Genomic DNA, 514806 nt, shown 5'->3' with positions numbered 1-514806 from the left:
CTCACCAAACCTGAGCTCTGAGACTAGGGTTCAAAAACATTTTCAGTAAATAGAAGTAAGTAGGTATTTTAGGCTTTGTAGGCCATACTCTGTTGAAACTCCGCCACTGTGTATTACAGAGGCAGCCGTCAATGATACGTGAACCCATGGGCATGGCTGTGTTCCAGTAAAACCATGTGTGTGGACACAGAGTTTAATTTTATATCATTTTCATATGCCACACAATATTCTTTTCTGATTTTTTTTTAAAAATTTTAAATGTAAAATTTATTTTACACAGATTGTGCAAAACCATATCACAGGCCATGTGTGGCCCATAGACCAGTTCGCTGATGCCAGCAGTAGGGGTCATGGCTTAGATATGTGTGTCATACTTGTCCTAGTTGATTGATTCTGTACTGCTTGCATATTTTCTAATGTGCAGTAGCAATGAAGGTTAGTATTACAGACTTTCAGTAGTTTATTCCCCAGAGGATATGCTTAACCTGACCTCACAGCTGACTGACATCAGGGGTGTTACCCTTAGGTGGACTGAGATCTCACTGTTTACTACCCACTCCCTTCCCCCACCCCGTCAATCCCCATGCCCCTGTGTACCCAGGGTTGTTTATCTCATCACAACGCTCCTTTACCCTTGCCTTACTCAGGATTGGAATCAAGTTGTTCATTTCTTAACAGGTAGACCTCTGACCAAAACGTTTAGTTTAGAAAAGGCATCTTGGAAAATAATCGTGATTGACTACGGCCTACCTAACAAAGCCAGGCAGGTGGCAGGCGGGCCACCCTCGGAAGGAAACTAAGCAGCAATCCCAGATTCCCATGAAAAGTAGATTCGGCTGGAACATTTCACACATAATTCTAGAGGCTTGCAGACCCCCAATGCCTGGTTTTGGAGGTTCGTGATTGCCTCCCTCCCAATGCTGAGGATGCCTGCGGCCTGAAAGTGGAAGGTGATGGGCAGCAGGCAGAGAAGTAGCCACCGAAGACGGGCTTCTGTGAGTCGTCAGGAGCTGATGGCAACAGAAAACCAGAATGAAGGCGTCATCTCAGGCTGAAGTTAGAGGCCACATAGGATCACAATCTTCAGTCCTGTCAGGGTAAATAGCAGATTTTTGTAAAAATCATGCACTAAACATTTTGAGAATTGTGCACATTTATTTTTGTTGCTGCAGTATGCTATTTTACTTGAATTTTTAGTGATACGGGACAGGTAATGCAACTGGTCTCACCTCTGGGAAATAAGCAGAAAGTAAGGCTTTCAGGCACAAAGGAGGCATTCTCGATTAAAGGTTCCTCTTGTCACATTTGAACATCTCTACAGTTGGAATGCACCTTCAATTCGCAAGCCTCAGTGTTGTTTTCTTGGCAGTACTTAGAGTGGTGGTGTTTGTACACCTGCAGTTTGTATGCCTACAGTTCTTCAGTCAATGCAGTAGAGTATATCAGAGCAGTTGACACATGGTTATCTTCTCACAAAGTTTTTGGCACTTTTCAGGGAAGGGTGGCTATAATACTTCCCTTATGTGTACATTCTTTGCATTTATTAGTTGAAATACTTGAGTATTTCATCAAGTGGTAGAATTCATATAGGAAAGGTGGGATACATGCCTGAGTTTTTACCATAATCTGAGCTGGTTTTTTCAAGCCTGATTCATAACCCCAAAAGCCTAAATTAAAGAAAAAAAATAAAACTTCTGTCCACTAAAGCTCAGGACTTCTCACCATTGAAAGTCTTAGGGAAATGATTCACTATCCATTTTCCAAGACCAACCATCTGTGAAATTACCCTTTTGGAAATTTTAAAATATTCCATCTTTGGCTGGTGGAGACCACTTCAGGTTGGCTACTGATCCTTTTTGATATCTTTCTCCTTATCTGGCTTGACACAATTGCTCATTTCTTACCCCTGGACCTGCAATCAGATTCCTCTGAGACAACCTGGTTTCTTTTAGTGTAAAATGGTATTTCATAACCATTATTTGTGTGCTCGCAATTCTGTTGCTACTGGTTGGTCCTTGTTTTCCAGGCATATCAGAGATAAGGAAAAAAAACTTGATTTCAAGTTTGCAGGGGGTCTTTCCTGCCTTACATCGCAGTCATTTTCACTCAGAATCATGGCTTTCAAGGATACAAGAGGCATAGAATGGAATATGATACAGTTATTCATGTGCTTTATCCCAAATTGCATGCATAGAAACTCAGTACACCACCACCAATATAATTACTGTTAAAATTCTGTAATCATCCTAGATTCATGTGTGTACCCTTTACCCAGTTCCCCCCAGTGGTGTCATCTTGCAAATCTAGCAGGGTATCACCTCCAGGGTGTTTGATACAGTCAAGATACAGGATGTTTCCATCTCCCCACACCTTCCTGCTGCTGTGTTACACAGCCACACCTGCTGCCCAGCCCCCGCCCCTTTTACCTCTGGCAACCTCCAGTCAGTTTTCCATTGCTATAAGCTTGTCATCTGAAGAATGTTGTATAAATGGAATCACACAGGGTATAATCTTTTCAGTCCCGTTGCTCAGTTGTGTCCAACTCTTTGCGACCCCATGAATCGCAGCACGCCAGGCCTCCCTGTCCATCACCAACTCCCGGAGTCCACCCAAACCCATGTCCATTGAGTGGGTGATGCCATCCTACCATCTCATCCTCTGTCATCCCCTTCTCCTGCCCTTAATCTTTCCCAGCATCAGGGTCTTTTCAAATCAGTCAGCTCTTCACATCAGGTGGCCAAAGTATTGGAGTTTCAGCTTCAACATCAGTCCTTCCAATGAACACCCAGGACTGATCTCCTTTAGGATGGACCGGTTGGATCTCCTTGCAGTCCAGGGGACTCTCAAGAGTCTTCTCCAACACCACAGTTCAAAAGCATCAATTCTTCAGCACTCAGCTTTCCTTATAGTCCAACTCTCTCATCCATACGTGACCACTGGAAAAACCATAGCCTTGACTAGACGGACCTTTGTATAGTCGTTTAGGACTGGGCTTTTTTCACTTGGCATAATTCTCTGGAGATTGATCCAGGGAAAGGCTACGCATTCTAATATGCTGGCCTACAGAATTCCATGGACTGTATAGTCCATGGGGTTGCAAAGAGTCGGACACGACTGAGTGACTTTCACTTACTGTGTACTTATTCTGTACATTGTGTGTATCCCTTCCCCTATTACTGCTGAGTACCATTCAATGGAGTGGATATACTACCTTTTGCTTAATCATTCACTTACTGAAGGACATTTGGATAATTTCTAAATTTTTGGCTATTACGGATAGAGCTAGCTGCTATAAACATTTGTGTGTGTGAACATACACCTTTATTTGTCTGTGGGAAAGTGCCCAGATGTGCTGAGAGCAGTTTTAAAAACGTTTTATATGTGGTCTTTCTGTTCTCCTCTTTATCCCCACATGTAGGTTGTTTTGTTGTATCTGAAATGTCTAAGTAGTTCTCTCTCCCTCTAAACTCCTGTAGTCTTAGTTCTACAAATAATTGTATATTTAATGCTCACCCCAGTCCATATGTGGGCGTTTCCTAGTCATTTTGGTTGTCTAAAGCTCATTCCCTTGGTGTGGTTTGTGTGTGTTTTAATTAGTTTCTCTTGCTTGCCTCCTCTCCCCGCCCCCCCACAACCTTTCTTATTTTGGGCCACTTTGCTGGGTCAAGCAGTAAAGTGCTCTTCTGTTATTAATACTTTGAGAACTGAGTAAAGATTTTCCTAGGGAGAAATATATGTGAACTTCAAAGTATTTCAAAGGTTAAAGAATGCAGGCTGTCCTAGAAAAATGAGTTTTTCAACTTGTTTAAAAAAAAAAAAAATCCCATCTGGCCCAACTTTGAGAAAGAATGTTACATCCTGTTTGGAGCTCTAATGTTTTTGTAAAAGGCCAGACTTCTTCCAAAAGGAGAGATTCAGGAAGTGGAATTGACGGGACCTATTCTCTGCCTTTAAATGAGGGGTCAGAATGTGTGAGAAACTGATGCTTCTCTCCCAAGCTGTTCAGGAAATTTTCACTCAAGTTGAGATGGTGCCACCACCCCTAGACTCACATGACCTGGGGTGATTTGGGAGGGGAGAGGTTGGCGACAGTGGATAGAATGATTTGGTAGAATTCAGGATTTTCTGAGGTGGTACCTCATTTGCCTGTTTGCTCTGCAGACTCGCAGGAGTCAGGCATGACTGAGGTACTAATGCTTCCCCTTTCTGCAGAGGAGCTTGGAAGACCAGGGTCCTCAGAAACATCCCAGTTTCTAAGCCCTAAACATGGGGTTCGTTGTCCGAGCTGCCTTGATTGTCAGAGTTCACTTCAAATTCACATAAGCTCTGAAGGGCTGGGGTCACAGCAGGGTTCCCCCTTGCCCCCTGCCCTGCTCCCCACACACAGCTGTCCTGCAGGGCTCCACATCCCGGCCCCAGTGTGAGTTTCCACTCATCCTTTCCATTGCTTATACTCTGGGGACCCACTGTGTCTGGGAGTGGAAATGAAGGAGGCAGAACATTCATGGAGTTTCCTGGAACTGCTGCTTTAAAGGGAAAGGGGGTTTTCTCTTCCCTAAGCCCACAGGGACTTTCTCCATTAGCAGGGCATCCTGCCTTCTGGAGTCTGGGCCTTAGGTGGAATGGGCCTTCCTCCTCTGAGCTGAGGCAAGCCTTGGCTCACGGCCTCTCCCTGGAGGATTTGCTCTGTTCAGTCACCATTTTAGTTTCCCTGTCGCAGGGAATGACTGCCAGTGTTAACTGTCCTTGGAGCTCTGGTTTTGTGAGGGAGAAAATCTCTCAAGGTTTTAGCTTCCCACCAGGGCCTCCTTCTCAGAGACAGGTCCCAGGGCTGCAGCTAAAAAGGCCTTGGACAGTGTGCAGACGTCTCCCCGGCGTTTGCTGGTGTGCTGGCGGCCCCTTCCCGCTGCCATCTGTTCCACGTGTCTGTCACGTCTCTCCCCTGGGCTTTCCTGGGTGCCTGATCTGAGTTCTGCATCTGGCTCGCCCAGCCTTTGCTCTTCTGGGGCAAGAGTGTGGGCTCTGAGCCCAGGCTGGTTTCTGTTCAGCCAAGAGATGAATATTCCCTCGTCGCCTTGGCAGAGGCCTACTAAGTGCCAGCTCTAGTGGAGCTTACAATACTCTACTCCATGCCACTGCATACCAGGCTTCCTCAGAGTCTGGATCATCTCCTCTTTACAAGAGGGTTGAAGAAGTGAGATGATGAACACAGTGCTGCATAAATCAGTTCCTCTGCCCCCACTGCTAGAAGGAGGCTCTCTATTTTTTTTCCCAAAGATGATTTTATTAGAGTGCTTATCAATTCAATAACAAAAATTCCACATCCCAGTGGTATAAATGACAGACTCTGTCAGCTCATACAACTAAAACATCCCGGGGTAGAGCCAGCCCATGGGTTGCTTTGCTCTAGAAATTCTCCGTCTTCTCAGGACTGCAGATGATATCTCTGTGTCCTGTCAACCCCACCCTCCTCCCTGGGTCAGTTGTAGCCTCAGCCTGGCCTCCCTCCCTGGATGGTGGCTGCCAGCACCTCTGAGGCCGTGTCTTCGTTCCCAACTAGGAGGAGAGAGAGGGTTTCTCTCTCCCCAAACATTGAATGAAACCCTAGGTTTCACTCTGAATGGATTAATTTGGGTTTTGCACCATCCCTGAACCACACTGACTGCAAGAGATATCCCCTCAGGCAACCAGGGTGCCCTCCGAGTCTATCCAAACCACAGGCCTTTACAGTGAACACGAGTGGGGTTGGGCCCCCAGCAACCATTACAACAGAAGATTGAGAAAACCACATCAGTGAATAACAACCTCAAGGGAGTGGCTTGGGTGAGAAGAATAGAGGAAGTTGATGGAGATTATATGTAAGTATAGGAGTGCTAAAACTCCTGCTTTCTTCCTGATCTCCCAAATTTTGCACATCAACCTGAGAGTGCCAGCCTCCAAAGCAGGGTGTTGTTCAGTTGTTCAGTCATGCTGACTCTGCTACCCCATGGACTGCAGCACACCAGGCTTCCCTGTCCTTCACCATCTCCTGGAGCTTGCTCAAGCTCATGCCCATTGAGTTGGAGATGCCCTTCTTGTCCTGCCTTCAATCTTTCCCAGCATCAGCTCTTCTCATCAGGTGGTCAAAGTATTGGAGCTTCAATTTCAGCATCAGTCCTTCCAATGAATATTCAGGACTGATTTCTTTTAGGATTGACTGGTTTGATCTTGCAGTCCAAGTTACTCTTTAGAGTCTTCTCCAACAGCACAGTTCAAAAGCATCAATTCTTCGGTGCTCAGCTTCCTTCACAGTCCAACTCTCACATCCATAGATGACTACTGGGAACACCGTAGCTTTGACTAGGCCTTTGTTACAGAAAAGGGAAGCTTCTCTGAAAGTCATATTTTTTTTTTAAAAAAAAAAGGAGAAATGATGGTTCTAGAAGAAACTTTCTTTGATGAGGCCTGAAGCTCTCTGCATTTAAAACACATCTGCTAATGTGTTCAAGTTTGCCTCCTAACTGCACGGTGTCCATACCACCCCTGGGCTTGCCCTCCAAAGTGCTTGTTTGGGGCACACCTGGCTTCAGAGAACAGAGGCCGGTTAATGGATCAGAAGGGCCCCTAAAGGTCTAGTCTGGCTCGCTCCCATCCACAAGGCTCCCTTCTCCAGCAACCAGTTGGGGATTACTTCCCACATTGGTTCAGCTCAGCAGGGAAAGGAGCTGATGTTGGGATGCTGTGAGTTTATGAATTAACCAAATACTTGGCTAAAGAATTGGCTTCTTTTTTCTTTTCAAGTAAAGCCCTCCAAAAAGTGCTAATTATCTGTTTCTTTGGGGAGTGCTGGAGTGCCTGAGTTAGTGGTTGGAGCCTCACCTGGCCAAAAGACAATCCCTGTGGGTGCACATTGTCCCTGGGAGCCCCACCCCATGAGGGAGCTGCTCCCTCACCACTCAACACCATATTTCTTACAAAATCTCTTGTCATTGAACAGGAGGTAGATGTACCCAGAATATGCATGACTCAAAAGGCCAAGGGTGTCCCATGTGACAGGGCTGGGGTGCTGAGGCATTTGCTTGGGTGAGAGGTCTCGGCAGGAGAGGTGGCCATTGGTCTTTGGAAAAGAAGGGGAGGCAGAATGCTTGGCATTCCTCAGTGAGGAAGGGAAAGGATTTAGATTCCAAAGCAGAACATTATGCAAAGCTGAACCTGCCTGTGTGTTATCTTTCTGTGACACTTGGCATTTCTGTCATTTCTCTTATCACAACTGCCCCTCAGGGGAGCTGCCTGACTGTGGGAACATAACCACGTGGTTCCCCTTGTGTCTCAGATCTTTGGGGTGTGAGCTGGGAGCAGTGGAGGGCTCATCTTCTACCTCAAGTCTGTCCTCATAGCTAAGAGGAGAGTCGTATCTCTCCTGGCTGACACTGGTGGCTGCTTGCTGAGCTTTGACTCTGTGTATCAAGTGCTGCCCTCAGCTGTTCACCCCGTGAAGTAGACCCTTGCTACTGGGGTTTGTTTGGGCTGAGACCAGAGCTGTCCCCACAGGGAATGTAAGACAGTGAGCCCTGCCTGAGCTGGGAGCAGCAAGCCCACAGGGTCTCAGAGTGTCCTGAAGCTTTGACAAGGTCTGGCTGATGCCACTACCAACCCATCCTCCTGAATGGGGGGGACCATTCAGCCGTGTTACCTTCAGCTCTTATAAAGGGCGTCTGCCCAGATCTCACTGACATCCTGCCTGCGCTCTGTGGATGTGGGTGTGTGAACGTGACCATACTCCAGAGGAAAGGAAGAAGGTCTCTGCTGAGAAATGAGGAGCGCACAAGCTGGATCTAAATGTGCCAGGGTGGGAAGGAGAGGCTGGGACGAGTGGAGAGAGAGATATACATAGATAGCTAGAGGCAAGCTGCTGCAGAGCACAGGGAGCTCAGCCTGGTGCTCTGTGATGACCTAGAGGGGTGGGGTGGGGACTGGGGTGTGAGGCTCAAGAGGGTGGAGACATGCATACATCTGATTCGAGTTGTTGTACAGCAGAAATGAACACGACATTGTCAAGCAGTTATTGTGTTTGTGCGCACTCAGTCGTGTCCAGCTCTTTGTGACCTCGTGAACTGTAGCCTGCCAGGCTCCTCTGTCCATGGAATTTTCCAGGCAAGAATACTGGAGTGTGTTGCCATTTCCTCCTCTAGAGGTCTTCCCCAACACAGGGTTAGAACCCTCATCTGTGCGTCTCCTGCATCGTCAGGCAGATTCTTTACCACTGTGCCACCTGGGAATCTCAAAGCAATTATAGTCTCATTTTTAAAAATAAATTTAAAAAACTGCAGTAGAAGAAAGTCAGTAAACATTTACATTTTACTTCCAAATAATAAATAGATAAATGTGCCAGAACAACTGGTTGTGTAATAGGGGCGGGGCCGGCGTGCAGCTGTTTGCGAGAGACTCTAGCATGGGGTCAGAGGTCGCAGCCACCAACGGTCCGCGGGTCAGTTCACAATGGTCCTTCCGGGTGAGATGCGGGCACGGGTGGATGGCGGCCTTCTCACTCCGGGCCCTCCAGGTCCTCCCGGTTTCGACTGGCTGGTGAGCTGGGGGACCGGGGACAGGCTGAGGGCTTTGTCCCGCAGAGACCCAGACCCCTCGCCACGGCCGCCTACTTGCGGGGCGCAGGCCTCAAAGCAGCAGCGAGCCTCTCCCCATCCCCGCCTCCGAGCCCTAATGGCAGTGCCTGTAGTCTCCCTGGGTTGCTGTCCACGGAGGCCTCAGCAACGGGAGTATGTGGACGCTGGCATTAAGGTATGCTTCAACCAGCTTCCGTCTCGCCGTTCAAATTTCAAAACTGGCTCCAGCTTAGATCAGTTGTATACCCCTAAGAGGTGGCCAGAGGTCAGGGTTAAGTGGCAAGGACATGGCGTGTCATTACTTCAGGTTCCCCTGTGGTTGGGGCAGTGCTCTAGGAGGAGTGACTGTCATGAGCTGGGAATTCACCTGACTACTATTTGCTACAAGTATTCCTACTGATCCTATTCAAATGATTTTATTCTCTCCAGTTTAAATGAAAAGAACCTGAGAGCCTGCTGAGTCCTGGGCACCTTGCTCCCTCAGTGATGACAGCTAGGCAAGGTCTAGAGACAGGCTTGCGACGTGTGTACCCTGTAGCCAGGCATGTGATTAAAGGGGAGTGTGGCCTGTGAAATGGCCCTGCCTGGAGGGAGTTTATGCCCTCAGAGAACTGCCATTGGAAAGAACCAGATCAGAGCTTGGTCAGCTCCACCTTCATGCAAATATTCTCTCTGGGGATTCATTGCCCTTTCCAGCACTAGGTCTTGACCTCACCTTGACATCTCCAGGAACTTTACATTTCAGGAAAATGAGTTGGGTCTTTATTCCTTGGTTCCCTGAAATCTCCTGGAGTCCTAATGCAAATTTTATCATCCTCGACCCAACACATTTCAAGCCTGCATCAGTAATCTCTCTCACAAATACACAAATAATGAAGTTTCATCTTACCAGACACACTTCGCCCTGTTTTCCTGGGAACTGGTAGGTCAAAAGCTAAGAACATGTTTACAGACTTTTTTTTCATTTTCCTATTACCACTTTCCATACAATGCATCCACACAGTTACTAGCTGTAAACAAAAGTAACAGTCTGGCCACAAAACCAATTGCTTTTAATTTTAGTAATTATAGTATAGCATCTCAACCTTGCTTTGAGTTTCTTTGACTACCAGCTAAGGTAAACTTCCTCTCCTGAGCTTGACAGTTTCTTTCTCCTTTTGAATAAATTATCTATTCATACCTGGTTTACTGAGGCTTCTGAGTTAAAATCCACAAACACCAACTCTGGCTAAGTTAGCAGAAAAGGAACTTATTAAGCTCCCAGCATCTCCAGGAGGGCCAGGGCACAAGGTTCATGATTTTTATTACAGCAGGTGCATATAATTGGTAGACACAGGGTCCACGGCCCCTTGCCCTCTTTCACTGCAAGAGAAGCCAGGAAGAGGTATCCTAATTTTCTACAGGGGGCTTCTGCTTCAAGAGGGTGTGGATTCCAACAACATAGGAATGGAGTTTAAAGACTGGGTGGCTATATGAATTTCCTTTTGCTGCCTTAACAAGTTACCATAAACTTGAGACTGAAAACAGCACAGTCATTCTCTCAGAGTTCTGCAAGTCAGAAGTTCACACAAGCGTCAGTGGGCTGGGACTGCGGTGTCAGCAGGGCTGCCTTTCCAGAGGTAGGGAAGAATTCATTCCCTTGCCTTCTCCAGCTTCTAGAAACACCAGATTCCTTGGCTTGTGGCCCCTTCCTTCACCTTCAAAGCCAGCAATAGTGGATGCAAATCCTTTTCACAACACATCATTCTGAACATCTGAATCTCTTTTCCACTTTCAAGGATCCCTGTGGTTACATTGCATCCAGCTGCATAATACAGGATAATCTCCTTATTTTAAGATCAGTTGATTGGCAACCTTAATTCCTCTTTGCTGTGTAATGAATGTAACATATTCCTGGGTTCTGGAATTAGGATGTGCGTATCTTTCTAGGGGGGGCATTATTCTGTAGAACAGTCAAAAAGTGTGACTCCTAGGTCACATATATGGAACCTCACAAACTGAATAGTTTTTAATTTCATGTTTATAGTCAATACCATCTAACCCACGGGTGGCTTACAGTATGATGGAAATTTGAGGGTAGAATTTGGGCCTGCTGAATTATTTGCAGATTTCTCTTCATAAGCATATATTACACTCTGGTCCTGGGTATAAGTATGATAAATATAATTTTATAAAATAATTTAAAATATAATAAAATAGAAAATATAAACATAGAAAATAATAAGCATAATTTTACTTTTTTACTTTTTATATTTATCTTAGTTCACATTTTTATGAAAATGTTTAAATTTTGTATCCTTTTATAAAATTATATTTTATTTTCATTTAGATCATTACCATCAACATGAACATCTTGATTATAACATCAAAATTAGTAATTTTACTAAAACAGAAGTGAGGAAAATATATTTTATGGAACAAAAGTATACCTTATGAATTAAATGTATTTTCACTTTATTACTCATTTAAACATAGCCAGTCCATTAAAAAACTACCCAGATATACAGAATAATACTTAAATTTAGTCATCTGGGATGTTTTTACATGCTCTTAGTATTATTAAAATACCAAGGCTTTTGTGTATTTAAAAATTTTGTCCTTATGGAGGTATATTTATCAAGGTAGGAGGATAAAGCACATTTTATCTATCAATTTTCTAGACTGATTTATAACTTTAAAAAATCATTTTAATGACGTGTGGCTTCCATCTGTACTCATGCCCCAAGTCCTGCAGGTGTTAGTGGCAATACTAACCACTAACAGTCTGTCTATTGATATAATCATGTATTTTTTCTGCTTTGATTTGTTGGAAAATGCATTGTAACAGTGATAGTATTATTTAGCCCAGCTCACATTCCTAATATAAACTGGTCATGATGTGCTGTGCTGTGCTGTGCTTAGTCACTCAGTCATGTCCAAGTCTTTGTGACCCGTGGACTATAGCTCACCAGGCTCCTCTGTCCATGGGGATTCTCCAGGCAAGAATACTGGAGTGGGTTGCCATGCCCTCCTCCAGGGGATCTTCCCAACCCAGGGATGGAACCCAGGTCTCCCACATTGCAGGCAGATTCTTCACCATCTGAGCCACCAGTAAAGGCCAAGAACACTGGAGTGTGCAGCCTATCCCTTCTCTAGGGGACCTTCCCAACCCAGGAATTGAGCCGGGGTCCCCTGCATTACAGGCAGATTCTTTACCAGCTGAGTTATCAGGGAAGCCCCCACGATGTATTAGTTTGGTTTTTTATTTTTGCATAGCTCGATTTGATTACTACAGTTTTTTAGGACTTTTGCAGTCATGTTCATGAATGAGAGAAGGCATCATTTTCCATTCTTATACTGTCCTTTTATGTTTATGGTGTCAAGGTTATGAGAGCTTCCTGTACTGAGTTGGGGATTATTCTATCAATTTTGCTTTATGTTGCTTCAAGTTTTATTACTTAGTCTATACAAGTTTAGAATTTTTATTATTTTCCTGATAAATTGAAGTTTTACAAGTTTATGTAGTTACCATCTTTCTGTCTAGTAATGATTTTGCCTTAAACTTTATTTTGTCTGATATTATTTCATTTGATTAGTAAACAAATAACATTTGGCTAATGCATATTTTTCCATTTTTTTGTCCCCCCCTCCACCTAGTCTTTCTATTATATTGTTTTAGGTATATCTTCTGTAACTAACATTTATCTACTAACATTTACACTTTTATTCTTAAAAATTTAGCCTGGAAATCTATGTTTTATAATCCATGTTTATGTAACTACTCACATATTAGATTTATTTCTACCATATTATTGTGTGTCTTTAAAACAAAATTTCTGTATGCGGCTATATTAGTCTGCTCAAGCTGCTGTAAGATTTGTTGGAGTAAACAACAGAAATTATTTTCCTTGTAGTTTCAGAAGCTAGACATCAGAGCAACATGCTGGCAGATTCAGTTGGCCTGTGGGTGTCTGCATACTCAGTTACCCATTCATGTCCCACCGCTTGTGACCCTGTGGACTACAGCTCACCAGGCTCCTCTGTCCATGGGATTTTTCAGGCAAGAATACTGGAGTGGGTTTCAATTTTCTTTCTGCAGAGGATCTTCCCAACCCAGCAATCGAACCCACATCTCCCATGTCTCCTGCATTCCAGGTGGATTCTTTACCCACTAAGCCATCATGGAAGCCACTTCCTGGCTTATAGATAGCCACCAACTCACTGTGTGTTCACATGACCTCTCTGGGCACACAGAGAGAAGCAGCTGGAAGGTCTCTTCTTATAAAGACACTAATCCCATTGGATCAGGACCCCACCCTTAACTACTTACTTAAAGGCCTCATCTCCAAATATAGCCGCACTGGGGGCTAGGGCTGCAACATAGGAGTGGAGAGGGAGGGGCACAGCTTGAGGGGGAGCGTTCCATCCATAACAGTGGCATTCTGCATAATCGCTCTGTGTTCCAGCTTTCAGATTCTTTCTTCTGTTGTATACCCTGTCCTGAGAGATCTTACATTTTACTGGTGAGACACAGACAATTAACAATAAAATACATAATAATATTAGGTGCTAATAAGTGCTGAAGAGAGATTAAAGAGATGTATGTATTTGGCAGGAGTGGGTAGTGAGTTGCAGTTGAGGTAGGGTTGTGTCCAGCAATGGTCTCACCAAGAAGATGACATTTGGGAAAATATCAAAGAAGGTAAGAAATGAGTCATGCAGCTAAATGAGGGGAAATTGTTCCAGAAAGAGGGAACAGCCGGGGCAGAGGTCTTGAGGACAAAATATGCCCAAGATGTTAGGGCAACAGGACAAGCCTAGGGTGGCTGCAGAGAAGATAGCAAGGGAAGGGTAGGAGGAAGAATTTAGAGAGGTAGTGAGGGACTGGACCACAGGCAAGATATGGTGAGTCTAACCCTCTTATTTTGTAATCCAACCCATGCTTGTATTTCAGTAGGCCGTGGGAAGGACTTTGGCTTTTACTCTGAGAGCGATGGGCATTGTGGAGGGTTCCGAGCAGAGAAGAGGTGTGGTTTCGTTTCATAGCATAATTCTGGCTGCTGAGTGGAAAGTCAGTTTGGGAGGAGGTGAGACTGAGAAATGAGACACCAACATGGATCCTAGGGAGCGCTAGCATTTAGTGTGGAGGATGAGTCAGGCTTTTAGGTGTTCATCTTCGTCTGATGACCTTTCTGTCTGTTGAAGGCTGAGAAAGTCATCAGCAACAGTAGGCTGCTTAACTGCCTTGAGGCACAAATGGAAAGGGTGGACCTTGGAAGGTTGAGGACTCCAGTAAATTTTGCCTCTTCCCAGCCAGGTTCCAAGTCAACTGAGAAATAAGACAGGAAATATTCTTTGGAGAAAGGCCAAAATATCAACTTTACTACTGGGTCAAGGCTAGGTTAGAGGAAGTGGCTTTGTTAAGGCAAATGGACCTTGTAATGGAATCTGAGCATTAGATATACTTACCTGCCCAGACACAGAGGTGCTGGACCATCTCTCCCTCCATCAGTGAAGGCAGGACGTTTGTTGTTAAGCTACAGCTTAGTGGGGAGCAGGGTGACAGAGCTCCACGCAGGCAAGGTGGATTTCCAAGAGCAAAAACGAGAGGGGATGAGCTGAACTTATACTCAGACAGGGAGCAAAACAGCCATACTAATTTAGCTCCAAGAGGAGGTGGGTACATTTCCTCTTGGCATTACCCAGCTTTTCATTCTGTTGACTTTTCAGGTTTAATCACTGTTATATACTCTATAATTTACTTTAAATTCTTCAGCATAGGCACTGTGATGTAAATATGTACATTTGCTTTAATCTACACTCTATATTCAGTTTTCCTAATTCAGGAATATACACTGAAAAATGCTTCAGCTATCTTTATCTTGGACTAACAGTAGAGACTCTGTTAATTAGACAAATGGGTGATGCCAGTAAAATGAGAGGTATAGAAAGCGGGTGTTGGAAATTACAGACACTCTCACGCTTACCTAAATAGGATTTGAAATTTTAGTAATAATGGATAACCACCTATTGAATAACATCCTGTGAGTTCATGATGAAGTAAATAATATTCTTTCCTATAATAGGAATTCAACAATAAAAAAATTGAAATGACAGAATTAGAAACTCATCAATGCTGCCCAGAGTAGTAGATGGGCTGTGTGATGAGCCATACATTCGCATAGGCTCACAGGGTCTTCCTGGCGGTCGTTTAATTACCAAGCGGGAAGCCTCGGCTTCTTAGTGAGGAGTCTTGGAGGGTCCCATCTCAGCCAAGACGTCAGATTTAACATCACCCAATAATGGGGCAAGCCGTTACCATGTGCCTCCTGAAACGGTGCGCCGAGGACACAGCCTCACTTCTGCAGCATCCCTGCCAAAAATACAGAACCCTAACCTAATCATGAAACATCAGACAAAGCCAGAAGGAGGAACATTCTACAAATAAATTGGTCTTTATGCTTCAAAATGTCAAGGGCATGAAAGGCAAAAAATGACTGAGGAACTATTGCAGCTTAAAGGAGGCAACGTGTTGGTGACTGACTGCAGTGTGTGATCCTGGAATGGATCCCAGACCGAGGGGGGAAAAAGCTATAAAGGGCATTACTGAGACAATGACAAAATCTGAATATGGACTGAAGATTAGATAATAGGTTTATATCAAAGTTAAATCTCCTGATTTTAATATTGGTACAGTTCTTATGTAGGAAAATTCCCTTATTCTTAGGAAACAAAAAAACCAACACTGCAACATTTAGCGGGAGGATTCTTGTGCCCCAATCTATCTATATCCTGTCAACAGAATGTTGTCATATTTGCATCTAGTTAGCCTTAAACTCGGAGAAGGCAATGGCACCCTACTCTAGTACTCTTGCCTGGAAAATCCCATGGGCGGAGGAGCCTGGTAGGCTGCAGTCCATGGGGTCGCTAAGAGTCGGACACAACTGAGCAACTTCCCTTTCGCTTTTCACTTTCATGCATTGGAGACGGAAATGGCAACCCACTCCAGTGTTCTTGCCTGGAGAATCCCAGGGACTGGGGAGCCTGGTGGGCTGCCACCTATGGGGTCGCACAGAGTTGGACATGACTGAAGCAACTTAGCAGTAGCAGCAGCCTTAAACTAGAAGTTAAACTAGAAGTTTAACCTTCTAGTTAATCTCCCAGAACAGAACTGGGCCTTCACAGAGGTCCCAGAATAGGTCTCAGTACTGTTTGGCGTCTGCCTGCTCATCAGTATTTGCATGGGTAGCAGAATTCAATCTAAGAATTGCTTTCATTGTAGCTTGGTAAGGGAGTTACAATGGAGGCCATGGATATTCATCAGAGGAATCTGTTGTGAATAAACAAATCATTTGAAGTGAGTTTGCAACCCTTAAGCCTATGCTCAGCCAGGAGTATGGCTATCTTGGGAGCTACCAGTAACTCATCAGGAGGATCCTGCTCTTATCTTCATAGATTAGCCACTGTTTTAGGGGGTCCCCTCCACACCACTGGTGGGCAACAGAGATGGATTTATCACAAATTTGAGAATGCTCATGCTTCACAACCCTGCACATGCTCAGGCCCCTTCCAAGGTCCTAAAGCTAATTTTGTATTCATCAACTTACATTCTTTTATCCTTAAACTGCTCCCTTCCTACAAATTGTATAAGCTTCAGGCTCAAAAAAATCTGCTGGGCATTTTAAGTTTTGCTGCAGAAGGCTCTGAGATGGGTCAGAACCATACAGTGAGCTCACAAAACTGGACATTTCACTCCCTGTTCTGTTTGTGACCCCCATTTAAATCAGTCATATTGTCTATCATTAGAGGTTCTTTGATGAGAGCCTTAAATTATCACATTAAGATACTCCACAAATAAAGTCCCCAGTGTGAATATAAATCCCTCTTACATTACAAATTTCTCAGGGAGAAATGAAAGTTTAAAGATCAGACCTACTTGCACGTTAAAAATCCAAAGACAATGACATTTTGAAGGAATTAAATTTCAAAATCAAATTATCTTGCCCTTGTGAGCTGAAGTTCAAATAAATGGAAGTCTAAAATTGATAAAAATCCATCTCCCATTTCAAACCCAGTTGCTAACGACTCCATCTTGGCTAGAGGTGTCTCAAGGTCTGGGTGGCATTGAGACCCTTCTGGCAGCTCTAGCCAGGACCAGCTTTTCTGGGAAACAGGTTAAGACCCAGCCTTGGTTTCCACCAAATTAAGAAAATGAATGACTCGCCAGTCCTGGATCAATTTTCTCAGGAAAAAAGCCTATTTTTGGTGTGGCTAGAGATCACAGCAGAGACTCCAGAGTATCTGAGGAAAAGAGGATAGAATAAAAGTCCCTTGTCCCTCTGTTTCATACCCTGGGTCTGAAACAATGTTCTGAAGAAAGTCCTGTGGAGCCTCAGGAATGAGCAGAGACAGGTTGAAAATACAGTTTGATTTAAAACCTCGAATACCCAAAGCAATCTTGAGAAAGAAGAATGGAACTGGAGGAATCAACTTGCCTGACTTCAGGCTCTACTACAAAGCCACAGTCATCAAGACAGTATGGTACTGGCACAAAGACAGACATATAGATCAATGGAACAAAATAGAAAGCCCAGAGATAAATCCACACACATATGGACATATTATCTTTGACAAAGGAGGCAAGAATATACAATGGAGTAAAGACAATCTCTTTAACAAGTGGTGCTGGGAAAACTGGTCAACCACTTGTAAAAGAATGAAACTAGATCACTTTCTAACACCGCACACAAGAATAAACTCAAAATGGATTAAAGATCTAAATGTAAGATCAGAAACTATAAAACTCCTAGAGCAGAACATAGGCAAAACACTCTCAGACATAAATCACAGCAGGATCCTCTATGATCCACCTCCCAGAATTCTGGAAATAAAAGCAAAAATAAACAAATGGGATCTAATTAAAATTAAAAGCTTCTGCACAACAAAGGAAACTATAAGCAAGGTGAAAAGACAGGCTTCTGAGTGGGAGAAAATAATAGCAAATGAAGCAACTGACAAACAACTAATCTCAAAAATATACAAGCAACTTATGCAGCTCAATTCCAGAAAAATAAACGACCCAATCAAAAAATGGGCCAATGAACTAAATAGACATTTCTCCAAAGAAGACATACGGATGGCTAACAAACACATGAAAAGATGATCAACATCACTCATTATTAGAGAAATGCAAATCAAAACCACAATGAGGTACCACTTCACACCAGTCAGAATGGCTGCGATCCAAAAATCTGCAAGCAATAAATGCTGGAGAGGGTGTGGAGAAAAGGGAACCCTCCTACACTGTTGGTGGGAATGCAAACTAGTACAGCCACTATGGAGAACAGTGTGGAGATTCCTTAAAAAATTGCAAATAGAACTACCTTATGACCCAGCAATCCCACTGCTGGGCATACACACCGAGGAAACCAGAATTGAAAGAGACACATGTACCCCAATGTTCATCGCAGCACTGTTTATAATAGCCAGGACATGGAAACAACCTAGATGTCCATCAGCAGATGAATGGATAAGAAAGCTGTGGTACATATACACAATGGAGTATTACTCAGCCGTAAAAAAGAATTCATTTGAATCAGTTCTGATGAGATGGATGAAACTGGAGCCGATTATACAGAGTGAAGTAAGCCAGAAAGAAAAACACCAATACAGTATACTAACACATATATATGGAATTTAGGAAGATGGCAATGACGACCCTGTATGCAAGACAGGGAAAGAGACACAGATGTGTATAACGGACTTTTGGACTCAGAGGGAGAGGGAGAGGGTGGGATGATTTGGGAGAATGACATTCTAACATGTATACTATCATGTAAGAATTGAATCGCCAGTCTATGTCTGATGCAGGATGCAGCATGCTTGGGGCTGGTGCACGGGGATGACCCAGAGAGATGTTATGGGGAGGGAGGTGGGAGGGGGGTTCATGTTTGGGAACGCATGTAAAAATTAAAGATATTAAAATTAAAAAAAAAAAACAAAAAAACAAAAAACAAAAACTTCATTCAGTGATTGTGTATCCAATGGTGTCATGCACTGCGTCATACTCTGGGGGCAGTGGTGAGCAAGGCAAGTAAGGTGTTCAGTCGCTAAGTGGTTTCTAATTCCTGGCAACCCCATGGACTGCGGCATGCCAGACTCCTATGTCTTTCACTATGTCCCAGAGTTTGCTCAGATTCATGACTATTGAGTCAGTGATGCCATCCAACCACCTCATCCTCTGCCACCCCTTCTCCTCCTGCCTTCAATCTTTCCCAGCATCAGGGTCTTTTGCAATGGGTCGGCTCTTCACATCAGGTGGCCAAATATTGGAGCTTCAGCATCAGTCCTTCTAATAAGTATTCAGGATTGATTTCCTTTAGGAGTGACTGGTTTGATCTCCTTGCAGTCCAAGGGACTCTCAAGAGTCTTCCAACACCACAGGTGAAAAGCATCAATTCTTCAACGCTCAGCCTTCTTTATGGTCCAAATCTCACATTCATACATGATTACTGAAAAAAACCATAGGTTTGACTAGACAGACCTTTGTTGGCAAAGTGATGTCTCTGCTTTTGAATACACAGTTTAGGTTTGTCAGAACTTTCCTTCCAAGAAGCAAGAGTCTTACAAGGCCCTTCCCCAAAAGGATGAGGCCTGTGCACCCCCAAGTGCAGGAAGTCAGTTTGTCAAGAGCTTGGAGGAAGAACGGGTTTGCCAGCACAGGAGGTTACTTTGAACTCATTTCTCCCCAGGTAACTAGGAATGACAGTTCATCCTGATTTTATACCAGAGCGAGCCACAAAGAGAGCAGTCATCTAAGAGGAGGAGGGAGGGAGCCTCTGGGTCAGAACACATGAAAAGAAGAAAAACAGTTGAATGCTTGTTTCCTCTGACCTTTCCGGCACCAGGCTACATCAGCCTGAGGGGACTTCTCCTCCAGTGGTGCACCACTGTGCTTCCTGCTTCTGAGTTTCTGGGCAGGGGTCCCTGGGCATAGATCTTATCACAGAGATTGCCAGCTTTACTTTTACTTCCCGAATGTAAAAAAAAAAAAAAAAAATGACCTTTTTCTATCATCTTCCAGCTGCTTCTCAGGGCACAAGTAATTTCTCTTAGCTCTTTACTAACTGTATTACTTTGACATTTCTAGCATTTGGTTGACATTGCTCAGTGGAAAGTTTCCTACCGATACATGTGCACCCTTTGAACTTTCAAACTCTGCCAAATTGCTACTCCAGTTGGACTTTTTACTCACCTTTTTGACAGAAACAGGAATTTTAAGTAAATGTGGTGGCTCACATGTTAGGATCCTTTCTCTTGACCTTTCTCCAAAGGAGATTAGGTGACCCCTCAACCAGTCCTTTTACATTTGGAAGGTAGGAAGTTATAGCCATTGTCAGAAGGAAAATCTGGTTTTTAGATGTTACACAGAATGCAGAGGATGGATTATAACAGTCCCCCGCCCCCCGCCTCTTTTTTTTTAACCCTTAAGGTATCTATCAGTCCACATCAGGCCTTTCTCAACTTCCTCCTACCCTCCTAATTATCCTCTCATTGTTTTTGTCCCCTGCCCTCCTGCAGGTTTTCTTTGGGGTAGAATGCCCTGCTCCCATCTCTCTTCATCTTAGTCTTCTGGGACTTGGGCATGACGACTTCTCCCGGGAGAGGTAGCACTGTTGGCCATGTTGGCTCCTGGGATAAAACAAAAGGAGCCAGAGCCCACTTCCGTGTGTTTCTACAGGAGACTTGTGATGAAGAGGACAGAGAGGAACCTTGTTTCCTGGCTAAAATAAAGGCAATAATGAGTATCTCCATAGCAGCTTTAAGTGATAAACATCCATGAAGCCAATGCCTTTCTGATTCTTTTAGGACTCTATCTACACAAAGGTGGTATCAAACCTGTCTGTACAAAGGCAGATCCCATGTGGAATGGACTCTGACATCTGGGCGGATTGAACCCGCCACTGATTCAGTCATTCGCTGAGTTCTTCAGTTTCCTTTCTGTTTTAGAATTCTCACTTCTCCTCACCTGAGATTGTCAATACAGTGAGAATTAGCTGGGTGCCCTGCTCATATCTGAATCAAGAACTGCTATTGTACTTGTAAGTATCAGCATAAGCACACATTTCTAGTTTTACATGATTGCATGGTAACATCCCTAAAACATAGGCTATACCCTCAAAACAATGAAGTTAATAGAAAGGAACTATTCAAAGAAACCAGTTGATTGGCCCTCTTAAAACCACAATGACTTTTGTTTTCTCCATGAATTAACAGAGTTCCAGGCTCAGTTAAGAGTCAAAACAACTTGTATTTCCAGAAAACCTAAACTAGAAATCATTTCCCAGTGTGAGAATAGAGCCACCAAAAGGGCCAGATTTGAGGTAAATATACAATCAATTACATTCCTCTATGTAGGAAACAGGGAGAGGGAATGGCACCCCACTCCAGTGCTCTTGCTGGAAAGTCCCAGGGATGGGGGAGCCTGGTGCGCTGCCGTCTACGGGGTCGCACAGAGTCGGACATGACTGAAGCTATTTAGCAGCAGCAGCAGCATGTAGGGAATAAGAGACCCTATTCACAATAGAAATAAGACCCCATAAAGTACCAAGAAATACTTTTAATGTGAAATATATATGACCTATGAGAAGAAAGGGCTTCCCAGTTGGCACTAGTAGTAACGAACCCACCTGCCAATACAGGAGATGTAAGAGACCTGGGTTTGATCCCTGGGTTGGGAAGATCCCCTGGAGGAGGGAATGACTCCCAGTCCAGTATTCTTGCCTGGAAAATCCCATGGACAGAGAAGCCTGGTGAGATCCAGTCCATAGCGTCACAGAGTTGGACATGACTGAAGCAACTTAGCATGAAAAGAAAACCAACCAACTAAATGAATAAACAAGCAAAAATGATGGTGAGCTACAATAAGGCCTGATTGAATGGATCCAAGAACTGTGCTCCTTTTGGAGGCAAGAACATAATAAAGAAACAATTTCTACTTAAACTATAGATTTATCCAAATTTCCAGTGAAAACCATGGAACATTTTTGAAAGATAAAATCATTTACTTGGAATAGATTATAAATATCAAAGAAAATGACTGTGATCGTCCTATGGGTACCAAGGCTGCCATTTATGAAAAGATATTCTCAAACTATGTAAAGCATATAATACTGATACAAATCAATGCAACATAGTACCTAGTACAGAAATGGGAAACGGGCAATACTATGCATAAGAAACGAAAATATAAGGAAGGCCATGTGGTCAATGGGAAAAGGAAAGATTATCCAATAAACATGATTAAGGAATTTGGATTAAGGAATTTAAAATACCTATTCAATCCTCTTCTAACATTGCACAGAAATTAATTCTAAATAAATTAAAAAGTTCTAAAAAATCTAAATATATCAAATAGAAGAAAATAAAATGGAATCTTGATTAAACCTCTGATTGAAGGGATCCATGTCAAAGCACACAAGTTAGATATGAATTCATAAAAACTCAACATTCTAAAATGAAAAAAATAAAATGCAGATGGCAGAGGGAAAATAGTTCCAATGAAAAAGACAGACAAGACCTGACAATTGCTAATAACTAAAATACGCTTCAGTTCACTTCAGTCAGTTCAGTCGCTCAGGCGTATCCGACTCTTTGCGACCCCATGAACTGCAGCACACCAGGCCTCCCTGGCCATCACCAACTCCCAGAGTTCACTCAAACTCAACGTCCATCGAGTTGGTGATACCATCCAGCATCTCATCCTCTGTTGTCCCCTTCTCCTCCTGCCCCCAATCCCTCCCAGCATCAGAGTCTTTTCCAATGAGTCAACTTTTCACATGAGGGGGCCAAAGTACTGGAGTTTCAGCTTTAGCATCATTCATTCCAAAGAAATCCCAGGGCTGATCTCCTTCAGAATGGACTGGTTGGATCTCCTTGCAGTCCAAGGGACTCTCAAGAGTCTTCTCCAACACCACAGTTCAAAAGCATCAATTCTTCGGCTCTCAGCTTTCTTCACAGTCCAACTTTCACATCCATACATGACTACTGGAAAAACCATAGCCTTGACTAGATGGACCTTTGTTGGCAAAGTAATGTCTCTGCTTTTGAATATGCTATCTAGGTTGGTCATAACTTTCCTTCCAAGGAGTAAGTGTCTTAATTTCATGGCTTAAAGGACCCATAAACAAAGCAAAACCTCTGAGATCTCAGTATGGGCAAAGAACTTGGAAAAAAAGATTTTTAGGGGGGAATTAAATAGGTCAACACAAATTTAAAAGTGTTCATCTTCATTAGTTGCAAAAGAAATGTGAAAACAATTATAAAGAGATTGATTTGGCCTATTAGCAAAGACTTTAAAAATGTTAATCAATGCTAGTGATAATTGAATGAACCTGTTCAGTTCAGTTCAGTCGCTCAGTCATGTCCGACTCTTTGCAGCCCCATGGACTGCAGTACACCGGGCTTCCCTGTTGTCATATAAATTCTACTGAGTTCTCATAAATTTCTACTGACAACAATTTGTTTGGAAAAATTTTCAGGGTTCTGAGAATGTTTATACCCTTTGAAACATAATTTTACTGTTGAGGATTTATGCTATAGCTAGGAAAACTTTTTGTATAAACAGATTTATTGCATCATTATTTATGAAAGGATACAACAACAACCAAAAATCCAAGTGTTTAGCTGTAGGAAAATGTTTAAATAAACCTTGCTATATTAAGATAAGAGATACTAGACTGTATATATTTGAGATTACAAAGCTTATGCATAGAAAAATAATAATTGTGGTTGTATTGAATGATGGAACTATCAGTGGATTTTTTTCTTTATTCAATAGGTTTTAAATACTACTTTTTAAATTACATGATTTGTCTTTGTAGATAAAATAAATACAAATAAGCAAAAGAAAAAACATTATGACTTTCTATAGGCAATCAATTAACAGTAATTCCAGAGGCAATCACTGTTAATATTTTAGTTATCGTCTGCCCAAACTTCAATAACTTTTGAACAGATAGCACATTCTCACAGTTTAAAAACCAGGATGTATAAAAAGGTATATGTGAGAAGTCTCCTTCTAGTGTTGAATCCCCCCAGTGTCAGTTTCCTACTCAGATTTTTAGATATTTTACACCTACATGCGAATACAAATAATAGATTTCTCACCCTTTTTGTCCAAAGGGAAACACACCATGTACACTCTTCTGAAACTTGCCTGTTTTTCACTTAAAAATACATCTAGAAGTTCTTTCCATATTGGTATAAGCGAAGCTTGCTCGTCTTTCTATAGTTACATAGCGCTCCACTGTGTGGATGTACTGGAGTTTATTTACATAGTTCACTGTTAATAATGTACATGCTTTTTGTCTAAGCAAAATTTCTCTTTATAGGTTTCTATAGTTTCATGATTACGTTTAATAAATGTACATTTTAATGAAAAAGGAAACTATTTTTTAAACTATTGATTAGGCTATTAAAATTTCATTAGAATTTGCAGATATTAATTACAATTCAGAGATAATAACTTTCCAATTTCAAGGGTTCAACACAGAGTCGTAAATAGATAAAAAGATAGAACCAATCCCTCCAGAAATCTGCCACCACGAAGGCAGTTCAAGATTCAGTGACACAGTATTATGACAATATTCTGTGAAACAATCTGTCAGCGTTTTCAGAAATAAGCTGTGCAGTGCATGGAGGGCCAGCTAGCTTGGCTCCCTGGAAGAGCTGTCAGTGAGAACAGGGATGTCCTGGGTGACATGCTCTTAAATAGCTCAGAGGCCAAAGCACGCTGCAGGGTTTGAGGCATCCTTCTGATATTTCACTTGGTTATGAACTTAGAGTTGAATCTTTATCAAAATGAAATGTGTGTATGTGAATGCCTTCCTAAGAGAAAACCTAGGGTAAGCACTATGTGTAGTTAAGAAGATAACTTTCAGCACGTGTTTAGCTCTCTATTGCTGTGTTAACAAGGCATCCCAAAATGTAAACACTAAACAACAATTATTACTTCTTGCAGATCTGAGGGTTGACTCAGCTGCTTTGAAAGGAAGTGTTGCTCCATGTTGTGTGGCTGAGGACACTCACACTGCTGCTCTCTGTTGGCAGCCTGGTTGGGACTGGAACGTCCTAATGGCTCCCAGTGCCCCCCCACCCCACCGCTTGGTCTTTCACCCTTCAGGGACTAGCTCCAAGATGAAGCCTTCCAAGAGGACAAGCCCCTGTGTGCAAGTGCTCATTGAGCCTCTGTTAGCACCACATTTGCTAATGTTCCTTTGGCCAAAGCAAAAAACATGGTCAAGGCCAGAGTCAAGGACTTGAATACACAAAGGCATGAATACAACAGAGTGACTTTCACTGGAGACACCAGAGTAACATATTGCCACACCATGTTTCTCTCTGGTGTTTGGTTTGAAAGGATGGACTTACTTCCCTCTGGTAAGGTAGGAAGCAAGTAAAACACTGGACTAGGACCAGAGATCACCGAGATGAAGTTGCTCTGACTTTAAAAAACATCGCTCAGGACTTCCCTGGTGGCTCAATGGTAAAGAATCTGCCTGCCAACACAGGAGCCATGGGTTCAGTCCCCAATCCAGGAAGATCCCACATACTGAGAAGCAACTAAGCCCGCATGCACCGCAGCTACTGAGCCTGCGCTCTAGAGCCTGGCGGCGCCACTGCTGAGCCCACATTCTGCAGCTGCTGAAGCCCCTGTGCCCTGGAGCTCGTGCTCTGCAACAAGAGAAGCCACGGCAATGAGAAGCCTGAGCACTGCAGCTAGAGTGTAGCCCCACCGCTCCACAACCAGAGAAGAGCCTGCGCAGCTGGCACAGTCCAAAATAAATGAGTAACGTAAAAATCCCTCAAAAACTTAAGAGTTCAGCTGAGTCACATTGACTATCGAGGTAGAATGTGTAAAAGGCAGCAGAGTGTTGGAAAGCACCAAGCTGTACTATGCAGATGGGTCCTCTTGACTCTCTTTGCCCAGATTTTTTGGGAGATCTCTACGGCCTCATATTTCTCTGCCACGCCTGCCGTTAGAGTGAAGCGTGAGTGTGGATGGCCAGTCATCACTGCCACCAGAAGGCTTAAGCCTCACTGATGGTGACTAGACCAAAATGAGGAATGATTCCATTTGAAGTAAAGCGTTCAAATTCAACAGACGACCCTGTGTAGAGGATAAGTGATCAATTAGCTAAGGGATGCTAGCAAAAGAATTGGGGCTTTATACATAAATTGAATCTGCTTAAAAGAAGAATAAAACAGACCAACCAAATCAACAGACTGACTGAATCTGGATCAGCTGGGAGCAGGCATATTGGCTGTTAATATGAAAAATTATTTTGACAATTTTTAAAAAATCAGTGACAGAGAGTGAATGTTGAAAGAACTGCTTAAATCCTAATGTAATTAACAATATCAAGAAGGAAAGGCTAAAAGGTAGTAGTAAAATTAAACCAAACATCTCTGGCAAATATGAGTTGATTGGACTTTCTTGTTAAGGTTATATAATTTGGAAAATGGTGCTTATTTTTATTCTCTTTTTTCCTAATAATTGGAGTAAATGCTGAAATAGAAACATGGATTGGAGTATGTAGAAGTCTATTTAAAAGAAGAAATAATTGGTAGAGTTTGGCTTTCTGCATAAATTTTCTTTATGTAATTTCTAGTTAAAGCAAATATTATAAATATTTGAAATTACAAACAGACTAGAGTGATTCATCCATTCATCCAATTGCATTAAAATGAAAAACTGAACAACTTGACATTTTATGTCAAAGATATTAAAGTTATATTCTTTAGCACCTAATTTTCTCCTTGTCTGGGATTGGCCAATACCAAGACCCATGCTTCATCCTAAAATATGGTGAAAGAAAGACTTTGATGAGTCTTCCTAGAAAGCACAGACATGACGAGGATAGCAGTTTGGTGATGATTGCTAATTTATTGAATGTGCAGTGTGTGGCAGGCACTGTATTAAGTGCCTCACATGCTTACTCTCAGTAATCATCACCCCCACTTTACAGATGAGGAAACTGAGGCACAAAGATACATGTTTAAATCACTTGTTCAGAGTCACACGTTTAGTCAAAGGCAAAGATGGGATTTGAAGTAGGCAGTCTGTCGGCAGCTCCAACATCCCATTGGCTTCTGAGCTGTATCAAAAGGAGGGCTGGGATGAATAAACCTGGGAGTTGCCATAGCAACCAAAGAAAGGAAGCTAAAGAGTTGTTGACATAAGCTCAATAAATAACTGCTACTCCAGTCTTCTTTCTACTCACATCCCTTTATTTTTCTACTGCTACTTTTATAAAGCAAACAAGCTATCCAAACAGTCTACCCTTTAAACTGACAGGAGACTAGAAAAATCTAGTCCTGTAGATATCATTTATTTGCACTTTTTTTCCCCTTGTAGGTCAGTAAGGAAACAAATCCTGTATTTTCCATTTAATTCAAACAGCCCCAGTTGGTCTCTCCCGACACAAGAAAGCACTCTGCTTCAAAGACACAGTCCTATGTCGCCATCTAGAGGAAGAAATATAAAAATCTTCTTTGTCTTGGGCTGACCATTTTTAGCAGTTTCATGATTCAAAGAAGATTTATTATGTACAGAGATAAAAGCAGAATTTAAAAACAAAAATTTTACTGCATTTTGAGTGAAATATTTCAAGATTATCTACAAACCGGACTATAGTTTTAGAGAGAAAGCATATTATGGAAACTTGATTCTTGGATTTTTTTTAAGGAAAATTGGGGTTTTCATCAAGTTCTAATATATTGAACTATTTTTTTTCCGTAAAATATACCTGTGAGCATGGTCCTCTCTTTATAAAGGCTTAGATTCAAGATGAAGAATACAAACTGCATCTCTTTCTAAGGTACTTTTGGCATGGCACCAACACGAATTTAGAACATACCTGAGCTTTTTGCTGGCAGGTCCTGGTGGATCTCACTCACTCTCCCTCCCCTGCAACCAGAGAAGTTCCTGGCCCAATTGTAGGCAGTCGGTAAACACCTGCCAAGTGAATCTTTTCCTTCTTGTGTTCTATAGCTAATCAACTATTGCTGTATAACTGTACGGATAACCTAGAATAAACCAAAAATGCTGGTAAGGACCAAGCAGTGAGTGAAATGAGATTTCTTAAAGGCAAGTCAGCCTCCAGGCTGACTTTTTTTTCTTAAAAAAAGAAATACCCATTGTTTTCATAGAGCCTAAAACTCTGTTATGAACTTATCACCTTTTTGAGTGATACCTTTTAACAATAGGGCTTCTCAAGGTGGTACCGTGGTGAAGAATTCTCCTGCCAATCCAGGAAGCAAAGGAAACATGAGTTTGATCCCTGGGTTGGTAAGATCCCCTGGAGGAGGAAATGGAAACCTATTCCAATATTCTTGCCTGGAAAATTCCATGAACAGAGGAACCTGGTGGGCTGCAGTCCATGGGGTCGCAAAAAGAGTCGGACGCAGCCGAGCACATGCACACACACACCCCCAGACCTACAGAAAGAGAAACTCAGGGGCTTATCCTGTTGAAAGTTCACACTTCTTAGGCAAATGAACATCTTAAGTGCTATTAACTCTAAATTTGGCTAAGTCAAAGACAACCCTCTGTACAACAGAGATTGGTGAAAGGTGACTGGTTGAGATATAGGAAGAAAATATTAGAATTTCTATTGATGGCACCTTTAAAATGCCATCTTTCTTTGTTTTTCATGTTTTATAAGGTGCAGAATTTATAGTATATGTATATAAAAATTGGAATATTTATTCAAAATTTTTTCCTAGTAAAGTTGAAGACCACTGGCAAAAACATGACTTTGGAGTCCAGCCTGAGGAAGGAGTCCCACTCTGTCCATAACTGGCTGTGGGAAACTGGACAAATTTTTTAACCTCTTAAAGTCTTTATTTCCTTTTTCATAAAAGAGGATAAGTAATATTACTTTTGCAACATTGTGGTGGAAATTGAATGAGTTGTCTGTATAGTGTTCAGCCCTGGGCCCAAAAAATCTTAAGTTCAATAAATACAGTCAACTTCATGGGCATGTGACCTGTGCTGTCACCTGGGCCCCCCTCAGAAGGCGCCTGAGTTTGCTTTAATGCTCTGCTGTCTCTGTCTTAAGATCTTAACAATTTTTGGATAAGGACGTTGCATTTTTCATTTTGTCCTGGACCATGCAAATTAGCCAATCTTGGTAAAGGGTAATTCTTGCTGTCAGTCTAGCTAAATTTGCCATCCATGCTTTCTTAGTTCAGTTATAAAGTTTCCTGCTTCAGTCCAGATCACCATTTAAAACTTCTTTAGGTCATCACGGATACTCCCTGGGGGATGGGCAGTCTTTTTGCTTTTTGAGATATTTTTCTTAAGATATAAGACACAAACATAAAACTTGACATTTAAACAAATAATTGGTTGCACTGGGTGCTTGCTGCTGCGTGCAGACTCTAGCTGTGGCGAGCAGGACTGCTCTCTAGCTGTGGTGTGCGTGTTGCTCATCGTGGCGGCTTCTCTTGTTGCAGCGCACGGGCCCTAGGGTGCAGGCTCAGGAATCATGGAGCATGGGCTTAGTTGCCCCGCAGCATGTGGAGTCTTCCCGGACCAGGGATCGACCCCATGTTCCCTGCATTGGCAGGCAGATTCTTAACCACTGGACCACCAGGGAAGTCCAAAACTTAACATTTAAAAGTATGCAATTCTGTTGGTTTAGCCCCTTTTCCCTAGTTTCATTGGAATATAATTGACAACATTGTTTTAAGTCTATTCATGAGGTTAGCTTGGTCTCTTTAAAGAGCTCTAGATTGGGAGTGAATAGGACAGATTCTCTCGAGCTTTCCCCACTTGTGAAGTAGGATCTCAAGAGATGATGTGTAGTTGGACTGTACTACTTCCCTGAAATGTGTCTTACCAATAACAGACTAGTGCTTTTAATTAACCATAATGTCTTAGAGGTGGAAGAGGCCCTACAGATTGTTTAGTTGAACACCATCTTACAGCTGAGTACAGTGAGACGTGAAGAAACGGAGTGCCTGTTCAGGGCCTTACAGGAAGTGATTAGGGCTGGAACCCAGGTCTCGTTTGTAATCCATATGCCCCTGGCTTGGTAATTCTGTCCTCTATTCAGATTGCTCACCTTTCCTCCATGGAATCAGACCTTTGCTAATGTGGAAGATTAGGTATTGTGATATTAGAAACAAGGTTCATAAAAGTACATTTTTTTCATCTCCTTTCCATTAGTAAAATGTTTTCAGAAACTCAGAATTTCAGGGGTCAGAATATTTGTATTATAAATATTTCTCTAACCTTGCTCATTCTACTACTACTACTACTAAGTCGCTTCAGTAGTGTCCGACTCTGTGAGACCCCAGAGATGGCAGTCCACCAGGCTCCCCCGTCCCTGGGATTCTCCAGGCAAGAACACTGGAGTGGGTTGCCATTTCCTTCTCCAACGCATGAAAGTGAAAAGCGAAAGTGAAGTCGCTCAGTGTCCGACTCAGCGACCCCATGGACTGCAGCCTACCAGGCTCCTCCATCCACGGGGTTTTCCAGGCAAGAGTACTGGAGTGGGGGTGCCAGTGCCTTCTTCGGTTGCTCACTCTAGGGCACTACTAATTGATTCTTAGGGCTTTGTGTTACCATTCATCTGATGACATTACAGTGCCTTCTGTGTATGATTTTGAACTTACCATAGTCTATTATGGTCGTGATTTAATGAACTTGTGGCATATTGTTTAGCTCATTAAAAGTGTTGCATTTAAGCAATGTTGATGCTTTTAAGACTGTGGACAATTATTAGTTTGATGCAGCATCAGTTCCAATATTTTCTACATCTTTGTCAGAAAACTTTGGTTCAGAGAACAGACACCAATTTCATAGAGAGGCAGCATTTAAACACAGCAATAGTAATTCAGGCAATCACATAAGCACATGCATAATTAAGTCAAAATCTTATTTCAAATTCTTTGGGAGCCTTCCTTGGGAGGAATTTTAAATAGTGATGACATATTACATTATTAACAATAATAAATATTTTGAGTATTTACCATGTACTAGGCATATACTGGAGAAGGCAGTGGCACCCCACTCCAGTACTCTTGCCTGGAAAATCCCATGGACGGAGGAGCCTGGTGGGCTACAGTCCATGGGGTCGCTGAGTTGGACACGACTGAGCAACTTCACTTTCACTTTTCACTTTCATGCATTGGAGAAGGAAATGGCAACCCACTCCAGTGTTCTTGCCTGGAGAAGCCCTGGTGGGCTGCCGTCTATGGGGTCACACAGAGTCGGACATGACTGAAGCGACTTAGCAGCAGCAAGCAGCAGCAGGCATATACTAGGCATTCTAAAGGACTTCCTTGGTGGCTCAGATGGTAAAATGTCTGCCTACAATGCGGGAGACCCAGGTTTGATCCCTGGGTTGGAAAGATCCTCTGGAGAAGGAAATGGCACCCCACTCCAGTACTCTTGCCTGGAAAATCCCATGGACAGAGGAGCCTGGTGGGCTGCAGTCCATGGGGTCACGAAGAGTCGGACAAGTTGAGCGACTAACAGTAAACAATATCAAACTATACAAAAGTGGAGAGAATAGTATAGGGAACCTACCTGTAGCCATTATGCAGCTTTAGTAATTATCAGCTCGGAGCAAATCTAATTTTATCTCCCATCCTCTCCAAATCATTTTTAAGCAAATTCAGACCTCAAAACGTTTCATACATAAATATTTCAGCATATAATTCTAAAAGATAAGGATTCTTTTAAAAAAAGCTGAATCACAGGTCATTATAACACTTGAAAATTCTAACACCAAAATAATCAAATATTAAGTGAATATTCACATTTTCATGGTTATCTCAAAGTCGTTCTTTGTTTTTTGATGGTTTGTTCACGTCAGAATCCAAATAAACTCCATGAGATTGATATGTCTTTTAAGTATCTTCTAACATAGTTTCCCCCTCGATCTAACATTTTTATTTCTTGTAATTTATTTTATTAAAAAAAAAAACAAGTTTCCTTTGGAATGGCCCAAAATTTGGATTTTACTGATTGCATTTCTGTTGTATTATTTACTATGCTCCAATATGATTACTGAATATATTTTAATTGTTTTAACTTTGGAATCTATCTTCAGAGATGTAGCCATTTTATTTTATATATTGTCCTTAAGTACATTCTTGGGAATATACAGTTGATCTGTGTTTTAAAATCAGTGGAATTTTAATTTGCACTTTTCTTATTTTGTTCATTTCTTTTTTTTCCATATGATTAAGGACCATTTTTTTTTCTTCTTATGTAAACTGCCTGTTCTTATTTTTCCATAGAGTTAGGAGACATATTTTTTATCAAAAGAAACTCATGTATTAGGGATATTTGTCCCTTCTCTGTGAAATTAATTACACATTTCCCCCTAATTAATCATTTTTCTTTTCACTTTCTTATGCTATTCTCTGCCGTGCAAAAGATTCTGAATTTGGGAAGGTAATTGAATATATCAGTTTTTGACCTTGTTACTTTTGGATTTTGCAACATAGTTAGAAATACTTTTCCAGCTTGTAGGTGAATTAACTCATGCATTCTTTCAGGGCTTGATGATTTTATTTTTATATTTATAGATCCATGATTTTAATGTACTTTACGATTAGATTGAGTTTTTGTTGCTGTCTCCTTAGTTGTACTTGAAATAGCGTCGGACACGACTGAGCGACTTCACTTTCACTTTTCACCATGCGTTGGAGAAGGAAATGGCAACCCACTCCTGTGCTCTTGTCTGGAGAATCCTAGGGATGGGGGAGCCTGGTGGGCTGCCGTCTATGGGGTCGCACAGACTCGGACATGACTGAAGCGATTTAGCAGTAGCAGCAGCAGCTTGAAAGACAGGGGTTTGAACTGCCAGAGCCCACTTACGTGCAGACTTTTTTCAATGGTAAATATTAAGAACTACACAATTTCTGATTGCTTGACTCCAGGGGAACATTGAATACAGAGAAACTGCATATACGGAGGACCAACTATAAATTGTATGTGGGTTTCTTTTGACTCCTCAGAGATTTGTACACCTCTAACCCTTGTTGTTGTTCAGAGATCACCTGTATATTTCTGACCCACTTGAAGTTTATACATGTCAGGTGTAAGGAATGAATCAAATTTTGTCTTCAGAGCAGATTTTAAAATTCAGGTCCTTATAAAAATAACAAAGGGATGTGTTGAGAAGGCAGGCCCCACATTTTCTGGTGTAATCCAAGCGGAGAAGTCAAAGCCCACAGTGGGTTCCACTCTGCACCTCCAGCTCATTCTTTTTCTTCAATATAATTTTATTTCTTTTTGGCTGCTCTGGGTTTTCTCCATTTATGGTGACCAGGAGCTACTCCAGTTGCAGTGCACAGACTTCTCATGTTGCAGAGTACAGGCCCCAGGGTGCAAAGGCTTCAGTAGCTACGACTCCCAGGCTCCCGAGCACAGGCTCAGTAGTTGTGGTGCTTGGGCTTAGTCGCTCCATGGCACGTGGAATCTTCCCAAACCAGAGATGGAACTTGTGTCTCCTGCATTGGCAGGCGGATTCTTTACCACTGAGCCACCAGAGAAACCCCTCCAAGCTCATTCTTACTCTTGAAGAGCTGGTACTGACATCTAGGCCCTGAGTCTACTAGAACAATCCGTGCTCTGGTTCACTCATGGCTGGCTGCCTCTTCTTTCTGAACTCACTGGTCACCCTCTTGTCCTAAAGGGCACTTTACCCCACCACCCCATGTTGTGAGTGTGGCTTCTTTGTTGCAGAGTCGTTCCCAGGTAGTTCTTTTTCCTCATATTTACAAAAGCTGATGCTGAGTCCATGCTTAGTAGGGAATCTTTGTCAGTTGATCTTTGCAGAGGGCTTTGCCTCTTTCCTTGTCACTCTCACTAACCTGAAAAGTGGTTTGGCCTCTGCTTGGACCTCTAGAAATTTCTAACCTCAGGGCTTAACCCACCAGCGTTCTCTGGGCAGGCTGTGTTCTCTCTGGTCAGTGGAAGGAAGGAAAGCTTCCAGTTTGCTACCATTTGTGAGAAGAGTCTCTCCCTATAACAACAATGTAGGTCACTTCAGTCGTGTCTGACTCTTTTCGACCTGTGGACTGTAGCACGCCAGACTCCTCTGTCTGTGGGATTCTCCAGGCAAGAATACTAGAGCAGGTTGCCATTTCCTACTCAGGGAATCTTCCCAACCCAGAAATCGAACCCACATCTCTATGTCTCCTGTAGTAATAGGCAGATTCTTCACCACTAGTGCCATCTGGGAAGCCCAATAACAACAATAACACTGGTTAAACAGGGAGCTCAACCCAGTACTCTGTGACAACCTAGAGGGGTGGGATGGGGTGATGAGAGGGAGGTTCAAGAGTAGGGGATGTATGTATACTTACGGCTAATTCATGTTGTTGTATGGCAGAAACCAATATAACATTGTAAAGCAATTATCTTCCAATTAAAATTAAATTAAAAAAAGACTAACAATACTGGTTAAAATGTACGGAATGCTGACTGTGTACAAGGTACCAGGTGTACACCAACAGTTGTGGAGACAGTGAAAGAACACTCCAGGAGTTCATTCCTTATGTCTGTATGCTTGAAAGCTAGCAAGCTGTCTCTTACAGTGTCAAACGTGCCTTCATAACAACCTGGAAGGACAGAGTCAAGTGTAGAATTCTTAGAATTCCTTGAGCTTCATACCAGAATGCAGCAGTATGAGGACAAGGGGAATTATCTGTTTGAGAACTATACAAGCAGCCAATAAAATTGTTGTTACGGGCTTTCTTCATTCTTGGCCATGAGCTGGGCCTCCTCTAGTAGCAAACACTGTTAGCTTAAGTAATACTCTAGAAAGTGTACCTGAAGGTAACACAAAAACTGCTAATAAATAAGAAATAATAAGTATTAAATTATGATTATAGAAACCTACCTATCAGTGAGATAACCAAACATCTTTAAAGTTTTGGAACACAATCAACATTTTCTGTACGAAACTCTCATTGCTCTCACTAGGAAATACTGCAAAAATTTTAGAGAAAGCACATTAATTAGCCTAGAGGGTTCACATAGGAAGCATATGTAATGATTTCAATTTCAATGATCCAGATCTAACAACTGTTAATAGATGTTACTCCCAATCAACCCAAAACATTTAACATGTACTGAACATATATATATGTGTGTGTGCTAAGTTGTGTCTGACTCTTTGTGACCCCATGGACTATATATAGCCAGTTAAGCTCCTCTGTCCATGGAATTTTCCAGGCAAGAATCCTGAGGTGGTTTGCCATTTTCTACTCCGGGGGCTCTTCCCAACCCAGGGATTGAACCTGAGTCTCTGCATCTCCTGCCTTGGCAGGTGGATTCTTTAGCACTCTGCCACCTGGGAAGCCCAATATATAGCATATGTTATTAAGCTATATGAATAATTTCTCATATTCTCTCTTTGAGATTAGAAATCTCATGTAAGATTTTACATGTGAGATTTCCTACATGTAAACTCATGTAAGAGTTTCAGTAGTGGCTTTATTGGAGAGGAACACTATGACTAAATTATTATCAGCAGCAGAAAAAACTCATTCCAGGGCTAATGTTTGGATTAAGAAATATCAAATGATATGCTGAAGTTGTAGATATCTGTATATTGTAAGGTGGTCTTCAAGTAAACTAGACTTTGTTGCTACTGTTAAGTTGCTAAGTCATGTCTGACTCTTGTGACCCTGTGAGCTATAGCCCAACAGGCTCCTCTGTCCATGGGATTTCCCAGGCAAGAATACTGGAGTGGGTTGCTATATTCTTCTCCAGGAGATCTTGCCAACCCAAGGATCCAACTGTATCTCCTGTATTAGCAGGTAGATTTTTTTTTTTTTTTTCGTTTTACCACTGAGCCACCAGGGAAGGCTCAAACTAGACTTTACATAGAGTCATAGCTAGTTACCTTTGAAAGGCAGGCTTTCTGGATATTTAGGAACGCTTTTTAGAATGGGTCCTTTTCAAGCCTGGATTTAAAAGGCTTTTTCTTACTTGTCTGATCTGATTCTTTTATGTTATCTTTATTGAACAGGGAATATACAGGAATTTTATCTTCAAAAAAAAAATGGAAACTTTTCATTGACTGGATCTCCTCTTAGATTGTAGTGTCTACCTCTAGCTCAATAGACAGAGCTTCTTTTTCCTTTGTTAAAAATATTTGAAAAGAAATGGGGGGAAATACTTTGAAAGTTCTTTCTCTATAAAGTAGTGATAATTGCCCATTCCTTGCAACCCTAGCATTTACATCTTCTAATGTGATCTGTATAGTTTAACAAAGGATAAGTTCTGGATGATAGATTAGAGCTGTGAACTTTAATTTAAAAATCTTTTCCTCTATGAATAAGAAATAATTTCTGCTCTAAAAGTAACTGGTATTTAAGGAATCAAAGAGCAAGAAATTCTTAATATGTACAATATACAGGAAATCTACATCCAGCAACCAAGTAAAATACATCGAACTTTGTTTTTATTTTTCTTTTAATAGCTTTGATATATAAAGTATGTATTATAAATTTGGGCTTCCCTGGTAGCTCAGCTGGTAAAGAATCTGCCTGCAATGCAGGAGACCCTGGTTCAATTCCTGAGTTGGGAAGATCCCCTGGAGAAGGGATAGGCTATCCACTCTAGTATTCGTAGGCTTTCCTTGTGGCTTAGATGTTAAAGAATCCTCCTGCAGTGTGGGAGACCTGTGTTTGATTCCCCCGGTTGGGAAAATCCCCTGGAGAAGGGCATGGCAACCCACTCCAGTATTCTTGCCTGGAGAATTCCTATGGACAGAGGAGCCTGATGGGCTACAGTCCATGGTGTCACAAAGAGTTGGACATGACTAAGCAACTAAGCACAACATAGCACTATAAATTCATCAGTTTAAATTGTACAATTCAATGGTTTTCAGTATATTAAGAGTTGAGCAATCATCATCTCAATCTAATTTTAGAACTTTTTATCACCCTCCCCCTAAAATCCCATACTCATTAGTTGTTCAATCACTCAGTCGTGCCCGACTATTTGCAACCCCATGGACTTCATGCAGCACACTAGGCTTCCCTGCACTTCACTATCTCCTGAAGTTTCTTCAAACTCGTGTCCATTGAATCAGTGATGCCATCCAAACAACTCATCCTCGTAGTCATTCACATTTCCCCCACTTACCCATCTTCTCCTCTAGTGAACCACTAATCTACTTTATGTCTATATAGACTTGCCTCTTCTGAACATTCCATATGGAAACAGAATCACACAATGTATGGCTTTTGCAACTGGCATTTTCATCTAGAATAACATTTTTAAGATTTCATGTTATAGCTTGTATCAGTTCATTTCTTTTCATTGAGGAATAATATTCCATTATGTGAATGTAGATATTTTACTAATCCATTCACTGATTGATTGGTTCAGTTCAGTTCAGTCACTCAGTCGTTTCCGACTCTTTGCAGCCGCATGAATCGCAGCACGCCAGGCCTCCCTGTCCATCATCAACTCCCGGAGTTCACTCAGACTCATGTCCGTCGAGTCAGTGATTCCATCCAGCCATCTCATTCTTGGTCGTCCCCTTCTCCTCCTGCCCCCAATCCCTCCCAGCATCAGAGTCTTTTCCAATGAGTCAACTCTTCGCATGAGGGGGCCAAAGTACTGGAGCTTCAGCTTTAGCATCATTCCTTCCAAAGAAATCCCAGGGCTGATCTCCTTTAGAATGGACTGGTTGGATCTCCTTGCAGTCCAAGGGACTCTCAAGAGTCTTCTCCAACACCACAGTTCAAAAGCATCAATTCTTTGGTGCTCAGCCTTCTTCACAGTCCAACTCTCACATCCATACATGACCACAGGAAAAACCATAGCCTTGACAAGACGGACCTTAGTTGGCAAAGTAATGTCTCTGCTTTTGAATATGCTATCTAGGTTGGTCATAACTTTTCTTCCAAGGAGTAAGCGTCTTTTAATTTCATGGCTGCAGTCACCATCTGCAGTGATTTTGGAGCCCCCCAAAATAAAGTTTGACACTGTTTCCACTGTTTCCCCATCATTTCCCATGAAGTGATGGGACCAGATGCCATGATCTTTGTTTTCTGAATGTTGAGCTTTAAGCCAACTTTTTCACTCTCCACTTTCACTTTCATCAAGAGGCTTTTTAGTTCCTCTTCAATTTCTGGCCTAAGGGTGGTGTCATCTGCATATCTGAGGTGATTGATATTTCTCCCGGTAAGCTTGATTCCAGCTTGTGTTTCTTCCAGTCCAGCGTTTCTCATGATGTACTCTGCATAGAAGTTAAATAAGCAGGGTGACAATATACAGCCTTGACGCACTCCTTTTCCTATTTGGAACCAGTCTGTTCTTCCACGTCCAGTTCTAACTGTTGCTTCTTGACCTGCATACAGATTTCTCAAGAGGCAGGTCAGGTGGTCTGGTATTCCCATCTCTTTCAGAATTTTCCACAGTTGATTGTGATCCACACAGTCAAAGGCTTTGGCATAGTCAATAAAGCAGAAATAGATGTTTTTCTGGAACTCTCTTGCTTTTTCCATGATCCAGCAGATGTTGGCAATTTGATCTCTGGTTCCTCTGTCTTTTCTAAAACCAGCTTGAACATCAGGGAGTTCACGGTTCACGTATTGCTGAAGCCTGGCTTGGAGAATTTTGAGCATTACTTTACTAGCATGTGAGATGAGTGCAATTGTGCGGTACTTTGAGCATTCTTTGGCATTGCCTTTCTTTGGGATTGGAATGAAAACTGACCTTTTCCAGTCCTGTGGCCACTGCTGAGTTTTCCAAATTTGCTGGCATATTGAGTGCAGCACTTTCACAGCATCATCTTTCAGGATTTGAAACAGCTCAACTGGAATTCCATCACCTCCACTAGCTTTGTTTGTAGTGATGCTTTCTGAGGCCCACTGGACTTCACATTTCAGTATGTCTGGCTCTAGGTGAGTGATCACACCATTGTGATTATCTGGGTCATGAAGATCTTTTTTGTACAGTTCTTCTGTGTATTCTTGCCACCTCGTCTTAATATCTTATGCTTCTGTTAGGTCCATACCATTTCTGTCCTTTATTGAGCCCATCTTTGCATGAAATGTTCCCTTGGTATCTCTAATTTTCTTGAAGAGATCTCTAGTCTTTTCCATTCTGTTCTTTTCCTCTATTTCTTTGCACTGATCGCTGAGGAAGGCTTTCTTATCTCTTCTTGCTATTCTCTGGAACTCTGCATTCAGACGCTTATATCTTTCCTTTTCTCCTTTGCTTTTCACCTCCCTTCTTTTCACAGCTATTTGTAAGCCCTCCCCAGACAGCCCTTTTGCTTTTTTTGCATTTTCTATGGGGATGGTCTTGATCCCTGTCTCCTGTACAATGTCACGAACCTCATTTCATAGTTCATAAGGCACTCTATCTATCAGATCTAGGCCCTTAAATCTATTTCTCACTTCCACTGTATAATCATAAGGAATTTGATTTAGGTTAGATTAATTACATTTTTGGGTTATTATGGATAATGCTGCTATGAACTTTCATATAAAAGATTTTGTGTGGATGTATTGCTCTTGGTTATATACCTAGAAATGGAATTGCTGGCTCACATGGTGACTCTATGTTTAACTTTCGAAGGAACTGCCGGATTGTTTTTGAAAGCAGCTGCATCATTTTACATCCTCACCTAGCAATGTATAAAGTTTCCAGTTTCTCCACATTCTCTCTGATTCTTGTCTTTTTGTTACAGCAGGTGTGAAGCAGTATATCATTGCAGTTTTGATTTGCATTTTCATGGTGCTTAATGATGTAAAGAAGCTTTTCATGTACTATTAATATTTTAAAGTCTTTTACTTGGTTAAAAATGTGAACTCTAACCCCATTAGTTGATTTCTGGTGAAATATCATCATCAGTCTTTTGTAGTTCAGTGATATCTAAACTGCTAATGAGGTCAAGGCTACAAGGTCTAGTTCTAACTGGCTATCTTTTACAGAGAAAATTGTGGTTAAACAACTACACTCATGTGCCTTAGCTCTGTACAGTGATCTGACAGGTTCTTGATATTGCCAATTAACAGGGTCTGGAAAGATCAACCAAAAGGTCTGTCCTGATGATTACAAGTATCATTTTAATAAAAATAAAATCTATCAACAGCAGATATTTCTAACAGCATTGATTTATTTTTCTGAAAGTATAATGGACTTAAAATATTGGTTTCAGGTAGACAGCATAGTGATTCAATATTTTTATAGACTGTACTCCTTTAAAGTTATTACAAAATAATGGCTATACTTAATTATCCAGTATAATATATCCTTGTACTTATTTTATACACAGCAGTCTGTAACTCTTAATTTCATATCCCAATGTGCAATGTGGCCCCTCTCTCCTTCCCTCTCCTCACCAGTATCCTCTAGTTTGTTTTCTATATCAGTCTGTACATTTTTGTTTGTTTGTTACATACATTGCTTGTCTTATTTTTTTTTTAGGTTCCATATCTTAAAAAGTGATAACAGAGTATATAAGTGATATCACAGTATTTGTGTTTCTCTGTCTGACTTATTTCACTAAGCATAAAACTCTCTAGGTTCATCCATGTTGCTGCAAATGGTGTAATTTCATTCTTTTTTTATGGCTGAAAAATATTCCATTGTATGTATATGTGCTGCTGCTGCTGCTAAGTCGCTTCAGTCGTGTCCGACTCTGTGCAACCCCGTAGACGGCAGCCCACCAGGCTCCCCCGTCCCTGGGATTCTCCAGGCAAGAACACTGGAGTGGGCTGCCATTTCCTTCTCCAGTGCATGAAAGTGAAAAGTGAAAGTGAAGTTGCTCAGTTGTGTCTGACTCTTCGCGACCCCATGGACTGCAGCCTACCAGGCTCCTCCGCCCATGGGATTTTCCAGGCAAGAGTACTGGAGTGGGGTGCCATTGCCTTTTCCGGTATGTATATGTATGTGTGTATATATATCACATCTTCTTTATCCACTTATCTATTAATGAACACCTGACTTGATTTCATACTTGGCTATTGAAAATAATGCTGCTATTGAATACTGGGGTGCATGTATATTTCCAAAATAGTGGCTTTTTTCATATGTATACTCAAGAGTGGAATTGCTGGATCATATGGTAGCCATTATGGTGATCATATTTTTAGGTTTTTGAAGAACCTCTATATTATTTTCCATAGTGGAAAACATCAACAGTATACAGGGGTTTCCTTTTTTCCATATTCTCACCAGCATTTATCATTTGTAGACTTTTTAATGATACTCATTCTGACAGGTGGGGGGTGATATCTCATTGTAGCTTTCATTTGTATTTATCTAATAATTAGTGATATTGAGCATCTTTTCATGTCTGTCAGCCATCTGTATGTCTTCTTTGGAAAAATGTTTGTCTAGGTTTTCTGCTTGTTCTAAAATTGTGTTGTTATTTGATGGAGTTATATGAGCTGTTAATATATTTTGGCTATCAACTTCTTGTCAGTCATATAATTTGTAAATATTTTCTCCCATTCAGTAGGCTGTCTTTTCATTTTGTTGATGGTTTCCTTTGCTCTACAAAAGAATTTAAGTTTAACTAGATCCCATTTATTTATTTTTGTTTTTATTTCTTTTGCCTTTGGAGACAGATCCAAAGATGATTGCTATGATTCATGTCAAAGGATGTTCTGCCTATGTTCTCTTCTAGGAGTTTTATGGTTTGGGGTCTTATATTTAGGTCTTTAATTCACTTTGAGCTTATTTTTGTATATAGTGTGAGGAAATATACCAGTCTCAGTCTTTTATACATAGCTGTCCAATTTCCCGAGAACCCCTGATTAAAGAGATGTCTTTTCTCCATAGCATATTTTTGTCTCCTTTGTTGTAGATTAATTGACCATAGATGCACAGATAATGACATTGTTTTACTAAAAATGGTACCTGTTCATTTCAACTATTTTTGAATAGTTAAAAAGGTACAAGCCTCACTAAATTCTAAATCTCACTGCTCCAGAAATAACTAGGTTAGGTTTTGGTGAACTGTGTTACAGTATCTCTATACAGATATTTAGTTTGATGCATGGACAGATAGCCAAATGAATAGAAATAATTTCATGAGAATAGAATTATACCAGCTTATTTTTTTGATAGAGGGTTTCAACCAATTTTACTTGAGCTAATGCCAATCACAAAAGTGAAACTGAAGAATGAATGGGGAGAACTGTTTCCCTATTAAACTGATTTATTGTTCATCTCCCATCGTTTTACCATTCGTCACCATTTCTGATTCTTTTGTTCACTTCTGAGTGGCTGAATATCATTGTCAGGTAGTTTTTTTGTAAGTATGGAAGCAGATACTTCTGGTGAACACCAGCATTTCTTTTCTCTTTCTTTCTCAGTAAAATATTCTCACAATGTAGTTTATAATCCTCGCCTCCCTTGCAGCTAGATGCTCTCTAAATCTGGCCAATGGGATGTAAGCAGAAGTGTGTGAAATTTACAGAAAATATCCATAAAGGAAGGGGATCTTGTGTTCTCCTTCCTGCTAGCTGGAATGTTAATGCTGAAGTTTGCTCTGTCATCTTAAACCACAAGGTGGAAATCTGTACTAATGTATAACAACAAGATGGGAAAAAGATGGGAAGATTCTGGGTGTCTGACAATTTCCTTAATCTGCTATACTTCCAATTGTTTTTTATGTGATAGAGAAACTTCCACCTTTTTAAATGGCTTATGTGTGTTCTTTAGCCATTCATCGTTGAAGTTCATTGTAACTGTCACAAGGGCTAAAATCTGCCCTGAAGTTCTTTAAAGTCTGAGAATGTCTGCCTGTTTTTTCACACTTCATTTAGCTAGGTATAATTCTAATGTTGCACACTATCCTTCTCTATCAGAACTTATAAATACTGCTCCATTTTTTCCAGCAATGGAGATTACAGTACAGAATGAGAGGCCAGCCTGATCTCTACATCCTTCCTTCACTTTTGTTTCTGCCTAGATCCTTGAGAAACATTTTCCAGGTCTTTTATAATATAAAAATTTAATTTATAAATTATATTATAAAATAAAAATTTCAAACATACAGAAAAAGATACACAGATTGAGCAATTGCTAATATTTGCCATATTTACTTTATCTCTCCTGTGCATGCATATTTGTGTGTTTGTGTGTGCATAGAGAACATATTTCTGAATCACTTGAAGGTAAGTTGTAGATTTAATATTTTATTCCTAAATGCTTCAGGATGTGTATCCTTAGAACATGATTTTACAAAGAATATTCAGGTCTGATTTCCTTTAGGATGGACTGGTTGGATCTCCTTGCAGTCCAAGGGACTCTCAAGAGTCTTCTCCAACACCACAGTTTAAAAGCATCAATTCTTCGGCGCTCAGCTTTCTTTATAGTCCAGCTCTCACATCCGTACATGACTCGGAAAAACCATGACTTGACTAACTGGACCTTTGTTGGCAAAGTAATGTCTCTGCTTTTCAATATACTATCTAGGTTGGTCATAACTTTCCTTCCAAGGAGTAAGCGCCTTTTAATTTCATGGCTGCAATCACCATCTGCATTGATTTTTGGAGCCCAGAAAAATAAAGTCAGCCACTGTTTCCCCATCTATTTGCCATGAAGTGATGGGACCGGATGCCATGATCTTCGTTTTCTGAATGTTGAGCTTTAAGCCAACTTTTTCACTCTCCTCTTTCACTTTCATCAAGAGGCTTAGTTCTTCACTTTCTGCCATAAGGGTGGCGTCATCTGCATATCTGAGGTTATTGATATTTCTCCCGGTATAGAGATGGTTTGGTCTTTATTCCAACTTCACTGCTTTTCTTTTTAGATATACACGCACGCGGCCCAGTAGCTCAGTCACTAGGGAACTCAGGGCGCGACCCAGAGGTTGTGCTTGGTGTACCCGCCTCTGCTCTGCAGAATCGCAAGCACCTGGGACGTGGTTAGCGGCCTCTATGTGGCCCGCTCTGGGCGCATGGAATCCTGGAATTCGTGGTTTGGCACCGCGTGTTCCCTGCCTGAGGCCTCGTGGAGCAGACTACATTTCCCAGAATGCATCGGGAGGGGGGGAATGTGGGCGGTAGAGGGAGGGGGCGGACCCAGCGCTCCGGGGCGTCGCCGTTTCCAAGCGCCGAGATTTCGCCTAGTAACCCGCCAGCCTAGGTCCCCGAAAGCGGCGGTGTGGCCCCGCCCCCCGAGCCTAGAGTGGAGGAAGAACCTTTCTCCGGTGGCGTCCCAGTGACGAAGCCAGTCCTCGGTGCGGGAGGCGGGGAAAGGGGCGGGGGGCGGGCAAGCAGAGGATTTCGCTTGCTCTGTGAGATCCAGGACGTGCTGGCGGCGCCGTTTCAGAGCAGAGGTTAGAGGCGGGAGAGCTGGGATGCTCCGCAGGCGAGCCTGGATCGGGTGTGGGAGGAGTGCAGGACGCATACGCCGCGGCTCTGTGCGCAGGCCGGGGTGTCCCCGGGGGCTGGCATCCCTCGGGTGGGCATCGACCAATGCCTGGGACGTGTGTGCGCGGTGTGTGTGGGGGCTCGCTGTCCCCAGTGGTTCCGCGGGCGCTCCTCCCCACGCCGGGCTTAGAGACGAGACCCTTGAGCCCACAGGACCCCATAGGTATCGCAAACGTTTCCGGGGAGAGGTACACGATTTTGGCCACTTGTTAATTATTTAATTTCTTCTGGACTGAGAGCGTTTGTAGGTTGTGTTTTCCTGCCTGCAGCTACAGTGTCTCAGTTTCTCCGATTCAGAAAAAAATCTTTATGAAGCTTGCCATTGGAGTTCCTGATTAGTGAGAGCTGCTAAGTTCGTTCTGGTTTTCTCGGCCAAGAGAGGGTTCATGGAAGATATAAATTCTGAATATATACACAACTAACTGGAGCGTCTAAAAGATGACCATTGCATGTTTTCCCTGGCTTAATGGGGAAACTGCAAATTTTCTTTCAAATCGTATCAGTAACCACCACCCGGCAGCATTTAGGGCATATTTCGTATCATTAAAAGGATGGATCTTTCGGGGGGGGAGGCGGAAGAGATGGATCTGGAGAGAGAAAAGAGGAATAGTTGACAATTTGCAAAAAACTTGGTTTAGTTTGGGGATCATTTGCTTGGACTGGGTGACTTATGCAAAATATCTGTTTCTTTCTTCCTGGCTATCGCCTCCTGGATGTAGACTGTCAGTTTCGGATCCGAGGATGGCGATGGCAAAGCTTACCGGAGTTCCTTGTCAAATTAAAGCTGTCACAGACTAAATCCCGCTGCCTGCTGGGAGGCCCCCGCCCCGCGCACTGCAAACTTCAGTGAGCGAACTGGGTAATCAGTGTTTGGATATGCAGATCCTTGATTTAAAAGGCGGGGTGACCCTCCCAAGAACCTCTCCCGGGGGCCGAAGCCCGCAGGTGCAGTGAGGCGCGCGGGCGCGCGCGCGCGGGTGAAGACGCCTAGCCCGGGGGAGAGGAAGCCGGGGCGCCCGGCGGGGTCTGGCGGCCGTGCACCGGCGGCTCGTCTCCGGCGGCGGCGGTGGATGATGGTGGCGGCCGGCGTGCTGGTCTGTGTGAGTGCGTCGCCGCGGAAATCAGCGCCCGGAGCTGCACGCTGAGCCCTTTGCAGGTCCTCCGCAGCCCGAGACTTGGCGAGGACAGACCCGGCGCGCAGGGGCCGCGGACCGGTGCGCGGGGGGCCCGGGGGGCTAGTGGGGTCGGCTTATCATGGCGGATCGGACAGCTCCCAGCTGCCAGCTCCGGCTGGAGTGGGTGTACGGGTACCGGGGTCACCAGTGCCGCAACAACCTGTACTACACCGCCGGCAAGGAGGTGGTCTACTTTGTGGCTGGGGTCGGGGTGGTTTACAACACCCGCGAGCACAGCCAAAAATTCTTCCTGGGACACAACGACGACATTATCAGGTAAGGAGGTGGCCTGGGGCGGTGTGGAGGGGTTGGGTGTGGAGGTTGGAAGGGTGAGAAGAAGGATGACTAACTGGGATTTCGTGGAGTCAGATCTGGGCGCCCCTTGGAATAAGGAGTCTCTCTGGTACCTCGGAATTACAGAAGGGCTGCTGATTCTAAGGCTAGGGCAGAAGCAGGGTAAGGGTGCAGGTGGGGAGGGAGAAATCTCTTTTCTCTGTTGCTCAGCAAGGCTTTTTAAATCACTAAGGAGTTAAGTGTCCTGGTGCTTTTTTAGGTGTTCATTCCTGCTACAAGTGGAAGGATCCTAGGGAGCTATTAAACACTTCTTTTTCCCTCCCTTACTAGGAAAATTTAGGACCAATAACCTGAATTGTGGGTATCATCTTTGGGAGGCTCTTTAGAAGGTTGCTCAGCAAGTAAGAGGATTGAAAAAAAAATAATAAAAAAAAAAAAACCGAAAGGAAATTTTGCTAAAGGTAATTTGGGATCTTCTTTCCAGATGCTTGGAAACTAGGAAATTTCTGCAGTGGGTGGGGAGTTTGTCCTCTAACATTTCACTTGGTAGTGACTTAGTGCCGAGAATCGTATTTATACACTAAATGGATGCTTCCACACCATCACTGAGGGTATAAAAGACTGGCAGTTTCTGTACAACAAAACCCTACCCTCCAGCCCACAGAATGACCAACATCTAGTAGTGAATGGCTTGGACTGGTGAAGACAAAACTGGATGAATAGCCATTTTAGAAGGTCCTCCTTATTAAATTGTAAAGGGATATATTTTGATTTTTGGCCCTGTCCTCTCATCTTTGGACTAGATGCATCTTTCTCCAGCCCTTGTCAGCGTCTCCTGTGACCATACAAGGTGTGGTCCAGCCGCTGTTCACAGGGAATTCCTTTTCAGCCCTTGGCAGTTGGGGAAGGTTTCCACAATAGGGGAGCCTCAGCCCACAGGGAAAATGACTTGCTGAGGATGGACTACAGCTGACAGAGACCGTATTTATACCTTCCAGACTTGTGTGTTCACTGATGTAGAACAACCTCCATCACATTTCAGAATACTGCCACTTGTACTCTATGTCTCATTTCATAATGAAATAAATGGTTCGGTGGCATAATGTTAGTGGTCTTAATTACTCCACGGGAAGGATGCTTTAGAAGACTCGCTTCCCCTCGCCCCGCTTTGTACTGTTGTGATTTTTCTGGAGCCGTTTTCCTCCTTAAGCCCTAAAGTTGAAAGAAAATGTTACAGAAAGTAAAAAACTATATTACTATATTAAAAGATAGTGGAAAATATATGTATTAAAAATGTTGACTTTTAAAAGATGAAGATTTTAAGTACTAGGAGCTCTGCTGTTCTTGAGATTTGGTGGAACTGACTTTTAAAACTTTCTTCATGTCACATTTGATAGAAGAGCTTTCTTCTCTGCCTGCTGTGATAATGGTTGTGATTGGGGCGTTCTTACCTAGTTCTGTCCTGGAGATTTTGCTGCTGTAATTCCAAGCTGATTATTAAAGTCACAGGTGCAAATGATTAACAGTGACTCATGAAAAGGTTAGATGTTTAAAAATTAAAACCCATTATGTTTTTGCCCTTTCTTAACACAGTACTTTCCATTATACCATCAAAATAAGATGTAGTCCTTTGGGGAAGGGAGAAAGTGGCAATTAAACAGGAAATTCCCTGTGGTTAAATAATAGTAATGTGACAGTTCACTGAACTACTTTGAGGATTTGAACTCTTAATTTTTTTCCTCTAACAGGAAAAAAAAATAGATGTTGTGAAACTGAAGGTGGGAAAAGGGTGGAGTTGCAGTAAACCACCGTTATGACAGACTGTTGGACTAGTGGGGTTGTTGTGATATCTGACTTAGTTGAAGAAACACTCAGATTTGAAGAAAAGGTGAATGAATTTATTCATCTAACTGGATCTGCAGGGAGCTTCAATTGTTGAAAACAAAAAAACCTGATGATTTGGTTTCTGTTTATTAAGGCAGTTATATCTGTATGCTGAATAGTGACATAGTAGCAAGGCTGCCTGCGGAGAAAGGACTAAATTTTCCATGTTATTTGGTTGGGTCTGAATATGTGTAGGAGAGCAGAGTTCTTTAATATCCATCTATGTGTTTGCACATAGGAATAAAATTAAGCCAAATAGATTAAAAAACACAAATCACAGATCATTACATAATCGGGAGCTGTAAAATTAGAGAATACAAAATATTTGTGTTGTTATTTTGCTTTATCTTATATATGTAAATATCTTTATCTGGTGAAGGTAGTATATAAACCATATTTGTTTTCATCCTTAGTATATGGAACTCTTAAGTACCATTTCCTTCATAATTTTATTCCCAGGAACATATTAGATGTTTGAAATTAATACTGTAAAATGTTAGGAATATTAATGTATTAACTATACATATGGAGAAGAAATTGTATTCTTTTATCTTTATGAATTTCAACTCATTTCCGCAGAGCTAGTTATACTACTGATTTTCTATTTAAAATATTAATGTTTGTCATTGAATGAGGAGGACTAAAGCTAAGATTTTAGTGCAAAAATATTTGGGGTGTTTTGGAATCATGACATGAATATTAAAACTTCTAACCCTTGATTCCACCAAACAAGATAAGTAATCATCCACATAGATTTTGCATTTGTTTGAATGATATATTCATAATGCATACATTTTCTACAGCGTTATTTATTGTGCTGCTTTCCCTAGAATCCTAACTAGAAAGCAGCCAAACAAATATTGATACCATGCTCCATTTTAGAAAACTGTATCATCTCTGAGATCACAATGAACTTCAATAATAATGTAGGATTTGGCAGAGCTCATTAGAGCTCAGCATATGTGTCCTCCTGATTTGAAAGACTATGTGTTTAAGTCAGATTTTAAAAAATGTTGATATGTGAAGCATAATGTGATTTATTGGATGTGGAGGCTTAGTTTTATTCTCTTGAATGATTACCCTTCAATACAGATAACAGATTAGCGGATGATGCCATATTTTAGCTCTGATAGCATTGTGATGGGAAGATGCTTAAAGCAACAGAAGCACTCAAATTGGGGCTGGAAGGCAAGGACAGTAATTGAGGCAGGAATAATTACTAACTTGGTTTCTGCTGCAGGTAGCAGACCATGACACAGAACTGGAGCAAATGAAAGAAAAGGTCATGCACAGATTTACTGTCTGTCTCCTCCCGATCATTTTCATGGTGACTCCAGTGGAGACATTTCTCCCTTATTCTGGGACCCTATTTTGTGTCTGACTAGTCCCCTGTCTCCATTTTCATTTCTCTTCTTTCCTGGCTCTCTGTTGCAAGGGAGGTTTTTCTGCAGCACCACATTAGGGGAAAGGACACTGACTTTGATTTCACACCCACTTGGGTTTGAATCCACTCTCCTGTTTACTAGAGGCATCTAGGTGAGTGACTTGACCTCTCAGGGCCTCATTTGTTTGTAAGAAAGGAATTACCAACAACTAAATTGCAGGATTTCAATTTCAAATAGGTAACTATTTGAAATAATACATGCAAATAGTTTAGTGTGGGGCCTTGCCCTTAGCTGGTGCTCAGTAAATGCTCTTAATAACAATAGCAGTGGAGAAGGCAATGGCAACCTACTCCAGTACTCTTGCCTGGAAAATCCCATGGATGGAGGAGCCTGGTGGGCTGCAGTCCATGGGGTCGCTAAGAGTCGGACACGACTGAGCGACTTCACTTTCACGCCTTGGAGAAGGAAATGGCAACCCACTCCAGTGTTCTTGCCTGGAGAATTCCAGGGACTGGGGAGCCTGGTGGGCTGCCGTCTATGGGGTCACACAGAGTCGGACACGACTGAAATGACTTAGCAGCAACGATAGCAGTAGTACAGTATTTAATTAAAAACACACACATACACCAGAAACAAAACAGTGATTCTTCATTGTCCACAGTCTGAAGTCCAAACTCCTGAGTTTTCCTTTCTCTTTGGTGTTAACCTACCTTTATACCTTTATTTTCCGTGACTCTGTGCTTTCCTGCCTCATGCTGGAATGGTTTCTCACCCCCTTCGTCTATCTCTTCCCAATCCCTTTCCCCAGTGGCATAGTGGTTGGGGACATGTGCTTTGGTCAAACAAATTTGATTTGAACCTAGATCTGCCACCAGCTGGGTGACGGGAAAATTTCTAAATCTCTGTGAGTCTCAACTGTCATCAATAAAATAGCTTGTCATCAGTGCAGTGGAGATTTAAAGTTATCTAACTTGTAGCTAATGGAGATAACATACAAGGGTCCCCACAGTGTTTGGCAAATAGGAAGTGGTCGCCACAGGGAGCCTGTTTGTATCTCTGTCTTAAGTGCCCCATCCATTTCAATCTCACTTCTCCCATGAGCCCTTTTACCACCCTTGGATGAAGAAGTGCCGTGCACTCCTAAAGTTTTGCATCTTTTGTGACCAATGCTGCTCACTTGATATGTATCATTTAGTGCCATTCCTTCACTCGGAATATTTTCATTTGTAAATGTATATAAGATTCTTGAGGCTAAGAATGAATTTGATAAGCAGAACCAACATTTCCTGAGTGCAGACTCAGTGCTATAATGTTGGTACTGTGGTTAGCCTCAGTTTATTGATGAGAAAACCAAGGCACAGAGAGGTTAAAGATGTTGCCCATGGTCAATATTTAGCAGATTGTAGAATGGGATTTGGAACCCAAGTCAGTCTGATTCCAAAGCCCAGAGCTATCACGTCACTGCTTTACACACTCTTCAATTTTTCTTAGTCACTATGGTCTCTACTATTGTGCCTTGTTTCTAACCAGAACTCGGTCAGTTCATGACTCCTTGTAACTCTTGTTTTCCAGTTTTGTGCTTTACATAAGGCTGTTTGAAGTAGATCACTACAACTCTGTCTAGAAATGGAACCATGTTCAGGTTCATCTTAGAACATCACAACATTTGAAGCAATGACCTGAAACAGTGAACTACTGGAGATGTTAAAAAAAATTTTTTTTAAATCTGAATTGTGACATGGCTAAAATTATCTGGTACTGCAAGTACGCACAATTGCACTTGTTGAATTTGAAGAGAGAGGTGTAACAGCCATGGTTGGGCTTGGGGTGTTGGGCAAACAGATTCACATGAAGGCCTGGAGATCTGATTTCATATTGTTCAGTCCTTTGACTAGTTTGAATAAGGGAAACTTAGGGGTAACTATAAAGAATCAAACCTGTATTGAGTTGAGTGCCTGCTCTGTACCAGACACTGCATACACGCACACACACACACACACACACACACACACACACACAGAGGAATCCCTTCACCCACAACTCTGAGAGCCTTAATTTTACAGGCACAACTCAGAGAGGGAGAGAGATTTAAGCAGTTGCTTATCCTCTGTTCATCGGATCTCACTTGCTTGTTCACTGGCATGATCATGTAATGAAAGGGCTCAGTTGGTAAAGAATCTGCCTGCAGTGCAGGAGACCAGGCTTGATTCCTGGGTTGGGAAGATCCCCTGGAGAAGGAAATGGCAACCCACTCCAGTATACTTGCCTGGAGAATCCCATGGATAGAGGAGCCTGGCGGGCTGCAGTCCATGGAGTCGCAAGAGTTGGACACAACTTAGCGACTGAAGCACCTATGGTCTGTTCATAAATGATTTTACTGTTATTCTTGTTAATAAGCTATCAGTCTGGTGATTTTTATTAAGATTTATTTATTCTCTAAACTGGGTAAATTTTACTTTTTCATTTACTTTTTAATCAAAAACTAGTATCTGGAATATACCAGGTGCAGCATTGAGCATGACCAAGTTCTTGCCCCCATTCTGATGGAGGAGGCCAACAATGGATGAACAAGACAGCAAGGTGAGTACAGATTGTGCTAAGTACTAAGGAGGGAATGACCACAGAGGGGAACTAGGTCACGAAGGGTGTGGGAGCTACTTTAGGTAAGGTGTCCAGAGCAGCGCTCTAAGGAGATGGTGTTTAGGCTGAAGTCTGAAGGATGAGAAGGGGCAGGTAAGTGAAGATGTGATGGAGAGGAGAGGTTACGTGCAAAGGTACCAGGATGGGAAAGAACCTGGTATGGCCGGGATTCTGGTCTAGATATCCAGAGAAAGACCAAGGTCATAGTAATTCTCATCCAGGTCATTAATGCCTCATGGGTTTTGCCACCATATGTCCTAGATTTCCCAGGACACTCACAAATATTCCATTCAGTTATTGTTATGAGTATACTTGCTCATATCATATCATAGATCCCTTTTAATTCAGAATATATGACCATGGTTTTGTTTTTAAAATATGGCTACTATATAATGGGTCCCAGCTTGAAAAACATGACCCTGGAGTATGCTCTCTTATAAAGAATTATATAGGCCCTACCACCAGTGGTCCACAAGAATGTAGATTATACTGTGGTAAGTGAGACCTATTCCATGGCAGCATCTTTGGGCAGGGCTGTCCTAGAGGCTCTCCTACCTGCAAGGAGGTGGTTCTGGACACGTTTGTGATGTAGGTGATGTATTTGCCACCAAACAAGAAAAAGGAAGCTGCTGGGAGGGTTTACTTTGCTGGCTTTGCTTCTGGGACTGACTCCTTCCCCAGGAGGCAGAGCCATATGGGAAGCCATCCTTTAGCCAGCAGACTACACATCTTCAGCCATCAGCCTCCTCTTGTAGGTTTAACTTGATTTGTCATATGTGAATTGGTCTTAAATGTAATTAAAGTCCTTGACAGCAAACAGTTCTTTGCAAATATCATTGTGCCTAGGAGTTACCCAGGCACATGTAGCTGAGTAAGCCTGGTGTGAGGCCTGACATCCTGCATTTCTAACCAGCTCCCATCAGTTGATGTTGATGCTGCTAGTCTACTGTGCAGCAAGATGTTCGGGACCTCATTCACATGTTTCAGAGCTCAACAGATCAGTGGTTTGTTTTTTTCAACCTAGAAGATATTGCTAGCTTGTGAAATAGATTTTTAAATATGTATTTATATGACTCATTTATTAAATTCTTAAATTAACAGAACCAATTTTTTCATTAAGTTGTCACCTAGTCTAGTGTTCTTTCTTCTCGGAAAAAAACAAGCAAGAATTGGTTGGAAGAAGTTAAGGAGATGGCTAGTGTGTCCCTGTGGGCAGTGGAAGAGTGTGTCCACAGCCTTTGTGTAGACATGTTTTCGTCTCTTGAGTATATTTCACCTAGGAGTGGAGTTGCTATATCATATGGTAACTCTAAGTTTAACTTCCTGAAGTACTGCCAAATTGTTTTCCAGACAATCCCAGCAGCAGCATATGAGATTCTCAGTGACACCATATCCTTGCCAGCACTTGTTACCGTCTTTTTGATTATAGCCACCCTGTGTGTGAGAAGTGGTATCTTGTTGTGCTTTTAATTTGCATTCCCTAAGAACTGATTATACTGATTACTTTTTCATAAATTTTTGACCATTTGTCTACCTTCTTTGCAGGAAATGTCTACTCAAATCCTTTGCCCATTTTAATTGCCTTGTTTGTTTTTTATTGTTGTAAGAGTTCTTTATATATTCTGAATGTAAGCCTCTCATCTAATATATTATTTTCAAGTATTTTCTCCCATTCAGTAAGCTGTCTCTTCACTTTTTTGATGATGTCCTTTGAAACACAAAAGTTTAAGATTCTGATGATGTCCAGTTCGTCTTTGATGATGTCTGCTTTATCCAGCTTCTTTTTCTCTTGTCACTTACACTTTCAGTGTTATATCTAAGAAACCATCACCTAATCCAAGGTCATGAAGATTTATTCCTGTTTTCTTCTTAAGAGTTTTGTAGTTATAGCTTTGCCATTTAGACAGATAATCCATTTTGATTTAAATTTTATACATGGTGTGAGATGGAGGGTCCAACTTCCTTTTTTTTTTGCATGCGGATATCCTGTGGTCTCAACGCCATTTGTTGAGAAGACTTTTCTGTTTCCACTGAATTGTGTTGGATGCCTATAGCCTTTGACCTTCCATACCAGGCAGCCCATTCCTCTCCTACGGAAGATACTGAACATTTGGGGACCCAGAAACAGGCAATCATTAAAAAGATTAACCTAGAAATGACAGAAATTTGAGGCTTTGGTTACCATTCTGCATTTGTAGAGATGCTGTTATATCCTATGAAAGATATGTAGCTTTTTATATATTTAAACAGTATAACTGTTTATACATTGAGGAGTCGGTGCAGTTTTTAGCAACTGCTGGTTTAAGGACCAGCAGCAATCTATATGTTGACTTTGTTTACTTCCAGAGATCCTGAGTTTTGAAAATGAAGTTATAGTCTTCAGTCTTGCTGTTGGAGACAGACTTACTGAGACCTACCTACTGAGGCAGCTGAGTAGGTAGAGTTTGTCTGGAAAACAAAGGGAGTGGTCAGACCTCTTGACCTTGACCTCTTTACCAGTTTACCCCTTTCTTCTTTCAATGGGAGGCAGACACCTGGATGGCCTCAGCCTAGGAGTTGAAGGATTCTAGGATTGCCCACTAATTCTCTGCCGTTCCCCTTCCGATCAGCGTGAAGGAGGGGAGTGGCAGGCCAGCTCTGCCTCTGAGAGGAAAGATGCTTTCTTTGGACTGGTAGTACATATATAGGCTGGTCAGAGAATTGTTCTGAGGTTATTGAGAATTCTTGTTTAGTTTACATATTGTTTAATAATGTCACTAAAACATTTTTCTGTGTTCATTATGAATTGATTTTATGGGTAAGAGTAAAATAAGATCCACCAGTGATGAGATGCCTTCTAAATAAGAGATCATCAGTTGCAAGAGACTGAAATTTTCTCAAAAGAAGAGTTAAGGAGGGGAACACAAGGTGAGAAGAGAATCTTTTGATACTCAGTTATAGAGTATATTGCTGGCCTCTCATACACTGCACAGTTATCAGGCGGCTAGTCTTTTCCTGTTTCTTTCTCTTGCAAGCATGTATCACAGGAAATCACATCTCTGCTTCTCTCTGGATAAAATGTGCTTTGATTTTCTCTGACTGCAGACTGGCTCCTTAACTGAGTGATCCATTTTACACGTCGCCATCCCCCCAAAAAGCCATCTTAACCTCCTCACTGTACTAGATTATGCAGCTTGGTCCTACAAAACCAATTGATTAGGTCTTGTGAGCCTGAATTCCAGAGTTCCAGGAAAGAGAATCTGATTGGCCACACCAGGTTGGCAGGGTCAGGATATCTACCAATTCAATCAGCTGTAGCCTGGAAGGTGGGCCTAGGTTTCAAAGGGCTCTCCTTTTAAGGAAGATTGTCTAATAAGAGAGGTATAGACTGAGGAAGAATGAATGGCAACTCCACTGTAGGAGGTGGATTAGAAGAGGAGGTAGCAAATGGGTTTTTGGAGCAGAACAATGATGAAAAGTACTGAGCTGAGTCAAGAAGAAGTCAGGAAAATGATACTAAGTTTTAAAAACAAAATTCTGGTGACTGAATACATCATGGAATTTTTAGTTCTTATAACAGGCCATGGAGGATGTCCCTGGGAAATACTGGCCATTGGCTGATGACCAGTCTTGGGGGGCTAGGTGTACATCAAGCATCTGTCTACTGGGGTGCCAGTGCTCCTGCTAAGAGTGCTCACTCTCCTGCTGGGGTCTGGTGGTAGGGCTGGAGGAAGAGGGGAGCATGTAGGAATAAGGGCTGATGCTAGCAGGTACCAGAAAGATGGCCTGACGGCACACACAGGAGGCTTCCTGGAGCTAGTTCAGACACTTCAGCTGAGGCAGGTGAGGCTTGGGGCAGCAGCTGTTTACCTGCTGGTGAAGATCTATTTCCATGCTTTACCTGGCCCAGATACTGGTGCATCCCTGCTGATCACCAGCCTTGGTGATGAGTGAACCCTGAATGATTTGCTGAGCTTGGCCATCTAACAGACATTGAAAAAGAATCTTCCTCAAGCCAGACTTAAAATCTACCTAAGGTTTCCCCATTACCAGCAGGATAAGTATCAAGCTTACCCATGCTCGTTCAGAGTAGTCTCCTAGGACGATTATGATCGGTTCCTCGCTCTTCCTCCAGCTTGATGTCTCTCCCTCTCCTAACATCCTCAGGCCACATCAAACTCCTTGCAGTTACCTGGACCCAGTACCTTATTTTGTGTATCCTCAAACTAGCACACACCACTGACTGCCTGAAATGACCCGTCCCTTGTCCACACACGCACTGTTTTTCTTCTTTCAGTCTCAGTGCAGTATCATCGCCCCCTGAAGCTGTACCTTGACAGCCGGACTCTTTAGGCCATTCTTTCTCTGTGCATCCAGGCCACCATGCAAGGACCTCCCCGCTAGACTCACTGCACTCATGGTTTTGCATTTGTTGACCTGCCCCTCTCCCCACCTGATACAAGTTCCATGTGTCCCCTGCCTAGCACCTGTTGTGGACATAAAGAGTGCTTCATGTATTGTTAGTTGTTAGTTGTTGTTAGTTCTTCATATCTCAAATTATTTAGAAGGAGAAAGGTATGACAAGGGGGATGGGATTTCTATAGATCTCGTTCTGTACATACTTTCTAAAAATACTAATATATTCTCATTTGGCACTTAGAAGCAGGATTCAGAATCTTCATGACCTCAAGCTAATCATGAATAAACGTGAATATGAATTGAAGGACAGTCTACATTACAACTGGCCTGTACTTTGCAAAAAAAACACACCCAAAACTTATTCTCATAAAAGACACAAGGAAGTAAGGGACTGTTCCAGTTTAAAGGAGACTAAAAGGATAGAAGTAAATGTAATATGTGATCCTAGATTGGGGTGGTTAGTTGTTCAGTTGCTAAGTCGTGTCTGACTCTTTGCAACCCATGGACTGCAGGACGCCAGTCTTCCCTGTCCTTCACCCCCTCCCTGAGTTTTCTCAAACCCATGTCCATCTAGTCACTGGTGCATCCAACCATCTCATCCTCTGCGTCCCCTTCTCCTCCTGCCCTCAATCTTTCCCAGCATCAGGGTCTTTTCCAATGAGTCAGCTCTTCACATCAGGTGGCCAAAGTACTGGAGCTTCAATTTCAGCGTCGGTCCTTCCAATGAATATTCAGGGTTGGTTGAGGTGGTTAGGGATTGCTATAAGTGACACTATTGGGACAATGGGTGAAATTTGAACATGGAAGTATATGTTAGGAAACAGCACTGTGTTTACATTAAAATTCTGAATTTGATTGTAGCAGTGCAGTTACGTAAGGGAAGGTTCTTGTCTTAGGAGAAATGTGCTAGGATATTTAGGAGTGAAGTGTTATGGAGCTGCAGACAACAGTAATGAGGTGTCTGTGTGTGTGCGTGTGTTTGTGTTTCTCATGGCATCTTTTCTCTCCTCTTAACCACTGCTTCCTTCCTGCTTCCATCCTTGCCTCTCCCATTTTATTCTCAACACAGAAGCCAGTTGATCTCACTGCAACATAAGTCAAGTCATGTTAATTCTTGCTCAGAACTCTGAGAGCAAGTGTAGAAGTCCTTATAATGGCCTCTAAGCCAGAAATGGTATGGACCTAACAGAAGCAGAAGATATTAAGTAGAGGTGGCAAGAATACACAGAACTGTACAAAAAAGATCTTAACGACCCAGATAATCATGATGGTGTGATCACTCACCTAGAGCCAGACATCCTGGAATGTGAAGTCAAGTGGGCCTCAGAAAGCATCAGTATGAACAAAGCTATTGGAGGTGATGGAATTCCAGTGGAGCTATTTCAAACCCTGGAAGATGATGCTGTGAAAGTGCTGCACTCAATATGCCAGCAAATTTGGAAAACTCAGCAATGGCCACAGGACTGGAAAAGGTCAGTTTTCACTCCAATCCCTAGGAAAGGCAATGCCAAAGAATGCTCAAACTACAGCACAATTGCACTCATCTCACATGCTAGTAAAGTAATGGTCAAAATTCTCCAAGCCAGGCTTCAGCAATATGTGAACCGTGAACTTCCTGATGTTCAAGCTGGATTTAGAAAAGGCAAAGGAACCAGAGATCAAATTGCCAACATCCGCTGGATCATCAAAAAAGCAAGAGAGTTCTAGAAAAACATCTATTTCTGCTTTATTGACTATGCCAAAGCCTTTGACTGTGTGGATCACAATAAATTGTGGAAAATTCTGAAAGAGGTAGGAATACCAGACCACCTGACCTGCCTCTTGAGACACCTGTATGCAGGTCAGGAAGCAACAGTTAGAACTGGACATGGAACAACAGACTGGTTCCAAATAGGAAAAGGAGTACATCAAGGCTGTATATTATCACCCTGCTTATTTAACTTATATGCAGAGTACATCATGAGAAAAGCTGGGCTGGAAGAAGCACAAGCTGGAATCAAGATTGCCAGGAGAAATATCAGTCACCTCAGATATGCAGATGACACCACCCTTATGGCAGAAAGTGAAGAGAAACTAAAGACCCTCTTGATGAAAGTGAAAGAGGAGAGTGAAAAAGTTGGCTTAAAGTTCAACATTCAGAAAAAGAAGATCATGGCATCTGGTCCCATCACTTCATGGCAAATAGATGGGAAAACAGTGGAAATATTGTCAGACTGTTTTTTGGAGGCTCCAAAATCACTGCAGATGGTGATTTCAGCCATGAAATTAAAAGACGCTTACTTCTTGGAAGGAAAGTTATGACCAACCTAGATAGTATATTGAAAAGCAGAGACATTACTTTGCTAACAAAGATCCATCTAGTCAAGGCTATGGTTTTTCCTGTGGTCATGTATGGATGTGAGAGTTGGACTGTGAAGAAAGCTGAGCGCCGAAGAATTGATGCTTTTGAACTGTGGTGTTGGAGAAGACTCTTGCGAGTCCCTTGGACTGCAAGGAGATCCAACCAGTCCATTCTAAAGGAGATCAGTCCTGGGTGTTCTTTGGAAGGAATGATGCTAAAGCTGAAACTCCAGTACTTTGGCCACCTCATGTGAAGAGTTGACTCATTGGAAAAGACTCTGATGCTGGGAGGGATTGGGGGCAAGAGGAGAAGGGGACAGAAGAAGGGGGCAGAAGATGAGATGGCTGGATGGCATCACCGACTTGATGAACATGGGTTTGAGTGAACTCCGGGAGTTGGTGATGGATAGGGAAGCCTGGCGTGCTGCATTCGTGGGGTCTCAACGAGTTGGACACGACTGAGTGACTGAACTGAACTGAAGCCTCTTTGGGGATTTGACCTTCTGTTACCTCCATGATCTAATCTATTTCCTCCCCATCCCTTGCTCCACTTCAGCCACACTGGCCTCCCAGTTCGAATGCCCATGTACCCTACTGCCCTGAGGCCTTTGCACTTTCCGCTCTGTCTAGCTTTTCCTTCTTTTAGACATTACATGACTTCACTCAGCTCCATTGGGCCCCTGCTCAAGGTCATTTTCTCAGTGAGGCCTTCTTGGCTACACTATTTAAAATGTAGACTCCTCCCCAACACAGTCCTTATTACTCATCCCTGTTTCATGTTTCCCCTTAGTTCTTTTTTGTTTTGAACCTTGTTGACTCTCTTCACTAGAATATGAGCTCTATGTGGGCAGAGTTTTTTGTTTGCTGCCCTGCCTACAGTGCCCCAAATGATGCCTGGTATGTAGAAGACACTTAAGTATTTATTGAATGAATAAATGAATGACTAGTATATGTTCGCTTTTGTTTGTTTTGAGATCACCTCCTTGGAATTTCTGCTTAGAACAGGATTTTTTGAAGGGGTTGCCTTTGACAGACTGTGAAGCTTATGGATCCTATCTCTGAATAGTAGGTTTCTTTGTTCTGGTTTGTCCTTTTACCAAAGTATAATCTAGATACAGAAAAGTGTACATATCATAGTGTATAGCTGGATCAATTCTCACAACCCCAATGCACCAGTAACCCTCACTTACATCAAGAAATAGAACCTTACCAGCACCACGGAGACCCCTGAGCACCTCCTTTCCGTCAGAGTCCCCCTCTGTAAAGGTAACCTCTATGCTGACTTTTAACAGTGTAGATTAGTGTTGCCTGGTGTTGCACCTTTAAAAGGAATGGTACAGTGTGCATTTTTGTGTGTGTCTGGCTACTTTCAATCAACATTATAAGATTTGTCTCTGCTTCTACATGTTTATCCTCAGTTTCACATTTTCCATTGTGTAGAAATATAGTTTATCCATTCTACTGTAGGTGGGCATTTGGGTGACTTCTGGTTTCTTTTGACTACTATTAACATTCTAGTACAAGTGAATGTATTTCCGGGGTATTTCTGGGGCATGGGGGTACACACATGATCAGTTTTTTCTGGGCGCTGCCAGACCCTTTTCCAAAGTGGATAAATCAATTTAGACTCCCACTATCATGGAACTTCCTAATGCATAAAATAAAGTACATAAATTCATAAAATAAAATACATAAATAGGATTGGAAAGAAAGTTATTTATTTTGAAATACAGTTGGAAAAATATTGTAATATGTCATGATATATGTGCTTCTTTATTAACTTTATTAACTCATGCAATTGAAAGTTCTAGCAGTTTTAATAATTATTGTAAATTCAGAGTAGTAATGGGTATACATGATGTTTGAAAAATCTGTAACAACTGTAATATTATATGAAAAATCTGTGATTTTATTGATCGCAAGGTCACATGTACTACTATAGTTTGTTGCCTACATTTTGAATGATAGGAAATACTAAAGCCTGTTACAAGTTAGTGAAAAATAAAGACTATTAGTAACTTTTAGTCCATCTAAACACATAAACCCTTCTGAATTCTATTAAGGAGTTCATGGGCTGTAAGTTAAGAACCTCTTGATTAGAGGGAAAAAAATGATTTACAACAAATATTTCTTACGTGTCTACTGTGTGTCATGTGGGCTTCCCTGGTGCTCAGTTGTAAAGACTCCGCCTGCCAAGGTAGGAGACAGAAATGGCAAAAAGGAAGAAGTGGCAACCCACTCCAGTATTCGTGCCTGGGAAGTTCCATGGACAGAGGAGCCTGATGGGCTACAGTCCACGGGTTGCAATAGAGTTGGACACGACTTAGCGACTAAACAACAACAGCAAATTTCTCATGTACTGTGCCAGACACTGGGGACCCAACAGTGAGTAATATGCATCTCTTCTCAAGGAACTTATAATCATGAAGGCAATATTCATAAATAAGTTAGCAGCTGGGTCTATGTGTTCAGGTCTGTGATAGTTAGCCCACGGCATATACCTAACCCATATGTGGGAGTGGATGGTGGTCAGAGAAGGTTTTCTGGAGAAAGGAGCATCATTAGATTTAGGCTCTGTTTTGATTTACTCTGCCTACGGTGTGAATGATGAATTGTTGGAGAGAAAGTCTGGAGGCACTTAAAGTAATCCATATATGAGGTCGTTATGATAGTATGCAAAGAAAGCAATGAGTGTGTTCTGGAGACTCTGAATTCCTGCTGACTGATTGTATATAGGTGATAGAGGAGAAGGAAGGTGTAAGGTTAACAATCAACTGGCTGGATGGCAGTTATCATTCACTGAAGCAGAATGAGGAGCAGGTTCAGGACCAGGGAATGATGAATTCAGCCTTGAACACATATGGATTGAAGTGTTTGTGGAACATCCAAGAGGTGATTTTATGTTTATGTGAGTCTCTCGCTCAGGACAAGGAGCCTGGCAGGCTACAGTCCATGGGATTGCAAGGAGTCAGACACGACTGAAAGAGTGACACTTTCACTTTCCTGCTCAGGAGAGAGCCTCATGAGCTTTAGGAGCATGTGGGAGTGAATATGATAACCCAGAGAGCACATAGAGGAAGAAGAGGCCAGGCTTAGGATTTTGGGGAAGATCAGCTTTCAGGTGATCAGTAAATAAAGATGCATGTGAATGATGTGAATAGTCACAGCGATAGGAGGAGAGCAGAGTGCCTGGAGGCCGAGAGCAGAGGCAGTGTCAAGGAGACCCTCAATAGTATCACTGGAGCACAGCGCAATAAGTCTAGAAAAGGGCTCTGTGGATTCAGCAATGAGAAGATAGTTGATGAGTTACTTTTACTACAGAAACACTGGGAATGGTTGTTTTCCTCTGGGTTTTAGTTTCATCTGGGTTTTAAGCATTCTGTTATAGCAGTTAGAATTCCAAGGGCCATTTCCTTTTAGCTTTACTTTTCTTCTTGCCTCTCTTTTATACATTTCACTCACGCTCCAGTAACTTTTATGCTGCACCGGTAGTAAGCAGTCATTTCGGCTTAATGACTTATCTCTAACAAACTCTAGCTCTTTAAAAAAAAAATAATACGAGAGAGATCATTATAGACATTGCTTCTTGATAGAAAGCCTTTCCAGGTCTACTATTTTGCATAAGTAGATATGAGTGCACTCACTTTGGCCAGGCCGTGTTTATCTATGTGGGAACCTCGCCTGCTGACAATGAATTCATGTCATCCTTCTTGCCTTGGATAATACTCAAGTTTTAGTCCATATGATAAAATATGATGGAAGAGATATAAATTCTATAATGTTTCATAATTATTTTCTTCCCAGAATGTCACTTGGATTTTTATATAAATTATAGGAGATGAGTGGGAAGGTGTCAATGAAATAAGCCTGTGTTCAGCACTGTCTGTGTAAATGGCAGCGTTAACAGGTCACAGCAATAATAGTTCTCCCGGCAGGAAGCCTCGAGTGCCTGTCACTCCCTCCTCTTTCATCTCATTATCCGTCAGCCCCAAGTCCAGTTGATCACATCGTCTCTGTCTTGCTGCTTCCGCCCTAGGTCACACCCCTGCTACTTCACACCTGGTCCAACCTATGTCAGGACACTTTTGGTAGCTTCTTAACTAGTGCCTTTACCACCGCTCCTCTAGTCAATCCTCTGTTTGAAAATCTGCCTAAACTTAAAAATAATGCAGATTTATGAGCCTGTTCCTTAAGATTCTGCTTCGGTAGGCCCAGCTATGAGTACCCAAAGTCTATATTTTAAAGAAAATTTTCACTGAAATACAGATATGTGTATGTGTGTATATATATATAATGCACCCACACACTCACTTTCCTTGCTCTGCCCATTGAGAGGACTGAATAACAGTGACTAGCAGGTGCACACCTAGCTCTCAGAACTTGCTTCTAAATACCATTTGCCACAGCAAAGAATTAGAGCTCCTTATAAAAAGAGCTGATTCTAGGCCTGGGGCAGGGACAATGCAAGATGCGTCTGGAACGGAAAGTATAGCAGTGCTCAGAAAACAAGGGAAGTTGTTAAAATGACATAAGAGCCAGCTTGAAGGGACCACCACAGGTCACACCTGGGATAATTTGAGCATTAATTATAATCCATTGAATAAAATTAAAAACCCATGTATCTATAGTGATATAAAAAAGTAATGGGAAGAAGAGAAGGCTCTCCATTGAGTAGAACATAAACTATTAAATGCAGATGGAACGATGGAGTTAGAAAATCAACAGATGATGTAACTAGCAATGCAAGTTGAAGAACATGATACTTACATAGTACTTTGCCTCGAGATACTTATTAATTACAATGGACAAGCAATAAGTACTATGGACAAACCTGGCAGACACCCCCTTAACCAAATGAGCAGGCATTCACAACAGTGGAACAAACCAAGTCATTAGAAAAAAAAGCTTCCCCAAGTGGTCCTGGATTCCAGAATTGCTGCAGTGGGCTAGCATTGGAATTAGCCTTTGAAACTACAGATTTGATCTATCTCTGTCTTGCTTCAAAACTCCTGCCAGCTCTATTACTTTTGGAAAGGGCTTCAGATGCTCAGGCCTGGCCCCACCCTACCTTCTTCCCATCCTCTCCTAGCACGACTCTGTTCCCCACTTTCCTTACTGTTCCTCTCACCACACCATACCCTTTGCAGTGACCCAAATGGTTTCATCTCTCTGTGACTGCACACGACCCTGCTGCTTAGACTGCCTTCCCTGGTCTGTCGAGTAGGTTCATGTTGTCCAAGAGGCAGCTCCAGCACACCGTCTTGTGCAGCCCTTCATGATTCCTTGAGGAAGAACTAGTGTCTCTTTCTTCAGGACACCTGCAGCACTTTCTCCGTATCTCTCGCATAGCGCTTCTCACGTTATGGTTTTCCGTTTGTGTATTTCTTTACCCCACCCACCCAGCATACTGGAGGCCCTTTGTGTGGTGGAAAGAACTAGGACTCCAGAGCCAGCAGACCTACATTTGAATCTGATTCTACAACTTCTTAGTTTTTATCTAGCCACACCCAGCGTCTTCTTCTAGATGTATTGATGGGTTATTAGAAGAATCCAGTTAAATAAAGCACGTAAGGAGCTTTACAAAATGAGTTTAAAAGAAATAAAGGGGAAAACCCAAAGAAACTGACCTCACTAGGCCCTGAATAAGTTTTTTAAAAAATATATTGATACATAACAAATATTTTGCATGTATACATTTTTCCCCTGTAATCCTACAGAATTTCAAAGGTGTAGTTCCATAGGTGGTACTTGACACACCCCATATTTGTACCCATCTGACTCCAAAGTCATGTTCTTTCTGTTATGTGGGACTATAAACCAGAAGGGAGAGACAGACAGAGTCACAGTCACAATTACAGAGTCACAGTTAAATGTTAAGCCAAAGTCACAGGCTCCAACCCCTTCGGGGAAGTTGAGGTCTCTAAGCCATTCACTGGGGTAGGGGGCGGGCATGGCGGTCAGAGAAGATAGTTGAATGGAGATCCCAATTAGATGGCCTCTTGTATGAGTGGTTGCCAGAAGAGGTGAGAGTCTTCTCACAGATATTGATTGAATGTCCACCAGAGACCATCATGGTCCTCGTCATATGTGTGAGATTTAAGGAGAGCATGAGGAGTGAGAAGGATGAGAGCTAAGACAGAAGCCTGGGATACATCCTCACCTTTACATTCTGGAGCGCAAAGCGGGCTGAGAAGGGGCAGAGCCGCAGAAAGAGCTGCAGAAGTGCAGGGCCGCGGGAGAGAAGAGGGCAGCGGATGCCTGTCTTGTCTGTGTTCCGGGTGGTGAGGGCTGCTAGAGGGGCTCCACTGTGGAACCCAGCCAAGCGAGGGGCCTGGCCTGGGACTCAAAGAGGTCCCGGGAAGAGCACTTTCATTCCGGTCATGTGGGGGCAGAATTCAGATTGCTGAAACAATGAGTAAGAGTCAAATATGGGGGCAGCAGGAAAGTGTAGGCTAATTAGGGCTATACTCCCATGGACTTCGGCAAAATGCTTCCTGAGATCCGGAAGACCTAAGAGTCATCTTGCTCGTAGGCACCTATTCTGGGAGATTAAGCATCCCCAGGGTGCCATCTGTTTCAGTGGGGAATATTGAACAAAAATGCCAGTTGACCACCAGCTGTCTTCCTCCCCAAAGCATCCTTAACCGAGACGTATCTGATTTCATGGAGCCACAAATCAGAGGTTGAAAATCTACCTACTGTTTCCCTATGGACAGGCTCGTGATTTTATCTGGTTTCATAGTGATTTTATCTGGTTTCATTATTTCTTCTTGGACTTCCCTGGTGGCTCAGATAGTAAAGCGTCTGTCTACAATGCGGGAGACCTGGGTTAGATCCCTGGGTCGGGAAGATCCGCTGGAGAAGGAAATGGCAATCCACTCCAGTATTATTGCCTGGAAAATCCCATGGACAGAGGAGCCTGGTAGGCTACAGTCCATGGGATCTCAAAGAGTCAGACATGACTGAGCGACTTCACTTTCCTTTCCTTTCCTTTATAGTGATTTTATCTGGTTTCATTATTTCTTTTCAAGACTTATACAGCACACTCTTTAAATGGTTTAGCAAAACAAAGGAAGACAGATTTGTTTGGGGTTTTTTTGGTTTGTTTATTAATCCTTATACTCTGCCACACGGCAGAAATTATTGAGTCAAATTTCACATAATTCAGAGTTTTGGATTTTTAGCTAGAGCGGATTTTCTCTTTAAATGATAATATTTTTGTTATTTTATTTTAATAGATGGAAAATGATTATCTGTTTTATAGGTATATTTAATTCCATATGTGACCTAGTTTCCTCTAAATCTCTCTCAAATCTCAGAAGCTAATTCAGCAGCTTGGTTTTTTTCCTTCTGGGTGCCACAAAAATGTGGAAACCATATTTCCAGAAATAAATCAATGAAAGTATTGAGCAGTAGCATGCCATGAGTAATCACGCAGAGGTGCCGTATCAAGGAGCCAATCCCCCTGGGACGGAAAACATCCCCATAGTCGTTACAGGTTGTCAGTTGCTGGATGTCTAAGTTACTTGTCTCCCGGCCTGTATACACTTCAAAGACACTGCAGTCTGGGGACTATGTATTTTCCACAGCTTATGCTCATTCAGAGTGAACACACGTCTTTGACCTTATCACTGAAGCATTCTTAGGAATTTTAACTACTATAGGGTTTTAAAAAGTGATTTTTAAAAGAAATATTAAGGAGAGATGCAGCGTTTTAGTAACCACGTGTAAAATACAAATGATAATAATTTTAGGACTTCACCAATCCCATCATGTTGGTGGATTAAATGTTTTATAATTAGACCATCCTGTACAGTGACTTGAGAGTCTAAGGTCCTCCCACATTCAGAGCAGGCCGTTTTGCCTTCTTTAGCCACAAAAGCACGTCTAGCAAGGGACATCCTTCTTTTCCTACCAAGTGTGCTTTCTGGATAATAAAGTAAAGGTCTTCTAGACTGGTATTTTAGTGGTAGCAAGTAAAAATAGATAGCTAGAAAATATATTATAGCAAGGCAAGCTTCCAGAAATTCAGAACAGTGGAAGTTAACAACGAGGTGTTCGAGGGAGAGGACATATGTATACCTACCTGTGGCTGATTCATGTTGATGTTTGGCAGAAACCAACAAAATTCTGTAAAGCAATTATCCTTCAATTTAAAAATACATAAATTTAAAAAATTAGGTTAGCCTTTTTGGAGGGGTTCCAAAAATCCTGATATAAGAACTAAACAAATATTTGTGAAATAACAAAAAAGGTTTAACTCTCTGTGGATTTCTCCTATAACCTTGTTTGTCACTATTCTATGTGGAAACTACCACGTATGTCTGAAACCCTCATAATGAAATGATTCTCATTTAGGGCCATTATAGCAATAAAGAATAGAAATGGTAAGGGAAATGAGAACTTAGTAAATTATTTCAGGCTCTTTGTTTTATTTTATCTGGGCCCTAAGCAAAAATATACTAATTGGCATGATTGATTTTATAATGTTTTATTTATCCTTGAAATATGTGAGTTTATGGGAGGTAAAACCCTTGAAGTATATGTGGAAGAATGTTGAACAGTTATTGTTTCTGTTAGTATCTTGTTATTAATGTTGTCTGTTCATAACTAAATTATAGAAATTTGTTTAGGAATACTACTTTATATTAAAAAATGGATTACAGAAATGAGCTATTATTACTTACCCTAATTTTGCATCTGGGTTTTTTTTTTTATATAATTTATCAGTTAAGAAAGTTTCACTTCCTTTTAGTGCAATTTATTACAGAAATTATAAGGGGTAACATTGTTTATTGATTTTTGGCAGACCACCAAAAAGAAATCACAGCTATTTGACAGAGAACTCAGGAGAAATAAACAGTAAGATAACATAAGAAATTATCAAAACTATATGGTGCCAGAGAAAGACTCAATGAAAATTTACTTCCGTTTCATAGACAAGTTTGCCCCAGTGCTTTCAGTGGGCATAATTGTTAAATGATCCTTAGTTGAAGTTATAAACTAAAAATCATGGGTGCTATTAAAAACAACCTTGTAAGAATCTCCCTGGATGGGAGAACACGGCATCTGGTTGTGGCCAGATGACTTTTGGGCTAGTGCCTTCAGTTCACTTTCTGCAGGCTAAGGCAGTAAGAGAGTATCAAAAATAGGATGTGAATTTTATAATTAGGTTTATAAAGGGCAGAATTAAGGGCAGTAGAATTTGGGATTTCATAATGATAGCCGAAATGCTTTAAAAATTTGTATATCGTATATAAACTGTTTTGAAGGTAAATTTTAATATCCTCTACTTGTAGTTTAGGCTTCCAAACCTTTATTTCTTCTTCCCCACCTTAAGAATGAGTTCATTCTAGGTCATTATTTTCAGCATGTCTAGCAGCCCAATGTTTTTCAGTTACACTGTGTTTAAATTATACATGGTACTTAAATTTGGTGGGAACCTCACAGAATCTCAGTTCTGCTATTTTTTTTTCTTCAATATTTCCTTTCTTTTTTTTCTATTTTTATTTTTACTTTATTTTACTTTACAATACTGTATTGGTTTTGCCATAGATTGACATGAATCCACCACGGGTGAACATGTGCTCCCAAACATGAACCCCCCTCCCACCTCCCTCCCCATAACATCTCTCCGGGTCATCCCCGTGTACCAGCCCCAGCATGCTGTATCCTGCATCAGACACAGACTGGCAATTCGATTCTTACATGATATTATACATGTTTCAATGCCATTCTCCCAAATCATCTCACCCTCTCCCTCTCCCTCTGAGTCTAAAAGTCCGCTATACACATCTGTGTCTTTTTTGCTGTTTTGCATACGGGGTCATCATTGCCATCTTTCTAAATTCCATATATATGTGTTAGTATACTGTATTGGTGTTTTTCTTTCTGGCTTACTTCACTCGTATAATCGGCTCCAGTTTCATCCATCTCATCAGAACTGATTCAAATGTATTCTTTTTAACGGCTGAGTAATACTCCATTGTGTATATGTACCACAGCTTTCTTATCCATTCATCTGCTGATGGACATCTAGGTTGTTTCCATGTCCTGGCTATTATAAACAGTGCTGCGATGAACATTGGGGTACATGTGTCTCTTTCAATTCTGGTTTTCTCGGTGTGTATGCCCAGCAGTGAGATTGCTGGGTCATAAGGCAGTTCTATTTGCAACTTTTTAAGGAATTTTCCACTGTTCTCCATAGTGGCTGTACTAGTTTGCATTCCCACCAACAGTGTAGGAGGGTTCCCTTTTCTCCACACCCTCTCCAGCATTTATTGCTTATAGACTTTTGGATCGCAGACATTCTGACTGGTGTGAAGTGGTACCTCATTGTGGTTTTGATTTGCATTTCTCTGATAATGAGTGATGTTGATCATCTTTTCATGTGTTTGTTAGCCATCCGTATGTCTTCTTTGGAGAAATGTCTATTTAGTTCATTGGCGCATTTTTTGATTGGGTCATTTATTTTTCTGGAATTGAGCTGCATAAGTTGCTTGTATATTTTTGAGATTAGTTGTTTGTCAGTTGCTTCATTTGCTATTATTTTCTCCCATTCAGAAGGCTGTCTTTTCACCTTGCTTATATTTTCCTTTGTTGTGCAGAAGCTTTTAATTTTAATTAGATCCCATTTGTTTATTTTTGCTTTTATTTCCAGAATTCTGGGAGGTGGATCATAGAGGATCCTGCTGTGGTTTATGTCGGAGAGTGTTTTGCCTATGTTCTCCTCTAGGAGTTTTATAGTTTCTGGTCTTACGTTTAAATCTTTAATCCATTTTGAGTTTATTTTTGTGTGCGGTGTTAGAAAGTGATCTAGTTTCATTCTTTTGCAAATGGTTGACCAGTTTTCCCAGCACCACTTGTTAAAGAGATTGTCTTTACTCCATTGTATATTCTTGCCTCCTTTGTCAAAGATAAGGTATCCATATGTGTGTGGATTTATCTCTGGGCTTTCTATTTTGTTCCATTGATCTATATTTCTGTCTTTGTGCCAGTACCATGCTGTCTTCCCCCATTATATCCATATGTACTCATTAAACAAAAATTTGAAAATAATACCAGAAAGGTAAAACTGTCCTTAGTTGATACCAAATATGTTTACATTTTTATAAACTTTAAAATTCAAGAACACACATATTAGAAAGCACACAGATTATCAGTGATCAACTTGATGAAATTTAGCAAAGTGAGTACACCCGTGCAACTGTCACGTAGATCAAGAAATACAACATCACTGCTTTCCAGAGTGTGTCGCCTGTCACCTCCTCATCATTATCTCCTCCGGAAGATAAGCACTCTCCTGACCCCTCTTGTAAAGATACGTTTTCCCTGTGGTGAGCTTTATATAAATTAAATTACATAATATATGCTCTTTTATGTGGTGCTTGACTGCTCACCAAGTCTGTCTATGAGACTCATGCATGTTTTACACGTAGTTCACTCTTTTTCATGGTATCTGTCTAGTATTCTATTGTGTGAATATAATTTACTCTCCTTACTACTGGACATTTGGGTTGTCTCCACTTGGAGGCTACTAGAAGTAATGCTTCTTTGAATATTCTTGAACATGTCTTTTGGTGGATGCGTGTGCTTTTCTTTTGGTGTGTACCTAGATCATAGGGTGTGTACATATTTAGTTTTTAATAAATATACTACTAAACAGTTTCCCCAGTGATTATATTAATTTTTGCACAGCAGTATATGAGAGTTCTAGTTACTATACATTCTTGCCAACAGTTAATATTGCATGTCTTTTTCTATTTAATCCATCCTCGTGGTTAGTATGGCACGTTGTGTTTTTAATTTGATTCTCTCTGATGGTCAATAAAGTTGAGCACGTTGTAGTTAGAACAGTGTCCCTCCGAACATGTCTGTGTCCTAATCTCTGGAACCTTTGAATATGTCACAAAAGGGATATTACTGATGTGGTTTTAGAATTGGGAGATTGTCCTGAATTATCTCAGCAGTCCCAGCGTGATCATAAAGGTCCTTATAAGTGCAAGAGGGTAGAAGGAGAATTGGAGAAGGTGTTGTGATATAAGTAATGAAACAGCATGAGAAGGATGAGACTGACTGAGATGCAGGGGGCCCACTAGCCCAGGAATAAAGGCAACCTCAGGAGAAAACAGATTCTGCCCTAGAACCTGAAAAAGAATGCAGCCCTGAGTATATCTCAGCTTTTGCCCTTAGAGGCCTATTGTGAACTCCTGGCTTCTGGAACTACAAGGTAATAAATGAGTGTTGCGCTAAGTCACCAGGTTTGTGGTAATTCCCTGCTACAGCAGCAGTAGGAAGCTGATCTGGGCACCTTTTCATGGGCGTCTTGCACTTTTGGGCACCTTCTTTTGCAAAGTGCCTGTTCAGGTCTTTTGATCATTTAAAATAACTGACTTGTCTTTTCCTACTGATACATACAAATTATTTATATATTCTGGATATAAATCCTTTTTCAAATTTATATAGCAAAAATTTTCTTGTAGCTTGTATTTTTTACTCCTAACAGTACCTTTTATTAGAAGTTATCATAATTTGATGAAGTCCAATTTAACAATCTTTCTCAATCTTACACTTTGTACTTAATGCTTACTGTGTCCCGTTTATACAAGTGTGGGTCCTGATTTTATACTGTTTTATGCAGCAAAATTTCCTTAATTAGTTCCCCTATAGTTGGACATATAGATTGTTTCCTTTACTTTCCTTTTCAGAAATGATGCTCTGATGAGCACTTGTGTATGAAAACTCTGGTCTGGATTTGGAAATGTCTTTTTTAAGTAGAGTTGCCTATTTCTGTTGCTGTTTGTTGTTATTTTCTCCGAAACTTTAAGGAATTTCTCTTTATTCTCGGCATGCTGAAATTTAACAATAATATGCCTTTGTTTGAATCTCTTCTTATCCAGCCATTGTTCTTACCTCTTTTGGGACCTTTCAGTCTGCAAACCTGTGAGCCTCCGTTCTGGAATATTTTCTTGCATTGTTACTGTGATCATGTCTTTCTCTCCAATTTCTGCTCTTTCTTTTTCCAAGTCCTTTAGTAGTTTTGGGACCTCCGTGGTTAACCTGTAATTGGAATCATATTTTCCATATCATTGTCTGTTTCCAATTTTCTGGTAGCTTTTTCAATTTTATTTTGCAAACTTTCCACTGAATTTTTTAAAATATAAATTTATTTATTTTAATTGGAGGTTAATTACTTTACAATATTGTATTGGTTTTGCCATACATTAACATGAATCCGCCACAGGTATGCTCGTATTCCCCATCCTGAACCCCCCTCCCTCCTCCCTCCCCGTACCATCCCTCTGGGTCATCCCAGTGCACCAGCCCCAAGCATCCAGTATCATGCATCAAACCTGGACTGGCGATTCATTTCATATATGATATTGTACATGTTTCAATACCATTCTCCCAAATCATCCCACCCTCTCCCTCTCCCACAGAGTCCAAAAGACTGTTCTGTACATCTGTGTCTCTTGTGCTGTCTCGCATACAGGGTTATCTTTACCATCTTTCTAAATTCCATATATATGCGTTAGTATACTGTATTGGTGTTTTTCTTTATGGCTTACTTCACTCTGTATAATAGGCTCCAGTTTCATCCACCTCATTAGAACCGATTCAAATGTATTCTTTTTAGTGGCTGCGTAATACTCCATTGTGTATAAGTACCACAGCTTTCTTATCCATTCATCTGCTGATGGACATCCACTGAATTTTTATTTCTATTACCATATTTTATCTTTTGAAATGTTCTTTTAAATGTACTGAATGTTTCTTTTTAATAGCTTCTTATTCTTGTTTCAGTATGTTACAATACTTTCTCTTATTTCTCTGAGGATATTATGTTGTTTAAAAATTTTTTTCTATCCTTTTCATTGTCTCTATTAATTCAGCATTTCTCTTCCACCTACCGTCTTACATTTGTATTGGTGTTTACTTTTCAGATTCAAGGCTTTCATCACATGTTGGGCAACTTTCGGCTCTCCTTTTGTATATAAGAGCAAGACTCTGTAAAGTGGTTGGAAGCTCTTGGGGCATAGGGCTTGTTGAGTGGCATGTAAAGTTGGTGAGCCAGCTTCTCACAGAAGGATGAGAAAATGTCAGAAGTGAGAGAGGTGTTTTCTCTTGTGTTGGCCATTCTCCCTAGAAAGATAGCCCTGAATCTCTTGCCTGAATGTAGGACAGATGGCTCTAAGCCTGAATGCCAGGGTTGCAGGAGCATAGTGGTGAGGGTTCTAGAATTAAGCAGACACTTGCTTTAGCTCCTGAATGGGCCTCAGTCCTCTCCTCAGCTGGGTAGCTTCCCAGAAAGTAAGCCTCCAGAGGTCTGCCTGGTGGGAGGAGATCTGGTGGTCTGACTCCTCTACAAACTGCAGCCTCTCAGCTTGGCCCTCCTCCCTTCCCCCACCCTCCACTCCTGCCTGCCTAGCCAGCTCCTGTCTCAGCCCTGAGCCTTTCCAGGTTCCTGGCTGTGAACCTGCCAATTCTTTCCAGCCTCCCCTTCTTCCTCCCACTCCTGCCCACCCAGTAGGCTTAGATTTCAGCTTTCCTAGGGCTCTAAAATCAGTCACCACCTCATCATTTGCTTTCTGGTTCTTTTTTTTTTTTTTTTTAATTCTCTTGTATATTTTCTCCTTTTCTGTTCTCTTTGTGAGTTTATGTCTTTTAAAATAACTCCCTATCCTTTTAGGAAGAAGCGTAGATAAACATGTTAAAACTTGAAGTCTTGCGTTGGTTTTGAATGTCAATGAAGCTACTTTTCACTGATACAAATTCTATTTGATTCCCAGTCTTCTTTGTTTTGTTTTCTTCTGTATTATTCTTGCAATGTGGTGTGTGTACCTTCTTTTGTCTTTTTGTTGACTTTAGATGCATGTAGAATCTTTCAAATTGCTCTGTTATTGCCAGGTCTTTGGGTGTGTGTATGTGCGCTTATTCTCTTGTTGGCTGTGACTCCTGACTTTCTCCTGCTGGTTTCTTTCCCTCTAATAGTGTGTAATGTTGTTTTTGGTGGGAGTCCTGTTGGCCCTCGTTATGGAGACTTCCTACAGAGTAAGCTTAGTCTTTGCATCTAATTGGCCAGAATGCACCCATATAGTTTCTCTCATTTCTAGGTCTCTCCACACGTAGTTTCTGGAATGTTCTATTTTCTCATCTTTGCTTGACTCTTACTTATCTCTCAATTCTCAGTTTAGGAGTGATTTTCCTGGGACACTTTTCCTGATATCCTGTTCCCAATAGTCTCCTCCAGTAGCCCTGTACTTCTCCATCACAGTACTTACCATTCTGTAGTATCAAAGCCAAAGTGTTACTCGCTCAGCCATGTCTGATTCTTTGTGACCCCGTGGACTATAGCCTGCCAGGCTCCTCTGTCCATGGAATTCTCCAGGCAAGAATACTGGAGTGGGTAGCCATTCCCTTTTCCAGGGGATTCTGTAGTATAGCCATGTGTTTCTTTCTCTTTCTCTTCTGTATTAGGCTAACTTCTGGGAGGCCAGGATCATGTTATCTTGTTCACCATTAAATATCTAGTTCCTATCAAAGTATCTGGCAGAAAACAGGTGTCAGTAAATATTTCTTAAATGAGTATGATGCTATATTTTATATTTTAAGATGCACGTCAGGGATGCGATGCAGGTTGATCTGAGGACATTGTTCTTTGTTCTGGTTTCACCATGCTCCACCTGAAGTCTAGGGTGCAGGCTGTCTGATGGACTAACTACTCTTGATACGATGTGTGGGGCAATGTGGGTGATACAGGATTGCTGCTCTTCAGGCATAAAATGTGAGTGGTTCATAAGTTGATCTTTAGCGCTACAGAGATTCTTCCTGTTATCACTTCCACATATAAGTCAGTGGATTGCAAGCTTGACAATGTAACACTGTGATGGAATGCTTGGCACTCAGCATATGGCACAGCTTCCTGTGTGGCTCGCCCTCATACACAGTGAAGCAGCTTCCATTAAGTGAATGTTTTCAGTTTCTTCATTCGTGAAATGTGTGACTACAGAACAGCTATGTGATAAGTCTGTTGTGATATCTATAGTGCCCTCTTTTCATGTAGTTAGAAATGACAAGCTCATATTGGGTAAATAATAATAATGTACATATCTGATAATTAGGCCCACAGTTTACAGTATCTTTGACTATTTCTGGTAGCTACTCTCAAAATTTGAGTTTGGGAATACTGTCTAAAGTTTTTGGGTATTTTAAAAATACCTAAATGAATAAATGACTTTGGTTTTCTGGAGGATTTCTTATGATAATAGTAGAGTGAAGAATAATGACGGTGAATTGTAAACATAAGGATCAACGTCTTTTTGGAGGTAGAATAATAATGTTTGCTAATGTTTACTGAGTGCTTACTACGTGCCAGTCAGTCTTCTAAAAACTTTACCTATGCCAACTCATTTGAAGCCAAAGAAAAGTTAGATTTGCATCAGCAGATCTTCATCATCAAGCTACTGTGTGAATGTTTAGGAGAGAGAACATTTAGAATCTGTTTGGAATTGGGAACATTTTAATTACATCCAAATGTTAGACTGTGCTAAGATGATCCTGCTGCTCTAATTCTTTGACTGTTGGGTTTTTTAAAAAAAATATTTATTTGTTTATTTGGCTGCATCAGGTCTTAGTTGTGGCACAGAGGCTCCAGAGTACACAGGCTCAGTACTTGTGGCTCAGGCTTAGTTGCTCCATGGCACGTGCGATCTTTATTTCCCAACCAGGAATCAAACCCCTGTCCCATGCATCAAAAGATGGATTCTTAACCATTGAACCACGAGGGAAGTCCCCTTTTGACTGTTTTTGAGCAAATTTACTGTTAAGCTTCCAGTAACACCTAGTAATGCCAGATAGGCTAATTTGGGCCAACAAAGACAACCAAAAAGGTTAGATGAAATATGAAAGTAAAATCTTCTAAAAAGCTTAGTAATATAACAAGATAGTAAAATAATAGTCACTGGGGCTACGATTTCAGAGAATCTTAGAACTCAGGGGAGAGAACCTGTTTTTCCCCTGAGTGCCTTGTAGGACACTGAAGAGCTGGGCTGTTGGAGGCTGTAAGGGTCTAGGGTGACAAAAGTTGAACTCTGATATGAATTTATGAATCCTGGTATATTTATCCTCTGTTCTGAGCTGCACCCTAGGAATGAAGGTGAACTGGAATCAAAGCAGTCCTCACACAGCTTGGACAGAGGAACTCAGAGTCGGACACAACTGAGTGACTAACACATTCCTCTCCTCACCACTCGAGTATTATACATGTTTCACGACTGAAATTTGAAGTCAGACAAACATATAAAATTAGTCTTAACACTTGGGAAAACTTCCTTCCTTCTTTTCCTTCCTTCATGAGAATGGGTTTTTTTGAAATATTAAGTACCGATGAAACATAAGATAGTTAACTCTCTTGAGGAATTGGTAGGATTCATTATGTGCAGCAAGATCAAAATTCAGACTCTGACTCTGGGCCATTGCTTTGATGTATTAAAAATGTTAGTAGTTCAAACTTGGTCTAATTATCCGTTTTTCTTGGTTTCCATCATTTTCTAATCAAATTGATCTCCTAGATTTGTGTGTGTGTGTTAGTTGCTCAGTCATGTCTGACTTTTTGCAACCCCATGGACTGTAGCCCACCAGGGTCCTCTGTCCATGGGATTCTCCAGGCAAGAATACTGGAGTGTGTTGCCGTTTTCCCTTCTCCAAGAGATCTTCCCGACCCAGGGATTGAACCTATATCTCCTGCATTGCAGCTGGATTCATGGGGAAGCCCCTAATAAATGCTTAGTTGAAAACAAAGCATAAAATAAGGTGCCTGTTTCCACTAATCTTAGGGGAGGTATCTGGAATTTTAAACGTTTTGGTATTTCCACATTTATAAGCACTAATAAGACAGTCAAGTGAGGTATTTTCCATTTTCAGAGCAGTTTACCAGTTTACTTAAAGCATCCTTTAATAGATGACTGGCAACAAATTAAAATATTAAATATTTGGTTAATCAGTTTGAAAAATCACAAAGGCTTAAAAATAGGCATTGATGAATCAGATATAATTTGATTGAAAATGTTTCTTTTGTTACCATAAACTATGGCTTGACTTTGTCTGAATTATAATATGGAAACATTTTAAATGGTTTTAAAAAACTAGTTGTAGATACCTATACTTTAAATTGAAACTATAAACTCAATTTTTAGTTTTGGAATAATTTCAAAGTTACAGAGAAATAGCAAGAGTAGCTCACAGACTTCTTTTGTCTTTAGTACTTTTGACACAATTGCCTTTTGAATCCTCCTCTTTATAGACATATATTAACACTGCTTTTTTCTGAACCACTTGAAAGTAGGTTTCAAGCATTATTCCCTTTACTCCTAATATTAAAGCATGTAACTTTAAAGATACAGACTTTATCTTACAAAGCCATAGTACAATGACTACATTTACAAAATTTAATATTGACGTAATGCTATTGCCTATAAATTCTGTAAATCAGTCTGTATTCTGATTTAGTCAGGAGTCCCAGAAATTTCCTTTAGGGCATTTCCCTTTGCTGGAGGTCCCGGTTCAGATCATGTGTTTAACTTAGCTGTCGTGTCTCTTTAGTCTCCTTTCATCTGGAAAGACATCTCAGCCTTTTTTTTTCTTTTTTGTCTTTTAAGAAATTGATACTTTGGAAGAACCCAGGCAGTTACTTTACAGAATAAAGTTCAAGTTAGGTTGATCCGATGCTTCCTCATGCTTAGATTCAGAGTATGCACTTTTGCCTGGAGTCCCTCAGGAGGGACACGAGTTCACCTCAGGAGTGATATGAGTCCTCCACGGGGCCTTCTGTCCAGAGCTGCAGGGTCTTTATTTGCCTCTCATTGGCAATGTTAAATTTTATCATTAAAGTGCTATCCATTTTCTGCACTGTATAGTTACTATTAAGAAGTAATTTGTGGGGATGCACATTAATACTATAGAAACATCTTATTCCTCATCAAGCTTTTCCCATCCCCATATTTAGAGCCAATCGCTACTAATTTATGTCTGGATTTATGATTTTTTTGAAATGTCATCATCCTTCCATATTTGTCAGCACTCTGCGATAAAACAACGCCTCCTCCTCTTAGTTATTTGGATGCCCAAATTATCCCCAGGGCTAGTGGGAAGTCCCTTGATTTCCTGCATCCTTTTGATGGGCTCTCATATTTTTTAAAAATCACTTTTGCGCTTTGGCATAATTAGCTGTTCCAAGTCCGTCCTGTACTTTCCGTGCCCCGACACTGGGATCGAGTGTTTCTCCAGGGAGCCCTGGTTCTTTTATTGAGGACTGCGGTTGCCGCTGTGCCAGTATGTCATCGCTCCTTGACCTTTTCAGCAGACAGAGCTTGGAAATACACGTACCTCCACGCCCACATAGGTGCAGCTGAAAAGATGGAGACATATTGTTAAGCCTTGAGTTTATCCTGATACTTCCAGTACATCTTAGAATCTCACCTCAAGTCCTTCCTTGCTTTCCCCCATTCTTATTTGTATCTTCCTTCTTCCACTTTTGGCTCAGACGGTAAAGAATCTGCCTGCAATGTGGGAGACTGGGGTTCAATCTCTGGGTTGGAAAGATTCTCTGGAGTAGGACATGGCAGTCCACTCCAGTATTCTTACCTGGAGAATCCCATAGACAGAGGAGTCTGGCGGGCTACAGTCCATGGGTTCCCAAAGAGTCAGATAAGACTGAATGGCTAACACTTTCACTTTCTTCCACTGTAAGAAGCCTGGTTTAATACATTTACTCATTTGATCAGTCCTGAAATATACATTAAATAGTTTCAGGATTGCTGTACCCCAGGACTATTAAAAACCAAACCTACTAAGAAGAATTCAAGATTCCTTGCAATTCTTTTATTTTTCTTTACATTGAGAGTAGTCAAAGTTCTGTGTTCAGAAGTTACTTGGATTAGTTCTATTTTTAAAAATTCAGTGTGGTAATGTTATTCATTTTAAATATAGCTGGGTTCATTTATTTTAGTTTGCATTCAGTTTTAGGATCCTCCCCCCATCCTTGTCGATTTAATTTTATGTTTGACAATATGGAACATTAACATGATTCTAAAATTCAAGACTACAAAATACTTCCTCAGGGAAGTATTACAAACTTTCTTTATTTTTAAGTTGATAATCTGCTATTGAGGAATATTGATAAATTTAAAGTATTGTATATGGCTGGATGTGTCTGTGTTATTTTTCCTTGGGAATATGGGGTAGCTGATATTGGTGTCTGTTCTCCAAGACACAAGTAAAACTTAGATGTGAAATACTAGGAGCCTAAAAGAGTGACTGTAATTCCAAATGGTTAAGGTACAAATTGGGAATAACATTACTTTCACTGGAAAAGAAAGCCTCCACAGTCTTGGAGCAGGGTGCTCCTAAAGGCTGTGTTGCTTTTTTGTAGCACACTAGGGGGCGTATTGGCTCAGATAGGCCTTCAGGCCACCTCCTCTGCCAGGCTGAGGCGGGAGGTGAGGCTCAAGACCCCCACCCTGGAGGCCTCCTAAAACCATCCTGGTGGTTCTGTAACATCTCAAGGTTTTGGCCCAAGAGTGGAGTGGTAGTTGAGCGATATGGTCATTATCAGGCCCCTGGGCTCTTCCTCTTTGATCATATCTTCTTGCCTTTTAATAAACATTTTATTTTTTTAGACTAAGAGTTAAATAACCTGTCCAAGGTCATAATTCAAACCCCATGTTAATTTGTTTCATTCTGCCATTTGAAAAATATTGTAAAGAGCAACCGTGTGTATTGTGTCTCTCTCTGCATGTAAAATAATATCAAGTCTGTATAATTTCCTAATACAAAGCAAACTGGCACAGAGTTGGACATGGTGGAAATATTATTAGTCACACATTATGAAATCAGAAATTTCAAATGAGATCAAATTAAAGCAAATATGGAATTAATGATATTAGGCCAAGAGGAAAAAAGTTGAACTAATTATTAACTCAACATCTGATTCTCCCAAAGTAGTCATAAATAAATTCATTATCTCTATTGCTTGTGAAACCTTGGGGCACTCCACTTGTATAAAGAATCTGAAGTACATTAACCTTAAATTGCTCTTGTTTGCCTCTTATTGCTGATGCAGGCTTATTTGCATTGCTTACATTAATGCTGAGTTACTCAATGACTTAAGTGATGTCCTCTGGCTTTAACTTTGGGAGAGAAAAAATTAAACTTTGTCCTTATCAGTAAATACAAGGATGAGCTGAAAGGTCAACTTGATTTCTAAGAATATCACCTATCTTAGCAGTGCGGTGACTAGTTAAATAATATTCTGCCCGGGGTAAAAATGAAACCAACGTTGGGAAAATGGGGCAGCAAAGGGCCAAGATGGCTTTTTCAGCTTTACTTCTATTTAGTGTACGAGTGTAGGTGATGCCAGATTCTCCTGTTTAATCTTTTCTGTTTACCAGATTGCTTATGCTAAAATTTATCCATGAGTGCTTCCATTAAAGCTTTTAGTGGATTTTCTTCATCTGGGGTTGTTGACATTTTATTAGTGGGAAATGGTTAATTTCCCATAGCTAACTATGAATAGTTAGCTAATGTTTTTGCTGGCAGTGTATATTTATTCCCTTTCTTAAAATTTTTTTTCTTTCCCCATCATGAGGATATTTTTTTCTCTTTTCCATTTTATTATAATAATGTTTTCTGGAAAAGTACCAGCATTTCAAATCCAGGTGGTTATATAAGTTGTAAAAGCAGTAAATATTTTATTATATCCAGCCTCTAAATTCTTGTGTGTAGTTATAGGACATATATCTTTAGAAGTTACTTACAAGTGTGTTTGTAAAAACAGAAATGTTGATAGATCTTATACTTTTGGTATGGTTTATCATTATTTTAAATCTTAAACAGTAGCTTAAAATTGTTAGGAATTCGTTATACACACCTATAATCTTTAGCACTTAAGGATTTAGCTATTCTTTTGAACTGTTCTCTGATTATTTTATTTTATCAGTCCTCCTTCCTCTATAAGTTTAAGGGCAAGAACATTTCATGCACTCTTCTTAATGTAGTCCCTGCAGCACCAAGCGAGCACTGTCTCTGTCACATAAAAAGTATTACTAGTCAATTATATTTGTAATTTTTAACAAAACCTGAACCAATTTTTATATACATCATCTATTTTCTTTTTTAGTTTACATTTTATTTTGAATTAATAGAATTATAGGAAAGTTCCAAGACTAATGCAAAGAATACTCAGATACCCTTCCCTAGATTCCCCAAATGTTAATATTTTGCCATTTTTGCTCTAATATTCTTTCTTGCTGTCTACTTTTCATGTCTACCTTTCATCCCTTCTTTCCTACTTCCTTCCTTCATCTGATTACATAACTACCCAAAACATATCCATCAATTCATCTAACCATCCATAATACACACTTTCACACATGTACACAATGCATGCATGTACATATGTATGAACATGCATATGTGTATATATATACAATTTTTTTTCTTGAACCATTTAGAGTAAATTGCAGACATGATTGATGGCTCTTTTTCCTTGAATACTTCCAAGAAGTAGTTCTTAAAAACAAGGACATTCTTTTGCATGATTCAGTTCAGTTCAGTTCAGTCGCTCAGTCGTGCAAATTTTGTGACCCCGTGAATCGCAGCATGCCAGGCCTCCCTGTCCATCACCAACTCCCGGAGTTCACTCAAACTCATGTCCATCGAGTCCGTGATGCCATCCAACCATCTCATCATCTGTCATCCCCTTCTCCTCCTGCCCCCAATCCCTCCCAGCATCTGGGTCTTTTCCAATGAGTCCACTCTTGGCATGAGGTGGCCAAGTACTGGAGTTTCAGCTTTAGCATCATTCCTTCCAAAGAACACACAGGACTGATTTCTTTAGGATGGACTGGTTGGATCTCCTTGCAATCCAAGGGACTCTCAAGAGTCTTCTCCAACACCACAGTTCAAAAGCATCAATTCTTCAGCACTCAGCCTTCTTCACAGTCCAACTCTCACATCCATACATGACCACTGGAAAAACCATAGCCTTGACTAGGCAGACCTTTGTTGGCAAAGTAATGTCTGCTTTTCAATATGCTATCTAGGTTGGTCATAACATTCCTTCCAAGGAGTAAGCGTCTTTTAATTTCATGGCTGCAGTCAAAATCTGCAGTGATTTTGGAGCCCCCAAAATAAAGTCTGACACTGTTTCCACTGTTTCCCCATCTATTTCCCATGAAGTGATGGGACCAGATGCCATGATCTTCGTTTTCTGAATGTTGAGCTTTAAGCCAACTTTTTCACTCTCCTCTTTCACTTTCCTCAAGAGGATTTTTAGTTCCTCTTCACTTTCTGCCATAAGGGTGGTGTCATCTGCATATCTGAGGTGATTGATATTTCTCCCAGCAATCTTGATTCCAGCTTGTGTTTCTTCCAGTCCAGCTTTTCTCATGATGTACTCTGCATATAAGTTAAATAAGCAGGGTGACAACATACAGCCTTGACGTACTCCTTTTCCTATTTGGAACCAGTCTGTTGTTCCATGTCCACTTCTAACTGTTGCTTCCTGACCTGCATACAGAATTCTCAAGAGGCAGGTCAGGTGGTCTGGTATTCCTATCTCTTTCAGAATTTTCCACAGTTGATTGTGATCCACACAGACAAAGGCTTTGGCATAGTCAATAAAGCAGGAACAGATGTTTTTCTGGAACTCTCTTGCTTTTTCCATGATCCAGCGGATGTTGGCAATTTGATCTGTGGTTCCTCTGCCTTTTCTAAAACCAGCTTGAACATCAGGAAGTTCACAGTTCACGTACTGCTGAAGCCTGGCTTGGAGAATTTTGAGCATTACTTTACTAGCATGTGAGATGAGTGCAATTGTGTGGTAGTTTGAGCATTCTTTGGCATTGCCTTTCTTTGGGATTGGAATGAAAACTGACCTTTTCCAATCCTGTGGCCACTGCTGAGTTTTCCAAATTTGCTGGCATATTGAGTGCAGCACTTTCACAGCATCATCTTTCAGGATTTGAAACAGCTCAACTGGAATTACATCACCTCCACTAGCTTTGTTCGTAGTGATACTTTCTAAGGCCCAGTTGACTTCACATTTCAGTATGTCTGGCTCTAGATGGGTGATCACACCATTGTGATTATCTTGGTCGTGAAGATCTTTTTTAATACAGTTCTTCTGTGTATTCTTGCCACCTCTTCTTAATATCTTCTGCTTCTGTTAGGTCCATACCATTTCTGTCCTTTATTGTGCCCACCTTTGCATGAAATGTTCCCTTGGTGTCTCTAATTTTCTTAAAGAGATCTCTTTCCCATTCTGTTCTTTTCCTCTATTTCTTTGCATTGATCGCTGAGGAAGGCTATCTTATCTCTTCTTGCTGTTCTTTAGAACTCTGCATTCAGATGCTTATATCTTTCGTTTTCGCCTTTGCTTTTCACTTCTCTTCTTTTCACAGTTATTTGTAAGGCCTCCCATGACAGCCATTTTGCTTTTTTGCATTTCTTTTCCATGGGGATGGTCTTGATCCCTGTCTCCTGTACAATGTCATGCACTTCCGTCCATAGTTCATCAGGCACTCTATATCAGATCTAGACCCTTAAATCTATTTCTCACTTCCACTGTATAATCATAAGGGATTTGATTTAGGTCATACCTGAATGGTCTAGTGGTTTTCCCTACTTTCTTCAATTTCAGTCTGAATTTGGCAATAAGGAGTTCATAATCTGAGCCACAGTCAGCTCCCGGTCTTGTTTTTGCTGACTGTATAGAGCTTCTCCATCTTTGGCTGCAAAGAATAGAATCAGTCTGATTTTGGTCTTGACCGTCTGGTGATGTCCATGTGTAGTCTTCTTTTGTGTTATTGGAAGAGAGTGTTTGTTATGACCAGTGCATTCTCTTGGCTAATGCCTTTGCCCTGCTTCATTCCGTACTCCAAAGCCAAATTTGCCTGTTACTCCAGGTGTTTCTTGACCTCCTACTTTTGCATTCCAGTCCCCTATAATGAAAAGGACATCTTATTTGGGTGTTAGTTCTAAAAGGTCCTGTAGGTCCCCGTAGAACTGTTTAACTTCAGCTTCTTCAGCGTTACTGGTTGGGGCATAGATTGGATTACCTTGATATTGAATGGTTTGCCTTGGAAACGAATAGAGATCATTCTGTCATTTATGAGATTGCATCCAAGTACTGCATTTCAGACTCTTTTGTTGACCATGATGTCTACTCCATTTCTTCTAAGGGATTCCTGCCCGCAGTAGTAGATATAATGGTCATCTGAGTTAAATTCACCCATTCCAGTCCATTTTAGTTTGCTGATTCCTAGAATGTCGACATTCACTCTTTCCATCTCCTGTTTGACCACCTCCAATTTTCCTTGATTCATGGACCTGACATTCCAGGTTCCTATGCAATATTGCTCTTTACTGCATCGGACATTGCTTCTATCACCAGTCACATCCACAAATGGGTATTGTTTTTGCTTTGGCTCCATCCCTTCATTGTTTCTGGAGTTATTTCTCCTCTGATCTCCAGTAGCATATTGGGCACCTACCGACCTGGGGAGTTCCTCTTTTGGTATCCTATCATTTTGCCTTTTCATACTGTTCATGGGGTTCTCAAGGCAAGAATACTGAAGTGATTTGCCATTCCCTTCTCCAGTGGACCACATTCTGTCAGACCTCTCCATCATGACCTGCTCGTCTTGGCAAGAATACACAGAAGAACTGTACAAAAGATAGTCACAATGGTGTGATCACTCATCTAGAGCCAGACATACTGAAATGTGAAGTCAACTGGGCCTTAGAAAGCATCACTATGAACAAAGCTAGTGGAGGTGATGTAATTCCAGTTGAGCTGTTTCAAATCCTGAAAGATGATGCTGTGAAAGTGCTGCACTCAATATGCCAGCAAATTTGGAAAACTCAGCAGTGGCCACAGGATTGGAAAAGGTCAGTTTTCATTCCAATCCCAAAAAAAGGCAATGCCAAAGAATGCTCAAACTACCACACAATTGCACTCATCTCACATGCTAGTAAAGTAATGCTCAAAATTCTCCAAGCCAGGCTTCAGCAGTACGTGAACTGTGAACTCCCTGACGTTCAAGCTGGTTTTAGAAAAGGCAGAGGAACCACAGATCAAATTGCCAACATCTGCTGGATCATGGAAAAAGCAAGAGAGTTCCAGAAAGACATCTATTTCTGCTTTATTGACTATGCCAAAGCCTTTGACTGTGTGGATCACAATCAACTGTGGAAAATTCTGAAAGAGATAGGAATACCAGACCACCTGACCTGCCTCTTGAGAAATCTGTATGCAGGTCAGGAAGCAACAGTTAGAAGTGGACATGGAACAACAGACTGGTTCCAAATAGGAAAAGGAGTACGTCAAGGCTGTATGTTGTCACCCTGCTTATTTAACTTATATGCAGAGTACATCATGAGAAAAGCTGGGCTGGAAGAAACACAAGCTGGAATCAAGATTGCTGGGAGAAATATCAATCACCTCAGATATGCAGATGACACCACCCTTATGGCAGAAAGTGAAGAGGAACTAAAAATCCTCTTGAGGAAAGTGAAAGAGGAGAGTGAAAAAGTTGGCTTAAAGCTCAACATTCAGAAAACGAAGATCATGGCATCTGGTCCCATCACTTCATGGGAAATAGATGGGGAAACAGTGGAAACAGTGTCAGACTTTATTTTGGGGGCTCCAAAATCACTGCAGATTTTGACTGCAGCCATGAAATTAAAAGACGCTTACTCCTTGGAAGGAATGTTATGACCAACCTAGATAGTATATTGAAAAGCAGAAATATTACTTTGCCAACAAAAGTCCATCTAGTCAAGGCTATGGTTTTTCCAGTGGTCATGTATGGATGTGAGAGTTGGACTGTGAAGAAAGCTGAGCGCCGAAGAACCGATGCGTTTGAACTGTGGTGTTGGAGAAGACTCTTGAGAGTCCCTTGGACTGCAAGGAGATCCAACCAGTCCATTCTAAAGGAGATCAGTCCTGGGTATTCTTTGGAAGAAGTGATGTTGAAGCTGAAACACCTTTGGCCACCTCTTTGTGAAGAGTTGACTCATTGGAAAAGACCCTGATGCTGGGAGGGATTGGGGGCAGGAGGAGAAGGGGATGAGGCTGAGATGGCTGGATGGCATCACCACCTCGATGGACATGAGTTTGAGTGAACTCTAGGAGTTGGTGATGGTCAGGGAGGCCTGGCGTGCTGTGATTAGTGGGGTCCCAAAGAGTCAGACACGGTGTAGCAACTGAACTGAACTGAACTGGTCCTTGTCACTTCACAGTTCTCTCCTAGTTGTCTTAACATATGCTTTATCCTATTTGTGCAGTACCAGTGTTTACCACAAATGAAAAACTTTGTAACCGATACTGCTAGGATCATCTCTGTTCCCCTTTGTTTAAAATTACAGCTAAAGTAGCATCTAATGTATTACATCTCTGGCAGAGTAGCCTGGATTTACATCGTTTTGTTAAAATTACTCTCTATGATTGAGGTAATCAAAGTGGATTTTTGTAGAGCATCTATTAGCTGTTGCTGTTTCTTTGAAGCACGACTCTTCTTCTGACGCTTTGTGACATGGTATTAACTATTACAGCATAAACACAATTTAATTTAGTGTTAGCATGACAGGTTGACAATCCCTAGTCCATTTAGGATATATATCAATGAAGAAGAAACTGCAGCTAGGAAAAAACCTAAAGTCTCACTGATCAATACAGAGATAGTTTTATAGTTTAATTATACGATGATAAAATAGAGTCTACTAGATAAGAATAACATCTTTGTGGGTATTGTTACAAGGACTGGAAAGCACATTTTATATAAAAAACCATTCAAGCTTATTCTTTTAGTCTGGAATCTAAAAAGCTTTATATGCAGATTATGTATACTATTTCTATTTCAGATCAGTTCTATGTAATGCATATTTATTGGGCTTTGTGCTAATTAGGTAATGTGAAATATGTATATACTTATATGTATATATGATACACACATACACTATTGTGATAACTTTAACTTGCATAAAAATATTGGAAGAAATGTTTTTTATTTAATTTTAAATTCTACTTATAAACCTCTATAAAGGTTATATTTTAGATAAAGATTCTTAGGCTTTGCAGAAATTGTGGAAGTATCTTCCAAGTAAATTTTTTACATTGATTCAGATGACCTCCTGAAAAGTAGCCTGGATGAGATCATATTTGAAGGCCTCATTTTGAATGGTGATATCCAGGTTCAGATCTCATCATAGGTCCTTAAATAGATCTGAAAAACAGTTTTGATGATTCATTGGTCTTGAAGAACAATGAAAGCCTTTAGTTTAGCTTTAGCTGATCTTGGAGATACCACATTCAGGTACTCATTTTTTATTTAAAAAGATTCAGCTGCTGTAAGATAATCAAACCATTTAGCAGTATTTTGGCTTCTTATTTCTAGAACCTGCTGAGAAATACATCTCAAGGAGTACATGCAAGGCCTTTTCTCAGTCTGTCTCATTGCTATTCTTCTGATTATGAGTGGAGGCATTCTGAATTGACTCTCTTAAAAGGTTTTCAGAGCATCAGGCAACAACACAATGGTAAGAACAGTTGTAAGCAGTTTGTTTGCATTAAATAGATTATAGCAGCAAACTCCAGGAGATACTGGAGAACAACCGTCCACAGGGTTGCAAAGAATCAGACACGACTTAGCGACTGAACAACAACAGGTTAACATTGTATAGTCAACTTGCACAAATATCTCTTTATGGAGTGTCCATGAGAATTCATTTTGTTCATGGCAAGCAACATGACAGAGATGCTCAGAGTCAGGAGACTAAATTCCAGTTCAAGATCTGCTCTGGACGTTGTATGTCATCTTGGGCAAGCCATTATCTCCTCTGAGTCTGTTCCATCTATTAAAAAGATAGATTATCTCTAAGGTTTCTTACGTCTCTAAACTTTTCTAGTTCAATATATATTTGCAGTTATTTGATTCTACTTAAAATTATCTCTTTTTCTTGGAAAATTAGTGAGATTTTTACTTCTATACAGATGAAAATCACACAAAATTATGTAAATCCAGATAAAAGATTTATTGATTCCAGTTGAGATACATCATGTTCATTCCTACATAATGTGAACACATGTAGGTAATGATGACTTAGACTTTTAGCATGATTTGGAAAAGTGTAGGATGGTTTCTGGTGCAAACAGGGTTCACATAGCTGCACTGGAACTCCTTGCTTCTGCATCACAGAGCTGAAGTTGGGACAGGCTTGTGTGTCCGTGAGAGCTTCCGAGACTGTGTAAGATTTTGGCTGTGTGGGTCTTGGTCTGCAGCTGAGAGCTGGGCAGCTAAGAACCATGCTAGCCAAGAAGGTGGTAAATAACTTGCTTTAATATATCAGAAGGCAGTGTACAGATAAGCTAGTTAAGCCACTGGAGTTTGACAGGACTTTGTAAATAAACTGGCAAAGATTTATATGAGCCAGTCTGGCTGTAGTGTGTACCTGGTGGGTTGTTAGGAGGCTTTGATGAATTAGTAGTGATGTCAGGAGACTTCACTGTGATTTAATATCAACTGTTCCATTATGTTTTAGTAATTTAGGGTTCAGTACTTGACAATATAGTTTTGCATTAGAATGTTTGGTATGATGAAGCCTTTACTGTTTCCCAAGTAAATTAATATTCTACTGATACACTCAGATATTTGCCCTTAGCTTCTTGCCTGGAACCAGTCTTGGGCAGCTTTCTGAAGTGAAGTGAAAGTTGCTCAGTTGTGTCCAATTCTTTGCGACCCCATGGTCTATACAGTCCATGGAATTCTCTAGACTAGAATACTGGAGTGGATAGCCTTTCCCTTCTCCACGGGATCTTTCCAACCCAGGGATTAAACCCAGGTTTCCCACATAGCAGGTGGATTCTTTACCAGCTGAGCCACAAGGGAAGGTGAAGAAACAGGAGTGGGTAGCCTATCCCTTCTCCAGGAGATCTTCCTGACCCAGGAATCAAACCAGGGTGCCCTGCATTGCAGGCAATTCTTTACCAACTGAGCTATCAGGGAAGCCCGGGCAGCTTTTTATCTAACTTAAACAGTGATCTTAACTTCACTTAAGTGATAGGGCTTGTCCAGTGTTGGGTGAGGAGACAGTGAACTATAAACAGAAAAAGGGTATATAGTTTATTACCTAAACCAGGCTGCTTCAAAAATCCTTAATAATTATGCTAGGCCAACAGATATAAACTGGGACTGTCCAGACATATGGTCAGTCTAAAGGTTGACATCTGTGCACCGAGGACCACTTGTTCCATGGCTCCTGGTTCCTGTTGAACCAGGAACTCTGTGAACTCTGCGGTACCTGGGCACTGACTGAATGAACTGATGATGGATTCTTTTCATGCCCTTTGTTTTTTTTCATAGGAAATTTGCACTGATTCTTAGGGGTACCTCGTAACATTATGACCTCAGATTGTTAACTTTCTTGATTCTTAGTGCAGAGATAGTCCAGCATCCCTCTTTTCCACTCCTCACTTCCTGTTCTCTTCTCAGTCAGCTCCAGCTGGGCTTCTCTTGCCATCACTCCCCCAGACCTGCCCTTGTTAATGTTATCAGTCATGTTCACAAGTCCAGGGTAGTCACATCTGTGTCCTTACACAATACAGTTGGTCATTCCTTCCCTCTTAGCACGTGTTCCTCCTGTCATTTACTTGACCCTCACACTCTTCTGGCTTCTCTCCCCTTTCCAGTGTTGCCTTTTTGGTGTCTCTGGCTGGAGGCTTCACGGCTCGACCTCCCAGTGTTGAAATGCCCCTGGGCCCTCCCCTATTCCTAGTCTCAGTTCTATACCTATAATTATCATCTTCACGCTGACGCCCGTGTTGGCATCTTCAGTCCTGATCCTTCCACTGAACTCAAGACTCATGGATCTAAGAGCTCTGTAAATAGTTTTATCTCAGAATATAAACGTGGCATGGTCAAATCAGAACCTTAGATCTCCTCCGACCCTCACCCGACCTTCAACATAATCGTCTTCCAGTCTTTCTGTTTTAGTACGTGGCATCACCATTCATCCACCTGCTCAGGCCTAAGACCCATCTTTGACTCCTTCCATTCTTTCCCAGAAAGTCCTCTGTCTTTACTATTCTGTTCACTCTGCTGCTACCCGCCTAGTGCAAACCACCATCATGAATGGCCTGAGGTTGGGCAGTAACCTTCTAACCAGTCTCCATGAGTCCTCTTCTGCCTTCTTGTGGCCTATTTTCTATATCATGGCCAGAGAGTTTTTAGGTTACTTTTCTGCTCAAAATTTGTTTATGACGTCATATTGCAGATAGGAAAAAAAAAAATCCAATCTCCTTGCATGACCTCTGGCTTTTGGTTTCGCCTCTTCTCTTGCTGTCCTCTGACTTGCTGGATAACTCACTGGCTCATTGATCCTCAGCACCGCCCAGCTCACCCTGTGTCACAGCCTTCCCACCTGCTGTTCCTTCTGCCCTAGACTTTGCGTGACTGATTCCTGCTTGTTTAGGTTTCGGCCTGTTTCGTCTCCTCCAAGAGACCTTTCCTGACTAGATAGTAACAGTCCCCCTCCAAATCGCCATTTATACCATTACTCTATGTACTTTCTTTATAAAATAGATATTCATTGTCATCTCCCTCTCCCTTTATCTACTGAAATATAAGCTTCTTACCTGCAGGGGCTGTAGCTGTTGTGTTTTCTTTCTTGTCTTGGTACATAGAATGGTGCCTGGCACATGTGAGTTATTTGATTCTTGTTGAATGACTAAACAACAGCCACTGTGAACCAGGATGACTTGTGTTCCAGGCAGCTCTTCAATGTCATCAGTGGCCCATATTCATTTAAAAATAAACATCACTTATTCTCTAACTCTGTATCCTCTATTTCCTCTTCCACTCTGCATGGTCTTCCTGGTCCAGGCCTTTGTTAGCTTTGTATGTGCTTTTTCTTGTTACCAAATTATTTCTTTCCCATGATGTTCATGCGGAGGCTGATTGGTTTGTTAGGAGACCCTTTTATGCTGTTTGGTAGATTAAACTGATGTAAACACCCAAGTAGTCACTTCCAAAATCCCTTACCTGTCCCTTAGGAGTTTCCATTAACTAGTACTTTGTGGAGATGGCAAAAGAATTAGGAGAAACTGAGCCCTGTCATCTGACCTATGTATTTACTTTGACACTAATCTTAATGACAGGGCTTTCCAGGTGACTCAGTGGTAAAGAATCCCCCTGCCAATACAGGAAGGCTTGGGTTCAATCTTGTGGGTCAGGAAGATCCCCTGGAGAAGGAAATGGCAACCCACTCCAGTATTCTTGCCTGGAAAATCCCATGGACAGAGGGGTCTGGTGGGCTACAGTCCATGGGGTCACTAAAAAGTCAGACATGCCTTAGTGACCAAACAACAACAACAGTCTTAATGGTATGCTACAGACTTTTACAGTTATAATTACAGTTTGGGTTTGCCACCTTCTCACTAGATTATCCCTAAAGCCCATAGTCTGGACTGACTAGATTAAGCATGCTTTGGTTTATGGTATCCAGTTCTTTCTCTCCCATCGTGCTCATTCCATGTCATCCCCTGAGTCACCATGTCACCTGTAGTGCCCCAGGCGACCACTTCTTAGTCATACTGGAGCAGATACATTAACTGCAGATGTCTCCCATCCTGTCTACTGTTATTCAAAAGCCAGGCTTTAAGTTATATAACTTCTCTGCCTTACCGAATCATCACCAGCTGTTTATCTGCTGCATTTCTATTGCTAATTGCATAAATAAATACAGTGCAAATAATTTGGGATGGAAGATACCTTCTGTGAAAATGAAATTTCCTTAATGCCATTTTCAGAATGTTTACTCCAAAATACCTTCTATAAAATGTTAGCTATCACATACATGTGTATGTGTGTGTTAACACATACATAGGCACAGACGTATTTGGGGTTAGGCTATTTTTCACAGTTGTCCAGTACTTTGTTGACTGATACAGTATCCTCACAGTTCCCTTGATGTGTAAAATAACTGTACCCTGGGCAGTGACACTGCAGTCTATTTTTCTACTCTGATAGTTTCATTTGTGTTACCTCTTCAACATGAGGATTAGAATTAAATTGACTAGGCAAGCAAAGCTGAAAATTGAATTAATTTCAGGTTTGTAAATGAAAAATGGGATCTCTTTTACTCAGTGTTAACTAGGACCCTGTGGGCTATACAAATGAAATTGACAGGCTGCCACTCAAATGATATTTTCTCCAGTGAAATGTCCTGGCACTGAATAGTCTTTGAAATGCCTCATGCTCCAGGATTCCAGCTGCCATCAGGATTATGGAACTTAGGGCAGTTTTTATGAAACCCATAGAATCCACAGCTTTTATTAAATTCAGTGCAGTTTTGCCAAGTATTTGTGAAGTTCCTACTCTGGGCTAGCTGCAGTGCTAGGCATTTAAGATTAAGGATGACTAGCTCATGATTCTTGTCATGCGGGGGCTTCAAATCTAATAGGAGGTACAGCATTCTAGCAAGCTTCAGGTGACTTGCTTAGTAATGTAACACAACTGTTAACAATCATGACTGATGATTGATGAATGTGATGACATGGGGAGAGTCCTCGTGTACTATTCTGGATTAACTTAACCAAACATTACATTTGGACAAGGTTTGGAACCAGGCACTTTTCAGTATTGTGGAGGCTTAGGTTCTAATGGTTTAGGCCCAGGACATGACAGTGTTGGCCTGTTCCACTGTCCCCATCCCGGAGGGTAACTGACTCATGGGCGATGGGGCTCAGATGCTTAAGAGAGCAAACAGCCCCACAATGATCCCCGACACGCCATCTCAGTAGGGGTCAGGGGGTGGGTGGCCTTTGTGAGCTAAGTGTCCAGCTAGAGGCTGTGGCTCTTCCCTGACGTACCGAGGCTGCAGGTCTCCAGCTCCTCTAAGAGAAATCTTTTCCCTCCAGAGGAACCAGAGGACAGAAGATACCACTCAGCAGAGGCCCAGTGTGTAGCCCAAAGGCGGGAAAACAAGATACTTCAGACAAGCTTCATAACTACCTTCCCTTTCCCTGGTGCTCCTTGTCTGCCCACCTCTCTTGTCAGCATTCTCAGCCAAGCTATCACATCGCTTATCTCAGATTCCTCACTGAGCCTAGTCTTCCTCTCCTGGGTCAGTGGCCTGGCCAGTATAACTGGGATGACCACTGTCCCCTTCCTCCCTCATACCACTCCTGAAGGGCTGAACTGTCTTCCACTCCTCATTACTCAAGACAGGAAAAGGCATTGCTCACGTTTAGGAAGAAACTGCAGACCTAGAAGGAGATTTCTGAGCTGATATCTGTATTTCTAGGTGAAGCATCACTGGATAGTTACTTCTCGTTTACAATGCCTAATCTCTCAGCTCTCTGTGGAAGGAGCCAACTCTCTCTGTCCTCTCTTCTCTAATCTCCTACAATATTTACAATGGAGAACTTCTTTCTTACAGCTAATTTAAAGTCTGTGTACTTATTTGAACATCCATATCTCTTAATTATATACATGAAAGAAATGGATAATCATAATTTGCACTTTTCCTCAGCAAAATTATCACTAAATTTCCTCCCAAAGGCTCAGTCTGATATAGGAGTATAAACTTTGGAGTCAGTTTTGGACTCAGATCCGGTTTTGCTGCTTGTTTTCAGTTTGCCTTTGGGCCCAGTGTTTAACTCTTGGTCGGTTTTTTCATTTGTGAAGTGGGACATTATTACCTACCTCACAATTAAGTGTAAAATGCCCCAAATGTTGACTGGCACAGAGTCTCTTTTTTATCTTGCTGCTTTGCTATCCTCAAGAAGATGGCTGCTCCCACTCCAGCCCTCATGTCTGCATTCCAGGTGGCAGGAAGGAGAAAGGGGGGCAGGAGAAGGGCCTTCTCTTCCCACTTTCTGGAAATTGCACGCACCACTTCCGTGTTCATCCTGTTGTCTAGAGCTCCGTTGCATGGTCACACGTGACTGGTTCCCAGGGAAGCTGGGAAATGCAGCCTTTATACCCAGCATTTATCCATGTGCCCAACTGACATTTAAATGTTCTATTTCTGCGAAAGAAGAACATTCTTGGTGAGTTCCTTAGTAGGCAGACTCTGAGACAAAGTTTAACTTGCATGATATTTATTAAGGGGTGCTCTATGGGTCAAAAGCAATGGATGGGAGGACAGAAGGAAAAGTCAAACCACAGTGCTGGTCCCATGATAGCCTCGGTGGGCCCCAGAGGTTGCTGTTGAGATGGGATGGTCAGGCCTTTATATTCCTGTACTCATTAGTCATTAGGTATGGGCTAGCCCAGGAATAGGTGTGACTTTGGGCAAGGCAACTCTTGGGAGTCGAAGAGACCCCTGAAGAAATTGACAACTGAAGGATGGACCAGCTGGGCCCACAAGTCTTTCATGGAAGGGGATTCCAGGTGACTCAGCGTCCACAACAGAGACAAAGGGAGGACCAGTTTGTCTGACACACTACAGCTTAGAGTGGTTTGAGGCTCAGACGACATAAAACGTAGAGGGCTTTTGCAGAGGACCTGGCTTATGGTTAGCACCCAGTCAGTCTTAGCTGTGATTTTAGCACTTGCCAAAGTTATTTTAACAAGATATTTTTCTCCTGGAGCATCCTATGGGGTCTAAAAGAGTTGGCTATCCCGATCTAATGATCAGACTTAGGAAGTGTTATATTGCCAGACTTTATTTTTTTTTCCCAGTTTTATTTATTTATTTAACTTTACAATATTGTATTGGTTTTGCCATACATTGACATGAATCTGCCATGGGTGTACATGTGTTCCCATCCTGAATCCCCCTCCCACCTCCTTCCCTATCCCATCCCTCTGGGTCATCCCAGTGCAGCAGCCCCAAGCACTCTGTATCATGCATCGAACCTGGACTGGCGATCCATTTCACGTGATAAATTACATGCTTCAATGCCATTCTCCCATATCATCTCGCCCTCGCCCTCTCCCACAGAATCCAAAAGACTGTTCTATACATCTGTGTCTCTCTTGCTGTCTCACATACAGGATTATCGTTACCATCTTTCTAAATTTCATATATATGCATTAGTTTTTCTTTCTGGCTTACTTCACTCTGTATAATAGGCTCCGGTTTCATCCACCTCATTAGAACTGATTCAAATGTATTCTTTTTAATGACTGAGTAATACTCCATTGTGTATATGTACCACAGCTTTCTTATCCATTTGTCTGCTGATGGACATCTAGGTTGCTTCCATGTCCTGGCTATTATAAACAGTGCTGCGATGAACATTGGGGTACACGTGTCTCTCTCAATTCTGGTTTCCTTGGTGTGTATGCCCAGCAGTGGGATTGCTGGGTCATATGGCAGTTCTACTTCCGATTTTTTAAGGAATCCCCACACTGTTCTTCATAGTGATATTGCCAGATTTTAAATTTCTGCCTCATGTCAACCAGTGTTCAGTCACGGTCTCTTCTAATAAAAGATAATGCTGACATTCCTTGTGCCTTTGCTTTTTTCCAAAGTGAAGCGATAGAAAATGCTTTCTGAGTTTAAGATTCTGTGTTATTGATATCCAGTACTTCTGCTGACAAATCTGTTACTTAGAAATGTCCTAAAAATAAGATCAAGAAATGAAAAAAACATCATTCATTAAATGAATGCTTATTGAGCACACATCTGTGACTGGGCCCATCCCACCCAATCCAAGTCAGTGTTTCTCACCTGGGCCTCGCTAGTAGTCTCCTCCCTGATCTTTCTCTTTTCATTTTTGCTCCCTCTGCAATCTCTTCATTACTGCAGCCAGAGTGATCCTTTAAAAATTTATCAGTCTCATCACTCACTTTACTCTCAGCCTTCCAATAGCTGCCTAGTGTGCGTGCAATGAAATTCAAAGTCCTGGCCAGGCCCTGCATGCTCTGGCCCTTCGCCACCCTTCTGACCTCATTTCTGCCCCTGCCACTTTGCGTCAGCCGCACGTGCCACTGCTGTTTCTCAGACATCCAGGCAAGTTCCTGACTCAGGACTTTTGCCCTTGTTCTTTCCTGTGCCCAGAAGCCTCTTCCCCTAGGTTTGTGCTTGGCTCCCTCCCTTCATGCAGATCTCTGTGCCCCTGTCGCCTCATCAGAGAGGCCTCTCTGTCTTCTCTCTCTAAAGTGACCGTGCTGGTCACTCTTTCTCACTCTCTCACCTTACTTAATTTTTCTTCTTATTACTATCTACAACTGCATATTAATTTGTTTATTGTTCACTGTCTGTCTCCCTGACCAGACTGTAGGATCTGAGAGACCAGGACTTGGATTTTGTTTACTCCTGTGTCCTCAGAAGAGTATCAGGAAATTTTTGTGAAGGAAGGAGCAAGCTAGTTTCTCAGAATATAATGATAAATAGGACATCACAGACCGTGCCCTCATGGAATATATAGTCTACACCTGAACCTCTTTCCAACAGAAGAGGCAATAAAAATCATAGAATTTTCTCTTTTAATATAGTATAGTAGTAAATGATTATATGTACATACCTCAGAGATGTTGTGGGTTCAGTTCCAGACAATAAAGTGAGTATTACAATAAGTGAATTATGGGAATTCTTTTGTTTCCCAGTTCATTTGAAGTTATGTTTACCACAGAGAACAGTATAGTACAGTACTAAGTTTGAAATAGCATTATGTCTAAGAGAAAACAATGTACACATCTTAATTTTAAAATATGTTATTGCTAAAAATACTGACCATCACCTGAGCCTTCAGTGAGTTGTAATCTTTTGCTGTAGTAACATCAAAGATCGCTGATCACAGATCATCATAACAAATACAATAATACTGAAAAAGTTTGAAGTATTTATTATCAGAATGTGATACAGAGACATGAAGTAAGCAGATGCAGTTGGAAAAATGGTACCAATAGACTTGTGTAAGGCAAGATTGCCACACAGACCTTCAATTTGTGAAAAGAAAAAAAAAGCAATAATTACTAAGTGCAGTAAAGTTCAGCAATATAAAATGAGGTATGCTTGTGATAGTCTCTAGTGTTGAACTATCCTTGCATTCTTTTAACAACCTTACTTGGTCATGACGTGCAGTTCTTTTAATATGCTATTCTTTTTTATTTATTTATTTTTGGCTGTGCTGGGTCTTCATTGCTGCACAGGCTTTTCTCTAGTTGTGGGAAGTGGAGGCTACTCTCTACTTGTGGTGTGCGGGATTCTCACTTTGGCGGCTTCTTTTGTTGTGGTGTATGGGCTCTGGAGAAGGGAATGGCAACCCACTCCAGTACTCTTGCCTGGAGAATCCCAGGGACGGAGGAGCTTGGTGGGCTACAGTCCACGGGTCGCAAAGAGTTGGACACGACTGAGCGACTTCACTTCCATGGGCTCTAGAGCACATGGGTTTCAGTAGTCGTGGCTCCTGGGTTCTAGAGCACAGGCTCAGCAGTTGTGGCATGTGGGTTTAGTTGCTCTGTGACATGTGGGGTCTTCCTGGATCCGGGGTCAGCCCCAAGTCTCCTGCATTGGGAGGCAAATTCTTTACCACTGAGCAACCAGGGAAGCCCTATTTACTATTCTTAAGGTTCAGTTTGCTCTTATGTATTTAATTTCATAGTGGCCTGTAAGAGTAGTTTTCTGTAGTTTTCCACTGTCGTCATCTGGCTTTCATAACCATTAGTGTTAATGGTTATAGGAATCCTACAAGTATTCCTCATAGGAATACTTGGGATGATACTGCTTTCTGTTCTAATCATTGGAATCCCTGATTAATCTAGGTTTGGTAGAACTCGACTATAAAACTGCCCAGGCTTGGTAACTTCATGCTGGGTAGGAGTTCTATTATCTTTATAAATTTTTGATCTGTTCAATTATTCTGCTTTTCTTGAGTAAATTTGTATAATTTTATTGTCTAGGAAAGCTTTCATTTTATCTAGACCTTCATATATGTGAATAGTAAGTAGGCTCCTAAGTGGAGAAGGAACTGGCAACCCAGTCCAGTGTTCTTGCCTGGAGAATCCCAGGGATGGGGGAGCCTGGTGGGCTGCCGTCTATGGGGTCACACAGAGTCGGACACGACTGAAGCGACTTAGCAGCAGCAGCAGGCTCCTAAGATCTTCTTTTATCTGTATTTGTGTCCCCTTTGTCATTACTAATATTGTTTATTTGTGTTTTCTTTCACAGGTCTTAAGCTTAAAGAAATTTTGTCTACTTTATTGTTATTTCAAAAAACCACCTTTGGTTTTATTAATCAAGTCCACTCTGTTGTTGCTGTTTTATTTTCTATTTCACTGAGGTCTCTGTTTATTCTACTGCATTTGTCAAAGTAAGGACAGCTGTACTCTTGGACCCAGCTTTTCTGTCCACCTCCATCTGCACGTGGTGGAGGTCTGGAGTTACCATAGTCTCTACCCCACTCCTCTTTGACCTGAACACTCAGAAAAGGGAAGTCGCCCAGCCTCGAACATGCTTTGTTTGGTGCAAATCTTAAGGTTTTAGCATAGAGCCAAATGCCTTTTCGCTGTCAGCTAGTTATTTGGGGGAGTTATGATGGTTGGCGATGGTAGGGAGCCTATAATTGGTCCAGCTATTCTACAGGAAGTCATTCAGTTGACTATCCCAATGACTCTAAGCCCACTTCTTCTTATGTTTGTTTGAACTTGGACTTCTATGCCAAATTTTAGGTTGTAGGATTTTTGCTTTGGGTTCCATGAAAATTTGACCTTTTTACTCTCTGTATTCTGAATATATTAAAATTTTTGTCTGTTATTAACACCCTTTCTAAATATTTAATTTTTAGAAAAACAAGATTCCAGTGTGATCTTGGGCAGAAAAAGCCCTGGAAACCAGAAACTTAAGTATTATCTTGTTGTGTCCTTAAGGGGCCTCATTTAACTTCTTTATGTTGTAATTGGCCATTTGGGAGAGAGAGTCATAAATTCCACCCAGCACTGAAATTCTTTCCTCTCCTGAAGGGTGATGATCCACTGTTGGTTCAGCAATTCCAGTGATGGAAGGAGCTCTTTCCATGCTTGGACATTTCAAACTGACGTGAAATGTTTATTAGTAAAGGATATCACTCACACCTGTCAGAATGGCTGTTATCAAAATGACAACAAATCACAAATATTGGTGAGGCCACGGAGAAAAGGAAACCCTCATGCTGTTGATAGGATTGTAAGTTGGTGCAGCCAATATGGAAGACGGTATGAAGTTCCTAAAAAAATTAAAAGTAGTTCCAGCAATTCCACCTCTGAGTATTTTTCCAAAGAAAACAAAACCACTAATTTGAATAGATACATGCACACTCTGTTCATTGCAGCAATGTTCATAATAGCTAAGATATGGAAATGACGTAAGTGTGCACTGAAAGGTGAATGGATAAAGAGGATGTGGTACACACACACACCTACTACACACACAATGAAATATTACTCAGCCATAAAAAAGAACAAAATCTTATCATTTGTGACAACAGGGATAGACCTTGAGGCTATTATGCTAAAGTGAAATGTCAGGCAGAGAAAGACAAATGCTATGTGATTTGACTTGTATGCCACTCCAGTATTCTTGCCTGGAAAATTCCATGGACAGAGAAGCCTGGCAGGCTACAGTCCATGGGGTCATAAAGAGTTGGACACAACTGAGCATGCACGTGCACCTGGACTATAAAAAGCAAAACAAATAAACATAAAAAAAAAAAAACAGAAACAGAACTAGATGGAAAGAACAAATGAAGTTGCCAGAGGGGTGAGAACACATGAAGGGAGTAGTGGATGAGAGAAAAAGGTGAGGGAGGTTAAAAGATACAAACTTCCAGTTACAAAATCAATGAGTCATGAAAATGACATGTACAGCATGGGGAATATAGTCAATAATAATAATATTTTATAGTGATGAGTGGTGACTAGTCTTACTTTGGTGATCATTTTGTAATTTATAGAAATATCGAATCACAATGTTGTACACCACAAACTAACATAGTGTTGCAGGTCAATTATATTTCAACAGATTCATAGAAAAGAGATCAGATTTATGGCCGTGAGGGAGGGTGAGGAGAAGGGGGAATTGGATGAAAGTGATCAAAAGGTACAAGCTTTCAGTTATAAGTACATACTAGTGTTCTTGCCTGGAGAATCCCGGGGACGGAGGAGCCTGGTGGGCTGCCTTCTATGGGGTCACACAGAGTCGGACACGACTGAAGCAACTTAGCAGCAGCAGCAGCAGCAGGGATGTAATGTACAACGTGATTAATATAATTAATACTGGTATATGTTATATATGAAAGTGATTGAGAGTAAATCCTAAGAGTTCTCATCACGAGGAAAAATATTTCTTTTATATTATATCTATATGAGATGATGGGTGGTCACTATATGTATTACGACAATCATTTAATGATGTTTGTAAATCAGATCTTTACAAGGTACACCTTAAACTTATACAGTGCTGCATATCAGTTATGTCTCAATAAAACTGGAAGATAAAAAAATGAATTAAAAAAGTTTACTTGAAAGTACCCACATTTTCTTTGGTAAATAAACCGTCTTAAAACTCAATTAGTGAATTATTTTATAATTGATTTATTTGCAACAGGTTTCTACTGCCTTCAAAACAGACTTTCTAAAATTATTGAAAACATTACTGGTAAATATTTGCACGTGAACAAATATTAATGGTTCTGTGTTTAAATGGAAACTTATGTAAAGAGAATATAAAGAGAAATATTTAAATCGAAAGATAATCTGTGACTTCCCTGGTGGTGCAGTGGATGGGAATCCACCTGCCAATTCAGCGCACACTGGTTTGGTCCCTGGTCCCAGAAGATGCCACATACTGTGGAGCAACTAAGCCCGCACTCCATAACTGCTGAGCACACACTCTAGAGCCCGCAAGCAGCAACTTCTGAGCCCACGTGCTGCCGCCACTGAAACCCGTGCGCCTAGAGCCTGTGCTCTGCAACAAGAGAAGCCCTCCTGCTGCAATAAACAGCAGCCCTCTCGCGCGACAAGAGGAAACCCATGCACAGCAACGAAGACCTAGTGCAGCCAAAAAGAAAGAAATGAAAGATAATCTAGATGTTCATCACCTGAACGTTCAGAGAGTGGAAATTTCAACTTGACTAGGCTTTCTGTTTTCTCCCCAACTGTTTGGGATGTTTCACACACGTCAGGGTAACAGTTCTTTTCTGTTTTTTTGTACAAGTGAATCTCTTAATGTTTGGTTTCTTTGGGATTATTTCAGAGTGTGCAAATCCAGAGTTAATTCTCAAAAGAAAATGAGATGAAATCAGTTTAAGATGACAGGTGAGGGATTTGTATTAGATTTCAGTAAAGCTGATTAAGTGCTAAAATTTATTACTAAAGAAGGGTCTGAGGTTTGTGCTAAATATATATATAGAGGGAGAGACAAGAAGATGATGAGAGGAGACAGCAAAAAGTTTTCTATCTGTGATTATGAAAAAGTTATATATTCCCTTTGAATTGGGGCTGACCTATAGTTCTGACCCTTAAGAGATGCTGTGTTTCTAAATGGTGATTATGATCATCAGTTCAGTTCAGTTCAATTCAGTTCAGTCGCTCTGTCGTGTCCGACTCTTTGCGACCCCATGAATCGCAGCACGCCAGGCCTCCCTGTCCATCACCAACTCCCGGAGTTCACTCAGACTCACGTCCATCGAGTCCGTGATGCCATCCAGCCATCTCATCCTCCATCGACCCTTTCTCCACCTGCCTCCAATCCCTCCTAGCATCGGAGTCTTTTCCAGTGAGTCAACTCATCGCATGAGGTGGCCAAAGTACTGGAGTTTCAGCTTTAGCATCATTCCTTCCAAAGAAATCCCAGGGTTGATCTCCTTTAGAATGGACTAGTTCCAAGGGACTCTCAAGAGTCTTCTCCAGTACCACAGTTCAAAAACATCAATTCTTTGGTGCTCAGCCCTCTTCACAGTCCAACTCTCATATCCATACATGACTACTGGAAAAACCATAGCCTTGACTAGAAGGACCTTAGTCCGCAAAGTAATGTCTCTGCTTTTGAATATGCTATCTAGGTTGGTCATAACTTTTCTTCCAAAGAGTAAATGTCCTTTAATTTCATGGCTGCAGTCACCATCTGCAGTGATTTTGGAGCCCCCCAAAATAGTTGACTTACAATATTGCATTAGTTTTAGGTGGACAGTATAGTAATTCAGTTTTTATACATTATACTCAATTTAAAGTTATAAAATAACAGCTATAATTCCCTGTACTGTACAATGTATCTTTATTGTTTACTTTATACATGATAGTTTGTACCTCTTAACCCATGTTCCTATCTTGCCCCTGGCCCTTTTCTCTCCCTACTGGTAACCACTAATTTGTTTTCTGTATCTGTGAATCTGTTCCTGTTTTACTGTGTACATTTGTTTGTTTTACTTTTTAGATTTCACAAATAAGCGATATCATACAGTATTGGTCTGACTTATTTCACTAAGCATAGTATTCTCTAGTGCATCCACATTGCTGTGACAGAATTTCATTCTTTTTCAGACTGAGTAATGTTCCATTTTATATGCATGCACGCGTGCTAAGTCACTTTGGTCACTTCTTTGTGACCCCATGGACTGTAGCCTGCCAGTCTCCTCTGTCCATGGGATTCTCTGGGCAAGAATACTGAAGTGGGTTGCCATGCCCTCCTCCACGGGATCTTCCAGACCTAAGGATCGTCTCTTATGTCTCCTGCATTGGCAGGAGATTGGCATGTTCTTTACCTCTAGTACCACCTGGGAAGCCCTTGTGTGTGTATACACACACACACACACACCACATATATACGTATATACAGCGCATCTTCTTAAGTGTGTTGATGGACACTTGAGTTGCTTTGTATCTTGGCTGTTTTAAATGGTGCTGCTTTGAACATGGGTGTGCATATACCTTTTTGAATTGATGTCCTCATTTTTTTTCTGAGTGTATACCCAGAAATTGCTGAATCATATGGTAGTTCTATTTTTAGTTTTTTGAGAAATATCCATGTTGTTTTCCACAGTGCCCATACCAGTTCACGTTCCTATCACCAGTGTGCAAGGATTCCCTTTTCTCCACATCCTTTTGCTATTTGTAAACTTCTTACAAATAACATTTGTTGTTTGTAAACTTTTTGATGATAGCCATTCTGACAGGTGTGAGGTGATATCTCATTGTAGTTTTGATTTCCATTTCTCTTAATACTTAGCTATGTCAAGCATCTTTTCATGTGCTTCTTAGACATCTTCGTTTTTATGTTTTCTCTGAAAAAATAGCTATTCAGGTGTTGTGCCCAGATTGAGTTGTTTGCTTTTGTGGTTTTTTTTTTTAACATATTAAGTTGTATGAGCTGTTTATATTTTTTAATATTAACTCCATGTCAATCATATCATTTGCAAATATCTTTTCCCCTTTGGTAGGTTGTCTTTTTGCTTTGTTGATTATTTCCTTTGCTGTGCAAAAGCTTTTAAGTTTGATCAGGTCCTATCTGTTTACTTTTGCTTTTATTTCTTTTGCCTTAGGAGACAGATCAAAAAAAGTATTGCTATGATTTATGTCAAAGAATGTTCTACCTATGCTCTCTTCACTGTATGTTATTGCCTACTTTGTCGCAGATTAATTGACCACAGGTGCATGCTTTTATTTCTGGGCTCTCAATACTGATCCAAGGTCTGCTTTTTGCTTGTTCTTTGGTATTTTGATTCCTGGAGGGGCTTCCCATGAAGGCAATGGCACCCCACTCCAGTACTCTTGCCTGGAAAATCCCATGGACAGAGGAGCCTGCAGTCCATGGGGTCACTAGGAGTCGGACACGACTGAGCGACTTCACTTTCACTTTTCACATTCATGCATTGGAGAAGGAAATGGCAACCCCCTCCAGTATTCTTGCCTGGAGAATCCCAGGGACGGGGGACCTGGCGGGCTGCTGTCTATGGGGTCACAGAGTCGGACACGACTGAAGCGACGAAGCAGCAGCAGGGGCTTCCCAGGTGGCGCTAGTGGTAAAGAATCTGTCTGCCAATACAGGAGATTCAAGAGACAAGGGTAGGGAGGTGGGGTGTTCCATCCCTGGGTCAAGAAGATCCCCTGGAGGAGGAAATAACAACCCACTCTAGTATTCTTCCTGAGAAAAAAATCCCATGAATAGAGGAGACTGGTGGGCTATAGTCTATGGGGTTGCAAAGAGTCAGACAAGACTAAGCGACTGAGCACACAGCTTTGTAGGATTTGAAGTCAGGGAGCATGATACCTTCAGCTTTATTCTTTTTTCTCAGGATTGCTTTGGCAATTTGGGGTCTTTTTTGGTTCTAAATACATTTTAGATTATTTGTTGTAGTTCTCTGATAAATGTCATGGGTGGTTGTTTTGATAGGGGTTGCCTTGAATCTGTTAATTTCTTTGGGTAGTATGGCCATTTTAACAATATAATTCTTCCAATCCAAGAGCGCAAAATAACTTTCCATATTTTTGTACCATCTTCAGTTTCCTTCATCACTCTTTTATATTTTTCAGAGAATAAGTCTTTCACCTTCTTGGTTAAGTTTATTCCTAGGTATTATTCTTTTTGATGTGATTTTAATATATATATATATATATGTATATGTATTTTTGCTTTCTCTTTCTGATAGTTCATTATTGGCGTATAGGAAGGCAACAGATTTCTGTATACCAGTCTTGTAACCTGCAACTTTCCTGAATGCATTTATTAGTTCTAATAATTTGGGGGTGGAAGCTTTAGAAAAAATATATTTTCCATATATATTATCATGTCATTTGCAAATAGTAGCAGTTTTACTTCTTCCTTTCCAATTTGGATGCCTTTTCTTTTTCTTGTATGATCATTGGATCACAGTCTGTTTTATCACTCTGCTTGAGATGCTGAAGCCATGTGCTAAGTCAGGTCCCACATATTTCTTTTTATTGTGGTAGGAAAAAGAAGACTTAAACAGAACTGGAAGTGCAATGTAAAGAGTAAAATTAATATATATTAAATATATAAATGATCCTACTTTATGCTCTTTATAATTGTGATAGTAGGAATAAGTTAATACTTGATTCTCTCACCTGAGAAATGACAGACCTTCAGAATTTTACTTAAGATAGTGTTAGTAAAATTTGAGTAGATATTTCAAATGACAGAGTAAACAGGAGGGGAAAGCCATTTTGGCCACAGTCTCATGAACTTGTCAGTTGTAGAACTGCAGAAGAGAATGAAGGAGTTTTGACATGTTTTTCTCAACTGACATGTTTTTCTATCTGATATGGCATTAACTTGTTCTTTTAGAATTTTTTTTTAAGCCTTTGCAAAAGTTGAAAAAGTGAAACAAGATGGTTGTAAAACTATCAAATAATACAGAAATGTACAATGTGGAATGAGACTCCCCCATAACTCCCAAATGTATCCTGCTTTACAAAAATCACTACTATTTACAATTGGGTGTTTATAGGCATTTATCTAGGTAGAATCCAGCATATATGCATTTAATTAACTGGGACACAGTTGTTTACAGTTTTTCACTCTTACAAATAGTACACAACAAAGTGCCTTTAAACCCAGTTACTGTAATATCTGTTGAAATGTAATTGGAAATGAATAATTAGATATATAAAAATGATTCCAGTCTGTACTTTTACATAAATCTAAATAATTTACTAGACTGGATTGTTGAAAGTGGTAACTCAAAAGCTAGAGTGATTTAAAAAGCTCAAAACCCAGAGTAATTTACGATCCCTTAGCATTTAGAATGCATTGGCAAAAATGATGCTTATAGCTTTAGACTTGCACATATAGATGACTGACTGTCTAGGAAAATGACTGACTTTCAGGAGACAGATTGTCTTTACATATGCTTGCTCTCCAAAGAGGGATGCCCTGGGCTGTCAGTGGTTTAAAAAAGCTCTTCTTTCTTCCTATATTCTCTATTTTCCCCAGCAATTAAGGAAACTATCATATTGGAGACCTGGAGGAGAATTTGAGTTTAAAAAACAAACAAACAGTGATTATGTCATTTTCTAAGTTGAGATATAATAATTACAACTTTAGGGAAATATCTCCAATGAACTACACAAGTTTCCAGTAGAATAATTGTACCCTTGCACTAAATATGGAATGATGGCCTGAACAAGATTTTCATAGAAACATGCCCCAGGTGTCTCATAGTCAAAAGCTAATGAAGGTAGCACCTGACTTAGGGCTACTGGGGTGATTAAATGAAATAATTCATGTAAAGGGCTTAGCATTCTGATCAATGCATAGTAAAAGTTCAGTAAATTATAGATGTTTTCATTTGCTGTCAATGACCATTAGCTTTGTCCCTGTGGATTACTCTACATGTTGGGGAAGTTAATATATGTATGTATGTATGCATGCATATATTATGTCAATAAGTGAATAATAACTGGTAAAAGTCTTATGAAACTCTGTCACATCCATGGAAAATATTTTATTACAGTGCCTACAAAATGTTACTCACTGACCACATATCTTGTTTTATGAGACAAGAAATTATTTATATTCCATGGCAATTGATGTATACACATACTTCCTTTTTATTATTATGGATGTTATATAAGTATGTAATGATACCATATTATATTGCAAGCAAAAATCACACTTAAGTCTATATTTTTAATTTAAACTTTAAAATCTTCTCTTTAGTCAGTATTTTAAATAATCCTTAGAACACTGCAAATAGTTTTCTGTATTGCCATATGGTCAGTATGTACCCAGTTTGAAAATCTTTTTCCACATCTGGAACAAAATTATATTTGATTTTAGGAACTTGTCTAACTAGATAAAGAGGTGAAATAGTGATATATATCTCCTGAATCTGATTTTAAAATGTTATTAACCATGGTATTGCATAGAAAAATGTCCCAAAGTTAGGCAGTTTATAATGAATTAAGGCTAGCTTGACCCAACAAAGACAGAATTATACATACTGGAAAATTTTGAGGATTCAGTTTTTTTTAAATATAGATTTTAGAAAGATCTTAGTAAGACTTCTAAATATGAAATTAAAATCACTAATTTTTTTTTCACTACCATAAAAATAAGCAGAGACATCACTTTGCCTACAAAGGTCCGGATAGTTAAAGCTATGGTTTTTCCAGTAGTTATGTATGGAGAGTTTGACCATAAAGAAGGCTGAGTGCCTAAGAATTGATGCTTTTGAACTGTAGTGTAGGAGAAGACTCTTGAGAGTCCCTTGCACTGTAAGGAAATCAAAATAGTCATTCCTAAAGGAAATCAATTCTGAATATTCATTGGAAAGACTGATGCTGAAGCTGAAGCTCCAGTACTTTGGTCACCTGATGCAAAGAGCTGACTCATTAGAAAAGATCCTGATGCAGGGAAAGATTGAAGGCAGGAGGAGGAGACAAGAGAGGATGAGATGGTTGGATGACATCACTGGCTCAATGGACAAGAGTTTGAGCAAGCTCAGGGAGATGATGAAGGACAGGGAAGCCTGGCGGGCTTCAGTCCATGGGGTTGCAAAGAGTTAGACATGACTGAGCAACTGAACAACAACAACCTTTCACTTAATGTAATTGAGGTATTTTTAATTTTTTAAAGTATATTTATTTTTTAATTGCAGAATAATTACTTTACAGAAATGTGTTGGTTTCTGCCAAACATGAACATGAATCAGCCATAAGTATACATATGTCCCCCTCCCTCTTGAACCTCCCTCTCACCTCCCTCCGCATCCTACCCCTCTAGAGCCTGGTTATAGAGCCCTGGTTTGAGTTCCCTGAGTCATACAGCAAATTCCCATTGGCTATCTATTTTATATAAGGTAATATAAGTTTCCATGTTTCTGTATCCATACATCCCACCCTTTCCTTCCTTCCCAGACCCCCTGGGTCCATAAGTCTGTTCTCTATATCTGTGTCTCCACTGCTGCCCTGTAAATAATTTCATCAGTGTCATCTTTCTAGATTGCATGTATACATATGTGCTAGCATATGATACTTGTTTTTCTCTTTCTGACTTCCTTCACTCTGTGTAATAGGTTCTGGGTTTATTCAGTTCATCAGAACTGACTCAAATGCACTCCTTTTTATGGCTGAGTAATATTTCATTATTACCATATGTGGTACATATTCCAATATTCCAATATGTACCACACAGCTTCTTTATCCATTTATATGTCAGTGGACATCTAGGTTGCTTCTGTGTTTAACTGCAGCATTATTAAAGCTTCCCTCATAGCTCAGTTGGTAAAGAATCTGCCTGCAATGCAGGTGATCCCGGTTTGATTCCTGGGTTGGGAAGATCCACTGGAGAAGGGATAGGCTACCCACTCCAGTGTTCTTGGGCTTCCCTTGTGGCTCAGCTGGTAAAGAGTCTGCCTGCAATGCAGGAGACCTGGGTTCCATCCCTGGGTGGGGAAGATCCCCTGGAGAAGGGAAAGGCTACCCATTCCAGTATTCTGGCCTGGAGAATTCCATGGCCTATACAGTCCTTCTCCTATACAGTCGGAGAAGGCAATGGCACCCCACTCCAGTACTCGAGCCTGGAAAATCCCATGGATGGAGGCTGAGCGACTTCACTTTCACTTTTCCCTCTCACGCCTTGGAGAAGGAAATGGCAACCCACTCCAGTGTTCTTGCCTGGAGAATCCCAGGGATGGGGGAGCCTGGTGGGCTGCCGTCTATGGGGTCGCACAGAGTCGGACACGACTGAAGCGACTTAGCAGTAACAGATACAGTCCATGAGGTCACAAAGAGTTGGACATGACTGAGTGACTTTCACTTTCATTATTTTGAATATCTGCATTCTGGTTGGTGTAACATGTTTATGTTCCATAATTTATTAAGACATTTCCTCAGTGTTTGGTCTTTATGTAATTATAAACTTTTAAATCAATTAGCAAGCAATTAACTTTATTATGTCTTTTTTACATTGAATTAGTATACTTTTGAGTAGTTATCACATAAATGAATGTAAATGCTAATAACAGTTCTACTACATTTTACCACATTTCTAGAAGTGTTATAATGTTTAATATACCATCGTAGTCAATTGCTTTGCCAACCTTGGGTGTTATATTATCTTGCAGCTTGAGAGTGTAAAATGGCATTTGTGTCCGTTGCTTCAAAGCTGAGAAAATTATCATCCTTCTATATATCCGATATGCTGCATTTTTGCTAGCCTGTAATTTAAATTATTATATTTAAGCTTTTTAGATTCTTTGGCAGTTTATTTTGGTGCCTTTAAACTTGACCAACATAACATTTTAAATACTCCTTCCTTATTCTTTGTCTTAGAAATAAAAATTTGTAAACCATTGAAAGTGAAAGTAAAGCTTGCTCAGTCATGTCCAAATCTTTGCGACTCCATGGACTATACAGTCTGTGGAATTCTCCAGGCCAGAATAGTAGAGTGAGTAGCCTTTCCCTTCTTCAGGGGACCTTCCCCACCCAGGGGTCGAACCCTCGTCTCTCACATTGCAGGCAGATTCTTTACCAGCTGAGCCACAAAGGAAGCCCAAGAATACTGGAGTGGGTAGTCTATCCCTTCTCCAGGTGATCTTCTTGACCCAGGAATCAGACTGGGCTCTCCAGTATTGCAGCCAGATTCTTTACCAACTGAGCTATCAGGGAAGCCCTATGAACAATTAGTTCATATGTGTATATTTCTACGCGCGTCTCTCTATTTAGTCTATTTCTTAACTCCCCATTTTTCGCCTTGCCCTGTGTTTGTCACATTTCTTGTTCTGGTGACTGCTTGTGATCTGGGCACATGTAGACTACTGTGTCAGTTTACTGCACAGTTCATCATTGCTTCTGGAACTTTCTTGCTAAGTCATTGTGAATTAGAATCGTCATCTCTTTTCCATCAAAGATAGCAGATTTTCTCAATAGAAATGAAACACAGGGCATCTGTGGCCTGGACACCCCTTACTACATTGTCTTTGCTTATTTTAAATAAGGACCAGAAAAGATGACACAACGTGGTGGGAGGGATGAGAACAGACCTTTGAGAGGGCACTGCACCAGGGATGATATACAGACCATGGGCTGGGTGAGTTAGTTTGGTTTGTTTGCAAAGATAAGCCTCAGTTTGCATAGAGTGAACATAAATAACACATGGTGTGTTATTTCAATTCTGTTTTAAAAAACCAAGGTCATAAGGGATGCAGTACTGTAAGCTTTTTAGGGAATGTTCTATGATTTTATACAATTTAACCTCGATTTATATATTTTGCATCATCACGATTAAGATCATTGTTGTATAGGATTATTGCAAGACTGTGTTGTTTGTAAACATAAGCCATTGGAGATGTCAATTGAGAATAACTACTGGACTTGAAACCTGCCTCTAAAAAAAAAAAGAAACCTGCCTCTACTCCCTGGCCAGTCTAAACCTGCTCTCTACCTCCACTGTTCCAACCAAAACCAGCTCTGGAAACCTTGCTGAGTAACATCAATCCTGGTTCCAGGTTCCCTTAAAGAGGTTGCTCCAGGCTTTACTGCATATCATTGAGCAAAATATACCAAAGTTCCAGTTCATTCATCCGTTTTCCCAAAGCATTTCCCCAGGCTTGCCCCTCTCTGCTCAGCATTCCTGTTTATTCCTGTCATATCCCTCTTGTCTCAGTCTCTCCTCACCTCTGTCCCAACCTTCCTTCTCTTCCTTTATTTTTACTTCTTCCCTGCAACTCTCTCCTGACCCATGACCCTCCCTGCTGGGTGCTGCCCCTTGGAAAGTACAGTCTGGTTTCCAGCTTTACCTTCTTTTCTCTTAGGAGGTATAGAGCAAAAATCCTAGTTTAAAAAATCCTCTCTTATTACAGGAGGTGATGAAGAACAGTCATGAGTGTTCAAGGGGCCCTGATCTTGTGAACAGCTGACTCACACAAGTCAGTTTCTTCCGAAAGAGGACAGAGCAGTGTGACCAGGAGCATCAGCAGGAGAGAAGAGCTGGCTGGGCCTGGGCAGCAGTGCAGGGAGCTCTGGGTATGGTTGGGGGGCGCCAGGTGGTGTAGGGACTGTCCAGAGTGCTGCAGTGCAAGAGTTAACTGAGAGCATCCATCAGAGAGAACTTTCTGTTTTCTCTGATATAATCAACTTATAATCTGATATAATCTAGGGCTGGCAATAGAGAGGTTGAGACAGCTGCACCTTGTAGCTCCTCTGCTTTCCTAGAAGATTTCTCTCTGCTCTATCTTCAAGCAGGGCTCCTCCCTCTTTAAGTCTTTGGTTCCAGCTCTCTTTAGTTTTCAGTTCAGTTCAGTTGCTCAGTCGGGTCTGACTCTTTGCGACCCCATGAATCACAGCACGCCAGGCCTCCCTGTTCATCACCATCTCCCGCAGTTCTCTCAGACTCACGTCCATCGAGTCCGTGATGCCATCCAGCCATCTCATCCTCGGTCGTCCCCTTCTCCTCCTGCCCCCAATCCCTCCCAAAATCAGAGTCTTTTCCAATGAGTCAACTCTTTGCATGAGGTGACCAAAGTACTGGAGTTTCAGCTTTAGCATCATTCCTTCCAAAGAAATCCCAGGGTTGATCTCCTTCAGAACGGACTGGTTGATCTCCTTGCACTCTAAGGGACTCTCAAGAGTCTTCTCCAACACCACAGTTCAAAAGCATCAATTCTTCAGCACTCAGCCTTCTTCACAGTCCAACCCTTACATCCATACATGACCACAGGAAAAACCATAACTTTGACTAGACAGACCTTAGTCGGCAAAGTAATGTCTCTGCTTTTGAATATGCTATTTAGGTTGGTCATAACTTTCCTTCCAAGGAGTAAGTGTCTTTTAATTTCATGGCTGCAGTCACCATCTGCAGTGATTCTGGAGCCCCCCAAAATAAAGTCTGACACTGTTTCCACTGTTTCCCCATCTATTTCCCATGAAGTGATGGGACCAGATGCCATGATCTTTGTTTTCTGAATGTTGAGCTTTAAGCCAACTTTTTCGCTTTCCTCTTTCACTTTCATCAAGAGGCTTTTTAGCTCCTCTTCACTTTCTGCCATAAGGGTGGTGTCATCTGCATATCTGAGGTAATCGATATTTCTCCCGGCAATCTTGATTCCAGCTTGCGTTTCTTCCAGTCCAGCGTTTCTCATGATGTACTCTACATATAAGTTAAATAAGCAGGGTGACAACATACAGCCTTGACGTACTCCTTTTCCTATTTGGAACCAGTCTGTTGTTCCATGTCCACTTCTAACTGTTGCTTCCTGACCTGCATACAGATTTCTCAAGAGGCAGGTCAGGTGGTCTGGTATTCCCATCTGTTTCAGAATTTTCCACAGTTGATTGTGATCCACACAGTCAAAGGCTTTGGCATAGTCAATAAAGCAGAAATAGATGTCTTTCTGGAACTCTCTTGCTTTTTCCATGATCCAGCAGATATTGGCAATTTGATCTCTGGTTCCTCTGCCTTTTCTAAAACCAGCTTGAACATCAGGGAGTTCACAGTTCACATATTGCTGAAGCCTGGCTTGGAGAATTTTGAGCATTACTTCACTAGCATGTGAGATGAGTGCAATTGTGTGGTAGTTTGAGCATTCTTTGGCATTGCCTTTCTTTGGGATTGGAATGAAAACTGACCTTTTCCAGTCCTGTGGCCACTGCTGAGTTTTCCAAATTTGCTGGCATATTGAGTGCAGCACTTTCACAGCATCATCTTTCAGGATTTGAAACAGCTCAACTGGAATTACATCACCCCACTAGCTTTGTTCATAGTGATGCTTTCTAAGGCCCACTTGACTTCACATTCCAAGATGTCTGGTTCTAGATTAGTGATCACATCATCATGACTATCTGGGTCCAGAAGATCTTTTTTGTACAGTTCTTCCATGTATTCTTGCCACCTCTTCTTACTGTTGTCTTAATTTCCCTTTATCAGAGAATGCCATGGGCTAAGGTCTCAGAGATCTTGGCCACAGAGAGAATCTCCTCTAGGGGCTGTAAACAGAGACATAAAGTGTGTTGGGAGTTCACCCAAGCTCTAGGAGAGCCAGAGACCACAGGGCCCAGAACAGTGCACAGCCACAGGGGACTCCCCAGTTCAGATGCTGTCCTGTGCCCCTATCCAGCCCTGCAGTGTGTTCTGGTGAAGGAAGAGTCAGCTATGCCCTCTCAGAGGGTCAGTGAACAGTTCACATGAGATAAAACCCATAACACATGTGTTGGAGTCTTGGGTCTCCTTCCTCTCAATTATACTAAGGAGTTTCTAGGAAATGGTTTAGTTCACCACTTAGTCCACATGTCAGTGAAGAAACAGAGCAAACAGAATGACTACCAGTTGCTTGAACTTCCATATTGAAGCCAGAAGCTCTGTTATTTCAGAAGTCGAAAATTTGATTCTCCTGAAGTTTTAATAACTCTTCCACTTTAAATATACATCTGTTAGTCAATAAGTAGAGAACTTTAGAATAAAGAATATCTACAAGTACTGATTGATTCTGGCAGACCTCTCCACCATGACCCGCCTGTCTTGGGTTGCCCCGCAGGCATGGCTTGGTTTCATTGAGTTAGACAAGGCTGTGGTCCTAGTGTGATTAGATTAACTAGTTTTCTGTGAGTATGGTTTCAGTATGTCTGCCCTCTGATGCCCTCTTGCAACACCTACCATCTTACTTGGGTTTCTCTTACCTTGGGCGTGGGGTATCTCTTCACGGCTGCTCCAGCAAAGCACAGCCTCTGCTCCTTACCTTGGATGAAGGGTATCTCCTTACCACCCACCACTGTTCCTGACCTTCAATGTGGAATAGCTCCTCTAGGCCCTCTTGTGCCTGTGCAGCCACCACTCCTCGGGTTGCTCCTCCTGGCCGCTGGCCCTGGCCTCAGGCGTGGGTGGCTCCTCCCAGCTGCCACCCCTGGCCTCGGACGCGGGACAGCTCCTCTCGGCTGACGCCCCAACCTCGGATGCAGGGTAGCTCCTCTCAGCCGTTCCTGCGCCGTCGCAGCCTGGCACTCTAGGCCGCTGCCCCTGACCTTGAAAGTGGGGTAGCTCCTCTCGGCCGCCTGCACTTAGCAACAGAATGTGGTCCACTGGAGAAGGGAATGGCAAGCCACATCAGTATTCTTGCCTTGAGGACCCCATGAACAGTATGAAAAGGCAAAATGATAGGATACGGAAAGAGGAACTCCCCAGGTCAGTAGGTGCCCAATATGCTACTGGAGATCAGTGGAGAAATAACTCCAGAAAGAATGAAGGGATGGAGCCAAAGCAAAAACAATACCCAGCTGTGGATGTGACTGGTGATAGAAGCAAGATCTGATGCTGTAAAGAGCAATATTGCATAGGAACCTGAAATGTCAGGGTCCATGAACTGAGGCAAATTGGAAGTGGTCAAACAAGAGATGGCAAGGGTGAACATCGACATTCTAGGAATCAGCTAACTAAAATGGACTGGAATGGGTGAATTTAACTCAGATGGCCATTATGTCTACTACTGCGGTCAGGAATCCCTCAGAAGAAATGGAGTAGCCATCATGGTCAACAAAAGAGTCTGAAATGCAGTACTTGGATGCAATCTCAAAATGATCTCTGTTCATCTCCAAGGCAAACCATTCAATATCACAGTTATCCAAGTCTATGCCCCAACCAGTAATGCTGAAGAAACTGAAGTTGAATGGTTTCATGAAGACCTATAAGACCTTTTAGAACTAACACCCCCAAAAGACGTCCTTTTCATTACAGGGGACTGGAATGCAAAAGTAGGAAGTCAAGAAACACCTGGAGTAACAGGCAAATTTGGCCTTGGAATGCAGAATGAAGCAGGGCAAAGACTAATAGAGTTTTGCCAAGAAAATGCACTGGTCACAGCAAACACCCTCTTCCAACAACACAGGAGAAGACTCTACACATGGACATCACCAGATGGTCAACACCAAAATCAGATTGATTATATTCTTTGCAGCCAAAGATGGAGCAATTCTATACAGTCAACAAAAACAAGACCAGGAGCTGACTGTGGCTCAGATCATGAACTCCTTATTCCCAAATTCAGACACAAATTGAAGAAAGTAGGGAAAACCACTAGACCATTCAGGTATGACCTAAATCAAATCCCTTATGATTGTACAGTGGAAGTGAGAAATAGATTTAAGGGCCTAGATTTGATAGATAGAGTGCCCGATGAACTATGGAATGAGGTTCGTGACATTGTACAGGAGACAGGGATCAAGACCATCCCCATGGAAAAGAAATGCAAAAAAAGCATAATGGCTGTCTGCGGAGGCCTTACAAATAGCTGTGAAAAGAGAGGCAAAAAGCAAAGGAGAAAAGGAAAGATATAAGCATCTGAATGCAGAGTTCCAAACAATAGCAAGAAGAGATAAGAAAGCCTTCTTCAGTGATCAATGCAAAGAAATAGAGGAAAAGAACAGAATGGGAAAGACTAGAGATCTCCTCAAGAAAATTAGAGATACCAAGGGAATATTTCATGCAAAGATGGGCTCGATAAAGGACAGAAATGGTCTGGACCTAACAGAAGCAGAAGATATTAGGAAGAGGTGGCAAGAATACATGGAAGAACTGTATAAAAAAGATCTTCGTGACCCAGATAATCATGATGATGTGGTCACTAATCTAGAACCAGACATCTTGGAATGTGAAGTCAAGTGGGCCTTGTATACTATCATGTAAGAATTGAATCGCCAGTCTATGTCTGACGCAGGATACAGCATGCTTGGGGCTGGTGCATGGGGATGACCCACAGAGATGTTACAGGGAGGGGGGTGGGAGGGGGGTTCATGTTTGGGAACACATGTAAGAATTAAAGATTAAAAAAATAATAATAATAAAAATTAAAAAAAAGAAAAGAAAAAAAAAAGAAAGCATCACTATGAACAAAGCTAGTGGAGGTGATGGAATTCCAGTTGAGCTGTTTCAAATCCTGAAAGATGATGCTGTGAAAGTGCTGCACTCAATATGCCAGCAAATTTGGAAAACTCAGCAGTGGCCACAGGATTGGAAAAGGTCAGTTTTCATTCCAATCCCAAAGAAAGGCAATGCCAAAGAATGCTCAAACTACCACACAATTGCACTCATCTCACATGCTAGTAAAGTAATGCTCAAAATTCTCCAAGCCAGGCTTCAGCAATACTTGAACCACGAACTCCCTGACATTCAAGCTGGTTTTAGAAAAGGCAGAGGAACCAGAGATCAAATTGCCAACATCCGCTGGATCATGGAAAAAGCAAGAGAGTTCCATAAAAACATCTATTTCTGCTTTATTGACTATGCCAAAGCCTTTGACTGTGTGGATCACAATCAACTGTGGAAAATCCTGAAAGAGATAGGAATACCAGACCACCTGACCTGCCTCTTGAGAAACCTGTATGCAGGTCAGGAGGTAACACTTAGAACTGGACATGGAACAATGACTGGTTCCAAATAGGAAAAGGAGTGCGTCAAGGCTGTATGTTGTCACCCTGCTTATTTAACTTATATGTAGAGTACATCATGAGAAACGCTGGACTGGAAGAAACGCAAGCTGGAATCAAGATTGCCGGGAGAAATATCGATTACCTCAGATATGCAGATGACACCACCCTTATGGCAGAAAGTGAAGAGGAGCTAAAAAGCCTCTTGATGAAAGTGAAAGAGGAAAGCGAAAAAGTTGGCTTAAAGCTCAACATTCAGAAAACGAAGATCATGGCATCTGGTCCCATCACTTCATGGGAAATAGATGGGGAAACAGTGGAAACAGTGTCAGACTTTATTTTGGGGGGCTCCAGAATCACTGCAGATGGTGACTGCAGCCATGAAATTAAAAGACGCTTACTCCTTGGAAGAAAAGTTAAGACCATCCTAGATAGCATATTCAAAAGCAGAGATATTACTTTGCCAACTAAGGTCCGTCTAGTCAAGGCTATGGTTTTTCCTGTGGTCATGTATGGATGTAAGGGTTGGACTGTGAAGAAGGCTGAGCGCCGAAGAATTGATGCTTTTGAACTGTGGTGTTGGAGAAGATTCTTAAGAGTCCCTTAGAGTGCAAGGGGATCCAACCAGTCCATTCTGAAGGAGATCAACCCTGGGATTTCTTTGGAAGGAATGATGCTAAAGCTGAAACTCCAGTACTTTGGCCGCCTCATGCAAAGAGTTGACTCATTGGAAAAGACTCTGATTTTGGGAGGGATTAGGGGCAGGAGGAGAAGGGGACGACCGAGGATGAGATGGCTGGATGGCATCACGGACTCGATGGACGTGAGTCTGAGTGAACTTTGGGAGATGGTGATGGACAGGGAGGCCTGGCGAGCTGCGATTCATGGTGTCGCAAAGAGTCGGACATGACTGAGCAACTGAACTGACTGATTGATTTCTCTGGCTCTTGGACATGTAAGTAAGAGCAAGCTTCAGGATGTGTGTTTGTGTATTTCACCTCATTTTGCAGAGTTATGTGCATATTTTTGTTACATGATTTTTAAATCATGAAAAAATAGAAAGGTAACCTGTACATTATTTGTTTGAATAATGTTTTCCAAAAATGCTGAAAGGTTAATATTAATGATTTACATATCTTGTGTGTGCTCGGTCGGTCAGTTGTGTCTGACTGTCTGTGACCCTGTGAACTGTAGCCCATCAGGCTGCTCTGGGATTCTCCAGGCAAGAATACTGGAGTGGGTTGCTATTTCCTCCTCCAGAAGATCTGCCTAATCCAGGGATCAAACCGGTGTCTCCTGCCTCGCCTACATTGGCAGGTGGATTCTTTACCACTGAGTCACTAGGGAAGCCCTTACATATCTTAAAATTCATTAATTACTAGTGGTCTTACATAGTAAAGATTGAATAGGGGGTATTTATTTCTAACAAGCCAGTTAAAAACAAATGGGATAGTTTGCTATGTGTATAAGGACAATCCATCCATTTTATAGTGATATTTTCTCTTTCACTGTTTTTCCACACATGTATATATTTTCGTTGGAATGTTACTAAGTTATAGGTTAAAATTTTATATTGTGCCCAAGAGAATGTTTGAATAATTAATTTCATAATTATTGTTGGAGGTAAAAAGCGTCTTCACTGTGAGTTGTGCTCTAAATAATAAATTTCTGATAGTAGAAATTATAAATGACATTTATGTGCTTTTCATTCTTAATATGTATATGAACTACCATTTCTGTTCTTTATTGTCACAACCCATTTCAAAGCTAGGGGGCCTGTTCTTATCTTGTATCATGACATTTAGATATGACATTTGGGAACCAAGGACATAAATCCTAACAGACTTGGATGCAAAACTGACTTTGGTTATATTTTAAAAGTACTTAATGACCAGGTTCCCATGGGAGATCACTCATATCCATGTCAGTATCAGAACTCCATACATGTGATCCGTATTTGTAATTTGCTTTTTAAACTTTTAAATGTAAACATTAGCCACAGGCCCACATTATTACATTTTCACCAGCATTTCTTCTGAATAAACATTACAAAGTAAAATAAGTGTAGACATAAATTCAGAGTGGGATATGGAGTTTTCTTGCTTGGAGTATCCTCATGGACAGGGGAGCCTGGCAGGCTATAATCCATGGGGTTGCACAGAGTCAGACATGACTGAGCGACCAAGCACAGCACATAAAGTTTTCAGCCTTATTTTCTGCTTCTCTTGAGTTGTGGATAACATGGATGATATGAGGAATAAATGTCCAATCAGAAAGTGCTATAGACTGACTGTTGTGTCCTCCGCGAATTCGGATGTTGAAACCTAATCCCAGTGGGCCGATTTTAGGAGAGGGGACCTTTGCGAGGTGATTAGTTCCCAAGGGTGGGGCTGTCATGAGTGAGATTACTGCTTTCATAGCCATGGCTTCCCCGGTGACGCATATGGTAAAGAATTCGCCTGCAATGTGGGAGATCTGGGTTTGGTCCCTGGGTCAGGAAGATCCCCTGGAGGAGGGCATGGTAACCCACTCCAGTATTCTTGCCTGGAGAATCCCATGGACAGAGGAGCCTAGAGGGCTACAGTCCGTGGGGTCACAAAGAGTCAGATACAACTGAGTGACTAAGCACAAGATGAGAATGAGTCCTAGTTTTTTTTTTTTTTACTGCAATCTATGCACCTTCAAAATTAAAAGAAATCCAGCACTATTCCCGTGTTCTGTACCTGTAATAGAAAATTATTACTCATTGGTTGAGTTCTCTATCAATATAAGCCCTGCAGTTGATTTATTTTCCCTCATTTCTAGTTCCAGTCAGTACATCCTATAATTAGAAAAAAGAATTGCTGAGGTGCTGTAATAAAATATTTACTTTATACAAACAAAAAACCACAGAGCTATCCCTTTTGTTCCTCTCTGTTTTCCTTGGTAAACATTATACCTGTGATGTTGGTCTATGTGCTAGAGCCATTTAGAATTTAATACTTATATATGTAGAGGAAAAACCTTATTCTTTCTTCCCTTTTAGATTCTTTAGTTGTCTAATGATTAAATTAAAATAGATTACCAGGAGAAAAACAAATTTAAATTTGTATGTGCAAGACTTCATAGAAATAAAGCTCAAAAGAATGGACCTAAATAGGCAGCTTCTATATCTTTTAGACAAAGAAACAATACATTTGTGAAGAACTGGCAAAACGAAGGGCTCTGGACTTAGGGTAGCTAATTAGTGAAGAAGTAACGAGGTTTGCTTAAACAATCTTCTCAACCCTCAGTTCCCTATCCCTGGCAATAAGGATGCCTCCCTGCCAGATCAAGGGAGAGTACCCTTCCATGGGAAATATATTTGCTGCTTTCAGTGGAACAAAGGAGGGTCACAGTAGTGTGTTGTTTTTCTTTTAATTGGAATATAATTGCTTTACAATGTTGTGTTAGTTTCTGCTGTACCACAGTGTGAATCAGCTGTATGTATACACTTGTCCCCTCCCTATTGAGCCTCCCTCCCACTCCCACCATACCACCCCTCTAGGTCATCACAGAGGATCAGACTGAGCTCCTTGTGCTCTACAGCAGTTTCCCACTATCTATCTATTTTGCACATGGACACAGTGAGGGAAGGAGAAGGTAGGGTAAATTGGGAGAGTAGCATTGACATAAATACACAGTACTGTTCTTCTGGCTGTTTCTTAAGTAACTTTAACTTAAAATGATCAGTGTGCCAAAATGGCATATTATGCGGTGGTATATTCTGTTTGCCCTCATATAACAGGATTATATTTGAATTCCCATACCATCCACCTCTCTATTTGCCTTCCCCTTGTAAGCAAGCTTCCCTGATAGCTCAGTTGGTAAAGAATCCACCTGCAGTGCAGGAGACCCTGGTTCAATTCCTGCATTGGGAATTGAACCAGGAAGATCCGCTGGAGAAGGGATAGGCTACCCACTCCAGTATTCTTGGGCTTTCCTTGTGGCTCAGCTGGTAAAGAATCCGCCTGCAGTGTCGGAGACCTGGGTTCGATCCCCGGGTTGAGAAGATCCCCTGCAGAAGGGAAAGGCTACCCACTCCAGTATCCTGGCCTGGAGAATTCCATGGACTATACAGTCCATGGGGTCACAAAGAGTCGACACAACTGAGGGACTTTCACTTTCACTTTGTTAGCAAGTGAGTTCTCCTCTCTGACTTTGCTTTTCTTCTAATTTGTGAACCGAGAGTGGGATGAGGTTATATTTTAGTTTCCTTTTAGGTCTGATTCTAGGAAGGAGTGATATGTCTTATTTGGCTCAGAAAATCCCAACATTTCTTTAAGGTTGATTGTATTATTTATCACAGTGAGTTCCTCTTTAGAAGCTTCCACATAAGCAAACATCAGAATGCACCACGATCTCCAAAAGTCATCTCCATTCTCTTCGACAGTCTTTTTAAAGTTCAGAAATGTGATTTGTAGGAAGAGTAAGAGAAGGAAGCGTAAGTTATAGCACCAATGGGAATACATTTATCTTAAGACCATGTATTTCTTTATTGCTTTTCAACGTCTAATATTTCCTATTTCACAGTGTAAAATAGATCCTGATACATTTTGTCCCTTTACTTGTAACCTACTTTATTAGTGTCCCTTGGGCTATATCTTAAAGTATTGGTGCCAGTTTCTCTTTTTAGTAACTTATTATTATGCAGATCTTTGGGGATGACTGTCAAAGTGCTTAATAGAAACTTGATATCTAAGCTAACTTTTGATTAGGGGCTTTGAATGAGTATTTGGTGATCCAGCAGTACTACTCCTAGGTATTTACTCAAGTGAAATAAAAACTTACATTTACACAGAAACCTGTATAGAAATGTTTATAGCAGCTGCTGCTGCTGCTGCTAAGTCACTTCAGTCGTGTCCGACTCTGTGCGACCCCATAGACGGCAGCCCACCAGGCTTCCCCATCCCTGGGATTCTCCAGGCAAGAACACTGGAGTGGGTTGCCATTTCCTTCTCCAGTGCATGAAAGAGAAAAGTGAAAGTGAAGTCGCTCAGTCATGTCTGACTCTCAGCGACCCTGTGGACTGCAGCCTTCCAGGGTCCTCCATCCATGGGATTTCCCAGGCAAGAGTACTGAAGTGGGGTGCCATTGCCTTCTCCGACAGCAGCTACATTTGTAATTGCCAAATACAAGGGGAGGGGTTGATTAAAAAGAAGCACAGATAAAACTGGGCATTGACAGAACTGTTATATATCTTGATTGCAGTGGTGATAGTTACATGACCACATGTATTTATCAAAACTCATGCACCTGTACACTAAAAAAGGTGAATTTTCCTTTACATAAATTATAGCTCAATTTTTAAAAAATGAAAAAAATTACTGTTCAAAAAAGGTACCTGGAAAGAAAGGAATGTTTCAAATATATCTTGAAGTATTTTAATACCTAATAACTTTGGAGTAAAATAGAAATAAAAGATGTTATATAAATATAAGACATTGTTCACAGGGACTTTATACTTTATTTACAGAGATTGAAATTTAGGATTTTTAAAAAACATGGTTATTAGGGCACAACAGTGTTTTTTTATCACACAACTAAAGAGATCACTCAAGGTATAAACAGTTTTAAAGTATGGCATCTGGATTGTTTTATATATTGATTCAAATTTCTTAATCTTTCATTTCTTAGGGGACAGGAGAGGGGAATAGAATAAAAATCACAAAATAAGTAGTAAAACACAGATTAGCCTTGTTTTCCTGAAAAGATACAAGTAAAATACTTATGAATTGATTTCTGGTCCCAGATTATAATAAACCTATTTTATTTATCTGTTTATAATTAAAGTGTAATGACATACAATATCATATTAATATCAGGGGTACAGCATAGTGACTTATATGCAGTTCAAAATGGTCATCATGATAAGGTACCATCTGTCACCTTACGCAGTCATCACAGTATTATTGTCTATATTCCCTCTGCTGTACCTTATGTCACCATGACTTGTTTATTTTACAACTGAGAGTTTGTGCCTCTTAAGATCCTTCACCCACACACCCCTCAAACCATTTCTTTTCCGGCAATTATCAGTTTTTTTTTCCTCTATGTCTATGGATCTGTTTCTCTTTTGTTTTATTTGTTCCTATGTTTTGTTTTTTAGATTCATACAAGTAAAATCATACTTTCTTTCTCTCTGTCTGATTTATTCAACTTATAAGCATAGTGCCCTGAAAGTCCATCCATGTAGTTGCAAATGGCAAGATTTCACTTTTTATGGCTGAGTAATATTCTAGTGTATGTGTGTATGTATATACATACCATATCTTCTTTATTCCTTCATATGCTTATAGGCACTTAGGTTGCTTCCATATCTTGGCTATATGTTGCAGTGAACATAGGCCTGCACATATTTTTTGAATGAATGTTTTGTTTTCTGTGGATGAATAGCTAGAATTAGAATTGCTGGATTGTATGGTGATTCTCTTTTTAGTTTTTTGAGGAACCTCTATACTGTTTCCCACAGTGGCTATATCAGTATACATCCCCACCAACAGTGCACGAGGGCTCTTTCCGCCACATCCTCACCAATACTTGTTACTTAGTAGAAGCTAGTTTTGCTAATCTTCATTTCAAAGAACATTTATATTATGAAAGCAAATCTATGTATATTCATTTTTCCTGTGCAATTCAAAGACTACATGATTACTGTGAACACTAAATCCTGTTGAACTTCCTCACACACACCCAATACAGTAATTTTCGTTTCAGGGACTGTGGAAGAGACTGCCAGCTGCAAACAAATATCTGTTCTCCCCTTCCTTAGCAACAGAACCTCAATTTTTCAGAGAAGCAATGTGTCCCCTCCCCCTAAAACAACATTCCCCTGCTTTCACTGCAGTCGGGTGTGGCTGGGTGACTACTTGAGTGCTGTGTGGACTTGCAGGAAGGCACTCCTGGTGGGAGCTGGCTCAGCTAGGCTGGTGGAGTCCTGGGGCCTCTGTGTCTCCCCCATTCCTACTGCCTTCAATACAGACCTGATGGCTGCAACTCCAACCTAGGTTGATTTTCTAGCCTCCCCTGCCCCTTATCAACAAACCCCTAGGACACAGTTCCCTCAGCACTGAGAGAAAATGTCTTTACTTAACTGTTGATGGCGCAGGGCTCATCCCAATTTTCCCTTAAGTGGTTTTTTTGGTCAGCCCCCTTGACTTGCCTCACCCAGTAAACATGACCAAAGCTGACCCCAGCTGAGAATTTTTCACTTTCTCAGCAGTGCACTAAGCACATTCCATACATCATCACATACAAAGTTCACATCCCTAGGAAGTAAATCCTGTTATTACCTACATTTCACAGATAAAGAAATTGAATGGCTAGGCTAGATTCCCTGGCAGGCTCTGTAGCTTGGTCACACAGTTGGGGAGCTTGGGTTTCCACTGAGGCTTGTTTGCTTCCAGACTGGGCCATTGCACTGTGCTGCCCATTCATCCTCACTCAAACTTTGTCACTACATATAGACCACTTAAATACGTAAAGATGCCAGTTCAGCGTTATGGAGTCCTATTCACCTCTTTCTCTGTTCCTGAGTGTTCTTATCCTGAATTAGACAAATTGTTCACAGTGAAGTCTTAATTTGACCACTTGCTGACCGTGTGATTTCTTCATTAAAGTATCAGTCCTCAGTCGTCCTCTCTGGCAGAAACATCTGAGAGTGTGTTTTGAAGGTGGGGGTGATGGTATGGCAGCGTCTACTCAGTTCTCTTTAATTCAGACCCCTCCCACTACACACCTGTGGGTTCCTTAAACTGTCCAGAGGCCTCACGGAGGATCCAGTCTGCCTAATCACAAAAGCTTCTCCATGTCCAACAGCCTCTTTTTCCTATAAGTGGAGTAAAATCTCAGTCATCTAGAAATGTTTAGTGAGCTCAGAGATTAACGTTAATAATAAAATGATCCTGACATTGTTACATGACTAGTGTCATCTTTTTCGTGTTCAGTAAGCGCCTGAAGGAGGGTCATTGGAGATGAACTTGCAGTGGCGGTAGGTTGTGGTGCCAGGACTGTCTTTATGACAGCAACGAAACATTTCCAGATGCTGACTCATTTGTTAACTCCTCTGTGATCACACCAGTTCCCACTGACCTACACGTCTTTAAACTCTTTTGTTATGTATAGCCTTTACCCCAGGATTGTTTTTGCTTCTTCAACTAACTAGGTTGTAAGTTTCTTGTGGGTATAAAGTTAGTATGGCATAATGAGTCTCATTAAACACACTTTTTCTTCATGTATCCTGGAGAAAAAGGAAAGGGATGGGGAGAGAGAACTACTTAAACAGCACTCCTGGGCCTCTTGCCAGCCCTTGCAAGGAGTATGTGCCCTGAAGGACTGTCCGGTTTCCTTATCCGTGGGTCTCAGTACTGTATGGAGTCATAGACACAAACCACATGCATGTACTGTGCTGTCCCGGATGGTGGGCTAAGGGACTGACCACAGGCAAATTGTAGAATCCATGTCCTTTGTAGAGGATGAGCCTCCTTCATACTCAAAACTGGGTAACTGAGTGAGCCCAATTCCCTGGTCCCTGTGATGACACACACAGGAGCAGGTTAGAGAGGAACAATTCCAGCATTTTAGACAAATGTTACTCATTTGGTTTTGAAACAAGCTGCTTCTGTGAAATTTGCATAATTTGTATTTCATGGACAGGCTTATCAGCAAGTTATAATTGTTAGCATTAAAAAGCTAGCTCCAAAGTCTAGATGACATGTTCTCATTATTCAAATTTATTAAAAACATTGGGACTTGATGAAATTATGTAAATAATGAAACTATGATCTTCCTATGTGAGAAAGTTTAAGGCGATAAAGATTTCAAAAGGTTCTAAAAAAGAAAGTGCAAGTATGATATAAAACCCATCTAGTGTATAAATAAAATCTCTGGAGTATCAATCTATATATGGCATCTCTATCTCTATATATCTTTATCTAATTTTAACCAGAAGAAATCCCCGTGGGAATCAGTCTGATTAATGGATTCTAAAAATGACTGATGAGAGATAAAATATCTCCTTCTGAATTTCCCTATTCTATTCAGTCTTTACTTATTACGCTCAGAATAACACAATAGGAGCATAAAGAAGCTAAACGACCTATTTTTTTTAGAGAATCTATTTCTTAAAGGAGAAATGAAATATTCCTGCTCAAGGCACAATACACGTTTTTGTAATTTGTGCCTTTTTGAAGGTCATTAAGTAAATTGAGGGTTTGTTATGGTTTTAGTGATTTTTTTTAAAGTTGAATCCTATTTTAAGTATGCTTTGACAGTTAGATATTTTAAAGGAAGTCTTAATCTTTTTATGGACTTCTGTTGTGGTTCAGCTGGTACACAGGAGACCTGAGTTTGACCCCTGGGTTGGGAAGATCCCCTGGAGAAGGTATAGGCTACACATTCCAGTATTCTGGCCTGGAGAATTCCATGGACTGTATAGTCCATTGGGTTGCAAAGAGTCAGACACGACTGAGCGACTTTCACTAATCTTTTTATAATGAAAATTGAATATATTGAACATGAGTGTGCGTGCCTGTACACTCATTGTTCAGTCGCTCAGTTGTTTCCAACTCTCTGTGACCCCATGGACTGCAGCCCGCTAGGCTTCCTTGTCCTTTACCATCTCCCAGAGCTTGCTCAAACTCATGTTCATTGAGTCGGTGATGCCATCCAACCATCTCATCCTCTTTCGTCCCCTTCTCCTCCTGCCTTCAATCTTTCCCTGCATCAGGGTCTTTTCTGAGTTGGCTCTTCACATCAGTTGGCCAAGTGTTGGAGCTTCAGCTTTAGCATCAGTGCTTCCAATGAATATTCAGGGTTGATTTCCTTTAGGATTGACTGGTCCAATCTCCTTGCATTCCAGGGGACTCTCAAGTGTCTTTTCCAGTACCACTGTTCAAAAACATCAATTCTTCGGCACATTCTTTATGGTCCAACTCTGACAGCCATACATGACTACTGGAAAAACCATAGCTTTGACTCGAACGTTTGTTGGCGAAGTAATGTCTCTGCTTTTAATACTCTGTCTAGGTTTGTCATAGCTCTTCTTCCAAGGACCAAGTGCCTTTTAATTTCATGGCTGCAGTCACCATCCACAGTGATTTTGGAGCCCAAGAAAACAGTCTGTCACTGTTTCCATTATTTCCCCATCTATTTGCCATGAAGTGATGGGACTGGATGCCATGATCTTCATTTTTTGAATATTGAGTTTTAAGCCACCTTTTTCACTCTCCTCTTTCATCTTCATCAAGAGACTCTTTAGTTCCTCTTTGCTTTCTGCTGTAAGGGTGGTGTCATCTACATATCTGAGGTTATTGGTATTTCTCCTGGCAGTCTGGAGTGGGTAGCCCTTCCCTTCTCCAAGGGATCCTCCTGACCCAGGGTTCGAACCCAGGTCTCCTGCATAGCAGGCAGATTGTTTACGGTCTGAGCCATCAGGGAATCCCCAGTGCACACACATACATACACACATTTACCTGGCTGTCGTGGACTCAGCACCAGAAGGCTTAAAAGTAACATTTAAGCATACTAGGCTTAACATATCAGCAAAGTTTGAGGGGATTAAGGCAGGCCCTACTTAGAAGAATATTTCAGTTCTGTTGTGGTGATATGAAATGAGTGTAGAGAACAAACCCGTTTAAGAGCATCACCAGGCTGTGTAGGATTAAGTGAAGGAGTGATTCAGACCAGCAATTCTCACCCTGAACTGCTTCTCACACTGAAGCTCAAGTCACTGGGAGAATCTGTTTTAAAAGATATACGCTGATCTAGTGTCTGAGGCGGGGCCTGAGCCACAGCATTTGCGTGTAATAAGCCTCAGTGATTGTGAATACTATTGGTCTGAGGACCACACTGAGTAGCAGGGAGCTAGTGTAGAACAGTTATAACAACAGGAGTTCAAAGCAGGGAGAATGAATAAGATCCAGCCTGGTAACCTCTCTCTAACCCTCTTTACCATTAGTAATATGAATAGTCACATCTTAATTTCTCTGCTTAGAATATACACACATAAACACACATTTAAGCAGACACATTAAGGCATCATTCAGTTCAGTTCAGTTGCTCAGTTGTGTCTGACTCTTTGCAACCCCATGAATCACAGCACGCCAGGCCTCCCTATTCATCACCAACTCCCGGAATTCACTCAAACTCACGTCCATCGAGTCGGTGATGCCATCCAGTCATCTTATCCTCTGTCGTCCCCTTCTCCTCCTGCCCCCAATCCCTCCCAGCATCAGGGTCTTTTCCAATGAGTCAACTCTTCGCATGAGGTGGCCAAGTATTGGAGTTTCAGCTTCAGCATCATTCCTTCCAATGAACACCCAGGACTGATCTCCTTTAGAATGCACTGTTTGGATTTCCTTGCAGTCCAAGTGACTCTCAAGAGTCTTCTCCAATACCACAGTTCAAAAGCATCAATTCTTCGGCACCCAGCTTTCTTCACAGTCCAAGTCTCACATCCATACATGACCACTGGAAAAACCATAGCCTTGACTAGACAGACCTTTGTTGGCAAAGTCAAGTCTCTGCTTTTGAATATGCTATCTAGGTTGGTCATAACTTTTCTTCCAAGGAGTAAGCATCTTTTAATTTCATGGCTGCAGTCACCATCTGCAGTGATTATGGAGCCCAAAAAAATAAAGTCTGATGCTGTTTCCACTGTTTCCCCATCTCTTTCCCACGAAGTGATGGGACCGGATGCCATGATCTTCGTTTTCTGAATGTTGAGCTTTAAGCCAACTTTTTCACTCTCCTCTTTTACTTTCCTCAAGAGGCTTTTTAGTTCCTCTTCACTTTCTGCCATAAGGGTGGTGTCATCTGCATATCTGAGGTGATTGATATTTGTCCTGGCAATCTAGATTGCAGCTTGTGTTTCTTCCAGCCCAGCATTTCTCATGATGTACTCAGCATAGAAGTTAAATAAGCAGGGTGTCAATATACAGCCTTGGCGTACTCCTTTTCCTATTTGGAACCAGTCTGTTGTTCCATGTCCAGTTCTAACTGTTGCTTCCCGACCTGCATACAGATTTCTCAAGAGGCAGGTCAAGTGGTCTGGTATTCCTATCTCTTTCAGAATTTTCCACAGTTTATTGTGATCCACACAGTCAAAGGCTTTGGCATAGTCAATAAAGCAGAAATAGATGTTTTTCTGAAACTCTGTTGCTTTTTCAATGATTCAGCAGATGTTGGCAATTTGATCTCTGGTTCCTCTGCCTTTTCTAAAACCAGCTTGAACATTAGGAAGTTCACTGTTCACGTATTGCTGAAGCCTGGCTTGGAGAATTTTGAGCATTACTTCACTAGCATGTGAGATGAGTGCAATTGTGTGGTAGTTTGAGCATTCTTTGGCATTGCCTTTTTTTGGGATTGGAATGAAAACTGACCTTTTCCAGTCCTGTGGCCATTGCTGAGTTTTCCAAATTTGCTGGCATATTGAGTGCAGCACTTTCACAACATCATCTTTCAGGATTTGAAATAGCTCAACTGGAATTCCATCACCTCCACTAGCTTTGTTTGTAGTGATGCTTTCTAAGGCCCAGTTGACTTCACATTCCAGGATGTCTGGCTCTAGGTGAGTGATCACACCATTGTGATTATCTGGGTCATGAAGATCTTTTTTGTACAGTTCTTCTGTGTATTCTTGCCACCTCTTTTTAATATCTTCTGCTTCTGTTAGGTCCATACCATTTCTGTCCTTTATCGAGCCCACCAAATTCAGACTTAAATTGAAGTAAGTGGGGAAAACCACTAGACCATTCAGGTATGACCTAAATCAAATCCCTTATGATTATACAGTGGATGTGAGATATAGATTTAAGGGACTAGATCTGATAGAGTGCCTGATGAACTATTGACAGAGGTTCATGACATTGTACAGGAGACAGGGATCAAGACCATCCCCAGGGAAAAGAAATGCAAAAAAGCAAAATGGCTGTCTGAGGAGGCCTTACAAATAGCTGTGAAAAGAAGAGACACGAAAAGCAAAGGAGAAAAGGAAAGATATAAGCATCTGAATGCAGAGTTCCAAAAAATAGCAAGAAGAGATAAGAAAGCCTTCCTTAGCGATCAATGCAAAGAAATAGAGGAAAAGAACAGAATGGGAAAAACTAGAGATCTCTTCAAGAAAATTAGAGATACCAAGGGAACATTTCATGCAAAGATGGGCTCAATAAAGGACAGAAATGATATGGACCTAACAGAAGGCATCATCACTATTTATATATTAATATGTATATTGATGTGTATATATATATATATATATATAGTTGCTGTTATTCAGTCACCAAGTCATGTCCTACTCATTGTGACCTCATGGACTATAGCACACCAGGCTCCTCTGTCCTCTACTATCTCCTGGGATTTTCTCGAAATCATATCCGTTGAGTCAGTGATACTGTCAGTATCTAACCTTCTCATCCTCTGCTGCTCCATTCTCCTCTGCCTTCTTTTTTTCCCACCATCAGGGTCTTTTCCAATGAGTCAGCTCTTTGCACCAGGTGGCCAAAGTATTGGAGCTTCAGCTTCAGCATCTGTCCTTCCAATGAATATTCAGGGTTGATTTCCTTTAGGATTAACTTGTTTGATCTCCTTGCTGTCCAAGGGACTCTCAAGAGTCTTCCCTAGCACCACACTTCCAAAGCATCAATTATTTGGCGCTTGGCCTTCTTTGTGGTCCAACTCTCACATTCATACAAGACTGCTGGAAAGACCTTAGTTTTGACTCTATGGACCTATGTTGGCAAAGCGATGTCTCTGCTTTTTAATATACTGTCTAGGCTCATCACAACTTCCTTCCAAGGAGTGTCTTTTAATTTCGCGGTTATAGTCACCATCACAGTGATTTTAGAGTTGAAGAAAATACAGGCTGTCACTGCTTCCACTTTTTCCCCTTGTATTTGCCATAAAGTGATGGGACCAGATGCCATGATCTTAGGTTTTTAAAATATTGAGTTTCAAGCCAACTTTTTCACTCTCCTCTTTTCACCCTCCTCAAAAGGCTCCTTAATTTCTCTTCACATTCTGCCATTAGAATGATATCATCTGCATGTCTGAGGTTGTTGATATTTCCCCTGGCAATCTTGATTCTAGCTTGTGATTCATCTAGCCTGGCATTTCACATGATGTACTCTGCATATAAGTTAAATAATCAGGGTGACAGTATATAGTCTTAATCTATACATGTACAGTTTTAATCTGCTCAGGCTGCTATAACAAAAATTCCATAGACTGGGTGGCTTATAAACAATGGAAACTTATTCCTCACCGTTCAGGAGGCTGGAAGTCCAAGAACAAGGAGCCAGCAGATTCAGTATCCTATAAGGTTCTACATTGGGCTTGCAGACTGCCGACTTCTTGTTATGTCCTCGTGTGGCAGAAGGGATGAGGGCTTTCTCGGCCCTCTTTTATAATGGGTGCTAACCCCATTCATCAGGGTGCTACCCTCTGAATGTTTGTGTGTGTCCTCCCAAAATTCATATGTAGAAATCTTAACCTCCAAAGTGATGGTATTAGGCGGTGGGGCCTTTGGAAGTTAGGTAGGTCAGCTGGAAATCACTTAGTGACTTAGAGTTTTCTTAGGAGTTATTTTAGAGGCTGGTTGTTAATGTTCTGGAGTGTCTTAGTGCCTGTCTTAGGGATTTTGGTTCATGTTCATATTTGATTATCTCAGTGAATATGATTATCTTGGGCAGTGCGTGCAGGTTTAGGCCCAACCATGCAACTAGGCGAAACAGTCTCCATGCAAGACCACCTTTCCTCTGACATCAGCTGAGTGTGGGGTTCCCAATACCATTCTCAGTTAGGATATTGGTTGGAAGGATTCGCAGGACTCACTGAAGGCTGTTGCACTTATTGTTACAGTTTAGTAGAAGGAAAGGATCAGGTTAAGATCAACCAAAGGGAGAGACACATAGGACAGAGTCCAGGAGAGTTCCAAATGCAGAGCTTTCATTCACTTTTTTCTCTCTCTGTGAAGCCAGGTCATGTTACTCTCCTAGTGTCAATGGGTGAGAATATACATGGAAAGTCGCCAACCAAGGAGGCTCACTCAGGCTTTGGTGTTCAGAATCTTTTCTGGGCTCCATAATTAACTGGTTATCCATGTGTTTGATCTCATCCTCCAGATGGACTGACACTGTGTGACTTAAAGCCATGTTGTTGGTCTCTATGCTGTGGCCACCCCACCTCCAACTCATATTGTTAGACTCTGCAGCACCCCCTTGCAAAGAAAGCCACTCTTATCAGATGTAACATTCCAGGGGTCCAGAGGTTATCCCCAGAAGCAGAGGGCAACATTCTTACCTTCTTTCTGAAAAAGACCAAATTCTTTACTGTATCTGGGTTGGTTTTTCAAACTGCTGGTCGAGATGCATCAGTGGCCAGTGAAATCGATTTAAATAGTTTCCACTAGCATTTCTTGGAAGGTCCCAATTAAAAAATTTGAACAACACTGGCTTAGAATAGTTAATGTAAATAAAACCGGAACTGCGTTACTTAACTCAGGAGTAGTTCAGGTGAGGTGCTCTGGACTTAGTCGGGACTGACCAGGTCCTTGTACAGCACCATAGGGGTTTCAGTATTCTTGTTTTAGGAAACATGCTTTGTTGTTCGGTCGCTAAGTTGTGTCTGACTCTTTGTGACCCCATGGACTGCAGCCCCCCAAGCTTCCCTGTCCTTCACCACCTCCCAGAGCTTGCTCAAACTTGTGTCCATTGAGTTGGTGATGCCATCCAATCATCTTGTCCTCTCATCCTCTTCTCCTCTTGTTTTCAATCTCTTTTCTAATGAGTCGGCTCTTCATATCTGGTCGCCAAAATATTGGAGTTTCAGCTTCACCATCAACCTTTCCAATAAATTTTCAGGATTGATTTCCTTTAGGATTGACTGGTTTGATCTCCTTGCAGTCCAAGGGACTCTCAAGAGTCTTCTCCAGCACCACAGTTCAAAAGCATCAATTCTTCAGTGCTCAGCCTTCTTTATAGTCCAACTCTCACATCCATACATGACTACTGGAAAAGCCATAGCTTTGACTCTATGGACCTTTATAGACAAAGTACTGTCTCTGCTTTTTAATACTCTGTCTAGGTTTGTCATAGCTTTTCTTCCAAGGAGCAAGGGTCTTTTAATTTCATGGCTGCAGTCACTGTCCACAGTGATTTTGGAGCCCAAGAAAATAAAGTCTTTCACTGTTTCGATTGTTTTCCCGACTATTTGCCATGAAGTGATGGGACCAGATGCCATGATCTTAGCTTCTTGAATGTTGATTTTTAAGCCAGCTTTTTCATTCTCCTTTTTAACCTTCATCAAGAGGCTCTTTAGTTCCTCTTTGCTTTCTGCCATAAGGGTGGTGTCATCTGCATATCTGAGTTTATTGATATTATCCATGCTTACAGGGGGCTAATCTTTAAGATCGATCTGTCTTTTAAAAACAAAATGTACATTGATTTTTACAGTAATACATCCTAAGTATCAAAAATAAGAATATAAAAAAGGCAACTATAAACATGCTCTTGCCTATATATGTGTGTAAAGAACTTTTAAGTTGTAAATACTTTCCACATTTTAGTGATTATTTGATTTCCTATGTCTTGGTTCATCTACCACACAGCTTATTACAGTTGGTTCTGGAATCAAGCAGGTGTTGGGTTCAAATCCCAGTTCTGCAACTGATACACTGTGTGACTTAGACAAGCCATAGGTTTTTCATCTGTAAAATTAGGATAATAACAGCTATTCTTTTAACTGTTGTGAGGGTTAAGTATAAGGAAATTGTTTAACACAGTACCTGATATGTAGCAGGTGTTTAACAAATGTTGGCTATGATTACTATTAACATTATCAGTTTTTAGACTGTTGTTGTCAGGAAGGGGTCTATGGGAAGCAGTTGGTTTGCAGTGAGACAGTTGTGGAGAGGGAATCTATATAGTGCAAGCTCTAGAATCTGATGACTGGAGTACGGATCCCATCTCTACCACTTACCAGCTATGCGATCTTGGGCAACTTCCTCAACTTCTCTGGACTTCCATTTTATATGTACGTTTGTCTTATCTTTATGCCAGTGCCACTTTTTCTTAATTGTTATATCTTTATAGTAAATCATGAAATCATAGTCCTCTAAATTGTAAGAGGACTATGATCTTAAACACAATTTAAGATCATTGTGTTGTTCTAGGACCTTTGCAGTTCTACTTAAAGGGTAAATCAGTGTGTCAGTTTCTATCAGAAAATCTGTTGGAATTTTGATTAGAATTCCAACAGATTTGGGGAGAATTGGAATCTTAACAATATTGAATTTTCCTAGCTGTGGACATGATATATCTCTTCATTTTTTTAATCTTCTTTAGTTTCTCTCTGTAATATTTTATAGTTTTTCATTGTAAAAGAACTGCATATCTTTTCTTAGATGTATTCTCAAGGACTCAATATTTTTATTACTATTATAAGTGATGGTTAAAATTTTCATAATTGTTTCTGCTGATACATAGAAATACAACTGATTTTTATACATGATCTTATATTTATGCTGTTGCTATAATTATCATTTCTAAAGGATATTTTTATAGATTTATTAGAATTTTCTACGTAAATGTATGTGAATGGAGACAGTTTTACTTTTCCAAATTTTATGCTTTCTTTTTATTTATTCTTGCACATTTTACTGCTAGGATCTTCAATACAATAATGAACACAAGTGAAACTAACAAACTAACATCCTTGCTTTGTTCTTTATCTTAAAGGAGTGCATTCAGTATTTCAACATTAAATGTTTTAGCTACAGGTGTTGTGTGGTTGCTCTTTATCAGGTTGGGGATTTCCATTCTACTCTTTAACTTGCTGAGAGTTTTTATCAGGAATGGGTGTTACATTTTGTCAAATCCCTTTTCTGCATCTACTGAGCTGATCATATGGTATTTTGCTTTATGTATTAATGGGCTTCCCAGGTGGCACTAGTGGTAAAGAATCCACCTGCCAAGGAGACCTGGATTCAATCCCTGGATTGGGAAGATCCCCTGGAGGAGGGCATGGCAACCCACTCCAGTGTTCGTGCCTGGATAATCCCATGGACAGAAGAGTCCGGCAGATTACAGTCCATAGGGCCACAAAGAGTCAGACATGACTGAAGTGATCTAACATGCACACAGGCAAACTGATTTTTAACTGTTTAATCAATTTTGCATTTTTGAGACAAACCCTACTTGGTTGTACATTTTTGGTTTACTTTGATAATTTTTTGTTAGTGCATTTTTGCATCTCTGTTCATAAGAGATATTAGTTTATAATTTTATTTTCTTAAATTATGTTTATCTAATTTTGGTGTCGGTTTTGCTGGCCTCATCGAGTAAGCTGGAAAATATCTCCTCCTTTATTTTCCTCAAGAGTCTATGTAAGACTGGCATTATCTCAAGTTTCTTTTGGCTATTCTAAGATCTTTACATTTCCGTATAAAAGTTTGAATCAGCTTGTCAGTTCTATAAAAATAGCCTCTTAGAATTCCAATTGATATTGCATTGAATTAGTTAATGTGGTTATATTTCACCAATGAAACCATATAGGCTCAGAGTTTTCTTTGTGGGAAAGTTTTTGATTATGAATTTGCAATGATGTTTCCTCTTTAACTCTTGATAATTCTTAATAATTTCTGTTCACTCTCTCTTAAATCAGAATTTCTGGTGGCTTATAATTTTTATTAATCTTTTCAAAGAACCAATTTTGGCCCTGTTAATTTTCTGAAAATTATTTTTCAATTTTCTATTTGATTGATTTCTGTTCTTTGTTTCTTCTTTCCTACTTATTTTTGTTATAAATTGAAGAAGCCGTTTTAAGGGCAATGTAGTCCAATATTTTCAATTCTTCTTGCTTGCCATAATTTGACATTTAGGTAGTTCTGAAAATTTATCATTTTTGAGAGGTTTTGGTTTTTCTGATAGGTTTAACCATTCCTGCTTTAAGGGATATTATTTATTCCCCGGACACTGCTCAGATAAGAAAAATTGGACTTTTTTTCCTATTTAAATTAGCAATTCAGATAAAACCTGAGTGAATAAAAAAATTTTATGTTTGTTAATTATGTAGGACTCCTACATCTTTTATTTTTCTGCAGATGGAATCATTAAAGAGAGTGCAGTGTTTGGAGAAATGCAATGAATAAGAAACTTGGCCCAATGTTAGACTTTATATGTCTTAAAAATTCTATATGAATCGGTGAAATAAATAATTAATCTTTGCCATTAACATTAATATTTGAATATAAGTTTAAAGAATATTTTGCACTCAATTCGAAGCTGTGTTAAATTTAGCTTGGATCAGTAATCTAGAAACCATCCTTCTATGAGTTCCTGTCAGCCTCTCTTTTTCCCCTGGTTCTGCAGTACCCGTGTCACCCACATTTAAGCCCATTGCATCCTCGACCTGCAGACTGCTCTGGTTTAGCTTCTGAGACAATTCTGATGAAGGTAGTTCTGGCCCTTCCCCTGGCTCGAACCCCTACCGATGATCGTACACTGTTCCCCACTTGCACGTGTGTAAATTAAAGTTGCTACTGTGCACTCCATTCTTACATTCCTCTAAGGCCTCCCAGGGTCTCTCGAGAACTGGGGCTTTATAATGCTCTTATTAGTTCATTCCTTAATACCAGGGCCTTGCTCCTGGGTCTCACCTGGTGCCTGGGGCCTCACTGAACACAGATTCTTCTTCCTCAGCCCTCTCTGCCTGCCTTGGTTCTGGAGTATCATGTTTGGCTGGTCTTTGTACATCTTCCCACCTGCCAGACCATAGCTCCTAGGGAGCCTGAGTCTCCTATCATATGTCAGCTTGTCTGTCCCTCTCTGTGAGCTCCTGTAGCCCTGTCTACACAGCTCCTGGCCCTTCCAGTGAAATCTCAAGCTGTTTCATACCTTTCTGCCCAAAGCCACCTTCATTTCAAGTAAATGGTTTGGCTTTGCCACATTCCGAGAAATAATTGTCCAAATTATTTGTACATCTTTAGAAATTTGAAGTCTAGTAGTATTCTCTGATGGTGAAATTTAAATATGTCAACTATTGAAAATTATTTATACTAATCCTATTTAATCTTTTCATGCATGTTAAAACTTAATCTCTGTGAATTTAATATTCAGATGTATAAGTATCTGATGCCTATACCCAAAAAAGTCATTCAATAAATTCTGTTTATTTTAGTTTACTTTATTATATGAGGTATAAATGTCTCCTGGGGATTTATGATGGATGATAAATTCCTTTTGATAAAAATTTATTTTATACAGGTTTTATTAACATATAATAAAATATTCTTTGCAAGCATGATTTAACACAACATACTAGTCTTATTGAATCCACTATTTCTGGAAACACATCTTGTAACATTTGACATAATAATAATAATCCTGAGTTAACTGATAGTAATTGATTATTCCATATACGTTTATTATTGGAGGAAAAAACATACCATTGTCGTTTCACAGCATATCGTAATCTTCCTGGCTTAATGGGAAAGAACGTGCTTTGGAGCTGGAGTCCCTCAGTGTGCAACGGCTGTGTGTGGATTGAAAGAACAATGCTCTAGGGTTTCCTACCATAAGAATGAGAGTATTTGCTATAACTTAAGAGGACATTTTAGGAGAAGGCAATGGCACCCCCTCTCCAGTACTCTTGCCTGGAAAATCCCATGGACGGAAGAGCCTGGTAGGCTGCAGTCCATGGGATCGCTAAGAGTTGGACACGACTGAGAGAATTCCATTTCACTTTTCACTTTCATACATTGGAGAAGGAAATGACAACCCACTCCAGTGTTCTTGCCTGGAGAACCCCAGGGACGGGGGAGCCTGTTGGGCTGCCATCTATGGGGTTGCACAGAATCGGACACGACTAAAGCGACTTAGCGGCAGCATTAGGACATTTTAAGGATGACAGTGGTGATGGATTAACTTTGTCATGGAGTCACACCGTCTCACTGGCATTGTCACTAGGGAACATTGACTTTTCACTCTTAACATTGGCAAACAAGTTCTAGAAAGATGCTTGAAGCTTAGCTTTCTCCCAACATATTTTTCATGAAGTTATGAGATACATATGTCATATTTTATTCTTCTGCTTTCTATTTCTAAATACTTCTTTCCAATCAGTGATTTGCAGTGAATTTTAAAGTCATCGTGTACCTGTGTGCTCAATTGTGTCCAGTTCTTTGCAACCCCATGGATTGTAGCCCACCAGACTCCTCTGCCCATGGAATTTCCCAGGCAAGAATACTGGAGTGGGTTGCCATTTTCTCCTCCATGGAATCTTCCTGACCCAGGGATTGAATCCACATCTCTTGAGTCTCCCGCATTGGAGGGTGGCTTCTTTCCCGCTGCACCGAGACTGCTTGAAGGCATTAATATGAATTAATGCAGCATTGCTGTACTGGTACTATTTCCTAGATTTATTAGTGAGACATCTGTTTTTTAACATTAAGTTAGAGAAAGAATTTTTCTATTAAAAAAGGTAAAGGGCCTGAGTCATTCTAATTAGATGATTGTACCAATTTTAATAGCGCTAGTAGAACCATTCATTTTACTGGCTTGAAAAGAAGACTAATGGTTTATATCACTTGACTTTCTCATTTCGTCATGTCTATGATTCACTAATGTGCCTTCCGAGCAGCTAGATTTGGGCCTCCCATGGCCCAACTCTGTTAAGTCCCTTTTCCCAAAAGAGAAGGTACTTTGAGAGAATGAAAACCTGTGCCCTCCCCGCCAACTCCTGCCCCCACCATTACACTCTCCAGAGGAATTCACCTGCAGCTTTTCTCTCCATCAGTGAACCCTCTGTTTACAGATCTTACTGGTGAATGTTACACTCCAGAAGACATGTTTTGACTAAAAAGATTTGGGCATTTGTTTTAACATATCAATAGTCTCTTTATTAGAAATCTAATTTATATTTTAGTTAGGAACCTATTATCTTTATATAGTTTAAACTTACTCCTGAAAATCCCATATACCATCTGTCATTATCCGTTCTCCTGTGGATAGATATATTGCTTGCTTGCTTCCTTTCTTCTTCCCTTCCCCTCCCCCATTTCCTTCTTTCTTATAGCTCTACCAAATGTGGATGCAATCTCACAACATAATGTTGAGTGAAGGAAAGTTCCGGAGTACATACACTATTTTCATAAAGTCCAAACACAAACCTGCATACATGCAGAGTAAAACCATGTATTAAAAAAATTAGGGATTGATGAAGACAAAATTCAAGATGGTGGTGTTTTTGTGGGGAGAGAGGAGGATGTGCCTGGGAGGGGAATGTAGGAGCATCACTGTTTGGTAATATATCTTTTAAATGGATGGTGGACCCACCGGTGTACACTTTATTTTCCTTCATGTGTAAGTGTGAGTGTATATTTGTATTTATATGTTTGAAATATCTTAGAAGATAAAAAATTTATTTTTCTTGTAAGCCATGTGTTCAATGTCAAAATCATGGATTTTCATTCTGAGAGGTAAAATTACCCTTTGGCAAACTAGATTTTTTAATTGGCTTCTTAATTGGCTGTTGGCATCCAGTAGATACCAACAGAAGGATGGTATAACTCAGAAGTTGTAAAACAACAGCCCATAGGACAAATCTGGTGGACTCTGTTTTTGTATGGCCCATAAGCTAAGAATGGCTTTACATTTTAAAGTTCATTTTAAACAAAATTTTCATTTTAAGTGAAAGAAATTCAAAGAAGAATAGTATTTTGTGACACATGAAAATTACATGATATTCAACTTTCAGTGTCCATAAATAAAGCTTTGCTGGAACACAGATGTGTTCATTCACTTGCGGATTCTCTGTGGCTGCCTTCACACTACCACGGCAGAGTCAAGTAGTTGCAACAGAGACACTGTGGCTTTCAAAGATGAAACTATCTATTATTTGATCCTTTGCAGAAAAAGTAGAATGTAAAAGAAACTGACTGTAAGAGAGGTAAAATTTCTTATCTCTTATATATTCAGAGTCAGGCAAACCTCAGTTTGAATCTTCATTAAATTCCTTACTAAATGGAACTCTCTGATTCTCAATAGAAATTATTTAATAGGATAGTGAATGAGAAAATGCCTAGCAAACAACTGGCACACATTAGGGACTTCTTTCTTTCCTTTTGATATTAAAATTCTGGCTTATATTAGTCCAAAGCGTCCAAGCAAGACTTCTCTTTATTCTTTGCACACTCATGTTAGTTATGTTTGTTTAGCTGGCATCTATGGACTGATCTTAGACAAGTCACCTCATATTCTGAGCCTCAGCTTTCCCATCCATAAAATGATGCTGAGGATTAACAGTAACAATGGTCATTACTGTTACTGGCTAGGATCTCTTGCTTACCATCTAGTTATTTATGTAGTACCTTTCTCCAGATAACATTTTGCTCATTGGAAATCTAGCCTTTTAAAGGCTAGCAACAGAGCTGAACTAGAGGCTAAAAGTCAAGCTGATCTAGAGCTCTGCCACTAACTGGGAATTCTGGGCACCCTGCTTAATGATTGTACCTCTTTTTTTTTTCATATTTGAAGAAGGATCAGATGGCTTCCTAGATAGCTTAGGACTTAGTTGTTAAATATATAATCCACTATTCCATCAAAATGAAGCTTGAATTAGGGATGTACTTTAGCAGCTTTTTTAAAAGTATCAGTTGACTTCCCTGGTGGATCAGTAGTGAAGAATCCGCCCTCCAATGCAGGAGGTTCAGTCCCTGGTGGGGAAGAGTTCCTGGAGAAGGAAATGGCAACCCACTCCAGTATTCTTGCCTGAGAAATCCCATGGACAGAGGAGCCTGATGGACTGTAGTCCATAGGGATTCAAGAATCGAATGTGACTTAGCGACTAAACCACCACCAATTTTTTAAATATGGGAAATTTTCATCATCAGACATTATTTTCATAATCATAGTCTCCAGAAACCCTGAACACATGGTTGCTTTCATCATTTTCCTTAAAACTAGCATGAGTTGACTTAGAGGATGGCTCAGGGGTGTGAGTCTGCCCTCCAAGACGGTAAAGTCCCTCGTCGGTCGGTTGGCCCTCTCCACAGTCAGCACCTTCTCTGAGGATCTTCCTGATGCAAGGATCAAACCCAGGTCTTCTTGCAGGCAGATTCTTTACCATCTGACCAACCAGGGAAGCCCACTCTCACACCCATCCCTGGCCTAGCAGATATTTGGATGGGTGGATGGATGAACCAATGTCTGGAAATATGAAGTAATGCAAACGGGCGAGGTCAGTCCAGGCATTGAAATGCTGCTTACATGAATTCCCATCACTGGAAGGACACTTGTTTTTACAGTGGGTGTTTATTCATGGTGGACTTCCTAATGTGACATGGGGATTGAAGAGGACCTAACTCCATGCCTCAGTCCTGTGGATGGCGTGACTCTTCTCTTTTTGTGGAATAGCAGAATATAGATAAAGCTTCTTTTCCCCATGAAACAATTCATGCTGAACTAAAATACAAGGAAAATCAGTGACCTGGAATGAAAATTTTTTTCAGCGTTCTTGAGAGTCCCTTGAATAGCAAGGAGAGCAAACCAGTCAATCCTAAAGAAAATCAACCCAGACTATTCACTGGAAGGACTGATGCTGAAGCTGAAACTCTGATACTTTGGCTACCTGATGCAAAGAGCCGACTCATTGGAAAAGACTGAAGGCAGGAGGCAACAGGGGTGACAGAGGATGAGATGGTTGGCATCACCAACTCAAGAATAATGGAGTAGGTTGCTATTTTCTTCTTCAGGGGAATCTTCCTGACCCAAGGATCAAACCCATGTCTCTTGTGTCTCCTGCATTTGCAGGTGGATTCTTTACCACTAGCACCACTTGGAAAGCCCCAGGTATTATTGGGGTAACATTGGCATATAATATTATGTAAGATTCATGTGTGCAACATATTGCTACTTCTGCATACCCTACAGTGTGTCTACCACCAAAAATTGTTTCTATCCATTACCATACAGTTGAGATCTCTTACCCATTTTGCCCTTCCCCCGGCCCCATCCCTGTATCTACCTGTTTTTTTTTCTGTTTGATTTGTGTATTCATTTTGTTTTTGTTTGTTTTTTATATTCCACATGTGAGTGAAAGCATATACTACATGTCTTTCTCAGTCTAAATTATTTCACTTAGCATACTCTCAAGGTCCATCCATGTTGTTGCAAATAGCAAGATTTCATCTTTTTATGACTGAGTAGTATTCCTCTGTGTGTGTGTGTGTGTGTGTGTGTGTGTGTGTGAGACATCTTTTTAATCCATTCATTGATTGGTGAGCACTTCAGTTGTTACCATATCCTGGCTATTGTATATAATGCTGTAATGAACATGGGGTATATATATCTTTTCAAATTAGTGTTTTCATTTTCTTTGCATAAATACTCAGGAGTGGGATAGCTCGGTTATATGGTAGCCCTATTATTAATTTTTTGAGGAATCTCCATATCATTTTCCATAGCAGCTGTACCAATTTATATTCCCATCGACAATGTGTAAGTTTCTCTTTCCTCCACATCCTTGCCAACACTTATTATTTCTTGCCTTTTTGATAAGTCATTCTAACAGACATGAGATGATATCTGCTTGTGGTTTTCACTTGCGTTTTCCCTAATAATTAGTGATGCTGGACATCTTTTCATGTGCTTGTTGGCTATCTGTATGTCTTCCTTGGAAAAACATCAAGTCAACTCTGTCCACTTTTAAATCGATAGTTTTTTTTTTTTGCTGTTGTTGAGTTGCATGAGGTCTTTATATATTTTGGATATTAGTCCCTTACTGGCGGATAGCAGTCTTGTGAGAGCCCAGTCATCCCTGGGTGCTCTTCCTCTCTTTTCTTCTGGCACAGCAGAGTCCACCCTGCTGCTTGTCCTTGTCCTCAGAGCCCCGGGGCTTTGAATCTTGTCTCCTAAAAGCAGAGGTGCCAGGCACTTGCTCAGCACTTTCTTATGGAAATCACCTCCTCAGCACCATAACTTAGATCCACATGGGAAAGTTTCTCATCCTGGCCCCTTCTGCCTGGCCTCTTGGTTCACAGACTCTCACTTTACTATAGGGCTCTGTAGGGCTTCCCAGCTAGCTCAGATGATAGTCTGCCTGCAATGCAGGAGACTTGGGTTGGATCCCTGGGTTGGAAAGATCCCCTGGAGAAGGAAATGGCTCCTCACTCCAGTATGGTCGCCCAGAGAATCCCATGGACAGAGGAGACTGGAGGGGTATGGTCCTTAGGGTTGCAAAGAGTCGGATACGACTGTAGCAACTAAGCAGACACACATAGGTGGTTTGACCGAGCTGGTTAGGGAATTGGTAAGTCAAAGGTTACCTCTGCATGGTCAAAAAACCAAATCAACTCAAGATTATGATTTTAAGGCACTCTCACAAAATTGCACAATTCTGTAATTTTAAAGAATCAAAATTGGTCACTTTTCCATTTAGATGACTATTCCCCTGGAAGAAATACTTTCTCCTCATATTGGAGCATTATATAATCTCATGAAACACAGCTGGTTACTTCTCCCAGCAGTTCTGACTCTCTAGTCATGAAAGGAGCACCATCTGAAGTGTTTAATGTAGACCACTTTGAGGAAGCAGAAATGATGAAATCACTTTGAATTCAACAGTAGAACAAACAGGCCATTTAATGCAGCCTTGAAATCTTGTGGCTCAGTTGACAGGATGTGACGCAATTGTCAGGCCTGCTTTCCGCCTTCCAGATTCTTTGATAATGTAAACGAGCAAATTACAACCCACTCAGAAAATAACTTCGTGCTATGATACAACAGAGGTAGAATATCCAAGAACAAGACAGAGGCATAGTAACATTTTGCCATCTGGCAAAGCCAGTAGACCAGATGGATTCACTAATGACTTCTCTGAAGTATTTAAGTAGACCTTGCTAAAACACATGACTGGCATATTTAATTATCCTAAATTAACAGGACTTCTGCCAAATATAACCCTCAGTGCTTGAGTCATGTTCCTTACTTAAAGAAGAAAAAAGAGATGAATAGCTCCAGAAAGCTGGGTTTCATACAGACCCCTTTCATTAGTCAGCGTTCTCATTACCAAATTGGTGTGTTACAATCTTAAAGCATTATTTCTCGTTTTTCGGAGAATGAATTGTAAGACCAACCATGCTGATCAAATTCGTTTTATCAGTGACAATTATACTTGATGAGAACATCTGGGGGTTGATAAATCTGATAGAGTCACCAGACATCCCTTCCTGCGTCCTGCCTGCGGAAGACTTCTCAACTACCAGATGTGGCCTTTTTTGCATAAGTTAATCAATTTTTATTTCTCTGTAACTATTTTCTTGTTTTTATCTGTTTTAATTTCTGTGTTTATATCAAAGCAATATTGACACACAAATAAAAAATTACAGAAGGCCTCATAATGAAGAACTGCTCCTGCTCCATCCTTCCACATCCCCAATGCAGTTTCCGAAAGGACACTTTTAATGCTTTTTTATTATTATAATTTATTTTTAATTGGAGGATAATTGCTTTATAATATTATGTCTGTTTCTGCCATACCTCAGTATGAATTAGCCATAGGTATATATACGTCCCCTCCCTCTTGACAGTTTTAAATCTCATGACTTTTCTTTCTGGTGATTACCTATGCATCGCTAAACAATAGTAATTGTTATTTCTTTCTATTTTTGATAACTATTTATGGCTGTGCTGGGTCTTCCCTGATGCACAGGCTTTTCTCTAGTTGCGGCGAGTGGGGCTACTCTAGCTGCGGTGCACAAGCTTCTTGTCGTGGTGGCTTCTCTTGTTGTGGAGCACGGGCTCTGGGGCCTGCGGCCTTCAGCAGCTGTGGCTGCCGGCCTCTAGAGCACAGGCTCAATAGTTGTGGCTCATGGGCTTAGGTAGCTTTGTGGCACGTGGGATCTTCTCAGATCAGGGATCGAGCCTGTGTCTCCTGCACCGGCAGGTGAATTCGTTACCACTGAGCTACCAGGGAAGCCCTAATTGCTTTTTCTTGATTTATCTGTTTTAAACATGATCAACTTCCTTTCAAGACACATGAAGATGTAGCTTATATATTGCCATTCTTACGTCCCATCTCATGTCCTCCTCAAAGGGTTCCTATTTTTAATTCTGTTAACATTTACCTTTGTAACTTTTATATGTTTGCACTTTTATTTTTGGAGGCATCAACAATAGACAGTGTCTTTTGCCTCCTAACTTTGTATGATGAAGACATTTAGTGATATTGAATGCTCCAGGATTCTTTCACTCAGTATACTATTTTTGAGATTCATCCATGTTACTATGTGTATCAGTACTTAGTTCATTCCTTTTTTATTGCTGAAAATGGCTCCATGGTATATATAACAATTTGTTTATCCATTCACTGTAGATGAATATTTGAGTTATTCCCTATTTTTGGCTATTATAAATAAAGCAGCTATGAATATTTGTACATGTCTTTATTTAGAGATATTTTATTTCTCTTGGGTAAATATCTAGGGGTGGCATTGTTAGGGCATATGATAACTGTATGTTTCACTTTATAAGAAACTATCAAACTGCTTTCCAAAGTGGCTTATGACCTTACCTCCCCATCAGCAGTGTGTGTGCATTCTGGCTGTTCTACATCGTCAGCAACTCTTGGTATTGTCAGCCTTTTCCATTTTAATTGTCTTTGACAGTATTTAAACTCTTTGGGCTGTATTTTAAGTTGGGTTGTCTTCTTACTATTGAAATGTAAGCATTCTTTTTATGTACCAGGTACAAGTTCTTTGATAATTTTCTTTATGTTATGGCTTCATTTTTCATTTTCCTAATGGTGTCTTTAAAAGAGCATAAGCTTTAATTTTGAAGTCTAATTTATCAATTGTTTTCTTTTACAGCTAATGTCTTCTGAAAAAATGATTGTCTTTCAAAGGTCACAAAGGTCATATGTTTTTATATCAGTTGCATGGTTTTAGTTCTTCCATTTAGCTCTCTGGTCATTTAAGATAATATTTGTGAGCGATGAGAGGTAAGTGATGAGGTTTTGTTTTTTTTTTTTTTCCTATGTGGATGTCCAGTTGTTTTAGTTTAAAAGAACTATCTTTCCCCTTTAAGTTACCTTAATGCTTTCATTGGAAGTCAATTGACCAGACAAATATTAAGTCTGTTGATGGACCCAATTTTGTTCCATCAATCTATGTCTATCCTTATGCCAATACTCTGCTTTCTTAATCCTGACTCCCTTTTATAAAGGCTTTATGTAGAACTTCCTCTTCTATTAATATTCTACTCATATTTATTGATTTCACTATCTGAGTCCAGATTCTCTGACTGCTAATCATGACTATATACAATTTTCAAACTTCTTGCCTAGGGTATCTTCTCCTTTGAATCAGTTCTTTAGATAACCAGTCATCCATTTATGTGGTTTTTACCAGTTTTAATTCTCAGAAGGTGGTCTTATTTTTAAATTTTGGAGGATACATCACAATAGCTCTCTATGTACATGACTTTCCCTGTCTTAGAATGTCAGTCCCCAGGGGTCCCACGTGTTTGTTTTGAGCAGTCTGCCAGTTAATTAATAATAGCCACACATCTATATACTGCTTACTATGTTGTAAGCACTCTTGTTTTAATCATCACTTTGTTGTTGTTGTTCAGTTGCCCAGTCGTGCCCAGCTCTTTGCGACCCCATGGACTGCACCACACCAGACCTCCCTGTCCCTCACCAATTCCTGAAGTTTGCCCAAGTTCATGCCCATTGCATCAGTGATGCCATCCAGCCATCTCATCCTCTGACACCCTCTTCTCCTTCTGCCCTCAGTCTTTCCCAGGGACTTTTCCAATGAGTTGGCTGTTCACATCAGGTGATCAAAGTACTGGAACTTAAGCTAGCATCAGTCCTTCCAATGAATATTCAGGGTTGATTTCCCTTCAAATTGACTGGTTTGATCTCCTTGCTGTCCACAGGACTTTCAGGAGTCTTCTCCAGCACTACAGTTTGAAGGCATCAATTCTCTGATGCTCTGCCTTCTTTACGGTCCAGCTCTCACAACCATACGTGACCACTGGGAAGACCATAGCCTTGACTGTAGGGACTTTTGTCGGCAGAGTCATGTCTCTGCTTTTCAACATACTGTCTAGGTCTGTCATTGCTTTCTTGCTGAGAAGCAGTCATTTTCTGATTACATATCTGCAGTCACCATTCGCAGTGATTTTAGAGCCCAAGAAGAGGAAATCTGTCACTAGTTCCATCTTGACCCCTTCTATTTGCCATGAAGTAACAGGATTGCTTTCAGTTCAGTTCAGTTCAGTCGCTCAGTCGTGTCCGACTCTTTGCGACCCCATGAACTGCAGCACTCCAGGCCTCCCTGTCCATCACCAACTCCTGGAGTTCACTCAGACTCATGTCCATCGAGTCAGTGATGCCATCCAGCCATCTCATCCTCTGTTGTCCCCTTTTCCTCCTGCCCCCAATCCCTCCCAACATCAGAGTCTTTTCCAATGAGTCAACTCTAGGATTTGTTAAATCCTCACAATAGTGCTTACCTTCTTTTAGGTAGAACTGTTATTATTCTTATTTTATGAATGAGAAACTGAGGCACAGAGAGGTTGAGTAGTTTCCTGAAGGTGATTTGTGAGAAACTTGTATGCCAGTAAGTAGAGGAGATATGCTTCAGTGATGTACTGATAACTGCTTAAGAACAAGCTCTCGAAGAGAAAATGTATGTATGCATATATATTCATAAGTTTGTTATAAATTTTACTGATATAAATGATGTGTTGTACACAATTTACAAAATAATAATAAAATATATAATATACTATAAATCCCCTGTGGCTAATTCTCAAAAATTCTTTCCTTGATTTTTGAGAACTCTTGTATCTATGGCCAACCTATAGTTGCAATTCAACCTGGATTTGACAAAATCAGATGAGGAATAAATACTTTATTACTATCTGGTTCAGAAAGGAAGTCCCTCACATCACTGACAAATGAATATAGTTCTTTACATGAATGTGAGTTGATATTTTGTTTATATTAATAAGAAAAAAAGTGAAACAACAAAAATCTATGTCAGAACTTTAATCATTAGCTAGTGATGTGAGTGACTTCGTTGCTAATTGATACTACTTTTTGAATATTGGAAAACTATTTTCTTAATTGTTCATGTTATTCATAATGTCACAGTTATAGACACGACACACTTTTAATAATGTGGAATATACTACATTATTAAAATTTTATCCTTCTATGTCTTAAGTCTGGACAGTTGAAAAAAATAACAAATCAAGCCCTGATTTGTAGCATTTGTTGATTTCCATGATATGAAAGCTCCCACCCTGGCTGATTTCAAACCACTAAGGTCACATCATTGAAAACAGCTGGAAAGAGATGTGCAGAGAGAAGGCACATTGTTCTGTACTGGCTGGATAGGCTGACGGTTAATAACCTCAAGACTATAGGTAATAGTAACCTAATTAGGAAGTGATGAGTTTTTGTGTGTATTACCTTTGTGGCTAATATAATCTATTTAGCTGCAAGTTAATATAATTATTAACAGTGGCCTTGTTTAACAGCTGATTTGCAAGATTGCTGAAACTTAACAATCCGTTCTTGCTGACTCTAGCATGCTGCTGCATGCTTTGATCTCAGGCAAAGACAAACCACTAATCTCTTAGCTTTTCTTTTATGTGGCATCAAGGTATTGCTAGAATATGGTTTCATACCAATACAAGTATGGCAACACTCTGCATGCAAAATATGATATTGTATGTCTTTATTTTTCCAAATCACATCTATTCTTATTAGCTGTACCACTCATCAAGGTTGTGAGAAGTCTAATCTGACAGAGCATTGCTCAACCACGGATTGTACAGGTACCCTGAGGCTTGCACAGTTCAGGGCATGGTAGTAGACCTTCTGGTCTGTTGACATTGCTGTCACTTCCATTTGTCCAGCCCAGGCCCACATGGAGGGCAGGGCCATCAGGTGAGATCACAGCCCCAGGCGTGGTACCCTTGTGCCGAGTGCATCTCTGGGGATGAGGACTTGAGCACAACCACCCTCATCTCAGGTTCCACTGCCTCCAGCCCACTATTTTTAAAAGAGCCTTCCTTTGCCTTTTCATTCTCACAGGTGAACATCCACTGAGGTTGGGCCAGTTCCTCTTCAGCTCGGAAAGCAGTAGCCTCCCCCTCTGCCCTCAGACAGTTCAGCCTAATCACTCGGATGCACTTCTACCATCAACACTGGAAAATTCTCTCAGGGTTATTTTCAGGGAAAGGAGGGAGAAGGCTTTCATGTTTTCCTGAGACTACTGTGGGGAAAAAATGCTACTAACATAGAAAGTTATTACTGAGAAAATCCCTGAAGCAACCTGGGCAAAAATGAAGTAAGGCTTTAAAAAAGTCAAGTCTGAATCATGAGCATTTTTTAAAATGCTGCACTTGGAATAGGTACTCAAATATAGTTTTGTGCTTTCAGGAATTGAGACTGATTAGTGTTGATGAGAGTTTTTTGTTTAACCTCATAAAGCTACCTTTTTTCATGACTCTATTAATTCTCATCTCCCCACACAACATACTGGGAAATCTTCCTCATTTTATCTGACATCAAAAAGACATGGTTTTGCCCTCTCGGCATGCTGGAGAAACCAATCAATTCCTTCTCCCAGACAGGGTGATGAAAGTCCTCTGCAGTGCTTTCTATTGCCATGGCAACAGAAAATGGGATTTCACAATGGAACTAGATTGATATATACACAGAGAAAAGCAGTTTTTTAAAAGCTCAATCCCTTTTTTGTTGCTATGTGTACAATAAACTGAGTACCAAGGAAAGGACACCAAACCTTTTTCTGTAGGTGTGGAAGAAGGCCTCAATTGTATTGAGACCTTCAGCGAAAGGGAGTCAATTCTGAAAGTTTTGACATTGTGACATTGCTATTGAAGCAATAATAATCTACAAATTTTGTAGTATGCCAGTTTTCTTAGAAAAGCAGAGATTTGGATTTATGGACCCTCAAATGGAAGATGGACATAAAATATAAGTAAACGGCATCAGTACTTCTAGTCACAGAAAGAATCGCAACCCTGTGATATGGTGAAGAAGGTGCTGGGAAGCCTAGAGTCAACCAGATGTTTTGTGTTGTGGTGGTGCTTTCCACTTCTGTAATTTCTTCGTGGAATAATACAACAGTCTGCTGATTCTGATGAAATCTTGTCAAAAGGAATTCAGGAGGCAGGATAATTTTCATCATGGCCCCTTAATAGGATAAGGAGACTGACCCTCTTTAATCTGTTGGTTGATCCAAAGGCATTACTTAGAGTAGCTTCTTAGTCTTAGGGCATCTCTGTAAAAGAAGCAAAGAGCAGTTTTTAAGTAGGCAGTAGGGGGCCAATTTGGAATCTGTATCTATATCTATAAATCTATCTGTCTATGTCATTTAAATGCTTCTGAACTAAAATTCCAAACATGTTTGGAAATAGATGAAAGCAAATCCGGCTCAAAATGACTTCTCATGAAATTCTTGAATTCCTAAATGCAGAGATGTGAGAAGTGAATAGATACCTGATGGTAAGCTTCAAACCTGCTTATTAAAATATTGCTTCTGTAACTGCACCATTACCGATACCTTACGTGTATTACACTCTTGCAAATCTTTTGATTAAGGTTTGCTGGTTTCCCCACCCCACTCTCTTAGGAGGATTAAAAAGTGCTGTTGAAATTGTATGACAAATTCAAAACAAAATAAACGCCACTTGGCTCTGCTCTAAAAGGTACGTGGATGCTGTAATTCTGTTACTAAGGTGGAAGAAGTGAAGTTTCTGGGAAGCTAGTGGAGTGATGGAAAGTGAATAGAGTTGTTGTCTACTCGCCCTATTCTTGCCGTGGTTGTGGATAAATAAGAACACTATGAGTCATTGCAGTGTTGCTTGCAAGCCAGAGAATCAGGTCAGAGACTTGGCTTATAAAAGGAGAAGTGGGTAATTTTCTTAATGTATTCAAATGGTAAACAGGAACTTGTATAAATGGGCTATCATGAGCTGGGAAGAGGTGGTTTAAAGAACAGTGTTAAAAAACCTTCTGGCAAAAAAAAAAATCCAATGTGGACATTTTAATAAATGTGATACATTTATGTGCTTTAAGATGAATGAAAAGAATAATAAAAACCAGAGTAAAAACATTTCAAGTCCAAAATGGGATGTTTTTGGGTCACACTGCTAGTTGGATGACATACACTGATAGATTATTTTGAGGGCCTCTCTATAAAGATTTGTTGAAAGTTGTTTTTTTCATTTCCTCCTTCATTCAAGGAATGAGAAAAGTCAGGAAATCACAAAATTATAGTTAGAACACCTGCCTGAAATAGCAATTTTTTTTACTGTTGGTTTTTTAGAACCCCTTAAATCTACCAAGTCTCTCAAGCATTTTAACTAGAAGCTGCAATCACAGTGAAAGTGAGTTTCATTTGTGTCTCTTGAAAGTGCCTGAGCATGTAGGGGAAATACGCTCATTCCTCTTTATTTTCCAGTCCCCGGGATAGAGCCTGCGCCAGTAGCAGCGCAGAGAGGCAACACGGCAGCCATGACTGTTGGCTCATCCACTTCCTCTTCAGCAAGCACCTTGTTAATTTCCTCCACCATGATGCTGGAACCGTGTAGAGTTTTGGAAATGGCCCCTGCTGTCCTGAAAAAGACAGCTTAGTCAAATCCTCTTCTTCATAGCCCAGGGGACTTCAGGGGTGGTGTAACCTGGAGAGTCTCTTTGTTGGAGACTATGTGGAATTAAGACCATCTTTCCCCAGGACCAGGCTCGCAGGCTTCAAACTCTAATGCTGCCAACTGCCTAAGCAAAAAACTGTCAGGTTTGACATGTTCAAGCTTTTCCTTGGCCTCAAACATCCTAAACCTTTCCCTCTCTCTTTCCTTTAAACATCTCTTGACTCATCCTCTCTATTCCATCTGCCCCTGTCTCACCTCACTCTCAAGCTAGTGTCTAACTGGTCTCTTAATAGACCTTACCCATCTGTTCTTTCCACTCTTCCTTACTGCTATTAGGGTTACCTTCTTAAACTATGAAGCTATTGATGTTGTTTCCTGCTAATAATTGTCAGTGATGCTCTCTGACAATAAAAGGGCTTTCAAGGCTGCCCTGGCCAGCCCATTATCTGTTTACTTGTCCGTCCTTCCTTTTAAGATGGGCTTCTTGAAAGAAAGGCAGTGTATCTTCTGTTTATGTTATCTATGGCACCACCTGACATTTCATAGTTTTTTAAATAAGGATTTCTTGAATGAATGGATGAATGATAAAGTGTTCTACAATGTTAAAATGTTTTAAAGCCTCTAAGAGTCACCTATGCAGCTGACACCACCCTTATGGCAGAAAACGAAGAACTAAAGAGCCTCTTGATGAAAGTGAAAGAGGAGAGTGAAAAAGTTGGCTTAAAACTCAACATTCAGAAGACTAAGATCATGGCATCTGGTCCCATCACTTCATGGGAAATAGATGGGGAGCCAGTGGAAACAGTGACAGACTTTATTTTTGTGGGGCTCCAGAATCACTGCAGATGGTGACTGCAGCCATGAAATTAAAAGACGCTTGCTTCTTGGAAGAAAAGTTATGACCAACCTAGACAGCATATTAAAAAGCAGAGATATTACTTTGCCAACAAAGGTCCGTCTAGTCAAAGCTATGGTTTTTCCAGTAGTCATGGATGTGAGAGTTGGACCATAAAGAAAGCTGAGCACTGAAGAATTGATGCTTTTGACTGTTGACTCTTGAGAGTCCTTTGGAAGGCAAGGAGATCTAACCAGTCTATTCTAAAGGAAATCAGTCCTGAATATTCATTGGAAGGACTGATGCTGAAGCTGAAACACCAATACTTGGCCACCTGATGCGAAGAGCTGACTCATTTGAAAAGACCCTGATGCTGGGAAAGATTGAAGGCAGGAGGAGAAGAGGAATGACAGAGGATGAGATGGTTGGATGGCATCACCGACTCGATGGACATGAGTTTGAGTAAGTTCCAGGAGTTGGTGATGGACAGGGAGGCCTGGCCTGCTGCAGTCCATGGGCTCACAAAGAATCGGACATGACTGAGCAGCTGAACTGACTGAAGAGTCACCTACTGTGAAAAGGCTACCCTTTATTTTTATGTTAGTCCTTATAACTATCCCTGGGGATGTTTCCCAGCAAGCACTAAGATGGCCAACTCAGACTTGGGGCATCCAGGTGTTTCTCATCCCTGCCCATCCTCTTCTCTCTGCCCCTCCATCAGGTCCTACGTTCATTCCCACCACAACTAAAGCAGTGAAGTCACCTGCAGCTTGTTTGTCTTCCTGGGAACCCCACCCTCCCCCCACCCAGACCAGGCCCAGCTCAGGCCCATGAGCTCCCTGACAGAGTTCACAAGAGGGGCACAGTTCGTGATGAAGGCCCCCACTGCAGGGTGCTAGCTGGTGGGCCAGGTGGGAAAGGAGAGCAGTGCCCTGAGGGGTGTTTCAGGGAAAAGGCTTGAGGAAGAGGCAGCCACAGTCTCCCAAGATGAATGCCAGACACCTTGTTCCTGCTAGGGGGAACAACAGGCCCCCAGGATGTGCCCTGAGATGGTGCATTAGGATTGCTGCAGCCCAAGATGGGATTGGACCCATCTTTCAGGGTCCTTCCTCCTGAAAGGTGATAGACTTTCAGCCTGCCTGTGTGCGTTTCACTCCCAGGTTCTGAACTCAGGCAGCATCAGCCATGCACAGCCTTTGGGTCAGAGCCTGGTCCCCAACACCCGGCCAGGCCCCCGGGGGGAGTGCCCGGTACTGTGACTCGGTGTCAGGGTTGGGGGAGGGGAGGGCAGGTGAGGCTGATTGAGATCTGCCTGATGGGCGGTGTGATCCAGACTCCTTTCTGGTTGGAGTGTCCTCGCTGGCATTAGGAGCACCCAGGTTTTTCTCATCCCCAACACCTCTGCCTCTGCAGTTCTCCCAAGTTCCCGTGAGACCATGAGACAGGGCTGGGTGCTTCTGGGAAGGGTGGTGGTTGCAGAAGCGTCTTGGCTTGATTCTTCTGAGATGCCCCTGATGGTCAGCGCTCCCAGCTCATCCTCTTCCTGTCCCTCCATCTGGACCCGCACTCACTCCCCACACCACAGCCGAAGCCGCAAAGCTCATCCTCAGAGCAGCTCCAACTCTACCCTCTTTGCCTAACAAGAAAAAACAAAAACCAAAACTCGTCGCGCATCCAGCCTCATTGGGAGAGGGCAAATGGAGCGTTGGAAGGCAGCTCAGGAGGCAGTCGGGGGACCAAGACCTGTGGATAGGGGTGTTGGAAGTTCCTGAGAAGACCAGCTGCACCTGAGCACCAGGGTTCAAGGGCCTGGGAGGGCCAACGGTGAGGAAGGGGAGCCAGCATTCGGGGTCCTGTGCAAAAGTTGGCGCTAGGTGTGCAGGGAGACCCGCGAGATGAGCACAGTGGGGTGAGAGACTCCAGAACAGGCTATAAGGCTGGGTGGCTGCAGAAGTGGGGGTGGGGTGTGCTACACATGGAGCAAAGAAAGACTCAGAAAGTCGATGGTTTCTGAAAGGAGCACCACGTGTATGTTGGTTGTATCTTTCCCTTGCCAGTTTCACAAATAACGATGGTAATAAAACTTGTATTGCATGTTTACTCATGCTCAATGCTCTATATTCATTGTATCACCAGTTTTCATATATTATCTCCATTTTATAGGTGAGGAACACAAGGACAAAAGAGATCAAGTAGTATGTCCAAGGAACTAGAGGTAGTGAGGGGCAGCCAGTGTGCAAATCAAGGGGTCAATTTCAGAGCATAGATTCCTATAAAAGTCAAGCTGAAAGGTGAACAGGGAAAAAAATCTAGTTGTGTTAGTTGTGAAGACAGATGTTGAAACTGAAAAGAAAAATAATTCTACTTTTGCTTATTGTGTAAACAGTCATCTGCTTGTTTTTTTATAGGTCTCTCTCTCTCTTTTTAAAATCACCAACACATATTTTTAGAAAGGCACAACCTCTTTGCACAACAAATTTGAAACATTAGACTGATTTCTCATCCAGGCATAATAATGATTACATTTCTCCTTCTTGACTGCTACAGAGTCCTTGAAATTCCAGTTGGCATTTGACAAAGTTTTATTTTGATTGGACTACAGGTGTAAGAAAAATTCTATACAAACCACAGGCAGGGTAATTGGCGGTTCTGTTGGTGTCATGGTGATTTATGTAAAATAGAGATTTTCATTTAAAATACGTAATCTATGGCAGCAGATACAGAAACAGCACTTGACTCTGATACCCCCCCTCCATGCTTTGAAATCCTAATGAGGATGGTATCCAGAGCTTCTGCAAGCAGATTTAATTAATTCTGTGAAGTGCATTTTCTCCTGGCAACAGCATTTTTTTTTCAATTTAGAGTCAAAAGAACTTGAAAGCTGAGTAATATTTTCAAAACCAGTAAGTAAATATCATAACATAAGGCAATTATAGAATATAGGAGGTTTTCTAATCATAGAATTATACCAGTTGTCTGATTTTCAAGTTAACCAAGTGGGTAAAATCTCATGAAATAATAGCTAAACTGTGCTAAGCCTCTCTTCACCATAGTTAAACATTTTTATTAGACCAATCAGCTAAATAATTTCTTTGGGTCTTGGGATTATCTTGTTAGATTAAAATTAGAAATGTGGATAAAAGATAATCAGTTTTTTTTTTAGCTTTGTTCAACAGGATGATGTGAAAGAGGCCTTTTTCTTTTTCAGCCTTGCCTTACATCCAGATAAAACTCTCATTGCGACTGGCCAAGTTGGGAAGGAACCATATATATGTATATGGGATTCCTATAATGTCCAAACTGTGTCTATTCTTAAAGATGTCCACACACATGGAGTTGCCTGCCTGACTTTCGACTCGGATGGACAGGTATGTGTCTTTTTCCATTTTGTTTTTCCTTAATGACCTCGCACAAGTCACCTAGAATTATAATGAACATAGCCTGTAGGCTCTGAAAGTCTATCAAGCCTCCCTACCTTCCCTTGTCAGCCTCCTAGAATCCTCACCTGCTTGGTCCTTTTCTATGCTCGTGCCACTGACACCCACCTCTGGGTAGGACCCAGTTTTGGTTCCCCCAGTCTTACCATTTGGTTAAACATGCCTCCAGAAAGTGAACTCACATTGATTAGGTTCATAGTGACTCAATGATTGTACTTTGTCTTCCATTGTTAACTTCCTGTTTGGAACGAGGGTTGGACCAAACCTTTTCCACAGACCTCCAGCCCTGAGCATCTCCTTGGTTTCCCTTGTTTCAGAAAACAGCATCACCTCCTAATATTCACTGACGAGATTCTCCTTGACTCTTTAACCTTGAGGTGACTTCTAACTTCGCTTCCCTACCCACTGCCTCTGATTCAAGCAGTCACTGGTCATGCGTGTTCATTCGTTTCTTTACAGGGACTCTGACATTCTTTCTCTTCTTCCCATTCTCCCTGCCACCAGTAATCTCTTAACGAGCCTCCTCCACACAGTCAATTTCTTGCTAATGCATTTCACCAACTGCAAAAGTGTCAGAATATTACTTAAAAACAAGAAAAGTTTGGAGCACCCCCTGACTGAAGTCCATACCTTGTGGCTGGGCATTCTCTGCTAATCAGCTTTCCTGTCCTTGTCTTCACTCTTCCCCTGCAGTCAAGTTGGACATGTCAGTGAGATTCCTCTATGAGACCAGACACTTGGGCACCTCCAGACCCTTTCTCATGCTGCCCTCTCCACCTTCAGTGCCTGCTCACACTCCTTGCCCTTTATAGTGATTCATACTTCCAGGACCCTTCATAGGTCTTCATGAAGCCCTCCCAGTCTCCCCTTCCAACAAAGTGACTCTCTTTCCTTGGACTTCAGCAACACTTGATAGAAAAGATTTGTCCATGTATTAATAGATAACAATTATATCTCAATTTTAAAAATATGTTACAGAGAAGGGCCTGGAAATACAGAGACCTCATTCCTGGCTCTCCCTACATTCACCTCCTCACTAAAGCTGTGCCTTTTCTTCTAGCCTTCTCCATGTTCCTAAGACACCCTTCCTCTGTCCCTTCCACCCTTTGTATTTATGCCAGTTAATTCCTTCCATCTTTTTTTTGGTAAATTTCAGAGAGACTTCTCTTAAGTTCATATTGGGTTTCCCAGGTGGCATGGTGGTAAAGAAACTGCCTGCAATGCAGGAGACACGAGACGTGGGTTTGATCCCTGGGTCAGGAAGATCCCCTGGAAAAGGAAAGGGCAACCCACTCCAGTATTCTTGCCTGGAAAATTCCATGGACAGAGGAGCCTGGTGGGCTACAGTCTGTGGGGTTGCAAAGAGTTATACACGATTGAGCACTCATAAGGTAGAAAGACCTGTGAAACTACTCATAGAAAATTGACCAAACTGAGAGTTTGCAGGCAGTTCAGCAGATTATAGGACTTGACCTGGTTTGGGTCATTTTTTAAACTTTATATTTCTTGCTATTTTGAGAGAGTAGTGATCATTTCGTTCAGTTCAGTACACATGTAGACCCCTTGGTGTATGTTTTTGATTTAACTACTCTGTAATCTCATAATTGAATCAAGATAATGCATAAGATCCATTATCTCCAGATCTTAAGAGAAATAGCTAGATAGTGACACTTATTCAGATTTGTAGTTACTGACTTCCTGATTAGGCTGAATGTGTCAGAATGCGTATGCAAGTGGAGATGAATGCTTAGATGTGAACTCACATGCGCATTCTCTAATCTGATTTTGTTTTTCTAACAAACACTCTATATCAAAATTTGTTCTGAAGCACACAGGGAAAATGTAATGCAGCCGAGGGAGATCCAGCTGTAACCTATAGTTTTTTGTTCATGTTATTTTGTGTTAGAATCCTTGTTATTTTTTTAGGTTCCATTTTGAAGGTGCAGGTGTGGGTGGACTGTATGGTACTTTCATAACTGTCAGTTGAGAAAAATGCCCTCCTCTTTGTTTGCTGTGATGGATTTCATGGCTTGTTGATGCCTATGACTTCAGATCTACCTTTTCCCCTGGACAGAGTTCACTAAAATTGAGTGATGTTTAGAAAGTGACAAATGGCCTGTCACCTCACGAGCGACAAAAGGCAATAGAAATGCTTTTCGAGTAGCAATAGGGCCTGCCACTGCAAATGAACAGAATAGATTTCTTTTGGCTTTTTTTCAGTCTTTTTCACATTTCTTACTTGGGTTTCACGTTAGGGCCCATGTTTATGTTAACTAATTTTCTATTTAAGTAAAGAGAAAAGAAAAAATAAGCTGAATGGAATCCACCCACTCCAAATTTTCATGTATAGATAAAAATACAACCATGTACTAGAATAATTTCTATTGCTGGAACTCTCAATTGAAAATTACAGCAAAGACGTGCTTTCATTAAGAATCCATTTTAGACCCTCCAGCTGTATATTTTTTTAATCCTAAATATTCCTAATGGAAGTCACCTTTAGTGAAGAAACCTGAATAATTTCTGCATAACAACACATGTATACATTTAGCCATATATGGCTGTCTATCATTGCTTGAATATTCACATACATGCATACTCAGTGAAATATGTAAGCTCATCTACTCTTATATTTGGTAGTGATGTCTTAAAAACCCTTTGATTTACATTATTTCACAGTCCCTACATACAACACTATTTTGTAGACAGAAAAAAATACTTTGCACTCATTTTACAGTTGAAAAAACAGAAATTTAAGGAGTTTAGTTAACTTTCTAATGTCTGTGTCTAGCTAACCACAAAGTCAAAAGAGAAGCCAAATCTGCTTACTCCCAGCCCAGACCTCTCTCTGTTACATAGTGTTTTTCTTTCGAGTGCTATTCTACTAGAAGCTCCAGTTTTGGTGTCCTTAATACATGTTTCGACACTTGATTTTGTATATACACAGGTTTTGGATTTCTTTTCCCTTCCAGGACAAGTTTCTGATCTGAATCCAAAGAATTTAGTTTTGGAGATGAAGTATCAGGTTACTTTTACTAAACTTATGTAGCCTTCTCTAGTCACTTCAAATGTCTGTAAGATGATGAAACTGAAGAATGAAGTTACTATTAATGGGATTTATTCTCCATGTGTTTGTCAAACCCATTCATTTTAACTATTTGGTGAGGCTTTTCAACTTAAGAATCCTAGACTCTCTTAAAACCATATTAGACTCTTAAAGCCAATTAAAACAATTTAAGCCCTTCCTTCAAGTTCTGTTCCTATGATTTCCACTGATGAATCAGAGACTTCATGAGATTTTGCATGTTTGTTATGTTTGTTATTATGTTAAATTAGTTGCAGGTTTTAGGTCACTGAAATTTTATTATATGCTAATAGAAAAGTATCTACTTTGAAAACTTCAGTTTTGAGAAATCTTTTTTTATTTTTTTCATAAGAAATTCAATACCTGGCCCACAGTAGGCAATAAGAACGTTTATTGAAAGACAGCATAGATAATAGGAAATCTTACCATCATTTTCTGGAGTTAAATTTTTGTTCTTATTCTTAGCGTTTAGCCTCTGTGGGATTGGATGCCAAAAACACAGTCTGCATTTGGGACTGGAGGAAAGGAAAACTTCTGGCCTCAGCTACTGGCCACTCTGACCGGGTAAGAAGACCTTGTTGGATCAAACCATGCAGGCTTCATTACTGTGAGGGAACTGTGATGTAACTCTCAAAGTTGTAATAGTTCTTAAAGTAGATTTGCCACATGTGGATTTTCCTTCCATATTCAATTTAAAAACTTACTGTTTAAGAAAATTAATCTATGATTAGTAGCTATGTTGGCATGATCCCTTCTGGTGGTCAGATACTTTAAATTGTTACCACTGTTCCTTGGTAAAATAAATTTTTGATACTGACATTTAGCTTTGTAAAATAAAAATAGAATTGAATTTGAAACTATATGTACCATTTTGATCCATTCATCTAGAAATGGAAATAGTTGTTAGAAAGTAATATTCACAAATATAGTTTACCAATATATATGTTTGAATTTCAAATGAATGTGATGATAACTGTGTGCTTCTGTTATATTTGAGAACCTGAAATTTAACTGTGGTCTCCTTACCATTCATGTTGAAGTCATTGTGATCATAGATGATAATTCTATGTAGCCATAGCTGGAAAGATGGGATAGGAAGCATATACATATACATTAGCTAGTTGGAAATCTATTTCTCTAGTTGTCTGGAATAATTAAAATAATTTCACTACTTTATCATCTTGATTTCCTAATTTTAGAAAATGAATCTGTATGACTGTCTTATGTTGATTCCTAGTTGTTCTGTATTTCTGCAAAATATGCGTGCATGCTAAATCACTTCAGTGTGTCCAACTCTTTGCAACTCTATGGACCATAGCCCACCAGGCTCCTCTGTCCATGGGATTCTCTAGACAAGAATACTGGAGTGGGTTGCCATGCCCTCCTCCAGAGAGATCTTCCCAACCCAGGGGTTGAACCCACATCTCGTACATCTACCTGCATTGGCAAGTGGGTTCTTTACCACTAGGACTGCCTGGGAAGCCCCTGCAAAATATAATTCCATGCAAAGTGAGGTCCTAATTAAATATTAAAAATTCACCGCCTCTTGCCTGGTATGAACACTAAAAGATTTCTTTATATGAATGGAATACTAATCTAGGGAGAATTGTCCTTTTAAGGGCACCCCCAAAATTGTGAGCTTCCCTGATAGCTCAGATGGTAAAGAATCTGCCTGCAATGCAGGAGACCTGGGTTTGATCCCTGGTTTGGAAAGATCCCCTGGAGAGAAAGGAATGGCAACCCACTCCAATATTCTTGCCTGGAAAATCCCATGGGAAGTGGAGCCTGGTGGGCTATAGTCCTTAGGTTGCAAAGAGTTGGACACGACTGAAGCGACTTAGTACACAGAATGCACACATTAAATGGACAGAAGTGGTGACTCAGCTGGTAAAGAATCAGCCTGCAATGCAGGAGAACCAGGTTTGATCCCTGGATTGGGAAGATCCCTTGGAGAAGGAAATGGCAACCCGCTTTAGTATTCTTGCCTGGAGAATCTCATGGACAGAGGAGTCTGGAGGGCTTGAGTCCACAGGGTTGCAAAGAGTCAGACACGACTGAGTGACTAACATACACACGTTAAAAATTCCTTTTGTTCTCAGTTCAGTCCCTTAGTCTTGTCAGACTCTTTGCAACCCCCAGGACTGCAGCATGCCAGGCTTCCTTGTCCATCACCAGGGAAGTTTGAGCTTGCTCAAACTCATGTCCATTGAGTCGGTACTGCCATCCAACTATCTCATCTTCTGTCATCCCCTTCTCCTGCCTTCAATCTTTCCAAGCATCAGGGTCTTTTCTAATGAGTCGGCTCTTTGCATCAGGTGTCTAAAGTACTGGATCTTCAGCTTCAGCATCGGCCCTTCCAGTAAATATTCAGGACTGAGTTCCTTTAGGATTGACTGATTTGATCTCCTTGCAGTCCAAGGGATTCTCAAGAGTCTTCTCAACACCACAGTTCAAAAGCATCAATTCTTTGGTACTCAGCTTTCCTTATGGTCCTACTCTCACATCCATACATGACTACTGGAAAAACCATAGCTTTGACTAGATGGACTTCTGGTGGCCAAGTAATGTCTCTGCTTTTTAATATGCTGTCTAGGTTGGTCATAGCTTTTCTTCCAAGGACCAAGCATATTTTAATTTCATGGTTGCATTTACCACCTGCAGTGATTTTAGAACCCAAGAAAATAAAGTCTTTCACCGTTTCCATTGTTTCCCATGTTTTTTGCCATCAAGTGATGGGGCCAGGTGCCATGATCTTCGTTTTTTGAATGTGGAGTTTTAAGCCAACTTTTTCACTCTCCTCTTTCTTTTTCATTAAGAGACTCTTTAGTTTCTCTTTGCTTTCTGCAATAAGGGTGGTGTCATCTGCATATCTGAGGTTATTGACATTTTTCTCCCTGCAATCTTGATTCCAGCTTGTGCTTCATCCATCCCAACATATCACATGATGTACTCTACATATAAGATAAATAAGCAGGGTGACAATATACAGCCCTGATGTACTACTTTCCCAATTTTGAACCATCTGTTGTTCCATATCTGGTTATAACTGTTTCTTCTTGACCTGCATACAGGTTTCTCAGGAGGCAGGTAAGGTGGTCTGGTTTTCCCGTCTGTTTAAGAATTTTCCATAGTTTGTTGTGATCCACACAGTCAAAGGCTTTAGTGTAGTCAATAAAGCAGAAGTAGATATTTTTCTGGAATTCTCTATCTTTTTTTATGATCCAGTGTATGTTGGCAATTTGATCTCTGGTTCCAGTGCCTTTAATCCAGCTTGAACATCTAGAAGTTCTCGGTTCACGTACTGTTGAAGCCTAGCTTGGAGAATTTTGAGCATTGCTTTGCTAGCATGTGAGATGAATGCAATTGTGCAGTAGTTTGAACATTCTTTGGAATGACCTTTCTTTGGGATTGGAATGAAAACTGACTTTTTCCAGTCCTGTGGCCACTGCTTAGTTTTCCAAATTTGCTGAGATATTGACTGCAGTACTTTAACAGCATCATCCTTAATAGCTCAGCTTGAATTCCATCACCTCCACTAGCTTTGTTCATAGTAATGTTTCCTAAGGCCCTCCAGGATGTCTGGTTCTAGGCGAGTGATCACACCATTGTGTTAATCTGGGTCATGAAAATCTTTTTTGTGTAGTTCTTCTGTGTATTCTTGCCACCTCTTCTTAACATCTTCTGCTTCTGTTAGGTCCATACTATTTTTGTGCTTTATTGTGCCCATCTCTGCATGAAATGTTCCCTTGGTATCCCTAATTTTCTTGAAGAGATCTCTAGTCTTTCCCATTCTACTGTTTTCCTCTATTTCTTTGCATTGGTCATTTAGGAAGGCTGTATTATCTTTTCTTACTATTCTTTGGAAATATGCACTCAGGTGGGTATATCTTTCCTTTTCTCCTTTGCCTTCTTTTCTTTTCTCAACTATTTGTAAGGCCTCCTCAGACAACCATTCTGCCTTTTTGCATTTCTTTTTCTTGGGAATGGTCTTAATCACCACCTCCTGTAGTGTTGCAAACCTCCATCCATAGTTCTTCAGGCTTCTATCAGATCTAGTCCCTTGAATCTATTTGTCACTTCCACTGTATAATCATAAGGGATTTGATTTAGGTCATACCTGCATGGTCTAGTGGTTTTCCCTACTTTCTTCAGTTTAAGTCTGAATTTGGCACTAAGGAATTCATGATCTGAGCCACAGTCAGCTCCCGGTCTTGTTTTTGCTGACTGTATAGAGCGTCTCCATCTTCAGCTGCAAAGAATATAATCAGTCTGACTTCAGTATTGACCATCTGGTGATGTCCATGTGTAGAGTTGTCTCTTGTGTTGTTGGAGGAGGGTGTTTGCTATGACCAATGTGTTCTGTTGGGAAAACTCTTATTAGCCTTTGCCCTGCTTCACTGTGTGCTCCATGGCCAAACTTGCCTGTTACTCCAGATATATCTTAACTTCCTACTTCTGCATTCCTGTTACCTATGATGAAAAGAACATCTCTTTGTGGTGTTAGTCCTAGAAGGTCTTATAGGTCTTAACAGAACCGTTCAACTTCAGCTTCTTTGGCATTAGTCATTGGGGCATAGTCTTGGATTACTGTGATATTGAATGGTTTGTCTTGAAAGCACTCAGAGATCATTTTGAGATTGCACCCAAGTACTGCATTTCAGACTCTTTTGTTGACTGTGAGGCTACTCCATTTCTTCTAAGGGATTCTTGCCCACAGTATTAGATATAATGGTCATCTAAATTAAATTTGCCCATTCTGGTCCATTTTAGTTAATTGATTACTAAAATGTTGGTGTTCACTCTTGGATCTCCTGTTTGACCACTTCCAATTTACCTTGATCCATGGACCTAACATTCCAGGTTCCTATGCAATATTGTTCTTTACAGCATCAGACTTTATTTCCACAACTGGGCGTTGTTTTCACTTTGGCTCAGCATCTTCATTCTTTCTGGAACTATTTCTCTGCTCTTCTCCAGTAGCATATTGGGCACCTACCAACCTGGGGAGTTCATCTTTCAGTGTCATATCTTTTTGCCTTTTCATACTGTTCATGGGGTTCTGAAGGCAAGAATATTGAAGTGGTTTGCCATTCCCTTCTCCAGTGGACCACGTTTTGTCAGAACTCTCCACCATGACCTGTCCATCTTGGGTCTTTTTGTTCTAATTCTGTGAAAAATGCCATTGGTAATTTAATAGAAATTGCATTAAATCTGTAGATTACTGTGGGTAGTATAGTCATTTTAACAATATTGATTATTCTAATATAAGAATGTGCTATACCTTTCCATCTGTATCAACTTTGATTTCTTTCATCAGCATCTTACAGTTTTTTGAGTACATGTCTTTTGCCTCCTTAGTGTTAGTCACTTAGCCATGTCTGACTCTTTGAGACCCCACAGACTGTGGCCCATCAGCCCCTCTGTCCATGGGATTCTACAGGCAAGGATACTGGAGTGGATTGCCATTAGCTAGGTTTATTCCTAAGTATTTTATTCTTTTTGATGGGATGGTAAATAGGATTGTTTCCTTAATTTCTCCTTCTGATCTTTCATTGTTAGTGTATAGGAATGGAAAATATTTCTATGTATTAATTTTGTATCCTGCAACTTTACTGAATTCATTGATGAGATGAAGTGGTTGTAGCATCTTTAGGGTTTTCTATATACAGTATCATGTCATCTGCAAACAGTGGTGGTTTTACTTTTTGTTTTCAATTTGGATTCCTTTTATTTATTTTTCTTCTTTGAGTGCCATGGTGAGGACTTCCAAAACTATGTTGAATAAAACTAGCAAGAGTGGACAGTCTTGTCTTGTTCCTGGTGTTAGAGGAAATGTGTTCAGTTTTAAACCATTGAGAATGATGTTAGCAATGGGTTTGTCATATATGGCCTTTATTATGTTGAAGAAGGTTCCCTCATGTGCTTACTTTCTGGAGAGATTTTATCATAAATGGGTGTTGAATTTTGTCAAAAAATTTTTTTCTTCATCTGTTGAGATGATTGTATAGTTTTTAATCTTCAGTTTGTTAATGTGGTGTATCACACTGATTTGTGGATGCTGAAGAATCCCAGCATACTGGGATAAATCCCACTTGATCATGGTGTGTATGATCCTTTTAATGTATTGTTGGATTGAATTTGCTAGTATTTTGTTGAGGGTTTTTGCATCTGTGTTCTTCAGGGATTTGTTGTTGTTCAGTCACTCAGTCGTGTCTGACTCTTTGTGACCCCATGGATTGCAGCACTCCAGGCTTCCTTGTCCTTCACTATCACCCAGAGTTTGCTCAAACTCATGTCCATTGAGTCTATGATGCCATCCAACCATCTCATCTTCTGTTGCTCCCCTCTTTTGTCTTCAGTCTTTCCCAGCATCAGGGTCTTTTCCAGTGAGTTGGCTCTTCACATCAGGTGGCCAAAGTATTGGAGCTTCAGCTTCAACATCAGTCCTTCCAATGAATATTCAGGGTTGATTTCCTTTAGTATTGATTGGTTTGATCTCTTTGCTGTCCAAGGAACTCTCAAGAGTTTTCTCCAGCACAGTTTGAAAACATCAATTCTTTAGTGCTTGGCCTTCTTTATGGTCCAGTTCTCACATCCATACATGACTACTGGAAAAACCATAGTTTTGACTATATGGACGTTTGTCGGCAAAGTAATGTCTCTGCTTCTTTAATATGCTGTCAAGGTTTGTCATAGCTTTCTTTCCAAGAAGCAAGCGTATTTTCATTTCATGGCTGCACTCATCATCCAGAGTGATTTTTGGAGTCCAAGGAAATTAAATCTGTCACTGCTTCCACTTTTCCCCCTTCCATTTGCCATGAAGTGATGGGACCAAAATGATGCTAAAGCTGAAACTCCAGTACTTTGGCCACCTCTTGCAAGAGTTGACTCATTGGAAAAGACCCTGATGCTGGGAGGGATTGGGGGCAGGAGGAAAAGGGGGTGACAGAGGATGAGGTGGCTGGATGGCATCACCAACTCGATGGACGTGAGTCTGAGTGAACTCCGGGAGTTGGTGATGGACAGGGAGGCCTGGCATGCTGCGATTCGTAGGGTCGCAAAGAGTTGGACATGACTGAGCGACTGAACTGATGGGACCGGATGCCCTGATCTTCATTTTTTGAATGTTGAGTTTTAAGCCAGCTTTTTCATTCTCCTCTTTCACCTTCATCAAGTGTCTGTTTAGTTCCTCTTGGCTTTCTGCCATTAGAGTGGTATCATCTGCATATCTAAAGTTGTTGATATCTCTCCCTACGATCTTGATTCCAGCTTGTGATTCATCCAGCCTAGCATTTCACGTGATGTACTCTGCATACAAGTTAAATAAGCCAGGTGACAATATACAGCCTTGTCATACTCCTTTCCCAATTTTGACCAATGTGTTGTTCCATAACTGATTCTAACTGTTGCTCCTTGACCTGCATACAGGTTTCTCAGGAGACAGTTAAGGTGGTCTGGTAGTCCCATCTCTTTAAGAATTTTCCACAGTTTGTTGTGATCTGCACAGCCAAAGGCTTTAGCGTAGTCAGTGAAGCAAAAGTAGGTGTTTTTCTGGAATTCGTCAGTGATACTGGCCTGTAATTTTCCTTTTGTGTGATATCTTTATCTGGTTTTTGTATCAAAGTGATTCTGGCCTCATAGAATGAGTTTGGGAGTATTTCTTCCTCTGCAGTTTTTTGGAAGAATTTCGGAAGGATAGGTGATAGTTCTTTAAATGTTTTTTAGAATTCACCTGTGAAGTCATGTGTTCCTGGACTTTTGTTTATTGTTGTTTTTTAATCACTAAGTCATGTCCAACTCTTTGTGACTCCATGGACTGCAGCATGCCAGCCTTTCCTGTCCTTCACTATCTCCTGCAATTTGCTCAGACTCATGTCCATTGAGTTGGTAATGCTATCCAACCATCTAATCCTCTGTCTCCCTCTTTGTTTATTGGAAGTTCTTAAATCACAGTTTCAATTTCAGTACTTGTGATTGGTCCGTTCATATTTTTTATTTCTTCCTGGTTCAGTCTTGGAAGGCTTACTTTTCTAAGAATTTGTTCATTTCTTCTAGATTGTCCATTTTATCAGCATATAGTTGCTTATAGTAGTTTTTTGTGTTTCTGTGGTGTCAGTTGTAACTTCTCCTTTTTCATTTCTAATTTTATTGATTTGAGCCTTCTCCCTTTTTTTCTTGATGAGCCTGGCTAGTCTATGGCCATATCATCCTGAACCTGCCTGATCTCGCCTGGTCTTGGAAGCTAAGCAGGGTTGGGACTGGTTTAGTACTTGGATGGGAATCTGGCCAAAGGATTATGAATTTTGTTTATGTTTTCAAAGAAGCAGCTTTTAGTTTCATTGATTTTTTATATTGTTTTCTTTGTATTTCAATTATTTGCTCTGATCTTTATGATAACTTTTCTTATAACTTTGGGTTTGTTTGTGCTTCTTTCTCTATTTGCTTTCACTCTAAGATTAAGTTGTTTGTTTGAAATTTTTCTTGTTTCCTGAGGTAAGAGTGTTGTTGCTATTGTTTAGTCACTAAGTCATATCTGACTCTCTTTTGTGACCCCATGGACTATAGCCTGCCAAGCTTCTCTGTCCATGGGATTTCCCAGGCAGGAATAATGGAGTGAGTTGCTATTTCCTTCTCCAGGGGATCTTCCTGACCCAGGGATCGAACTCCTGTCTTCTGCATCACAGGTGCATTTTTTTTTTTTTTTTTTAACCACTGAGGGCTTCCCAGGTAGCTCAGTGGTAAGACCACATTGCTATACATTTCCTTCTTAGAACTGCTTTGGCTGTGTCTCATAATTTGGGGATTGTTGTATTTTCTTTGGTATTTGTCTCTAGGTATTTTTTTAAATTTCCTCTTTGATTTCTTCAGTGATCTTTTGGTTGTTTGGTAACCATGTTTAACACAAACATTCTACATGTTTATGTTTTTTATAAGTTTTTTCTTGTGATTGATTTATAATTAGTCCATCTGGTCTAATGTGTCATTTAAGAACTGTGTTTCCTTATTGATTTTGTCTGGATAATCTGTATATTGATGTAACTGGGTGTTAAAGTTCTCCACTATTATCATGTTACTGTCAATTTCTCCTTTTATGGCTGTTAGTGTTTGCCTTATATATTGAGGTATTCCTATATTGGGTGCATACATTAATATATTTATAATGTTTATATCTTGTTCTTAGATTGATCCCTTTGTCATTATGCAGTGTCCTTCTTTGTCTCTTGTAACAGTCTTTATTTTTAAGTCTATTTTGTCTGATATGAATATTACTACTCCAGCTTTCTTTTGCTTTCCATTTGTGCAAAATACCTTTCTCCATCCCCTTACTTTCAGTCTGTATGTGTTCCTAGATCTGAAGTGGATCTTTTGTAGACAGCATATATACATATCTTGTTTTTGTATCCATTCAGCCAGTCTATATCTTTTGGTTGGAGCCATCTTTTTAAGTGTTTTGGATTTGTTTTTGTATGTCTTTTTTCTTCCCTACCTCTTTTGTTCTCTTGTGATTTGATGACTATCTTTAGTGTTGTGTTTGGATTGCTTTTTATTTGTGTATCTCTTGTGTATTTTTTATTTTCAGGTCCCATGAGATTTTAATATAGCAGTCTGTGTATATATATACATATAAACACACACACGATTGTTTTAAGTTAGTAGTCTCTCAATTTCAAATGCATTTCCAAATCCTGTATGTGTGTTCTTCTCATCTCATGATTGCTGGTTTGATACCAGATTTGTGTGTAGAAAATTTACTATTTTTACTTTGTGTTTACCTTTACCAGTGAGCTTTCCCATTTATAATCTTCTTGTTTCTACTTGTGGCCTTTTCTTTTTCAACTGAAGAACTTCCTTTAGCACTTGTAGAACTGGTTTGGTAGTGCTGAATTCTGTTAGCCTTTGCTTCTCTGTAAAGCTTTTGATATCTCCTTTGAATCTGAATGAGAGCCTTGCTGGGTAGAATATTCTTAGTTGTAGGTTTTTCCTTTTCCTCTCTTTAAATTAAATTGTGCCACTCCCATCTGCAGTTTCTGCTCAAAAATCAGGTGGTAAACCTCATTGGGATTTCATATGTATGTTGCCTGTTGCTTTTTACTCTTTATTCTTTAAGTTTTGTTAATTTGATTACTATGTGTCTCGATGTGTTCCTCCTTGGGCTTATCCTGTATGGGACTCTCTGAACTCCCTGGACTTGAATGAGTGTTTCTTTCTCCATATTAGGGAAGTTTTTGACTCTTATATCTACAAATATATTCTCAGGTTCTGTCTCTCTTCTTCTGGGACCCCTATAATGTGAATTTGGTGCATTTAATGTTCTCCCAGAAATCTCTGAGACTGTCCTCATTTCTTTTCATTCTTTTTTCTTTATTCTTTTCTGCAGCATTGATTTCCACCAGTCTGTCTTTCGTCTCATTTATTTTTCTGCCTCATTTATTCTATTATTGATTCTTTCTGGGCATTTTTTCATTTCAATTATTGTATTGTTCAGCTCTGTTCTTTAAAGCTGCTGCTGCTGCTGCTGCTAAGTCGTTTCAGTCGTGTCCAACTCTGTGTGACCCCATAGACGGCAGCCCACGAGGCTCCCCCGTCCCTGGGATTCTCCAGGCAAGAACACTAGAGTGGGTTGCCATTTCCTTCTCCAATGGGTGAAAGTGAAAGTGAAGTTGCTCAGTCGTGTCCGACTTTTAGCGACCCCATGGACTGTGGCCTACCAGGCTCCTCCATCCATGGGATTTTCCAGGCAAGAGGGCTGGAGTAAAGCTAGTCTTTATTAAATATTTCTTGTATCCTCATAGCCTGTGCTTCCATTTTTTTTTTTTTTTTCCTGAGATCTTAGATTGTCTTTACTATCATTACTCTGCATACTTTTTCAGGTAGGTTGTCTGTCTCCACTTAACTATTCTTTTGGGGTTTTATCTTATTTCTTCATCTGGAACATATTTCTCTGCCATCTCGTTTTGTGTAACTTTCTGTGTTTGTAGTGTCTGTCTTTCAGGCTGCAGGACTGTAGTTCCTCTTCACTCTGGTGTTTTGCCCCTCATGGATGAGGCTACTCTAGGGGCGTGTGCAGGCTTTCTGGTAGGAGGGACTAGTGCTTGTTCCCTTGTGAGTAGAGCTGGGTCTTGTCTCTCTGATGGGCAGAACATGTCAAGGGGTGTGTTTATAGGCAGCTGCTGGCTCGGGATGGCTTTAGATAGACTGTCTGCTAATAGGTGGGGCTGTCTTCCCACCCTGTTGGTTGTTTGGCCTGAGGCATCCTAGCACTTCCCTGGTGGCACAGATGGTAAAGCGTCTGTCTACAACTCGGGAGACCCGGGTTCCATCCCTGGGTTGGGAAGATCCCCTGGAGAAGGAAATGGCAATCCACTCCAGGACTATTGCCTGGAAAATCCCACGGACAGAGGAGCCTGGTAAGCTACAGTCCACGAGGTCGCAAAGAGTCGGACAAGACTGAGCGACTTCACTTCACTATCCTAGCACTGGAACCTGCAGGCTGTTGGGTGGGGCAGGTCTTGGTGCTAAAATGGCAACCAAATTAGTCACTTCCTAGAGAGCTCATGCCAGTGAATATTCTCTGGGATCTCCACCACCAGTGTCCTTGCCCCCACAGTGAGCAACAGCCAACCCCCCTGCCTCCTGAGGAGACCCTTCCTTGACCTAACCCTAACCCTTAGATCTGCCCAAGCTCCTATGGAGTCACTGCTTTGCCCTGGGCCCCTGTGCACATGAAACCTTGTGTGCATTCTCGAAAAGCGAAGTCTGTCTTTTCCCAGTTCTGTGGAGCTCCTGCACTGAAGCCCCACTGACCTTCAAAGCCAAATGCTCTCAGGGCTCCTTCTCCTGATGTCAGGCTGGGGTGCCTGACAAGGGGTTCAGAACTCATTCCTTTGGCAGAACCTCTGATATATTAGATTGGTCAAAAAATTTACTTGAGTTTTTCCATTAGGTATTACAGAAAACCCAAATGAACTCTTTGGCCAATCCAATAATTATTTTCCAGCTTGTTGGTCTCCCACCCAGCAGGTATGTGATTTGATTATATTGTGAACATGCCCCTTCTACCATCTTGTGGCTTCTTCTCTGTCTTTGGGTGTAGAATTTTGGGGGGTGGGTAACTTGAGTCTTTTTTGTAAATGGTTGTTCAGCAGTTAGTTGTGATTTTGGTGTTTCCATGAGAGGAGGTCAGTTCAAGCCCTTCTCTGCTCATCCTTGTCTCCTGCTCATCCCTTGCATTTTGGATATTACTGTTTCTGCTGTCCTATAATCCCATTGTATATTATAAAGTAGTTGAGTTGGGTTGCATCAATAAATGATTTTGCTATTGTTTTGTTAATGTACTGTACACCTTCCACTTAGGAGTAGACTATAAAAAGTACAGTACTATCTAGTGAAAACTCTTTAAAGACCCAGAATGTTTTAATGATATACCATTTTTGGAGCACTGTTCTTCCAGGCTCCATAATTTGTATCACATAGTTTTGCTCTTTATTACTGTTGTCAGTATGAATTATTATTGGTTGATTAGAGGCAGATGGTTTTTCAAGATTATTTTAGCGGCTAAAGTACTTAATAAGTAGCACTAATTTATATAATCAGTGCTTTGTAGTCTTCAAAATGATCATACATACATTATCTTAATTGACCTCACATAGCACCGAGGTGACTCATTCATTTTTGAGAAGAGGAGGTTAAGTTTAGAGATGCTAAGAATTGCCTGAGCTCAGATAGCTTCAGGCTTCAGTGCTCTTTCTGTGGTTCATAAGTGTTCCTTTCTACCTAACCAAAGCTTCTCCTCCTTTTTCTAATGATTGGAGCAATAGGTCCTTCTTATGTGATAGCAGCCTCTTTCTTTGGTTAGTCTCTGCCTCTGATGATTGGTCCTTCTTTGAGCTTCATAGAATGTGGTCCATGGACCACCTACATCAGTATCTTCTGGGCTGTGTTTTTAAATGCATGTGCTTGACCCACTAAATTTCTACTGAATTAGTGGAATGTGGTGATCCCACTAAGTCCACCCAATTTCCAATCCACTAAATCAGAATCTCTGACATGGACCTGGGGTAATATGCACTTTAAACAATTGCCGTTCTCTTTGTTTTTATTGTAACTCTATCTCAAAAGTGTTTTATTAACATTGTGGAGAGCCAAAAATTTTGATAAATGATCCAAAATCATTGGTTTGTTTACTCTGGTTGGACAAAGTTAAAAATGTGATAGTAGTATGTTCTCAGTGATTATGGTTAATTATTTCTTCTCCATTCAGGCCTAAGGTAAATAGACACAAAATGATAAAATGTGTATTAGCAATTCCTGACTCATCTCCAGAGCCAAATCCTCCATTTGTGTGGGTGACCTTGTGTTCTGAGTGTGAGGGTAGAATCTTGGCAATTGGACAGTATCTTAAAGAAGGCAAAAACACATGAATGTGAAACTTTTTATCTTTTTTAAACAGATTTTTGATATTTCCTGGGATCCGTATCAGCCAAACAGAGTGGTTAGCTGTGGAGTGAAACACATAAAGGTAAAGCAGTTATTTAAGAGAAATTTGGGTGCCTCCTATGAAAATAATTTTAGATGTCTATGTACAATTTGGGATTGAGAAACTACTCAACTTTACATTTTCCCCCTTAAATTTAGAGGCTGCTTACCTGCATCTCTGATCCTGAGGCCTAGTTACTTCGGCTGATGGGCCTCTGTTTCAGAAATGCAGTGTAACAACAATCAAGCAAAGTGCCCAGCTGGTAGCTAAAAAGGAAACTTTATATCAATTACATATTATAAAGAAGACTCAATACTTTTAGAATTGCATGTTTTAAAACAGTTCTGATTTTAAGTTCATGAATTAAGTTTTTATATGAATGTTTATACATATTGCATGTCAAAAATTTTTGATGTGTCGCTATGTTCTCTTAGAAGAAAGGTGCCATGTTATGTTGGATATAGAAAGAGAGGGATACATAGCACAAACCTCCATGAGCCACCGGCTTTTAAATGCCTCTGTTTTCCTGTGGACTACACAGCCTGTAATACTGCTAGTGGCCCAGGACCTGCCTCTGTCTATTTGCTTCTCTATTTTGTTACACAGGTAGCACAATTAACACCATCAACATCCTTTGCTCTGACATAGCAAAAATTTCTCTGGACCCAGGGACATGTCCTGGGATCTTCTGACTATTTTTGTAGATAATAGAAAATAAAGTCCATAAATAAAAGAACATAAAGGTAGGTTACATGCTTGAATAGAGCATATGTTGATCTCTGCTGATATAAAAATCATGCATTTCTGTACGATCGGAGTAGATGTCTGTATTATTCCTCCAACCAGCACCTCCGGTTTCCCTGTTCTTTTGTTTTTCTTTTAGTCTAGTTTTTCATGATCCTTTCCATTATTCCTACCTAATGCTGAAAGAGACACATGATAAAATGCTCAGAAGTAAACATAACAAGAAATATGAAAGATTTAAAGACTGTTATAAAGCTTTACAGGCTTCCCTCGTAGCTCAGTTAGTTGGTAAAGAATCTGCCTGCAATGCAGGAGACTCTGGTTCAATTCCTGGATCGGGAAGATCTGCTGGAGAAGGGATAGGCTACCCACTCCAGTATTCTTGGGCTTCTCTTGTGGCTCAGCTGGTAAAGAATCTGCCTGCAATGAGGGAGAGTAGGGTTTGATCCCTGGGTTGGGAAGATCCCCTGGAGAAGGGAAAGGCTACCCACTCCAGTATTCTGGCCTGGAGAATTCTATGGACTGCAGAGTCCATGGGGTTGCAAAGAGTTGGACATGACTGAGTGACTTGCACTTTCACTTTCACTTGCATAAAACTTTACAGAATGATGTAAAAGAAGACTTCTGCAAATGGGGAGAGAGAACTTTGATTTTGGACATGAAGTATAAAAATTATAAATGCATTATTTATCTCCAAGTTAGTATATATTTAATACAAGTTCAATTAAAATCTTTATAAACTTTATTAGTATCTGATATTTCCCTTTAAGTTATTCTAAGTTAATCTATCTTTAGGCTTTCCAGGTGGCACTAGTGGCAAAGAACCTGCCTGCCAATGCAGGTAGAGGTAAGAGACCCGAGTTTGATCCCTGGATTGGGACGATCCCCTGGAGAAGGGCATAGCAACCCACTCTAGTATTCTTGCCCGGAGAATTCCATGGACAGAGGCGCCTGGTGGGACACAGTCCATAGGGTCACAAAGAGTCGGACATGACGAAAGCGACTTGGCATAAATAAGTTCATCTATGAGAATAGAGAGTGACAATAACCACAACTTTGGGATAAAAAAAGAGTAATGAAAAGTAACATGGGAGGTTCAAGAGGGAGGGGAACGTATGTATACCTATGGCTGATTCATGTTGATGCTTGACGGAAAACAACAAAATTATGTAAAGCAACTATCCTTCAATTAAAAAATAAATTAAAAAAAAGAATATGCACTACTATTTGCTAAAGTCTGCTATGAAGTTTCAAAAATTAAAATGAGACTGTGGTAAAGATAGATAAACACCAACAAAAAAAGGAACTAAACTGAGAAATAGACCTTAATATGAATGACAGTTTAGGGTATAATAACTATCTCTGGCAAATGGTTACTAGAACAGTTTATTATTCTTGTTGTATATCATTACTTCATAGCATATACCTCAATAAACTATTTGTGAATTAAAGAGTTAAATGTTTAAAAAACTATAAAATAACTAGAGGAATGTATAAGTAAATATTCAATTTCTTTCCAGTTGGAAAAAGGTATTTTTAAATACAAAAGTAAATAAACCGTAAAGGTATTTGACAAAAATAACCAAGGAACAATACATAGTAAGAAATGGAAGAGAGTTTTATTCAAGCCAAGCTGAGGACTAGCCCAGGAGTGAGTCTCCACCAAGGAAGAAAGCATTCTGGAGAAACATAGTTTTCCAACACATCCTTATATTTTGTTGAAACAAAGAACATACATACATCAAACATGACAGGTATTTTCCTTCAAGGTTTCAACAGAGATGTGGGCTTCCTAGGTGGCTCAGATGGTAAAGACTCTGCCTGCAACGGAGGAGACTGTTTGATCCCTGGGTGGGGAAGATCCCCTGAAGGAGGGAATGGCTACCCACTCCAGTATTCTTGCCTGGAGAATTCCATGAACAGAGGAGACTGGCAGGCTACAGTCCGTGGGGATGCAAAGAGTCGGACACAGCTGAGCAACTAACACTGTCACTTCACTATTCATAATTTCAGGTTAGTGCACACACAGAGACACCATGACCTTAGCATCTGGGAAGGGAACCTTGTCTTCGAAGGAGTAGTAGCATGGGCGTCGTGGAAGGGATGCATTTGTTCCTACCTTCAAAATAGACATTCTCTACCTCTGGATAATGCATTCCTTAATGGTTAAAGTAGATGTCCAGTGTATGTTTCACAGGCCACAAGTCAAGTTGTTCTAGTTTACATAAAGTTCAGGCCAGATCAGGTATAAGCCAGAATGGCTTCTCCATACCCTTACAGGTGAAAGTTTCTTCTATCAAAGAATAATACAGTAGGTTCAACTATATAAATATTAAAACATTCTGTTTACTTTCCTGCTACCCTCAAGAAACAAACAGGCAGATCACAAGCTAGAAGAGTATAAGCAACAAGTGTAGAATGTTGACTTGTTCTTGAAATGTAAAGACCTCTAGCAAATCTACAGAATAGACAGAGTGTCAAAAATATTTGTTTTTATCGATTGTCTGCTAATAGACACTTGAAAATATTAAATCTCAGCTATAACTAAGGAATAGACACTTTAAAATAGCAGTGTTTTTAATCGAGATGATCTGGTATCGAGAAAGATTTGGGGAATGAACCCTCAAACCTTGCTGATGGAAGCATAAATGAATATGGTCTTTCAGTCTAGAAATTTGGCAATGCCTGTCAATTGCCTTAGAAATGTTGACACCCTTCGAAACAGTTTCATCCCATTTTTACTATGTGTGCTGCCAAAGTAAAGACTGCAAATAATTTTATATCCTGTAATTTAACCCAAGGAAATAATTAGGAGTGTGAACCAAGCACTGGTTCATTACTGAATAACTTATCAATTGCAAATAAAACTAAACAAAAGACTTGAAACCCTCTGCCTCCAGGCAGTTAAATAAAATTTGGTATATCCATATGAAGAAATACTGTGCAATCATTATAAGTCATGTTTTAGAGGACTGCTTAATGTTATTTAGGGACATATTTAAGATCTATGAACAGTCTACCTCTGAGTGGGATAAATTTGTGGCATTGATATTTTACTTTAAAAATATTTTTGTGTGTGTGTAGGAAATAAATTGAAAGGCTCTCCCAAAATGTTAAACAGTTATCTTTGAGTAGTGAATTGATGGTTTTTGAATTTCCCCTGTATTTTAAAATTATTTTACAATAACATACATTTCTTCCAATATAAGGAAAAAGTGATGAAAAAGCAGGGGACAAAAAGATGAGTGTACAGATTCTACTATTCATAGCTATGTCCTTAGGGCTTCATAAATACTTTATAATCCTTGTGCAGAGAGCTGATTTTTGTTGAAGCAAAAAAGTGCCTTTATTTCAGCAAACAACTTTTTGGCCAACTCAATAAAATCCTTTCTCTTTTTGCAGTCCCTAGTGTTTGGCAAACAGGCAAATTACAATTACCTGAAACAAATGCTTGAAAAACAGTAGCAGTTGAGCATCAACTGCTTCATTGGTTTTACAAGAAACGAATCTACCAGGTTTGTTGGATATTATTGCTTTTGTTCCATTCTCTAGTCATAGGCGGAAGGGACTTTAGGGATTACTGAGGGCCAGATGAGCTCCCAGGTACCTGCCAATTCTAACAGAATTTGCATTACAATCTGTGAATGGAGATTGAAGAAGATAAACAGTGTCTTTTCATTTAATGTGAATTTAATGGGGTGTTGCTACACTAATCTATCACATTTTCCAAACAGGTAGTGCTTCTCAAAAAGAGATAGCATCTCAGATTTGCTATTTTCTGCAGAAAATTTCATACCTTGGTATTACAGCTATGTATGTCTTTTTTAGAGAATTATTTGATCATTTGGAATGTTTCATGTTGACATTATACCATCTGACTGGGTGATTTCATCAGAAAAGTCTTTGTGTCTGAGGATACCAGTCTTTTTTGTGTGTGTGGTTGTCCATCTAGAAAAATTTCAGTAACTTGGGCCAAAGTGCACATCCCAAGTTGAAGGGATAATAATTACCAAATAGTTGCTCTCCTTTTAGTTTTCACGCACGGGACACACAGAATGGAAGATGTCCGCCTTAAGCATTACCTGTGGAAGGCAGGTTCTTTGACACATATGTACGCACAACCAGGAGTTGTTCACATCTCATAGTTTGTTCAGGCTCAAAGGTAATACTTACCTGCTTTCCCAAAGCATGCACCTATCTGTCCCTAGATTGTTCGTAGTTTTTTGATGTATACTTTAGTGCCTTTTGGTAAAAATATTAATAGCCAAAGAGACAAATTCCCAGAGTTGACATTTAATGGAAAAGAATCTTATGTGTTTTTTTTTTTTAATGATTGCACACCTGCCTCTCATCCTCTCAGGAGGCCCCACCTACACAGTTGCCTGAGCCCTGGCCCTCCTGGATGGTGAAGCCATCTAGAACCGCTTCCTCGAATTCCCATCTACTCTGAGAGGACCATTATTTGTCCTCTTCTGCAAGCACAGATGTTAAGGTTGCCTCTGATTTTTGCTCACACATTTCCTGTCACCTCCATGTAACTAACCCTACTCTCCTAAACCACAGTGCAGTGTCTTCCTCACCACTGCTTCAAATCCTATTCTTGCTCTTTCCAGAGAATTCTGGTTCTCTGTCTTAGAATTTCCTCACCACTTATATGTAAGTCAGAATATGCTGCTTTAAAATGATCTTTTTTTATTTTGTATATATCTTCTTTATTATATTTAAAGTTCTCAAGACAAATATTTTAATATTTTCTTGTGTATAACTCCTATTGAACCTTTGGTAAGTCACTTATGCCTCCTTTCTTTCTCTTCCAAATGAGTGTAATAATAATATCTGTCAGCCTATTTGTGAGGATATTATGAAGATAAAATAACTAAACATGTGTAAAGAGGCTTTATAAATTGTGAGGCTACATGTGTACATCGCAGTAAAGTTATACCAATTCACATACTGAGAAAAAACTGTGTCAAAGTGAAATATTTAATTTCTACATAACCATAGAAGTCTTCCTGCTACCATCTATAAAGTAGCTTAGCCTTTGTGCTTATGGTTGTTTACATAATAAATTATGCAGCTAAAATGGAAAAGCCTAGTCAATTATTTGACTATATGAAATATAAAATATTTAAAAACATATTTCTGAGTAATGGTTCTACTTGAAAATTTGTATCATTTTAATTAGAAATTATTTCTAAAAACATATACATACACCAAAAAATACCTAGAAGATACATTGACATGTTGGGAATAATGTCAATTTTCCTCTTTTACTTTTCTGTTTCTAAATTTCTCTATGATAAACCTACCCTAGTGCTTTAATTTGGCAAGAAATTAAACAAAAACATGATTCATCCATTTTATCCCAATTCTGAGAACACTGGCATTTTGTATTAAATGAACACTAAACATTTAGCAAAGTTTTGGAATTTGGGGACTTTGAAAGTTTAAAAAGTACTGTTACAATTTTTTTTTACTGCTAGTAGTTGGCTAAAATGTTTTACAATTTCTACTGTTATAGCAAAACAAGTTAAATTATGTATATCTATTATGTGTGTGCTAAGTCACTTCAGTTGTGTCTGACTCTTTGTGACCCTATGGACCATAGCCTGCCAGGCTTCTCTGTCCATGGGGATTCTCCAGGCAAGAATACTGGAGTGGGTTGCCATTACTTTCTCCAGGGGATCTTCCCAGCCCAGGGATCGAACCTGTGTTTCTTATGTCTCCTGCATTGGCAGGCAGGTTCTTTACTGCTAGAGCCACCCGAGAAGCCTGTATATCTATTATAGTTCAGCTATAGAGAATTATGTAAAATGTATTGAAACATTACCCAATAATACCAATAGTGAGATGCATCAGAATACTCTGTTTTTGGATTATTTATCACTTATGTTCTAGTTTTGGACACTATGTGGAAATGCCCTGACTGCAAAAAGAGGAATATTTGGCAAAACTGGGGATCTTCAGACCATCCTTTGCCTTGCATGTGCCAAAGAAGACATCACCTACTCTGGTGCTTTAAATGGCGACATCTATGTCTGGAAAGGGCTCAATTTAGTCCGTACCATTCAAGGAGCACATAGTGTAAGTATTTCTGTATGGAAATTTGTGAATTACTTATTAAATAAGTTAATGTCACAAATTTCTGTGTTTTTTTTTCCCCTGTTGCTTTAGTATTAGCTAATTCTGCTGAATACTCAATAGTCATGAAAGATTTCCCTAATTATTTTTGTTCACTTAGAAGAATTTAATATTTCAAAAGCATGATAACTTAATTAGCCTTTACCTCTATGAATTGGCTGATTAGTGTAATTTATCAGCAGCAGTTTCAGAGAAACTAGAAGTATTTCATTGTCAGTTTCATCTTCTAGACCAGCACTTCTCAAACTTGTACATGTTTACGAATCTCCTGGAGATCTTGTTAAAATACATACAATGACTCAGTGGATCTGGAATGATGTCACTGCTGCTGGCCTGTGGCCAACATGATGGAGACAACTATTATTTTTATAGTGGTTAGAAAGGTAGATTTTCCTCACCCCGAGTAAGGGAGTGTCACGTCCGCATCCACACCACAAGTTCTTAAAATGCAAACAGAAACCATTGATAAATTCTTCTGATGGTCTGCTCTGTAAGAACAAGGACAAACTTAATACTGAGACACTACACTCAATTTTGACATATAGTAAAGTAATTTCATTGCTGTATCTACAGATGATAGAGTGAAATCCCAGAAGAATGGGGAGATGATGTGAAAGGTAAAGTCTGTTGTAATAAGTGGAAATTTGGTAAAACAATATCAGAGACTCAGCAGACCTTTAACTTATTGCCTCCAAATTGATGCTGTATTACTGTGAACATGAAAACAAGTTTAAGCAACTCTTAGTAAAGGAACTATGAAATTTTAGATCTTTCTCATATGTTGAAGACCAATTTTCTTGGCTTTGCTAATTATGAAACAGCTCTTGAAACAATTAAAAGGTCAGTATTGGTCCTCATTCATAAAGAACCCGCCTTAGTAACCTGGTTTCTCTTTACACTGGATATTATGTCAACATTATACTCTTATAGCACATTTTCCCATGAAAAAGCAGCTTTAAGTTCTTAAACCATATCAGATGTGAAAAGCATCTTCAGCTGATGCTTAACAAGCTAACATAAGAGTAACTTATGCTTTCATTTCGGAAAAGGCAATGGCACCCCACTCCAGTACTCTTGCCTGGAAAATCCCATGGACGGAGGAGCCTGGTAGGCTGTAGTCCATGGGGTCGCTAAGAGTCGGACTTGACTGGGCGACTTCGCTTTCACTTTTCAGTTTCATGCATTGGAGAAGGAAATGGCAACCCACTCCAGTGTTCTTGCCTGGAGTATCCCAGGGATGGGGGAGCCTGGTGAGAGGCCGTCTATGGGGTCGCACAGTGTCGGACACGACTGAAGTGACTTAGCAGCAGCAGTAGCAGCAGCATGCTTTCATTTAGGCTCAGATAGTGCCTACTTGAACTCATTGGGATGTATTTCTTCTGTTGTACCTATAGAAGTGTTTGTGTTCCTGGCCCACATATCTTTACTTGTTTTGGGAAGGAATTTGATAGCTCAGCTGGTAAAGAATCTGCCTGCAATGCAGGAGACCCTGGTTTGATTCCTGGGTCAGGAAGATCCTCTGGAGAAGGGATAGGCTATCCACTCCAGTGTTCTTGGGTTTCCCCTGTGGCTCAGCTGGTAAAGAATCTGCCCACAATAAGGGAGACCTGGTGTTTGATCCCTGGGTTGGGAAGATCCCAGATTCCCCTGGAGCAGGGAAAGGCTACTCACTCCAGTATTCTGGCCTGGAGAATTCCATGAACTGTATAGTCCATGGGGTTGCAAAGAGTCGGACACGACTGAGCAGCTTTCGCTTATATGAAACACCTCCACCACTGTCTTTATAATGACCAGTTGTCACAGAAAGAAATTTATTATTTCTGTGTCTGCTTCAGCCAAGGAATTCTTAAAACTTTTTTTGTAATCCATCATTTGTTTAATCATGGCAAAGGAGCACTTGAACTAGTTTGCTTTGGTGGTTATTATGAATTTTTAATCTAGCTAAAATGGATGTTACAAATGGCTACTTGCTCTATTGCCAGGATTTCAATAGAGAACAGAGGATTTGTCTTCATTTTTGTTTTGTTTTTGTTTTATATTTTAATTATCAAGATCCAACTATAATGACTATTCAGAATGATTGCAGCATTATGTGCCTTAATCAACAGGCTGGAATCTTCAGCATGTATGCTTGTGAAGAAGGCTTTGCTACTGGTGGACGAGATGGATGTATACGATTATGGGATACTGATTTCAAACCAATAACCAAAATTGATCTCAGGGAGACAGAACAAGGATATAAAGGTAATGCATGGATTGATACTTACCGATAGCTCCTAGTAAAGTGTTAAATACAGTGTGGAAATCTGTATTTATATTTCTCTTATCCCATGTTATTCCATTCAGGATTTAAGACAGTTTATATAAATGTAATGAATACAAGATAAAAAATATGTTGAAAGTAAATGGATACCTCTTTTCCTAATTTTCACAAAGGTAGCTGCAGGTACTCCCTGTGGTCCTGCTGCAAAGATAAACAGCGTAATGGTAAAAACTACCAAGTGGTGTCCTGGGAGCTGGGACTTTAAGTTATAAAATTGGGGATTTGTGAACAAGTTAGTGACCCTAAATGTAACTGCATGCAGCTTCTGAAAAGCAAATAAAAAGGAAAAACAAGAGAAATTATTTTTTAAAAAAATAGCTTTAGTGGAATAGCTACCGTAGCAGTAGGAGCATGGGCATGGGCTCAGAGTCAGGGGCTCGGGTTCAAATCCAAGTTTTACCCATGATAGATCTGAGACCTTGGTTGAATTTCTGAACATCTCTGGGCCTCAGTTTCCTTATCTGCAAAATGAGCATAATACCAGCACCAACTTCATAGAGTTATATGAGGATCAAACACACTTGCAAAGTGCTTAGAGTAAGTCATTGTACATAGCCAGCACTCAGTAAATGTTGGCTATTATTACAGTATGTTAAGTGTGTGTACCAGAAAATGCAAAGCAGTTTATATACATCTTTTAAAATTCTCATGATAGAATTTGGGACTGAGAGATTAAAGTAGAAAATGTAAATATGAAAGATAAGATGAAGTCACAAATGATGTTAATCCACTGAGCTCATGTAGGAACTCTGTTCAGATGCTCCAGGTGGGCCTCCGATGGCTCATGGCCCCTGTGGCCAGCACTCAGGGAAGGGTGATTAGTATCATGAGTTGTGGCATCAGCAAGATGGAAACTTACTCATTGCCCAAATGAAGGGGAATTACTCCCAGTGCTGAGATGGGAGAGAAAGTCCTGAGAATCTTCCTAGATGGGGCTCTGTGCCATGAGACCCAACATCGTCCAAAAGCCTGAAGTGAACTGATACTCACCTCGTTGTTTTTCATGAACCCCATCTTATGTTGGCTGATGGCAGTGTAGCCACAGAGGTTCTTCCATAGACCAAATGGTGCGGCCATTCTCAGAGCTCTCTGCTGGCTTGGGGTAGATTCCAGAGGACCGAGAGAAGAGTGCATGGATTGCTATGCTTCAGCCATCCTCCTTAAATAATGTTGTTTTCAACCAAAACTTTCTTAAAAATTGAGCAACAGGGAAGTGAACTAGTCATTGTACTTCCTATATGTGCCCAGAGTCCAGATTCTTTAAATATCTATGAAATACAAAAGAAATGTGTTCACAGTCAGTTCACCTGGAGATTGGATTGCTATTCTCTTGCTCAGGATCCTGATGTGGATACTTTCCTGAGTACAAGACCCTGGGGTCGATACAAGAGGTTGTAGAATTTAGTGGCCACTTCATTGCATGGACACGGAGACTGTCAAGGCCCTTAAGTTCTCTGTTGGAGAGCATGGGCCAAGGAAACTTTATCCCAAAAAATACGTCGGGCAGACCTAAACAAGTAAGTGCCCATAAGAGCAACATTAACAATGCTAGTAAGAAAGAAAGAGAAGTCGCTCAATCATGTCTGACTCTTTGCTACCCTGTGGACTATACAGTCAATGGAATTCTGCAGGCCAGAATACTGGAGTGGGTAGAATTTCCTTTCTCCAGGGGATCTTCCCAAACCAGGGATCAAACCCAGGTCTCCTGCATTGCAGGAAGATTCTTTACCACGTGAGCCACAAGGAAAGCCAGAAATAATGATTCCTTTTTGACAATCACTTTGGCCAGCTCATCCAGAAGTTTTATCTTATAGTTAAAGTATAAATTTTAAAGTGTGGGGATCAGGGCAGAAGCCATATTTACCCTGCTATACTTTTCTACCTGATACCCAGTCCCTGACTTTGGGCTCCCAGAGGAGATTTCATGAGCTGGTTCAGCACAAGCATCTGTATAGCTGGGGGTTTGTATTGACTGCCAACCCCATGGTCAGCTCCTGTCCCCATAGTCAAAGGAAGATGGTCAGGGACATTTGCTACTTTCTTTCAGTCTCAGCTGTTTTCCATACAGACTCGCTTGGCCAAGATCAAAGCTGATGCAGTGGTGCACAGCGGACAGTAGGCCCTTCAGCAGGCCTGCACCTCATAGGTGGGGCCTGTGGTGCCTGGACTTACAGTTGATCAGGGCGGGGGTGTAGGTGGGGATTAGCATGTGTTTTTAGGTGGATAACCAGAGGGACAATAGCCTGTATTTCAGGAAAAGCAATGGACTGTGTTTTTACAGGATTGTATAGACCACACTGCAGTTTGGGCCCAAGGGAGCCGTGAGAATGGGTGTCATTTTCCTGCCACCTTAATTTTTGTAATTGTAGCTCATTACTGCTACTCTTATTTACTTCATGTTTTACTTTAAATAAATGTTAATGCATTTCTTTCTCTCCTTTATTTTACTTCTCCTCATGGGCAATTAATATCCATGAAATTATGGTTTTAATATTTTATTTATATATATTTTCTACTTGTTAAAGTAAGTTCTAGCCACTGAAATACAAAATTTTGTCCATGTAGCATCCTCACTTTCAGTGATGCCTTTGCCTGTCACACTTTTGGCAGCACTGTAACAGGAGCACACTATGTACTATCAAACTCCCAAAGAGTTGCTGACATTTATTCCTGCCCTTAGCATAAAGCAGAATAAATGTCTAGAGTCAAACTAATGAGAGGCTCCTGGTTGAAGTGTTGATAGCAACCCCACATCTGGCTCACTCTTCACTCTCAGCTCATCTAGTTCTTGAGCCTGTGTGGACAGGCCCTTGCAGGGGAAACCTGCCATGATCCTGAATCACCTTAGGGACCCCCTCTTGCCTTCAGGTGGGCCTTGGTGCCATCATCACACGGAAGCAGGGCAGGGGGCTGTCGAGTTCAGAAACTGTTTTGCATATCTCAGAACAGGCCCTCCATGCTGTTCCCTGAGGCAGTTGCCCGGGCCGCCCTGTACTGGGGCACACTCTAAGGCATCTGAAGGTATGAGTGAGGCCAGAGTGAGGTGGGAGCCCCAGCATAAGAGTAAGGATTAAAATATGTAGGTGAGGATTGAAAGTAGTTAAAATGTATACAGTTTTCTGGTCCAGTTTCAACCTGTCAATATCATTCATGCCCTTGGCTCTCTGAGCATTTGCAGACAGTGTGGGTGAAAGGGGAGTGAAGAAAAGAGGGCGGGGAGAGGGAAATAGAGGAAGAAAGAACGGACAGAACTGTGGAGGTACTTTGTCTCACTCTTTCCTGCCCTATGCCCCCCAGCAATTACCCTCACGAGAAGTCTTGGCTTTTCCTCCACCTTCAGGCTCGGCTTCAAAATGGAAACAAAGAGCCCTTTGAAAGGAGTGAATTCTTGTAGAACAGTGTTTCTCGCTGTTGTTCAGGCAGCACGCCAGGCTTCCCTGTCCTTCAGTTTCCCGCAGTTTGCTCAGACTCCATGTCCACTGAATCGATGATGCCATCCAACCATCTCATCCTCTGTCACCCCCTCTCTTGCCCTCAGTCTTTCCCAGCATCAGGGTCTTTTCCAGTGAGTTGGCTCTTCACATCAGGTGGCCAAAATATTGGAGTTTCAGCTTCAGCATCGATCCTTCCAATGAATATTCAGGACTGATTTCCTTTAGGATTGACTGGTTTGGTCTCACAGTCCAAGGGACTCTCAAGAGTCTTCTCCAACACCACAGTTCGAAGGCATCAATTCTTTGGTGTTCTGCCTTCTTTATGGTCCAGCTCACACAACCGTATGTGACCACTGAGAAGACCATAGCCTTGACTATACAGACATTTGTCAGCAAAGTGATGTCTCTGCTTTTCAGCACATAGGTTTGTTACAGTTTTCCTGCCTAGAGGCAGTGGTCTTCTGATATTATGTCCACAGTCACCATCTGTAGTGAATTTAGAGCCCAAGAAGAGGAAATCTGTCACTACTTCCCCCTTTTCCCCTTCTATTTGCCATGAAGTAATGGGGCTTGATGCCATTATCTTAGTTATTTTGAATATTTAGTTTTAAGCTGGCTTTTTCACTTTCCTCCTTCACCCTCATCAAGAGGTTCTTTAGTTCCTTTTTGCTTTCTGCCATTGGAGTGATATCACCCACATATCTGAAGTTGTTGATGTTTCTTCTGCTTATCTCAATTCTAGCTTGTAACTCATCCAGCCTGGCATTTCTCATGATGTGCTCAGAGTATAAGTTAAACAAACCGGGTGACAACAGACAGCCCTGTTGTACTGCTTTCTCAATCCTAAACCAATCAGTTGTTCCATGCTGTGCTTAGTTGCTCAGTCGTGTCTGACTTTTGTGATCCCATGGACTGTAGCCTACCAGGCTCCTCTGTCCATGGGGATTCTGCAGGCAAGAATACTGGAATGGGTTGCCATGCCCTCCTCCAGGGGATCTTTCCAACCCAGGGATCGAACCCAGATCTACCCCATTGCAGGTGGATTCTTTACCCTCTGAGCCACTAGGGAAGCCCCAGTTGTTCAAACGGAGTTTGACTTGCTTCTTGACCTGCATACAGGTTTCTCAGGAAACAAGTAAGGTAGTCTGGTATTCCTATCTCTTTGAGAGCTTTCCACGATTTGTCATGATCCACACAATGGCTTTAATGTAGTCGATGAAACAGAGTTAGATGTTTTTCTGGAATTCCCTTGCTTTCTCTATGATCCAGTGAATGTTGGCAATTTGATCTCTGGTTCCTCTGCCTTTTCTAAACTTAGACTGGATGTCTGGAAGTTCTTGGTTCGCATAATGCTGAAGCCTAGCGTGAGGTATTTTGAGCATGACCTTGCTAGCATGGGAGATGAGTGCAGTCGCCTGATGGTTTGAACATTCTTCACTACTGCCCTTCTTGGGAATTGGAATGAGGATTGACCTTTTCCAGTCCTATGGCCTTTGGGATATATATCCAGAAGTGAACTATTGGATCATATAGTATTTCTATTTTTTATTTTTTTGTGAAGAACTTTTATACTATTTTCCATAATAGCTGTACCAGTTTTACTTTCCTACCAGCAGCGCATGTGGATTTCAATTTCTCCACATCCTCACCAATGCTTTCTTTATGGTTTTGGATAATAGCCATTCTGATATGTATGAAGTGGTATCTCTGTGTGGTTTTCGTTTGCATTTCCCTAATGACTTCTGATGTTGAGCATCTTTCATAATCTTGTTGGCCATTGTATGTTATGTTTGGAGAAATTTCTATTCAAGTCCTTTGACCATTTAAAAATCAAGTTGTTTATTTTGTTGCCAAGCTATAAGAGTTCTTTATATATCTTAGATATTAATCCCTTACCAGATATATAACTTGTAAATAACATCTCTCATTGTATATGTTGCCTTCTCACTCTTGATCATGTCCTGTGACACACAAGCCTTTATTTTGATGTGATCCAGTCTATCTGTTTTTCTCTTTTGTTACCTGTGCCTTTGGTGTGTTGCCAAATTCAATTTTATGAAGATTTCTTATAAATGTTTTATGGTATTGGCTCTTATATTTAGGTCTTTGATCCATTTTTGAGGTAATTTTTGCATCTAGTAGAAAGTAAGGGTCCAATAGCCTTTCTTTTTCCAAAATATTTTTTATAACTAATTTGGGAGCAAAACTTGACTCACACTTAGATGAAGCTGTGTATTGTCTTCATATGTGTAAATATTCATGTGCTTTACTACAGAAATATTTGATTTCAAGATGCTGCCCCAGACTCCACTGGGTCTATCGCAAGAGCAAAATCCAGAATTTTCATATTTCCAAAATGTGCCTATCTCCAAAAATTTCAAACGTATGGGATGGTGGACCTCCAATATAGCTTTCAGTGACTATCAAGGTCTGGAGTTTTCATGCTGGGAGAGACAGTGCCACACAATGTCAGCATGTGAAACTCTCAGCGTATGTTGAGTAGGATGAGGCTCAAGGCCACTGGTATCAGGCTAATCGTAGGCTTAGCAGCAGCAGGGCTCTAACTCAAGTCTCACACCAAACTCAACAAAAGTTCACTTTGAGTCTGATCATTTTTAAAACAAATTTGTGATCTGGGTAACATAATGAAGCTTAAGTGACTTATAGTGGTAGCAAGAAAAACAAAAAATAAGTGTTAATGCACGGCAATCAAAATGAATTACATCTATGGTCATAAAATACTTGGAGTTAATGGTTATAAATGAGAATGTCTAAAGGAGTACAGTAATTATTCACACAGTATAAGATGCATCATTCATTTATCCACTCATTAAGCATTTATTAGACATCTACTAAGTGTCAGATACATGTCTAGAACTGGTTAGGCTCTTCTGAAAAGTCTGCCTTGGGCATTTTATTGGAGTTTTTGGTGTGTTTGTTTTAACTCTCAACACGTATTAATTGAATTATTGCTGTGTCTAATGAACTCCGAGTCTGGCGATATCTTGCGTTAGGTCAAGCAGCATTCCCTCAGCCTTGAGCAAGAGAAGGAGCCTGAAGTCTCGAGGATACGAGACGCCCCTCCCCTTCTCGTTGTCTCTGCTGCTCCCGCCATCTTGCACACAGGCTATTGCAATTGCTTTGTAACTTGTGTTCCTGCTTCAGCCATTATTCTTAGAATAGCAGCTGGAGGGAATTGTTCAACATTTACACGAGCCAGCTCACATTTCCTCAAAACCCTGCCACAATTCCCATTTTCCTCAGAAAAAGAGTCCACATCCCTAGGATGGCCTACCAGCCCGTCCCCCTCCACTCCTCTCCCTCTGCTCTGCCTTCTGCTCAGGCTGCTCCTGTTCCCAGCCCCGTCTCTACGCTCCCAGGCTGCTCCCTCTGCCTGCAGCCCTCTCCCTAGGAATCTGCATGATCACCACCCTTCTCCTTAAAGCCTTCACTCAACTGAAGCTGCCCTGATGACCTTATTCAAAATCAGAAGCCACTCTACCTCCAGGACCCCGGCACTCCTGATCCCGTCCTACATCTTCTCTTCACCTTGCAACAAGCCATATAACTTGCCTGTTTGTTATGTGTGTGGCTGTTTGTTTCTACACGGGCAGGAGCCTCTTTGTTCCCTGATACCTCCTAAGCTCTGAGAACAGCGCCTGGCCCAGGCTGGTACCCTGAAAACAGACAAATAAATGAAGAGTGTGTTGTGGGCCTGGAGCACAGAATGACAGGTGATGAGGCTGCAGAGGGAGGAACAGATAACTGCTGTGTTCAAGCCTGGCCCCCACAGACCAGCAGTAGGAGGTCATAGAAAGGCTTCAGGGAGTGAGCGTCACGGTCAGGGCTGCACCTGCTCTGGAGCAGGAAGTGGGGCAGGATTAGAGGTGGGAGCCCAGGTAACTCTTCCACACTGCCTATTCTCAATACCATTCTTCTTCTTCAGAGTACACTGAGAATCATTCAGTCCAGTGGTTCTCAGTCAAGGTGTTTTTATCTCCCGGAAGACATTTGGCATTGTCTGGAGACACTTTTGGTTGTCTCCTGGGTGGGTGCTACTGGCATTCCCGAGTACAGGACACTGGTAAACATCCTACAACAACAACTAGTTATGATAGACACCTCGACTAAGAATTTTTCGGCCGCAGATGTTAACAGTGGCATGATTGAGAAACCCTGGGATAGAAGGTTCAAAGGACTGATTCTCACATCTGAGAACAGCCTTGTTGATGTGAGAGACAAACCAAGTATCTTCTGGGATTCTCCTGCTCCCTTGGGTGCTTGATGGCTCACTTCCACTGCCATCACCTCCATCACCTCTCTCCTGCCTGCTCACCTTTATCCTTTGGGGTTTGCCTGTTACGTCGCTGTTGTTCTGAGGAAGCGGAGGCCCTGGAGAGGAACATGTGAGAGCTGAGGGTGGTTAGGTGTGCCACCACTGGCACATATACCGTTGTTTGTTCAGACTCCACATGGAATGAGGTGTCAGACAAGCAAAGGCTGACTGTCTGGTTCTTTCTGGTAGTAGGTCCCCTGTAAACACTCCAAGTGAGCCAGCCTCCTTGGAAAACCAGCCTGGGTATTCCTTCCCTGGAGTGGAGACAGCTTAACAAGTGTTTCTGTCTTCCGGGGTTCCGTGAGGCTGTGTGATCCTTCAGAATTCCTCAGGCTGCGGGATTTGGGATCCTGTGAAGTGGATTTTGAAATAGCCAGGGGCTTAGTAAAGAATATCTGCTGGAAGTTCTCAGACAGAGAGCCTTTGTAGACAGGAGCAGCAGGCTGTGGACACTTCATGTCACAGACTCACGGCGCTTTGTGTTTTTTTTTTAACTTTATATTTTGTATTGAGGTACAGCTGATTATGGGGCTTCCCTGGTGGCTCAGACGGTAAAGCGTCTGCCTGTAATGCGGGAGACCCAGGTTCGATCCCTGGGTCGGGAAGATCCCCTGGAGAAGGAAATGGCAACTCACTCCAGTATTCTTGCCTGGAGAATTCCATGGATTGAGGAGGCTGGTAGGCTACAGTCCACGGAGTCGCAAAGAGTTGTACACGACTGAGCAGCTTATTAACAATGTTATGATAGTTTCAGGTGAACAGTGAAGGAACTCAATCATTCATATCCATGTATCCGTTCTCCCCCATCCCTCCTCCCATCCAGGCTGCCACATAACATTGAGCAGAGTTCCATGTGCTATACGGCAGGTCCTTGTTGGTTATCCATTTTAAATATAGCAATGTGTACATGTCTATATCAGACTCCCTAACTGTCCCTTCCTCTCAGCAACCATAAATTTGTTCTCTACATCTGTGAGTCTCTTTCTGTTTTGTAAGTAACTGTATCATTTTCTTTTGAGATTCCACATATAAGATATGTCATAGTATATTTCTCCTTCTCTATCTGACTTACTTCACTCAATATGACGATCTCTAGGTCTATATGTTGCTGCAAGTGGATTTATTTCATTCTTTTCAATGGCTGAGTAATATTCCATTGTATAAATGTACCACATCTTTCTTCTTTATCTATTCCTCTGTTGATGGACAGTTACGTTGCTTCCGTGTCTTGATTATTGTAAATAGTGCTTCAGTGAACATTGGAGTGCGTGTATCCTTTCAGATCCTGTTTTCCTCCAGATATGTGCCCAGGAGTGGGATGGCAGGGTCATATGGTAGCTATATTTTTAGCTTTCTAAGGAATTTCCATACTGTTCTCCATAGCGACCATACCAATTTACATTCCCACAAACAGTGTAGGAGGGTTCCCCTTTCTCCACACCCTCTCCAGTATTTATTGTTTGTGGATTTTTTGATGATAACCAATCTGGATGGTGTGAGGTGATATCTCGTTGTAGTTTTGATTTGTAGTTTTCTCATAACTAGTGATGTTGAACATCTTTTCATGTGCCTCTTGGCAATCTGTATGTCTTCTTTGGAGAAATGTCTGTTTCCGTCTTCTGCCCATTTGTTGATTTGTTTATTTTGACACTTTTAAGTGTTATGAGCTGTTCGTAAAATTTGGAAACTTATCCCTTGTCAGTCACATCATTTGCAAATATTTTCTCCCAGTCTATGGTTTGTCTTTTTTTTTATTATTGTTTCCTTTGTTATTTAAAAGCTTTTGAATTTAAATAGGTCCCATTTGTGTGTTTTTTTGTTCTTATTTCCATTATATTGGGAGATGGATCAAAAAAGATATTGCTGCAATTTACGTCAGTATTCTGCATGATGCTTTGTTTAAACACACTGCATGTAGCATCCCATTTTTCCTTCAATAGCCCTGGGGTCTCCTGGCAGGGCTGGCTCCTGGAGCATGAGATCTGCCTCGTTGCACATGGCTCCATGCTCTGAAGAGTCTTACACTCGGTTTAGTGGTTGCTGTCACCATCTTGAAATTCTTCATTATATTTAAGAATTTAAGTGTTAGTCACTCATTCATGTCTGACTCTTTTGTAACCCCAGGGACTGTAGCTCACCAGGCTCCTCTGTCCATGGGCTATTCCAGGCAAGAATACTGGAGTAGGTAGCCATTCCCTTCTCCAGAGGATCTTCCCTGGGGATCAAACCCACATCTCTCATGTCTCCTGCATTGGCAGGGAGGCTCTTTACCACTAGTGCCACCTGGGAATGTGTATGGAAACACAAAAAAAGCTGAAACAGCCAAAGTAATTTTAAGAAAGAAAGAGCTGGAGGAATCAGGTGCCCTAACTTCAGACTATACTACAAAGCTACAGTAATCAAAACAGCATGGTATTGGCACAAAAACAGAAACAAACCTCAATGGAAAAGGACAGACAGCCCAGCAATAAATCCACACACCAATAATCAAGCTCCTTCTTCCTTTGGAGTGTAATCTGTCTCCTGCTCACCCTTATATTGCCTTTTACCTGGGGCACTCCTTAATATTGCACCTTTAATAAGGCTAGTAGAAGGCCATCACCCTGTCTTGTTTGACCTTTGATACCATGTCCTGGGGGTGCATCCACCGAGAAGGGAAATACCCTTTTGGAGAAGAGAGTTTACCCCAGACTTGCACAGCCTGCAGCCTCATCTTCTCTCTATCACCTGCTCACTCTGGGACTTGGGGCAAATATTGCAAACTGTCTGTGCTATGGTTTCCTCGTGTATTCAACAGATATTTACTGTCCCCACCTAGGGCCCCGTGCTGTTCAAGAGCCTCCTCTTGAATTGCCATAGCCTTTTCAGGCACATGTGCAAAGCTCTGGGTGCAGGGCTTGGAGTATCTGAGAGAACCATTCCTGCCCATTTACAGGACTGGCTTGTTTGACTCAGAAAAGATTTCTCAAAGTTGCACTTATTTTTGGCTATCTTCTCATCAGGCCTTCTGCTTTCTAATCTACTACAGTAGTTTTCCAATATCTGGCTGAAGAACCACTGTATTAGAATTGGCCCAGAAATCTGAATTTTCAACAGTCTGTCTAAAGGCTGAGAACACACTCTAGCTTCAGAACAGCTTGGTAGTGACTGGTTCTTAACAAGTGGTTCTCGGCTGGTTCTCAACAAGTGGTTCTCAGCCCTGGGGAGCTAAAAATAAGTATGCCCTGATCCACTCCAGACCAACTGAGAGAAATCTCTGGGTGGGATAGAGGCATCCATGTTTTAAAAACATTTTCCATGTAGGTTCTGATGAACAGTAAGGTTTGGAGCAACTGTTCTTGGTTTTTACCATATATCAGGCCTCAGCGCACCAGGTTTAAGAGCACCGATAAGTACCACCCCTTCATGGATTGCAGCCTTGTCATGGTGAAGGGGCTTGCATAACTCAATGGAGCTAGTAACCATTCCATGCAGGGCCACCAAAGATGGACAGGTCTTACTGAAGAGTTCTGACACACCGTGGTCCATTGGAGGAGGAAACGGCAACCCGTTTCAGTATTCTTGCCACAAGAATGAACAGCATGAAAAGGCAAAACGATATGATACCAGAAGATGAGCCCCCTAGGTAGGAAGGTGTCCAATATGCTACTGGGATGAGATGGTTAGATAGCATCATCGAATCAGTGGACATGAATTTGAGCAAACTCCAGGAGATAGTGGAGGACAGAGGAGCCTGGCGTGCTGCAGCCCATGGGGTCACAAAGGGTTGGACACAGCTTAGTGACTGAACAACAATAAGGACCAACTCCCTTCCCCTCCCCACTGCCAGTCTTCCCTTCTTGGGCCAAATAATTAAGGAAAAAGCATTTTAAAGTTTTCTTTGTGTGTCAGATACAGCCATTCCTTCTGAGAGTCAGCAATACTAACATATCAAAATGATAACAAACAACACAACAAATATGTTGTAACCCAGGGCTGTAACTGACAGACTCAGGGAGGACACAGCAGCAGCTTCCCAGCTCCTGGTGCTGACCCCGGCCTGGGGACACTCTCTGACCACACACACAGCAAGCTGTTCTCCATGGAGATGTGAATCTAATAAAAACCTGCTGGTTGAAATCACAGCAACAATAACATACTTATTGATACTGAGTGCCAGACACAGATTGATACTGAGTGCCAGACATTGGGTCAAGTGTTTGAATACATGCTTGCCCTGAATCTTCATAACAGTGCTGTGATGTGTGAGTGCTAATATTCTCTCCAGGTTACGGGTGGGGCAGCCAAAGATTTGAAAGATTAAACACTTGCCATGTCACAGATCTGGGATATAAATCCAGTCCATGTACTTAACTGTTCAATGAACTAGTGAAAAATAAGCCATGTCCTTTAGGTCTGTGTTGATATTCATGATACTCATGGATTAGATCTCCCCATGCCCAGGTTTCAGGACTGTCACAGAGAAGATTGAAAAGTTACTGTTTTCCACTTCCTGGTCTGAATATAAAATCTGGGCAAAGAGCTGGTGTGAATTTGATGTTAGCCTTAGAATTTTTCTGTTGAAGTGGGTGGTTGCTCTATACTGCCATCTGCTGGCTGTCTGAACCAAGCACAGGCCAGAGCCCCATACTTCTCACAGTGGAGCTAGTGACAGAGGAGGTCATTGAATTCAAAATGTGCACCCCTCACCAAAACGCCTTCCTCTGAAACACACACACTTTTTCATAAGAAGAGAGAATTTCTACAGTTTGAAATAATTAGGATGGTTTTCCCTGGCTCTCTTTTCACTCTTGGTGAATTTCTGACCATATTCCAAATAATGCCTTATATTTGTCTGACTCCCAGAGCAGAAGATAGGACAGCTTAATTCCTTCCCAGTGCAGCGGTCACCTCGGCCAGCCTAGCTTGGAAATTGTGGTTAGGTTACCGTTCTCTGCATTTGTGTCAGAGAAGCTAAAACCAAGCCTGGATGGACGGGAGCAGGGACCTACATATCAGAACCTTGTTAGGAACCTGCCTCTCCACAGTGTGCGCATAAAAGCTAGTCTGACCTGCACAACAGCAGTTAGGTTCAGAAATGAAGAAAACAGGGCGCTACTAGGAAACTGGAAGACAGCTCTCTACCCACTGAGGTGTCCTTAGGAAGCAATTCCCATTTTAAATAGTTCTCTTGGAAGTGAGAGTGGCTTAGCGTCTCGTCTGTCTCTGTAGGTAGACCCCTGGGACCGCTTGTCTGATGTGACAGAATCAAGTTTATCGGTTTGAAGAACTGAGTTTTTTGTGGAGAGCCTGAGTTGGTCTCTAGGGAAAATGTTCACAGCTCACTAAATTTATGTTGTAAACAATGAAAATGAGATGACTCCTCCCTTGGCTCTCTCTCCTTCTCCCTTGCCCCTACATATAGTCAGGAACAATCCATATCAGTTTAACTTCATTGCTTTTGCTACATGTTAAAGCTCCTCCCTTATGCTGGTTGGTTCAGTGGACGCCTTTTTTAAAATGAAATCTGCTATAAAACACAGCCTGTGAATTACTAAGGGAAAAGCAGCAGTGGGATCCTTAGACTCTGCCTCTCATCTCTCATTTCCCTGTGGTTTCCTTGCCAGGCCCCTTGAGGCTCTTCTAAGGATCCAAGAGCTCCCTGGGCAGAGTCTGAATATACAGCTAGGTGCTGCATAGCTTGACTGCTTTGTCAGTCTAGTCTGGGGTGGAAGGTTCTTCTTTGTTCTAAACCTCTTAAAGACAAAGCAAATATTTTTAAAATGTTAACGTATCAATTCCATGTGATAGGTTGCTTGTTATAGTATTCTTGAACATTCTGAATGTGTTCCCCAAACAGGAAGTTAAAAAATAGTGGGGATGGTGGGAGAAAAGTGTTTGTACACTGGTGGTTCTTAGGGAGAAATTTTGTGTTCAAGCCATTTAGTTCAAGGCCATGGGGAGAACTCACCTGTTCATGCTTGTAGTGGAGCTGTGGGTGCCAGGTCTGCTTGGAAAGGTAAGTCTTTAGCACAGTCAGTGGAATCATAAAGGGATTGTGGTTTGAATATTTTGATAACTGTTGGGGTCCTTTAATGGACCAGAACCTGGCGGTCCGGAGGCGACGATAAGAAAGTGAAAGAGAGAAAGAGGCTGATACTCCCTGGTTTATGCAGAAAGCCAATAAATCCTTGACACAGAACTTGTGTCTCTCACGAAGGCACCGGGTGCCCTCTCTAGGTGGGGTGAAGGCACAGGGTGCCTTCTCGAAAGAGTCTTAGAAGCCCGGGCAGGAGAGTGAGCAAGATGGGTCTCTGTGCTCCAAGCAATCAGTGGAAGAGAGAGAGAGAGAAAGAAAGAAAGACACGGGGACCCAAGCTCTGATGGAGCAAAGGTGCTTTAATGATTTTTCTGTGAGTATATATAGGCTGTAGTACCAGAAGTTTCTTTCGTCAATGATAAAGATCAGAGAACCAAATGTACAGTAACCGTTACCAAGGGAACAGGGATGATGATGGTCACAACGTCAGGAGACAATCCGTGTCTCAAGAAAGGGGATCGAAACTAAGCAGTTTTGTCATAAAGAGAATATTTACTAAAGGAGATTCAAGCCTGTCTCACACCATGACCCCAGTTCCTGGGAGCAGCATGCTGTTCCGCTTAAAAAGAAACAAAGGACTTGTGAGAAACAGCAGGTAGGAATCTCCTGTTAAACACTCCCTGACAGGTAACAGTTAAAATACATAGCATATTGCTGAGATATATGTGTGTATATGTATAATATGTGTGTGTATGTATCATTTTTATTGAGATACAGTTGAACTATAACCTTAGTTTCAGGTATATAAAATAATGTTGACATATGATGTGTGTGTGTATAATATATTTGTCTCTAAATGATAACCTCAAGTTTAGTTAACATCACTACACATAGTTATAAATTTTTTTCTTGTGATGAAAACATTTAAGATCTATTCTCTTGGCTGCTTTTAAATACACATTACAGTGTTGCTAACTGTACATGTACATAATGCTTACATCACACCCCCAGGACTTCCCTGCTTCACGACTGGAAGTCTGTGCCTTTTGATTACCTTCACTCATTTTGCCTGCTGTCCACCCCAGTCCCTGGCAATCACCAATCTGTTCTGTGTATCTGTGAGATTTGGGGGTTTTGTTATTTCTTTTTTAGGTTCCACATATATTCCCATAATATTTATCTTTCTCTATCTGACATATTTCACATATCCTTATGCCCTCAGAAGCCACCCACGTTGTCCCGAATGGCAAGAATTTTGTGTGTGTGGCTGAATAATAATCCATTATCTGTGTGTATGTCACATTCTATCGGTCGGTTGGTGAAGAGTTAGGTTGTTTCCATGCTGTGGCTATGGTGAGTCATGTTACAGTGAACATGGGGTACAGATACGTTTTACGGATAGTGGTTTTGTTCCCTGCAGATAACATTCAGGAGTGAAACTGCTGGATCCTCTGGTAGTTCTATTTTTAATTTTTGAGGCACCTCCATGCTGTTACCCACAGTGGCTGTGCCAGTCCACATTCCCATAGTACACAAGGGCCACCTTTTCTCCCCATTCTTGCCAGCATTTGTTATTTCTCAGCTCTAGAAAAAAAATAGCCATCATAAAAAGTGTTAGATAATATCTCATTGTGGTTTTGATTTGCATTTCTCTGACTAGGGATGTGGAACACTTTTCGAGTACCTGTTATCTGTATGTCTTCTTTGGAAAAACGTCTATTCAGGTCCATTTTGTAATCAGATTGTTTGGGGTTTTTGCTGTTGAGTTGTATGAGTTCTTTATATATTTTGAATATTAACTCCTTATCAGATGTATGATTTGCAAGTATTTTCTCCCATTGGGTAGGTTGCCTGGCCATTTTGTTGATTGTTTCCTTTGCTGTGAGCAAGCTTTCTCAGTTTGAGGTGTTCCTACTTCTTTATTTTTACTTTCATTGCCTTTCCTTTTGGTGTCAGAGCCACAAAGCCATCACCAAGACTGATGTCAAGGAGCTCACTGCCTATGTTTTCTTCTAGGAGTTTTAGGGTTTCAGGTCTTAGGTTCAAGTCTTTAATCCATTTAGAGTTTATTTTTGTATGTTTCTTTTATATGTGGCTGTCTAGTTTTTCCAACACCATTTGTGGAAGAGATTGTCCTTTCCCTGTTGTGTATTCTTGTGTATATTATTTTAATTGATTTTGGCATGTAGATACCTGCTTACAAATGTCTGGCTCCTCCTTAGAATGCAAACTCCATAAGGGCATGAGCCTGGCTTGTTCAGTGTTTAAGCTCTAGTCTTGGGCATGTAATAGGTGCTCAATAAATATTTTTGTATGTAAACTAATGACTATATCCATCCTCTGAAATGGTCTCATTGAGGATGAGGAGGTTGTCTTTTATTTCTTGGTATCTCCAAAGACTCAAGAAATGTTTATGACTTTAATATCTTATTCTTTTAACAATTCGTACTGAGTATCTACCACTATACTAGGTGTGGAGGACACAAAGGTGTATAAAACTGAGAATACTCTTGTCTTCACAGATGTTAGTAAGGGGGGGCAATAAATATAATAAGTAAACTGTCTGATTTTTTTGCTGATGTTAGAATGTAATTAATATCTCTCTTCCTGTTTCTCAAGGACGAAGTCTTATACCTCTCCTGTAATAAAATTATAGATGATGCAAAGCCTGCTAGGGAGACGACAAATTCACCCCCCTCCTAGAAGAAATAGGAATATGTTAATAAAAGCATGGGGAGGAGATACAGACAAGAAAGGGACAGTAGCAAAAGGATTTTTTTCTCCTCAGCTGAGCCTCCTGCCTGTCAGCCTGCCATCTTATCCTGACTGTTTTCCCCACACATCTGTCCTTTCCAACCTTGAAAGCCTGCGGTGGTGTTTGCAGTGGAGGATTTTGAGTGATTGACCCTGAAACTAGCCGTTGCCAAGGTATCGCTACTTACTACTCACAGCAGGAATAATAAATCTGCCTGCGTGCTGTCTCCATCCATTTCAAGATACATAGCAATGCATTCAGAGCAGGGGGTAAGGAGAGCTATCTCATGTAAGGATAGCCTTATCCCTTAAAAAAAATTCTATTTTGTAGATAAATTCATTACCTCATTAGATCCTTTTAAGATCATTATGAGCCAAGATGAGGATTTCAGTTAGGGCATTCAGATACCACCAACTAACTCTTCTGTCGTCCAGCATTTGTCTTGCAATTTTTTTTAACAGATTGTACTTTTTAGAGCAATTTTAGGTTCACAGCAAAATTGAGTGGAAAGTACAGATATTTCTTATATACTTCTGCTCTCCTACACACACAGCCTCCCTATCAACATGGCCCACCAGAATGGTACAATGGTTACAGTGGATGGACCTGCATTGATATATCATCTCCCAAAGCCTATAGTTCACATTAGGGTTCACTCTGAGTGTTGTATTAATATATTCTTTGAGTTTTGACACGTATAACATGTACCTACCATTATGGATCCTACAGACTTTCACGATGCTAAGAATCCTCTGTGTGTCTGCCTATTCATTCCCGTGTCTTAGACCTATTCATTCTTCAATAAAGTAATTAGAATTTTATTGAATAGATCTGAAATTTTTTGATAGAATTATTTAATAGGTCTTTCGACATACTAAAGCTGCTTTCCTGGTTAATACATATTTCAAAAAATGTAAATTTAATTATTTTTATAGCCTACTTTACTTCCAGAATGGTCCTGATTTGGATGATAAATTACATGGTCTTCATAATTATAGTCTACATTTATGGTCCCCAGAGAGAAGGGGAGTCTCCCTGGGATGCCAGTCAGTATAGAGCAGGACTGAAGTCCAGGTACTCTGACTTCTGTTAGTTTCTGCAACAGAGACACAAAGCCCACTGGAGAGGCAGCTCAGATCTTAAAGGTTATCACATCCTTAAGTAGTTTGAAGTAGTTGTGAAAGTGGGATGGCTTATGTACTTCTAATTCAGACATGAGAAGATTCACTGTGTAAGTAAATAAATAATGTACCTTGTAAGGAACGGAATAGACCACAAGAAGTCCACACAATCAAAACTCAGGCAGGCAAGTTGAGAATCTACTTAGAGAGGATGGAATGATATGAGGGGGAAGGTTGGATTTAAAAGGAGTACTGCACTTTTAGAGAAGTTTCCATAAATTGTTAAGCCAATGAAGAATAATATCTTCAAATGTTTGACAGTATTCTGAGACTGAAATTGGAATTTCATTTGTGTATTTCTGGGACATGGTGCATCTGTTATCCAGCAGAATGAGGCTCGGTTCTGATCAAATACATACTATACTTGCCTAACATGATAATTAACTGTTCTGTAGTATCACCCACATGTAATTATCTTACAATGCTAGCATCGTAAGGATTGAAGTGATTATTAACTTTTCCATAGCAAGTCAGAAGGAAATTATTTTAAAGGAGGTTAAGTTTTCATTAAGACCAATTCCTGCTCTTATATTCACTTTAATGTCATATTTAATATAGACTTTGCTGTATCTTCCCAACCCAGGGATCAAACCCAGGTATCCCACATTACAGCAGATAGTTTACCAACTGAGCCACAAGGGAAGCCCAAGAATACTGGAGTGGGTAGCCTATCCCTGCTCTAGCGGATCTTCCTGACCCGGTTCTCCAGATCTGCTGGAGGGGATAGTCTGGGTTGGGAAGATCCGCTGGAGAAGGGATAGGCTACCCACTCCAGTGTCCTTGGGCTTCCATTGTGGCTCAGCTGGTAAAGAATCCTCCTGCAGTACGGCAGACCTGGGTTTGGTCTCTGGGTTGGGAAGATCCCCTGGAGAAGGGAAAGATTACCCACTCCAGTATTCTGGCCTAGAGAATTCCATGTACTGTATAGTCCATGGGGTTGCAGAGAGTCAGACATGACTGAGCACTTTGACTCACTCACTTCGCTTGCTATAAAACCACATAGTTAGCCTAAGTCAGACAGGAAAGAGCAGTCTTTCCTTTACAAAACAGGTTACAAGGGGTGTGGTCGGGGCCAGCACATGGAAGGCTGTGGTCAATAATGCAGAGTGCTGTGTGGCTTGGTTGTCCACCCCCAGGCATTGTTTGGCTGTGTTACCTTAGAGGCTCTCCTGCTGACAAGGCTTTAACTTCAGGTGTTTTATCTGTGAATGGTGTGGAAGTATGCTTTTACTTTACTCATGTATTTTCTTTGTCAGGCCTCTCTATCCGGAGTGTGTGCTGGAAAGCAGACCGCCTCCTAGCAGGGACCCAGGACAGCGAGATATTTGAAGTAATCGTGCGAGAAAGGGACAAACCAATGCTGATCCTGCAGGGTCACTGTGAGGGGGAGCTCTGGGCTCTGGCCCTGCACCCCAAGAAGCCACTGGCCGTGACGGGCAGTGACGACCGCTCTGTCAGGTGAGGCCCAGCAGTGTTGCCGTAACCTCACACACCTCCCTGGGGTGACAGATTGATTTTGCCCAAGCTTGCTTGTTGCTTTAAGAGAAGGATAACCCACAGTGCAGAACCTCACAGTTTCCAAACACAATGCTGAGACATTTTGCTTAACAACAGTTGGCTTCTTGATCTCTTTTTGTTGCTATCTTTCTTGGGCCCCATATTAAGTCAAGAGAATGTTCTCAGAAGTGAAAATACACTCCCACTGGGTAGATTGGCCTCCAGGTTTCTTTCAGTTGAAGATGTGAACTGAGTTCACTCATCTGTGATAAAGTCATATTTCCCCCTCATATCTTCTGTCCTTCTGGGGGCAGCTTAGCAGTTTCACAGCCTACTCACTTTTTATCAGTTTAGTTGGAGATTAGAGATCTCAAATAGAACTGAAGTTCTGATTTTCCAAAGTCATCTTTAGCATGAGAGTCATTAATTCTTTCTTTGTAAATTCTCATGTGGAATTTTGAGCAATGTCCTCAAATCAAGGGAAAGTGCTGGTTCCTAAGAAAATGTGCTGATTTTATTAGGGCCTCAGGGGTTCTTACTATGGATCACTTGTTGTTTGAGAGCTCGACAGTAATAAAATGAGCAGAATACTATGCTTCCACTGTTCTTGTGACTGTTGAGAGACTGGAACATATGATTTGAAAGTGTGAGATGAAAGCTGTTACACTGAATCCAGCGTTTTTGTATTTACTACTGAACTTTAAATGTGCTCAACAATAAGCAGGCCAGAAAGAGAGTCCGTGGCAGTGAGAGGAAGAGACTGATTGATCAATTCATCGATGGATTACTGCTTCTAAGTTTGAATAGCTAAACAGGAGGACTGGACACAAGACCTAAGGTCATTACTCTCCCTCCCCACCCTTATTCTGTATTTTTGTGAATCCAGTCAAGATGCAGTCAGTATATTCATTAGCATAAATCCAAAGATAAATCCACTGTTCAGTTTGCACCCAGCACTAAAGTCTCATCAATCTAAAAATCAGTGAAAACAATTACAGCTATCTCTACATGTGCTGTAAATGTTTATTTGGCTTCGTACTTCTCTTTACTTACTGCCTTCCTCTCTTCCTTTCCCTTCCGTTACTCTGAGCCAAACCAATGCCACCAAGTTATTCAGCATCCAAGAAATGCAACTCATACCCCTCCAGATAGAAAGGATTTCAAGAAAGTTTTTAGCTTTTGTAATTTAACAACTATGTTGAATCTTAGAATTGTAAAGAGCCCTTACTGCCAGAATTTGTATTACTCCCTTTAACCGTTAATTTGGCTAAGATATTAAATGGAATTTGACACTCCGCGTATTGAAATTTAGCAAGGGTATAAGTCATAACTGAGAAAGGTTAGCTTAGTGACTTTGAAAGGATAGTGCAGTTTACCGAGGAGTGGTGGTTTCTTCATGCTAGTAGAGCAAAGCTTACATTGCCTAAAATAGTACACGGCTAAAAACAGCATGAAACTATGAATAATGGAAAGGGTGTTGAAAGCATACCCTGAGTTTTAAGCTGAGTAGCACAGGCTGCCTCAGGGATAGGCAGACTCCACTGGGCAGCCCAACATGACAAGACAGGTGCCCCTGTCCCTCCTGATGGCAGGACGCACTTAGGAAAACACCACATTTGACTTACTCGTGCCTCTTTATCACAAGCGCTTAGATTCTCAGCCACCCTTGCCCCCGCCACAGATATTGTTGTTTACGTATTAAGAGAAGACTGCCTTTAGAGTGGTAACAGAAAGAGGTCACATACCACAACTGCAAGTCATATAGAAACTCTTATTCGAATCCTCAGATATTTAGTTCATGGTCTCTCAGTCTGAAGTGCTTGGATTAGGTGTTCTAAGAGCTGCCCTTACAAGTGACCTCTGTTTCTCCAGCAGTAGTCTGCTCATCAGCCAGGGGGCCCAGTGAAGTATTCCCCCTCCCCTGACCAAGAGGGGCCCTGTCAGTAGTGGGGCGCCAGGGATTTTTGAGGAGTTTTGGCAGATGCCTGTGTACAGCTTGGAATCCTCCTCAGCAGGGGTACCATTTGTTCTTCTCCATCTCAGATACTTTTTCTTGCTCAGGAGACCAACAAACATAATATGCGTTTTAGTCTATATTTACATAACACAGTTTCTAGAAGAAAACCCATATATAAAAAACAACTAATAATAATAGCGAGGCAATGGCACCCCACTCCAGTCCTCTTGCCTGGAAAATCCCATGGACGGAGGAGCCTGGTGTGCTGCAGTCCATGGGGTCGCTAAGAGTCGGGCACGACTGAGCAACTTCACTTTCACTTTTCACTTTCACGCATTGGAGAAGGGAAGTGGCAACCCACTCCAATGTTATTGCCTGGAGAATCCCAGGGACAGAGGAGCCTGGTGGGCTGCTGTCTATGAGGTTACACAGAGTCGGACCCGACTGAAGCGACTTAGCAGTAGCAGCAGTAGTACCTCTTATCCTGTAAGTGTTATTAACACCCATTGGTATAAATCAGGAACAATTTTTAATCTCCAAAGAGAAAAGTATAATTTTGTATGAAGTAGTATGTAAAATTTCCTCATTTTTGAATCTCAAAATCTTTGAAAATATCTCATTTTATTTCTTGCTGGATATTTCAAATGGAGAAAATCACCCAAAGATAGACCAAACACCTTTGCAGCTTCCCAGACATGCCAAGAGGAAAGAGACTGGTGTGATGTTACTGCGTCCTTTTTTGTTACTATCACCATGATGAACAGGCCTTTGGCCTTGGGCTGGCTGATGACTATGAGAAAGTGTTTTGTTTTGAATTTGAACTGTACTTAGGCTGTGGAGCCTGGCTGACCATGCCTTGATTGCCCGCTGTAACATGGAGGAAGCAGTTCGCAGCGTTGCTTTCAGCCCTGATGGATCTCAGTTGGCCCTGGGCATGAAGGACGGATCTTTCATTGTTCTCCGAGTCAGGCACGTACTACCGGTATTGAAAATGACATTAGAGATATGCTTCTGTTAAAAATTCATTCTCCAGGTCAGACTGTTTGCCAGGACATCAGGAAAAAATGCATTTTCTGTTTTGAATAGGGAGATTCGCAATCCCCCATCTGTAATTGCCAGATCTGAACACCGAAAATCTGAAGTTCTTTGGTAACTTATTTGGCAGCACAGCCTGACCCAGTGAACTGATGTGAAATTGTTTACAGTCTGTTAGTCTCCTTTTTTTTTAATGTAATTTTTTTTCTCAATATGTATATTTTGTTGAAGTATAGTTGACTTATAGTGTTTCAGGTGTACAGCGAGGTAATTCAGTTACACACATACCTATTAATCTCTTAGTAGGAATAATCATGTATCATGTGATTTGCTGCAGAATATTAATGTGTTCAAGAGGGGTTGCTGCCCTAGCTCCTACGGGGCTATTGCATAATATATGTGAACCTTTCCAAAATGCAGTGAGTGATCAACTCCCAAGCACGTCTTGTCCTAAGGGTTTTAGGTAAGAGATTATGGGCTTTTAATGAGACAAGAAAAAGGAAGGAAAAGGAAAGCTGCCTCTAATAGCACCAGATTTTTAGAGGTGAGCTGGAGTAAAAGATTTTTTTCCACCTATAATCACTAACAAAATGGAACATTTCCTGTTTATTAACATCTGATATTATTTATACTATACAAAAACTATGACCCACTCTTGTATTTCCTTCAAATAACCCTGGTTATTCTTTGGGATTACATACTTTGTAATTATAGAAAGGAAATGAAACTATAAATTAGATACTGTATCTCACATAACAAATTCTATATAGCTTTAAAAATGCTGTTGACAGGGTTTATTACACTAAATTCTCATTACCAACTACACATAACTCATTACCAAACGGGTGAGCAACCTTTTCTTTCTTTGCTTAGTGATGTATGAGAAGATGGCTAATTACCAAATTTTCAGTGACACACAAACTTTAAAGCATGACTTGAGGTTCCTATCCCTAGATTTGCTATTTATCACTTTGCTTTTTTATTCTTTCAGAGATATGACAGAAGTGGTTCATATCAAAGATCGAAAAGAAGTCATTCATGAAATGAAATTTTCTCCAGATGGTTCTTATCTCGCAGTGGGATCCAATGATGGCCCAGTAGACGTCTACGCTGTCGCCCAGAGGTATAAGAAAATTGGAGAATGCAACAAGTCTCTCAGTTTCATCACACACATTGACTGGTCTTTGGATAGTAAATACTTGCAAACTAATGATGGTGCTGGAGAACGGCTGTTCTACAAAATGCCATGTAAGTCACAAGGGCATTAAATGTTTGTGCAAAACATAGCTCTGAACCATGGCAGAAAATGTATGAGGATATTCTTAGGACCTGAGGGCAAGGAGTATTTTCTCAAACAAGACCCTCAGATCACAAACTCTCAAAGAAAAGATTCATAAACTGAAGCACATTAAAATAAAAAATTATTCCACAACAAAAGAGACCGTGAATAAAATGAAAAGGCAGTGCATAGGTTGGGCATAAAAACTTGGGATTATTATAATGGACAAAGGCTATTCAGGTGACCTTTGAATAACACAGGTTTGAACTTCATGGGTCGACTTCTGTAGATTTTTTTAAAGTAGTAAATACTAGAGTACTACATACTAAGAGGTTGGTTGAATCCATCAATGTAGAACCATGAATGCAGATGGTCAGAGTTGTACATGGATTTTTGACTCCCCTGAGTGGTTCAAGAGTCAACTGTATACCTAGACTGTATACAGAGAATGCCTAAAGATAAGGAAAAAGAAAAATTACTAGGAAAATACAAAAAAAAAACCCTGAAAATTTGAGGAACACAATCCTAAACTACTGTGATTACTTTAGTCTCTCCATGTGTTCTTCATAATTGGAAGCTTTTATTATGTGATTACTTGGTGAAAAGTGCTAATTGGGATTAACAAAACCACACATATTATTTGTAACCCCCACTACAACTTCTATAAGAAATTCATCTTATTTACATAATACTCATTTAGTAATGCTTAGTTTATAATACTAAAATGTCATAAATAAAAATTTATGTATTATCAGTTCAGTCACTCAGTGGTGTCCAACTCTTTGCGACCCCATGAACCGCAGCACACCAGGCCTCCTTGTCCATCACAAGGTCCCGGAGTCCATCCAAACCTAAGTCCATTGAGTCGGTGATGCCATCCAACCATCTCATCCTCTGTCGTCCCCTTCTCCTCCTGCCCTCAATCTTTCCCAGCATCAGGGTCTTTTAGAATGAGTCAGCTCTTCACATCAGGTGGCCAAAGTATTGGAGTTTCAGCTTCAACATCAGTCCTTCCAATGGACACCCAGGACTGATCTCCTTCAGAATGGACTGGTTGGATCTTCTTGCAGTCCAAGGGATCTCAAGAGTCTTCTTCAACACCACAGTTCAAAAGCATCAATTCTTTGGCGCTCAGGTTTCTTTATAGTCCAACTCTCACATCCATACATGACTACTGGAAAAACCATAGCCTTGACTAGGCGGACCTTTGTTGGCAAAGTAATGTCTCTGCTTTTTAATATGCTGTCTAGGTTGGTCATAATTTTCCTTCTAAGGAGTAAGTGTCTTTTAATTTCATGGCTTCAATCACCATCTGCAGTGATTTTGGAGCCCAGAAAAATAAAGCCAGCCACTGTTTCCCCATCTATTTCCCATGAAGTGATGGGACCAGATGCCATGATCTTAGTTTTCTGAATATTGAGCTTTAAGCCAACTTTTTCACTCTCCTCTTTCACCTTCATCAAGAGGCTCTTTAGTTCCTCTTCACTTTCTGCCATAAGGGTGGTGTCATCTGCATATCTGAGGTGATTGATATTTCTTCTGGCAATCTTGATTCCAGCTTGTGCTTCTTCCAGGCCAGCATTTCTCATGATGTACTCTGCATATAAGTTAAATAGGCAGGGTGACAATAGACAGCCTTGACATACTCCTTTTCCTATTTGGAACCAGTCTGTTGTTCCATGTCCAGTTCTAACTGTTGCTTCCTGGCCTGCATACAGGTTTCTCAAGAGGCAGGTCAGGTGGTCTGATACTCTCATCTCTTTCAGAATTTTCCACAGTTTATTGTGATCCACACAGTCAAAGGCTTTGGCATAGTCAATAAAGCAGAAATAGATGTTTTTCTGGAACTCTTTTGCTTTCTCGACGGCCCGGCAGATTTTGGCGATTTGATCTCTGGTTCCTCTACCTTTTCTAAAACCAGCTTGAAAATCTCAAAGTTCACGGTTCACGTATTGCTTGAAGCCTGGCTTGGAGAATTTTAAGCATCACTTTACTAACATGTGAGATGAGTGCAATTGTGCAGTAGTTTGAGCATTCTTTGGCATTGGCTTTCTTTGGGATTGGAAAGAAAACTGACCTTTTCCAGTCCTGTGGCCACTGCTGAGTTTTCCAAATTTGCTGGCATATTGAGTGCAGCACTTTGACAGAATTTCAAAGATTTCACAGAAAATCTTTCAGAATTTGAAATAACTAGAATTCCATCACCTGCACTACTTTTGTTCATAGTGATGCTTCCTAAGGCCCACTTGACTTCACATTCCAGGGTGTCTGGTTTTAGGTGAGTGACCACACCATCGTGATTATCTGGGTCGTGAAGATCATTTTGTTTTGTACAGTTCTTCTGTGTATTCTTGCCACCTCTTCAATTTTTGAATAATGATTTTTGTAATGTAAGATTAAAATTTTAATGTTTAATATAATTTTATCATAATTTTTTATTGAAAAATCAATTTTACCTGAAATAAGGTGTAACATGGACTTCCCAGGTGGCACTAGTGGTAAAGAACCCACCTGCCAATGCATGAAATGTGAGAGGTATGGGTTGAGAGGATCCCCTGGAGAAGAGCCTGGCAACCCACTCCAGTATACTTGCCTGGAGAATCCCATGGACAGAGGAGCCTGGTGGCCTGCAATCCAGAGGGTCGCAGAGAATCAGACATGACTGAAGCACACATATATGCAAGGTGTAACATAATGAAATGTCAACATTTTTAAGACTCTCTGCCCTGCCAGTTCATCAGTTTACCATTACTGGGTGCATATTTCTTTGTGTCTGCTTTCTTTGCTTGACTGTATTTCATATATATTTTCCTATGTGAAAAAAGATGGAACACACGTTTGTCATTTGCAATAAACAAATTACACTCTGCACAGTGATAATATAATTTTCTTTCTTATCCTCCTACTGTTGAGCTTTTGGGCTTATTTCTAGTTTCTTGGCTGATATCCACAGTAAAACTCCAAATATCTTTGTAGAGGTGGGATTTTCTCTTCTATGTTACTTACTTGGATTGTGTTCTTTAAGCAGGGACACTGGATCAAGAATATAGTCAAACTATCAGCTCTGATTCTATGGTCTTAAAAATGGATATAATACTATGCTAGAGTCCAGAATTGCCAGTCTGACAATGCACCAGTAATGTGCAAGTAGCATTTATTCTCATAGATTGTTCATTTGAAAATGTTTGTTACTGTTGAGGGGAAAGTATGAGTTAATTGTCTTGATTTTGAATTTTTAAATAGTGTATCACTAAGCATTTTTCCCAGCATTCCTTTTCTATGGGCTTCCTCCTTTGTGTGCTCCCAGAGGACATCCCTTGCTAACTGCTGGTGGAAACTGGGTATTGTGCCCTGTACTTAAGAACATAGCAAGCAAAATTATCAGGACTCTTTTCCCCAACCAATTATATTTCATCAAAATTTGGTAGATTTTTATCATGTAGCACATTAAACAGCAAAGTCCATTCATTTTTTTCATTAATTAATTGAAGCTGGTTTTTTAAAAGATCACTTCTCTGGCTCTTGGAATTATGAAAGTAGGAGTTCAGAACAAACTTTTTAAAAACCAGAAAAAAATTGGTAACTGTGATGATATATAATTTAATAAGTCATTTTTTCAATAACACAAAGCATAATATCATGTGTATCCAAATAATTAAGGTCAAATAAACATCAGTTCAGTTCAGTTGCTCAGTTGTGTCTGATTCTTTGTGACCCCATGGACTACAGCACGCCAGGCCTCCCTGTTCATCACCAACTCCCAGATTTCACTCAAACTCACATCCATCGAGTTAGTGATGCCATCCAGCCATCTCATCCTCTGTCATCCCCTTCTCCTCCTACCTTCAATCTTTCCCAACATCAGGGTCTTTCCCAATGAGTTGGTTTTTCTCATCAGGTGGCCAAAGTATTGGAGTTTCAGCATCAGTCCTTCCAATGAATATTCAGGACTGATTTCCTTTAGGATGGACTTGTTGGATCACCGTGCTGTCCAAGGGACTCTCAAGAGTCTTCTCCAATACCACAGTTCAAAAGCATAAATTCTTCTATGCTCAGTTTTCTTTATAGTCCAACTCTCACATCCATTCATGAATCCTGGAAAAACCATAGCTTTGACTAGATAGACATTTGTTGGCAAAGTGACATCTCTGCTTTTTAATATGCTGTCTAGGTTGGTCATAGCTTTTCTTCCAAGGAGTAAGCTAGTCTTAATTTCATGGTGGCAGTCATCATCTGCAATGATTTTGGAGCCCCCCAAAATAAAGTCTGTCACTGTTTCCATTGTTTCCCTATCTATTTGCCATGAAGTGATGGGACCGGATGCCATGATCTTCGTTTTCTGAATGTTGAGCTTTAAGCCAACTTTTTCACTCTCCTCTTTCACTTTCATCAAGAGGCTCTTTAGTTCTTCACTTTCTGCCATAAGTGTAGTATCATCTGCATATCTGAGGTTATTGATATTTCTCCCAGTAATCTTGATTTCATCTTGTGCTTCATCCAGTCCAGTGTTTCTCATGATATACTCTGCGTATAAGTTAAATAAGCAGGGTGACATTATACAACCTTGGCGTATTCCTTTCCCGATTTGGAACCAGTCTGTTGTTCCATGTCCAGTTCTAACTGTTGCTTCTTGATCTGCATACAGATTTAGCAGGAGGCAGATCAGGTGGTCTGGTATTCCCATCTGTTTAAGAATTTCCACAGTTTGTTGTGATCCACACAGTTAAAGGCTTTAGCATAGTCAATAAAGCAAAAGTAGATGTTTTTTCTGGAACTCTCTTGCTTTTTCTATCATCCAATGGACGTTGGCAGTTTGAACTCTGGCTCCTCTGTCTTTTCTAAATCTAGCTTGAACATCTGAAAGTTCACAGTTCATGTACTGTTGAAGCCTGGCTTGGAGAATTTTGAGCATTACTCTGCTAGCGTGTGAGATGAGTGCAATTGTGCAGTAGTTTGAGCATTCTTTGGCATTGCCTTTCTTTGGTAGTTTGAGACATTAGATTTAGTACAGTGATCATTTCTTTTCTCATATCTTGAGTTTTGAGCCTGTGCTTTCTTTAAATCCTGCTAGGGGAAAAAAATCACCAGTTCAGGAAAGAGATTAGAATTTATACTTTCCTTAGTTTATAAACATTTTAAAACAAAGGTTTTAGACTTCTTGAGAAAAATGAATAAGTAAATTAGAACATGATTTTTATTTACATGTAGCATTATATTAAAGTGTATTGATTGTTTTCAGCTGGGAAGTCTTTAACAAGTAAAGAAGAAATCAAAGGGATTCCCTGGGCCTCCTGGACATGTGTGAAAGGCCCAGAAGTGAGTGGAATTTGGCCAAAATACACTGATGTCACTGACATCAACTCAGTGGATGCAAATTACAACAGTTCAGTGTTGGTGTCTGGAGATGATTTTGGACTGGTTAAATTGTTTAAATTTCCTTGTCTCAAAAAAGGTAAGGCCAAAAGAAATGCTTCATTGAATGAAGGTTTAATCTAGGATATCTATATAGTATAATTAAGGCTTTTCTTGATGTCCACTAGTGCAGACTATTCATTTTATATTTGTATATATATTTACTCTTTAATACTTTTTAGTAAAGTTTTATATCTTCTGCTTTTGACATTCTGAAATATATGTGGTTTTGCAAATTTAAGTCAGCATTTGTTAACAGAGATACCACTCAACATTTTGTGATCCATAAACCTCACATTTCACATTTTAAACAAGTTATATTCTATTTTATTTATATCTATGTAAATATAATAATTTAAATTATATGTTACATTAAAATATTGTAATTAAAATTCATTTATGCGTTATAGCTAATTATCCTTATACATAGGAAGCAAAGCTACTCCTTATAGACTTATTTAAAATAAAATCTGAAAGTGATTGTTCTGGTGATTATACACTTTGTGGACTGCTTCTCATAGCACTAATTTTGCACACCAGACTAACATAACTGGTGAAATTTTTATAGAATTATAGTTGATTTACAGTGTATTAATTTCTACTGTACAGAAAAGTGATTCTGTTTTATATATATATAGATATTGTATATCTATATATACATACAGATAAATATACATTCTTTTAAAATTGTTTCCCGTTATGGTTTATCAATAGAGTATTGAATATAGTTCCCTGTCCAATACAGTAGGCCCTTTTTATTTATCCATTCTATCTATATATTATAGTCTACATCTGCTAATCCCAAACTCCCAATCTGTTCCTTCCCCAGCTCCCCTCCCACTTGGCAGCCACAAGTCTGTTCTTTATGCCTATGAGTCTACTTATGTTTGGTAGATAAGTTCATCTGTGTCATATTTTAGATTCCGTATATAAGTGATGTCACATGGTATTTTTCTCTTTCTGACTTAACCCCACTTAGTTTGGTGATCTCTAGATCCATCCATGTTGCTGCAAATGGCATTATTTCATTCTTTTTATGGCTGAGGAGTATTCCACTGTGTATATTACCCATCTTCTGTATCCATTCATCTGTTGATGGACATTTAGATGGTTTCCATGTCTTGGTCTTTGTGAATAGTGTTACTGTGAACATTGGGGTGCGTGTATCTTTTTGAATTGTAGTTTTGTCTGAATATATGTCCAGGAGTGGGATTGCAGGATCATATGGTAGTTCTATCTTTAGTTTTTTGAGGAACCTTCATACTGTTTTCCAGTATAGTTGTACCAACTTACTTACCCACCAACAATGTATAAGGGTTTCATTTTCTCCATACACTCTCCAGCATTTGCTGTCTGTAGATTTTTTAGTGATGGCCATTTAGTGTGAAGTGTTACCTCACTGCAGTTTTAATTTGCATTTCTCTAGTAATTAGCAGAATTGAACATCTTTTCATGTGCCTGGTGGCCACCTGTATGTCTTCTTTAGAAAAATGTTTGTTTAGATCTTCCACCCTGTTTTGTTGTTTGTTTTGTCGTTGTTGAGTTTTATGACCTGTTTGTATATTTTGGAATTTAAGCCCTTGTTGGTTGCACCAGTTATAAATATTTTCTCCCAGTCTGCAAATTTGTCTTTTCATCTTGTTTATGGTTTTCTTTGTTGTGCAAAACTTGTAAGTTTCGTTAGGTCCCGTTTGTTTATTTTTGCTTTGGAGAGAGTGATAACTGATGACATTTTTGAGAGAGAAATTTGGCTCAAAACCCTTTCTGCCCTTGCATCTCGTTCTTTTGTTTTATTGTTGTCACTTCAATTTTTCTGGCACCTCAGGCTTTGTAGATTGTGACTGAATTAATTATGTAATGATCTTGTCCTCTTCTTCCTTCAAAAGTTTAGGCAAATCCTATACACAGGTTTTTCTGAGACTCCCTGCCTGTACCCTGAAAATCTGATTTTGGGAAAGTAATCAGTAGGGATATGCTGTTGCCTAAAAACCCTTTCACTTGAATGCTTTTTAGATTAAGCATGGAAAGAGACTGAAAATGTAATCAGAAAGGTTTTTTTCAGCTAACTGGCAGTTTCAAAGCAGTGAATTTTGGTACAAAATTGAACATAAAGTGCATAGGAGAAACAACCATCACTTCCACTTGACAAGATGACCATCAGTTTAAAATGCTTGAGGAACAAGATGGCAGAGGAGTAGGTGGACGTGGAGCACATCTCTCCCGACGGATACATCAGGAATACACCTTCAGACACAGAACTGCATGCAGAACACCAGCTGAGAGTGGACAGGAGCACCTGATCAGCAGAAAAGAATATGTAGACCCATGCAAAACTCGGTAGGACGTAGGAACTAGGGGAAAAAATGGGAGCGTTAGTAGGACTCGACCTGCCCTCAGCGGATGGGAGACCTGAAGCAGGGGTCCGATCCCCACATCGGGGCAGTTGTCTGAGTCAGAGGAGAAACATTTAAGGCTGAGAGGGAAACAGCCTAAATGGAATGAGAATCAGACAGTCCTTGCTGCAGCCATACATACCCTCGATGGCATAGTGGCTGGAAGCTGGAGTTTAGGGATTGGGGAGCAATCCCAGGCAAGGGCTGCTGTTGACCGTGGAGAGACAGATCTAGGGAATGTGAGGAAGGAGACTGTGGTGGGAAGTGCCTGTGGAGGAAAGTCGGCACCCATGGAAGCAGGCTGATGCAGTTGAGTCATGAGTGGGGCAGGTAGCCATCACCATAGCCTCTCTCCCTCCATCACCATAGCCTCTCCCCAGCCAGAACCCCTGTGACCCAGGCAGCTGCACTCCCTCCACACCTGGACTTCACAGGGGCAAACCCAAGTCCTTCAGGGCAGCCTAAGGAGCAAACCCCAATGGATGACCCATATCCAGAAGTGGAAATAAAACCACAATTGTAACCCTGGGACAGTGTGATTAAGGAAGAAGACTCAAAAGCCTCCCACTAGCTATACAAGCTGCAGATTAAATCCACACGATCAACTAGGCAGACTCTGTGTCTGTGGAATATATAAAAGGTCATTGAGAGTCCCTGCAAAAGAAAATGCACTAGTTCTGATAGCTGTAGACACTGGAGACAAGATCACAGAATAGGAGCAGATTAGAATCTGAGCTGCCCCCACAGCAGGTCCAGAGATCAACACAGTGTTGGAGGGCTTCCTAGGCAGGTGAAGTGGACTGTGACTCCCAGCAAGGGAAAGGACTCTGACAGCAGTGACTCAGGGAAAACATTTATTATTCTTATGTTTTGACTTGTTCTGTAGATTCTTTTGGATTTTTTTTTTCTCTTTTCCCGCTTCTGTTATAGTTGATTTTATTGGCACTATGAAATCTAACTAAGCTTTCAAGTTGTTTTTTTTTCTCTCAGTCACCTTTTTTATTGTTGTTATAAACCTCTAGCTCTATATTGGGCTTTTGTAGTTCTGGGGAGTTGTTTTCTTTGTTTTCTTCTCTATTTTAGTTTTTTAAACCTATTATTATTTTTTCTGCATTTATTCCTTAGTTTGCTTTTCCTACTGTTCTTTTCCCCTTGCAGTTAACCTTTAATATATATATAAATCTTCTTTATCTACATCTATTTAGTTTGCATATCTATTTTTTCTTTCTTTCTTTTCTTCCTTTCCTTTAGTCTCAACACATTTGATAGTTTTATTTACATTGCTTTATACCCCAATTGGCACCTTGCTTTAGTCTTGTTCTCCACTTTGTGCTTTAGTTAGTTTTGCTCAGTTCAGTTCAGTCACTCAGTTGTGTCTGACTCTTTGCGACCCTGCGAGCCACAGCACGCAAGGCCTCCCTGTCCAGCACAAACTCCCAGAGTTTATCCAAACTCATGTCCATTGAGTCGGTGATGCCATCCAACCATCTCACCCTCTGTCGTCCCCTTCTCCTCCTGCCCTCAATCTTTCCCAGCATCAGGGTCTTTTCAAATGAGTCAGCTCTTCCCATCAAGTGGCCAAAGTATTGGAGTTTCAGCTTCAACATCAGTCCTTCCAATGGACACCCAGGACGGATCTCCTTTAGAATGGACTGGTTGGATCTCCTTGCAGTCCAAGGGACTCTCAAGAGTCTTCTCCAACACCACAGTTCAAAGCATCAATTCTTTGGTGCTCAGGTTTCTTTATAGTCCAACTCTCACATCCATACATGACTACTGGAAAAACCATAGCCTTGACTAGACAGACTTTTGTTGGCAAAGTAATGTCTCTGCTTTTTAATATGCTGTCTAGGTTGGTCATAACATTCCTTCCAAGGAGCAAGCAAGTCTTTTAATTTCATGGCTTCAATTACCATCTGCAGTGATTTTGGAGCCCAAAAAGATAAGTTCAGCCACTGTTTCCACTGTTTCTCCATCTGTTTGCCATGAAGTGATGGGACCAGATGCCATGATCTTCGTTTTCTGAATGTTGAGCTTTAAGCCATCTTTTTCACTCTCCTCTTTCACCTTCATCAAGAGGCTCTTTAGTTCTTCACTTTCTGCCATAAGGGTGGTGTCATCTGCATATCTGAGGTTATGGATATTTCTCCCGGCAATCTTGATTCCAGCTTGTGCTTCTTCCAGCCCAGCGTTTCTCATGATGTATTCTGCATAGAAGTTAAATAAGCAGGATGACAATAGACAGCCTTGAGGTACTCCTTTTCCTATTTGGAACCAGTCTGTTGTTCCATGTCCAGTTCTAACTGTTGCTTCCTGACCTGCATACAGATTTCTCAAGAGGCAGGTCAGGTGGTCTGGTATTCCCATCTCTTTCAGAATTTTCCACAGGTTATTGTGATCCACACAGTCAAAGACTTTAGCATAGTCAATAAAGCAGAAATAGATGTTTTTCTGGAACTCTCTTGCTTTTTTGATGATCCAACAGATGTTGCCAATTTGATCTCTTGTTCCTCTGCCTTTTCTAAAACCAGCTTGAACATCTGGAGGCTCACAGTTCACGTATTGTTGAAGTCTGGCTTGGAGAATTTTAAGCCTCACTTTACTAGCATGTGAGATGAGTGCAATTGTGCGGTAGTTTGAGCATTCTTTGGCATTGCCCTCCTTTGGGATTGGAATGAAAATTGACCTTTTCCAGTCCCGTGGCCACTCCTGAGTTTTCCAAATTTGCAGACATATTGAGTGCAGCACTTTCACAGCATCATCTTTCAGAATTTGAAATAGCTCAGCTGGAATTCCATCACCTCCACTAGCTTTGTTTGTAGTGATGCTTCCTAAAGCCCACTTGATTTCACATTCCAGGATGTCTGGCTCTAGGTGAATGATCACACCATCATGATTATCTGGGTTGTGAAGATCTTTTTTGTACAGTTCTTCTGTGTATTCTAGCCACCTCTTCTAAATATCGTCTGCTTCTGTTAGGTCCATACCATTTCTGTCCTTTATTGAGCCCATCTTTGTATGAAATGTTCCCTAGGTATTTCTAATTTTCTTCAAGAGCTCTCTAGTCTTTCCCATTCTATTATTTTCCTCTATTTCTTTGCATTGATCACTGAGGAAGGCTTTCTTATCTCTCCTTGATATTCTTTGGAACTCTGCATCTAAATGAGTGTATCTTTTTTTTTTTCTCTTTTGCTTTTCATTTCTCTTCTTTTCACAGCTATTTGTAAGGCCTCCTTAGATAGCCATTTTGCTTTTTTGCAATTCTTTTTTTTGGGGATGGTCTTGATCCCTATTTCCTGTACAATGTCATGAACCTCTTCCATAGTTCATCAGGCACTCTGTCTATCAGATCTAGTCCCTTAAATCTATTTCTCACTTCCACTGTATAATCATAAGGGATTTGATTTAGGTCATACCTGAATGGTCTAGTGGTTTTCCCCACTGTCTTCAATTTCAGTCTGAATTTGGCAATAAGGAGTTCATGATCTGAGCCACAGTCAGCTCCCTGTCTTGTTTTTTTGTTGACTTTATAGAGCTTCTCCATCTTTGGCTGCAAAGAATATAATCAATCTGATTTCACTGTTGGCCATCTGGTGGCCAACCTACACATATCCATGTGTAGGGTGTTCTCTTGTGTTGTTGGAAGAGAGTGTTTGCTATGATCAGTGCATTCTCTTGGCAAAACTGTATTAGCCTTTGCCCTGCTTCATTCTATACTCCAAGGCCAAATTTGCTTGTTACTCCAGATGTTTCATGACGTCCTACTTTTGTGTTCTAGTCCCCTATAATGAAAAGGACAACTCTTTTGGGTGTTAGTTCTATAAGGTCTTGTAGGTCTCCATAGAACCGTTCAACTTCAGCTTCTTCAGCATTACTGGTCGGGGCATAGACTTGAATTACCATGATATTGAATGATTTGCCTTGGAAATGAGAGATTATTCTGTTGTTTTTGAGATTGCATCCAAGTACTGCATTTCAGACTCTTCTGTTGACTATGCTGGCTACTCCATTTTTTCAAGGGATTCCTGCCCACAGTGGTAGATATAATGGTCATCTGAGTTAAATTCACCCATTCCAGTCCATTTTAGTTTGCTGATTTCTAGAATGTCAACATTTACTTTTGCCATCTCCTGTTTGACCACTTCCAATTTGCCTTGATTCATGTACCTAACATTCCAGATTCCTATGTAATATTGCTCTTTACAGCATCGGACCTTGCTTGTATCACCAGTCACATCTGCAAGTGGGTGTTGTTCTCCATCCCTTCATTCTTTCTGGAGTTATTTCTCCATTGATCTCCACTATCATATTGGGCACCTACCAGCTTGGGGAGTTCATCTTTCTTTGTCCTGTCTTTTTGCCTTTTCATACTGTTCATGGGGTTCTCAAGGCAAGAATGCTGAAGTGGTTTGCCATTCCCTTCTCCAGTGGACCACATTCTGTGAGACCTCTCCACCATGACCCATCCATCTTGGGTGGCCCCACATGGCATGGCTTAGTTTCACTGAGTTAGACAAGGCTGTGGACCATGTGATCAGATTGGCTAGTTTTCTGTGATTGTAGTTTCAGTCTGTCTGCCCTCTGATGCCCTCTCTCACTGCCTACCATCTTACTTGAGTTTCTCTTACCTTGAACATGGAGTGTCTCTTCACGGCTGCTCCAGCAAAGCACAGTCATTGCTCCTGACCTTGAATGTGGGGCACCTCCTCTCAGCCACTCCTGCACTGCACAGCCACCACTTCTGCCTAATTTTGATCTGGTAGATATAATTTGCCAGGTCAATCTATTGTACTTTATTTTTGTTGGACTGTTTTGATTTTGCTTATGGGTGTATATGTATATGTGTATATTCAGTCACACTTTTTATTGTTGTTATAAACCTCTGCCTCTATGTTCGGCCTTTGCAGTTCTGTGGCGTTTTCCTTTTTTTTTTTTTTCTTGTCTATTCATTCTTCTTTTTTTTTTCTTTCCTCTATTTTATAATTTTAATATTTAATTTTCTTAAACCTAGTATATTTTTTGTACGTTTATTCCTTTGTTTGCCTTTCCTACTGTCCTTTTCCCCTGCAGTTAATCTTCAGTGTATGTAAATCTTCTTCATCTACCTCTATTTAACTTTGCATATCTTTTCTTTCTCTCCTTTCCTCTCAACATATATGTTAGTTTTCTTTTCATTACTTTATTCCCCACTTGGCACCTTGCTTTAGTTTTATTTTCTGGTTTGTGCTTTAGTAAGTTTTGTTAAGTGGTAAATATAATTTTTGATTTCCTTTGTTTGCTAGGTCAATCTATTTACTTTATTTTTGTTGGACTGTTTTGACTTTGCTCATGGGTGTATATGTATATGTGTATATCTATTATTTTAATTATTATTTGCCTGATTTGTCTGGGGTTCATCTTTGGTTTCTTGTTCTTGGATTTTTGTTTTAATCTCACTTAATGCCATAACAAACCATTTGTGGAATCTTGGTTCCTGACCAGAGGTCAAGCCCTGAGCCTTTGGAGTGGGAGCACTGACTCCAAGACTGTAGACTACCAGAGAACTAAGTCTAGGGGGTATCAAATAGTGAGAACTCACACAAAGGAAACCACTGTAATACAAGACCCAGCATCACCCAATCACCAGTAACACCCTGTGCAGGACCCCTCATCTAAAGAAACAAAGCAAAATATAAACCCAATCATCAGCAGACTGGATTACCACCTCACTCAGCCTTGCCCATCAGAGGAAAAACAAACAAACAAAAACTTAGCACAAATCTCACCCTATAAGAATCTTAGACAAACCACTGGACCAACCTTAGAGGGAAGAAACCAAAAGGAAGAAAGAATTCAGCCTTGAAGCCTGGGAAAAGGAGACCTCAAACCCAATAAGTTAAAAAAATAATAATGAAAAGGCAGAGAAATACTACACAAATGAAGGAACAAACTAGAAACAGAGAAGTCCAAATAAATGAAGAGGAAATAGGCAACCTACCTGAAGTCTTAGAGTTCAGAATAATGATAGCAAAGATGATCAAAAACCTTGAAAGCAAAATGGAGAAAATGCAAGAATCAATTAGCAAAGACCTAGAAGAATTAAAGAATAAACATGCAGAGACAACACAATTACTGAAATTAAAAATATTCTAGAAAGAATCAATAGCAGAATATCTGAAGCAGAAGAAGGAATCAGTGAGCTGGAAGATAAAATGGTGGAAACAACTTGTGAAAAGCAGAATAAAGTAAAAAGAATGAAAAGAACTGAGGACAGTTTCAGAGACCTCTGGGACAATATCAAACACACCAACATTCAAATTATAGGGGTCCCAGAAGAAGAAGAGAAGAAATGGTATGAGAAAATTTTTGAAGAGATTATAGTTGAAAATTTCCCCAACATGGAAAATGGAAATAGTCAATCAAGTCCAAGAGGCACAAAGAGTCCCATGCAGGATAAACCCAAGAAGAAATACACCAAGACACATACTAATCAAACTAACAAAGTCTACACAAATAAAGAATATTAAAAGCAGCAAGGGAGAAGCAACAAGTAACTTGCAAGAGAAACCCCATACACTTAACAGCTGATCTTTCAGCAGAAATTCTGCAGGCCAGAAGGGAATGGAAGGATATTTTTAAAGTACTGAAAGGGAAAAAATCTACAGCCAATCTATTACTATACCTGGCAAGGATCTCATTCAAAATTGATGGAGAAATCAAAAGCTTTTCAGATAAGCAAAGTTAAGAGAATTCGGTACCACCAAATCAGCTTTACAACAAATATTAGATGGACTTATAGAGTCAAGAAATACAAGAGAAGAAAAAAGATCTACAAAATCAACCCCAAACAATTAAGAAAAATGGCAATAGGGACATATATATCAATAATTACTTTAAAGGTAAATGGATTAAATGCTCCAGCCAAAAGACACAGACTGGCTGAATGAATACAAAAACAAGATCCATATATATGCTGTGTACAAAAAACCCACTTCAGACCTCAAGACACATATAGACTGAAAGTGAGAGGATGGAAAAATATATTCCATGCAAATGCGAAGCAAAATAAAGCTGGAGTAGCAATCCTCATATCAGACAAAATAGACCTTAAAATAAAGAAGATTATAAGAGATAAGGAAGGACACTACATAATGATCAAGGGATCAATCCAAGAGGAGGACATAACAATTGTAAATATCTGTGCACCCAACGTAGGAGCACCTCAATACATAAGACAAACACTAACAGACATAAAAGGAGAAATTGACAGTAACACAATAATAGTAGGAGACTTTAACACCCCACTCACACCAATGGACAGATCATCAAAACAGAAAATTAATAAGGAAACACAAGTCTTAAATGATACATTAGGTGAGATGGATCTCATTGGTATCTTCAGGACATTCCATCCAAATGCAGAAGAATACACCTTCTTATCAAGTGCACATGGAACATTCTCCAGGATAGACCATATCTTGGGTCACAAATCAAACCTCTGTAAATTTAAGAAAATTGAAATCATATCAAGCATCTCCTCTGACCACAATGCTATGAGACTAGATATCAATTACAAGAAAAAAACTGTAAGAAACAAAAACACATGGAGATTAAACATGTTTCTAAATAACCAACAGGTTCCTGAAGAAATCAAAAGGGAAATAAAAAATTTTCTAGAAACAAATGACAATGAAAACACAGCAACTCACAACCTATGGGATGCAACAAAAGCAGCCCTAAGAAAGAAGTTTATAGCAATACAGTCCTACCTCAAGAAACAAGAAAAACACCAAATGAGACAGCCTAACTTTACATCTAAAATAACTGGAAAAAGAAAAACAAACAAACAAAAACAACCCAGAATTAGTGGAAGAAAAGAAATCATAAAGATCTGAGCAGAAGTAAATGAAAAATAAGTGAAAGAAACAATAGTAAATATTAAAACTTTTCTTTGAGAAGATAAACAAAACCAACAAACATTTAGCCAGGCTCATCAAGAAAAAAAGAATCAAACCAACAAAATTAGAATTGAAAAAGGAGAGGTTATAACAGACAATGCAGAAATACAAAGGATTATAAGAGACTATTATGAACAACTATATGTCAATAGAATGGATAACCTGGAAGAAATGGACAGATTCTTAGAAGAGCTCAATCTTCCAAGACTGAACCAGGAAGAAATAGAAATTTTGAATAACCCAATTACAAGCACTGAAACTGAAGCTGGGATCAAAAATCTCCCAAAAAGCAAAAGCTGAGGATCAGATGGCTTCACAGGAGAATTCTATCAAACATTTAGAGAAGAGCTAATGCCTATCCTTCTGCTACTGCTACTGCTAAGTCGCTTCAGTAGTGTCCAACTCTGTGCGACCCCATAGACGGCAGCCCACCAGGCTCCCCCGTCCCTGGGATTCTCCAGGCAAGAACACTAGAGTGGGTTGCCATTTCCTTCTCCAATGCATGAAAGTGAAAAGTGAAAGTGAAGTCGCTCAGTTGTGCCTGACCCTCAGCGACCCCATGGACTGCAGCCTTCCAGGCTCCTCAGTCCATGGGATCTTCCAGGCAAGAGTACCGGAGTGGGGTGCCATTGCCTTCTCCACTATCCTTCTAAAACTCAAAAAAATTGCAGAGGAAGGATCACTTCCAAACTCATTCTATAAGGCCACCATCACCCTGATACCAAAATCAGACAGACAACACACAAAAAACAAACCTACAGGCCAATATCACTGATGAACATGATGCAAAAATTCTCAGCAAAATTTTAGCAAACAGAATTCAGCAACACATCAAAAAGCTCATACACCATGATCAAGTTGGGTTTATCCCAGGAATGCAAGGATTCTTCAATACACACAAATCAGTCAATGTGATACACCATATTAGCTAATTGAAAGATAAAAACCATACGATCATCTCAATAGATGCAGAAAAAGCCTTTGACAAAATTCAGCACCGATTTATGATTAAAACTCTTCAAAAAATGGGCGTAGAAGGAACCTACTTACACAGTAAGGGCCATATACAAAAGTTCTCAATGGTGAAAAACTGAAAACATCTCCCCTAAGATCAGGAACAAGACAAGAGTGTCCAATTTCCCCCACTGTTATTCAACATAGCTCTGGAAGTCCTAGCAATCAGAGAAGAAAAAGAAATGAAGGGAGTCCAAATCAGAAAAGAAGAAGTAAAGCTCTCACTGTTTGCAGATGAAATGACACTGTACATAGAAAACCCTAAAGACAGTATCAGAACATTACTAGAGCTAATCAGTGAATTTAGAAAAGTTGCAGGATACAAAATCAATACACAGAAATCACTTGCATTTCTATATACTAACAATGAAAAATCAGAAAGAGAAATTAAGGAATCAATCCCATTCACCACTGCAACAAAAAGAATTAAATATCTAGGAATAAACTTACCTAAGGAGACCAAAGAACTGTACAGAGAAAATTATAAGACACTAACAAAAGAAATCAAAGATGACATAAACAGATGGGAGAGATATTCCGTGTTCCTGGGTAGGAAGAATCAATACTGTGAAAATGACTATACTACCAAATGCAATCTACAGATTCAATGCAATCCCTATCAAATTACCAATGGCATTTTTCACAGAACTAGAACAAAAATTTCACGATTCATATGGAAACACAAAAGACCCTGAATAGCCAAAGCAGTCTTGAGAAGGAAGAATGGAGCTGGAAGAATCAACCTTCCTGGCTTCAGATTATACTACAAAGCTACAGTCATCAAGACAGTATGGCACTGGAACAAAAACAGAAGTACAGACCAATGGAACAAGATAGAAAGCCCAGAAATAAACCCATGCACCTATGGGTACCTTATTTTTGACAAAGGAGGCAAGAATATACAATGGGGCAAAGACAGCCTCTTCAATAAATGGTGCTGGGAAAACTGGACAGCTGCATGTAAAAGAATGAAATTAGAACACTTCCTAACACCATACACAAAGATAAAATGGATTAAAGACCTAAATATAAGACCAGAAGCTATAAAACTCTTAGAGGAAAACATAGGCAGAACACTCGATGACATAATTCAAAGCAAGATCCTCTGTGACCCACCTCCTAGGGTAAGGAAAATAAAAACAAAAGGAAACAAGTGGGACCTGATTAAACTTAAAAGCTTTTGCACAGCAAATGAAACTATAAGCAAGGTGAAAAGACAACCCTTGAAATGGGAGAAAATAATAGGAAATGAAACAACTCACAAAGGATTAATTTCCAAAATATACAAGCAGCTCATACAACTCAATACCAGAAAAACAAATAACCCAATCAAAAAGTGGAAAAAGACCTAAACAGGCAGTTCTCCAAAGAAGGCATAAAGATGGCTAACAAACACATGACAAGATGCTCAATATCACTCATTATTAGAGAAATGCAAATCAAAACCACAATGAGATATCACCCCACACTGGTCAGAATGGCCATCATCAAAATGTCTATAAACAATAAATGCTAGAGAGGGTGTGGAGAAAAGGGAATGCTCTTGCACTGTTGGTGGGAATGTAAATTGATACAGCCACTATGGAAGACAGTATGGAGATTCCTTAAAAAACTAGGAATAAAACCACCATATGACCCAGCAATCCCACTCCTAAGCATATACCCTGAGCAAACCAGGGTTGAAAAAGACACATGTATCCCATTGTTCATTGCAGCATTATTTACAATAGCTAGAACATGGAAGCAACCTAGATGTCCATCGACAGATGAATGGATAAAGAAGTTTTGGTACATATGCCCAATGGAATATTACTCAGCCATAAAAGAACACATTCAAGTCAGTTCTGATGAGGTGGATGAACCTAGAACCTATTACACAGAGTGAAGTGAGTCAGAAAGAGAAAGGTAAATATCGTATTCTAATGCACATACATGGAATCTAGAAAAATGGTTCTGAAGAGTTTATTCACAGAGCAGCAATGGAGAAACAGACGTGGAGAATAGACTTATGGACATGGGGAAAGGGGAGGAGAGGGTGAGATGTATGGAAAGAGTAACATGGAAACTTACATTACCATATATAAAATAGATAGCCAACGAGAATGTGCTGTATGGCTCAGAAAACTCAAACAGGGGCTCTGTATCAACCTAGAGGGGTGAGAGTGGAGGAGGGATGGGAGGGAGGTTCAAAAGTGAGGGGACCTATGGCTGATTCATGTTGAGATTTGACAGAAAAGAACAAAATTCTATCAATCAATTATCCTTCAATTAAAAAAAAATAAAAAAAGAAATGAAGCGAGTAGAATTTAGGTCTGTTTGATACAAAATTTTTAAAAATTAAATGCTCAAGGCACAGCATTACCTCAACATGCCTAATTCAAACTGTTCTCTCTCACCCTAATGGGTCTTTTGAGAAATAGGGCATGTCTTGTTAGATTGAGTAATGTACTTGCAGAAGTTAAGTAACCAGAAGGTATCTGGAAAATCAGCATTCAGAAGAAACATCCTGAGGGTCAGAAACAATACTATTGGTCTCAAGTATCAGGACTTGACAATCAGTGAGAGTTGATGTTTTTTATGTATCACTGAGCCTTGTAGGGTGGATTGGATTTAGCAAATAGCAATGGAAATGTAGGCGAGGGATGAGGTGGGAGGTATGGTGAGTAGTGCTATTTGTCAAAATGAGATCCTCTTATATATAAAACAACCCTGAGGATGAAGGGGGCCAGAAGACATCTGAATGAACAAGGAGAGGTTGACAGCCAGAGTGACAGTACATGAGAACACCCACGTGTTCTCATGGCAAATTGACTTGTTCTACTTTTCCTGATACAGAGTTTATACATCTTGTAATTTTGCCTCAAGTCATTTAGGCCTCATGGACTTTTTGTGCCAGAACTTCCAACCTCGCTTTTGAACCTGTGAACAGGCAAATAAGAGTGGGGGCTGATGACTATGAGAGAGTATGGAGACTGAGGAAACATTACAGTTTTCCATTGTGATTAAATAAAACTCACAATCAAGTTAATTGACACATTTACAATTGTATGTGCATAGTATTCTCTTGCATAATAATTAGACATAAATGTTCTACGGCTAATGAAAATGTCTACAATTTGTATTATTGTTGGCTTTGCTGATAACTTAGTTGGTAAAGAATCCACCTGCAATGCAGGAGACCCCAGTTTGATTCCTGGATCTCTGCTGGAGAAGGGGTAGGCTACCCACTCCAGTATTCTTGGGTTTCCCTGGTGGCTCAGCTGGTAAAGAATCTGCTTGCAATGCAGGAGACCTGGGTTCAATCCCTGGGTTGGGAAGATCTCCTGGAGAAGGGAAAGCTACTCACTCCAGTATTCTGGCCCAAATTCCATGGACTGTATTGTCCATGGGGTTGCAAAGAGTGGGACACAACTGAGCGACTTGCACTTTCACACTTTCACTGTATTATTGTTATACAGCAGAACCAATTTGTTTTCCTCATTTTGACAGTTATTAAATCTTAATATAATTAAGGTCATTACTGATAATTTTCCCTGATGTCATTTAGACCAGCAGTCCCCAACCTTTTTGGCACCGGGGGCTGGTTTTGTGGAAGACCATTTTTCCAAGGACTGTGGTAGGGGGGAGGTCATTTCAGTTTTACCCGCCACTTACCTCCTGCTGTGCAGCCTGGTTCCTAACAGGCCGTGAACTGGTACGAGCTCAGTGGCCTGGGGGTTGGGGACCCTTGACATAGACAACATCCTGTTTGACCATCAACTCCCAGACACTGACATGAGATAAAATCCAAAGCCTTGCTTATTGACATTTGTCATATCTTAACACCCTTGGCATCTACCCCTGCAAGGGCAGGCTCAAGGCTGAGGATCTCCATGTTTCATTTGTGTGCTACCCTTCTGTTAATCCTTCAGACACACAACACAGATACACACACACCACAGAGTCCTGGAACAACTACCTCCTATGCCAGGCCTCCTGGATACTGTAAGACTTGAGTTGCAGAAACTGTAGACCTTGGAAGGAAAAGTGCTGACCTTCAGTAGAGCTTAGATAAGCTTGATGCAAGAACAGAAAGATCAGCGTGACTAGAGCTTGACCAACAATGGGAGAGTTGTGCAGTGTGAGGCTGGAAGGGCAGTGGGGCCAGGCATGAAGGGCCTTAAAGCAACCATTAGAAATGTGGGTCTTATTCTAAGTGCAATGGAAAACTATTGAGATTTTAAATGGAAGAGTGACACGACCAATCTATGTTTTTAAAATACCACTTTGTGGAGAAGGCAATGGCACCCCACTCCAGTACTCTTGCCTGGAAAATCCCATGAACGGAGGAGCCTGGTGGGCTGCAGTCCATGGGGTCGCTAGGAGTTGGACACCACTGAGTAACTTCATTTTCACTTTTCACTTGCCTGCATTGGAGAAAGGAAATGGCAACCCACTCCACTGTTCTTGCCTGGAGAATCCCAGGGATGGGGGAGACTGGTGAGCTGCCACTGACACAACTGAAGTGACTTAGCAGCAGTAGCAGTTGATATAGTGTGGAGTGGAATAGTGAAGAGGAGGCTTCAAGTAGAGATTATCACAAGAGCCTGAGTGATAGAGGATGTAACTTGGACAAAGATGTCAGGAACAGATGTGAAGAGAGGTGGTTGAGCCTAGAAAACAATGTAAAGTTAGACCTGAAGATCACACTCGTGGATTGGGTGTGGGACTAGAAGGAAAGAGAGGGATTGAGGATGACTCCTAAATTTTAGATTTGATCAATGGGCTGAATGCTAGTGCCATCTACAGAGACGGGAAAATGAGAGAGTAAAAGGGTGTATGTGTGTGCGCGTGTTATGGTGGTAACAGAGTAGGAAGGGAAGGGTAAGCTCCTGGTTTGTCCATGATAAGTTTGAAGCAACTATTAGACATCCAAGTGGGCATTGCGCACAGGCTGTCAACACTCTGGGGAGAGTTCAGTCAGGGCTGGAGCTGAATGTTTGGCAGTAGTCAAGGGATTATCAACAATATTTAAAGCCAAGGAGAAAGAATCAGTAGAGAGATGAGAGCTGAGGGCTGAGCCTTCCTTAGGGTTCGGGAGGTTTTGTAAAGCCACTCAGTGTCTTAAGGAAAACCTTGGAACAGATGGATGTGACCTTCATGTATTCAATAAATATTTAAGTGCTATTCTAGAGGCTGGAGACAGGTTCAGCAGAAATCCCTGGAGCTCTTGTCCTACTGAGGAGACATAGTCAATAAACAAAACAATAAAAACACATCTGTTGGTGAGAAGTGCTATGATGCAAAATAAGGCACACAGTGGGAGTAGTGCTCACATGGGGCAGTAGGGTATTGCTATTTTAAGCAGGAGTGGTCAAAGCAGGGCTCACTGATACAGGTTCATATGACTAGGAACCTGAAAGAGGTGAGGCAGCCAGCCATTCAGAGATGCAGGGAAAGAGCATTCCAGACAGAACACAAGTGCAAAAGACAGAGGCAGAAGAGGGCCTGGCATGCCAAGACGCTAGTGAGACTAGAGCAGAGTAAGCGAGGGAGAAAGAGGACAGGAAGGAAGATCAGAGAAATAAGGCCTAAATATTGGTGACACTGGCGCCTTCCATGGTGGCTCAGTGGTAAAGAACCTGGCTGCCAGTACAGGAGACATGGGTTCGATACTTGGGTCAGGAAGGTACCCTGGAGTAGGAAGTGGCAACCCACTGCAGTATTTTTGCCTGGGAGATTCCACGGACAGAGGAGCCCCTCAGGCTACAGTTCATGGGGTCACAAAAGAGTCAGACACAATTTAGCAACTAAACAACAAATCTGTGTTTGAAAGTTGAAAGACACTAATGTTTGAAAGTTCTAGTTCCAGCCTACTAAGGGTGTATGAGCTAGCTATGGCTGTATAACAAATTCTCCCCCTCCTAAATTTAGCAGCTTAAATCAATAATCATTAATTATCTCATAGTTTTGGGGAGTCAGGGATTCAGGAGCAGCTTAGCTGGATGATTCTAGTTCCAGGTCTCTCATGAGGCCACAGGCATCTGAAGACTAGACCGAGGCCAAAGATCCTCTTCCAGATGTTCCCTCACCTGGCTCCTGGCAGAAGGCCTCAGCTCCTTGCCATGTGACCCTCTCCCTGAGCTGCTTGGGTGTCCTCATCGCACGGTGTCTAGAGATCCAGGAAAGAGCAAGGATGCATCCGCAGCGTCTTTTATAACCTCCTCTTGGATGTCACACACCTTTACTTTTGACAGTCTATTTGTTTTGATTTGTGTCAAATAATTTGTGGACATATTTTTCCAGCTTTATTCAGATAACACTGACAAATAACATTGTATATGTTTAAAGTGTACAACACGGTGATTTCATTTATGTAAATGCTGTGAAATGATCACTACTTTAAGGTTAGTTAACATATCCATGACCTCAGTTATTTTGTGTGTGTGTGTGTGTGCACATACGCAAGCTGAGAACATTTAAAGTCTACTCTCTTAGACACTGTCAAATATATAAGGCAGTATTATTAAATACAGTCACCATGCTGTATATTAGTTCCCCAGAAGTTATTCATCTTATACTGGAAGTATATCTTTGGCCAACATCTCACCATCTCCCCAACCCCCAATCTCCTCATAACCACAAATCTACCATGTTTTTCTATGAGTTTGATGTTTTTAGAATTGTGGGCATTTTTAAAACTCCAAAGAGATGGATTAAATCCTGTCTAAGGAGGGTGTAAAGGTCAGGGCAGCAAGGGATAGCCCAGTAAGGTCTACTGAGATGTGGAAAGAAAGTGTTTACTTTATAATTATTGAATTATCATCAACCGGCATCTCCAGATGATCAGAGTTGGAATCTGTTTGACTTTATTAACAGTCTAATCTCTTTAAACTTATTTAGGAAACTCCTTGTAATGGGCAAGGTTGCTTTTGAGACTCAAGTCCTTCCTTTCCCCTTCTTTGGCAGCATCCCCCTGGTCTTTTTCGGAGGCCCTGATATAATAAAACCTCACCTGGTCAGAACATGCTTTCAGGAAAATAACATGTAGCAGCCATTTTTGCCTTCCTATACATTTAAATCATTATCTCCCCTGTGTGTATTTAAATTTTAAGCATGTGATAGTTAAACAGGTGGCTTTTCCCCCATTAAAGAGATGCCGCTTAGAGGGACTGTGATAGCTAGAAGTGTTTCTGAAGAAGGGACAGGGTGCTTGTGGGCCCTGGAAATGCCCCACAGTCTTTGGGGTTCTAGGCCCCCACATGAAAAGATGGACCTTGCTTACTTGCATGAGTGCCTTTATACTGCTGTGTATGGACCATACACTGGAGACTTTGCTTCAGTAATTCAGGGCCAAATATAAGTTCACAAAGCTTTTCTATTGCATTTACTACCCAGGGATGGTGTTCACGGAGTGAAAGTAATCAATTTAAGAAAAAAAAGTTTCGTTCTCCCAACTCTACATCATATGACCCCAAACAATAACTTAACATTTCCCCCTTCAGAATTATTTTCTGTTTCCCAGCTGTAAAGGATTGCCTGTTGTATCTCATACTTAAATAAGAATGTGTAAGATATTTATTCTTTAGCTTTTATTTGCAGAATCAGTGAAGCAGTAGGTGTTATTTGGAACAGGTTCAAATGTGTCTTTAGAAATAGAGCTCAGATTTTAAGACCTAGTTTTAGCTTAATCCATACTGGAATGATTGACATATCTTTTGAAACATTCACTTTTTTATTATATATAAGACTGAAGATTATATTTTCTAGTGTATTTAAATAGAAATGTAATTTTTTAACCAACAAGTTCCTTTTTTTCCATAACTAATCTTCTCAATAATATCTTTCAGGAGCCAAATTTAGAAAGTATGTGGGCCATTCTGCACATGTTACAAACGTCCGCTGGTCTCATGACTTTCAGTGGGTATTAAGCACAGGAGGGGCTGACCACTCAGTTTTCCAGTGGAGATTTATTCCAGAAGGTGTCAGCAATGGCCTGCTGGAAACCGCACCCCAGGGTAAAACCAATAATAATTTTTCAACATGTTTTTTTTTTCAATAAAAATTTCATGCAATGGCCTGACATCTCTTCTGAAGATAGAGTTAAACCATTTTGAAAAATTCATTCCTACCATAAATTTAAAAATTAAAAAAAAAAAACAGAAAAACATTTTGAGATATGGGTCAATCGAATATGGGTCAATTGGATAATTTCCTTCAAAGAATTTTGCTTATACTAAATGAAACCTGAACATCTAAAGTTTACATGAAGAATTAACTTTTGAAAATAATACTACACATACATTTCAGCCTCCTTAGGACAATTCTGATGGATGGTGGGGCTGCTGGGTAAGGTGACAAAGTAACATTTGGAATAGGAGTTGCCTTCCTAATAGGGATCAAAGAATGATCCACAGTCAGGATCAGCTGTGTTCCAGGTCAATGGATATATTGGTCCTTTAATTTATTGTACTTTCAGTAGTAATGACCACATACTATGTGAGGGAATGGTTTTTGTTGGGAGGGATTCTGCAGCAGTTTTGACCATGATAGTTACCAGCACCTAGTGGTCATGTTAACAGGCTAAAGAAGATTTTTACTGAATAAGTGGTTGAATTTCCTTCTGACCCAGCTTCCTCTGTGGTAAAACCTTCCCGTCTTCGCTTTTCTCTTTCAAAGCAAGATTTAAAACCCAGAGATCTATTATCTAATACAAGTGTGGAGATGGTGGGGGGAGTTACACTAGTCTGTTAATACTCCTAAAAAGAGAGTGAGAGGTATGCCAAACTTAACCAAAAGATGAAAGAAAAAAGATGTTTTAAGAATCTACAGCAAATGAAAGTTATGGTGTATGATGTATTTTTATTGAACTCAGTAGGATAGAAGAAAGAAAAGATTTTTAAACTTTTTAGCCATTAAGAGTCTCAGAATTTCTGCTTGTTTCTTGTGGGGGTATTTCTGCAGACGGTGGCACTGATTCCTACAGTGAAGAATCTGATTCGGATTTATCTGACGTGCCAGAGTTGGACTCTGATATTGAGCAAGAAACTCAAATCAATTATGATCGCCAGGTCAGTAAACAGGAAGCCTTATGACAAATACCTTATAACCCCAAATCTCAATATTATTCAAATCAGACACTGCACTAAAATTGGTTAGTCCTTCGGCAAAAGAAAATAAAAGAATTAGTAAAATTGCCTACTTCTTATCTTTAAATACAGATTTGAAATAAGGCTTTTACTGATCATGTCAGCAAAAAAATTTTTAAGGAGAAGGTAGTAGCAAATTTTAAACCAGAACCCGTGACAATTTGGGTTTTCTGCTTTCCTAGCAGCTAAAATTTTTAAATATCTATTACAGAAAAATGTGCAAGTAAGTTACCTGATTTTTCATTTTTCTAAGCAGATCACTAAAGCATGTGTTTTCTTTATAGAACAGGAGACGCTGGAGGCATGGTAGTTTGCCAAAGAGTGATTGTCCTGGTGTCTCTCTTAGCTTATGGAGACCATTATCCATTTAATTAAAGTAAAAGCCCAAATACAATGCGTATTATCTGTCCAGTCAGAAATCGTCTTTGGTAAAAAAGTTGGACAATTACAACTAATTGAGTACTATTTTTTTAAATAGATATTTAATTTTAGCACTAAACTGTGTATTAAAATGCACAATCCTTCACTGGAATCTGGACACGTATCACCTTCTTAATGGTAATAACTCTAGAGGTTCTATTTTCTTCCTTGTCATTTAACAGAGGTATGTGAAGCAGATTCCATAAATGGACATACAGTGAATAAGATTTCAAATTTCAGACATAGCAACTGTCAGTGTTGCCCACGGAAACCTACCATAGGCCTATGGCAGCTGCCATGTATCAGATATCTCTGTGGGGCCACGTCCTGTGCTTTCTGTACACCAAATCCAACCCCACAGTAACCCTGCAAGGTTAAGTACTTTGCCCGCATCCATATTGCCTGTAGTGTTAGAATAAGAGAGTGGATCTGGTCTTCTCTGTAGATGCACATTCTATGTGCTACTTAGCTTTGCCCCTACATAAGCTCTGAATGTGTGGCTTTTCAGATGATGCCTTTTTTTCCAGCCTGTCATTGTCACTCACTGCTTTCAATGTTTGAAAAATTAGATTAGCACAAAAGTAGTCCAACTGATGTCTTGGGTCAACTTCAAAACTAAATCAGTTTGACTGTGTATTGATACAATATATTATGCTATAGATAAAGATTTGAAAGGAAATGATTAATATGGAAATATGAAAATATTACACAATATTATATCCTAATATTAAGGTGAAATGGAATGAACAATGAAAGGGGAAAGCAAAATGAACATACAATTTAAAGAAAAAAGAAAGAGAAAAGCAATTTTTTTAGTTGAGATGTTTTTATTTAATAAAATGGTACTTGTAAAAGAATGGAAAGGAATGACTTGATTGAAATTCATGCCTAAGATTTATATTCTCCCTGATGTCTTACTTTTTAAAGTTTTCACCTGTGTTATTTGATTCATGTTGTCTGAATTTGATTCCTGAGTTATTCCTGAGCTGGAAGTCTGTTCTACAGATGGGACTTTGAGGCCCACAGAAGTTATGAGACTTGTTCAAATAAGCAGTAGCAATGCCGAGACTAGAATTCAGTTCTCTAAAGTAGTTGATAAGTTGATGAAAGCATCTGAATTCAGATGAATAATTATCATTAGACTTTAAAAGCTTACTTCATTGCATCTGTAATAGACAAGGCAGAAGTGAGATGTCTCTTGACTTCCTTTTTTTCAGAATAATTTTTGGTCAAACCCTAAAGAAGAGCTTTATTATAATATTTTCATGATTTTTTGTAATGTAGTTTGATTGAATTAAATTTCATTTCAATGTATTAAAGTTTTATCTCTTGATAGTAGGGCACAAGTACATTGTAGACAAAAGATGGATTTTATCCACATTTAGATTATAGGGAATGTTATCCCAGTCAACAACATATTTTAGGTCCTAGATTAGGCCAAGAGCTTTGCTGTATATCCAAGTCTGATCTGAAAGGTTCATGGGGTCATGAAAGAAGGATAATTCCCAAGAGTGATCACCATGATTCGCAAGGCCATGTTTTACATGTCAGAATAATCAAAAGATTTCCTGCCTAGAAGAAATTATAACAAAATATTTAAATTATATTTTATTGATAATTTTATTTAATAATTTCCTTTCATATTTATCTGAAGTAACTATATTATCTGGATATAAATTGATTAAGAAACATAATAGCAGAATTTTTCAAAAGAATTCTTTTAAATCCCAGTGATTTAAAAGATACTCAAGTTAGCTTTGTTCATTCAGTTCAGTTCAGATCAGTCTCTCAGTCATGTCCAACTCTTTGCGACCCCATGAACCGCAGCATGCCAGGCCTCCCTGTCCATCACCAACTCCCAGAGTTTACCCAAACTCATGTCTATCGAGTCAGTGATGCCATGCAACCATCTCATCCTCTGTTGTCCCCTTCTCCTCCTGCCCTCAATCTTTCCCAGCATCAGAGTCTTTTCAATTGAGTCAGCTCTTTGCATCAGGTGGCCAAAGTATTGGAGTTTCAGCTTCAACATCAGTCCTTCCAATGAACACCCAGGACTGATCTCCTTTAGAATGGACTGGTTGGATCTCCTTGCAGTCCAAGGGACTCTCAAGAGTCTTCTCCAACACCACAGTTCAAAAGCATCAATTCTTCTGTGCTCAGTTTTCTTTATAGTCCAACTCTCACATCCATACATGACTACTGGAAAAACCATAGCCTTGACTATTGCCAACTACTGTTGGCAAAGTAATGTCTCTGCTTTTTAATGTGCTATCTAGGTTGGTCATAACTTTCCTTCCAAGGAGTAAGCAAGTCTTTTAATTTCATGGCTGCAATCACCATCTGCAGTGATTTTGGAGCCCCCAAAAATAAAGTCAGCCACTGTTTCAACTGTTTCTCCATCTATTTGCCATGAAGTGGTGGGACCGCATGCTATGATCTTAGTTTTCTGAATGTTGAGCTTTAAGCCAGCTTTTTCACTCTCCTCTTTCACTGTCATCAAGAGGCTCTTTAGTTCTTCACTTTCTGCCATAAGGGTGGTGTCATCGGCATATCAGAGGTGATTGATATTTCTCCCAGCAATCTTGATTCCAGCTTGTGCTTTTTCCAGCCCAGCGTTTCTCATGATGTACTCTGCATAGAAGTTAAATAAGCAGGGTGACAATATACACCCTTGACATACTCCTTTTCCTATTTGGAACCAGTCTGTTGTTCCATGTCTAGTTCTAACTAGAAGAAGTAAAATTCAATCTTATGTTCTCAATTTCATTTGTCTTTTCAAAGAACCTACCCTTAGTTTTATTAATCTTTTTTCCAGTTTTCCTATTCTCTATTTCCTTTATTTCTGTGCTAATCTCTTTTATTTCCTTTCTTTTAACATTGGACTTATTGTCCAAACTAAGTCCAAACTTCTTTCTAGTTCCTTGATGTATAATACTAAGTTCTTTATCTGAAATACATCTTTTTTCTTAATGGATATGTTTATTAGCTACAAATGTTCCCCTTAGATATGCTTTTGCTTTATCCTATAAGTTCTGGTATGTTGTGTTTCCATTTTAATTTCTGTCAGATTTTTTAAATTTCCTTTTTAATTTCTTCTTTGATCCATTAGTTGTTCAGAAGTGTGTTAATTCCTACTTATTTGTGACTTTCTCAACTTTCTTCCTGTTACTTATTTCTCAGTTCAGTTCAGTAGTTTAGTTGTGCCTGACTCTTGCGACCCCATGGACTGCAGCACACCAGACTTCCCTGTCCATCACCAACTCCCAGAGCTTACTCAAGCTCATGTTCATCGTGTCAGTGATACCATCCAACCATCTCGTCCTCTGTCGTCCCCTTCTCCTCCTGCCTTCAATCTTTCCCAGCATCAGGGTCTTTTCCGATAAGTCAGTTCTTCACATCAGGTGGCCAAAGTATTGGAGCTCCAACTTCAGCATAAGTCCTTCCAGTGAATATTCAGGATTGATTTCCTTTAGGATTGACTGGTTTGATTTCCTTGCAACCCAAAGGACTCTCAGGAGTCTTCTCCAACACCACAGTTCTAAAGCATCAATTCTTCTGTGCTCAGCTTTCTTTATGGTTCAGCTCTCATATCCATACATGGACTACTGCAAAAACCATAGCTTTGACTAGATGGACTTCTGTCAACAGAGTAATGTCTCTGCTTGTTTAATATGCTGTCTAGGAGAAGGCAATGGCACCCCACTCTAGTACTTTTGCCTGGAAAATCCCATGGATGGAGAAGCCTGGTAGGCTGCAGTCCATGGAGTCACTAGAGTCAGACATGACTGAGTGACTTCACTTTCACTTTTCACTTTCATGCATAGGAGAAGGAAATGGCAACCCACTCCAGTGTTCTTGCCTGGAGAATCCTAGGGACAGGGGAGCCTGGTGGGCTGCCATCTATGGGGTCGCACAGAGTCGGATATGACTGAAGCGACTTAGCAGTAGCAGCAGCAGGTTGGTCATAGCTTTTCTTCCAAGGAGCAAGCATCTTTTAATTTCATGGCTGCAGTCACCATCTACAGTGATTTTGAAGCCCCCAAAATAAAGTCGTCACTGTTTCCATTGTTTCCCCATCTATTGCCATGAAGTGATGGGACCAGATGCCATGATCTTAGTTTTTTGAATGTTGAGTCTTAAACCAGCTTTTTCACTCTCCTCTTTCACTTTCATCAAGAGGTTCTTTAGTTCCTCTTCACTTTCTGCCATAAGGGTGGTGTCATCTGCCTATCTGAGATTATTGATATTTCTCCTGGCAATCTTGATTCCAGCTTGTGCCTCAGCCAGCCCAGCATTTCGCATAATGTACTCTGCATATAAGTTTAATAAGCAGGGTGACAACATACAGCCTTCACGTACTCCTTTCCCAATTTAGAACCAGTCTGTTGTTCCATGTCCAGTTCTAACTGTTGCTTCTTGACCCGCATACAGATTTCTCAAGAGGCAGGTAAGGTGGTCTGGTATTCCCATCTCTTGAAGAATTTTCTGCAATTTGTTATGATCCACACAGTCAAAGGCTTTAGCATAGTCAATAAAGCAGAAGTGTGTGTTTTTCTGGAACTCTCTTGCTTTTTCCATGATCCAGCGGATGTTGGCAATTTGATCTCTGGTTCCTCTGCCTTTTCTAAATCCAGCTTGAGCATCTGGAAATTCTCAGTTCATGTACTGTTGAAGCCTAACTTGGAGAATTTTGAGCATTACTTTGCTAGTGTGTGAGATGAGTGCAACTGTGAAATAGTTTGAACATTCTTTGGCACTGCCTTTCTTTGGGATTGGAATGAAAACAGACCTTATCCAGTTCAGTGCTGAGTTTTCCAAATTTGCTGGTATATTGAGTGCAGCACTTTCACAGCATCATCTTTTAGGATTTGATATAGCTCAGCTGGAATTCCTTCACCTCCACTAGCTTTGTTCATAGTGATGTTTCCTAAGGCTCACTTGACTTCACACTCCAGGATATCTAGCTCTAGGTGAGTGATCATACCATCATGGTTATCTGACTCATTAAGATCTTTTTTGTATAGTTCTTCTTTGTATTCTTGCCACCTCTTCTTAATATCTTCTGCTTCTTTTAGGTCCATACTTATTTCTGGTTTCATACAATAGTGGTCAGAAAAAGATACTTGATATAATTTCAGTCTTTTTAAATTTATTGAGCCTTGTTTTGTGGTCTAACATTATCTGTCCTAGAAAATGTTCCTTGTGCACTTGAGAGGAATGTGTATTTTGCTGCTGATAAATGAGATGTTGCATATTTGTTTGTTGGAATATTTGGTCTGTTGTTGTTGTTGTTTAGTTACCAAGTCATGTCCAACTCTTTGCAACCCCACAGACTGCAGTGCTCCAGGCCTCCCTATCCCCCACCATCTGCCAGAGTTTGCCTAAGTTCATGTACATTGCATCAGTGATGCCATTTAACCATCTCATCTTCTGTCATCCTCTTCTCCTTCTGCCTTCAGTCTTTCTCAGCATCAGGGTCTTTTCCAGTGAGTCGGCTATTCACATCAGGTGGCCAAAGTTTTTATGCTTCAGCTTCAGCATCAGTACTTCCAAAGAATATTCAAGGTTGATTTCCTTTAAGATTGACTCGTTTGATCTCCTTGCTGTCCAAGGGACTCTCAAGAGTCTTCTCCAGCACCAGAGTTTGAAAGCATCTCTTCTTTTGGCCTGTGGTATTGTTCAAATCTGTTTCATTATTGATTCTCTGGTGGTTCAGTCCAGTTGTTGAGAGTGGGATTTTACAGTTCCCAACTATTATTGTATTGATATTTATTTCTTCTTTTAGTTGTTAATATATGCTTTGCAGATCAGATGCTGTCAGTTGCATAAATATTTACCATTGTTAAATCTTCTCGGTAAGTTGGCCCCTTTACCATTATATAATGCCCTTCTTTTGCTCTTGTGACCACTTTTAATTTCTAATGTCTTCAAAAATTTGATTTCCTGCAATTAAAGATTTCCTGAGAATGCCAAGATATTTATGTATTTGAAACCTGAAGAGTGTCTCACTAAGTGCTTCTGTTACCCATGAAGGTTTACAAAGAAGATCTACCTCAGCTAAAGCAACAAAGTAAAGAGAAAAACCATGCAGTGCCCTTCCTCAAACGAGAAAAGGCTCCTGAGGACAGCCTGAAACTCCAGTTCATACACGGGTAGGTGACGTAGCACCGTCCTTATCAGCTTGTCATCCTTTGCAGGGCTGCCCCACTTCAGGCTGCTCTCCTCTCCACCTTGCACTTACTTGTGCTTAGTGTTTTAACCATGACTCTCTGTCCAGTTTTCTCGGTGTTCTGTGTCCATCTCAGTGTGCGTGTCTAGAGTTTTCATGCTTCATGTCTGTTTGTGATACATGTGTTACTGTCATTCCTTGTTATTTCACTTCATTCTCTCCATCTCTGCTTCCTTCATCCCATAACTCCTGCTCTATTCAGCTGGCTTTCCCAGGACAACCTTTCTTTGAAACACTTTTGTTCATATATGTCCTAAATAATTTTGAATTTTGCAAATTACGTGCAACTTTCCAGACTTTAAGTTGACATTGAAGATTTTTCAACCTAAGCTTAAATGCTTGTAAAAAGAGTATGATATCTAGTGTTTTATAAATACTCAAATTATTTATGGCTCACATTATAAATGGCTCTAATGGAACCTAAATGTAATAGACATTATCAGTTTAAAAAATACATGAACCTATATTTCTGTTCTACTTCTCCCACAGAATTTTACCCTAATGTATTATTTTTATGCTCTTAAGTCTTTTATTGATCACCCTGTCTTAACTTCAACAAGGAAAAAACATATCTGTCAGTTCAAATTAAATTTAATTCCCCTGTGACCATAACTCTCTAACTCTGTGCTCTCCAATACAGTATCTACTTGTAGCCAATGAACACTTGAAATGTGACTGCTCTGAATTAAGATGTCCTATATATAGAAAATGGACACCAGATTTTGAAGACTTAATGTAAAAAAGTATACACATCATTAAAATGTTTTATATTGATTATAGGTGGACATGATAAAATTTTAGACATATTGGGTTAAATATTAAATTTCATCTGTTCCTTTTCACTTTCTAATGTGACAATTATACCTTTTAAAATTACCTATGTGATTTACATAATATTTCTATTGGACAGTGCTGCTCTTAGCATTAATACATTTTTTTCCGGATTTAATTATCATTATAACTATTAATAATAAAAAGCTGGCCAAATCAACATAAAGATAGTATAAATTCTGATAAACAGTTATTGAACATAAAAAATTTTATTGGAAAAAATATTTCTTAAGATAGAATTTTTTCAATGAGTTCAGATATATGTGCATATATATTTCTTATTGCTAAATGGTAATACAGTTTAGCATTTTATCTATTCCAATTTTGTACTTTTAATGTAAGCACTAAGAAAACTTACTCATATCTACTTATTTAAGTAGATAAGAATAGAGGCAGTTTTATCACAGCAATGGTAATCAATTCTTTAAATTCCTCTTGAGTTACAGGCCAAAACTATAGATTGCGATTTTGATATATCACACAAAATTGTAATTTAATGATCCAACAGCTGACAGTTCAGTTAAATGACTCTTCAATTTTGTTAAAAGCAAAAAATTGTTTTGGTGTCCCTGGAAGTTTCGACATTCGAAGGTAGCACACCATAGTAAGATTCCAGATGAGTGAGAGGACTGACTTCCTAAGTTGGGAGGAAGGCAGTTAGGAAATGGGAAGTGGGAAAGGAAAACCTGCCCCTCATCACAGGTGTGTTCTCAGACTGGTCAGTTTTAAGAGAAAGCACATATAGTAGCTGAGGATCTGGAAGTAAATTCTGTTAAAATTCCCAGTGTCCATTTGCCCCTTTGAAAGGCATCACTTGCCTTCAGAGATCTCATTCCCTCACTGAAGATCGCTGTCACAGGTGACTGTGGAGACACCTGGGTTCTACTTGTGCGTGTCCTTGTTAGCAGGTTAACTTTATCTTCTCACAGCTTCTGCTCTGTACACTCACTGCTTATTGCACTACTGTGCGTTTCTTGGACCTGTGCTTCAGTTACAGAGGCTACGACTGTAGGAACAATCTGTTCTACACACAAGCTGGAGAAGTGGTCTATCACATTGCTGCTGTTGCTGTCGTGTACAACAGGCAGCAGCACTCGCAGAGGCTGTACCTGGGGCACGACGATGACATTCTCAGCCTGACCATTCATCCAGTGAAGGACTATGTGGCCACTGGGCAGGTATGTATCTCCCCTGTAAGACGCGGATTTAGCTGGAGAGAGAGGATTTAATTTTGAACTCAATTTACATAGAAGAAACTCAAGAAACACTTGGTAGAAATAAACCTGAGGTAGGAAGTTGAAGGTGCAGTGAATGCTGGATCGTTTCATAATGGTGGGGAAAATCAACCAATACATGCTGGGGTTCGATCCCTGGGTTGGGAAGGTACCCTGGAGAAGGACATGGCAACCCACGCCAGTCCTCTTGCCTAGAGAATCCCATGGACAGAGGAGCCTGGCAGGCTATTGTCCATAGGGTTGCAAAGAGTCAGACATGACTGAAGCGACTCAGCACAGCACAGGAAGCTGCGGGTGCAGTGAATACAGGATCATTTCACGATGGTGGGAAAATCGACCAATACATACCAGAACTTTTGGGAAGCCTTTGAGAGATTCTTATTCTGACATGATGAAATCTGTGAACAGGATTAGGTGAAACCAAAATAATGTAAGTTCATAAAGTCTTACTATATTTACCTCCTTACTCAGAACTCAGTATATCCTAGGTACTGAAAACTGTTTACTGAACAAACCATATTTTAATACCAATGTAGCATCTAGTGTATAGTTATTGTTATAGAACTTAAAGTTGTATTAATTTGGGCTCATTCATTATTTTATATTTTAGCCTTCAAAAAACTAAATTTTATCTGAACCATCTTGGAATGCCTAAACTTTGGATTGAGTCTATAAGTGAAAAGCTGCTCAAAACAGAGCTCTGTGTTCAATTCAGTAAACAAAGAATCTGTTAAACTCAGATCTTGCTGGTAAAGCAATAGTATTGTCAACAGTATTTTCAGTATTGTGCTCTTTTCTACCAGTGTTTAAATTGCATTTTTATTTGGTTTTATCATGAGCTTTTAGCTGTAGGAAATACTTCACCTGATCCTCAACATCAGAGTGGCAAGTTCCAAGAAAAACTACTGGTATGAAGAGACCTGGGTTTGATTACTGGGTTGGGAAGATCTCCTGGAGAAGGACAGCTACCCACTCCAGTATTCTGACCTGGAGAATTCCATGGACTATATAGTCCATGGGGTCGCAAAGAGTCAGAGGCAACTGAGTGACTTTCACTTTCCCTTTCACTTTCATAAGGGTCAGAGATTAACATGAGACAACAAACTATTTCTGAGACTTGACAGGAGGTAGAAGTCTTTGAACAGGGTTTATAGCCTGGTGTTCATAGCCATGGATGAAACTGAGGTATGTAGAGAGTCAGCCCCCAGAAATGTGCATTTGGTGGGGAAAGAGTTCATAGCTCTTATGTTATTTGTAAAAGGATTACAATCCCCCAGAAGGAAAGAGCCATTAATTTAAACATGATTTGCTTCTCTTCCAACTGTAAATTACATCATCTATTCTGTCTTAGCTGACATTAAATTTCATAAGTAATTGATCACTGCTTTGCCTTTTCACTCTTTCCTGCCCCCTCCCCCCGTTTTTGTCTTTCTTAGAAACAGATGATGCTTGATTCATGGGTATTTAACATCCTTCCTTTGAAAAAACACCAGAGATTGGTTCTTTACCTAAACCCCTGAGGATCCACCACACTTTACACTGTAACTGGTGGGAAGCGGACCAGTATGCCAGTACCCTCTCCTGGGGTAATTGGGCCTCCACAGGCCAGTGTGAGAGCTGGGTGGACTCTGCTGAGTTACATGCATGACTTCATGTCCCACTTTTCCTTTTAGAGCCATCATACCCAACAAGGACTTTTTCCCCCTGTGTATTATAAGTGTGGTGGCTTCCCTTGTAGCTCAGTTGGTAAAGAATCTGCCTGCAGTGCAGGAGACCCAGGTTCAATTCCTGGGTTGGGAAGATCCCCTGGAGAAGGAAATGGCAACCCACTCAAATATTCTTGCCTGGAGAATCCCATGGACAGAGGAACCTGGAGGGCTATAGTCCATGGGGTTGCAAGAATTGGACACAACTTAGCAACTAAACCACCACCACCATTATAAGTGAGGAAAACCAATTTAGTGGTACAGTTTTATCTGTTATTGGGAATTGGTATGATAGAAACTTGTGTCCCCTTGAGGAGAAGCCACTTAATGACAGAGTTAAGCCTTGAGACTTTCACTTTCCAGGGGTAAAAGTAGGCCCAGGCCTCCTTGAGGTGGGTAAATAATTGGGGCAAGTAAAAGAGCTCTTAGAATAGACAGTGTCATGAAAACAAACAGCTGTGTTTTTTGATTAAGGAGTGGAATCGTGTATAGAGTTGAGAAGGTGGGAAGGGAAGGATAGAACTAGCTGACAGAACAAAGCCCAGAAGACATTTGAACTAGAGTCTTAAATGTCCCTTAACTGGGAGCCGTACACCAGGTCAGGCTCTGCTGGGACCCATCAAGACATTTAGACTCTTGGTTCCTCAGCTTCCTCTTCTGAGAAGCAGTGAAGTCGGACCAGAATATTTCCCAGGGTCTTCCGGCTCTCCACATAGGTGGGGTTTGATTTCTGAGCAACACTTGACTCTAAGGAACAAAATCACTTTTATTATAATTTATAAGTTGTTAATAACACTCATCCTTTTATTTAAGGTTGGAAGAGATGCAGCTGTTCATGTCTGGGATACGCAGACTCTAAAATGTTTGTCACTGTTGAAAGGACAACATCAGAGAGGAGTGTGTGCCCTCGATTTCTCAGGTAAGCACCCGTTTGCTGCCAGAGTCACTGACAGATGGTTCCACATTTACTTTGGGTTTTTTGAATCCTTTTATTTGGTATAGTCCTGCTTGTAAGGAGGTGAGCCCTTTGTGTGTCAGCTGCCCAGTCTTAGACTAGAAATCGGATATGTGAATACTTCACTAAAAACGTGATCTGTAGACCACCCCTCCTTTCCTCCTCTTCGTTTCCTCTCTCCTAAGTCATTACCCAGAGCTCACACTGTGTTCAGCATTTGCTTGAGAGATTTGAAATCCAGAGCAGCTGTTGCCATTGAAAGCCATCGTTGCAAATGTCTGGCAGTGACTCAGAGCATCAATTTCATCTCTTTAAATAAATGGAAAGACAGCACTTGTGATTTCAAATATAAAGGACTATAGGGAGGGCTGCAAATTCTCTGCAAAAGGCCACTTTACAACACTGGTGTTTTGAAAGTCAAATTTCATATTGAAAAAATAGAACTGATGTTTCCATCTCTTTCATTTAAAATTTGAAGACAGTGATGTTAATATACTAACCAATGAATATAATTTACTTCTTCAGAGTAAGGCCATTTCTTTATGCTGGAATTGAAAAATGAGGGTTAGAACACAAAAGATGTTTTTACCTAGAAATTTTTAATAGTCCCAATTGTAGATATTAGATCTGTAGGAAAAATTTCTAACTTTCTACAGAAAACTGATTCTGTAATTTCTTTTTTTATAAATTCCACTCAAATATGTGCAATATGTATAATATTGGTTGTTAAATTCCACTTTACAACTCCAGTCTCTCTCTTATATGCCTCCCTCGCTACTTTCCTCCCTCAAGCTGAATTTCCTCTCATCTGTGCCACGGTGGTTATGCTGGTCTCTCATCCCATCGCCACTTCCTCCAGCCCATCCTGCCCCCTTCTGGAATCCTGTGGAAGTGCAGTAACATGTCTGCTCCATGGACTCTGCTTGGCTGACTGACTCTAGGCTGAGCCCTTATTGAACTTTGGTGGCCTTCTATGATCTGGCCTTGGTCTTCTCTTGCAGTGTTTTCATCCACCACCGCAATCACGCTCCTTTACGTCCACCTATCTGGAGAGCCTACATGTACTCCTGCCCTTCTTTTTGGCTGTGTTCCTTTGCTTATGCCATTCTCATGTGTCTTGTTTAACCATCCTTTAAGACCAAGCTGAAAGTTTTATACTCCAGCCTTCCAGGGAGAAATGCCTTGTCCCTCTGCATTGCTTAACCCATTTGTTGTTATTGCTCTTAGGGTACCTGTTAGAGTCCATGGGGTACCGTAGTTATTTGTGTTAGCATCTCCTATGGCCCTCTCAGAATGTAAACTACTCATCTAGCCCGTCTCTCTGCTCCCCACTGAGCATGTTATAGTGCTGTGTACACAGGGGCTACTCCAAAATTGTGAATGAATGAAGTTTTGCTTAATGAGCTCTGTCTTCCCTTTCACTACTGCTACTAGAACTTTACATGTAAACCATCTTTGGGTGAAAATTATCTTTATTCTCTGACCAGTCACACAGTACAGGCTTGTGTGGGTGTCATATGCACCTTCTCATATGCTCTAAACTACTATACAAGTAGTTTATCCCAGGCCTCTCAGATCATTGCCTAGGATAAAGAAACCAGATACTCTAAGAAGAGGCTGAGAAGCGGATTCTGTCCATGCTTCTAATTCTATTTTAGGCAAATTAAGAAATGCTCAGATAAATATTTTCTGCATAAAAAGATATTTCCATTTGAACAATACACTCTTTATTCACCAGATAACAGTCACTAGGGAAGAGCCCATTTATGCAGCAAATGTGTTATTTTTGATTGTGAAAAATCACATTTTTTGTCTCAGAACTTAACCATGTAAATTTTATAAATGGCACCAAAAAAGCTAGGTGATAGTTTGAGAAAGAACTACAAATAAGGACTATTGAGGAAGTGGGGAAGTATCTATTGTGTTTGATCCATCACCATGTATGGTTCCATGAAGATGAACTGTGGTTGGTTGATCTTGGTGGTTTCTATGGCCCTTCTGAAGGTGTGAGCTGAGCCTCTTCAGTTTAATTTATATTCATAGTTGTACCTTGTGTTATGATGCAGCTTTAGTCTTAAACAGACACCTGCACAGCTTTATAGGTAATGAAGATCCAGAGAGTCTGATGGTATGGCTGAGATCCAGAGCAGGGATCCAGGGTCCCTGGATCTCAGTCCTGTAAAAAAGTCGCCAGGTCTGGAGCCATTGGGTGGCAGGAGCTGTGCCATCGCTCTCCCTGCTCATCCTCCTGCCCTTTCCTGCCCCTGCCCTCCACCAGGGCTGGAGTGAATTTTTAGCAGGAGAGTCACTCAGCATGATCCCTTGCTTCCTCACTCCCTCTAACCAATGGTCAGGGCTCCAGCCACCCCACCCCCATTCTCCAGTGTAACTGTGTCATGGGCATGGTAGTGCATAGAGGCTGCCACATGGGATGACCCCTCACCTCTGGTGAAGAGAGGCCCCTATGCTAGAATAGCCTTGAACCAAACACTTTTGTGAACTGCAGCAGGAGCAACTATACCTTTCCTTTTGGATACTTACAGGAAACTGAGGAGTTTAAGTCAATATGATGAGAGAGATGGTTTACATTTCCCAGTTTAACCATGTAAACAGGGTGCCCACGTTGGATATTATCTAGCCAGGGGCCTATCTGTGTGCCTCAGTGTACCCCCACACCCACCTCTTATTTATAAGTTGGCTTGTTTCGGGGGATGTTGTGGAGACCTGCTGATGATAGAAAGAAAGTCTCATGGAAATACAAAGCAGGCACATTGTATGACAACTAGACAACAGACAAGCAGTCATAACTAGGAATGTGGATTAATCTATTCTTGCCCCTCTTCCAAAGCAAACAAAAAGAAGACGTTTTTTAATCAAAAACATTTCCAGCAACATAACCCATACTTGTAAATTATGTCAACAAGAAGGAATGAATTTGTTTTGTGTCACTTAATTGAGCAACTCTTTAACCTTGTTGGATTTACTATCACTGTCTAGGGGAAAATGGAGGTCTTTGTTTCTGTGCTTGCAATCAGGAAAGTGCATCCACATGAATGGAAAACCAATTAGAGAAAAGTTTAGCCACATACATATGTTCTACCCTAAATATCATCCTCATATTTTTAAAAACCTTCATTGCATCATAGTAATATCCACAAGGGCTCATCTGAGATTGCTTGATTTCATTGTGCTTCAGTTCCAAAAACCTATGCATTTTTTATGAGTCCTGAATATAGGACCAACTTGTAATTGCCTGAATAAAATATTTCTCTTTCTAATTTGCCCTTTACTGTTGACATTAAGTGCCTTAGAATTATTTCTGGACTATGTCACAAAATATCCATAATTAATATATACTGTGACTAGAAAGATTTGAAAGGACATTTCCATATGTTTGAAAGTCAGAAACTCCAGCTAAATGGTCAAGGAACAATGGATTTTTCAAAGCTAAAGTCAAGCCTCTGTGAGGGGAAATAAAAACTGGGAAGAAATCTGCTTCCCTGGTGATTCAGATAGTAAAGAATCTACCTACAGTGTGGGAGACCTGGACTCTATCCGTGGAGGAGGGCATGGCAACCCACTCCATTATTCTTGGCTGGAGAATCCCCATGCACAGAGGAGCCTGTCAGGCTACCGTCAATGGGGTCACAAAGAGTCGGACACGACTGAGCAACTAAGCACAGCACAGTTATATTTCAAAACTGTGTGATATGTAGAAATCCCCCACAATTACAGAATTCAAGGAAAAGTCACCATCCTAAAAGAAAAGGTATGTTTGTTGAGGCACCTCTGGATTTGTTCTGGGGCTTCATTGCTACTAGGTCGCAAATTGGGGCAGAAAGGTGGTATAACTGTGAAGACAAGATGATGGGGCCTCATAGAAGTTCTAATAAAAAGAAACAAAAAGCAAAAAACAACTTACTCTAAGGCCTTTTTCAAAAGATGTAAACAAATAAATAAATAAAAGACTATCACTTAAAACGTGAACGTTTGCATTAAGAAGGACATCTAATATAGCTACCCAGGTTACAAAAGAAAACAAAATATAGGATTTACCAATGCCAGAAAAAGGGGGAGACACTGAATAAATATCTGTGCAGTGTTTTTGATTTAAAATTTTATGTAACAGAACATTCCCTCCATACCATCCGTGGAGACATTCCATTTTTATCTCCCTCATCCTCCTAATGTCACCAGTATCATCAAAATTCATTGAAAAACATCTCAGTATGAGGATCATGTTGGAAATGTGATGCAAGTACTATAAGTACGTCTTAAGAGCTTACAATCTAAAAAGGGAACGAGAACTCTCCAATCAAAATAAAATCACCAAATACAGAGACATGCTAAAATAGAAACATAGCCAGGCCACACCAAGAGATACTAGGAAAAGTCATGCTGGTAGTTCTGAACAAGAAGTCATCACCAGTCCCTTCTTCCAAATGCATGAAAAGAGACCAGGCACAATTTAAATCCTGGTATCATTTAAGCATGAGGACATATTCATTATGATTCAGAAGACACATGTGTTTATAGTAGTCACTTCTTGATGATTTAGGCCTTTAGCAAAGTGTTAATGTCTTCACCTAATACTATAGTCTAGGAGCTTGAAAGAGTTCATGTAACTTCCAAATCCTTGCCTCATACTTAGAAGCAGTAGAGGATTGGTGGGGGATTTGGTTTGTTAAGCCAGGCTCTTCCTTTTTCTTACTTTCCTTTTTCCTCCAGAAAAGGAGCAGACTACTGTTCCTAGTTGGTTGGGGGATGGTCTCTGGATCGAGTAAGGTCACTTAGGGGTTGGACATGAGTTAACCAGCATTTGGGAAGTGTTACTAGCTATAGCAAATATGGATACAGAACACCCAGTTAAATTTGAATTTTAGACAAGCAATGCATAATTTCTTCATATAAGTATGTCTCATGCAATATAATATTGCAAGGGACATACTTGTACGAAGAAATTATCCATTGCTTATATGAAATCCCAATTTGACTAGGGCTCCTTTCTATTTCCTGGCTACCCTAATTTGACATCTACCCCAGGGCTATCTTTGAAAATACCAGTTGAAATCCTGAGTGGGCTGTGTGAGAAGCAGTTTATCACATACTCATTTCTTTACCCTGTTAATAATGGTTCCCTGTTGTCAGAGAAGACACGCCACTAAACTGAGGCTTGGTAAACTTGGCCGCCATCTCCAGCCTACTCCAAGCTGGGGAGGAGCTGCTTTACAGACGCTTCTCCTGTAAGTCTAGCTCTGTGAGGTTGCAGCAAAGGAAAGACTTATTGACTATACCTTTTCTGTAGTCTTTTCTTTAGTCTTGAAGTGAAAAAGCAAATTAACTATTTTGATTTCAATTCAATTATGTCTCTTATATATATATTTTTTATTTGACAAACAGCCTGTCCAAATCATTGATAGTATTATAAATAATATTTAATACCAAGAGAAAATGTTCCTCATATAACAAGTGGAAAAAAATAGTATGTTTACTATAATCCTGAACATTTATGTAGGGAAGCTGATAAGATATGCATCAAATGTAGGCCTAAAAATTTGGGTCTTAAATGTCCTTTGTATTTTCTCAATGTCCTACAGCAAACATATTACATTTGAAATAGGGAAAGTAAGAAGTTAATACTTTTTAAATTATTAAGTCATTTTTTGAAGGAATTTTCCAAGTTAAATTTAGTTTCTATAAGGCTCTTATCTTGGAGGGTTAAATAGAACCAGTTTTTTAGAACTCAGAATAGACTAAGAGTCACAGAGTTAAATGACTCTTCCAGTAAATGTCATGAGCTTTATCTGACACAATATAGACAAGGTTTTGGGGACTTACTTGAGAAGCTCCCCCTAGTCCTACGTCTGAGATTGGAATGTTGGATCAGCAATTCAATTCAGCATCTACTTATATGTTGAGAAGCTCTGCTATTAGTACTTATGCATTTCATTTAGTGAGATTCCTTTAGTGAATTCTTCTTCTAAGGTCAATTTCTTGTTCCTCTTTAGTATATAAAATGTTTTGGTTTTTCACTGAAGAAATGAAAAATTTGACATTTGTGTTGTTTTCATACAGCTGATGGAAAATGTCTGGTGTCGGTTGGTTTAGACGATTTTCACAGTGTTGTGTTTTGGGACTGGAAAAAGGGAGAAAAGATAGCTACCACCAGGTAAGAAGCTCCCCGGGTCTTACAACATCCTGCCGGTGATCACGCTTCAGTAAATGCTAATAGTTTGCCTTTTCTGGTAAGATTTCATCTTCAAACTCAGATGAAATTCACATCTTAACACCTAAGTGAAGACATATTGTAATATTTCGTGGTGACAAACCTGACTTAGAGGAATTGATGTTTGTTTCAGGGAACTGAAGAATTCTGAAATCCTTTCCAGAGAGTTATGCACCACTTTGCTTTTAGTAGTCTACACATTGTCTATATCAGAGCTTTTTACCAGCAGTAGAAAAGCCACTTTTCTCAGCCTTGTGCCTTGCCCCTTGTTTTTCAACTGTCTTAGCATCTGGTGAAGGAGCGTCAATGTCACTGGAGTCGGCAGCATTCGTCATGAAGCTGTGGCATGCGGGAAAGGAGGCCCATCGTGTACATCTGCCACTCGCTTTCAAAGCAGGCAGATTGTTTCACTAATCTCCCTGTCTTATAAATAGACTTTCCAAGACCGACTGCTGTTTATAGACCACCTGTCCTCCCACAGCCCAGCCTCCCTCCCTGCTGAATCAGCCCTAAGTCTGAACATTGCTTTCCATTCCTGCTTGCTTTGGGCTTAGCTGTTTGCCTGGCCATGGTCAGAGGTCAAAATAGTTGGCAACTAAGGATGATTTGTTGTCCAAGACATATTATCAGTATATCTCTCTATTTGTTCTTCCCTGTATAAACCAATTTCCTTTTTATCTTGCACCATAAAATCATTTTAAGTTGATGGCTTTGAACTCCAGTATTCACTTTTTAAATTGATGTTACCCTCTACAATATTAAATAGGGGGAAAGTGGGAGTTTTCACAGTTTGACTTAATGAATGAAGATCTATAAATTGCTGGAGATTCAGAGGAGGAGCAGATGGAGTCTCAAGGACTCCAGCTGACCATCTTAGGATAAAAAAGGGAGCTTTTCTGATGACTGCTATTGAGATGGAATTCTTGGCAGCAAATGGCAGCTCATAAATCTGCCTACCCAAGCAGTTTTTCTTTTTGTCTCTCTAGTATTCCTCATGGTTTTTATCACTCCCTGCTGATACTCAGATTTAGCTTCTAATCAGAACTCTGCTTTCCTCCTAGATTAATATACTATATTTTACTTTAATATTTCTGCTAACTACCATTTGTATTACAGTTCATTTCAGGTAAAGCACATGCCTACATTTCAAAAGCCACAGGAACTCAATTTCCCTACTAGAACACCCTTTGCAAATCTGATTGGCTTACTTGTTGTATGCCAGAAACAGTAATAAAAGTGGAAAAAAGAAATATTAATATTTTAGAAGTATATGTTTGATATGTTTGGTAGTATTACTACTATTTAATTGCCACAAAGCAACTTATCATTATGTTAATAATGCCATTTATTTTTGGAATTGCTCCCAAGCCGTATGTCACATTCCCTGAAGGGGACACCTGCAGAATTACCCTCAGAGAACAATTTCACAGATGTAACATTCATCCAGTGCTCTTTCCAGGAAGGTGTGTCAAAGATTGTTAAAGTTCTTTGGTCGAATACTAGATTTTTAAGCAATAAATAATATTTATACAATGTTACAATATCATAGATATTTATGTAAATAAGTAACCTAACAAAAAAATTAAAATTCTCCTTATGGCTTGAGGATTAGACTGCTTAAAGATATAAACTTTAAACAAAGGACCATGAAAGAAGTGACAAAGAAAAAGGAGGAATACTGCTCTCCCGGGAGTCATCGGAGCTCCTCCAAGGGTCTCATTTACTCTCAGAGGACAGCTAATTCAGTGATGCCCTTCACTCTGCTCTTCTGTGTCCCGGTCATCGCCACCATCACCGAGCCAGGCCCGACAGCAGACCTGCATCCCGCAGGCTGTGGGTTCTGGCAGGCGATATTCTGCAGTAGTGCCCATGACCCAGAATATGAGACTCCCCATGAGAGGAGGGGCACAGTTCATGGCCGAGACGGTATCACCTGCAGTGCTGCGGCGCCTGAGGCTTACGTATGCCCCCCACCCTCAATAGCCACCCGTCAGTTGTGAGCGTGTTTAAGTGAACCTATGTTTTCATCCACTCACAGAAATCAGAGAGGTTCAGATATAGCCCATAAAGATCTTATTACAGATTTTGATGAGACTTGAACCAAATCTCCTTGCACACTTTTTTGTTGAGCTTTGCTAATTTTCATGAATGACTTCAGTCACCTCCATTACAAATGAATTGTATAGTCTCTTTTTCCTTTTCAAGGTTGGTATACAAGTAACCTATTTAACAACCAAGAGCAATCTCTTATGGACAGTAATGATATAGCCTGATACCAGTGTCACTCGGGACAGAACAAAAAAGACAATTGATCAGGCACTTCCATGTCCCATTTTTTTATTTCTATCACACCAGTAAGCATGACTGAGCGACTTCACTTTCACTTTTCACTTTCATGCATTGGAGAAGGAAATGGCAACCCACTCCAGTGTTCTTGCCTGGAGAATCCCAGGGACAGGGGAGCCTGGTGGGCTGCCGTCTATGGGGTTGCACAGAGTCGGACACGACTGAAGCAACTTAGCAGCAGCAGCAGTAACATGACCAGGGACAATGACTTTTATTAACAAACTTCATCTCAGAAGTTTGAACAGTGGGGACCTTAGGCAAAAGGTACAAGTTATCATGGTGTGCATAACAAGAATACTTCAGCATTGAAAAGTACTTGTGTTTTTACTTTTAGGGACAAAACATAGGGCCATGTGGAGCATGTGAGTGTACTTTGAGAGTGTGCACTTCTGTCTTAGCTCTGCTGCTTGCTCTAGTTTAAGTCCCTACCCTTACATACATTTAGTGAATGTGATCCCCTCTCCTGAATATGAGAGTGACACCTTTCCTTTTTTTAAAATATGGATCTCTTTTTAAAATAACATTTATTAATTGTCTTCTGTTTTCAAAATAATACGTGGTTACAGAAAAGTTGACACAGAAAATCTCCAAGAAGAAAATTATTCATAATTCTACTACCCAGACATAGCTATGGCTGACATTTTTAGCCTGTATTCTTTGATACATATTCTGCGAGTATTTATCTGTTTTATTCATATATAGAATATTATACATATTGCTCTGTAACTTGCTTTTTTTTCCCCACTCACCAATATATCATCTCCCTTTCTTCTTCTCATTGTTCCCTGGCTTATCCTTTGTTATTCTGTATTATAAGCTATTTTCAATCTTGGGCTGAGGCATACATCAAATATTCAGTCTTCCAGTTGTGGGTTACCTTTGCACATGGCCTTACCTGGGAAATTACCCATGACACAGGCATAGGGACTTGCCCTGAATTAGGGCAGCAGCACTGACTCTCCTCCATTCTTATTCCGTCAGTTGTAGGACGTGAAACTCTTTCCATTTTGTTTTTCTTATATACATACACACACAGACACACAGACACACACACAGAGTTGTAGGCAACTTCCATACAAATTTAACACATGTCTAAAGGAAAAAAATGACAGAGGTAATTCCGTGAGTGTTCTTTATTTAGGTGTTGACATTGACATGCCATCATCAGTCAGTTTAGAATTTTAGCCACAAGAGAAACAACACTAGGGTTTTTATGACGTCAAGAAATTAGATGAAAACTAAAATGTGCAGATATGCAGATGACACCACCTTTATGGCAGAAAGGGAAGAGGAACTGAAGAGCCTTTTGATGAGAGTGAAAAAGCTGGCTAAAAACTCACCATTCAAAAAACGAAGATCATGGCATCCATTCTCATCACTTTATGGCAAATAGATGGGGACACAATGGAAACAGTGACAGACTTTATTTTCTTGGGCTCCAAAATCACTGCAGATGATGACTGCAGCCATGAAATTAAAAGACACTTGCTCCTTGGAAGAAAAGCTATAACCAACCTAGAAAGCATATAAAAACCAGAGATATTACTTTGCTAACAAAGGTCTATCTAGTCAAAGCTAAGGCTTTTCCCAGTAGTCATATATGGATGTGAGAGTTGAACTATAAAGAAAGCTGAGAGCCAAAGAATTGATGCTTTTGAACTGTGGTATTTGAGGAGACTCTTGAGAGTCCCTTAGACTGCAAGCAGATCAAACCAGTCCATCCTAAAGGAAATCGCTCCTGAAAAATTCATTGGAAGGACTGATGTTGAAGCTGAAACTCCAATACTTTGGCTACCTGAGGAGAAGAGCTGACTCACTGGAAAAGACCCTGATGCTGGGAAAGATTGAAGGCAGGAGGAGAAGGGGATGACAGACGATGAGATGGTTGGATGGCATCACTGATTCGATGGACTTGAGTTTGAGCAAGTTCTGGGAGTTGGTAATGGACAGGGAAGCCTGGCCTGCTGCAGTGCATGGGGTCACAAAGAGTTGGATATGACTGAGCAATTGAACTGAACTGAAAATGTGCTCTCCAAAAAGATTTTTCCACCTGTCTAATTGTTTGCCATTGTATAGACACAAGCAAGCAAAGCAATGTTCTTTTCTATGTAGGGGATATAATCTGTGATATCTGTTATCACTTTTCATTTCAGTTTTCTCTAGCATCTTCTCTCTAAAGTTGATGTTAATAATTTATACATTCTTTGTATAAATGACTATTTAGATATTTTGTCCAGTTTTTAATTGGGTTATTTGCCTTTTAATTATTGAGTTGTAATTTTTTTTCTAAAAATATATCCTGGATATCAGTCCCTTATCAAATGTATGATTTGCAGATATTTTCTCCTAAGTTCAATTTTTCAGTCAAAAGCATGAGCACACCTAATCCGTACTTCATGTTTGACTCTATCAGAAGCAGCATAATCAGTGGCATGCCAGAGGGTAGGCGCAGTGGGAGCAGTACCTGCCAGGTTCAAGCAGTAGTGCTTGTATTATCTGTAGCAATTTTTTAAAGAATAATAAAACCAACTAAATGTAAGTCTGTTTTTTTTATTATTCTCCTGAGCCAGCAGTTCTAAACAATGACAGGGATGGAATTCCTCTTTCTCAGGGCAGATCACCATTCCAGTCTACCCATGGTACACCACAGCCCCCGTATGTCTGGTTCTCCAGCTCCTAGTAATGCTCAGCTCTATTGTGGTTTCTAGTAGTATCAGCCTCATCCTCCCATTAGAAAGCTTCCTATCAATGTGTATCTAATGGTTGTACCTCCATTTACAACTCTGGGCTAAATTGATTGTTTAATTAAGGGTTGGAAATGGTAATTTTCTAATTCTATTATTCATTCTTCATAGTAGCTAGAATTCTTCTATAAAGAAGAGTTTTCCCCCATGAACCACTTGGTTTCTCTGCAATACACTTCACACAGAAAGTAGTCCTTTAAATATTAGTGTTATTTGTCTGTTGTCTCTAGCTTACAGGTATTTCACCTAGTTTGTCATTTGTCTTTTGAGTTTGCTATGATAGTTTTCATCATGCAAAGGTTTTTATTTTTATGTGGTCAAATTTAGCAGTGTTGACTGCTTCAAGATTCTGAGACTAAGAAAAGTGTTCCCTGTCCTCAGGTTCAAAGGAAATCCCTCATGACTTCTTCTAATCTGCCATGGCTCCATCGTCACATTTAGATATCTGAATCATTTGGAATTTATCCCAGTGTCTATTTCAAGACACAGATTCCATTTTATCCTTCCTCCTTAGAGCTATCAAGGTATTCCAAATACCATTTTTCTTTTCCCTTTTATGTAGACTTTATTTTTTAAAGCAGGTTTAAGTTAATAGCAAAATTGTACAGATAATAGAGTTTCCATATGTCCACTATTCCAGCCTCCTTCAAATCCCCACCTGGCACCAGAGTGGTACATTCGTTATGACAGATGAAGCTTCATTGACACATCATTATCACCCAAAGTCCGCAGTTTACATTAGGGTTCACTCTTGGTGTTGCACATTCTGAGAGTCTTGACAGATGTATGATGACTCGTATCTGCCATTATAGTATCATGCAGAATGGTTTCACTTCCCTAAAAATCCTCTGTGCTCTGGCTGTTCATCCCTTGCTCCTCTCTATCCTGGAAACCATTCATGTTTTTTTAACTGTCTCCCTAGTTTTGCCTTTTCCAGAAAATCAGTTAGTTGGAATCATATAATATATAACCTTTTCAGATTGGCCTCTTTCACATAGTAGTATCCATTTAAAGTTCCCCCACGTCTGTCTCTTCATGGTTTGATAGCTCATTTCTTTTTAGCACCGAATAATACTCCGTTCTCTGAATGTGCCACAGTTTTTTTATCCATTCACCTGAAGAACATCTTGGTTGCTCCCAAGTTTTGGCAGTTATGTTTAAAGCTGCCATAAGCATCCATGTGCAGGTTTTTGTGTAGACATAAATTTTCAGCTCCTTTGGATAAATACTAAGGAACATGATTGCTGGATCTTATGGTAAGAATATGTTTCGTCTTGTAAGAAACTACCAAAATGTCTTCCAAAGTAACTGTACCATTTTGCATTCCCACCAACAATGATTGAGAATTCCTCTTACTCCACATCCTTGCCAGCATTTAGTAACAGACAGCATTTAAGTATTCATTTCACCCCACCCCCCACATTGATTTGAGACCTGTCTTTAGTATGTGCTACATTTTAATATTCATTTGGGTCCCTTTCTAGATTTTCTATTTTACCATTAGCTTGTCAGTCACTTGTGCCCCAATACCACACTGTTTTAATCATGAAGGTTTTATAAGTTATTTTAATACCCAGGAGAGATACTCTTCCCATTTAGCTTTTCTTTTTCAGAGTTTTCTTGGCCATACTGTTGTTTTATTCTTCCATAAGAACTTTAAAGTCAGGGTGTCTAGCTCCAAATTAAAGACCGGACACTCTTGTCTGAAAAGAGCAATAGTATATGAAAAGAGCAATAGAAAATGCTCTTTATCTTTTGGAATCAGGTTGAATTCATAAACAAAGCTAGAATTAACATCTTTATGATTGAGTTTTCCAGCTCAAGAACATGGAATGTTTTTCTATGTATATTATCGATACGGGGTGTTTTTTCCCTTGTTGTTATACTCATTTATATGTTAGTGCACAGTTCTTATTAAACATATGCCTTGATGTTTTTATTGTTGTTTTAAATATAGTCCTTTCTTCCAATATATTTTTCAACTGGATAATGTAAATATATATTAAGGTTATTGACTCTGTATTTAATTTTGTATACTGTAAATTTCCTAAATTATCTTATTTGTAGTTGTTTTTACTCTATTTTCTTTTGGATTTTTTAGACATGAAATTATATCATTTGCAGATAGAAATAGTTTTACCTCTTCCATTCTAGCTCCTGTGTCTTTCATTTTTTAGACCTTGTCTAATTGCATTAGATAATACGTTCAGTATGATGTTAATGGTAGTGGTGACAGTCTTGTTCCTGACTTTATTGGGAATAACATGAAGTAAGAATCTGACTTTCATCCGGAATAGCATTAAGTAAGAATCTGACTTTCAAGTTCAAACATGCACGAGCACACCAAGGAGAAGCTACTGTTCGAGGACATTCTGTCTTTAAAGAAAAGATTGTGGCACATAACATTGAAGAGACAGTCTGTGTATAGTTGGTCTTGAATGAATCTGTGTTTCCAAGTGAGAGTTAAGAATTGCATGGAATTATAAAAGTCTAAGAGAAATTCTAAAGCATCCATTAATTCCTACTTTATTGAGTGTTAGTTGAATACTTTTTTAAGTCATAAGTGACCACTGGATTTTTGGTGAAATACCTTTTTGGCATCGTTGAAAATGACAACGTAATTTTTCTCACATATTAATATGATGAATTGTACTGTTCGATTCCTTAGTAATGAAGCACCCTTGAATTTAGTCATAGTGTACTATTTTGTTAATGTGTTATTGGAGTCTCTTTGCTAATATTTTATTTAAGATTTTTGAATCTATATTCATAAGGGCAATTAGTCATGTTCTTTTTTATCAATAGCTTTTCCTTTAATAATAAAAGTTAGGTCCTAATATATCAGAGAAGACCATCCCATAGTCCATTACGATCAGTAAATCCTTAAATTTGATGTGATTACTTTATACTCTGAAACAGAAATTTCCCAGGCACGGTGTAATGCCAGTTTACAGCTGCAGCCTCATTTCTATATTTGTCCTTCTGCCTCTTGGGTTATAAACTTAGATTTCTGAGTGCATAGCATCCTTGAGTGCCTTAAATTAATACATGACATCCTTTGTCTCTCCATGAATGTAAGCCAGGGTCTTCAGTTTCTCATGAATACATTTCTAGCTGAAACTCTGTTTAACTCAAAGTTATGCCTTCCACAGCAAGAATATTGCATTTGAAGTTTCTCATTAATACCCTTTTACAATATATTCTAGAAGATCTCTGTATGCTAAGGATTAAATTCTATAGTGGCAGCATTAATTTTATATTATGGAGACATTCTGATCCATTTAAAATGTTTCATTAATTTGTTTGAAGCATAATTAGTAGACTCTAGTAGCAATGTTAGAGTAAGAAGCGCTCAAATATGCAAAGAAAAGCCAAAGCTCATTATTCTAATTCACACCCCACCATGTGTATCTTAAATCATCTTCTATCAGTAATTTACTTGTCCTATTAGATGTGCTTAATGAAAGTGAAACCAAGTGCATGCTCTAAATAAAACTCTCTAAAAGTGCTTTCATCAAGACTAGGGTTTTTCCCCTGTTTGTGTCTTACAGAGGACATAAAGATAAGATATTTGTGGTAAAGTGTAATCCACACCATGTTGACAAACTGGTAACAGTTGGGATCAAGCACATCAGATTCTGGCAACAAGCAGGTATTGTTTGGGTTTATCACTTATGTGGTTGAAAGTTTTACTGTAGCTGGGAAAAAAAAAAAAAAACCACCACCACTACCTAGCCTCTCTCTGCAATCTAAAATTAAAATATGCCTAAAAGATGTTTGCTCCCAAACAACGTCTGAGCTGTGAAGCTTAGAACACTCTGTGTGATGCCATGCATATTCATCAGTGTCTAGAGAGTTTTGGTAACACTGTGCTCTGAAAATAGTTATTTTTATATTCCATCATTGTTCTGAAAGCAGTGATTGTGTTGGACTGCTGAGCAGGAAATAATCACTTTAGTTGGGTGGACAAAATTTTTAGTATTTTGAGGGTTCTCTTGTTATTTTATCACTACCTTTAGCACATGAATTAACTCCTGACCCACACACACACTGTACACTACACACAGTAAGTGGTCAAAATAAATACTTGTGGTTTATAATGCTGATAACAAGGATGAGTAAATAATAGGACAAACCATGGAAGAATATCTTATTCTTCTAATAAGTCAGACCTTTTTATTAGGATTGTTTCTGAATTCTTAGTTTTGGCTTTGGTATCAAGCCCAATCTTTTACTGGACAAAACATAAAGAAGCTACTGCTTCAGTGCTTTCTGCTTTTGAAGAAAAGGTCATGGTACCCACCATGTCTGGAGAGTCAACCTGCATACAGTTGTCTGGAATGAGTTTAGGTTTCTCAGTGCTAGTCAGAAAGTTCAGGGCAGTGTGAATATATGAGGAGCAAACCTGATGTTCTTCTCCTACACAGGGATTCAGTTTTCTCACCTTGAAGTGGCCATAATAAAAATCTAGGCAAAAGATACACAAAACACGTTTACATTTTACATTACAGCTGCTGCTGGTTTCATTGTTCGGTCAGCATTCAGGAAGACTTGCCTGGCTTCCTGGGGCACTTAGTTACTCCTCCCTCTGGCTGGCACAGACCTTGTGCTGAGCCTTGCTTAGAGGATTCTGTCACATTCTCTCCCCAGCCAGACCTTGAGTTCCTTGAAGGCAGAAACTGTTTCTTTTCACCTTTATAGCCCAATGTCGACCACTATGCCTGCCACAAAGTAGGGATTCAATAAGCACTGAATTAATGCGTGAAGGAGAAAACCTTTTATAATGTTTTTGTTCTGATGTTTTCTGCCATTTTTATACACCTTTATGTAGACACACGGGACTTCCTGGGTGGCTCAGTGGTAAAGAACCCACCTGTGATGCAGGAGACACAGGTTTGATCCCTGAGTCAGGATGATCCCCTGGAGAAGGAAGTGACAACCCCTTCCAGTATTCTCGCCTGAGAAATCCCATGGACAGTGGAGCCTGATGGGCTATAGTCCATGGGGTCGCAAAAAAGTCAGACTAAACAAAGCAATGTAGACACACTGGATTTTCCACTGAAGATAGTCATTCTAAATGCTCATAGAAAGTGTCCATTTTTCAAAAAGTATTAAGTACTCTTGGTCCACTCCAGGTGGGGGCTTCACCTCTAAGAGAGGAATTTTTGGAAGTGTTGGAAAATTGGAAACAATGATGTGTGTTTCTTATGGGAGAATGGAAGATCTGGTGTTCTCAGGAGCAGCTACTGGAGATATTTTTATTTGGAAAGATATTCTCCTACTGAAGACAGTGAAAGCTCATGACGGGCCTGTGTTTGCTATGTATGCATTGGATAAGGTATGGTCTATTTTCCTCATTAGCTTTCTAGAACTTTAAATTAGGCTTAGCAAGGTCCACACCAAGAGGATGCCTGTGTGTGAAAACAATGCTCTCTGAATTAGGATGTAGTTGTCACAGATGGAGGGGAAGCACAAGTGGTCTTTAAATTTCTCTTTCGTTTATAATTATTTCTTTATGTGCAGTTTGTCTCTTCTTTTTTCATACTTATTCTTCCTGGCTGTCACTCCTAAGAACTCCTTAAGAAGTGCTGAGAGAAATGTAGGCACACAGTAGTAAGAGTCTGAGAAATATTTCTATCCAGTCTTCCTCCTCAGTGGTATAATGAGCAGAGATCTGGAAGTGCCTAGTAGCTGGATTATTGTCTTTCCCATCAATTTGACCTGAAGTTATATTGATAACCAGCTAGACTTCCCTGGTGGCGCAGACAGTAAAGTGTCTATCTACAATGCGGGAGACCCGGGTTCCATCCCTGGTTTTGGAAGTTCCCCTGGAGAAGGAAATGGCAATCCACTCCAGGACTATTGCCTGGAAAACCCCATGGACAGAGGAGCCTGGTAAGCTACAGTCCACGGGGTCGCAAAGAGTCGGACACGACTGAGCAACTTCACTATATTGATAACCAGCTTGTTCCTGTGTAGACAGGCTCATCTTTAATAATCATGTCAGAGTGCTGGCTGTGTTAGTCAGGATCCTCCAGAGAAACAGAGCCAATAGGATGTAGATATAGACAGAGATATACTTATACAAAAAGGAGACATTATAAGGAATTGGTTGGTGTGGTTTTGGAGGCTGAGAAGTCTCACTAAGCCATCTGCAAACTGGAGACCCAGAAAAGCTGATGGTGTAATTGAGTTCAAGTCCGAGGGCCTGAGGACCAGAGAAGCCAGTGCTATAAACCCTAGTCTGCTGGGAAAAGATAAGATGCCCCAGCTCAATCAATCAGAATAAAAGGAGGGCAATTTTGTCCTTCCTCTACCTTTTGTTTTATTCAGGCTCTCAAAGGATTAGATGATGTCCACCCGCATTGGGTAGGGCAGCTTAATGAGTCTGCCAGTTCAAATACTGATCTCATCCAGAAACACCATCACAGACACACACAGGAGTCATGTTTAATCTGAGTACCCTGCAGCCAGTCAGTTGACACACAAGGTTAACCATCACACCAGCTGTATTTCTACTCAGGCTCATCTTTGTCCTGATCTATCCAGCTAACCCCCTGCCTTGCGATGTTGTTGTTCTTGTTCTTTCTAAATAAAGATCACACTGGGGACTTCCCTGGCAGTATAGTGTTTAGGACACCATGGTTCCACTGCAGAGGGCATGGGTACCATCTCTAGTCAGGGCACTAAGATCCTGTATGTTCAAGGTATGGCCAAAAAAAAATTATATTTAATTTAAAAAGGTCATACTTCCCTTCAGTGCTCTTAAAACACTTCCTTCAATATGCCAGAAAATAGAAGTGTTTTATTCACTGCTAGTTTGCTGATGGTACCAGTTTATGTATGTTCTCTGACCTCCAAACGGCCTAAGCCACCCAATATAGCATATTAAGAGAAGATTCATTTTGCATTTGCTTATTCCCAGGTAAATATGCTGATTCTGCTATAGAAGTAGGTTCTTGTTAGATGTGTAATTACAATGATTTCTTTAGTGCTAAAGCTGTTTTTCACTAGCAAATTTGTTTTGCTTAAACTGCAAATTTTAGAAAAGATTAAAGCGGAAAGAAAATTTTTGCAGGGCCGGAGGTTGATGTGATATAGCATGTTTAAACTCTTTTATTGCTTGGTAACTAAAGCTTAAAGATCATGGGAAAAGGCAGGAATATCACATTATAATATACTGCATTTAGATTTAATTTTGGGAGTAAATGTCTATAGGTTCACAATCTATAATGAATATAAATAAGGATATTTAAGATATTTAATGCAATAAACTTCAAAATATTATTTCCTTTTCAACATCATTGAAATGAAGTAAATTAAAAGTTTTTGAGAAAACAGAATGAATTACTCAGTAATTTTCTTTTTAAAAAATTTCTAAGAACAGTTGGTAGTTGCCAGAAAGGAAAACTAATAAGGCCAAGAAATCATAAACTTAGAATAAGAATAAAAATCATTGTCTAGCAAAAAAATATCCAATATGTTAGGCTTTATACTTTCCAGGTTTTATAGAAATTAATCTGGATCTTAATTATGGTAGAAATTGATATCTCATGAACAGAAGAGCAAGATATTCTTGTTACATGAAATACTTGTTATTCTTAATAGAAAAATAATGATGTTTTTTTCTAGAAGTAAATATTTTAAAATAGTTAGCAATCATTTTTTATTGTGACATTAATTCCAGTTCATTTAGCAGGAGCATGAGATATCAGAAACTCTGCAAACTTTGAGGCTGGTCCTGTTCTCTAGCAGCCCACATCCCAGTCAGGGAACTGGGCATGGAAACAGCCATCCGTAATCCAGGGTGCTAAACTCGAATCAATGGTCTGAAGAAAGTGAAATGGACACACAATGAGAAAGTGTTTAATAGTGCTAGAGAAATGAGAGATGTGTCCAGAAAATATGATGTTATCATCAGATTTTTCAGTCTCCATGCTTAAGAAGGAAACACAGACAAAGCTTCTTTACCCAGGGGGGAATCCTTTTGAGACTGGGTGGGTCCTTGTCACTTTGATGTGTATATAATCCTTCTGATGTGTGCCTTTACAGGGTTTTGTAACAGGTGGAAAGGATGGAATTGTGGAGCTCTGGGATGATATGTTTGAAAGATGCTTGAAGACTTATGCCATTAAAAGAGCAGCCTTGTCAACTAGCTCAAAAGGTGCCACTCCCGAGTATGCGATGGAAGTCTTTCTGTTCATAGGAATGAAAAAGATAGTAATAAAGTTCTTAGAAAACCATGACCAAATCAACTCTCCCTTTTTCTTCCACATTCAGAGCTTGTGGCCTTTGGTAGAAATTCAAAGAGGATTGCCTAGTACTTAGTACTTTGGAACTATAAAAACAGAATTTATATAATCACTATAATCATTTTATTTTTGTTATATTAAATACAGCATGTAAAATATTAAATGCAGTATTTGCCCTCCTCAGGCTTGCTTTTGGAAGATAATCCTTCAATTCGTGCCATCACTTTGGGACATGGACATATCCTGGTGGGAACAAAAAATGGAGAGATCCTGGAAATTGATAAAAGCGGCCCAATGACACTGCTTGTTCAGGTACTGTGTCTGCACATATTCTAAACCACAATTCACATCAGAGCTGGAGCCAGGGTGAGGCAACAGGGGACACTTAGGATGCCAAATTAAAGGAGACATTCTCTCCAAAGATCAGGCAAATGCTGTATTATCTATTTCTGTATAACAAACTGACACAAATGTAGCTTGAAGCAAAAACATTCATCATCTTATGGTTTCTTTGTGGGTCAGGAGTCTGAACAGTTTAACTGGGTCTTCTCGTTAAGGTTTTGTAAGGCCGCGATAAAGACCAGGGCTGTGGTCTCGTCTGAGGCTTCACTATGGAAGGATCTGCCTCTAAGATCACTCAGGTTGTTCGCAGAGTTTTGTTCCTGTGAGTACAGGACTGAGGGTGTCTGTTTCTTGCTGGCTGTTGTCCAGAGGCCACCCTCAGCTCTCAGAGGCTGCCTGAAGTTCCTCATCATGTGGGGTTCCCCCAATGTGGCTGCTTGCTTCCTCAAAGCAAGCAAGAGAAAAATAAAAACAATGCCTTTAAATAACTTGAAATAACATAATCGTATCATCACGTACATATAATACATCCATCCCCTTCGCATATGTTATTGGTTGATAATAAGGCTATAGGAGGGGCTTCCCTGGTGGCTCAGCAGTAAAGAATCTGCCTGCAATGCAGGAGCTATAGGAGACACCAGTTCAATCCCTGGGTCAGCAAGATCTCCTGGAGAAGGGCATGGCAACCCACTCCAGTGTTCTTGCCTGGAGAATCTCGTGGACAGAGGAGCCTGGTGGGCTACAGTCTGTGGGGACTGAAGCGACTTAGCATGCACACATCCACAAGGCTATAGGACATTCAAAGGAGGTGATTACACTGAGTGTGAAAGCCAGGAGGATCCTAAGGGTCGGCTACCAATTATCATGTCCCTACCACATGCAGAATACGTTCCCACTCCCAGGATCCCCAAGAGCCTTATCCCATTAGAGCATCTATTCAGAGTCCATAATCTCATTGTCTGAATCAGGTTCAGATGTGGATGGGGTTTCTTGGGTATATTTCCTCTCAGTCTGTCAAAAATTTGTCAAACTAAAAAAAAGTCTTTGCTCTGCACACACCAAATATATGTGTCTCTTTAGGTTTTGTGCATCATTCTAGTCCCAGCCTCAATTCACATAAACATATAACATACTCCTTACCCTTCCTCTCCTCTCAAAAATTTGATTCAGATAATACCAGATTAAAATAAGCATCAGCAGTATCCTCAAAGATCCAAGAAGTGATCACATGTCACCTGATGAGTGACATGTGTCTTTGGAGGTGATGACTAGATCATAGAGGTGGAAGAGGCCTGGGCAGGGATGAGGAGGTGGGTTCAGAAGGTGGAGTGGAAAGAATCTGCACTGCTTATCTAAGCTCTGGGACTTCTGTGGGTCCAGTGGAGGAGAATTGCCTCCTTCCCTCACCTGATGCCTGCCTGCAGGCTTGCTGTGTTAGGCCTGACCCCCAAAATCCCACTGAAAGGGGCCCTCTGACTTACTACACCTGAGAGCAGGTCTGCGCACACATCAGGGTTTTAAAATGCCTGTGCCCAGGCCCCACCCTGGCTATCTTGAATAAGAATCCGTGTTTTACAATTTTTCCTGTGTTAGAAACAAACCTCAGAAGCTCTGTAGCTGATGGCACCAGGCAGCCCAAGTTGAGAACTGAGGTGCGACCTCGAGAAGGGGTGACATCTTTGTCCTCCAGCTGCTCTTACCTTTCTTTCTCATTCTGGCCATGACGGTTTATTTAATTTCATTGAACATGAAATGTTTCTTTTCAATCCCCAGACGTTTGAGACTTCAAATTATTTAGTACGTGCTATACTGCTAAATATGTGTGTAAGATTTGTGCTATACTATGGATTTAAGCAGCATTTGAAGGTTCAAACTCTAACATTTTCTCAGGTTCAAAAGTATTATAGTTGAACTAATTTTGTCTAAATATGTTTTAAACTCAATAACAAAGTCTTTTCACTTTTACATTCTCTTTAATTCTTTCCTGTATTTGTTTCTATCATTCTTCTAATACAATTATCCAAGGGTGTCATTTATTGATCGCTTGACTGTGTGTCAGGCAATACCATTGTGCAAAATTACTCTCTCATCTCTAGAACAGATTTGCTTGGTTGTAATTGTTTTATAGATGAAGGGCCTAAAGCCCAGTGAACTTCCCACAGCCACATCTTAAGAACTGGAGAGCTAGGATTCGTACCAAGCTTTGTCAGGTACCAGAGCCTTTTCTTTGTGTCTCCACACATCTCAGCATGGAGACTGCATGAAACAGTGTAGAAGCTGGGCCCCCTGAGCCCTGGGCAGGCAGTGGAGCTGGGAGAACCCTATTCTCTCTTTGCACGTGTGCCATTCTTTCCCTTTTATCTCAGCATCTCTCTTTCATCTTCTGGTCAATCATTTGCCTGTTCCTCCTGGGTAGAACTCAGTAGTTCAGTTCAATCAGTGTTTGCTGTGCTCCTGCCAAGACCAGCCCTATGCTGTGTGCTACCCAGGATAGAATAGGACTACTGAAGGGGCCGACAGTCCTGTTCTGAGAGGTGGGCCCCGAGGGAAACTTAAGGAACAGTAGAGACAATGTGGTTAAGACCATCGGCAATCCTGCTGTGGAAGATTTCAGAACCACTTTTACAGTGTCCGTGGCTCAGCAAGTCAACATCACTTGGAATAGATTGCTTTTTTTTTTTAAGAGACTAGTTTAGGGGAAGAGAGAAGTGACAGGAGGTGAGTTCTGAAAATCCCTTTTGTATATACTTCGAATATAATCAACTTTCAATTGTGCAGCTGGTTATTATCAGCTTTAGAGTGGTCAGGAGGAAAGGACAGTCCCAAGCTCATTTCCTGGTGCCATTCAAGAGATACCCTGCCCACCTTACTCACTGAGCATCCCTATGTTATACAGGAATCAAAGTACACAGTCACATTAGATTAAAGAAATACAACTTTAAAATCAATATATGAAGCAGTGATTTGAAAGGGTCTCAGAGCCCCATGGAGAAGGCAATGGCAACCCACTCCAGTACTGTTGCCTGGCAAATCCCATGGATGGAGGAGCATGATAGCCTGCAGTCCATGGGGTCTCTAGGAGTCGGACACAACTGAGCGACTTCCCTTTCACTTTTCACTTTCATGCCTTGGAGAAGGAAATGGCAACCCACTCCAGTGTTCTTGCCTGGAGAATCTGGGGGTGGGGGAGCCTGGTGGGCTGCCGTCTATGGGATCACACAGAGTCGGACACGACGCAGCAGCGGCAGCAGCAGAGCCCCACAACCCTGTCCTCAGTGTACAAAAGGACTTGGTCTGTAAAAGAGCTTCAGGCAGATGCAGTCTAGGGGGAACAAGAGAGGGCTCGCACCTGACCCAGCCTCAGACCATAGCTTTCAGTGTGGGAGGCTTCCCAGGGGAAGAAAACTAGAAAACCAGGGATGTAAGGCGCTCCAAATCTAATAAACTCAAAAACAGTATCTACGCCCTGCTCAGATATTTGAATGTCAGCAGTATTGAGAACTTTCTATCTTCTGCCAAATTACTGTTTTGCTCAAACAGCTCCCCAGTCAAACTGGAATCATCCAATTTCTCTTTGAAGAGCCACCTGTTCCCCCAAAGCATTCCAACTACAAACACCTTTCAGATGCCTGCGTATGGTCTTCTTTCTGCTTTACTAAGCAAAGCCTTTTCATAATTAGCCACTAAAAGCAAAAATTCAGTAAACAATCTGGTCTGTTTTATTGTTCCATGTCTAATCTATTCTTTACATTGCTTTAGTGAGTGATAAGCTAGAAGAATCAGATTCATTTTCTCCCTAATTATTCATTCATTAAATATATTTCATCACAGTTATTATTCTAAGCCAGCTAAGTGTGTTTGTGATAAGACAGCATCTGGAATTGGTCCAAGGCTTGTCAAGCCCCTTTCAGTTTTTTATGATCACTGGATAGAAAAATTTGGGAACAAATGCTGACCCTAAGTTATACCCAGGATACTGGAAATAAAATTTTAGATCTCTCTAATTCTGCTCTGCCAAATGATGTGCACAGAACTGAAATGGAATTAATTAGCAAGAATACTACTGTCCAATTCCTCTAATATAGATAAGTGGTACCTACATATTTTAGAATATGGTTTTATGGAAGAAAGTAGTTTGTGTCTTTGTGACCAAGCTGTGTTACTAGGAGATACATACATACTGTGTTTATTCAGTGTCGAATCACAGGATAAAATGAGGACAGTTCATTATTCACTAGGATGCTTCTACATGAGAAGATGTTTGGCATCATATAAACAAAACTTAGCAACATGAATCCATCCTTTGCTTTTCAGATGAATGCTTTAGTATCATGTAGGCCCAGCTTTAGATTCAAGTTCAAGTGAAAATTTTATTCAGTACAATCATTTTGGCTCAAGGAAGCTCAAACCGTGTGTGTTCCTATTTAAACCTGTTTGGGATTCTCTTGGAAAGGGCTCGCTGAGAAGCACTGAACTGATTTTTGTTGCCCCATTTCCTTCCTCACAGGGGCACATGGAAGGAGAAGTGTGGGGCCTGGCAGCTCACCCCCTCCTGCCCATCTGTGCAACAGTGAGCGATGATAAAACCCTCCGGATCTGGGAATTATCCTCCCAGCACCGTATGCTGGCAGTGAGGAAACTCAAAAAAGGTGAGTATGTCACCTTACACATCTGTGAAAGTGTTTACGACCACAAGTATTGGATTCATTCACCCATTCATTCAACTAATATTTACTGTGTGTGCCTATTATGTGCTCCCAGATATGCTTGGAAACGGGGACTTAGTGTTTGTTGCTACAGATATAGCTAATCACATGGAGGATGGTTCCAGAAGGCTGGCCTGATGCATCCGTGCCCAGCTCTATTCTTTATTTCCTTGCACTGCATAGACATTTGCCACCTGGGGGCAATATGTCCTTCCTCTTCTCATCTGAATTGTGGGAGTCAGTTGAAACTCATCAGTTTGTAAAGAATGGTGTTTTTCTTTATGTCCGACAGTCTCCAGAACTGATTTTATTACTGAAAAAGGAAACTTGGTTTAAAAATAATAGTTAACTACAAGAAACAGATAAACATGTATTAAACACCTATATGCATGAGAAACAAGAGTTATACCAAGAAGTAGAAATTCAGCGAACATTTATTGAGCAGCTTCTATGTATCAGACACTGGGGATCCCAGGATGAACAGTCACATCTCTAGTGTCAGAGATGGACAAGACTTGAACAGAGTCCCAGCAACAGCTGGTCCATTTAAATTGGGTAATTTGAAGAGTCTCAAAACTGGACTCTTTATGAAGGGGCAGGCAGGATGTAGGGAAATGGCCAGGGCTAGTGCAGTAGAATGCAACTAGTAGTAGCTGGTAACCACTGCCAGCCTGGGCCTGAAAGGACAAGAGGAAGAACAGAGGAGAGTGAGAGCTGTGTGAGATGGCAGCCTGGCAGGAGGCAGCAACCGTCCAGCCCAGAGGCTCAGCCAGCAAGCCGTGACCCCGCAGGGAGGCAGCCAGGGACCCCGCAGGGAGGCAGCCAGGGGAGAACATGCCCCAGCCTCCCTACCCTCTATCCATTCTTCCCTGTACCCTCCCTGCAGCCTCCTGCTGAGTACCCTCCCTCATGCTCCCCCTGACCAAACGCATCAGAAGCCCGGGGGCGAGGGAGCCTGTTGGTAGAGTCCATGCAGGCCAGCTCCAGACACAGAGCAGGGTGGAGAGTGGGTGAGAACAGACAAACGGAAGATCTCTGGCACAAACAAGGCGTCACGGAGGCTCAGGGTAAGGCCCACTGCCAGGGACAGCCCCACTGGGGAAAACGAGAGCCGAGGCTCAAAGGATTTGTGAAAGTTAAGACAGGAAAGGATAAGATTGGGGCCTGGCCCCTAGACTGTGCTGGGTACTTTTATCGATGGACATGGGGAGACAAGGAGGATCAAGTGAGAAAAGGTGTGAAGACGGTGGTGATGATAATGACAGTGGTTGACACCACTGAGCCAGTAGCTGCGCTAGCACTTCGCCTGTGGTTTTCACGAGAACCTGGTGAGTAAGGCCTCTATTGTTTCCACTTAGAAATTAGGAAACCGAGGCTCAGAGCACTTTAGTCGTTTGCCCAGTTGCAGCTAGTAAGTGATGGGTCTGAATTCAGACCCAGGAGTGTGGCTTCAGAGGGCACACCTGTGGCCACTGCGTGCCGCTGGCTCCCTCCACCATATGGACGCACTTTACACTCGACTTCTGGGTCTTCATAAGTGGTGGAGGGAGCCAGGATTCAAACCCGAGTCTGACTCCAAAGCTCATGCTCTTATCTACCACAGAGGTGAATAATCAGGCTACTCATTTACACCGGGGAAAATAACAGACCAAGTACTCACTGTGAGTACCTTGAATATCAGCCAATGGACTTTATTCACCAGGTTAAAAATGAGTTCAAAAGAACAACTACCAACACCTCTGAGATAGGATGGCCATTCAACTCAGTTTATAGCTGGTGTCCTGGTGTAATTATTAATAGCTCTCCCTTTCGCTCTCGGGTATCCTGGTTTGTGCAATAAATCTTTATGCTTGACCTAAGCTTGGTGACTCTCCTCAAGGGCAGGCTGGTCTTTCTGTTCTTTCAGCACTAGCACAATGCCTGATTCACAGTAGGTAAATAACTGCAAAGTGAATGGATGAAGAAAAGAAGGAAGGTGGACTTTAGATGAGTCCATTTAAAGTTACTGGTGTGAATGTGGCTTTTCAGCCTGTTGGAAACAGTGGATGGGGAGGGAGGGGTGGAAACTCAGTTTGGAATGTCCTAGCCCAAGGCTGCATGACCAACCCATCCTGGGGCTGTGCTCACCAATATCTTGACAATAAAAACATGGCCAAGGAGGGGGCGTATCCTTAAGTAGGATTCCTATTTAACATACTCCGTATTCCGCGTTCAGAAGTGCCTCCCATGACCCTGCAAAGCGTTAGAAAGCATTCATCATGTAGTCCCCTCAGCCCAGTATTGGTTAGTTTTGCAGACACCTTTGGAGAGAATGTCCGTACTTCATTCTTCCCATGACAGAAGAGACGGGAATAAAATCTTTCACCTCTAGAATTATGCATTACAATCCACGGCTCAGAGATTAGAGAGACTAAAAGTAGAGCAACAAGGTGCTCCAAAGCAAATTTTGTGTGTAAAGCATGGTATAAAAAAAATAGTTTCTGGAAATTTTGTCCCATTCTTAAGTATCACATCTTGGAAGAAGAAATACTAGTTTTATTAATCCTTTATTCCTTTTCCTGCTTCACTCTGCTTGTCGCTTGAAAACTCCAGGTCTTCATATATGAAAAAATGAATGGATAAACCACAGACAGATGGAAAGCTTATTTTTAATATTAATGATTATTGTCTTTGGGTTTGGTGGTAAATGTTTTAAATTATGAAGTTTTAGTTCTCACCAGCAGTGTTAAAGACACAGTCACAGGTCCATGACTATAGGTACATTTCCCCCCTCTTCATTTGTTTGGTAGCAAAGTCACGGATCATAACAGTGCTGTTTGTGAATTCTTTTGTAGGTGGAAGATGCTGTGCCTTCTCCCCAGATGGGAAAGCCTTAGCAGTTGGCTTGAATGATGGGAGTTTCCTGGTTGTAAATGCTGACACTGTCGAAGACATGGTCTCCTTCCATCACAGAAAAGAAATGATCTCTGATATTAAATTTTCAAAAGGTGACAGCAAAAACTTGTGAAAATATGTTGGGACAAAAAGTTGCAAGAGTGGATTCTTTTTAACTATTTCCTTAACCTCTAACCCATTTTAAAATGCTCAGTTCCTGGAAGTAAATTCCCACATGAAATATTTCACTGTTAACCACTGATTTTTCTTCATAGATACAGGAAAATACCTTGCCGTGGCATCCCATGATAACTTTGTGGATATTTACAACGTCCTGACAAGCAAAAGGGTTGGCATCTGTAAAGGTGCCTCTAGTTATATTACACACATTGACTGGGACTCTAGAGGTAAAGTATGCTGTGGCTTTTAAAATATAATTTCAGTTTTTAAAAGTCATGTCCATTCATATATTATTTCCAAGAGCAAATGGTAGTTTAAAGAGAAACTTACAACATAAACGACTATAATTTTACAACCCAGAAGTAGCTGCTGTTAACACATTATTAACTGGGGGATTTTTGCAGAAGTTACTGCCTGTGGCCAGCGGTTTGTCCTGTAGGTGAAGATTGAAACATCTCTGGTCAATGATGTTCGGGTAACAAAAGACGTATTACTATATCTCTGGTCAATAAGTTGTTAAAATTTTTAGTATTTTTCCACCTTTTTATTATTGTTACTACTATCACTACCACTACTGTAATTATTAACTCAGCCATTGAGTTTTAAGACTGTTGAAAATATATGATGCCTTCTGTTACCATAGCAAGCCGCCTTCACCTCTGGGTCTGGCACACTATGTCCTTGCCTTGTATCTCCTCCTTAATGCTTTCCCTTTTCCTACCAATTTTCTGTCTACCAGAGAACTGCCCAAGGAGTTTCAAGTCATTTTCATCCTCCACTGGAGGTAGGAAGCTATATTCAGCTCACCTAGAGTTTCTCTGATTTCTCGCAAAACTCCCAACCTATCCCCTCCCTCCTCCAGGTCATACCCACAGATGCCATGGAGATTTCTCTGTTTACTTATGCAGCAGATCTAGCTCTTGCCATGTAAAAAAGTCTGAAGCCAGAAAATGTGGAAGGTCCAGAAGGGAGTGAGATGTGATTCCTACTCTCTGCAGTGTTTATCACTGAGTGCGGGAACAGGCTGGTACCTGAACCACACCAGAGCACAAACCAGAGGGTCACAAGGGAAGTGGTGAGCAGGGGCTCAGAGTGCCCGAGCCAGCAGTAAGCACCTGGGGCGCTCTAGGGTGGATCACTTTGAAAACCCACCCCAGGGACTTGGCTGATGTTAGAGTCCAGGGCAGGCATTTTATAATGGGCAGGTTCCCAGCTTTCAGCGAAGAAAATTTAGTCCATGTGGTGAAAAGCAGCATCTCTGAGGAAAGAGCTCCCAGGGGAATCCATGGAGCCTTCATAGAAGGAGTGACCTTTGAGATGGGTCTTGAAAGATGAGTAGAAGTTCAACAGATGGTGATGTCTGAGACCGGCGTTCCAGGCTGGGAAGGAACAGGTTGTGCTACCATGTGGAGGCTGGAAGAACAGGGGGATTAAGAAACAGTAATGCTGAGTGGCTGAGGGCGAGAAAGGCAGGGGAAGCCGCGAGGCCGAAACAGCAAGGAAAGAAACTATTAGGTCATGCTAGGAAGTTTAACCCTGAACTTTATCCCGTAAGCATTAGGTAACTGCCAGATTAGAGTGGGGCTTTCCCTACCATCGTGGGAAGGGTGAGCAAGTCTGGAGATGGAAAACAAGTGAAATAAACCAAGACAAAGAGATGACAAGGGTCTCAACCAAAAACAGCTTATTTTAGAGATGTCAGTGTATTTCATGCACTTGTTTAAGGAGTGGTGGTAGACTGACCCTTCTGCTGAGCAGGAATTTCCTTGTAGCTATACGTACTGAGCTGGAATTTGGACTTAATCAGCATTACAACCTGCAGGCGTTTTACACAGAGCAAGGAAGGCATGCGTGCCATTCATTGTGAGAGGTGCAAGTCCCAACAAGGGCAAAGGGGATCAGATAAGTCCCGCTCACTTTCACGTCAGGGCCAGGCAGACACAGTGCCAGGGACTTGGGCTGGTGTGTGGAAATAGGCAGGATACGGGCCTGGGAGGCATCTAGGAACCAGTGAGGCCCAGGAGGTGAGGGGTGAGTGTAAGCAGCCGCTTCTCAACCCCTTCTTTGATAGCCTCTTTTATTGTTTGCTTTTTAAAAAAATGAAAACAAGGATTTCATCCTGTTTGATTTCTGGCTAACATCTCTGGCTGTGCCCTGTTGTGAGAAAGGTTTAGAACACTGAGGGCCATCTTTATGCATATGAAGACCAGAGTGTGATGAGTCATATTTAGAACCCAACACACACACACCCCGCCTGACACAGTATGTGAATCCCACCACTACAGTGACCATTAGGGAGTTAAAACCAATTGTTACTTACGTTTTATGGAGTGAAGAACCAAGAGAAAATGGGACATAGGAAGAATATGTTTTGATTGAGGAGATTACTTTAAAATTATTTTTACTTGTGATAAAATACACATAACATAAAATTTGCTGTCTTAACCATTTTAAGTGTACAGTTCAGGGGTGTTAAATACGTTCACATTGTTGTGCAGATATTACCACCAGCCATCTCACCTCTCATCCATCTTTTCATCTTATTAAACTGAAACCCTGTACCCATTAAATAATAATTCCCCTTACTCCCTCCCCCAGCCCCTGGCAAGCACCATTCCACTTCATGTCTCTATTAATTTCACTATTCTAGGTTCTTCATATAAGTGGAGTCATACAGTGTCTGTCTTTTTATAACTGGCTTATTTCACTTAGCCTAATGTCCTGAAGATTCCTCCGTGTTGTAACGTGTGTCAGAATTACTTTCCTTTTTAAGTTGAATAATATTCCATTGATGCTGGAAATGATTGAGAGCAAGAGGAGAAGGGGACGACAGAGGATGAGAGATTGCATGGCATCACCAAGTCAATGGACATGAATTTGAGCAAGCTCTGGGAGTTGGTGATGGACAAGGAAGCCTGGAGTGCTCTGGTGCATGGGGTCGCAAAGAGTCAGACATGACTGAGCAACTGACCTGACTGAATATTCCATTATGTGTACATACCACATTTTGTTTATCCATTCATCGATCAGTGGATATTTGAGTTGCTTACAGTTTTTGGTTATTGTGAATAATATAGCTATGATCGGGGTATATAGTTCTTTTGAATATATGCCCAGAAGTGGAATTTCTGGATAAAATTCCATTTTTAATTTTTTGGGAAACCTCCATACTATCTTCCACAGCAGCTATACCATTTTACATTCCCATCAACAGTACACAAGAGTTTCAACTGCTCCTCATCCTCACCAACAGTTGTTATTTTCTGGGTTCTGTTTGTTTTTGTCAGTAGCTATCCTAAATGGCTATGATATGGGACATTGCAGCTGTATTTACACTTGGGGAAGGTTTTTATTTTTTTATTCTTCAAATGCATTGTAGGCCCTGTGTCAGATGTAGGAATATAAAGAGGAATAAACCCTAGGTGGAAAGAACAAGCCCTTGCCCAGGAACCACGAGCTGCCACCACAGAGAGGCCAGGCGGAGGTCTATATGAAGGCCGTCGATGTAGAGCCATCACTTCGCAGGGAGAGAGGCAAACCTCACTATTTCTGTAATTTTGCCCAAAGCTAGATCTGCGATCCAGCCAACACTCAGGGTGATCGAAAACCCAGTGAGAGAACGGAGGCCAAGACCTTTAAAAAGCCACTTTACCTCTCATCCTAAGTGGCCCCTTCAGTCAGCTAAGAGGATCAGACTAAATGGTTTCTGTGGCCTGAGAGGGAGAACAGAATATTTTTGATTTTTAGGGAGGAGTTATACCATCTGGAGAATAGGAACAAGTGTGCCCATGAAGCGTCCCTGGTTTAACTCCAGTTTTGTTGCCATGAGACCTGTGTCATATCAATATTCTTCTGCTCCTGATACCCCAGTGCCTTCAACCTGTGCCAGAGTGCCTCAGGATCAGCCTGGCTCTTCACGCAGGGCCTGGAGGGCCTGCAGGGAGTAGAGAGCAGAATTTAGGAGCAGGGGTCTGTTTCGTTCCTTTGATCTTGTCAAAAATAGTGAACGCATTTGCTGGAGCCAGCTGGCTCGTCAGGGGCGGAACAGCTCAGCCTTCAGCCTCCGCAGCCTTCCGTGTCCATGGCAACCACAGGTCCCAGGAAAACCAAAAAGCACATCGGGGTTTTGCAGGAACATCAGCTACCTCTGCACAGAATGCCTAAGAAAGAAAAAATATATATGGAGAGAAAACATGGAAGAGTATTTTCTAGTGGATGTTAGTTCATTTCCATAAACACTGGGACTGTAAGATCGTTAACCGATGAACAGTTTAAGCTGTAATAGGACATCTGATTCCCGTTTTCATTGCAAATAGCCTGATACGTTTGGTATACTTAGCACCAATTTTGGAACTGTTCTTTTTTTAAAATATAAATTTATTTATTTTAATTGGAGGCTAATTACTTTACAATATTGTATTGATTTTGCCATACATTGACATGAATCTGCCACGGATGTACATGTGTTCCCCATTCTGAACCCCCCTCCCACCTCCCTTCCCATCCCATCCCTCTGGGTCATCCCAGTGCACCAGCCCCAAGCATCCTGTATCATGCATTGAACCTGGACTGCCGATTCGTTTCACATGTGATAATTTACATGGTTCAATGCCATTCTCCCAAATCATCCCACCCTTGCCCTCTCCCACAGAGTCCAAAACACTTCTATACATCTGTGTCTCTTTTGCTGTCTCGCATACAGGGTTATTGTTGCCATCTTTCTAAATTCCATATATATGCATTAGTATACTGTATTGGTGTTTTTCTTTCTGGCTTACTTCACTCTGTATCATAGGCTCCAGTTTCATCCACCTCATTAGAACTGATTCAAATGTATTCTTTTTAATAGCTGAGTAATACTCCATTGTGTATCTGTACCACAGCTTTCTTATCTGCTGATGGACATCTAGGTTGCTTCCATGTCCTGGCTATTATAAACAGTGCTGTGATGAACACTGGGGTACATGTGTCTCTTTCAATTCTGGTTTCCTCGGTGTGTATACCCAGCAGTGGGATTGCTGGGTCATAAGGCAGTTCTATTTCCAGTTTTTTAAGGAATCTCCACACTGTTCTCCATAGTGGCTATACTAGTTTGCATTCTCATCAACAGTGTAAGAGGGTTCCCTTTTCTCCACACCCTCTCCAGCATTTAGTGCTTGCAGACTTTTAGATAGCAGCCATTCTGACAGGCGTGAAATGGTACCTCATTGTGGTTTTGATTTGCATTTCTCTGATAATGAGTGATGTTGAGCATCTTTTCGTGTGTTTGTTAACCATCTGTATGTCTTTGGAGAATGAGCCTGGGCAGTGGAATTGTTCTAAGTTGTAGGTTATATAGATACTGGGGTGATGTGTATGAATCGCTCTGTGGGTTATAAAGCTCTAGGCCCCAGCAGTATGTGATGTACTGTACCTGCATCGTAATGAGGACAGCTGTCTTTTTCAATTCTCTTATTCTGTGTATATAGACATTTCTAGTGAATTTTATTTAAAAAGTGAGGATTCTAAAAGAATAGAGTTACTGTTATTCAGGGGCAAATTATACCTGGATTATACAGAATTTTTGCCCTTTGCTTCTGCTCCCATCCTCAGAGTATTTCCATGGTTATATATTACAGAATAGCAGGCAGTGGGAAAAAGAGTGGTGACCTAAATAGTTCCTCTATGCTTAAAAAAAAAAGACAGTTGAATAACGGCAGTAATGAAAATTTGAGGAGAAAAACACACCCATAATGCCACCTTCCTAACACAATAATTGATTTTTTAAAAATTTCTTTATATCCTTGGTTTCAGAAACCCACTCAAGCCAGCTTAAATTAAAAAATAAGGATAAGGAATGACTTTATTGGAAAGATAGGGATATCTCATAGAATCTAAGAACAGGAAGCAGCATCTCCTGAGAAACTGGCTTTAGAAATGAATCAGAAAATGCCTGGAACCCAACCAGGGAGTGCCCCTCTCCCCGCCTCTCCTGCTCTGAAGGGCCCATCTCCACTGCTCTCCTGGGTCTGGTGCCTGCATGTGGCCCCTCTTTGCACAGGCAGGCTTTCCCTCATTTGTTCGCACAGGGCCCACTCTCTATGGCCCCAAATGTCACCCCTAGTCCCAAAGGCCACATCCATCTCCTCCCAGCAAGGCATCCGCTGATTCAGCCTAAGGTTCCAGTCTCCCAGGAGAGGGAATTTGATTGCCCAGTGTGGTCACTCCTGGGTCAATGTCCACCTCCAGAGTGCAGATGTGACCGCAGGGGCCCAGTCCAGGGTGGAGGGCAGTTCTCAGGGACGGGGTGTGGGCTTGGGAGATAGCCACAGGTATATGGTGCTTGCCAAAGTGGCTTTTAAAAACATTCCTGCAGTCACAAAGTACTTCACTGAGCTGTTCTAATAGTTTGTGGTCTGTTTTAGAAAGTATGATCTTTGAAACAATAGTGTAAAGTGAATTGTCAGGAAATTATGTCTATTCTAAGAATGTTTCCGTTGAGTCTTTTAATCCTGTTCCCACATCCTTTGTTATTTGCAGTCACTCTTAAGAATTCTAGAAGTCACTTTGCAGATATATCTAGTTCATTGGGAAAATATTGATTACTCATTTTCTTATAATGCTAAATAGCCAAAGCTGATTTAACTCTCTTTTTCTTTTCTCACTTTGTGTATGTTCAGCTAGTAAGTCGGGAAAATGGGCCCATTTCAGAGAAAACGCTTTCAAATTTACTTGCTCCTCACAGCAAAGGCAAATCCCCCATGTCACCATGTTATAACTCAGCAAATTGGAAATGATTCAGGTTTCAGTTATGAAATGAGAGAACCTTGTTTTTAATTAGTCACTTAGAAACAGACCTGCAACTCCTGAAAGTTAGCCAAGCTAGATTTTAGATCTAAGGGCTACCCACTTAAACATTAAAGAACATAGTATAAATCAGAGAGTTCTTAGTTTGGTATTCATTTTTCCAGGAAGGACATTTCAAAACTACTAGATATAAAAGAGCTATGGAAGAAAGAGGGGGCGAGGACATGCTGGTATGTGTGTATATACACTAAATTGCTTGCAGATAAAATGTTAGGATAGCTGATATTTGCTTCGAAGTAATCTGGGGTGAGAGAATGAGTGGAGATTCCTGAAACAGGGCCAGCCATGTGGTAATAACCATTGAGGTTGGACATTGGCTCTCTACGGGTTTTTTTTATACCATTACTTCCATATGTGTTTGAGATTTTCCATCGTTTAAAAAAATGCTGAAAAAATACTCAAAAGTATATCTTTTGGGTCATTTAAATTTTCAAGTCATAAAGGATCATTGATGTGGTAGGAAGAGAGTTAAGAAATCTAATCTTTTTCAACATTAATTGAAATGAATCCAAGATTAAAATCCAAGATTTTACACATCAGACCAAAAGACTATTTTTGCTCAACATTTTGTTTTGGGAAAAGTCTTGGATTTCTTCACAAATTTTCAAGTATAAACGGAAGGGGAGAATGGAATGAGCATTTACAGTTTGTTTTATATGTCCTTGTCTTCCTGTTTCTAAATGTGAAATGGCAAATCTGGAATTTATACCTTAGTAAACACAAACTCTTACAGTGTCTTTGCTTCTGGTGTCATAATTCTTGCCAAAGCAGTTTGCTTTTACTAGGTTTCTGTGCTAGGAAGCAACAGGGGAAAAGAGCATAAGTTAGATGTTGTTTGGCTTTGGAAAAATAGCCAGTGAGGCAGAGTAAAGTAGCAACTCGATTCTTCTCTTTTTGAAGGATGTTCAAGGTAAGGTTTTATGAAGTTCATATGTTTAAAAGTCATAGCTTTGGAGTTTCCACCCTGCCATGTAATTGTCTTTACCTACATCCTGGATCATTCAGCATATATTTACTCAAATTATGAGACTTTGATTAAAATGAATGAAAATATCAAATGGTTGCAATCATGTTCATTTTATCACTAAAAGATAAATGCAGACGTTAACTGTCTCCTGCTTTATTCTATCATAACAGGAAAATTACTGCAAGTTAATTCAGGTGCCAAAGAACAACTCTTCTTTGAAGCTCCAAGAGGCAAACGGCATATAATAAGACCTTCCGAGGTAACAATCACACACAAAGCTTTTAAAAAATAGTTCATGATTTACTATGTGCATTTAAGTAAAACCTATCATTACTATTCACTAAAATGAGTTATAGTTGTATGTCTTTCAGGCTTGACCATTTCTTAAATCTGACTGCTTACCCTGGTTTCCTACTTTCTGAGGAGGTATGGATTTACTGTGCCACTGACATAGCAATCTCTAATTGGTGTTCTACTTAATTTTTCTCTGCCGGAAGACAATGACTGAGCTAACAATTTGAATGCTACATGTTACTTTTCCTGTTTCACATGTTCTGTCATTTTGTGCAAAGCTTGTTAGGAACTTAAAATTCTGAATCATGCTTTCTCAGTGGTTACTGTTTGCAATAGTAAACAATATCTTTTGCAACAATAAGAGAAATTATTTTTCAAAACAAAACCATCCACAATCTGACCATCCTAATGTAGCAAGCTGTTGCCTTTTCCCATATTTTCCTCATGCTTCTATCCACATACATCATTTTTTAATTGCTGAAATCAAATCCTAGACAAAATTTTTGGATCCATGGACTAACACCCTCCTGAAATCTCTTCCTAAAGGCTTGGCTGCTTTAGTCTGTCAGTCTGTACAGTGCTTCCATGTAGTAAGCCCTGTTGGCCACAAAGGCCATTGCCTGATGGAGCGCTAAGGACGTCCTTTTAGTCCCAGGAGACATTCTAACTCATTTATTTACTAAGTAACCTTTGATGAAAGAAAAGGAAATATTGCTTCTTTAGAGGAAAAAGAGTCAAGGGTATGCCACCAAGGGACAGGCATCTTCCGCTCTCTAGCTTCAGTTAGCTAGCAATGTAAACTATCCCAGTATTCTAATGTACTTCTGGACTTCTGTTCATTCCTAATATTTTAATTGTTTCTAAAGGAAATATATGTGTAGTACGTGAGACACCCAAGTGGTTACAGAAGATGGCACTATATTAATGGAAATTGTTAATGGATCGATTAATCTCACTCCCAAACTCCAGTCTATTTACCTTTGATCAATCTATATTTTAACTTTTTTATATGTGGAAATTTTAATAGCCTTGAGTAAGGGATACTTTGAAGCATGCCATTCCTTCACTGAATATCTGTGCACTGTTCCAGGCACTTTGTATACCTGTATTCCAATCCTCAGAGAGTGGTTTACCTACTATGAATCAGGCTGGTGTGTGATAGTTGTCAATCTCTTTTCACAGACAGGGAAATTAAGGCTCTGAGAAAGTAAAAGGACCACGGAGCTTTGGTCCCTGCCTAGAGGGGTCTGTGTGTCACTCCATAGCCGAGACCACGCAGCGTCATTTTGCATCACTTTATCTGTATTTTCCCTTCCAGTTCTAGTCCCTCAAATAAGTTTACTAAAATAAGATTCGGTAGAACCACGTGGTGGAGGAAGGATGAGGTCAACTTGGGACAGATGAGCAATTTTAGATTAAAAAATACCTCCAGAAGTAGCTCATCCTTTTACTTAGCAATATTGTCAGGCCCCTCAATTAAGTATGAAGGATTTTGAAATTTTCCTTTGCAAAAAAGATTTTTTTAAAAGAAATAGTCATGGTGAAACTAACACAAAGCTTACCCAGCAAATTTTTAACCATGACAGCTATTAAAATGTCCGTTCATATACATCCAATGCAGCATGGTGCAGTTAAGGCAGCTCTATCCCAGGAGCCCAACTCCTTAGAGCTCGACTTCCTCTCTGCTTGCTAAGCTGACTGGGGTTTAAATGACTCACTTCTCACTGGGCTCCAGTTACCTCCTCTGCAAAGCAGTGATGATAATGGCATACCTGCCTGGGGCAAGGTGCTATGGGAGACACCCTTGGAGGGCTCTCCTTCTGTCTAAATTCCAGGGTGTTTAACAAGTTTATTTACCTGTTTTGGGTTTTGTTGGTTACAGGGATCATTCTTTTTTAAATTTATTTTATTGAAGTATAATTGATTCACAGTGTTGTGTTAGTTTCTGCTATACAGCAAAGTGACTCATATTATGTAACTCAATGTTACACATATATATACACATTCTTTAATGCTCCGTTTTAATTAAATGAAGTTTCTATAGCTTCTAACAAGTTAGACATATGCCTCCCCCAGATAGCATGGTGTTCAGATCTGGCCAAGGGTGTTCTGTTGGGGTGACTCTAGAGTGAGCAAGACCAGCTCACCCCCATTCCTCCCTGTATAATGAGTCCAGGAAAGGTGCCACCCAAGGAGGGTGTCAGAAATGAAATCTCATATCTATAAGGGAGTCAGTGACCAGAAGCCCATTTCTGGAACCAGAGTGGGGGGTTCCCTGCTTCTCTTCCTGTGAAGGTCAGTTGTGGATGTCATAAGGAGTTGGGGAGATTCCACTTGCAGCTCAGAAGACTGAGTTTAGTTATGGGGGAACCACCTCACGTCACCTCGGTCTGCGGCCTTGCTTGAGCACCCAAACGCACTGGGTGAACCGCCGTTTTTTGGTTCCAATCCTGCATGTGTCCAGAAGAAACACAGAATATTAAATGAGAAATTTGAGTGACTAAAATATGTATAGCACCTCCTCACATTGTGACTCAAATCCTAGCTGCATCTTGTCATTTCCCTCCCAGGCAGTGGTGCCAAGCGGAAAACTACAGAAATGGGTGGTGAGGTACATTAACAACGTGCCAAGCAGCTGCCAGATCCACAGAGAGCAATCTGGCCTTTCATTTTAGCTACAGGTCTCTAATGAGTTTTTATAGCTTTTAAACAGTGCTTCAAAGTGCTTGTGCATAGAAACTGTACTGATAAGGTACACTGGTAGGTCTTGAATGAAAGTAAGTAAAATCATATTCCCCTGGGAAAGTCTAATCCACAGTGGTGGTGGTACTGTTATTGTTTTCTTTTTAAAAAAGGAAAGAAAAGTCTTGATTTTGTCAGAATTAAAATGTTTGAATTGCGAATCTTCCTGTCCATGAATTTCAGATAAAGCAGTTTTAAAGGATAAAACGTATATTCATGCAATAGAGTATGAACATCCATCTCTTCCAGTTTTTAAGATGGTCTTTCTAGAGCATAAAGAATACTAAGCTAGCTGCAGAATCTTATTGCTCTTTCCTCCAAGGAAGCAGTCCTTTAAAAAGTTCTGTCCTGTGCCTTTTTAAAATACTTTGCTAAATGATCAGCCCCATTGATCAATCTAGCTCAGTGATTCTCAGTTGAGGTCAATTTGCCCTCTCTCCCACGGATATCTGACAATGTCTGGGGACAACCTGAGGTGGTGTGCTACTGGGATCCAGTGAGTAGAGGACAGGGATGCTGCTGAACAGGCAGGACAGCCCCTGAACACACATAATTATCTAGCCTGGAATGTCAATAGAGTTGATGCTGAGAAACCCTGATGGCATTTTGATGTTTGTTCAGTTGCTAAGTCATGTCTGACTCTTTGTGACCCCACGGACTCCAGCACACCAGCCTTCCCTGTCCTTCAGTATCTCCCAGAGTTTGCTCAGACTTACGTCTATTGAGTTGGTGATACCATCCAACCATCTCATCCTCTGTCACCCTCTTCTCCTTTTGCTACCAGTCTTTCCCAGCATCAGGGTCTTTTCTAATGAGTTAGTTCTTCGCATCAAGTGGTCAATGTATTGGAGCTTCAGCATCAGTCCTTCAAATGAATATTCAGGACTGATTTCCTTTAGGATTGACTGGTTTGATATCCTTACTGTCCAAGGGACTCTCAAGAGACTTCTCCAGCACCACAGTTCAAAAGCATCAATTCTTCAGCACTCAGCCTTTGTTATGGTCCAACTCTCACCTCCATATGTGACTACTGGAAAAACTATGTCTTTGACTATATGGACCTTGTCAGCAAAGTGATGTCTTTGCTTTTTAATGCTCTGTCTAGGTTTGTCATGGCTTTCCTTTCAAGGTGCAAGGGTCTTTTAATTTCATGACTTTTAATTACACAGTTTCATGTCTTTCAATTTCATGACTCTTTGCAACCCCATGGGCTGTAGCCTGCCAGGCTCCTTTGTCCATGGAATTCTCTAGGCAAGAATACTGCAGTGGGTAGCCATTCCTTTCTGCTGGGGATCTTCTCAGCCCAGGGATCGACCCTGGGTCTCCCACATTGCAGGCAGATTCTTTACTATCTGAGCCACCAGGGAAGCCCCAGCTTATGGCACATACAATGATAAATATCTAGGTGAGAATTAAGAACCTTTGTTATTGTCAGGTGTCCACAATTCAAATGTGTTCATTTTATCTAGGGGAGCATATATGGAGGCTTGACTACAGTATTGATTTATTGAAACAATATATATGCCACTTTAAAAATGCAGCTGAGAATTTTAGGCACTGCAGCATACAAAATACCCGGTGTTAACAAAGTCATCATTTAGAACTATTCAACCTCAATCTGTTTCTTTTAAACAAAACAAAAAGATCTCTGGGTTGTACGAAATACATTAACTTTCCTTCTTTTCAAGATTGAGAAGATAGAGTGGGACACATGGACCTGTGTGCTGGGGCCCACCTGTGAGGGCATCTGGCCAGTGCACAGCGACGTGACTGATGTCAATGCTGCCAGCCTCACCAAAGACTGCTCCCTCTTAGCCACAGGAGATGATTTTGGTTTCATTAAGCTTTTCTCATATCCTGTCAAGGTAATGTTGCATGTTTACTATATGTATTTGCTTAGTTTCAAATAATAACCCAAAATCTATCTATTGTATCTAAGTGGATTTTTAAATATCAAAGGAGTAAGCAACCGACATTGTCATCTACAGTTATCCACATTTGCAGTTGCACAGTTGTCTACACCATGGTTGTTTATGCCCATAGAAACCTTGGTGACCTTAGGTGTACTAGTTTGAGTCAGAGTCTCGTGGTGTAGAATTCTTCCCTGAAAGTCTGTCAGTGGACATCAAATCCAACATCTCACGAACTGCAAAGTAAGAATTTTCTTTACAACTTGGGCTGGCACTTTCACTAGCCTACATCTAGAGATGAAGAATTCACTACTGCACAAGGTAGTGCAATTCATTTTTAAACCACTCCATTGTTAAAATGCTTTGCACTAGATAGAGCTGATTTTTGTTTTCCTTTAGCCAAAGTTCTACCTTCTGAATTGTTGTTGAATATAGTCCAGTCTTCTGACAGCCTTCATGTGTGGGAAGATCGTATTTGAGCCCCTGAAGTCTCATTTTCTCCAGTCTAAACATCCAGTTCCTTCAGTAACAAGGTGTCTAGCTGTCTCTTCCTCTGGTTTATCAATTCCATTAAATTTTGTGTTGTTTCTTCTTTCAGTTTTATTGAGATGTAACTGACATGCAGCACTGTATAAGTTTAAGGTGTACTTAATGATTTGACTTACATAACTTATGAATGATTATCGCCATAAGTTTAGTGAACATCTATCATCTAAACAGCGACAAAACAACAGAAAAGGAACTGTTTTTTCTTGTGATGAGAACTCTTGGGATTTATTCTATTAACAACTTTCATTATAATGTACAGAAGAATTAGCATAATATTGCATCTCTTGATATTTACTTATCTTCTAACTGGAAGTTGTACCTTTTGACTGCCTTTATCTAGTCCCCCCACACCCTTCACTTCTGATTACTACAAATTGGTCTCTTTTTCCAAGAGTTTATTTACTTGTTTGTTTTGAAGTATAGTTGACTTACAAAGCTGTGTTAGTTCAGATATTATGTTATTATTGACTATATTCCCACTCTGCTCATTTCATTCTCATGACTCATTTATTTTGTAACTCTTAATCTCCCTTATCCATTTCAATTCCATTTCAAAGTAACTCCTCTAGGACCAAATTCAGGTCCATCCAGGTTGCTGCAAATGGCATTATTTCATTCTCTGCAATGGCTGAGTAAAATGCCATTGTATATATGAGCCACAGCTTCTTTATCCATCATCTGTTGATGGACATTTAACTTGTTTCCATGTCTTTGCTATTGTAAATAGTGCTTCAGTGAACACTGGGGTGCACGCATCCTTTCAAACCATATTTTTATTTGGATATATGCCAAGGAGTGGGGTTGCTGAATCATATGGTAGCTCTATTTTTAGTTCCTTAAGGAACCTCCATATTGTTCTCCATAGTGGCTATGCACCTAAAACTAACACAACATTGTTATCAACTGAACTCCAATATAAAATAAAAATTAAAAAAAAAAACAAAGTGCTTCAGATGCAGTCTGATCAGCTCAGGGTTCATCTCAGTAGGACTCTTCTTGTTTTCACTTTATTTTTGTGTTTGATCAAACAAAGACGGCATCAGCTCGTTTGGCTGCATACGGAACAATTGAATCACAGATATTATTCCCCCAAATGGTAAGGTTATCCCCCTTCTTGGACTTACACAACTGATCTTCTAAAATCTGAGTACACAACTGATCTTCTAAAATCCGAGTACACAGCTTTGTATTTGTACCAAATAAGATTGATTTTGTTTATTTTCCCACACAAACATCTCTTGTTTATGTTTCAACCTATCAACATCTTTGAAATCCCTTTCCAAAGTATTTATTTACTTTCCCTTTCAGCATCACATCGTTCTCTGATTTCAAGAGTGTGAGTTACAATTCATAGAAAGAAAAAAAAAAAAGACTAGAACAACCAAATACCACCACCGAGAGCCTCCATTCAATTTGGCATTCTGTTACTTAATACACACATATTAGTAACAGGCATTTGAATCTGTCTGACCATGCCATCATGGAACTCATATTTCTATCTCTAGTCTGATAAGATATCGTTAAAACTTAGCAAATATCTTGCTGAAAGCCAGATTATGTCTCTGGTATTTTTAATCTCTCCTAAACAAACCAACCAATAAAAGATGTGCAGTTAGTTCACTGTGAACCCCTGTTGTTGCCTAGTCATCATTACTTTTCCAAGTGCTTATCAACCTTCTGTGTAATAATTCACCCTAGAATCTTCCAGGCATTGCATCAACTCATGAGTCAGTATGTGCCAGAGTCTACGTGTTTTCCCTTTTGGATCTGGGAACTTTTTTTTTTTTTTTTTGGATGCCACTTCTCCTGGCTTCCAAACTCTTAACCGTTCAGTTCAGTTCAGTCGCTCAGTCATGTCCAACTTGTTGCGACCCCATGAATCGCAGCGCCAGGCCTCCCTGTCCATCACCAACTCCTGGAGTTCACTCAGACTCATGTCCATTGAGTCAGTGATGCCATCCAGCCATCTCATCCTCTGTCGTCCCCTTCTCCTCCTACCCCCAATCCCTCCCAGCATCAGAGTCTTTTCCAATGAGTCAACTCTTCACATGAGGTGGCCAAAGTACTGGAGCTTCAGCTTTAGCATCATTCCTTCCAAAGAAATCCCAGGGTTGATCTCCTTCAGAATGGACTGGTTGGATCTCCTTGCAGTCCAAGGGACTCTCCAGAGTCTTCTCCAACACCACAGTTCAAAAGCATCAATTCTTCGGCACTCAGCCTTCTTCACAGTCCAACTCTCACATCCATACATGACCACAGGAAAAACCATAGCCTTGGTTAGACGGACCTTTGTTGGCAAAGTAATGTCTCTGCTTTTGAATATGCTGTCTAGGTTGGTCATAACTTTTCTTCCAAGGAGTAAGTGTCTTTTAATTTCACGGCCACAGTCACCATCTGCAGTGATTTTGGAGCCCCCAAAATAAAGTCTGACAGTGTTTCCACTGTTTCCTCATCTATTTCCCATGAAGTAATGGCACCAGATGCCATGATCTTCGTTTTCTGAATGTTGAACTTTGAGCCAACTTTTTCACTCTCCACTTTCACTTTCATCAAGAGGCTTTTTAGCTCCTCTTCACTTTCTGCCGTAAGGGTGGTGTCATCTGCATATCTGAGGTGATTGATATTTCTCCCGGCAATCTTGATTCCAGCTTGTGCTCCTTCCAGCCCAGCATTTCTCATGATGTACTCCGCATAGAAGTTAAATCAGCAGGGTGACAATATACAGCCTTGACGTACTCCTTTTCCTATTTGAAACCAGTGTGTTGTTCCATGTCCAGTTCTAACTGTTGCTTTCTGAACTGCATACTCTTAACTTCCAAACTCTTAACCGTTACTGACCTTGTTACTCTAATTACATTTGAAGGTGTCTACACTCAAGGACATGAGCTCTGTTTGGACCTCTCTGGTTTGAGAAGCATCCCCTTTATTAGAGGCGATCATTAAATCCGCTCGCTGTTCATATTAAGCCATCTGATGTAAGCCGTGTTCCTAAATTTTCTCTTTTTCTTCTAGCCCTAAATATATCTTTAAAATCCTTTCCGGGTGTCTTGGCTTTTTATTTTTGCATTCCTGAAACTGTACTAAAGTTGTCTGTAGAATATTTTTGTGTTCATCCCTGGTTATTTGCTCCTGCTTCTGTTACTTTTACGTTTAAAACCTGAATACATCAACTCCCTCTTCAGCCACTTTGGTTTCTTTAGATGCCTTCTTTCCTTCTTCATTTGTTAATGTCTCCTCAGATTATCATTTTGGGGAGCCTTTTCTAATGTACACTTCTGAGTATGGCTTGTGCTCCTTTCATTGACCATCGAGAAGCCACTTGGTAGCGTTCTCCCAGTGATTCACCACGTTACTGCCACCTACCAGCCCTTTCTATTTGATAAGAGTTCAGTTCTGTGTAGCAGTTTTCCTTGCTACTTCTACATTTTTTGAAATGAGACTGCCAGCAGGACAAGTCAAGTTAGTGCTATCCTGGTTTTAGTGGACTGAGGTCTGGGCAGGTGTTTAGATACCTGATATCCTCATGATACTATTGAATTGGGCTCCTGAGCCACATTTATTGTTCATCTTGGGAGCTCATCACCCACATCCCTAGTGTGACCAGGAAAATTACTGTCTCCCGCAGTAATTTTGAGGTGTGTTCCTCCAACTCCTGGAGTTCTGGAAGGCTCCTTAGGGACAACCCCCAGGAAACAAGGGTGGGGGGCAACTGGAGGGGCACTGGGTTTCCCCTCCTTCTCCAGAGACACTGTGTTTTTGCCTTTTATACACTGAGCTTCTGTGTAAGATTTTCCCCAAGATTTTGTTGTGAAAAATTTCAAACATACAGGAAAGCTGAAAGAATGATAGAGTGAACTCCTAGAAACCCACAACTTAGATTTTGTGATTCGAAGTAAATTGTTGACATCAGGATGCTGCTGCTGCTGCTGCTAAGTCACTTCAGTTGTGTCTGACTCTGTGCGACCCCATAGACAGAAGCCCACCAGGCTCCTCTGTCCTCGGGATTCTCCAGGCAAGAACACTGGAGTGGGTTGCCATTTCCTTCTCCAATGCATGAAAGTGAAAAGTGGAAGGGAAGTCACTCAGTCGTGTCCGACTCTTAGCGACCCCATGGACTGCAGCCCACCAGGCTCCTCCATCCATGGGATTTTCCAGGCAAGAGTACTAGAGTGGGGTGCCATTTACTCCTAATTGTTTCAATTTGCATATCATTAACTAGAGTTCATTTTTTAAGTTTTTTTTTAAAGTAAATTTTATGTATAGTTGAGATGCACCAATTTTAAGGTTCCTTTTGATGAACTTTGACAAACACATATATCTGAATTATCCAAGTCAGTCAGTCATCTCAGTTCATTCGCTCAGTCGTGTCCGACTCTTTGTGATCCCATGAACCGCAGCACACCGGGCCTCCCTGTCTATCACCAACTCCCAGAGTTTACTCAAACTCATGTCCATTGAGTTGGTGATGCCATCCAACCATCTCATCCTCTGTCGTCCCCTTCTCCTCCCACCTTCAATCTTTCCCAGCATCAGGGTCTTTTCAAATGAGTCAGTTCTTCGCATCATGTGGCCAAAGTATTGGAGTTTCAGCTTCAGCATCAGTCTTTCCAATAAATATTCAGGTCTGATTTCCTTTAGGATGGACTGGTTGGATCTCCTTGCAGTCCAAGGGACTCTCAAGAGTCTTCTCCAACACCACAGTTCAAAAGCATCAATTCTTCGGTGCTCAGCTTTCTTTATAGTCCAACTCTCACATCCATACATGACTACTGGAAAAACCATAGCCTTGACTAGATGGACCTTTGTTGGCAAAGTAATGTCTCTGCTTTTCAATATGCTGTCTAGGTTGGCCATAACTTTTCTCCCAAGGAGCAAGCATCTTTTAATCCAAACACCTATCAAAATATAGAACAGTATCATCATCCCAGGAAGTCCCCCTATGCTAAACTCTGGGGCACTCTCCACCCCCACTCCACTCTCAGATGAAAAAACTATTCCAATGTTGTTTTTTGTTTTTGTTACCATAGATTAGTTTTCCCTGTTTCAGAACTTTGTATAAATCAAATGATCAATTAGGAACCATATTATTTCTGGCTTCTTTCACTCAGGTAACGTTTCTGAGATTTCTTCATGTTGTGAGTAACAATGTTGTTGTTTTAGTCACTAAGTCATGTCCGACTCTCAATAATCCAGTCCTTTCCTTTTTATAGCTGACTAGAATTCCATTGTGTGGATATAGCAAAGTTTGTTTATCTACCCAGCCATCAGTAGACACATGCTTTTCCTGTGTTTGGATAATGAAGTTGCAGTGAACATTTTTGGACAAATCTATGTGGACATATTTTTTTTTCTTTCTTTTAAGTAAATATGTGGGAGTGGAATTTCTGTGTTATTGGGGGAAATGTGTGTTTATCTTTTTAAGAAACTGCCGGATCTTTTTCCAAAACGGTTGTATCATTTTATGTTCTCACCAAAAATGTCAGGTTTCTAGTTGCCAATTTGACGTTGTCAGACTTATAAAATTTAGCTGTCTTGAAGAGTAGATAGTGTTAAGATATTATTGTGTTTGTAACTTATGTTTCCCTGGTGACTAATCGTGCTAAGCATTTTTCATTTGCTTATTAGCCATTTGTGAAGTGTTTGTATAAATCTTTGTCCACTATTTTAAATTGAATTATTTATCTTTTTATTCTTGAGTTCTACTGTGTAAGATTTGATTGAAGAAGAAGTTTCATAATTTAAAAGCATTTGAAAAGCAGTCAAATATAAACCACTTTGATAGTATCACTTCTCTCCTTTTTTTTTTTTTTTTCATCTGATTTTCCTGGTACTCTTTCCTTACCAATTTTGTGGACCCAAGCTGGAGAACATTTCTAGATGTATAGTCACACTCCTACAATGCTCTGGGTGTGTTGGCCACACTTCATCTGTTACGGACTGAATGTTTCTGTCCCCACTAAACTTCCTATGTTAAAACCCTAACATCCAATGTGACAAGATGTGTAGAGAGGGCATTTACAGAAATAATTAAGGTTAAATGAAGTCATAAATGTGAGTCTCTGATCCGATAAGATTAGTGTCCTTAGAAGAAGAGACACCAATGAGCTCACTCACTCTCCCCATGCACACACACGCTGAGGAGGAAAGGCTAGATAGTTTCTCCGTGCTCATATAAGGGGTCCACAAGCCGGGGCGAGAGCCCACACCAGGAGTCAAATTGGCTGGCACGTTGGTCTTAAACTTCCCAGCCTGCAGAACTGTGTGGAATAAAATTCTGTTGTGTAAGCCACCCAACATATGGCATTTTTTATGGCAGCCCTACCAAACTAAGACACCATGCTCTTGCAGTGTTCTTGCACTGAGTACCATGTCTTCAAGTCCTGGTGATGCCTACAAGACCATGTTATCATCACACAGCTCTCTGTCCAAAATTCAAGTTCCACTTGTTAGACTCTAATGTCATGTCTTCTTCTTAACCCTTTTCCTTGTTCTCCTTTCCTTTGAGTTACTAGGTCTCTCTTCTAGGCATTTTTTCTATCCATGTCTTACGTAGGCACTTTTACAATTTAAAATCTTGATGTGGGCACTAATCCCCTGACAATCATATTGTTTCCACATTTGTTTCCAAAGTAGAATCCATGAAATAGACTCTGCTTTGTCAGAGCCCACCCATTTGTCCAGTACCTTAAACCACGTCCCAGAAAAACTGATGCTGTCCTTTAACACTGTCCATTTGCTTCCCATAACCTCCCTTCCTTTCCAAAGCTGTTCCCCTTCACTCTATCAGAGAGGCTAAAATACCACCATGTTGCTTACATTTTTAAAATGTAAATGTTTACTTTTTTAAAAAATCCACCCTCAAGCTGTTAAGTGTCCTTCTCATAATGTCAAAGGCTCTAGAGAAAGATTCATCAAAGAGGAATCTTGTATGTAGAATTTTACAGACAGAGAAACTATATGTAAAATGTTGTAAATATGGGGAAAGGGTACATAGCTTTCATCAGATTCTCACGAATTTCCTCTTAAAAGCAGTTAACAACAAGCACTCTGGAGATATATTTCAGATTCTCTATTCTTTCATGACTCAGTGGAAGAGGAAGATTGTGGTTCTGAGTCCTGATGGGTGTTACAAAAGTACATAGTTTGGCATGATGACCCAGAAAGACAGCTCATCTGACCCAGCTGTGCCAGGCCTCCAGGAGGCTCCACCCATAGGCCCTCAGGGAACCGCCAAACACCCTGCTCCTGCGGGAACAGCTGGGTTCCTGGAACCTTCTAGTAACTGTGAATTCCCATTGTTCTGTGGAGCAGGGACCTGGTTTCCTATTCTGAGAACCTTGAATCATCTTTACTGGAATAATCTCAGCTTTGTTAAACAACTTCAGTGACTTAGAACTTTTTCCTATTTCTCTTTCTGCTCTGTGTCACTTTCTTTTCCCCTGCAGCCTAATTCTGATCATTTTAGAGTGTTTTTTTTCCATTATCTTTCCTTTTGAATTCCTCTGTCTAGATGCAGGAGTAGAGAAGGATTTCTCGAGCCCTTTCACTTTCTCCGCTTCTCAAGAGACCAACTTGCATTTGTAGTGGATCAAAATGGGTTGCTTCCAGCTTCCAGCAGGAAGGCTAGCAGGACACGTGGCTGTCACCACTCTGACCGTCCTCTCTGTGTCCACGCCTTCTGGATTTCACATGGTCACACAGTGGCTTCCTTAGAAACCCTTACTTTGCTCTGCCTGTTCTCTAGCAAGTAGTGGCTCTGGAGGGCTTCCTAGAAATGCTGCCTGCCTGGTTGCTTCCTAGTCTGTCTAGACTCCATACTCTGCTAAGGGGTGGGCACTTCCACTCAGCTGTCAGGTAGGGGTCAGACAAATACAGAGAGATCTTGACCATGAGTATTTCAAAGTCACGTACTGTCCTGCCCTGCCCGTGTCTTCTGCCATGCGTCTGCACTGGTTTCAGGTTTCCCAGCACGCCCGTCCAAAACTCTCTGGAAGCCTCTTGTCGACGACTGAATAAAGTTTTCATCTGAGACACACCGATGCCCCTTGCATGACCTCAGAAAGTTCATGCGGGTTCCCACATCGCATAAGGTATTCCCTGGGAGTCGCTGAGAGGATGGAAAGTCTCTCCCTCTCTCGGTGCTCCCACTAAAGCTATTTTTGCCAGGCTGTGGCTCCTGCCCTGAAAATGGAAGCCGGTCTCTGGTGCCAGCCCGGGCTTCTCACTGCTTGTCAGGACTCCCCGGACATGAACAGCTGCTCTCACCTCACTCTCGGCCTTCTCCACTGGGGTGGTGGGGCTTGGTTGCCACTCTGAAAAGCTTTCAGTAGAGACTAATAAATTGGGTCCTATTTATTTGGTTATGTTTGTCTTTTTAAAAGTGTGACCTACTGTAATAAGTTCAATATATATGGATTTAATTTTATTTCACTTTTTCAGATATAACCTGAAGATTGTTTAGTTGTGGAACTTTTTTTGGGGGGGGTATATTTGTTTAAAAGGAGCTAACTTTGGTTTTTTTGTGTGTTGCTTTTTTTTTAAGGTGACTTGTCAACCTGTTTATTAACTGTATTTTTTCAGTTTGTGTTCTTTATTTTGGGGAGTTTTGTTGTTTGTTTTTTCCTTTCCCTTTGAGCTCACTTTGTTTTAACATCAATTTACTTGAGTGTTTCTAGTGTTAGAAATTGTTTACAGTGTCTGCGACAGAAACTGTTGCTTTGCTTTTAAGTCTTCCTTGCTGCCCCAGGACCATAAGAAGGCCCTTGCTCATCTGTCACAGTCTGGACTGTGGTATAAAAAGGCGCTGAGGGGGATGACCTGGGAGACACGTTGATCTCAAATGTCTGCCAGACTCAGCATCAGGAGTTTACACTAGATACCTGTGGAGAATAGATGTCTGACAACTAAGAGAGGCAGAAACAAGCTTTTTATCCTTTCTTAGGCTACTTTGTCAGGTGTCCAGAAATAGGTTCTATAGTTTACATTTCATTCATTTCCTCACAGACTATTTGTTGAGAACTTACAGTGAGGCAGGAAATGTTTTAGGGAAGAAAGAGAGCTAGTCCCTGCCCTCATGGAGTTTATACTCTAGAAAAATGTAGGGAAATTACTCCTCGTGTGAACTGTTTCGTTTGTATCCTGTAGAAGCCTCTCAAGACAATAACATGGATGAAATAGTCCAGAAACTAGAATAATGAGACTCCGAGTCCGAGTGGGCTCATCGCTGTTCTCTGACATTGCAGGGCCAGCATGCGAGATTTAAGAAGTATGTGGGGCACAGCGCCCATGTCACCAACGTGAGATGGCTGCACAATGACTCTGTGCTGCTCACCGTGGGCGGCGCTGACACGGCCCTGATGATCTGGACGCGGGAGTTTGTGGGGACCCAGGAGAGCAAGTTGGTGGACAGTGAGGAGTCGGACACCGATGCAGAGGAGGATGGAGGTGAGCTCAGTGCCATGTGCCTACCCTGCCTTCCTCCACCCCCTCCTGCACCATCGCAAACCAACTCTCCTCCCATGTCTTTCTGTCGTTTGAGGCTATGACAGTGACGTCGCTAGAGAAAAGGCTATTGATTACACCACCAAGATCTATGCTGTGAGCATCAGGGAAATGGAAGGCACCAAACCACACCAGCAAATGAAAGAAGTTTCGGTGGAAGAAAGGTATGCTGTCTCCAGGTTTGCTGGCATTTATGACGCCTGACGGCAAGAAACTCATTGAAACCAGAGTGTGTTTTTTCTTTGCCCCCAGAGTTGCTACTTAGGCCTGTCTTTATTTATGTGTATGCACAAAGTCTTCACCTGTACACAGGCTTGAGCTGAGGGAAGTTTCCCACAGCCTTCAATATGAGGGAAGGGTGGGTTACAGTTTGCAGAAGTTGTTTATGGAAAATGACTTGATGAGACGTGAGATTTGATGAGACTACCAAGCTTCCCTTTGCCTAGAGAGGTTGTCAGGACAGCCCAAACCTATCTTGAATGTGAATGTGATGGCTGATGGCAGGGAGCATGCTGACTTGGGAGGTAGAAGGGAAAGCAGGCTTCTAAAGTCCTGGAGGAATACTTGTGGGCTGTGAAAAATAATCTTCCATTCTGCCAGTCTCTGCACTACACCATACTACTTGGTGTGCCTTCTCTTACTGTGTCTTCACCCGCCCAGATTTGTTCAGGCTTGTTTGATCATTCCAGGCCTAACCAAAGTGATTTCGTTGCTATGGATCCTCTGTGTAGAATGAGAGTTTCTGTTTTTATTTTGGGCCTTTCTGATGTGCTATTGTAAGTCTTGGTAAAATACGTTAGCATTTCTTTTTTTAAAAAAGTTTGTAATTACTACGATTACTTAATCTACCATATTCATACTAAGGAGGATAAAGAGTGAATAAAAACTCTAGCATGTAAACAGAATTTCATGGATCTCAAAAATGTTTAAGACTTCTGTGTGGGCTCTTTCTGTTGACATAGGTTCAGCGTTCACAAGTACCCTGGTCCCATGATGTATTATTAGCGGATTCAAGTTGTTTTGCATTTAGCACGGGTTTCCTGGTAGCTCAGTCGGTAAAGAATCTGCCTGTAGTGCAGGAGACCCGGGCTTGATTCCTGAGTAGGGAAGATCCCCTGGAGAAGGAAATGGCAAATCACTCCAGTATCCTTGCCTGGAAAATCCCACGGACAGAGGAGCCTGGTGGGCCACAGTCCATGGGATCACAAAAAGTTGGGCACGACTGAGCAACTAACACTTTCACTTTCATGGCTTTCTGAACAGTTCAGCTCAGTTCAGTCGCTCAGTCGTGTCCGACTCTTTGCGACCCCGTGAATCGCAGCACGCCAGGCCTCCCTGTCCATCACCAACTCCCGGAGTTCACCCAAACTCATGTCCATCGAGTCGGTGATGCCATCCAGCCATCTCATCCTCTGTCGTCCCCTTCTCCTCCTGCCCCCAATCCCTCCTAGCATCAGAGTCTTTTCCAATGAGTCAACTCTTCACATGAGGGGGCCAAAGTACTGGAGCTTCAGCTTTAGCATCATTCCTTCCAAAGAAATCCCAGGGTTGATCTCCTTCAGAATGGACTGGTTGGATCTCCTTGCAGTCCAAGGGACTCGCAAGAGTCTTCTCCAACACCACAGTTCAAAAGCATCAATTCTTCGGCACTCAGCCTTCTTCACAGTCCAACTCTCACACCCATACATGACTACTGGAAAAACCATAGCCTTGACTAGACGGACCTTTGTTGGCAAAGTAATATCTCTGCTTTTGAATATACTATCTAGGTTGCTCATAACTTTTCTTCCAAGGAGTAAGTGTCTTTTAATTTCATGGCTGCGATCACCATCTGCAGTGATTTTGGAGCCCCCCAAAATAAAGTCTGACATTGTTTCTACTGTTTCCCCATCTATTTCCCATGAAGTGATAGTAGATATTTAATAAATCTTCTCTATTACCTTTTACTATTAGGTGGAAATTTAAATACAAAGAAATAAAATAGCATTTCCCCTCCTGCATCAATCCAGTGCCAGATGTTAAAATAAGCCTGATAAATGGTGGGTGTGCTACAGACAAGAAGATTGAACTGATGCGAAAAATTCCTAATTCTTCCCTGGCATCTTTGTTAAATGTTGCTAGGGGGGTTCAGAGTTCTCTTTTGATTAAACATTTTAGAGATTTTTCTGCAATAATCTGTAAATTATAATTTATTTTGCTTGCAACATGGTTTTTTAGTGGCCACAAAGAGGAGATGTTTTTAAAGGACCTAATTCTAAGAATAAAGAAAAATTTTAAAAGTTCATAAGCACATAGTACATGAATAAGCCTCCCACCTACATGTGCTGTGCTTAGCCCCTCAGTCATGTCCAGTTCTTTGCAACCCCATGGACTATAGCCCACCAGGCTCCTTGGCATCAGGATTCTCCAGGCAAGAATACTGGAATGTGTTGCCGCACTCTCCTCCAGGGGATCTTCCCAACACAGGGAAGATCCCGCATTACAGGCAGATTCTTTACCATCTGAGTGACCAGGGAAGCTCTTCCCCCCACCCCTAAATAATCCACTCTAAAAAACACTTGGCCTAAATTATACATGCTTAAAAAAAATAAAAAGTATTACCCAACTTCTCCAATTTCACATAACATTATGAAATGAGTTGACTTGGCTATTATTTCAAGCTTGCTTCTGGCTAATTGCTACAACTTAGTGATTCATCATGTTGAGATTTGGACTGGCCAGTAAGACATAGAAATCTAATCACATTCCTAAATCCAAACACTATGGCTAGTTTCTAACCTATAGTGAGGTTCACTTGAACCTCTTTTGGTCTTGCTGTCTCTTTGGGCAGGTCTATAAAAATCTCATACCTGCCCAGTTTAGGAAGAGGTAAGAAAGCTGGCTCGGTGGTAAAGAATCCACCTGCAGTGCAGGAGACACAGGAGATGTAAGTTTGATCCCTGGGTCAGGACAATCCCCCGGAGAAGGAAACAGCAGCCCACTCCAATATTCTTGCCTGAAAAATCCCATGGAAAGAGGAGTCTGGCAGTCTACAGTCCAAAGGGTGGCAAAGAGTTGGACACAACTGAGTGACTAAGCACGGCAAGAAAGGTAAAGATAGCTGCTGCTGCTGCTAAGTCACATTAGTCGTGTCCAACTCTGTGCGACCCCATAGACGGCAGCCCACCAGGCTCCTCCGTCCATGGGATTCTCCAGGCAAGAACACTGGAGTGGGTTGCCGTTTCCTTCTCCAATGCATGAAAGTGAAAAGTGAAAGTGAAGTTGCTCAGTCATGTCTGACTCTTAGCGACCCCATGGACTGCAGCCTACCAGGCTCCTCCACCCATGGGATTTTCCAGGCAAGAGTACTGGAGTGGGGTGCCATTGCCTTCTCTGGGTAAAGGTAGAGAGGACCCTAAAAATTTTGAGTCTTAAAATTCAGAATTTTGAAGCTGCCTTATTTTCTTCATCACACAAGATTGTCATAGATTAGCATATGTAGAATTAACTTTTTTTTAAATACCAATGATAAAAAATGCTTCATGGTGTTGTGCCTACCAGGGGTAGGCAGCTTAGTACTTAGTGCTGTGCTGTGCTTAGTCGCTCAGCCGTATCCAGCTCTTTGCGACCCCCTGGACTGCAGCCCGCCAGGCTCCTCTATCCGTGGGATTCTCCAGGCAAGAATACTGGAGGGGGTTGCCATGACCTACTCTGGGGGATCTTCCAAACCCAGGGGTTGAACCCAGGTCTCCTGCATTGCAGACAGATTCTTTACCATCCAAACCACCAGGGAAGCCCATTTTAGTACTTTACTGGCATATAAAAACAGACTACTTCCCTAGTAGCTCAGCTGGAGAAGGCAATGGCACTCCACTCCAGTCCTCTTGCCTGGAAAATCCCATGGACGGAGGAGCCTGGTGGGCTGCAGCCCATGGGGTCGTTAAGAAGTCAGACACGACTGAGCAACTTCACTTTCACTTTTCACTTTCATGCATTGGAGAAGGAAATGGCAACCCACTCCAGTGTTCTTGCCTGGAGAATCCCAGGGATGGGGGAGCCTGGTGGGCTGCCGTCTATGGGGTCGCACAGAGTCGGACACGACTGAAGTGACTTAGCAGCAGAGGAGTAGTCAAGCCTTTTCTATAGATAGCAGCATCTTTGATAACTTAAAAAAGCCTTGACAGCATCAGTTCCCGGAGGGGGCTGTAACCACTCTAGGGTTCCAGCTGCACAGCATGCTGGGAGCTAAGCAGGCCCACACCAGGAAGGGGCCAAGGGAGAAGGAGCAGTAAGTACTGTCTGAGTTAGCAGCCTTCATGGGGACAAGTCTGTTCCTAATCAGAACTGAGAACAGCAGTCCTCCCCAGTCCTGGTCAGTAATTTAGGGGAGCTTGAATCACAGAGACAGGACTGTAGACAGCTTCTGAACTGCAGAAGAAAGAGGCGCCAGGCAAGACAGGCATTCAGAGAATTTGTGAGAAAGCAGGATGAGACAGGGAAGGGGGGTAGCACTGGGCCCTTGGGGTGGGGGGAGCTCCTCCCAGTATCAGGCAGACAGCTCACCTGGGGTACAAAATGGGCTCCATGGAGTCCAGCACCTGGCTCGAGAGAGAGGCAAATGCTCTGGGCCTCGGATGTCGGGCCCAGGGGACCAGGCGGCACCCAGGTTCTCCCTGGGGATATTCAGGACTGTCAGCCCTGACACCACTCCCTTTGACTACTTCAAGCCCTGCAGGACTGGCTTGACCTTCCCTTCACCATTCCCTCCTGTATGTACCTGCAAATACCCTCCTGTGCCTGTTCTAACACCTGTGCCAAAACGTGCACCAGTAAGACTAGTGGGAGATAAATACTCAAGGATCACAAGAGACCTAGGCTCAGAACACCCACTCAGGGCAGGGGACTTATCTTGCCTCCCGTCAGTGTTTCAGGCAGTTCTACATTCCGTTTACATCCCTTTCCACCTTAAAACCTGTGAGAGGAGTGCAGCATCTGTTATGTTGAGAACAATGCCTTGAAGGCAGCTGTACATTATGCATCCATCAGTTTTTAAGCAACTGAATTCCTAATTCCTACAATTTATGATAGTCATAGATTAAGTAGCTGGGAGGCTTTGGGTTATGTGTTTCGGTATAATTCTATAACCTTATGAGTTCCTGTTTTTCAAAAGCCATATGATCTTCAGTTTCAGTCTTTTGAGAGGTGGGAAAGCTGAGAGAAATGGTAAATGCTTTCAAAAGAATACTAGGCTACCCCTATTGATACGTAGTCCCTTCCAGGTGATCCCCAAGCATCCTGGCCCCTCACTTCAGCTTTGCTCTGGTGCACTGGATGCCTGGCCTCCTTGGCGCCGCCACACCTGTCTAGCCAGGCCCCAGTCTTGGTAAGCTGTTGGGTCAGCCTTCCACTCAGCAGTCACATGTGGCACATGGCTGAGGGAAGTCCAGAAGTCTCATCTAGCACTCAGATCTCTGGTTTTCCTGTCCCAAGCAGGGAATCTGGTCTCTATTGAGGGCACATTAATTTGTTCCCCCAAATGACTGGATATTGCTTAAATTATTGTAGACCTAAAATGAAAAAAACTGACTCTCTTTAAAGTCATGAAGTTGTATTGATATATTTTTTTAATTTTAATTTTTAATTTTAAAATCTTTAATTCTTACATGTGTTCCCAAACATGAACCCCCCTCCCACCTCCCTCCCCATAACATCTCTCTGGGTCATCCCCCTGCACCAGCCCCAAGCATGCTGTATCCTGCGTCAGACATAGACTGGCGATTCGATTCTTACATGATAGTATACATGTTAGAATGCCATTCTTCCAAATCATCCCTCTCCCTCTCCCTCTGAGTCCAAAAGTCCGTTATACACATCTGTGTCTTTTTTCCTGTCTTGCATACAGGGTCGTCATTGCCATCTTTCTAAATTCCATATATATGTGTTAGTATACTGTATTGGTGTTTTTCTTTCTGGCTTACTTCCCTCTGTATAATCGGCTCCAGTTTCATCCATCTCATCAGAACTGATTCAAATGAATTATTTTTAATGGCTGAGTAATACTCCATTGTGTATATGTACCACAGCTTTCTTATCCATTCATCTGCTGATGGACATCTAGGTTGTTTCCATGTCCTGGCTATTATAAACAGTGCTGCGATGAACATTGGGGTACATGTGTCTCTTTCCATTCTGGTTTCCTTGGTGTGTATGCCCAGCAGTGGGATTGCTGGGTCATAAGGTAGTTCTATTTGCAATTTTTTAAGGAATCTCCACACTGTTCTCCATAGTGGCTGTACTAATTTGCATTCCCACCAACAGTGTAGGAGGGTTCCCTTTTCTCCACACCCTCTCCAGCATTTATTGCTTGCAGATTTTTGGATCGCAGCCATTCTGACTGGTGTGAAGTGGTACCTCATTGTGGTTTTAATTTGCATTTCTCTAATAATGAGTGATGCTGAGCATCTTTTCATGTATTTGTTAGCCATCCGTATGTCTTCTTTGGAGAAATGTCTATTTAGTTCTTTGGCCCATTTTTTGATTGGGTCGTTTATTTTTCTGGAATTGAGCTGCATAAGTTGCTTGTATATTTTTGAGGTTAGTTGTTTGTCAGTTGCTTCATTTGCTATTATTTTCTCCCATTCAGAAGGCTGTCTTTTCACCTTGCTTATATTTGCCTTTGTTGTGCAGAAGCTTTTAATTTTAATTAGATCCCATTTGTTTATTTTTGCTTTTATTTCCAGAATTCTGGGAGGTGGATCATAGAGGATCCTGCTGTGATGTATGTTAGAGAGTGTTTTTCCTATGTTCTCCTCTAGGAGTTTTATAGTTTCTGGTCTTACATTTAGATCTTTAATCCATTTTGAGTTTATTTTTGTGTGTGGTGTTAGAAAGTGATCTAGTTTCATTCTTTTACAAGTGGTTGACCAGTTTTCCCAGCACCACTTGTTAAAGAGATTGTCTTTAATCCATTGTATATTCTTGCCTCCTTTGTCAAAGATAAGGTGTCCATATGTGTGTGGATTTATCTCTGGGCTTTCTATTGATATTTTAAATGTGAGTCTTTTTCTGCTTTCTTTTAATAGGAGCTTTTTTCCCCCTGTCTTTGATGCACCGTGTTATATGTTGGATAGTCTTGTCTAAAACATCAGAAATCTTTCTTTTCTGGTTTTGATTCTTGGCTCAAGCTCCCTGAAGTTGGCTTCAAAGACCATAAGAATATAGGACTTCTGGTATCTTAGATAGAATTTCATAAGATTGGTAGGCAGTGACAAAAATAGCCTAAATCTTTCACACTTGGTCTGAACTCCCTGTGTCAGCTGTGGCCTCAGCAAGAGAGAGAGATACTCTGCAAAGGAAGTCATTCGGGGAGAGCTTAATGAAAAGACAGCGATGTGGGCAGGATTGAGAAGGTGGTGTGGCACCTCAGCGGTAATGACAACTAGAAGGGCAAGGGCAGGAAGCTGTTGCCCAGGTATGGAGAAGGTGGCTATAGGCGCAGGCCACCTTCCAGGAGCTGAGACCTGAGGGGAGGGTTGCAGGTAATTAATCTGAGTCGCAGAAAGGAGGTGTTGAGGGAATGGATGCATCAGCTGCGTTCGCTCCTTGCCTGCTGGCCTCCTGCTGCCTCTCTCTAGCTGAATGCAGTCTGTGCCTGAAGGGCAAGGCCGTGCCTTGATGCAGTCTGTGGCAGGCAGCCATGGAGGGCAGAGAGCAGAGCAGAAGGGTAGACGGGAGATATGGAAGGACACACAGAAAATACCGGCCCATTCTCCTCGAATATTTTTCTTATGGAAACTAATGTCATTATCACCGAAGAGAAATTCAGGCCACTTTAATGTTGAACAGCAATTATCGCCCTTTATAAATGCTTCTGGATATGTACAGGTATTTATTACCTAATATTGTAACTGTGTATATATATAATCAAAGACGTCAGTAAATACATTCAAATCAATATCAACAGTTATTAGAGACACTTAAAACCTTACCTAGTTTAAGTGGAACAGTTTTGATGAGCCATAGTTTTTACATCACTGTCTAGGGGTACCATAAGAATCAGCTCATTAGAGATGAGAATTACAGCTTTTTAAAATCAATAACATTTCAACATCTTTGGCCCATCTCCAGAGATTTTTATTTTCACATTAAGACAAAATCAAGAAATTAGAAACTTAAAACTATAGAATTGTTTGGTATCAATATCCAGTCTTCAGTATGGATCAGAATTATCATGCAACCTGTTTTTGCATCCCATGGTAACTGGGTGATCACCACAGAGGTGAATCACAAAAGGGATTTTCTTACTTTCTAGATAGGATCTAACGGTATCTCCAGATGTGTGGAATACCGTCTTTTATTAAAATCCAAATCTGCTGGCCACACAGTAGTCTTTCCAGTGGTACCCAGTGGGGCCATGTCCCCACCTTTTCCTCACTTCACTGCTTAGATTAACCATCTGCATGGGGAATAGTAATAATGGAGGTTCTTACTTAATATATTCAGTTGTAACCCGCATTCAGACAAAACCCCAAATTTATGATGAAAGAAAAACTAAATACAAATTGAATTATTTTTATGGAACTTGGCATTAAAGTATTTACTAACTTTTATTTTTCTAAGTGGATGTAATTGTTAGCTTAGGGATTGTTTTCTCAATGCACCTGAGTCAGCAGTCTGTATTTTTTCAGGGTCCTTTATTAACGAGTGCTGAGGCTTGCAGCTTCTGGGGCTCTGTCCAGGGATGAATGAAAGAATGTGGGACTTAACCCTTTCTGTTTCCGCACCATCTTTATAGCATCATCTTGCCTATTATAGCATTTTCCACCTTTTACTAAAAGAAGGAGAGACTCAACCCTCCAGTCTTGTTTTCTCACCTCAGAAGCTGTATAACTTATAGTCACAAATTGCAAATCAAAATACCATACTAAAGCATATTTTTTCTTCTCTCAGAAAGGCCTTGGGCTTCCTGCTAGCATGTCCTGTTTATCGCAGACTGGCAAGGTCATTTTTCTTAAAAAAAAAAAAATCTGAATTAGAAAAGTTAGTTTTTAATGCTTAAATTGTCTTAGCACCAGTTTGATGTAGTTTACTTATAAATTATGGATAACTGGAAAGTGTGTGTGTGTGTACCATAATTTCTTTTTCCATTTCCTTCATTGATGGGCACTTAGGTTGTTTCCATGTCTTGGCTACTGTAAATAATGCCGCTGTGAATTTAGGGGTACAGTTATATTTTCAATTTAGTATTTTTCATTTCCTTTAAATATTCCAGAAGCATGATTGCCAGATCATTGGGTAATTCTGAGTCTCCTCCACACTTTTTTCCGTAGTGGCTGTCAGTTTACATTCCCAGTGCACAGGGACTCCGTTTCCTTCACACCCATGCCGGCATTTATCTCTTTTTGATGATGGCCATTCTAATGGTCATGAGGTGATCTCTCACTGTGGTTTCAGTTTGTATTTCTCTAACAACTAGTGGTGTCGAGCATCCTCTCATGTACTTATTGTCCTTCCATGGATCTTCTTTGGAGAAATGTCTATTCAGGTCCTGTGCCCATTTTTAAATAAGATTATTTGGATATTTTTTGCTTTTGAGTTGTATGAGTTTTATAATACACTTTGGATATTAACTCCTTATCAATATATGGTTTGCAAATATTTTCCCCAATCCATAGATTGTCTCTTCACTTTGTTAATGATTTCTTCTGTTGTGCAGAAGCTTTTTAGTTTACTGTAGTTCCGCTTGTTTATTTTTTATTTTATTGCTTGTCCTTTTGTGCTTGTGCATTAAATCTATAGATGACTTTTGTAGTAGTGACAATTTAACAACATTCTTCTAATGCATGAACGTGATGTACCTTCACATTGATTTGCTTCTTCTTTAATTTCTTTTATCAGTCTCTCATAGTTTTCAGAGTAGAGATTTTCATCTGCATAGTTAAATTTATTCCTAAGTATTTTGTTTTTGATGCTCTTGTCAATGTGATTGATTTCTTTCTTTCTCTGAAAATTTGTTGTTAGTGTATAGAAACACTACTGATTTTTCTCTGTTAATTTGTATCATGTAACTTTACTGAAATCATTGATTAGATTTAACAGGTTTATGATTATCTTTAGGATTTTCTATATATAAAAACATGTTATCTAAAAATAGAGATAATTTATCCAGTTCTGATACTTGTATTTCTTTTTCTTACCTGATTACTCTAGCTAAGACTTCCAACTATGTTGAATAGGAATGGTGCAAGAGGCACCCATGTCTTATTCCTGATCTTAGAGGAAAAGCTTTTAACCTTCCACCACTAAGTATGATATTCGCTATGGGCCTGTCTTATGTGGCCTTCATTTTGTTGAGATATGTTCCTTCTATTTCTAATTTGTTAAAAGTTTTTATTATGCGTGGATGTTGAATTTTGTAAAATGCTTTTTCCATGTTTATTGAGATGATCATTTATTTCTTTCCTTTCATTCTATTAACATGATGTATCACATTGCTTGACTTGCATAGGTTGAACCATCCTTGCATCCCCAAGATAAATCCCATTATTCATGGTGAATGATTCTAGTAATGTGCTGCTGAATTCAGTTTGCTAGTATTTTATTGAGAATGTTTACACCTGTATTCATCAGAGATTTTGGCCTCTACTTTTCTGGTAATGTCCTTTTCTGTTTTTGGTATCAGGTTAATGCTGGTCTCATAAAATGAGTTTGGGAGTGTTCTCTCCTCTTTGGTTTTTTGGAGGAGTCTGAGAAGGATTGGTGTTAATTCTTCTTCAAGTGTTTGGTAGAATTCACCCAGTAAAGGCATCTAATTCTGGACTTTTTCTTCAGTGGGATGGTAACCATATTTTAAAGTAGAAATCCTCACAGTTAAAATTTTTTACTTTGAAATCAGTCTCCATCTTGGCTATTTTTTAAAGCAAAAGTTAGTTGATGGCAGAGTTTTATATCAACTTTATTATCACTACCACTACCTCTCCAACATTTGAAACCTTCCACATGTTTCCATTTTCCTAGTTTTTTGGTTCTGGAATCTCTCTAACTTTTACAAAAAGAATTGGCTTGGTGAGAGTCAGTACAAAATTTAGCTGCCCTTGGATTATTCTCTTACATCTAAAACCCCAGTAAATAATCCAGGAAAGCAGCTCACTGTATTCTGGCAAGGGCTTCAGACGATCAGAACTGGGATTGGTGTCAGAAGTGGGATTAATGCCACTGCTCTTTCATCCTACTCATGTTTGTTGGAGGTCTGAGGATTGCCCTAAGAGTTGAACAATCACAGGCCTTTGTTGTTTGCCAAATTCGATTCTCCTAAATCCGCTCATCCAGCTAGGATGTCAACTCTGTGAAAGCCAAATTTCTGATACACTGCTTGATCTCCAAATTGATAACAGTACCAGCACTCCATGAATATTTGTTGAATGAATGGATAAACTTCTAACAAGATTTAGGTTTATTTCCAGTCACTGACACCCATGGATTAAATATCAGCCTATGATTTTGTCAGCATCTTGTCTGTATATCCATAATCTGTCTCTAAGCAGTTGGTACCCCTGGTCCCTTCCAGCCCTCAGGTTAAAGGATTCTGCCTTTAGGCAATTGCGAACACCAGCGCTAAGTGGAGAGACCCTTACTCCTAAGCTCCATCTCTGTGGCACTGAGGGTCTTTGTCCCCTTTGGCAGGGAGTGTGACAGTGAGTGTTTAGGAGGGATCTAGAGGGTCAGGCAATTTCCGTGCTCAGGCACATATGCTACAAGCTTCCCTTCATGTGGCTGAATGAGTAGTGCCTCCAACAGTTCCCATGGACAGGGAGGGACTCATCCCTGGGCACCACTGGCCCGTTGCAATATTCACCCACATTTGGCTGCCAGCATCTCATTAGCTTTTAGTAACCCCGACTTGTGGATCTACAGACAGATCAGGATCCTGAAGGGTGGTCTTTGTCCTCCCCCGCCCTCTAGAACCTCACTCTGGAGAGGATGGTGTGAGCACCCCCTAGACAGTACTGGGTAGGGGGGAGGGCATTGTATGCTGGGTGGAATCCTTCTCCCAATCACCCAGAGTGAAGGGCAGGGAAAAGAGGATTTTCCACTCCACAGACTGCCTTCCCCCAGCAGGCAACCTCGCCGCCCATCCATCTCAGCTGCTCAGCACAAGGAAACTCTGAGGTGGCAGCGCCAGAGCTATTCTTAGCAGGGGATTATAAAGGAGGAGTCTGCGAATACTCTTACATTAATCTTTTAGTCCCTCTGGTGCATATTCACTCTCAATCTAGGCCATATGTTCCTGAGGAAACCAGGAAGCTTTTATAAACCAAAATTAGAAGCAGATTCTGAGCCTTCTCTGAATGGTGGTCCCCTCCTCTCGGAACTGACAAGTCCTAGACTTCACTTTCACTTTTCACTTTCATGCATTGGAGAAGGAAATGGTAACCCACTCCAGTGTTCTGGCCTGGAGAATCCCAGGGACGGGGGAGCCTGGTGGGCTGCCGTCTGTGGGGTCTCACAGAGTCAGACACGACTGAAGTGACTTAGCAGCAGCAGCAGCACCAAATAACCTCAAAATTCCACTCTGGCACTAGCGTTTTCCAGACTTTTTCTTAAACTGTGCTTACGGCTGAATGAGAAAGGCCCTAAAGCTTATCTGCTTCTACTGTCTCACATCATTTGTGAATCAATTTGAACAGATTTATGAACTGAAGAAGAAAATCCTATGACGAGAACTGTACATCATGGCTATATAAAGAAATGTTAAGGGGGGGGGTTGTTTTGTTTTGTTTTTGTGGTTTTTTTTTGTTTCCCAAATTAATAGCTGCCTTTGATGCATAATTCCTTAATATATGAGTCCATGGTGTAAGATTGTTAAAAGTTCCACTAACTTGTAAATGTCGTCTATCTGACTCTCCGTTTCTCAAGGGCCAGCCCTGTGTCTGTCGCGGTGGCCTCTGTGTGCCTCACACCGTGCCTTGCACATGGTATATAGTGAGCAAATATTTCCTCAGTGAGTAGACAAATAGGCACATTTATTTAACCTGCTCCTCTGCTTATTTAAGTAAATTAATCTGTTCTCAAAATGGCCTACAAATCTGTCCTTTGTCAGCAAACCACTTTTACCTTCATTTTGCTAGCACTGATGGGTGGTCTTCCTATTGTGGGGAAGGTGTGACCCATGTAGAACTGAATGATGCCCCATCTGGCCATGGAACTGCTCTTGGTTAAATGATTTCCTATCTCCATATCCCTTGTTCATTAGGGATTAAATTTTATTTGGTTTAAATCTATTTAAATAACCCAAGGCAAAAAGGACTGAAAGAAAAGTCTATATTATTATAGCCACCACACCCATCTTACAGACAAAGCTTCTTAGCAGATTTATAGTGAAATAAAGAATATGCTCACAAGTAGCAAAGTCTAAAAATATGGAAAGGTTTAGATTTCCCTGAGTTGAAGCAAATCCCCATCTATAGGTAATCCCAGTTTTCCTTCGTACCTTTTGTGCTATGTTTGGGGACAGAAGTCCACTGGGAGAAACTGCCCCAATTTTTTTTTTAATGCTTTATTGAATCAGTTAATCCACATTTCAAGTTTGCTTGAGGCTTGATGAACATGAAGAAGCACGACAATGCTCCCATCCATAGTGATATCAACAAATAAACAGCCCAGCTCTCCTGGCGCTTTCCTCAGTTCCACTGGCCTGACAGAAGCCCTTTGTCATCACTGATCAATAGCTGCTTTGTGAGCTTGTATCGAAGAGCTGCTAAGAACTGACAATCGTGCTGGCAGGTGCTGCTGAACTTAACATAACTGAGATCTGTCAAAAGCATCTGATCCCATGGTGGAGGGACCATGAACGGCATAAACTTTGGTACACAGCCCTGCAGTTGCAAACAGGTTGCCTGTGAGCTAAGCTCAGACCTCATGCTGGGAGGGTGTTTGCATCTGTGTCGGGTGGAGAGTCCCTGCTACTCCAGAGCATTTCTCTCCAAGCTGAAGTCTTCTTCCTCCCTGCACCCCTTAATCCTGTGAGATTTCTACACGCAGAGCTGCCCTGAGCAGGTGGAAGGTGGCGAGTTTCCTATTCTCTAACACGGTGGAGGGAACTGAAGGTGCAGAATCTATTAATCACTTCAAAGGCCGGTTTCTTAGTCATGTAACTCTTCTGAAAGTTTGTTAGTGATTCTTAAGGGAATTTAATGCTACCTTCATAAATGGTTTTCCCTTTTCAGATCTCTTGGCTTTCTGTGTTTTTTGAACCAAAGTAATGACTATGTAATGGGTAGTTTTAGGAATTGAGCCTTCCATTCATTAGAAAATAGCTTGCTCACTTTTTATCACAAAGAATGGGCCAGGGTGTAAAAATGCAGAGGTGTTATAGAATGCTATGAAGTGCTGTAAAATGATTTTTAAATAGATTAACACACCTAGGAAATCATACTCCTACAGTGGGATCAGTTGACTCAAACCCACTCACACGTGAAGCTAAAGAACACATCACAAATGGGTAAGCCCTTTTCTACCCAGAGGGAGTCTCTTTCAGAAGATAGTGGCAAAGTTGGGTCTTACTATTTTAGTCAAGTGTTTAAATGTCTCTTGGATCTCCATTTAGAGGGAAAGCATGCTACTAGGGTCGTTTACCCTCCCACTTTTTACTATTGTGTGGTCAAGATGTGATAACTGAGGTCTTTGCAGAAGCAGTTGTTAGGATGCACAATCTGTGCCCCTTGACATGATGTCCATGGGTGTATGACATGCAGGACTGGGCTTCTTGTGGGTGTGTGGAAGGCATATTGGTGCCACTGTTGTGCTCTAAACAGCTGGTGTGCTCTAAACAGCCCCATCCACTCCTTTGAAGTTCACATCGTGCCGGGCCATCTTTCCCCCTCCCAGTTCCTGTCTTTTATCAGTTTCCTGTCCCTGTTTGGCTGGTGGTCAGCTGGCTGACCCCAGCTCCTGCCGCACTGCGGCTTATGTCATCAACCATTGCTCCTCTCACTGACTTAACCTTCTCTCCTCTAGATTTCTCATTCCCAGAACACCTGACCTTCATCCTCACCAAGATACCCAACGCCTAGACACCTTCATTTTTCTCTCAGCTCCCTCCCAGCCTCCCTTCTTGCCTCCTTAAATGCCACCCCTCCAGTCCTCTGGGCTCTTCATCCCTGTATTTCTCCTACCCCTCTACTCCTCTGACTAGAAGATCACACTGGTGCTGGTTGCCCTCACCAGAGTCCTTCCCATGCTCCACCCCACAAAACCATTCACTCCTTCCTTCTTCTCAGAGGAAGTGAGTCCCTCCTATTCATGGTGGTGCTTGGGCCCTGACCTTCCTACTATCCAAGCTCCCTCATCATTTCTCATCTTCCCTCTGTCTCCTATGCCACCTGCCCCAAACTGGATCCATGTCCTTAGTCAAGAAACACATTCCAGTCTTTCCCATCCCACTCAACTCTGCTCATGAGAGAAACAGTCCTTTGACGGAGTTTACACATGTATCCCCCCCTTCACCTCCCCTCCCTGCCTGCTTCTCGTCCGTGCCTCATCTGGCCAGCCCATCTGCCTTCTGTCCCTGCTGACGTGGTCACTCAAGTTCCCAGTTTCAATCTACTCTCTTTGTCTTGTTTAAAGGACAAACTCATTTCTTCTGTAGTAGCATTGTTCAATAGAAATATAGTGTAAGCTACAGAGGTGATTTTTCTAGCAGCCACGTTACAAAAAGTAAAAGAAATGGTGAACTTTAATTTTAATAACGTATTTTTAACCCAATACAAAAAATATACCATTTTAACATGTAATCAATATATAAATAATTCATTATTTTGTATGTATTTTAACTATTATTTTTACTAGGTCTTCAAAACCAGGTCTGTATTTTGCAGTTAGAACACATTGCCCCGTGGACAAGGCACAATTCAAGTGCTCAGCAGCTGCGGCCAGTGGTGACCATGTTGGACAGTGTAGGTTTAGATGATATTCTACCGCTTACCCTTTGGAATCAATCTCTTCTGGCCCTCCTCCTACCACTCCAACCATTCCTTCTCAGGGCCCCATGTCTGCTTCCTCTTCCAGCCCCTCATATGCTGTTGGTGCTCAGGATCTCACCTTTGGCCATTCTCTCTTTTCACCTTACACCCTCTCCCTGATTCATATGTCCCACCTATTGGCCATGATTCCTGGTGTTGTGTGTCTGAGTCCCACCTCTCGGTTGAACCTCCAGCTAGAATGGCCAACCCACAGGCGTCCAGAGTTTGACATGCCAAAACTGAGCTCCCCATCCTCCCTCAGAAATCTCCTGTCTCAGGCGGTGCTGACGCCAAAGCAGGACACTGTTGTCCCACCTGAACTGCTCTCCCTCCTCATCCCCTAGAGCTCATCAGATGTGGTGTCCTTGAAGCCGACGTCCTCTGTGATAGTCTAGTCACCTTTACTTGCGCTTCCCTCTGCTCCAGTTCATCATGCCCTCAACTTTTCACCCATATAGTTGACTGCTCACCTAAAACAGCTGAGTCTGGAACTGTACCTCTATTTTGTTAAAAGGGATTGGGTCGTAGGCCTCAGTCAAGAGCATTTTCAAGGTGGAAGGCTCCTCTCAGGATTGCCCATAGTTCTGCCTGATCCCCTTCTTTCAACTCCACTTCTTCACTGAGCAGCTCTACAGACTGTTCTGGAAGCCAAATAAATATTGGATTGGCCAAAAAGGTCATTTGAGTTTTTTCCATGTGATCTTATGGAAAGATCTACATTTGACAGAATCCAGTTCCTTTTGTTTTGAAAATAGTTCTCATGGCTTTGGAGACTTTTCCTAAACCTGGACTTATCCTAGAGCAGAGGTTCTTAATTAATGCCTCTCTCAGTCTCAACCTGTCTCTCTCATGCTACAGACATCTTTGAAAATATGATTAAAGCACACCTCTTTTCCCTAGAAAAATGTATGCATGCACACACAATTTGACATGAATGCCAGGGGTGTCACTGGATCCCTGAAGCCCATTCAGAGGGGAGACAGGTCTTGCTAGAGGACAGTCCTAAACCAGTGCTCAAATCATCCCGTTTCCACCTGCAACCAGGATCCAGGGTCACTGGGTTTCCCAAGACGTTTTGAAAACTCTTAGAGCATTTTAATAACACATCTTGGAATCTGAAGAAAGCCACGCTTCCTCCAAGGACACTTTGAACATCATTGGACTAACAGCGCTAAAAACGATTCCAAATGTGCATTTCTTGGCTAAACGTAGCTGAGTTTCTCCACACCCACACCTCTCTTTATAGAAGCTGCTTGGAATGACTGTTTCTCACCAGTTCTCTGAGCCTTCCCCCCAGTCGGCTCTCACATTGCACTCCTCTCGGGTGGTGACTGACTTCCATAACCTCCTCAGTCGTTTCAGAAGCTGCCCAGGAGCCTTGGCATTGACCCCTCACCCGTACAACTCAGGTCATCGTGTGCTCTGTTCCACCCCTCGCTCTGCCAGCCCAGCACCCCAGTGCGGGGCAGTGGGCAGGGAGGTGAACGCCTGAGCACAGGTCACCCCTGGGGCCTGTCGTGGGGTGACAGCCCGTGCCACGGTAACACTCCACACACCTTCACGTGAGTCGAAGCTTTCTCTTCCACGGCCGAGCTGCTGGGCTATGGGATTGCAGGTAGCACTGACCTGTCATAGTCCTTCTGTGCCTAGAGGGAACACAGGACCTGGAGTGGCGACTCATCGGTGTGGGGTGGGTCTCCAGCAGCCACTCCCCCCAGCACTGGGCAGGAAGGGAGCTGCCTCATTACTTAACACCGAGTCACAAGCTTGAGCTCGCAGGCCCCTCACCGAGGTTCCCACCTCCACCCTCTTTTCCTTGTACCCTCTCCACGCGCAGGCCTGATCTTCCTCCTCTCTCCTGATTATCCAGTTCGCTTGCTCTCTTGGCCAGGTTCCCTCCTTAAATTTTTTCCCAGTGGAAACTTTCTGCTTTGTTTCCCAGAGTCTCTTCACAGCCCCACTTGCCCTGTGAGCCCTTCTTGTCTCTGCTCCTCCCGCCTTTGGCCCCACCCCATCACCTTCCCAGCCCTGCACCTCCCTGCAGATTCCCAGTCATGCTCACGGCCTTCCTCGCTCTCCATCCTGTGTGCCAGCTGCGAACAACCAACTATAAAGAGTTTATTGGACTGAAAAGTGAGTGAATGTTCTCACACGCTCTGCTCTTTCCCACCTCAGCAAAGCTTTTCAGAGTCACATTTCCAAAGGAATCTGAATCTGGAAGGATTTAGATCCACTGAAAAATACTAAACCTCCAGGGTTTGGCTGTGGTTGAAACTGTTGGCAGTCCCTCTCACGTCTGATGTTACGAACCCTGTTTATAGATGCCTGGAAAGAAGCCTTTAATGCTTGTATTGTGTTTTAACTTGCTTTCCTTTGGAGGCAGGGAATTGTCAAGTAAGTATGCGCAGCACTCTGCAAAAGCCCAGGTGTTGGATGAGCATCTAGAACTAAGCGTTCATGCAGAATTCACAGCCGTGGAGGGTCTATACTTAACACTCTGCTGAATTTGCCACAATGCAGGTTTCTGCCTTTTGCCCCCTCATCTTCAGTTTTGAAGCAATACAGCTGTAAACATGCTTGTGAAATAAGAAAGAAAACATTCTGAGATTGCTTTACTTTTCAGTTTTTTACTGAAAATCAAGGTGAAAAAAGCATCAGATTGCCTCCACGTGTATATATATACAACCCACTGTATATATAAGTACACAGTGTTTGTGCTTGTATGCATACTCTGTATACACTGTATAATATGCGACATATTATACAGCCCGTGTATGCCCTGAAAACGAGCCCTGCGTGTAATCTCAGATTCTGCCGTATGAACCGTGCTCTAGTTCCCCTGGCCCCTTGCTCCCATCTCGGACCTTGGCTTGCTTTTATCGTACACGCAGACACTCTTAGGTGGAAGAAGAAACCCACGGATGTCATTTAAAAGTTCCACTAAAACAGAAGAAAGAGCAGATGTCCCGGGAAGCGATAATTACCATGCATGCAGTCTAATTGTGAGAACCGCCTGCCCCCAGCCTCCCGCTCTTGCCCAATTTGGCAGCGGTGATGTCAGCCGGGGGTGTCGTTTGCAGAGATGTGCTCTCTCCCTATTCTTTGGTGCTGACAGTGATGCCATTTGGTCCAATTATCACTTATGATTACATAACATGTTTTGATTGAAGAGCTTCTGAGAAAATAAAGCTACCTTGTTTCTCCTGAGCACAAAAATGCAAGCCGTTCCAGCAGGCACGCTGCCCTCCCGAGAAACGTTGCGAACTATTAGGCTAAATTATGAGTTGAACTTGATTCGGAAACAAAGTGGCCATTGTGCCTGACTCCCACCGACATCCAGGAGGATGTGATTGTTTTTCTGACCACAAGTCCCTCTCCAGCGCACTCTAAACTAAGCAGAGGCCCCCTGGCGCATTGGCACAGCCCAGAGAGTGCGCGGAAGCAGTGACAAGGCCTCCTTTTTTCTCCCTATCCTGTAGGCGCTTTAGTGCAGAGTTTGCCCAGAGACGCCAGGGTATGAGCTTTCTGAATTTGGTAGAGCGGTGCACTCTTTCATTTCTGTTTTAGTTCTTTGCTGGCATGTTCGGGAAGCATGGTGTGTGCCACACAGGAATGTCTGTTCACTTGGACGATGCTTGTGCATGAATGAGGTGGTTGCTAGTGCAGCCCTAAACTGTACTAAGTTTCTCACTTGGCTTTGTTTGCTGCTTACAAGGGGATCCAGGTAATCCTTTCTCTTTATGTAGCCCCCAAAGCCAGAGCTAATGAATTGAAACATGTGGCAGGAGCTGGGCCCTTCCCCTGCCCCTCCCAGGGTCTCTAAATGCAGAGAAGTCCCATTTGAGGGAAGCTTGTGGTACCCAAAAATTGCCCTCTTCTTATAGGAGTCCTTGAGGGCTTCCCAGTTAGAGGAATTTCTTAATTAAAATTGGAGGCCCAAATCTGCAGAGCTGAGCAGGATAAAACAAGCTTTGGTGTGGTGGTAGCAGTTGAATACAGACCATGAGCTTGCCCTGAGGGGTAGGGCCAAGGCCTTCATTCTTTGCTTCCTATCTGCCCTTTGTGTGGCAAGAATGACCTGGGCACTTGACCTTCAGGGCCGGTTCCCCAGCCTGGCTTGAAAGTCCTACTTCACACCACACCAGGATCTCTGAGCACCTAATTCTGAACAGTGCATCCCCATCTGAAAATGCCCAGTGGATTTAGGAAGTGCAGCCCCTTCCTTCTCAGGCTTAGTTAGCTCTTTAGTTTTAAAACCAACCCCTCTGGCTCATGCGTTCTTCCTGGCTCCCAGGAGAGAGGGCCTGACTCTGACTTCTATGCCTTAGGTGTAGGGAAGCTCAACTCCGTGCCTGTGAATCCAGGGCCCAAAGTATTAGAAGCTGCTTTTCCTGGAGGCGGAAGAGGGGCTAGGGAGGGGCCTGGACAGGACAAACCCAGGGGTGTGTGGTCCTCCGAGTAGGGGAGGACAGAGAGAGCCTGGCATTGGTCTTAGATGGCCGCACTGGACAGGCAACCTTGCTGCCTTTTATTCAACACTTTGCTTCTCTTGGACACTCTCTGTTCCAGACCACCCGTTAGCAGAGCAGCTCCCCAGCCTGAGAAGCTCCAGAAGAACAACATCACCAAAAAAAAGAAACTGGTTGAGGTGAGGAGGTCACACTATTTTGTTCTTCCACCTGCCGTCGATGTTCTAAGATCTGCCCGGTGGACATCGCCACCTGCAAGTCCCACGGACACCTTCAGGTTACCCCAACTGGACCAGCTGGCTCTCGCGTCTCCCATCCCTTCCACACAGCACTGTGTTCCCCAGCAACGACCAGAGTCACATCTCCTGGGTCATGTTCCTTCAGCCCCACCACCAAGCCCTTTGGTCACTAACCCCAAAATATCCTGTGTCCTTCAGACCTGGTCCCTTTCCCCTGTACCTAGTGCCACCCAGGGGGGCTTATTCACCATCTCTGTCACTTGTCGGGTGCTGGGTGCTTTCCTGTATATTGATACTTCCCGCCGAGTATTTCACACATGCCTCGAGTCTACAGGGTAGGTCCCATTATTGTTCCATCTTACAGATGAGGGTGCTGTAGCTCAGAGAAGTCCAGTGATGGGTTAGGTCCCAGCCCCGGATCACTGAGCCAGTGAGTGGAGAGGGCTTTGAACTCTGCTGTCAGGACCTGGGGATGAGAGCTCCGGGCTACCTGCTGATTTCTGAGAGGGCCCTCCTAACTGTTCTCGCTGCCTCCAGACCCGTCCCTTTCCTCTCTGACACATGCCCCGCTGCTCACAGAGTCAGCTCGTGGCAATATAACTCTTCTCTCTCCACCCCGGCTTTGAGACCCAGGAGGGCCCCACTCTCCCGATGGGATCCATGATCATGATTTCAGAACCTTACCCAGGAGCCCTCGTCCTAGCTCGTCACCTGAGATTCTCCGCAGCAACTCATGTCCCTAACCCCGAAGCCATCGGTGTTCTCTGAAGCTGCCTGGGACTTTCGGGCCCCTGGGCCCAGAAGCCTCCTCCTCTTCCCTCCCCACACCCCATCCTTCCCCGCCCTTCTCTGTGCAGCCTTCTTTGGTGCTCCCCACCCTAAACCCTCCTGCCCTCCACCCACCCCACACGCCCTCCTCCGCAGCCCTGCCCCACACTCTACTGCCATTACTTCACGCTCATCTGTCCCCTACAACACTCTGAACTCCTTGAGGCCAGAAAAATCTAAGTTAAATTTTTTTATTAGAAGAGGAAAATATATTGGGGGGGGAGGGGTGATTATAATGGAAACAGCACAGGTCAGGAAATGCAGCTGAACTTCAGGAAAGACGGGGTTCGGAAATGGAAAGGCTGTCATCAACCAAGACAGTGCCTCTTTCTGCCCAGCAGGGCCTCATGTGAGCCTGAGGCATCCTCCTCTTCTCCTGCAGACTTCCTGAGCTACTTTAGTAGACTGTGGTGCTGTCTGACGCGGGCATTTACATCTCCTCAGTTAATTAGGCAGCCGAGCCTACCAGCATCCCAGCTCTAAATTCCTGGGGGAAACTATCTGATTGGCCCAGCTTGAGACAGTTGCCCATGGGACTGGGGATCACATATTATACACATGGTTTCTGGGAAGCACATGGTGAGGGGAGAGACTTGGGGTGGGGAGCTGCTAAGGAGGAAAAGAACTTTCCGGGTGAGAGATTAAAAAAAAAAAAAGTCATATAAATCGGAAAGCTCCTGATACATGGGCTAATGGGTGTATCAGCTTGACAAAAGGTCATGGGAGATTGTGAGAGCAGGGCCTCATTGTGCCAACTTAAGGAGTTTGGACTTTATCCCATAGGTAGTGAAAGTCAGTGTGTGTTTTTGAGTAGGGACGTGTTGTGGTATTTTAAAATTAATCTCATGTTTGTGACTGGCAAGCTTTGGAGAGAGAAAAGGCTAGAAGCAGGGAACCTAGAGGAAAGGGACCCGCATCTTCTCAATCTTGGATCAGTCCCCACGTCCCACCCCAACCAGCACGGTGCCCAGGACAGGAGAGCTGCCAGCAACGATAGCCAAGCCATCACACGGAACTAAGAGCAGGTCTGATCTGAACCAGTCACTGCCCTTTGTCCTGAAAGAGGAGACAGGAAGAAGAGAAAGACTGTAGGGAAAAAAGAATGCAAATGGTACAGAAACTTTGTAGGGCAAGCACCCAGCAACAGAATGAGCGTGACATTCGCCTCAGTGTTCTGCTTTGCAGTCCCTGCTGTATCCGAGGGATCAGAGCAAAGAGCCCTGAGCCACCCCTCAGCTCACCTCCAAGAGTGCCCACCAAGTTGCAGATGTGCAACTTTAGGGCAGCCTTTACTGGGCCTCCCTTCGATAGGCTTTGCCTCACCTGAGAAGCAGGGAAGCAAATCCGGTTTATTTAGAAACTTAGTTGTTCAGTCGTGTCTGACTCTTTGCAACCCGATGGGCTGTGGCCCGCCAGGCTCCTCTGTCCATGGGAGTCTCCAGGCAAGAATACTAGAGTGGGTAGCCATTCCCCTCTCCAGGGGATCTTCCTGACCCAGGGATCAAATCTGGGCCTCCTGTATTGCAGGCAGATTGTTTTCCATCTGAGCCATTAGTCACTTAGCCATGTCCGACTCTTTGCAACCCCATGGACTGTGGCCCCCCCAAGCTCCTCTGTCCGTGGGATTCTCTAAGCAAGAATGCTGGAGTGGATTGTCATTCCCTTCTGCAGAGGATCTTTCTGACCCAAGGATCAAACCCGGGTCGTCTTCATTGCAGGCAGATTCTTTACTGTCTGAGCTACAGGGAAGATCCTATCTGAGCCATTAGGGAAGCCTTATTTAGAAAACTCATTGTAATTCTATGTGTGAGGCTGCCCCCAGCATCTTGGGGAGCTAGAAAGGGCTGCCCTGTATCCCCATGTGGCCGAGGAGTGAGTGGTTCCTGTGCTGAGTGGCTGTCCCCACAGTGCGGGTTTGTTCCTCTGCTCGTACTTCCCCTAAGGGCCCTTTCATCTTGTGTGGGAGTGTAGGAGCTGGCTCTCGACCACGTGTTTGGCTACAGAGGCTTTGACTGTCGCAATAACCTGCATTACCTGAATGACGGTGCCGACATCATCTTCCATACGGCCGCAGCCGGCATCGTTCAGAACCTCTCCACAGGTAAAGGGATTGGGAGAAACAGTGGTTACTGTCTGACACAGACGTTTGTTTTAGCTCTTTGTGCACTTCCCCACTGGTTATATGCCCTATAGCTTAAACTTGCTCTACCCTTCAGAGCCATTCAACTCCATTCCAGACTGGTGCCCTTCAGTCCTGGAAGATTCTCAGGCCCATGTTCACAGAGTCAGACCCGCTTTCTCCCTGCCTCTCGCCCAGCTGCATCTCATCTCAGCCCCTGGCAGGGAGGTGGTGTTTCCTTCAGCTCCACGGAGGCTGAGAGGGATGGAGAGAAGCCAGAAAGAGGGTGTGCAGGGCAGAGAAAGCTTTACAGACAGTAACCAACAACCAAGCAAGGGGGAGAGGGGTGGTTTTCTCATTGATTTCCAAGTCACCAAATTTTTTAGCAGCTCAGATTTTCAAGTTTTGCCTGTTTCAAATATTTAACCAGATTCACAAGGAGAATGAGAACTGTGAAATAATTAACAAAAATTCCTTAAATTTCCCTTATATAGAATTTAACTATAAATTTAAAACTCATTTTTAAAAGAAACAACTGAAGCAAAAAGAATCACTCAGAAATTAAGAGACATCCCTATTTTTACCACAAGATTTAAATATGGTAATATGTTGCACTCATCTCACACACTAGTAAAGTAATGCTTAAAATTCTCCAAGCCAGGCTTCAGCAATACGTGAACTGTGAACTTCCAGATGTTCAAGCTGGTTTTAGAAAAGGCAGAGGAACCAGAGATCAAATTGCCAACATCTGCTGGATCATGGAAAAAGCAAGAGAGTTCCAGAAAAACATCTATTTCTGCTTTATTGACTATGCCAAAGCCTTTGACTGTGTGGATCACAATCAACTGTGGAAAATTCTGAAACAGATGGGAATACCAGACCACCTAACCTGCCTCTGGAGAAACCTATATGCAGGTCAGGAAGCAACAGTTAGAACTGGACATGGAACAACAGACTGGTTCCAAATAGGAAAAGGAGTACGTCAAGGCTGTCTATTGTCACCCTGCTTATTTAACTTCTATGCAGAGTACATCATGAGAAAAGCTGGGCTGGAAGAAGCACAAGCTGGAATCAAGATTGCCGGGAGAAATATCAATCACCTCAGATATGCAGATAACACCACCCTTATGGCAGTAAGTGAAGAAGAACTAAAAAGCCTCTTGATGAAAGTGAAAGAGGAGAGTGAAAAAGTTGGCTTAAAGCTCAACATTCAGAAAAAGAAGATCATGGCATCTGGTCCCATCACTTCATGGCAAATAGATGGGGAAACAGTGGAAACAGTGTCAGACTTTATTTTTGGGGGCTCCAAAATCACTGCAGATGGTGATCACAGCCATGAAATTAAAAGACACTTACTTCTTGGAAGGAAAGTTATGACCAACCTAGATAGCATATTCAAAGGCAGAGACATTACTTTGCCGACTAAGGTCCGTCTAGTCAAGGCTATGGTTTTTCCTGTGGTCATGTATGGATGTGAGAGTTGGACTGTGAAGAAGGCTGAGCGCCAAAGAATTGATGCTTTTGAACTGTGGTGTTGGAGAAGACTCTTGAGAGTCCCTTGGACTGCAAGGAGATCCAACCAGTCCATTCTAAAGGAGATCAGCCCTGGGATTTCTTTGGAAGGAATGATGCTAAAGCTGAAGCTCCAGTACTTTGGCCACCTCATGTGAAGAGTTGACTCATTGGAAAAGACTCTGATGCTGGGAGGGATTGGGGGTAGGAGGAGAAGGGGATGACAGAGGATGAGATGGCTGGATGGCATCACCGACTTGATGGACGTGAGTCTGTGTGAACTCTGGGAGTTGGTGATGGACAGGGAGGCCTGGCGTGCTGTGATTCATGGGGTCGCAAAGAGTTGGACACGACTGAGCGACTGAACTGAACTGAATATGTTGCCTTTATTTGCTTTATATCTTAAACTTTTTTCCCTCTCAAATTCTAATGGTCCTTCATAATTCTGTGTAGCTTATGCATAGTTTTTTTTTTTAAGATAGTAAAATCACTGGGCACATAAAGATTTGTCTTTTGAGGGGAGGACCTTGGAATTTATTTGTTCTTCTCAGTCTTCTAGCCACATGTTACCAGGTTAGTAGCAAAGTGCTGTTTCCTTGTATTAGATGCTGTCACTCACCTCTCAGTTCCTGTGTGTTTACAGTGGCCACTTGGGCAGTCAAGTCAGCAAACCGTTTGCTGCAATAGATGATAAAGCTTTTTTTGTCCTTTCTTCCACTTATGACATATGTTGACTTGGGGCTTCAAGGGATAAAACCATCACCCTTGCCATCCAAGTACCCAGTAGGTTGGCACTTTGATAGATAATTAAAAGGGATTTCCCAAGCATTTTCCTACTCATTTTCTGATGAGTAAGTGGTACCATTTCGGTCAGTAAAGCACTGTCTCCAGCACCCCCCACCGTCCCCCCAACACCCCGCCCAGAGGAAGAGAGTGAGAAGCCGTGGGTCCTGGGCCGTGGGAGGAGGAAACTTTCTGGGCCCTGGAAGCCTCTGCACGTGGCCTGCATTCTGGCTACACCCAGGATGCGGGAGGATTGAAGGGAGCCTGTGTGTTAGATCTGGATTAGATAACAGGCGCTAGCTCTCCTAATCTTGGGACAGAATGTGTCCAGGTGACAAAGATCCCCCACTCCCCAAGGACAATTCTGTAAGTGAGAACTGGGCGCTGTTAGCTCTCCCTTCTACCGGGCATTTGCCAAGCCTCCTCACAGAGCCTTGGGTCTACCCTCAGAGCTTATCCGTGCCCCTGCCCACCCTGCCCCGTCTCTCCTAGGGAGCCAGAGCTTCTACCTGGAGCACACGGACGACATCCTCTGCCTGACGGTGAACCAGCACCCCAAGTACAGGAACGTGGTGGCCACCAGCCAGATAGGTAGGAGGGGCCTGCCAACGCCAAGTGGCTCTCCTCTGAGCAGAGACATTGATTTATTGATTTATTGGCAGCTCCTGGGGCGGCAGTGGGGGGCGGGGGAGGGGTCACTGATATCCACCCTTTCTCGATGTCGATGTTGAGTATTTGAGCCCTGGTTGAATCTGTGTTGTCTCAGTTGCCACATGCAGTGATCCTGACTCCAAGGGACCATTAAGTCAGACCAGAGACTCAACATCCAAATAAACGACCCCCAGCCCTGGGGGCTGTGGGAATGGTTTTTCAGAGCCCAGGTTCAAGTGAAGGGCCCTGGAGGTTGTGCTCGGTGAGGGTGGATTCCACTATGCGTGCCTGACTCTCCTTACCCTAGGGAACTGCCAGTGGCAACTGGGCACTGATTCACACTGGTGGTGAGTGGTGGTTGTTGTGAACTTCGTCATTTCAAAGGCAGTCTTTACAAACATATCTTGCCGCTTGTTTTCACTGAACCCATGCCCATTGTTTTAATTTAATTTGGAAATTTGATGCTGGTGTAAAGTGCCTCGCTCTTAGAAACATGACTTATTTCAGCTGTTGTTTTCCCTTGACGCTTCCTCATTGCCATTGCTCACCCAATGCAGGTGATATTGCGGAGACCCCAGGTAAGGCAGTTCATCCGTGAGTAGTTTGAATCTGCACAGCAAAATCATGTCAATCTACCATGTTTGCTGACTGTATCTGGCTGAGTCGCAGATACAAATCATTGACCTCACCGATTTCCTTTGTATCAACTCCACCTGATACAGAGTGTGTGTGTTGGATGTAAATACCCTTAGGTCTCTGCCTCTGAAAGCACAGCTGGCAAGTGTTTCCCCTTATCTCTCACCTCCGGCCAGGCCAGGCTGTGGGTCTCTTCAGTTCAGTTCAGTTCCGTCGCTCAGTCGTGTCCGACTCTTTGCGACCCCATGAATCGCAGCCCTGTCTTTATGACGCCCCTGAGCACTTGTCATAGAGGCTTTTAGGTGGGCGTCGGTGCTACCCGTGCTCTGCTGATCTCCAACCTCAGCTCTTCGTCCTGCCTCCCACGCTCAGGGACGACACCTTCCATCCACGTGTGGGACGCCATGACCAAGCACACCGTGTCCATGCTGCGGTGCTTCCACTCGAAGGGCGTCAACTATGTCAACTTCAGCGCCACCGGCAAGCTGCTGGTGTCAGTGGGTGTGGACCCCGAGCACACCATCACCGTCTGGCGCTGGCAGGAGGGTAAGGGAAGCGGGCTTTCTGTCCCCCTGTGGGGCTTGCTCGGGGTGTGGGCTGGGCTCCAGCCCAGATCTGCCTCACGCCACAGCCTGCCGTCAGCACCGCTCCACGCCAGCCTGTGGAGTCCTGGAGAAGGTGCTGGTCAGCTGCTGCTGTATCCTGAACCCTGTGGCCCCCAGAGTCCTGGGCTGGGCAGTGAAGGGTCTTTGGGAAAGTGGCCCAGGGCTGACTGCCTTCCTCCTCAGGCAACAGGCAGCACCCTCCACTATTTCTGTCCTAACCACCTTCCTACCCAAACTTCCCAGTCTATCTGGTGACCCTTGGACCCGGCTGTGGCTTTGGCACCCTCGTTGTCTTATTACAGGAAATGGGATGGGTTTTACCACCATCGTCTCAGAAACTTTTTTTTTTTTACATTTTTGAAATGGGGATTCACCTTATAATTGAGGTTTACATTTAATGGAACAAGATTTCTTTCTTGTCCTCCCCCAATACACGTGCACACACAGGCTGCTACTAAATTTACAGTCTTCTTTGAATCAAAATTAGGCAATCTTTTGGGTATATTCTCTCAGTTGGCAAAAGCAGATCCAATTAGTTAAGACATTAATGAGGTCCATCTCCAGCCCGGCTGCCTGTATCTGGGGCATACCCAGCCAGGCACACACAGAGGCGGCACTTCTCCAGACAGGACTTCAAGAGTCCCATGATCTCAGCATCTTCCCATGGCAGGGCCATGAGAGGGGACAGTAAATGAGCCCAGCAGGAGGGAAGTTCCTCTCCCTCCTGAGCCTCCGTCTGACGAAAAGAGGCTGGGGACCTGCAGATATTTATGATGAGATTCGTCATGTTCCCTCCATTTCTCATGTTCTTGTTCATCAGTGTCTTGCATCCAAATGGCCCCATAGTCTGTATCCTTGGGATGCAGGTCATTGCTTGTGATGTTACATGATCAGCTGATTAACTAGACTCAGCCTCAGAGGAGAAACACAGTGTCTTCACTGATAGACTTATAGTGTCTTAGAGCTGGAAGGACTTAGAAAAGCCTTCCTCCCTGGTCAGGATCCATCCCATGGACAGATCCCTCCAACACATTCCTCGCAGGCTTCTTTCCATTTTCTGCTCGAATGCTGTCACATATACAGCCAGCATCACTTCCTCAGACAGCCCACCCACTGTTGAAAGCCCTTTCTTAGGCGAGGGTGTAACTTGCTTCATAAAGCCTTTCTGCTATGGTGAAAGTGAAAAGTGAAAGTGAAGTCGCTCAGTCGTGTCTGACTCTTTGCGACCCCATGTACTGTAGCCTACCAGGCTGCTCTGTCCATGGGATTTTCCAGGCAATAGTACTGGAGTGGATTGCCATTTCCTTCTCTGGGGGATCTTCCCAACCCAGGGATTGAACCCGGGTCTCCCACATTGTAGACAGACGTTTTACCATCTGAGCCACCACGGAAGTCTGCTATAGTACTAACTGTATTCTCTGTGGTAGCCAAGAACACGTCTGTTCCTCATTCATTAGAAGAAGGTCATATCAACCCTGTACACAGTATCATCCTTTTTGGCTCAGGCTCACTCTCCCAATGTCCTGTCTGTCCCTCTGGGCAGTACCTGCTCTGTCCCTGCCACAGTGTATTCTTACCCTGCCTCTTGGTCTCCTAGGGCCCCTTCTGCCCTCCAAGGGTGCACTGGTAGAGCCAGGACTTTTAAACAAGTTCCCAGGATAAAGAGAAGACCTCTCTCTGGTAGTTTTCTCCCATTGTCTTTGTTGGAAGCAGTGCTAGACCTGTATAGAAGGGTTCTGAGCCAGTGATAGGATCTAACAGCTGATCCAACCACCAAGGCTTCTGAGCTGAGCATAGCCCGGCCTCACCCGACTCTCTCACCCTCATAGGTGCCAAAGTTGCCAGCCGAGGGGGCCACCTGGAGCGCATATTCGTGGTGGAATTTCGCCCTGACTCAGACACGCAGTTTGTGTCGGTTGGGGTCAAACACATGAAGTTCTGGACCCTGGCAGGCAGCGCCCTGCTTTACAAGAAAGGGGTCATCGGGTCTATGGAAGCCGCCAAGATGCAGACGATGCTGTCCGTGGCCTTCGGTGCTGTGAGTTCCAGCAGAAGCTTCCTGAGAGGGAAGCCTGGACCCCTGGGCACGGGCAAGCGGTGGGCGGGTATATGCTAAAAGCTATGAACAACAGGAAAGCCATTTCCACGGGCTCTCCTTCATTGGACTATTTGCAAGCACTGTTTTGTTTCCTTAGCATAAATGAATGAGTTGTCTATATCATTCCCCTCAGAATGTTAATTAGAAAAAAGCAGAACCCCCCACCCAAGGCTGGAGGTTCATTATTCCAGAGACACACTGACTTGCAAGCCCATTGTGTTGAGCTCGATAGATGCAGATGCTGAGGGACATTTCCATCACCAGACTGCATCCCTGCCCCCTGCCCTCTCATACCACAAGTCCCCTAATGACCCCCTTGCACAGGCTGTGGGTGGCTCTCGGGCAACAGGAGCTGCCCAGGGACATTCTGGAACACAGCCAACTCAGTGTGGGTTTACCTGGCCAGGTAGATGAGCCCAGGAGAGTCTGCTGGCAGGCTGGGGTTCCGCCCGGCCCTGCAGTCACCGGGGGCTGCTCCCAGAGTGGAAGTGCATTTAAAAGCAGAGCTGTGCTTAATGGGGAATCAACTGTCCCCAGAGCCAATCAGCGGAGTGAATTGCAGAGCTGGGTGGTTTCCTTACTGCGTGCTCTTTGTAGGGCTCTCTTTCCTCCCCTGACACAGAAGGCTGGTCTAAGCTGTGTGTGCACTTCTCTGGCTACGGTTTCTTGGCACTGGAGCAGGTGGCTGGGAGGGGGCCCTCTTGAGAACCGCAGCCACTGTCTTGGTGTGGAGGGTGTCCCTCTGTTGACAGAACAACCTCACTTTCACGGGTGCCATCAATGGTGACGTCTATGTGTGGAAGGACCACTTCCTCGTCCGGCTGGTGGCCAAGGCTCACACAGGCCCCGTCTTCACCATGTACACGACCCTTCGGGACGGGCTCATCGTGACTGGCGGGAAAGAGCGGCCGTAAGCCAGAGCTCCTCTGGGAACAGCTGGTCTTTTGTCATTGTCTTGGGAGAAACGGACAGAGGCATCTCCAACCTGGAGAAAACGCAGATTTTCACCCTCTTGTTTCTTCTGTATCATGGAGATGAGTCTGCCATCTCTCCAAGAGGGCCCTGGGTCAGAACCTTCAGAAGTAAGGCTCAGAGAGGCAGAGTCCTGTAGCTTAACAACTGGACGGATGCTTTTGAATAGCCCCAGTGACTCTGCTGTCCATCAAGTGTTACTGCCGGTAGCTCTTCTGGAGGGGTGGGAATGGTGAGATGAGGGGAGAGATGTCCAGTGGGGACTGTGACCCTGTGGAGGCCAAGTACTCCTCTTCATTGTCCAATCTAATGAAAGCACAGGTTGATTTTTTAGATTGGGATTCTCTTTCCTCTTACGATGGTAGCATTTGACAGCAATCTAGGAAATCTGCTAATTCAAGGGGTTCTGGTGGCTCATCAGCAAGACCTGTGACAGGGGCCACCCCAAGGGGTTGTCCTGCTGGGCCCCAGGATGTGGGGCTGGGATCTTGAGGAGATGGCAGGGGGAGAGGGGAATGGAGGGTCCTGGGCGGTCTTCGGACAAGGGCTGACCTGCTAAGTTCTTGATCTTTCTCAGGACCAAAGAAGGAGGTGCTGTGAAACTGTGGGACCAGGAGATGAAGCGCTGTCGGGCCTTCCAGCTGGAGACGGGGCAGCTAGTGGAGTGTGTGCGCTCCGTGTGCCGCGGCAAAGTGAGCGGGCGGGCCAGCCTTTCCCCAGCCACACATTTGCCTGTACTGGGTGGTGGTCAAGTCCTGAGAACACGGATCCAGGGTGTGACTTAGACTGTGGAGGGAGGCAGCTTAGCAGAGTGGGACAGACCTGGATGCAAAGTGGCTCACCCAGGAGAAGTGGCTGTGTGACCTTTGCTCTGTTACTTAGCTTTTCTGTGTCCAGCTCTTGGTAATTGTGAGGACTGCACGAATCCTCAGTGCCCGGGACCTTTCATTATGCCTGACACATGGTCGCAGTCAGTAGATGTCAGCTGCTGCTGTTATAGACACAGGGATATTAGGTAGTTTGCCCAGGCCCAGGGGTTCACAGCCAGGATGGGGAAAGCCACACTAAGGCATTTGGTCAGATGCTTCACTAAATATCACACACAGCTGTGGAGTCTGGCTTTTGTTTTTTAAATATGGATATCCAGGCTCTTGCCCAGTATGCCAAATCAGGATCTTAAGCGCAGGGCCTTGGCTTTGATATGTGTGTTCTTTTTTCCTTTTCTTCTTCTTCTTTTTTAATTCCCCAGGAGATTCTAAAGCACTTGAAATCTCCTGACCTCTGTTTAATACCTTGCATTTCTATGTTGGAATTGGTATCAGTCTACAAACTTGCTTTCGAGATGCTCTCCATTAAAAAGGCAAACCTGAGCCTACATAATTGTAAACTGGGAATTTTGGTTTTAAATAGATACACGATAGTCATCTGGAAGGGAAGGGTAATTAGATGCAGGCAGAATGAGGTCTAGAACCTGGAAGCCGTCAGGAGATGGACTTTGTTCAGCCTGAGGAAGGCCTGAGGAAGAGTTTGGGCTGTGCTAGAGCAGAAGTTAGCTGCCCTGCTCTGCAGTGAGCTCAAAGTTCCTGGAGCATTCCATCGGAGACGAGAGGATGGGGGACTTCAGGGGACTTCTTCCCAAAGGGCTAGAGGGAGAAAAGGCCTAGTGGGGCCGGGGGTGTCACTTAAGGATGGCGAATTTATTGTTAAAAACAAAGCACTCCTGACTCTTGCTGTTTTTGTACCAGTGCCAGCGAATGCACTTTCCCAAGTTGCTCTGATAGTGTTTTATTATTATTTTATATTTTGACAAAATCTAGAGAACATAAAAGGTACCATCTAGCCATTTTGAAGCATACAGTTCATTGGTATCATATACATTCACATTGTTATGCAGCCAGCAGCACCATCCCTCTTTGGGACATTTCTCATCCTGTACAACAGAAGCTCAGCATCTATGAAATAACACGTGCCCTACCCAGGCCCTGGCAACCATCATTCGACCTCCAGGCTCCATGCATTTGACTCATCCAGGAATTTTGTATGAGTGGGATCCTACAGTGTTTTTCTTCTAACAATGTTTTGATTACAACAGGGAAAAATTTTAGTGGGAACCAAGGATGGAGAAATCATTGAAGTTGGTGAAAAAAACGCTGCTTCCAACATCTTGATTGATGGACACATGGAAGGGGAGATCTGGGGCCTGGCCACACATCCCTCCAAGGACATCTTCATCTCCGCCAGCAATGACGGCACAGCCCGCATCTGGGACCTGGCTGACAAGGTGAGGGGCAGACCCTGCCTGGGCTCGGAGGCCCCAAGTGGGGTGAGGGTAAGTCCAGCCAGGGTCAGGCCAGTCAGAGATGGGGCATGGGGTTGGACAGGAGCTCAGCCACAGCGCAGCAACTAAGTTAGACTCATAGTAAAGAGAAGTCCCGTTCACACTCACCCATTCTGTATATATCTATTAGCTATATGCTTCTATGAATATTTATAGTACAGGAATAATCTCACTGAGAATGCTTTATTCTCTTGTCACAAAAGAACCCAAGAAACTAAACAAAGAGAGAAATCATGCCTTCCCCAGATGGGGAAGAGAAAAAAATGATTTAAAATGTCAGATGTTCCCAAGTGGAACATTTCAATCAAAATTCCAACAAAGTTACTCTTAGAGTTTGGAAAAAAATTTAAAAATACAAAAAATTTCAAAAAACAGATCCAGATCCATCTGGAGTAAAAATGTAAAATAGCAGAGAATAATCAGGAGTAGGGGAAGAAAAACTGATGTTTACCAAGCCTTAGCTGATAGTAAAAAAGTACTTCTGTTCTAATAATTAAAATACTTGGTTTCATTACAAAATGGCTTGTAAATATTTCAGTCATATTTTCAGTGTCAGGATCATGGAACAGACTTGGAGAAGCCTAAGCTAAGTGTGGCTGTCATACTCAAGTTGGAAGTGAAAAGAAAGTGGAAGTGCAGGTTGCTCAGCTGTGCCCAGCTCTTTGAGACCCCGTGGACTTTACAGTCCATGGAATTCTCCAGGCCAGAATACTGGAGTGGGTAGCCTTTCCCTTCTCCAGGGGATTTTCCCCACTCAGGGGTCGAACCCAGGTCTCCCACATTGCAGGTGGATTCTTTACCAGCTGAGCCACAAGGGAAGCCCAAGAATACTGGAGTGGGTAGCCTATCCCTTCTCCAGGGGAATCTTCCCAACCCAGGAATCGAACTGGGGTCTCCTACATGGCAGGCGGATTCTTTACCAACTGAGCTATTAGGGAATCCCCATACTCATTAGTTTGTAATTATTGATTATGTTTATTAACACCCACTACATACCAGATGTTTCATAAATACCATCACTAATGCTTACAACAACTTTGCAAGACCAATATTAATATCACTTCTCTACACATGGGGCTTCCCCGATGGCTCAGCAGACAAAGAACCTGCCTGCCAATGCAGGAGACAACAGGAGATGCAGGTTCAGTCCTTGGGTCAGGAAGATGCCCTGGAGGAGGAAATGACAACTCACTCCAGTATTGTTGCCTGGAGAATTCCATGGATAGAGGAGGCTGGCAGGCTATAGTCCACGGATCACAAAGAGTCAGACATGACTGAGCATGCACACACACATACACATATACACATATGGGAAAAGAGAGGAGCAACTTACCCAAACACACCCAGCTAGGGACAGAGCCAGGATCCGGGATCTGAACTAACACAGGCTGAAGCTCAAACTGTTTCCCCTGAACAAGAGGTCAGCAAGCTGCAGCCCGAGGATGAAGTCTGCCTGCTGCCTGCTTCTGCAGTTAGCTGCGCTTTAGCATTTACATCAAAGCCCATGGCTGCTTTCGTGCTTCACTGGCAGAGCCAAAAATATTTACTGTTTACTATCAGACCATTCACAGAGAAAGCTCACCAGCCTCTGCTTAAACCACAGTCTCCCCAGCTGCTCAGTCAAAACACACTGCCTGCCTCGGAGCCTCCCTAGAGGTGACCTGGGGGCAGGATTTCCCCTGGAGACTAGCTGAGGTGGCCAAGAGCTCAGGGTATTACGTTGTGTCCATGTAGAAGCTGCTAAACAAGGTGAGCCTGGGCCATGCGGCCCAGTGTGCAGCCTACAGCCCGGACGGGGAGATGGTGGCCATTGGCATGAAGAATGGAGAGTTTGTTGTCTTGCTGGTGAACAGCCTGAAAGTTTGGGGGAAGAAGAGAGACCGGAAGTCTGCTATTCAAGATATCAGGTACACAGCAAGTGGTCTGGGCAGGGAGGAGAAAGGCAGGCATTCATTCTCCCTCCCCATGGTTCCCGTTCCAGGAGGCTGGGATGAAGAACTCACATATGAGAGGGTCCCTTTCAGTGAGCCAGCTCTGGTAGGAGATCCTCTCACATGTTAGTTCTCAGGCACTTCTTTGCTGATTCCCACGAGTGTGGTAAAAACTTCTTGTGAAGAGCCTTCTATAGAAGGCTGCACACACCCATTTTCTTTTTTCCTGGGGGGTTTGATCCAGAGGAGCGGTCAAATTCCTTAGACTGTTGGAGAAGCTACCCAACCTGACCTTGAGCTTGGGAAGTTCGTCCCAGAGCAGACCTCATGCCTGACTGGCCCCAGACAGCCCTCCTCACAGACGGTGCTCTTGAATTGCTTTTTCTAGAATCAGCCCAGACAGCAGATTCTTAGCCGTTGGTTCTTCTGAACACACAGTTGACTTCTATGACCTCACTCAGGGCACAAGTTTGAACCGCATCGGCTACTGCAAAGATATCCCCAGCTTCGTCATTCAGATGGATTTTTCTGCAGATGGCAAGTACATCCAGGTGTGCTTCGGCTTTACTGATAATAGTATAACCATTGATATACTAAAAAGTATATATAGTATAACCAGGGTAACCACTGATAATATTACTGTGAGTAATATTACTGTGAGTATATTACTGTGAATATACTGTGAGTATATTACTAGCTTAGGTGAAACCAGGGCTGACTGTTCGCCAGGCAGTGTGTTCACAGGAACCCCTTAAGGACGTTGCTTTTCCTATTTTATACCTGAACAAACAGAGGCTTAAGAATTTAAGAAAGTCAAATAGAATTAAAAACAGAGTTATTCTTCAGTAGGAAAGCAGGAAACAAGCCCTAATCATCTTGAGCTTCTCGCCACCGCCCCTTCAAAGCTTCCTAATTCCTAGTTCTCAGGGCTGCACTGAAGCCTGTGTTGCCTCTTATACTTCATCTCAATTCCAAATCCCATGGGTAGTGTGGCCCCTCCACCCTTGGGACCTAGACTCCAGACCATGACCTGGAGTGAAAGCCCTGGGGGACTGACCCACAGCGAGGGATCAAGAGGGGTTCCACTCGTGGCCCGGAGAACAATGATATCTCCAGCACTTTGAACAAATATTATGCATTTGTGAGCTGGCCAGGAGTCAGGTAGTCATTTGGAAAGGAGAAGAGGACACGTTCATTTGTCAAGTGTGAACTGAATCAGGTGCTGCATTAGACTTCTGAAGGTGGAGGAAACGGGCCTGATCCCTGCTCTCCGGGAGCTTGCCTTGTTGTGGACAAGAGGAGCATTACACTCATCACACAGTGTACCCATAATAAAATTTTGATTATGTGCTGAGAAGGAAAAGCACAGTGCCCTGTGGGGGCATTTAACAGACACTGAGTTTACATTGACTTGCCCTCCCTGAGGTGCTGTTCACACTGAGGTCTGCAGGGTGTGCAGAGGGCAGCCCACCAAGACAGCGGAACGTGGTTCCAGGCGTCCGCGTGAAGAACCAAATGTGGGAGAGACTGCAGCTCGTTCCTGAACAGCAGGGAAATCGGGGTGGCTGGGCCAGCACCGCAGGGGGACAGGGGGCTGGAGATGGAGGCAGCAGCCACGTGCTGGAAAATGGTTGGTTTCCTCTAGAAGGTTCCCAGAGAAGCCAGGATCAGGTCCTAGATACTTCAGAGATCATCTGTGTTGGCTGCTGTCCATGAGAAACCTTGCTTCAGTTCTTTACTGAAGGACCTTGCTTCCCAGAGAACAGGGATCCCCAAGTCTGAGCAAGTACCAGCATCCCCTGGAGGCTTTATTAAAATGACCGCTGGGCCCCACCCTCTTCAGGGTATCTGATGGGGGGTCAGGGGTGGGGGTCCAAGAGTGCACATTTCTAACAAATTTCCAGATGCTGCTTCTGCTGGTGGAGAACCACAGTTGGCGAACCACTGCCTTAGAACTTTGGAAAGTAGCAAGAAAATGGATGGAAATGCCATGCTTGTGTAGACTTGGCCGCAGGCTGACCACAGGCTTTGCAGGCTGGAGCTGAACTTGGGTTTGGTGGAAAGGTCTGGGGATGTGGAGGTTGGGAAGCAGTACATGGGAAGGGGAGTCCTTTGGGCAGAAAAGAACGAACATTGATGGGCACGGCTGCCTCCCGTCTGCAGGTGTCCACAGGAGCCTACAAGCGCCAGGTACATGAAGTTCCCCTGGGGAAGCAGGTCACCGAAGCTGTGGTCATTGAGAAGATCACCTGGGCCTCCTGGACAAGGTGACTGCAGGAAAGGTCCCAAGGGAGACTACTCTTGTCCCAGCCTCAGCCTCAAGTTTGTGTGGGGCTGGGATGAGAAGCAGCTCAGAGTCAGCTCTTTCCCTCGGACAGTCGGTTGGGAAGGAAGCTTCTAGCTCCCAGATTGGGCCACAGGCTTTGATCTGACCTGGGCTTTTGAAATGCAGAGTCCCTCTTGTTGTGTAATCTGTCCCACCCATCCCCAGCTCCACCCAACAAGTTCAAAGGAAAACCATCTCCCAGCTCTTGGCCAAGCCCCCTCCAGTACAGTGAGGCCTTCTCCAACCCCTGGGACAGGGAGGGAAGGCTGGTCACCAGGGAGCAGGGTAAGCAGCAGGGCCCTGCCAAGTCAGAAGAGAGGAGACCACCAGCCTGGGAGCTTAAAGGAGCCCCCACTCTTCCACCAAACCCACACATACTCAGAAGCATTATGAGGAAGAGGGAGAGAACCAAGGAAGGAGGGAACTTGTCTTTTGGGGTGAAAGGGGCCAGAGGCAGAGAACAGCAGGAGCTGGGGCAAGTGCACAGAGGGGTAGGGGACAGAGGAGCCATGTGACCGCACTGACTCTTCCTCTCCTCCCCGGGAGAGGATGCCTGACTGCAGGAAGCCTTGTCACACACCTCACACCTCTTCCTGTTGGAACAGCATTCTGGGAGACGAAGTCATTGGCATCTGGCCGAGAAATGCAGACAAGGCTGACGTCAACTGCGCCTGTGTGACCCACGCAGGGCTGAACATCGTCACGGGAGACGACTTTGGGCTGGTGAAGCTCTTTGATTTTCCATGCACAGAGAAATTTGTGAGTTTCCCTTAGAGTAACTCCCTGCACAGCCTCTAGGCTCTCTGACGTTGTGCATTCTCCCGGAGATGGTGGCCACATGGACACGACTGTCTACAGTCTAGCACAAGAGGAATTTTGTCACAGCCCTGGGGAGACTTGGCCACCCCTAACCTTTTTCTCTCCTTCACAAGGGGAAGTCTTGGAAGCCAGGAGGATGGGGGTGAGGGTACCGAGCAGGGCAAGAGTGAGGCAGGAAGCCATGAAGGGCTGGCTCCCAGAGACGTCCAGACCTAACAGGCACCCCGTGGGTGAAGGGAAGCCTGGGGAAGCGGAGCAGAGTCCTGGGAGTGGTCCAGGGTTGCTGAAGGCCAGGCTCTCTTAGTCACCTCCATTCCCTTTTGCTCACAGGCCAAACATAAGCGTTACTTCGGTCACTCAGCTCATGTGACGAACATCCGTTTCTCTCATGACGACAAGTATGTAGTCAGCACTGGAGGAGACGACTGCAGGTACCAACCTGATTCATCCGGCTCTGCCCCGAGGCCTGGCCTTCCCCCCTACCATCCCCACCTCAATTGTCAGCTCCTCCCAGGGACACAGGAGGGGCTGGTATGGGAAGTGACCAAGAGATGCAGTGAGGACTTCCCCAGTGTAAGGTATTTAGTCTCCAGTGACCCCAAACCCTAACTGTGATGGGCCTCTGTCACCACTAGGTTGGCCTGGGATTGGAGTGAAGCCAAGGGCAGGTCAGAGCTACTCTGAGCATTGCTGGTTGGAGGGGCAGGTGCTGAGAGACCCAACCTCCACGCGGCGATTTCAGTAGGAGCTGTGGGCTGTTGCATATAATCAGGAGCTTAGAATGATCTTGATCCATGGGCCTTGTAACTCAGAACTTCCAGTTCATCACTAGAGTTCTTACATGGATGATTAATCCCCAACTCTGTAAGAGGTTTATAAATAGTAATATTGGGCCTCAGTCACACAGAACACATTACCCGATTTTACACGTGAGATCAGACAAGGAGTGAAGCCATTAGGACCAGTGCTGGTTAGTAGCCGGAGAACCTCCACCAGCTGTGTGGACTCCTAAACTGGGTCTGCCCCTAACCTTCACCACTGCTCAGTGAGAAACAGGCCTCATGCTCTGGGAGGCATGACTGGTCTTCCGAGCTTTTGGAAGGACCCCCTAGCAGCCTACTCCAGAGATGCTATCCAAGGAGCTCGCTCGTGTCCCTCCACCAAGGGCCTTTCTTATTTGGAGTGTGGGGGACCAGCACGAGGTCATCCGAAGTCGTTCAGCTTCTCCACATCTCATGTAGATGAAGAGCTTTACAGAAACATGAATACAGGTTTCTGTTCAGTTGAGGATTGGGCTCACAGGGACATCAAGAAGAAACGCATGCATTTTTAGTAGTCTGAGTAAGGTTGTGGAAAAGGTACCTATAGAGAATTTTAACCCACTTTCTATCCAAAAGCATTTTGTAGATAATGGCCCCAAAGGGTGCTTTCTGCTGGCCCCCCCAGAAACATCCATCTCCAGGCCACTGTGTCAATCGCCGCAGGCACTGAGAGCCGTTGGGAGAGGGCCAGCAGCAGCTCCCGGGGTGGGGAGGGGCGGGAGGACCCCCATCCACAGCAGCACCAGCCAAACTGTAAGCAAGCAGCCACAGGAGACAGGAGTTAACCTGGAGATCTGAGGGGGCTATCGGTCATTATAAAGGGCTTGGATGTCACCTTCCCAACACAGGGCCCCCCTCGGCCCGGCAGCCATGGGCTCCTGTCACCCCTGGCCCTGTGCTCAACACTAGAAAGAGCTCTCCTGCTTGAGTGGAGCTGATAAAACCTCTTCAGTGGTAACGAGAGAGAAGTGTGAAGTCAAGCTGCCAGCAGTCCTCCTGTTCAGAAGGGACATGCTGAAAGAGCCAGACCAAACAGATAACATAGACCTTAAAAAAAAAACAACCCAACAGACCTTTAATTGGTGGCAAGATCCCTGGTTTGTCTTCTAAAATTGAAATCGAAATGTTCAGCCTGAGCTTGACTCTGGAGCTCTTGGCAAGAATGACTTTTGTCACTTGACAATAGTTATGATGTCCAGCCCTGCAAAATGTTTGGTCTGTCTTTTCAGTGTATTTGTGTGGCGATGCCTGTAAATGCCAGAATCCGCTTTCTTGCTGCCGCCAACGGCTGGCAACCACAGAGGCCATGACGAGGTACCTCCTGGCTGCCAGCTGCTGGGAAAGGTCTGCGCCGCAACAAGCTACATGAGCTCCAAGTGCTGATGAAATGTGACTGCTCCCATCACCTGGAGCTTCCAAAACTGGGATGTCAAGAAGGAAGGTCAGTGCTGACGTGTTAAGACTGCTTGCCTCTCTTCCTGAGACTAAAAACTACACGTACTCACTACACTGACAAAGAAATCCTATCTGATAATGTAGCCCACTGACAAAATTTAAAGCCTCAGTTACCCTAACCAATATGTAGCTTTTAATTTGCATCAAAACTTTTACAAAAGATGTTTTGCTATTATGTTTCTATATACTTTAAAAATGTTCATTTTTACAAATAAGGAAGTTGAACAGGACAGCTTAAGTTAGACTCACTGACATACTAGAAATACTGATAGCCTCTGTTCTCCACATTTAGCTTTCAAAACCAAATGAGCCATGTATGAACAAGTTGAGAAACTTAATTTTTTTAATGTTTTGTTTGCAGAGTTTTATATCCATTAAGTGCCTTTGAAAGCTTCCAGTTGTGTGGGCTGCTATCTCACCTCCCACAAATTATCTCATATGGTGCTAAAACTTCAAAACTGAGGAGGGCTACAGGATCCCAGCAGATTCCTGGTCACCCATGTCACGTGTTTAGGTCAAGGCTTCCCAAAGGAAAGGCATTAGTTACGTACTTGGGAAACAGTGGCTATTTGAAGTTGAGCAGCAAAGAAACTTAAGTTCAGGTGTTGGAAGGTGGGTGGGTAGAGTGGGTTTCATTATACTGCGTGCCAAACCCACAACATCCAAAACATTTCAAATAAAACAAAACTCTACTACAAAACAGAAGAAGAAGGGGGGAAGAAAAGCTCAAGTAGGTCCAGGAAGATGAGCTGATTTATCCTACTGAACCTAAAATGGTAATAGAGGAGGTGCCTGGAGGCTGCCCTGGGAGGGCCACTCCCAGAGTGGGGTGGACTTGATTCCAGTGGTGTGCTTCTGGTGAACGGTACAGGTCAAGTCTGGATTCAAAAAATCTCTGCAGAACAAATTTCTAAGCCCAAAGCAGTATTTGATAACTCAAGATTATAAAACAAAATAATGTAGCTCAGAGTTGGCTGGATGACAGAATGTGACTTGGCCAACAAAATCAGAATCACCCTGGACAAACCTGCCATCATACTTGACGCTTGCTGACCACTAACAAGAGGGGCTGATGGTGGCACGTGCGGGAAGGCAGGCTGGGGACAGACTGGGACTCTGAGCACATACATTATACCAATTAGACCTTCTAGTCAGTGAACTAAAATTCTGGATCTTGAGTTACTGGCTATTTTCAGTTGTCAGTTTAGAGGACCAGTGAAACGAAGCATTTTCAATTAAATAGATTAACATTTACCACAGAAGTGCTTCAACATTCTAAATGGATTAGATCTCTCATTAAGCTATTTTTATATGCCAGTTTACTAATGCCTTACATTAATCCACTGATAGGTTGTTGGGCCCACAGTTAGAGTCCCTATGCAGCCCTAATTCTGTTTTCCGTATCCATGTGACTGGTGATGCTGAGTGATAACCATGTCTGCCTATATTGTACACTGACCTTTCATACTGATTGAATCTTGCATTGAAATAACTATGTGAAGAACAAATTTATCAATGATGATATATGTACACACTGTATTTAAAGAGCAATAGTGTCTATGTGTCAAGAAAAGTTCTTAAATCTGATTTGTAAACATTTATATGGTATGATTTTATGTATGTTCATAAATCCTGCACTGTATTCCATATGTTAAAATATTGGTGCATGAATTTATTTTCAATTAAAGTATAAAAAAATACATAATTTAAAAACATTTTGGTATGTGTCAAATAGATTTAATTATGTAATAAACATGGCTACACTGAGCTTAAAGCCTTTCTGGAAGTGCAAGCCAGTGCACACACTGGTGGAGGCGAAGTCTACCCTTTGTGTCTAATACTTTCATTCTACAGCAGGTTCATGAAACCAAAATACGAAACATCTTTTAAGTCTATAAGCTTTATTGATACTTTGCTTTTACAGTTCACAATGCATTCCACAGATTTAGTTCAGTACAGCTTAAACCACAATTGTATAAATCATCATTTATAATTTCTTACATAACAATGTTTGATATTTGCAAACATTTTTGGAAGCATTAGATTCAGTCCAGAGTTTGTGATAAAAGTAACTACAGTAAGTCTGTGCAGTGAAGTTTATGTTGAGGAGTTCTGTTTGCATGGCATCGGTTTGTGTTGAAAACAGATGGTAGTGCGCCTAGAAATGTTTTTTTCCTAGCTTATATGCTTTGGAACTATACACATAAAACCAATGACAGAAGTATCAAGCACTGTGGGGCAGCTGGAAGGGTAAAGGTCTAAGCTTTGTGAAACACTATATATAGATATATATATAATCTATATTTACTTATATTGGCAATTAATACAACAGTAAATTTCACAATACACCTAGAACATACCAGGAAAGGCGAGCTTTTTCACTCCTGCCTTGGTGGTATGATCTCGTCTAAACATTTCATTTCAGAAAATCTGCATCAACCTACACAGACCGTACACAGTGCACAAACTGTGAAAAGGGTTATTTCTTTCAGCTCCCCTTTCTTTGCAATTCCCCAAATACAGCAAGACTACCTGCGACAAAGTGTAATATACAGCTTTCTCAGATCTTTGTTTATTCACCAGTGCCTCATACAGGAAAAACAAATATGATTACAATTTAAATCCATACATAGCAGCTTACAATACTTAAGATGATGAACACAGGGCAGTCAAGACAGGTCATTTTTCCTCAGACACTGCGTTGCTAAAAATAAAGATCTGTGAAACTGCACTGCAGTGTCAAGGCTTTGTTCTTCCCTGACCCTCCCCAATGGAATCAAATGAATATCCCCTTTAAAGATAAACTCCTACTGTTAACTCTTTCAGGCTTTCTCATTCAGCTTTACGCTTCAATCCAGGGATTTTTGCTTGGATTCTACAAATGAGAAGGAGGGGGAAAAGGTCAGTGTAAATACTGTGGATTTACAATATTTTGTTTTCTGCTTCTTAAAATGTCTATCCTTCAAGACTTACATGTACATTGCTCAGCTTATACAAGAAATAAAATCCTAAGGCTGTCTGTCAAACTACAAGCTATAACTTTGCCACCTTGACCTCACAAATTAGACTCAAAGCCTTAGATACATATAAGTTGATACAGAATCAATGATCCAAATGTTAAGAAGAAAATTTTTGGCAACTCACACTTTAGGTCTGACTGAAATTGACTACTATGTCTTAACATGAAAATGTCTTTTCATGTCTTAACATGAAAATACTGCACTATTGTCAAAGTCCAGTACGCCTAGCTTTAGTGTAAAAAAAGTGCAGATTTTAAATACTTACTTAGCCATAGCATCTTTAACATTCTTATTTGCAAGTCCTAGATAATGATCTATTTGCGCCTGAAAGAGATAAAGAATTTATTAGAAAATCACCATGGCTAACAAATCTTAGAACTGTGTTCCAACATATTAAAGGCTTAAAACTGCCACATTTCTCGTTTTTCATAAGGTTTTGGAAACTGGCACTGACATTTCTAAGTTCCACATAAGAGAATGAGGTTTGTATTCTGAAATCTACAGTTAAATTACCTGATGCCGTTCATAAATAACAGGAACACTGAAGAGTGAAATCAGAGCTGAAAAAGGAAATACACAGGCTTTAAAGTAGATTGCAGTGTTTGTTCCCTAAATCATACCTAAGTCATCAAACTGGCAGCACTCTTAACAGCCAGGAATGTTCCTACTACAGGGAGACACAGCTGCTGGTGGACAGAGGAATGAATTAACCAAGGGAGCCAGGAGCCACTCCTGGCTTCACATTACAGACTTTATAAAATATAGGCACCCCTAGTTAGTTAGACATATGAAATAAAATCAAATAAGGCCACTCTGTGATCTGGTTTATCACTGTTGGAGTAGTCTTCAGGAAGTAAGTGGCATTTCCATAAATAGTATAATTATTAGCAATTTATTTACGGTCACAACCTCTAGTGTATATCCCTCTATTTTTTTTCTACAGTATAAGACTATTTTCCACTAAAACATCTTGAAGTTCGTTGCACACCTTTTTTTTTTTTTTTTTTTTTTTTGGCTGTGCTCTGCGGTATGCAGGATCTTGGTTCCCACACTAGGGATCAAACCCATGGCCTCTGCAGTGGAAAAATGGAGTCTTAACCACTGGTCTGCCAGGAAGTCCCCAATCTTTTAAAAAATTTTTCATTCTATTGGTTTTGTAGACTTACCCAAAATTAGTAGTGTCAGACCATTGAACAAGGCACCAACATAGGTAAATACCCACATCAACACTGCAAACTGTAAGAGAATAACAGCCAATTAAAGACAAAATTCAAGTCAAGTTTTTAAATTAAATCTTCAAATAAATATATCCCATGTAAATGCCAAACTACTATAGGCATACTCCTTGGAGATTGGGTAAAAACAATATGGATATTTCACTAAGCTGCCAGGCTCGATTCAGGAATTTCAGGATCTAATTAAAACAGTTACTAGATAGGATTCATTTTCCTCTGAAGTACATTACCAAATAGTTGATTCTGTTTCCTCTAAAATCAGAAAGCCCCTCCAGCTCTACTATAGTATTCAACTTCTAAAATGGGAAGACTGGAAAGCTATCGTGAGAATTAACTATTGAAAATTATTTTCAAGTACCAACAAGTGATTCAAGATTTACATGAGCTGAATGACTCAGACATATATCTGAATAAGCAATAACGGCACAAGGAGACTATGTCTCAAGCACCCAAGATATCAGCTCTAACATTTTATTAAGAATCAGAAGGACTTTCTCTCCAGTAATAAATGTTTTAACAGCCAATGAGGACTCCTCAAACTTTTAAACCTAATAATAAAATTGACCATTATTATTCTTTTAGCCACTGCCTTCTTTATTTAGCAAACACTAACCCAGTTCTTACTATTGATGTATTAGTACCACACACTGTTTTAAGTGCTTTACAAATACAAATTCATGTATTCCTCCTAGCAATTTTACGAGGTGGGCACTGCTATCATTACCACAGCAGATGAAGACACTAAGGAAAAAACAGAGGTTTAGGAACTTGCTAGAACTGAGGTTATACTGTCATATTTCACTGTGCCCTCCAGGGACTGCTGCTGCTGCTAAGTTGCTTCAGTCGTGTCCGACTCTGTGCGACCCCATAGATGGCAGCCCACCAGGCTCCCCCGTCCCTGGGATTCTCCAGGCAAGAACACTGGAGCGGGTTGCCATTTCCTTCTCCAATGCATGAAAGTGAAAAGTGAAGTCACTCAGTCATGTCTGACTCTTAGCGACCCCATGGACTGCAGCCTACCAGGCTCCTCCGTCCATGGGATTTTCCAGGCAAGAGTACTGGAGTGGGGTGCCACTGCCTTCTCCTCCCAGGGACTGCAGTGCAGACTAAATACTCCTATTTTAGTAATCCTCATCTCAAAATCTTCAATTAAAAAAAATCATTAAATATAGCAGTTTGGGAAAAGCCTTGTTTCTGTAAAGTGCTTTCATTTTGAGAAGTCCTTTATTTCCTCACCATATTATAGTTTACTCATGAATGGCTGAATAAGAGGATTTCAAAGTTTTCTTCCAGTTCTTGGTGACACCATATAGTAAAAACTCAGTGATATGTTCAAGCAGTTCTTGAAGACTTATAAACACCAAGTCAGTCTGGATTTTATTCAACATTCAGCAGAAGCAGTTTCTCTGTTTCCTAGTAAAAGCCTTCATATGTCTGGCAATCTCTCTGCCCTGTTTAGTAGGTCACAAACATCCCACCACGATGCCACCACCGACAATTATTTCGGTTTCTAAGAGCAAAGTATAAATGAAAAGGAGAGAGGAGTGAGCACCTCCATTATCTAAAAAAGGGATCAGCAAACTTTCTGTAAATAAAGACAGAAAACAAACATTTTTGGTTTTATGGGCCACAAAGGATCTCTGTCACATATTCTTTGAATATTATCCTTTAAAACCGTAAAAAGTATAATCAGCTCCCAGACTGTACAAAAACAGGTCACAAGCCAGACCGAACAGTAGCTTCCTAACTCTTATCTAAAGCAAATATCTTTGTCCATGTAGCATTCATTCAGCAAAATCTGACTGAATACCTACTATGAGCTGGGTGCATGCTAAGTCGCTTCAGTCATGTCCGACTCTGAGACCATATGGACTGTAGCCTACCAGGTGGGTTGCCATGTGCTGGGTACTGAGCCGTAATTAAAGTATTCAGACTCTAGGAAGTTTATTTACTGCAGGTTAGGAAGAATCTTGGATTCCTGCACCAACTGTCAGTTCTACAAAGAGCAACACTTTGGTTACCCCTGTAACTGAATTTAATGTTCAAATGAGCAAATATCAAGCATTCTTAACAGCTGCCAAGTGCAAATCAAAAATTAAATGCTGTCCTGGTCTTTGCAACTTCTATGGAACCTCTGGCAGAAGGGTTTGAAGTGTGACTCCAGTTAGCAAGCCCTTTCCCTCCTCTCACATAGTTCTACAGACTCCTATTGCAAAAACTAAATATAACTCCTGCACTTGAGCAAGTTTACCATAGAGCAACAGTTATTTTCATCCATCTCCATCCACCAAGTCAGAAAGAGAAGGGTCGACCTACCTTTTAGGAGAAATTGCTTTAGCAATAAAGATACCCTTACCATGACAAAATTCAGAAACTAACACACAAGCTAAACATAAGTCCTAATCTGGTCATAAAGTCACTGACAAGGCTGCACTCTAAATCCATAAAAAAAGAGAAGCCCAAGTCTTCACACCAAGGTGATGTAGGGGGTTCAGATGTCATTAGATCTGCCTCTTGCAGGACATGTTCTAAAGCCCGATGATCCAGGTGCAGAGAGAAATGGAGGGAGGCTTCAGACCTCTGTAGGGGCAGGCTGGTGACACAAATGCATGAGGGAGTCTCGGTGAGGACCAAGGCAGATATGTGCCTTTTACCTCTCAAGAAGCACCTGCAATCCAGCTCCACAAGTAAACGTTCCAGGCCAGTGCCGCCATGTTTCCCCATTTTAGGAGAGAAATCCAGAAATTCACATTTTTATGTGCTATCACAGAATTTACAAATGTTACAGCTAAGTCTGGAGAAAATTTAACACTTCAGGGCCCCAAACAAAAATACTGGGTAAGGGTTTCCAGAGAGGACTCCATCAGAAGAGAAAGGACTTAAGAGCTAACATCAAACAATTGCACAATTACTGAAACTTATTATGTAATAACAGCAACTAACGAATTTCTCAGTTAACTTCATCATAACCCCAAAAGTTAAATACTGTTATTATCCCCATAAAAGAAAAAAACAAGATACAGAAAGATGAGAGCAAGTTGCCAAACCAGAGGTGACAGTAATTGTAGGTTCATCTGACTCCAGAATCTCTGCTCTGCTATACAGTAAAGCCACTTACAGAGTACATGTGTGCTAAGCTGCTTTAGTAGTGTCTGACTCTGTGCAACCCTATGGGCCGTAGCCCGCCAGGCTCCTCTGTCCATGGGATTCTTCAGCAAGAATACTGGAGTGGGTTGCCATGCCCTCCTCCATTTATTAACGGTCATGAATGTACGTGCTGTTATAAAGAAGCAGGGAAAAGTCCAATGAATACTTTAAACCTACAAATTCTATGCTATTCCATGGCAAACACTTGGCAACACTGCAGCCAATGTATACTAACTGAGGAAGTCAAAGGCTCACGTCTCTTTAGGCAGTAATGAGACAGGAGGAAAGCGGGGGCAAAGCACAGTGAAGGTCTAGTAATACTTACTGGAAAAGGGCAAAGGCCATGTCTTGTCTTTTGTCTGGGGTATAGGGAATTCAATCAGTGTGTATCACATGTACACCTCACTGAAAAGCTCTGCAGATTTGATTAGATGATGTCTCTATGGGGTGGGGAGGCATTTTAAGGAAAATGGGCAGAGGGTGCATGACAATTTCAGAAATCACTTTGGCAATTCACATTTTCAAACTTTTTCTGCAGTTTTAAACAATGAAAATCATTTGACTTTTGCTATCTTCAGCCTCATTCATTACTAATCACATTTTCACAAGCTCATTTCCTATCTAAATTTTCTGCGAGCCAAAGGAACCAGAAAGGAAACTGTCAAAATGTGTATGTTAATAAATGCCTAAGAGCCTGAGGGCTATATTTAATGTTCTTTTGGGTCACCTATTTCTGGAATTCAGGCCTTTTTTCTCATTTTCAGATTTCAGACAGAATTCTGGAACATTATGGTTACCTGATGTTCAGACAAATATAGCTAGACATTTTATTAAAATTTTAACATATATTTTACCTGAAAGTCTACTTTCATAAAGAATCCAGTGTTTATCATGCAAAGTCATGTGACAGAAAAATAAGAACCTCTGCCTAAAACACCTGGTCTTAGTATCTGGTAAGAACAGAAACGGTATGGACCTAACAGAAGCAGAAGGTATTAAGAAGAGGTGGCAAGAATACACAGAACTATACAAAAAAGACCTTAATGACCCAGATAACCACGATGGTGTGATCACTCACCTAGAGCCAGACACCCTGGAGTATGAAGTCAAGTGGGCCTTAGAAAGTATTACACACAAAGCTAGTGGAAGCGATGGAATTCCAGCTATTTCAAATCCTAAAAGATGATGCTGTGAAGTGCTGCACTCGATATGCCAGCAAATTTGGAAAACTCAGAAGTGGCCACAGGACTGGAAAAGGTCTGTTTTCATTCCAATCCCAAAGAAAGGCAACACCAAAGAATGTTCAAACTACCACACAATTGCACTCATCTCACACGCTAGCAAAGTAATGCTCAAAATTCTCCAAGCAAGGCCTCAACAGTACATGAACTGAGAACTTCCAAATGTTCAAGCTGGATTTAGAAAGGGCAGAAGAACCAGAGATCAAATTACCAACATCTGCTGGCTCATAGAAAAAGCAAGAGAACTCCAGAAAAACATCTGCTTCATTGACTACGCTAAAGCCTTTGTCTGTGTGGATCACAACAAACTGTGGAAAATTCTTGAAAAGATGGGATTACCAGACCACCTGACCTGCCTCCTGAGAAATATGTATGGTCAAGAAGCAACAATTAGAACTGGACATGGAACAACAGACTGATTTCAAATTGGGAAAGGAATACATCAAGGCTGTACATTGTCACCCTGCTTATGTAACTTATATGCAGAGTACATCATGTGAAATGCTGGGCTGGAAGAAGCACAAGTTGGAATCAAGATTGCCGGGAGAAATAACAATAACCTCAGATATGCAGATGACACCACCCTTATGGCAGAAAGTGAAGAAGAACTAAAAAGCCTCTTGATGAAAGTGAAAGAGGAGAGTGAAAAAGTTGGCTTAAAACTCAACATTCAAATAACTAAGATCATGGCATCTGGCCCCAACACTTCATGGCAAAAAACATGGGAAACAATGGAAGCAGTGAAAGACTTTATTTTCTTGGGCTCCAGCATCACTGCAGATGGCGACTGCAGCCAGGAAATTAAAAGACACTTGCTCCTTGAAAGAAAAGTGATGACCAACCTAGACAGCATATTAAAAAGCAGAGACGCTACTTTGCAGACAAAGGTCTATCTAGTCAAAGCTATGGCTTTTCCAGTAGTCAGGTATGGATACAAGAGTTGAACTATAAAGAAAACTGAGTGCCAAAGAATTGATGCTTTTGAACTGTGGTGTTGGAGAAGACTCTTGAGAGTCCCTTGGACTGCAAGGAAATCAAACCAATCAACCCTAGAGGAAATCAGTCCTGAATATTCATTGGAAGGACTGATGCTGAACCTCCAATACTTTAGCCACCTGATGATGCGAAGACCTGACCCATTTGAAAAGACCCTGATGCTGGGAAAGATTGAGGGCAGGAGGAGAAGGGGCTGACAGAGGATGAGATGGTTGGATGGCATCACTGACTCGATGGACATGAGTTTGAGCAAGCTCTGGGAGCTGGTGATGGACAGGGAAGCCTGGCGTGCTCAGTCCATGGGGTCACAAAGAGTTGGACACAACTGAGCGACTGAACTGAATTGAAAGTACTAGACTTTTTCTTGGGATCTGAGGTTTCAAAAGGCAGAACTCCCTAGTGAAGCTGAGCCCAGTGGAGACCTTCACGTACTTTTCTAATGAGGAGGGTGGCAAGAAAACTATAGCCCAGGGTTACATACAGCTTAAACCACAACTTTTAAAAGCAGTGACTATCCAAGCAGTGTCCTTAGAAAAGTTAAATCACAATTTCAGGGAATGGGACTCCCACCTCTTCCCCCTCCCAAGTATCATTAAATTGTGTAGCTTCCAGTGATTGCAATGTGCAGCCAAGACTGAGAGCCATTGTTTTAAAATAAGAGCCCCCATCTAAAAGACCCCTTACACAGAAGGTCAGTCACAGAACAGAATTAAACCTTAACCAGGTGGTTTAAATTTGTTCAACCATCTTATACAATGGTTCTGGTAGTAATGGGTGTTATTTAAACAAGGTTGACAAATATCACTAGGTTAAATCAAGTTATCCAGCCTCCTTTGGACTTCTCAGAAACTAATAAGGTAATACACATTAGGCTCTCCAAGAAAAGGGCACATACACAGCTTTGACAGCTTACTTTGACTAGAGGACCCTCCTCCTCTACCTCCTTTTCCCTTAATTCTCTTCCCCTTACCTTATGTCTGGCATTCCATGTAACAAACCCACTTTACAACAAATCCTGAGGATTGATCAAAACATTTGCCTGTGGTAAAATTTTATACTAATGTTTGAAATAAATGCTACTGAATGGAATTAGAAATATTTTGTCAATGATTTTGCCCATAATATTTGACTGGAATTAGTCTTTTTTGGCAAATGGACTGTTTCTCAATCTAGGGACACCTGAAACCTTTTCTAAGATTTAGAAGCCTGCAGTTAACTGCAAGGGAACGAAAGAAATGCAGCAATTACAGCTGACCTCTGAACACATGAGTGTGAACTACACAGGTCCACTTGTCAGCACAGTTTTTTCAGTGGTAAATACTACGGGATCCTCAATTGTTTAAACCTGTGAATTTGGAGCCAGGGGCCTTGGATAAGGAGGAACTGGGGCTGTGGAGAGCCAGCTGTAAACTGCACACAGACTGTCAACTGTGTGTGCGGAGGGGGTGGGGGGCCACTGCTCCTAATCCCCACACTGGTTAAGGGTCAACTGTACACAAGAATTTAAAAGGAGAAATCCACAGCATGTGTCTTATTTTTATTTGTCCAGGTCAACCACCAAAAGGGAGATCTAGACCAGGCACACTGATAACCACCGTCTCATGTCAGATCTTTTCCAACAGGCCTGATGAACCTTGGGGTTTGGTTATTTCTTCAGAATAACCTATAGAATAGCCAGGCCCCCTCACACACTTCCAAAAATATGACAGTAAGAAAGGAGAAGAAAAATTTCACATGCTAAGAATAATAACTCTAAATTTTGTAATTTCTGAGGAAGAAGGTTTCAAATAGATGTAGTGGTAATTATGACCCAGAATCTAGAAATGTAGATTATATAAATTTGAGGGCATGAAACACAAAAATAGTGATGTATAGAGAAACTTCTTTCAAATTTTAAACAGCTATTATTTTAAATAAGCCACAGAGCTTAATACAATGTCTATTTTCTAAATGAAAAAAATTATGAGACTACTTCCTTCTGTATTTTCTTAAAATTAATGTGGTGTCCATTTTCCTAGCTATGAACGATATAAAATAAAAGTAATCCCAATCAAAAGCTGGTTCTTATAAATTTTTTAAAAACTCTGTTATTTAACAAGATGAATTCATTTGGGAACTGCAGAGACAGGGGCTATTAGCAAACTTTCCAAATTCAAAATCTAAATAAAAGGAAATACAATCAATTTAACAGAGCAAATTGATTTTTCCTTTACATTGAAGAAGAGAAAGAAAAAAAAGATCTGTAAAAACATTTTTACTCGCTTTAGGGAGGAAGAATATGATTCTCCCACCAACTGCTGTGGCTAAAATGCAAAGGGTAAATAAGTCGGAAGGAAAACAATCTTTTAAAAAATGCTCTCTATATGAATAAAAACTATGGGGGTGCGAGTGGCAAACACTCAAGGAACTTCCTCTAGAAAAGGAATACTATTAAGTCATTTCAAAGAGAGATAAAAGCGCTTTGTTTTCCTCAGCTTTTCTCAGTAAGACATATTAAGCAAGTATCCCGTGTTTCTTTAGTTTCCTGATTCAGTGAAAACAAGTGGAATCTATACTACCCATACACAATGATGTAAGAAAAGGTTTAACTGTACCCCATGTACAGCAGAACCACAAAGTTTATCAAGGAAGACCCTCCATGTATATTATCAGAGGGCTTTGTATTGCAAAAATACGACAGAAACCCTGCTTTATTCCTTGCCTCAACAGATTTTGAGACCTAAATGCAAGGATCATTCAGAGTATTAATACAAATGTTATTTGGAGCCCTGAATGAATTTGCCTCAGCAGAAGTCACCAAGCAGCTTTCCTTGAGCTCTGGGCTTGCCAAAAAAACACTACTTTGGAAAAGCATTCAAGGACGTTTTCTCTTTCCTAATCCTTAAGGAGAAGCAGTAGTAAACTAGGCTCCTAATTCAACTGCTTCCCCCCCCCCCCGCAATATTAAAAAACAATATTTTTAAAATAAAAGATAATTTCATAAAATTTAAGTGTTCCAAAAAGTAACCTATCTCATTATATGCCACTTCCTATTACCTTCAAATTAGCAAAATCACTAAAGACAAGAATTTACCAAGTTCAGATTCTTTCATTTACGTTAGCTTCCTCATTTAAAAAACCCAAAAAACCCAAGGTAATTTTCAAAGGAAATTTTTAAAATGAGATTTAACAGCAAAAAGAAATTATCTCATAAAAGTATTTATTAATAAAATTTCCTTTTACTCTCAAATATCTGTGCAAATCAGATTTTAAAGGTTTTCTAAAGTATTTAATCAGTCCTCCTGTAATATTTTCTCACTTCCCTAGCCTTTGCAAATATTTCCACATCTACATAACTGAGAACTGTGTGTAGATGACAATAAACTCTGAAAGAATAAGATTTCAACTGATTATAGACAGGGGAAACTTGAAGCTCTAGAAAACAATGAATGAGTCATTCCCAGATCAATTTGTTTTGTTTTAAACAGATTTCTTCAAGAATGTCTCTTCTCTTAAGAAAAACGTTAGACATGCATAACTGCCTTCACTGTTACACAGTGCAAACATGAGGACTTTTACTTTATATCTGTTGCAGTTTTTATTAATAAGTATAAAAAAAAAAGACTCCTCAATCCAGCTTCATGATGCCTTTGTTCAAAGCCCTCTGTTCCCCCTCAACGATTTTTGACTGCCAAATTCAGAGATGGCCCTATGCTGTTTGAACCTCCACGTCACTATTTAGTGTTCCTTTCAATCAACTCCTATCTACAAAACCCTTCATTTTAAACTACACTAGTGCATTCCCCTCAATAATTTTTCAAACATGTTCTACCCCCAGCAGTCAAGCTATTCACTGCAAATACCACTTCAATGAATAGAAACTGGTTTCTTCCAGGACCCATGAGTACAAGGTTGAATTTGATTTGCTCCCAAATATTATTTGTTTCCTCTTGATACTAATCAAAGATCCCAGTGATATAACCATGATCTCTTTATTTACAGACTGACATCAGATTATTTTAAAGCACTACTACAGAATGGGTCACTAAATGCAAGCACTCTACACAAAAGAGATAATAAATAATAAAAGGAAACTCAATTTTTTACCATTAATGTTATTAGTAACTGAGGTTCCAAGTCTTAATAAACTGAGAGAAGCATACAGCTGAAAATAATGTCCATTACTGGCCTACTAAGGCTAAGATACATGTTAAAAGCACTTTGACCATTTAAGCCTATTCTGACCACTACAGAAACTGTTTTGCCAAATCTAAAGGCCCAATCGTCCTATTGCTATGACATCCTTGGTTTGCACAACAAATTGCAAACCTGTACGTGTCTCTTGGAAAAGAGAAATTGTGGTAATTACTACCATAGTACATTTCTACCCAGGCTTAGATAGGAAACAAGTCTGTCTTAAGTCACAGGCAGTAATACACAAAACACAGACAGTAGGTTCTACACAAAGGAAAAGTACTGTAGTCCCAGTTCTTGGGGTTCACATTATGTGACCAATTTAATGCTCATTTAGAATCAGTCTGAACTCTGGCAAGCTTACTTACAAGGTGAGACTTAGCAGCAGCAGCAAGATCCAAAAACTAAATTCCAAAGATTACCAACTGGTGATTAGTTGAAGCGTTTCAGAATATTAACACTTTTCAAGAAAACATTTGAAAAAAGTGTAGGGATATGAAATAGCTTATATGTATATATGAATTACACACAAGCTAAGAAATTAAGTGCCAGACTCTAAAAGTCAAACCAGATGAAATAATATTTGGCATTAAATCTACTGCTGCTACTGCTGCTAAGTCACTTCAGTCGTGTCCGACTCTGTGCGACCCCATAGACGGCAGCCCACCAGGCTCCGCCATCTCTGGGATTCTCCAGGGAAGAACACTGGAGTGGGTTGCCATTTCCTTCTCCAGTGCATGAAAGTGAAAAGTGAAAGCAAAGTCACTAGTAGATAATCTTTATTTTTACAGCCAAAATTCTCACTTTTAATCTTTATGATTTCCAAAACTTAGAATTTATAACATTGTCCTTTAAAAAGGAATTGACTTTCCTCCATCTTAAATACATTATTTGATTCTGAATTTCAGAACAGAAGTTTACAGTAATGATTTCATTATATCTTTATCATTTACTTTAACATAGAAAACAGTTTTACTCTCTTAACTCCAATGTTAAATTCTGGGTATGTCAAAAAGTGGAAGCAAATAAACTTACCTTCAGAGAATCAACTAAATCATCAACTAAGAAGAGGCGTCTGAGTTCTTTAATTGTGCAGTTCACATGACCAAGAGCAGAATTACTGTACTTCTGAACCAACTCCTCAGATATAGCAACTTCAGATTCCAAATATGCCCTAGAAAAGAAGACACATCTTAACTGTCACTGACTGGAATGATTTTTTACAAATGTCAATCAATTGGCAAGTAGATATCCATAAAGGAGCACATTAATAAAATATTTTACTATAGAAGCATACTCCTTCTAAATAATAAGCACAATGTAAAACTCACCAAGCATAGGGTGTTTGATTGATAAGGCAGGTATAGAAAACAAGCATGTCCTTTGAAGTCAGACCTATCTGAGCTTGAATGTTAAGCTCTGCCACTTACCTGGCTGTGTAACTTTAGAAGTTATTTAGTCATCCCTTTAAATCAGTTCCCTCATTTATACAACAGAGATTATCTTGAGATTTCAATGAGTAAATTGCTTATTAACACAATCAAGGACAAAGAAGCACTCAATTAATGTAGTTATTATTGCGGATTTGTTTTTTTCAGGTAGACAAAATGTTATCAACTTTTCCTAACAAAGATCCTATTCACTTCCAAATAACTACACTCTCTTCGCCTAATCTTTAGAGGAAGGTAAGTCCCTAAAGTGAAGGGACTTTAAACTGAAGTTGATCAGTCAGGTCTGACTCTTTGCAACCCCATGGACTGTGTAGCCTACCAGGTTCCTTCGTCCATGGGATTTTCCAGGCAAGAATACTGGAATGAAAACACCAATAAATCAAGCCCCGGACTGTTCAATCAGGTGCTCCAATCTATAGTGAAATAGCTGGAACTGTCAAGTTTAAGAAGACAACTGTAATGGGGAAAAATAGCCAAGTCAGCAGGAATTGTTTCATTATTGTTTCAAACATCTTGGAGCAATCAGAAGTGCTATTCTCTTTTATCTGTTGGAAGCAGCTCCTTATCCAGTCCCTCTCAAAAACTCCCCACGTCTGTGGACACTAGTTACGCTGGAAATTACAGTTCTCTCTAGTGATTCCTTGTCTCCTAGTTTTACTCCTGCAATACGCCCAAATATATCTCCTTGTTTTTAGCCACTATACCATCACTATAATTCAAGTGGATTTATTTGGGTTCCCCTTTTTTTTTTTTTTTTTGAGCTATACTAGATAGTGCTATTCAGGCTGAACTCAGGTAGGAATCAGAAGACCTGATACCACCTAGGTATTTAACCTTGCAAAGGCATGTAAATTCTCTGGGTCATGGTTCCAACTCTACAAAATTAGAGAAACAGACTTCCTGAATCCATTCAAACTCAAACATTCTATGATTCTGACTTTCCAACCCTGAATGTTTCCAATCTTCTTTCTCACTACTCTGCTGTAGTTCAAAACTAAGCTATTCATCAAACGTTCTTAACCTTCCTGGGAGGCTTTGTCCCTCATGCTCTCCTCCCCATCCACAGCGCCCTCCTCTCACCTCTGGCGACAGCACACCCAAGTCAGTCAGCACCACCTCAAATCCCACCCATACATGAAAGCCTCTCCCCCACCCTACTATGTAACTCAAATAATGCTTTCTTTTGTATTATTCTTACAGTAATTATCATATCCATCCTGAAATATAGACGTGTATACTTGTACATTTTTTTCTACTACAGTATAAACTGTCAAGGACTAGAACATTATCTTTATTAGTACAATGTCTAATTATTTCAGTTCAGTTCAGTCACTCAGTCAGGTCCAACTCTTTGTGATCCCATGGACTGCAGCATGCCAGGCTTCCCAGTCCATCATTATTTATCGGCCAACAAATAGTAAGTTATTATTATCAAGTTAAAAATGGTCAAACATTCACACCTAACCCTTAAACCAGAAAAAGTTTATTAATGCAGTTTTAAGAAATATAGAAGTGGCTGATATGACTTTAGCTGTATTCTGTTTCTCTGTACCACTGCTTTTGCTCCTGCTGAGGCCCAAAGGCACGCACCAGAAGATATTTACATTCATTCACCTGGCATTTCTGTGCTGTTACTGCAATGGCAGCACAGTTGTCACTCTTTCCCAGAGACCACAGGTATTACATATCAACTATATGATATTAACTTTACTAACGTGACTGGAGAACTTGGAAAACTGTCCAAAAGGCGGTTAAATTGGCATGTTAGCTGAATTTACTTTATGACTATAAAAGACCTTTGAGCTAATGATAATGTTTTATTAGTTTCTTTTAAAAGTCTTTGTTAAATCAAACAATATGTAAAATTTATAATAATTTAGAATTGTTGACCTGACAACATTTTTATATATTTCAGTGTAACTAATTAAAAATCACACTCCTTTACAATTTGTGGCATGATATAACTGCTGTTTTGAAACTGCAATTTCATATTACTGAATTCACAGTTTGTTTCCTCTGTAAAATGTAGTAATGTCTAGTCTCAGAGTCTCATGAAAACTGGGAACCTGAAATTAGGACAACAGGGGTGTTAAGTGATAGAAACTGGTGTTAAGTCTGAGATAGAAGACTCATTTAAAAATATGAAAATTTAGTGGCTGTCAGGGGCCGGGTGGGGAGCAGCTATAGATACAAAATGTCTTTTGAGTATAACGAAAATATCTGGAATGAGATGGTGATGGTTGTGCAATTCCATGAATATATGGAAAACCACTGAATTCTACAGTATGTGAATTATATTTATCTCAGTTTTTAAAGGAGGGGATGTGGGTGGGGAACGTGCTGAATGTGAAGTGAGATCAGAAGATCCAAGCTGAGGTGTGTCCACCCCATTAGCAACCAGAGATAGAATGCTAGCGTACTTGTCAAAATAAGGTAAGAAGATGATAAGTTTACAGACAAGAAAATGGTGAAATAAAGGAGTTCGCCAAAGGATAATAAAAGTAATGCCTCAGGGAAGGAGCAGAAGAAACTAAACAGAGTAGGAAGGAATGGTAAGAAAAGACACAGACAGAGTGAGGAAGCACAATGGAAAAGCATAATCTCAGAGAGCCTAAAAAGTAATCAATTAAGAAAATACAACTCTCGCCAATCCCAAACATGTGAAAAAGACACAGCTTCCTTAAAAGTAAAATTAGGTAACCAACACCTACTTCTAATAAGTAAATATTACTAACATGTAGTGGAGTTAGGCTACGGCTAATGATACATAGACCCAGGCTTTTCCATCAGGAGCCTATGAAATGACCATTAGGAAATCTCAAAAGCAGATGCTTTTGGTATAGCTTTTTAGCAAAAATTTGCAATTTTCTTCTAGCAGTTAAAAAAAAAAGCATGCCTGTAACTCTACAAGTAGCAGAAATTAGTCTCAGTCAATACTGCGACTGTTTGCAGTGCTGCGAACGTGTGCCTTGTTTTCCAGACATCTCACCTGAATGGGTGTCCTTCATCAGATTTCTGGATAGCCTGGATCACACCCTTATATATCCTAAAGCTGATAGTCACAGAGAGCAGGGCCAAGGCAATGTAGGCCGTTACACTCACAATGCTGAATACTGTCAGTGAGAGCAGCAGGAATAAGCTGGCACCAAACACCACTCCAGTCTTCTTAATGTCTCTCCAGTAGAGGAGGTCAACAACTGAAGATGTAAAAAGAAGAGATCCGAAATTAGAACATTACCTTACCCATTTTTACTTGCCACATTTTTATTTACCTACAAAAGTAAAATGGCCTTAAGTATATATATATATATATATTCAAATAACAGAAAAAAATATCTTAACACAGAAAAACTACTAACTCAAAACATGCTAAGAAATGAAAACTTTACTAAAAACTAAACAGGTGAGTTTCACGGCTCTGCTTTTAAGATTCTCTGAGAAACTTCACAAAACGATAACCTAACCTGGCTATCACTGAAACAAACATTTCCTACAAAGCTAATAACAGAGGGAAATAGCCTTTACACTACCCAGAAAGCTACTTTCCTCTAGGAACAGGTAAATGCAATGCCATAAAACTTTAGGTGTCAAAGAAGAAAACATGTTACACTATTATATAATGTTTATTAATAGTAAGGAGTCAAAGCCTAACCTAGCAAGCCTGCTCTTGGCCCATGGTCACAGGCCACTGTGGGGACTGAATTACCAGGGGCCTGTGGTCTCAGGATCAGGTTATGTACAACCCAAGGAGAACATAATTATGTATAACCCTCCTCTGCAGGAGGCCCAAGAGCTCTGCAACTCACAGGCTAAACATAGTTCATCCCTTTCTGGATTGTGGACAGTTGGGATCAGGGAGCGTTCTTATAGTAAAATAAATACGGATATACTCTTGAGTACATTTTTAAATAGTTAATTTTTAAGACGAAGGAGGCAAGAAAGAAAAATCACATCTAGGGGCTACTTCAGTCTTGATCCCCAGGTCCTCTAATGTGTTTGAACTTCCTTTAGTGTTAAGGGTACTTTTGTGGGAAAATTTATGTATACAAACTACAAAATTTAGATACTTTTATGAAGCCCTAAATTCCTATTAGTGAATATCATATGAGTACTGATTAAGATATTTTAAATGCTCGTAAGTGTGCTGCACATACCAGGGGTTCAACAGTTATTATGTTTAAGGAACATTTATTCCACCCTCCTAAATATAATCTGATTTGAATGCTATTAATTTAACATCCTATATATGATTTACAGCTTTGTTTTCAAACTCTTATTTCAACTATTTATTAAAGTTTCTCTATTTCGAGTTCACTCCAACTCTGCCTAAAACACCCACATCAGTTATGTTCTATCCAATTAGTCTCTACGACTACACCAATATACTAGCACAGCTGCGACCTGATCAGAACTTGAAATGGGGCACCTGTACCATGAATAACAAACACTGAGTAACAGCAGTGCTAACGGCTTTCTCACATTCAGCAAACACTTATTGAGCTGATACTGTTAAAAAACAAAAACAACTCAACCTAGTAGAGTGGATTTTAAAAGCTGAAAATGGGGCCATGGATTTTTCTTTAAGCCCTGTCCACTCTGCTGCTAAGACGCTCAGTCGTGTCCGACTCTATGCGACCCCATGGACGGCAGCCCACCAGGCTCCTCCGTCCCTGGGAGTCTCCAGGCAAGAGTACTGGAGTGGGGTGCCATTGCCTTCTCCAATGCATGAAAGTGAAAAGTGAAAGTGAAATCGCTCAGTTGTGTCCGACTCTTAGCGACCCCATGGACTGCAGCCCACCAGGCTCCTCCATCCATGGGATTTTCCAGGCAAGAGTACTGGAGTGGGGTGCCATTGCCTTCTCCAACTCTAAAACACTATCATTCTAGAAAGATGATAAGACACATAAAAAGAGTATCAGTAAATTTTAAAACAAATACCATACCATTGTGAGAATTTAGAGAAGGAAAAAGACTGGAGGAAATTTTAAAAGACTTTGTGAAAGAGACAGATATCAAGCTGAGTCTTGAAGAACGGCTAGGCATCTAGAAAACCTGCAGGGACAGGGCTCACTGTAAGTCTCTGCTAGCAACAATTCTAATAACCAGTGCAGTTTTCTTTCTTTCAGCAAGAGGGTAGGGAGAGCAGTAACAACGTTAGCCTTTGGTAACATTCTTTCTTGGAGGCTCCCCCTGTGCCCCACAACAGCAGCTTACCTAAGACAGACACAACAGGAGCTTACACAGACAAAGCACTTAAGACTCCGGAGTCGAATCACCTAGACTAAAACACTGGTTCCATAACATACTAGTTATGTGACTTCAAGCAAGTCATTAAATCACTCTACACTTCACCTTCTTCCTCTATAAAATATGTATACAAATAGGAATGACTTTACTGAGATCATTACCGATTTCACTGAGATGCTGTAAGGATTAAGTGAGATAATGAATTAACAAAATTCTTCATCAGTAAGATAATGAATAGAATGCATTTAATATAGTATACAGCATAAAATAAATATCTTAATAAATGTCAAAGCTATTATTTTTATTATCATAAATGCCACCATAATCATTATCACCTTCTTATTCAGATTTTTAAATAATAAATACACAGAGAAAAAGAAAATGTTAGCCTCGTGTTTTCCAGATGGCGCTAGTGGTAAAGAACCCACCCACCAATGCAGGAGATGTAAGAGACTTCGGTTCCACCCCTGGGTTGGGAGATCCCCTGGAGGAGGGCACAACAATTCACTCTAGTATTCTTGTCTGGAGAATCCCATGGACAGAGGAGCTTAGTGGGCTATGGTCCATAGGGGTGAAAAGAGTTGCGCATGACCAAAGTAACTTAGCACACATTGCTGTGTTATATTACAAACATGTCACTTTATAAATCACCCGGAAAAGGATTTTAAAACATACTCAAGTTTTCATCACTACAGAGCAAATACAAGTTGATAACCTAGATGAATGAGCAAGTAAACACCCCAAATCTATTTTTATATAAAAAAGAGAAACTCTTCCTTTGTAAAAACGTCTGCCAGAACATTTATTAACCCTCAATATCACTATTGCTAATAAAAGATAAATGCAGATATCCTCACTATTTTTTACCATCATTAAAAAGACTTAGAGGTATTTACAACATGTATTAACGTCAAATCAAGTTATATAATAAAACAAGAGTTACTCTCTGAACAGTTTCAATGACTAGATAAGAATTATTTATAAGTAGTCTCTGATTGCTGTATAGATGGCTGTGGTGTAAAGAAGTACCAGGAACAGGGACTCTAGAAACCCACACCCTGGTACCCACATCCTCAGCATTGTATAACTTTGGATGAGGCTCTGCTTCCTGTAGACTCACAGAAACTAATAGGATTCACAGTTAGTACAAAGATACGCGTCGGTCCTGCATTCAAATTCCCAATCAGCGTCCAAATTAGTCAGACTTTATGTTCTATTGTTTGTGCGGGATAAAAATTTTAAATATCTGCTTTCTTTTTTGATCTAGATTTACTAGGGGGTGAGAAGCTTAAATATTTTTATTTATATCGGTTTTTTGAAGTGAACATTCCTTTTGGTCAAACATTATTAAAGATTTAGGAAAACAAACTCACATTCCTATAATTTTTCAAGCCATTATAAACTACGCCATTATGACAACAGCACGAGAGGAGCTAAAAAGAGAAAAAGACTGAAAAGCTACAGACTTTTTACACCTAAGAAATGTCTTCCGCGTTGCCGATCTACTATCTCCACATATCCCTTTATTTACTGAGTCAGCATTTACTGGGCACTCAGACCAAATACTGTCTATAGACATTATCTCTTTCAATTATTAAAACTCTATATGAGACAGGCTTTCAGACAAGAAAAGCGAGACCCAGATCATTTAATAAGTGGTGCACTTGAATTTTTAACACAGGCTTCCACTGATAAAACTCACCCTCTTCACGCATGATGCCAAATTAAAGGCTTAGATTTTTATTAAAAATATGTAACTATGAAGTCTGAAAGGCTATCTAGTTAACAGTTTTTATCTCTGGGTTGAACTGTTATGAACTTAATTTGCTTCATTTCCTTTTACACCACCTGAAATTGTCCCTTTTTGAGGGAAGCATGAATTACTACTATATTTACCATAAAAGCACCCTTTCTATTCCTGTTTCATACCACTACAGAATCTTATAACAAATGTGGTTCTCCCAGTAGGCTTTCCTACTGGGAAGAAAATACCCTCCCTGATAGCTTAATACTAATATTTACATGCAGCTCATAGTTAAAGTTCTGGTGCTTTGGGCTGAATCAAGCCAATTTCCCCTAAGCTCATGATATGAGGACAGTCATGTGTATGATCCAGTGATATTCAGTGACTGCTGCCTAAGATAAACCTAACTGCAGGCAAGTGCAGTAAACTGTAACCTACCACGTCCTTTCTACCTATCAAATGGTTCCTAAAAATGAGGTCTTTTCAAGAAATGGAAGAGCTCTGAAGATCTTGTCTGCAAGTCCATATATACTGTGTGAAAATATCCAAAGAGTGATGTAAGAGTTCTCAAAGCAGATACGATGAGAGTCAGGTGGAAATAAGTCCCAGAGATGCCCTGGTGATGAGGAGGAACAAAGGGCAGAAGAGTCAAGAGACACGACAGCTAGGTACTGACAGGCAAGCATAAGACAAAAGTAACATACCCTATAGGAAGGTCTGAGAAGCAATCCACATGGTCATCATGTCATTGTGCAAAGTATAGAAGGGTTTCGATCTTTTTTTGTAAAGGAATTTAACAGATTGTTAGTGAAGCTGCAAGGATTAAAAAAATACAGTTTCTAGCAAAGAGGGGTATAATTTTAATTGATATTCACCAGTATTTCCAGTTTCACAGACTCCTTAAATTGGTTCTAATGAAAAAACTTTGAAAGATAAAGTTTATCTGGTATTGGTGATTCTCAATGGAGGGAGTCATAAAATTTTTTCAAAATCCTTTCCTTCCTGAGAAATATATTCAAATATTATTGCTTCTAATATCCATCAAGAAATGTATGCGTTATATCCATCAGTTAATTTAGATGTTTGTTCAACCCTGACACCAAAACCAGGCAGACACATCACAAGAAAACTACAGACCAAGATCCCTTATGAATACAGATATAATAATCCTCAACAAAGTACGAGCAATCTGAATTTAGCAACACATAAGAAGGGTTACATACCATGGCCAACGGACTTCCCTGGTGGCTTAGACGGTAAAGTGTCTGTCTAAAATGTGGGAGACCTGGTTCAATCCCTGGGTCGGGAAGATCCCCAGGAGAAGGAAGTGGCAATCCACTCCAGTGCTACTGCCTGGAAAATCCCATGGACAAAGGAGCCTGGTAGGCTACAGTCCATGGGGTCGCCAAGAGTCGGACACGACTGAGCCACTTCACTTTCACTTCACCATGGCCAAGTGGTATTTATCACAGGAATACAAGGCTGGTTTCAACATATGAAAACCCATCAATAATACACCATATTAAAAGAATTAAGGACAAAACCCCACATGATGACAACAAAGAAGCATATGACAATATCTAAGACCCTTTTCATTATAAAAATACAAACTAGATATAGGAATGGAAGGAATGTCCTCAAGCTGATAAATGTATCTACAAAAAACCCACAACTAACATCATACTTAATGATGAAAGACTGAAAGCATTTCCCCTAAGGCCAAGAACCAGGCTAGGATATTCCTCTTTCAACTTATATTCAACACTGTCCTGGAGATATGGAGGTAGGGCAGTCAAGAAAAAGAAAGAAAAGGTATCCAGACAGTAAAGAAAGAAATTCAACAATCTCTATTTGCAAATAACACAATGTTATAGGTGGAAAATCCCAAGGAATCCACCAAAAAGGCAACAAACTAATTAACAAGTCCAGAAAGGTTGTAGGATATATACATACACACACACACACATATATATTGATCAATATATAAAAAATCAATTGTATTTCTATACTAGCAATGAATGATCTGAAAATGGATTAAGAAAAGAATTCCATTTACAATAAGCATCAAAAAGTTTAAACAGAGCAAAAGACTTAGAAACTGAAACTACAAGTGTTGAAAGAAATTAAAGACAAACACATAGAAAGACATCCCATGTTTACAGATTAAAAGCCTCAAATTGATCTATAGAGCAATCTCTATCAAAGTCCTAGCTGCCTTTTAGAAAAAACTGACAAGCCAATTATAGAATTCCAATGGAAATGCAAGAGATCCAGAATAGCCAGAATAATTTTGAAAAACAACAGAGTTGGAGCTTTCCTTTTTCAAAGCTTCCAACAAAGCTACAGTAATCAGTTTGGTAGCTGTGTAAGGATGGACAGACAGACAGATTATGGAATAAAATTAAAAGTCCAGAAATAAACCCTTACATTATGGTCAAGTGATTTTGACAAGGATGCAAAGACATTCAACGGGGGAAAGACCAGTTTTTTCAACAAGTGGCACTAGGACAACTGGACATTCACTTCAAAGAGACCGAGCTGGACCCATACATTACACCATATACAACTCAAAATGGATTAAAGACCTGAAGAGTTTACAGTACAAAACTTAGAAGAAAAAAATAAGTATAAATTTTCATGATTTTAGATTAATGTTTCCTTATAGCAGAAACAGTTTTAAAAAAGTAATAAATTGACCTCAGTAAATTAAAAACTTCTGTGCTTTAGAGGACATTATCAAAGTGAATATTCAACCACAGAATGGGAGAAAGTATTTACAAATTAAACATCTGATACAAGACTTGAATTCAGAATATATTTAAGAAACTCTTAACAACTCAACAATAGCAAGACAAATCAGCTGAAAATTGGCAAAGGATTTGAATATAAATTTCTGCAAAGAATATGGCCAGTAAGGAATGTAAAGATGTCATTAATCATTAGAGAAATGCAAACCAAAACCACAACCAGATATCACTTCAGACACACTAGGCTGGCTAAAATAAAAAAGGCAGATGACAAATGTTGGCAAAAAGTAAAAGACTGGAATCCTCTTACGTTGCTGATGGGAATATAAAATTCAGCCATGGTGAAAAACTGGCAATTCCTCAAAAAGTTAAACAGAGAGTTACCATATGACCCAGCAATTCTACTCCTAGAAATTTCCATCCAAAAGACTAGAAAAATCTATGTATACAAACGTTCACAGCAGCATTACTCATAGTAACCCAAAGAGGAAACAATCCAAATATCCGTCAACTGATGAATGGATAAACAAAATATTCATATGATAGAATATTATTCAGCCATAAAAAGGAATGAAGAACTGATAACATGCTACAACATGGATGAGTCTTGAAAATATTTCGCTAAGATAAAGAAGCCAAACACAAAAAGTGACACGGTTCTGTTTACATCAAGTGTCTTGAACAGGCAATTCTACAGAAGCAGAAAGTAGATTTGTGGTTGCCAAGAACTGGGAGTAGAGACTGGGAATGACTGATGATGGGTTTAAGATTTTTTTGAGGGTGGGGATGAAAATGTTCTGAAATTAAATAATGGTGATGGCTCCACAATTCTGGAAATATACTAAAAATCAATGAGTTGTACATTTAATTAAAAAATTTAAAACAAACAAAAAAACCCTTCAGTAAATATTACTGACTGATTAGAATAAAAGCATACTTATGCCAGTTTAAAGCATGCAGTAATTCTAATTATTCAAAAAATGTTTCTATGCTTTGGATTTAACATTTGTTTATTTAAACTATCAGATATCTACACTTTTAAATAAAAAACAGTGATGCTTTCAGATAACTTATAAAACAGTAAATACTATCTTACAGGCTTTTTTCTCCTTACCAGAACCTGAAAGACTGCTAAATGCCTTTAATCTTTATATCACCTGCTTCATTAATATTTGCTGCACTGTCTGAATAATGGCTAGATTAACAAGTTTCTATTCCTAAGAATAATTAAAGAGTTTAATATTTTCAAATTAAAGGACATCTTTAAATAAGAACTACAAGGTCTCTAAAATGTTAATTTTTGATTCATCTGTAATCACTTCAGTACTGCTGTTTATGAAGGAAGAGTTTAATGGCCTCTTTATTCTTGAGAAACCAAAATTAAGACAGAGGGCTTGTACAAGGAAAAGTTTACCCTTTCATGCTTCCTGAAGTCCCTTCTGTATTGCAGAATGGAGTGTTAATCATGCAAGGCAACCTAAACTTTATTCTTAAAGAAAATGTTCATGAAATTCCTTTTAAAAATCTGAAATTAATCTAACAGTGCCTCTTCCTTTTGTAATGCTTATGGATTACCAAATATTAATAATTTTGATCAACTTAAACAAAATTTTTGTCATTTAGAAAAGAGTGATTTATTCCCTGCAGTGCTACCCCACTTTTGTTTTCAAAATAAAACTGTGAAAAATCTTTGATTGTGCTTTGTGTAGTGCACAGAGCAGTACAGCATCATTATCAAATCAAAATTTTAATTTAAAATAATTCCCCATACACTACAGTCTTTTATTCAAAAGAAATAACTTCTGGCCCAAGGAAGAGTAGGAAGAGTTTACGTACATGTGGTAATCATAAATTGTCGACTGTCATAGCTAATAATAGTGCCAGCCTTACATGCAGAAGTCATCCAATTACATTTTGCCCCTAATCAAATTCTTACTGAAGCTCTTCCTTGAATAGCCTGAAGTCAGGTTTCAATTCTTAAATCTTTTATCTGGGTAGGAAAAAACACTGAAGTAGGTGGTCTAAAAACACTGAGAGAAAAAGCAACAGCTAGTGGTAAAGTGCCTACTTCCTAAGCAAAAGCAAATACTAAGTACTCTTTAATAAAGTAATGTGAAGAATGAGAAAGGAAGAAAGGCAGTTAAAAAGGAAATTAATAAATATAAACAAATAAATGTTTAACTATTAGAATGATCTCCGAGCCAGGCTTCAGCAATACGTGAACCGTGAATTTCCAGATGTTCAAGCTGGTTTTAGAAAAGGCAGAGGAACCAGAGATCAAATTGGCAACATCCGCTGGATCATCGAAAAAGCAAGAGAGTTCCAGAAAAACATCTATTTCTGCTTTATTGACTATGCCAAAGCCTTGGACTGTGTGGATCACAATAAACTGTGGAAAATTCTGAAAGAGACGGGAATACCAGACCACCTGACCTGCCTCTTGAGACATCTGTATGCAGGTCAAGAAGCAACAGTTAGGACTGGACATGGAACAACAGACTGGTTCCAAATAGGAAAAGGAGTACGTCAAGGCTGTCTATTGTCACCCTGCTTATTTAACGTCTATGTAGAGTACATCATGAGACACGCTGGGCTGGAAGAAGCACAAGCTGGAATAAAGATAGCCAGGAGAAGTATCAATCACTTCAGATATGCAGATGACACCACCCTTATGGCAGAAAGTGAAGAGGAACTAAAAAGCCTCTTGATGAAAGTGAAAGAGGGGAGTGAAAAAGTTGGCTTAAAGCCCAACATACAGAAAACGAAGATTCATGGCATCTGGTCCCATCACTTCATGGGAAATAGATGGGGAAACCGTGGAAACAGTGTCAGACTTAATTTTTGGGGGCTCCAAAATCACTGCAGATGGTGATTGCAGCCATGAAATTAAAAGACGCTTACTCCTTGGAAGAAAAGTTATGACCAACCTGGATAGCATATTGAAAAGTAGAGACATTACTTTGCCGACTAAGGTCCATCTAGTCAAGGCTATGGTTTTTCCAGTAGTCATGTATGGATGTGAGAGTTGGACTGTGAAGAAAGCCAAAGAATTGATACTTTTGAACTGTGGTGTTGGAGAAGACTCTTGAGAGTCCCTTGGACTGCAAGGAGATCCAACCAGTCCATTCTGAAGGAGATCAGCCCTGGGTGTTCTTTGGAAGGAATGATGCTAAAGCTGAAACGCCAGTACTTTGGCCACCTCACGTGAAGAGTTGATTCATTGGAAAAGACTCTGATGCTGGGAGGGACTGGGGCCAGGAGGAGAAGGGGACGACCGAGGATGAGATGGCTGGATGGCATCACCGACTCAATGGACGTGAGTTTGAGTGAACTCTGGGAGTTGGTGATGGACAGGGAGGCCTGGCGTGCTGCAATTCATGGGGCTGCAAAGAGTCGGACACGACTGAACGACTGAACTGATTAGAGTGATATTAAATTTTATTTTTCACAATCATAGTCTTCATACTAATACATACTATGTTATTTATTATAAATCACACGCCTTAAATAAAATTTTCCCAATTGCCAGGAAAAATGAGTAGAATTCAGAGTTAATCATTTATTACCGCATAGCAAGTTTTTATCTCTATATAATAAGCAGTACTCTTGCCTGGAGAATCCTATGGACAGAGGAGCCTGGTGGACTACAGTCCCTGGGGCGGCAGAGTCAGACACGACTGAGCGACTAACACGCACACACGGTAAGCACTCGCGTGGCTAATAAACGACAGGTGAAGGTACACAGAAAGATCTGTGCAGAGTGGGAGTTCAACCTTTCAGCAAAGACAGTAAGAGAAGCTTGAGTCCTATTTCTTCCATCTATTTACCATCAGTATGACCCTGGTTAGATCACTTAACCTAGTTTCCCATGTATAAAACTGGAAAAATGATAGCCACCTAACAAGTTAAGTTGAAAATGAAATGGGACTTCACGCGTGAAAATGCTTGATGAACTAAATACTAAATAAAAGTAATGTCTGAAGAGATAAAGTCAAGTAACTCAATCAAATATTAAATACTATGCTTTCATGCTCAACTAAGCTCTGATTTTTTTAAAAGGTGAGTTCAACTTTCTCTGAAAGAAAGCACTGCTAACTTGGTTTCAGTTAGGAAGTTTCATGTTGAAGGGTACCTAGTATTGCTACAGAGTATCTCAACTAAATACCTGGCAAACCAGCCTCCCTCTTGGCCATCTCTCCTCATCCTGTAGCTTGAGTTTCTAAAAGACATTAATTTCAGACAGGTCCTTGTGTCTTTCATAACTAAATCTTCCCTGTCTTACTCCTGACAACTTTACAGTATGTTGTCCATTTTGACCACCACATATCTCAGGAAGAGACATTTTACATAAAATTAGTATAAATTCTATATTTGCCCTTTCCATAGTAATTTAGCAATCCCCTATTCTGAGCAAGGAACTGTGCAACTATTTTGTATACATTATCACTGATCACAACACCTCTATAAAGTGCTCATTACCTGCATTTCATACATAAAGAAAGTGAGGCTTAGAAGTATTAATATTATTAAATTGTGCAGGGTTACCAACTGAAATTCAGGTCTGACTATGAATGTCTCACTCCTTCCATCATACCACATTTTGTATTTAAAGGACTTTATCTAACCCCACATCCAAGGTCAGACGTGGCAGTCGAGAGGAGCTACCCCACGCCCAATGTAGGGAGCTGTGGCTGCGCTTTGCTGGAGCAGCTATGAAGAGATACCCCACGTCCAAGGTAAGAGAAACCCAAGTAAGACAGTAGGCGCTGAGAGAGGGATCAGACAGACTCAAACCACAATCACAGACAACTAGCCAATCTGATCACATGGACCACAGCCTTGTCTAACTCAGCGAAACTAAGCCATGCGGTGTGGGGCCACCCAAGACAGATGGGTCACGGTGGAGAGGCTTGACAAAATGTGGTCCACTGGAGAAGGGAACGGCAAACCACTTCAGTATTCTTGCCTTGAGAACCCCATGAACAGTATGACAAGGCAAAAAGATAGGACACTGAAATATGAACTCCCCAGGTCGGTAGGTACCCAATATGCTACTGGAGATCAGTGGAGAAATAACTCCAGAAAGAAGAGGATGAGGTGGTTGGATGGCATCACCGACTCAATGGACATGGGTTTGGGCAGACTCCAGGAGTTGGTGATGGACAGGGAGGCCTGGTGTGCTGCGATTCATGGGGTCACAAAGAGTTGGACACAACTGAGCGACTGAACTGAACTGATCAGTACTCATTAGCTCTTTATCCTTCTTGAGCAACCCCAGTTTAAATAACTGAGGAGATGCAATTTCAGTAATATAGATTCATTAACAGGACTGAATCATGTTCTGTTTAAATTGCAAATTGTGATTCCTAGAACCTATCTAAATTGTCCCTCTCTTTGAAAATAATAAATTAAAACTATAATAGCAATAGATTTAGATAGATGAGACAACATAAATCGACCACAAAACTGCACATCTTCCTAATAATGTAGCATTTTGTAAGATCAATGTCTTAAGCAATGTTGGAGAATTACTCCAAAAGAGACTGATAGTCCAATAGGCACTTCAAAATAGAATATGTGACCTCAAAAGATTAACAGTAAGCAACAGGAAAGTCATGAAAACCCTTGAGCCTTTTTTGTAAAAGGATATTATGTATGATCCACTGTGAAAATTCAACTATAAAACATGTCATTTTGTGTTAACCAATTTCATAGTAAAAACTACACATCAGAAAGCCCCCAAACTTGATTCATTTCTGTTCATTCTAAGAACTTATGCACAGCTGTGATTACAACCTAAATTTTAAATTTCATAACTGTTGGTTTTATGTTTCAAAATAAAGTCTTAAGTAAATTTTTTGCCCTCTGTTATTTGCCATGAAATTTGAGCTTACTTTAAGTGGTTGTTTCCCCTGTATTAAGTATCCTCAAGGAGAAAATGTTTCAATACAGTGCAGGAAAGTAAAACTACTATTATTGTTGCTGACTTCTAAGGAAAATCCAAACTTCTATGAGTTAAGAGAACTGTGAGGTTCCCTAACTAGCCAACCAATTTACTTAATTCATTAGTTCCTGTTGTTTCCAACACTTCCTTTAATCCCACATTCCATTTCTAGCTGTATTAAAAGAGAACCAAAAAATACAGCAGAAAATAGTTCTAACTTCTCACTTGCAATGTGCTGGCATCCACACATGACAAGAAATAGGCACCAAACCTTAGAAACAGGAAATTGCTGCAGAAGTCCTATTTTCTACTAATAAAAAATAAGTGGGAAACATACTGTTCCATTACTCCAGAAATCTGAAAAGCTTAATAAACTGAAATAGGTGGAAAAGTCAGAGCAAATTACTAGTTTAAAAAGAGAATGAACTTCACTAGTAGGTAAACCTCTATAACCTTAGTATCTATTGCATACTCAATATAAGTGCTCAATGAATAAACGGCTAATAGCACACACAGAGTGTGTGCATGCGTGTGTGTTAGTTGCTTCAGTCGTGTCCAACTCTTTGTGACCCTATGGACTGTAGCCCACCAGGTTCTTCTGTCCGTGGGATTCTCCAGACAAGAATACTGGAGTGGAGCCCTCCTCCAGAGGATATTCTCAACCCAGGAATCAAACCCGCATCTGCACCGGCAGCACATATGCAACGGTATTTTAGTGGCTATCAATACCTTACATAATGCTTAACATGTGATTGGATTAAAAATTTGAGGACAATGAAGCAGACTAAAGTAGACATATTGATATATTTATACACGATATACACATAAACACACATCCAGTAACAAAAATAAGCATTATCCTTGAGGATGACCCTATGCCACTAGCTATGTAGTGCTAAACAAATACTTCAGTCTCTTTAGTTTTCCTGTTTTCCTTACCTGTAAAACATGACTATTTAGAATAGGATAAATGACTATTAAGACGTCTTATCTATGGATAAAATATAAAAATCCTGGATTCACAAAAGTTCCTTAAGTTACTTAACTGCTCCTTTAATAAGGGGTAAGGTAAGGAGAATCTCTTATTTTTCCCATTTGAAAATACATTTTTAAAAATTCCCAAGAATGAATGTATGGGCGTCCCAGGTGGCAGTGGTAAAGAATCCTGCCAATGCAGGAGATGTGGGTTTGATCCCTGGGTCAGGAAGATCCCCTGGAAAACAGCAGGGCAACCCATTCCAGTATTCTTGCCTGGAGAATCCCATGGACAGAGGAAACTGATGGGCTACAGTCTATGAGGTTACCAAGAGTTGGACACAGTTGAATGACTGAGCGCGCACAGAATGGATGTATACGGTTCAAGGACAGGAGTAAACCTGGACGAGTATCAAAGTTCTCATTCTCTCACTCTATTGCAAAGCTATGCACAGTCAGTGAGAAGACCCAATGATGAGGCCACCGCTATTTCTTCTGCTTTCAAGGAATTTACAGACTAGAAAAAAAAAAAAAGCCAATATTTTCTACATATACGTGTGTGTGTGTGTGTGCGTGTGCACGTGTGCTGTGCTAAGCTGCTTCATTTATGTCCGACTCTGTTGAGACCCTAAGGACTATAGCCTGCCAGGCTCCTCTGCCCTTATGTCCGCCTCTGTTGAGACCCTAAGGACTATAGCCTGCCAGGCTCCTCTGCCCATGAGATTCTCCAGGCAAGGATAGCAGAGTGGATTGCCATTCCCTTCTCCAGGGGATATTCCCAACCCAGGGATCGAACTGGCGTCTCTGAACGTCTAACCTGCGTTGGCAGGCGGGTTCTTTATCACTATAGATGTAAAACTGTAACCGAAGGCACAGAATGAAACCCAAGAGATTGGAGTTCTGAGGAACACTGGATTATCTTCACTTGAGAGGTGAATACCTCAGGAAGGACTGGGCCTAAAACTTGGATTGGATTTTAGACAGAGAAAAACAGAAGCAAATGCAAAGAACAGGCATGTTGAGGGAGTAAGTCCTTCAATGTGGCTGGAGGCAGAATAATGGGAGATGGGATTACAGAGGCTAGGACTAGACTATGAATGCCTTTTAAAAGTCCAGGACAGAAGTATGAACTTGATTTGAAAAGTAAAAGAAAATCTCTTAAGCGCAATAATCACAGCCATACTTTAGGAAGTGTTTGGCTTGATACATAGGATTTAGTAGAAAAGCCAGTTAGAAGTTCTGGTGAGGAATGAGGAAAACCCAGATTTGGGTAAACATAAAAAACAGAGCAGATACTTCCATTGTTCCCACTATTTATTCACTTAAGATTTTAAACCATATAAAGGAGGAAAAAATTGCAAATTTACTCTTTTTCAACTTAAACTGGTTCTCATCAAGTAATTTACTTAAAACACAAAAATAGCTATCTTAGAAAAGAGTTAAAACCATCAAGAAAGCATATGGAGCATTTAATTTTGGCCAGGGTTTCAGGACAGGTACTTCTATACATTGCTCAAAATCATTTGCATCTTTCTGGAGGGTAGTTTTGCAACATGAATCAAAAGTCTAAATACTATAATCCAGCAATTTGGAAATAATTATAAATAAGAACAATAATTTACCTCCAATACTTTGGCCACCTGATGTGAAGAACTGACTCATTTGCAAAGACCATGATGCTGGGAAAGATTGAAGGCTGGAGGAGAAGACGACCACAGAGGATGAGATGGCTGGATGGCATCACCGACTCAACGAACATGAGCTTGAGTAAGCTCCGGAGTTGGTGATGGACAGGGAAGCCTGGCGTGCTGCAGTCCATGGGGTAGCAAACAGTCAGACACGACTGAGCGACTGAACTAAACTGAACTGATATTTGTTCTAGCACTGCTCATACTTGCAAAAACTTTAGGAATAACTTGAGTATTTAACTATATGGGATTACCAGGGCATACTTAGAAGACTACATCCATTAAAACAATGTAGAATGTTTTGTGAAGTGATAGCTTCCTTCTTCCACAGACCTTCTAAATTTTCTATAACATACACATACACACACACAGTATAACAATACTAAAGCAGTAAAAAAACTAGAAGAAATCGCTAATGAATGACTCAACATTGGGTTTCAGCTAAGTTTAGAACTGAAAAGCAGGGAGGCTTCCTCTAATCAATAGGTCTCTCAATTGATTAACATCCAAGTTCCCTTCTCAGGATTTTTGGGGGGGTGGGTTTAAGTAAGGGGTTTAGTAAGGCATGTTTCAAGCAGCAAGATTTCTTCTCTCTACCTGAATGTCAGTATAAGCATACGCCTGTATCCACATACTCAGTAACCTTACGCTTTGAAAGAAACTGAGTGACTTAGCAACAGTAGAGAAAGCCCTAAACTCCAGAAATGGTCCTAGGTCAACCTGTCTTGCCTTACAATCAAACTAGGTTTAAATGCTAGAAAACTTCTGTCCCCATTCCACACAAACTTCTCCCAAGGTTCACTTCCAGCACGTTAACTGCCAAATCCCAAAAGCACTGGTAATAATGCGTAGTGTTGCACATTTCTAAAATTCAACAGGGTCCACAGTCATTCCTCCATCGTCACATTAAATGACTTCTCTGTAGTGTTTTAACCACCCATTCTGTTTTCTCTTGAAAAATCTCTCTCTCCTTAAGATCAGGGAACCGGCACGATCCTGCTTGGACTCTAATTTCCTTGTCTTCCTGGTCCGCACATCCCCACTATTTCAATAGGTTTTATTTCCTTACTTAACCTTCTGTTCTTTTTACGCTAATATCCTCACAGTATTCATCTGTCTCACTTTGCATTCAATTCTCAATTAGTCATTCATCATTAAGCCTGTCATTTCACTAAGCTTCAGTAAATTTCCAAAATGGAACTTGGCATCATTTCTACCTACTTTAGCTCTATTTCCACTGACACTAAAGCATGAGCACTGCCAAAGTTTCACTCTGAAATTTCATGTTGTCCTCCGAGTCCCTCCCTCACCCTAGTCCCACAAATCTATGTCAAATGTCAAGTACTCCTCTCTAAGTTTCTCAAACCTGCCACCCCTTTTCATTCTTATTTCAGGCCAAATCTAGGCACTATTTGCTTTAAACGTGGGCACAAATATAGTCATCCCCTTCTGCCTCTAAGTTCTTCTCCAATTTATCTTATATAGCACCCCAAAACAGTCTTTAAAACTTCCAAAGGCTCTTCACTCCTTTTATGATAAAATCCAAAGATTGCAGTGTCTTCTGCAATCTGACCCAGAGTATCTTTTCATAAAACCAGAGAACATCAACACTGGTACACCAGAAATCATGCAAAAGAGGAAAATGAAGACAAAAATAAGGTTCAGTTTCTTACGCTGGCCAAAATCACACACAAAGAAAAACCACAGAAAGAGAAACCTGAAAACATAGATTGGGGTTTCCTAAATGTGTCTGATTATAACATAAATGGTGTTATAACCCTAGTGTCAAGGCCACACACTTCCCCTGTAAGTTCTGATTTGGTAGACCTGAATAGGATCACAGGAATCCATACAAAAAAGAAGGTAATTCTTCTCTTCAAGGAACTTTGAGGAAACCTGACCTAGATCTTACAAATCTTCTACATTCTTTAATCATACCAATCTTATCTTGCAGCTACTATCCTATAAACATTCTGTTCTACCCAGAAAGCTCTATTATACCTTGTTTAGCGGTTAAATCATTCTCCCACCCCACCCAAATCTCCAAACCTACCTATTCCTTCTATTTTGGGCTCTTTAAAATCTTTTGACTGTCTTAATCAGTGCTTTTCAAATCAACCTCAATGGTCAAGTACTTCATAGATTTCATCTGTTATAAGTATTCCACTAAGAACAACAGAAAACCCAATACGAAAAATATATAAAAGAATATAAATTATTAATGTGGGGCTTAGCCTGAAAGATAGAATGTCTTCAACAATAATCAGCAAAAACAAAAACAAAACCAAACTTTAAACACTGAAATCAGAATATCTCATTTCTTTATACCCTTCTATATTACCATCATTAGATGTGACAACTGGATGAACAGGGGTGGTAAGGGAGGAGAAAAATATATGTATGGGCTTAAGACTGTTTTTTGTTTAGTATACCTAGAGAGCTTAGATTAGATTCTTTCCTCTATTGTCACACTTTTCATAAAATGAAGAAAAACTCACTCCATGGTAGTTTCAGCTTCTCACTGCTTTCCACTTAAGTCATAACCTCTAATCTGCAACACTGAAATTATCTGCTGAAAACACTAAAATATAACTTAACAAATGAATACGCACAATAGATAAAGTTAGTCTTCCCACGTAAAAAAGCCAAAGGCAGGCACTAAAAAAAGTATCAGGCCATTCCACTTACATACAAAATGAGGCTCTCCAGAGACATTTCAGAATAAATTTGATTTTATATATAGTGCCTGAAAATAATCAAAATAAATCTCTGGTATAATATGGATTATACTCGATCTTAATTTCTCCAATATCAAAGTATTCCTAAATTAGTTCAGCAAATAAAGAACTTAAGACGTTGTTAAATGGTCTAACGTTCAAATTATTAATATAGAGACTTAACGGTTGCTGAGTAGGCTGTGATGTGACTTTTCACTTATTTTTAAAGTCTATATTTATTGTATTGTTACCCCTAGTGATGTTTTTACTTAACAAAACCTAATAAAGCAATTTACTTTCACTTTCTAATGCTAATGGTCAGAAGGATGAATAAAAATCCTTCTCTTCATTAAATTCATATGTAAGGAAACCATAAAGGTAAAAAAAATCCAGCTATATTGTTTTTTGTTCTTTAAGTGTTAACTATAAACTCTTTCAAATGTCTCAATATGACCTCAATCTTAAGCTCACCTTTTTCCCACAATACTTTACTGACCAAATTTTTAGATATTGTAATTAGCTCCACATACTGCTTTTAGAAACATTTACCACCAATCCTGCTAACAATTTTGCTATAGAAATATTTTAATTATAAAACTTAAATGTGGCCAAAAAATTGCTTGTATGGAATGTCTAATCAGACTACTTAAAAACAGCTCTAACAATTTTTAAAATAATTTATTATAAGGTCAGATATACAGTCTGATATACCTTCCTTTTTCCTTAAAATGGCACATTTAACCATCTACATAATAAAATATTTTTAAAATATTCATTACACTCATGAGCTTAAATTCTTACACAACCCAGATCCACTGAGACTTGAAAGGATCTGGGCTTTCAAGGGGGAGGAAAGGGGATCAAGATCACTGATTGGTTATTACAAGGACAAAGGTTACTGATTTAAATATAGACACACAGTTAAAACTACTGTGTATATATTTTAAACGTTTTAAGACATACAAAATTATAATCTAATTAAAAGGTAACTGGTAATAACTTTAAAGGTTCAATAATATTTCCAAAGAAGAAAACAGGCTTAGTGCAAACACAGAATCTTGCTGCCTACAAATCTTTGGATAGAATTTCAACTATACCAAGTAAGCTTTAAAAAAAAAAAAAAAATACTGAGTCACAGAAAATATGTCTTTACGGAATACAAACATGCCTATGTAGATTTATCACACCCAAGTGACCAAATGAAATTCTGTTAAAAGGACATTGTTTAAAACATGAAAGATTTAAGAACAGAACCTAATCAACGACAGGACTGCAAAGACGAAATAGACTGCCAGTGAAACAGAACAGCGTGACATTTTCTCATACACAGCCAAATGCAAAAACATTTGAAATAGCTGATTTAATCCTTTACTCCTAAACCCTTATCAACTTCATTTTCAATCCAAAATAGATCTAAATTGCAAAGGTTATTCATAGAGATACATTACTGGTCACATAAAAAATGAACAAAAGATTAAAAGCAGATATACCCTTGTCCTTCCAATTTTTCTTCTGACCGTCCATCTCTTGTCACGATCTGCCCTACAGATGCAATTATCAATTATGCATACCAGCAGAAAAGCTGCAACTGCAAAAATCTACCCCGAGACATGAAATACCCGTTTCCTCAACCGAAGCCTGCAGTCTCCTCTGCTGCACAACTGCAGCAGGACTGAAGTCACCTGACGCCTTCTGGGTGTGGAACAGTCTGACGCAGTGCAATCTGTAACTAGGCTACCAATGCCGAGGCACTGCCGCCTTCTTCTGTCTGCTTATTGTTCTAGTCTCTTTTGCTTGTTGCTCACACCCAATGGAGCTACTTTTGTAGGGTGGGGTGGGGTGGGAGGCAAGCTATCAAAAGAAAGGAAAGAAAAGAGGGTTGCTCTGGCAGAGTTAATCACTGAATATATCTGTAACATACTTGAAGATCACATTCGGTTTTTGTTTTTTTTCTTGACAAGGGAATTATGCTGCTGCTTTCCAGCCGCATTTAAAACTTTAAAATTAATGATTACCTGATAAGATAAAAATGGACTGATCCAAAGAAGGGTAACAGCTTAAATTTCAAGTCTTGCAAATGCATTCTCTTTTTACTTTCTCCTAAATTATCAGCATTTTGCACCCTTATGAGGGTATGACAAGAGAATCTTAAAAGTTAAATTATTACTGTTTCTTGAATATAAATTAAATACAAAAAGTTTTTATTCTATTTCAGCAATCTATTTCTAATATAATGCTATTTTTTTCTTCTTTTGCAATTACAGAAATCCAGAGACTTGCAAATATACACTTATTCGTAATCACCACCTGCTCCAACTCAATCTTTCAATAAATATCTATTAGACACTACTGCAGGTACTATTAATAGACTCTTTGCTTGAGGAGAAATATTCACATGCTAATTATACCATTCACTTTGGGAAAGTGACATAAGACCAAAATAAAATTTTACTGATAAATACAAAAACAAATCTAAGGAATTTCCAAAATTTTTATTATAAAATTATAAAACTGACATTCATTTCAGTACAGAATATTTTATCTTTACTAACATTTCAAACTGGTTTGACTAATGCTATCATTTGACTTTAGCAGGAAAGGCAACATATATTTTTTAATGCTTTATATGCTGAAGTATAAAGAATGGAGCCTATACAGGAAACTACATACTTCAGAAGATTAGCTACAATGAAATAGTATAACATATATATATGTTTTATATATATATTATATATATATATGTATACATATTAGAACTTGCTGTAAAACTGGGGCTTCAGAAAACCCGTGATCATATCAGAAGTGGCCTGAATAAAGAACTCAGTTCTTTCCCTCTCTGCCTCTCTAACTCCAAACACAAATAAAGCGAAGCAATTTTTAAAGAGAGTCTAGTATTCTCAGATAAAAAGTTAATATTTAACTTTAAATTCTCCTCACTGGACCCTTGGATAATGCGATATTTGAGAACACTGTCACTAAGTCATATCACAGCTGAAAATCTCTGGCCTCTTCCTGCAGTAGTTAGAAATGCCAAAATATGCGCTAACTAAGTAACATTTCCAAAGCAGTATTTTCTAATAATGAATTCCTCAAGACTGAAGGCCGGTAACTACTTTAACATTAGAATAATGCACTCAAAAACATCGCCGAAACAGTTTCCAAGTCAGAGATTACTACACTAACAGGAGAGGGAAAAAAGAATTCTTGAGACAAAAGGTATTTACTATCCATATTATTCACATCTTCTGCTCCTTGACTCGGTTCAGTCTAGGATTTCAGACAGCAGAGGTCTGTATTTTGAATTAGGCAGCAATACGTAAGCTGTAAGACCTCCCAGGCCACCTCTTGCAAGATAGTCCTCCTTTTCCATTTCTTTCCTTCCTCTAATTCTGAACCCCAGAAAAACTCAAGTTTTTGTTTTGCTTTGTTTGCTTTGTGATGTTTAGAGATGAAGACAAATAAGGTGAGAAAGAAGGGATCATTTGGGTTGAAGTGCTACTCTCTAAATTGGCAGTTGCTAGTATACAATTCTTAATAACTAAAAAAAATTATTTCTACTTTCCAGCAATGGACAACAGGAATTTGTAATAAAAAAGTTATAGTTACAGAGTAGTTTTAAACTTACTTCAAAATTTAATTATTCTGAGCTATACCAAAGTATGAAACTAAACATAGGTCCCATTACTGAAAGGGATAAAGTATAATGCTTAACACCATATGCTGTAATATAATGCCCTCTATGGACTAAATTATAGCACTTCAGCATTAATTACTGAATTTAACCTAAGACATGAACAAAGACTGTATTCTAGACAATGAACAAGCTAAAAATAACCAAAAAATAATGAACATTCTAAGATCTATAAACAATTTCATATAAGCTGCTAAAAATGAACGCTACAAACCATAAAGAAACTGAAAGTGATACTATTCAATGAGAACTAAATAAACGTTGATTTCTTATATTATAATCCAAAATAAATACAAAAGATCCAAAGCATTTTAAAATTTGGAATTAAATAGTCATTAGGTTTTGAACAAATCTTTGAAAACTTTTAAGTTTTCGCTGAATACATGTTTGGGGGAATCTTCAGGGTCACTTCATAATGTTTATCATAGCATGATTCAAGCATTTGTTTGATTCAATGTTGTGCCTGAATTCAAAATCCTCTTATATATAAAGTCATTTCTTAGTGTGAAGCAAATATGCACAACTCACTAAACTCCTTTGCCCAACTGAATATGGTGGATTACAGAGCATTCCACAGATACCCTTTTCTGTCTCCAACACTAGATGGCACCAACACCCACAGTACAGTTGACTGTCCAACCCAAGACATGCAATCTGGCAAAAACTACTCAATTTTCCAGCTCTTTCCCAGGATTGATTGGCAGTCAGGAACTAGATCAAAGTACCATGGGAAAATGAAAATAATTCCAACACCAAAAAAACATGTGGAATAAAACGATCTTTGACCAGAATTCAAAATCAATTTCGAACAGATTGGAATTAAACAAAGAAAGAAAGTGAAGTCGCACAGTCGTGTCTGACTCTCTGCGATCCCATGGACTGTAGCCTACCAGGTTCCTCGGTCCATGGAATCTTCCAGGCAATAGTACTGGAATGGGCTGCCATTTCCTTCTCCAGGGGATCTTCCCAACCCAGGGATCGAACCCGGGTCTCCCGCACTGCAGGCAGACACTTTACCGTCTGAGCCACCAGGGAAGCCCAAATTAAAAATTGAAAATGAAGCTATAAATTAGTAAATAAATTAAAGGTTATAAATATTCCCATGTGAAAACTGAAAATATCCACTAAAAAGTGAAATAAAATTTAGAAAACTAAGGGAAAATTATAAAATGACAAAAATTTGCATCTTTGTTCTGTATACAAAGAACTCTCAAAATCAGAAAGAGGTGATTCTAAATTTTAAATGGGCAAAGGGGATGAACAGGCACTTCAAACAATAAATACAAATAATCGATAAATATGTGGAACACGTTCACTTTCATTAATAATCAAAGATCAAAACAGCAAGATAGTTACTTTAACCTGTCAAACTACTAAAGGTTTAAAAAAAAAAAGCCAAGTACACAATGTCTGGAAGGACACTTACGAAGAAGTCCTAGTAAATGACTCTAGGAAGGCACACTAGCTGGTTAAGAAAGGGAGAAGACTTTACTGTAATTAGACTTTTTGAACTTTGTATAATGTGTAAGTCATTAACTATCAAAAAATTTTTTTAATTAATAAATATTAATTGTTGGTAATCAACAGAGCAATGGGTTTTCTAACTATTAGAAAGGCAAAAATTAGTCCAAGTCCTGACAAGGGATTAATCTCCAAAATATACAAACAGCTCATGCAGCTCAATATCAAAAACCAAACATCCCAATCCAAAAATGGGGAGAATTAAACAGACATTTCTCCAAAGACGTAAAGATGGTCAACAAACACATGAAAAGATGTTCACCATCGCTAATTATTAGAAAGATACAAGTCAAAACTACAATATCACCTCCCACCAGTAAGAATGGCCATCATCAAAAACAAAAAATCTACAAACAATAAGTGCTGGAGAGAGTGTCGAGAAAAGGGAACCCTCCTACAGTGTTAGTGGGAATGTAAATTGGTACAACCATTATGGAGAACAGTATGGTGGATCCTTAAAAAACTAAAAATAGAGCTACCACATGACCCAGCAATCCCACTACTGGGCATATACCCTGAGAAAACCATAATTCAAAAGGACATATGCAGCGCAATGTTCACGGCAGCACCATTTACAGCAGTCAGACACGGAAGCAACCTAAATGACTGTCAACAGAGTGGATAAAGATGATATGGTACATATATACAATGGAATATTACTCAGCCACAAAAAAGAACAAAATAATGCCAGTTGCAGCAACATGCATGGATCTATCAAGATGATCATGCTGACTGAAGTAAGCCAGAGAAAGACAAATATCACATACTGCTTATGTGCTTGCGTGCTAAGTCACTTTCAGTCGTGTTCAACTCTGTGAGATACTATGGACTATAGCCCGCCAGGCTCCTCTGTCCATGGGATTCTCCAGGCGAAAATACTGGAGTGGGTTACCATGCCCTCCCTTCAGGGGATCTTCCCAACCCAGGGATCAAACCCACGTCTCTTACATCTCCTGCACTGGCAGGCAGGTTCTTTACCACTAGCGCCACATGGGAAGCCCCATATTGATTATACACAGAATCTTATTAAAAAAAAAAAAAAGGTACAAATGAACTTATTTACAAAACAAAAATAGAGTCAGACATGTAGAAAACAAACTTATGGTTACCAGGGGGAAGGGATAAATTGAGACTAAATTGAGACTATACATACTACTACATATAAAATATATAAGGACCTATAGTATAGCACAATGAGCTCTACTCAATACTCTATAAAGACCTATATGAGAAAAGAATCTATTAAAAGATTGGGTACATGCATAACTGATTCACTTCATTGTACACTTGAAGCTAACACAACTTTGTAAATCAACTATATTTCAATAAAAAATTATTTTGCAAAGTTAGCCCAATATCTGAAACACCGTAGAAGCTCAAAAGGTATTGTGTTTACTATACCTAATTTGCTATGCAACCTTGGAGAAGTTTCTTAACATTCCTGGACTTAGGTTTTTTCATCCATTAAGTGATTCCCTCTTTCAGATTATGATGAAGACTAAATGAGATGACTTACGTGAAAGTTCTTGGTGCTTAAAAGATTTCCCATAAATGGCAGTCCCTCCTTTCCAGGTAAAATGCAAATAATTAGGCTTTCCTTGGCCGTTCAAAATACTTAGTTTAAAAACATCCCAAATAGGAAGAACACCTAAAAGTGAAAGCGAACTGAAACAAATCTAACTTTATTTCAAATGAGTAGTATAACCACACTGGAGTGGGGGAAAATGGAAGGAAAAGGGAAAATAAAACCAATCCAAGTAACTGCGCAGGGCTGAGGCAGGTTGTCAGGTGGATTTGAAAAATAATCCTCTTCATTATTTTATTATAATGATATTATAAAACATTCTAAGACTATTTTAGATGCATTCAAGGATTAAACAAATTAATAAGTGTGCGGAGTCATGTTCTCACTATAGAAAAGTGTTAAGTCACTCAGTCGTGTCTGGCTCTCTGCAACCCCATGGACTATAGCTTGCCAAGCTTCTCTGTCCAAGGAACTCGCCAGGCAAGAATACTGCAGTGGGAAAGCCATTCCCCTTCTCCAGGGGATCTTCCTGACCCAGGGATCAAACCCGTGTTTCCTACATTACAAGCAGATTCTCTACCATCTGAGGGAAAATACAAATGTGAAATGAGGGAAGCAAGAAACAGTACTCTAGGAATGTTTTGGATCTGGAAGTATATATAAACTCATGACTTCATAAATACATGGATGTACTTATGTTTATTCGTATGTGTGTATACAAGTATTTCCTCCCTCTGTCCATTGAAAGGGCTAAAATGCACAGATCCCACAGGAGCAAAGTACAACTCTTCGTATTTTACATCCAGCTCTTGATCACTGAAAGGAATCAGGGACCCTTGGAGAAACTGCTGGCTTTGTGTCTGGGACAAAGCGGGCAAAAGATGAGCCTAGAACATTTCATTATGTTAGAAAGTAGGAAGTGTTTCCCTCTTCACTTAAAAGGATAGCTGCATGTCACTGAGCCAACTCGAAGGGGAGCCCTTCAAATCTGGGTCAGTTTATAACCAAAATAATTTAAGTATGGTAATGATTTGTAAACCATTAGGGGAAAAGAGAAATTCATGGATCCATACTGATAATTAATTAGTCAACTAACAGAAAAACAGATTTCTTGCTACGAGTAGAACACTGGTATTGACTGACAAATGTGGAGGAAGTTTTAGAACTGGAAAATCAACTTTTGTAAATTTAGTAGTAAAGAATAAATCAACCAAGATTCATCAATAGACACTAAATCTAGGGAAAGAATTTTAATAAAGGGCAGGATATTTGCAGTGTCACCCATCAGCTGTCACGAAGGACAATAATCATATAAGGAAATCAGGAACCACTTGACCAAATGGCCTAGATTAACCTCATCAATGAAGGACTGATGGATAGTAGGTACCTCCAGATTGACATCATGAGAGGGGCACTACACCGTCTTCATTTTGGCCATGAATCATAACCTCAATCTAATCACAAACAAACATTACACAAATGCAAAAACAAACAAACAAACAAAAAAAAAACCAAGGAATTTTCTACTAAAACGAGAGAAGGGAAAGGGCCTGTTTTCTTCAAAAACGTTACTCATTAAGAGAAAAACTGGATATGCTGCAGATTAAAGGAACCAAAGGCAACATAACAATATAAAACTTGGCTCTAGACTGGACCCTACAGTAGAGGACACTAGGTCAACTAACAACTGGAATATGAATGGTAGATTAGAAAAAAGCACTGTTATCAATGTAAAGTTACAAAGTTAATAGCTGTACTGGGGTTATGTAACAGAATATCCCTTTTTGAAGTATTTAGGGGTAACACAGAATGTACAGAACTTATCTCATGGGCTCTGGAAAAAAGGGTGTATTTATGTATCCATTGTCTAGTTATCACTAGAGAAATATCAATAACCGCAGATATGCAGATGACACCACCCTTATGGCAGAAAGTGAAGAGGAACTAATTGATGTGATCACTAATCTAGAGCCAGACATCTTGGAATGTGAAGTCAAGTGGGCCTTAGAAAGCATCACTATGAACAAAGCTAGTGGAGGTGATGGAATTCCAGTGGAGCTGTTTCAAATCCTGAAAGATGATGCTGTGAAAGTGCTGCACTCAATATACCAGCAAATTTGGAAAACTCAGCAGTGGCCACAGGACTGGAAAAGGTCAGTTTTCATTCCAATTCCAAAGAAAGGCAATGCAAAAGAATGCTCAAACTACCGCACAATTGCACTCATCTCATATGCTAGTAAAGTAATGCTTAAAATTCTCCAAGCCAGACTTCAGCAATACGTGAACTATGAACTCCCTGATGTTCAAGCTGGTTTTAGAAAAGGCACAGGAACCAGAGATCAAATTGCCAACATCCACTGGATCATGGAAAAAGCAAGAGAGTTCCAGAAAAATATCTATTTCTGCTTTCTTCACTATGCCAAAGCCTTTGACTGTGTGGATCACAATCAACTGTGGAAAATTCTGAAACAGATGGGAATACCAGACCATCTGACCTGCCTCTTGAGAAATCTGTATGCAGGTCAGGAAGCAACAGTTAGAACTGGACATGGAACAATAGACTGGTTCCAAATAGGAAAAGGAGTACATCAAGGCTGTATACTGCCCCCCTGCTTATTTAACTTCTATGCAGAGTACATCATGAGAAACGCTGGACTGGAAGAAACACAAGCTGGAATCAAGCTTGCTGGGAGAAATATCAATCACCTCAGATATGCAAATGACACCACCCTTATGGCAGAAAGTGAAGAGGAACTCAAAAGCCTCTTGATGAAAGTGAGAGAGGAGAGTGAAAAAGTTGGCTTAAAGCTCAACATATAGAAAACGAAGATCATGGCATCTGGTCCCATCACCTCATGGGAAATAGATGGGGAAACAGTGGAAACAGTGTCAGACTTAATTTTTTGGGGCTCCAAAATCACTGCAGACAGTGACTGCAGCCATGAAATTACAAGACGCTTACTACTTGGAAGAAAAGTTATGACCAACCTAGATAGCATATTCAAAGGCAGAGACATTACTTTGCCGACTAAGGTCCGTCTAGTCAAGGTTTTTCCTGTGGTCATGTATGGATGTGAGGGTTGGATTGTGAAGAAGGCTGAGAGCCAAAGAATTGATGCTTTTGAACTGTGGTGTTGGAGAAGACTCTTGAGAGTCCCTTGGACTGCAAGGAGATCCAACCAGTCCATTCTGAAGGAGATCAGCCCTGGGATTTCTTTGGAAGGAATGATGGTAAAGCTGAAGCTCCAGTACTTTGGCCACCTCATGTGAAGAGTTGACTCATTGGAAAAGACTCTGATGCTGGGAGGGATTGGGGGTAGGAGGAGAAGGGGACGACAGAGGATGAGATGGCTGGATGGCATCACTGACTCGATGGACGTGAATCTGAGTGAACTCCGGGAGTTGGTGATGGACAGGGAGGCCTGGTGTGCTGCGATTCATGGGGTTGCAAGGAGTCAGACACGACTGAGCGACTGAACTGAACTGTCTAGTTATTTACTAAAAGAGATCATAAATAATAAAGCAAATGGGGAAATGTTAGTAGGTAAATTTAGATGAAAAGTGTAAGACATTCTTTGTACCTTTATTTTTGCAATTGTTTTTAAGTTTGAAATTACTCCCAAATGAAAGTTGTTTTTAAAAAAGCAATTATCTTAAAAACTCAAGTGGTACCATAGGTTTCCTAAAAATTCAGCTTAATTCCAGTCACAGGAAATTTAGCATCTAATGTGTAATAAACCCTCTTTTAACACAGATTGGTTTTTCATTTTAGTTCTGAATAAACCTGATGTTTCTTTTCACCGAGTCCGTCATGGCCAGTTTGCAAAGTCATCTGTCTGTAGCTTCAAGTGAATAAGTTTCTACATACTGACCATAATACCCACACATTGCCCCCAAAATATCAAAACAGGATCTAGAAAACTTTTTTCATATTTATATAAATGAATAAGTCTATATGTTTACTCACATTTGCTAACTCTAACTTTTAAAGTAGCATCTCTTTGTGAAGCCATTCCTAATATCCCAAGGTAGAGAGAGCCTCTTTGTGCCCTTAGTATTGTTAATGATCTTCCAATCATTATACATTTATATCCCTGAACTGTCACTCTATGCCAAACTGAGATTTCCATTTGTCATCTGAGAAAAACATTTCAATTGTCATCTGGTAGTGCTATCAGTTAACTATTCAGAAGTTTCACTATATGGGTCTAAATTTAGTAGTATAAATTTAAGCAATTATTAAAATATTTTAACTTAGATATTTATATTTAAAATAAGTGGAAAGTGAAAAATTAAAATGCCAATGATAATCATAATATATCTTAAGCAAAAAATAAAAACCATCAAGGTAGCAAAAGCATAAATCTTTAGTTACAAATCTTCTTTAAAGAAAATAAAGAACATATATGAAACGCTCAGCCTCTAAATAATGAGGTACAGTGAAGCAAAAAGTAACATTATGAACGTTCATAATTATGAACTGAGAGAAACCAGTATTTACATTTTATTACTAAGTATACACTTTGAGGGAATTCCCTGGTTGTCCAGTGGTTAGGACTCAGTGCTTTCACCACAGTGGGCCGTATTTAATCCCTCGTCAGGGAATTAAGATCCCACAGGTCATGTGGTATGGCCAAAAAAGTAAAAAGAATACAGCTTGGCTGAACCAGATAAACGGCATGAATATAAAAGCAAAGAGAAGCTTTAAAAAATGGTCCAGATTCATAAGTAATCAAAAAAATTCAAATTAAAACAAAAAAATGTTTCCTTTATTTTTCAAAATGGCAAAAATCATTTAAAAAATAAAGAAGCTACCACTTGTTGAATGCCTATTTATGCCAGGTAATTTCTAGGCCTTTTTAAAAAGAACATTTAATAAACTTTTTTATTTTACAATAGTTTTGGATTAACAGAAAAATCACAAGAATATTACAGAGAGTTAGCATATACCCTGTACTCAGTTTCTTATTATATTACTATGGTACACTTGTCACATATAATGAGTCAATAGTGATACATTTTCATTAACTAAAGTCCATGTTTTATTTGGGTTCTCTTAGTTTTCACATAATCTCCTCTTTCTGTCCTAGTATTCCATCCAGGCTATCACATTACATTTAATCATCATGTCTCCTTAGTTTCTCAGACGCCATTGTTTCTGATGACCTTGACAGTTTTGAGAAGTACTAGCCAGATTATTTTGTAGGATGTCCCTCAGTTTGGGTCCAGACTATCAGCATAACTTATCACTGTGGATGTTAACCCTGGCACCTGGCCGAGGGAGTATTTCAGGCTTCTCCACTACATAAGTGACTTTTTCTCCCTTTTCCACGCTGTACTCTTTGTCATACTGAGTGAAGTCAGACAGAGAAAGACAAATATCATATGACACCGCTTTTATGTTGAATCTAAAAAAAAGTGTACAAATAAACTTATTTACAAAAATGAAATAGTCACAGATATAGAAAATAAACTTGTGGTTATGTGGGGGGGGGCGGTTAGGAAAGGGGAAGGATAAATTGGAAGATTGAGATTAACATTTACACACTACTACATATAAAATAGGTAACTAATAAGGACCTAATATATAGCACAGGGAACTCTACTCAATATGCTATAATGGCCTATATGGGAAAAGAACCTAAAAGAGAGTGGATGTATGATATATAGAACAGATTCACTTGACTGCACAACCTGAAACTGATACAATAGTGTTTATCAACTATATCCCAATAAGTATAAAAAACAAAGCAAAAAATAATTTTGATAAAATACCTTTTTATCAAGGGAAAAGAAGACTAGCATTCATTTTTCTCCTAATTAATTTTATCTAAAAATATCAACAAGGCATCAAAGTCTGCATCACATTTTGCTCATCTCCTTTGCTGATTAAAATCAGTCTTTTTTCCCCCCAATTAAAATTGAATCCTGCCTATAAATATCATTTTAAGAAAACAAGGAGAACAAATTGGAGATAAATTATCTGAGCAAGTTTAATTTTTATTTAACACTGACTAATGTTTTCACATTTAAAAGTATATTCAGTAAGAAGATACAGAAATTAAAAGAAAAAAACACCTAGATCACAAACAAGGATGCAGAAAATCATTAGCCCTCTGAGAACAGAGATGACCATTACAACTCCCTTCCTTCTGACAAATCCTCGATCCTTATCTTAACTAAGCCTCTCCAGAATTTGTTCATGTCGATCAATTCTTCCACCTGTAACCCTTCCCCCGTAGTTGACGTCTGTGGCTTTAACGACTGCCTCGAGTCCACAGTAAATACATGCATACAGTTAAGGTCCCTCTCAAGAGCTTCCTATGTATGATCTCTCTCATTCTTGGATGTCACATAGGTACCTAATTACAACATTCTCAGAACTGAATTTTTATTGGTCATCTGGTGACACGGATGAACCCAGAGCCTGACACACACAGTGAAGTATGTCAGAAAGAGAAAAACATATATGTGGTATCTAGAAAAATGGTACTGATGAACCAATTTGCAGGGCAGGAATAGAGCTGCAGTCAGGAACAGACTTGCGGACACAGATGGGAAGGAGAGGGTGGGACGAACTGAGAGCGGCACTGCCACAGAAACACGACCATGCTAACAGATAACCAATGGGAAGCTACTGTGTAACATGAGGAGCTCAGCTCCATGCTCTGATGACCTAGAGGGGTGGGACAGGGCTGGGTGGCAGGGAGGTTCTAGAGGGAGGGCATATACTATACATACAGCTGATGCACAGCAGAAACTAGCACTACACTGTAAAGCAATTACACTCCAACTAAAAACCATTTTAAAAAGGCATCTGCCTTGCACATGAATAATCTACAGGCAATATATACTACTATGTCTAATAGACACTGAGCACTCTTAGAAAAAAAACAACTGAGCATTTTCTCCCATTAAACCCACTTTATTTTCTCATGTTTCCAACTCAGTTTCTCACACTGCCATCCATGTACCTGCACATGAAAGGAACCCAGGTTCCCCAGAGAAAGCTTTAACTCCTCCCCTTATCTTCATGTCCGATTCCAATCAAACACTATTACTTACGTCTCTGTGCCCATCCCACTGCCTTAATGCTCATGATCTCCCCTTTCTTTGATTATAGCAACAAACTGTAAACTGGTCTCTGCCACCAGTACTACCTATCTCCAATGCCTAAGTATATTCAGTAAATTCATAGTAATCACTACATATTTTTATAGAAAACACATCTAAATTAGGATGCTAAATAAAAACAAATGCACAAGTTACTTTACACAAATCAGGTATGTGGGAAATGTGGAGTCAACAAGAAAAAAATGAGAATTAGTACTTTCCAGGAGAATTAATAGCATACCTCAATGTACACTTCAACAAAATGTCTAATACTCAATATGCTTAACTTTACACCTATTACTGGAATTACTGCATTATACTGAAACAGTAGAGAAAGTAACAGAAATGTTCTTTCCTTAAGATTTTAAAATGAAGATATTTCTGGGAAAACAAAAGTAAATATATCTGAAAATACTTCGTTTTTAATACCTCTTGCTCTTGATGCTATTAGGAAACACTAAAGCAAAAGAGAAGAAAGAAATAGATGTTGAAGTCAATTCTAATAAAATTTTGTTCCAGTTCTGTGGTGCAACATAAAAATTACCAACAAATAATTATTGGCAAGTTAAGAGCAAGAGTGAGTGATGAGTGCAAGGGTTGGTGGGGGGGGGGCAGGGCGGCCACTAAAACCTTTAACTGAGCCAGTAAAAAAGAATTCTTACTGATGTGATATATTTAGACCCTATAAACATAACACGCTACAGAAAAGGTAGAATGTTCCACAAGTCACAAGGTGGCAAGAAAGCACACAATAATGTATGGATTGATTACCTGAAGTTTTACTCAGCTCTGCTGAAAATATAGCAGATGGTGATCTTCGCTCTTTTTCTGTATCAGAAGGAAGTTTTTTCTCAGCTTCTTTCACAAGAACTTTGGGTTTTTCTATGCTGCCTATCTCTGCTTGAGCAGCCAAAGCAGAAACATCTGGAGGCAGTACGGGCACCTTTGAAACATCACCCCTATCTTTGGAGAACTCATCTGGGACACGAACTTCTTCCTCTTTAGGTTGTGTACTCTTGAAAGAAAGGTCATGGGGCAATCCTGCACAAGCCAATGACCCAGCTCCATCCTGGATGTCAGCAATTTCACTTTTGTGGGATACTTCTAGGTCAGTGTATTCCCTGACTAATGTAGGAGAAGAATCTGCTTTAGAACTGACAAGGGTAGGGAACTCATCTATAATCTCAATTGGAGATGAATCTGAAAATGTTTCACTTTCTCTTAGGTTTGCTTCCTGAGCAATGAATAAGCCATCACTTGAATAGACTGCAGTATTGAGCTCCTCCATCTGCAAAGGTATTTTCTCCTTTTGGGTCAATGCTGAAACTTCATCAGGTGCTAAGGTATCTTTTGTGATGCCTAAACTGGGCTGAAAAGACTCCAAATATGGTTTTCCTCCCTCAGGTGGTGGTGAAGCACTGAGTTTTCCCTTATTTTCATGTCCTGTCATTGACTCAGATGAAATTTCAATGAGATTTTCTTTCACAAGTATTATAGCTTCATCTTGTTTTTGTGGAACTTCAGGTATTGAATCATCACTAAATAAGTCAACTGGTTCAGAATCGGGGGAGGAATCTTCAACTAGCTCAGAATGCTCGGGCACTGGCTGTGCAACTTCTGCTATTTCTGAATAACTAGAGAAATCTGGAGTTGGTTCAGTAGAGATCTTTGTTTCTTTAATTAAATCACATGCAATAGATATATAAGGAGCTTCTGTTTCCTGAACAACTACACTAATGCTTTCAGGCTCTGTGATTTCTTCATTCATTCCTGATTCTTTTTTTAGTGATACATTCATGGCCTCCTCATATGGTGGGGGATTTTCAGGCTCAAACTTTATGCTTTCATAATTAACTGAAGGAGGAGTTTCTAATGGTGATGAACTGAGCTGCACTGCAGAAGCACCAGCACTAGGAGCTACAGAATTTAATGGTGCTTCCATGACAATGTCAGGCAAAACCGGTGAAGGAGTAGCTTCAGATTCTTCAAAAGATGGGCAAAGCTGTGTTACGGGGTAAAGTGACTCCTGCACAGCTTCTGAAGTTTGAACCAGGTCCATTTTTGTTTCAAAGGCAATTTTTGTACCAGTAGCGTCATTCAATTCACTTTCACATGCTTCCTGAACCAAATCTGGGGTTAGACCTTCAGGCATGTTTGCCACTACTTCCTGGGTCACCTTTGACACATGATCTGTTGTAACGTAATCTGTCTTAGACTCCTGTGCCGCCACAAGGAAAGGGTTTGATGCTTTGGCGCTTGCATTCTTCTCTGTTACAATTTGTGCCTTTTTTTCTTCTATCTTTTTTTCATCTGTCTTATTTTCCGAAGTATGATCTTCCAACAAGGGGAGAATGTTTGTTGAAACATTCTCAGTTGTTGGGTTAAAGGGAGCACACGTGATGTATGCTCCTGAACCACCTCTTATAGCCTCTGGTGTACTGGGAAATGAAGTGTCATCATTACTGCTTTCACTATCTTTTTCAGGATTTGTTTGTTCAAGGCTATCTGAAAAACGTTTCTTATCTACTTTACCTTCCAATTTGCTCTCTATATTACCTTCAGCAGCCAAAACATCACTATCTTGCTTGTAAGTATCTTTCACTTCCCAAACTCGCTCAAACGGTTTGAAGTCTGCATATTCCTCCCTCATAGAAGCTGCTGCTGCAACTCCCTTTTCATTAAAACTGTCCTTTGTTTTTTCTGGAGACAGAACTCTATCTTCTGTAGTGGATTTCGTAAGGACTGTAGATAACTCCTGCTGAGTATGAAGGATGTTACGACTAACTAAGTCCTCTTCTTTATCTTTGCTCCTCACAACTATTTCAGCCCTAGGATTCACTACCGTTATGGCAGGTTCTGCTTTTTGAGAGCCATTGAATGATGATTCCATTTCTGAGTACTCCAATTCTGAAAACTCGGTTAAATTTCTCTCTACAAATGGATTTTTTGCCTTCTCTGAGAATGGTTTAGAAGCTTCATTTGAAATTTCTGGAAGGGTTCCTTCAGTGGGTAGCACTGCTGGTAAATCACCAAGGTATTCACGTTCTTTAAAAGAAGCAGCTGAGAGAGGAGGTAAAGAAGGAAGAGAAGCAGCAGTTTCAAGCAGGACAGATGGAAAATCCTCTTGACCAGCAGAAACAGTGTTACCTGGCTGCTCCTTCAAATCCATAATTTTTTCTGTGACCATGGACAGAAAGGAAAGTTAGAGAATGCCAGTGCTCTGATACTAATGCTCAGAGTTAATGCAAGTTTTATTACAGATTCAAAAAATAGTGTTAGTAAAGACTTACTGTTAACTAAAACGCTAATAACATTTAGTTTATAAATAATAATCAAGTAGACTGAATAATTATTGAAGAAATTAAAGCTATGGTCAAAAAACATGTGCACAGCTATAAAGGCAATTATATGCCATGCAAAGACATCAAGTCTTTGAGAAATATCTCGAGTAAAACTAACTGAGAAAAACTACTATTAACTAGTCTTAGAGGAAGAAATGAGAATTTGAGGAGAGAATTTGACCGACAGTACAGGAAAGATGGGGCACTGGATAATTAAATGCCATAGACTGGCATTCTTTTCTGTGAAAGCCTTTCAGCTATAAGAAAATAAACTGTATTTGGAGGAAATGATTAGTCAATAAGTAAACATAAATCAAGGGTCCAAGAATTCCTTACACATTTCCAATTATTAATCAGGTTTCTGCCCATTTTTCTCTTGGATACAGCATATAAAATGCAAATTTCAACTTGGTCAGCAGACAAACATTCTTGGAATCATGCTAATTTTTAGTAAATTCAAACTACTAAGCATAGTTAACAAAACTAAAAAGTTAAAGTTAGAATACACAGAAGATAATAGGCTAGCAGAAAGAACTTGCCTGCAGAGGAGTGTATCACAGGCTCAGATGCAGCAGGAAGAGCAAAAAGTGTCTCATCTGAAAAACAAATAGAATATATCCTCAGCAGAAATAAAGACAGAGCTGGAAGGAGACTAAAGAGGAGCAAGCAAGGGGTTCAGTTTGTAATGAGTTAACACAAAACTTAATCTACAGAGAAAAAGTCAAGATGGAAAGGAAAAAGTAGTACCATTAGTAGTTCCATTAATCCAGATTAAATTATAATTTACAAAATTGATTAAATGATATCCATAGAACCTATCATTTCCCAAGAGGCAATAACATGTTAACTTTATGAATCATCATGGCTTTAATACACTAATCTTTTCTTTTTTATTGGTCTATGTTCAATTTTGGAGAAGGTAATGGCACCCCACTCCAGTACTCTTGCCTGGAAAATCCCATGGATGGAAGTGTCTGGTAGGCTGCAATCCATGGGGTCCCTAAGAGTCGGACACGACTGAGAGACTTCACTTTCACTTTTCACTTTCATGCATTGGAGAAGGAAATGGCAACCCACTCCAGTGTTCTTGCCTGGAGAATCCCAGGGATGAGGGAGCCTGGTGGGCTGCTGTCTTTGGGGTCACACACAGTTGGACACGACTGAAATGACTTAGCAGCAGCAGCATGTTCAATTTAGAAGAACACTTTCAGAAAATCATGCATATTCTCTATTTGTTATTCTAAGTGCTTTACATGATGTAAGAACTCATTTTACTCATTATAATTCTACTGTTACAGTGTTGTTAATATCCCATTTAACAGATTAAAAAACTGAGAGACAGACAAATTAAGAAACTCACTCAGTACATAAGTAACAAAGACTCCAGCAATACATTAGAAGCAAGACTCCAGAGCTCCCTTTCTTAACCAATATATGCTATATGTTATAAACTGTGTTTCCTCCCAAATTCATTATGTTGAAGCCCTAAGGTCCAGTGAGTCATGTTTGAAAACGGGGCCTTTCAGAGGTAAAGAAGAATACATGACGTCATGAGGGTCGGACCATGGTCACATGAAGACGTCATGTAAGCACACAGGGAGAAGGCAGCAACCTATACGCCAAGAAAACAGACCTTTAATGAAACCTAACTTGCCCACGCTTTGGTCTTAAGACTTCCCAGTCTTCATAACTGTAAGAATTAAAGTTCCCTTGTTTAAGTTACCTAGTCTATGGTGTTTTGTTATGGCAGCCCATTAATATACTACATATTGGTATATTAACCTTGTATAATGTCATTTTATACCTGCTGGTGGGCAATCTTATGCAAAAGATCTTTGGTTTACACTAGAGAAAGCCCCCTAACAAAAGACAATTTGAAATAGTTTGAGAGATGACAGGAGGTATTTCTTTCGCGTAGAGGACATAATAAATTTGGATACTTCTACTGGGAAGGACAAGCTAGACAAGCCTGATCAACAGGGAAAAAGAGAAATCAGAGATGTGGCTATCATGAACAAAGACTTTTCTTCCAAGGGTATTCCTTTCAAAGAATTCAAAATGTCACATAAAATGTAAAAACAAATTCTTCCTAGGTATGATACCTAAAGGAGTCTCAGGGCTTCCCTAGTGATTCAGTGGTAAAGAATCCAGCTGCCAACGCAGGGGACACAGGCGGGTTCAATCCCAGATCTGAGACAATCCCACATGCCACAGAGCAACTAAGCCTCTGTGCCACGACTACTGATCCTGCGCTTTAGCGCCTGAGAGCTGCAACTAGTGGACCTGCATGCTGCAACTAGCGAAGCTGCATGCTGCAACTAGTGAAGCCCACACGCCCCTGAACCCGTGCTCCACAAGAGAAGCCAGTAGAGAAACCGGTGCACCGCAACTCACCGAAATGGAAGAAAACCTCACACAGCAACAACGACCCAGCACAGCCAAAATAAATAAATAGACAATTTTAAAAAGAAATAAATGCTTCTTAGATTGGTGGTGAGGTGAAATCCATGACAAGCATTTAAAAGTCTCCTGTAACCCAGAACCACAGGCTGGACAGACCACTCACCCACACCACTGAGACACTTTGCCTCATGAGATTTTATAAAACGTACACATATGCATGGGCTTCCCCGGTGGCTCAATGGCAAAGAATCTGCTTGCAATGCAGGAGGCGCAGTTTGACCCCTGGGTTGGGAGGATCCCCTGGAGGAGGGCATGGCAACCCACTCCAGTATTCTTGCCTGGAGAATCCCATGGATAGAGGAGCCTGGTGGGCTACAGTCCCTAAGGCCGTAAAGAGTCAGACACGACTGAAGCGACCTAGCACACACACACGCGCACATATGCATACACATTTTATTTTTTCTAATACTTAGCATTTATTTCATGCTCACTGTCAGGCCAAGGACTTTTCATACTTACTTAATCTACACATCAACCCAACGAGAAATATGAGAATTTTTACAGATGACAATCTAGTAGCTTGCTCTAAATTATACCACAGCCTAGATTTAAAATCCATGCTCCTGCTTCAGTGTACACACTTTTAAAAGATGACTTCTGTAATCTTAGTTAAATTAGTTTCTCATTTGTAATATAATAATCTGAAAATTCCTTTCCGCTAAGATAATGAATTAAAATGTTGTACAAAACTGAGATTTGGGGGTCAAAGGAAAAAACCAAATAATTACACAGCTGCTCCATCTAAATAAAAGGTAGCAAATTCCTAACAAAATGGTTGTTTTTTTCTTCCAGACGATATAGTTAAAAAACAACTAATTCAGAAGACAGTCTATTTGGAAAGTGAACTAGAAACCTGTTATGTTAAAATTATAGGGAAAGCAAAATATATCTAAAATTGTGCCAAAAATTTAAAGGTTTTTTTTTTCCCAAAATATATCCTTACTGCTATCCAGAATCACTCTTACAGTAAAAATTATATTTCTGGCACTTGGTCAAGTAAGAAAGTTTACAAATTGGTAGTTGAAATATTCACTAAAAAAATTTTTTTAATCCCCATTTGTAAAATGAGATTCAATCCAAAATTAGCCACAAAACAAGTATTCCATTTCTAAAAGTGCTTAGGGAAATAAATCCAGAAGAGATCACTAACATTTGGCCCTGAAGAAGAGAGTTGCTCAGACTCTCACTAAGGCCCACTATGAATCACGGGATCAAACTGCCTGGGTCCAAATCCCAGATCCGTCACTTATAAATGTACAACCCTCAGAAAGTTATTACTGAGCCTTTCTGGGCTTCATTTCCTCCTATGAAATAAGGAAAGTAATAGTAACTACCTTAAAAAGTTGTGAGAGAAGGAAGGGGAAAAAAGAAACAACTTGCTCTAAGTCACACTGCTAGGATGCCAGAGAGCCAGGATCTGAAAAAGGTCTCTCAAGCTCAAGTGCTTTACCTTCTGAGGGATGTATTTATGCACTAATGCTTGTTGTAAATTATATATTCCTAGTTGATCAGCCCCATAAGTTTGAGCTCCTAAAACAAGAAAAATTGTCTCTCAGCAAATACCTTGTAATTATCCAAAATATTTGACTGTTTGCTTCTACTTCACAATGTAACATCTACACTACGTAAAATAATCTATAGAGTCAATGTAATCTCTATCAAACTACCAATAGCATTTTTCACAGATGAACAAAAACATTTCACAGTTTGCATGGAAACACCAAAGACTCCGAAAAGCCAAAGCAATCTTGAGAAAAGAAAACACAGCTGGAGAAATAAACCTTCCTGACTTCAACTTCAAACTATACTACAAAGCTACAGTCATCAAGACTGTATGATGTTGACACAAAAACAGAAATACAGCCCAATGGAACAAGATAGAAAGCCCAGAGATGAACCCACATACCTATGGGTGCCTTATCTTTGCCAATAGAGGCACGAATATAAAATGGAGAAAAGATAGCTTCTTTAATAAGTGGTGCTGGGAAAACTGCACAACGACCTATGAAAGAATAAAACTAGAGTACTTCCTAACACCATACACAAAAGAAAACACTCAAAATGGATTAAAGACGTAAATGTTAGGCCAGAAACTATAAAGCTCTTAGAGGAAAACATAGGCAATACATTCCCTGACATAAATCACAGCAAGATCCTCTATGACCCACCTCCTCTAGTAATGGAAATAAAAACAAAAATAAACAAGTGGGACCTAATTAAACTTAAATGCTTCTGCACAGCAAAGGAAACAATAGTGAAAGTGAAGTCGCTCAGTCGTGTCCAACTCTTTGCGACCCGTGGACTGTAGCCCACCAAGCTCCTCCATCCATGGGATTCTCCAGGCAAGAATACTGGAGTGGGTTGCCATTGCCTTTTCCAGGGGATCTTCCCTACCCAGGGATCGAACCCAGGTCTCCCACATTGCAGGCAGACGCTTTAACCTCTGCACCACCAGGGAAGTCCTTGCCTCTGCACCACCAGGGAAGTCCTTAAATACAAGAACACAGTCTCTCAGAAAACCTCCTATAGAAACACAGAACTTCAGATCCAAGTACTAACATCAAAGATTTCAAGGGAGGAAAGGAAGCCAGGTTGAAAGAAGTAGGGGGAGGAGGCGGGAGAGGGGGGTGCAAAAGGGGTGGCTTTACAGACGTCTCCTGCCACCCACAGATACACAGACGTTACGGGACTTTTCCCTGGGCCTCCAGAGAAGGGAGGACTGGAACTCGGCCCTACCAGATATCAGACCAGACCAGACCAGAATCAGAGTTCTCTGCCAAGAGGAGGTGATCAGCCTCCAATCCTTAGCTCAGGCTGAGGGCCTTTCGACCAGATCCCTGTGTCCAGACCAGGGGACTAGAAAAACAGGGAAGGATAGGAAGGGTTAAGGAGAGGAAAGAGAGAGGGATGGGAAGAGAGGTCAATAAAGTCTCTTGTTCCTTACTGGTCGGGGCACTCTGGCCAGCTGTCCACATCAGGAGGAGACAAGGGACAAAAGGGTTCCAGTTGCGGCCACTGGGTCTGGTCCACTGGCAGGCAAGCTGGCCCCTGAGTACCCCGAGTGGTCACGATGTCAGTCTCAGCGAAGAAGAGTCCCCACGAGAGTCGCCATTTGCTGCAGGAAGAGGAACCCCTTCCAGGGCCCGAAACTGGGCTCTTGTCTAACGCTTGGAAATGAATTGTCCGAGGAGACACATGTGCTGACAAAGCAAGAGATTGTATTGGGAAAAAGCACCCAGGTGGAGAGCAGTAGGGTAAGGGAACCCAGGAGAACTGCTGGGAAACAAAAAACAAGATTAAAAGACAGCTCTCAAGATGGGGGAAAATAAGTGCAAATGAAGCAACTGAAAAAGGATTAATCTTGAAAATATAAAAGCACAAATCCAAAATTTAAAAAGCACAATATAAAATCACAATATAAAAGCTCAGAAAAACAAAAACAGCCCAATCAAAAAATGGGCAGAAGACCTAAACAGACATTTCTCCACAGAAGATATACAGATGGCCAATAAACCCAAGAAGACGCTCAACATCACTCATTACTGGAGAAATGCACGTCAAAGCTATAACTAGGTATCACCTCACACAACTCAGAATGCCCATCGTCAAAAAAAATCTACCAACAATAAATGCTGGAGGGGATGTGGACAAAGAGAACCCTCCTGCACTGTTGGTGGGAATGTAAATGATACAGCCATTATGGCAAACAGTAGGGACATTCCTTAAAAAAACTAGAAATAAATCTATCATATGACCCAACAATCCCACTCTTGAGCATACACTCTGAGAAAACCACAATTCCAAAAGACACATGTACCCTAATGTTCACTGCAGCACTATCTACAATAGCCAGGATACGGAAGCAACCCAGATGTCCATCAACAGACAAACGGATAAAGCAGAAGCAGTATATGTATACAATGGAAATTTACTCAGCCATTAAAAAGAACGAATTTGAGTTACTTTTAGTGAGCTGGATGAAGCTACAGCCTAGTATATAGAGGGAAGTAAGTCAGAAAGAGAAAAACAAGTATCATATATTAACACATATACACGGAAACTAGAAAAATGGTATTCATGAACCTATCTGCAGGGAAGAAGTGGAGACACAGATGCAGAAAACGGACTTGTGGACAGAGCGGCGGAAGAAGAGGGTGGGACGAATGGAGAAAGTAGCACCGACACATACACACCGTAAGTGTAAACTGCTGGTAGGGAGTTGCTGTGTGGCACAGGGAACCCAGTTTGGTGCTCTGTGATTGACTAGAGAGGTGGGATGAGGGGACAGGAGGTTCAACAGGAAGGAGATATACATATAATTGTAGCTGATTTGAACTGTTGTATGGCAGAAACCAACATAATACTGCAGAACAATTTTCCTCCGATTAAAAAACAAATTTAAAAAGGAGTCAAAAATAAAAGAATGACAGATCTTTAAAACATGAGAAACAAAAACAAAGAAACCAAAACCTTAGCCACCAATCGCATTTGCACTATTTGAACAGACAGCCAGAGAAATAAGAAATATTAGGGACCTAATTATACCCGAACTCAGTAAAAACATAATGGCATATTGAAAAAACAAAAACAGGTTTTCACTAAATAGGCAAAAGGAATCTAGAACTCATTAAGTCTCTCCCCTACAGCCATCAAAAAGGACAATTTGGTTTATTCTCTTGCTCAAAAGACATTTACGAGCTCCTGCTTATACACTGAATTATACCAAAAACTCTTAGACATATTAAGGCCTGCACTGAAAAAGTGAAAGTGTTAGTCACTCTGTTGTGTTCGACTCTTTGCGACCCCACAGACTGTAGCCCCGCCAGGCTCCTCTATCAATGGAATTTTCCAGGCAAGAATGCTGGAGTGAGGCGCCATTCCCTTCTTTCTAAAGGATCTTCCTGAACCTGGGTCTCCTGCATTGTAGGCAGATTCTTTACCATGTGAGCCACCAGGGAACCCCCAATTTAACTGTCCAAACTTATCTCAACATATTATCTATGCCAATCAAACAAACTTCTTCCTATTCAAACCCATGCTTCCCTCTCCTGCATATCTGAATATTAACATCCAGTAATGCTCAAATTCACCATATTCAGCCCCAATAACTTTCTAAAATATACTCAACCTTACCTTATTTTTGTTAATCCTCTGCATTTTTACCTACCAAAGCTCAGAGTAACTTACTTAAAGTAACTTATTCAAAGCTTAGTTAATGACAAAGCTAGAAATTTGAAATTTAAACTATAATCAGATATATGCTAATTTCCTTATTACCCTCAGTAAAAGGAACAGAATCACTGAATTACTTATAACAACAGTATGAAAGATTTCCAAATGATCTATTCCTCACATAGGCCCTAGTGCTAGATTCTTTTCCTTACCAAAGCCTAAAACTAGAATATAAGTTTAGACTAACTGCCTTAGGACTACAAACTTTGAATGCTAATTAATTCTACCAAACAATAATCAGTTTCAAAATTAAAATTTACTAGAGATTTCTTTAAGTAAATCACTTCTCAAAAAAAGTAAAAATGGCATTATCAATTTTGAATTTGTTACTGGTAAACTGGAAAACATATACACTATCAATCTCTGGAGAAGGGCATGGCATTCTTGCCTGGAGAATCCCAAGGACAGAGGAGCCTGGTGGGAGTCCACGGGGTCGCAAAGAGTCGAACACGACTGAACCAACTTAGCACGCATCACAATCTCACCAACGTCCACACATTCTTATGCTGAGTGTTTCCCCTGACACATTTCTTCCAAAACCAACTGGTTAGTAAAGTCAAACCTAGTTTATAAAACAAGGAAAATAAACTGCATTTTAAAATCATGGAGAAGAACCTCTGCTTCTGGCTATGAGAGTAATTTTATCACACTAACCCTTCCAACATAAACAGCTATAAAACCGGGCAAATATATGAAGCAACTGTCCTGAGACACTGGACCACAGGCAGCACTTAATTCCTAAGAAGAGGGAAGCACACCAGCTGAGTGCCCTGGCTTTCTCAAGGCACTTGTTGTCAAGAGCACATGGCAGAGCTGCCCAAGGATACTGCACACTTGCTGGGCAGAGGAAGCTGTTGAGCTGTCTGAAATTGGTGGAGCAGGGTGACATACAAAGGAAAGCTTCAAAGAAAAGGAGCTCCAGAAATCTAGACAGATGTTCCCTTTAAACCTGTGGCTGAACACAATGCTGCACACACACATCACAAGACTTACCAAGACCCGGCAGACTAATCTATGGTCACGCTGTGAGCTGCGTGGTTATTCTGGAGGTCAGACTGTGCTGTAAGGCCTGACCTAAAAGCACTGGCCAGTCCGAGTGCAGAGAGTTCATGAGCATCCCAAGCACAACAACAAGACTCCAGGAAAGGCACACCTTAACAGTGGGACTATGTAACCCTAAAGTAAGGGATACTCTAGGTCAAGTCAGCAAATATGGCTCACGGGCCAAGGCTGTATTGGAAAAAGTCCATTCGTGTGTCATTTGCCTATGGCTACTTCTGCACTATAAGGGCAAAGAGGAGTAGTTAGATAGAACCTGTATGACCTGCAAGCCTAAAATATTTACTACTTTGCCCTTAAAGAAAAAGTAAGTCACTGCTCTAAACCCACACAAATTTTAAAATCAAGACTTGAAAAGATCAAAGTGATTGTCAGCAACCGTCTGCCAAAATGAAACTATCACCATATCCATGACAAGCAGTATAAAATTTAAAAATTACTGGACAAAAAAAGAAGCAAGAAAATGAGAATAAGAAAAAACAGCCAATGTAAACAAAAAGAAATAGTGTAAATGCTGGATTAACGAATATTAATTGGAATTAAAATAGCTTTCAAAAATTCCTAAATATGTACAGTAAAAGACCAACATAATGAGTGAACAGAGAATCTTGATAGAAAAACACAGACTAGAAAAAGAACCAAATGGAAATGCTATAACTGAAAATTCAGTTCAGTTCAGTCACTCAGTCATGTCCGACTCTTTGCGACCCCATGAATCACAGCACACCAGGCCTCCCTGTCCATCACCAACTCCTGGAGTTTACCCACTCATGTCCATCAAGTCAGTGATGCCATCTAGCCATCTCATCCTCTGTCATCCCCTTCTCCTCCTGCCCCCAATCCCTCCCAGAATCAGGGACTTTTCCATTGAGTCAACTCTTCGCGAGTTGGCCATGAAGTGGCCAAAGTACTGGAATTTCAGCTTCAGCATCAGTCCTTCCAATGAACACCCAGGACTGATCTCCTTTAGGGTGGACTGGTTGGATCTCCCTGCAGTCCGAGGGACTCTCAAGAGTCTTCTCCAACACCACAGTTCAAAAGCATCAATTCTTCAGCACTCAGCTTTCTTCACAGTCCAACTCTCACATCCATACATGACCACTGGAAAAACCATAGCCTTGAGTAGATGGACCTTTGTGGCAAAGTAATGTCTCTGCTTTTGAATATGCTATCTAGGTTGGTCATAATTTTCCTTCCAAGGAGTAAGCGTCTTTTAATTTCATGGCTGAAATCACCATCTGCAGTGATTTTAGAGCCCAAAAAATTAAGGTCTGACACTGTTTTCATTGTTTCCCCATCTATTTGCCATGAAGTGATGGGACCGGATGCCATGATCTTCGTTTTCTGAATGTTGAGCTTTAAGCCAACTTTTTCTCTCCTCTTTCACTTTCATCAACAGGCTTTTTAGCTCCTCTTCACTTTCTGCCATAAGGGTGGTCTCATTTGTATATCTGAGGTTATTGATATTTCTTCCAGCAGTCTTGATTCCAGCTTGTGCTTCTTCCAGCCCAGCGTTTCTCATGATGTACTCTGCATAAGTTAAATAAGCAGGGTGACAATATACAGCCTTGACGTACTCCTTTTCCTATTTGAAACCAGTCTGTTGTTCCATGTCCAAACTGTTGCTTCCTGACCTGCATATAGGTTTCTCAAGAGGCAGGTCAGGTGGTCTGGTATTCTCATCTCTTTCAGAATTTTCCACAGTTTATTGTGATCCACACAGTCAAAGTATATGTAAAATGGGGTCCTCCCAAAAGACAATAATATAGGGGGAAAAATTATGATTATTAATGGCCTAAAATTTGACAATCGTGATAGAAAATACCAGCCACCGAAGCTCAATGAACTACAAGCAGGATAAACACAAAACCACAAAGAGATAACTGTAGAGATCAAATTACTGAAAACCAAAAACAGAGAAAAATCTTAAAAACAAAGGGAAAGGGCAGGCAAACAATATTAAGAATGACCTACTTCTCAATTGGAAACAATGTAACCCAAAAGATAATAGAACATTCTTTAAAATGATGAAGGAAAAAAAAGTGAAAACCTAGTGAATTGAGCACAGTCAACCCTTTGTTGTTGTCCAGTCACTAAGTCATGTCAGAGTCTTTGTGACCCCATGGACTGGGGCACACCAGGCTTCCCTGTCCTTCACTATCTCCCAGAGTTTGCTTAAACTCACTTCCATTGATTTAGTGATGTTATCCAACCATCTCTTCCTCTGTCACTCCCTTCTCCTCCTGAGCTCCATCTTTTCCCAGCATCAGGGTCTTTTCCAATGAGTCTTTCACATCAGGTGGCCAAAGTATTGGAGCTTCAGCATCAGTCCTTCCAATGAGTATTCAGGGTTGATTTCCTTTAGGATTGACTGGTTTGATCTCCCTGCAGTCCAAAGGCTCAAGAGCCTTCTCCAGCACCACAATTTGAAAGCACCAAATCATGGGCGCTCAGTCTTCTTTAAGGTCCAACTCTCAGATTCACACATGACTACTGGAAAAACCACAGCTTGGACTATACGGATCCTTGCTGGCAACGTTATGTCTCTCTGCTTTTTAATATGCTGTCTAGGTTTATCATAGCTTTCCTTCCAAGGAGCAGCTGCAGTCACCATCCTCAGTGATTTTGGACCCCAAGAAAATAAAATTTGCCACTGTTTCCACTTGTCCCTCTTCTATTCACCGTGAAGTGATGGGACATGATCTTAGCTTTCTGAATAATGAGTTTTTAAGCCAGCTTTTTCACTCTCCTCTTTCACCCTCATCAAGAGGCTCTTTAGTTTCTCTTCATTTTCTGCCGCAGAGGGGTTATCATTGGCCTATCTGAGAGTGTTGATATCTCTCCCTGCAATCTTGATTCCACATTGTGATTCATCCAGCCTGGCATTTCACATGTTGTCTATGGTGGCTCAGACGGTTAAGCATCTGTCCACAATGCAGGAGACCAGGGTTCGATCCCTGGGTTGGGAAGATCCCCTGGAGAAGGAAACGGCAATCCACTCCAGTACTATTGCCTGGAAAATCCCATGGAGAGAGGAGCCTGGTAGGCTATAGTCCATGGGGTCGCAACGAGTCGGACACGACTGAGTGACTTCACTTCACTTCACTCTGCACATAAGCTAAATAAGCAAGTGACAATACACAGCCTTGACACACTCCTTTCCCAATTCTGAACCACTGATTCCTTAATGCCAATCTACTCACTAAACTGATAAACTGAAAGTCAGTACTTACAGAACTGGGCAAGTGCAGAGGAACCAAACATTCCAGTCCCCCAACATACTGAATACACTATCAGGTGAGGTCAAACAAAGCAACCCTATGCCACCTCGTTTCAGCTCCCATACAGTCAACAAGTATTCTTTTAGCAGTCTATTCAGTGCCCCACTGTTCACATTTCTATGCTTTTTGTTGGTGATTCTGATGTGGGCCCTAAGCACAGTGTTGAAGTACTATCTCGTGTTCTTAAGAGCAAGATGATGATGTACCTTACAGAGCAAACACATGTTTTAGTTTAAACATGGTTCATTCAGACATGAGTTACAGTACTCTTGGCCATGAGTTCAATGTTCATGAGTCTACAATATATATTAAATAATGTGTTTCTTTAAATAGAAACACACCTAAAATAAAGTTATATACTTATCATTAACAAAAACGCTATGAGGTTCACAGGAACCTAACCCTGTACTTCCCCAAGTGACAATGATTCAGTCAGAGTCTGCTAATTCAGTACCTTCTGTGATTTTATAGACCATAATTATTACAAACAATAAAATTAACTGTATTCTTCAAAAAAATCCTTCAAAAATAAAGATGAATTAAGATATTAGAGATAAAAGATGAAAATAAAAAATGAAAGATTTCATCACCAAAAAACCAGAACAAGGAATGTTAAATGAAGGTCTTCAGAAAGAAGGAAAAAAGATACCATATAGAAACCCGAATCTTCATAAAGGAATGAAGAAGGGCAGAAATGGTAAATGTATGAGTAGATACAAAATAATCTCACTTCCTAATTTCCTTAGAGAAAAGGTAAGTATATGAGTAAATATAAAGTATTCTCATATCTTAATTTCTTTCAAGAATAACTGATTTTTGAAGCTTAAGTAACTACAATAGAGAGAGAATTAAAATGACAATGACAATAAAAGCACAAAGGGTGGAAGGAATATACAGAAGTACAAAAAAAAAGCAGATGGAACTCAGAGAAAAGAGACTTAAATGAGCTATACTAATAATTACACTGACTGTAGTAAACTGCTCCAATTAAAAGGCAGAGATTTTCAGACTAGATGAAAACCCTTCTATATGCCACTTACAGGACACACACTTTAAATATAAAAACACAGGAAGATTACAAGTAAAAGGATGTGAAAGGATATACGATCCAAGTACCTATCCTACAAAATCTAGAATGGCAATATTAATATTGAGCAAAACAGATTCAAACAAAAAAAAGTATTACCTTGAGATTACCAGAGGTAAACAGGAGCATTTGATAATGATAAAAGAGCAGTAAGACATATGCTAAATAGATATATAACAATGCTAAAGGTTACACAGGAAAGGTGTAATGAAAAATCACGAAGCAAAAACTAAAGGGAGACAAGGACAAATCTACAAACATTATTTAAAAATTTTAACACTCAACTCTCAGTTAACTGATAGACTAGACACACACACATACGCACATTCTATAAACAAGGATACAGACGGTTCAGACAATACCCCAACAAACTGACTTCATTACAGAGCACTCCAACCAGCAACAGAACACACATTCTGCTCAAGTGCACATGGAACGTACACCAAGAGAAACCATTTCCTGGTCTACAAAGTAAATCTCAGTCTCAGGACTGAAATCATGCAGTACGTGTTCTCTGACCACATGAATTAAGCTGAAATCAGTAAAACAGAAAAATTCTGGAAAACCCCTCAAATGTCTGGAAATTAAACACAATTCTAAATGGCTGATGCATCAAAGAATGTATCACAGGAAAAATTAAACAATAATTTAAATCAAATGATAATGGAAATCTGCAGAATACAGCTAAAGTAATGCTCAGAGAGACGTTTATAGCTCTAAATGATCTTAGAAAAAAGGGTTAAAGTTTAAAGCTTCCACCAAAGGAAACTAGGAAAAGAGCAAATAAACAATAAAAAATAAATAAAATAACAGCAGAAACCAATGATACAGGGAACATGCAAACTAAAGAGAAAAGTCAATGAAACCAAAAGTTGGTTTGTTGAAAAGACTAATAGAATTGGTAATTCCTAAAATGATTAAGAAAAAGAGAGGAAAATACATATTGGAAATAAAAGAGGGACTAGCTCTATAACTTCTAAAAAGGTCAGAGGTTACACAAACAAGTCTATGCCAATAAATTAGACAACTTAGGTTGAGTGGACAAATTCCTTAATGTTTCCTCATGAAGATGAAATAGTCAAGTTCTTTGCAAAGCATACATTTCCAAAACTGACACAAGCTGAAACAGAAGATCTGAATAGCCCTATATCACATTAAAATAGTATACCTTTAATTTAAAACCTTCTCCACACAGAGAACTCCAAGACCAGATAGCTTCACTGTGCGCATGTGTTCTCAGCCGCTTCAGCTGTGATTCTTTGCCACTTTATGGACTTTAGCCTGCCAGGCTTCTCTTTGTCTGTTGGATTCTCCAAACAAGAATACTGGAGTGGGTTGCCACTTCCTCCTCCTGGGGATCTTCCCAGCCCAGAGATCTCTTGCATTGCAAGTGGATTCTTTACCCACTTATCCACCTAGGAAGCCCCATCACTAATAAATTCTATAACACTAAGGATGCTTACACAAACTTTTTCAGTATATTAAGCAAGAGGAAGCACTTCCCAAAATATTTCACAGATTTATGCACTAATACCAAAACCAGACAGAATTATTACAAGAAAATAAAAAATACAGAAAAATAAGGACTTCCCTGGTGATCCAGTGGCTAAGACTACAAGCTCCCAATGAACTCCCAGGGGCACAGGTTTGATCCCTGGTCAGGGAATCAGATTCCACAGCTTGCAACTAAAGATCCTGCATGTTGTAACAAAGATCCAGCTCAGCCAAATCAGTCAAACACACACACACACAATGAGAAGAAAAGAAACAAAGCTATTTTTAAAAAAATAGAGAAAAATATTCCTTACACAAGCCATGCAAAATTGTTAGCAAAATATCAGCTAACTGAATTCAGAAATTGGTAGAATAACACTCTCAATTTAGTAACGATGTTAATTAGTTGAGACTGAGAAGTTCTAAAGACTTTGTGAAAGGGACTTACATGATAGGTTTAGGTATATTTAATAAACTTCCTTAGAACAAAGATGAACAGAATTTTAAACAAGTAAATTCCCTCTGAGACCAAAGACTCCAGTAGATTTTTAAAAATCGTTAATGCTTTAGGTCAGCTTCACCTAGGGCTGTCAGTATACTAAGATAAATAAATTTAATAATGGTGCCTTCAATTAGTGAAGTTTATAAGTCAATCTATAAAGTTCAGGAGGAAAAAAGTTTTTTTCTCTTTCACAAAAGCAGCTGACAGGTTTGTAAATATATGATTGTTCCTACAGTAAAACCACAGGAGTCCTCTGGTTTTAAGACAGCAGAAAATATTTCACAGGAAGGGGCTTGTATTCTTTCCTTATCTGCCACATGTACCTCTCATAACTACAGTCTCTACTCATCTTTAAGTCTCCACACTCAGCTCTAAACCTGGTTTTAAAAAGGAGTATGCTAACTTTCCTTAATATTGAACTCCCAAGAGACCACCAATATGACCAGCCTACTGCCAAATCTGTTTGAACAAAACTGTATAAGCCTTCATCTATCGTAATAAGAACACGTCATTAAAGAAGTAATTTTTAGAGAGCCACATAAGGATTCAGAGACTGCTGAAAAGATAATCCAATCTTTAGCAGCTACAGCTCCTACTACAGGAGTAGGAGTAACATCTACTGTACTACTGTTTGGCATTATCTACCAACATTTTCAACGCTTACACCCTTTGAATCAGTAATTCCACTTATGCAAATTTATTCTACAACACACAACAGCATGTATTTGCAAAGAAGTATATACAAAGGTGTTCGCAACAATGTTCCTTATAACAGAAAAAGCTGAAAAATAACCTAATTAACTATCAGTAAAAGACTGGTTAAATAAAAGAGTACATCCATATACTTTGCATTTTTAAATAAATTAATGCTTTAATTCGTAAGACTTGGGTTTTTCTTTTCTTTCTGGCCACACCACAGTGCGGAACTTCCCTGACCAGGGACTGAACACGTGCCCGCTGCAGTGGAAGCACAGTCTCAACCACTGGCAACCAGGAAATTACCAAGACTCAGGACTCCTATTTGAGAGAGAATATTTCAGTACTTCTAGAGCCATACTCCTTGGAAGGAAAGTTATGACCAACCTAGATAGCATATTCAAAAGCAAAGACATTACTTTGCCAACAAAGGTCCGTCCAGTCAAGGCTATGGTGTTTCCAGTGGTCATGTGTGGATGTGAGAGTTGGACTGTGAAGAAAGCTGAGAGCCGAAGAATTGATGCTTTTGAACTGTGGTGTTGGAGGAGACTCTTGAGAGTCCCTTGGACTGCAAGGACATCCAACCACTCCATTCTAAAGGAGATCAGTCCTGGGTGTTCTTTGGAAAGAATGATGCTAAAGCTGAAACTCCAATACTTTGGCCACCTCATGCAAAGAGCTGACTCATTGGAAAAGATTCTGATGCTGGAAGGGATTGGGGGCAGGAGAAGAAGGGGATGACAGAGGATGAGATGGCTGGATGGCATCACCAACTCGATGGACGTGAGTTTGAGTGAACTCCAGGAGCTGGTGATGGACAAGGAGGCCTGGTGTGCTGCGATTCATGGGGTCGCAAAGAGTTGGACAGGACTGAGCGACTGAACTGAACTGAGAGCCATACAAAATACAGATCCGGATTCATCTGTAATATTAGTTCAACAAATACCTGACTGCCTATGCCACATCTAAGGGACTGTGCTCAGCAATAGAGAGATAATGCATGTAGTCCTTTCCCTCAAGGTAAAAAGGTAATACAGTCCCTTTACTCAAGGACCATATAATCTGGGGAACAGAAATGAGTGAACATACCACTCCCATATATATACTATGGTGAGGTAAGAACAGAATGTTATGGGAATGCATGAGTAAAGTGATTTAAAAATTAAAAATCACCATTCCAAGAAACAAAAAATCATTAGTGTAAATGTGAAATTATCAATTCCTCCTTTAGAGCTGAAAGAATGATGAGGCCTTCAGTCTGAGAAAACTCTAGCATCAGTAGAGCTGGGTCCTCCCACAGTGCATGCCTGTGTCCTGCATTAGCTAGCCACAAAGGTCACACTCACCCACTTAAACACTGGTGATGAATTATGGTTCTGCTCTTATAGTTCCCATCCCTGGGGCTGTCACCCCCAGAGGAATCTTCTAGGGTCTATATTTAGAAACAGGAATAAAAATTCTCAAATAATACACTATAAGAACAGTGTATCTACCAACATTTGCTTCTACTTCAAGGTCCCATGGTAAAAATCAAGAAATATCATCCATTTGGTTGGTACTTTTATTCTGGGCTAGCAAAGGACCTTTAAAATGTGCCATTTAAACTGGGGCTTTGCAACCGCAGTGTTTCAAATAATCTGTTTTTAAGTATATTATGAAATAACCACACATAATACAGAGCCAATTATTAGACAATAGCTGTGTGCGTGCTAAGTCACTTGAGTCATGTCAGACTCTTTGCCACCCTATTGTAGCCTGCCAGGCTCCTCTGTCCATGGGATTCTCCAGGCGAGAATACTGGAGTGGGTTGTCCATGCCCTCCTCCAGGGGATCTTTCCAACCCAGGGATCAAACCTGAGTCTCTTACGTCTCCTGCAATAGCAGGCAGTCCTTTACCACTAGCGCCACCTGGGAAGCAAGCACACACAGATAACATAGTAATTTTCCAAGTTTACAGAAACAGAGTGTTAAGATAGCATGTTTCTAAATGTTTTCTCACATAATTAGATAGTTATTAAAGGTTCAGTATAACTTCATCACTTCATTTTAAAAAGGATTTGAGGAAGCTTGTTAGTTACTAAAAAGAACTATAAATTTGATACTGAGCTTCCTAGGAACCCATCTGAAAAGTAATTCACTTTATCCATAAGTCAGACGTGACTTAGCAACTAAACAACAACAAGCACACCACCTGTTCCCAACTTTTATTCCTAGTCAGAAAATTAGAAATAGTTAACAAGAGAATTATTCAGAACCTCTATATCCATCAGTTTCATTCCTTGTTAACATTTTCTAGATAAAAATGAAGGGAGGATGGGAAACAGATTTTGACAAAACATCTCTTTCTTTGGCGACAACTACTTCCTGGGAATGTCACATCACTGTTCACTTGAACTTTATGTTAAAGACTAATATTTAAACTATATAAACTATATATCACTCAGAATCTTTTAATACTCCTATCATGTGCTTCTATACTGATATAATAATAAATGACTGTAAAAATGACTAATTATTTTTAATCCTTAAGCCATATAATGAGCAGTACTTATGCTGTACTTATGAGCAATATCCAAATCTATACAAATTTCCATTTCAACAACTTTGGATAGTCTCTGAAAATGATTTAAAACCACCAACATTCTATTCTTTGTATCCATGGCCTCCAAGTCCTATCAGTTCTCTTTCATAAAACTTCTTAACCTAACTATAAAAACAGAGACTCAGAGCCAAAAAACACATCCTTCCTAAAGTTTCTTATATTCCTCCCTATACTCCACTTCCACTAAATGAACGAGTGCAGGCTCTACTCACCTCTCTCAGAACTACTGTGAAAGATTTCTAAATAGTTCCCATTTTCTCTTTCCAACCTATCTTGAAAATTGCCAATTCACTTTTCTAACACTGCTTTCATTATTCCATGCCTCAGTTCAATAATTTTTGATGGCTTCCCAATGCTGAATTCAGGAAAAGGATGATAAATAATGAAATAACATCATATTTTTGAAAAAAAAAACAACGAAAACATTTTTTGCCTCATAATTTAAATTGCCAAGTGCAAGGGCAACTATGGATGGCAGAACATGAATAAAAGCAGGATGATAAAACCCTATATCCTTAACTTGGCATCCGACATGTTTCAGAATCCAGATCTACCACACATTTTACTGGTTTAAAGAATATGTCCAGAGATCAGCTCAACGCCATCCTTAATGAATGGTCTGCATCTCTCAACTCAAATTTCTATCCGGTTTCCCTTGCATGTTCTCAAAGCCTACGTTAAACAACCATCATTTTAACCTGAAGCCAATGTTTCTCCATAAAAAACACTCAGCAGGGGAAAGACTTCAGTCTTTCAGCATGGCGATGCTCCAAGCACTGATATAACAGCAAACAGCAAAATCACAATTTCTCAAATAAGGGAAATCAGCACTTACTCAAGAAGAGGTTAAACAACAATACGAAATACACAAGTGTCAGGGATCTACCATATGCAGTAACATAAACTGTCCTCCAGTCAGACTGATTTATGTTTCTAACTATGCTCTGCACATTTCCCACCTCTTTGTCTTTACTCACGTCCATCCTTTTAGTTTCTCTCAATCTTCAAAACTGTATTTCTGCTCCAAAACCCCAATATAATTAAGGAGCACATTTCTAAAATAAACAATCTTTCAAAAAGCGAAAATGTTTACCATGGCCTATTAGAGACCTCAAATGACCTAAGTATAGTCTACCACCCCACTCTCTCCTTAGCTTTCTTACTAGTCTTCTCACGAGCTTCTCAAACATACATTACTGCCGCAGGGCTTTTGCCTCCCAGGAGCTTCTTGGAAATTTTTTATATCTGCAGCTTAAATCTCACCTCCTCAGAAAGGCCTTTCTCAGTGCCACCCTATGTAAAAAGGTTCCCACACATCTCAATAATTTTCCACATCATCCTTCCTATGCTGCTCATAACACTTAACACTATTCTCAGTTCCTTAATCAGGTGTTTATTATCCGTACTCCTCTCATGGGGAACACATCTGTCTTGCTGACTGCTCTATTTTCCTAGCCTAGAATAGTGCCTCTGTAGGTAAATCAATAACCAGCTGCAGGAAAGAACTGTTAAGAAAGCCAGACTCAGTGACATGGTTTAACTATCTGACCATAATCACAGTGTTCCTTTATGTCCTAAAGGAACTAAAATTTCTAGACAGGCAACATCAATACAGAATTAGGGAGCCATGTAAAGATAGAATCGCTAAGTGACTCAATATTCTCTCCTTTGTCTTCCAAAGTTAGTATTCCTAAAGTCAAAATACAGAAAGAATGCTGTCACCTCCTGACTCTCCAAGGTTCAAAGCACAGAACTCTTTTGTTGCCACATAGGAATACAATATGAAAAATCAGTTTGCTTTTCTTAATCATTAAATTTATCATTTGTAAATGTCTTATTATTTGATATTTTCCAACCTCACTTTAGTTTCTCGAAATGTGTTTTCACTCATAAAAAGGAAAACTTGAGTTACTTCTCACATTCTAATTATCTGTAGTGTAGTAATTAATGTTTTGAGTAATGCAGTGGGGTATGTCGATATCACTATTGACTTATTTTTCTTCCTTGTGGTGCAGGAGTGAGCCGAAGAAAAGAAAATTCTTCCATGATCTCCCACTGAGTATCTTTTTCTAGAAAAACAACCGGCTCTAAAATCCTACAAGGCTATGACAATTTCTCACCAGACTGTTACACTACCTGATTCTTGATCCTTGCCTATTTACACATAAAGGTCCTACTTCTAGTGCGACGCTTTCTGTCCCCAAACTAACAAGCTACTTGTTAATAAGTTAATTAACGTGTCTAATAGGATGAATTCTCAACCTCTAACAAACTTTTTTCTCTTCCAAAATAAACAATCTCCCAAAATGAAAAGGATAATAAAACAATTTTTCCTAATAACAGTAATAACAATCAGGTGCTGGTAAATGAAAAGATTTGAAAACTATTTACGGACAATGCAAATCTGTCTCTGCAGCCCTAAAATATATTACTTCTACGAAACAGTATTTCTAACCAACAGATGAAAACGTCTGTCTGAAAACATTTCATGAAGTCCCATGGTAAATCTGCCAGAAGTTCAACTGTCCTCTTCCCGCCAGGGAATCCACAGGTTTCCCCTTCTTTGGGAATGTCAACCATTTTGCCTTTTCCTTTTATCTCTACGATTCAATTACGATGCATTGAGACTAAACCTGTGCATCCTAACAACTGTTCCCCTCCTTCTGCGGCAGAGCTCCCGGCAGAACTGCGCCCCCTTGGAACACGGTGCCCAGGTCCCATTTCCCCGGCGCCGTTAAGCTGGTGGTAAATAGCCACATCACAACCCGGGTAAACTGGGCGGTGGCAGGACCTCGCCGAAACTCCGCTCCGCAATTCTCCACGCGTCACACCACTGGAGGCGCTGTCCCTTCACTGCAGTCAGGTCAATGTGGACGTTTTCCACTGGACCGGCTCCCCACGAGCGCGGGGCCGGGGCGGGGGAGATGAAGAGCATGGGGCCACCCAAGCCAAGGAAGGGGTGAGGAGAGGGGCCAGGGCTGAATGCAGGCAAAGACCAGCAAGAAACTGCGTCTTTTCCCCAGGAGCAACCTAGTTGGGCAGACAAAAGATTAGGGCGCCAAGGCCTTCCATCCTCATCCCGGAACCAAGGCAGCCCGATGAATCCACACCCCTAGTTCCCTCATTACAGACCCAGTTCCTGCAAGGGGTGGGTTCCTAACTTCCCCGACCCGGTGGAATGGAGAGCAGACAGAACAACCCGGGAGCGGTCGGGGCGCACGTGCTCCCCGATACCCAGACGGACAATAAAGAGTAAGCCCGGGCTTCCTCTGCCGCCCCACCCTGCTCCCCGCGGCTCCCACCAGCGGGGGCGCCTTCGCCCAAAGATCTGCAGACAAAGCCCCCTCCGGATGGACAGAAGGGCAGGGTCCAGGCTTTAGGGGCTGCGCACAAAAGAGGGAGGGGCGCGAGGGGCGGCGCGAGGCGGAGGGCGCGGCACTCACCCACTGAGCCCGAGGAGCCCCTGCGTTTGGGCGCGGCCGGCGTGGAGGGGGGCGCGGCGGGGGCTGGGGCAGCCGGGGTCCACGAGGGCTCGGCCTGAGGGCTCACGTCGGCCGGTGGAGGAGGGGGAGGCCGGGCCGGAGGCCCCTCGTCCTCAGAGAGCTTGGAGTGCGAGTCTGCTGTAATGGAGGGTGGGGACGGCGCGGGCACCGACGACGACACGGGGCTCGGGTCCCAAGACGGCTGCCGCTCCGGAGCGGCGAGAGGCGCGGCCGGCAGTGGCCCCCTGGGCGCCGGGGGCACGAAATCATTGCCGAAGTCCAGCAGGGGCGCGCTAGCCGGGGTGGCGGCGGCTGCGGCCACCTGGGCCGCCGACAGCGCGGCGGCGGGCTTCCTCTCTAGCACCTCCAGCTCCTCCAGGTCCTCGTCCTCGTCCTCGTCTTCCTCCTCCTCCTCTTCCTCTTCGTCCTCGGGCTCCTTTACGAACTGGTACTTGAATGCGGGCTGAGGCCGAGGCGGGCTGTCCGAGGACGAGGAGACCAGAGGCGACTGGTCCATGTCTTCCATGGCTGGCAGGTCAGAGGTGATGCTGCAGCTGCTGCCTCCGCCGGAGAAGCTTCTTCTCAGAGCCGCGGGCGGTTGTGGGGGGCGGGGAGGACTGAGAGGGGCAGGGCCCAACGAGCCGAGGGACCTGCAGTGGCGACAGCTCCCGGAACAATGAGACTGCTCCTCCAGCCTCCGCGCCCGTGATGCGCCACCCGCCCCGTCCCCAGTTGCCGCCGCCGCCGCCCAGATGAGAGAAGGAGAGAGGCCAGCCGACGCTCCGCCCACTTTGGCGTGACACCCTCCCAGCCAGGGAGAGGGAGGCACTAACGCGGGAGGGAGTGAGCCAATCGGCGAAGAAATAGAGTTGACGGGCAACCAGTCGGCCCAACAGAAAAGGAAAAAGACGAAAGTGGGTGGGTCTCACTGCACTTCCTCTCTCTTACCGGCTCGGGTGGGTTCGATGGGCGGGGTTTGGAGCTGGGAACCCCACCGACTGCCTAGGGTAGTTGCGGGTCCGGCTGGGGTCTTGGTCTTGGCCCTGGCGAAGCTGGAGTCTGTGTGTTTACAGCACTGAGAAAACGAAACGACTCCCTCCCAGCACTGAGGGGTCGGAGACGTTCCTGGCACGCCACCGGAAGGGCGTTATCTTGGAGACTGGGAGTGGAAACTTTCCTCCCAGGAAAGGAAAAAACCCAGAGCGCAGGAAGGTTATGAATAACGGTACTGTGGAGTAGGCCCTAAGGATTGAAGCAAACGTTAAATTGTAGATTTCGAAATAAAAATTTGTTTTCTTTCAAACTTAAATTCCCAAGCCACCTTATCACCTTAAGGGGATCACCATCACCACCTTTAAAGAAAAAATAATATTTTTTACAGGTTTAAAGTCACTCCCAGTCTTAACTGCAGACCCTGGATGAGGTAGGCAAAACAACTAGGCTAGACGATATAGGGACTGACTGGAACAGACCATTTGATGAGTCTGTACTTCTTCAAAGAGGGCTTTGGGATCTGCACGCTGCTGGACTTAACTGGTAGAAGGATGAGTCACCCAAAAGAGGGAGGAGAGAGAGGAAAGTGGAAAGAGAAGGATGCCTTGGAAGGCAAATTTGATTCACATTGTATTTCAGTCACCTTAGGCCCATGAGTCAACATTCTGGATGATTCAGGCTTTCTGGGAGTCAGGATACATACATACTCATTTCTTTGATATGTCAAAATGAGTATAATCCCCATTCCACTTTTTCCAGAACTGGAGAGTTTAAAGAAAGTGACTGCAGAACATTTAAGTATCAGCATCCAGAGGTTTAGAGAGTCCTTTTTGTCTTTCTGATGTACTGAATATCTTCCAAAAATATCCCCTTCCTGTCTATTCTAGAGGCCCTGGAGAGAGGAGGATAGCTTGCTTTCAAGTTGCTCTCAGTCTAGGCCTGCACTATTCAAGTCCTTAGTCACTGGCTACTCCTGGCTACCGAGCACTTGAAATATGAGTCGTTTGAAATGAGATGTGCTGTAAGATTGAAATGCATACTATATTTTGAGAGTACAAAAAAAATTAAGTATCTCAGTTTTTATAGTGGTTATACTGGAATTGATAAAATTTTGGATATATTGGGATAAGTGTAATGTGTTAATTTTACTTGTTCTTTTTAATACTGCATCTAGAAAATTTTAAATATATATGTGGCTTATATTTTATTTCTGTTTGACAGTGCTAGTCTAAATTGATGATTAAGAACTGTTGATTGCCATGGAGAATCATGGATTACTTAAGCAAATTCTTAGCTTCAACTAATACTACCCTCAATTGGGGTAATTAAAAAGGAAAAGCGAGGATTGGGGGGACGGAGGAGGGACACAGAGGGGGAACACAGGAGATTTTTAGGGTAGTGAAACTGTTGTGTATGACACTGTCATGATGGATACATGACATACATTTGGCAAAACTCACAACTGTTCAAAGAGGGAATCCTAATGTAAACTGTGGGCTTCGGTGAGTAATATAATCAATATTGGTTCATCAGTTGTAACAAGCCTACCACAAGCCTAATGCAGGATGTTAGTTATAGGGGAAATTGGTTGGGAGGTAGGCATGAGAGTGTATAAGAACTCTCTTTTCTGTCAATGGGAAACAAGATTTAATTTTTAAAAACAAGCAAAGGTAAAACTAGATTTCCTGGCATTGTTACCTGATCAGGTTAGTTATTAGTTAGTTATCAACAGTACATTCAAGACCTAGCTTAATAGTCCCACAGAGATGAACTTTAGCTTTATTTTTAGAAAATTGTTATGAGTTGATTGGAGTTTGTTTGTTTTTAGAAGAATTGGGAAGAGTAGGAAGAGAGAAATATTAGTATAGAATTTGGAGGCAGGAGATGTAATGCCAAACTAAAAATTTTAAAACAGATTCCTCAATAATAACTAAACTTTTCAAGTATTTGTCAAATATTTGTCAAATATTTGTCAAAAATTGTCAAAAACATACATGATTTTTCAGCTAAGTCCATACACATACAAAAATACACTGGCAAAATTCTTTGGTGTGAAGTGTTCAATTAAATCACAATTTAGCCATCAGTTTAGTCTCCCCAATACTATTTTTCCTACTGTGATTGTCCTGAAACACGTTAATGGAAAGTTCCACAGGGTTTTCATTTGTTAACTGTAAGTTATTTATGTGATATTTCTGCATTCATATATCTGTGTATCTGATTATTACTAAAATAATCACAAAGGAATATCTTTATTAAAATTGTCATAAAAGAATCATTACAGAAAAGTGGTAGATCTACAACTTTAATAGTTAATAGCATTAAATATTGAGGCAATAATTAAGCACTCACTTCTGATGCAGAAGAAAAATAAGAATTTTATATTATTATCTCAGTGACTTCTAAAACATTAAGTATTTGATGGATGGAAAAAAAATAAAGAATTTATCCAGTTTTCATAGAATGGTCAACAAAGCATAAGGAAAGGAGAATGTTGCTCAGTTCAGTCGCTCAGTCATGTCCGCCTCTTTGTGACCCCGTGAATTGCAGCATGCCAGGCCTCCCTGTCCATCACCAACTCCCGGAGTTCACTCAGATTCACGTCCATCGAGTCAGTGATGCCATCCAGCCATCTCATCCTCAGTCGTCCCCTTCTTCTCCTGCCCCCAATCCCTCCCAGCATCAGAATCTTTTCCAATGAGTCAACTTTTCACATGAGGGGGCCAAAGTACTGGAGTTTCAGCTTTAGCATCAGTCCTTCCAATGAACACCCAGGACTGATCTCCTTTAGGATGGACCGGTTGGATCTCCTTGCAGTCCAAGGGACTCTCAAGAGTCTTCTCCAGCACCACAGTTCAAAAGCATCAATTCTTAGGCGCTCAGCTTTCTTCACAGTCCAACTCTCACATCCATACATGACCACTGGAAAAACCATAGCCTTGACTAGATGGACCTTTGTTGGCAAAGTAATGTCTCTGCTTTTTAATATGCTATCTAGGTTGGTCATAACTTTCCTTCCAAGGAGTAAGCGTCTTTTAATTTCATGGCTGCAATGTTGCTAGTACACCAGAACTCAAAGTAGAGTTAGTGCCTATTAGTGTAACTAGTTGTAAATACCGCTGTCACTAACAAGAGCATTCTGGTAGGTATTTGAAATGGCTAAAGGAAGACTATAAATTCTAGATCATAGTAATAATTATTCAATGAATCATCTTTGAAATTATCTTACCAGATGTAGGAGATTAAAGTTTCCAATTACAATGGGTTAGTAACTGTCCTCTATTAGAACATAAGAGATCCATTCAGGCTGGTGGAGTCTCAGCGTTGGAAGGACTCTGGGAGATCAGCTTGACCAATCTTCCTCCCATTACAAGAATTCCATACAAATGTGTTTTTTTTTTCGACTTGGCCATCTGTGGTAGATTAAAAATGGCTACAAATCTGCAACAACACCACCCATCAAGAGGTCAGGTAGATTGCCTCATCTCTGGATCTGGCCTTGTGACTTTTTTGTCCAATATAATACACTGGAAACGAGTTCCCAAGCCTAACCAGCAGAGGTATTACAGCTCCCACTCTCACTCTTTCAGAACGCTGAGAGACGTGGAGAGAAAGACTTAGTTGTCCCAGCCAAAGAGCTCATGTCCCAGAAATATGAGACCATCTCAGACTGTTCAGCCAACCCACAGAATCTTGAAAAATAATGAATCACTGTTTTAAACTGCCACCTTTTGGCATGGTTCATTACACAGCAAAAGCTAACTTAAACATCAGCCATTTTGTGCCTCCATTATGTGCTTCATTCATTCATTCACACACACACATGTGCACACACAGATATATATATGCATATACACACACATACTGTATATACATATATAGTATTTACTGTGCACCAAGCACTGGTCAAGACTGAACTATGGCACTGAACATATCAGACACAAATGTGCATGAACATTTTCAGTAAAGGGAGAATCACTACTTAGGGAAATAGCCCATTCCATTTCTGTAGTATTATACCTTACCGGGACTTCCTTGGTAGCTCAAACGGTAAAGAATCTTCCTGCTTTGCAGGAGACCTGGGTTTGATCCCTGGGTCAGTAAGATTCCTTGGAGAAGGGAATGGCAACCCACTCCAGTATTCTTGCCTGGAGAATCCCATAGACAGAGGAGCCTGGCTGGCTATAATCCATGGGCTCACAAAGAGTTGGACACGACTGAGCAAGTAGCACTTTACTTTACCTACGCCTTATTGGAAAGTGTTGAATTGACACCCAATCTGGTATACATATATGGAACAGGTTAATTGTCCCTGCATCATGTATGCTCCCTGACAGAGTTAAAAGTGTGGGATTGGTGTACTCTTATCTACATACTGCAGGATGTAAACTAGACAGTAGGTTCAATAACCATGGGAGAAAGATGAAAGGTAGGTTCCTGACAGATCTGTTTCAAGAAGTTGGGCATAACAGCTTTTTTGCCTATGAGAATGCCTTGCTTGTGTTCAAGGGCACCAATGAATTACATTCAACCTTTGTATTAAAAAGGGACTGAAACATCATTTTGGCACTCTTCGGGGAAAAATTAACAACTTGCTATCTCATTGTCCCTACCATTTTGCTGGGATTTTAGATCTTCTGAAATGTATCATTTTATGTAATGCAGTTTATGGTTCTGGTTAACATCTTACATCTAAGTTTATCATAATAAGAATAGATATATAAATAGTATAAGATCAGCACTGGTGATGCACTGTCAATTAGTGTTGGACCTAAAATTAAAATTTCAAAGAGAAAATGATACAACATGCAAGTGAAAGTTGCAAGGTCCAAGAAGGTCCTCTGCATTAGTACTGTGTTTCCTCCCTAGTTCAATAGGCAACATTTCTCTGGTGAAATGTATTTTGATCTGGCAAAAAAACTATTTTGATCCAGCAGAAAATCAACTGGTCTAAGCACCACAAATCCAAGCAAAGAAATTCCTAAACCATCTTAGACACATAAATCTGTCTTCATGAGAAAAAAGAACTACAAAGAAGAGTTTACAAAATTACCTGGGTTATAAAAAACTCATTCCAGTATGTCTCCCACTCTTCATAATGCCTAAACATTGAACTATAAATGTCATTTTATTGTGAGTGGAAATAGAAACCAAGTGGTTACTATCTTTAAACATTCATTTCTTCAACTAAAATCTATTGAGCATCTGGGGTTTGGTGATAGAGAGTAAAACACAATTCCTAACATCAAGGAACATATAGTCTAGTTTACATAAGTATATATAGGTATATACATATGTGTGTACATAGACATACATGGTTGGGAAGATCCCCTGAAGAAGGGAAAGGCTACCCACTCCAGAATTCTAGCCTGGAGAATTTCATAGACTGTATAGTCCATGGGGTTGCAAAGAGTTGGACATGACTGAGGGACTTTCATACATACATGGAGGAAAGAACTGGTTCAAAATTGGGAAAGGAGTACATCTGTATATTAGGCTGTATATTATCTCCCTGCTTATTTAGCTTATGTGCAGAGTACATCACACAAAATGCTTGGTTGGATGAATCAGAAGCTGGAATCAAGATTGCCGGGAGAAATATCAATAACCTCAGATAGGCAAATACCACCCTTATGGCAGAAAGTGAAGAGAAACTAAAGAGCCTCTTGATGAAAGTGAAAGAGGAGACTGAAAAAGCTGGCTTAAAACTCAACATTCAAAAAACTAAGGCCATGGCATCTAGTCCCATCACTTCATGGCAAATAGATAGGGAAAAAAACTGAAACAGTGACAGACTTTATTTTCTTGGGCTCCAAAAATCACTGCGGATGGTGATGGCAGCCATGAAATTAAAAGATACTTGCTCCTTGGAAGGAAATCTATGACAAACTTAGACAGCATATTAAAAAACAGAGACATTACTTTGCTGACAAATGTTCATATAGTCAATGCTATGGTTTTTCCAGTAGTCATGTATGGATATCTGAGTTGGACCATAAAGAAGGCTGAGTACCAAAGAATTGATGCTTTCAAACTGTGGTGTTGGAGAAGACTCTTGAGAGTCCCTTGGACAGTGAGGAGATCAAACTAATCAGTCCTAAGGGAAGTCAACCCTGAATATTCACTGGAAGGACTGAGGCTGAAGCTAAAACTCCAATACTTTTGGCCACCTGGTGTGAAGAACTGACTCATTAGAAAAGACTCTGATGCTGGGAAAGATTGAGGGCAGGAGAAGGGGTCAACAGAGGATGAGATGGTTGAATGGCATCATCAACTCAATGAACATGTGTTTAAGCAAACTCCGGGAGAGAGCGAAGGAAAGCAAAAGGGACGCCTGGCGTGCTGCAGTCCATGGGGCTTCTAAAGAGACACAACTTAGTGAGTGGACAACAACAACATATGTATATAATTTAAAAAAAAAAATAGGAGACCGACAGGCTGGTTTAAGTGAAACATAACCACTTCTCATAGTTCATGCAGAAGTTGATGAGAGACTAAACTAATAGCACAGTAAACAGAAGACACATTTCAAAAAGATTTAAATTGAATTTGGTGATTTAAAGAATGGAGGGGCTGAAGAAAGAAAAGCTGATTCTAAGACTTAAGCCTAGTTGACAAGGTACATAGGTGTTGCCATTATTAAAGAAAAGAAGTCAGGAGAGGAGCACAGATGGGTAAGTAATCCTGGGAAGAATTTAATAACCTAAGTTTTTAGATCCATTGAACTTGATTTGCCTGCAGAACACTGGACTAGAAATAATCAGAAGGCAGCTGAAAACCTAGGGCTGGAGCTTAGATGTAGTCTGGAGAGCAGGTAACTAAATCTGTTGGTTAGGTTTCATGGGTGAATATTTGAGGAAAGTGGTGGGTATGGGAGGGGATGGCCAAGCAGGCTGATGGATACCATCTAATACCCATGGGAGGAAAAGGCCTAGAATAGAGCCCTGGGAAACGTTAGGTGAAGCATCTCGACATATTTGAAGAGTGTTATTTCCACTGATCTTTTTCTTTTCCTAGAAAATACAAATCAAAACAAAGGATCTTCTTTTAGCTTTTCTTCATGTTAGTTGCTATATCATGTCCAGCTCTTTGTGACTCCATGGACTATAGCCTGCCAGGCTCCTCTGTCTGTGGAATTCTCTAGTCAGAAATACTGGAGTGGGTTGTCATTCCCTTCTCCAGGGGAGCTTCCCAACCCAGGGATTGAACCCAGGTCTCCTGCATTGCAGGCAGATTCTTTACCCTCTGAGCCACCAGGGCAGACCTTTCTTCATAGGTCTGGTTTTTAAACAGGTGCTCATTTTATTTTCTCCATCCACCTTAAACTCAGAACTCAAAATAATATTCCAATAAGCACTCAATCAATTGTATTTAACACCAAGTAATTCTTGCCTGGAGAATCCCCATGGAGAGAGGAGCCTGACAGGTTACAGTCCATGGGGTCGCAAAGAGTCAGACACGACTAAGTGACTAACATACACACAATCTATAGTAATAGGGATAGTGCCGATCATTTAAGCCACAGAGACTTCTCAAACCCTCATTAAACTAGTGACTCCCACAGAGACATAGAGAACAGACTTATGGACAAGGGCAGTGGAAAGGAAGGAGAGAATGAGATGATTAGAGAGAGTAGCATATACACATGTGAAATAGATAGCCAATGGAAGTTTGCTGTATGACTAAAGGAGCTCACACTGGGGCTCTGTAACAACCTAGAGGGGTGGGAAAGGGTAGGAGGTGGGAGAGAGGTCCAAGAGGAATGGGACATATGTACACCTATGGCTAATGTATGTTGATGTGTGGCAAAAATCAAACATACTGTAAAGCAATGGATTAAAAATAAATATAACTTTTAAAAAGACTAGTAATATCAGCCTCTTAACCAATAATAAGTGGAAGAATTGCCTGGTGGACTTTTGCCTTTTTATGTAACTAAATGGCAACCCACTCCAGTACTCTTGCCTGGAGAATCCCAGGGATGGGGGAGCCTGGTGGGCTGCCTTCTACGGGGTTGCACAGAGTCGGACACAACTGAAGCAACTTAGCAGTAGTAGCAGCAACCAGCCACTAATAAAAATGCTAAAAAGAAGGAAATGGATGAAAGAAAAGCAATAAGAAATTAAGCAAATGCTGTAAATTACAATAAATTATTCTTTTATATACTACTTGTATTTATGAGGTATATGATTTCCTTTTAAATTAACAGACTTATACTGCTCATATTCAACTTTTTCCCTACTTTCCTGAGAACTGAGAAACACATTCATCACTGGAGGTATATTGCCTTACATATGTTTCTTTTTGAAATTCTTTTTCCTTTCACTACTACAAACTTATTGTGATCTAGTATTTCCATTTTATCTGAGTTCTATTTATTGTCCTGAGTGGAAGTTTTTCCTATCAGGTGGTAAAAGAAATGTAAATAATTTATGAATGATAAATACTATTTAATGAGTTAAATATAGTTCATCATGTGTTCATTTCCTCTCCCTCCTAAAACCCCATTAAAATGTCAGTAAAGCAATAAAAATGGTATTAAGCAGTAAGGACAAAGAGAATAAGAGCAGAGACAACAGTGGATAAAATATATCAACATCTTTTTGGAAGACAAAGCAGACAGAGGAGCAATTACTGATTTAGCAGACTGTGAAGTTACAACCTGAATACCTCTCAAGGGGCATTACCAACTAGAAGTACGTCGTTTTGTGCAATGGAATCCTTGAGGCACTCAGCCCTTGGAGGTGCTAGAAATGAAAACAAGTGGACTAAGTAAAAGAGAAATCCTTAGCCCCATGTCCCCTTTCTATACTCAGAAAGCCTGCAGCAAAGCTTAAGCATGTCACCACTGCCCAACTCTCACTGCCCCCACGATCCCTGCTGTCCCTTATGCCTTGTTCTCTTCAGACAGGAAGTTGGAAAATTCATTTGTGGAGAAACAAAACAGTTCCAGGGAAAATTTCTCAAAGTACTGACATACCCCAGTATATTGGCATATCCAAGTATTTGAAGTACCCCAGTAAAAAGACCTGATGAGCCCCACCTGCCCCTACTCCCCACAAAACTTCTGTCCATTTTTTTAAAAAAATTCTCTACTCTTAAAACATATGAAACACCAGATATTTAACAAAATTCTTGAATGGAAGCTAAAAATGAAAATAAACAAAAGAAACTTGAGGAGGGAACAGGCATACAGAGGAGAGAAGAAACTATCATAGAAACTATAATATTTATAGGGAGATAACAGATATCACTCCATAAAACAAAGACAGAAATAATAAGTGAAAAAATTAAAGAACATGAAAGAGTTCACAAAGTAAAACCAATTTCATGTTCATAGCAGCATTATTTACAATGGCCCAAAGAAACAACCAGAATCTCTTTTTTTTGGAGGCTAATTACAATATTGTAGTGGTTTTTGCCATACATTGACATGAATCAGCCATGGGTGTACCTGTGTTCCCCATCTTGAACCCCCCTCTCACCTCCCTCCAGAATCTATTAATGAATGAATGGAAAAATAAAATCTGGTATATACATACAATGGAATACTGCCACTGCTGCCCCTGCCGAGTCACTTCAGTTGTGTCCAACTCTGTGCGACCCCATAGATGGCAGTCCACCAGGCTCCCCCGTCCCAGGGATTCTCCAGTCAAGAACACTGGAGTGGGTTGCCATTTCCTTCTCCAATGCATGAAAGTGAAAAGTGAAAGTGAAGTTGCTCAGTCGTGTCTGACTCTAGCGACCCCATGGACTGCAGCCTACCAGGCTCCTCCGTCCATGGGATTTTCCAGGCAAGAGTACTGGAGTGGGTTGCCATTGCCTTCGAATGGAATACTATTCAGGCTTAAAAACGAATGAAATTCTGATATATGCTACAACATGTTTGAACCTTGAAGACGTTATGCTAAGTGAAATAAACCAGACACAAAGGGACAAGTAATATATGATTCCACCTATATGAGGTACATAGAATAGCCAAATACACAAAGACAGAAAGTAAAACAGTAGGTACCATGGTGATGGGAAGGTGGAAATGGGGAGTTCCTATTTAGAGAGTATTTAGTATATACAGGGTTTAATGGGATGATAAGTTCTGGAAATGGGTAGTGGTGATGCTCACACGATAATATGAATGCAATTAATGCCACTGAACTGCTTACTTAAGAATAGTGATAATGGTAAATTTCATTTTACTACATTAAAATGATTTTAATTGCAACTTTAAAAAATTGAAGTGTTGGAAGATACATTTACAAAACCTTCTCTGCCATTGAATTCTCCAGGCAAGAATACTGGAGTGGGTAGCCATTCCCTTCTCCAGGGGATCCTCCCAACCCAGGGAACAAACCCCAGTCTCCTGCATTGTAGGCAGATTCTTTACCATCTGAGCCACCAGAGAAGCCCTGTAAAACCTCCCAGGGAAATAGAAAAAAAAAAAAAAAGATGTTTTAGAAACAAACAGAAGTTGAAGTGTTGGGTTTTTCTGTAAAGCAACATCATTTACAATAGCCTCAGAAAACATGAATTAATTTTTTAAAAAAATTTTTAAAAAACATTGTAAAGTAATTATCCTCAAATTAAAAATAAATAAATAAATTGGAATTCCCTGGTGGTACAGTGGATAAGAATTCCCCTGCCATGCAGGGGACATGGGTTGGATCCCCGGTCCAGGAAGATTCCACACGCCCTGGAGCAACTAAGCCTGTGTGCCGCAGCTCCTGAGCCTGTGCTCCAGAGTCCATGCGCTGCAACCAGTGAAGCCCATGCGCCTAGAGCCGTGTTCTGTAATAAGGAGACCACTGCAGCGGGAAGTTGGTACACCACAGCAAAGAGGAGCGCCCCCTACCCAGCGGGAACAAAGAACAAAGACCTAGTGCAACCAAAAGTAGATAAATAAGTAAATAAAATTCATTTTTAAATTAGTAATTATTTCATAATTTTACATGAATTTACATGAATTATTTAATGAGGGATTTAACAAAATGTTCCCAAGACCATAACATTGCCAACATTGCTAGAGAAAGAAACTAGAAGGGCTTCAGCTGGATTTCAAGATTTAAAGCTCAATAATTAAGACAATGTAGGACTGGCATAAAAATGGACAAGTAGATCAATGGAACAGAATAGAGTCCAGAAAGACTCATAGACCCACATACACATAGTCAGTTTTTTACACAGGTGCCAAAAGTATTAATATTTCAATGGGGAAAGCATAATCTTTTTCAACAAATTGTGCTGGAACAATTGGATATCCATATGCCCAAAATAAATAAATAATTCAAAATGAACCTAGACATAAATAGAGTAGTCAAAACTAAAATGTGGCAAGACTACATAATGAATGCTGTTGGAAGTATAAAGTGGTAACACCATTTTGGAAAATGATTTGCTAATTTCTCATAACGTTAAACATACCTAAGGATATGACTTAGCAATTTTACTCCTAGATATTTATCCAAAAGAAATGAAAACTGGAAACAATCCAAATATCCATCAACTAATGAATGGACAAGCATATTGTGGCTTTGGAGTCCTACTCAGCAATCAAAAAAGAACAAACTATTGATAGAAACACCATGAGGAAACTGAAAAGGATTATATTAAGTGAAAGAAGCAAGACACAAAAGCCTCCGTACCCTACAATTCTGTTTATGTGATTCCTAAGAAGGCAAAACTGCCAGGGGCAGGGGGAGGGGAGGGAGTTATCAAAGAGAGAACAAGCAAACTTCTTGAAGTGATAGTGTTGATGGTTACACAACTATGTACATTGTCAGAACTCATTGAACTGTATGATTAAAATAAATGTATTTTGTAGGATAAAAATTATATTGCAGTAAAGCTGATGATTTTTCTTTAAAAAGACAAAGGCACAATACAGAAGACAACGGATGAAAAAGCTAGAAGATAAATTTAGGAGGCCTATGAATCACTAATAAGAGATCCAGAAGGAAAGAACAAAATAACACAAAGTTTCCCGTTAATCCAATTTGTCCTCTAGAAAGGTGAACCTGCAATATGGTTTTTCAAACTCCATGACTGAGCATTTTTTGAGTTTTCATTTTAACTTAACCTTATAAATGTGCACAGTATTTGGGGGCATCAGTAAATGTCTTAAGACTATATCTTATACAATTTTCCTTCTCTAAGTCACCGTCTATCTCTATGAAATTGATAGTGTGGTAAATGAAACCGAGTCTAGTTTAAGTTGCTATTTAGATCTTAAAATTGGGGCTAGTTGCTGTTTTCAGCTGACTCTACTGTGCAATTTTTAAAGAAGAAACTATTATTTAAAATGAATGTTTCCTAAGTGTATTTGTACTTTCATTGCTGTACCTCTGAAATCCAGCCATTCATCTCTTTTAAACAGTTTTACTGAGATACAATTCCTGTACCACACAATTCATGCATTTAAAGTATACAACTCAGTGCCAGCTATTCCTTACCTGTTGTACAAGTTTTGAATAAGATATGGAAGAAAAAACAATGTGATGCAGTAAAGCAAGATTCTGGATCCAGCTTTGCCAACCCCAGTTTGGTGACCTTCAGGAACCTCTGGGTCCCAGTACCCTCATCTGTGAATCAGGGGATTACACCTAACAACTCCTTCCCTCTGATCTACCTTCAGGATCATTTTTTATTGTTCATCTTTAACCTTTAATATCTGTCTAGTGCCAATGTCAAATATTGGGATAAGCCGCTCAGAAAGATGTATTTTATGATAGGAAGGTTGCAACAATGGTCTGAATTAAAGCAAGATTCTTTCTAGCCTTTTTTGAAAGAAGATAGTTTTCCTTTTTATATGTTTCAAAATAAGAAGATAAAGAGGATAGTACATAGTGTGTTTAACTTAGGTGAGTTCCTCTTTTAACTTTATCTTTCTCATTTCTAAAAGCAAATATGCAAACTATGTAGAAAGCTGAATAGGCTTAGAAATACATTCAAGAAAACTGTATTAAAGTCAGTGATTCAGCCAAATAGCTTAGTCAAAAATATTTTAAAAAATATTGCCTGAAGAGCTTCTGTTCAAGTGAAAAATGAAGATTTTCCATAAAAGCCTAGTAAATATGCAAAATTTCATCACTGCATATTTTAATAGTATATGCCTTCATTTGTTTCTCTTCTCTATTTGAAATAGCAAAGTTGACATTATGCTTTTAAATGAATATACCCACATTCCTAAAAAGCTTATAATGGATTTCTTAGTAACTAGATATTGCTGTGGGTTGAATCATGTCCTCCTGAAAGATATGTTGAAGTCCTAACCCCAATACTTTAGACTAGGCTTTATTTGAAAGTACAGTCATCACAGGTGGCTCAGACGGTAAAGCGTCTGTCTACAATGAGGGAGACCCGGGTTCGATCCCTGGGTTGGGAAGATCCCCTGGAGAAGGAAATGGCAATCCACTCCAGGACTATGGCCTGGAAAATCCCATGGACAGAGGAATCTGGTAGGCTACAGTCCATGGGGTCACAAAGAGTCGGACACTACTGAGCGACTTCACTTCACTTCAAAGATGAGGTCATACCAAACTAGTTCAGTTCAGCTCAGTTCAGTTGCTCAGTCATGTCCAACTCTTTGCGATCCCATGAATCGCAGCACTCCAGGCCTCCCTGTCCATCACCAACTCCCGGAGTTCACTCAGACTCACGTCCATTGAGTCAGTGATGCCATACAGCCATCTCATCCTCTGTCGTCCCCTTCTCCTCCTGCCCCCAATCCCTCCCAGCATCAGAGTCTTTTCCAATGAGTCAACTCTTCGCATGAGGTGGCCAAAGTATTGGAGTTTCAGCTTTACCATCATTCCTTCCAAAGAAATTCCAGGGCAGATCTCCTTCAGAATGGACTGGTTGGATCTCCTTGCAGTCCAAGGGACTCTCAAGAGTCTCTCCAACACCACAGTTCAAAAGCATCAATTCTTCGGCACTCAGCCTTCTTCACAGTCCAACTCTCACATCCATACATGACTACTGGAAAAACCATAGCCTTGACTAGACGGACCTTAGTCGGCAAAGTAATGTCTTTGCTTTTGAATATGCTATCTAGGTTGGTCATAACTTTTCTTCCAAGTAGTAAGCGTCTTGTAATTTCATGGCTGCAGTCACCATCTGCAGTGATTTTGGAGCCCCCAAAAATAATGTCTGACACTGTTTCCACTGTTTCCCCATCTATAGGGTAGACCCTTAATCCAAAATGACTGGTGTCCTCTTAAGAAAAGTAGGAGACAAAGATGCATAGGGTAGACAGCCATGTGAAGACAGGCAGAAAGCCAAGGAAGCTTCCAGAATCTGGAAGAGGCAAGGAAGGATCCTAGAGGCTTTGGAGGGAGCATGGCGTAGTCAACACATTAACTTTCTACATCTAGTCTACAACAGTGAAAGAGAATACATTTCTATTGTTCTAAACCATCCAGTTTGTGGTGTTTTGTTACAGCAGCCCTAGGAAACGAACACAAACATATAGACAAACATTACATGCAAATAGGTGGGCACAAACAAAAAGAGAAATTTGTCAAATTATTGGATTTCAAAAAATCTAATATAATCAGTGTGAACTTGAGTAGTTAAAATAGTGCATGAAGCCCACATAAAGCTCTTTAAAACATTGCTTTTTAAATGTTGTGTTATGTAAGGAAACTAAGGGGGCTTCCCTGGTGGCTCATCAGTAAAATATCTGCTTGCCAGTGCAGGAGATGAGGGTTCAATCCCTGGGTTGGGAAGATCCGCTGGAAAAGGAAATGGCAACCCTCTCCAGTATTCTTGCCTGGAAATCCCAAGGACAGGGGAGCCTGGCAGGCTACAGTCCATGGAGTCAAAAAGAGTAGGACACAACTTAGTGACTGAAAAACAACAACCACAGGGAAAAGAAGCTGATAAGAAAAGGCATATTTTTCCAAGGAAGAAATAACACAATATCTTTGAGAGAGGCAAGAAAGCCTACTCAAGTGATAAAAACTCAGAAAACAGCTACAGGGAACTATTTCTAAATTGGCAGCCAAGTTACAGCATTTGTTATTACTAAGCCATTTGAGTCTCAAAGGAAGAATTTGAGAGCAGTAATCATCTCTGGTCTCATCACTTCATGGGAAATAGATGGGGAAACAGTGAAAACAGTGTCAGACTTTATGTTTTTGGGCTTCAAAATCACTGCAGATGGTGACTGCAGCCATGAAATTAAAAGAGGCTTACTTCTTAGAAGAAAAGTTATGACCAACCTAGACAGCATATTCAAAAGCAGAGACATTACTTTGCCAACAAAGGTCCATCTAGTCAAGGCTATGGTTTTTCCAGTGGTCATGTATGGATGTGAGAGCAAGACTGTGAAGAAAGCTGAGTGCCGAAGAAGTGATGCTTTTGAGCTGTGGTGTTGGAGAAGACTCTTGAGAGTCCCTTGGACTGCAAGGAGATCCAACCAGTCCATTCTGAAGGAGATCTGCCCTGGGATTTCTTTGGAAGGAATGATGCTAAAGCTGAAGCTCTAGTACTTTGGCCCCCTTATGCGAAGAGTTGACTCATTGGAAAAGACTCTGATGCTGGGAGGGATTGGGGGCAGGAGAAGAAGGGGACGACAGAGGATGAGATGGCTGGATGGCATCACTGACTCAATGGACCTGAGTCTGAGTGAACTCCAGGAGTTGGTGACGGACAGGGAGGCCTGGCATGCTGTGATTCATGGGGTCGCAAAGAGTCGGACATGACTGAGTGACTGAACTGAACTGAACTGAATCATTTATTTCATAATTTTATGATGAAATTTTCTAATAGAAAATTTTCATAAGAAAACTTTTTATGAAAATATTGAAGAAGGGTGTGATAGGTTTGTTTTTTTTCCATGTCCACTGTTACTAGGTTTGTGATTTTGAGCAATTGTTTTCTTTGTGCCTCATTCTTCATCTGAAAAATACGGATAATAATCATGGCCAACTCATAGAGTGGTTTCAAGGATTAGTTAACTAATCATAAAATACTTATAAAAGTGGCTGGCACACAGAAGTATACTATTCAGCTTAGTTTTTATTCATAAACATTACTTAGGTTATTTTATAGAGAGTGAAAAAACTTCACACAATCCAAGTTTTAGGAAGTTCTGAGAAGATGCTGCTATATTCAGAAGGAAGGATGGAAGGAAGGAAAGATCGATGGAAGACTAATACTTGTCCTGCTGGAAGATCGCACCTAAAGAGACGTTATCTCTTTTGCTTTTCTCAAATAGCTTCTACTAACACTGCGATCAGTTCATGGATAAGTAAAGTATTGATAAGATATAACATCCATGAAGTTCCTTTAGCACCATTATGAAATGTAAATACATTAGAGCCATAGGATAAGCAGATCTCCAGGTCTCAGGAGAGTATGCTATTCACACTCTGGGTTTTTTCCCACCGAAAGGAAAAAAGACCATCAGCACTGGGTACCTACCTGGAACAAAGGTGACCTCAGGGCCATAAAAATTAATAGCTAGTTGACTACAGTCAGCAAGACCACTTTCGGGCACCACGGGGGATATTAGGCTGGCCCACAACTCTTTGGTTTAAGGACTTCCTTACCCAGGGCTGAATCCCTGGCATCTATGCTTGTACTGTTTCCCTGCTCCCATGTCCAGAGCTGATCAGTCAAGGACATACACATGACCCTAGTCACATCATTATCTCTGTCTCTGTCTAAGAATGAGCCCTAAGAGATAAGAGGCTGGGCTGGTCACTTGAACTGAGGATAAGTATACTCAAGAGCAAGGGGGTGCCTATGTTTGGCCTTATGCAGCCAAAGCTGCTGCTGCTGCTGCTGCTAAGTTGCTTCAGTCGTGTCTGACTCTGTGCGACCCCATAGACGGCAGCCCACCAGTCTCCCCCGTCCCAGGGATTCTCCAGGCAAGAATACTGGAGTGCGTTGCCATTTCCCTCTCCAATGCATGAAAGTGAAAGGTGAAAGTGAAGTCACTCAGTTGCGTCCGACTCCTAGCGACCCCATGGACTGCAGCCTACAAGGCTTCTCAGTCCATGGGATTTTCCAGGCAAGAGCACTGGAGTGGGGTGCCATTGGCTTCTCCATGCAGCCAAAGCAACCAGGTCAATTTGGAAAAGAGAGATAACTGAAGACAATGAGAGCAATAAGTCAGACGGAAATTGGCTGCTGTGTTCCTGATGGACTGACAAGTCCTGGTTCCAATCATTCCTGAAACCTGGCTGTATTTTATGCCTTCCTTGAGATATTCCATTCTTGAAAGAAATTTCTTGTGTTGTTGTTGTTTACATTGGTATGAAATAAACTTCTGTCACTTGCAGCCAAAAGAGCCTTGATGAATGAAGCCACAGACATTATTGTACTATCTATGGTATTAAAATATTTTTTAATAATAATTATCAATAAAAGGCAGATGGGAGTGAGACTTCTCTGGTTAGCCTTTTTATGTGGTTTTGACCTTCAAACTGTCTAACTATATTACCAATTCAAAAAATATTTAATTTAAAAATTATTGTTGGAATAAGTTGTGCATATAGTGATAATATCTTTTACATTAAAATTCAGGACATCTCATTTAGTACAGAAAAAAAAAAAAGATCAGAATTTTAAAACTCAGGCCCATGCACCTTAGCTAGAAGTTTTTCTACAGTGGAGAATCAGAGAGTGTGCAATAAGAAATGTATTTCCTCTTTTTAAGTAGGAATGACTAAAAGCATGAATTGGTATTCAGAGACTAACTCAGTCCTCTTCCTGGACCTCTCTAGAATGCTGTGGGATCTCCTGACGTAGGAAAATGCACAAGTGCAAAATACACCACTTTAGGGCTGCCCTGGTGGCTCAGTGGTAAAGAATCCTCCTGCCAGTGCAGGGAACGAAGGTTCAATCCCTTATCCGGGAGGATCCCACATGCCACCTGTGCACCAGAACTACTGAGCCTGTGCTCTCAAGCCTGAGAGCCACAACTACTGAAACCCACAAGCCTATAGCCTGTGCTCCACAAGAGACGCCACTGAAAAGAGAAGCCAGTGCACCTCAACAAGAGAGCAGCCCCCACTCGCCACAACTAGAGAATAGCCAGTGCAGCAACAAAGACCCAGCACAGCCAAAAACAAACAAATACTTTTAAAATATCATTTTAAATGGCTCATGCACCGTTTAACGCGCATCAGTGGCTGCCAATGTATGACAGCTTAACGGGGGGTGGGGGGTAAATTTACATCCCTGAAATGACTAATCATACAATTGTATTAAACATCTTAGTGTATGCTATAGAAAGGGTATGAAAAAATGGACTGGAAAAGATCAATAGTGCTGAATAATTTGGGAGGATTTTTAGAGGAGCTGAAAAATTATCTCAGTATGAAAATATTAATAGAATTTGGAGACAAAGAATATATAGAAATAGAGAATAGTATAAAAAAGAGCAAAGCCTACATGGGAAACATAAAGACACAGGACTAGCTGGAACAAGAGTTTGTGGTAGCAAACTGGATATGGACAGCACCTCACACAGAGCCTGGGATTTGTGCACTCAGTTAATAGTCATTACTGTTGTTAATATTATTTGGAGAGCAAGGTAACATCACTAGATAAGGTGAGACCATATTCTAGAGGATCTGGAATGTCAGAGCAACTAAGACTTTACAAGTTATTGTACGTTTGAGCTGGAATAGAACTTGATTGGTGTTAGTTCTAGAAGGTCCTATGGCTCTCCATTGAACTGGTTAACTTTAGTTTCTTCGGCATTAGTGGTTGGAGCACAGGCTTGGAGTTGAATAGCTTGCCTTGGAAAGCAACTGAGATCATTCTTTCATGTTTGAGGTTGCACCCAAGTACTGCATTTCAGACTCTTCTGTTGACTATGAGAGCTACTCCATTTATTCTAAGGGATTCTGGCCCTCAGTAGTAGATAAAATGGTCATCTGAGTTAAATCTTCCCTTTCCTGTCCATTTTGGTTCATGATTCCTGAAACATCGATGTTCACTCTTGCCATTTCCTGCTTGACCACCTCCAATTTACCTGATTCACAGAGTTGACATTCCAGGTTCCTACGCAATATTGTTCTTTACAGTTTCAGACTTTACTTTCATCACCAGACACATCCACAACGGAGCATCATTTCTGCTTTGGCTCAGCCACTTCCTTCTTTCTGGAGCTATTGGTAACTGCCCTCCACTCTTCCCCAGTAACATACTGAACACCTTCTGACCTGGGGGGCTCATATTCTGGTGTCATATATGTTTGTCTTTTCATACTGTTAATGGGGTTCTCACGGCAAGAATACTGGAGTGGGTTGCTGTTTCCTCCTCCAGTGGACTGTGTTTTGTCAGAACTCTCCACCATGACCAGTCCATCTCGGGTGGCCCTGCACAGCATGGCTCATAGCTCCACTGAGTTACACAAGCCCCTTTACACAGATCCCTGAAGGGGAATTTTTTATTATTTACTTATTATTAAATATTACTAAATTGATTTTCTATTTTGTGGATCCTACAAGTGTTGCACTATGGGAATGTTTGTTCTGGTAAAGGGTACAAACATTCTTGATGAAGCCACCTACACCTCACACCAAAACGAAGCTGAGATACAACGTGGGAGGGAATCAGGGGTTTCTCCTCAGCCATGAACAGCTTTTAACTGAATGTGTAGGTGGTGATAATGTTAAATGCAGCATTCAAAATCACAGATTCTTTTTTACTCCTAAGAGATTACTATGGTATACATGCCAGCTAACAGCCACTTTCAGCTGGTATGCATTTCACAGCTTTGCTGTGTGGATGAAATTTTAGCCGAAGTTCTAGTAGAATGCACAATGTTCTCTTATTGAGTGAAGCACAGTTCATGGTAGTTGTCTCTGGATGATGGCATTGGGTGCAGCTGCAGGAACTCAGCAGGGAGAAGAAGAAAGATAAAGCGGCATTTCTTGGCTGCTAAAAAGAATGGGCAGTGGGGGGTGAAATCCCACAGAGTGGACAGAGTTTTAGAAATCATCTTCAAGTCCAAATGTACTTCAGTCATTAGATAGTTCAGTTAGTTATCCTTGGCACACTGCAGAGTTAAAGATGCAATGCTGGTCTCAAGTTCTGGCTTTCAGAAGGTAGTGCCATGTTCAAGGATGTGGGACAAGAGTCAGATGACAAGGCTTCTGATATCAGATTTACCTCTAAGTACAGAGAGGACCTTGAGCAAGTCAACTAATCTCTTTTGACTTAGCCTGCAGTAAGGTATCATTTCAGGAAAAAATGGAATGCTATTTTCAAAGCTCTTGGTGAATATAAAGCACCAGGGAAAAATATTTTGGGGTTTTTTTACTTTTTTTTTCCCTGTGTTGATCCTGACTCCCCAAGAATAAGATATGTGATTTAGACTTATACTTTTATTCTTTTTTAAAAAATTAATTCATACATATAGTAAAAATTTAATTACTAATTTTCAATTAAAGATGCAGGCAAGGAAAAAACTCTCCTCAGATGCAGTTGGCTAATTAGTAGAAGATACAGCCAGCAAACGTAATTACTGAATCAAATTTGGGTCCACCAGCCCAAAGCACAGTAAAGCGTATCTACTGATATCAGGTTGTGGTAAAGGAAAGTGCAGTGTTTACTGCAAGGCCAAGCAAGGAAACTGGTGACTACTGCTCAAAACTCCAAAGACTCTCCAGGAAGGATTTTTAAAGGCAAGGTGAGGAAGAGGGTCATGGAGTGTCTGATCAGCTTGGGGACATTCTTCCGATTGGTTGATAGAGAGGTAACAAGGTGATGTTACAGGGGTCAGTGTTATCAACTTTCAGGCTCCAGTGTCTGGGGACTACATGCTGATAGTCACTGTACAGTTAGATTCTTACACCTGGTAGGGGTTTTAGTACCTGCAAAACGACTCAAGGGTATGGCTCAGGATGTTATCTATAGCCCCTGAGGAGGAACTAAAGGTCCTTGACTTCGTTTTATGGCTAAACTATTATTATTTTGTCTTGCTTGACTGTTTTCCTTTGTTTCTGCAGGTGTTTCTTGGTTCTTGTTTCTTTCTTTAAACTTCTTTGATTAAATCCACTCTTTGGAATTCAGGGAATAAAGCTTTTTTTTTACAAACAAGAGGCAGGGGAAACAGGGGTCCCTGGAAGATTCTGCAGGGTCTTGCTTAGTTTCAATGGATGTCTAACTATCTTACTATTGCAGGATTAGGAGGAAGAGAGAAGCTGGGGAGCAAGCAGGAGAAAAAATATATATACTTGAATTTCAAACAATCTCCTGTATAACACATGGAATTTAATTTTTCATATTTAGCTCAGTCAGTTCAGTTCAGTTCAGTCGCTCAGTCGTGTCCAACTTTTTGCGACCCCATGAATTGCAGCACGCCAGGCCTCCCTGTCCATCACCAACTCCTGGAGTTTAGATCAGTGGTTCCCAAATCTTTATTCTCAGGACCCATTTACACTCTTTGTGATGTGGGTCTTAGCTATCTACATTTACTATAAATTGAAACAGAAAGTTTTTAAATACTTATTTAAAAATAATTTTAATACACCCATTCGTTACATGTTAACATAACTAAGTTTTGTGAGAAAGAGCTATTTTTGTATAAAACAAAGAATAGTGAGGAAAGAGATACTATTTTTACATTTTACAAAGTTCTTTCATATCTAGCTTAATACAAGACAGTTGGGTTCTCACATCTACTTTTGCATCCCATCTGTTGCAACATGCTTTGGTTGAAGTACATGAAGAAAATTTGGCCTTTCATAGATATATCATTGGGGGAAAAAAGGACTATATTAATAACCTTTCAGACAATTGTCAGTATGACTTTGATACCATATCAAAACCCAGTAAGAGGTGGGTTTTTAAAGGTTATTTGCAATCTGAATCTGAAACCCACAAACTTGGTTCATTGCTTTTTTGTGAACAAAAAGTTGTTCACAACAGGGACTGTCCTGGTGGTTCAGTAGTAGAGTATCCGCCTGCCAGTGCGGGAGATGTGGGTTCCCTGGCCCAGGAAGATCCCACATGCTGTGGAGCAACTAAACCCGTGCACCACAACTACTGAGCCCACGCTCTAGAGTTAGTGCTCTACAGCAGAAGCCACCACAATGAGAAGCTTGCGCACTGCAACAAAGTGCAGCCCATGCTTGCCACAGCTAGAGAAAGCCCACACTCAGCAACCAAGACCCTGCTGCTGCTGCTGCTAAGTCACTTCAGTCGTGTCCGACTCTGTGTGACCCCATAGACGGCAGCCCACCAGGCTCCCTACTCCTGCTCTAAAATTAAATCCCTGTGTCTTGGTTTCATCATTTCGCAAATGGCTGCAGTAGTACCTCACCTACCTTCTGTACAGGAGATTATAAGGGGATGATCAAAGGAGATGTAAAAGTGCTTTGAAAAGTTAAGAGAAAATATACTCATATGTAATTAAGTCATGTTCTTTGCAAAAACTGAAACCCAGTAACAACCAGCCTCAAAGTGTTTCGTGACCTTTTCTACTTTTAACTGCATATGATTGGTCTTACCACTGTAGGAGTGGGACTGTTTGCCTCTAAAAATATCAGTCACTTGCTACTACTGGTGCAGAGAATAAATGTGGTCTGATTCTATGAAAAATCCTACAGGCAATCACTGACTTCAAATGCTGAATTTCTAGACCATCTCTTCTTGGCAAACAGTAACCCAAGCCTTTATCGTAATCCCAGCACAGCAGCCATGGCTGCGATTGTAATGAAAGATCCAAACAAACAAGACCCCAAAATCTTTTGAGAGATTCTGTGGATTTATTATTGAAGAAAGGGGAAAATCATAACAGTCAGGAGAGATGAATCTAAGTAATTGTGCCCAGAGTTCACTCAAACTCATGTCCATTGAGTCGGTGATGCCATCCTGCCATCTCGTCCTCTGTCGTGCCCTTCTCCTGCCCCAAATCCTTCCCAGCATCCGAGTCTTTTCCAAGAGTCAACTCAGCATGAACTGGCCAAAGTATTGGAGTTTCAGCTTTAACGTCAGTCCTTCCAAAGAACACCCATATATGTGCATTAATATACAATATTTGTTTTTCTCTTAAAAAAAAAAAAGTAACTGTGACATAGCAGTGTTACAGTGACTAGGTTAGTTTAAGAACTTTAGAACCCAAAAGGGATTGGGTTGCATGCTTGATCATGAAGTTTCTGGATCAAAGTGAACACACATTTTTAAAGCTTTCATTTCTGAGAATAAATTTTCTGAGGAAGTTCTTGTCTTTAATTATCATGGTGCCATCTTGGTTGTTCTAGATATATCTCCACCACTTAGCACTTGAGCACATGCCTAATGAGACTTGATAGTCATTCTAATTTTGAAATTGTCCAAAGGAATGTTTACATGATCTTCAAATGTGGAAATCTCTAAATATAAAGATCACAAATATAGCCGTTATTTGTCTTTTTCAGAGGTACCATTTGTGCTTTATACTTCCTTAAATGGGCCGTATTTCATTCAAATAATCAAAAGATAAATTGTTGGAGTTCTTTCTGTAACTCTACCCCCTGAAACAAGCTTTACCATCTTTTCTCTTATTCAATTGCCTCTTCTAGTTTCCATCCCCCAATATAATTATCTATCCTCTGCAGTTTCATTGGGCAATGCTATTAAGAGACTAGGCTAGACTTCACATATTTTTAAATAAATCATAAAGAAAAGTTTTATTGTACACACCATACAAAAAAAAAACAACAACAAGACAATTCTAACTGGCCCTGTTTCCCAAAGAAACCATTTTTAAATGGACTTACTTGCTACGCATGCACTTAGAGGACCTTTATCTTTCCAACTGGGGATAACCTTTAGCTCAATCTTATTATTCATTTCTCCCCATAAATATCAAACAACTAAGGGTATCAGTTTCCTAATCCAGTGTGCATTTCTTCATAGTTAACTGTTTATGGTATTGTCTACAAACAACTGTATATGAAACATAAATATGCAGCAGCATAACTTTTAGTTGTGATCATTAGAAGAAACAGTCGCAGTAGTTCAGTTCTCACGTGCTGTCTACAGGGCTAAGAGCCAAGGAGAAAGGGGACTAGGACAGCAAATTGGCTTACTTAAGGTAATGTGTTAATGACTGCCCCAACATCTTCTGGGAAGAATTTGGGGAATTACAACAAAATTCTAACATGTAACATCTATATGAAGTTTATCTTGGTGTCAATGTATACAAAAATTGCAGGGAGCTATTCCGTTCAGCTCAGTTCAGTTGCTCAGTCGAGTCCAACTCTTTGCGATCCCATGGATTGCAGCACGCCAGACCTTCCTGTCCATCACCAACTCCCGGAGTTTACTCAAACTCATGTCCATCAAGTCAGTGATGCCACCCAGCCATCTCATCCTCTGTTGTCCCCTTCTCCTCTTGCCCCTAATCTCTTCCAGCATCAGAGTCTTTTCCACTGATTCAACTCTTCGCATGAGGTGGCCAAAGTACTGGAGTTTCAGCTTCAGCATCAGTCGTTCCAATGAACACCCAGGATGGATCTCGTTTAGAATGGACTGGTTGGATCTCCTTGCATTCCAAGGGACTCTCAAGAGTCTTCTCCAACACCACAGTTCAAAAGCATCACCTCTTCAGCTCTCAGCTTTCTTCACAGTCCAGCTCTCACATCCATACATGACCACAGGGAAAACCATAGCCTTGACTGGATGGACCTTTGTTGGCAAAGTAATGTCTCTGCTTTTGAATATGCTATCTAGGTTGGTCATAACTTTCCTTCCAAGGAGTAAGCATCTTTTAATTTCATGGCTGCAATCAACATCTGCAGTGATTTTGGAGCCCAGAAAATTAAAATCTGACACCGTATCCCCATCTATTTGCCATGAAGTGATGGGACCAGATGCCATGATCTTCGTTTTCTGAATGTTCAGCTTTAAGCCAACTTTTTCACTCTCCTCTTTCACTTTCAACAAGAGGCTTTTTAGTTCCTCTTCATTTTTTGCCATAAGGGTGGTGTCATCTGCATATCTGAGGTGATTGATATTTCTCCCAGCAATCTTGATTCCAGCTTGTGTTTCTTCCAGTCCAGCGTTTCTCATGATGTACTCTGCATATAAGTTAAATAAGCAGGGTGACAAAATACAGTCTTGATGTACTCCTTTTCCTATTTGGAACCAGTCTGTTGTTCCACGTCCAGTTCTAACTGACCTGCATATAGGTTTCTCAAGAGGCAGGTCAGGTGGTCTGGTATTCTCATCTCTTGCAGAATTTTCCACAGTTTATTGTGATCCACACAGTCCAAGGCTTTGGCACAGTCAATAAAGAAGAAATAGATGTTTTTCTGGAACTCTTTTACTTTTTCCATGATCCAGCGGATGTTGGCAATTTGATCTCTGGTTCCTCTGCTATTAGGTACCACTTAAAAATACAATCTCTAGAATTCCCAGACTGCTCACATCAGTGGTTTTCTGAAAAATTTTGCCAATTCACTTATTGAAAATCCCAATCTCACAGTGTGATTCACAGATATTGAGAACTGAAAAAAACTTAAGAAGTAAAGCACAACTTTCTTCACTTCGAGGCCAAGAAAGAGAGTGATAAACTTGTCTGGATCACTCATTGGTAAGCAACAGTTCCAGGAGCTGAGCTCCAGTCTCCCACATGAGAACTGGAGTATCACCCACATTACCACATTCTCTTAGGGCCACCTGCCCCAGTCACATCACCAGGTTACATTTGTAAGTCTAAGTCAAAGCTACGGTATATCCCCAAAGCTACTCACATGCTTAATTCAATCAATGAAATTAGCTGGTGATATTAACCCAATCCATCCTTGACATCAGTTTCCAGTCTTCTCTCAGACACTCACATTCACGGGTGATGTGCTTCAGTAATTCACCTGCTTTGCAGGATGTTGTAGAAGTTGATAGTGACTCTAAAGCTAGCTCATAGAGGAGTGTCATAAAATAAGGAAACATCAAGCTAGAAATAATTGCTTCACCATATTATTCTTAAGCCAAATAGTATAAATTTAGAAATGATATTCCAATTCTTCTTTAATACTGTAGAGGCAAAGGAACAGTAGCAAAAATAAACAATTTCCTATTACTAAATACTTCTTTGCTTTGTAGGAAACATTAGCCTGTCTTACTTTTTTCCCCTTACATCAACAAATATTGAAAACCTTCTGGAAATATTTATAAGATACCATTCTGGGAGTTGGGGGCAATACAAAACAAAATGAGCATTCCAAATGGTTAAGAAAACAACAACTATACTTTCAAAAGCTTTCCTATCAAGTTAGGGACACTTTGTAAACACAGGTGAAAGCGGGTGCATGTAAAGTGCTGTGGGAATTTGGCGGGGCAGTAATTACGTTCAGGTAAGAGCATATTAACATTCAAGGAGAAAGTAAAATTTAAGGCTATAGAAGAGAATTAAATTTTCATAAATGGAAGGGGCAGAAGGGAATTTTAGATTGAAAGAATGGAATGATAGCAGAAGTAGAAAAACCCAGGGCAGGTACTGGGGAAAAAAAAAGAGGTTGAGTTCATCTGAGCACTCGGGACAAGGATGAGCACTGAGAAATGGAAAATAAAGTCAAAAAGATAAACTGGAGCCTGTGGACCAGCAAGAGGTATGGATTATGATGTTCAGGCACAGGGTAAGGAGCGCCTTCGTTAAGCTGGCGTCTTGAAGGAGAGCAAAGAAAATACAGAGAAGCTTGTGGGCACAAAAGGTTTTGGGTGGAATCCGGGGGTTGGCAGCTGATTGATCTTTTAGGCAAAGACAAGGGAACAACCAAAAAGGTTGCCAAGGTTTCAAAGCTCTGGAATTGGTATCATCATTAAGAGAACAGATTCTCAAGCCACAGATTGCCTGAGTCAAAATCCTGGCCCCTTACTAGCCAGGTGATCTAGTGCAAGCTGTTATGCCCAGAGTCCAAGTCCCCAAAACTGAGAGAATAAGACATCCACAGCAATGCAAAAGCATGAAGGGGTTTTATTTCTAGCTCAAGCTAGGGCTCCAGCCACATCCAACGCAGTGGAGTGGAGCAAGGAGCCACGAGCCCAGATTTATAGCAGTATTTATAGGTTTTAGAACAGAGAGTTGGCAAGGGCTGATTGGCTGCAGGAGTTTCCTAGTATTTACTAATTAGCTAATCTTTATTGGCTGCAGGGGTTTCCTGGTATTTACTAATTGGCTATTGGCTACAGGAGGATGTCTTTTATGTCCTGATAAACTCAAACCAGGTTACCGGGAGTATGCTGATTAGACAAGTCCTGGCATCCGCGGGGATGACCTCACTGGGCAATGACTCAGCCTTTCCCGTGAGTCCTACCTTAGTCCCTAAAGCCTATCATGGCGTTTGTTAGGTCCCAACACAAGCTACTCTCTAGACCAGAGTTTATTCAATTTAAAAGTGAGTATAATACCATGACCTGCCTTAAAGAGTTGTAATGCTAAAATGAATTAGTATGTTAGAACAGGGCCTGGTACAGGGTGAGTCCTACGTAGATTGCATTAGAGTTGGCCTTTCCCATCAACAGATGTGGATTCCACGCATACGGCCGACTGGCTAAGGGAGGTGAAAATTCACAGAATTTGATATCCAGTGGGGGTCCTGAAATCTCCTGTGAATACCAAGGGACAACCGTATTTTTGTTTAATTTCAAGGGAAAAGGGAGGGACCCTAACTTATGAGTGTAGGGAGTGGTTCCACACTGAGTGGATTTCCAATTATCCTGGTTGGGTGGAGGTATTGAGTCAAATTTAATTTTATACAAAAAAAGAAAGAAATGTGAATCCTTGTATCTGAGTGACAAAGAGCACATGCATATACGTTACCATGATTCTGTTGTCATATTTCACCTCCACCATGGTATTTCTCTCCACATCCTGTGTCAGACTCATAACTTTCATATCCTCTTTTAAGGCCTTAGTACCACATTCCTCAGTTACTCATATCAAGAGTAGAACTTGTTTCATTTCAAAAATGATTATGCTTCAAATTCTTCTTTGAGAGAATTTCAGTGACAAATCTCTATTGAAAGCAAAGGGAACTGAAGAAAGGATAGGAAAAACTGAGTAGACTGAAACCACCTTTCTACTAAGAAGAGTTTTCCATCTTCTTTTAAAGTATTCTAGCTTTCCTAATGTATAGGGCACATGGTCCTTTCTCTTTTATTTATATCCAATAAACTACAGTGTTTTTGCACATTTATAAGTATGATGCATATCACAAACTATGCTTTTGATGATATCTCTTTAGTGAGATTTAATTAAATTGATTTTAAATAATTTACTTTATACTGGGTAGAGAATAGATATGCTTTATCTTTCAAAAATCTTTTGGTCTTAAAAACGAAAAAGAAAAAAATTTCTTTCAAAAGGGAGTGTTGACATGATACTGTTTTTTTCCTACATTTAGATCTCTCAAAAGGGTACGTGGCCTTCCCCTTCTCTTAAGATACTACCTACAAGAAAAGGAACCCCAAACTCATTCTTTGTCTAATTTAAATGTCACATTTGCAACACAGAATTATATGTGTATAAATGAACAGACAACATTTTGAATATTAAACATTTTTGATTATTGCACTAACTGCAAATCCAAAGAGCTTATTTCATCTCAGTGATAGAAAAAAATGGAATGTCCTTCCTTTCTGCTTATCAAGATTGTTAATTCATTCTTACCAAGTGTGGGGGAAAGGAGGCCTGAACACACATAAATTCTATTCTTTATCTTCATGCTGACTTGTAATACTACTGCCATTCTATTCTTCCCAGCAGGTGGGCGTTTTTCTTAATAGAAGACCCAAATTGAATTTTAGTCTTTGATGCAATCTCTAGGCATAAATATGCAAAAAAAATTGTCTTCATTAAGATTATAATTTCTGAAACTATAGAGACTGTTTCTTACTGGCTCTATCATGTCCTGGATTGGAGCTCAGTTCAGGCTGACAGAGCTGTGTCCAGGGTGCTTGTTAATATAGGAACCAAGGCTCATTCCCCTGATACTTTGGTTTTCCATAAAAGCAACAGTAAATAATCACCTCATCGTTTTCCACACAGTCAGAACTTATGTCACAACTGAAATGTTACTGGAGATACATTTAGCCCCTCCATGTGAAGGACTTGAGAACACCCAGATCAGAAGCAGCTCCCAGAACTACACCACCACACTCCTAAATAAATTCCTAAAACAGGCAATCCCGTGGTGGGTTGCCCTAGCAAGCCAATCATGGTGACTAGCCAGTTTTACCTGCCCATGGCCTGGTGGCCCTGGTTTGTTCCCTTCCCTAGAGGATGGGAAACTTTGGTGGCAGTGGGACTCAAAGCCAAGCCCCTGGTTATGGCTATGGTCCTGACTCATAGCAGATGAGACCTGCTGCTTTCACTCATAAATACATTTCCTGTTTGCATAACAGCACTTAAATTGAGTCAAACCTTTTAGGAGATCAATCTATAACATGTTTAAAAGGCCTTCCTTTGACCTAGTAATTCCACTTAAGAAAATAATCCTACATTTCTGCAAAGCTCACTAAAGCAGTCAATAGTTCAACAAATACATATTGTACTGAGTACAATGTACTATAAACCAGATTAGGTATTGGAAATAATAAAACCATTGCTTGCTCTTGGGGACTTTACAGTTGACTGGAAATTTTATATTTATCATTTACTGAATGCCTACCATGTGCCAGGTATTCCACTAGGTATTTTATATGTTTTCTCAGCTAATCATTATAAAGTAAAGTAGTAGCAGCCTCATCTCACACTAAAACGGTTGAGTAACTTGCCCTGAATTATAAAGCTAAGTAACACTTCTGAAATTCAGGCTCAGGTTTAAAGTCTCCAGAGTTTGTGCTTTACCCACTAAACTTTGCTGCATTATGATTTAAAACAGTAATAACAATAATCAATGCATCAATAACCAAAGGTACTGAATGAATAATTAATAACATTAAGTAGGATATGCAGTCATTAAAAGATACTTTTGACAGTTTGTCACACACACAAAAATGCTTACATTTAAGCATTTATATAATATAAAAGCATGATGGGGACTTCTCTGGTGGCTCAGTGGTAAAAAATCAGCCTGCCAATGCAGAAGAGACAGGTTTGATCCTTGGGTTGGGAAGATCCCCCTAGAGAAGGAAACGGAACCCACTCCAGTACTCTTGCCTGGAAAATCCCATGGACGGAGGAGCCTGGTGGGCTACAGTCCATGGGGTTGCAAAAAAGTCAGACACAACTTGGTGACTGAAGAACAACAGAAAGCAGGATGTGAATATGTACAAACAGAATGACCTAAACTATGTTTAAAGACACAGACACTTATAGAGACACACATATATGAAGGAAAAATACTAGTTTTTTTTTAAAATAGGGAAACCTTTCCTGGTGGTTCAGTGGGTAAAGAATCCACTGCAATGCAGGAGGCCCAGGAGACACACGCTCAATCCCTGGGTCAGGAAGATCCCCTGAAGAAAGAAATGGCAACTCACTCCAGTATGAGTATTCAAGATACTCATTCCAGTATCTTGCCTGGGAAATCCCATGGACAGAGGAGCCTAACGGGCTATAGTCCATGGGGTCGCAAACAATCAGAAACAACTGAGAGATGAAGCACACACACACAAATGTTCACTTAAATAATACAAAATTCAGGAGAATTGTAAGAGGAACCACAGCACTTTCATAAGTAATCCAGAGAAAACAGTTCACCCCAGCCTGCAGTTCAGTTCAGTCACTTAGTCGTGTCCGACTCTTTGTGACCCCATGAATCGCAGCACGCCAGGCCTCCCTGTCCATCACCAACTCCCGGAGTTCACTCAGACTCACATCCATCGAGTCAGTGATGCCATCCAGCCATCTCATCCTCTGTCGTCCCCTTCTCCTCCTGCCCCCAATCCCTCCCAGCATCAGAGTCTTTTCCAGTGAGTCAACTCTTTGCATGAGGTGGCCAAAGTACTGGAGCTTCAGCTTTAGCATCATTCCTTCTAAAGATATCCCAGGGCTGATCTCCTTCAGAATGGACTGGTTGGATCTCTTTGCAGTCCAAGGGACTCTCAAGAGTCTTCTCCAACACCATAGGTCAAAAGCATCAATTCTTCGGCGCTCAGCCTTCTTCACAGTCCGACTCTCACATCCATACATGACCACAGGGAAAACCATAGCCTTGACTAGATGGACTTTAGTCGGCGAAGTAATATCTCCGCTTTTGAATATGCTATCTAGGTTGGTCATAACTTTGCTTCCAAGGAGTAAACGTCTTTTAATCTCATGGCTGCAGTCACCATCTGCAGTGATTTTGGAGCCCCAAAAAATAAAGTCTGACACTGTTTCTACTGTTTCCCCATCTATTTCCCATGAAGTGATGGGACCGGATGCCATGACCTTCATTTTCTGAATGTTGAGCTTTAAGCCAATTTTTTCACTCTCCTCTTTCACTTTCATTAAGAGGCTTTTTAGCTCCTCTTCACTTTCTGCCATAAGGGTGGTGTCATCTGCATATCTGAGGTGATTGATATTTCTCCCGGCAAGCTTGATTCCAGCTTGTGTTTCTTCCAGCCCAGCGTTTCTCATGATGTGCTCTGCATATAAGTTAAATAAGCAAGGTGACAATATACAGCCTTGACGTACTCCTTTTCCTATTTGGAACCAGCCTGTTGTTCCATTTCCAGTTCTAACTGTTGCTTCCTGACCTGCATACAGATTTCTCAAGAGGCAGGTTAGGTGGTCTGGTATTCCCATCTCTTTCAGAATTTTCCACAGTTTATTGTGATCCACACAGTCAAAGGCTTTGGCATAGTCAATAAAGCAGAAATAGATGTTTTTCTGGAACTCTCTTGCTTTTTCCATGATCCAGTGGATGTTGGCAATTTGATCTCTGGTTCCTCTGCCTTTTCTAAAAACCAGCTTGAACATCAGGGAGTTCACTGTTCACATATTGCTGAAGCCTGGCTTGGAGAATTTTGAACATTACTTTACTAGCATGTGAGATGAGTGCAATTGTGCGGTAGTTTGAGCATTCTTTGGCATTGCCTTTCTTTGGAATTAAAATTCACTTTTTAAAAGGGCTTTGGATCTTCTTTTCTCTAACAGCCATAAAAATTTCCCTCTTACCCTACTGTCAAGCTTCCCTCACCTAACTTGTATTAGTCAGGATTCTCCATAGAAACAAAGTCAAAGGATATATATATAGAGAGAAATATATAGAGATTTAATCTAAAGAAATGGCTCATGCAATTGTGGGGTTGGCAAGAAAGAAATATGCATGGCAGGAAGCTGACATTGCAGCCTTTGATCTGAAGGTTGCATGGAGACAGAACCTCTTCCTCATGAAGGTGTCTTAGTATTGTCTCTTAAGGCCTTCCACTGACTGGAAATGTACATTCATATAACAAAGGCTAATCTGCTTTAGTCAAAGTCTACTGATAGAGATGTCAGTCTCATCCAAAAAAATACCTCACAGCTATACTTAGACATGTTTGATTAAACAACTAGGCACCACACTCAACCAAGTTGACATTATAAAGTTAACCATTGCATGATCATTCCCCCATCTACACAGAAAAAAATGAATTTGTGTCGCAGATCCTGTGCAGGCTCATTCCATCCTTTGATGCACATCATTAAAGACCCCAGCTTCTGTCTGACGTCAGACCTTATGGGACATGAGTATCATCTCACTATACATTTTTTGGATCATAATAAATAAAATTTGTAGCTCTAAGGTTTAAAACATATGTTCATAGATATATCTTGTGTGGTCTTCACAACAAGCCATTATTGTAGTTCTCATTGAGTGAAACCTAAGGCTAGCGAGAATATTATGACATGACCAAGATTGCAGAGTTAATAGATGACAGAATTCAGAAAAATCAAGACTTCCAACTTCAAGCCCTTGCTATCAAATACACGCCAAACACAGAAGTGTCATTGGCCCTCAAGGATAACAGCTATTTTAATTGAATTCAATTTCTCATTCATCTAAATTGGAAACAAAGATTAAGGTGCCTGTCTTATTAGCCAGGACAGGAATATAAAGCTGTACACCAAGTTCAGGAATTGACTGTCTACAAACACATGTAAGCTTGTTTTTGTTGTAACTTTGATTAACATATAGCATGCAAATTTTCAAGAAATGAATACTCCCATGTAACTGCTACTGAAACCAAGAACTGGAACTTACTGGCATCTCTGAAGTCCCTCAGGGAGCCCTTGCAGCCACCACCTTTCCCCTGAAGTTTGCCACCATCCAGATGTCCATCACCATCAACCAATTTTGCCTGGTTTGCACCTTTATATAAACGGAGTCCTATTGGATGTGCTTTTTTGTGTCTGGCCTCCTCTACTCTACATTATGTCCGTGAGGTTAATCCACCGCTTTGTTTAGTCCTGTTGCTGTTATGTATTTCATCGTATAAATTTAACACAATTTGTTCATCCAGGTGACAATTTGGGTTTTATTTTTTCCAGTTTGGGAATGCTGTGAACAGTGCTGCTATGAACATTCTTATACATGTTTCATGGCCCATCTATGTATTTCTGTTTAGTACATATCTAGAGATGAAATTTCTGCACACATCTGCACATATTCGATTTACCTGGAAACTGCCAAACAGCAGTGATTGTACTAGTTGCTAGAAGAAGCACAATCTGGAATCAAGATTGCCAGGAGAAATATCAATAACCTCAGATATGCAGATGACACCACCCTTATGGCAGAAAGTGAAGAGGAACTAAAAAGCCTCTTGATGAAAGTGAAAGAGGAGAGCGAAAAAGTTGGCTTAAAGCTGAACATTCAGAAAACGAAGATCATGGCATCCAGTCCCATCACTTCATGGCAAATAGATGGGGAAACAGTGTCAGACTTTAATTTTCTGGGCTCCAAAATCACTGCAGATGATGATTGCAGCCATGAAATTAAAAGACACTTACTCCTTGGAAGGAAAGTTATGACCAACCTAGACAGCATATTAAAAAGCAGAGACATTACTTTGCCAACAAAAGTCCGTCTAGTCAAGGCTATGGATTTTCCATTGGTCATGTATGGGTGTGAGAGTTGGACTGTGAAGAAAGCTGAGCACTGAAGAATTGATGCTTTTGAACTGTGGTGCTGGAGAAGACTCTTGAGAGTCCCTTGGACTGCAAGGAGGTCCAACCAGTCCACCCTAAAGGAGATCAGTCCTGGATGTTCATTGGAAGGATGGATGCTGAATACTTTGGCCACCTCATGCGAAGAGTTGACTCATTGGAAAAGACTCTGATTCTGGGAGGGATTGGGGGCAGGAGGAGAAGGGGACGACAGAGGATGAGATGGCTGGATGGCATCACTGACTTGATCCACATGAGTTTGGGTAAACTTTGGGAGTTGGTGATGGACAGGGAGGCCTGGCGTGCTGTGACTCATGGGGTTGCAAAGAGTCAGACATGACTGAGCGACTGAACTGAACTGAACTGAACTGACACACCACTAGTGACTGATGAGGTTTCCAGATATCCCACATACTCATTAGCATCTGTTACGGTTATCTTTTCAACACTGTAATTTTACAACATATGGATCCACAACAATACGTAACTTTGGTTTCCATTTATAAAAAGTTCCTATAAATGGTATGTTGAAAATACTCTACAAGTTAGTTTTTGAGATTTATCTATTTGATAAAAAATAGTCCAATATATTTTCTTTCACTGCTATAAAGCATTCTGATTTTTCAAGTCTGAATTCTGTTGATGTGATTGCTCCCATTTTTTCACAATGATAAATGATACAAAGACTATTCTTACTTGTGTATGCATCTTTGTATCTTTGCACGGGAATTTCTCTAGAGAGGAATGGTTGAATTATGGTACACGCATGTCTCCAATTATACCAGATATTGCCAAAATTGTTTTCCAAAGTAGTCATACCAACTATACTGCTACCAGCTGATTTCAAGTGTGTCCTTACTCCAGATCATTTGTATGGTCAGGTTTTTAAACAATGTCAAAAAAAATGCTCTCTTAAGTTTTCCAAATAATTTATAAATACATACACTTACAAATGGAGAAGGGCATGGCAACCCACTCTAGTATTCTTGCCTGGAGAATCCCATGGACAGAGGAGCCTGGTGGGCTACAGTCCATGGGGTCGCAGAGTCGGACACGACTGAAGAGACTTAGCATGCAGGCATGCACACATGAACACTTACAAAGAAAAAGACAGCCTTATTCCCATTCTCTGTGCCCCCAGAGCTGTGGTTCTAAAACCCCAGGACTGTTCATCTAAGTAGGGCCCAGGAATCTGCCTGACTGTACATGCAGATGTCTCAAGAGCCTAGGTTGGGGAGTGTTTCCTCTTGGATTTTCGTGTCCAGCTAGAGCAGCTCTCTCATTGCACTTAGTGGTTTACATTATCTTCATCCAGCTAGAACTATGAGCTGCTGGGAGGCAGAGACCAACTCTAGGAACAGTTTGGTATCCCTAGGGCCCAGTCCACAGAGGGGACTTGATCCATGTCCAAGGACATATGGAAAGAAAGGGAAAGTGGAAATGACCATTTTTTTCCCTGCTTGGTCTTCATCACAGCTTAGAGTGTGTGGGGACATGTAAAGTTTATTTGAAAATGCTAGACTTCCCTGGTGGTCCAGTGATTAAGAATCTGCCTGCCAATGCAGGGGACATGGGTTAGATCCCTGGTCCAGGAAGAGCCCACATGCTGTGGAATAACTAACCCCGCACACCTATAGCCCATGCTCTACAACAGGAGAAGCCACCTCAATGAGAAGAAACTAGAGAGCACTGCAGCTAGACAGTAACCCCCGCTCACCGTACCTAGAGAAAGCCGGTGCACAGCAATGAAGAATCGGTGCAGCGAAAAATAATAAGTAAATTTTAAAAAATAAAATAAAAAACAAAAATGCAAACCACACATGCATTCTTTTGGATTAACTGTCAGGTGACTTGATAATACTCTTTAATAGCTTTTGACTTGGACTAATGGCACATCAAAACCTTTTATTATATATTATTTTCTCATATATTCTCTCAGGAGGAATATATATCGGAATATGCTCTGAGCAGGGCACTCCTTGGATCTAATAACTAATAGCACATGATATGGGGCTGGCAAGGGAGAGACAAACAAGGAATTGAAGTCAGAAGGTACCTGCAGAAATCATTTAATCCAGACAGCTCATTGGACGAAAGAGGGAACAGGAAGGCTTGCCATGTGGCTTGCCATGTCTACAGTTTACAAGGCTTCTCCTGTTGTAGAGCGTGGGCTCTAGGTGCGTGGGGTTAGTTACTCCACAGCACGTGGGCTCTTCCCGGACCAGGGATCTAACCCATGTCCCCCGCCTTGGCAGGCAGATTCTTAATCACTGGACCACCAGGGAAGTCTAGCATTTTCAAATAGACTTTACATGTCCCCACACACTCTAAGCTGTGATGAAGACCAAGCAGGGAAGAACAGAGTCCGTGTTTACAGGACTCTGCAGTGAGGCCAGACCATGCCTTCCCTCACCAGGGCCACTGCTCCGCCAAAGGAGCAATGTGTGCTCAGTGGTCAGTCATGCTCAACTCTTTGTGACCCCATGTAGCCTGCCAGGCTATCCTGTCCACAGGGTTTCCCAGGCAAGAATACTGGAAAGGGTTGCCATTTCCTTCTCCAAAGAAGCAATAGTTCATAGTCATAATCCCGAGCTCCAAACTCCCTCTCCACTTCTTTCAATCATCTCATCGCACCTCAGGGGAGAGTCCTTAACCTGGGCTCTGTGGATAGAGTTAACCTTGACAATTACTGTTCCTTTACATACATTTTTTTGGGGGAGTGAGGTCTACAGCTTTCCGCAAAAGGGCCTGGTAAGCAAAACAGGATAAAAATGACCACTTGGATTTGGTGAAAGGCAGAAAGAAAATAATCTTCTAAAAGCAGAGACACACACACACACACACACACACACACACACACACACGGTGCTTCTTCCCTTGGAGACTTTGTACTTGTTAGTCTTCTGCCTAGAATGCTTTTCCCATAAATTTTTGCTTAGCTGCTGCAATCTCCAAACCTGCTCACTTGTCACTCTACATTTTACCTTGTTTTATTTCCTGATGACACATATTTGTTGTTTGACTACATATTTTTCATCTTTCTCTCCCTGTTAGGGAGAATATGAGCCGGCTGAAGGGAGAGATTCTTATCTCCAACTCTTAGAACAGCACCAGGCACAGAACAGTCTCCATCTGCAAAAGAACACGTCCCAGTTACACTTGTCATCTGCTTTCCCTCCACCAAAAGCCATCCTAAATGGTGGCATCTGCTAACAGCCTCACTCATCTAAGTTTTGTCATTTAACTGTTTCCCTGTCAGATGAAATGGACCATGGCTACCTGTGGATGCCCTGGGGCCTCCCCTGGGAAAGGCAGAGGCCCTGCTAGAGCTGGCAGGGGTGCAAGGAAAATTTCCACACAAAGAAAGCTTCTTTCTTTCCAAGTATTCGCTTTGTCTCTTTCTGTAACTTTGTTGAAATGTTTTACTCTTGCCATTACATTTTTCTTCAGACCTTTTCCCAAAGGGTAAAACATTTGTGTTTGACTTTTAGTCACTAACCACAGTTAATGACTAAAAAAATTCACTTTTTTACTTACTTATCAGTTCAGTGTTGCTTAGGATCCTGATGTGTACTTAGTCGTTCAGTCATGTCCGACTCTTTGCCACCCAATGGGCTGTAGCCCGCCAGGCTCCCCTGTCCATGGAATTCTCCAGGCACGAATACTGGAGTGGGTTGCCATTTCCTTCTCCATAGGATCCTGAAAACTAACATACATAATCATGTGCCTGTGTATGAGCGTGTGAGTGTGTAAACAGCACATGATGAGGGACTTGCCTTGCTCTGCTTGGTTGAAAATGCTTCTGATGGTTGATGACGCACATTCATGAGGCTACAGATTATAGTAACAGCTATTGTAGTGAATGAAGGTTACACATGCTCATTTTTTAAAAATGTAATACAAAATTTTTATTTGTTCTTAGTAAATACCTGTAAACAACCTAGTTCAACAGATTCTGTGGCTTAAGTGCTCAAAAATACATTTGGACTGCCATCAGCTTCTAAGTGGCTGAAAACACATGTACAAATATATTGTTTTATATATATATATATTTGTTGTTTAGTCATTAAGTTGTATCCAACTCTTTTTTGACCCCATGGACTGTGGCCCACCAGGCTCCTCTGTCCATGGGATTTCCCAGGCAAGAGTACTGGAGTGGGGTGCCATTTCCTCCTCCAGGGGACCTTCCTGACCTGGGATTGAACCCTCATCTCCTGCACTGCAAGCAGAGTCTTTACCACTGAGTCACTGGGTAAGCCCCAAATATTTATATATAAATTAAGCAATAAGATCCTGGGCCTGAAGAAAGTGTTTTTCTTTCTCCTGCTAATAACTTTTTTAAGGTCAGAAAGGTATTTCTTGTAATTGAGGGAGGTCCTGGCCCCATAACCCCTAAGGGGTCCCCCAGCCCAGCTTAAAGGTGATGTTTCTCCTGGATCAAGGCCTCTATCTCACTGAAGTGTGCAAGGACACCCACAACTCACCCCCAGCAGACCAGGGGAATTAGAAGAGAATCAAAGATAAAGAAAGAAGGAGGGAAAGAAAATGTGGTAAGACGAAAAGGGTAATAGGATAAATGTGGCCAGTTCTGCCCTCCCCTGACCCCAGCAGGGTCCTTTACTTCATTCCTCTCTAAGATGTGCCAAGGAAAAGGTGCATTTCACTTAAATATGCTTCTGCTATCTGCATGCTTTGCTTTATCTAAAGAGAAAAAGAATTGGGGAAGAAATTATAAAGAGAAACATTTTCCTGCATTTAGTCTTTTTAAAAAGGGAGTGTGAGCAGGACATGGGAATACAAGAGCCGGTTTTCCTGCAGTCAGTAGTACCCTATGCTAAGGTGCCTGCGTGGCAGAGGAGATGGGGCCATAACGGACGGCTCTATAAGCTTTCTCTCTCCCTCGGCCACGTGAGGACACAGCAAGAAGAAAACCATCTGCAAGCCAGGAAGAGAGTTTTCACCAGGAACCAAATCAGCTAGCACCCCGATCTTGGACCTGCCCAGCATTCAGAATGGTGAGGCAGAAGGGTCTCTTGTTTAAGCCACCCAGCCTGTGGGGTTTTGTCATGGCAGCCTGAGCTAAGACAGTGATTTATGTAAATTCATGTAGCAGATATTTTCTGAGCATCTCCAGGTCCAGGTATTGCTGTGGACAGAGAAATGACAAAGCAGATGAGGTTCTGCCTTCTTGGTGGGACTTGGATTCCAGTGGGGAGATGTACCACCAACAATAAACAAAACAAACAAGGAAATCTTAGGTAGTTGCAAGAGCTGTGAAGAAAACACAGCAGGGCAGCGCAAAGCAGAATGACTGGGGAGGGGCTGCTTGAGATCAGATAGTCAAAGGAGGCCTTCTGGGGAGGGAATATTTGAGCTGAATGATAAGGAAGAGCCAACCACTAGACAATCTGGTGGAATACAGTTCCAGTTACAGGAAACCAAAATGTTAGCACTGGGCTGATATATGTATGACCTTAGAGTTAACTGAGTTAGGACAGGCCAAGAATGAAGTAGACTTAAGATAGACTCGAGTATTAACATCCAGAAGTGGCAGTAAGAGATGCATAGCAAGAATATTTACATAAGAAGCTTCAGATTTTGAAATATCAGTGAAACAACAGTGGTCTTAGAATTACCTGTTACTCCACAAGACTCCTCCCCTGTATTTCCTACACCTCACCCACCATCCATAATAGGTAACAGCCATGCAATACCGTGATGTTAATTACAGCACTACCCACCTCCAGGTCAGTTTTATTAGATTAGTGGGGGTACATCTGTTACAGTTAACAAACCAAAGATGATGTGATATTATTAACTGAAGTCAATACTTTATTTAGATTTAGCATGTCATTTTTCTGTTCTAGAATCCAATCCAGGCTATCACATTGCACTCAGTCATGTCTCCTTGGGCTCCTCCTCTTGACAGTAACGGTTTCTGAAGCATTATTTGTTTTTGATGACCTTGACAGTTTTGAGGACTGCCAGGTGTCTTGCAGAATGTCTCTCCTTTGGGATTCATCTGATGTTTTTCTCATAATTAGACTAAAGTGATGAGTTATTGGATAAAAGACCACTGAGGCAAAGTGCTGTTTCTCATCACACCATAAAAAAGGGGCATATGATCAATGTGACTCATCACTCATGTTGACCTCTATGTCTTGGCTGAAGTTCCCAGTCATTTTTGATTATTCACTCTCTCACCCCTGGCATCCTACCAGCCACTGGGTTTCACCTAATATAGTCCCAGACCCAACTTCTCATTCACATCATCTCTACAGCCTCAAGTCCAAGTCCAGTCCCTCCTCAGCATCCTCCGTTACACCATCAAAGTTGTCTTTCTAAGACAAGCTCTAGTCATAGCCTTTCTCTAGTCAAATAATCTCACTTAGGAGGAAAATAAACCAAAAACCTAAAACCAAAAAAAAAAAGCCCTTTATTTTCATTGGAAAATAAAGTCCAAGTTTTCCAGCATCACATGTAGGCTACTGGTCATAAGCTACTTTTTCATTTCAACTCCTTGAGCTCTGGGTTTGGCACTAGCACGCATCACTCACACCCTGCTCATCCCTTCATGAATGCTGTGTGGGTCACTGTTAACCCAGCTTCTGTCCTGTGATGGTCATCCCTCTCGGCCCTGGAATACAGAAACTGCTGAGAAGGTGTTCCCTCCACTCAAGAAGTGTAGGGAGGCTAGAGAGTGACAAGCCTTGGAAGCAGGTAATTGCAGGCTTGTGGGGTAGATGTGCTAGGGGTTAACTTGGATGTGTACAGATTGCAAATGGAGCATCTAAGCCAAAGTCCCTCAGTGCCTCCAGAGGAGACTACACAGGGGAAGTGGTATCAGAGCAGAGACTGGAAGCAAGAAAAAAGTTCACCAAGAGGCCAGGAGAAGTTCTAGGCAGAGGAAGCCACGACTATGGAGCAACATGCAAGTATTTGCAAAACATGAATAAGAGCTAGATGGTTTAGCTTTAAAACAAGCTAAAGAACTTGGATATTAATCCACAGGACACTGTTTTCAAGCTGTGGGTCTTAAAATCCATTTAGTGTGCCCTGACTATCATTATTTTAGAGTGAAAGAGAATAGCGGAGAAAAAAATTAGCTTTCTGGACATTTAGTTTCTCTGACTGCACACAAATATTTGCATGTACTGGTTTGCAACATAAACTCTACTTCTTACTGGAAATCACCTTTAAATAAGTTCTTTAAAACACTGCTATAGGGTGGTCTTACAAGCATGGTAACAGGGATGTGTGTTCAAACTGCCCCAGTGATAATACTAATTAAGGGCCTATGTTATAAAAACAGATTCGTAGGCCTCAGTCCAGACCCACAGACTCAGAATGTCCAGACAAAGCCCTGGTACTCTGCATTTGTAACATGCACTTTGACTATTCCTGATGAGGGAAGCTTGGAACAAGGATACTCTGATTGCAGGATGGAAAATGGATCTGAATGAGAAGAGGCTGGATAGAAGGAGCAGTTAGAAGATATTTGCTATTGTCTAAGAGACACTAGGCTTGAACTGAGGCAAGCGCAGTGGGGAAAGGAGGTGGTGGCTTCAAGAAACCTTTAGAAGGTGGAGGCGTGGGACATGAGGGCTCCTGAGTCCGGAACATTTGTATCTTGGACACCTGCATAGTCATCAGGAATAGGAGAGAGAGGGTATGTTTGGGGGGAAAGGTACGAGTTCAGTTTTTGGACGTGTTGAATTTGAGGTGAAACCAATAATGAAGAGCAGGCATTTGGACATATCGTTCAGGAGAGAGGTCAAAGTTGGACACGAGAATTTCTGAATCATTAGCATGTAGATTAGATCTTAAAAAATGAGATTCCTCAGGGAAGGGGTGGGGTCTGTGGAACCAAGGGCCACACAGGCGCAGGGCTTGCAGCACTCAGGGCTCTGCCTTATCATCCTCAGTCTCCAGGCCTTTCCTTCTGTGAGATAGCCCTTCTCCCAATCCCTTTCTCTGCCTAACGGAATCACACCAAAGACTATCTCTCCAGCTCTCACCACCCCAGGCAGAGTGGACCCCAGCACTATACTAAGTGTCATATCTCCAGTCATTTTGGATTAGGGCTGGCAAAGACCTATTTCCTTTTTCTTCATGTTAGAGGCAAAAACCTGTCAGTTCCAAGTATCTAGCACAGAGTAGGTGCTCAATACCTGTTGGTGACATTGTGGTAAAGATTTAGGGAGAGTTCATTAATTTGGACCTGAAATTCTAGTGTTGAGTTGTAAATGAGTCTACTGAAATGACAGCTACCAAACCATTTTACATTATTGCCTTTGATATGTCTTGACACACTACCATCTGGTTTTTGTCTTCCTATTCCTAGCTCAGGGTTCTCACGTTTTATTTTAACATAAGTTACTCAAATTTATCTTTTTCATACCACTGCATCGCATAGAAATGGCACACATTAAAATCACAAGCGATAAGTTTCATTTCATCTTAGTATCTAAACTATTTTGAGCCAAATTACTCACGCATTCTTTGATCAGAAATAGTGTGTACTCCCCATTTCCTTGCGTATTATTTTGAAGCAAATTTCAGAGAACATATTCTTCATCAGTAAAAGAGAAGACGTTTTAAAAAACAATTGTAATATCATTATTACACCTAAAATAATTAACAATATTTCCTTAACATCAAACATTCAGTCATTATTTGAATTATCAGTTTTTCATAAATAGAATTTCTTTTATAATTTAAAAAATAAGGTCCACACATTGCAATTGGTTGATATGCCCTTTAAGTCTCTTTTAACCTGTAAGCTTCCCCCCTCTTATTTTTTCTTGTAAATTATTTATTGACATGGAGAAGGTATTGGCAACCCACTCCAGTATTCTTGTCTGGAAAATCCCATGGACGGAGGAGCCTGGTAGGCTACAGTCCATCAGGTCACAAAGAGTCAGACACGACTGAGCGACTTCACTTATTTATTGACAAAATCAAGTCATTTGTCCTGTAGCATTTCCTACCATCTGAGTCTCTGCTGTTGGTATTTCCACAGTGTAGTATAAGATGCTCCTCTGTCCTCTATATCTTCTGAAATTGGTAGTTGGAATGAGAAACTTGCTGAAATTCAGATTTTGGGACAGAACTTTTTCATGGGGTAGCGGTATCTTCTTCCTCCTTCCACCAAGAGGTGAATAATATTTGTTTGTCTCTCTTTGTATTATGTTAGGGGGCTTCCCTGGTGTCTCAGATGGTGAAGAATCTGCCTGCAATGCAGGAGACCTGGCTTCGATCCCTGGGTTGAGAAGATCCCCTGGAGGAGGGCATGGCAATACATTCTATATTCTTGCCTGGAGAATCCCCATGGACAGAGGAGCTTGGCGGGCTACAGTCTATGGGGTCACAAAGAGCCGGACACAACTGAGTAACTAAGCACAGTAATCAGTGATGCTCAATGTCTAGATCCATTAGCTGTTTAGGAGTTACAGAAAGGTGAAATGCTAATAAATTGCTTCTTAATTATCATTCAAATGTGATGAATTTTTTGAGCATCACTAAGGAACTCATAATTAAACATATTTAAACATATTCATATGTTTCAATCTTCTGCTGTTGCTATTCCTATTGCTGCAAAAATTCTCACATCTTTGGCTAATGGGATGCTCTTTAGCTTGGCTCTGGAGTCCTTTTGGAATGACGCTCAGTTCAATTCAGTTCAGTCGCTCATTCATTTCCGACTATTTATGACCCCATGAATCGCAGCACACCAGGCCTCCCTATCCATCACCATCTCCCGGAGTTTACTCAAAATCATGTCCATTGAGTCAGTGATGCCATCTAGCCATCTCATCCTCTGTCATCCCCTTTTCCTCCTGCCCCTAGTCCCTCCCAGCATTAGAGTCTTTTCCAATGAGTCAACTCTTCGCATGAGGTGGCCAAAGTATTGGAGCTTCAGCTTTAGCATCAGTCCGATCTCCTTTAGGATGGACTGGTTGGACATCCTTGCAGTTCAAGGGACTCTCAAGAGTCTTCTCCAACACCACAGTTCAAAAGCATCAATTCTTTGGTGCTCAGCTTTCTGCACAGTCCAACTCTCACATCCATACATGACTACTGGAAAAACCATAGCCTTGACTAGACGGACCTTTGTTGGCAAAGTAATATCTCTGCTTTTGAATATGCTGTCTAGGTTGGTCATAACTTTCCTTCCAAGGAATAAGCATCTTTTAATTTCATGGCTGCAATCACCATCTGTGGTGATTTTGGAGCCCAAAAAAATAAAGTCTGAACTGTTTCTACTGTTTCCCCATCTATTTCCCATGAAGTGATAGGACCGGACGCCATTATCTTAGTTTTCTGGATGTTGACTTTTAAGCCAACTTTTTCACTCTCCTCTTTCACTTTCATCAAGAGGCTTTTTAGTTCCTCTTCACTGGAATGATGCTAGTAGTCTTCAAAATCTTCCTTGTCATTCATATGACAAGATGCTTCAAGTTTCTCTTGTTTATTTCCTGCCTCAGACTTTGAATCAGCCTAGCTCCTTTTTTATTTTTGACATTTGCTTTGTTTTCTTAATTTCTTTTACTTTCTAAATTTATATTTATTTTTAAATTATTTTTACATCCTTGCTCCTTTAAATGGAAGATGGTATTTCCAGACCTCCATCCAGGCTCCAGGGGTGTTCACTGCCCTTGGGTTGACTTGACATTGACTTCAGAGTTTTAAATTTCTCAGACATGCTAGTGGCTAACAGTGCAGGCTCCAGAGGTAGAGAGACAGACAGACATCAGAGGCTCCTGGGTTTGAATCACTGCTCTACCACTTATTAGGTGAGTGACATTGGTCCAGTTTATCAACTTATCTGTAGTTTAGCTCCCTCAGTTGTAAAATGAGGAAGATCCTGGTGAGATTCACAAGATCCTGGTGAGATTCACAAGATCCTGGTGAGATTTAAATGTGGTAATTCCTGTAAAGTGCTTAGAATTGAGCTGACATACAGGACTTGTGTGAGGGTTGGCTATTAATATTCTTATTACTATTCTCTTTTTAGCCTTGTCATTGTGGCCTGCTCACACGGTGGGTCATCTGGTATCTGACACAGACTTAGATTTTATTCATAACTAGTGACACACTTTTTTTAAATGATTCTAAAGTTCCATCGGCAACCTTTATCCCACAAGTGCAGCTCTAAATGATGTAATACTCACACATATTAGAACATTTCCGATAAAGGAATCCAAATTCAACAAAGCTAATAGCATTCATATGGCCCCCAAGCACCAGTGTACTTCCTGCTTTTTTTTTTTTTTTTTCCCTGCTTTTTATACTCATCTGGAAAGGGGTAAACTGTCAGAAGCCTGGCTGGGAGTGGCCCAATCTGGAAAGGGTTAAATTGTCAGAAGCCTGGCTGGGAGTGGCCCAACCAGGGAGTTAAGGTCTTACTTTGCACTGGATCACTGCCAAGCCACCTCTGTCTGGTCTCTTCTAGTGGAGCACAGGGAGCCATGAGGGGTGGCATTCCCAAAGGCCTCCAGCTCCATTTCTAATCAAACTGGTGGAGTTGTAAGACATACTCAGGTCACGTGAACCCTAACACTGGTCCTGTCTGGAAGCCCATCCATATTATCAAATATCCATCCATTAAACTGTTTGCAACACAGCTCTTTCTTCAGGTTTGAGGGGTTAAAAGATTGGGAATGCTGCCACTGAATAGTTCAGAATAAAGATGGTGAAAGAGAAGCAGCAGCCCAGGGGTTGTTTCCCTGGTGGTCCACTAGGTCCCAACAAAGGCTCCAGGCACCTCTCTCCACGGAAAGCCAGAAAGAGCCCTAACGTGGACAGTGACTAAAATGCTCATGCCATGCATGGCTCCTTCAGCAAAGGCACTTGCTTGCAATTTTACCTCCTTGTATCACTGACATATAATTGCACTGTCCTTGCATCAGCTGCACCAAGTTGTCTGCAAGGCTCTGGCCAGAAATTCCCAGGATGCACCAAGGTCTATCACTGTTTAAATAAAAATGTACTTGTTTTCCTCTTTGTTTCGGTGTGTGTCTGTGTGTGTGTTGACAGAACTCAGGACTTTTAAAGTAGCTATTTGTCATTAAGATGATATAGCATTCAAAGCACTTTAAAAACAACCATTGTAATCCAAATATTTGTCAACAGGGAAGTGTCAACAGATGAAGTGTCTATCTATGGATAAATAATGATAAATTTATCTAATGGAAACTATTGTCACTAAAAATAATAAAATAATAAAGTGGATCTTTAGGTATTGACACAGAAATGTATTTTCGAGAGGAAAATAAAAACAGTTTCAAAACAGTATGTATAGTTGAGTCATATTTTAGTAAAACAATAATTATTATACATGTTGGCATATGCATAGAAAAAAACTTGAAGAAGGATAGCCCAAACTGTTAATAGGGATTATCTCTGGGGTGAATGGCTAGACCCATAGCTATAGGTTACTGGCCTTTACTCCAGGCCAGCATTTGATGCTTAGAACCTGCTGCTTCTCTTTAGTCCTGGAATTTCATTGGGGGGGAGGGGGAGGTGGGGTGGGAAGTAGTGGAAGAAATACAAGAAATGTATAAAACAAAACTTCATATTATTACTTTAATAAAAGTAACTTTAAGCCTCTTTATTAATCTAAGAAGTTACCAACATGAAGTACATTTTTAAGCCAAGTTAAAAAAATATTCAAAGAAACAGTTTATAAAGGCAGCTTTGAATGAAAGAGCTGTCCATTCTTTGCTGGTGTTTTTGCTGGACATTGGAGAATAATGGTTATAAACAAAAAATGAAACTCTGGTTGGATTAATAGGTGAGAAATAGCATCTCTCTGTTGCTTTCACTTATGTCTCTTTGATTACTACTCATATGATATTTTTCCAAGTTCATATGCCATTTCTATTTCTTTTCTGGTGAATTGCTCATTGTCTTCTACCCACTTTTCTGTTAGGGTATTTATTTTTCTAATTTAGTTTATGCAAGCTCTTTATATTCACATGAACACTTTATCTACTACTATTGGTAACAAATGTTTCCCTATTCTCCCTAGCTTTTTTCTTTTCTGTAGGGTGTTTATGATAGTTCATCTTTTTATTCAAAAGCAGTCTTTTCACAACCTACCGACTGGGGAAAATATTTGCAAATGATGCAACCAACAAGAGCTTAATTTCCAAAATATACAAAATGATCATACAATAATCAAATCAAATCAACAACCCAATAAAAAAAAAGGAGGGGGGGCAGAAGACCGAAATAGACCTCAAAGATTTCTCCAGAGAAGACATAAACAGCTAACAGGCATGTGAAAAGATGCTCAAAATTATTAGAGAAATGCAAATCAAAGCTACAATGAGGTATCACCTCACACCAGTCAGAATGGCTACCATTAAAAAGTCTGTGAATAATTAATGCTGGAGAGGGTGTGGAGAAAAGGGAGCTTTCCTACACTGTTGATGGGAATGTAGATTGGTGGAGCCACCAGGGAAAACAGCATGGAGTTTCCTTAAAAACTAAAAACAGAGTTACCATATGATCCAGCAATCCCACTCTTGGGCATATATCCAGATAAAATTCTAAATCCAACAGATACATGCACCCTGATGTTCATAGAAACACTTTTTATAATAGCCAAGGCACTGCGGCAATCTAAATGTCCATCGACAGATGACTGGATAAAGAATATGTGGTATAAACACAATGGAATACTATCTGTGACCTCATGGACTATAGCCCTCTAGGCTCTTCTGTCCATGGAATTCTTCAGGCACGAATACTGGAATGGGTAGCCATTCCCTTCTCCAGGGGATCTTCCCAACCCAGGAATTGACCTTGGATCTCCTGCCTTGCAGGAAGATTCTTTACCATCTGAACGACCAGAGAAGCCCAGTGGAATTCTACTCTGCCATAAAAAATAATAAAATAATGCCATTTGAAGCTTCATGGGTGGAACTAGAGATTATCAAACTAAGTGAAGTCAGACAGAGAAAGACAAATATCGTATGATATCACTTATATGTGGAAGCTAAAATATGATGATACAAATGGACTTGTTCACAAAACAGAAAGAGACTCACAGACATAGAAGTTAAATTTATAGTTACCAAAAGGGAAAGGCAGGGTACAGATGAATTAAGGATTTAGGATTAGAAGATAAAAACTACTACATAAAAATAGATAAACAACAAGGTCCGGCTGTATAGCACAAGGAAGTATATTTAATATCTTTTAATAACCTATCATTTAAAAGCATATATATGTGTATGTGTGTGTGTGTGTGTGTGTGTGTAATTGAGTCACTTTACTGTATACCGAAATCTAACACAACTTCGTAGATCAACTATACTTGAACTGGAAAAAGTGAGAAGTTGAAGTGGTTTAGTCATATCTGACTCTTTGCGACCCCATGGATTGTAGCCTGCCAGGCTCCTCTGTCCATGGAATTCTCCAGGCAAGAATACTGGAGTGGGTAGCTATTCCCTCCTCCAGGGCATCTTCCCGACTCAAGGATTGAACATGGGTCTCCTGCATTGCAGGCAAATTCTTTACCATCTGAGTCACCAGTCTTTCCTTTTTTTTTTAATGCTTAAAATAAACTTCACCATTTCAAAATCACATAAACCTTTGATTATATTTCCTACTATTTGGGGAGTTGCTTTTTTTTTTTTTTTCTTCCTTTTTGGCAGCAGTGTGAAGCTTACAGGATCTTAGCTTCCCAACCAAGAGTTGAATCTGAGCTCTTGCCTGTAAGAGCGTGGAGTCCCAACCACTGGATCACCAGGAAATTCCCAGGAGTTTCATTTCTTATTAAATTGTTAGGACTTGGAAATTAGTTTGATGTATAAGCTAGGGATCCAAAGTAATCCTTTTCTAAATAGCTCGCCTATTTTCCTATATTCAAATCCTGCTGAACCTTCAATCTCAGCTCAAACACACATCCATGGAGGCTTTCAGGATCTCCCACTTGGGAGAGAGTCACTCTCCCCTCAGTTCCTACAACCCCTTCTCTCCCTTCTCCCCCACGGTTACTCTTTCTTGTATTATAATTATCAGCACAGCTCTCTCCTATTGTACCACACTGTGAGCTCCTTGAGAGCTGGGACTGAGTTGTATTCATCTTTGTGTCCCCTAAAGGCCTCACCAGGGCCTCACACACTGGAGGAAAGAAAGGGTGAGTGATAGCAGTAGAGGGCCTGTCCCTGTGCCTCAGCTCCCGCTCTGAGGAAGGGCGGATCAAAGCTCACAGCCAGGAGGCGACTGCCCGCCTGGTGCATCTGGGGGATTTGTGGTGGCCACAAGTCCAAAGCAGCTCTTAGTTAAACAAGGCTGGTATTTATAGAACAAGGTCATGCACTCTGGGCTGAGCAGATACAAAAGTGAGCAGAACTGTCAGTCAGGCTCTGGGTAGATGGAAGCCCTCTGGGTACCTAGAGACCTCGTATCGGTGAGCATCAAGAATGTCCCTGCCACTCCCTGGACAAACAGGGACCCCAAGCCAGGATTTTTCACCCTTGACCAAGTATAAATATGAAAGCAGAGATTGGGAGATACTGCTGAATGACTCAGGAAAGGCTGTGTGCCAGACATGGAAATCAACATAGCCTAGATTCTGAAAAATCTCACCATACCCTCCACTATCTTAGAGACAGGACTTTAACTATATGTCACTTTTCTTATCCTGTTAAATTCAGATTTTTTTTTAAATACACATACACACACCCCCATACATAGCTTTAGGGAAGTATGATTAAACATTCTAAAATATTGTACTATTTCTGTTGTAATCCTACAAATTCTAAGCTATTTCAAAGCACTTAGCAACTTGAGTGCCTATTTCCTGCCAGGGTGGGAAGGGAACAGGGTGGAGGGGGCTCCAGGGTGGAGGATGGGCCTGGAATTCCACGAGTGTGTGTGTTTTGTTGAGGGGTATTATTTGTGTGTGACAGAGAGACAGAGAGGAGAGAGGGAGGGAGAGAGGGAGGGAGCGAGCGAGGGAGGAGGAGAGAGAGTTGGGGAGGAAGGTAGATATTGAGAACCAGGATTTATTAGGGGCAGGACTCCCTGGCTATACAAGAATGGGTGGGAGTTTCTAGTTGTTTTTTGTTGTTTTCACTGTATTTTGATGGGAAGAATCAGCAAGAGTGGCTCCAGTGGAGAAACTGGGGAAGGGATACTAATAAAAATCAACCATGCTGGATTTGGAAATAAAAAACCACTAGGCCTTGCCTCTATTCTTACCTACCTCTCCTCTCTCTATTACTCTGATTGCCCCAAAGAAATAAATAGAAGAGCAAATCCTATGGCTAGAATCCAGAAAACAGTAAGAACGGAGGATCTACAGGAACTCTTAACAGATATATTCCTAGAGAATAATTCCAGGAGCTAAGAAAATGGCAAAGAGAAGGTCAAGGCCAGAAGTTTTTCAAGTCCTCTGCCTTTTCTAGTGACCTCAGGCTCAGCTGGCAACTGCTACAAGTACCATTTCTGAATAATAAGAAGCAGAGCTGTTTTAAATCTACAGATTGAGCTATTATTTTTAATTGCACCCACATGTGAAATGTTTCAGTCACAACTCTTCAAAGACTGATAAACCATAAACTCCTAAAATCTTGAAATTTAATTTAAAAACATCCCAGCTATATATATGAAAAGAATGCTGAATTCTTTTAAAAATGCAGTAAATGTCCAAAATCAAAAGCCATAATGCAAAGTCTGACAAGTGAATGCCTGCATGAGAGAAAGTGTCTCCAAACAGCCTGAGCCCTTCAATAATAGATGCAAAGTGGAGCAGGCGTCAACTCTAATGATTAACCACTCAGGGTGATTCCAACACAACTATTAATCACTCCTGGTATTATTAATTACTCCTAGTATTATCTGTGCTTACAAAAGACAAGTGCTTTTATTTCTCCTGTGCCACAGAAGGACCAAAGAGATAGTGCCACATAGTTAGGTGGGTCCTGAATAGAAAAGGGATGCGTGCATGCTCCCCAGCCGTGTCCAACTGTATGCAACCCCATGGAATGTAGCCCGCCCAGCTCCTCTGTCCATGGAAGTCTCCAGGCAAGAACACTAGAGTGAGCAGCCATTCCCTTCTCTAGGGGATCTTCCTGACCCAGAGATCGAACCTTTGTCTCTTGGCTCTCCTGCACTGGCAGGCAGATTCTTCACTACTGCGCCACCTGCAAAGCCCTAGAAAAGGGATACACAGCATTATTGAGAACATTCGTCCCTGGAATTTCTGCCCTGTGAAATTTTTCATTATGGATATTTACTTCCTATTCACCAATCTTTATGCTGAAATGCCTTCTAGAAAAGAAAGAACTTGAGCAGAATGGATATTTGCTCTTATGCCCTGGAGCAAGAGGGTGTCATGGTGTAAGCACCCTGTCAGGGGTTCGTCAGGGAAAAAGCAACAGTGACTCAGAGCATGGGTGCCCTTGGCCTTGGTGCCCTGCACAACACAGCATCTCCAGGCAGAGAGTAAATAGCCTCTATTTGAGGAGAATCACTCAGTTAAAGCAAGAGACTGAGGACTCAGTCAAATAAACCCTCAGACCTGTGCTGCTGCTGCTGCTAAGTCGCTTTAGTCGTGTCCAACTCTGTGTGACCCCATAGACAGTGACCCACCAGGCTCCCCCGTCCCTCGGACTCTCCAGGCAAGAACACTAGAGTGGGTTGCCATTTCCTTCTCCAATGCATCAAAGTGAAAAGTGAAAGCGAAGTCACTCAGTCATGTCCAACTCTTAGCGACACCATGGACTGCAGCCTACCAGGCTCCTCCGTCCATGGGATTTGCCAGGCTAGAGTACTGGAGTGGGGTTGCCATTGCCTTCTCCCAGACCTGTGAGGGGTATTATTTACTCCCCAGGGAACAACAGTTGGCCTCTACACTGAAGAGTGAGACATTTGGCTTAGAATCATAAGCAGGAAGAGAAAACTTTGGGTAAAGCGGGAATGTTATATAGTGGAACAAATTATCAAAAGAAAGTTCTGGAATCTCAATTTCAGAGGGTCTGTCTTATCAGTAGGAAGTATAATTGTGGCTGTAAATGAAGCAGGGTAATAGGCCAGATGATGCCTCAGAACCCCTTCTCATCTTCCATTTTCTTATGATGATAGATATTTATTGAAGGTTATAGTAAAATCAAAAGAAGCTGGGAATCCCCTGGCAGTCCTGTGGTCAGGCCTCTGCGCTTCTGTGGCAGGGAGAACAGGTTCAGTCCCTGGTCAGGGAATGAACAAGATCCCACATGCCGTGTGGCACATCAAAAAAATAAAAATGCCTCAATAAAAAACAAATAAATAAATAAAAATACTTCAAAAAAATTTTTAAAAAGAAGCAGAACAATCAAGACTACATACATATGTATCCCTATGGGTGATTCATGTTGATGTTTGGCAAAAATTAACAAAATTCTGTAAAGCAATTATCCTTCAATAAAAAAGAAAAAAAAGAAAAAAAGAGGATTATGTTAGGAAAAAAAAAAGAATACCTTTTGATATATCAGAGCCAATAAAGGCTGGAGAAATTCTTGCTGATGAAGGAAACAAATGTTCCCAAACAACCTTTCCTGATTCCTTATCAATAATGCAGACCAGTGTCAATCTATCTTAAGAGAGATATATATCCACTGGATCTTTTTTTTCTTTTTTGGTTTCCTTTAAGAAACAAATGGGCTTGCTCCAGAAATAAAAGTCAAACTCAAATCAGAAAAAAAAAAACAGGTTATAAAAAATAATACATTATCTTTCTTTTTACTCATTTGCTTGCAAAACTTGGGAAAATCTGCTAGTTACAAAGTTGTTTTTTATTTTTCAATAATTTCTGAGAGAACATTGGAATACCTGCAGGAAAGAAGTCACTTTACTTTTACCTCACTCTTGTGATTTCTAAGCAGAAAGTAGAGTAAGTATAGAGACAGTGATAAAGCATTTTTTAGAGACGTCTTCATATCCTAGGCCCAGATAAACAGTGGTATAAACAAAAACAACTAAATATCCACAGCAACTGTGGAAAGCAGATCTCGTGTCATAGTCCGCATTGCAAGACACTTCCTTTTGGGATGACCTCCGAGGGAAATTAGTGCTTTCCTCTCTTATCCCTAGAACCCCATTTCAAAGGCTGTGTGTATGGATGGCGCAAGGGGAGCAGAATATTGTCCCCACTCCAGGACCATGCCAGTGAGTTTCCCTTCACAGCCACCTCCCACCCTCTGCTGTGTGTCAGGGTCTAGACCCCAGGGACCCCTCACTCAAGGAGGGTGGCAGGCTATTTGAGAGGAGAGAGTCCTCACTGGGCAGTTTGGGTTGAGCTCAATGAAAGCAAAATCCAGTTGTGGGGGCCTGGTAGGTGGTAAGTGTTTAATAAATATTATCATCTACCGACCCCTGTCCTTCATCCAGACACATTAAAAAGAAGTATTTACTAAAATCCCTGTGAAAATGATTGTGTGCACCGTGGTCATTTGTCTTCCAGACTGCTGCTGCCTTTTGTCTTGGTGGCTGGCTGGGGCAGACCCTGCAGCATGACTCAGCGAGCTGAAGCCTGCCTTGCGGGCACGCTCAGCTCTAAAAACTGCTGTAACTACCAGAAGCAGCTGACTGCCATGGGCCTCTGGGGACACTGCTCCAAGGATAATGATCAAAAGGAAGAGGGCTCTCAGGCAGTACCTTCCAATTCAGCACTGCTGAAATCAGGGGAGGGGCACCTGAGCCTCAGGAAGTGTCCAGAGGCTCCTGTGGACGAGCTTGCTTATACCTGGCCTGCCTCTCCAGCTCACGATATTGGGTGATGCTGATGACCATGATGATAACATAGAGCGCTACTGACAAATGTGCTTCAGGCTGAATGTGTATTGCTCGCTAAACATTTGGCACAGCTTCACTTACCCCCATGGCAACCTTGGAAGGTAGACAGCAAAATCCTCATTTTACAGATATGGAAACGGGGGTCACAGAGCTTACAGTCAGCTGGTGATTAAGCAGGATTGGAGCCCAGACCTGGAGTTAGAAGTCCAGGCTCCCAACACCATCAACACTCCTGACTTTCCAGAAGCTACACTATCCACCCCTACACCTAAGTAAGCATGGCCAGAGGGAGGCTAGGAACCCCCAGTTGGCCTGTGAGCTTTATACAGAGTAGCATCTCCCCAGGCACTGCGCCCTCAGTGAACATGGAGCCAGGCTGCCTCCGCTTTGTCTGCAGTGGCCCTCAGAGGCTCCTCTGGAGCCTGACCCTGCAGGGCACCACATCCATGCTGTTACTGGCTCCCAGCCCAGCCTTGCAGGTTGGGCGCTGTCTCATGAAAATAGATTTCCAGATGGATAAGTTTCAGGGTAGGCCTGCACTCTTATAACTGAGTAGGTAGGTATTGAAGGGGCAAGGATAATTATAACAGATGACCTCCAACCCTCATCTAACTCTAGAATCAAGGTTCTCCTCTGCTACAGGGTTCATCAGAGCTGCTTGTGACTCTGGCTTCCTTGTTTGATTTCTTCCGCAAACCCTCCACTGGAGTTTGTGGGCCACAAAATAGCTCAGGGTGAAAAGGGAAAGGGGAAGTGGCAAGAGTCTGGTGCTTACAAAGATGGGGAATTTGGTTTCTGAAGAACACACTGTAGAACGAAAGAGTGTGACCAGAACAACGTGAGCAGACCGGAGCACAGGGCATGGTCCAGAGAGAGCAGGCTGGGCCACACTGTGATTCCTGGGCCCAGATGAAACCCCGGGGCTGGCGTGAGGAGGAGGCAGGCGGCGACCCGACGGGGAGGGAAAGGTCTGTCCTGTGCTGCTGCTAGAAAAACGGAAAGACTCAGGACCAAGACACTCCCCCTTCTGGGAGGAGGGGAAGGGGCTAGGGCCATGGCTCCCCAGGACGGAGGAAGGTATGTTCCTGTCCTTGTTGGAGGGGGGCACCGCCTACCTATAGAAGAAGACCCCCCAGAGTACCAGTGTTGGGGTTTCTACAGTCCAGGGACACACAGGCCAGTATGGAACTGAACTCAAGCCTCATGGATATTCCCTGACCGAAGACTAAAATCTCAGGCAGGGCTGCGGCTGCTTTCCTCCTCAATAGCATCTCTGACTGCTCAGCCCTCCTAGGAAGCTTCTGTCAGTCCGTCCACAGCAGGGAGAGAAGACAGGGTGGCAGTGGCAGCTGCTCTGAGAGGGTGAGGCTGCCGCAGTGGCCCTTGTTGCGATTGGACAATATTACAAACTTCCCTTATTAGGTGACCTCTCACCCAGCCTGTAGGGGCCCCATGCAGATAAACTGGCCCATCAGCTTGGTTTCCTCCTGCATACGGCCTCCCACCCATGTAGGGGTTGCAGAAACACTTACTATCCTTGTAGGAAGATGAGGGAGAGGTGACCTCCAGTCCACAGTGAGAGGGGACCAGAAGGCCAAGGAGCCCCAGGCCCAACAATCTAGCGCCTAATGCAGGAACTTCTCTGCCTGGGAGTATTCTTGGTCACTTCTCCCCAGCCAAAAACAGAACATCAACTCCTTCTGACCTGGGTCCTGAGCAAGTAGGCCAGGTTGGGAAAGAAACACTTTTATGTTTGGCCTCTTGGTCCCTGCAATGGCCTCACAAAACTTGCTTTGGGAAACCACATTTGACTTAAAACTTGATTTTCTTTGTATTTGTTGACATTTGCTTTCCTTTTAAAATGCTCAGTATTCCATTTATAGAAAAATATAGCTAGGCTTCTATTTTTCCCAGTCAGCAGTTTGGAATCGATTATCTTTCCATGAATCTATAATACAGCAGGCACAGTTGGAACATTTCATGATGTCACTTCTTCATTCTGGAGCCTGGAGTATCTTTTGCTCTTATTGATCCTGGTTTGTTCTTCCTCATACTGCCGTGAATGAGTCTGCAGTTTCACTGTGCAGCCTGAGACATGAGTCAGCACAGGAAGAAAAGTCCCTTCTCCAAGCACGGGCTGGAGCTGGAAGGGGGCAAGAAGCCCCAAAGCCCAGGTCACAGAGATGCTATGATTGACAGGTAACTCCAAAGAAGCAGAGAAGGTCCCATCACGCTGCCTTTGACAAGTAGCCCTATTGTGCTCTCCTCTGAAGCTTCTCTGAATACAATAGTCAGGAGTGGTGACAACATGGAGAACAGCAGTCCCCATCTCCTCTCTCTGTCAATCCCAGGAGACCCCAGAAGGTATATCAGCTGACAGGGAGCATTAAAGATAGCTTGAAAAATAGAGGCACATACTGTTACAGCTACCGCACTAACACTTCCATCTGGGCCTATGGGTCTCATGAACTTGGGATATAGAAGCCAGGATTGTGAGGGAAAATTAAAAATTGCCCCCTCCATGCACCAATTATATTCTTGCCACATGGTTAAACTGTGTACATTCGTTTTTTACAGCTTATGTAACAACCTACCACAAACTTAAGTGATGTAAAAGAATATACATTTATTATCTTACAATTCTGTAGGTCAGAAGCCTGACAGGGGTCTTCCTGGGCTAAAATCGAGATGCTGGCAGTTCCATGTTCCCTTCTGGGAGCTTCAGAGGACACCTCCTTCCTTGCCTTTTCCACATTTCTTGACTCATGGCCCTCATCTTTCCTCTTCAAAGCCATCAGTGGGGGCTGCCCTGGTGGCTCAGTGGTAAAGAATCTACCTGCCAATGCAGGAAGCATGGGTTCAGTCCCTGATCCAGGAAGATCCCACACGCCATGGAGCAACTAAGCTCATGAGCCACAGCTATTGAGGCTGCGCTCTGGAGCCCCAGAGCCGCAACTACTGAAGGCCACATGCCACAGTTATTAAGTCCAAACGCCCGACAGCCTGTGCTCCACAAGAGAAGCCACTGCGACGAGAAGCGCACTCACCGCAGCTGGAGAGTCGCCCCTGCTCACCGCAACTAGATAAGAGCCTGCGCAGCCATGAAGACCCAGCACAGCCAAAAACAAAGAAATAAGTAACAATTACTCTTTTTAAAGCCGTCAATGGCTGCCTGAGTCTTTCTCACAGCACATCTCCCTAAATCTGGTTCTCCCACTCCCTCTTCTTAGAAGAAACTTGGGGACCCACCCATACAAACAGGGTCCAGGGATCGGCATGTGGACATATCTGGGGTGGGGAGAGGGCATGATTCTACCTATCATACTGTGGACAGTCTTTAGGAATTTGAGAATAAAGGGGGAAATGTCCTTAAGCTCAAAACTGTGGGAAAAGAAGGGAAGAAGTTCTCCCCACTGTCTTGAGCTACCAGTGTTACTACCCAGGAAGGTAGCTTGTTCCCAATAGCCCTCAATAGTCCACTCCAGGGCACTAAGACTTTGTCATCAACAGAAAGAGAACATTCTGTCAAGCTCATGCCTTTCAGCAGTTGCTTCTTCTCTTACTACATGTCGGCAGGGAAAACTGTCAACTTTCATATCTTGTTCAAAGATAGAGTCACCAATATGAATCTACCAAATGACCACCAATTCAGCTAAGCTGTCCTTTCAGGACCATTTTCCAACCTTTGACCCATTTTGACTCTCATTGCTTGCAGAATCCCAGGTCAATGAGGCATGAGGCTTTGGGGCAAGCCAGGGCTTCTAAAAGGGATAGCTGAGACCTTCTGGGATGCATCTACCATGGCTACCATTGTCCTCACCAGTTTCTGTAGTGAGAGACAGCCCTCAAAAGAGGACCACAGAACAAGGAGATGGGCTGTCCTCAAATTACAGAGCTGGGCTTGCTTGCTTCATGAGGTTGATGTGGACAGGCAGCCTACAGGACCCTGGTTGTGCTAGAGATCACGTGAGAGGTGTGAAACAGACAACGAGAAAAATACACCAAGAGTACAAAATAGAAAGATGATAAAAATAACTAAGACTCACTGAACCATACACACAATGGTTAAGAGCAAAGACTCTGGTGTTAGGCTCTTTCCACCACTTACTCTCTGTGAGATGCTGAGCAAGTTTCTTAACCTCTCTGGGCCTCAGTGTCTTCATCTGAAACTAAGGGTAATAATAGAACTAATCATATAGCGTTGCAGAAGCTGGCACACTGGAAGCATTCACTATTAGTTGTAATTATTATTAACCAGATGCTATGCTAAGGATATTTGAAAGATTTCCTAATTAATCACCAAAACAGCCCCATGAGATATATACTATTATTATAATCTGCATTTTTAAGATGGAGATGAGCTTAAGGTCACCTACTTGGTAAGGAGCAGAGCCAGGATCAGAACACTAGTTGGTCTGGCTCAAAGGCCTTGTTCTAAACCTCTGGGCTGAGAAGCGCTTAGGGGGAAAGCTGACAGTAACTATGCCTCAGGTATCTTGTCTCTTCTACTCTTTCCAGCATGTGCTCTAAGTATAGTTGTTGTGTGTGATAGATCAGAAAACTTGATGAAATGAGCAGGAAGACAGATGTGTGTTGCCTTGAAGCAGTCCTGGGTCACCCTGTACCCAATCCAGTGCCACACACTGGTTGAATGTTGGGTTTCGAGGCCCCTGGGACTCCGAGCATTTCCTTTCTCTGGAGGTAGGGTGCCCCCTCCCTGAAGGGCCTCCTAACCACCTCCTTGGTCTTCTCTCTGGCACAGAGAAGACACAGTGGGAGCCCTGCAGCGGTAATCCCATCCTCATTCAGCAGCATCCTGGGGAATCCATGGCTGGCTCAAGGAGCACCATGAAATTCTCACTAACCAAGTTAATGTTAATGTGCTGTGATTTTAAAGGAAAAGCTGTGCATCTCCGAGATACTGCTCTGGATTCAAGCAATGAGAAGGTGCAGCAGCTTTACAAAAGACAAAAATCACTGTGCTGAAAACTTAATGAAATCTCGCAGATAAAATGTTGAGCAAAAGAAACCAGACACCCAGGAGTAGGTACTTTGTAATTTCATTCAGATAAAGGTCAAAAATAGGCGAGACTACTCTGTGCTATTTTGGGCTACAGTTTTAGATTGTAAAAATACGAAGGAGAGAAGTGACTACCACAGAAGTCAGGAGAGTGGCTCCTTTTGGAGTGGAGAAAGGGTCTGGCATTCCCTTGAGAAGGGGCCTCTTAGGGTTCTGGCGAGGTTCTATTTCCTGACCAAGGTGAAGTAACCGAGAGCTATTTTTACAATAAAACTTCATTTAGTTTTACACAGTTCCCTTGATAGTTCATCTCTGCACTTTGCTGTGCATTATTTTGTGATAACAAAGGTTAGGTTTGGTATAGTTTCACTAAGGAAATTTGCATCAACCCCGCCTGAGTAGACATAGAAAAAGCTATAGGAACAATTAACTTCTAGTTGGATGGGAAAGACTTTAAAAGATACTCTAGCTAATTAATTTTTAAACTTTAGCATGCGTAAGGGTCACCTAAAGAGCAGGTTAAAACCTAGATACCTGGGCCTCACCCTCCAGGGATTAGGATTCAGCAGGTACAGAGTCTGAGGCTCAAGATTCTGAATTCCTAATGAATTTCCAGATGATGCTGATGTAGCACTCTGAGTAGCACTGATCTAGTCTTCCCAAGGTTTTGCCCCATCTTTTAGAAGACACCCAAGGAGACAGTCCTCATGATGCAGGCTGTAAAATGCAGTCCTCTACTGCTACTGCTAAGTCATTTCAGTCGTGTCTGACTCTATGCAACCCCATAGATGGCAGCCCACCAGGCTCCCCCGTCCCTGGGATTCTCCAGGCAAGAACCCTGGAGTGGGTTGCCATTTCCTTCTCCAATGCATGAAAGTGAAAAGTGAAAGGGAAGTCGCTCAGTTGTGTCCGACCCTCAGCGACCCCATGGACTGCAGCCTTCCAGGCCTGATTGTTAATGCAGATCTGTGTAGCTTCTAGTCTTGACAGATTATTGAATCTAATTCAGTATTCTTAACGGGAGTAATCTGCCCCCAGTACATACACACACACTCTCTCACTCTCAACACAATCAGTGGTCTGTGTCCATTTGAACTTCTCCAAAAGTAAGTAAGTGAAGTGGTGTCTGAAGTCATGCAACCAGCCATGAGTGCAAAGGGAAAAAGACAGAAAGGTTCTAACTCCTGAGATCCTGAGAAGAGACTGCTCTCTCACACAGCAAGGGCACAACCTGTTCCCTATTCTACTGACTGCTATCAGCCAGCAGCCATCAAATATGGATGACGGCCAATTTATCAGGAAGAAAACAGCCTGACTTCTCTCCTATCTAAATTCTGCATTATATTTCCTTGTCTGCTATGAAAATGCAAAACAGAAGCTAAAATTAGAAGCTGAGGTGCTAGTGCGGCTGATGTGTATGGGGAGAAGGCAGAGAGGAGATGTCAGAGGGACAGATTCGGGGGAGGGCTGCCTAGGGCCCCTTTCTGAGCTGTCACAGACAGCAGTCTGGAAAAGAAATACAAAGGAAAGGGGACAGAGGCGGGAAGCTGCTGGTCCCCCCAATTATACACCTGCAGAGAATCCTTGAGGCTTTATGGGTTCTCTAATAAAGCCCTGACCTACTTTTCAAAATGTTGCCTCCTTATTCACCAAAACACATTCTTAGTGAATTGCAGTCAAGCTTTCTGCAATTATCCAATACAGAATTTCAGTTTCTACTCTGAAAGCTATCATTTGTGACTCCATGCATAATAGTAATATATTCAATAGTATCAGGCTGCAAGTGGATATGTGGAATTTCTTAAAGTGATAGGTAAGCTGCAGTTTTAAATGAATCTATCTGAAAAGCTTAGAGCAAAGCCTTGAGTCTATTTAAGAACATGTGATAGCTGAAGCCTTTATCCCTCAGCTAAGGGGCCCAGGCTCACCAGATGTGAGTACAAAAACCTTAAAGTGGAAATAAATATAATGATCCCTTGGATGTATAGGACATTTTCCTTCATAGAACCTCAGGCATTTCCTAGTTACAGTGTAATACCATATTCTCTGTGCAGTGACCAGACCACCTTGGAATGCCATAGCGGAAATTTTGGAAGTATTACAGGGAGCAAAAAAAAACAAAAAAACAAGGGAGAGAAGTAAATACCTTCCCAGGGATGTCCCAGGGCAGCCTTGCTCCCAGGCAGGTGGAACCCTGCTAAGTTCCAGGGCTTGTGGTTTCATCAGCTGTCTCCTCCTCCCTCCTGTTAAAGGGCTGTTTGAGAAAATGAGATGGAACTTGTGGCCAACCCATAATTATACAGGGGCGGAGGAATTGGGCCACTGACTAGTCGGCTTCCTATTTCTTCTCCTCTCAGCCGCTGGCTAGCCTGAGAGGCGGAAGGACGTGGATGCAATTCTGGAAGTGCCTCCCCACTGGCTTCTCAGGAGCTGGAAGACATGCGGTCAGCGCAGTGCTGTCAAATGCAAGCCCATGGCCATGGGCTGTGTATGTACGTACAGGCCAGGCAGCTGAGGGGAGGGTGACGGACGAGTCCCACCCATTCTGGGCGCCTGCCCCGTCTCTGGGCAGCACGTGAGCAGAGCCGCAGCACCACAGCACCTCTGAAGAGCAGAGGCCCAGGCAGAAGGAAACAAGGTTCTTAGAAGGAAAGCAAGCCTTCTTGTCCTCTGAGGCTGCTGGTCCTAACAGGCCTTCCCCGTCCCAGGTTCAGGACCCAGGCAGACACAGAAGCAAACCGCTGCCAGGCTCCTGGGGGGACAAGAGCCTAGGACCAGGTCTCCCCAGGGGCCCTCCTTGTGGCCTGGAGCTGACCAGCCTCTCATTGTTCCTCAGCTCTGCTCGTCCCCTTCCCACTGTCCAGCAGCCAGGAGACGAGCAAGAGAGTCAGAGAACCTGAACCCAAACAGATTAAGTTGTAGATGGCTAAACAAATGTCCGGACGACTTCCCTGTGTTGCTATGCTCCTCTGACTCCCATTCTAAGACAAGTGAAAAGTGTCTGTGTGAGTGAAAGCCTGGGGCTCTGGCTAAGAATATAGTGTTGTTATTATTAGAGCAGCTGGGAGAGAGGCATGCCACCTCCGGGCAGGGCTCTGGTGGGCTGTGTGGGAGGCGACTGTCAACAGCTGCTGGGTGGAAAGCTTGTTTATTGTCAGCAGCCTGGTGCAGAGATTAAGAGGAGCTTGGTCTCCAGCTCACACCCACGTGGCTGCAGCAGTGGCTGCTCCAGACACGGCACCCAACTGCAGGGGCCCCCAGGGCCTCCACTCAAGGATGATTCAACCAACAAGAAAACCCAGGAGGCCAACTAGGACAGCTGGGAGAATTCCTGTGGGGCAACCCAGGTGAACACCCGCACTGGAAAAGTGCAGCAGATGACACCTTCCCCAGCTGACGAAATGCAGGACCCCAGAACTAGCTGCAAATCCCACATAATAGCTCCATGTCCCAAGACAGTTTCTCACTCATTCACCAACTACCTATTGGGCACCTTCTCTAGCAGATACTGTACATGGAACGAGGAATAGACTGGGGACAAGACAACAGAGTTACGGTCTGGAAGAAACCAAAGTTTACGGCTTGCAATTAGGCTGGTCATTATGCGATGAGTGTTTTGATAGAGGAGGTTTAAGAAGCCAAGAGCACAACAGTAGGGGAATGTAAACTGACCACAAGGAATTGCCTTGATGAGGAACTGGTCACTAGAGATACTGTGAAGTTCTAGCTAACAAGATCTCAAGAGATGTCAGCTTAAGACTGTCACTGCTTTCTCGCTTTCTTCAGCTAATTAAATTTTTGGCTAGTATCTACCCATCTGGCGCCTGTTCTGTCTCATTGCCAGTCACTTGAACATAAAGCTCTGGGAATAAATAATTGTAATCATACAGCATCCATCGAAGTATCCAGAATTCTCTGGGAAGCATGACAGAACCCTTTATCTACTGCGGTCATTATAGTCACCATGCTATTATGTTCCATTATACTCCCTCTTTCCCTGACAATGATAATCACCAGGGGCCTCCCCACAAAGAAGGTCCAGCCCTTTGCAGCAACACATAAGCAGCTTCATATCAACTAAGAGCAGAGGATCTGTTAAGACAGCCTCAAACACAGACAGAAAAAATGAGGTGATAAAAAGTTTCACCAACTTCCTCTGCCACAGCAACCAGGGTGAACCTTTTTAAATGTAACTTCAGGGCTTCCCTGGTGGTCCAGTGGTTAAGACTTTGCCTTCCAGTGCAGGGGGTGCGGGCTCAATCCCTGATCAGGAAACTAAGATTCCAGATGACTCAGGGCCAGAAAAACAAAACATAAAAAGCAGAAGCAATATTGTAACAAATTCAATAAATACTTACGGTCCACATCAAAAAGAAATTAATTTTTAAAATAAAATTAAAATGATCCACATTAAAAAAAAATCTTTAAAAAATAAAGTGTAAGTCAGATGATGTCCTCTCCTGTTCAAAACCCTGCAATGTTCTCCAGCTTTCTCAGACTAAAAGCTGAAGTCCTGATGATGCCCTCAAGGCCCTCTGTGATCCAGCTTCTCATTACCTCTCTGACTTCCTCTCCTGCTAATCTCTCTGTGTCAACCGTATGTGTCTCCTGGTTGGTCTTCTTGAACACACCAAGCACACTCTTTGTACTCATCACTCTCTCTGCCTGGCACTTTCTTCCTTCATATGTTCACATCCTCACTCACTTTCTTCAAGTCTCTGCTCAAATGGTAACGACACCAGTGTGTAAGCGGCGTTCCCCAGCCATTCCACTTGTGGTACCAAAGCTTCCTCCACAATCCTTGTCCTCCTGCTCAGCTTCATTTTTCTTCACAGATGGTATCACTATCTGGCACACTGTATACTTTGTTTATATCTGTCTCCTCTCCAAGAATGTATACCTCTTTAGGACAGAGTTTTTTTCCCCATTTTGTCTTTTTTCCCCCTACTGTTTTCAAGTGCCTGGCACATAGCAGAACCTCAACAAATATTCACTGAATGCATGAATGGATTACTTACTTAATTAATGATAAATTAATTGGGAAAGGAAAACCTTTTAATTAATGGTGTTGGACTTGTGTTCTGGATAGAAAATAATAAATTCAGTTCTTACCTTGCACCACACACAAAGTAAATTATAGATGGATTAAGTGTGTGTTAGTCTCTCAGTCATGTCTGACTCATTGCAACGCCATAAACTGTAGCTCACCAGGCTCCTCTGTCCATGGAAATCTTCAGGCAAGAATACTGGAGTGAGGGGCCATTCCCTTCTCCTGGGGACCTTCCCAGGGATTGAACCGGGGTCTCCTGCATTGCAGGCAGATTCTTTAATCTCTGAGCCACCAGGGAAGCTGATGTATAAAAAGGTATGAAAAGTGAAACCTTCAAACTTCCAAATCATAATATAGGAGTCTTATATTTATGATTTCTAACTAGGGGAAATTTTCCTAGATAAGAAGTAAAAGCACAAGCCATATTTTAAAAAATATTCACACATTTAACTACAATAAAAATTAAAATTGCTATATATCAAATGATAACATAAGCAGCAAAAGAAATTTTAAAATAAAATAAAAAACCAAAATAGGATAAGAGATTTGCAACATACTAGCTGCACAAAATATTAGAACATGGAATACATAATAATTCCTACATTAATAAAAAGTAAGTCCCAGTAGAAAGAGAAGAAAAGGAAACAGAAAGGCAATTCACAAAAGAAGAAATTTAAATGGCCACTAAATTTAGGTATTCTCATTAATCTCAGAATTTTCCACAGTTTATTGTGATCCACACAGTCAAAGGCTTTGGCATAGTCAATAAAGCAGAAATAGATGTTTTTCTGGAACTCTCTTGCTTTTTCCATGATCCAGCAGATGTTGGCAATTTGATCTCTGGTTCCTCTGCCTTTTCTAAAACCAGCTTGAACATCTGGAAGTTCACGGTTCATGTATCGCTGAAGCCTGGCTTGGAGAATTTTGAGCATTACTTTACTAGCATGTGAGATGAGTGCAATTGTGCAGTAGTTTGAGCATTCTTTGGCATTGCCTTTCTTTGGGATTGGAATGAAAACTGACCTTTTCCAGTCCTGTGGCCACTGCTTAGTTTTTCAGATTTGCTGGCATATTGAGTGCAGCACTTTCACAGCATCATCTTCCAGGATTTGAAATAGCTCAACTGGAATTCCATCACCCCCACTAGCTTTGTTCGTAGTGATGCTTCCTAAGGCTCACTTGACTTCACATTCCAGGATGTCTGGCTCTAGATGAGTGATCACACCATCGTGATTATCTGCGTCATGATGATCTCTTTTGTACAGTTCTTCCATGTATTCTGCCACCTCTTCTTAATATCTTCTGCTTCTGTTAGGTCCATAACATTTCTGTCCTTTATTGTGCCCATCTTTGCATGAAATGTTCCCTTGGTATCTCTAGTTTTCTTGAAGAGATCTCTAGTCTTTTCCATTCTGTTCTTTTCCTCTATTTCTTTGCATTGATCGCTGAGGAAGGCTTTCTTGTCTTTCTTGCTATTCTTTGGAACTCTGCATTCAAATGGGTATATCTTTCCTTTTCTCCTTTGCTTTTCACTTCTCTTCTTTTCACAGCTATTTGTAAGGCCTCCTCAGGCAGCCATTTTGCTTTTTTGCATTTCTTTTTCTTGGGGATGGTCTTGATCCCTGTCTCCTGTACAATGTCACGAACCTCCATCCATAGTTCATCAGGCACTCTATCTATCAGATCTAGTCCCTTAAATCTATTTCTCACTTCCACTGTATAATCATAAGGGATTTGATTTAGGTCATACCTGAATGGTCTAGTGGTTTTCCCTACTTTCTTCAATTTAAGTCTGAATTTGGTAATAAGGAGTTCATGATCTGAGCCACAGTCAGCTCCTGGTCTTGCTCTTGTTGACTGTATAGAGCTTCTCCATCTTTGGCTGCAAAGAATATAATCAATCTGATTTCAGTGTTGACCATCTGGTGATGTCCATGTGTAGAGTCTTCTCTTGTGCTGTTGAAAGAGGGTGTTTGCTATGACCAGTGCGTTCTCTTGGCAAAACTCTTATTAGTCTTTGCCCTGCTTCATTCCGCATTCCAAAGCCAAATTTGCCTGTTACTCCAGGTGTTTCTTGACTTCCTGCTTTTGCATTCCAGTCCCCTATAATGAAAAGGACATTTTTGGGGGTATTAGTTCTAAAAGGTCTTGGAGGTCTTCATAAAACCGTTCAACTTCAGCTTCTTCAGCATTACTGGTTGGGGCTTAGACTTGGATTACTGTGATACTGAATGGTTTGCCTTGGAAACGAACAGAGATCATTCCTTCATTTTTGAGATTCCATCCAAGTACTGCATTTCGGACTCTTTCGTTGACCATGATGGCTGCTCGATTTCTTCTGAGGGATTCCTGCCCACAGTAGTAGATATAATGGTCATCTGAGTTAAATTCACCCATTCCAGTCCATTTTAGTTCGCTGATTCCTAGAATGTCGACGTTCACTCTTGCCATCTCCTGTTTGACCACTTCCAACTTGCCTTGATTCATGGACCTAACATTCCAGGTTCCTGTGCAATATTGCTCTTTATAGCATCAGACCTTGCTTCTATCACCAGTCACATCCACAGCTGGGTATTGTTTTTGCTTTGGCTCCATCCCTTCATTCTTTCTGGAGTTATTACTCCACTGATCTCCCGTAGCAATTTGGGCACCTGCCTACCAGGGGAGTTCCTCTTTCAGTATCGTATCTTTTTGCCTTTTCATACTGTTCATGGGATTCTCAAGGCAAGAATACTGAAGTGGTTTGCCATTCCCTTCTCCAGTGGACCACATTCTGTCAGAAATTCTGAAAGAGATGGGAATACCAGACCACCTGACCTGCCTCTTGAGAAACCTATATGCACGTCCAGAAGCAATAGTTAGAACTGGACATGGAACAACAGACTGGTTCCAAATAGGAAAAGGAATACGTCAAGGCTGTATATTGTCACCCTGCTTATTTAACTTCTATGCAGAGTCCATCATGAGAAACGCTGAGCTGGAAGAACACAAGCTGGAATCAAGATTGCCGGGAAAAATATCAAGAACCTCAGATATGCAGATGACACCACCCTTATGGCAGAAAGTGAAGAGGAACTAAAGAGTCTCTTGATGAAAGTGAAAGAGGAAAGTGAAAATGTTGGCTTAAAGTTCAACATTCAGAAAACTAAGATCATGGCATCTGGTCCCATCACTTCATGGGAAATAGATGGGGAAACAATGGAAACAGTGTCAGACTTTATTTTTGGGGCTCCAAAATCACTGCAGATGGTGACTGTGGCCATGAAATTAAAAGACGCTTACTCCTTGGAAGGAAAGTTATGGCCAACCTAGATAGCATATTCAAAAGCAGAGATGTTTCTTTGCCGACTAAGGTCCATCTAGTCAAGACTATGGTTTTTCCAGTGGTCATGTATGGATGTGAGAATTGGACTGTGAAGAAAGCTGAGAGCCGAAGAGGTGATGCTTTTGAACTGTGGTGTTGGAGAAGACTCTTGAGAGTCCCTTGGACTGCAAGGAGATCCAACCAGTCCATTCTGAAGGAGATCAGCCCTGGGATTTCTTTGGAGGGAATGATGCTGAAGCTGAAACTCCAGTACTTTGGCCACCTCATGCGAAGAGTTGACTCATTGGAAAAGACCCTGATGCTGGGAGGAACTGGGGGCAGGAGAAGAAGAGGACGACAGAGCATGAGCTAGCTGGATGGCATCACCAACTCGATGGACATGGGTTTGGGTGAACTCCGGGAGTTGGTGATGGACAGGGACACCTGGCGTGCTGAAATTCATGGGGTCACAAAGAGTTGGACACAACTGAGCAACTGAACTGAAGTGAACTGAAATTTAGGTAAAGTTATTCATCTTCACTAGAAAATACAGATGGCCTATAGGCACATGAAAAGATGCTCAACACTGCTATTTATTAGAGAAATGAAAATAAAACTACAACAAACAAGATCATTACATATAAAACAAACTTAAAAATAAAACAAAATAAAATACAAAAACTACAATGAGTGTCATTCCCATCACAACAGTTAGGACGGCCATCATTAAAACGTGTACAAACAACAAATTCTGGAGAGGGTGTGGAGACAGTGGAACCCTCCTACACTGTTGGTGGGAATGTAGGCTGTTGCAGTGGGGAACAGTGTACACTCTGGGAAACAGTGGAGAGGTCCCTCAGAAAACTAAAGTCAGAATTACCACATAACCCAGCAATCCCACTCCTGGGCATATACTCAGATAAAACTATAATTCAAAAAGGTAGGGCTTCCCTGGGGCTCAGTGGTAAAGAAGCCACCTGCAAAGGTAGGAGACACAGGTTTGATCCCTGATCTGAGAATATCCCACACGCTGAGGGGAAGCTAAGCAGCTACTGAAGCCTGCACACCCTAGAGTTTGTGCTCCACAACAAGAGGAGCCACAGCAATGAGAAGCCTGTGTACCACAACTAAAGAGTAACCCACGCTCACCGCAGATAGAGAAAGCACTGCAGCAATGAAGACCCAGCACAGCCAAAGATAAATAAATAAAATTTTATATACGAAAAATTTTATGATAAACCATAATGGTAAAGAATATTTTTAAAAAGAATGTATATATTATATAACTGAATGTATATGTATAACTGAATCACTTTTTTGTACAACAGAAATGGACAATGTAAATCAACTATGGTTCACTTAAAAAATAAAAATCTTTAAAAAGAAAATAAAGTTGCAAAAACTTTCTAAGGTACCAGCTTCACTACTGAACATGTCCTATTTGGAGAATCCTGGATAAAGAGAGAAATCCCACTTCTATCTTTGGATAACTTGAGTATCATTCTGAAGAAAGCACTTACACTGGCTCAAAACAAGTACCAGTCATCTTGCCTAGACATAAGACCATGTCTGTTTCTGTCCCTTGTTTCTGCATCCAGTGAACACTCTTCTCCCAGGCTGGGCAAGGCCTTCGGACACTTGAGGCCTCTCACTGGGCCTAGGCCACCAGCTCTTGGGGGAGAGGTGGAGAGAGTAAGTACCATCAATTGCTTATTGTGGTTTCCTCTCTCCCTTAGAAAGTAAGTCTTTCAAGCTGATTATCAGTATGGAAGCCCTACTTTGCCACTTGATGTACTGGGTCTCCATTTTTAGAACACGGTCCTGGTGTTTATGGGCTCCCAACTTGGAGTGCTTTCTGGCTTGCTTCTCTACCAGGGTTTGCTCCCATCCCCTGAATCAGGGCTGACTCCATGGTGTGTGAGCTGTGCAATCATACAGGGCCCAACTCTCAGATTTGGTTGTGGCTACTCTCTCGAAATATCTCATAAAGTTATCTTTGAATTTGTGTTTTGTAAGCAAAGTCTGATGACTCTAGCAGCAGAGTGCACACGCATGCACACACACCCACATACACAATCCAGCCTGTGGGCACAGCAGGCAACGTGCTGAAGGGACAGCCAGGCCCAGATCTAAGCTCAGGTTAGTGACAGTGGTGGTGGCAACCGCAGAAGCGTTGATGGCGGTGCTGGCCGCAGCCCCAGAGAAGGGAGAAGCTCCTCGTGGGAGCGGTGAGTCTAGTGAAACCACCACCCCCAGCGCGCATCCAGTCTGCCACATCCAATCTGAACCCTGGGATGGGAGCTTCCATTGCTCAGGAAATAAACTATGACAGTAAATTATTACAAAATAAAATTGTGCACATGGACATTGCAATAAAACCTATCAGGAAGTTATTAGAATTCTTTAAATAGTTCAGAATCTCTAGTTTTGAAAAATATAATGGCACTACAAAACAAATACCCACAGACTTAGAAAGTAAATTTAAAGACCACTGCATTCAACAGAAAGGACATGATTTTCATACAGTGCTTCAGATTAGCCAATTATTAACAAGAAAGACAACTTAGAATTTTTATTATAATGAAGATAAAGCAATAGAATGCATAAATAAGCATTTTAAATTATATACAAATCATGAAACTGCTTTCAATTTCTTGTACAACCTCTGCAAGTTACCAGAAATACTAGAGAAACACTAAAATGCCATTGTATAAATTTACATTTAAAGTTAAATTCAGACTTAACGTGAAGCTGACTATCAGCTCTAGATATACTAAAATTTATTCTTTGTAATAATTTGCTGTGTGGTTTCAGTCTCTAAAATACACCTAACCTTTCCAGTAACAGTTGTACCAGGAGAAGGATCCTTCTCAAAACTAGCAATTATTAAAAATTATTTAATATCTTGCATTTGCCAAGATTGACTAAGGTCACTTTCAATTATATCAATTGAAAATGAAGTTTCTAAAAGTACAACTTTTGATGACCTAAGAAATTTGCAAAAAAGCAAACCAGTAAAGTCTATGATCAAGTTATTGCATTAATGTAAAATGTTATTTACTATATTATATGACACTAAAAGTGTAGTTTTGCATTTGTAAGTTTTTATTCTGTTATTTATGTGACATTATTATGCCTATTATAAGTAACAAGATCCTTTTAAAAGAAAACGTTTTATGTTTTAGTACCTTTAATTGCATTTTTCTTCCCTACTTTTTGGACAAGAGTCTCACATTTTCATTTTGCACTGGGTCCTACAAATTATGTAGCCAGCCCTACCCTGGATCATTTTCTAGAGGGGAGCCAGCCACCATCACCCTTTGTAGAGAAGACCAGTCTACTAGCTCTTAGGCAGCTGGTCTTGGGAAGCAAAATGACCCATTTAGAGATGGACTGGGGACCTTGTGTGCCGATTACACAAGTCCACAGCTGAGCAAAGGCAAAATAACGCACAAGCCAGTCAGAGGCCTCTTCTCTGTTACCACAGTAGAACTGCCAGCCCTCATACATAAGCTCTGCAGCCAGCTATGACTGGAAGCATCACCCCAACCTCCCTCTCCTTCAGTGTCTTGTCCTTGTCTGATGAACATCTGCATTTCTCTGGGGACACACCGTGAAGTAAGACTAAAGCTCCACTGAGAAGACTCAGCATGGGATATGCCACCTTTTCATTACTCAGACCCCAGCAGCCAGTTTCTCAGCCTTTCCCTCTAAATGCTATTTGGTTATTCCTGTTAGATACACAGCAGCTGTCACAGGGTCACTTCACCAAGGCCATCAGTGGAGTCCTGGCAGTGGAGGAAAGCCCTGCAGGCACTTGCGGCTGAGTCAAAGGAAAAGACTGTCATCCTGCGAGTGAGGAGGAGTTTGGGACAGAAGGTGCCCCAGGTGATGCTCCACTGTATTTTGGAACGAGGTGTGACAAAGAGATTCTACTAACACGGTGATCGACCACCTTTGGATTGCTTCATTACACTTCATACAAACCACTCTGGCGACTTTCGTAACAACACAACCAACCACACATAGGATTGTATTCGGGCCAACTGAATCCTTCTCCAACTTCTACTACTGTACAGTTTGACAACTTAATCATTTCCTGCCCTGAGCTGTTTTCTGTTTCTGTTTTCTGTTTCCAAGGAGCTTGTTCATCACAAGCTCCTTGAGGACAGAGACCATGTCTTCTCCTTCACGTGTCCCTGAGGCTCCAAGTATAACAATAATGCTATCGTTTCTAGAACACTAACAATTCACTTTCTCACCTATTAACTCATCAATTCTCACAGCACATACTGCCCCCCAAGCCAGGATAATACCCATTTTACAGAGGAGATGATCAAGACCCTAGAAGATCACTGGTTTGCCCATAGCTCCACAGCTGCCAAAGAGCCCACACACAGACCTGAATGACTCAGATTACAGCACCTTTGGGGAGGGGGCCACCTCTAATAGGGCAGGCTCACTCCTTCCGCACACTGTCTAACACAGTGTATTACAAATGTGGATGCTTACTGACAAAGAATTAATCTCAAAAATATACAAGCAACTCCTGCAGCTCAATTCCAGAAAAATAAGCAACCCAGTCAAAAAAAGGGGCCAAAGAACTAAACAGACATTTCTCCAAAGAAGACATACAGATGGCTAACAAACACATGAAAAGATGCTCAACATCACTCATTATCAGACAAATGCAAATCAAAACCACAATGAGGTACTGTCTCACACCAGTCAGAATGGCTGCTATCAAAAAGCCTACAAACAATAAATGCTGGAGAGGGTGCAGAGAAAAAGGAACCCTCTTACACTGTTGGTGGGAATGTAAACTAGTACAGCCACTATGGAGAAACAGTGTGGAGATTCCTTAAAAAACTGGAAATAGAACTGCCATATGACCCAGCAATCCCACTGCTGGGCATACACACTGAGGAAACCAGAACTGAAAGAGACACATGTACCCCAATGTTCATTGCAGCACTGTTTACAATACCCAGGACATGGAAGCAACCTAGACGTCCATTGGCAGACGAATGGATAAGAAAGTTGTGGTACATATACGCAATGGAGTATTACTCAGCTATTAAAAAGAATGCATTTGAATCAGTTCTGATGAGGTGGATGAAACTGGAGCCTATTATACAGAGTGAAGTAAGTCAAGATGAAAAACACCAATACAGTATATTAATCAATATATATGGAATTTAGAAAGATGGTAACGATGACCCTATATGCGAGACAGTGAAAAAGATACAGATGTAAAGAACAGACTGTTGGACTCTGGGAGAAGGCGAGGGTGGGTTGATTTGAGAGAAGAGCATTGAAACATGTATATTATCATATGTGAAGTAGATTGCCAGTCCATGCATGCCAGTCCATGCTTCAATGCATGAGTCAGGGTGCTCAGGGCTGGTGCACTGGGATGACCCAGAGGGATTGGATAGGGAGAGAGGTGGGAGGGGGGTTCAGGATAGGGAACAGATGTATATCCATGGCTGATTCATGTCAATGTATGGCAAAAACCACCACAATATTGTGAAGTAATTAGCCTCCAATTAAAATAAATAAATAAAATTTTTAAAATGATACTAAATGATAAAAATTTAAAAAATACACATACAACAAATGTGGATGCTTGAGCGAGGCCTTGTAACAACAGATGTTTTCGCATTTAGCATCAGAACCGCAGCTCTGTGTCTGCTTTTTCTGCTACTTGGCAGCGCATCCTCTACCTCTCTTGTTAAGCTCACCTGCACTGTTCTGGGACTGCTGAGCATGTCAGGGGCTTTGGGCAGGAAGGGATGGGACTCTCCATGACTTAGCCTTCCTAGTGGCCTCATGCTTTCTGCACCCTCCCAGGATAGAGTGGACAGCAACAGCAGCTTGAAGGACTGTCTAGACTTGCTTCATGGCAGTGGTGACCATCCACAAGCTGTGGCCTCTTTTCTTTGCCCTGGATGAAAGAAGTATGGAACTGTTGGCCTCTAGGCAGAGCCGGCCCCATCTGGGCTTCTCTCCTAAGTGTCTACAGCCAAGGAAATGCTGGCCTACAGCTCACTGCAACTTTAATAAATGTTTTCATTTGTTTATAACCATGGGTGAGGAAGGCCTACTGAAGGTACAAAAGCATCGAAGCCACAAAGAACAAAGGTTAAAAACCTGGGCCACATAATCATCCAAAATTTGGAGCCATTAAAAAGATCACAAAGTTAAAATAACATTTAAATGTCTGCAGCATGTAAAACAAGCTAGGGCTAATATTCAATATGTCAACAATTTTTACAATTCATTAATAAGGTGAACCATTTAATAAAAAGGGGGAAAGAATATAAAGGGTACTTCATAGTAAAAGAAATAGAAATGGAAAATGGCAAAGGAAAATATTCCATTTCTCACTGTAAACAAAAATACAATTAAAACACTAAAATGTTATAGTTCATCAAACTAGCAAATATTAAAAAGACAGATAATATCCAGTGTTGGAATTTCAGTTTGACCTACCAAGAAAAAAAGAAGACAGAGAATTCAAAGAAATAAAATTATAAAGGAAAGAGAAGACATTACAACTGATACCACAGAAATACAAAGGATTCTAAGAGACTACTATGAACAACTGTGCTGTGCTCAGTCGCTCAGTCATGTCTGACTCTTTGTGGCCCCGTGGACTGTAGCCTACCAGGCTTCTCTGTCCATGGAGTTTCCCAGGCAAGAATACTGGAATGGGTTGCCATTTCCTACTCCAGAGGATCTTCCCAACCCAGAGATTGAGACCACGTCTCTTGCATTGGCAGGCAGTCTCTTTACCACAGCGCCACGTTCAGTTTGGTTCAGTCGCTCAGTCGCGTCTGACTCTTTGCAACCCTATGAATCGCAGCATGCCAGGCCTCCCTGTCCATCACCAACTCCCAGAGTTCACTCAGACTGACACCCGTTGAGTCCGTGATGCCATCCAGCCATCTCATCCTCTGTCGTCCCCTTCTCCTTCTGCCCCCAACCCCTCCCAGCATCAAAGTCTTTTCCAATGAGTCAACTCTTCGCATGAGGTGGCCAAAGTACTGAAGTTTCAGCTTTAGCATCATTCCCTCCAAAGAAATCCCAGGATTGATCTCCTTCAGAATGGACTGGTTGGATCTCCTTGCAGTCCAAGGGACTCTCAAGAGTCTTCTCCAACACCACAGTTCAAAAGCATCAATTCTTCGGCACTCAGCCTTCTTCACAGTCCAACTCTCACATCCATACATGACCACAGGAAAAACCACAGCCTTGACTAGACGGACCTTAGTCAGCACCATGTTATAGCCCAGCAAACTGGACAACCTGGAATAAATTGATAAATATACAACCTATCAACACTGAATCATGAAGAATTAGAAAATCTGAACTGTCAGTAATGAATAAGGAGATTAAATCGATAATTTAAAACTTCCCAACAAAGAAAAGTTCAGGACTAGATGGCTCCACTGGTGAACTCCAATCCTTCTCAAACTCTTCCAAATAATTGACCTGAATAGAATTCCAAAGAAGACATATAAATGGCCAAGTAGAACATGAAAAGTACTCAATTATCAGGGAAATGTAAATAAAAACTACCATGAGATATCATTTACATCTGTTAGAATGGCTATTCTCAGAAAACAGGTGATAAGACAAATACTATATAATTTCACTTACATGTGGAACCTAAAAAAGCCAAAGTCATTGAAACAAAGTAGGCTGGTGGTTCCAGGGGCTTACAGGGTGGGGAAAATGAGGAGACTTTGGTCAGAATATAAACTATCAGTTGTAAGAGGACTAAGTTCTGGGGATCTAATGTACAGCATGGTGACCATAGTTAACAATACTGTATTACATACTTGTAAGCTGCTAAGAGTAAATCTTAAGTGTTCTCACCATAACAACAATAACAAAATAGTAATTATGTGAGGTAATAGTTGTGCTAACTAACCTTATTGCGATAATAATTTCACAATCTTTGTGTATCAGATCATCACTTGTGTACCTTAAACTTACAGAATATTATACATCAATTATATCTCAATAAAAATAGAAGAAGAGAGAAAGAAAATATCCAGTGTTGGGAGTTAGGAGGGCAGTTATGTCGGATCAAATTTTAAAATATGCTGTGCTCCGTGACTCAGCATTCTAACAGTTACCCTAGAGAAATGTATGCACTTACGAATAGAGAAGAACAGACAGAAATGTTAATCACAACACTGTTTATCAAAGCATACCACTGGGAATAACCTAAAAGTCCTCTAGTAAAGGAGTGGCCTAATAAGACAGGGGATAGTCATCTCAGGGAATGTCACACAGCCATTAGAAAGAATAGATGAAGATGATATGCTGAGTACTGACATGGAAAGGTTTCCAAGACACAGGAAGTGAAAACTGAGCTGCTTATCAACATGCATGGTGTAATCTATTTCTATTTTAAACATGTAACCCTGTGAAACCACCCATTTTTATATGTACATACATGTCTGCATCAATGCATAGAAATACATCTGGAAAGTTGTCTCTGGGGAGCAGAGTGGGTTTGTCTCCAAGTAGCCCAGTGGAGAGGCTCTTGCTCTGGCTATTCTGCTGGTTGATATTCGTAAAAAAAGTATGTGTTCACATATTACTCTTGCAATTTTAAAATAGAAAAGAGCTAGCATAGGCCCAGCGTTGCTGAAGAGGAGACCTATAAAATCCATTAGGTCTGCCTTCCCTCTGGGGGACCACATAGACTGACCAGGGTCTGGAGATGGGCGGTGGAGTAGAGAAAAGCAGTGCCAGCCCCACCCACGTGCCAGTGAGTTCCCTGACTTGGTGATTCTATTTTCCGCTGCGTCTCAGGTCAGGTCCCTTGAGAAACAGACTCTGAGACATCTGCATGCAAGAGGTTTACTGAGAAGAGCTCTTGGGAACAATACCTCTGGGAAAGAAGACAGGACTGAGCAGAGGGAGAGGCTAGGCTACAACGCAGTCACAGCAAAGGCCTGAGCAGACCCCAGAAGGAGCTCTGGAGCCAGGGGGCTCTTCAGAGGTGTCCCGGCATGGGGGAAGGGGGCTGGGCCTTTGCACCTCCTTCTTCACAGACCAGTCACTGGATGTGGGCTGCCTCTGGGAAGAAGTGCAACTTTGGCCAAAGCAGCCCTCTTCAGCTGAGGGGCCGATTCTGGGAGAGACCCAGCTGTGGGCAGCAGCTGGAGGAATGAACACCTCAGTCCTGGAAGGGAGTCTGGGAAGTGCACCATGTCTTGGGGAATCTGGAGCTAAGTGAGCATTTGTCTCAATGCTGATTCCTTCAAAGATGTCAGGTTGCAAAAATGAGGAAAAAATTCAGATGGACCTAGCACCAGTGCTAAGCCCCTAACCCACACTGTCTTCTTTAAATCTCACAAGTCTGGGATGAGTTCCAATATTCTGTTTTACAAGTACTAATATAATTTGGTTTATAGATGAAATTAAAGAAATTATACAAAAATTATACATTGCAGAGGAGCTTGAAAGCTCAGAGAGGTGAAGTAATTTGCCAAAGGTTATAGAGCTGTCAAGTAACACAGAAAGGTTTCAGTCTAGGTCTAGCAGATTCCAGAGCCACCAAGAGGGGAGGTGGTTTACAAAGACTCAAAACACTCAGCCAGGACAGAGAAAAATAAGAGCAACAACTGAGAGGTGTCAAGAAGATAATTAGTGCCATCCTTTGGAATAGCAGGTTGGAAAAGAGATGTCCAGGTGCCATACAAAAGTCCCGGGCCCCTTCATTGTATAAAGAAAATCAAGCATGTAATTCTCTACATATTGTATGATGCTAAATTTAGCATGTTTTAAAACATGCAAATCAATCAGTCAGTTCAGTCGCTCAGTCGTGTCCGATTCTTTGCAACCCCATGAATCACAGCACGCCAGGCCTCCCTGTCCATCACCAACACCCAGAGTTCACCCAAACTCATGTCCATCGAGTCGGTGATGCCATCCAGCCATCTCATCCTCTGTCATCCCCTTCTCCTTCTGCCCCCAATCTCTCCCAGCATCAGGGTCTTTTCCAATGAGTCAACTCCTCGCATGAGGTGGCCAAAGTATTGGAGTTTCATCCTCAGCATCAGTCCTTCCAATGAACACCTGGGACTGATCTCTTTTAGAATGGACTGGTTGGATCTCCTTGCAGTCCAAGGGACTCTCAAGAGTTTTCTCCAACACCACAGTTCAAAAGCATAAATTCTTCGGCGCTCAGCTTTCTTCACAGTCCAACTCTCACATGACCACTGGAAAAACCATAGTCTTGACTAGATGGACCTCTGTTGACAAAGTAATATTTCTTTTTAATATGCTATCTAGGTTGGTTATAACTTTCCTTCCAAGGAGTAAGCGTCTTTTAATTTCATGGCTGCAATCACCATCTGCAGTGATTTTGGAGCCCCAAAAATAAAGTCTGACACTGTTTCCCCATCTATTTCCCATGAAGTGATGGGACCAGATGCCACGATCTTAGTTTTCTGAATGTTGAACTTTAAGCCAACTTTTTCACTTTCCTCTTTCACTTTCATCAAGAGACTCTTTAGTTCCTCTTCACTTTCTGCCATAAGGGTGGTGTCATCTGCATATCTGAGGTTATTGATATTTCTCCCAGCAATCTTCATTCCAGCTTGTGCTTCTTCCAGCCCAGCATTTCTCATGATGTACTCTGCATATAAGTTAAACAAGCAGGGTGACAATAGACAGCCTTGACATACTCCTTTTCCTACTTGGAACCAGTCTGTTGTTCCATGTCCAGTTCTAACTGTTGCTTCCTGACCTGCATATAGGTTTCTCAAGAGGCAGGTAAATATTTACTATTTATTATTAATATTTACTATTATTTATTATTGATATATATTACTTTTTAATACAAATAAGTATAAAGACATGCAGGAGAGAAACACCTGTGGAGGGACGGGGGCTGGATGAGAAGCCATTTAAGAAGCTTCCATGTATATTCATATCATACTAATTCTTAAACTGGGTGAGTAGTACAACAATATTTATTATATAATTGTCTCTACAAAAGGTAGAAAGGATAATTTAATACCTTTTGGATTGTGAAACAGTTCACAAAATTGTTTTTCAAAAAGGAAAGTATTCAGATAAGAACGCTTATAATAGCTAAGCACATTATTTAAACTTGTACTTGGTATTTGTTTATTTTAATCCTTACTCTAATTTGAGGTGTTATATGACTTAAGAATAGAAGGTACATATTAATAAATGTGCAGATCCTTTAACAAAGACTTATTATTGAAAAATCCTGCTGAGTGTGTGCAAAGGATGGCCCATGTGTCAAGTCTTTAACCCATTCTAATGATCAACCTATTACCCACCTGGGTCTTTTATGGAAATAGGATAAAAATACACACAGGATTGACATGTAATGTACACACCAGATTGACAGGTCTTGTTTTTCAGTCTGCAGGTGTTCACACAGGAAGCCAGTGCCTACCCTCCCCCTCACACCCTGATGCATGTGATCCGCAGCCCTTTGTTCTATTAGTCTGCCCCTGTGCAGGGCACAGAACATTAGGTTTCTCGTCTCCAAATATACAGATTCCACCTGCCTCACCAGCTGCCCAGGGTCTCCTCTAATCCCTAAGCACATCCCTAGCTCTCCTGGGCTACAGATGACCCAGCTTCCTCCTCTTAGGATTGCATGGCAGAAATGCTTGAGGTAGTGTTCCTGCATGAAGGACAGTGGAGAAGGGGGTGCAGAAACTAGGGGTGAAGAGCATACCCCACACTGCTCTTGGGGAGTAAAAGCCCAGTGACACCTGGATCTCTGAAGCAGCCCATTCCTGTAAGAATCTGGAGTGTTAGGGACACCAATTCCCTTGGCTCCTTGGGGCCTCTGGGTTCCTGTGTGGGCCCCTCGGGGAAACTGGCTGGGAACCACACTGTCACTTGTGACGTCTGGCTCAGCATGCACCAATCGCCCACAAGCCAGTGAGCACCATGCAGGACAACAGGAAATAACCTTCAAGCAGACAGCTCACAGACCGCAATCAAGACAGCAGTTTTTAAAGTGTTTTTTAAATATTTTGTAAAGCTCCAATTATTCTTTCACGGATTCAAACAAACCAATGGGAAAACAAAGATTAAATCAATCAGGAAAACTGAACACGTCACTATCTAATATTTTTTAAGCTATTGTTAATTGTGTTGGGTGTGCTAATGGTATTATTTTGTTCTTTCAGAAGTCCTTACCTGTTAGAAATACTTATTCAATATTTATCCATAGAATGATATGACATTGGGAATTTGCTTTAAAAACCACCAGCAAAACAAAGTAGTGGTGGGAGGAGTGAATGAAACAAAAATGGCAGTGTGTTCATTGTTGAAGCCAGGTGGTAGGTGCATGGGTCTCCTTGTCCTACACTTTTGGGTATGTTTGGAGACTTTAAAAAATTTAAAACTGAGATGTTTAGTTTCTCACCGCACATAGATACCTTTTTTATTTCCCTTTCTCTGCCTTTTTTCACTTACAAATGTAATATATTCTTATAAAAATATCAAGCAATACAAGCACTGTAAATCCACTTTTCATTAATACAGGTAAGAACTATGTCATGTGTTTCTTGTCACCTTCCTGGTGGCTCAGTGGTAAAGAATCTGCCTTCCAATGCAGGAGATGTGGGTTCAATCCCCGGGCCTAGAAGATCCCCTGGGGAAAGAAATGGCAACCCACTCCAGTATTCTTGCCTGGAGAATCCCATGGACAGAGAGGCCTGGTGGGGTGCAGTCCATGGGCTCGCAAAGAATCAGACATGACTGAGCAACCAAGCACAAACAGCAAATCTTCCTTATGCAGGACACTGCCCAGCACTGGTATGTGCTCCATTTAATGCAGTTAGAATCACTGTTCCTCACAAAAGCCCAGAAGGGACCTTTGAAGTTGTCTACTCTGATTCCTTCATTGTACAGATGGGAAAACCGACACCCGGAGGAGAAGGTAAGTTGGTCAGTGTCCCTGAGCTAGTTAGTGGCAAAATTATAAAAATCTCTCACAATACTTAAGGCATCCTTTGCTGGGTAACTCTCAAGGAGAGCTCTCAACCACAGGGCTGGTGAAGCCCCCATTTGTTCTCTTACCAGCACTGCCCATCCCCCCACCCTTCTGACTTCTTCTGGACAGAAGCTGGGGGCATGAGAGGGCAGATCCCAGGTTGAGAGAAGGCCTGGGTGAGCTGCAAGCCCACTCTGTACCAGCACTCTCCCCAGCTGCAGCCCCACTCACTCCACCTCTCAGGGGCTGATGCCCACCCAGTGGGTGCCCTCCTTAGCTCCCACAGCCCCTCTTCCTACTCCACACCCACCCCCTGCATGCAGTCAGTGAAATAAATTTGCAATTTGATGCAAAAGGGAAAGTAAGAATGTGTTCTCTTAAAGCAAACGGTTAGGCTACTCGTCAGGCTTAAAAGAGGGTGGGATGGCAGATGGGAATTCACACAAAATCCTAGGTTTATGATCCAGATTCATGAGATCCATTCTCTGACCCAGAACCCCACAGGACACAAGATCTTCAGGGCCACAGAAAGGGCCAGCTCAAAACTATTCAGCTGCAGATTTGAGCCACTGACCCAGAATTCACCCAATCTGAGCCGAGGGGAGGGGGTTTCACTGGAGGGTCTAGATCTATGCTGTCCAGCACAGTAGCCACTGGTTACATGTGGTGACTGAACACTTGAAATATCCAGTCCCAAGTAGATGTTCAGTCACTGTAAAATGCACACCAGATTTCAAAAACAGTACAAAAATAAGAATGTAAAAAGACTTCATTAATAATTTTTATGTTGATATGTTAAAATGATGAGTGAGTGATAGTCGCTCAGTCGTGTCCGACTCTAAGACTCCTTGGAAAGTAGCCTGCCAGGCTCCTTTGTCCATGGAATTCTCCAGGCAAGAATACTAGAATGGGTTGCCATTTCAGTATTTTGGATATATGGGGTTAAAATATATTATGTAAGTTATTCTGTTTCATTTCTATCACTTTACTGAAATATACCAGACATGCAATCAAATACGTGTATTTAAAGTGTTATTTAAACAGTCCAATTTGACAATGTATACACTGGGAAGCCATCATTACATCAATATAATGAACATGTCCATCACCCCCCAAAAGGTCTCCTCATGCCCCTTTGTTGTCCTGCCTTCCCATCCCTCATCCTAAGATAATTACTGATATTCATTCTGTCTCTATAGAATAGTTTGCATTTTCTAGAATTTTATGTAAGTGGAACCAGAGAGTATGCATAATTTTTACTGCTTTCACTCAGCATAATTATTGTGAGATTCATTCATGCTGTTGCATATATCAGGAGTTCAGTTTTTCACATTGCTAAGTAGTATTTCTTTACATAAATCTGTCATAGTTTGTTTTGTTTTGTTTTTTTATCCATTAACCTGTTGATGGACATTGGGGTTGTTTCTAACTGGGCGCCATTCCAGATAAAGTAGGCTTCCCAGGTGGCGCTAGTGATAAAGAATCCACCTGCGAATTCAGGAGACACAAGAGACTAGGGTTCGATCCCTGGGTTGGAAAGATCCCCTGGAGTAAAAAATGGCACCCATTCCAATATTCTTGCCTGGAAAATTCCATGGGCAGAGGAACCTGGGAGGCTACAGTCCACAGGGCCACACAGAGCCTGACATAACTGAGTGACTGAGCACAGCACAGATAAAGTAGCTATGAACATTTGTTTATCTGTTTCTTTTAACTTTTACTTTTTTAAAATACATCAACTACGAAATGTAAAATGTGCTCATGTTGTATTTCTATTGGACAGGGCACACCTAGATTCTCTTCTCAGCCCTCTGCTTTCCTGGCTTGGGCCAGCTGCCTGCTTAATTGTGTTTAATTCAACCAGCTGGTGCCCTGGGCCAGATGTGGAGCCAGAGCAGAGAGGTGAAGGGCCCAGGGAGGGGGGACCCTGAATACATCACTGCTGTGTGCCCTCCTGGCCTTTCCAGGGACTGCCTCAAGGCACTGGCAATGGGGTATGGAGTAGGGGAGCAGATGCATAAACGGTCACCTTGAATTCAACCTCAAAAGCCAGAAAGAGCTGCATGAAGGCTCAGGTGATGCAGAGGAGGAGGCATGTGTGTCTAGGGAGTCTGGGAAGGTTTCCCCAGGAGACCACACTGGCACTGGGTCTTGGAGGGAGAGAATTCAGGAACCAGAGTAGGGGGAGGAGTTTCTAAGTACAAGAGAAAGCTCTGAAATTCCCCGGAGCAAGGCCGGTGCCATGAACTGGGAACTCTGGACAGAGAGGAGGGCACGAGATGAAGGTGGTGAGAGCACAGGCTGGAGAGGGGCTGGCAGTCAGATGAAGGGTCTGCTACGACATGGGGAGGGGGCTGCTCCTTGTCTTCCATGCAGTGATACTCACAGCTAGAGAAGAGAGCCAGGCCAGAAGGCACTTTAGAAAAACCCCAGGGTTGGGGAAGAACACAGGAGTGATGACTACTTGGGCAGTGCCAGTGGGAACAGACGAGGACTAAGTTCTGGAGAGCTCAGAAGCTGATTGAACACAAATTGGCAACTAGCCCGATGGGAGGCCCACAGAAGAGCACCACCCTGGGGTCCCATACAGCTGGGCTCTGGGTGGAAGTCATCCTCTCCTGCCTAGATTCTGGCTACCATGCCCCCTCAAGGGTGTCCCTCTCACCCTGTCAAGACCACCCACCCCACTGCTGGTACAGAGAGATTTAAACTCCATAACTGTCTCCTAGCACTTCCCCCTGTGGCTTTCTACCACCTATAAGATGAAATCTCACTTCCTTAAATGCTCATGAAGCCCTGGGCAAGCTGGGCCCACCTACCCACACGCACAAGTACACATATGTACACACATGTTTGTGTACACACACATACACATACTCATACACACCCACACACTACAACAGAGACCTGGCTTTCCACCTCCATGATCTCTTGGTGTGAGGGCCTTGTCACATGGCTTCGCCCAGGCTGAACATAAAACCCTCCTCCTTCCAGGCACGGTTTAGGCTCCTTCTCCTAAGGCCTTCCGACCCCTGCATCTGAGGCACACTGGGCAGCTCTAACCTCTTTCATGCCCACTAAACTGTCAGTTCTTGAGGGTGATGTCTAAATCTTTTGTTCCTGGAACTGGATTGCTGAAAATAGATGTGAGAATAACCTGGTGCTGGCAGTAATTGCCTTGGGAAAGCAGAGATGAGGGCAGAGCCCCAAGGCAACACTCCAGGCAACAGAATTTCTGACCCAACGCAACATGGAAAGGGGGTCAGAAGTCATCTGTCCATTCTCTACTCTGCAAAGTCCTGGGAAGGGACAAGAAAAGACAACCAGAGGTCCCTGCCATTAACATGTTAGTAATTAAGGTGACTATGATAGAATAAGCATACGTAAAAGGACAACGAAACATTGGATATCCACCATTTTTAAAAGAGCAACAAAAAATGTGATTTACAGGTCAAGTGTGCATGAAATTAACTGAATATTTATTGAGCTCCTACAATGTCATCAGGTCGTCCTCAAGCTGTAAATGACACCACAAGTGAACCTAAGTTGTCTGCCCTTGTCTCCAAGTGTTACCACTCCTACTAGGAAGCAAGGTCCATGCTCAAGGGGACATTTGGGGATCAACCCATCCCCAGGTGAGGAGGCCCAGTAAATCAATGTCACAGGTGTCTGGAAAAGGGCTTCCAAACTTTTCTGTGCATTTGCAATTCCCGAAAGCAATTCTGATCCAGTAGTTCTGGGGCTCAAGATGCTGCCTTTCTCACTGGTTCCCAGCAGAGGCCCCAGCTGCGGGTCTGGGCCCCACTGTGAATAGCCAGGACCTGAGCGATGAAGAGAACCACATGAGCTGGGAAGGCTCCACACACAGAACTGAAGGAGAGGGGGCCTGGATGAAGCAGGAGGGCATCCGGGGAGGGCAGCCTGAACAGGGACGTGGACAGAGGCAAACTCACAACAGGAGAGAACCCTGGTACAGGAAGTCCGTAGGCTGGAAGTGAAAATACTCACTAGCCAGTGGCAGGAGTGGCGCAGGACTGAATTATGTGGAGTCTTAAATGCCACACTCAAGAGCTGCAGTTTAATTCAAAAGGGGAAACTGAGCTGGAGTTGGTTCTTGAGTCACATTTAGCTGACACATTCAGGAAAAGTAGAGGGAAAAGTAAGGAATATATATATCCACACAGAGGATGAGGTGAAATAGAGCATGGTTCCTCTCACTTCTTACTTTAAGACGCTCAGGTCAGCTCTTCGATGCCATGTTCCCACCCCCTACCCTCCATCTCTTTGCCTCAATCCAGGCCTTGCTCCCTAAGTCTTTTGGCTCTAGAAGCCTTTCAAGTCTCAGATGATCCATGAACATGAGGAAAGAAACCTTCTACGGTTCTACACAGCCTTTCTTTCTCTCTGTGAATGTATAAACAATTCCACAGCACATGATAAAAGCAAGGGGAGGGGGACCCACATTAATTTCCTTGAGGCAAATGATAAGCTGGCAGGTCTGGCTCTATGGGAGGAGATAAAAGCACCAAACACAGCCAAGTGGCTCTCGGGATCCGAGCCTGGTACGGATGCAAATTAAAATAAAAACTATATAAACAGCCGCACAATTGCACCATTCAGGGCTCCTTCATTAGAAGCCAGCTCTCCAGCACCACTGCCCACAAAGACAACTTCTCTTTCTTTTCCCTCCTAACGAATTTCCAAGCTGATCAACAAAAGGAGGCTAAGGACAAAAGCAGTTCTAATTGATGAGGCTCTGGGGACAGGTCGTTGGGGAGACTCATTTTATGTGTGTAAATCAAAAAGCAAATGTGATGTGTCAGACTAGCTGAGGATGGGCCTCCCGCTGCGGATTGCAGAGGTGCCAAGTCCCTCCTCTCAAGGTTGGGCGCAGCCGGATAACAACCCAACGGTCACATGAACCAGCCAGATCTCCCAGTGCCTGAAAGAGCCAATTTCCCCAAATGCCACCTCATGCAAGAGGACCCACCCAACAGCCAGACCCAGCATGCAACCACTCACTACTGTGGCAGCCTCTCCTGTATATTGCAGAGGACAGAGTTCATTGGTTGTATTATTAAGCATCTTTAAGCTGGGGAATCACTGGGGTGAGGAAACACAGTCTTACCAAAATCCACCACTTGTTAAACATTCAAGCTCCAGAGGGGATCTCTGCTCATAAACTATAGGCCTCCCTGATTTTTTTTTTCCCACTTGGTTGGTGTTTCTAATCACCTAGGCCATGCCAGAAACCTCTTCTAGTGACAGTGTCTTCAACTGTATCATTCATCCATACACCCTACTCTGCAGCCAGGAAGATTTCTTCACAGGTCCAGATCCTTTCACACTCATCCCCCCAACCCACACTCCTCCCCAAGCTTGGAATTCCCTACTATTCCCCTGCTGTCCTTCAACATGAGCTTCACCTCATGAACCTCATGTTTTCTCAATAATCTTTACTCTACTCATCTCATTGGAGAAGGCAATGGCACCCCACTCCAGCACTCTCACCTGGAAAATCCCATGGACGGAGGAGCCTGGAAAGCTGCAGTCCATGGGGTCGCTGAGGGTCAGACTTGACTGAGCAACTTCACTTTCACTTTTTACTTTCATTCATTGCAGGAGGAAATGGCAACCCACTTCAGTGTTCTTGCCTGGAGAATCCCAGGGACGGTGGAGCCTGGTGGGCTGCTGTCTATGGGGTTGCACAAAGTCAGACACGACTGAAGTGACTTAGCAGCAGTACACTCATCTCATGGGCTATTGGGAGACTCAAATAAAATGAATGTGAAGTAACTATAAATGGCATAAATATTTATAGTTACACAGAAATGCCTTAGTTGAGGCTATAGCACTGGACCATTTGCTGCTGCTGCTAAGTCGCTTCAGTCGTGTCTGACTCTGTGCGACCCCATGGACAGCAGCCCACCAGGCTCCTCTGCCCCTGAGATTCTCCAGGCAACACTGGAGTGGGTTGCCAGTTCCTTCTCCAATGCATGAAAGTGAAAAGTGAAAGTGAAGTCACTCAGTCGTATCCGACTGTTCGTGACCCCATGAACTGCAGCCCGCCAGGCTCCTCTGTCCATGGGAGTTTCCAGGCAAGAGAACTGGAGTGGGGTGCCATTGCCTTCTCTGCTGGACCATTTAGTGACTACCAAAAATCTATTGTTAAATGAGACTTCTTTTTTCAGCCAGTAGGACAAATGAAGATTCTTGCACATCAACGTCAGAAGGAACTCCCAACATTTTTAAATGATGGAAAGCCAAACAGCGAAAGCGAGCCATCCCCTACTTTGGTCCCTTTGTGGTTCCCCAGATTATCTCAGCAGCATGTGCCTGGTACTCACCCTCTGCTTCACCCAGTTTATGCTTCTAGCCACACTGATCTGACATCAGGCCAAAGGGCTGGTGCCTGGAAGAAGCAAAGACCAAACAGAGTGCTGAGGATGAAAGAACTATTTTTTTCTCCAACTCTGGGTATTGCTTTACTTTGCCCCTTTATGGAGGAGTCCATCATTTAGAAAATGAACTGTGTTTGCAGTCTCAGTGAGGGCAGCTGCTGTGGATGAGGGCCTTGTGTTTTTCCTGCTTATATCCTAAGAAGCAAAGGAGGAGCGGAGAGAGATATGAAAGGCTCATGACCAGACTGCCCTTTCTACCCTCCCCAGCCAGCTGGGTGGTCACAGAGCTCCATGGTTATTCTCTCATTTTCCCAGTTGATAAGGATAAGGGAGGTGCTATCTGCCACAGACACCCTCAGCTTTAGGAGAGGACAACCGTAGCACTGGTGGGTAATAGCACATGACCAGCACTATTTTCCTCAACACTTCCAAGCCCTGGCTGCCCTGGACAATGCTGCTGAAAAGATAACAAGGTGGGGTTGATATGCTCAGGTCTTTTCCAAACCACACTCACATCATTACTTGTGAGAGCTTCCTAGGGCTGCCACAACAAATTACCACAACCTGGGTGGCTTAAAACTACAGAAATTGTATCATCTCACAATTGTGGAAGCCAGAAGTTCAAAGTCAAGGTGTGGACAGGGTTGGTTCCTGCTGGAGGCTCTGGAGGAAAATCCATCCCATGTCTCCACCAGGGGCACTCAATGGCACTGCTTGGCTTGGGCTCTATGGCTCTAATTCCTGCCTCTGAGCTCATATAACCTTTTCCTTTTTGAGTCTGGAAGGCAAAGTTCATTAACAGGCTTCTGGGAGAGTTTCCAGGGCTCAGCCCAGGATGCCACCTCGCTGTCAGTGGACATAGCACCCACTCTAAGTCCAAGATGATCTTGAATCTTTGTATCTGCAAAGATCTTTTTCCCAATGAAGTCAACTTTGCAGGTTCCAGGGACACATCTTTGGGGGTGACCCCTATTCAATCCATGACAAAGGGAAAGGCAGATGAGCACCTAAACACAGGGAAAGGGAGACGAGGAGGAAACTACACTGAACCTCTGTTGAAACCTGCAAGAATTCATGGGGCAAAGTGGGGAGGGGAGTTATTCAGCCTAATTATGGTAACAAGGGCTGTGGAGTACTGAATGGGCATTCAGCATGGCTGCACTAGGGAAGAAGGGTGCCCTCCACTGAGACCACCACTGAGAGGGCACCATATAGTTGCAACAGCAGAGTAACTGGCCAAGAGCCACCTCATCCATCCCTTGCTCCCACTTACCCACCCTCTTCCTCCTGCTTCACTTACCCCCACTGGGTAACCTATGAATCACCCGTCTTTTTAATTCCCTAGGGGTTTAAGCGAGGTGGCATCCTGGGCTGAGCCCTGGAAACTCTCCCAGAAGCCTGTTAATGAACTTTGCCTGCCTGCCTTGAGAAAGTCAGTCAGCTCTGTCCACCAAGAGGCTGCTCAGATGACCGTACTTTCATGCCCGGTTTGTGAACACAGATTCACCACTTAACTGTCTTCTGCTGCTGTTCGTGTTTAAAGGAAAAGCCCTCCAAAACGTAGTGCACAAAATCCCAATTTAAGGATCAGAAAAAGGTACACCATGTATAAAAATTCTAAAAGATCCTTTCTCCCAGGAAGATAATACTGAGTGAATCACCATTTTCAAGTTTCAAAGGAACAGTTCCTTAAGTTTCTCTCCAAGAAATCCCTGCCGTGTGTAAATAGATAGAGAAGATCTGTCAGTGATGGCTACCAATAAAGCATCTGAGTCTGAGATGTCAGGCCTTCAGTCAAGGCCATGCCTATAACACATCCTTGCACATGTGTGTGCATGTTAAGTCACTTCAGTCGTGTCCAACTCTTTGTTACCCTATGGATTGTAGCCCACCAGGCTCCTCTGTCCATGGGAATTCTCCAGGCCAGAATACTGGAATGGGTTGCCATTTCCTTCTCCAATAACATGTCCTTAGGTCTTGTTTTTAGGCCTGGAGTTCATTAACAAATTAATAGTCGAAAGTCAAACTTTTCTCTACAGTGCTAGGAAGAGGAAGTCTGGCAAATGTGGTCTGAAAAACGTCTATGGATTGGTTGTGGGGCAGGTATTTGTTGAGTGTGTACCTTGCATGGGTCACTCTACTGAATATCAAGGGTATAGCAGGGACAGAAATTCAGACATGGCCCTTCATAGAATGGAGGAGAGGAGACGGTAAACTATTACACAGGTAATTGTAGTTGAGCTAAGTGGTAGAAAGCAAGAGCATGGACTGTTGTGGAATCATACACAAGGCTCTTGCATACCTAAGTGATGATATGGGTGGAAATAAAGGAAATAGGTACTTTGCCCCCAGTGATGATGAAATGTCCAATGAGTCTCCTCTGAAGGTTTTATATATACTCCCTCTCCTTTCTCAAGGATAGAGATCCTTGCCCCTCTAGGACCTACAAGTATTTGAAGCACATCTTCCAACAGGTTGTGAAAGTGTGTGCCCAATAAGCCCAAAGGGAATCCTAGAGGCCCAGAGGACAGGAGAGGGATGCTCTTGGAAAGATGAAAGCAATAGAAACAGGTCCCAGGAGCTGAGATGAGAAAATAAGACTCTAGCCACCTAGAGTCTAATACCAAAAAAGCAAAAGAACAAATGTTGGCAAGGATGTGAAGAAACTGAGACTCTTGCACATTTTTGGAGGGAATGTAAAATGGTTGCTATGGAAAAAGTATAGGAGGTTCCCCCCAAAATTACAAATAGAACCACCATATGATCCAGCAATTTCACTTCTGGGTATTCATCCAAAAGCATCAAAGTCAGGATCCCAGAGAGAGATTTGTACTTCCACGTTCACTGCAGCATTACTCAGAAGAGTAATGCTAAAGATATGGAGATATCCTAAGTGTCCACCAATGGATGACTGCATAAAGAAAATGTGGCACCTCCAAAAAGAAGGAACTCCTGCTATATGCCAAAAGAAAAACTTGACTTTCAGCTGTTGACAACAACATGGATAAACCTTGAGGACATTATATTAAGAGAAATAAGATGGTCACAGAAGAACAAATGTTGCATGATTCCAGTTAAATGAGATACACAAAATAGCCAGATTCATAGAAGAGAGTAGTATGGTGGTTGCCAGGGGCTGGGAGGAGGGAGAAACGGAATTGCTGTTCTACGGGTATAAAATTTCAGTGATGCAAGATGAATAACTTGCAAAGTTGTAGAGATCTGCTGTTCAACACTGTGACTATAGTTGACAGTATTGCATTATTGTTCACAGCATTGTTCACAGTTTGTTAAAGAGGGTAGATCGTAAGTTAAATGTTCTTACAGAGAGAGAGAAAGGAAGGAAGATAGAAATTAAAGAAGAGGAAAAGAAAAGGAAAGGAAATAAAACAGGGGAGAAAAGGAAACAGAAAAGAAAGGTAGAACTTTAGATCAGGAGTTGACCACCTGTGGCCTACAGTCAAACCCAGCCTGCCACCTGTTTTTGTACATAAAGCTTTATTGCAACCCAGCCACATTTCATTTACATATTATCTGCGGTTCTTTGGCACTACAACAGCAGAGCTGAGTGGTTGTACCAGAGGGTGCATGATCTACAAAGGCTAAAATGACCACCATGTACAAGGGTTCAGCTGTTGGCTGTCTTCAGAGTCTCCACATTTCTGTTCTTGTTATTTTCCTATAGGAAAACTTGAATTTTTTCCATACTGCTCATTAGTCTGTCCCTCAATCCACTGACTGGGCTTAGCCTTTTCTTTTTGCAACAATTCTAATTCACAAGCTTCTAGCTTGCTACCGGACACCTGTGACTATTTAAATGCAAATTTAAACTAATTACTTCTGGTGGTGGTGGTGGTTTATTCACTCAGTCGTGTCTGACTTTTTGTGACCCTGTGGACTGTAGCTCACCAGGCTCCTCTGTCCATGGCATTTCCCAGGAAAGAATACTGGAGTGGGTAGCCATTTCCTTCTCCAGGGGATCTTCCCGAACGAGGGATCAAATATAAGCCTCCTGCATTGCAGGCAGATTCTTTACCAACTGAGGCACCTGGGAATCTGGGCTTTCACAAAGAGAATTTTGCCACCCCTTGCTTCAGAGTCATCTGTACTCTTAGCACTATACCAGAATGTCTTTAAACACTTTTACCTGGGCTGCTTTGGAGGAAGGAGAATCAAAACTTCAAGAGATGTCCATGTGCTAAGAACATCAGAGGGTACACATAAGCCCCTCCTATGAGCCAGGCACTGTTTTAGAAATATCAATACTTTTAGCCCTCACTTTGTGAGGTAGGAATAATCATCCTGATTTTACACATGAGAAAACAGAGGCTCAGAGATGTAAACTGTTGAAGTAGAAGAGCCCTATTTGAAAGTAGATCTGTCTGGGTATGTGTGAAATCACTATATCCAAATTCCTACACTGTCTGCTGCTTAAGCATTTCTACAGGATTACTGAGAATTCTATAACTTTGGATAAAGAGATGATCAATAGGAACTACCACAATTGAATCCACATAACTGACAGTATCAAGCTGCCCAATGGGCCAATGCACTGTTTGGGCCCTTGGAGACTTGGAAGATTGGAGAGTCAGTTACCATTGGGTTCTTTTTGAATTCCTATAGTTGTGTCCTGCAGTAAGGGTGCAGGCAAAAGGGGAAAGTTTGCCTTATTGTGAGACCATCAAAGACATAGTTGCTTCCTGCCAGACTATTATTACCCCAGCAATCACATCATAAAAATGTACACTCCTCATCCAGGCAAGGGAACCAGGATTGTGAGGCAGTTCTGGCAACTACATCAACAATAAAGGAAATTTACAAGACCAGGCAGTGTTTAGTTCAAAGAAGAGAAGCTGGCTAGCTGTGCATTATGTCTTTAAGAAGCCCTGCCATATTGAGAAGAGCAACATTCTGTGTGCTCTGTCAGACTTGAGAATGTATAACAATAGAAGTAAAATGAAAGCCAATTTTGGCTCAAAGGTTGAAAGAATGTTCCAACTGGAATCTAACAAAGGAAGGGACTTTTGAGATAATGAGCCCACCCACCTCTGGAGATGTCCAAGCAAGAGCAAATGACAGCAGGGATGCTCTGGTATGGATTTCTGAAAAGTATGAATGTTAGACTAGCTCACCTCCACAGCACCCTCCAATTCAAAGAGCCCACAATTCTGTGAACAAAGAGGTCAGCCTGAGATCACACTAGGAAAATCAGCACTTTGAACCAAATATTAATGCTCTAACTCTATCCACATCCTAATCACAACATCTCACTAAGAGCTAGTGGCTCTTTCCAACAAAGCCCTAGTCACCTATGGTCATATTCCAGGACTAACTGAATATTTAATGATATAACTATAAGAATGATTTTTTAGTTTGCCAAGTGAAATTGTAAGATCTCTGGTTTTGGAGGAGGCAGCAGGGAGTGAGTGGGTGGTCAAAATAATAATATTAGCTAATATTTACACTAACTTTGCCATTTACAGGGAAATCTATGATCCAGTTAATCTTCACAACAACCCTGTTACACATGTTAGTCATTATCAGACATTGGTACAGGAAGAGGTTGCCCGGTTCCCCCAGATGGCTATAGACTTACTGAGTGACACTCCAAGACAGGAGCCACCTTGATAGATACCATTTTGATCCACATCCTACAGAGACTAGCCAAGAGTTTAGGGTTATCCTTTAAAATTTGTTCTCAGTTTTTGTAATGGAGGTAGCCGTTCTGGCACACAAAACGTGGCAGAAGTGAAGCACACTGCCCAGAACATCATGTATTTATAGTACATACTTTTTACAAAACTACCAGTGTTTGCCAAGTCAGTTATCAGGATGAGTTTCACATCCTGAGGATGCATTCAGGTTAGGAGGCTAGACACTGCAAGAGATAATTATTAAGGCTCATGCCATCTTCACACAGGTCATCATTGTCATTCACAGCTCCCATCGGCAGCACTGGATTTTGTATCCCATATGCACATCAGGTCTGGACTGAATCACCTCCTCTTCTGTCACAATACCTGTGGAGGCTTCTGGAAGGAAAACAGTGTGCACATCTTAGCTAACCTGTGTAGGGATTAGAGGATGTGCACTCACTGTCACCTGGAGAAACCCTCCGTGTTGCTGGGGTTCTATTAGAGTAATTAAAGGGCCTGGAAATAACTGGAGATGACCATCTTTGCTTCTAAAAACACAGAACATCCCTCATCAGAAACACGCCTTCCAGCGTTTAAGCCAGGTAAAGCATCAGGTAGGGAGATACAGGGTAAAGGCAGGGGAGAACATTCCAGGCAAAGGAGCCACCTGAGTAAAGGCAGGAAGGGATGAAAATGAAGAGCCTCTTCTCTGTAACAGAGTACAGAGTACGCACAGGGGCGCACACACAGGAAGCTGAACAGTTGGCCTGGGGGCCATAAAAGGGTGTCCCTCTGACAGCAAGCTCCAGAGAATACTTAATGCTGGGGTCCAGTGCTTGTCAGACATGTATCAAAATCAGCTGGAGGGATTGTTAAAGCTCAGCTTTCTGGTCCCCTCTGCAGAGTTCCTGACTCAGTGGGTCTGTGGAGGGCCCAAGACGGTGCATTTCTAACAAGCTCCCAGTTGATGCTGATGCTGCTGATCCAGGGGTCACTCTTTGGGAACAACTGCTATAGTCAACAGCAGTTGATAACTGCTTTGAATGGGGAAGTGAGGTGATCAGAGCTGTGTGCTTACTGTCTTGTTTGACCAATTTGAAGGGCCAATAATTCTGTGAGAAGATGTGTAAGGAAAGGAATCTGTGGGAAAAGGAATTGGCTCAAGGAGTCAATATATGCTCAGTGGTGAGATCTGATTCAAAGCGTCTCATTTTTCTTCCATCTGGCAGCAGGGACTAAGGAGGATGAACCACATGACCCATGATCCTCACAGAACAAAGGAATGTCAAAAGTTCTTTAAGTTACCAGATAACCATATCATTTATAAAGCTCTAGAATGGAGTTTTTAACTCCTCAAGTTCACTTTCTTTCTTTTTTTGAAGCAGCAAAGAGATCAAACCAGTCATTCCTAAAGGAAATCAACCCTGAATATTTATTGGAAGGACCGGTGATGAAGCTCCAATACTTTGGCCACCTGATTCGAAGAGCTGACTCACTGGAAAAGACTCTGATGCTGGCAAAGATTGAAGGCAGGAGAAGAAGGGGACGACAGAGGATGAGATGGTTGGGTGCCATCATCAACTCAATGGACATGAGTTTGCACAAACTGAGAGACAGTGAAGGACAGGGTAGCCTGGCAAGCTGCAATCCGTGGGGTCTCAAAGAGTCGGACATGAGCAACTGCACAACAACATAGTTGATTTACCATGTTGTGATAATTTCTGCTATACAGCAAAGTGATTCAGTTATACATATATATATATATATATACTCTTTTTTATATTCTTTTCCGTTACAGCTTATCTTAGGATATTGGATATAGTTCCCTGTGCTATAGGGTAGGACTTGTCCAAATGTATTTTCTTAGTGTCAGGTTTTCTAAAAACACTAACCATGTTAGTCATCAGTGACCCCATCGGGTGGCAGAGGAATACATTATAGTTTTCCTTTTCTACTCTTGATTTCTTATGAAGAAGAATAAGGGATTATGAGATTTAATCTGAAACATCTTGAGTTTCACTTCCATCACAGAAATGGTAATTAGAAAAATACAGAAAAGGCTTAAAGACATGTCTTGTCTAGGAAATCCTGACATGATCCAAAGAGGAGTGTTAGCACAGTGTTCTTCTAGGCTCAACACTAACAAAGATGCTGCCCTAACCAAGGTGGGCATGTGCTTTAGGGCAGAGCAGGAGGAAAGAAGGGGGAAGGTTTTCTACCAGTTGGAGGGATGGGAGCAAGTTAGTCTTAAATCCTATCCTATGCCTGGTTGATGTAAGAGAAAGCTGTCACTCTCTGCTCTAAAGTATTATTAATGATTGAATCTGAATGAATGACTTCATTCTATATTCCATGAAGGCTCTTCTTAAGTCAAGTGCTATAGCCCAGTCTAACTGGGGAACACTGTATTCTAAGGCTACACCACAGTAGAGGTGAAAAAGTGACCCACAACCGTAGGACCTGAGTTTTTTCCTTGGTTCTGCAACCCTGAATTTGGGCAAGATTTTATGGTTAAGAATCTGCCTGCAATGCAGGAAACCCAGGTTTGATCCCTGTGTTGGAAAGAGCCCCTGGAGAAAGGAATGGCAACCCACACCAGTATTCTTGTCTGGAGAATTCCATGGATAGAGGAGCCTGGTGGGCTATAGTCCATGGGGTTGCAAAGAGTCAGACACAACTGAACTACTAACACTTTCACTTTATCCTCACTGGACCTCAGATTCTTCGTGTGAGAGAGAATGGAAGTCATACCTGGTTATCTGCATGATCCCCACCATCACTGGTCTTCTAGACTCCGCACCACCTAGCAGATGCCAATTACATGGAATGAGAGCACCCTGACTGGTGGTCACAGCACCGTCCCCTGAGACAGCTGGCTTTACCTGAGCTCTGCTAAGTGTAAGTCCCTGGTGTCATTAGCATTTGTCTCTGTGCTAGCCAGAGAAAACCAGATGGGAAAGTGTCCATACTCACTAGTAAGAAAATACTCTAGGGTACTAACAGTCTCCTCTGGCTAGAGCGAATGAGGAAGTTCAGTCCTCATCTCCTCATCAGCAGTACCAGAAGCATTTATGCCACAAAGAGGAACAAACACTATCAATCACTTTAAGGGATTTCCAAGGAGGCCTCAACACAGCTCTTCCCATTCAGATCACAAAGGTTGGCCAAACCTACACTCTGCTCACAGGCAACGTTTCCTCACCTTATGCATCACCTCAACTCTGTCCACTCCCCTGTATTATGTGTGTGTCTGTTTCCCTAACCACCCAACACAGAGTCATTCTCTTTGAGAACCTGTGACATAGTTTGTTCTTCTTTACCTGACTGTAGTTTTCTCTACCCACCACGACTTGGAAAACAATTAAGGGCACAACTGTAATGCGTTTAAGTCCTGACTTTCCCTGTTGCTGGGAGTCTAAGATCCCACCATTCCCAAACATGCCCCTTTACTCCACGGCGCAACAGGACAGCAGCCCTTCTCTGTAAGCCCTCACTGCCGCCATGGGTGAGGAGTCCCGGAGCTCACTGTCCCTGGCAGCAGGAGCCCAGGGCCCTTCCCCTGCCTGGTCCGGTGCTCGCCACGGGTCTGCTCTCACAGTTTTGCTCCTGGCTGTCATCACAGAAGGGAAAGCTCCTTTCTTCACCAGTGATAACAGCTGCTCATTCCTATAAGACTCCTCCCACCTCCCAAGGAAACCTGATATTCTTCATATACAGTTCCATCTGCAGGTAAGCAAAGCATTCCCAGAGATAGACAAGAGAGTGTTGACTGCTACCTTCCCATGCATTACTCCTACTAACCGTGAGCTAAAGTCCAACATCAGGATGGATAAGACTGTAACTTTTCTCCTATCCCTCAGTAAGTTCTTTCTCCACTTAAGAGTATTAGGATTACTCAGGAGATGTCTCCTCTTTTTTTTTTTTTCCAATTTTATTTTATTTGTGTGGATATATTTTTTTTAATTTTTATTTTTACTTTATTTTACTTTACAATACTGTATTGGTTTTGCCATACATTGACATGAATCCACCACGGGTGTACATGCGATCCCAAACATGAACCCCCCCTCCCACCTCCCTCCCCGTAACATCTCTCTGGGTCATCACCGTGACCCGCCCCAAGCATGCTGTATCCTGCATCAGACATAGACTGGCGATTCGATTCTTACATGATAGTATACATGTTACAATGCCATTCTTCCAAATCATCCCACCCTCTCCCTCTCCCTCTGAGTCCAAAAGTCCGTTATACACATCTGTGTCTCTTTTGCTGTCTTGCATACAGGGTTGTCATTGCCATCTTTCTAAATTCCATATATATGTGTTAGTATACTGTATTGGTGTTTTTCTTTCTGGCTTACTTCACTCTGTATAATTGGCTCCAGTTTCATCCATCTCATCAGAACTGATTCAAATGTATTCTTTTTAACGGCTTAGTAATACTCCATTGTGTATATGTACCACAGCTCTCTTATCCATTCATCTGCTGATGGACATCTAGGTTGTTTCCATGTCCTGGCTATTATAAACAGTGCTGCGATGAACATTGGGGTACATGTGTCTCTTTCAATTTTGGTTTCCTCGGTGTGTATGCCCAGCAGTGGGATTGCTGGGTCATAAGGTAGTTCTATTTGCAATTTTTTAAGGAATCTCCACACTGTTCTCCAAAGTGGCTGTACTAGTTTGTATTCTCACCAACAGTGTTCCTCTCTTAATTTATAATTATGAACATAAGTGAGTTGCTTACAATGTAAGAGCTCAATTTAAGTCCCTAAATTCTTCTATTTTTTCCCCTTGGAAAGTTTTAGGAGATTCTCAGAAAAAAAATAACTGTCAACAGTCTATTCTGAGTTTCTGGAAAGGCATATCTCAAAACATTACTCTTCTGTGGTGCCTTTCACAACAGAAGGTACATGTTTGACAAGCAAATACATATATCAAATAATTCACTCTTCTCTTGGAAAATGCAAAGCTCACAAGTGAATGAGCATGGAGCAGTCAGTTTGTAGGAAAAGGTGAGTAGTAGGAAAGGTGAACAGACTCTTGCCTGGGCCATACATGTTCAGACAGGCAGTGGGGTGTGGAGAAGAAAGGAGACTGGAGGTCTGGGAACTGGGAAGGTAGGAAAGGGCATGTGAAGAAAACCAAAACACTTGGCTGAAGAGGAAAACAATGGTGTGAAAAAATGAGACAGGAAAAGAAGCAATCAAAGTGAGCAGATACCACATACCTATCTGGCCCAGCCTAGAGCTATCTCACAGAAAAGATTCCCAGTGTAAAAAGAGAGAAATGGCAGTGTAAACAAGTTAGAGAATGAGGTGGATACTGTACAGACAGATGACTCTGTCCTCTAAAGACATGTAAGAGGGGACTTCCCTGGTGGTCCAGTGGCTAAGACTCAGCTCCCAATTCAGGGGGCCCGGGTTCGAGTCCTAGTCAAGTAACTAGATCCCACATGCCGCAACTGCATGCTGCAACTGCATGCCACAACCAAGAGTTCGCATGCCACTAAAAAGACCCTGCATGCTGCAACGAAGATGGAAGATCCTGAGGACTGCAACTAAGACCTGGCGCAGCCAAATACATTAATAAATGTTTTTAATGACAGATGGAAGGTCGGAGACTGGGTTACCAAAGGGTCCTCAGAAGTGCTCAGAAGTTGGCCAGCCAGTTCTTTGCTATGATATTGGCATCTACTGCCCATCCAAGGGGTGGCATATAAGGGCCAAAACAGAGACTGGAGGGGGAAAGCTTACATTGTTCCATGAACCATCAGCTGTGAGGCCAACAGAAATGAGAGCATTGGCTCTCTCAAAGTCAGGCCAGGAAATAAAGGACACATCGTCCATACCACAGATCTCTAACCTGTCAGGTCCCCAGACAGGCTGGGATGCACTTCCCCAAATGGTAGCTCTGCTCAGTGTTGAGGCCACTGGAGAGCTGGGGCTCGGCCTCCCCACTCCCCCCGGCCACCCCGCATGGACAGCAAAACTGTGAATTCTGAGGTAAATGCAGAGGACCTGTGAGCAGTGGGCTGCTGTCACAAAGCCCATGTGCTGAACTCCCCCAGGAGAGAAGAGCTATTGCCAAGTTCTTGCTCCTGTTTGAGACATAAGGCTGTGGATTAGAAGCAACAGAATATGCGGCAGCAGGGTGAAATGAGAGTGGAGGAGGCAAAAGATTCAGAGAAACGAGCTCAGGCACTGTAATTATCGGGGGACAAAGGGCCAACCCCACGCGTTTCAGTTGCCCTCAGACTATCATTGACTGACAGCAGTAATGCACAATCTCTGGTAGTGAAGGTCTCCGGTCATTAAATTAAAAATTACATTAAATATGTAATATTTAAGAAACCAAGACTATAAAATCTTAACAGCTAATTTTTAAACGTTGAAAAATCAATTTTTTTACTTAAAGAGGTAAACTTTCAGTTCAGTTCAGTCGCTCAGTCGTGTCCGACTCTTTGCGACCCCATGAATCGCAGCAGCCTGGCCTCCCTGTCCATCACCGTCTCCCGGAGTTCACTCAGACTCACGTCCATCGAGTCAGTGATGCCATCCAGCCATCTCATCCTCTGTCGTCCCCTTCTCCTCCTACCCCCAATCCCTCCCAGCATCAGAGTATTTTCCAATGAGTCAACTCTTCACATGAGGTGGCCAAAGTACTGAAGTTTCAGCTTTAGCATCATTCCCTCCAAAGAAATCCCAGGGCTGATTTCCTTCAGAATGGACTGGTTGGATCTCCTTGCAGTCCAAGGGATTCTCAAGAGTCTTCTCCAACAGATACCAGGAAAGAAACATGTTATTTGGAATACATCATTGCAGGAGAAGGCTAGAAAGTTGGAAAAATAGAATGTTACTTGTATATAAGAATGAGCTCTAAATTTCTGCCTTTTCATGCATCCTCACCTAAGAAACTAAGTATTAAGGTGGTGATCAGTGCAAGTAGGAAAAAGAAAGTCTTATACAACACTGATGGTTATTACATAGTATAGAAATTTCACAAGTATTCGGTCTGGTGTATATAAAAGCTCCCCTGGAGAGCTAATGATAGACCCTAGGGAATTCTGGTTCTAACAGAGCATCAATAAAACGAGCAGCAACTCCCCAGGAATCAAAGGCTATGATCGCCACCCAAAGGGGCTGCTGACAGACCAGCCTCTGAAAGAGCTACCAAAATCATTACCAATCATTAGACAATGACATTCAAAGGACATTGAGCACTTGAATGATTGTGTCAGAGTGCCATTGTCAGAGCCAAGCACTTGCATTTCCAAATGGCAAGTCCCTTTCAGGAGCAGATGTATGACCATTAGGGCCTGGCTATGCTGAGAGCCTTGGAAACTGTTTTGCAAGCTGTTATCATTAAGCAAGTAATAACACTTCTTAAGTCTGCTTCAGTGCATAATTAAGACAGGTTTCAACTCATCAGCCACCACGCCTATTGTCTGAAAGCCATCACAGAAAGGATAAGTATGCCTGCAATAAAATGAACTAGGACAGAGTTAACAGCTTCCAGGTAAGCTACAGTGCCAGAAAGCTGCGCCTTCGAGCAGCAGCAGGACAGATGCCCAATCCCTGGCGCCCTATGTTACCAACCTGCCTTCCTCCCTCTGAACAAGCGATCAGGCAGGCATGTAGGGGGCTTGCTGGATCCCCAAAGTACAGGAAGATGGGAGGACCTGGATGTGGGATGAGTCTGCCCCAGGAAATAATTCATTCCTTTCCTGAGCTCCTCCACACAGCTAGGAACTAGGAACATGCAGGCTTTTACACAAGAAGGTGGGTTCAGTCTCAGATGGCATTTCTGCCAAAGACCAAGGAAAAGACACTGCACTGGGCCCACCACCAGCAGCCTCAGCCACATCTGTGGGTTGAGTGTGGGCACTGCCGACGTTGTGCTGAACACTACCCTACAGTCACCTTTCTACTAGGAGCTGCCTCCTCTGGGCAGATTCCATTCATCTGCCCTCAGCAATCTGAGAAGAGTGGCTAGGAGCTAGTGGGGTGCAGTGGAAAGTGTATGGCCTTGGAGCTGGGTGAACCTGAGTCACAATCCTGGCTCACTACTTACGTAATTGCTGGGTCACTTCTTCCCTTTCCATTCACCTCCACAAGTATAAAGAGGGATTAATAATACTTATCTTTCATGTCTGTTTTAAGAATTCAAGATAATATATAGCAAAGTGATTGGCACAGAGTTGGTCAATGAAAGTGAAAGTCACTCAGTCGTGTCCAGCTCTTTGTGACCCCATGGACTATACAGCCCATGGCATTCTTCAGGCCAGAATACTGGAGTGGGTAGCCTTTCCCTTCTCCAGGGGATCTTCCCAACCCAGGGATTGAATCCAGGTCTCCCACATTGCAGGTGGATTCTTTACCACCTGAGCCACAAGGGAAGCCCTTATGGTCAATAAATAATAGCTATTATTATTACTAATATATTATCCTTGGGAGTATATGACTACATGGAGATGATTTGAAGTGGGGAGGGGAGAAAAGAGATGTTAACACAAACAATGAAATGGGCTTCACTTGTAAAGAAGACTTTTCAGACTGCCATGCATCTCTCCTATAGAAACTCTGCCACCCTCAAAGGTATCACGAGTATGAACACACTCTTTACTTTCATTAAGTAAGTTTCCCACAACCTTGTGATCTGCAGCTGGCAAGTTGCATCCTGTTTACGTGGGTAGGAGAAACTGAGGTACACAAGATGACCCAATTCTCTGTGTGAGTCAGAAGCACTACCCAAACAGAAACCCAGGGGCATCACAGTGCTCACTCTTTCTGGACCTGAACTGTTTTAACAAATGATTCATCTTGGTAGAAATCCCAATTAAAAAAAAAAAATTAGTCCTACAATGGAGAGCACTATGTTTGGGGCCCCCAGGAAGTTCACATGCAGAAGCCCCAGGCTGGGCTCCAACCCCATTCTATGCCAACTCTTCCTCTCTTGATTGTGTCTGGTTCTCAAAGGAGTTGAGCAGGATTATAGACAAATAGAACCCACAGCTCATCTTCCTCTCTAGGGCCTTCTGGAGTCAACCATAGGACTATGTCCATGCTGGGCACCTGCCTATCCTCAGATTCTGGCTCTCAGGCCAGTTCTTGAGCACACACCTTTCCACGCAGTAGGCTAGTTCAGATTCAGTTCACTGAGCCTGAGCTGAGAACCTGCAGGGCCCCTGCTTGCTGTTGTAAAAGGAACCAGCTTCATCAGGGGAGTCCGCTCCCACCACTCTGCAGGATTTGACCTTGAGTTTTGTTTCCTGCTGGTTAGATTATTCTCCCACCTCTCGCGGTCTAACGGCCTCCTGCTTACATAGCCCTGGACAAAGGCCTTTCCTTATGAAACTTGGTGGCCTCACAAAGTTCAGAGAGGGTGAGACCAAATGGCTACCAGAGACCACTGAAGAAACCCCTTCTCTCACCTCCCTCTATTAGATGGTCTTCCACTGGAAGAACCTGAACCTGGAGTTCTTTGCTCACTTAGTAGGTTAGTGTCCTGATCTTACGCATTCAAGAGCATAGTACAGGGGAGGCATTTATAAATAGGCAACTAGCTTTGCATGTAGTAAAGCGACTTAACTATAATACAGGACAAAAATGTCGTTAACCTATACTCTCATTTCGTATCTTGCTATTTTTAATTGTACCTGAAGTGATGATGTACCAGTCGTTTACAAATGCAAATTCAAATTAAGTTCCTTTAGAGAAACCACTGGAATGTAGCTATATTCAGGACAGCAAATGCAAGGACCCAATCACCTATCTGATTAGTAATTTTTTCTGCTGATTTGACACAGAGTTCTGTCAGCTGTTACTATATTTCAGAGACCACAGGCATTCCTCTGTAGTCAGGGAGAAGAAACCAAAGCAACTTCTTGCCACAAGTTCAAAAAACCAAAGAAGCTCACAACCTAGGAAGGTCTCTCCGCAGGCCTGGACGACTTTGCTGCCACGGTCACCGACACAATAGCAACATAACAAACATCAGAGCATCAGCTGGCTGGAGAGCTTGCTGTTAAAATCCATCTGGGCTTGGCCCCTGGTATCCTTTCTCCACTTTTGCTAAATTTATGGCAGTAGTTCAGAAGCTCTGCGACAAGGAACTGCTCCCTCTCCCCCAACATTCCTCCTGCCAATCCTCTTTGTAAATGTTTGTTTTAAACATAATCTGCAGCTTTACTAAGATTATGTCCTGAGCACACATTTTTTTCGTCATCTGTATCTGTGCTAAAAGAGCCAATGCCTTCCTGCACCCTCAGTTCCCGCCTCCGCCTTCACTCCTCAGCCTCTCCCCAGGCCTTTCTGTTCTGATTTCAAAACCCGAACCCTGCAGAATCCTTGAGGACAAGGATCACCCGTTACCCTTCCTTTGTGTCTTCTCTGTGCCTCACACACAGGAGGCACTCAATAGATATTTTCAGCAAACTGGTCTGTTCATTGCTCCCTGAAGCACATTCCCATCTCTGAGTTCTCGATGAAGCCTTGCCTCCTGCCAAGAATGCACTCTCTTCTCTTTCCCATTTATGCAAATCCTGACTGTCCCTGGGGACCAAAATCAAGCCCTCTGAAATCTCATAATTAACAAAGCATTTTTTTTTCCCAATTAGTTTGGGTCTACAAGTTGTCTCCACAGTTAATCTGAAGTCCTGTAAGCTTCATCTGGACTGAAGCAACTTGCCAGAACCAAAACCAGGTGAGAAAGGGGGTCCAGGGCCAAACGTTTGCCTCAGGGGTAATGTCTGGGGTCTTTCCAAATCAGACACTGGGATAGCAAATGAAAGATGCCTGCCTGGAGGTGGAACCTATGCAAGTGACTCAAACTCAAAGGCAAAAGTGAAGAAACAAAATGGGTACAGAAGCTGAGGTTAGGATGTGGTCTGTCCAGAAGGATGCCCTGGGACAAGGCTTGTTGGCCGTGATACTGCTGTTGAAAATCCAGGTCCTGCCCCTTCAGGCAGGATGACCTAGCGCTTAAAGCAGTCCTCCCCAGTCCTCCACACTGACACTGCCCAGTAGGAATTGCTGATCCCTTATTAGAATACTTCCATCCTCACCTGGGATCTAGCACAGTGCTGTACACACAGCAGGAAGGAAAGGAAGCAGAGAGGGCAGAAGGGAGACGAGCAGATCGTTGGTCCAGTTCAGATGGCCAGAGTGAGCCCAGGCATCCATCACCCTTGCATCCACTTGTCTTTAATACCTGCCACTTCTTTCATGCTTGGGGGATTGCTTTAATCTCTTTGGAAGGGTTTGGGTTTCTCAAGCACAGGGACTTCAGCTCTCTTTTTTGTATCTACCCTAGGTGGCTGGAACTCACTTTTCCTGTTCCAGACCCTGTGTGTTATCTCTGAGCAAACATAATCTCTGTGGAAAAAGAGATTCCTATCTCTGAGGAAACAGGTGCTGGTTCCAGCCTCAAGCATGGGGACTCACTGCACTGCTCACAAGGGGCTCTGGGCAAGACTCTGCCTCCAGTTAAGCAAGGGCGACTGGGACACCGTTGTGAGTTCAGACACTCTGCTTTGCCTAGTTTCCCACAGTTGCCTCATTCTCCATCCTACCCCAAACACACGAAGACAACTATGCCAAGAGGGGAACAGTGCCCCCCTACCCCATCTGCCTCCCATAAGCTTTCCGCAGACCTCTATTTAGGGGTGGAGGTAGGGGACTGTCTCATGATCCTTCTCACAGTCATTAGCAGAATCACTCCTGGTGCATGTTAATGGCCCCATCCGAGTCCTCCCAAACTTTCCAGTGCCAAGTGCACCGAAAATGGACCTGGTCTGAGTGTGACTTGCGCCTGGGCCTGCCCCATCCCTCTCCTTACTGTTTTTCAAGGCAGAATCACACCTATGGGAAAGGAATGTTAGCATCATGATGCCCCTCCCTCTAACTACATGCAAAGTTGGAAAACTAAGTGTATCAGGGGAATTCTAAGCAGTAAAAACAAAATCCAAATCCCTTATAAATAAATGAATGGAAAGTTCTGCTTCATTCAGTGAAACCTGATTTCAGATCAACTGAGTGTAGAAAGAGAAAAAAAAGCCCATGTTACAAAAGAGTGAATTAAAGAAGCCAAGCAAAACCCAAATGGCAAAATGGGGGAGGTGCGTGGTTATTTTCATAATCAACGAGAAAGAGGCAGGACTACGGGAAAGAGAGGTGAAACGGTCATAGCCTCAGAGAAGCAGCTCCCTGAGCAGACAGGTGGCGGGGACTCACCTTTCCTGTTCCAGGCCCTGAGCGTTATCTCTGAGCAAACACGAGCTGGTCTCTTATCAGAGGACAGTGCTGACCCAGCACATGGAGACTCCTGCTCAGGATTGGGACTACAACCCTGTGGGCAGGGGCACAGGGGCTGTTGAATTCATTAATTACATAGATGAGAAAACCAAGTCCCAGGAAGATTTGTTCCAGGTCTTCTAAAAGAAAAATAAGATAACCAGAACTTGAATTTGGCTGTTCTAATGTCAAGTTTAGAGCTCCCTGCACAGGCTGGGGGGCCCTGGGACCTCTGCTGGAAGGGAAGGAACTCAACTGAGTAGTTAGTGGGGTCCCCTGGGCTTTTTTCACCCTTTCTAAACAGGAAGTGAGAGTACAGACTTCCGGCCAGCTCCCAACCAGCCCTATTATTTCAGTGTAGCCCCCGGCTCAATAGACTTTCAATGGCCATGAACTGGCCCTCCACCAAAGGCATGAGTTCAGCCCTACTCCTTTATACCAAAGCTGCTTCTAGTAAAACACATCTATAAAGAGATTTCTCCTCGGGAGGCCCCACCCGGCTAGCCAAAGGGAGAGAATGGGTGAGTGACAGGGCTTCCTATTTTAGGAAATCTGTCAGTTCTCTATCAGCAGATCCTGGGCCTCCAGCCAACACGTCCCTGGAGGGAGGAAGAATGAGTTGGAGGCAGCTGTAGAGAACTGGTGTCCCCACTTTGGGGACTCCTGGGCTCCAGCGAGGCGGTGGTCTCAGCCCCTGAGCTCAGGCTACAGCAGGATCACTGGCCTGGCCCCTCTTCCACCTCCACGGAAAAGAGGCTCCACTTCCCACAGCCTGGCCTGAGGCCACTGGGGAAGGGTGGGGGATGAGGCTGTGCCCCTTCCCTTAGCAAAGTGTCCAGAGGCCAAGAGGTCCACATGTGTCCTCTGCCCCTGAAAGGAAAAAGCAGTCCCTTGCTGTGTGACCCTGGGCAATTTCCTCATCTGGAAAAGAGTGACAGCAACACCTCCTTCATAGAATACTATGGTGACTGTGGCTGAAGCACTCAGCACCCCAGGCACTTGACTAGCAGCCATTGTCCCCTTCTCCCAGCAGATATTCTGAATCCTGTGACCTCAGCCCCTCAAATATCTTGTTGTGTATCAAATACATTTCTCCTTGAAGCCCAGACACATTTCTCTCTATCCCAGCTTCGTATTCCTGTGTGTCTCTCTGGCATTTCTACCCCTTAGTTCTACCGGATATTTTATCTACCAAGCAGGTATATCACATTCACTACAGACCCAGCATTTTCTGAGACCTTAACAAATCTGTTTCTCAAGATGCCAGCACAAGTTGCAATGGGGAGGAGAGCAAAGGGAAGAGCCACACGTTGTTTGGGCTCTGTGGTCGGAGGGACAGCACCTCGGTGCAACCCCTTTTCCTTAATCATCACCTAAACTGGGCTTTCCACCTAATGCTCCCAACAGCACACAAGAAGTGCTAATTTTGCAAAGGAAAATTTGTGGCTAACTCTTGTCTCTACTTCTGAATACAATGCATGTCTTCTCTGGGGTGTTTTCAAACTCTTATTCTGCAGATTTCTGATGTTAATGTGTTATCTTTCTTTAAGAAATTTCTTTGGCTCAGCCCCTCCCACCAGACATTCCAGGACTGAAGCAACCTCAAGAGCAGAAGCCAAAGTGCTTCGCCAGCAAATGCAGAGCATGGACGCCCGCTTCTCTCAGGCCTCTTGGCTCAGCTACGGAGGACATCAGTGGCTAGGTGAGGGCCGCAGCCAGAGGAGGAAGTGTCAGCAGCTTCCAGAGAACGAAGCAAGACATTTCAAGTCAAAACCTTGCACAGGCCCTGGGCCAGGGCAGCGTC

General features: G+C 41.3%; 2 protein-coding genes, 1 long non-coding RNA gene and 1 other non-coding gene across 17 annotated transcripts; 3 read left to right on the top strand and 1 right to left on the bottom strand.

Annotated features, from left to right (window-relative positions):
• Positions 1–12496: 12496 nt before the first annotated feature.
• LOC138436939 (uncharacterized) lies at positions 12497–26849 on the top strand. The gene is made up of 3 exons (XR_011255677.1): positions 12497–12642; positions 20163–20683; positions 24604–26849. It is a non-coding gene; the product is annotated as an uncharacterized lncRNA (long non-coding RNA).
• Positions 26850–43656: 16807 nt separating this feature from the next.
• Positions 43657–333954, top strand: EML6 (EMAP like 6). Of its 10 annotated transcripts, none has more exons than XR_011255673.1 (43): positions 43657–43930; positions 44744–45475; positions 154240–154399; positions 158019–158117; positions 171004–171072; positions 177673–177858; positions 180024–180159; positions 199220–199421; positions 202249–202386; positions 203444–203700; positions 208971–209183; positions 228317–228484; positions 229431–229537; positions 236069–236187; positions 238087–238273; positions 240850–240955; positions 247067–247160; positions 255859–255959; positions 257443–257645; positions 260360–260471; positions 260744–260871; positions 265409–265550; positions 268442–268594; positions 268757–268888; positions 276645–276733; positions 281199–281375; positions 291212–291413; positions 291508–291634; positions 312038–312116; positions 314976–315105; positions 317911–318009; positions 319078–319251; positions 321140–321348; positions 322161–322318; positions 322958–323072; positions 324473–324661; positions 326453–326625; positions 327038–327200; positions 328813–328916; positions 329581–329734; positions 330125–330225; positions 331845–332056; positions 332432–333785. XR_011255673.1 is itself a non-coding variant. In XM_069583321.1 (42 exons), the coding sequence occupies exons 2-42, from the start codon at positions 45279–45281 to the stop codon at positions 331867–331869; spliced, it is 5877 nt and encodes a 1958-aa protein (XP_069439422.1). In that variant the 5' UTR covers positions 43657–43930; positions 44744–45278; the 3' UTR covers positions 331870–333954. The 10 variants fall into 10 exon arrangements, 7 of the variants coding, with proteins under 7 accessions (XP_069439422.1, XP_069439419.1, XP_069439423.1 ...); XR_011255672.1 differs by having other exon boundaries at positions 329539–329734; XR_011255675.1 differs by adding an exon at positions 328554–328713 and having other exon boundaries at positions 331845–333783.
• On the top strand, positions 188542–188613 carry TRNAY-GUA (transfer RNA tyrosine (anticodon GUA)). The gene has a single exon. It is a non-coding gene; the product is annotated as a tRNA-Tyr (tRNA).
• Positions 333955–408787, bottom strand: RTN4 (reticulon 4). Of its 5 annotated transcripts, XM_069583326.1 has the most exons (9): positions 407446–408787; positions 386126–386182; positions 383017–385422; positions 350323–350530; positions 346918–347056; positions 336257–336326; positions 335604–335650; positions 335356–335414; positions 333955–334945 (listed from the first exon to the last, which is right to left on the bottom strand). In XM_069583326.1, exons 1-9 carry the CDS (start codon positions 408008–408010, stop codon positions 334903–334905), a joined length of 3594 nt encoding a protein of 1197 aa, XP_069439427.1. In that variant the 5' UTR covers positions 408011–408787; the 3' UTR covers positions 333955–334902. The 5 variants fall into 5 exon arrangements, with proteins under 5 accessions (XP_069439427.1, XP_069439428.1, XP_069439429.1 ...); XM_069583327.1 differs by lacking the exon at positions 383017–385422; XM_069583328.1 differs by lacking the exons at positions 383017–385422; positions 386126–386182.
• Positions 408788–514806: the final 106019 nt, after the last annotated feature.

This window comes from Ovis canadensis, chromosome 3, assembly GCF_042477335.2.
Source record: "Ovis canadensis isolate MfBH-ARS-UI-01 breed Bighorn chromosome 3, ARS-UI_OviCan_v2, whole genome shotgun sequence".
NCBI classification, from domain to species: domain Eukaryota; kingdom Metazoa; phylum Chordata; class Mammalia; order Artiodactyla; family Bovidae; genus Ovis; species Ovis canadensis.
This window is presented reverse-complemented; position numbering and strand designations above follow the sequence as displayed.

Excerpts from the sequence above, each read along its gene's own strand:
- EML6 (XM_069583318.1), top strand. The coding sequence starts at position 45,279 with ATGGCGGATCGGACAGCTCCCAGCTGCCAGCTCCGGCTGGAGTGGGTG. Across the intron at positions 318,010-319,077 it reads GGTGGCCACCAGCCAGATAG|GGACGACACCTTCCATCCAC; the intron begins GTAGGAGGGGCC and ends TCCCACGCTCAG. Across the intron at positions 319,252-321,139 it reads CGTCTGGCGCTGGCAGGAGG|GTGCCAAAGTTGCCAGCCGA; the intron begins GTAAGGGAAGCG and ends TCACCCTCATAG.
- RTN4 (XM_069583326.1), bottom strand. The coding sequence starts at position 408,010 with ATGGAAGACATGGACCAGTCGCCTCTGGTCTCCTCGTCCTCGGACAGC. Across the intron at positions 386,183-407,445 it reads GGGCTCCTCGGGCTCAGTGG|ATGAGACACTTTTTGCTCTT; the intron begins GTGAGTGCCGCG and ends TTTGTTTTTCAG. Across the intron at positions 334,946-335,355 it reads GTTAAAGATGCTATGGCTAA|AATCCAAGCAAAAATCCCTG; the intron begins GTAAGTATTTAA and ends TCTCATTTGTAG.